At 35.0% G+C, this 563,226-nt stretch overlaps 34 protein-coding genes and 3 long non-coding RNA genes across 52 annotated transcripts; 19 read left to right on the top strand and 18 right to left on the bottom strand.

Annotated features, from left to right (window-relative positions):
- Positions 1-11,752: 11,752 nt before the first annotated feature.
- On the top strand, positions 11,753-21,423 carry LOC145727674 (uncharacterized). Its single transcript, XM_081977453.1, has 4 exons — positions 11,753-11,953; positions 14,956-15,169; positions 19,804-20,048; positions 20,725-21,423. Exons 2-4 carry the CDS (start codon positions 14,989-14,991, stop codon positions 21,124-21,126), a joined length of 828 nt encoding a protein of 275 aa, XP_081833579.1. The 5' UTR covers positions 11,753-11,953; positions 14,956-14,988; the 3' UTR covers positions 21,127-21,423.
- A 6,104-nt stretch (positions 21,424-27,527) lies between these two features.
- LOC145728328 (uncharacterized) lies at positions 27,528-31,079 on the top strand. Its single transcript, XM_081978460.1, has 3 exons — positions 27,528-28,136; positions 30,416-30,632; positions 30,688-31,079. Exons 1-3 carry the CDS (start codon positions 27,773-27,775, stop codon positions 30,923-30,925), a joined length of 819 nt encoding a protein of 272 aa, XP_081834586.1. The 5' UTR covers positions 27,528-27,772; the 3' UTR covers positions 30,926-31,079.
- A 45,219-nt stretch (positions 31,080-76,298) lies between these two features.
- Positions 76,299-103,408, bottom strand: Dr (muscle segmentation homeobox protein Drop). Of its 2 annotated transcripts, none has more exons than XM_081978091.1 (3): positions 102,706-103,408; positions 81,966-82,150; positions 76,299-79,833 (listed from the first exon to the last, which is right to left on the bottom strand). In XM_081978091.1, the coding sequence occupies exons 1-3, from the start codon at positions 103,247-103,249 to the stop codon at positions 79,567-79,569; spliced, it is 996 nt and encodes a 331-aa protein (XP_081834217.1). In that variant the 5' UTR covers positions 103,250-103,408; the 3' UTR covers positions 76,299-79,566. The 2 variants fall into 2 exon arrangements, with proteins under 2 accessions (XP_081834217.1, XP_081834216.1); XM_081978090.1 differs by having other exon boundaries at positions 81,966-82,153; positions 102,706-103,407.
- Positions 103,409-134,278: 30,870 nt separating this feature from the next.
- Positions 134,279-139,866, top strand: LOC145728244 (uncharacterized). Its single transcript, XM_081978323.1, has 3 exons — positions 134,279-134,808; positions 137,578-137,777; positions 139,283-139,866. The coding sequence occupies exons 1-3, from the start codon at positions 134,406-134,408 to the stop codon at positions 139,502-139,504; spliced, it is 825 nt and encodes a 274-aa protein (XP_081834449.1). The 5' UTR covers positions 134,279-134,405; the 3' UTR covers positions 139,505-139,866.
- Positions 139,867-159,898: 20,032 nt separating this feature from the next.
- Positions 159,899-164,960, top strand: Trc8 (TRC8 ring finger protein). The gene is made up of 2 exons (XM_081978907.1): positions 159,899-160,310; positions 162,688-164,960. Exons 1-2 carry the CDS (start codon positions 160,049-160,051, stop codon positions 164,367-164,369), a joined length of 1,944 nt encoding a protein of 647 aa, XP_081835033.1. The 5' UTR covers positions 159,899-160,048; the 3' UTR covers positions 164,370-164,960.
- LOC145728575 (uncharacterized) lies at positions 159,957-161,861 on the bottom strand. The gene is made up of 2 exons (XR_014178126.1): positions 161,434-161,861; positions 159,957-160,434 (listed from the first exon to the last, which is right to left on the bottom strand). It is a non-coding gene; the product is annotated as an uncharacterized LOC145728575 (long non-coding RNA).
- FipoQ (F-box/LRR-repeat protein FipoQ) lies at positions 164,799-170,310 on the bottom strand. Of its 2 annotated transcripts, none has more exons than XM_081978909.1 (8): positions 170,034-170,310; positions 168,227-168,450; positions 167,759-168,170; positions 167,603-167,708; positions 167,306-167,514; positions 167,097-167,257; positions 166,835-167,038; positions 164,799-165,105 (listed from the first exon to the last, which is right to left on the bottom strand). In XM_081978909.1, exons 1-8 carry the CDS (start codon positions 170,118-170,120, stop codon positions 164,970-164,972), a joined length of 1,539 nt encoding a protein of 512 aa, XP_081835035.1. In that variant the 5' UTR covers positions 170,121-170,310; the 3' UTR covers positions 164,799-164,969. The 2 variants fall into 2 exon arrangements, with proteins under 2 accessions (XP_081835035.1, XP_081835034.1); XM_081978908.1 differs by lacking the exon at positions 170,034-170,310 and adding an exon at positions 168,746-168,990.
- A 751-nt stretch (positions 170,311-171,061) lies between these two features.
- Positions 171,062-177,294, bottom strand: Zip99C (Zinc transporter Zip99C). Its single transcript, XM_081978911.1, has 5 exons — positions 176,800-177,294; positions 174,366-174,470; positions 172,349-172,440; positions 172,015-172,291; positions 171,062-171,847 (listed from the first exon to the last, which is right to left on the bottom strand). The coding sequence occupies exons 1-5, from the start codon at positions 177,029-177,031 to the stop codon at positions 171,672-171,674; spliced, it is 882 nt and encodes a 293-aa protein (XP_081835037.1). The 5' UTR covers positions 177,032-177,294; the 3' UTR covers positions 171,062-171,671.
- A 223-nt stretch (positions 177,295-177,517) lies between these two features.
- On the top strand, positions 177,518-187,007 carry LOC145728574 (uncharacterized). 3 transcript variants are annotated; one of them, XR_014178124.1, is made up of 3 exons: positions 177,518-177,903; positions 178,824-181,204; positions 186,623-187,007. It is a non-coding gene; the product is annotated as an uncharacterized LOC145728574 (long non-coding RNA). The 3 variants fall into 3 exon arrangements; XR_014178123.1 differs by lacking the exon at positions 186,623-187,007 and having other exon boundaries at positions 177,518-177,684; positions 177,753-177,903; positions 178,824-181,634; XR_014178125.1 differs by lacking the exon at positions 186,623-187,007 and having other exon boundaries at positions 178,824-179,158; positions 179,227-181,634.
- LOC145728572 (sterol O-acyltransferase 1) lies at positions 178,750-180,767 on the bottom strand. The gene is made up of 6 exons (XM_081978910.1): positions 180,625-180,767; positions 180,404-180,571; positions 180,008-180,156; positions 179,803-179,942; positions 179,593-179,753; positions 178,750-179,541 (listed from the first exon to the last, which is right to left on the bottom strand). The coding sequence occupies exons 1-6, from the start codon at positions 180,690-180,692 to the stop codon at positions 178,830-178,832; spliced, it is 1,398 nt and encodes a 465-aa protein (XP_081835036.1). The 5' UTR covers positions 180,693-180,767; the 3' UTR covers positions 178,750-178,829.
- A 15,824-nt stretch (positions 187,008-202,831) lies between the features above and the next one.
- dpy (fibrillin-like protein dumpy) lies at positions 202,832-363,551 on the top strand. Its single transcript, XM_081978698.1, is given in 115 exon segments — positions 202,832-202,941; positions 234,602-234,663; positions 256,407-256,605; positions 263,580-263,684; positions 267,018-267,134; positions 274,018-274,149; positions 275,018-275,230; positions 275,287-275,442; positions 275,950-276,192; positions 278,596-278,849; positions 278,911-279,277; positions 279,352-280,246; positions 280,302-281,152; positions 281,923-282,216; positions 282,275-285,271; positions 285,328-285,481; positions 285,718-287,327; positions 287,555-288,401; positions 288,463-288,638; positions 288,700-289,623; positions 290,151-290,288; positions 291,038-291,826; positions 292,445-292,588; positions 292,689-292,760; positions 292,816-292,890; positions 293,585-304,096; positions 304,389-304,604; positions 305,132-305,314; positions 305,363-305,530; positions 305,588-305,914; positions 305,971-307,458; positions 307,857-309,149; positions 309,210-309,506; positions 309,559-309,876; positions 310,352-310,669; positions 310,720-311,040; positions 311,251-311,565; positions 312,105-312,431; positions 312,490-312,804; positions 312,857-313,501; positions 313,699-314,010; positions 314,064-314,384; positions 314,439-314,765; positions 314,823-315,140; positions 315,425-315,748; positions 315,805-316,128; positions 316,240-316,551; positions 316,608-316,937; positions 317,068-319,293; positions 319,903-320,859; positions 320,933-321,262; positions 321,442-321,741; positions 324,935-325,264; positions 325,313-325,627; positions 325,679-326,320; positions 326,383-326,688; positions 326,923-327,564; positions 327,619-327,939; positions 327,991-328,632; positions 328,715-329,020; positions 329,075-329,728; positions 329,780-330,100; positions 330,161-330,802; positions 330,912-331,220; positions 331,281-331,598; positions 331,717-332,037; positions 332,100-333,062; positions 333,421-333,726; positions 333,783-334,427; positions 334,482-335,192; positions 335,248-335,553; positions 335,606-335,911; positions 336,039-336,686; positions 336,743-337,060; positions 337,192-338,139; positions 338,308-338,625; positions 338,678-338,998; positions 339,054-339,377; positions 339,436-340,077; positions 340,130-340,435; positions 340,493-340,816; positions 340,991-341,311; positions 341,366-341,686; positions 341,869-342,510; positions 342,911-343,216; positions 343,272-343,586; positions 343,644-343,970; positions 344,072-345,028; positions 345,242-345,547; positions 345,608-346,258; positions 346,337-346,651; positions 346,707-347,651; positions 347,726-348,043; positions 348,103-348,432; positions 348,491-348,805; positions 348,865-349,812; positions 349,896-350,216; positions 350,276-350,605; positions 351,117-351,428; positions 351,486-351,821; positions 351,877-352,176; positions 352,339-352,650; positions 352,709-353,041; positions 354,040-354,366; positions 354,419-355,060; positions 355,118-355,879; positions 356,313-356,711; positions 356,774-357,748; positions 357,890-358,078; positions 358,143-360,248; positions 360,455-360,898; positions 361,104-361,345; positions 361,399-361,908; positions 362,080-362,257; positions 362,312-363,551. Coding segments are annotated over 115 exon segments (65,277 nt in total). The 5' UTR covers positions 202,832-202,931; the 3' UTR covers positions 362,551-363,551.
- A 767-nt stretch (positions 363,552-364,318) lies between these two features.
- Positions 364,319-366,597, top strand: LOC145728773 (UDP-glycosyltransferase UGT5-like). Its single transcript, XM_081979258.1, has 4 exons — positions 364,319-364,587; positions 364,648-365,466; positions 365,520-365,739; positions 365,817-366,597. Exons 1-4 carry the CDS (start codon positions 364,359-364,361, stop codon positions 366,106-366,108), a joined length of 1,560 nt encoding a protein of 519 aa, XP_081835384.1. The 5' UTR covers positions 364,319-364,358; the 3' UTR covers positions 366,109-366,597.
- Positions 366,469-370,454, bottom strand: LOC145728775 (retinol dehydrogenase 11-like). Its single transcript, XM_081979260.1, has 4 exons — positions 370,169-370,454; positions 367,372-367,695; positions 366,853-367,181; positions 366,469-366,800 (listed from the first exon to the last, which is right to left on the bottom strand). The coding sequence occupies exons 1-4, from the start codon at positions 370,353-370,355 to the stop codon at positions 366,600-366,602; spliced, it is 1,041 nt and encodes a 346-aa protein (XP_081835386.1). The 5' UTR covers positions 370,356-370,454; the 3' UTR covers positions 366,469-366,599.
- Positions 370,455-371,370: 916 nt separating this feature from the next.
- On the top strand, positions 371,371-375,564 carry boss (G protein coupled receptor bride of sevenless). The gene is made up of 4 exons (XM_081979257.1): positions 371,371-372,457; positions 373,735-373,898; positions 373,951-375,269; positions 375,324-375,564. Exons 1-4 carry the CDS (start codon positions 371,898-371,900, stop codon positions 375,510-375,512), a joined length of 2,232 nt encoding a protein of 743 aa, XP_081835383.1. The 5' UTR covers positions 371,371-371,897; the 3' UTR covers positions 375,513-375,564.
- A 233-nt stretch (positions 375,565-375,797) lies between these two features.
- On the top strand, positions 375,798-378,037 carry LOC145728774 (synaptic vesicular amine transporter-like). The gene is made up of 7 exons (XM_081979259.1): positions 375,798-375,992; positions 376,052-376,318; positions 376,370-376,633; positions 376,681-376,956; positions 377,009-377,143; positions 377,191-377,426; positions 377,474-378,037. The coding sequence occupies exons 1-7, from the start codon at positions 375,896-375,898 to the stop codon at positions 377,555-377,557; spliced, it is 1,359 nt and encodes a 452-aa protein (XP_081835385.1). The 5' UTR covers positions 375,798-375,895; the 3' UTR covers positions 377,558-378,037.
- A 416-nt stretch (positions 378,038-378,453) lies between these two features.
- LOC145728777 (doublesex- and mab-3-related transcription factor dmd-4-like) lies at positions 378,454-382,893 on the bottom strand. 2 transcript variants are annotated; one of them, XM_081979262.1, is made up of 5 exons: positions 382,475-382,893; positions 382,331-382,427; positions 379,494-379,710; positions 378,946-379,229; positions 378,454-378,897 (listed from the first exon to the last, which is right to left on the bottom strand). In XM_081979262.1, the coding sequence occupies exons 3-5, from the start codon at positions 379,656-379,658 to the stop codon at positions 378,555-378,557; spliced, it is 792 nt and encodes a 263-aa protein (XP_081835388.1). In that variant the 5' UTR covers positions 379,659-379,710; positions 382,331-382,427; positions 382,475-382,893; the 3' UTR covers positions 378,454-378,554. The 2 variants fall into 2 exon arrangements, with proteins under 2 accessions (XP_081835388.1, XP_081835387.1); XM_081979261.1 differs by having other exon boundaries at positions 382,331-382,409.
- A 624-nt stretch (positions 382,894-383,517) lies between these two features.
- On the bottom strand, positions 383,518-387,017 carry LOC145728778 (sodium channel protein Nach-like). 2 transcript variants are annotated; one of them, XM_081979263.1, is made up of 7 exons: positions 386,359-387,017; positions 385,978-386,308; positions 385,825-385,921; positions 385,495-385,771; positions 385,390-385,443; positions 385,146-385,337; positions 383,518-383,822 (listed from the first exon to the last, which is right to left on the bottom strand). In XM_081979263.1, the coding sequence occupies exons 1-7, from the start codon at positions 386,600-386,602 to the stop codon at positions 383,680-383,682; spliced, it is 1,338 nt and encodes a 445-aa protein (XP_081835389.1). In that variant the 5' UTR covers positions 386,603-387,017; the 3' UTR covers positions 383,518-383,679. The 2 variants fall into 2 exon arrangements, 1 of the variants encoding a protein (XP_081835389.1); XR_014178162.1 differs by lacking the exons at positions 385,146-385,337; positions 385,390-385,443; positions 385,495-385,771; ... (1 more) ...; positions 385,978-386,308; positions 386,359-387,017 and adding exons at positions 383,943-384,576; positions 384,631-384,762 and having other exon boundaries at positions 383,664-383,822.
- A 959-nt stretch (positions 387,018-387,976) lies between these two features.
- On the top strand, positions 387,977-393,192 carry LKRSDH (lysine ketoglutarate reductase/saccharopine dehydrogenase). The gene is made up of 14 exons (XM_081979256.1): positions 387,977-388,134; positions 388,188-388,557; positions 389,218-389,475; positions 389,530-389,673; positions 389,726-389,917; positions 390,856-391,172; positions 391,227-391,297; positions 391,380-391,492; positions 391,550-391,785; positions 391,854-392,104; positions 392,160-392,383; positions 392,436-392,699; positions 392,752-392,928; positions 392,982-393,192. Exons 1-14 carry the CDS (start codon positions 388,090-388,092, stop codon positions 393,116-393,118), a joined length of 2,799 nt encoding a protein of 932 aa, XP_081835382.1. The 5' UTR covers positions 387,977-388,089; the 3' UTR covers positions 393,119-393,192.
- A 1,856-nt stretch (positions 393,193-395,048) lies between these two features.
- Positions 395,049-399,945, top strand: stx (ubiquitin-like domain-containing protein stuxnet). Its single transcript, XM_081977078.1, has 7 exons — positions 395,049-395,480; positions 395,545-395,632; positions 395,711-395,874; positions 395,933-396,066; positions 398,738-398,901; positions 398,956-399,133; positions 399,191-399,945. The coding sequence occupies exons 1-7, from the start codon at positions 395,275-395,277 to the stop codon at positions 399,295-399,297; spliced, it is 1,041 nt and encodes a 346-aa protein (XP_081833204.1). The 5' UTR covers positions 395,049-395,274; the 3' UTR covers positions 399,298-399,945.
- Positions 399,946-400,013: 68 nt separating this feature from the next.
- IntS1 (integrator complex subunit 1) lies at positions 400,014-412,816 on the bottom strand. The gene is made up of 13 exons (XM_081977059.1): positions 412,493-412,816; positions 410,989-411,245; positions 410,655-410,930; positions 410,405-410,597; positions 409,802-410,352; positions 409,320-409,709; positions 408,794-409,269; positions 408,421-408,746; positions 405,384-406,717; positions 403,075-403,809; positions 402,438-402,986; positions 402,136-402,320; positions 400,014-400,638 (listed from the first exon to the last, which is right to left on the bottom strand). The coding sequence occupies exons 1-13, from the start codon at positions 412,656-412,658 to the stop codon at positions 400,080-400,082; spliced, it is 5,997 nt and encodes a 1,998-aa protein (XP_081833185.1). The 5' UTR covers positions 412,659-412,816; the 3' UTR covers positions 400,014-400,079.
- Positions 412,817-412,957: 141 nt separating this feature from the next.
- On the top strand, positions 412,958-414,041 carry LOC145727501 (macro domain-containing protein PG1779-like). 5 transcript variants are annotated; one of them, XM_081977090.1, is made up of 4 exons: positions 412,958-413,058; positions 413,114-413,372; positions 413,424-413,592; positions 413,645-414,041. In XM_081977090.1, exons 2-4 carry the CDS (start codon positions 413,148-413,150, stop codon positions 413,947-413,949), a joined length of 699 nt encoding a protein of 232 aa, XP_081833216.1. In that variant the 5' UTR covers positions 412,958-413,058; positions 413,114-413,147; the 3' UTR covers positions 413,950-414,041. The 5 variants fall into 5 exon arrangements, with proteins under 5 accessions (XP_081833216.1, XP_081833217.1, XP_081833218.1 ...); XM_081977091.1 differs by having other exon boundaries at positions 412,966-413,058; positions 413,111-413,372; XM_081977092.1 differs by having other exon boundaries at positions 412,974-413,054.
- A 52-nt stretch (positions 414,042-414,093) lies between these two features.
- On the bottom strand, positions 414,094-414,984 carry LOC145727503 (uncharacterized). Its single transcript, XM_081977094.1, has one exon. The coding sequence runs from the start codon at positions 414,708-414,710 to the stop codon at positions 414,207-414,209; it is 504 nt and encodes a 167-aa protein (XP_081833220.1). The 5' UTR covers positions 414,711-414,984; the 3' UTR covers positions 414,094-414,206.
- A 145-nt stretch (positions 414,985-415,129) lies between these two features.
- On the top strand, positions 415,130-418,456 carry wfs1 (wolframin ER transmembrane glycoprotein wfs1). Its single transcript, XM_081977068.1, has 4 exons — positions 415,130-415,440; positions 415,692-415,796; positions 415,858-416,074; positions 416,129-418,456. The coding sequence occupies exons 1-4, from the start codon at positions 415,383-415,385 to the stop codon at positions 418,299-418,301; spliced, it is 2,553 nt and encodes an 850-aa protein (XP_081833194.1). The 5' UTR covers positions 415,130-415,382; the 3' UTR covers positions 418,302-418,456.
- Positions 418,457-418,582: 126 nt separating this feature from the next.
- Positions 418,583-421,520, bottom strand: LOC145727500 (uncharacterized). 2 transcript variants are annotated; one of them, XM_081977085.1, is made up of 6 exons: positions 421,031-421,520; positions 420,708-420,833; positions 420,208-420,249; positions 420,078-420,145; positions 419,756-419,996; positions 418,583-419,618 (listed from the first exon to the last, which is right to left on the bottom strand). In XM_081977085.1, exons 1-6 carry the CDS (start codon positions 421,344-421,346, stop codon positions 419,524-419,526), a joined length of 888 nt encoding a protein of 295 aa, XP_081833211.1. In that variant the 5' UTR covers positions 421,347-421,520; the 3' UTR covers positions 418,583-419,523. The 2 variants fall into 2 exon arrangements, with proteins under 2 accessions (XP_081833211.1, XP_081833213.1); XM_081977087.1 differs by having other exon boundaries at positions 418,583-419,996; positions 421,031-421,518.
- Positions 421,521-421,670: 150 nt separating this feature from the next.
- LOC145727497 (lymphokine-activated killer T-cell-originated protein kinase) lies at positions 421,671-423,075 on the top strand. 2 transcript variants are annotated; one of them, XM_081977082.1, is made up of 4 exons: positions 421,671-422,009; positions 422,069-422,356; positions 422,417-422,626; positions 422,722-423,075. In XM_081977082.1, exons 1-4 carry the CDS (start codon positions 421,904-421,906, stop codon positions 423,018-423,020), a joined length of 903 nt encoding a protein of 300 aa, XP_081833208.1. In that variant the 5' UTR covers positions 421,671-421,903; the 3' UTR covers positions 423,021-423,075. The 2 variants fall into 2 exon arrangements, with proteins under 2 accessions (XP_081833208.1, XP_081833207.1); XM_081977081.1 differs by having other exon boundaries at positions 421,682-422,009; positions 422,069-422,626.
- Positions 423,029-424,612, bottom strand: Sil1 (Sil1 nucleotide exchange factor). Its single transcript, XM_081977077.1, has 2 exons — positions 424,286-424,612; positions 423,029-424,209 (listed from the first exon to the last, which is right to left on the bottom strand). Exons 1-2 carry the CDS (start codon positions 424,422-424,424, stop codon positions 423,089-423,091), a joined length of 1,260 nt encoding a protein of 419 aa, XP_081833203.1. The 5' UTR covers positions 424,425-424,612; the 3' UTR covers positions 423,029-423,088.
- A 230-nt stretch (positions 424,613-424,842) lies between these two features.
- Positions 424,843-435,498, top strand: Ack (activated Cdc42 kinase). Of its 2 annotated transcripts, none has more exons than XM_081977062.1 (15): positions 424,843-425,177; positions 425,427-425,588; positions 425,909-426,127; positions 427,400-427,544; positions 427,597-427,819; positions 427,872-428,082; positions 428,138-428,320; positions 428,373-428,502; positions 428,561-428,796; positions 430,311-430,571; positions 430,628-431,329; positions 432,645-433,025; positions 433,085-433,524; positions 434,028-434,200; positions 434,760-435,498. In XM_081977062.1, exons 2-15 carry the CDS (start codon positions 425,429-425,431, stop codon positions 434,851-434,853), a joined length of 3,558 nt encoding a protein of 1,185 aa, XP_081833188.1. In that variant the 5' UTR covers positions 424,843-425,177; positions 425,427-425,428; the 3' UTR covers positions 434,854-435,498. The 2 variants fall into 2 exon arrangements, with proteins under 2 accessions (XP_081833188.1, XP_081833187.1); XM_081977061.1 differs by having other exon boundaries at positions 430,619-431,329.
- Positions 435,347-436,898, bottom strand: LOC145727498 (methylenetetrahydrofolate reductase (NADPH)). The gene is made up of 3 exons (XM_081977083.1): positions 436,165-436,898; positions 435,930-436,108; positions 435,347-435,877 (listed from the first exon to the last, which is right to left on the bottom strand). The coding sequence occupies exons 1-3, from the start codon at positions 436,544-436,546 to the stop codon at positions 435,491-435,493; spliced, it is 948 nt and encodes a 315-aa protein (XP_081833209.1). The 5' UTR covers positions 436,547-436,898; the 3' UTR covers positions 435,347-435,490.
- Positions 436,899-439,627: 2,729 nt separating this feature from the next.
- Arl5 (ADP-ribosylation factor-like 5) lies at positions 439,628-442,399 on the bottom strand. The gene is made up of 4 exons (XM_081977093.1): positions 442,023-442,399; positions 441,709-441,917; positions 440,036-440,271; positions 439,628-439,981 (listed from the first exon to the last, which is right to left on the bottom strand). The coding sequence occupies exons 1-4, from the start codon at positions 442,066-442,068 to the stop codon at positions 439,933-439,935; spliced, it is 540 nt and encodes a 179-aa protein (XP_081833219.1). The 5' UTR covers positions 442,069-442,399; the 3' UTR covers positions 439,628-439,932.
- Positions 442,400-442,617: 218 nt separating this feature from the next.
- LOC145727484 (uncharacterized) lies at positions 442,618-449,424 on the top strand. The gene is made up of 10 exons (XM_081977064.1): positions 442,618-442,937; positions 444,377-444,630; positions 444,682-444,938; positions 444,992-445,233; positions 445,293-445,578; positions 445,944-446,351; positions 446,408-446,712; positions 447,739-447,924; positions 448,291-448,556; positions 448,606-449,424. Exons 1-10 carry the CDS (start codon positions 442,754-442,756, stop codon positions 449,329-449,331), a joined length of 3,114 nt encoding a protein of 1,037 aa, XP_081833190.1. The 5' UTR covers positions 442,618-442,753; the 3' UTR covers positions 449,332-449,424.
- A 97-nt stretch (positions 449,425-449,521) lies between these two features.
- Positions 449,522-451,761, bottom strand: LOC145727493 (uncharacterized). Its single transcript, XM_081977076.1, has 5 exons — positions 451,460-451,761; positions 450,427-450,884; positions 450,077-450,364; positions 449,818-450,021; positions 449,522-449,749 (listed from the first exon to the last, which is right to left on the bottom strand). The coding sequence occupies exons 1-5, from the start codon at positions 451,619-451,621 to the stop codon at positions 449,563-449,565; spliced, it is 1,299 nt and encodes a 432-aa protein (XP_081833202.1). The 5' UTR covers positions 451,622-451,761; the 3' UTR covers positions 449,522-449,562.
- Positions 451,762-457,811: 6,050 nt separating this feature from the next.
- Positions 457,812-483,948, top strand: LOC145727496 (inactive hydroxysteroid dehydrogenase-like protein 1). Of its 3 annotated transcripts, none has more exons than XM_081977079.1 (7): positions 458,189-458,461; positions 477,723-477,899; positions 480,700-480,822; positions 480,878-480,991; positions 481,249-481,469; positions 483,111-483,338; positions 483,535-483,948. In XM_081977079.1, the coding sequence occupies exons 1-7, from the start codon at positions 458,437-458,439 to the stop codon at positions 483,652-483,654; spliced, it is 1,008 nt and encodes a 335-aa protein (XP_081833205.1). In that variant the 5' UTR covers positions 458,189-458,436; the 3' UTR covers positions 483,655-483,948. The 3 variants fall into 3 exon arrangements, 2 of the variants coding, with proteins under 2 accessions (XP_081833205.1, XP_081833206.1); XM_081977080.1 differs by lacking the exon at positions 458,189-458,461 and adding an exon at positions 472,876-473,167; XR_014177891.1 differs by lacking the exons at positions 477,723-477,899; positions 480,700-480,822; positions 480,878-480,991; ... (1 more) ...; positions 483,111-483,338; positions 483,535-483,948 and adding an exon at positions 465,748-467,159 and having other exon boundaries at positions 457,812-458,461.
- A 1,926-nt stretch (positions 483,949-485,874) lies between these two features.
- Positions 485,875-510,019, top strand: kkv (hyaluronan synthase-like protein kkv). Its single transcript, XM_081977060.1, has 16 exons — positions 485,875-486,141; positions 495,841-495,937; positions 502,646-502,890; positions 502,948-503,241; positions 503,292-503,692; positions 503,750-504,255; positions 504,310-504,605; positions 504,816-505,452; positions 505,508-505,940; positions 505,996-506,301; positions 506,366-506,613; positions 506,672-506,978; positions 507,057-507,233; positions 509,166-509,330; positions 509,391-509,637; positions 509,694-510,019. The coding sequence occupies exons 2-16, from the start codon at positions 495,843-495,845 to the stop codon at positions 510,017-510,019; spliced, it is 4,683 nt and encodes a 1,560-aa protein (XP_081833186.1). The 5' UTR covers positions 485,875-486,141; positions 495,841-495,842.
- An 88-nt stretch (positions 510,020-510,107) lies between these two features.
- Positions 510,108-518,001, bottom strand: LOC145727487 (histone H4 transcription factor-like). The gene is made up of 8 exons (XM_081977069.1): positions 517,861-518,001; positions 514,908-515,360; positions 514,162-514,488; positions 513,950-514,102; positions 513,610-513,808; positions 512,183-512,315; positions 512,002-512,120; positions 510,108-511,946 (listed from the first exon to the last, which is right to left on the bottom strand). Exons 2-8 carry the CDS (start codon positions 515,236-515,238, stop codon positions 511,511-511,513), a joined length of 1,698 nt encoding a protein of 565 aa, XP_081833195.1. The 5' UTR covers positions 515,239-515,360; positions 517,861-518,001; the 3' UTR covers positions 510,108-511,510.
- A 935-nt stretch (positions 518,002-518,936) lies between these two features.
- LOC145727768 (pickpocket protein 28-like) lies at positions 518,937-522,132 on the bottom strand. The gene is made up of 7 exons (XM_081977591.1): positions 522,026-522,132; positions 521,773-521,968; positions 521,393-521,727; positions 521,036-521,333; positions 520,789-520,987; positions 520,412-520,731; positions 518,937-520,344 (listed from the first exon to the last, which is right to left on the bottom strand). Exons 1-6 carry the CDS (start codon positions 522,130-522,132, stop codon positions 520,553-520,555), a joined length of 1,314 nt encoding a protein of 437 aa, XP_081833717.1. The 3' UTR covers positions 518,937-520,344; positions 520,412-520,552.
- Positions 522,133-522,515: 383 nt separating this feature from the next.
- Positions 522,516-523,893, top strand: LOC145727673 (uncharacterized). Its single transcript, XM_081977452.1, has 3 exons — positions 522,516-522,654; positions 522,769-522,906; positions 522,957-523,893. The coding sequence occupies exons 1-3, from the start codon at positions 522,597-522,599 to the stop codon at positions 523,163-523,165; spliced, it is 405 nt and encodes a 134-aa protein (XP_081833578.1). The 5' UTR covers positions 522,516-522,596; the 3' UTR covers positions 523,166-523,893.
- Positions 523,894-536,782: 12,889 nt separating this feature from the next.
- On the bottom strand, positions 536,783-537,506 carry LOC145728723 (uncharacterized). The gene is made up of 3 exons (XR_014178146.1): positions 537,339-537,506; positions 537,099-537,280; positions 536,783-537,044 (listed from the first exon to the last, which is right to left on the bottom strand). It is a non-coding gene; the product is annotated as an uncharacterized LOC145728723 (long non-coding RNA).
- Positions 537,507-563,226: the final 25,720 nt, after the last annotated feature.

Below are 563,226 nucleotides of genomic sequence, written 5' to 3'. Positions count from 1 at the left end.
AAAATAAAAGATGTCATAAAAGTATTTAATGGACGTGTAGTTAACTAAACTAAATTTTGAATTAAAAAAACATAGAAATATTTCAAAAACTGTGATAATTTAATTTAATAATTTTTTGATTTCATATAAAAGACACATTTTATCAAGTTTATGGAACTCTTTGTGTTCACGTTTATTTTATTTTGTACACTCACAAAACATCTAACCTAGCTTAAAAATGCCAATATTTGCATAATAAATTATTACCTTTGCTAGATAAACAATAACGCAAGAATGGCTGTGTTGAAGGTGTTAAGACTATAATATGCAAATACAGCGAAATCAAATACCTACTATAAAAGCTCTAACCGTCAGTTGTATTATAATAAAAGACATAAAAATAATTAATTATTACTTGTATGTTAAATTTGGGATGGACATTTTTGAGAGGTTATTATGTCTCGTAGACTAGAAAAATGTAGTGAAATTTTTGTTAAACAACAAAGAGTTTGATTTCTAACGGTGAAGCCAATATAGACACTTTTATGACAGTACAAGAAGTTAACTAAACATCTTTTATCAGAGTTATATTGTGAGAATGTGGGAGAAAACCCCTACACCAGGAAATAATTAGATTTGAACAAAAAACTAAGGGTGGAAAACTAATTGTCAGTATGTTTGAGAGAAGAATGTTAACCCAAAATTTACAGTGAAAAAACCGGTAACATTAGTTTCAGTCCTACAATCATTTGCCAAAATTTGCTTGATATCTACCATAAAGTACCTGTTTAAGCATTTACTTGAAATTTTTCCAAAAACTGAATATTGCGGCTTTTAGAAAGTCATTATTGTATAATTTTTTAACGAGTTTAAAAAAGTTTCTACTACAACCGCACATTGATGTCTCTTAAATATTAATAAGCAGATACGCTTCTAACCGTGATTCATTGGCTTTTTTCGATTTTTTTTGTAGTTTTAGTATTAAAAATTCATTAATAATTAATACAAAGTATAATAAGTTTTGTATTCAGTTTTTTCATCAAGTCTAGTTCAACGCTTAAATATGTCGGTTCAAAATTAGGATTTTCTTCAACAGCTGCAATTATGATTTTTTCACAAAATGTGTGAACTGATATGTGTTTTTAATAGACAGATTCAGCGCCCTCTATAGGGCAAGACCTAATCCTTGCTGCATATAGACACGTTCAGTGCCATCTATATCGAGGCTGTTAAAACTATAGACAGAGGTAGGAATATTCTTGGGTTTATCGTTATATTTTGGAAGGCAAACGCCAGAGGGTGCTGGCATATATATTTCCTCGCTACGGTGGTGACTGAATTTTGTTGAATTCTTTAGTTAACCAATTTTGTTAATATTTTTACCAAATTTAAGAGCCGCTTTACACTTCCATGGGTTTACTAATTTGATCAAAAATTATAAAAAAAAATTAGTATAAATCTATTTTGCCAAAAAGTATTCCAGATGACTGACTGATTTTTAATAATAATTACAAAAATTATGCACTTAATCCAACTATTTATTATATTCTTTTTATAATAAAATAATTACCTATTATTATTTTGTTTGTTCGTTTGTTGAGAAACTTGCATGTTTGTGCGTTGAAAGAAGTATGGAACATAATGAAAAAGTGTATTTGTAGCATTAATAAAATTGTTATCACAAAGAAAATAAGGAAGCCAAGCTGAGTGAGAAGGCAAACATTAAAAATTGGTTATCTTTTAACAGTGAAAAATCCTGAAGTATATCGTATAATAAAGATCCTGAAAAAATTAATTGATTTATGATAAAGTGTTACATACAATTTGGCTTTTCCAAGGTTTTTTTCTAGGAGTTGTAGTATTTTTGCAAGCGTTTTTTTATATTTTTTACTACATATTTCTTGAGTAATTAAGTAGGGCGTGTTCTTCTTCAATATTTGTAATACATAAGCATAGATCGATAAAAAAAATGGAATCGATGCTTGGACTGACATTGAGGGACAAAACGAGGATCTGCGAGGAAGAAACGGAGTGGATGGTATTATTAAGCACACTTCTAGGGCAAAATGGCGATAAGCGAGACACACAAGATCGAAACACGGAAGATGGACAAAGAGAATTCTAGAATGGAGCCCAAAAAAACTGCGGAAGACCACCGACACGCTGGATGATATAAAAAGATATATCATCCAACTGGATCGCTGCAGCTTAAGATCGGAAGATATGGAAACGCTTGGAGGAGGCCTATGTTCAACAATGGACTAATATAACTCAATTATGAGTATAGAGATCTGTTGTTGGTAACATACGATTCGTATAAATTTGGCAACTTCCTTTATTCTTCTATAAAATAGCTAACAGCTTCTGTACTCCACAAGTACATTTTCGAGAATAGACTAAACAAGAATAAAATAATCAACAGAATCCAAAAATCCAGAAATTTGAAAATGATGATAACAAAATGCGCCTAATTCGACTTTTTATATTTAGTGTATTAATATACAGAACAGTTTTCAAAACCGTGGAAAGTCTTATCGTATATCAAACTAACTTCTTATTGCGTCCAGGGTTAAATATGTTTGTTCCAGTTTAAGTTGTAGTTTAGTAAGTAAAACAATTGCATTTTGTGCATTTACATTAACGTTGAAACGTCAACTAACTGTCACTTTTACACTATATTTCACTAAAAATCACTCAATGCCCGAACTTGGAATTTGAACTTTGACAATCCAAATAAACTATTGTGCAACTGTCAACTTTCTTATTTCTAATTTTCACTCTTAGAAGACGAACTGTCACGACTTAAGCATGTAATGCCAGAAATGTGCATGCCAGAAAGTTTGCAAATTAGAACAATTTAGACTTTCACAAATAATTGTGTGTCAATGTATTGTGTTTTTTTTTTCCTTTTCCAGGGTAATGGACAAATGGAAGATAAAATGGCATGATAACTTAGAGGAGAATTGAGAGAGATCTATCTCGTATAGAAGTAGAGGATTCTACTTGCTTAGTATGTGTGTAATCTAATTTAGCTTAAGTTGTTGGTGATTTTGGAAAGCTCATTACAAGTGATTGACGTTGTTTTAGTCAAAAGCACTGATTTGCAATTAGTCTTTATCATTATCGTTGATTTCGTAAGGATAATCCACTTGTAGTAAAGCAAAAACCAAGATACGAAAGGAACACATTTAAAGAATACTTTCGAGTACTTTCACTTCTTCATTATGGTTTACCTATCTCAACCAAACCGAAATACCGTCTGGAACAACAAAATTAAAGTCGCAATCCGGATTTTTAACCGACTTTACGTAACTTCCTATCGGTGCTAAAAGCCTTGTCCATTAAAACACATTCTGATGACTCCCCGTTGAGAGTTTATTATTTCATCCTTTTATTAGAAGAGTGCACAGTAGCAAAGACACATGAGTGACGGCTTGTTTTTACTGCAACCTAAACAAACCTGGAATTTTATTATTGCCTACATGGTTAATGGCAGTGACGTAGGGGTTTTGTTTCTTCCTTAATAGGTGATTTGTCCTCAGTTAACTGTCAGTGAGTTACACCAAATTTTTTGCGGTTTCTAAATACATAGCAACAAGTTATTGTATGGTTTTGAGTCTAAACAAACAGTGGTTTATATTTGTTTAGAAAGAGTTACGCCACTGACAAATAAAAAAACATATTAATAAGACATTTAAATGGATCTGGGATGTGGCCGACGACTGTTTACCTCGACGCTTTATCTTTTTGAACTCGACTTCTTTGAAGTAAATCGTTGATTGTCCCGGTGCGAAATAACGCCCCGTATAATCTGGAAAATCAATTACCGTCTATTTATATTGCTCTTTTGCTGATCATCAGATTCGGATTACACATCGTTGTCCTGTTTGGATAGGATAAAAGGCTATTAGGGGAGCGATTCCTGCTCAGCGGTAAACTGTAAACAAAGTCAATCTCGATGATGCTTCGATAATTTAAAAGCATCAAGTGCGTTGTTTGCGGACCCATTATTGTCAGTTTGGTGCTCAAATGAATTTAAGACATTTCCAGTTAGTTCCTGCGATTTTCTCGAGTAAAAGTCGCCACTAAGGAGGATGTTGTCCTAGTCAAGCTCTTCGTTTTCGTATATGTTTATATTTTCGTTTGCCTACAGTAAGAACCTTAATAGTGGACTTCGTATAAATATTTATAAATTAATATTAAGTTCTCCAGTCAAGTGTGGAACACATGGTAACACTCATATGTTAAGATAAACAGTACGCGGAATTAGTGGAACTACGCACGTGAAAGACTGAAGAAGGGTAGTAAACTTTACCCCATGCTTTACTAGGTTTAACTGCTGCTTTAATCCATGAAATAGTGGTAACTATTTGATATTCATTTATATCAAAAAATTTGTTTTAATTCAAGCAGTGTTGCAGGGTTTGACTTGGTTTCAGCTTTCAGGTCTACTGAGAATTATTAAAACTAAAACCAGAAGTTATAGAAAGTAATTTGGCAGCTAAATTGTGAAGTTCCATTTGCTGTGTTTCCCAGGACCTGTAAAAGTTGTTCTCAGCATATTTACAAAAGATATATTATTTTTTCTTTGACACCCTTTATTTCGAAGAAAGGGTATTTTTAAATATTTTTCTAGAAACTTTTACTAATATTTTTGGATGATACAGACAATCTACTTAAAATTTTATTTATTTGCAAATGACATCTCCCAGCTTGTTAGTCGTTGAAAACCACCACTACAAAAACCAAAAGATGGCGCAATATGTCAGGCAGCCATCTTGGGTGTTCATTTTGACAGAAAACCAGTTACGTGACAGCTCGACTAAGAAATACACAAACAACTATATTACTTGCAATTGATTCTCTAAATTTGTCAAATCTTCTAAAACTTGCGGTTAGTTCAACCTTTTTAAGATGGCGCTATTGTGTTGACCACGTGGTTACGTTAGTCACGTGACGGGCTTTTTACCGTCCTTATCAATTTTATTAATTTTTATAAATCTGCCTAAATCTGTTAAAACCATGCAACTACAATAATTTGGTATCAATATGACAAACACGGGTCACGTGACGCTCTGGCATTAATCGGCCATATTGGATTATTTATTGTTAACATTTTCGTGTCTTGTCCTAGTAATTATGATGGTTTCCATGGAGAATTTCCTTGGAAAAGAGGTAGAACGAGCTCAAGAAGAGTTTTAACTAAGTCCGCCATTTCGAATTTGAAAATTGTCACGTGACAGACATTTTATGGAAAATTATCTTAGAAAATCAAGGCCATCTTGAACTGTCAAAATTGGTCACGTGACTTACAAAAAAAATTGTGAATATTTGCTATTTAGTGACGTTGTGCAATGAATTGTTTTTTAAATCAAATTTTCACTGTTTGTAAAAACTCTCCTGTAAAACAGTTTGGGACAATTCAGGTATATCATCAAATATTAGCCAAGCAAGGAAAAATTCAAGTTAAGAAGAATCCACAGTAGATTTGCATATGCTAACATAAACTGCTCGTCAAAAAGAATGGGACAGCAAAATTTTTGGTCAATTTTGAACGGCTGTTTCTTCAAATTGATTCACTCGATTTTAATAATTTTTTTGAGAATTAAGAGGTATTTTCTTTCTCTTTCTGATGACCTAAATAATCTTTGCCTGTTTGTTGATTAAGGGCCGTTTACAAATTTTATTGCAAAATTTCAAAAATGGTGTTATTTTTACTTTTCTTGTTTTTAATTTAACCATTTCTTTAAATCATTTGTGGGAAAAGAAAGGGATCAGCAAGGTTACACTTAAAACTACCCAATTTAAGTAAAAAGCTTAATCTGCGTTATACAGGGTGACCCAAATAAAGCTTTGAAAATAAAATCATATTTTTATCATAAATCTTGACATGTTCAGTGATTTTAACAGAAAATAATGCTGTTGTATAAAGAAGAACACTATTTGTTTAATGATCCAATTCATATATCTAGACTTTTTCACCAGTTTGTAACTTTGCTAATCCCTATCTTTTTTCACAAAAGATTTAAAGAAATGGTTAAATTAAAAACAAGAAAAGGTAGGTTAGGTTAGGGTTAGGGTTAGGTTGAAATTTTGTAACAAAATTTGTAAACGACCCTTAATCACCAAACTGGCAAAAACGTCTAGAGATATTGACTTGCTGTCCTATTCTTTTGGACGAGCAGTTTCTTTCAACCTGTAAACATTAATTAAATCGTCAATCGTACTTTTGACGTCACTCTAAACTTATCTTTGACAGACAGTAAATGCAGAAACCGTTCCGGACAAAATCCTTATTAATTTCAACAGTTTTTTCGGATGTTTTTATTAGCGTCTACTTTAAAATCAACGCCAAAACAAATTTAATAAGTGGCTGCAAGTCGGCAAAAAAGTTCGAAACGATTTACTTCGAGTCTTCAAAAGACGGAATAAAAGAGAAGTGCTAAACGCATCGATTCGGCAATTTCGTCCAAGTTTCCTTAGCTTCGCTGAATTGCCCCAATGGCGTTTGATTGGCTGACAAAAAGTTTGCTAAAGTTGACAACTGGTTCTTTTATACTCGCTCTTTTCCAACTTCCAGATTGGGTATTATCGGTACAATCCCAGATAAAATTTTTGCTTGTCACTATCAAGTGGCATAGTTTTGATTTTGAAACTGTAGAGTGATTTGGATATGCTGAGTTGTGCTGTACCAGATGTGTTGTAGTTTACTTTTGGATTAAGCAAAAAAACTGGTTGAATGACAATTTAAGAAAATTTTTGAGGTTGAATGTACTATTCCATCTTAAGTTGTGGCAAAGCCCTTGATTGAGACGGCTTCAGATAAAATCGGTCTCGTTCTCGAGGCTCATTACTAAGCTGTGGTTAGAGCAAATTGATCGCGATTCAAGGAAACTGACAGGATTGGTCGGATTTTTACCCATCTCTCTCTTTTTCGCCGACATCTCCGGCTGCTATTATGTAATTTACGAACTGCGCTAACTGAATATAAAGAATAAATAAATGTCGGATTTATGGGGCAATCGCGTTCGATTTGCTAAGATAATAAAACAATTGGTCGTATAATTAGCCGACCGGATTTACGACTTAACGTGAAGGACATTAAAACTCGTGCAGCACACCCAAGTCTCGGAAAAAAAATACAAAACAACTTTTATTTCCCGATCGTTCGTAAACAAAACGCAAGTAAACCATAACTAACGGCCAAAATTAGCTGTTTCATCAAAACCAGATACTCATCGTTAAAATTGTCAGTCACTTTTCCTACCAGACGCACCCGAAAACTTACCAACACATTTACTATGCACCGATAAACTTTTGTATTCTCCCCGGTAGTTGGAAAAGCTTCAAAATGATGGCGTAAGATCTGAGCACGAGTTAATAAAACCCCACTCTGAACCGAGTCCAATTACTCCACGCCTAATCCAATTCACAACCAAAACATTTAACCTAAACTCTAGTTAATAGTTGGTTTTATTGATCAATTAAATCACCCGGTTTTCTCTTACAAAAATAATCAATCCGACTGGCTTTAACTACATCTTAAATGGTTATAGGCGTAAACAAAGAATGACGCACTTCCGCACCTACCCCCATTTAGTGTCCCTCTTTTTTTTTATTAGGTACATATGCCAAAAGTAAATTTTTAGTCATAATATTGGTTTTTTTAGTTACTAAATAAGAAAATGTAATTTTTTATTTATTTACACTATTGCAACATTTACGTTTCGTTGTTGTTATTTATTGGAGTTTATTTTTTACCCTTCTGAACTTGAAAGGCGTCTCTGACAATTTAAATAGTGACAGATGAAATAGATACAGATAGTGCATTATCCATTCTTCAAAACTGAAAAACTTTCCAAGTAACAGTTTCCAACCAACTTTATTACTAGAGTTCGGCATTCTAGGAATTTTGCTTTTTGTAAATAATAAAAGCAATCAACATTTGACATCTACTGTGATTTACGCAAAAACACGTCATTTGACAATTTTTTTTAATGCTTTTTTCGTTTCTTCTTTTTATGGTTAATTTAGTTTTTTATGCTTATTTGCTGCTATTTTTTGTACGGTTTTATTTTGTATAGGTTAAATTGCAATAGCTATATTGAGATATTAAAGGTTTCTGAAAGATAAAAACCACAAATTTAAACTTACCAAATAATTTCCAAATGCCCCTGAAGTAGTCGTAGTGTAAAAATTTAAAAACATTCCAAAACACCATACAAGCTCCAAAATGCCTTGCAAAAGCTTACAAAACAAGCTTCTAAACGCTTTTCAACTTATCTATGCAGAAGAAGAGACAAAAGAGCAGTTTAACAGCTTCCAAAAGTTTTCGTCTACAAGTTTACGCAGTCCAGAAACTTCAATGCTCTTTAAACTGTTCAAACACTTTCCAAATGCTCCTAAAGTAGTCTAAAAGGCATTTAAAACACTACAGAAACTCCAAAATACTTCTCAAGCAGTCGAAAAAGCTTTCCAAAACAGTCTAGAAGCTTCCAAAAGCTTTTGAACACTCTAAAGGTTTCCAAATGATCTTCAACTAGTCTAGAAGCTCTCAAAAAATTTCAAGGCAGTCTGAAAGCTTCCGTATGCTTCTAAAGCAGTTTGAAAGCTTTCATAAGTTTCTAGAAGTCTCCATAAGTTTTTAAATGCTTTAAAAGCAGTCTAAAATCTTCAATGCTTTTTAAACACTCCAGAAATCTTCCAAATGCTCCTAGAGTAGTTTAAAAGACTTCAAAATACTACAGAAACTCCAAAATGCTTCTAAAGCAGTCGAAAGCCTTCCAAAAGCTTTTAGAACAGTCTAGGAGCTCTCAAAACATTTCAAGACAGTCCCAAAGTTTCCGTATGCTTTTAGAGCAGTTTAGAACTTCCAAAACTATCTAGAACCGTCTACAAGTTTTCAAATGCCTTAAAAGCAGTCCAGAACCTTCAATGCTCCTATAAAGTAGTCTAAAAACTTTCAAAACACTACAGAATCTCCAAAATCTCAGTCTAAAAGATTCCAAATGCCCCTCAACTAATCTAGAAGCTTCAAAAAGATATCAAAACAGTCTAAAAGCCTCCAAAATCCTAGAACGGTCTAAAAATGTCCAAATACATCTAAAGCATTCCAAAACCTTCAATATGCTCTTTAAACTGTCCAAAATCCTTCCAAACGCTCCTTAAGTAGTTCAAAAAAATAGAAATTTTTTTAAACGTTTTAAAATCTTCCGTATGCTTCTAAAGCAGTTTAAAAGCTTCAAAAAATGTGTAGAAATTGAACTAAAAAAAAATAAAAAGTTTTTGTGCTTTTTTAAAGCTTTTTATTCTTTTTTGAAGGAAATAATTTTAAATTTAATTAGAAAGTCACTTTTTGAAATAATAAAACTGAAGATTGTTAATTTATCTCCTTAAACGACACTCAAAGTTCTGAAACTTTGCAGAAACGCTTTTCCACCAATGCAGAGTTTGAATACCCTTAAATTGACGACTTGAATTCACATGTAAATCCTTCTTTTTAGGAGCCGGAAACGAATTTAAAGACGTTGAAGGACCGTTCCTTCAGCTTGGAAAATAAAAAGAGAACCAAAACTTAAGTAAATAACTTTACTGCGAGTTGCCGCAACGTTGTAAACTCTTTGCCAGTTAGCCACAATAAAGCCAGAGTCTAGAACATAACCGGAGTCGTAATAGACCCGGTGCACTTATTCTTTTCCTTTGTATATTTGTGTAGCGTTCATCTGTTTTCATCAAAGGCATTCAGCTAAAATTTCAGTCGTTCAGACACACGTGTGTGTCACAATTAAATTACAAGTAAATGCGAGTTGGAACTGATGAGGAAATCGACTAATGGTCGTTCAGAGACACTGTCGAATGCTTTTGAAAGATCAAATTTTTGCTTTGTTTCTTCTTCGAAGTAAAATAACTTCCTGTAATTGGGGTCAATATCTGTTTAGATATTTTATATCACACCAAGAAATTTAATCATAATTTAAGGAGAAAATAATGCCTTAAGGAACAATTGGATGGAAAACACAATTTTCAATTGGAATTTATTCTAAGTCATCATCCCCTTGTCTGTTACTTGTAATTTTAATGCTACTGAGTTTATCAATTTTGACGTAATTCATAGCTTTATATGAACTGGTATCTATGACATTTAAAAAAGTGTTCCTTGGGGGTTTTTGCACTGTACGTACTTTAAGCTAAGCTTAAGTGTAGTTCAAACTGTGTCTTTTTTCACTCGTCACGTTCAAAACCAAACTTAGTGCAAAAAGGAGTAATGTTTTTGCCAGTTTCCCCAACATTGGCTAAATTTAGGACAGCTTAGATAAGTTTAGTTTAGACTGTGTTTAGACTAAGTTGTACTTAGAATCGACTTGAAAGTGTCGGGAAACAGGCATATGAAGGATTATTTTTGTTTCACCGCACAGTAATCGTTCTTCAAACCTTCCTTATAGCTGTTTCCACGACCTTTGCGCTTTATCCGACAGCTGACAAACAGATGATAAAGACATACTGTCAGACTCTAATACTCTAATGTTTTCTGTACTCCAACCTATACCAACTACACTGTATTTACAATCATCTTTGTATGAGTAAGTACAACCAAAAAAAAAAGCATTATTATTTTAAACTCACAGCCACGTCAACTGATCTGACCGGAAATATACGGCCGCCATATGCAATAACCACATTTGTTTCCTGTTTTGGTCCCTTGTACTCTTCCTTGCTATGTTTACATAATTTTTTCTCCAAATTCGTTAGAACGTTCTTCAAATTTCAATAAGAACGCCACTGAACCAGCTTTCTGGAAACAAAAAGACTTCGTACCCCCTTTTCAGAACGGAATTAATATTCTTTCTTAAGGCAAAATTTGCCGAAACTGTAAATAATCCCTAATTTTCATTAGTCGATTATCGGAGTCATTGAATCAACTAAATACGTTTCCTGATTTAGAACACTGTACGAGTCCACTTAAATGGCAACGTCGTTTTTTTTTTGTTAGGGAGTTATCGCAGACCGAACCAGTTTATATTTTTTTATAAAACAACTCAATAAGAAGTTTATTTTGAACTACTATTTAAGAACGTGCTTTAAGTAAATTGTAGTAATTTATCAATCTCAACTATTTTCTATTTAAAAAAAACCAAAAGTTGTAGCTGCTAAAATAATAATGTAATTTTTCTACAGGGTGTTATGCTGTAAATCTCTAATTATCAACTGTCGTTGGACTAATCCACCCTCATCGTTCAGAAAGCAATCGAATTGATTGAAGCGAAAAAGCAGACATTAAGTGTTGTGGTTAGAATGTAAATGACGACAATCGGCGTTCGTTCAAAGGGGAAATTTTTCCAATTACTTATTTTTAATCCGGAGATGTAACATTAAAAAGACCTTGGCGTTGGAACTCTTCAAAAAAAATTAAAGCCACTTGGAGATGACTACTTGAAACAGCAAAAGGTACACGCACGTCAGAATGAGAGCGATTATCTTAGAGCTAATGATTTATGATGGTGTTATTTTCTATATACTGAGTATCTTGTGCATTTAATATACCGAGGAAGCCAAAACCACCACTCGGGATTACCGCGGGTCCACTTAAACGTGTTTAAAATAGCTATTTTATAAACAAGTCTGTCTAAGTACTTGTACTTGAATAAAGTGGCCCACTTCTTTTATGCATATGGTTATTATAAATATCGTGTAGTGCGTACAGTGTACACAAACAATCTGGGTTTACGTTTTACACGTATTAGCTCGACGAATGATGGCAGGTTAGGCTGTAAATATTATAATAAAACATACCAAAACACGCGGTCATCATTAAATTGTTTATTGTTTTTGATATAAACTGTTCATCTAGATTATTTCGGGGTAATGTAGTACCTGGATATAGCCGTTACAGTTTTCAAGTTTTCGTAAACTGCCTGATTTACCAGTCAAATTTTACGGGAGAGTTAAATTTTCTTGTGTCAGCGTTGGAAACCAGGTATTGATAATCTTAGCTTTAGATATACTTGTTACCCTAACCTAAATAAACTGTTATTTTTGGTAATACTCATTATAACAGCTCATAATTAAACCATTGTAAGTCTAATATGAGCTGGGAACCATCAGAAAAAGATGAAAACAACACATATTGGAAAAACTGAGATAGCAGAACAAAAAGACAATGTAATTGAATCAATTGAATTAAACCACATACATATTAGTATTAAATTATTATTATAAGTCCCCAACTCAGGAATATGTTCTTTTTGTTCTGTTTCAACGTAAAGGAAGGTAGTTTAAGCCAATATCTCGGGACGTTTTTAGATGTTTCCCAATTAACGTCCCGTATCTCAAAAATATCGATTGATTCTTTTTTTCTCGATTAAGCCATAGAAGCAGCTTTTTATCTCTCATTCTATATCTAGTGTGATATAAATCCAATATTATCCTACATAATTTGAAAACAAGTCCCACGACCGATCAGATCATACAAACAGTCAAAATGAGAAAAACTTTAAGCTACCGCCACATTACTAATAAATATTTTTTAATTGTTTTTAACATGATAACTGGTTGTTTAAGTCAACATCTCGGGACGTTTCTAGGTGTTTTTTAAATAACCTCTTGTGTCCGAAGAAATATCAGTTTTAAATGGCAGCTATAAACTTGAAAATGATGATTGTAAAACTTACAACAAATGTATCTGCTTTTGTACTTAGAAGTGTCGTAGTTGTAGTTGTCTACCACTTAGGAGTAACTCTATTTACTATTTATAACCAAATAAAGTATGCACTAAAAATAACAATCTATTTGGCTGGTGGTGACTATCATTGCAATGTCAGAATATCAAAATTGTAACATAAAACCTCTAATCTTGATAGTAAAGGGTTTTAGTATTTGTAGGTGGGTCCTGGACAATAAGTATAATATCCCCCTTTTCTTTTATAGTCATAAATATGTTATTAAGTACGATTAAAAAATAAGAACTTATGTTTCTGACTACAAATTCTTATTGAATTTTAAATACACTAACTTCATTAAATAAAAAAAAAACTATAGGAAGTAGCCGCCCACTAATACAAGTTTCCAACCAATTAAACGAGCTTAATAGATAATTTACTTCTGTAACGTTAATCGCCATTCAACAAGGCCCTTCGGAGCTCTTTTGTATGGATGTGAACGAGCCTTAAAGAACCGGTATTGTTGCCGAACTTTGATTACGGTGACAAAACCAACCGAGTGCAAACCTGCATCTACTTCTTTACAATTGAAAACTATATTCGGCTAAGGGGAATGACATTTTACCACGTGACGCAACTCCTCTTTAATTCACATAATATATAGAGTGTAATCCAAATAGTAGCAACATTATTCAGCTTCTTACAAAAAGGTCAAAATCATTAAAATCGAACGGGTTTTTTTGACTTTCTTGTTCAATGTTTAAAGAAAGAATGCAAAATCAAAATTTCTTTCATTTTTAGGTCGGAACATTAAGACCTGAAGAAAGTTTTAATAGTGAAAAACATTTACTGTTCCATGATGTTTAAATAAAATAGCAACTTTATTATAACTGCCTGTTATTTGAAACTGGAGACAAACAAGTATTGAATATGTTTGGCAGACTTATCTACTCACTACTAAGTAGTAAAAATTATCATTAAAAACCTACCTAGACTCGAATTATTGTAGAACTTATGGTATTCCAGTGTGTCCCAAGATGAGGTTCCAAGCCTGAGTGTCCTCTAATTTAAAAAAAACAGTAATTTATTAAATTATAATATTTTTATTTACTTTTTCAAATTGTGTGCATTTAAAAGAGTTAAGAAGCAAACTTAATAATCATCAAAAGACCAAGTAAATTCTTTTGATTTTTATCAGAATAGAAAAAGAAATGTTACTCTTTCCCGTTTTTACATTAAATATCTAAATAAAATACTATAAAATGGATACAATAAGAGTTTCCTGTAAAAGACGTTTTGGATTGTTGCCTTTATTTTCATCATTATCATCGTTGTCATTTCTTCCATTTTGATGATTTAAGAGTACAAAATGCTAAGAAAATAGAAAACTTTCTCCAAATGGGAATTCCTATGAAAATAATGTCTAATTGTGTTCTGACAGTATTGTTTAAATTATAGCAAAGTTAAATAATTTATACTGAATCACCAAAATCTCACCTCTGAACTGTTTGACACATGTTTTGATTGTTTTTATTGGAACACTCTATATATCTTTAGACTAGTTGATCTAAAATAGTTAATATAATGCTTTTTCAAACAACAATTTTGAAACCATTAAAAAATTCGAGTACACTTAGTTTGTAACACTATTAAAAATGCACCAATATTATTAAATACTTTGTATTAGTGTTTAGCAAGGATATTCAAGACATTTGTTCCTTTTTATAACAATTGCCATGGTTATAGGTCAATACACAATATATCTTGGTCATACAAAAAATATATTGTGTTCAATTAAAAAATCATATAAATATATGTATCAAAATGTATATTTAATGTCGAATGCAGTTTTCTGGAATTGTTGAATGAATCAATGTTATTTCTACACTTTATTCTCATCGACGTTTATTTGATCGACCTGACTATTTTCAAAGAAAACCATACAAAATTGTTTCAAATAAATAGAAAATTCAGGTCCGGCACAGTCATAACTTTCAATTATCCCAACCTAGAGGAAACAAATCGCTAAAAATAAATTGAATGAAGCGATTACCAAAAAAACAATTAAACATCAATTTTCGCTGACGATAGAGACAGCGGATCTTAAACGGTTTAGGCTCCACCCCAAACAAACCAAAATCGAGGGCGTCCCTAGGCTGGAGTTGTCCTGGGTGGGACAAAGACAGGACGATCGTCTCAAGTCGAAAAAGCACGCGAGTGGTGTCGGGACTAATTTCATTGAGTCCCGACAGCCAGTCTGAATCCAGACGTTCGTTCGGGAGATTTATGAAATTACATTGAGAGTTTCGGATTTTCGTAGGGGGCCTCTTCGGTGACAGTGACGTGCAAGACGATGGAGGACGAGAGCAGTTGTCACTTTGTCAAGAACGACAAGATCGGCACTACGGCGTCGGTGACGTCGTTCTTCATCAACGACATCCTGAGTCGGAAGAAAGGTGAAGAGAAGGTTGAAGACGAAGCTGGGATGCAGGAGTCTGCTTTAGATATGTCAAAAGCACACAGAGATGATTTAGGTGAGTTTTTACTTATATCCTATACAGTTAGGATTAAATCATATTAAAAGGGCAAACGATTTCATTTAAAGTCGAATGTTAACACTGTTAGCAAACAGCGTATCAATTTTCAGTATTTCGATTAAAAACCAAATGACGCTTTCCTTTAATTATAAACACCCACTGAAACATAACATAAAATGTTGTGGTTTTATATATGGAAAGTTTGGCAATTGTATTTTCTAGAAATACACACAAGGCAAGTGTTTGGCAACGGTTAAATTTTAACAAAAATAACAACCAAATCAAAGCAAAAATCATGGAGGTTACACGTGAATTTCAAAATTATTAATTTGAGACTTAAAACCTAAAATGTCTGACTTAAACTTTTTAAGCTCAATTTTTCAATTTCTGTAGTAGGTAAGTTCTCTTGTTCCGAACTAAAGTTCTGTAGTCAGCGCCATTCTAATTTTTGAAAGCAGGACTCTCAAGAAAAGTTTTAAACGAATGTGACTGAAGAAGGTGAAAATGGCAGGGTCTGTCACATTCTTTGTGCTTTTCACTTGGTAGCTCTTCCCTCGTTTCAAGAATACGGCACCAGGGCTCTAATTCTTGAAAACAAAGCATAATAATTCTCAAAAGAAATGTTAATAGATTACATACCTTTACTTTGATACATCTATTCCCTCGTTTTAAGAATACGTACCCAAGAGTTGCCACAAAACGAGTATCAATTTACAAATTTAAACTGGTCAAAAAATTTCCAAATGCTCCTGAACAAATGCAAAAACATTCTAAAACACTATAGAAGCTCTAAAAAAGCGTCTTGTCGTGTCTTGCAAAAGCTTACAAAGCAGCCTAGAAGAAGTCTAAAAGCTTCCAAATGCTTTTTAGTTTATCTAGAAGCTCTCAAAAGATTTCGAGACAGTATAAAAGCTTCCGTATGCTTCTAGAGCAGTTTAACAGCTTCCAAAAGGTTCTAAAACCATCTACAAGGTTTCAAATGCCCTAAAGGCAGCCCAGAACCTTCAAGGCCCTTTAATCTGTCCAAATGCTCCTAAAGTAGTCTAAAAAGGTTTTAAAATATTACAGAAATTCCAATATGCTTCTCAAGCAGTCTAAAGCCTTTCAAAACAGTCCAGAAGCTTCCAAAAGCTTTTAGAACACTCTAAAGGCTTCCAAATAGCTTCCAATATGCTTCTTGAGTAATTTAAAAGCTTCAAATTAAAATGTCTTAATAGCAGTCCAGAACTTTCAATGCTCCTAAAGTAGTCTAAAAAGATTTCAAAACACTACAAAAACTCCAAAATGCTTCTTCTAAAGCAGTCTTCCAAAAAAGTCTAAAAGCTTCCAAAAGCATTTAGAACAGTGTAAAAGATTCCAAATGCTTTTCAACTAGTCTAGAAGCTCCCAGAAGATATCAAAACAGTCTAGAAGTTTCCAAAAAAATCTGGAACCGTGTAAGAGTTTCCAAATGCCTCTAAAGCATCCTACAACCTTCAATATGCTCTTTAAAGAGTCCAAAAACCTTCCAAATGCTCCTCAAGTAGTTTAAAAAAATTTTCAAAGTTTTCAAAACAGTCTAAAATCTTCCGTATGCTTCTAAAGCAGTTTGAAGGCTTCAAAAAATGTCTAGAAGTTGAACAAAAAAAGTAAAAAATTTTGCATCTCTGAAAGAGTATTGTGCTTTTTAAAGCTTTTTTACAGATTTTTATGCTTTTATGAGGAAAATGATTTTGCTTTTTAAGCCATTTTTTAATAATTTTAGTGCTTTGTATTCCGGACTCTACTATTATAGGTTTCAATTTCTCCTTTCCTGCCTATCCAAAAAATACACTTTGAACAACTTGTCAACCTAGAAATGTTAAAACTACAATTTTCAGAGTGATGCATTAATTTGATTTCCATATTGAAATCATTTCAAGGAAAATTGAGCTCTCTTTCCTTTCATTGAAAATATCTGTCAACAGTCAACTTTATGTCAGTTTCATTCACAGCATAAGGGTAATTGTGAAAGTTTTTGATTTAAGCCGTATTTTCGTGTAAATTTCAGTTTTATTGTTGTTTTTATGTATGTCATTGAAACCAAATCTTCTAATATGTTAGCATTGACCTATTAGAAGTCTAGATTATAGATATCCTTATAGAGAAACTAAACTAACTTTTATACCTTTCTTAAAGGGTGTTGTTGTTATGTAATCTTTTCTTAATTTTTGAAATAAACAAAACTGCATTTACCAAATGTGTTAAAAAACTAAATGATTACAACAAAAATCAGTTTTTTAATAACTGTCTATATTTTGGCTACATTACTGTGACTCAATGTTTACTGCATTATGTTATGAATGAAGTGATCACCGAACAAACTTTTAAAAGTCCAATTCAGCTACAAATTAACAAACAGACTTATTTGGAGTTCTGACGTTCTTCAAAAAAATACGCAAAGAATATTTTTAAAATCGCAATTCATTACTACCTGACCTAACCAAGGTAAAATTACTACAGCAGGACGGTTTTTAAAAAAAGAACAAAAAGACAAAACAAGGGAAGGACGCAATGTGAAAACCTACCAATACCCGGTTGGTAACAAGGCTTTCAAATTTCCTTCTATCAAATTAATGAAAAAAGGGCTCGAGTTAGTTCCGTTTAAAAGCCGAGGAATAATTATAAACAGTCATTGTGTAGTGAAAGGACAGACCGAAAATAAACCGGGTACACAAAACCCCCGCAAACAACCTCTTTCTAAAAATTATCCACGGCGTTTTTCTCTTGAAAAGTGTCAATAGATTTTCGCTGATGACGTGACAAAGGACATTATAAATCGGTGGATGATACAAGGTGCCACCTCAGGCCGGCTTTTAACTTAAAAGCTTTTCGCACTTTTCGTTATATAGAGGTGTTACTTAATTTCAGTAATTGCCTCGGCATAATCATTTTATGTATACACACACAAAAGATCACAGGGAAATAGTGGCTTTCATTTAAAACACATTACGATCAGCGCCGACGAAAAATCCCCGGGCCCGTTTACGTTGAATGCGAAAAATGTCTGCTTTGGTAATGGCTTTTTGAGATTCTTATTTACGTTGCACTGAGTGAACTCTAATTAATCTACTTGGGAAACCATTAGACATTTTTACCTGGACTCAAAAGCCTACTTTATGTTTTAGGTACATCAACACTTTAACATCAGGTAATTTCCATTCAAATGTCTGAAACAACACAGTAGTACTTTAAGGTCAAAAGTTATAAAAACAGTGATTAAACTTTGTTTTTAACCCCCTTGTTTTGTTTGATGATTGTCTAAAGAAGTTTTCTCCTTTTCGTCTTTTGAAACTACCTTCTCTGCCTTCTCCAACATCCCTAATTGAGTGTTGTAATTGACTTTTAGCAGCCTATTTTCTTTTCTCTTAAAGCTTCTGTTTTGAGTGTGATTAACACCTTCTTGCTGTATTTTATTTGCTTTCAGTCTTTCTCATCACTTAACTCCGCAAATATATTAAAATAGGAACTTTTTCTATTTTTTCTCTCTAGTAATTTATCAATGTTTTACTGCTCCTAGAAAAAAATTATAGCAATGATGTTGTGATATGGGACAACAAAAGTTTTGATAAGTGGTACTTTTGTATCTTTTACTGGAGTTTATCGGTTGTAAAAGCAGTGACTTAGGTATACCGAATGTTAATAGTAGTATAGTGTTCATAAAAAAGTTGGACACTTTTTGTACACTGTAAACCTGCCTATGATGTTACAAATTTGAAAATATTGGGGTTCAAGCCGGTACAAGCGTACTTTTTCTAAAAAAATTTAGAGTAGGCAATAATTTGGTCTCTTTGTACAATATTAAGCTGTGGCATTTGGCATCGTAGAGCAAAATCTGCATTAGAAGGATTAGGATTACTGACTTTTGCTGCTATTGTTAATTTGACAGCTTTTCAAGTATATTTCCTTGTTTTGTACCTCCATGGGATTGAATTTCACAGTTTCCAGGTTTAGGACAGAACTGTAACTGACGGCCAAAACTGTCAAAATTCCACTCATAAAGCTATAAAATACCTTTGGTACTGTTTATACTGGATTTTAAGAGTGTGTTATGGTTTTACAGATTTATGAAGATTTTGACGGTTGTCATATTGAAAAATAGACTAGAATTAAGTTAAAAACATATAACCAAATGTTACAAATGCCAAAAATGTACTGATGATGGCATAAAATGCATTCAACCAAAGTCACACAGATTTTGTTGCTTTCAAGTATGTTTCGTTGTTTTGTACCTCCATGGAAATGAACAAAAGACAGAGCTATACCTGTGTTATAACTAACAGCCAAATGTCATCTGTCTCAATAGGAAGAATTATTTTAAATTTGACAAATGAATAAGCAAACGTTCACAAGTGTTTTCCTCAAAAAATGTATGTTTCTATTAACTGTTACGTCACTCCATTTTACTTTGATATTTGCTATATATTGGTGGTGTCTGCGGGTGGACTGAACCAGTGAGTAATAGCGGTGAATAATGACTACAAAAATACGAAACGAGTAACAGTATATTATTCTCATAGTAACAAGGCTTGCCTTTACAGTTTCAGATCATTTTCTAAACTTTTTTTTTCCTATAACTTATGTTTTTTTTTATAATTATTTTTATTTTTTAGATTCGTCTAGTCCGGGTCTGCCCACTTTGCCTCCGGACTATTCGACGTCCGCGCGCCTTTCAGAAGACTCCGGACGCGAATCCGCCGGATCCGTGGCTGGCCAATCAAATCGCAAGAAAAGATCACGAGCTGCGTTTACACACGCACAAGTATTCGAATTGGAACGCCGATTTAGCCAGCAGAGATATCTCAGCGGACCCGAAAGAGCCGATTTGGCGGCAGCTTTAAAACTGACAGAAACTCAAGTAAGAATTTTATTACTCATTTATTAACGTGAGGAAGTGTTCTTTACCTCGTGAGCATACAGAAAGTAGTACTTCCGCACATAATTTCTATGACACCCAGTAAACAAGTATTTTCCGCACGTGATACCCACTTTTATGGTAAAGCAGTTCGCATGATGATTTAGGTCTATACAATCTGAAGAAAACCAATTTCTTGTTGAAAGTTGACCTCTAGATCATTAATATCTATTTTATAAATAAAATATTATGAAAGAGTGTCATCAAAACCTTTATTTGTCAATAAAATGCAATGCCAATAATTAGGTTAAAAGAATAACTAAATAATAAGAAAAAAGTAATGAAAAATTTCTAAATAATTTAAAATTGTTTATTTTGGTGACCTATAGACTACAAATGACATTAATATTTTATGGTTCTGTATAAAAATAGCAATATTTTTAACAAAATGCCACAATATCCATGCATATCCACTGTATCAAATTTTAGCTTTGCTAAATTAAAGATTTTTGGCAGTCAAATTCATAATTTAAAATTTGGCTCATAATAGCTATTTTCACCACCAAAAGCTTATACTACACAAAATGGGTATTGCTTTAGTATATCGTCGCTTAATAACACTGCTTCTCCAATAATTTATTTTAAGTAAAGTAATACTAATGAAAACTCTTTTTTCCAGGTTAAAATTTGGTACCAAAACCGACGTTACAAAACCAAACGAAAACAACTACAAATGCAAGAATCCAACATGTTAAACTCGAACGCACGTAAAGTGGCCGTTAAAGTGCTGGTTAAAGATGACGTTCCCATTTTCCTGCAACAAAAAGCGCCCATTTACCAAAGAACGTACTGCACGGACCCCACGAAAACGCCCGACTTTTTCGTCTACGATCAGTTGATGGGCAAAAATCTGGTCCAGAAATATCCGAAAACTTTACAGGAATCAATGCTCAATCTCTGCCAGCAATACTCGAGTTCCATGCAATTATTTCCGTATTTTAACTATTACCATCCGTCCCTTATTGGTAGTTTAGGGCAGCAGGAAGAAGACGTTGGATCTGAGAGTAGAGAACAAAATTAAGTATTATTTTTCAGCAATAATATTGTTTAATTTTTACTGTATAAGTACAGATTAATAGTATTAAATGTAGGTATGTACTTGAAATTGCAATAATTGAGAAAGCTGCAGCACTATTTTAGATTGAAACAGAAATCTGTTAAATGGACACGTCGTTATTTAAGTTTTACTACTTAAAAAAATGTAAAATTTTGTAGATTTGTAATATACTGTAAATAATCTTTAGATATTATAATTTATTTATTGAGTGATATTTTTATTTGTGCAATAGTGAATAAATTGTTCTAAGAAATTGCTACAGTATATGTTTTAATTTTAATTTTAAGTGTTTAAACCATTCAAGAAACTATTGTTCCAAAATTTTCTTTATTATATGGGATGTTACACATTAAGATCAAAAGTAAAATAAAGCACAAATTACTGAAAAAGTTTTTTTTTCAAATATCTGTAAAATCGGAAACTCAATGAACAAGATGTTCCAGATATTAATATTTAAAAAAATATATATTTTGAGTCACACATCTAATTTTGCTAACAAAACAATTTAATTTTGTATAAAAATCCCTGTGTTATTAATATGAAACAATAATAAATAATTTATTCCTGATCTGAACAATATTATTACCTCCATCGTTGATTAAATAGAATTTTAAATATGTGAAAACGGTTTAAAGTGTAATTTGATAGACAAGTTCTTTTTTGTCAAAACGTAGGAAGGAGTGTTATCTTGTCATGATTTGACAGTGGTCTAAGCTCCTAATTTGACGTTTTTGCGCCAATTGCATTGATAAAGTATTTGAACTTTCTTGCAAAATTGTCATCAGGAGAGCAAAGCAATTTGTATCATATAACAACGATTTGCGACTTTCAAAGAACAATAATTTAATAAAATTGTGACTTAAAAAAATATCATTTTCTTAATAAAAAAATATAATTCAAAAATGTCATTTTTAACAGAACAGTTAGGTTGGTTAGACTTTCAATCACACAATTTGCATTAAAAATTTTACAAAGAGAGAATTTTAAATTATAGTCATTCATTTCATTTTGTATATTTTTTGACATATTTTTATGGAACGGTCCATCTATCGGGCAATGCTCAAAGCAGTCTACACAGAAAGAGAAAGAATGTAAAGCGTTCTGTCTTTCTTGAACTGCTCATTCTCGTTTAGAGCCGAACAGATGGCGCACCACCACGTTAAAAATATATTCAAAACCTTCACTCTATATTAATTACAGTGTTGCCAGGTCTAAAAAAATTATTCAGAGATTCAGAGAAAACTTTTAAATTTTTTTGAAATCTGTGTAAATATTTGTCCATAAAAAGTGGTCAAAAAAAATTGGATCGTTGTGACGTGTATCTGTTTATTGTAATTATATTTCAATCTGTCAGAAACTTCGAAAATGTCAAATACTACTTTCTAAAGCTATAAAACTACAAAACTTGTTTAAAAGCAATACAATCAGTGTAAATCATATTATTATGCATTTTATAGTTTTATTGGTCCATGAGTAGAAAATGGACACTCGTGACGTGTATCTGTGTATTTTGAGCATATTCTAATCTGTAACTTGGAAACTGTCAAAAATGTCTCCAGAAAGGAGAAATAACCATGATGTGCTAGTACAATCAGTGAAAAATCATATAAAATGTTTTATAGAGATTCATGAGCAGCATTTTTGACAGAAGTCACGTGAAGCTGTTTTTTTGTAGCTAGTTATATGTATATGTCAACAGGCTGCAAACTGTCAAATACGATTTTGGCATTGAAGTTATAAATGTATTAACATGCTCAAAAGCAATTAAATCGGTGAATTTTATAGGTACATGAATGGAATTGTACCGAACAAAATTCTGTTCGTTTTAAGATCAGCAAATGTTGAGTAGACGTTATATTAGCATTTTTAAAAGTACCAGAAAGTGGAATTAAGTAAAGTAAAACTTACTTACTTACTTAATTCTGGGAAATTTAAGTAAAGTCCGGCAAACTTTTTAAAACGTTTTTAAGGTTATATATAATTAAATAAGGGTTGGCAACACTAATTAGTTAATTAAAAAGTGATATAAAGTGTATGTTGTTTATCATATTTGACGGTTTTCAGGCTTCTTTTAATTTTTTCTTATCGGTTTCTATTTAACTTTTCTTCATCTTTGTTCTCATCATACTAAATCATTTTTTTTTAGTTTTTGGAAAATGTGCTGTCTTTTGGTATTTATGTTATATTTGGTAGTTATCTAAGGAAATTTTCATACAGTTTGTGTTGTATTTTTAACACAAATTTAACGTTCTATATTTCGAAAAGTGCGGATTTGCATTTATTAGTTTATTTGCTAAAGCTTTAAGCTTTGGTACCATATAGTCTAAATACCCTGTAGAATCCGTCGGTTTTTTGTTCGTTTTTTATGTTTTGACTCTTTCTTCCGTTCTTGTTTTTGTGTCAGTTTGACTAAAAATTTGTTAGACACTTAGGAGCAGGAAAGAAAATACTGGTTAGTACGTCAGAATGTAAAAGATGATAAAAAATAGACCACTTTCAGCTAATTTTTTCTAATAGATTCAACCAGTCAAACTACGTCTTAAAACTAACCTAATCTACAATCTACTGAACAATCTGATCATTTGAAAACATTTCTTGTTTGAAAACAAAAAACTAATACACATACAAGCTTTTTGGGTGGCTCGAACTAAAGCTTTTTAAAATCAGTCCCACAACCTGTTACCCATAAAACTGTCCCAGTTACACGGGAAACGATTTACGCAAAATTTTCGTTTGTCGATAATACGCTCGGCGGACACTTTCTCCTTTTTATCTTAATGGAATTATGCATATATGACAAATGAACGGCGCCAGCAATAAATTTCACACGGCCGCCACATATAAAAGCGTCCGGGATTTTTTGACACATGCCCCGGGTTGTTTACACGACCCTGTACAATGCCGGGGACGGGTCCCGATCCTGTTCGGGTGGCGCCAGGATACGTCATGGTTCCTTCAACCAGTGACGGTTCCATCATTTTTAGTTTAGTATTAGTCACTAAATAGTGGTTCTAGTGGTGCGCCACTGATGAGTTAATCATTTTGTTTTTTTTTTCAAGATAGAGATATTACTAGGTGATATATTTAGAATTGCGATTAATGTGCTTGATTGTCTTCGAAAAACCTGTTCAAATTTGGACATGATTTTTTTTCTTTTATTTTTAAGTACCCCTCCATTGTACGCCTCTGGATCGGCGTGTGAGGGCGCCGTTCAGGTTCCAGAGCAAATTTAACATAAACCAGATGACCAGTTGCCGCCGCATTTCTAATCGACCAAGAAATGGAAGTATTGTGCGTGTAATCGAGACTAATATCGGATCACCTTACACTTGAATTACTCATAGGCAGATTCAATTCTATTCAACTTTTAAAAAATCTCCACTAAAGTTCATCCAACACACATCCACATCCAAAATTTTGCAATAATTACTTCCAGTTTAACTCTGGATTAAAAAATACATCCCATATACTTTTTCCCACGTCCAAAAGAATGCAATAACGATTCATTCGAAAATGCATCCTCAGGCACTTAAGTGCTCCAGAATGTATGTTTATATTAGAGGTAATATCAGTCAGAAATTAATTAAAACGTCATGTTCTTTAATAGGAGAGTAAAAAACGACATTTCTTATAAAGAAAAAAGATAGAGGACTCTAATAAACTGTTAAACTGTTTCAGGATGGATAGGTAATTTGTTTTTATTGAAGCTGAAGTTGCAGTATAGATATTATTTACAGCAAAGAACGTCTGACATAAAATTTTGTATAAATCTTCGTTTTCACGTCATAATTTAACGTAATCAGAATCACCTGATTAAAAGATTTGCAAACATTCATAATTATTATAATATTTAATTAAATATCAAGGGATCTAAGTGGATAAACATCCCTTTAATAATGTGTTTCTAATTTCAATCATTTGTTTAGCTATAAACTAGCCAACATAACAAATTTTGCCTCTAAACTGACCTTTCGTGATCAAACTAACACAGTTCTATTCGATTTATGCAAAGAGTTGTTATTTTTCTAAACTATAGTTGGTCGTATTAGTAATAAAACCTCATCCGAAACTTAATAACTTCCTCAAATTTAAAAGCAGTAATAATTGTTATTATTATTGATACTTGTAATATTTTCTTCAACTTCTTTTTCAGTTGTAAAGTGTAATATTTTAGATTTTTATGGGTAGAATTAGCAGGATTTTCACAGTTGTTTTATGCAATCACTGTGGACTGTCAGTAAATCAACATTGGCCAGTGATATAACCATAAAGCTATATAACATTTGATTATTTATCCTGCATTGTTCGGCTCTAAAATGTTTTTACGTTTTTATGGATCGGAATTTGACAGTTGTGATGCAGCTTTCAGTCTATAACAGCATCTAAATAACACAAGACCAATGTCGTAAACGTTAATGCTTGTACTACATATAAAGCTATATTGAACTAGGAAAAATAAATAATTTAAAACACACAGTACATTAATTGACTTTGATACCCTCGTAGGATTTTGACAGGTGTAGAGATTAAGCTCTCTCGTTACACTAACAACTGTCAAAATTTGACTCAAATACCAATAAAAGTATAAATTACGTTTGAAACTTAACCAAGTTAATAAACATTATAATAATATAGGTAAAGCATACACATAACATCCAATATAATAATTTCTGAAGTCTGTTTGACAGTTTGGCACCTAGCTTAATCTGACATTTTGCTGACAACTATCAAAATATTTACCATATCTATAAAAGTATATAACAAACTTAAACATTTTAAAGTGCTTTTTAAGTTGAAACCAAATTTTCGGATAGATAAGCTTTTCTTTTGATATATGACGTTTCCAAAAACGTAAAAAATGTATATGAAAGATGACAATGGAATTATAGTGCAAAATCGTCAAATTGCTGATCACTGTCAAAATATTTATCATAAAGCTAGAATGCCCAATTTCCCGACATTTCCAAGTCGATTGCAAGTACAACTTAAGCTAAGTTGAGGTTTGAACGTGAGTGTGTCTAAGCTGTCCTTAAACTTATCATTTTTGCCAATGTTGGGAAAACGGATATAAACGAAACTAAAAAACGTAAACTTATTAAAGTGTTTAAGGTTTTTTAGGTTAAAACTAAAAAAAATTTTAAAGCATATTACAGAGTTTCACAAGTTTAGACTAAATGTTTTGATATATTGTAACTTTAATTTCATGTCGTTAGGCTTGGTGGTGATGTTTGACATAATATGACGTTTCCAATAATAAACTTCAAGTTCTAGATGAAAGGTCAACTGACTAATTTGGAACTTTAAATTGCGAGAAATTTAGAAACTTGTCTTTAATCAAATGATTGTCAACAAACAATGAATTATTTGTCTAATATATGGACACTAATTCATGTTTGAAATATAATTTTTAATGTGTTTCTTTTACATTTATTAAGCATATTCAGGTATAGTTAACTGTTGTAACATGAGACATTTAGTAAAGGTTAAAATGCTATATTTTTTCAAAAATTTAAGACAGGAAAACAAGAAACAAATGATTTTTTTAAATAGGTTTATACGAGTAGATTATTACCTTAAAAAGGTTTTACCTTTGAAACTAAATTTGATGTCGATTAAAAACTGTTAAAATGAAACTTTTGTTAATTTTCCAGCAAATTACATGCAGATATAATTATAATGCTAAATGTGCAATTTTCCATGTCAGGGCTTTCAATTTGTTGTCACAACACTTAATTTTTAAGGTGAAACTAAAAAAACAGCGCAGTTAAAGATCTTAATTTAAACGTCGGAATTTTATAAAACCTAGCAAACTATAATATTAATGATATGTGGTTTACGATCCTCGGTTTATTAAATTTATTTGTTTTTTATTAATTTATTTCTGCATCCTCAGGACACACTCTTGATTCTGATTTGGGTGTTAGTGATATACTGTTAAAGTTTGATTCAGAGTAAAACAGATCCAAAAAAACCACCATAACTATAATATTAATATAAGAAATTTAGCTTTTCTTTTGGATAGTTTTCTGTGGATCCATTTGGAGGAAATTGTCATCAATTTGAGACACCCTGTATAACCGATAAGCGGTTAAAAAAAGAGTTCGTTCGTTAGTTCATTCATCGTTAGTTTCAAGAAATAAACATTCAAACATATCAAGTCACAACCCCTACAAATTTTCCCAAAAATAAAATTCTTCGACACTCAATTTATAGGACATTATAAGCACCCTCTTATAAAAATCCCATTACCCTCTAGAAACCGCAAATTTATCACCCCATTAAACCCCCTAAAAGGCAAACAATTACGGATCCACCACACTTATACTGACTATTCAGATTTTAATCAATCAACCGGCAAACAAATATTAGCTTATTCTCGAATTCCATTGGTAGGAGGCGTGTTCGCGCTGACGTCATAAACGCATCAGCGGATACTGAGCTCAAAGCTCGACCAATCGGCCACTTAAGCTCTCTGCGCTTAAGGCTCATTTCCCGTGTAAACAGAGCTTAAGGGGATTGGTTTCGTTCGCGTGGAATGCTCTTGGTTTGGTTTTTAACATGCATAATTAGCTAAAGCTCTGACTCGAGTGGACGCAAATTAACCAGCAATATGTTTCAAGGGTACGAGGATAGTTATCCGAGCTGCGACACGACAAGTGTAGTGACGTCGTTTTCAGTTAAAGACATCTTAAGCACGAGCCTGCCTAATGACGTGAACGAGTTTTACGTGAAAAAAGAAAGTTTCGACAGTGGACAACATCATCAGTGCTGGGACTCGCCTTATTACGGACCTAGTGACCCAAACGCTAGCTGTTACTACAACGGGGAGGATTTGTTCAGCAGGACCACTTGGGGGGATTGTGGGGGGTACAACGACGTGAGCTGCTCCAACAATACCACCTCGGTTTATGGGGACATGTACCATGAGAATCAGCAGAGTAAAGTGGATTTAGAAGATAGAGATGACAATCCAAGTACGTATTACAGTCTTTGTTCTTATGTTTTTTAATGCATTTTACTTTATTAATTGTAGATTAAACTGCTCCTTATTGATACTAAATAATATTTTTTTATTGATTTCTGTCACTCTGCATTACTGCAAAAAAACATGATGCATTTTAATTTTTTGAAGTTATATTGAATATTTCTATAGACAGGACAAACTTGCTATTTTGTTGAAGACTATACTTAACATCTCTGAAATTAATAGTTTTTGAAAAATATATTAAAGTACAGAATGTCTGGTAAGCACATAATCAAAAGGGTACTGCATATTTTTGGAAATAGAACGTTTTAATGGTTTTTAATGAAATTATTTTAATGATGATGATTAAGTTGCATTAAAATTCATCTAAACATCCTTGTATATTCATACCTTAGTCGTTGCAGTGATCTACAAAAAGTTTCACATGTTTTTCATGTTATTCTTTATGAATGGTTGGCAATAGAATAATAATTAACTACCTTAGGTCAACAACAGAACATCACAAAATCATTCATTTCTTACTGAAATCTAGTACCTAATATTATATTTTTATTAAGCGAAAAGTTACTCATTTTGAGAAACCCTGTATAATATAGAACAAGTATTTTACATCGGTAGGTCAGGAATTATAGCTAAGGGAACCAATTTTCAAACAATATTCCCGTCTAGTTTTCCATAAGTTGGAGTGAATCTGTATAGAATTTTGTCGTGGAGTAATATACTGGGTGTATTACAGTTTTAGGTGCCAAACTTTAAAACAATCTTGTAAAGGATGAAATTTCCTCCAACTTTAATGATTTACACTTTTTTGTAGCTCCTCAAAAAACGGAACCATCCTCAGTCGAAATGGAGTTAGTTTTTAAAAAAACAGTTTGGTGCATCCTGTCACTTCTTGCCTTGTTAATTACTTAAGGAAACTCCTGAGAACAAAAACACTTTAAGTACAAACGTCAAAAAATAATTATACGTGTAATATAACCTAATATCTCATAATAGAGTTTTCGTTTGCCATTGCCAAATTTGTCATCCATTTGAAAACAAAATTTTAATTTTTTTTTTCATAAAGAAGGATAGAGATGAGCTACTAATCAGTGTAATCTCTTTTAAAAATTGCTTTCTTCTACTTAAAAACGCCATTAAAGTTACTTAAAACTGTATATTAAGATTACAGATTTCCAATCATTTTCATTATTTTATTATAATAAGTTATCTTATTTATTTTGCTTCAGTTGTTCAGTCATTAGTAAACAAAAGTTTAGAGACACAGAAATTTTTTAGGTTATAGGTTTGTAATTCTTTATTTACCATTTTGTTCAACTAAGAAAAATTTAAACTGTACATACATTATAATGTTGATAAATAATACAACTTTTTTTCAAAAACATTAGTCACACATTACTAAAATAGTACAGGATGACTAAATTTTGACTACCTTTTTAACTCCCATGATTTCGATTTTAACAAAGATTTGCAAACTATAAATCTTGTGAATATTTGTCTTCACTTTGTTTTTAGGTAGTTTATTAATATACCGGGCATCCCAAATTTGAGTAACAAACCATATTTAGAATTCCACGTCATATTCTAAACCTTTTTCTTAAATCTTGAATAAAATATATTTTCCACTTAAATCTTAAATAAAATATTGGTCATACTCCATTTAAAACATCATAAGTTTGGTATGTTACTCGAATTTGAGGCACTGTAAATACTAAAAGACTATTTAGAAATAAAATACTATCTACAAAGCTCGTATTTTGTTAAAACTAAACTAGATTGATCAAAACCAGTCAATCAAAGCTGCTAGAGCGGAATATCGATAAAATCCTTCTACAACAGGTAGGCATAGAATTTGACATAGAATCCCAAAAAAAATTGGTCATTCTATTAAAAAATCATAGAATTAAAGTAAAGTTTTCATTTTGTATCATAGCTTTTGTTTACCTCTTAAATTTAGGACTCCATGCATAAATATCTGCAAGATTCGTATTTTGGATTTTTTATAAAGCCAAAAATAAAGAAATTAATAGGGTGACTACTCGTATATTATTGTTAATACCCAAAAATCCATTTGTGTCTTTTACAAGAAAATTCTTTAATGAAAGAGCAGAAGGAAATTATTCTTGATACCATACTTGTTGATTAAAATAATTGAACTAAATGCCACACAGTTGGAAAACTGATACTTTTTTTACGTTTGCATTGTAAATAAAAATGACAACAAAAGGCCCAGACAAATAAATCAATCAATTTTTTGTCCTATTCCAGAACACCAACAAGTGACCAGTTCGAAAACGGAATTACGGAAGTCAGGTCGCCAGCGACCGAAAAGAAAACCACGTGTGCTTTTTTCCCAGGCTCAAGTGAAGGAATTAGAACAGAGATTCAGAGTACAAAAGTACCTTACGGCACCAGAAAGAGAACAAATGGCCCGGGGCTTAAAACTGACGCCGACACAAGTCAAGATATGGTTCCAAAATAGACGGTAATTGTTTCATCTGTTTTTTGTTTATGGTTCTATGTAGTTATATGTAACACAGGTACAAAAACAAAAGGCAGACCACATTGGAAAAGTCTGAGGTGGAGGTGAAAAGTGTGCGGAACCAGAATGAGACTCCAGTGACAGGAACCACACTGCCTTATTATGCCCCCACATATTCACAAGGGAATTACAATATGTTTCAGGGTACTCCTACTACATACAATAGTCACCCTTCGTTTAGTAATGGGGATTACATAGGACTGAGTCACTATAGTGCTTTTACTCCCGTTTCATAGTAACTTTAGAGAAATGTTGTAAACCAAAAATGTATATATTTTGTTGTTGTGCTGTCGGTTGCGATTTTTTGTAAGACTGAAATGTCCTTTACCGTTAACTTACCATAAAATAAGACTTGCAGTATTTGTAAATAAACTTAATTTTTAATATACCACATTTATATTGTCTTATCGTAGTAGATATTTTATTGCCTTTAAACCTTGCATGTTGCAACTAAACACAACCCATAAAACCGCAAACAAACCAGACCTAATCGACCATTTCTAAATTTGCCTAGTGAAACATTAATAGCGGGATTCTCTTCGGGTCTGGTTTACATCCTATCTTATTTTTGGGAAGAAATTCAAGTAGTTAGCACCAGATCACCTTTTAGCTTAAAAGCTTTCCAGTTCGGTCTTGATAAGGAGACTAACGATGAACAAGGTGCCGCTTGTTGTAATTCTTTTTGTTGTGCAACCGAATAAAGTCGGAGAAGAAAAAGTCCATAATTTATTATACTTTTGATTATTTTTTTTTAAATCACGTTTGTTCCTATTGATTTTTTTTTATGTGCAGTGTGTTTTAGCCTGATCAATAACAGTCAAAACTTTCCAGAAAAAATAACTTGATTTCAAACAAGTCAGTGTCAAATTCTGAATTTCCACCACCGAATAATCCGAAAATATTCAAAACCAAAATGTTCACCCGTAATATCTTGAAAACGATATGTCATAACGTTTAGTTTTAGTCTTTAGTATGACTCTTTATTTTATATCTACCTTAATTAATCAATTTTTGAAGCTTTTTTATTGTTTTTTCTAATACTTTGTTCGGTAGAGCTGATAGAACATTATTAAATGAAACATGAAGAATTAAGAAGACACAAAAGTACCTACTCGTAAGTATACAGGATTACAGGATGTTCAACCCTTTAACTACCAGATGTAAAATGCAAGCCTTTGGATTATACCAAATTTTAAATAAAATTAAATAGATACTAAATAATTATGATAAACGGGTAATATGTTGTCAATATCAGAAACAACTTTGTATAACACAACCTGCCTTCATACTTTGACAAATTGCTAAATTGTTTTTGAAAAAATTCCAATTTCAAAATTCAAAAAGTTATTTTATCATTAATTATTATTGATGATGGGTTAATGATGCAATATATTTAAATTTGACACCTACTTACTCTAACAGTTATTGTGACTTTCATTATCAGTTTAAATACTTTGTATACAGGGTGAAGCCAATCTTGAAAATTATCCACATTTCACCTACACCTTTTGGTTTTCTTCCAAATCAAAACTATTATTAACAAAAATCTTGTATAGAGTGACTTTAAGTACATCTATGACTTAATTAGAATAGTAAACCACGTCAGATATTCTTACATTAGGTTAGGAGGATTGACTATTTTACTAGTGACTACAATTTATTTGGTTTTGACGTGAATGATATAGGGAAACATAAAGTACATCTATGACTGTCTTATAGACTGTACTGTTTAATTTCCAGTTTTTAAAATTTTTAGTTTACAGGCAAGTTTAGCTTTTGAGATGATTTTGGTGTTAAATGAATTAAACGCTTTTTTAGATCTTTAACAGGTCTGTAAAGTCACGTGACGTTGGTTGAAAATTCCTAAAAACCAAATCCTGACCTGATATTTTTCACCCCCAGTCTACTACAATCGTAGAAAATGGCTAAATTTGACAGCAAATACGGAAGTTTAGAAGTGTAGAGAGTTAAAGTAAGCTTATTAGAAAGTAATTCAACGTTGTGAAACTTTCACTTTTCTTAGAAAAGAAGGATTTTGTCCCGGAATAAAATGTTGTCCATTGCGTCTACTTTTAACCTTAAACCACTGTAAAGAGTAGAGAAACGTGAATAGTTAAACTTTGAAAGAACTTTCTGCCTTGAAAGACTAAATTTGGCATTTTTTTTAACTTAAAACCGAAAAAACCTTGAAAACTTAAAATTGGATGAGGTAAAGTAATTTAGTAATTGGCTGAAGACAAACGCAACCACTAATCGCCTTAAATGTTATAATAACATTTTATGTCAGTAATCATCATGTCAAACTTAAGAAGAAACATAAGAAAGCAACTTTTACATTTACCGCAAAGTTGTCGACATCTGGTGAACGAATTGTTGAAATAATAGTTCTCATAAAAATATATTCAAATCAATTGCAAAGCAAATAAATTGATTTGACTTTTCTGCCTGATTACAGATTTCTGTAACCAGAATAGTTTGGATTCTAGCCACAGATGTCACAACGTGCTAATGAACTCTCTTTTTAGAAAGTAAATTATATTTTATATATTTTATAAATCTATTTTTTTTATTATAGTTTTATTAGAGTTCTTTTACCGTATCTTAAAATTGAAATATTTACCACAAAAAAAATCGATTTCTGTATGTGAGTGCCATCTATGAGTGGGCGCTGATATTTAAATGGGATGGCTCTTTTTCTGGGATGTAGTAGTTTCCGACTTTCAGCCAAGTGATAATCGATAGTACCAGTTCCATCATTACAAGTTGGCTGATCAGCTAACAGATGGCGCCCAGAGAATGTACTCATACTGACCTTTTAAGTGTTTTACTGGTAATATTGTTATTATTAGTGCGAAAAAGAAAAGTAACGCACTTTTATGTTGTCTTAAAAGAGCTAAATTGTAAATTTGTAAAACTACTGAATAAGTTGTACAATTTATATTATGTACACTATATTGAACAGCGGGAGATTGTGTTACTCAAAATTGTTTGCATTGGTTCCTTCTAGATCTAGAAGATGCAAAATAGCTTGAGAGAAATGATATGAGGAGATTTAGGTTCTTTCAGACCTTTGGAACTATTTGCTTATTGTTTATGTTTACTAGAACAATTTACAGAAAATTATATTATGATTTTTTTTACTGTCGTTAAATTGTACTAGTAAAAAAAACTGTATCACGTAATCCTTAATAGGTAGTTATACCAGATTACTGAACAAAAATAAATGTTGAATTCTGTCGCGAACAAAAACGCAAATTCCCATTTAATCAACCATTGGTACGTCCCAATGCGGTCCATTAAACTTTTTTTCTCTACGGCTTTATTTCCTTACTTACCACCGAAGTACCACACGCACAATACGACAAACAAAGAAACTCACCGATCCAAAGAAATCGATCCGTCAATGAGGTAGGTACTCGTTCCCAAACTGAAAAAACGAACGGCAGTACCAATTAAAAGCTTAATTAGACGGTTTTTTCAATTTTAATCAGGCATCAGTCAATTAAGTGGCCACCCGCTTGACAGAACCCATAATTTGTCTGTCTTCATTGGATGGTACTTAGTACTACGCATTTGTTAATTGAAACTGACTTATTTTATACACCGGCTAAGGGTAATTATAATTTTGTTTCAATACTTAAACGGGTCCCATTAAGGTTGTTTAAACAACACCGAAAGTTGTAGGCTTAAATAAAATCCTCTTATAAACGGGCGCGGTGTATAATTGAAGAGCAAACAGGGCGGTTAACTTTAAATGAAAAAACGATTAATGGATCTTTCCCTTATGGCGAGGGCCCACTTACCAACCCCTAGTATAATGTTTCAGACGCCACCGACTCAATAATCTGTGTTGAGGGGTTGTTTACCGGCTTATTGTTGAATGGGTTATTCGCAAAAACGACTCTTAGTCTTCTGGTACAGACCAACTTGAATATTATCAGATTATGGACCTTGAATAAAGAAAAGAGATTTGAAACAGTGAAATAGATATAAATAATTGTTTTATTTATTTTACTAATTATTATTTTTTAATCGGTAAAGAAGGTTTCAGTTGATTTTAATAAGCTTTCTCTATCTTACTCTTGGTTATACGATTTTGCTCAATCCGTTTCTATTATATTTGACTAACCTATACAAGCTGATTCTACTCAGCTCCCGTCGTTTGTAACTCAGTTAATATCTAATTTAACTTAGAACTCAAATTTTCTACACATAATCTTTGAATTAAAATGCATTTAGTGAAAATATTTTTGATTATACAGGGGGTGTCCTAAAAAAATGTCATGATGACAATTTTTTTTTAATTGGCCACTATTTTTCTGCACATTTAGGTGTTTCCTATGTTTTTCTTCATAACCGTAAAACTGTATTAAAATCGGTTGACAAATACCAAATACAAATACCAAATATTGACAAATATATATTAGATTTAAACTAGAAGCAAGGATTAACAAACATACTGAGTAAACTTGGTCAATCTAAATTATACAATGTTTTCAAAATTCACTATCAACTGTTTAAAACTAAATATTCTTACTGAATTTCATAACAGTTTTAGAGATATTTTCCAAAAATACGTTTTACTGTTTCAAAAGAAGTTTGAATCAAAAAACGTTAAAACGGTAACTAACTAAAAGTTAAGTATTAACTGAGCTACAAACGACAGGAGCTGAGAAGAATAATCCTGTATATGTATCTGCGGAACTAATATTTTTTAAACCATTTATTTAGCAACATAATGCGCAAATATGATTCCATTTTGCTAATGGTCTGAATTTCTAACACATTGTATAAACAGTTTTCTAAATACATACATACTACATGGGTAAAAAGCGAAATACAAATACAAATTTTTGGTAAATTTCAACGCACATTTCAATGTTGAGTTTGATGAGAATTAGTTTTAATATAGTTTTACATTTTAATCCATTGTTTTAGAACTTTTCTTATTCTTGTGTTATAATGTTATATGTAATGCACTTGAGTGATATCCCAGGACATGTCTGGCCGTTTTTCAATGTTTGGCCTTCATAATAAAGAAATTACGAGGAGTGTTCTAAGTAAGTGGTTATCAAAAGTTCATTAGTTGTAAAATCAGAGGTTAATATAGCGTTTTTATTTGATCTCACACAAATGTGGCCAATTCTAATAAAGTTATACCAATAGTATACCAAAAGGGTGTACATACATACATTCCTACATTAGGAGTATTTTAAAGACTATTTTGATTATTAAATTTGGATAAGGCATTTTCGTGATATAGAGTGTTGCAAACTTTCCTGTATCGATCTATTTAGTTAGCAGATTATTACAAAAAAGTTGAGAGGCCGCCCAGTTCACTTGAAGCACTCTGTATACATTGCAAATAATCTTAAAATATGCAGAAAAAAAATTAAATTAGACCGTTGTGTTTGAGAACTTCTGACTCAGGTGCTTGGTTTACCTGAAAAATGTAATTTTTCAGCTTTCACGTTAATATAGTTTATTTTCGAGCAGTTACAGCTTTTAACCTCACACGATATTCACTGACAAAAATTAAATGGCACTTTCATAAGAATTTCAAATTTAACAATGAGTAAGCTGACATCGTAGCTGGATATCACTGACAAAAATCGAAACAAACGAAGCACGGTAATTTGTAATTTAGCATCGTAGTGACCAAGACTAATAACGAAAAGAAAAGACAATCAATCATTGACGACGGCAAGCGCCAGTCCTAATGAATGTCGGCGTAACAAAGGAATGAAAAAAGGACGATTCATAAATTTCATTTGTTTTAAATAAATCACAACCATTTAGACAAACAATACCGTCTTTGGTTGATTAATTATTGGTAGATTTGTTTTCGGTTCGTTGTTGTTCAGTTTTGGCGAAGATACGGAATGTCGCTTGTCCTGCGGTAAAATTAACGATTGTAGCAAAAAAGCGTGAGACTTGACCAAGCCAAGAGAGAAAATTTGTTAAGTTGATATTCTGCTGAAGATATTCTTGATTTATTATCTCTTCCTGAAGGTGGGAGTTAAAATCGACGCCACTGAAAAATTGTTAAAAACGACTTAAATCAATCAGTAGCGGGGTGAAAGGGGAGTCCTGATTAAGAAAACAGTCGCGGAAACTTAAGCAAGAACGGGCAATTAAGATGTTATCGTAGCGGCCTCACGATGCGGAGAGCTGTCAACAATTAACGTAATTTATTATGAGGTAACAATGGTAATGTTGTGATATTGTGATTGGGTGGTCCCCAAAAGGTCTCGCGCTCACCTCCAAAGTCATCCTCATTAGTTGCTTATTGAAAAGTGCATCAGTCGGAGAAATCGAACGAATTTACCTTCATTTCCACCACGAACATCATCGAAGAAACCGATGGGACAATTGGAATGTCAAATATTCGACTTTCTGTCAGCGTCATTTATTACGGTCGAGATGATCGAAGATGAAAGCCGCTCGCTGCGTCACCGATCTTGAGAACCTCTGGTGAAATATGGTTCAATGCTGATTTAAACTGATTAATATAAGATTGTTTTGCCATAGTTTTAATGGTTTCTGCATACTGTCAGCTATATAAATAAACTCCTATCAGAACTAATGTAACTTGAAAAAAGACACACATTACTCACTATTGGAAATCCTGAAAGAGAAAATAGACACTTAGAACTCACACAAGAAGAAAACAAGTGAAAGAACAATGTAGACGAAAGCTAGACAAGTGCAGAAAGAAGAGGGGCGAAAGGCATTTCCGAAAATACACTCAAGAAGAGTAATAAAGAAAATATAGAAAGTAGTGATGGGCGTAAATTTACCATTACACCACATATTTTACCATTCACTTACCGGTAAGGTAAAGTAAAATTTAGTGTGACAAGAACATTTATCAATTTTTCCAGGACTAATTGAAATTTGCATAAAAGTATATCATTTTGCTGTCATGGCTGTCATTAAAGTAATTTTCGGTCAATATTATAAACCGTAAAAAAAAATTCCTAAAAAATAAAACTTAAATAAAAGGCTGTTTTGATTTGTTATTTATTGTTTTAGAGATAACTATAATAAATCAGAAACACGTCTTTGTTTCGAAAACTGTAAGAAAAACTTTGACTGTTTTGACATTAGGGATAGATATCACGTGGTTTTTGAACTTAGCTAAACTATAATTTAGCTAGGCAGTAACGTGACCACTGTCAAAATAACTGTCATAAATCTCGGAAACGTGTTTTGCATCTAATACTGCAAGAAAACTTTTCTGATTTTTGCAATCTTTGAGCACAGTTTGACAGTTTAATAGGGTCAGTTTAATTTAAGTCAGGGACAAAATTGAAAAGAAGTAGTCCATCTTCACACAGTGGAGTTGTAGTGTAAGTATAAGCAAAAAGTCAATCTCCACAAAATCTTTCTGAAATTGGATTTTGTGGAGATTGACTGTGTTTTTTTTTTGTTTGTTTTTTGTTTCTTTGTGCTTCTACTTACAAGGACAAAATTGCTTGTCAAACACACTTGGAGTGAGAAAATGACAGTTTTAAGCACATCTTTGGAATCTTCATAAAATTTCCTATCCAATAACCTAAAACAAACTCAACAAAATTTTATACAGTTAGGAAGAAAAGCGGTATCAAAGTTTGAACTGCCAGAAACACAGTTTGAAAGGACAGTCAGGTATAAAATCGTCTGTAAAACCCACTTGGAGTAAGAAAATGACAGTTTTAAGCACATTTTTGGAATCCTTATTAAATTTCCTATCAAATGACCTGAAAAAACACTACAAAAATTGATACAGTCTCAGGAATAAAGCGGTATTAAAGTTTGAACTGCCAGAAACACAGTTTGAAAGGACAGTCAGGTATAAAATCGCCTGTAAAACCCACTTGGAGTTAAAAAATGACAGTTTTAAACACATTTTGGGAATCCTTATTAAATTTCCTATCCAATAACCTGAAAAAACACTACTAAAATTATACTACACTATGATAATAAAAATCCAGGTTCGTATTAGAAAAATTGAAGTTGATGATGGTATCTAAAAAATGAAACATCGCAATGAACTAAAATTATTTTGTGGGATAGCGTAAAAAAGACCCTTTAAAAAGGTGCCTAGGCTTCAGAAATAAACAATAATTCATTCATTTTTGTATTTTTTTGATATATTCGGACAAAATAGGATTTTTTATAATGTTTAAACAAATTATTTAACAATAAAGCTCTATCAAATGTATTTGTAACACTCTGTATAATTGCATTTTTAGTTTACCTTTTTCGTAAAAAAAATAATATTTGCTTTTAAGATTTTTAGGAGAAATGCGAAAACCACCTTTTGGTACAAGAAGCAGTTTAAAGGTTTTGACAGTTATTTATTTATACCCTGTATATTATCAAAATGGAGTCTGAATCGACTATACGTGAATGGAACGTATTTAAATTGCAAAATTGGCCGGACAAAATAAAACCAATTTTTTTGATATTTTCATATACCTATAGTTTTGAAATTTATACGAGACTGGGGATATTCGAAACGAGCCCATTTATATTCGAGGCGTATTCTCGGTTTTGGCCGATATTAAAATAACAGAGGAAAACAATAAAATTCGAAACATTTAAAGTGTCCTATTGTTGTAAAAAAAACACACATGGCCGGCGCGGAGTGAGATTCGTCGGCCAATAAATACTCCAAATCGACTGTGGCATTCCCCCTGTTCGACAATAAAATATTAAAACATTCACTCTAAAATATTCCGGTGGTATACCCGGGATGGAGAGAGAGGAAAATACTTTGTCATGCCAAGGGACAATGGTTGTTATGTTAACTATGTTGGTGGATTTATTGGCGTTGTCTAACGAAAGCACGCCACTGTATTTCAGTTGATTTGAAAAAAGTCGTAGGGACGTACCCGCCCACCGCCATTTTCCATCTCGGAAAACTTCCACTCGTGATTTATACAATCGAAATGGAGAAAATTCAAATAAGCAGTTTTTAAACGACTACCCAGGCACGGCGTAATTCCCCTCCGGGTTCCGCATAAAGCGCTAAATAAGTTCCAGATGTAAATCTTAACCCCGTTTTATTTGCATAGAAAATGTGACGTATAAGCGATTGCCAATCTCCTCGTAGATCGTATCCGTAGTCCGGAAATCTATTGGCCGATTCTGATTACAAAATGTGTCTTATTTAAATTTTAATACGGTTCCGTTCGTTTCGGAGGAAACTCGCTCCCTTGAATACGTCAATCGGGATTGATGGGGATTGCCCGAGTGCGAGAAATAATGTCCGGGACCGAAGTCATTTATTAGGCGCCAATGGGAGGAAAAATCTGATAAATTTCCAATGAAAATACGGCCTCGATTAAGTCGAAGGAAAGTTTTCCAAAATTACTTTCCGATAGATAGCTCTTTAGCATGCTAAATCTTTGAAATGATTTATGTAATTACTGTTTTCGAAATGATCAAGCAGTAGCAAAACAGACACATTTATGAGAAAAATCACAGTAAAATAGGATGACATAAAAAATATAACATTTACGTCATCCAATTTTATTTTGATACTTGCTATATGCTTATAGCTCTTATAATTTTGTCTACATGACATTACTTTGATAATAAATCCAATTAGTGGGAAAAGGCATTAATTGCATAGATTATGACTTCATCAGTAAGATATTATATTATTATTGTCCTAAATCCAAAGCAACTGTTTCTAAACATTTAGTCGGTGGTTCTTTGGATGGACTATATCAATTAGTCTTAATGTCAACGACCACCATGTTCAGTAACAAGTTGAGCTCCAACACTAGTTTTGGTGGATTTCCAAGCAATAAATATTCTGAAATTCTGGAACTGTAGAAATCGTTTATGGTTGGAAAAACTTTAAAAATTGCCTCTGTTTCTGCAAGAGAATTGATAACTAGTTACTCCACCAACAGATGCTAATTTGAGCGGTTTAAGTTTTCAGTCCAAATTGTAAATTCAAGCAAAGCAGTAATGACCTTTTATTAAACGCTTTCTTTTGCAATGCCAGAAGAATCGATTGCTTCTTCAGCAATTAGCAGTAAATACGTCATCTACAGACTTTCTTAAGTTTAGATGATTTGATTACGTTCTCCAACCAGAAGTGTCGATTTTATATTAATTGCTCATTGCTAAGTTTTTTAGTTAAAATTTCTGATTGAATAGCTCCTGACGAGGTACATCTTTGTAATTTCTGGTAAAACAGTAAGAACCTGTTGGTGAGGAGTTTTCCCCGCAATTCAGACGAATTGACCAACTATTCATTGCTTATGTCAGTGGCTTTTCTTTGATAAATCCTTCATATATCAGTGGAGGTATTATTGATTGACGATTATACATACTACTAAGACTTGGAATTAGGAATGTCAGGTTTCTGTGGCAATTTCAGAAGAAACCACTACCTCCTCAAAGGGATCTTGGATAAGTTCTTCAGTTAACACTTTAGGCAAAGTAACGTGTTCCATTTGAGGTTTTTTGAACACCAGGTTTGTTGTCAATCACCATCGAATTGACAGTGTTTTGGGTTTCAATTTGTCATCTTTTAGATTAAGAAGTAATGGGTGCCCCAATAAGATTGTTCTACGGTCGTATCTCAGAGACCGTTCGTGATATGACTTTGGAGTAAAAAAATATTGAGCAAATCGGCCATGAAGAATCGATGGAAATTATTTTCAAGTTCTAAAAATGATCACCAGAGGGCGTGACTGCCATCTTAAATTAAAAAAATGCATTTTCTATAAACTTGCAAAACAAAGTAAAAAGTTTTTTTTTACTTATTATTATTATTTCAAAAACAAAGAAGGTGAGGGGTGTTTGTTTTTTTTAATTGTTTTTGCAATAACCTGCTGTAACTTTTTATCGGTTTGACCGATTTTAACAAATTTGGTATCATTGAAAAGAGCATTTTTTGGGTAATAAAAATCAACCAAAATATAGTTAATTTAGTTGAATCCTTTGCCACCAGGGGGCTAGTTTTGACGTCATAACACAAATTCCGGAAAAAATCAAGTATGACTTTTCTTTTTTAAAAAAATAGTCAAATAACAAAGTCATACGACGAACAGTTTCTGAGATATGGCCGAGGAACAGTCTTGAAAAGTCCATTTTAACTTGAACTTTTCAAAAAACATCGTTACATGATTTTAAATAACCAAAAAATGGTTTTTATTATATTTAAATATATTTTCACTAAAAATTAGATAATGCTAAAATAGTACGTCCATAAAATAAAAACATGATTTACAGGACTAACTTAATTGAAATATGGCCGAGTAAGTTTTCGCCGCCCGTACTAAAATGTCTTTCCATTTTCCATTCCGAGAATATCTGTAATTGCAAATCTCCCCGAAAAGCCGGGGACGGAATATAATTCAGCAATTCAAATTTAAACATTTCAAACGTGAAACGTAATTTAGTCCAATAATTCTTGTTCGTCGTAAAAATGTCGGCGAACATTTTAATGTGCCTGAATTATGGGGAAAGAAATTAAATCTTCGGGGCGCGGCGACAATTTCATATTCTAACTTGCGGCGGTTCTTTATTGCTGTATTCCTTCTTGTTATTACGTCTTTAATATCAAATCTGATTCATTTTAATGCCAACTCCCGCTGACGTGGGGATTTTACTTTTAGCGCCTCGACCTGCTAATAAACAACTCACTCAATCATCACCGGTTATTATAGTTTTCTCTCTGTTACAAGCTAAAGAAAAATAAAAATTTATGATTTGCTTCAAGTGCTTCAAAGTTAAACGCTCGTGCTTAAACTGAAATTTTCTCGTTGAAAGTATCATAACCATCAAAATATAATAATTCCTTTTTCCCCTCGCACGTTTCCATGGAAACACTGGGATTTTGGACGGGGGAGTTGGTTATTATACGCTCCCCCATCCTGGTAGACTCCTTTTTATACCTGTAATATTGATTGGACATCTTTTATTAAAAGGCCTTTTCAGAATGTTTTATGTCTATGACTTTGGAAGATATCATTACAGCTAACAAGGGAAAAGTCATCATTTTGTTAGGCCGTCATAAAATTTAAAATTTTAAGCTGAACAAAGTGAACATTATTTGTATATAACTTAATGGACTCATCCCACATAACGTAAAACTACGTTTCAATGCATATAAATCGGGAATCTTAGTTTGAAATGTAGGAATTTGTAGTTTATTTACAAAAAAAAGGTTTTTTGGTAATTTACAAAACTTACTTACTTTACAGAAAAAGTAATTTGCATGTATTTAGTCTAGTGTTATTGTTAGTAACTTAAAAAACTGTAAACACTGAGATGCTTATAGAAATAAAGACCATGTTTAATCATTTTTAATTTGTCAAGATTAATTTGAATCGGTAAAAGTTTACAAACTGGCAACAGAAAGGCTTCTCGCACCTAATTGGTTGAAAACCGTCTACGTCATACCTAGCGGGCGTTTTAAATGTTACTATGAAATTTGAATAATTTTGTTTAATTTTTGTTATGTTAGACTTAGTATTTTGAAAAATAGTATAATAATAAAAAATTTTGACTTTTTTTAACTAAAAAAAAAAAAAAAAAAAGTCAAAATTTATGTCAATTTTTATTGACAAAACCCTTCTCAGAGTTCCATATTGAACATTATCAGGTTTAATATTTATTAAGTTGTTGTTTTCTGTGTTCTGCCGTTGTGTTTTTTCTTTTTTAGATTCTCTGAAGACGGTGGTAGATTTTCCACCGAAACGTCAGCGTTTTTAGGTAACAAGACCGAGCCTAAGTCAGTGGTCTTGTGTTGGGACGACTAGGTTAATGTTATTTTCAACTTAGTTGAAAATAGTGCGAAATTCCATTTTCCCAACAAACCTTTTTTTTTTGTGTGAGACAGAAGACCCAATAAACCAAGAAAAAAATGAGTAATTCGTCTCAACAAACATATAGAACATATCTCCAGTAAAATACGTATTTCATATTTTTTTGCGTTCTAATCAAACATGAAATTAAAAAAATATCTGCGATAAGCCCATTGCACAAAGAAGACACTTCCATGTCTTGATAAAAGAAACAAATAAAATTTCAATATAAAAATTAGAGACTTTTCTTTCTAAGTTAGGGAAATACAAGCAATGCCATTATGTGAATTAGAAAAACATCATATTAAAATTTACAGCATGGTTCAAGATGATATACGAGTAAGTTTTTCAGTTTAGTTTAAAAGAAGAAGTGTGGTAAATAGTGTAAAAGGTCATCATTAATGTTTCTTATCAAAGTTAAAATTTATAGAAAAGAAGAAAATAGGTTTACGTTTCTAAAATATGATAACAAATAATTTTAGCTTCTCCAGTTTAAAAGTTATTAAATAAATCTAATTAATAAAATATTATCATTTAAACCAGTTTTTGATAGAACATCGATTGAAATTAATTGACTGAACTAAATGATGACAAAATAAATAAGGTAATAGACGTTGGGTATTAAAATCATTTAATTTTCATTCCCCCGAGTCGAAAACGTCTGCCACGATACGTCATGTGTTCACATTTTTTTTGTAATGGTCAGTGGTCGCCGGAAAGCGAGTGAGCCGAGCAATTTATCAAGAAAATATAAATATACGTCTCATTAGAGCATCGTGTGGAGCTGGGGCGACCCAAGACCGCCCGCTGGGCGGCGGTAAGTGATATCCAGCAGGCAGACATCTCTGTTAATGTCCGACAAACCTATATACGGTGGCCCCATGCCATTAAGGTATTTACTTGACACATTTTTTGCGAAATTTTGTATGTATATGGCGATTTTACGTGAGAGTGAAATAAAGAACCATTTTCTTACAAGTTTACTAATGTTTAAACAAATCAAAACGATCAAAGTTAGATATAGAACTAATATATCCAGGGAAAATGACAGTATCCAAAACTGACATATAATTAGTAAGTTTTTATTTAAAAATTAACAAAGTATAATCCTTATAATCACGCTTTAGGATGACGTATAGTAGTTTATTAAATTTAGATATAAATTTTTTACAATCAGAGTTGATGGACATAATTTTAGTGATGGTTGTTAGTGACAAAAATGTACTATTTACTAAAACATTGTAGACCACCAGAAAAAAGGACACTTTGAAAGTTTATGGAAAAAAATTATTTAACATTGTTTTGTAAAAAAAGTTTGTAAAATAAAACTTTATTTCTGTTCCCGAGTAATTGTCCCTCTCAGAGCGAAAAACCATATTTTTCACTCTTAATACATAAAAAAGTGCTAGCGCAAATATGTCATAGATACATTTTAATAAAAGTTGAAGAGAATTGACAAGAAAATAATGCATTGCATAACAAACATTTATGTTTAGTCTTTAATTTGAATATTTTGTTCAATAAATTGGCAACACCACCGTTTTATGCAAAACTGAAGACTGATTCAGATGCAGAATTTTGCAAGGAATCGAAATATGCAAGAATATACCCGGTGTATTATAAAAAAAGCCAAAAACATTTTCATTTTCGAAAAGTCAATAATAGCGTCACTATGAAACTTTGTCACACCATTGTAGAACCAGTATAGACTTAATAATAATAATAATAATAATAATAATAATAATAATAACCTTTAGAACCATGATTTAGCTAGCAATTTTCTACAATAAGTGTTTTAGAGATATATTAGAGTACTTTGGCGTTTTTTTCAACACAATTATGAATTTTATTCCACTAGTGATTAATGTAATTTGTAACTCAATAAAAATAATGATATTATAGTATATACAAATGATAATAATTCTTAAGATTTTGTCATTTAGGAAACTGTCCTTAAAGTATAGTTCAGAGAGTTGCTATACGTAAAAGTGAGATGAGATTATATTTTTGAAGTAAAAAACCAAGAAAATCCTTAAATCAAATTTAACAATCTTAACTTCATAAAAATTTCATCCTACTAAATTATGAAAAAACCAGGTAAGCCATTAAGAAATTGAACCGACAACATAAAAGCCACCGTTTTCTACTAATTTTTAGTAGGTACTCCAATTAGTTACCATCTTTCAAACATCATTGAGTCAAAAAAAAAAACTGTTGAACTTATTCATAAAAGAGTACAAACAGATCTTTTATTTTATTGCCGAGCAATCCAAACCAAAGGTAAAGTTATAAATCAAGTGACATCCGAGGCTTAAAAAAACAGAGTTGGGGCCGTAAACAACATTAGGAATGGAGTAGTAACAATACATATAAATGTACGGGAAAAGTTACAGTTTCCCGTCCGAAGGCACAAGAGTAAAATAGGCCCATAAAACGTCCTAGTTACCGACAGTGGCAGCTCTTATTCCATCCAAATAGGTAAAAAACGGTCGTGATAAATATCTGGTAGAGCCGTGTCCATTTAGCTTATTATGCCGATATCTTCATTCAATGTAAAGTGGTTCGGCTTGCACGGAGCACTAACAAGACGGTGCGAGGTGGCAGTGTCACTCACTCCATAACGAACGAACCAGTACCGCCCAACAGGGCAGACCTAAGCCCGTTCGTTTTTCAGACAATGTGCTATTAAGCGCTCACATGGTACTACTCGGAAATTTTCGCCGGACCCGCGAATAAATTTCAAATCAGACTCATTAGCCCAACAAATGACTTGTTTGTTTGCCTCACGTTCGGTTTTAGTACCGGTTTCATCGTGAATTAGCTTGGAACGATGTGCGGTTTTATTTAACGATGAGACTGCGAAAACCTCCTAGAAAGATTGTTTAGTCTTTAAGCCGTGAAAATGTTTTAGGTACAGCAATTTTCAAGTTGGTAAACTACTTAAAAAAAACGTCACACCATTGAAGTTTTGACGCTTATTAAGGGTCCTGACGGCGCCGCAGCGCTTTTTTTAAGCCAAATGATCGACTCTAATGGATATTTACACTTATGCCTTGAGTGCTTTTAATAGATGGTTCCTCTAAATCCGGGATTGTGATTAATAATAATTGGGGAGTTGAGACCACTTAGCCAAACCTCTTTAAGCAGAAAAGGTGTTTACCATTCAGAGAGGAAGTCAATTTCCCGTCCTGTTATGTCTATGATCCTATCTATGATTAAAGTATCGAATATTTCATACGCTTAATTAAACTTATTAACAACATTTTAAGTGGCCGAAAATCGATTAGCACACCTAAGCACAAAGTATAGTAAGTAAGGAAGATCATATTTGTACAAGGAATTAACAGATTTTCGGCCTAGGTAAACACCAGAACGACCCATTGGTAAATACAGTTGTTTCAACACACATGCTTTTCGTGGTAGGTAAAAGAATTAAGGGGAATTAATAAGTAAATACTTTTCAACCTACCCTACATTCACCCTAGTTGTCTAGTTTTTAAAATTGTTTATTGTCATTATTGTCAACATGTTTATAGGTAATAACGAAGAAAATCCCAATCAATTTCGTATCTAACAAGATTCAATATTTTTTGTAATAGTAAAGTATCAACGAAATATAGTTTTATTTCATGTGTTAGAATAGGGATGTTAAAACGGTAATGATAAATTCACATGTGCACAGCTCTGTTTGTAGTATGTGATTGGTCAAGAAAAAGCAGCGTTGAAAGCTACTTTTTTGACCTATCACAAACTCCACACTATGCCGAGATTGGCGAAAGTTTGGCATATGCATTATGCTAGTAGGTAATTGTGATTGGTCAAAAAAAGCAGCTTTCAGCATGCTGCTTATTCTTGACCAATTACAAACTACAAACCGTGTTGTGATTTACTCAAATGCTGCATATGTGGCCTTACCATCAAAGAAACGTATATTATTGAATTGTTCTTTATGAAAACTAGTAAAAGCTGGGTGTTGTGTTTGAATTAAGAAAGTTGGTATACTTGTGGCTGACCCTGTATACAGTCTGTCTAGGATAAGGAGGGTCATTATGGGGATCTTCAAAACGGTTAGAAATACAGATTTGGTTAAATGGGAGAAAAACTGCGTAATCATGGCCTTAATAAAGTGACATTCAGAAAACATCGACTTTTCTTTCGGTTTTTGAGATATTTTGAAAAAAATTTAATTTTTTGGTTTTAAGTTTTATTTGTTAATATAGGACCTAGACCAAAACTCATGACACTTCTCCACAGCAACTTTTAAAGCTCTTTTAAGTGGCATTATCAGTTTTTCATTCCGCCATATCGCCATAGTGGCCCTCCTTATTCTGGACACACTGTATACTTACACAACAATACACAAACTTTGAGAAAATGGTATGGTATTCGAGGTATTTGCAATATTCCAGACTTCTTAGACACCCTGTATAAAAGACTTTCTCGTAAACCATCAAGTTTTTAGATACCAGCAAATATTATTCTTACCATTTCAAATTTGCTTTCTTAGTTCACGTTTCTATAGATTTTCTTCATTCACTAGCTCTTTGAAGAAATATCTTCAGTGAGTTTAGTTCCTTCTGCACTTAGACGTTTTTCTAGAGTTTCAAAACTTTTTTAGCATAATCTTCTCTTCTCTATAAATTTTTTCTTTCAGATCTGTAGTAAAAGCTAAAACGTCTATACTGATCGAGATGTGATTTTTCTTAACTGCACCTATATTAGTCTAGTGTTCCTCTCTCAAAACATAATCTCACTTGTAGCTTGTAGCACCTTTATTTTAAAAACTTTTGATCTCCAAAAGATCACAATAAATAAGGGACAATAAGTGAACCAAACAAATAAAATTGAAAATGTAAAATGATGATATCAAGCTTGCGGTTGAATTTCGTCTCGTAAACCTGAACAACAAAAGTTTCCCCTCAAACCTAGTCGTTTTCTTAGTAAATCAGGCAGACAGAATTGACGTTATGCACCATACAAGCATCAGTTTTAAATGAAAAGGCGGACCCGGCCCGATACGGGCGTCAAAAGGGGGCGATAACGCCAATAATTGAACGTTAGCTACCCAGTTTGCTTAGGGGGCCACGATCATGTTTAGATCGCACATTTAGATCAATTTTGTTTGTTGTATCTTAACAATTGATGCATTATAATCCGCGCTTTATACTCTTGACTGACACAGAGATAAGAATTATCCCCCTTTGTTAGGCCGATAATGGGAAATTATTTTTCAGCTCCTTGTTTGCCTAACTGACTGCTTTTGTGGGGGGGAATATATAACTGGCTTTGCCTTTGTATTTTTCAACAATCAATCCTGTTAACGCTAATCCTTTTGTAATTAGGGGCTGCCCGTTTGTTTAGTTTAAAAATGCCCGTGGATTTGTTGTAATGATTTTGGATTTTTTTTAAGTTGATTGTAGGTATTACGTTAATGAATCGGGAGGAAAGTATAAGCTTCTAATGATCTGTATTTACTGAGAACTTATGCGGAATGGGCAGAAGTCCCACAGTTTTGTTTCTTTGAATCCAGTTATTTTACGTTGTTGTCCTGAATCCATAGCAAAAAATGGAGAACCAGTCGTTTGAGCACCAATTTAGTGAATCAAATCTGTTGCACTGCTTGAAACCTTTCAAGCACGTTTCTCATCAAGTTATTGAAGTCCTTTTACCTGAGTAATGGGAAAACACCAAATTATGACTGAAAAGAATAGCCGCCAATACAATGAACATATCAAGTGACTGATCAAGTCATGCAACTAAAATTGGTAAATTAGCAGGCCAAGTTAAAACATTGATTTTTTTCCTGTTCTCACGGTTTTCAAGATCTATAAAGGCAAAATTAGAAGCATGTATGCTATTGATGAGTTCAATGGTATTAAGAATAAAGATGGAACTTTCGACAATGTTGTGTGAAAAATCAGCTATTTTGAACACAGAGAGTCTTGTTTAATTTATTAGAGAAAATATGGTTGCTACTAGTTGCTAACTTTCCTGAATTGACAGGTATCAATCGATCAAGAGTATAAAAGGCTTTGTGGAAGTGATTTTAATCCACGATTCTTTATGTAAAATGAAGTTTCGTGTAGTCGAACGTAACGTAAAATTCTGTATTTAGGAGGATTTGATAAACTCACAGATATCATGGTTTTCTAAAATACTCAAATGCTCTATGACGGTTTGGAAGCATCTCGATTAAAGCGTTTAATTCCAGCTTTTTTCAATAAATCTTATAACAATAACAGTGACATACAGTGACTATTTTGTTATTGTATTATCCTTCGTTTGAATTTAGTCAAGACATCATTTATTGGTGAATCTGTTTCATTAAGTGTGTTAGCTGTAAACTTAACCTAAATGGTATGTAAGTTGAAATAATTATACAGGGCGAGTAAGTATATTAATTAGAATTTAAAAACTTGTTTCTGATTTTCTTGATCACCCTCTAAAGTAAAACAATTTGCAAAACAAATTTTTAAATGACTTTAAAGAATACGGTGTAGTGAATTTGAAAATATTCTGTCTGATAACATCAAAATTGTAAATCAGGTATTAGAGTGAACATTATGGGCGCCTCCTGTATAAGGCGTCGATCAATCACGTTATTTAAACAAAAATCGTTGATCTTTTGTTCCTAATCCGCACGTGTAGCTCACGTGCCAGCTTTTAGATAAAAGCTACCGATTAAATCGGGGGTGCATTTCGAAAATCATACGCAGTGAATCAGAGCTTATTATTAACTGAAATAGTTGACTTATATACGTCAGTCAATTTAGTAATTTTTTTCTGTCTGTAGTGAGGGTATTAAAAGATAAGCGGTTGGTGTTTGAACGTCATCCGTAATTTCCGAAGTGTATAGTCGTAGCATCCACATATTCCCAGTTCGGCTGTCAATTTAGGGTTTTTTATTGGACGATATGACCGGGAACCTGTCATGTTTAACACGTGTCTGACGGTTTTTTTTGTGCGACACTTTTTGTTGAGCTCCCGTTTTTGACGCGTCCCTAAATAGGATGTGCCTGGGCATTCGATTTCTATGCACGAATAATGTATTTACATTTTTCAGCTTTTATTCGGACCGTTTCCATTTAATTGAATTATGACGGTACGTATTCCAGTTTATGCGCCGGTTGCCGATAACGGGCCAGTATCTATACGGCGGAATGTAGCCGGTCTTTATGCGAAATGGGTGCCGTTAATTGAAAAATTATTCGCGTTGAAAAATTCGTTTGGCTCGGCAAACACAAAAACAGACGATTTTTTGATTTTGCCCGATTAATGTCCCATTGAAACTTAATCATCGGTTGCGCCCAGTAATAATGTTGAATCGTTGCCCAAACGCGAAAAAGCCACGGCTTGGCTGAAATTCTAATCTAAATTTGTTTTTGGAACAATGATGCTGCAACAATAGCTCCTGCCGCTCCGCGTCGATGATTGATGGCATAAAGTTTTAACTCGAAAGCAATTTAATTTTAGTCGCTAGTTAGCGGGAGTGACGATTAGTCAATGGATTTGTTAATTTCCTACGTCCTTTGAAGATCGTGCGGGTAATTTGTGACCGGCTTAATTACGGGAAACCGCAACAAAGTGAATGAATACAGAAAACGGTAATTCCAACTACCGAACAAACAAGTCATTAACGCAGATCAACGAAAACCGTTTCCTTTTGTTTCCTTTAATATTTTCCCGAGGGTTTTCCTTGGCAACGACGCATGCCCGTCTGGCAATATCATTGTTCCCCGCTGGTCCCATAACGACCGCAAAACTAATATACCAATTACGGCCCTAGTGGGATAACCGACCCTTGCAGTTAGCCGACGGCCGATAAAACTGCCTTTCTCGGCTCGATTTCGCCCGACAATGTTATTGTCGGCACCCCATATTAAATTGCTCAGAGATTACTCGTTCGGGAGCTTTTAAGAGAAATACAAAAAAGAAACTTTTGTTATTATGGTCAGAATTCATTTATTTCGCGTTGATTCTAATAACGCTAATTAATTAATCATAATTGTAAAAAAGTATTTAAACACGAGAGAGAAATTAATTAAACACGATTTTAAATTGGGTGAAGTATTTGTGGAGTGAGTGTAAATTATTGCTGGCGAATATCTAACTAACTTTTCAAATATGACACCAAAACAGTGGATATCCTGCATTGTTCGCCATTATTGCCATGTTCGTTATACGACTATGTTCCGAAAGTAATAACATCCAAATACCTTTAGAGTAATTAATAATGGTAAATATTTTACGTATAATATATTCAGAAATCACGGAGAGTCGTGTAATCAAAAAAAAGAACAGAATAGAACAATAGATAGTACAACGATGTCGATAAATCTATAAATTCAGGGCAAAATGATTGTTATAAAAGAAACTACATAAAAGGCAGTTTAGAAGAAGCAATAATGTAACGATACACAAATGTTCTTTGGACCTACAAACTCGTTTATGGTAGAAATTTCAAAACTGATAGCTATGCTCAGATATATTTTTGAACTTGTTATTTTGCAATTTGAATGTGCTTTTCTGAATGACTTACTACTGACAAAATAGACAGACATGTTTGCACCAAATTTCCTATCCACTCATCAATCCACTGACGTGTTTTCCCTTATTATGGCTCATCAGAGTGACTATAGGGCAGAACAACTATCTTATTGTAATCCGCTTGATATACTGGAACGAAGGGTTTTTTCGTTGGTTATCTGCAGCCATTCGAATGTTGCAACTAATTAGTTTCTTCCATATTATTTCTTCAGTCTGGAATTAAGGTTTCTGTCATTTGCCAGATCAATTACTTCCTTATTTGTACGTGAACGTAGAAGTTCTGGTTTGTAAAGGTTGTCCAAAGACATCTCCAATTAATTTTTTTGTTTTGCAGAACAGTTATCAATTAGGTAGGTTTAGGTGGTACCACAAACCGGTAACTTCCTTAATATTTCATTTTCAACAGATGCAATTTGGATTTTTTTACTTCCAGTACAAGTCTTGTTTTTTTAAAGTTAAGTAAGTTCAAAATGGCGAAGAGTTGTTTTGATATGCCCCAAAGTGCTCGTTTATTTCGTATTAAATTTCTAACAAATTTAAAAATAAAAATTACTTATAAAATTTTGCATATGAAAATTGTATTCATACTATCAAAAACTTTTAAGTCTATTTGGAATTTAGAAGTTATGACATTTTTTATTGACTCCTAAATCTAAATCAACTAAAATCAAGATTTTTTCTAAAAACTTTTCAGTGTATTAATTAAATTATGAATCAGCGTACACTGAACATTTTCACGTTTCTTGTAAATTTTACTCAAAATGCCTTTTTGATAGTAAGGCGACACGATGGGCAAACCAAATAATCACGTTTGACATGTACTGTAATAGTTATTTGCTTTTAAAAGTAATACTTTACCGCATCCGGTGCGGAAAAGTACTTCTTTCCACACAGACACACAAATGAAGGCGAGAAAGTGCACTTTATCACACCCGAGTAGGAAAAAAGGTTCATAAAATTCTTTCGATGAACTGAAACTTAGTTTTGATATAGAATTCTTTGACCATTTATGAAGCAAATCATAACTCGTCATATGTCACTGAAATCAAAATAAAAAGCATTAGTTTCTTGTCTAAAGTTCCAATAAGAAAATAGAAAGTTGACGGATGAGAAAAACTGACAAAAAAAATTGTTTCCGGTTGTGGGATATCTTTTCAAATAAGATTACAAATAAATAACCATTCAAAGTTTCGTATTTTTTCGGCTATTTTTGGAAGGACACGGAAAATTAAAATTTTTAAAACGGCGTTTGGATGAATTTGCCCCAATTTAAACTTTTTCTTATCTCTTATAGTTTAGGAGATTCCAATGGTGAGGGTCAAATTCGAAAAAAATTACGTATGTAAAATAACAAAAAAAGATCTTGATATTTACAAATATACTAAAAACAATTTAAGGCATGAGTAACTTAAATAGAACAAGAATAAATTATTCCTTTGATTTAAAACAAACGTACTTAACCTGAGAAACAAGTAGTAAATTACTCTGAAAGTAATTATATTACCTTAAAGTAGTAAAAACTGTAAAATCAATTAACAATTGCTACTATTTTTGTTTAGTAGGTAATTAAAAAAATCAATTACAAATAAAGAGTAATTCAAATTGAGTAGCTTAATAATATGAAAGTGAGTGAGTTACCATTTTCAATTAAAGTAATCCAACTACCGACAGCTTTGAGAATAATCTTTAAAAATTCGCTGATTTGGTATTTTGCAAGTTAGTAAGCACTGATACAAGCAGTTTATAAAGTATGAAACAGGGACAGCCAAGCAGGAACAACAGATTAATATAACCGAGAGGGTTTACGGCCCCGGGGAAAAGGAGGAAACTACGACAAAGCCCCACCATAATTGGTTCGTTTTAATTTACGCGACGCTAGGGAAAGCAATTAACCTGCCCTTTATAGTTTTAATTACTCCATTTTGGTGGGTGGCTATCTCAACCGCCCGGTTTACACTCGACACAAATTACTTTATGAGGGGATAAACTTTCAAAAAATCTACCTCCTATAATAAAAGCAGTAACTTTTTCTATCTTATAAGTAATGCAAAAACAACCTTTTTTATGTTATTCGAGAAGTGTTAATTAACGTAATCGGTGTCATTTTTCCATGCGTTACGATTAGATATGATGTACCAGTCACATAACACTATACAAACATAAATGTCCAGTAATAAATTAACATCGAATAATTCGAATAATCGAGTCGGCCTTCATAGACATTAACACTCCTAAATTACCACCATCAAACGGACGCCATTACCATAACGTCGCTAATTATCGCGTATTTATCATAACTAACTAGCCATCATATAATAATCCAATAATCGAGCTGCTACAATATATCAGCTATTTATGCTAAGTTATGTGGTAAAAATATCAATTAGAGTAGGCGCACTAATTAACTGGACACTTCGTTTTCTCGTCGCCTTATTGGTCGATAAATGCTGAACAAATATGGAGTCATCAGAAATTACGAAAACCTTGTTCGCTTGTTAAGTGTCCTAATATTTACCTATAGTCTTGTTACTTTTGTGAAGCTCCTAGTGTTTGTTTAACTAATCGCTGTGTTGTCAGATTGTTCTGATTTCGAGAGATCACTTCTATAAGCAATGTGTCAATGTAGTGTCACGAAAAATTGTTCTGGCAACAAAGCCAAACAAAAAAGTGGTATTCTAACAATTCGATGTTAATAAGAAATAGAGTATGTGCAAACGCGTGGTTTTATTTGTTTTTAGCACGAGAACACTACACTAACTTATTTGCATACGTTGCTTGCTTTGTTAGGATAACATATCAAGTCCGATTAACAACATTAATGTTCCCTACCGTGTCGGAGAGTTATTATTCTAGCACATTGCCACGACTCGCATCGTTTATTTACTTCTGATTATGTATCCTAGTTTGAGCCTTATTCAGTTTTAAATTGAAAATCAACACTTTGTCGTACTGTTTTTTTTGCGTATATTTCCATTTTATCATATGATTTGTTCCGTCATTTTTTTAGTAACAATCAGAACTGAACCAAGGTTATAAAACAAAAGCATCATCAGCATGGGGGCGACCGAACGACGATACTAAATTGCAGACACAATTAATTAATTTTGAAAGGAACAACACCAATAAAAATATATCAATTATATCGATTACAAGATACGGATCGATTATCGGGAATTAGATACAAGCGAGCCCGTCGAGAATCTCCTTGTACATGCAAATGATTTATTGATAGCTCGTCAACGGTGGTATAAATAATATATGGGCAGTACACAGTGTGTAGGGTCGAGCTAAATCAATTTCAAAGTTGCCGTAAGTCTGAATTGACAATTGACAACAAAACATTGCATTTCGACTTGTCACTCTTAACATAACTTTAGTCTCTATATGGACTTTAGTTTGGAGTTAAAATTTCAGTTATTCGTACTTTGGTAACCCTGAGTACCTTAATTGTAAAGCTTAAAAAGTGTCAAAACTTACAAGTCAAACTTTTAGCAGTTTAAAAAATTGTCGAAACCTAAAACATACAAACTGAAGAAATATTCACGTGACTCTAATAAGCCATTACAAGTCCAAGTTTACACGGTGTCCAAAAACTTAAATTGGATAGTAACAATTCAACATAAATAATGTTTATAAATCTGAATTACAAATTTGACAAGAACCTCAGAATGACACTAGTCAACTGTGCCAATAGTTTGAGTCCTTTTGCAATACTACAGTTTGTAGCTGATAGTAACTTAACTTACAGTATTTTGTTCAATTAAATCACTATTTAGTTAATTTCATTTGGTGGTTATTTAGCTTTCATTTTATATAATAATTTTCAATAAGAAAGGTCTGAACCAATTTGATTAAACCTACTTGTGTCGAATCATGGCTTTTGTGTTACTAGCACTATGCCGCTGCCTGGAGTTTACTCTTATTACATTAAAATACCTATAGTTTTTGGCTTTTATGTTGAAAAATTGTAACCACTTAGTGATGAAACAACATTTTGAGGTTAGGAATTTTAAAAAGTTGAAAAACACCAAAAACTACAAACAGAAGAAATAAAAACTTAATTTAGGGTTGTTTAAGTTTATTAATTAGTGTTGTTATTGCGAGACCTTCGTAGAATTTAAGATTTTTCTTCACCAAACTGGAAAACTTGCAACATTTGGTGGTAAACAAAGGCCGAAAGTTCCAATCAAACTTTGGCTTGGGAACAACAACCACATTCAATTTAAATTATCTGGAAAGAACATCACAGATAGGTGCATTCAAACGAGTTATTAACAGCCCAATACCAACGTTTCAAGAATTATTCAAGAATATACATAAAATTTGCAAGAAAGGAAAGGCAATGTGTGTATCCTGGGGACTATTAAATCCTAAAGCAGTGTTTTAACTTATAACAGAATTGTTGGTGTTTTAAGAACTTGCTTCTTGGTTTTGTGATATAGATTGCTTATTTATTTCGTTTTGTAAATTTACTCAGCATTAAGTAGGTAATTCAGTTAAAGAAATTATCTAATTTTATGATTGTTTATGAAGAAAACTAGACTTCTTAGATAAAAAAGAAACTTGAGTGTACTTTTTAAAGATTTTATTTGTATATTTCATAATGTGTAAATAATACAATTAAAATAGTAATTTAACCTACTATCTGATGTAAAAGTATTTAACAGTAGCACCATCTGTTTCTAGCCTTATAGTCAGAGAAGATACGGCAAAATTTATAAGGGCTAATTCTGCAAAATAATGGCATTTGATCAAATTTATGTATTAAGTAACTTGTATCTTTCTAATATTACCTGAAACTTATTAGAAATTTGTGTTTTCAACGTTCTGCATATGGATTTTGACAACACCATTACAACCATAGCCTTAAACACCTTTTGTTTAGAGTCTTTTAGAGCAATTGATAATGGGACTTTTTAAATTTGGACTCTTTCAAAGCATGATAAGCAAACTCCAGATTAGGCAAATAAAGGTACCTGAAACATAAGCTATTTAGTATTAGCAGCTCATTAATACCTCTACCAGAGTCCTTTTTATAGTATTAGGTAAATCACCTTGTCAGCTTCTGCTAAATACACCTTTACTCTATATCCATGTTTCTTCGAGAACCACTGGCTTGAATAAACTTGGTTTTTGTAGTGTTCTTGTAAAAATTCTTGCGAGAAAGTAAATATATGGGCTGTTTCATTGTGACAGTGTTTTCTATTAGAAAAGGCATCCTTTTCTGTTCCACAAACTCTAGTTCCTTCAGAATGTTTCACTGGGCCCCTTGAGAGTTGTAAGTGTATTAAGAAGGTGGAATTTTCAAAAACCGCCACGGGAAAATAAATGGACCATTCCTTGTATCATACTTGTATAATCTGCATTTCTTGTACGTTTGAACTCCATTTTTTTACGTTTTTAACGATTTTCAATCAAATTAGTAACGGTGAATACAATGTTTGATATTCTTGGTTGATGATGACTTTACTACGATGATGAAACATAAATATAATCATTGAACTGTGACCCACGTGCGATCGGTCGCCCACGGCGGTAAACGTCAAAGCTAATTGAGTCTATTAAAATTGCCGTCCTGTGATCAGGCAAATCATAACCGATTGTCAATGATGTATGGGAAGTTTCTAATCCCTTTAGCGTTTAATCAATCACAATTTAGGCAGTTGAGTGGAAAATTTCCTGATTACGGACGATCAGTTTCAATTATGCGTCGGTTTGCGGTCATAGAGCGTCCGGTATTTTCTGCAGACATCGTCCAATGTAACTTTATTTATAATACTTATATCCTGGGGAGTTGTTAAGACCAAGAAGCTGAAAATACAGCCGCCTTTCGCCGGCTGAGGATTTATGTTGCCAGGTATGGACGACAACATAAAAATCTTATAGAATATTTAAATCGTTGCCTTATCTCCCCCGGTATCGGAAATCTGTGTAGTTTTGGTAGCCGCTCGACAAAAGATGATAATTTACTTATAAAGCCGCTACCTCGTACTATTTCCTTTTGGGACGTTTGTAGATGTCATTGCTGAAACAAATGGTCCGCCAACGGACCCGAGATCCTTTATCTGGTCCTCGAAATAGAACCTTTTCAATAAACTTATATAAAAACTCCTGTTTAGTGTCGAGGCGTAAAATTAATTTGCTTCTTTTTCGTCGTTTGATTTGACTTGGAGCATCGGGAAAAAATCAGATCGGAGATAAAATATCGTTTGGAACGAGATCGATGGAACAATATGCAGTAGATCATCGGTGGTTTGGAAGAATTGTTGCGTTGGCCAAGTTCGTGTCTCGGATCCATTCTTCTGTCTGTACCGGCCTGAAAGGAGTTATGTCTCCGCCGTGTCGTAGACGAGGCAGAGTCGCGCATTTTATTTATTTCCGCCGCCATATTGTCCGTTCCTCTCTTTAATACATCTCAATTCAGTGCCCGAGCTATGTGTGGGTCTGCGCCCGACGAGATGCACGACCTGATGAAGGATTATGATGCCAAAACCTAACGGCGATACTTGTTACCTACATCGAGGCGATATCTTTTAATCGGGCCTCGTAAACAATAGTTATGCGATGTAAATGCGACCGATGATAAATTCTACTGCCCGATTCAATAGGAAATTTTAAACTGCTTCGTTCTGGTTAGGTCGTTTGTTGAATCGCCTCTTACGGAATCGATTGTGTGGTGTATAAGGTACTCGCTTAATAGGAACTCACTCTTTTGAATATAAAGCGCGAAGCTAGAATTAAATACCATGGAATCGAGCATCACTGGTTTCCTCTACCTTTTCTGAAACATTGTAAAATGTGAATAACATGTATTCAATCATGCAAAGGAAACAGAATAACTTATTTTAGCACAATTCTAAAATTGATCCTACCATGAGATTGATTCGATACTTGGTAAGCTTGAGGTCATTTGGTCAATACTCCTCCCTCCTCAGTCCTTTGCCTTCGAGAGAGCTTGTATCAATTCTCTTGATTGTCTCTTTCCAGACAGTTCTATTCGGTGCAAGATGTGCTGCATCCGGCAGACTATGGCCCACCATGTGTTTGACTTGGTCCACCCATAGCTTTAGTAATCGCCCACGTGGCCGCCTCCCTTCAACCTTTCCTTGAACTATTAGTCGTTTTATCGAGTCTGTTTGTCTGGATATGTGTCCAAAATACTTCAAAATTGATTGATTCACTTTTGTGACTAATCGGGTGTTAATGTGTAGTTCTGGGCACATTAGTTCTGTTTCTGTTTATTCTGTCTAGAGTATTCGCAGGATTTGTCGGTAAACTAACATTTTGAAAGGGTTTATTCGATTCGATTTCCATGTTTTTGTTAATTTAGTTGTTGCGTTTCTTGCTGTGACAAGCCTTCATTTGATTTCCATTTTGCAACCTTCCAAATTTGTGATATTCCAGACAAGGTAATTAAACATGTTAACCACCTCGAAACCAGCTATTTCCCGAATATGAGGTTGGATGTTATCGATCTACAATCATCATTTTTGTCTTTTGTCTATTGAGTACGAGTCCGTAACTTTGGCTAGCATTGCTCAACCTGTCCATTATGTCTACCATTTCTTCCTTTTTAGCTCCGATGATCAAGGTATCGTCAGCATATCTTAAATTATTTATTTTTCAGTCAGTCAACATAAGCTAATATAGAAAATTATTACGAATTTGATCGGAAGAATAATATGGAAAAAACTATCAAGAAGTGTCAGATGAAGAGCGGCATAATTTAGTAACTTTGACGCTCATCTATCTAATCCAGAATGATATCACAAGTAGAGGCTTTGCAGTACTCATTATGTTTTTTGCTCATTATGTCTTTTTGTACCAAATGTGTTACATAATTTTAAGTTCAAGTATAAATAATTCAATCTTCCGATGTTTGAAAAACACCAAATTCAGCTAAATTTTAGTCCAAGATTCCAATGGTAAATGTCGAATTTGAATTAGGTTATATGACGCAGTTCATCATATTTATCTAATGAGATGTTAGAATATGTTTGTCAACCGGTGTCAGAATAGCTATTTATGTAACCAGTTACGAAAAGATCGATTTTGTGTAACGAATGAATGTTTGTAGGGCGAGCGCAGCGAGGTTCTACAATTTGAATGAGTTACACAATAAGACATTTTCGAAACGTGTTGCATACATAATTTTTTCTAATTTTGACCAAAAAGCGGTAAAAACCATCTTTTAAAGTGATTTAACACAAATATTCACTTTCATAGCACCTTGTATAAACAGTGACAACAACATGTTATGATGGATGTCGCCCATATGTTTCTACGGAAATGCATAAAAACAGGGAGTGATGAAATGAACTTTTCATAACTAGTTACATAAAGTAAAACGTTTTGTCACTCTAATCAGTTTTGAAAAGTGTCACTTTATATGCCAAAATTAGAAAAAATAGTTTTTTATTTAAATCATTACTACTAACTATACTTTTTAAAATTATTTGCTATAATTGAGTTACAATCACCAATTTTAGAGAACTCTTTTAACTGATTATGTTAACCAAATTTTAAGTTGAAACAAACTATGCTTGGGATTGTACCGATTGTTTCAAAGTCGATATGAGGGCTAAATAAAGGTAAAGAAAGAGTGACCCAATTTTATATATTATAGACATTTTATAATATCAAAATATCAGTCTGTTATAAATCTAAAAATTATACAAAAAAAAAAACATAAAAAATTTAATATACTTAAGTTATTTTTCATTTAAACTGTCATAATATGGAAAGCAATAATTCTCCGTTGGGTTTTTCGAAAAAGAGCGTCGCCTAAATCTGTCGGCCCTCATAACACGTATTTCGCCCTTACGAGTTTGTCGAGAGGCAGAAATGAAATTGCATGAATATTGAATTGCCCGAATTTAAATATAAAGCGGAATTCGTAATAAAATGGCGTGGCTGCGACTCGGAATGGAGATGTTTGGAGGGCGTTCTCGCCCGGTTATGGAAACTTTGCCATCGTCAAATAAACTTTACGGCCCTCTGAATTAACTTTCGGGATTTTCCACTTTTATTTTTTGATTAAGGCCGCTCGAGAATGTGCACGCCTTTTTGAGAGGGTTTTCGTTCGATTTACATAAGTTTACGTCGCACGAGATTGCTCCATTTTCAATCTAGAAAAAAAGGGAATGAGCGCAGATTCTGAGCGACAACGTTGATTTATTGACTCAAACAACTGACCAAAGGTTTAAAAACCAGGAAATGTTTAGATTGACGCCTAATTAGATTTCAATGGTTAGACATCTAGCCAATTAAGGTATTGAAACATAAATACGAAACGACAAAAGGGAAATTAATTGCGACAGTGACTTAATTTACTGTTGATCGATCGTGTAAATCATTTCGGTACTCGCGTACCTTATAAGGCCTATAAAGCTGTACGAGAGATTTGTAACCTCTTTTTCAACAAGCTATTATGCATACATTAAGGATATAAAATTTTCGAAACAAGCGAGTACAAAGAATCTGAGATGCGAGGCATTTATCTTGAGCTCGCGTTGCCCGGTCCGGCCCACCGCGAGCTTATAAAATAATGAGCACAATTTATAAAACCGATGAATGAATGAGTTGTATCGCAGTTTAATTTTTCATCAGATCGTTTATTACCGCCGGCCGTAAATGCCGATTAACTTGTTCACGTCATCAGATATTTTAAAAAACCATAACTCATTCCCCAAGAAAATATTTTCGATACGAAACTCTGCTGATAAACTCCAACCTTGTTATATGGCGTATTTTACTACATTCTAAATACCAAAATAATTGGATCAATACGACAAAGTAATCATATTTTACAAATATGACTTTCTGAACATTAACGAGCTCAAAACGTTAAACTTAACTGAAGAGAAAGGAATGAATGAATAATCATTCAGGTCAAACTTGTTAAAGGTATTCAAGCATAATATACTTGCAAGAGGGAATAGTATTAAACTTTGGAGAAAGAATCTCTCCATCATTATGCTACAAGGAGTTTCTTCCTCATTTTCACCGCGTATTTGCTTAAAATAACTAAAGAAACAGTTTTCTTAGAGGAAACCACTCAGTAACTGTGTGATTCGCTTGCTTTTAATGCTATACAATCTGTTTGATATAAAATAGTTTTATCATGGCCACGTTGCCGCTTAAATAACTGTAGATTATTATAAATTAATTTTTTACTGTTTCTCAGATTTTGTCACATTTAATGTATCTTTTAATGCAAACAGTGTATTCAAAATACTGTTCTTATTCGGTTATCTTAAATCGTTCTCTTGAAAATATTCCAGTACAATTATTTCAACAATATTTACCATATATATTTTATCATATTTTTTCCTTTTCTTTTGAAAATTCTGGATAATTAGCTAGCACAACACTTTCATCACATTCTTCTTTTCTTAAAAATTGTAGGCAATTCGCCAGCTCAATTATGTCAACACATCCTCACATTCTCCTTTTGAAAATTTTAGGCAATTAGCCAGCACTTCTTCTACTCTTCTCTTGGAAATTTTGGACAATTACCCAGCTCAACCGTTTCAACACTATCTTCTACTCTATTTTTGAAATGTTTGGCCAATTCGCCAGTATAATCATTTCAACAAATTCTATAGCCTCCTTTTTTGAAAATATTAGGCAATTTTATGCCAGGGCAATAATTTTATTACATTATTTTCCTTTTCTCTTGAAAATTTTAGACAATTAGCTTGCTCAACCATTTTAACACATTCTTTTACTCTTCTTGTGAGAAATCTGCGCACTTAGCCAGTTCCATCATTTCAACACATTACTTCGCTTTTCTCTTGAAAACTTTAGGCAATTAGCCAGCACATTCATTTGGACATTCTTATACTGTCTTTTAGAGAATTTTAGGTAATATTCCAACTCAATCGTTTCCACACATTTTGCGTTCCTTCTTTTCAAAATGTTAGGCAGTTAGCCAGCACAATCATTCTATTGCATTATACTATTCTACTCTTGAAAATTCTGGATAATTAGGCAACACAACCTTCTATTCTTCAAAATTTTATGTTACGTTAGGCTAGGCTATCGCTAATACGGCTTTAATTTCAAAAAATCACTTTTTTAGACTTGTTAGTATATTCTGGAACATTTACTACTAATCCTACTTCGTTTACTGATCAAATACATTGATGGAAGTAATCTCAGATTGAATGATTTTTGACTTACAATAATTCAAGATCGACTAAGTTAGAGTTGGTGGATGGTTTGATTGGATTGGAAGATTGTACCACTGTGATGACCCTGTTTCAACAATGCTTGAATCCTACTTTAGATTCTTGACACCTTGACAGTTTGCTTCACAAAATAAAATAAAATAAAGTAAATTGCCTAAGGATGGATATATGGAATATCCTGTAGTAAAAATAAAAAGAAACACAGAGTAAGTATAATAAATTATATAATTGATCACAATGAAGTAGATCACTATGTTTGACGCCAAACTAATTACTTGATAAATATATTAATAGTATTACTTCAGTCATCAGTTCGATAATGAACATGATTTAATTCATTGTGGTCAGTTTTACTTGGAAGCGAGACAAATTGAAAAGAACGATATATCACAACCTGTTTAATTAAGTCGTTGCATTCTTGAAGAAGAAAGAATGCAACGATATATTAATAAATCGGCGGGCTGTCGCCGTCATAGTACGGGCATAATAAACTAAATGAGACATAGCGAAGACGCTTGCATGTTTGGCTATTTGTCAGTGACAGTCCGTATATTTATCGAAGACGATACAAAGTTAAAGATCTTCGTGCTTCAGCTCTGAACGTGAAGAATCCGCGGTGCTGTCCGTCCATTGTTCTGCTTGAAGATTTTTGCTCGCTAAAGCAGTTTATAAAGCAAAAAAATGTTAATTCGTCCCCTCTGTTTCTCAAACGCACTGTGTGAAAATTAAACATTGCAATTCTTAGACAAACATTTTAATGGTGGGCACGCGCTAAAATAAATCAAGCCAGTTTAATATCTTTTTACACATTCAATATGCCAGCGTTAAAAAGCCAGGGCTAATCCGTGTAAACCGCACTTAATCCCGTCGAAGTTCCCATGCTTTCGGGGTGCATATTATATTACAGATTTATTTATTGTATTGCCCTTAGGGGGGTGTAACTCAATATCCGAGGAAAATATGCTACGTGGATGTGTATACGGTTTTATTGCCTCTCGCCACTGTTTTAATGCCTTATTCCTCGTATGTTTGTTTTCCTATTTTTGATCGCACGCCGTATTATTGCAGATTTTCTTTTGTTCGAAGGCCTTTTCCCACAGTAATATTTATGATTTTTGGTTAAGCTCTTAAAAATATTACTTTATTCTTATTATACTTTTCGTTTAGTTCAAGACGTATAATCAAAAAATGACCTTTTTTCAAAAATATCTCAAAACCAAAAAATAGACTAGAATTATAATTATAATAATAAAATAGAATTTTCTAAATTTCATAACATATGATAACACATCTTTTTTTCCATTTAAAAAAATTTGTATATTTAACCGTTTTCAGGATTCACATATTCTAGACACACTTTTTGTTTTTAAATAAGTAACCAAAATAGGTTTAAGGAAAGATGTAAGTAAAAATTAAAATAGTAGTATACCATACAAGGTGTTTTCTACATAATGCTCAAGTTAGACATTTTCAAAACATCATTGTTTAATCAACCCTTTTTTAAATGTATTCCCTGTATCTGAGCAAATGTATTCTCCTGTCATCAATATCTTGTTATGTTAAATGTTAAAACCTGTTAATCTTTTTACCCTCTAAATAGTGTTCTACAAAATGATAAGTAATTATAATAAAATATTGCCAGAGGGTACACTCAGTACTTTTTTTAGGACGTTCTTTCTACGAGTTTTGTTAAATTTAAGGTTAGGTTAGATAACTTGATAGGTAAGTATCAAGCTTGAAAACCCAAATTGTAAAACTTTTTGAAATAAAAGTTTATTTGATATGAAAATACTTGTTCTTAACTAAAATTACCGTCTCTATTCATGATATTTAGTAAAGAAACTCACAAAATCAAAAATCACACTGCGTTTAGTCTGGGTTTTTCATAACGATACAAAACAAGCGTATACACACGATTTCTAATAAATTTCTAGTTAGAATTGGAACAGTTCGCGACTAAATTTAGCAATATTGCACATGACTGAGCAAGATCGTTGGTAAAACAATAAAAGTTTCATTATTGATCGGTAATAAATCCACCTCCCGCACACCGGGTCGTTCATCCGCGATTTATGCCCTCTCGGCCTCCGTTTTATAGCCTTCATAAAGATATTAACTGATTTTCCAATAAATGCAAATTAGCAATAACGCATAAAGGGTCTTCGCATAATTTTATAGATTATATTTGCATAAACCATATAATGTACGGGATGTAATCTTTTGTTATTTAACACGAGGCGTAATGATCAATCATTCAGGGGTCACGTGCGCTCAGTTACGCCCAATGTGACTTTAGCCCCTCTAAATTATTGTTCATATTGGTTTTGTTATATGGTAATTTCAGTTCGTTTAGCTTCCGCGACCTGCCCTATTTCCAGATTTAAACCCCAGTGACTGTAACAAGGTGAGTTAATTTTGGGCAGGTTAACAGGAAAAGATGACTTTTTGAATGACTGGCGCATTAGTGAATGACTTCAAAAAAGAACCGAACTGAGGAAATTCTCACCGATGAATGAGACAACCGAAATAGCCGGTCATTAAGAGGCAAACCGTGCTAATTGAGGCTAAAAGCCACTATTTTCGCATCCTCCTAAGATTTTTTACAACTCCTGGTTATAAAATTGTTGTTGACTAGTTATGAAAATATTAAAAGGTGCAAGATCTAGAATCAATTGGAGATCGACTGTTATTGATTCTATCTCCTTTTTCCACTGGGTGTAGTAGTATAGGATTTTGTGTTTAAATTTGATTTCTGGAATCGCTTTTCCTACCCATGTTTTAGCAACCAGTTGTGTCTTCTACATTGTATAAGGAAATTATTATGGTTTGTGGAATTGCACGTTTTTTCTCTGTATTTTTCTATTAAAATTTACTAGAAATTAGATTTTATTATCTATTATTTTTATCAGGGATGTATTTTTAACCTGTGCTTCTGTATAAGAACAAAAATTTTACTAATATTTTATTTAAGGGTTATATATTAAAGGAAATCGTGTATGTCATCAAATGTGCTTAGTTAAAGTAACACTGATACGAAATTTTGAATTTTAATTTTCAGTACAAATTCAACTCCCAAAATTCTAAAATATCAGGTATTTATCCGCGATGATCACAAAATATAAAGTAATCTTTGTGATGAAAAAAACACTCTTGACCAACCAACGCTTTTGGACATCTGCAAGGTGGATTAAGAATGGATTTCTTTACGAGAAATGGAGAGAATACACGTGAAAATCTGAGAATCTGATTATTGAATAACCTCTTTTTTCCAAAGAGCTCTAAAGCGGTTTCAGAAATCAATTTTAAAATAAAAATATCTTATCCCATATCCATTAAAAACTAAAAACCAGTGTGTAAGGATGTAGAATCAATAACAGACGATCATCTCCAATTGATTCTGAAAACTAGTGCTAAGAAACAATTTTTTACAACTTTTTTCGAATAAACCCGTTTAAAATATTGGACCAAATCGAGGTCTGTAAGGGATTTTTATTGGGGATGAAACGGATAAGAGAATAATAACGCTGGTTAGTCGTTCAATATGGCGTGTCTATTGCTGATTCTTTGCTACATCACCTCCAAAAAAAACGTTGCCAAATCTCCGCAAACATTTTAGTGTTATACCACCAAAAATCTGTTAGTAAAAATACCTGATTAAAACTATAATTCAAATGGGAATCAACTAACTAAATTGGCGTAGCTATATTTGAATTTAGGATGATCTAGGGGGACTTGGAATATACAACTATGGTGCGGAACGTCTATAACGCTGTTTGGTATCCCGGAGCGTAGACTTCCGGAAAAATTCTAGCCGCCCGGATATTGGAAATGCGATATTTATTAGATTTTTAGCGGCACGAATTTCCTCTGCCAAATATCGGGTGCCAGTTTGATATGGGGATTTTCTCGATTAGGGCAAGGGTTATTAATTTCACACAGTCGAGAGATTGGACGGTTCGGTTTCGGGTTACAAATTGAACTTAACGTAGTGTCCAGCTTCCTGAACGGGTTTCAGGATATTGAATATTTGATCATGAAGACGTTTGCTTGGTTTCATTAATATTGATTTTTCAGCGTTTATATCCGTAATTGTTTACTTACTGGAATCGCCTAATTTTGTTAAATCCACATATGCAGCTAAATAAATTATGACAGTATTAATTCTGTCTAAAATGTCATTTCAGAAGCAGTAATAGTAAGTCCACATGTGAGGAATTTTCGTAAATCTCAGCACTGTTTGTATTTTGTGATTATGCTGCTATTTACGCAAATGTCTCACATGTGGACACTGCTTCTGAAATGACACTTTAGACAGAATTAATACTTTCACAATTTATTAAGATATTGCTACTACACCGAAGTGAAAATGTAAACGTGAGAACATTTAACGACACGGAAAAAAACAACATCATCAAGGGTTGTCATGATGATTTGAAAAATTATGTTGGACCAACCCTCTTGCATAATCGGAACGAGACGCGCACGTGTACAAGGAAGAAGGTCGAGTGCGAGATGGCGGAAGTGAAAGCTCTAATCTCAAGTTTCCGGTCGATTAGCGCCGTACACTATCCGCCATATTGGAGTTTGATTTAAGAACACTCATTTGGCGCCAACAAAGACGTTCAACTGTTCTATTATCTTTTTTGACACCAGCTTTATCACGGGAGTTTGCTGTTTGCTGCACAGCCAAGCGAAAACCCAACTCCAGATTTCAATTCCGAATTTTACGCAATATTATATTAGACGAAAATTACGGTACCGAAACTATAAATCATAAAACTGCCCGGAAACAATGAGATGGCGGAATGCAGCATAAGCTGACTTTTATTTACAAGAACAAACGAGCCGAAATTGGACGCCATTAATTTACCCCCGGGGTGGAATACAGAAACAATGGGTTAATCTTTTCCTGTCGCCATCTAGCAATTACAGAGACAATTACGGAAAAAGACGGAGATTAAGCCGTCGTCGGTTGGTCGATTGCGCCACTGCGTCGTTTTGTTCCTTTTTAGGCAATTAATTATGCTGATGAAGCAATTAAAGGGCTTATTCTGCTAAACGATGTCTTTTTCTGTTTCAGGTTATTTGTTTCTTACTATCTGTCCTTGAATCAGCAGTAGTCAAAACATTATTAGAAACATAGAATATAGTGCGTTATGGGTCACACGTGACACACTTTTTCTGTATCATAGATTTGATACTTGAGCATTTGACTACAACCCTCTTGGTAACAGTCTGGTCTACAGAAGTGAAAAGAGCTACATGTTAGTTTTACTTTTCTCTCATATTTTAAATAGATTTTGTTATTACTTATTTCTATATTCTTAGATTTTCTATACCATAAAAGGAAGCTAAATGATAAATGTTAGTAAAACAAAAAAAAACCTCTGGAAACGTCAAAGAACAAAAATCACTTGTTTTTTACACTTATTTGGAGATTCTTCTGATGTTGATTGTTTTAGAAGGTTTTCAACCGCATTTAGAGCAAGGAATCTATCAAGTATATAGTTGTACTGTTATTAATTCGTCACCTGGTTTTGCTAAAAAATATAAAAAAATTACAAATTTAAAACAAAAACAGCAATTTAGAAACATTACACAAATAAGGCAACGAATGTAATTACACCGGTATGGAAGATTCTGGTTAATCCTGGAATGTTAATGAAACCAGTTGGTTTGTAGATCCATCAAATTTTCTCATGCAGCTACTGTAAAAATTGTTTTCATTCCAGTGATAAAAGTTGTTGTTTTCTTTTACAACAAGAAATTTGAAATCTTCACAAAACAGCAGAATCCTTTCCACTCCACCCTTTTTTCAAAAAGTTTGAAAAACAAAACAAAACCTTTATTTAAAAAAAAAAACAAAAAATACTTGAAATTTGGAGTATTTTAAAAGTTTTGAAACAACCAACATAGATTGCAAAAAAGTAAGATAAGAACCTGCAATCCGTTTTTACTCTTCAACTTTTTGTCTGCTTTTGGTCTTAAAAATAATGAAAATTTCAATGTTAACTAATCAATATATTGAAAACGACAATATTTAGAAAAAAACTGATTAAGAACAAAAAATAACTAGACTAAAAGCAGAATGTAAAAATAGCATCAGTTACTATAGGGTGGTCGATCATAATAATATCATCATATATCTCGAAATTTTTTAGATGTACCTATTATTATTTTATTTCTGTGACATTGAATTTTGGAACTATGTATTTGATTTGGATATTCCGGAAATTATAGGATAGGAAGTTCATTTGGTTAACATTAACATACAAAATAAAGAAGTTACATGTTAATCTCTGTATATGCTTGTCAAGGTTAGTAGTTGGGATACGTATGTAGCTAAATTCAGATAGACTCAGTCAAAAACTTTATTGATATTATCGAGCATTGCCGGAAACTATCTGGCATTGCCAAAAACTTACAATTGCCAGAAGCTATCTAACAATTGCCAGGAACCACCTGGCATTGCCAGAATGCATGCCAAAAGCGTAGTGATATTTTAAGTATTTTAGTGTCAGTCTACTGATATGTTCCTAGTTCTATAGGAAAAATCTAGCGTTTTTCCATTTACATTTTTAAGAATTAAATTCAGTCTGAATCTGCCAAATATCCAAGAATAAAAGAAAAAACATTCTTCCTTTCAACTTATTGTAAAAATGACTGATGATTTTGTTTTCGGTAACTCTGGTGGTTAAAAATATTCTAATCCATCGGTCTTAACTCTTGCAAATTGAAGTATTAGACTACAGAAAGGTATAAAAACAGGTAAATTGCCCCTAATTGCAAGCTGCCACGCATACATAGCGAGAAAACGAGTACCTAATAGCTCATCATATGAGTAACTAAAGCGTAAAACGAAAAGTTAATTTGGCGTGGTCGCACATCAAAAACGTAGAACGCGTTCATTAGTGGAGGAAATCGAGCCGTCGACACGGCACACCTAGAGCACAAAGCAAACTCCCCTCTTGTACAACATTAGCAAATAATACGAAATAAATGTAGCAAAACGGCTATACGAATCTCGTAATCGCGTATAACTCGGCCTCGTTATCTCCCGAGCAATTTACCATTTTCCGTAGCATTCAGATTATGCCCCTACGGGCCCATAATGACGGCTCCGCAGAACCATTGTCAGAGGGGGCGGCCATTTTAATTCCTAGCAAAAACAACATGGCGCCCTCGCGAGGCAATTAAAACAGATGATAGGCGATAATGGCGTTAATTAATTCTGCTTTCTCTGTCGGCAGCTAATGTGCAAATTAAACTGTTACACAGACCGGGGATCGTTCACAATTACCATTCTCCTCCTCCACCTCATCCTTCTCCCGTTCACGTTTTCCCGACACTGTGTGTAATGGAGCCTCCGAACCGGCTCGTTATTACTACCTAATTGACTTTAATTTTCGCCAGCCAAACGAATTTCTATTGGGACGCTTTTCTTTCATTATCTTTTAACGTTTTTGTGAGGGTCATAAAAACCAGTCTAATTAAACAGTAGTTCAAATTTATCAATATAGTTGTTTGTGTTGCTCATTTTTAGTTTCAGATTGCGTTATCTGTCTCTATTTCTTGGAAAATTATTTTCTCCCTCTAACATACTTATATCTGATCCAACTCAGTCAACATGCATATTTAATGAGATGTTAGAATTTACAAAATTTGCTTAGTTGAAAAAGGCTGTTTAGCAATACTTAGACATATAGTCGAAAATACTTGCTATGCAGATGACACTAATCTTCCTGTAGGGAATAGAAAATTGAGTCAGGTAACTCACAGTGGAACGGAACTCGGTGATAGCGTCATTCAGTGGTTCACAGGAAATAAACTTTTGCTTAGTAATGATAAAATGAATGTCGTGCTATTCAGAACTAAAGAATCAAAAACAGAAGTCTTGTATAGTTCAAAATTCTTGGGGCTTATTATGGATGAGTTTCTAGACTGGGATGAAGAGCTGATATGTAGACTTGCTTCAGCATGTTACTAAATAAATTTTGAGGATTTTGTTCAGTTGCAACAGTTGGAACGATGGACAAAGTATTTGTTGCACAAAAGCGCGTTATACAGAGAATAATTTAAGTCAAATAGTCTATTAACAGTTTTTGAAGTGTATTTATATCAGATTGTGCAGCATTTTTCTTTTAAAAAAAAATAGGTTTAGTCTAGGAACACCAGAACAGCAGAAGTAAATTATCCTCAACACGGATTAATATGCTTACAATGCGTTAATCACGCCAGAGATGTACCACCTAGAGTACCATATCACATCAAATGAATAATATCTCTTAAGTGTCTCAAAAAAAGAAAGAAAACCCTTAAGAAGCACAGCTTCAAAAATTTTACCGCTTATATGGTATTACGATCATGTTTGCAGATGACACGACATTGGTAATTTCTGCCAAGAACTCTTCGCTTTAAACAGAAAATGAGTCACTAACAATCTCATACCCAATGACTCTCTACTTTAAAATATAAGAACTTCATTGATTTTATGAAGGTTTTCGATCGAGTTAAGTTACTGGAAACAATTCTGGAGAGAGTTTCTAAGGACTACTTTGCAACATGCCAATTTTTGTCAATTTTGAATAATATCCAATAAGCGTAGAAAATAGAGCGGAAAAATGAAGACTATCCCCCTATATCGACGCCTCTAAACAATTTTGACAAATGTCATTCACATCACATAACGAGTATTCATTTCATAAGTACGTTCCAAATTTGATCAAAATTTAAACTCAAATTTGGAGGTCTATGTCTTCCTTAGGAAACGTTTTTCAGGAAAATGGCATAATGCATGTCAACTAACGTTTCTGTGGTGGAGGTCACCAAAATCCCTATTTTAAGTAAATCACCCAATATTATGTTTGTTTCTCTGATCTCAGATTAAATTCCCAAATAGAGCTTTTCCAAAATTCTGCTTTATATGGTTTTTCCCGGCGCAGTTTATCGTAGTTCAACCTGTATTATCTTAAAATCCAAGCAAATCTGGTGTACTAGAGGGCTTTACAAGTTGTAAGTTGTTTTTTTCTCTTTTATGTTAAATGATGTTGTCTCTCACATGAAAGTAGTTGTTCTATAGAGATTTACTTAATAAAAGTCTCTGTAATAGCAGAAACATGTTCTACCATACCATGGTGATCTTAATGTCCTCGAAGTCGAGAAATTTGAATGGATACCTTTGACAACCTAAAATTCTTACAATAAGGTTTTTTCACATACCGGGTGTCTGAAAATAGTTTTTAGACACATACACACAATCGGGTAGAAAAGAAATTTATACGGGTCTGTGCGGCAAAACACGGGAGCCGTTTACACCGTAGGCTTATCGTCCCGCATCTGAATTAGTCAAAAAATCTAAGGCGTTAATTAAACGTTATCAACGCAGCCGATCGGAGCAGCAACATGAAACGTTCATTGTGCCGGCGGCATATTTATAACGCGTTATTTTTACAAGCGTTTCAACGTTTGCCAATTAGGCAATTTATACTTAAAAATACGTAGACCTATAGGTAATAAAACTGCCCAGTTGAATCGCGGCAATTTACAGCCGGCCAATTAGCCGGCTAATTTGTAGCGACCGTCTGTTGTTTGACCAGCATTTTTTCCAAAAGTTTATTACTAAAGTTGAATATATTAAGATTTTATGAATAGTTTTTAGAGTTTTTACTGGTTTTACACGGTTGCTTGTTACATTTGTCTGATAAACCGGACATTCCTCAATATTTAAGTGTCTAATTATTTTTCTAGAAAAATTTTAACAAAATCAGCACACTTTTAGTATTGGAATTTAAATTACAAGTTACAAAGGTTGTGTTTGGCTTTTCCCACATTTAAGGGAATTCAAAGCAGTAGAATAAGTTTAAACCTTTTAAGACAAAACCTTTGAGCTTTCCAGAATAGTAATGTTTCTAAGAATGAGAGTAGTGTTCCTTCGTTCCTTCCTGAATCCCCTATCTAGCTTCTGCTCCCTTTATGGGGCAATTTGCCAGGGGTTTTCTTTTTGCCTAGGATTTGTCTGATTCTAGGCCATCCCCAGGCAGCCCTCTTGGTGCTTCGGTATACAAATCAATTGGTTGTATTGTGCGATTTGCTTCCTCCTTGATATGGGCGGTGCGTACGGTGCTGAATGTTAGAAAGACAACACAACTACTGGCTGAGAGTAAAATAGGTCCAGGAACCTTATCTACAACCAATATAGGAAAGGCATTTAAGATCAATTGTCTACAATCATACTATCCTAATCTCTAGATCTCTATAACAATCAAATCAGTTTAAGTACAAATATATGTGTTTTTTTAAATTAAAACTATTAGCTCATTTTTATTTTTCGCCATTATTATCATTCTTATTCTACATCAAATTGATATTTCGTAAAAAATTATGTATTTATTTAGTCGGTTGATTAACATGTTTGTTGGGCTCTCAATCAAACTAGGTAAACACACACCCCCATTCTGCAGGTCTCTATAAAGGTCAAAGACTCCATCATAGTTGATAGAGCATTGGAAAAATATGTGATTCAAGTCCTTAATTGCTCCGCATTCACAAAATAGGGAATCTGCCACCCCAATTCTAAATTGATGTTCCTTAGTCAGGCAATGTCCTGTTCGTATTCTTATAATGGTTGTGATAATTTTTCTGTTTTTATATTTTATTTTTTGAACCAAGGCACTCGGTTTAAAGCATCCTTCTTTCACACATAATGTATCTCTTTTATTTTAAAGCCACTTTGCATCTCATTTCTTTTACTATCCATCAATTCTTGCCCTGTGTAAAGAAATATGTCTTATGTCCAGGTCTAGTTGCAAAGGAACATTGGTGTTTCTCCCTAATTGATCCACTTTTTCATTCCCGTTTATTTTGGAATACCTTGGTATCCAAGCCAAAGAAATCTCAAATCCTGCATCTCTTGCTTCAATTAAAAGTCTTTTTGTTTTTAAAGTGACGATAATTTTTAGGGTTTATGGTATTGTCATCCACTTTTTGTATGGCACTCTTGGAGTCGGTGAGAATTAAGGTCTTTTTGATATTCTTATATGAGATGGATATTCTTATATTCTTATATAAGGAGTGTTCATTCAGAAAAGCTACAGAAACCTTTTTAACCTTGTGACCTAAAATTTAAAATTATGTGAAAAGTGCAGTAATAACGGGTGTGAGGGCTAATGTGGTACTTTTGGAAAAATATTACATTTTTAAAAAGTGCTTTCTGTTCATTGGCAAAAAATGGCACTAGAACTCCCAACCTAGCCAAACAACAGACACTAACCTAACCTATGAGAATAATACTGTATTTTATCATGCAATTTGTACACAGAAAATCAGTAATAAGAAGAGAGAAGAGAGAAGAAAGAAAAGTTCAACCCTGTATCAGTAATCAAATCAAATCGGTCAGTGAGTTAAGCAGCTGACTTAAGGGTCGGCCTGTCGCGCTAAGAATGGTCCCATGATTGGCCCCCTGCAGAGCGCCAGGGGGACCCGACAACGTTAGGTGACAGTCCCCGATTAAGCGCGGGTCTTTTTTGAGTCCCCGATTCCTAGAAAGGTAAGGATCCGTTCGGATTTTATGAGTTTTCGGCATTTATTTAATTATAGGTTGTCTTATAATTAATTTGGGTTTTTTTGGCCTTTCGATTGTTATGAAACATGTTATGATCAGGTTAGTTCAGAATACAGAAATATGCGCTTTGAAATATGGCAAAAGCAATGAAGAATGTTATTGCAATTAAGAAACTGATACCAATTCTACTGACAGAGCACTATACCGAGAATCTATTCTGACGTTGTTGAGGTCATTTAAAAAAGACCGTGTTTCTATAGAGTCAGATGCCTTTTGGACATCAACAAATGCAAGGTATATGGTGTACACAATGTTTGTAGATGTTCAGTTGTGCTGTATTTGCTTCGAAACGCGGCTTGATTCACTGGTTCATAGAAATCTAGTTTTCTTGGTAAGTATTTTATTTAAAAGTTTATAAAAATATGACAGTAAGCTGATGATACGACCGGAGTTTTATAGATTTGTATTATTCCCCTTTTTGAACAAAAGCACAACTTCTCCATTATACCAAGGATTCCGTATTCTACCATCCTGTACAACATTTGTTGAACAGAATCTGTTAGGTTTTCTTACGTCCTCCAAATTTCAGCATTTATACTGTAACATTGTCTCGGGCATTTGCCGTTCTTTATTATGTGCAGAGCTGTCCTTATTTCCTCAAGGGATATTTGTGGAAGGTCTTCTGAACCCACATTTGTTTCTGTAGACAGTCAGCTTCCGCAGCAGGTATCCGACAACTCCATGTTTGTATGATTTTCTATAGTGTCTCGTATCAATCTGGCTCTGTGTGATCTAATACCTCTACGGATGGCTTTCTTTACAGATTTGTTAAGTAATTTGTGTTATTCCGTTCCTGTTTCTAAATCTCGTCTTTGTTTTATCATTTGAATGGTGGTTGTGTTAAGTTTAGAACTTTGAGCAGATCTTTTTAGCTGCTGTTTTTATGTTATCAATTTTTCATTGAGTTGTTTTACATTCATATTATTTTCAAAAGCATCCGATGGTAAATATCTTGCTAGGTCTTTTTGGAATTCCTCTTGTCTCACTTAAGTTTGTTAATACGTGAGTCAGCCTGAATTCTACTGAATTGTCTCTATATTTTTAGAGATAAACTGTATAATCGATAATTTCCACTTTCGGTTATTTGGTCAGTTAAGTATAAGTATAATTTTTAAATGTAAGTCAAAATGTCAAATGTGTGTGCTTGTACCTTATATAGGACTTTCACCACTGCTTCTCCAAAACTATATATTTACAATGTTTACTTATACGCCATAATTACACATTTTTGTATAATTTAACGTTTGCCTTGTACAAACTTTTATCATAAATGCCACCGTTCAATCATCAAAGGTGACCTTATAAAACCGTATAATTACACAATGCCTATATCCGATGGGTTGAAACAATTTACACGTTGCTTCACCATTCATCATTATCCGTTATTTGATTGGGCGTAATAACGGTTGAAAAATGTTGAAATAAAACTACAAAATTCTGAGTAATTGTTGTTATATTTGAGTTTTCTCTAATAATACCTATTTAGCTAAATTAAATTTCCTTATACGTTACGTCAATTATCAACCATGTTTCTCTTGTTTTTTTTACACAATAAGTTACTCAATTTAACACTACTTAATTACACACACGCCACTTCTCTAACAATTGTGTTATATTTCATTAAAAATACAAACGTACCAAGTTTATTATACACAATATTTTACAGACAATGTACAAGTTTATTTAGAGACATTGAAATAAAAACAAATGCAGGTTGAACAAAAGGGGGACATAAACATCCTTCTAAAAATATATATTTTTTTAAAATAGGTCTTCTAGGTTAAGGTTCCGCGTTTGACACCATCAATAATGCCCCGACCTACCGATAACCTTAGTATAATTTCTCCGCCTGATAAGAATGGAGTAATTAATTAATTTAGAAACGAAACAACACATTCCAAATTTACTGGGTATTGGTAAATCCATTTCTTATGTCATATCTATTTAAATTTAGTGAGGCCATTAAAGTAAATTACTTCGCGATAACAAACAGTAATAATTATTAGTTATTTATTATTTTTAATTTATCTGTTACACGTTCGTTAATGTTTTTAATGGGTTCTGTAAATTATATTGTTATTTACACTTAAATTAAAATTCACAAAATAATGTGACGTTTGCAATTTAATTCAGTTGTTTCCCCACTGATTAGGTTAAGAGGCGGTTTTTCGAAAATAAATTACAGATAAAGTCGGTAATTACTTGTATAGCTCTATTGCAGATAGTTGTTAGTTAAATGTTACAATTGTAATGTTAAAGGTTAAGTTTGCTCTCTTTAACTTTGCCGAAACTTGGATGAACTATTTTTTTTATAAAATGGTAACAAAACAGAAGCGAGATATCAATTTGCTTCATTAAATCGTGAATTTATTAGTTAAATAATTACTAAGAATTGATTGTGATAAATTTTATTGGTTGGAGATTTGATGTTTGAAGGAATTTCACAAAAATAAAGAAATTAAGAGTTCGTAAGAATTAGTTAACAAAGTCATTTAACCTCAGTATCAATTCTGTAAATAAAAAAGTCAATAAAGAGCTTTCTCTAGAAAGGGAAAATTAATTGAAAAGTACAAGTTTATGATTGAAATTTTGTTTAAAAAATATTGAAGAGGGCTTGAGAAATTACTGCAAAAATAGTTTTAAGAGAAATAGATTTCTAATGCATTTACTGAAAAACATAGTAACAATTGTGGAACATTTTGTAAAATTGTTATTTTCTTATAACAGCCAGCGTACGTGACAAAACCTGATAATCATACAATTGCTCAGATAAGAATTTTAATTATTTCTGCTAATTTCTATTCATATAAAAAGTTCGCAGACTTGAAAAAACTCATATTTTTGTTTTTATTAATAAATAATGACAAAACAGATGATTGTCAGATAATTATTATAATGAATTTACTGGACAGGTTCTTGTTGGATAGCATACGTGACATTATTCACGTATTTTATGGTTTGAAAAAAACAACGTCAACATATGAATATGTAGAAAATAACTATATTGTTAAATTCACTATTATTAAAAATTACTTTTTTAATTTTAATTTATCATTTATTTTCAATTGTCGTTCTTTCCAATTATTAAAAACGCTCGTAGAAAAAATTATGTTTCTATCACGTGCGTAAAGTGCCTTACCCGTACTCGATCAGCGGGCGAGAAAGTATCACTTTTCGCACTTGTTGGGAAATTTAAGTGTTTTAGCTTTTTCAAGCCTCTAAAAACGGAATGTGCAATTGCCATTTACAAATTCACTTTACTAGACTACAAAAATTTTGTCATTTTGTAAAAAAATGTATATGTTTATAGGCAATTAGTAAATATCAGAGTAAAATACCTTCACCGTTTTCCTAGTAAACTTCAAAAAGTCACTGTGCAATTATGTGTTTTTGGTTATGAATCATCTATACATTATGTATTAATATATTACATCTATACATAATTAGATGATTCATATATTATGTTCTTTGTCATTCTTAAACCATTAAACAATTTCTAGCAACATTGTAAAACCTCATTTGTGCTGAAACTACAAAACTGATAAAGTTGTTAATTTTAAGCAAACGATAATGACGCTTTATTGCCGCATTTAAATATGTAAACACGCAGTCTGACATATACTTAGATAACTCGTTTTTCTTCATGTACAAACCGTGAAAAACACGGTAAACAAAAGTGTGGTACAAGGTTTTGGCATGCGTTCGGTACTACTTGTTTTTTTTTTTAAATGTGTTGAACAAACAAAAGCACGCCCGGTACTATAGTTAGAGCTTTCATTTGCTACTCCATTAAAACCGCTTTATAGCATCCTTTGTGCTCATTAATATCACAAGCCAGGTGCTTTACGTTTTTTTATGTACGCAAAACGTCGACTGTTATAAATTAAAACGTTCTTAATTGGATCATAAAGTAAAAGCTGGATTGTTTTCGTTCAAAGTGTTCAAAAATCTATCGGGTGTTGGTGACACATTGCGTCGGTCTAATTAATTTGAAAAAAATATACGAAGATAAATTGGTGACCCCAATATCATTTACCACATACAATGTGATCTTTACACCCATAATAATTAATCGTTGACACCAACGAGACGAGAAATATAAATTTAATTGCTGTGTTTTGCACGCATAATAATTTGATATAGTCGCACTGTTATTGTGGCGGTTTTGGTGCCGATAATTGTAATAATAATCAACACGTCATCTGCATATAACTTTCTTATTTAAAATGATGTAGTTCGTCCCTAATTTAATTAACGTATCCAACTTAGTAAACAGGTTCGATAAGGTCCGATTATCGCTTTTTGAATGAATATGACCCCCGTTCGTTATTGATTAGTATTTAACGTGCATTTATTTTCTTTCTTAGTTTGATTTAGTTAATTATATCACGAAAATTTATTAACGCAGGAAACAATAAAGAAAGGTAGCAATTCTAAGGAAAAGTTTGAGAGAAATGTGTCAAATGATATTTTAAGAACTAAAAGGTCTTCTACATTAATGTTGCAATATCAATTAACTGTCACTTTGAACACATTTTACTCTCACTCAATCAATCAAGTTAATACTATACATAAAATATACACACCTTTATACACTGCCCTTTATAAAAAAATCAAACACTTATAAAATTTACAAAACATATCAAAATTTTTTTTTATTTTGGGTGATACCAAAACTAACTCATTCCTTTTTAAAGAAAACATTAGGACATGTGTGGACTGGGCGACCGAGTTAAATGGGGAGGTGGTTGCGGAGGTTGTTGGGACAGCAAACCCAGGGGCGGCATGGGACCGCGTCCCCCCAACAACGACGCCAATGGGTGAGCCGCCCCTGGGCTAAAGTAGCCCTGCAAGGGATGAGGGTAGAGAGGGTGCGGATGGCGGGACAGTGAAGCCATCTTGAGTTTTTCCAACTCGGCTTCTTGAAGACGTTTCGCTTTAGCTCGACGATTTTGGAACCAGATTTTCACCTGAAATGGAAAAAGATGCTTATTGATATTTTCAAAAATAAAATAAAATAATAAGAATTTAGAAACTCACAGAACAAGCTTAGTTATTATGAAAATGTTGGTACCAATGCTATAATTTACAACAAAAGAAGTGTTGTGGAGCAAAATGTACGCCAAGAAAATGAATTAGGCGTTAATTTGTGTTTTGTGCAGAAACTGTATAAATTCCTCATGAAAAAACCCTCTTCAATTATTCTCTATACGCTTTAGTTTTAGTTTAATGCCAATAATACACCTTACTACTATTAATAGCTTTACTACAGGAAATGTTAAGGTTTCGTAAGTTTTCCCTTAACCTTTACGCCACTGGACAGTAAGTTCTGAAACGCCAATGAACTTTACACTAAAAGCGTCTTCTTGGTTCATTGCTCTAAAGTCAAACGTTTTCCACAAAACGAGGTTTTTATGTTAATAATCTCCGTTCATATAGTAATGCTAAATTGACTACTTTTCTGTCTATTTTTGCTAATTTTTCTCGAAAATCATTTACTTTACTTACTCACTTTCATTCACGAGTTTTTCCAGGGACTTAAAAGTTAAGGGGAAAACCCCTTTTGGGGAGGAGATTTTAAAGAATTTTCTTCCGAGGCAAAGTGAATCAGTTTATACAGAGTGATCCGCCGGAAGCTATACCGCGGTCGATATTTCGAAAACTGCGATAGAAACTTTTTGATAATGTCGGAGTTAAGTAATTCCGTTAAAACCTCCACATCTAAAATCAGTTTTGAACTACCACCATAGATATCCAAAGTTGCTACCAACTTCACTGTTTTAAATGGAACACCCTGTATTTATTTAATCAAATTAGAAGCCTTCCAAATCATTTTTCAACGTTTGAAAAGCCAAAATCAGGGCCTGTAGGTCAATTTCAAGCAAAAAATGCTGACATTCCCGTCAACTAATTTGAAAACTGACTGGGAATTCTAATTAGAAGCTCTTCTGGTAATTTTTTAATGTTTGAAAAGCCAAAATCAAGGTCTGTAGGTCGATTTCAAGCAGTAAATGCTGAAATTCCAGTCAACTAACTTGAAATTCAAATTAAAAGCCTTTCAAGTCCTTTTTTAAGGTTTGTAAAGCATAAATCAGAGTCTGTAAGACAATTTAATGCAGAATATGCTGTAATTCTGTTGAATTGTCATGAAAACTGGTGAAATTCAAATACAAGAATTCCAGGTCCTTTTCAAACGTTTCAGCGGTCAAAATCAGGGTCTGTAAGTCAATTTAAGGTAAATTCTAGTGAAATACTCCTGACTTCAAATTCATATTGTAAGATTTCCAAGACGAAGCTTTGTAGGTCAATTCGATAGAGCTTTCTTTTTGAGATACAGGCTGTAAAAATTTTGAGTTCTTAAAAAGAAAAACCTTTCTCAGTATATGCAACACACCTCCTACAATTTTGGAGAAGACTTAATCAAATTTGGTCAAAATGCAAAGGGCAAAAAAGTTCCCAAATTAAATGTGGAAATTGATTATTCACAAATAAGCAGTCAATAGAGCGTCAAAAAATTTCTAAAAAGTACCACCCTGAAGAATATTTGATTTGATTTTAGACTATATGTTGTTGATACGTGCAACTTAACTAAAATTTAATTAAGTTATCATCTCCAATAGTAGAGGAGGTGTTGGAAATACAAAGGAAAGTTTAAAACTTTGACACTGAAATCCTGACTCACTCTGTATATACAATGTTCGTAGACAAACTCAATCCTGTAGTTCAAATGATTTTCAGAATATTGGTAAAAAAATTACAAAATAAGTTCAATATGACACCTTTTAAGTGTTATAAATCTTTTTGCTTTTAGTTTCAAGCTAAAAGCGTTTATTTTTGAGCAATTTTTTTCAAATGGTAAAGATTTTCATTAGTAGTACTTATACTGTGTGTACCACAGAAAGTTTAAAATGGCGTCCAAAATTCAGTTCTAAAGTTTGAGCCTTGATTTTTGGCTCTAAACAAATTATTCGACATTCTAACGAGATTGATGACAAACATTAGTTACACAAAATCATACTTTTTACAACTGGTTACACAAAATCTATTATTTTTTAACATGAAACTGGAAAAACACTAAAATACAAACTTTTGTAGTATTTACCTGTGTTTCGGTCAGTCGTAACGAGCTCGAAAATTCGGCCCTTTCAGCTATACTAAGGTACTGTTTGTCCCTAAATTTTTTTTCAAGGGCTAATAGCTGTTGTGTAGTAAACGGAGTTCTGGGCTTCCTATTCGGTTTGTGTTTTCGAAGGTTGCATTTAATTTTCGGTGGTTCCCCATTACCGTCTACTGAAACAAAACAGAAAATTACAGTTATCAATCAACTAGCCAGTGTTCATTAAACAGCAATTACGCGTGTCATACATCACAATTATTCAAAAATAATTGGCAAATTAACAGAAACTATTAAGAAGTCTATTAATATTCGTTGTCACATTTAATAACAATTAAACATATTTTTCCAGTTTGTTGAATAATTTTGTTTAAAAATTAAATTCGACACTTAAGTAATTAAGTAACACTTATCGGGAGTGTTTAAAAACAATTACATACTATAGGGAAAAGTGAACTACTTTAAACTTATACAACATGCACATTTATAATGTGCAAGTCGTGTAGGAATGAATTTTAAATGCATTTTTCTCTGTTAATTGGTTTCAATTTCCAAGCCCAACTACCCAACTAATATGGGTTGATTTTAATTGCATTAATTAATATAAAACTATACGGGAAACAATTATGATGGTTTATTACGTTTTATCACGTAATTGTTCTTTTTGTTTTGTGTGCTCTGACCTCCCGGGTGGACGGATGGAAGGTAGTAGTTAACAGTTTGAATTCGTAATAGCAATTAATGGTGTTGCGCAGTTTTAATTGATTATTATAGAAACTCGATCTTGGTGGCAACTTTCTCAGTTTTAATAAACTTGCAGGTCTGATATAAACGTCACTTGAATCGGACACCCCACTGGGTGTTATACGTAAACAGACCAAACACGCCATTTAACCGGCCCAATAAAGATTACAATGAGCGAATTTCGAGAAACCTTTACGACGGTTTAATTGTCGATAAACTAGCTGGTCCAGCTGCTCGTTTTTGGCATGTCGTCGATAATGCATCCCCGCCAAATCGGTATAATTGGTGTCTCCGAGACCGTGGAATGTCCAAAACCGGGAGCTCGTTCGATTTAATTGAACTAATCTCCCGGATCATTCGGCATACATTAATTAACACATTCGGATTTGAATAAAAGGGACGTTAAACGATTGAAAACTGATGGGTCTTGTTTTCGAAGGCCATTTTTTACAGGACCGTACAAAGTTTGTTTTCATTTGAATGTTCAAAATTTAACCACCCAAAAATTCAATAATTGTAGAATTGTTTTATATTTTAAGTGCAAACGTTGTGTTTTCAATCTTTTTCAAGTTTTCGATACTGTAAGGACAATTTACTGTACAAAATAATGATGAAAATTTCTATTAAAACGTGGAATTTAAAGCCTGACTTAATTGAAATTTTCGACAAGAGCTTTAGACGTGTAAATTGATAAAAAATGACTTTAAGTTTTAATTAAGTGAAGAAACTGTCAAGATTTTGTTTTCATGCCTTAAAAGTTTTGAAAGAAAGTTGGCAAAGAAATTCAGTTTTAGTATTGAAAAACAACTGTCCATGAAACTAAAATTATTTAAGTAAGTAGTTTTGCGTTACACTGTTGTATGGGTTACCATCGTACAAAGTCTATCGAATATAAATTGTACAGAATATGAGATCTGTTCCAACAATATTAATATCACCCAAAAAAAGGAATTTGATTAAAGTTTATGTTTTAATATTTAAGTTTATTATCTTGTTTCCCTTATCAACAACCACAGAAACTACCTGTTATAAGTTTAATTTTTAACAACTTTACTGTACCATTTTTGCTTTGAAATATTCTCAGTTCTTATGGCAAAACCCATTAAGATAATGGATCATTTCAAGCAAATTTGTAATCAAAGCTTTTTGGTAAATAAATCTTCTGTAGTGCACTAAAAACACAAAGTGAACCATTTTCGTTTTTAAGTGTTGGTAAAATAGTGACGGGTAAATTACCGTAAAAGTAAATATTTTACTTTTCCTGGAAAATTTTACCGGTAAATTACTAGTAAATCACTGGTAAATTGTAAATACTGTATTTCTGCCAGTTCAAATTTTGACACCGCTTTTCTCCCTGACTGAGTGTGTAGTGTTTTTCAGGTTATTGGATGGGAAATTTAATGAGCGTTCCAAAAAGGAGCTTAAAACCGTCATTTTCTCACTAAAAGTGGGTTTGACAAGCAATTTTGTACCTGACTGCCAATCTGCCAAATTATGCTTAAAAGTTGCAAAAATCAAGGTTTAAAAAATTTTTCTTGCGGTATTCAATACAAAACGTGTTTCTGAGATTTATGGCAGTTATTTCGACAGTGGTCACGTGATTCCCTAGCCAAATTATCATCCAAAAACCACGTGATATCGGTGATATCAAAACTTGCAAGAATTACAGTATAACACAGTTCTCTAACAGTTTTCGACAAGACGTGTTTCCGAGATTTATGACAGTTACATTGGCTATTGTCAATAAACAATAATATCTAGATTTGCGTCATTTTTCTCATCTCAAAAACATATTATTTGTCATAATTTAAACATGAGATAATAAAGAAAAGTGACAAGAAATTGAAAATGCAATTTTTTTAGAAAAGTCTACTTGTTTATAAAAAATTTATAAGACTTGAACTCACTTGGTACAAAAATCACTTTGTTAAAAAAGTTTATTTATTTTATTATTGATAAACTAAAATTTCTAAAACAATAAATAACAAATCAAAACAGTCTTTTATTAGTCTTTATTTTTTAGGATTTTATTTTGTAAATATTGACCGAAAATGACTTCCATGACAGGAAAATTATATCATTCAAGCAAATTTCAATTAAACTCATAAATTTACTGGTCAAATTGCAATTTATTAGCAAAATTTTTTCAAAAAATTAATATTTTTGACACCAAACTGCAATGTAAAACAGGTTGTTTTTTAAAATTTGTTAGGTCTTATTTATCACATTTTCTGTTTTGTGATTATTTTTTTTTAAATGGGAAAAATGTTTGTTACTCTTAATGCACTGCCTTTATGGTTCCAAACCGTCTGAAGTTGCTGAGTTAATTTTAGGAATGTTATGGATTTGGGCAATTGAACGGATATAGCAATGTACTACACATAACTTTAGTTGTTATTAGAAGTAGATATTAACATAAGACATATTATCAGTATTTACTCCATACACCTAATTTATTTCGGTATTACCATTGAACTATGTGTAAAATAGTTTTCTTTTGGAGTTTACCACATTTGAGGCTATTGAGCCAATAATCACCCTATTCCAAATAATTTGCCCCATCTTGGTTTACCCCTTATAAATGTGCAATCTATGAACCAAAAAAACTCAATAGATCACCTTTCTGAAATCATCTGTTTACAGGATATTTCTAATAATTGGTAAATCAATTAAGACTTGAAATGTTAACAAATCACCTTTAAAGTCCTGTCCTGTATAAAAAGTGGTTTTCACCGTTGAATATTGCTGATAAGCAGGCTCCCGAAGATATTTGTCTCGCTCGATTAAGGCTCGTTTACAGAGATACCACGGAATCGGTCCGTTAATTCCTTACTAATTTTCTTATTTGTTTATGGAGTTTTTATGGGACTACTTAGTTACTCAGAGAGCCAGTTAGGCTCGAGAAATTACAAAAAGTCTTGAAACATTGCGTGTCTAGAGGCGATTTATTTTTATTATACACCCAACTAGCTATTACCCAAGAACGCGTTGTTGAATATTTTAATAAACATTTTTGGTGTTGACGTTGGTTGCGTTATCTGGACCTGCAGACAGGGTTTTTGAGCCAGACTGTAAAAGGTTGTCCTTTTCAGTATGTGACGTTGATTTGTCACTTCCAAATTAATTCAACCATCGACTTTCTAAAGGTCCATTAAGACGTCCACGCAAGCACAGACCCTGGTATTCAGTTTATTTAATTTTTTGGAAAAATTTGTTACGATCGAAACGCCAGATTATGTTCAGAGTTAATGGCCATTCAGAAAACTCGTGTATAAATAAGCTACTGTTTTCTAGCTAATTAGAGTTTAATTGCTTGCTTAATTAAAACTTGCGCTAATTAATTGTTAACTCGAATTCTATCCGAGTGGATCTGATGGTAATTAGAAGTCCGAACTCGAACAGTTTTCAGTCCGAGTTGCCGGGCGCTGGACGATTTTTTTAATTGCTTTATTTTTGGAGGGATAAACTTTTTATCTGATTCGAGAACAAATTTAAATTCTCGGTATGGTGACTGAACGTCGTTAACAGTCAGACCGGAGACCCGGTACGTTGCTACATAAACTATCGAGTTTCTGTAATCTTCATTCATAATTACCACAAGTTCAAACGTTTATGAGCTTCATTCGACTCATTGCCAGCTAATTGCCCCTATACAGCAATATCCGCAACGCAAAACGGCTTATAAGAACCTCATTATGTTGGATGTCTCTAATTATAGTATCGTTTTATTTACTCACGGCCGTGGAATTAATTTTTGTTTTCAAATATATGCAAATTTTCCAAAAATAAAATATGTAAATGGTATGCATGAGTTGTTTTACAAAGTACCACATTACGTGCATTCAATTAGAGCAATAAAAAAATTGTTTATTTTAATTTTCGTTGCAATTGTCATTAGATTTGTTGAACACTTTCTAATTCTGATGTCACACAAATAAGAATATAACTTTACTATTATGCCATACTTGAGCTAGGTAAGTCAGAAAATGAGTTTCGGTCACGTAATCAATGAGATCATTCCTCTGTTGAAACTTTCAGTTCTGAGAATTAGGAACTTCTTACCAAACGTACAATTATTGTTTGCTACAACTATTTATTTCATTGGTTATCAATAAGTCACTCAACCTAACCTAACCTACTAGTATATTAAAAAATCAGCCTAGTTTGCTATACAGAGTGTTTTAGAGTTGTTGTGACAAAAGCCTAGGAAAGATTCTTCTGGAAAAATCAAGCAAAAAGTTCAAGAGAACATGTGTCCGCAAGAGATACAGGATGTTCAAATTTCAAAATCTAATTTCAACGTAACCACCAGAAGGTTCTACTTAGCCTCAAAACGGTTGTTTTGTTCAAATAATATTGTTTTGTTCAATAATTTGATATTTTAAAAATAATCGCATTGCTTTTAGGGGCGCATAAAAATGATTGACATTTGACATTTAAATTGATTATTATTTAATTAAAAAAATTATGATATTTGAACCATGAACAGTTTTAACTTTCAATTAGCAAGGTCACATGACTAATTGGAAAAAAAGTAATACAAGTAATACAAGCTAACATTTGTCATCAGTTGCGATTCTGAAGTCCCGTGATCATTTTGGTACAGGGTTCTTCACTGGCGACTGATCAACTGTAGATAATTAAAGAAACTGAAATAGCCATTTGATGTAGTGCATCCATAAATTACTACCAAAATATTCCTAACCTTAAAATAAAAGGGATACAGTCTATAACAATGTTTTTGTTGATCACCTGGTGGTATATTTAAATATCTTTCGAATGTGGCTCAAAATTTTGCAAATATTAAGCCCTATCAGGTCATCAGAGGTTTCAAGACTTATACCAGAAAAATAGGAAAATCCGATGACGAATGACAAATGTAGGTACTGTAAAGATATACCCCTGAACATACACTGTTCCAGTGCAACAGATGGATGGAACATCGGATTCAAACCGAAATCGCCATAAATAAAAAAAATAGATGTGGAGAATATTATCGAACTGATGATCGAAACCAAAAACACATGGGATGAGATCCGTAAGATGATAAAGGATATCAAGACCCAGAAAGAGGCAGAAGAAAGGGCAGATCAAAGGAGTTTGACACCCGATGATTTGTAAAGATTCCACCAGCAGCCAACCCGACAGTATGTGGACATTCAACACCGCACACTTACTAGCCAGTGTTCACATCTCTGAATAGCAGATTCCCCCCTCTATAAAAAAAAAAGATTTATCACTTAAGAAAAGCACATTTCTTCTATTTTGGATTCATATTTCTGTTTTCTGGAATTCAAAGTTGTGATGACAGAATTTTTGGTTTAATTTTAGTATATACAACAATTTGTATATCAAAAACAATCTACCAGGACCAAGTGTGTAACCATGTGTTTCCCATTCAAACGACCAAATTGGTCTCAAAGTTTGGCACAAATGCACTAGTTTAGCATTTACTACCCAAAAACGTTACAAAATACGATGTGTAGTAAAAGGTACCCTTACATGGTCACACAATTTTATTGTGTAAATTATGTTATATTTAACACTTATGACTTCAATATTAAAGCTGTAGAGAGCATCTGAATCTTCTTTATCATCATTTGATGATTTTCATCATCATCTAAATGCAATTAACATTTAATGAAACTGAAACTTTTAGATATGTTTTCATAATGTGGTTTTCATTAAAGATTTAGAATCATTCTGCTTAATCTGACTTCACCTTGTTGCGGTTACAAGAGATGATGGGTGATGTTGTTCTGTATTCCAGACATGTGTAACCGTCTACGGTGTAAACCATTTACAAACACATCGGAGGCAATTTTCATTTATTTCCATCGCCGCCTTTCACTTAAAAACTGTCAAGGAAATATTGTGGCGTTTTTTTTCGGTTTATTTGGGCGCGACAGATGTTTCGAGATGTCTTGAATAATAGCCCATTAGTTTATCGCTGCTTAGAGACGTTTAACTCCCCGCGCGTTTTTGCTGATTTATTTATATGTTGTTTCATTTTTTGACTGTTTTGGTTTATATTTAGATGGCAAACGACGTAATAAAGACCGACAAGAGGCACGGGGAACGTTAATTATGCGGGACTATTAAAGACGAATAAATATTCCGCGGGGTTTTCAATTTTAGCTTGTTTAGCGACTCGTTATGCCGTCGCGTTACGTATCGATCCTCGCGATCTGTGCTCCCTAGGTATGCTATATAATATAAATTCGGCCAATTACGGCTTATCGAAAGGAAATCCATCAAAACCAGAAACAATGGAGGAACGACATGCAAAGCCTGACGGATCTAAATTCGATCCCGAAGATTTGACTCGAGTAAGCTCTTGACAGGATTCGCTTTTGTTTCGGTGATTCACGACAAGACAAGTAGATTTATGTTTTCGAAATAGTATCGTCGGACGAATACGTTTAGAATAATTCCATGACAAGTTATCAGCCTTTTACGAATTCGGTTGATTGCCTTTTTGCGTGTGCTTCCACATTTGAAAAAAATAAATTATGCGCTTTAGAGTTGTCTTCTTATTTGTCAGCAGCATGATTGATCACTGTTGTTTAAGAAAAATAAAAACTGCACATTGAAATCAAGGAAACAATATTTGTTTTAATCAAATAAACAAATCTTTAAGTTTATTTATAGTTTCAAAACCAAAACAATATCATTCTTCACTACCTACAAACGTGTCTCTACATTCACATTCAAGTGAATAAATTTATTATCCCCAATTAGTCCGAGAAAGAAAAAAAAACCGGATATTTAATGCCTTTTAATTTAAATTGTAAATGTTATTTTAACAAGCTCTTTACTAGGCGTGTAATTAATAATCGTTGATATTTTATGTAATCAGCTCGCTTCCCGAATTAAAATTAACATTTCTTTTAAATTTTATTCATTTTTGTTTCACTGAACGGTGATTAATTTAATTTGAAGAGAACAACATTTTAATGTGTATTATTATAATAAGAAAGCAATTTACAGTTGTAAGAATATTGATAATGTCCAAAAATTAACTTTTGTCATTCATATTATTTCTTAAAATTGTATGTATTGTCAACGTTTTTTTTTTTAAATTTAATTTACAAAACTTTTGTTAAAAACTTTCTCCTTCAAAGCTTTTTATTTTCATTTTTACAAGCTCCTTTTTCATAATGATTTTTTGACATTTTTTACTTTTCGAAACACGAGCAAATATCTGAAAAATTATACAACAAATTTACCCTGTCTTTTTTTTTTTCAGAAATACAGTTAAAAAACTGTTAAAATAGTTGAAATTGAAAACAAAGTAAAAACTGTCAAATTGTCAGCCAGTGTGTGTCAACTTCAAAATTCCATCAATCTTTTTGAGGTAATAAAGAATGAGTCACGTGACTCAAAAAATTGTTAAAATTGTGGCAGTCTACAGGGTGTCCCAATAAGCCGTGCACGCGGCTGTTTCTCAAAAATAGCATAGCTACGAAAACATTTTTTTATTAGTAAATGTGGCCAAGGGAAAATGCTGGAAATAATTTTCAGCTTTCTAAATCCACCGCTATGGAGCGTTTCGATACCACTAAAATGAAAAATGTCCAAAAACTCTGAAAAATTAAATGGAAAGGTATAGTAAAAATCTCACAAAAGTAATCCTCTATTCTCTACGAAGAATTTTCTTATTTAACTTTTTTTTCTATATCTTCAAATAAAGTGATAGGCGTAGTCCAAAGTTTGCTTTGAAAAAAATGAAATATCTCGAAAACGGCTAATCGTAGAAACTTTATTCTTGCGGCATTTTAAAGAGAATTTTCTGTCCTGTATAGTGTCCCAAAACAATGTTCCATTTAGTTTTCGGTCTTTTAAATAGAGGGCGTTTTAACAAAAATTGCGCTTTCATCTTAGATATCTCAAAAAAATCAAATGCAATGGTATAGCTTCCTATTACTTATTCCATAAGCAATCAGATTATCTATCGTTGTGTGAAAAAACATTTTTTTTCCAGAGTTTTTGGACATTTTTTATTTTAGTGGTATTGAAATGCCCCCTAGCGGTGGATTTAGAAAGCTGAAAATTATTTTCAGTATTTTCTCTTGGCCATATTTACTAATAAAAAAATGTCTTATTGCCATACTACATATAGTTTCGGAGGAAAAGCCGCGTGCACGGCTTATTGGGACACCCTGTACGTCATTCGCTAGGCACTGACCAAATGCCCTTTTTGGGCTTTCCTGTAGGAAATTTAGTGTAAAAAAGACAGTATTCACAAAATAATACAATAAGCTGGAACCGCTCTTCACTTTTGTGTCACTTGTCAAACTTGACAGATATACACCCGTCTTATTATTTTTTTTTAAATAACTATTACCTTTGATAAAGCTGGTTAGCAATAATATACCTAATACAAAGTATGATAATTACGTACAAACCAGCTTTCTGCAGGGATTTAGTAGTACCTAGTAAGACTAAATTTGGTAAATATGGTTCAAGGAGAATTAACTTTTCATTGTAAAGTCAGTTTTTTTATACTTTTTGACAGATGACAGCGAAGAAAACCTAGTTACATTACAACACCAAAACATTTTTGTGTTTATAACCAATTTCCAATAAGAATCGTATATTTACAAAGGTTCGAAAAAATCCAAAAACAGTGTGTGTATCATAGCCTCAAAAATTGTAACTTTTTTATTTTCGTCTGATTTTTTACTTTAGCTTTTTTCCCATTTTTGATAGTACAAAAAGTTGGTACAATTTTTTTGCAAATTTAATTGTTGTTAAAGTTCCTTACGGAGTTTGTGCATTTAGTTTCAAAACATTTTTGAGTTTATCTGACTGTCAGTCAACTGGTGTAAATTTTAGTTATTTACTCTGTTGTGGTTGATCTTATTTAATTCATTTCATTTAATTGCCATTATAAAATAAAGTGAAAGGCTCGAAAAAATTAGTTTGGTTAAATAACACAGACATGATTGTCGGTGATTGACATTTAAAACACACGAACGAGTGCAAACTGGGGTGATGCTTCTAGATTTATAGACATTATTGCAAAAGCGTGTGATTTGCATAACGAGATCTCGACTGCAACTTAAAGAGCATTCTTCGAAGTCAAAGAATTTGCATACTTCGTCTTGAACCCTCGTACGTTGGACAGTCTATTAATTTAATAGACGTCCACTAAAGGTAATTACAGTACGATTCAGAGATGCTGTTTTTATCTTAAAAACGGATGTTTTGTAGGATGGAAGTCAACTTAACAAATAGGATATTTTATTATATACATATTCCAAGTTGGTAACTTGTAAGCGAGACGGTGAGCGGGGAACGTTGCCATAAAATAGATGGAACGTTCAGATAATTTAACGTTATTAGCCGTTAGCTGGACGTCCAATAAATTCGCAACGTTTTATAAAGGTTATACGTTCGCGGAGATAAAGGTGATTAAGTGTTATTTATTTATTTACTTATTGAAAAACTCCCGAGAATTTGAAACGGGCTGTCGACAGTAAAAGCCACTATTATTATTTTAATTTGTTGGTGCCCCGGTACCCGCCAGTTTTGCATTGGTTCTCTCGTTATGCGCCCGGTAATTGGCTATTATTATTGGCTTTGACCATTTACCGACCGACATATCTCTTTGCCAAATTTACCTTAAAAAGGATGCTGCATTAAGGAAAAAAAATAATCAACTTTCAGAATGCAAATAACATCAATTAAAGTAATTGCAATTTAAAAAATGTGAGAGGTAAAGTAAACAGTACAATAATTTGTATGGAACAAAGTTCAAGAACGTAACCTAACCTAAAACACTTGTATATAACTCCAAAAAATGTAAATTTAAAACTCTAGAAGAAAATTGAAATAATGGTTATTACCTATTCAAAAATGAAACTTTTTCTGCTAAAGATTTACGAAATACCTGTCTTAAAAAGAAGAAATTAAAGAAATTACTTAAATTTTATTAAAACTTGTAGAAAAGAGCATTAACGCAAAAATCCTGACAATTCCAAAGCATTTGAGCAAAAATTTATTGTGTGCATAAATATAAAGCGTGATAATGACCTAGAAAATTAAAAAACTGCGGAAGAAATATCCAACTTAAATACATTTTATAAATACGGATTTAACAACTTTGGGGTGAATGCAAGAATGCAAAAACCGTGTTTAACAAAAATTGACTTGCAAGTTAAAATTGAATGAATAGCCTAGCAAAAGCAAAAACAAACCTCCGACTTGATTGGTTGTAGATCTGATAATCGAAACAGTAGCAAAACTACACAATGTAAAATTAAAATCACTTTCCTGTTTTTTTCCTGAAGTCAATTAGAGTTTATGGAAAATATAGAAAAATGGACTGAAAAGATAATGGAAAAAAGTAGTGATGGGCGTAAATTTACCGTAACCGGGACCGTGGTTATTTACCGGTAAGGTAAAGTAAAATTCAGTATGACAGAAAAATGTACCACCGAAAACTGTGTTAATAATAATAATTGTAATTTTTGCAAATTCTAGGCAAATTTTGACATTAGGGTCAGATATCACGTGGTTTTTAAAAGATAGTTTAGCTAGGCACTAAAGTGAAATAATTGTCATTAATCTCAGAAACGCGTTTTGTATCGAATACTGCCAGAAAACTTTTCTAAACAATGCCCCGATTTTTGCAACTTTTGAGCACAGTGAGGGACCAAATCGACTGTAAAACTCACTTGAAGTAAAAAAATGACTGTTTTAAGCACAGTTTTGGAATCCTCATTAAATTTCCTATCCAATAACCTGAAAAAACATTACAAAATTTTGTACAGTTAGGGAGAAAAGCAGTATCAAAGTTTAAACTGCCAAAAACACAGCCTGGAAGGACAGTCAAAGACAAAATTCTTCTGTAAAGCCCACTTGGAGTGTCAAAATGACTGTTTTAAGCACAATTTTAAATCTTCATTAAATTTCCTATCCAATAACCTGAAAAAACACTACAAAATTTGATACAGTCAGGGAGGAAAGCAGTGTCAAAGTTTGAACTGCTAGAAACACAATTTGAGAGGACAGTCAAAAACAAAATCGATTGTAAAAGTCACTTGGAGTGATAAAATGTCTATTTTTAGCACATTTTTTAAATCCTCATTAAATGTTCTATTCAATAACCTGAAAAACATCATCCTCCATCATCCTTCATCAGAAACACGATGTCAATCTTGATTATCTCTTACTGAATTTCGAATGGAGTAAAAAGTGTTGTATTTGTGTTTCAATCTTGAAGTGATCAGCCTCAGGACAAAGTTGCATTTTAGAATAATCGTATGAGTTTCGATCTTGCATTAAACTGAAATTAATTATTAAATTATCCCTGCTTTACCTTTTAAGTAAGATAAAAACAAAAGTGATTTGTATTTTTGTCCCAAGTTTGGAAATATTCAATTCATTAACAAAGTTAATCGTGATTTTTTGAAATAAAGCTTTACACTCCTCAAAAGAAAATGTAAACATTCCTACGTTTCCTGCAACTAGGGTTAAATAAAAAAATCACCCTGTCTAAACAGAATGAGATAGAGAACAGAAATTTTAGACTTAGTTTATAGCAAAAGCTATTACTAATACGGGGTGTCACAAAATTCAAATTACAAACTAAAAAACCAAGAAATGAAAATATAAATGGAAAAAATAAAAGTCAAAAGTACACATTAATTTTAGTTTTTCGTAACAAAATTTTTAAATCCAAATATCTCAAAAACTGTTCAGCAATCAATTCTTGCCAGGTATACTTTTTTAGGTAAAATACGTTAAAGAATAATAATTATTAGTTTAGAATTAAATACAGAGTGTCTCAAAAAAGTTAGGACATTTTAAATAGGTGCACCACAGGTAGCAGTTTTTAAAACAAGATCTTCCCTAGAGGAATATTGAAATTGATCTAATAAAAAAAATATTTTAGAAAACTATAAGTTAGGTTAGATTGTTATATTTAAAAGCTTCAAGAACATTGTGGTATTATTTTTGGGATACCCTGTATAAAACCAACTTTGTATAACAGCAGCCAGAGTAGTTTCCTTTTATATCTTTTAACACTTTTTTGCTGTACTAAATTATATCTTGCTTACTTGAGGCAAACTATACAAGGTGTCCCAAATTCACCAGAAAGCACGGGAATCTTGGAAGATGTATAACAGGTACATGAAGCCAGAGGCGAATTTTTGTATAGGCAACACACACTGCTGTTTAAAAATCCGAATAGTTTCGGAGATATTCAACAAAAATCAAAATTTTGTTTCTTTTTTAAGAATTAAAGAAGTTTTTTAAATACGGTGCTAATGTAGCATTTAGACTAGAAAACTGGTTCAGAGTAGATTAAAGTACTATAGGACCGTACTTGTAAAAATTAAACCTTATGGTGGTTGGACACTGTATAGTTTTCCATGAGTCCAGTTAAGTTTAAGACATGAAAATGTCGACAATATAGTTTTTACAGCTATCTAACCCAAAAAGTGTTCAATTTATCTCACATTAATACACAGGATGATTTATTTTCCTTACGCTGCCACATGCACCGAGTTGCATCTACGGAATGTACCTATTTCCATTACATTAATGGTAATTCGGAATTTTAATTTCCATTAATATACAGTTTAGAGGCGACAACCTGTATAAATAAAGCGGAGCAATTTCTTGATTGGCGGATGATTGTTCAGCGTGAAACGATTTTCCGCGAACGAGCGTTTAGATGCGCGTTCCGAACAAGTCGAGAAATTAATTCCGACAGGATTATAAAAGAAAATCACCTTAAGAACGAGTGGCATAAAATTACTATTATCTAATGGATCGGCATGGCAAAAATGGAGTCGGATTGTTGCAATTTCCATTGCTGCGTCGTACAGTTAGCTATCAATCGATAGTCTCGTTCGTTCTGGGAACGTCAATTTAAGGCGGGTTTCTCGAAAACGATTAAGCTTAATTGATTAAAAGTAACCCGACTGCGCCGCCATCTACAGAGGGACCAAAAAAAAGCGAAACGACCTTCCGCCATTGCACAATCGGTCGGATAAATTGCAGCAAATAGTTTGCATCGCATAATAGAGCAATGGTAGTTTATTGGTCAAACTGGTGGCCGGCTTTAGTTGGTGACTATTAATTAAATCGACGGTTTTTGTATTTGTTTTACAGGAACCAAGAACACGACGATTAACCCTTGTTGGATATGGTTAATGAACTCCTAAAAAAACTGAAATTAGCTAGAAATCTAGCTTGCTAGAACGTATATGGAGTGGATCTTGAACACGATTAATGACTGACTATTTGGATTTCTTCATGTCGCGGTTGGACTTTAAATGACCTGATGATCGTCAGAAAAGGACCACCCATTGAGTGAGAGTGAGCACGTTGACTTTGTCGCGCATGCGGTCTTTGATCAATGGAAATAAAGTCATAACAGCTAACGGGCATTCCTCTGTTAAAGCGCCCCATAAAGCATCGACGATGCTTATTTAATGTTCCAGTCCCTCGGGCTAAACGCCAGCAATATTTCATTTCCTCAAATCTATTTATAAAGTTATTTTCCCTCCGATCCTACGGCGGCATTCCCGACATTTTTTAAGTGATGTCCCAGGCAGCCTAATAGCCCATTAATAAAGCCGCGAAATGATTAAGAGCGCTTTACCATATTTTGACGTGAACTTTGACAGTTACAAGCTATAAATAAAGGCCGAATCGCCGGAAACCGAGTGTATTTATATATTATGTTAAGAGAGACCCAAAACAAAAGACGAAAAACCCAATGGTGGTTGCTCGCATGGCAGACTGCGATTTCTAAATATACAAACAGGTGAACAACGCTTAGGCGATTTGTCTCTGTTTCTAATCTACAATAATAAATACATCAAAGTGTAAGTTAATAACTTTTATATAAAACCCTTCACATGATCATCCTGTAATCTTGAGTTATTTTGTTGCAAAAACAATTTAAGTGCAAAAAACTGAACGGTTGAACCACTTCATCATGTAATTATTACCCTTTTTTAACTTAGTCTACCCTGTATGTCCCATCATGTGAAAAGACCAGTATTCGATTCTGCAGGATGAAACTTGTAACACATTAAACACCTTGTATAACATGAAAACTTTTATTTCTTAGTGAAAAAGAAATAATACACAGTCTTCTTCATAAATATGATTCATAGGATTATCAAATCCGGCATATTTTTAATATACAGGGTGTCCCTGAAAGGTGCGGAAAAAATGTTACAGAAATTCTGGAGGCTAAAATATGACGATATAACCCAACTTAGTACTTACCTCAGTCCAAAAGTCTATAATTTCGGAGATACAGAGTGTCAAAACTTTAATTTGGTTTTGGTTTTATTTTTGGTTTTTATTTTTTGGTTCCGTCATATTTTTTTTTAAATTGATTTATTGTTACAAAATTCGACTAAGTGGTGTTTTGTTGTGTAAAAAATTCAAATCTGCTCTCGTTTCCGTTGTAAAATGTAGAGGACGCCACCTACGACACCTTGTACACATTTAAAACCAAATACATTTTTTGAGTAACCCTGTATTTCATTTTTTATTAAAGATTTTTATTTTCCAACGTCTTTCACCTAAAAAGACATAATAATTACAGGGCTTTTAGAAGTTACAAGAAAATGATAAAAAGTAATGATGGGTAATGGTAATATTTTACTTTACCAGGAAAATTACTGATAAATTAGAAATACTGTGTTTTTGGCAGTAACACCGCTTTTTTCCCTGACTGTACCAAATTTATCAGGATCTTGGATATGAAATTTATCAGCATCCCAAAAATGTGCTTAAAACAGTCATTTTCTCACTCCAACTGGGTTTTACAGGCAATTTTATCCCTGACTAGTGACTGTCCTTTTTAACTGTGTTTCTGGCAGTTCAATTTTTGATACTGCATTTCTCTCTGATTGTACCAAATTATTGGTGTTTTTTTTTAGGTTATTGGATAGGAAATTTAATGAAGACTCCAAAAATGTGCTTAAAACTGTAATTTTCTTACTCCAAGTGAGTTTTACAGGCAGTTTTGTCCCTGGCTGTCCTTTCAAACTGTTTCTGGTAGTTCGAATTTTGTAGTGTTTTTTCAGGTTATTGGATAGGAAATTTAATGAAGATTCCAAAAATGTGCTTAAAACATTTATTTTCTCACTCCAACTGGGTTTTACAGGCAATTTTATCCTTGACTAGTGACTGTCCTTACAAACTGTGTTTCCGGCAATTTAAATTTTGATACTGCATTTCTTCCTGATTGTATCAAATTGTGTAGTTTTTTTAGGTTGTTAGATAGGAAATTTAATGAGGACTCCAAAAATGTGCTCTAAACTGCAATTTTCTTACTCCAAGTCAGTTTTACAGGCAATTTTGTCCCTGACTGTCCATTCAAACTGTTTCTGGTAGTTCAAATTTTAATACCGCATTTCTCCCTGACTGTAGCAAATTTTGTAGTGTTTTTCCAGGTTATTGGTTAGGAAATTCAAGGTGGATTCCAAAAATGTGCTCAAAACTATAATTTTCTTACTCCAACTGGGTTTTACAGGCGATTTTGTCCCTGACTATCAAACTGTTAAACTGTGCTGAAAAGTTGCAAAAATCAGGGTTTAAAAAAGTTTTCTTGCAGTATTCGATACAAAACGTGTTTCTGAGATTTATGACAGTTATTTTGACAGTGGTCTCGTTACTGCCTAGCTAAATTATCCTCCAAAAACCACGTGATATCTGTCCGTAGTGTCAATACTGTCAAAATTTGCCTAGAATTTGCATGAATTACAGTTTAACACCGTTTTCTTACAATTTTCGAAACAAGACACAGTTTTTTCACAAATGTCAGTAAATTAATGGTAAATTACAAATTGTTTCAATAATTGTATCTTCGGAATTGCATAATTTTTTTCATCTCAAAAACATTATTAGTCATAATTTAAACATGAGATAATATAGAAAAGTGACATAAAGCTGAAAATGCTGTTTTTTTTAGAGAAGGTTACTTTTAAAATAAAAAAAAGTTATTTACCATTTGGTACAAGTTTGTTACCCATTTGGTACAAGAATCACTTTGTCAGAAAAGTTTTACTTCATTTATTTTATTATTGATAAACAAAATCTCTAAAACCATAAATAACGAACTGAATTTTCCTGTCACAATCAATTTTTCCATTTTTCCAAAAAGGGTGGTAGAGCCCGTAGAGCACGGATTTTTCGGAATCAAAAATCTTAATACCTTGTAAAGCTACTAGCTACACAACAAAAGGTTTTCCAGTTTATCAAAATCAGTTTGAATGTTTACTGTTTGCTTAAGCCGTTATCAAATCGATCAAATCACAGGGACCTACAAAGGACTTTAATTGGATTTTATTTGGGTGGCGCTACCACGCTATTATCTCGTTAATAACTTTATTAAGTCTCCTTTGACGAAGCCGACAGATCCTCGCGTCTCGAAAAAAAAACTGAAAGCCGATTACTTAGATTTAATTTTCGTCAGTCATCGCGATCCGGTCAACGACAAAGGCCGCCATTTTCCCTCCCTTTTAATGACCCTTTGAACGGATTATTAATATTCTTATTAACGTCGGCCAATTTCGACTGTGCTCAAACTGACGACGAAACTTCTTTCAACAAATAACAGAACTAATTTATTCACCAGGTATAAAACCGAAACGAAAGAGAGAGAGAGGGCAGGATATTAGGTGTTTGAATATGGGAGTAGTTAATTATAAAGAGTCCTTTTGATAAAACGAAAACTCTATAGTAGGAGTTTCGTGACGAAAACGATTAAGAAACCCGCTTTCTGTATGTATCTGGCAACGAAACAAATTATGGCCCTCTATGTTGATACTCAAAAAAATCCCATCAATTCTATTAAGACCATCAAACTGAGTTAATTTGCCGCTCATTTCCATAAAACAATCTGCCCGAAAGAATACATTTTAACTGCCCCATCGGCATCGTAAAAGGTTATAGTCTTCGCACCTAAAAGTACCAAACAAACCGGTACCCTAAGCGAAAAAAAAAATGAAAGTATCAACAGAGCAATTTTACGGTTTTCAAATTTAATAGCTTAATTTGAGGTTGTAATTTGCCAATATTATTAATTTTATGGTTTGCAAAATGATTTGTCGCTTGTCTTTGATGTCCACCACACCGAATAAGCTCAAATCTGATTGATGACGTCTTGTTCATTTTTTGAATTCTACAAAGTTAATGTGCTAATCATTATTATAGTTTAGATTATCAGAAAAACTTCTGTTAGGCTTAAAACTCATCATCCGTTGACATGAAAAAAACTAACATATACGCAACGAACTTGATCAATGGAAAATCGAAAAAACCTTGACATTACCGCCTTCGTAGTACTGAAATCCATCACAGCTCTTATATAGATGATTAATTTAACGTCTTTGGATTGAAACATTGAGTGATTGATTGTGTGATTTATCCCAGGAATTTTAATTTGTTTAAGCTGACCTTTCTGCTTCCGAGCAAGCACGAATACCTTAAACAACCTCAGGTCAAATGCCGATAAAGTTTGCAGGAACAGTTAGACTAAATCGTTGGATAAATTGCTCATAGAGCTGTATCTCAACATTTCTCTATAGGAAATGAATAACATTATTACGGTTTTGTAATTTTGGTTTGCTTCAAAAGTGAGCAATTGTGGGAAGTTACAATAACTAGTCCGACAGCCAATTTTTGCAAAGTTGACAAAAAAAGGGTTTTGCATCATTATTATACTAAGGGAGTTTTTCAGCACCACCAGTTGAGAAGAAGGTATGCCCTAGACGTTTAAAAAAGAACTATTTAACAACACTGTAACCTATGATACAAGTATTACTTACTCATATATGAGTTGTACGTGGTTTTACTTGGCTTGAAAAGCAAAACCATAGACACATGATGGGACACGCTGATGTTGTGTATTACTCTGTGATTTATAATTATCTAACAGAGTCTTTCAAAGAAAAATCTTTCACCAAAAAGGTTTCGTTTAGTTTTTGCTTTTGGTATTTTAGCAAAAGTTACCTTACAGATCCATTTGCTAGGGGCCACTAATGACTTATTAGCTTAGTTAAATTGTACCAAAAATTAAAAATTTAAACACAAGTTGAAATTTTGAGACACTGTTTCCAAATGTACGTTTATTATCAATTAAACCGACTTTGGCGCCCTCTAGTAAAAACCGTAAAAGGTACTTCAAAAGAGGATATTTTTGCAAAGCACATATTCTGGACTATCTATTAACGATAACATCTTGCCTCTATATAACTGCCATAACTCTGTATACATTTTCCAATAATCAAGTTATTAAGGGTAAAATCAAAGGGTATTTATTTCTTATCTTTAAAAATGAAAAAAGATCAAATTTTAATAGTCAATTTGTACAGTTATTTGAACTTAAAAGAACCAAAATATCTATATTTTTTTAATTTGAAATGAGCTAACTAAACGGCTTCTAGCAGCCAAACGTACAAACTACGATACCATGTAAGCAAATTTTTGGAAACCACAGAGCGTAGATGGTTGACTATCTTTTGTATTCAGTACTTCTTTGAAGTAGGTCTTTACTTAAAAAACCAAGATCAGAAAAATGTTAAAAATTACAATTTTCGTTTTAAAATTTGGCATAATCTACAAAGTCCAAGCCTCGGGCCAAGCATAAGCAGTAAATCTGTAAATTTTGTCTCAAAAAAGACTCTCTGAAAACAGTTTATCAAAAATGGTAGAATGGTGTGGCGTTGCCAAAATCCTACTTTTCCAAGAAGTTACGAAATTTTGTATAATTCAACATCATTTCAAACGATTTTGAAAAAAAAAATTATGTCTTTCTAGGAAAACAATAATGTTGACTGTTGTCCATTCTTGAAAAAAGAGTGTGATGATTTTACTGTGAGAAGGGACTAAATAAATGATTATTATTATTAAACACAATTTTCACTATAATTGCACTACTGATTTAAAGGTAAAATTTTGCTGCGATGTTGACATAAAATGTTAGGTTTTTCTGTGTTTAAAATAGCAATTTAATAAAAAAAAGTTAGTTTTCAATGCCCAAATATATATCAATGTACAGGTTTCTGCTTCTTATAAAAGAAATACCGAAAACATGTACAGAAAGTACTGAAATAAATATTTGTAAAAAATCATAATATTTACTGTCTCCCCTCTTTAGAAAGACAGCCAACGTAATTTCGCTCTTATAAGGTATGTTTCTCGTTTTTTAAGTTCATTTCGAGTAGATTGTAATTCTTCTAGCTCTTGATGATGGGCATTTATATGCTCGAAACATATTGACCGGTCCTCTTTAATTAGAAGTTAACTAACGTATGGAGAAGACTTTGTGTTCTAGTTCCCATTCAATTGAATACACTTGTGAGAAGATGAACAAGTGCTTCATTTTTAAAAAATATTCACATAAAAATAGTGATAATGTAGGAGACATGTCTACAGAGTGTGTTCGAACGAAACATCACGAAAAATATGACATAAAGTGTCTTGAAAACTGAAAATAGGTAAACCTTTCTACAACATCCTCTAATTGAGTCTCCATATAGTCTTGAAAGGATTAATTAATTAGCAATGTATTTCTGTCACTGTTCTTATCATGTCCGTTTTAACTGTCTGTTTTAAATTCTAATTTAATTTTAATTATACTAGAATAATTATGGTTCTATTTGATTGTTTTCATTAAAAAAAAACGTTGTCTTTAAGACTTTGCCTGTTTTGAGCCTTGAAAAAGACGTATACGGCATTTTTTCGATACTGGTGCAGTTTTCTTTCGTCCCAAACCCGCTACCAGTCACCAACAGTACATACAAACAGGAACAATAAGGTCTTACTTAAAATTATTACTAAAGAAAGTTGTTGAAATTTTCAGAAACCATCATATTCAATCACTTAAAAGATTTTCTCCTTTACCTTGTTTGAAACAAAAAGAATAATTTGCGACACAGTTTTTATAAAACTTACCTTGTCAACTAATATCAAAACTTATTAAAAAATTAACAAAACTTACCACCATTTAATCCTCCAAGTCCAAAAGGTGAAGATCCTTGAAAAACCGGTGAAGGACCTCCAAAAGGATTCATCATACCTTGAGGAGGCCAATTCTGATGTGCGGCTTGATACACAGCGGCCAAAGCAGAAAAAGGAGTTGGTCTAATAGGTCCATGACTCAGAATACTTTCTCTAGGTCGTTCTGAGTCCGTGCCAGACTCTTCTTTGGGGGAGGATTTTCCGTTCTGATGCAAGTCTTCTACATCGACAATGGAGTCCTCCCCGTCCTCCTGATTTGAGTCGTATTCCTCGTCCGAAGAAGGATTTCTCGGACTGGACGGGGCTAAGTTGGAGGAACTTTGTGATACCGGCGATGAAGATTTCGCCGGCCTGGTGTCCGCCAACAGGGACGCGACACTGAAACTTATATGTCCGTTTTTGCTAGTCTGATTCGGCACATTGTCACTACTGTTAATGTTTTGCATAGTTTCCCCTTTTTTAGTGTCCAAACTGTCCAAATTTTGGATAGTCATTATTTCACTATCGGACCGTGGTCTGGGCATAAGTGTACATACAACCGCGATCGCGCTAGCACAATCACATTATTATTTTTCTAAGTTAAACATATACAGGGTTGTTTATAATAATTAAAGTACATCCGGCGGGTAGAAAAGCAACGTTGCCAACGTACTCGGACAGAACTGACCAAATAACTGAAAGCTCAAGTCTCGAGGGGAATTCTACGATGGGCGGAGCAAAAGAGGAACAGCCGGCACTGGGACCACGCCCACCGTTTAAGCACATTATTACACAAATCGTCCAATAAGCTTCAGTTGTCCCTAACTACCAGACAATCGCCCAGACAAGTCGAGGACTCGTTACGTCGTTTCGACACGGTCCGCTGTAGTTACCTCAATTTAATTTCAGCATTTTTGTTGCTATTGTGATTTCAGCTTTAAGAGTTTACACTCATTTAATGTCAAAATAAAAATGAGCTTTAAATTGTTATAAGTTAATTATGAACGTTGAAGGATGCTTTTAGGACTGTTCACGTAACGGCCGCTTACGTAATGGGTTATTTATTTGGCGGGTCGTAATTGAATTTTATCCTTTTATAGGTGACGAGCTTATTGGCGCTTTTTCTTGTTGCTTTATGCAAATGTTCGAATGTTAATTGATTGCGACAGATTAATGAACAGTGTGCTGTTTATTTATCGTATATCTAAAACAGTGTGAGAGGTGAATGCGTAGGGGTTTGTCTGCCTCTTAATTAAACAGTCAAAGATGTGTGGTCATTGATTACGACATTATTAAGTCCGTTTTTTTACTATATCAGATGTCTAACTTAACACATGAATAAGCATGAGAGACAAAAATTGGAAACCAAACAGCAAAAAAGAGTTAAAGTCAAATGACAATGCATAATTTGTAAGACTACGACAAACATGATTTACACAATTAAAACAGTTAAGTTAAGTTAATCCTCAAAACCATTTGTTTATACGAACTTTTTTGCTTAAAATTGGTCTCATTTTGCCACTCATTTCTTAAACTTAGTACATGTAATTAATAAACACAGTGATCACTGAACACTGAAAAAACAAAAAATTGTGAGCTCTATTATTGTTGTAATTATTTCGTATGAAGAAACACTGTAACAGAGTTCAAGTTAATCATGCACAGAATATAATTTGTAATATCGTTACATACAAATAAATTAGTTTTAGGAAATTTTTTTCATTTAGAAAAGGTTTAGAAGAAGAAAGGTTTTGTATATTGAATCAGGAAATCTGATAGTCATAAAAATTCATAATATCAATTTTTGATGACACCTTTTGACTCTTTTTTATTGTGTCTGATAGAGTGAAATAGTAAGGATATATGGTCTAAAGTGTTTTTCCCAACTTTCCAAAATTTTCTTCCTGACATTTGCAGACATAATTATCTATTAAAATGTCCCACAAAACATCAGAAAGAAATGTTATTTCAGATCACGGCTTCAAAGTATGGAAAAGAGCTTTTAGAGCTTATCCTAAATTACTAACATGAGTACTCTTTATTACTATGTAAATAGTGCAACTTTTTGCTGTTCATTAACATGACAATGACAAATAACCTATAGAGAGTTTTTGCAAACCAACAGCAAATTAAATGCTAAACAAGTAAACAAAATAAATAGAAAGTTCTAATAGCAAAAATTAATTACGTATATAAAATCCATAAATTCGACAAATCATTTGACAACACAGCAATCAAATCTTTCCTCTTCAAAATTAAAAATGTTTTGTTTTTTATTCTGTCTTGGTCTCTCACATTATCGATCTTACTTTGTGTATTCCACACCAGGACAAACTTCCCATTTACAAATTAGAAGAAAATTAATTGCTAGAAAAAAAATACTCCAAGGCAGATTTAAAAATGTAAGTCATTTTCAATCATGTCTACAGATCATTCTTGAAATATTTTGACCTTTATTATTTTCATGTATGTAGGTACAACAAATTTTGATATTATTTTGGTATTTTAAAGATTTCATTTTTATCTAGAAGAATAAATTATTTCAATATTGTTTTATAGGTTGATTTGAAGTTGTTTCTATAGGTTGAAAACAGTTTCAGTTTCCAAATTATACTAACTCTAACGTATTGTCTGTTTTCACTACTAGACAAGGTATACCTATTTATGATTTTGATGACAGAATCTAATGTTTTGAGGCTTGAGCAAATCAATCAGCTGAACCAAAAAGTTTTGGTAAAGTCAAGCTAGAAAAAGATGAGGATATACAAAAAAAGAGCAAAAAGTTGAAGATGATTGTAGGTGAGTTACAATCAAAGAAAAAAAAAAGTTATGTATTAAATGCTGTTGAGTTCAAGTTTTTTCTCAATTCATAAGTGCCGTGTTGATCCAGACTTGGCACAGAGCTAACGAAGGGATATTACACACTAATCCGACATTCCGGAACATAAAGCCGCACTCGAATTTGGTAAAAGAATGCCTAATAGTGTCCGCCATATCGGTTTCGGACTTATCGGAACTTTAACAACGTTAGGGATCAAGCTTTAACTCGAGGTGTTTAAATTTTATTATTACGACCAATTAACGGGTTTCTCGAAACCTTCGGCATCGTTTCTGGTCGTAGAAAGAAAAACCGACCTTTTGCCAAATTGGTCCGCGCCCGATCGCGCTGGACAATATGGTGCCATATATAACAATTTGCGTCCAATATGGCTTTTATGATACAATTTATCTCGTTATGGGTTGAAGAACGCGTCCAGGTGTATGGGGCTTAAGAGGGCCGCTAATGAATGACCGCATTGTCCGGTCGCGTGAAATGATCCCTAATTGTTCAACAATCGATGCCTGTTCGGATGGCGAAGGTACTTTCACAACTGAATGGTCCCCTGATTGCTCACTATTCAATTTCGAGAGGTTCCTCGGTTTTTCGAGCCTCAATGCCCACACGTATACTTTAAGCGACTTTACACCACCATAACTAGCAATTATTTTATCGACGAAAAGAAAACATATCACATATCATCTAAAGCCATTATGTCTAAATCATCCTTATTAATCTTAATTCATTCTATAACATCATATTACCACAAGCACTCTTGTGCTCATCAAGATCACTCAAAAAAACCATTTGACAGCCGTAATTTCTTCGACCACACCTAACAAGGACACTGATTTATCTTATAGTTAATGCGTGATTATTCAGAAGGCTGTCGAGTTCCTAAATCTCTTGTACGTGTTTCAATAAGAAATCAACACGCCCATTTTTAGCTGCACGACTCACTGACAAACCTATTGTTTTCCACTATAATTACTGACATAATTACGGTCCCGGCCAACAATCGCAACAACTTTAATCGGGCTATAACTAATATCTCGTGAACATTGCTTTTATGTAACGGTGCAAGTGTAAATACGAGCTGGAATGCTCGTTTGCCACCAACGCCAATCGGGTTACAGTCATTGGTCATGTTTGAATTGTTTATAGTTTATTAGATACGCTAAAATGAAAACACTATACAATTTTGATAATGTAAGAACGAAAATGAAACTGGAAAAACTGTAAAAGTCAAATAAGATGAGTGAAAAACAGTGATGAGAAGAAAAGTACAAGACAATATTCCTGCAAGAAAAGCAAGACAAAAATTTTTGTGTTGTGTACAATATAAACAAAAACTCTTAATCCATATTTAGCATATTTTTTAGTATTTAACTGCATATATGGCATATAAATTTCCAAATATGATAAATTTATTCGTAGGATAATTGGTATAGAAATTACATTACATAAGTGAAACTACCGGCCGTAAATATAATAGCATCTTTAGCCTAATATTTAATTTTTTATTTAAAGTTTTTTTATTTTTTCCTTAGCATATATTTGAAGCAAATTCTTTTTTAATACTGAATATAATATAAATAGCTAAAATAAAATCAGGATTGTTGTTATATTCTTAGCAATAGCTTTACTACTACTTCAGTATGTTTTAAATATTCTTTGGCATTAGCAAAAGAGAGAAAATAAAAAGTGAAAAAATGCTAAAACTTAAGAACTATTAAGAAGTCTTAGGTAAAAATCATACTACAAACTTTTATTAAGTGGAAAGTGTCGATTAAGTTTAATTTACTGATTTTAATGTATACAGGGTGTCCCTGAATATCACATCATCATATGGTGTCACAAATTGTAAAGAGAAATAGTACAATTAAAAATTCAGTTTTTAAAGGTACAAGGTGTCAAATTGGAAAAAATAATATCGTTTTTTGTAAATATCTCCGGAACCGTTTGTCGCACTGAGAGCAACTTTTGCAAGCATACTAAGAATTTTCATAAAGCAGTGGCGAAGATTTTGGATTGACAATGTTTCTTCTACGCCATTGGAAAACTGGGTGCATTATAAAAATTTCATTAATATTCTTAATATTTGGCAACATTGGTTCTGATCAATTAGCGAGTGCAACAGAGGCAATACACAAACAAGACCAAAGTTTTATTGACATTCTAATAAGAAGAAACTATTCAATATACTTTGACACGTGCCTTTTTCTTTTCAAAAGTGTAATTTTAAAAATAAAATTTAATTAATCCGCGCTGTGGATACAATTTACAACTTTTGCATTATTTTGCTTCCATCCATGATTCTGTTAATGTAAAAGTAAACAGCAGAAAGTTTAAAAATAAATAACATAATATTTAATAAATAACGCGTTTTTTTCTGGATGTAGAATAAATCAACCAAAATTATATAAAAATTGTATTAGGTTAGGATAACGTCTAATATCTTTTTTCTTAAAACAGTATGCACTTTAAATGAAATTTTCAAAAAAAGTCGGTAATAATTTAACATATTCTGTTAAATTAATCTGTTAAAAATTTTGGTGTTTTTGAAAATCACTGGCAACAAAGGAACCACCTGAAGATTGCAATATATTTAGGAAGTAAACGAACCCAATCGAGTAAAAATAGCGTCCATAACTTGTCAAACAGTTAACCCAATTAACTTAATAATGGTATCGAATTAACTAGATTGGAGAAAGGAGATAAGAACCGAAGACCCATCTGCAAACCCATCTTCCCTTTCGGCGACCTTCTCAGTCCTGAAATTTATGGGTCTTTGGACACATTTTTTCCCTAAACAGAAGCCAAAACCTTAACTGCTTAATAGGTAGCTGCCTAATTAACAATTTGGAAAGCGGGTTCGTAATAGCGTTTGGTTTAATTGCCTACAAATATTTTAACGAACCCTTTAACCTGATCTCTGTTTTTTTTTAAGTTTTTGGTTTTGCAAAGTATAGTGGGTTATTAAAATTGCGTGGCACTTTCTCGTCACCGTTAGCTCGCTAAATAAAAATACCCTTTGAACGGCCATTTTCTGTCTAGATAGGCAGAGACAAACGACGAAAATAAGCCATCGAAAGAAATGTTTAATTTTATTTCAGCGTACGGTATCGGCCGTCCGCATCTCGGATCCCTAATTAAAACATCCAAATTGCGAGAGTCCTTTTAATTACCCAGCCAATTACTGTAGTTTTTGAGCTGCTTAACTTGTCCATTTAATAATTACGTAGTCAGCTGATCGGTATCTGGGCATATAGATGAGCCAATTTAAACCCATGGTGGTGATAATATAATATCTCTACCCAGGGCCCCCTGGTTTTACTAGGAATCAAACATGTTACGCGCCGTTAAAACAACCATTTTTGAGCTTTCGGCCCGACAAAACATTTCAAGGTGGCTAAAAACTCGACGTCCATAATTTTTGAGACAAAAGGACCCATAACAAGAACAATAACTCACAATTAAGTGATCATTATATCTAATTGCAACGGTCGTATCAATTCAAAAACTCAGTCAAGTCCCATCCTCTTTTTACAGACGGGACGGACGGGTCCGTTGTCGTCCCTATTTTCGAAGCCGTAACAAGCAATTTGCAAACCTCATTAAGTGACATTTTTCCATTGGCGTACTGCCAAAATCGAGATTTTATTTAAGTCACTATAGAAGGAAACAGTTACGAACATTCAAAAGAATAAAAATAAGACTTTTTGAACCACTAATTAATGTATGATATTGCTACAATTACTTTGTCAAATGTCTGTTAAATGTCAGATTACAACAGTTTAAATTTAAGAACAAAAACTTAATTAATTTTGAACGACTTTTTCTGATTTCTTCCACTTGAGTTTGATAATATTTTCTTTAGTTTTAAATTTAAAAAGCACAAGAACAACGAGAAGTAAATTTAAAAAAAGCAAGTATAACACTTAACCAAAATTTATAGTTTAGTGAGTTAATTGATTATAAATATTCGGTGAATAAATTCTTTAATTCCTTCAAAAACTGCTAGATTCGAGAAAATTTCTACCTCGATTTCCTGTTGTCCTCGATGTCATAGTTTGTTACAAACAATTTTAAAAGGAAAATTTAACTTACATTTTTACTAATATTAAGTGAATCAGCTAATAGTACAATGTAAAAAAATACTAACAGCTATAGTAGCAAATAAAGATATCTCAGTTTTGAGTTCACTATTACTGTAGGATAAGTTTCTTTTTGAGCTAATAATGTAGAACGTGGCAATATAGGACTGTACACAGTTTCGGTTATAATTTAATTATAAAACTGTCAAGTTTATTCATTTCAGTTTAATTCAAGTAAAAATGTTATTAAATTAGTAAATAATTCAAATCATACGAAATTTCTAGATTCTTCCCATAAAACTAGTTACGATTCAGTGGATTTGGATCACACAATATTATGGTGGCTCTAGAGTAACATTACTTAAACAATCATTCATCAAGTTGTTTGTTCTGTGCTTTGCATTTCAATTTTTAGAGTAATAATTATTACTCTTGTTTTATTTTAAGTCTAATCTTTCCTTGGATCTGTCAAATAAATCAAAAGTGTGGTTGCCATCCATTTAAAGCAGTACTTAAATTACCGTTAGTAAGTACTAATCCAACGAACTCCAACCTAACCTAAAACCTAACCTTGTACCTATCTAAAATTTCCTCAGTTATACTATACAGAGTGTCCATAGGTGGATAGTTTGATTACATAGTACCATTTACAGAAAACAGGTCATAGGATAGTTCTCAAAATTTGCTTGTATAAAAATAAATTAGTTCTAAAATTTTTTCAGGTCTACAGTGTTGCCGCTTGTCTAAAATAAAAAAACATTGCTGTTTTAAATGGATAAAGAGTCTCTGTACTTATGGTTTTTTTGTAATAAGGTAATAATGTTTTGAATGTGATGTTTGCTTCTTTATCTACTCGAGTAAGTTCGGAGCTGTGAAAGTATAAAGTAGAAAAAATAATATCTCTCCAAAATGTTATTATGTCTTAGATACTAACAAATAATTTAGAAATTTTATACGAAGTGTTTTAAATACTTTCTCCCTAATTTATTACTTTCGCCTTAAGAACAAATAGTCTAAGCCCTGCTTATTGTCTTTTACCTTTAGTAATTTAAGTTCTTAAATAATTCTAAATAGTATTGTATTGGTATACTGTTTATTTTTTAAGATACTCTCTCTTACTACTTGAATGCAAGTTATCGAAACTGTAGAACAACTACCCTTAAATCAGTTTTAAAGTACTGTAAACTTAACACAAAGTGTAAATTGAATACAAAAGCCTTACAGTCACTAAATAAATAATATCAAAAGTCATATTAATCTTGTGACGAATTTGGAGAAAACGACAATTTTTTAGTAACCCTTTTACCAAAAAAGTAAAAAAGTTTGGAAAGGCTGCCTTTTGATGTCTTGAAATTCCCTAATAAAAAAGTGTTTGGAAGGACCAAAAAACCTTCTTTTGGAGTTTACTAAGGTAATAATTGAGAATATCCTTCAGGGATTATTTAAGATTGTTGTTTATTCCATTAAATTTTTAATACCGATGAAAATGGGGTCATTTCGAAAGGCAATTCAATCGTTTTGCCAGTTTATAAACACAACACTTTCATCTTTGGTAATAGCTATTGGAACAGCTGACTTTCGACTATGTATTTAACAGTTTGTCTGATTGGTATTTTTAAGTTTGAATGTAGAAAAAAAAATAGGAGACGCTAATGGCCAAAGCTGAGATGTTCTTGTTCGGGCTGATTTGGCGGTGGCATCGTATTGCGGCCGCTTTCCGGTCCCGAAGAAAAAATTCCGCCAATAAATCGGAATTCTCAGAATTCGAAAATCGAAGCCATAACAAATAATGAGGCGAATCCCGGGTGAATAATGGATCCACTCGCGACCAGTTGTCAGGACGATGGATTTCGTATGAAAGCTGAATAGTTTGTCTGTTAACAATGCTAAACGATACGCGCAAGTCGATGACAACGACGATTATGATCTGGGTCGAAAAACAGCCAATTACGTGTACTACGTACCTACACCATCATCAATTTTGACAAAGACACGTTTTCATCAGTATCCATTAGGGTTCTGGTAGAATTCCTAACACAATCATTCAGTACATCCGTAAAGCCGTTAACTTGATACGTGTTAGACACAAGACAAGACAAATGTCGACATTTTTTGCTCAATTTATAATTGCAGCCACATGTGGGTGCTTCTTGCCATCTTGGGTAAAATTGCGGGTATTCAATTTCACGATTAGCATAATTGGATTTTAATTATTTGCAGACTTTGCACCCGGTTTCCGGTCAGTTAACTTTCTATCATAATGAGGAAAACATACAGTTAGACGAAAATGATGCTTGATAAAGCGGTTCCATGTAGGTAATACTGAAGGTAAATCAAAACCGCCGACCATAACTCGGGGAAAAAGTTCAAAGTTAAACGCGATAATAATATAAGAAACAGTTCCGCCGCAGTTACTTTGATCTTGATGGAATTTATTGAACACTCTGTGTTACTTTCCGACTACCTCATCGGACGCATAGCATCGTCAAAGATTGCTTACTGTCGTCATTACAGGGATATGCGACATGATATGCCTAAACAAAGCATGTGGAAGCAGGTGTAGTGGGATAATTGAAAAGTGTACCGACTGCAACTCATGTATCAGGAAGTATACATTTTAGTTATTTACGTGAAGAGGGCAGAAAGAAGAAGTTTACGCCCGAGGCTAAAGTTAGCTAAGGGCGCAATATTCCTTTCGGCTCGTAGGATGCTTCATTTTTTTCCTCTTGGCGTCATTATTTGCTTTTTTTGTCTGTTACATGCATTCCGACTTTTGTTCCACTCTTCTTTCAGTAGCCCTTTTGCATCCACTCCTGGACATAGGCCTCCCCTTGCTGCTTCCATTCGGATCGGTTCATCTGGTGCCATTTCCTTCCCGCTATCCCTTTTATATCTTTGACCCATCGTTTTCATGGATTCCATTGCGGTTGTGCCTCCCAGTTTTATCATTTCACTAGTGATTTTATCTTCAACAGGAGCTCGATGATTTTTTAATTGGTTTAGGGCTTTCTCAATTTCGGTGGAGTTTATGTCAGGGATTTCTTCTGAGCCGACGTTCATGATCTTACATTGAATATTAGCGTTCCCTAGTTTCGGTGCAAATCATGCTGTTGTTGTGATCCCTTATGTCTCTCCTTATATTCCTTTTAACTTTTATGTTAAGTTCTCTATAGTTAGGGTCACTTCTATGTGTGTTTCTTCTTATATTCATGATGTCTCTTGTTTCTTTTTTAGTCTTACTGCAGAAGAAGAAGAAGAACAGATCTGTTTTGATGCTGTCTGCATGCTGTTTCTTATTTTTTGTTCCAATTCATCCAGGTTCATTTCGGTCCTCATGAAGCCTAATGATTAATAATTATTACATTTTCGTATTCGCCTGTTCCCTGATGATTTATAGTAAATTTGTGATTTTCAATTATACACCGCCTTCAAATTTTTTGAAAAATTTGGCACCAGGTGCTTTTAGTACTACCAGCACCCCCCTAAGACTCAAGTAAATTCTAATCTAATAATTTGCTGTTAAGAACATGACATTCAAAACTAAGAATATGTTAAATTTTTGACTATTTAAGAATATTTTATTTTATATAAGTTGCCAAAATTCCAGGATTTTGTTATTTGTGTTTTTTCCAAAAGACCACCTTATATACGTTGATCAATACTCCACTAGTAAACCACACATCAGCACACGCTCAGCAACAAAAACTCTAACCAACAATTAATATGCAAACTGGAAAAACATGAACAATGGATGCCCGAAGGGTGGCTGACCGTTATCTCACTCGTACATGTCGTCGAGCCCTTTAAAGGGCGGTTTTGCTCATTGTGTACCTAAATTAGAAAATATCTGGTAATGCAGTTTGGTGTTGTCAAAAAACTGATAAGCTTTTGTGAGTCAATTTTTTTTGCGCCACTTTGGATCAAATAAAACCCTTCTGAAGCCGAAAAGGAAAAATCAAATAATATAAATCTTATACGAAATTTATAGAGTCGTTTCGGCATTGACCGCACCCTTTTTGACAATGCGAGGGAGGGTGTTAATGTTCTGACTGAATAAAGTCGCTCATGTATGAGTGACTAGGCTGACATACGGACAATGTTGAAGGTAAAGTTTGATTCACGCTAAATCAGCACAATAGGTCTTCCAAGTCTATTATTCGTTGGTAAGTCAATTGGATGAGGAAAAAAAACGGTCAGGTTATAATAGCGGCCTTAATCACAAATCCGCTGTATCTTAACCGGTCGTAGAAATTATAATAGCCCGATAAAAAGTGAGAAACATAACGTCTACACCATTTATCCTGTTAATTTTGCAAATATCCCGGTAACAAGCGAGTTTTTCTTTCGTTTCCTCCATTAAACTTAATTTAAATCCGTCTAAATTACTCTTAATGCGCAATAACGATAGGAGATAAGAGCGGCCGTTTTATCTTTATGATTCAAAATTCAGAACGGTTTTAAAGCACGCACTTTGCAAAATGTCCTGCAATAGGGACATAAAAGGCGGCCATTATAGCCGCATAAATATCTAATATTACTGTTATTTTGTTCTGGTAGTCAATTGTTGCTTAATTCAACTTTAGTATTGATCTCAAATTTTAATATCTGTTCTTCTTTCAGTTTAAGTAAAAAATGTCTCAATTTATCTTTGCAAAATTACTTAAATGAGTTAAGTGTGTCCATAAGTAATTATTATGTTTCAAGTTTTAAAATTCAACAAAGTTTCTACGCTGAACACTTACAGCTTAAGATCAATGTTCTATTGTGGTTTTTAACCTTTTTACTACCACGTTCAGTTACACGGTTTTTCGATGACCAGTTTTAGTTTTGTCACACCTGTTTGTTGTCAAATCGACTATTTTTGTTAAAACAAACAATAATCACAATCAAAGCCAACAATATTCATACATTTCTACGATGTTGTCAAACTCTTAATTCTTCTAGTTTAATAAGTACAACATTATATTGCAATATATTGCTAAATCGACTATTTTCGATAAAACAAACAATAATCGTATTTTTACAATGTAGCCAAACTGAAAAATTATTTTAATTTACTTCGAAATTATTCCAATGTTATAAATATCAAACTCACCATATTCGTTACAGCTAACAATATTCACACATTTCTACAGTGTTACCAAACTGACAATTATTCTAGTTTAGTACAACATATTATTTCAATGTTGCCAAATCGACCATTTTTTAGATAAACAAACAATAATCCCATTTTTACAAAATAGCCAAACTGAAAAATTCTTATAATTTAGTACGAAATTATTGCGGCGTTGCCAAATCAACCACTTTTCTACAACTCAATTTTCTTAGTTTAGTACAAAATTATCGCAATATACTCACAGAAAGCCGTAAAAACTAAAAACTTCTGATTTTATTTTTTAAAAAGTGGAAAATTTGCAGTTTTAAAAAACTTGCAAATGCTTTAAAATGTTCGAAAACGACCCCTTTGTATAACACAATAATTTAATTAATTTCTTGACAGTTTTTTAAAATCAAAAAAGTTGGTGATACAAAAAAGTGGGAAAAACCCACCTATAGCAACAGTTTGGGAGAAAAAATTAAAAATTATCGAAACAATTCAGTTACAAAATTGTCGGTGGCAGACAGTTCTAATCGAATCCTTTTAACCTCCTAAATCATCTGGCATAAACATGCTTTATAGAAATTTGTCGGAAATTAGTCAAAAGTAATTTTTCAGCGTCAAATAGTAAAATTTCCATCATTGCAATAATTAAAAATAATGCAAAACTGGAAAACTTCTTCTTGGTTTGATTCATCTAAATTCACCCGAAATTCCTTTTATTCAAAAATCCATTAAACTAGTTTTATTACTGTGATCAATAGCAAAATTAAGGATCTTCAGCTGCTTCTTCAGCTTCAGCATAATACATTATTTTAATGCATCTTCTTTCCAAACAATCCACTATTTGGCAGAGAAGAACCACAAAACTTAATAGCGCTACAATAAGAATTTAAGGAGCGCGTATGGTCAAAAGCCAGGTGCCATCCGTACAATAGACACAATAAAATTTAAATTTTCGAAAATTTGTTTCAGTTTAAGCCCCGCAAAAAAGTCAGTCATTCACAATGCAATGAATGTTACACTAAACCAAGGTGAAGCCCTTATTCTTGCCTTTGCCACCCGTGACTCGAGAGTTTCCATTCATCGGGAACAATAACGACAAAAAGTCTGGAGTACCGTATCTAAGCAGAATGGGGGATGACACCTCGGGATTGTAAGGAATCCACTCGAATTTCGAGAATCTGTGGTAGGTACCAGTAATTTGAGTATTGTCGTTCATTCAAAACGGTTGATCGATGCGTTTATACCTTCTTTTATTCACTGTTGTACTGGTTTACTCTATTAAACAGTCATTTAAAGGTGTTTGTTGACGATTCCAGTTTGTTGTCCCATTGTGAGGAACCCTGTGAGAGCAAAACAAAATTTTCTTATTACCACTAAACGGTCGATAATAACTTAATCCACTTGAAAACGCTTCGTGTGCAATTTAAAAATTAGTGGCAAAACGCTTATAGAACAAATTACTTGACCATTTACCGCCGATCTATCCGGATTTTCCAATATCTGGCGGCTTCCTAAATTGCCTCAAAGTACTACTCAAATTGATTGAGTGTCGGGGTTAATGGATCAATGCTTATACAAATTACAAAACGGTTTACTCAGTTTAATCGCGCTAAAAGCCAAATTGCTCACGTCCGCTGGTTTTTTTCTTTTTACTGCTTTGTTAACCTGAAAATCGTTCAATTTGATTTAAATCAGTTTTTATGTATATTTTTCTTTTGGAGAATTTTTGTAGAATTTAGTTTATTTATTGATGCCAACTGATTGCCAAGCAGCGATTTATAATTGACATGGTTTTAACAGATCATTTTTTTCAGCTCAACACTTTTCAGTATTTTATAAGTTACCAAGTGGATGGTTTTTGACTGTGACATTACAAATAGAAAAAATCACAGTCTGAACGGCAAAAAGTATAAGTAGGAGAGTTTGGAAAATTTGGCAGGATACTGATGTGGGCATGCCCAATCTAACTAAAATTTTTATTTAGTTATATTAATTAGTTAGTTAGTTAGTACTGTCACTTTTTTGGAAAAACATCAAATATTTCGAAAACGGCTAGAGATAGGCATAGGGCATTGTACACAAAAGTTGGTCAGAATTTTGTGAGAGGAATCCAAATATGTAATAATATATAGGGTGTTCTATTTAAAATAAGAAAGTTGTGATCGACTTCCGGTATAAACGGAAGTGCAACCATCTTGAAATTATTTTAGTTAGATTGGGCATGCCCACATCAGTGTCCTGCCAAATTTTCAAAACTCTCCTATTTATACTTTTTCCAATATCAATCGATGTCTTTCGTCGTGGGACACCCTGTATACACTGTTTTGACAAGATTTGAGGCATCAAAAGTAAAATGAGATGACGTAACAACTGCTGGTTTTTAAATTCTATTTTGGAAACATAATATAGAACAATTAGCGTTCGTCCGCTTAAGGTGTAATTCCCAAAAGTCCGGATGCTCTCATCAAATTTAATGTTCCCGAACGAATAGGAATGCGCGTAGGTCCCATGGTTGGCTCATTAGAAGGTATGCGGTGCTAAACTGACATGTGTTTTGCCGGTATTAATCAATGTTTTGATATGTAATTAAAACGCGTTATAATTAGGGGGTGTTTAGTCGTTTAACGATCGCTGGACATTCCCGGGAAACGTGACGGATGTTTGGACGTCATCTGTCATTTGATGGCGCTCGCTCTTCCTGATTAGTCTCCAGGAACGCCATGTGTCGACGTATATGATTTTGCCGAAGCGTAATCAAGAAGGGAGAAGTGCAAACCGTTCACACAAAATTGACTCCTTTAATAACTATTAATAGGCCGTAATTGCGTCTGGTTAATGACGCGTGCACTGATAAATCCTATCGGGCATATTTAGACTTGTCACGGTTAACAAAGTGGCAGAGAGTGAGTTTGATACTCTCCCCTTAACTTGCGTCACGCTCGGTAACTCTCTAACTAGACGGGATACCCTGGGTAAGTTCCCACACCCCTTCGTTAAACTGTGATAACTATAACTGATTAGATTTTTTCCTTGCCAACTGCAATCTTAGTAAACCACGTGACTGATCAACCGTTCTAAAATTAAAGCTGCAACATCCTTGAGTATTGGGGAACCATACGGTCTTTTGCTCTGAAATTTATCGTCTATTATGAACTGCGAAATAATTACGCTTTTGTCGAAGAAGAGGAGAGAACCAACTAGCGAACCGCATCACCACCTTTGAGACCAGGTTCTAAAACCGTAAAAGACCATATTAAAATATAATGCCCGCGCATAAATAAGTGGTACGACGGCATTGTGCCGGACATATTTATAGTTCATTAGAGCCTTTGGTACCCGTGTGGTCGGACACATCTCTAATTGTATTCGAATAAGGCTCTAATAACTGCTGTGAAATGTCAAGTACAGGACCGTAATTACAGTTTTTAAGGTGTTGTCTTTTAATCTAGTTGCAACTCTAAAATACTGAAAGTAAACTGACAAATTCTTTAAATTCTGTGATTCAAATTATGAGCATTATAACTCTCCAGACCATGTGATGACTCAAGATCACAGAAAAAGGTTGTTTTCTCTAAGTTCTAATATAGAAAACTCACGCTGGAAGCAGTTTCTGTACATATTGGAGATATTTAATATCTAGGAATAGGGTTCACTTTTCACTCAAATTCTATATTATTGAAAGATATATCAAAAACTTCTGACCATTACCAGATAACTACTTGACTTTTTTTTCCTTAGGTACTGAAGTAAACTTGGCTATGAATAAGTTTAGCCCAATTAGTATGGAAACCTTTAAATTAGCACTTTTTAGGGATTTCCATACATTCGAGTGGTTACTGGCTGCCATATTTGTTCTATTTGAACCCCTGAGTAAGGTAACTTCAACCTCGAAAACATAATTCTACTATCAAATTGATTTTCAGTAGAAACATTTTAATAGTAACTTTGAAAATATTGCATTTTTACTAGTTTTAATGATTGTGATAGCTGATGGCCTAAAATTTTCAAGAAAAGAGTAAAAGAATGTGATGAAATCATTGTGCTGCATTTACTCAAAACATTTGAGAAACTGAAAAGTATTGATTTATTGTGAGACCTATATTGCTTATTATCAGTATCCTTCATTAAGTAAAGTTCCATTAACGCAGTATTTCTGCAGTTTTCCAATTTTCCATATTTTATTGTCGTATTTCAAGAAATTTGATTGTAAGTCGGAAATATACAATTGTCTTGGAGTCACAGAGTGAAAAATGTCTTCAGTGGCTTCCAGAGTGTGTTACTGATTTGAAATAAAATAAAACTGGAAAATCGTAAAGCCACCAAGTAAAATGTCGCTTTAAGACTTATGTAGACTCCGAAACTATAATTTCTTCAATTCAAGCAAAAAAACTGGTGCGTTACAAATTTCAGGAAATAAAAATCAAAAATCTTAATAAAGTCTGTGAGTTAAATACTTAATTATTCCTACTGATTTCATTTTTTTTACTCGGTGACTTTGAAAAGATTTGAGAAATTGTTTTAGGCGGTTTTTGACATATTTCGCCCACTCACTTGAGATGAAACTGTGGCTTTTCGACTTCTTAAGTTGATTGTCAAAATTCACCATTTTTTTCCAAAACATTCCTGTAATCAAACACTACCACGACAAAAGTTATAGATTCAACTATATCATTAAACTAAAACCGCTTTTGTGATAACTTAGACAACTTTATTTGATTTATACTGGAACCAAATGGCTGAAGTCAGAGTTGGTAACGATCTAACAGAAGCAAGACCAATTTGTAGAAGGGTCAGAAGGATGTATTCTCTCCCCACTTCTCTTCCGTAGAAGAATGCAACTTGGGCGTTAAGGTAAATGGTGCATGGGTCAACAATATTCGTTATACGGACGACACAGTTCTAATTGCAGATAACATGGAGGATTTGCGGGATATGCTTGAGACTGTCGGGGAATGCAGTAAGAACATGGGCCTCAATATCAACACCAAGAAGACGTAAATTCATGATAATTACTCGAAAGCCACATGAATTTCAAAACTAAAGCCTAACATATGAGAATCAACCAATAAAGCGAGTAGATAAATTTAAATATCTAGGAATGTGGCTGTGTGAAAACTGGGAATCAGACACAGAAATCAGATGCCGGATTGAAAATGTCCGCAATGCGTTCATGAAATTCAAAAAAGTGCTCACCAATACTGATTTTGATTTTGGCTTGAGAATTAGATTTGTCAAATGCTATGTCTGGACAGTGTTGCTTTATGGCATGAAGGGATGGACACTGAAGGTGAGCACTATGAACAAGCTGGAAGCATTCGAGATGTGGGTTATAGGCGTGTACTGAGGAAGACTGCAAGAAAAACCAACGATAAGGTCTTGAGAATAATCAATAAAGACCGCGAACTTTTAGACACCATTAAACATCGAAAAACAGCATACTTGGGGCACGTAATACGCAACGAGGGGTACCAATTCTTGCAATTGACTATTGAGGGGAAGATTGAGAGAAAGAGAGGAATCGACAGGAAAAATATGTCATGGCTCCGCAACGTTAGGCAGTGGACAGGACTGAGGACAATGCAAGAACTAATGCAGACCATACGTAATAAAGACGAGTGGACAAATGTGATCGCAAACATTAATCCACACGCAGCAGAAGAAGAAGATGAAGTAGAAGAAACAAAAAATTCACGAAATGAGTTCAAATTGAATATTAGATACTAGATCCTTGAAAGTAATGCATCTGTCAGTTATTGGCAGTTTTAAAAGCTTGAATGCTTTAAAAAAGTCAAATTTGTCCGTAGACGTCTGAAAAGATAGAGGGTCACTCTCGCATTCTCGCATTTTGAGATCGTATGGCTGCCAGTGCTAGAGAAGTTCCATGGTAGATGGAATAGAAAATATTCTTAGTACAACCCTGAAAACCATTCTTGACGAATAATTTATTTATAATGACGCAATAAATACAGGATTAAAAAGATTTGTGTGGTGTGATGAATAGTTTTGTGGCTGTCGCGAGTAATTTAATTGATTAGGCCTTTCTCATGCAGATCCTGGGCGGTCATAATTTTCGTCGAGAGGCTCGAGGAAATGTGGATTTATATGCAGAAAATTAGCTGGATTAAAGCTGCCCCGCGGGTTATTTACAACCGTTTGCTGGTTTTTCAGCCGGCGGCATCGATTTCAAAGAAGTAAAAGTTTAAACTATTAAAGCGAAGATGGAAAAAAGCGGTCACCAAATATTCACCCAATTAGGCGCACGAAAAGCGAGCTTTTTTACGAAATAACGAATTTAAATTTTATCTTAACGATTTCCGACTGTATCTGAAACAATTTGTATTAATTATAGCCGAAAGTGTACCGAAATATTTTAATTGGGTCTCCAAAAACAAGGAGCTGCCCGTTTAAGGTGGTCCGAGTATTTTAATTTAATGCGTCTGGCATTTTTATATCAATTTATGTTTATTAAATTCCAAACAACATAGCCTAAGTTTTATAAGGATTTAATGGGGCTCATATTTTATGTCGACAAGCGTTCAGATAAAGATTCGTGATATTTCGGTGGCTACTGGATTCTTAATTTTCTTCGAAAAAATTTGAAGAAATATTCGTGAGTGTTTGTACGTAATTTGTCAGCCCAGGTTGAGATATTTTAATAAAGTCGGTTTGCAAAAACATGAAAGTAAAGATAAGGTCTACCAGTTTATTAATCGCTTACACCAGTACTGAAAAATTGTTTTCTTCAACCAGTTCATGGTACTTTAGACATTGCACGGAGCCTCATTATTAGTCCCCAATAATTGTAATACAATACGACCAGTCTCGACTTCTTGTGCGGTCACAATCGCAACATTCAATAGTACAATTACTCCAATTATTTATTACACTAATGAACTATGATTAATGTCCGACTATTATAGGCGACCACAACGACGACTCTTCGCTATTGTTTGTTTCTATGTGCACTTTGTCAGCGTACGACCGTTTAAATACTTTCTTAAGACGATCCTTATTGAGCATAACTAATGGCAAATAATTCGTCGGTACTTTTTTGAAAAAGGGGGCTCGCAGCGGGGTCCCGGTTTCGTATTGCAGGGCGGAGTACCCGGGCGCCAGCACCCGAGACTTTTTCACGGTCCAGCTCCAGAAACGGTCACCAGATAATCATCTGACGATTCGGGAGATACGCCCTACGAAACGCTAATTTTCCTCATTAACTTTGATAGATAATGATGGATTAGTTTTTTTTTCAGGGGGTTGGTTTTGTTTCTGACGTGACGGAAATTGCCTCTTTATTTGATCATAGATGTCATCTAAATATTACTAGACAGACTGTCCCTGAATTGTTTGTCTCAAATCTCGTGAAAATCGATAAGTCCGTTTATAAATTATTTCGAAAAATCTATATTAATTTGAGAACAAAATTAAGCAACTTTGGATATAGGTAAAGCTGCCTAGATCGCCCTATTTTTGGCCAAGGAATTTGTGGTTAAGCGTTGTACAGTCATTTCAGGGACACCCTGTACATTATTACCACACCATTATTATTTGTTGTTATCATTTAAACTTACTTAGAAACTAGTTTGCAGTTCCATTAAAATCTATCAAAACTTTCTGGAGATATTAAAAAGACACATTTTTTTCAAGTAATTTCATCATGAATAACAGTAGAATCAGACACTTTTTCTTAATGACATTTATGCCAAATAGTATTTTTTTAATTAAAAGCATGTTCTAAGTTGTCAAGGTTTTAGTAAATTTTCATTTCTAGGAAGTAGCAATAATGGGAAGAAATGAATTGTCTGAACTGAAATCGAATTGGAACCGTTGAGTTTCTTTTATGTCTGTTTTTGTTCATAAAAACTCTTTTTGGATAAAATGCATTGACCGAATTTGCCAATTGCTGTCAAAATGCCAATTTTTCTAGTATCGTCAAATGAAGTGAAAAATCGACAAAATAATAAAAGTTTAAGACCCTGATTCTCAAAAATTGAAGCGCAGAAAAGAAAATGTGCATATTTTTTTTGTTTTCATGAGGAATCAAAAGTTTTCCATTCCGACACTTATTTAAAAACACCCTGTATAAACAAGTAACAATAATTAATTTCTCAAACTCTATTTTCTTACCTTTCAATGATGATTTTCAGTTTTAATTACTTGTTGATGGTTTATATGTATTTATTTTAATTTAATCCACTTAAAATGACTTGCACCATACTTACGTAACAGACAGCTTAACTAAAATGTCAAATGGCGGCGTTCTACACTCAAATATTATACAACAAATGGAATTGAAACTAATTTGATATTAACGACCCTCCAGAGTGCCGCTAAATGATTTCAGCACCTTGGAAGGGCCGCCATTCTCGATTTGGTTATATTTGGGCAGAAAGCATGACGATATCGGGCGGACAATGAAAATCGCAGCCATCTGCCGGCCCTTATTGAGAATAAAATATCTCTCTCCCCTTATTATAGATCGTAAACGTTCGCTAAATATACTTGAGTTCCAGTATATTATTTCATAAAGCGAAACATTAATTTATTACACTTTTATTCGTACGTCAAGGCACAACTGGCTTGCCAACCATTGTTACCCAACGATGATTAACTTCCCGGCCCTTTTCAGAATCTTGTTTGTAATTCTTAATTGTACAGTTTGTTCAATTTGAATTTTTTTCTATGGTTGTCTCATAATGTAACTAGATATTAATTATGTATGATGCAGGTAGGTGAAAGGGATTCGTCAACCCTTTTCGAATAATTTTTATAAGTAGTCTATTAAACACCACAAATGTCGACTATTATTATTTCCCTTTACGGTCGACAGCAATATAAGTCAACTACATCACTTCTATGAAACCGATCTGAAACAATTAATGAAATTAACAGGCCATCTGTTACGTGGACGACATTCTGATCACTAGAAGAATTTTTTAATTTAGTTTGCTGCCCGTAATACAGCTGTAAAATATGTTAACAATGTAGCTGCTAAAAGTCATAAAAGATAAGGGCTCTTAGATTTATGGCTAAGATTTCAAATTCCGGGTGATATTTAGTTGTTTTTGATGGCCATCTTTAAAATTTATCTCGAACTGCCATCAGCTCTAACATTTTTTTGATTTTCTAACTTATTTTATTTTCTTATTTTAAATCACTTCGTTAATTTAGATTACCTTCGGAATGTAAAAGTAGGTGGAGACTTTTTGACATTGGCAATATCAACGTATTCACTAATATACGAAGCATGACTGCTCATTTATCTTTATCAAGTTCAATAAGCCGACTAAATTGAACTGTTAATAAAATAAAACGGTCCTATACCTACTAATTACTCTTAGAATTAATAGGGAACTCCTTGGTATAGATTTTTTTATAAATCCCAGTGACGTACTCCTAATTTTCGTGGTTTAAGTAGCTGCACGCTACTGATCTGTTAGAGATGTTTAGCAATTAATCGTCCGCAAGGGAACGGCGCTAATGACCCCGGGTTACGATTAATTAATGACTATATTAATAATTTATCGATGACGGCCAACCACGAAACCCTCGTTTTGACTGCAGGAAGTAGGAGGGGATGCCAGTCCAAAATGAGAAACTCAATTTTTTAATTAATTATGGTAAAACACTTTAGTGTTATTCAGTAAATTTTTAAGCTTTATAAAGTTCACCTTAAATGCCGGTCAATAAATCAACTTAATTACTTAATCCAATTTGACCAAAGCCCTCGTTTCAAAACAAATTATTTCTTTTCCGTGACCGTGTTAACGAGGCAAATATTACGTGATTCAATTTGGTTATTATCCGAAAAGGGTTGTTATTAGAGGCCGGCGGCCCTATAACCAGCCACACCCAATAATTTTATCACCCGTTATTATAGAGAGAACATCGGGCTTGATTAGATTAGCCGGTGTTTTTTGCCTGTAAATACATGTTAATTTTTTTATATCACGTTATGTAAGGTATTATATTAGGCATTTAGACAACTCATCTAGTAATCAAAAAGAAGTAGAACTCCATTATCCAACTCCACTCAGTGGAGTTCTAAAAATAAAACTGGTTTGATGCAACACATTTTCTAATCAATTGAAGTTTGAACACCCTGTAACTCGGTTATTTTTGGGAGTTCATGGAGGTTAAACCACTCAAATTAAGGCTCTTAAGCTCCTCTTTCCAGTAGTGTTGAACAAAAATGCCTATCTAAAAAACTGCGTACAGTGACCAAAAACAGCCATACTTTTCATGCCCACTCTGTGTCCAGGCAGAAAAAACGGTTCAGCAAACTTACGGTGTTGAGTTAAGGAGTTGGTAAGAAACATTTTAGGTCTTTTGTAAATTACTTGTAACTTTCACCGAAATTTGAACACTCTGTAACTTAGTTATTTCTAGGAAGGCAGGGTAGTTCAATCACTTAAAAGAACCGTTTTGAGTTCCTCTTTCCAGTCGTGTAGAGTAAAAAATTCTATTTTAAAAATTGCGTACAGAGTGACAAAAATAGTAAACCACCATAATTTTCTTGCACACCCTATATACTGGAAACAAAAACGGTTCTGCAAACTTACGGTGTTAGGTTAAGGAGACGTTTTTGGTCTTTTGAAATTTTTTAATTACTTTCATCGTTTTTGAGGAAATCAAAAAAAAAACTGGTTTAGGGCAAACAATTTACAAATCAGTAAAATTGGGATCTGAAATTTGAACACGATTTATTTAAGAACGGTCAGGGACAAAATTGCCTATAAAACCCATTTGAAGTAACCAAATCATCTTTTTGAGCACATTTTTGGAATCTTCATAAAATTTCCTATCTGATGACATAAAAAAACCACTACAAAATCAGCTAAAGTCAGGGAGAAAAGTGGTGCAGGTCAAATTTTCCTGGTAAAGTAAAATATTTACTTTATCGGTAATTTAACCATCACTATTTGTAGGTAATCACTACTATCACTACTAAAACACGTTAAAATTAAACACTAAAACTCAAATAATGATGGGAATGTAAAATATGTCTATTTGCTGAAACTGAAGGAGGTCTGTTTAATGGTCCATTTACACAACCAAACCCTAGTTTATAGTTAATCCATAAAGCTGTGTCAAGGCTTAATTGTGTGTAGGTTAGGTTAGGTTAGGTTCGATTATGATTAGGTCAATATATTCGATTATGAGATTTACCACTAAACCAACAGTGCTAATATAAGGCAAATTAAACCATATTAACATTTATTGTATTAAAAGTTAATAAATAAACCGGTTTATAACGTAAATTAAAAGTGTTTAAAAGGCGTTTTACACAGTTTACTTAAACATCACTAAAAGCTAAAGATGTGGTTAACTAGCAGATAGAAAAAACTATGCAAATAAATAAAATTTGAAAGTTCATATTAGTATTTAGTCATTATATGAGAGATTAATTATCCTGTCAGGATGTGAACACTCTAATTGAATAATATAATAAATAGTTGAGAATTCCTTATTAAAGAAAATAGAAAGTATTAATGGGTTAAATGTTATGACAAATTCATCTATTTAGGAATGGAACCCTCCAGCAAACCTTCAGGTTCCGTGGACCACTCTACTCCAAATGTTCACATTTTGGAAGGCTCAAAAAGTGATATTCTAGTTTACACATCCTTTAAAACAGGCACATTTCAGGTGTTTAGCAAATTTCGGCATTTTCTCTTTGTACCCATTAGACAAACAGACTTAACAGTCGGTTCCTTCAGATGTGCCTTAAAATTAACGATCTTGGAAGACCTAGTTGTCAGCACCTTGCCTATGCGACACTTAAACAGTACTCCACTTATCTTCTTAAGGGCCTCTATAATGGCAAAAATCAGATAAACCCCCCGAAAGAAATCTGACAGGGTATAAATATTTGTGAAGACGGTGCGCTAGGACTGTATACCTTCTCAGGTAGTCTTCGGCAATAAAACTGTTGTTTTTTTAACAGCGCAGGCTTGTAAATAACACTGGTCAAAGGGGCCTAATTAAATGTTGTTTTAACAGAACCGGTCATTAGTAGAAGGACCGCAAAGCGCCGCTCCCGGTCGGCTGAACGCCTTGTGTAATTCGACTCTTCGAGTGGACCCTTAAGGGAAATCTGAGAACAAAAGGTACTTTTGCACTTTAGACATTCACCGCCTTATTTCATTTTAACCTCAATTTTCTAGTTTTAAACTTTATTAGATTTGTGGCTCCATATGTTGGAAGCTAACAAGTTACGATTAATATCTCGGAAACGCACATCAACACGTGTTTCTAATAATCTCGAATTTTCTAAACACTATCGAGTACTAATTGCCAGAAGCGGACGCCCCCAACTGTCTACTAATTGGCCTATCGGTCATAAAATATTAATGATACCCAGACCATGCAATATTTTTCACGCCATTTTAGTAGGACATCCATCATTTCTGAGGAAAACGGTCAGAGATCATGTGAAATTCCAATTCTTGAAAACGAGAGAAGCTGTAATTGAATTAAATTTTAAGTCGAAAGCATTACAACGACGTGTTATTTGTAGAAAACGAAACAAAATTACGATGTCACAAGCTTTGTCAAATCAAGATGATCGCATGTTTGATGGTTGTAGCGTTGGCAGCAATGAACATTATTGCCAAACTTATACTCTTGGAGCCGTTTTACACATCTGTAAAAGCATTTTAGAAATGTTGCCAGATTTCACTAAAACTACCCAGATTATTTTGAATTTTTGCTTTAATTCTACTTTCTTATACTTTGCAGAACTACTTAAAATGCTATTATTACGTCTACTCAATAACATGGATTTGCTAATCTCAAAACAAACAGAATTTAAAAAAAAATTTTAGAATTTTACCAAGTCCCAATCGACAAAATTCAACTCATGAACTTATAAAATTTGCTTAAAATGATGATAGAACTGTATTGTATTTGAGAATGTTTTTTTACTTTTATAGCTTCAAAGAGTGGTGCTTTTACGGCAGCAGTTTAACATATGGAACCAGCTCCAAAGAAAACAAGTTGACACATTTGTCAAAAAGCCTGATCGTAAAGTTCTAAAAAACGTTTAATATAAATTTGAACTGATTGTACTAGTTTTAAAAAGTTGATGACTCAAGATGAAGATAAAGATGAAATTTTATACCTTCATAGAGTTGTATTTGACAGTTACCACAATTGTGACAGATCGAAATATATCCACAATAGACTCGTTACAACTGCCAAAAAAACAACTCATTTTAAACTATGAAATGCATATACTATGATTTACACTGATTGTATTGCTTTTAAACAAGTTTTGTAATTTTAAAGCTTCATGGAGTGGTATGTGACAGTTTTCAAGATTATGACAGATTGAAAATTCCCGTTAACTTGAATATATTTTTTGAACACTATTAATGTGATGTAAATTAAGCCAAGTATATCTTTTGATTATTAATTTTACTACTATAAGTTTACTAATTCTAAATTTGATTATTTGCATCTTCCATTAGTTTTAGTTATCTTATTCGTTTACGATCATGTGTGTTGTGAAAGAGGCATTAGTTTAAAATTTTTAATGCTTTTTAGACGAATTTCTAGCGTGAATATTAACTAAAGTGTTTACAGTTGTTATCTCATTTTAACTTATTCTGACAAAAGAAGATTTTATTACTACAGATTAAAACTCGTCTAAAAATACGTTCTTTGTTTCCTTCTGATGTTATTTTTTCTGTTTTTAAGATTTATGATGCGTTCTTTGTGTCGTCATTCTAATTTGGTTTGGTTTTCAGTTTAGGCAAAGTTAACAAGTTTAGGCACAGAATTATTAAGTATATAGAATAATCATGGAGAGCTGATTCGATGATTTGGGTGTTCTCAGTAACGATTAATAATCCAAGCTTATCATCCATAATTCATTATAATAAATAAGCCTATTTACGTCGATTTCAATCAAGCATTGTTTTATCAACAATTAAGAGCAGCCGGACCACACACTTACATGTCTACAGGCAATAATTCCATGTAAATAAGTAATTAAAAATATTTCTAAATTAGTGTCGCATAGGTCAACTCAATTTCCGATAAGTCTTTGATTTACGCCTGTCAGAGTGTTTATATGACGTGATAACATTCTAATTAATTGTGTCATTTTCAGTGATAAACTAAAATGTGTTTTATTTCCATCTGAGCGGCGACTTAACTAAAGGATTTAAAAGTTATTATTGACTTCGGTGCCACCTCACTGAAGGACCATTAGGGGTATATTAATAGCTCCGCTGATAAATCTAATTGATTCCGGTTAGGATTTAATAGGGTTTTTTTTCGAATATTTAAGGTCGATAAGTTCGATCGTAAAATTGGAATAACAACTTTAGGGTTGAGTATGACGTTTCACTTTTTGACGTCATCCTCAGTCTGGATTAATAAACTTTGATGGATCATCATTTCAAAGCAACTGTCAAACATTACGCAGGCAAACGCGCATTGATGTAATCATTCTGTCTTTGTCTGGAGCACTCGTTTATGTCACACAATATGTTATTTTATGATGAGCCGAAACAAGTGGAGGCATTAAATTGATTTTATTGCCCCCTCTTTATCCAGTGTTGATGCAACCAATCGGAGGGGAGAGCTCGCTCGAAACATAGGCGGGGAACGGGTCTTTCTACTGCCAATCAAACGTAGTAGTAACTAGCATGCGAGGGGATTAAGGTAATAAAATTGTTCCCCTTTTCAATTGCTTTTTGTTCCCCCTACCCCGCCACACCGCACTGGCCAGGTTATTATTCTTGTACAGCTAATTAATTCCATGCTGCAACGTGCTGCTAAGGATAAGTCAATTTCCGTTTTATGGCCCATTGTTTTCTCTTCTACGTTCGGTCTGTTTGTGTTGTTCACTGTAGATTTCTCTGTTGGTGTGGGATTTAAATTGCTAATTAAAAAAATTAATTATCTCGTTCGTATATGTCGCTGTTCGTAATTATTGTTGTTGCTTTCTTGCCGCCGCTGTTGTGAATATTAATCCGCGTTTCGTTCCGTCTAATTGCCGGATTGAAAAAAAATTCAATTAACGCCTTCTTTAGTTTTGCTTAATAACTCATTTAGATAAATGATCAGTTGAGAATTAATGTGATTAGAAGGTTTAGGCCAAGTTTTTAATATAACTATACAGAGGGTTAACTTATTATGCCACAAAATCATGTCATTTAAAAGAGTGAAACAAATTATAGAAGCTTGTTGTGGGTTTAGTCTTAACACATTAGAGTCCTAACCAATCTCTAACTAGCCAATCATAACCATCAGTATCTTATACTATACTAAAGAGGCAAAATTACAATATATTAAACAAAACTAGTTCAAAGCCTGAATATGGGTATAGATTTCATAGCTTGCTCAATTATGTGAAGCAAAAATATCATTAATTTTGCTCTTATCTTGTCATTGCCAATAACCGTTTAATGCAAATTAGCTCAGAAGCTAAATGAATGTAATTTATTAAGAAAATTGTTATTATCTTTAAATAGATCTAACTGACAAACACGTTAAGTATCTAGGTGAACCAGTGGTTCTGAAACAACTCAGCGTTGCAACAGCCATCGAGTTTGATTACTGCTGTCAAGATATTTACATAAACAGTGCGATAAAATACTGAAAAACCTTTTACTATTTTTTATTATTTCATTGGGACACAATGTATTTAATTGAAAATCACTACAAAGCATCTTAATATAAAGGAACCTTTTGTACTAAAGTTTGTTTTTTGTCTAAAACTAATCCGTCATCTGTACGTGCTATTCCAAGACAACACAAGTCCCTTGAGTCACTCAAACTTGCCATTTCAAAAAATCCCTAAAGCCAATTAACCAAACAAAAGCCCACCAACATCGTTCAAACCGCATCATAATTCCGTTTGTCTTGTCAAAAAGGTTTTTCACAAAACATGCAAATTGTCGATTTTGGTGTCTTTCAAGGTATACTAATCCTTTCCAACTAGCCTAGAACACACACCTAGCCAGTAAACCCGAAGAAAGTTTCAACACCTGAAGAGATTTACATTTGAGAGGCACGTGCGAAACGCCTACAATGTTTATTCTCTAAACAAATCCCTCCAGTGGCGCTACTTAGAAACGTTGCTCTAGTAGTTGGTGAGTAAAAACATCATGGACGCCCCTGTATAAGTCAACTGGTTACCTGCTGATGGTCGATAAAGTAAACTAAGCAGAAGACTAGAAAATCAGGGTGTTTTTTCTACTATATAAGTTTCGTTCCGAGAAGTTGTAAGTAAGGTAATTGACTGTTTTGTACATGGAAATTGGTTTTACCAACCTGAAGCTCTAATCCTTTTTTATTTTGACTGTGCTGTCAAGATAGGATGGTTTACAGATTTAGGGCCCATATAATAATAACAGAAGGATTATCGAGGAACTTGTCATGTTTAATGGGATTAGTCATGGGCTTGAATTGAAGACAAATCTGTTTAACAAAACAGATGATTGGATTTTGTTGTTGAAAGTGTGAAAAAAGTCAATTTAGTTGTTTCTTTGTAGGTAAAGGTCTAAACTAGTGTTGTAGTTTAATTCTAGTCAGTCAGTCATAAACATTTTGGTTGGGAGTGAAACACACTGCACTGTGGATATCTTTGAGGTTATTACCATTACTAACAATGTGCTAAAAATCTTGAGGATTTCAAGCCAAAGATAATTCTCATTTTATTGAGGTTTTAAAGTTATGCCAAAATTACCAAGCAATTAGTCAATAAAATTACTAGCTATACTATACTAGTGCGATTAGAAAAAAACAAAACGTACAAAAGTCAGAACATTTATCTTATTCCCAAATACAACTTTTATCCTCTTGAACACTAGAGGGTACCAACTTGCAGATAATATTTTTATAAAACCATAAAAAATAAGGCTATAGTACTTTGCTATTCGTCTTTCTGTTTTCATACTTTCTTATAAAATACCAAAAAACTGTAAAAGATAGCAAGCTGCAACTGTAAGGGACTGTAATTTCTATTTTCGGTACCTTAGTTGGGGTAGATTATCACTCATCTGCTTCTGCCAGGAGGCTGCAGTTAAAATGCTTACTTTTTAAAATAAAACAGGAAAAAATCAAATTTTACTAACTTTACAGATTTTACAGAATTTTTTTTGCTAAAGTAGAGACAATAATGGAAATTTAATAACTGTTTTTTAATATAAATATCAATATTTTAACTAACGTTTTGTTATGTGTATTTTTAAAGTTTAGAGATGCTTGAAACACATTTTTTGATTTTGTAACTTTATTTGGACTATATTCAGCATTCATTTTGTGTAGAGTGACCATATCGGTTGTAACTCCCAGATTTCGAAAATTCTGACTGAAATGGCGTTTCATTGCATTTCTTCTTTTCTTTCAGTTTCAAAAAAGGATTTTTCATAGTGTAAGTCAGTTTTCATAGTAAAAGTTGTTAATGGAAAAAATGTTATACATCTCTGGATTTTTAGATTAATTTACTGGTAACACAGCAAATTTCAGTGCCGTAACCCCCAGATTTTGAAACTATCAACTGAAATGGTCTTTCATTGCGTTTTAACTGACAATCCTAATTCTTTTTGATGGTATTTACGCCATCTCGAAGGCGGCCATAAGAATTTACAAAGTTATCATCTATATCTCGGAAACCAATGACGATAGATGTTTTCTAATTATGTCATCGTGTTCTACGTAAAAAAGTGCCTTAATAATGTCTTAGTTTCAAAACTCTCTATGGCTTTGTTAAAGAGTGTTTAAAATGCAGCCTCTGACGTTTTTCCATTTTTCCGGAAAACGGAGAAAGATAATTTAATTTGGATACCGGAAATAAGTTTCATATAAAATTCTCTAAAACTTTTCCCATTTAACCGACTCTGTAGCTCTTACCGTTTTTGAGATTCCAATACATGTAGAAGCAATTTGGGACACACTGTATACAGCAAATTTCAGAGCCGTACTCCCAAATTTCGACAATACTGACGGAAATTGTGGTTTATTGCAATTTAACCTCACAACACAACAACACACATTCTTTCATTCTTTCTTGGTAATGGTTACCGTTTCAGTACAGTAAAGTTTGTTTATGGCAAAAATACAGTATGTCTCTGGATTTTAAGGCCAATTTACTGGTTACAAAGCAAATTTTATTGTCGTAACCCCCAGATTTCAAAACTACTGACTGAAATAGCGTTGAAGAGTTATACGGTCAAAAAGAGCAATTTTTTTCAAAGTTGCAGACGTTTAAGAACTCAAAAACTATAAAGGAAATCGAAAAACTTGACGCTGTAGCAAATTAACAACACAGTAAACAACAACAAATTAACAACAGCAAGGTAACAACTTTGGAGACTCTTGATATATTAATCTTTTGCATTTGTTGTCTGAACTATTTGTCTATTTAGTTACAGAGGCTTGTATATGCATGTATATGATAATTTGATCAAAAACAAAAATTCTAATAAAATTTTAGTTAGTTAAAATTCATTAGTCTGTATGGTCTTAAATAAAAATTTACTTACACGAAAGTTGCAGTTTGTATATGGCAGTATTTAGTTAAATTTGGTATTTCCCTCATTCTACCATTTATGGGGATCTTCACTTCTTTTTATGAATGAAGTACCTATGCTGTTAATTCCTCCTTGTTGTTTTGATCTTGAACTTAATTATGTTTCAGTTGAGGCTAATGCACTAGCAATTTTGTCAAAACATTCCCAAATATTACACACTTTTTTCTTCTAATGAATGATTGGTCGAATTACCGAATAGGAATAATAACACCGAATTTACCGGATACCGAAGCTTCGACGCATTCTTAGGATTCACTTGTAAATCCACCCAAAACCGTTCATTAAAATGAGAAACTACCAGTCTCTCATAAAATAAATGTGACTTAAATGGTTCAGGTACCTATAATTTCTTTAAATATGAACATTCTTTAATACTGGGTTATCAAATTTTTGTACTAGTTTTTCCTTCTCGTGGTGTTTTATCGTGAGTAATGATTGAGTAAAACAAAAATAGCTTCTAACGGTTTTATATAGTTAGTACCTAATATAGTTAGTACCTAATAGCTATCAATCATTTAATTAATTAGTTAATTCACCTGATGATTTTTTTTTTAGATTAAGGAATATGAACTTAACCCTTGTGGAACTAATTAAATGAACATAAGCCAGTACTAGAATTAATTCCGTTCTGACAAAAGAAAAAAAACGATGCGCAGTCCTCCATTATTTAACCGAATTACAAATGTAAATATAAACCGGATGATAATTTCAAAGCAAATGTACACTTTTAATCAAGCAAACAAGATAATTATCGCCTGGGCAGGCGAGTTAATTTATGCCATAACGCGTAAAATGAACACAACTCGAAACTTAATCAATTTGAATTAATACTAGACATACTACGACAAATAATATAATATGGTAAAATCACGCCAGCGTCACTCAAATCAGCAAATTTAGCGAGGGTCATCAATATCGTAGGCCCGATTTGGAAATTAAATTAGGAGGCGGAGCCCCAAGTTGGGGAGACCACGCCCTTCCACAATGTAGTAGTCCCACTCTTACTCGAGGCTCACACTTCAGTGCACGTCGTCAGCTTCACGAAGCAGCACATACACAACGAGAGAAAAAAGTTGTCAGTTCCTTATACACAGTGTGCCAAAACAAACTGCAGAATCAGTGAAAGTGCGTGTTATGATTTCCACAATGGAAGACACGAAAACGGGAATCAAGGCGAAAATTTCCTTTAGTGTAGAGTCGCTACTGTCGTCCCCCAGTAAACCACCGCCGCCTTCTTCACCGGTTCAAGATAGGCTTCTGGATGAAAGTTCGAATTACTCGGAAAGTGAAGAGAATCGACTGGACACGTCCAGTGAGAAAATCGACGATGACGAAGACGAGGACGAGAATATCACGGTGGACGATGAGGATACCGACGGAGAAGGCAGGGAAAGTTTGAGTCCAAACTCGCAACATACTGTGATTATACCACAGCCCGTGCATCCTTCTATGCCCAGAATCATTCCATCTGGACATACACAATGGCCGTTTACGTGGGTTGGACCAAATGGACCTTTTAGGTCAAATTCTCCACAAGGTAAGCTAGTCAGAATGTGGGAATTGTCTGGAAAAAAGATTTAACAGTAATGATCTTGTTCTCATCTTCTAACACTAACCCAATTGCTTAAAGAATAGTATATTATATTCCTTTCTTTCACCTAAATTACGCTTTAAGGCATTAGGTATTTCTTAAAATCTAAGTCAAAGATACATATCTTAAATTTTGCCTTACTAAAATTTTGAGAAAATAGTGCTATTAAACCACAAAAAATTATAAAGCTAATGTAAGGACCAATGGGTTTTATATCCGGAAACTATTATAATACATTATTCTATCTTAATAATATGATGTTAAGTCAATTAGTCTCTTCGGAATTGCCTATACTGTTAAAAATACTTATCTGATTTGACCATACATCAAGCCATACATACTTTCAGTACAACATGGTTTTTATAGACAAAATTCAGTAGTATGGTCATTGCAGCTAGTTCTAGCAGGATTCAAATCAATTTTGTTTCGTGTTTTGACTGTATTTTTGACACACTCAATGGTTAATGCAAATTTTATTATTTAATAGCAATCAACATCTCTTCTCATAAAAGGTGTTTTAAAAAATTGTCACTTTATGTTTCACGAAAATGTCATATAATTTTAAAAATCATACTTACCTATATTTTACATTTGCTTTGCTGGAAATGTTAGATATAAAACTAAATTTGACAACCTTTGTATTTGCCAAATTATGAAATTTGAAAGAGACACTAATACCATTTAGAACTGTGAACAAATCTGCTAAATTTAAGTTTTTCCAATATAAACTCTTCTTCTCACTTATTGTGATTCAGTTGCTAAGTTTAAGAAATTCTTCAATTGAGCTCAATTCATTTGGGCGTTCAAGCTTTTATATCTTTTCGAACTTTACTTAATGATAACGTTTTTCTTGTTTCACTGATTTACAGTAGAAAATTAGTATATTTTGTATTTTGGCATTTTTATAATTCTGTTATACTTAATTGTTTTCAAGAATCTTTCCTCTGTGTGATTGAAACAGTATTATTGCTCTATCTGCTCTATTGCTCTATTTACTAATTAATATTTCGTAGTTTATTCTTTTAAATTGATTGAAATTATACCACCTATCACATTTTTCACTTTCTGTCATATTATGGACCTGTAATTTATTAACATTAACACTTCCAATTTAGTATTCTGTTAAAACTTACCATTTAAGAAGCAAAGAAAAAAGTTGTTTCACATGAAATTGCAAAAGTTATTTAAATTGAGTATTTTAATCTCCTGATGATTCACTATTGGTTTTGATTTTGTTTTCAGAAAATGTACTATTTATTCATTTAGGATTATTTTAGATAAAATGATAAAATTATATATTAAAATGATAATTAAAATACTATAATCCAGGATTTAAAATGCAAAATTTACCAATACAAATGAATAATTCTGCTGCAATTCTTTCTTAAGACTAACTAAACTAAATTAGGAATTGTTTTATTTTCTTGTATAGTTTAGTTTTTTTAAGAAAATGTATTATGATTATATTACATTTTGATGGTATATTTTTTTTTATTCAATGTTCGTTTTTTTATGTGTGACAACATGGTTCAAATATAGTGTCCTGGACGATAAGGAGGGCCATTATGGGGATCTTGAAAACTTAGAGATACAGATTATTGCAATAGATTGGTTGCTTAATTATGGCCTTAATGCAATGACATTGAAAAAACGTATTTTTTTTTGGTTTTTGGAATATTTTAAAAAAAGTGTATTTTTAGACTTTACGTTTTATTTTTTTGTGACGTTAGTATTGGACCTAGACCAATACTAATGATCAGATTTTGAAAGTTTATTTTATCCCAAATTCAATGATGTATTACACTTTACGGTTTAAATGAGTTTTACTATGTTTTTTGACCTTAATAAAGTAATGTCCAGATCTGAACATTATTTCCTATTTTACTTTTTTATTTAAAAATTGCTGATGTCAAGAAATAGTTTAGGTTATTTAGATGGTTATTATTAATTTAAACTTGAAATTATTAATTAAAATTGATTTTGCAATGAAAAAAAAAATAAAACTTAAAGTTCCATAACTGATACCTACAGTTTTAAAAAACTAGAATTGATGGTCGTCCCTTGTTTTGGAACACCCTGCATCCTACTTAATTACCATCACGAGAACTTAAATTACTAACACACCTAGATAACATTTTTATATTATATAAAATACGGACCCAGAAACTTGAGAATGTCCATTTTTTCTACCGATTTCAAAAACCTAAATTTATCGAACCATAAAAGGTAAATGTTTGCATAAATACCAAGTTAAAATTTAGTACGTTTCATTTTCTAATCATATTGCTATCTGACTAATTAGCTCAAATACTAATTGCTGAAACAATAAGCGCTGCTACCTTTCATCAGACAATCCCAGCAAGAATGCTGATCGGCCAATTACTTTTAATTAATATAGCGTACACACCACAAAGTAAAGATAAAAATGGTCAATTTGCCGCACCAGATTAGATAAAAAAATGCTTCTTCCTAGAAAATCCGGTCCGTCTTCACACGGAGTTTTAAAAGAAATTCCATCATTATTAGCTGAATTTTTTGATATTAAATGATGGAGATTTAATCGCGGTTTTATCAATAAATGTTTAATAAAGACGCGGGTGCCTTTTACTTTATTATGAAGTTAATCAACTAATCAGTCAGAGACCCAATTAGTGTTAATTATTTCAGTACTTAAGTGAGTTGTTGCCAACTTTCTTAAATTTTACCTTTTTCCAGCAAACCTTCCAAATTTGGGCAACGGTGGACCACCAATAGTACGTTGCGCCCTAAGAAAACACAAACCAAACAGAAAACCCAGGACACCTTTTACCACCCAACAACTTCTAGCCTTGGAAAAGAAATTTAGGGATAAACAGTACCTTAGCATAGCGGAAAGGGCCGAGTTTTCCAGTTCGCTCAGACTCACCGAAACTCAGGTAATTAACACAATTTTTCTCACCCAAAAATATGCATTTTTTTTTGGCGGTCAGTGTGAATCCACTTTTAAGGTGTAACAGGTAGAAAAATTCGGTACGCCTGTTAAGTTTCAATAATGGTCATTTCAAAGACGATTAACTCTGTTTGCTCCGCTTTGTTGCTTAAGGTGCCCTAAGAGTTAAGGGCATTCTTGAGAATTTATGAGGCTGAAGTAAGATTCAGAGGTGTTTTTTTTTTCTCACGAGTTTTGTTGCAGCTTTAATTTCCATCGATCATGTTAGACATTTCTTATGTATAATCCACGTTTGTTATTTAATAATTTTATTCAAGTAGAAGACTGAATTTTATGGTGACACAATTTGAAAAAACTTTATTTTACGGTCAGTAAAACAGAAATACTGAATTTTAGAAAGGGAACCCAACCTGGGACACAAATCGACAGACTGGGTACTTCTCATTATTTAGTTTTTCTTCTCTTAGCTTTAGTTTATTTAGATTACTAGGACCTAAAGTCATTAACTTTGAGTCCATTTTGGCCTTGTTGGTAAACTTTAATTTGTAAAACTTCCTATACTCACACAGTAATTTAAGCTTAAAATATCATGACGTTTTTTTTTTCAGCAGTTCTTTTGAATTTGGTTTTGACCCTAACCTAAATTTTTCTGATTACGTTTCTGTTATCAAATCTATGAAATTATTAAAAGTGTCCCGGTAAAGGCTTACCCCCTTTTCCTGGACAATCGTTAAATTGGGTTTTAGGATGGATTAGTGTAGTTTAGACTGTGATGTTTAGCACATAGTCTGTCACATTTATATCTCAACTTAGCTAGTGTGTATTAGCTTAAGTCTCAGGAAAATCAGCATTAGCAAGCTAATTTATAATAAATTTTGATATTTAAGGTTGTCTTTAAATCTGAATTTTGAATTAAATCCGAATTAATTTTGGTTACTTCCCTAAGCTGTAAGTTCATCATCAATTTTTAGCATATTGACAATATTTTATTCAGTTAACACCAAAAAAGTCATGACTGTCATTTCCCTGATTTTAAGAATAAAAAAAATAGATTTTCTTCAAATTGTGGAACAAATTTTGAATCAATAAAAATAAGTTTTCTGTCCTTACCACATAGGTATTTGATTTTTGTCAAAATTAACAGTAAATTTGAACCATAATGATATTTGTTATTTTTGCTGTAAAGCATTTTGGGATCTAGAGGAAAAGAAATATTTAAACCTTCTAACGATAACTTTTGCAATATTCTGCAGATGTGTCAAAAACATGAAAATCCTCTTTAAAAATGCGTAGTTTCTTAATTTGTATGGTAACAAATAAGACGTCATTGTGGTTTGCTTTAAACTAATCCCAATTCTTATGACAAAACCCGAAGCTTTTTGGAACCTGAAGGAAATGACATATTGCACCTGAAAGTGCGAAAAACAAAAAAATAAACTTAACTTTTTTCAGTTTTAAATATCAGACATCTAATAGAACTCTTTGTTACAGGTCAAAATTTGGTTCCAAAATCGTAGAGCCAAAGCGAAACGTCTCCAAGAAGCGGAACTGGAGAAACTGAGGCTGTCCGCCCGACCTTTACTGCCGCCCACATTTGGGTTGTTTCCGGGTGGCGCACCCCTGATCTCACCCTTTCTGACCGCCATGGCGCACCGACCTCCCCATTTCGCCTTCTCGGGGCCTTCGGGCCATATGTTGAACATGCCCCAGTGAAAATCGGGCGGCTGTTTTTTGTGATGTTTGTACAGTTTCTAAAGTGTAAAAGTGTATCGATTTTGAGGTTAAGTTATGTATATATAGTAATATTGTACAGAGATTATTTGTGTCGAGAGAATTTGTTGTTCACAATTATCAGCAGCGAAAAGTTTTGGTCACAAAATAGTGTGCAATATCTTGATTGTCGATTTGATATTAGTGTAATATTTTTTGAAAGACTGATTACTGCTGTTTGTTTTTTTCTTTATTTATTTTATGTGTAAATATAAAAGTTTAAGTTGTTCCTGTATAAATACTGTTGTAAATTTCCTGTAACATAACGCCCATGGAATAAATAGTTGTTTTTATTGAAATACGAATTTGGTAGTGTCATTTATCGCACGTAAAATGTGTTGACAGGAGAAAACTGTGATGTTTCGAAAAAAACTCGATTTCTACTAAACCAAGCGGTTCGATGGCCAAAGACAAACATTACCTCGGTCTGATTTCCAATTAGTGTGAAAATTGCGACTGGAAATAAGCAGATTTAAATTCAAAATGGATTCGCAGATGCCGTACCAGACGCTATTAGACCCATTACGAGCGTTCGGATCTGGATCGGGGCAAAAACTCATAATTAAAGTGACAACCCGGCCTTAGTGGGAAATCATAAAACACATTTTGAGAAAGGCAATTTGTATCATTAATTAAAAAATTTACATTTAAATTATTAATAGACCGCATTCCTTTAGGGCGATAAATTACAGCTACCTGTTCTCGATTTAATTTTTTTTTTGGTGAAACGAGTACCACCATGTAGAAATTACATTTTGCAGCTGCTAGAAATTAGTACCATTAGCCTTTTTCTCACAAGAAAGCTGAAATCCTACATATTGCCTGACAAAAATTTAAATGAAATGAAAGTGGGCTGACATATCGAATTATTGCTAATTTGTTAGAAAATTGTCGTAATTAAAATCTACGCTGATCGGCAATTAATTGTTGGCCATTATGGAGAGCGGTCTGCAAAAACTGGAGCTACTGGGCTAGGAGCAAGAACCCGACCAACTGAGACACGAACAACCGAACCAGAGATAACAACCAATTAAAAGCCATGTTGTATATTGAATAATAATTAAGTGCGGCCGTTTAGCGATCGGTAGCCAAGCCCTAATAGTCCGCACCCAAGTGCTAGAGACGGATTACGATTAACACCAAGAGAGGATTCAATTTTCTGTCTGTCATAAGAACTTTTTACACTTCTAGATTAATCAGTGCTTAAAAGTTCGAACTTGAAACATTTTTGTTTAATTGGAAACTCAACCGTTCTAATTTTAGAGCAGAATGGAACGCTCTGGTAAGCAGAGTTCTAGAATATAGTTGCCATTGGGGTTAGAGACCACAAGGAAGCTTCAGAAATAGAGAAAAATAAAAGAAAGGAAACTTTAACATTAATAATCCTAAGTAGCCTGCATATAACTAAATTATGACTTACAAATTGTTTTCTTAGATAAAAAGGACCTACAAAAGCCCCAGAAGACTTAAACTTTAAACTGTCCTTTTTGACAAAAAAAACTAAAAAAGACTCTAGATGCCCTAAGATTATTAAATTTGTAGGCAAAAGAACTTTAAAATCCTGGAAAAGTCGAGTGAGGTTCGAAGCTATATTTTTGGAACATAAAGAAGGTAAGAAGGTTTCAAGTTACCGAAAGATGCCTTTCAAGCTGTTTTTTATGAACAAAATGTCAGTAGACTACAAATAACCAAAATACGTCCTACAGGCTGTATTCTAAGGCAAAAAAACTTTATTTTTTTGAATATAAAAGTCTAAGAAAGCCCATTTTATTGTCTACCCAGCCACATACAAAGGTCCATTCCTTGTCAGTCAAATAAAACAGTTTTAAACAAAACAGTGGCCCGAAAACTTTGGTCAAGTTTGAAGTCCTCTAGCGTCCAAACTATTTAACCAATCAATCAATGTTGACGTACAGTTGAAAAGCCTATTTCATTGGCTATCCATCGATATGTAAAAGTCCTTACCTTGTTTGTCAAATAAAGCAGTGTTTCAGATTTAAACTAAGACCAGTTTGTACTTGGGTGTTTTAGAATTAATTGGTTTAAATTATAAAACCGTCAATTTATTTTGGAAAATTTTTAGGTAGTTTTGTAAATCAGAAGAATGTTTAAATTCAAAATTCTGTAATATTATTCAACAATTGATTAGAACATGTTAAACCAATCTTTATTATTTGGTTCAATTCAATCAAACGTTACCTGATCATTTTTAAGATCAATTTTTTGTAGCTACACTTGAGTTATACATACACGATTTTTACAAATTTTTCCCTGGATTTAGCCAATAACCCAGCTTACTGATTTGGAAGTACAAAATCAGTATTTTTGTCAAAAATAAAAATGTATTCCTACCAAACCTGTTGAAGAATGGTATTCACATTTTTAGTATCAGAGGGTTCCACTTTCCAAAAAAGGTTTTAAAATTACTACAAATTTTCAGAAAACTTGCTGTTGAGTCCGAAATTAGGAAATAAAAACGACGAACCTCTAGAAAAATACATTCCATATAATGAATTAACAATTTTCATTAATTTTCAGGTTTTAGTATTTTTCGTCTTTTAGAAGTCATTTTAGAAAATTTTTTTAGAACTTAGAAATTCTGAGCACAGCAGCTGTTAAAAAACAGTCACGTGATCTTTAAAATGTAATTTAATCGCTGAAAATTATGCAATTTTGAACTTGCAACACTGTAAGCCAGTTGACACCAGTAAAAACCGGTCACGTGACTTTTAAAATGTAGTTTGAACGTTGAATTTGGACAGTTGTGGAAGCCACATCATGTGACGTTGATAATGAAATTTTCAGCTTGCAACACTGTAAAGCCCCTGTTAAAACAGTCACGTGACCATAGAAAATAGTTTCAACTGTGAAAATATGCTCAATCAAATTTAGACAATTTAGACAGTTGAAATTTTAAGAGACATGTCACGTGACTGATAATTAATGAGCTCTCTCTGTTGCTCAAACAAGTTTTTTTGTATTTCAATAACAAACTAACTTAAGTTAAATTTAAAAATTCTATTAAATTTGAACCTCATCACTGAGCTAACATGAGCGCTCTAACTAAAAGATTCAGAGCAATTCTCGAGTCCGACGTGATCCATTAGCAGAAAAAGCGACTAAAAGCCGAAAGAATTGGGTGTGTCTCGAATAACGACCAAGGCTTTAAATAAATTAAAGAAGTCACCTGCAATTTGTGAAATTATTTCTAAGAACCGCTTGCAGGCGCTCCTCGTCTTCATCGTTGAGCTGGACAAGGACGGAGCTCAAAAACTAGGAGTCGCCATTGTTTCAATCGAACGCTCGTTTCGAATAGCAATAAACTAGTGTTTCCGAGAATTTAATTAATTAGTTTTATCGCGCTTCGAAATTATTTAGAATTGCCTTTTGGGTGTTAAAAGCGTTATCGAGCTGCTTCTGGACTTGTCCCGAAGTGCCGGTTTAATAGAAATTTATTGCGCGTGTTCGACATGGGTGTAGATAGGAGTATTATTTAAATTCCACGATTTGATTTTTTCCAGTCGTTCAACACTCCTTTTAGGTGTAACGTCCAGTTTTTCACGCCGATTCAGGCGATAAACAGCAATTTATCAAATTACCGACGATTTGTCGAAATAAAAGCCAATCAGTAATAAAACCACTGCTACCTTAACCGGTACCATCGCCATCCGAGGCTACTGGATTCCACCTAATAAAAGCCAGGAATTTTAAAGGTGATTATTTTCATGGCCCGCTGAGTATGAGAACAGATGCCAAGGGACAAAAGACAATCAGCCTATTAAAGGTGGACACCACCGTACCAACAATTTATTGTCCCAATTAGCCAAATCGTAAAGATACGTGTTTTGGAAGGCCAATGATCCGTTTTCCGTCGACCACGGTTGCTTGTTATCTGTCCAAGTGGCAGAAGTTTTTAAAAACGATATCAAAACCAACCAATTCAGAATTCAGAAAGTTTAAATTGTAATAAAAACGTTTATAGTTAAGAACGAAGTGAAAACGTAAAAAACCATTTTTGATAATCAGGAAACTACTACAAGTACCAGATGATTTTAATCACATTAAACACTAAACCAGTAAACTAGATACATTTTCACCAAGTCAGCATGAAATCAACTTAGGAGAGTCTCCAGAAAAATCAATTATCTTTTAACCCTCAGAGTTACTTGGAATTACAATTAAATTTAATTAATGTTTTAAATTTTGCGCTGCTAATTTTCATTCGATTTGTGATTTCGGATCTAAACGTGTCTTGATCCAGAAGTCACGTGATCTTGGTGTAATTTTTTGTATTATGGTGTCATGTGATTTTTAAATCATAACACGTTTGGATCCGACATCATGGGTCAAAAAACGACGAGTTTATTTTTCTATAAAATCAATTTCTATTGCCACGATTTGGTTAGTAACAATAATCATCTTCAAAAAATTACCATTACAACAGAACACAAGTTAAATACGTTTTAAAATCATGAAATTAAGCCTTTTGTCCAGTTTGTACCTCCCAGTCCTACCTATTACTCACATAGCATCAAACATCCTTTATGAATCGAATTTTTAAGTTCATTGTGATCGCAGTCCATTAACAATATTATAAAGCAATATTTTGCGAATGAACCCATTAAAATACCATTTTACTAGATTTCACAAGAACGGTTGAATAGCGCAGCGTGTATACCGGACCCTTTTACGCCATTCACTCGAAAATCGCCTAATAACTGCAGCAAATTCCCGAATCGCCTATAAACTATCCCGGTGACAGTTTGCGGCCAAAATAGTTTCCATTCAAGACGGTACAAGTGCGAGCCCGACAGCCAAAAAGTCACTACAACAACAAAACCGAATTTATGCGACCTCATAATGGCACTCGAAATTATAAAGTCGCCATTCTGGGACCGAATAAAGACATCATCATAAACTAAAAATATGAAGCTCTGGGTTTCATTCATCCAAAGACGAGTCTATTGAACGTAATCGTTGAAAAGCGCAGCGAGAAACGCCAAAAAATTGGTAATAAATGGTTTTTAGTAAAGGTATTGTACGCGGGCGGGTCATCTTTTACCCTGGGCCCTAAAGGTCCTATGGGAATCCGCCAGATCATTAATCTTCATTTGTTATCGGCCACTTCAACTGTTTAGCTTATTGTAGATCTTATTAAAATATGATCTGTCCTATTAAGGAGTCTTTTCTTAATGATTCGACCAGCTTTGTAGTCGATTTCGTTCGATTCTGTCTTGTAAAACGTTTCGTTTTTTGTATGATATGAAATTATGTAGATGTCTTGTTTTGATCAAGTTATCCAACTTTATCATGCTTGACAGTAGATTTATTAATGGTATAATACAGTACAAAGAATGAGTGATATGAAAAGCATTTTTACGCACAAATGAAACAGTTAAGGTATAATATGAATATTTGTAAAGTAATAAATACTGTTACGGTTTGGGCCTACTATGCTCGATACTCGATGAAACCGATGCGCCGTAATATCTGGCCGGGCGCGTATTAAAGTAGGCCACAGTTAGGAAGCGCCGCACCTGGAAGATTCGAAGCAAATCGCGAAGCGTTTCGCGGTCATTCTAGAACGTGGTTTGTGAATATAAAAGAAGAGGCGTCGACGAGAGAGTAGAGTAGTGTAGAGTAGTAGTGAATTTGAGAACGCGGTTAAGTTTAAATAGTGGAATAATTGTGGAATTGTAGTAGTGTTTTTAGTAGCTGTGTTAATTATTGTACGGAGTGTTTTGAAGTGTAATAAATTTATTAATTGTTGAATTAAATTGACTTTGTGTGAACCCACGGGAAAATCGTAACAATTGGTGTCAGAAGTGGGATCAGACTTTAGTGCGACGTGAATTGGAACTAAACTTCGGGTTAGAGACTTGTGTTCAGGACCGGACTAGAGATTTTCGGAACAGTGGTGTGTTAAATTTATTTTATGCCAATAACCAGACGTTGAAGTGCAAACATGGAGGCCCAATTTGAAGCTATGCTTAAACAAGCCAAAGAAGATCTAGAAAAGATTCGAAAACAAAACAAGGAAGAACAAGAAAGGATTCGACAACAAGAAGAAAGGCTTCGACAACGAGACAAAGAAGAACAAGAAAGGATTCGAAAACAAAACAAGGAAGAACAAGAAAAGATTCGACAACGAGACAAAGAAGAACAAGAAAGGATTCGAAAACAAAACAAGGAAGAACGAGAAAGGATTCGACAACAAGACAAAGAAGAACAAGAAAAGATTCGAAAACGAAACAAGGAAGAACAAGAAAGGATTCGACAACAAGACAAAGAAGAACAAGAAAAGATTCGAAAACGAAACAAGGAAGAACAAGGAAGGATTCGACAACAAGAAGAAAGAATTCGACAACAAGACAAAGAAGAAGACAGAGAGCGGCATGAAAAGCGTAACGTAGAAATATTGAACGTTCTAGCGGGGACCAAGACAGAAATCAAAGAGTATGTAACCCATAGTCTCAATAAAATTCACAACGATGTTCGGAAGGACATTAATGATGTTCGGGAGGACATAAATAAAATTCAGAATGATGTAGAGATAAAGCTACGCGACTTAGAGCGGAAAATTGACAGCAGAGGAGCCAGCTCTACAGTGATCACCCGAAACGGGCTCAACAAGATCAAGCCTCCCACATACGACGGTCAAACTTCATGGGCAATGTACCAACTCCAATTTGAGGCCGCTGCAAATGCAAATGGATGGAGTAACGAGGAAATGGCTGTAGCACTGATAGTGGCATTACGAGGACCTGCATTGGAGCTGTTACAGACTCTGCCTATCGCCCAACGAAGCAACTATGAAGCATTAGTAGCTGCATTAGAACGACGTTATGGGGATCAACATAAGAAAGGACTGTATCGAACGCAATTAATGGCAAGACAGCAGAAAACTGGTGAAAATCTAGAAGAGTTTGAAACCGAAATTCGTCGCCTTGTGCATCTGGCTTACCCAGCCGTCCCGGATGAAATCCAAGAAGAACTTGTGGCACAGTCGTTTGTAGATGGGATTCGAGATCTGGAGGTAAAGAAATGGCTGAAGATGTTCAAAGGGAGCAACAACAGCGAATTACTGGTTCGAGCGCTGGAAATTGAAGCTGCGTGCAATGATTTAAAGCCAGAGCCTATTCAAGAGGAAAGAGAACCTCCAGCCGATCATGTTGCTACATCAATAAATAAAATTGAATCAATGGTCGGCCAATTAGTGCAACAAATGGCAGCATTAGGAAATGGTCAGTCCAGACAATTAGAACGATCACGCCCGATCACGAGAGTGGAGTGTTATCGATGCGGACGTACGGGACACATTAGAAGGAATTGCAGACAGCGGTCTTGTTCTCCAAACCCACAGTGCCGACGAAATCAGGACATTAGAACAAATCACCGGAACTCCTCTGTTAAAAGAAACATTACATGTTATATTTGTGGACGTAAAGGACATTACCAATGGAATTGCAGACAGCAGTCTCGTTTACCGACACCGCAGAACTGGCGTAACCAGGAGCAGGAAATGAAGAATCCGGAAAGACATTTACCGCGATATGTAGAGGATCGTCAAGCTTTTGATAGAGACTTAAGGTACCGGAAAGGACAAATTCATAATGGTTGGAGGATTGGTCAAATCGCGAAGGTGACAGATAAAGAGGCTACAAGAAGAATGGAGAGCAGCGTTTCTAAGGAAGACATAATAAAAGGGCAGCGCTCAGACTCTGATTTGAAAGTAATCAGAAGATGGTTGGAGAAGGATCTGAAACCGGATTGGCAACAGATTTCCAGATATGGACCAACAGTAAGGGGTTACTGGTTGCAGTGGAATTCGCTTCGACTGCGAGATGACTTAATTACTCGCAAATGGGAAAGTCCAGACGGAAAACGCTTTGTTTACCAAACAATAGTGCCCAATTCCTGCAAAGAGAATGTGCTGCGAGAACTACATGACAGTCGCGGAGGAAGACACTTTGGAGTAAACCAGACTTTGGCTAGAATAAGAGATCGATTTTACTGGATTAACTTCAGAAAGGACGTTGAGGAATGGTGTAAACGGTGTGACCAGTGTTCGTTACAGAACGGATCCATCACAATTCGGGAACTTGAGAGAGAGAAGATGAAACCAAACAACGACCGTATGAAGATGACACTGGACCACAGACCAACTGGTGGCAATTATAAGAAAGGTGATGCTGTGTGGATGTTTCAACCCAGGAGGAGCAAAGGATTAAGTCAAAGATGGCAACGACACTGGGAGGGATCTTACCATGTGGTAAAAAGGTTAAATGACGTCGCGTACAGAGTCCAACGCAGCCCCAAAGGCAAGATGAAAATTGTCCATCTGGACAGACTCAAGAAATACCAGGGATTAGATGAAGCGGATCGGGACGATCAGCTTTAAGAGGGGGGCAGTGTTACGGTTTGGGCCTACTATGCTCGATACTCGATGAAACCGATGCGCCGTAATATCTGGCCGGGCGCGTATTAAAGTAGGCCACAGTTAGGAAGCGCCGCACCTGGAAGATTCGAAGCAAATCGCGAAGCGTTTCGCGGTCATTCTAGAACGTGGTTTGTGAATATAAAAGAAGAGGCGTCGACGAGAGAGTAGAGTAGTGTAGAGTAGTAGTGAATTTGAGAACGCGGTTAAGTTTAAATAGTGGAATAATTGTGGAATTGTAGTAGTGTTTTTAGTAGCTGTGTTAATTATTGTACGGAGTGTTTTGAAGTGTAATAAATTTATTAATTGTTGAATTAAATTGACTTTGTGTGAACCCACGGGAAAATCGTAACAATACATTTGTTAGCTTACGAGAGCAATCAAATTCAGAAACCTAAAAGCATATTGGAAATGCCAGAACCCTCTAAATACTATTGAAAATCTCTCAGAAATTGCCACAGGCCTCTACAAGTGTCTTAAACCTTTCAAGAATTTTTCAGAATAGTCCAAGGTATTTAGAGCCATTTGAGCAATACCAGAGGCCTCTAAGTAGCACTGAACACATTCAGAAGTTGCCGAAGGTCTCTACAAGTGTCCCAAGGAATTTTTCACATTGCCAGAGGACTTTACAATCATATTGGAAATGTCATAACATGGTCAGAGACCTCTAGAGTGATTTTGGAAATGTTATAGGCCTCCAAATACTATTGAAACACTTCCAGAAATTGCCGGACGTTTTTACAAGTGTCCTTACCTTTTCAGGAAATGTTGCCAGGGGTCTTTACAATTATATGAGAAACCTGTAAATACAATTAAAAACCATTTATAAATTGCCGGAAGTTTCTATACAAGTGTCCTAAAGGTTTTAAGAAAGATTTTACATTGCCAAAGGCCCTTATAATAATTTTGGCAATACCAATGAAAGACCTTTAAACACTGCTGAAAACCATCCAAAAACTGCCAGAGACCTCTACAAGTGTCCTAAACCTTCCGAGAATTTTTTAACGTCATCAGAGGATTTTAGAGGCAGTTTGGAAATGTCAGAGAGGCCTCTAAATAGTACTGAAATACTTACAGAACTTTCTGGACGCCTCTACAAGTGTTCTTAACCTTTCAGGGATAATTTTATATTGCCAGAGGCCTTTAAAATCATTTTGGAAATCCCAGAGAGGCCTCTAAATAGTACTGAAATACTTCCAGAAATTGCTGGATACTTTTACAAGTATCCTTAACCTTTCAGGAGTAATGGTTATTGCCATAGGCCTTTACAATCATTTTGGCAATGCCAAAGACCTTTAAACAGTACTATAAACCAACCAAAACCAGTCAGAGGCTTCTACAAGTGTCCTAAACATTCAAAGAATGTTTTTAACATGATCAGAGGCTTGTAGAGTCATTTCAGAAATTCAAAAACTAAGTTTGACAAACTGATTTTTGCCAACTCGACGATCGTCAAATCATGAAAATAATATTGTTTTTGATTGTAACACGATTGGTGACGTTAAACTAATCTGGTTTGATTTTTAGTATAATATGCAATTATTGAACTTTATCGGTGGAAACTTTTGGTTTGAAGGAGATAAAAGGCGTGTATCTTAACTGTTATGACAGGTGCTTCAATTTTTCGATACTAAAATCTTAAAAATGACCTGATTCTGACATTTCTATGGCTCATTTTTACTTTTGGCAGCTTATTTCTCTTTGTTTTTATCATAGATTATTGTGACTAAATTGACTAATCACCATTTCCACTATGTCAGTTGCTTTATAGTCCTTAAGCATTGTTTTATTGTCAGTTCAACAAATTAGTTTCAGTCAGTAATAAAAACATTACTAATAAGTAATTAGGAATTCTGGTTTGGTTGTAAGATGTCCACTCAGCTTTCTAGGAACATAAAAGGCAGCGTTTAAAATTAGCACCTGGAATTTTAATTGCTTTGTAGGAAATGTGGAATGAACTGTTTACGGTTTTCCCTGAAATAGTAATATTTGTTTTACTGCTAAATGAGCATATGGTCTAATAACGAGTTCGAACCCGACCTAATAAGCATGGGACATTGCAGGCACGTTTAATTTTAGCCTGCGGGAATGCGGTTTTGCTAATTGCATATTTACGACGATAATATTTTTATGGGGAATAATAATAATCCTATTGAGTGGGATTGCGTTTCACACCTGAAGACTGGTTTCAGCAGCAAAAAAAAACGAATTTAAGTAGCCAACTTGAGTCATTGAAATTGCAAGAAGAAACTATTAAAGTTAATTTCAGGCAACGCCACATATATCCTGAGGTTGCATATTGAGAGTTGAATAATTTAAAATGAAATTAATTTGCGTCGAAAATTTATACCTCCAAGTCCAATTTACGCCTTTCGGAGCCGGGGCTTGGGTATCAAAAGATCGCCGCCTCGCAGGTCGACAAATATGAATGATAATAGATAGTAATTGAGTGGATAGTAATTAAATTCGTGATAAAGCATCGGACCGGTATCTCGTTCTCTAAATTAACTTCCAGCCTGGGATGAGCGGTGCACAGTAGCGACGTAGCCAATAAATCCCTACAAAGACAGTTGTTATCTCCGGGAGTAGAAGGCCAATTGGTTAGAAACGACTATTAGCGAGTCCCCAGGCCATCTCTCCGGTTTCTTCGACACCAGATAAAATTGTTTAATAAACGGCCGAGACTGTTTCTCAGAACGTCGTTGACACCTTTTTATTGGATAGATCGCGATATTCCGATATCATGTCGCTGTACGAAATCTTCCATAGCTATTACCGCACCAAAACAAAAAATGATGATTGTTATCGATTTAAACTCCTCAGAGGCCTCAAAATCACCTTACCACTGCAATGCTGACTGAATTGCTGAACTGATGCTTTATTCTTCATAAGATCACACATCGTCCATTTTGAGTGAATCAAGAAAATTCAGATAGAAGAAAGATAGAGAAAATATAAAATTACATTTTAAAAGTATCTAAACATTTGGTTTAATCTGGAAAAAGCTGACAAAAAAATATTGTGAAAATTCAGATAATCGATTAACTAAATAAATAAACCTGATGAATTTGACAGTATTCTGTATTCTACAAAATAAATTTTTTTCAAGAAACCAGAACAATGCCAATATGCATCTTTGACGTTTCCAAGACTAGTGGTAAGGCCACATGTGCAGTATTTACGTAAATCACAGAACAATGGCTAGTTTGTAATTGATCACAAACTTTGACTGCAAAAGTACTGCACATGTAGACTTGCCATAAAAAAAACAATAAAATTTCCTCGGTTACGTGATGATTTTCTTTTAGTTTTTAGCTCGCATTTGGAGTTCAGGTCACGTGGCGTGTGTGTATTTTTGGTTGAAATTTTGAGCTTTTAATTAGCAATTGATACTTGTCCTCTCTTCACACTGGACCTACTGACTGAACCTGGACTGGTAAAAAAATCATCATCAACTGAACATAAATCAGCAAACGCATTGTTTTGGAGGTACAGAGTGTCAAATTATTATTAATTTTCTTTACAGGGTATCCCACGACAAGAGATATTGATCGATGTAAGCAGTAAAACTCCACGTCGTAAAGTTTAATTATCAACTTGCTTATTTTTTAAATAAAATGAAACACCTTGTATATTATTACACTTTTGAATACTTCTGGAAACTCTGAATATATTTTCATAACCATTCAGTTTCATGTGTATCATAACCTATATCTGCTCGGGTTTGTACTACTTGTACAAACTTTGACCAAGAGGTAAATCTTTGAGCAATTTTAAGCAAAAATGTTCGTATACACGATGTCAAAAAAACTAACTAAATAAAAATAACATCAGTTAACCCTAACCTAACCTAACATAACTATAGGCTCTAAGGAGTTGTGTTTCAAATTTGAGCTCAATCTTCAAAAGCTGTAGGAATTATATGTATAGAAAAAACTGAACTATTCGTCCGAGATATTTGCAAAACAAATGGAAAAAAAACCCTTTTGACTTAGTTTTACATTAATTAATAGCAGCATTTTTCGATTCAAATTTACTGTAAAACTAAGATAAATTTAGTATGCTACTTCTAAATTTTTCGAAAAGAACTTGAAAACGATGTCAGATATAAAAAATGCAAGAGATAAAAAGTTAGTATAATAGACAAGTGTCACTGACGCAATACAAAAAAGTTCGTTACGAAAAATTTGGGCAGTACGTTTTTGTATAAATAACTAATTCGATATAATAGGGCAGTTCAATAAACTTGAAAATTTTGAAATTCTTTTGTCAAAAAAACAGCTTTAAAGAAGACAACCAAAAAATTGTTTTACAGTTTGTCACATTTAAATGATCAGCAGATGTTAAAATGTTTTTGGTCAATGCCAATAACAATTTGAAAATGTTTTTGTCGAGTCTGGCGTGACTGTTCAAGACTGTCATAGAGCCGAAAAATCTCACTGCTTGTGACTTGAAGATCTGCAAAAGGGAAGAAAACTTCATCCAAAAGTTTCTGATTCTGAAAATTTGCATAATACTTATGACTGAGACATCACATTTTTATGTGTGCTTAACTAAAGATAGAAAAATAATGAAGAATGTAGAAGATAAAAGTAAACGAAAACAAGATTAATAAAAGAACGTCAAAAGTCAAATTTTAACTCAAAAATATAGGTATATCTAATCTAATCTGTATTTATGTTTTAGCTATCTATTTAAAAAGTATTTATTTAAATTTTAGTAGAAAAGCTGGAAGATAAAAAGGAAAAAGAGTACAGTAAATAAAAGTAAGAAAAGAGGCAGATTGGAAATACACCGAAAATAATGTAAAATGTAAGTATTTCAGGCCTGGCAAAATATGGAATGTTTTTAGAAACAATATAAGAGAAAAAAATAGAAACAAATAAGTGAAAGCAAAAACAGGACAAAATTAGGATGTGGTTAATATTCATTCAATATTGTATTGGAAATGCACCTTCTGCTTTACTTTGAATTATTTATTAAAACATCTAGGGTGTACAGCCAGCAGTCCTGTACAAATTTGAGTCATATTTATTAAAACAGAACTAATTCTATATAGAAAACAAAAAGTTAAGCAGGTTTTAAGTTATTTAAATAACTAGTCATTTACTGTCCACCAAAACGCCAGAAACATATAAATCATATAAAAGACGTTCGAAGAAAAACAGATCAAGTGTAGTGTTCTAGGCATAAATTCAATTTACAGGTATCAGAAGAAACATATTACATACCGCCTTAATGCGACCATAATTTGCACCGAGAGCGAATCAAACAGAAGCAATACAGAGAAACCGCGAAACCGAATACCAGGTGTACGGCAAAACCGAACTCCCTATATAGTTGATTTATTTCCTAATTAGTTTGGACAGGTATATACGAGTGGGACGTGTATATCAGACTCGGTTTAGAGATGTTTTCGAGATTCATCGCGGAAAGAGAAAATGCCTCCTCGACAAGCTATTGTATAATTGCCTCCTAAGTGGAAGATTGATTAGCCGCCATATTGAATATCAATGGCTCGGATCTGGAAGGATTCTGGATGAATCGTTCTAGGTAGTTTTAAGATTCTTGTTCAACCGTTCAAGGATAATTATTGTAATATGTGAGTCGCATTCTGAAATTGCGTGGCAACTATTCAAAGTAAAACTCGCACAATTTAGCAGATTCCATACTGGGACTCGTCGGCGGAGTAATGATGGGAACAATCCACATCGGAAATTAGCGTGTTTTATAATTAGCGATTAAGCACAGAGTGGCTTTCAATTCCACTGACAAGTATTTACGTAGTAACCGCTTTTAAACTCGCAGACCAATTACTGGCGATTTATTAATGGTAAGACGAACCATCAGTAGAATTAAATGGGAAATAATATGGGACTAATTGGTGCTATCACTGTCCTTAATAAAACCACCGTAGTATATGATTGTGCTAGTCTATAGAAACTAAAAGAACATTAAAAAGTCCAATTTCGAACTGATAAAGGAGGCAAATTTCTGTTGAAGCCTTCCCTGGTTTGAAATAACTTTGAGCGACACGACACATTGCGATTGACGAACCGTCGATCGTGGATGCGATGTCGCGGACAAATCTATTGTTTCGACTCTTTAACCAAACCCATAAATAACGGGATCCTTACTTAAATTGACGTTTATGTGAGGCAACGGATCCTGCCCTGTTACGGCATTAAATCACTTTGACGTCGCTTGCATTCGTAATGTCCAAGTCCATTCGGATCTGTATCATTTCAGATCGATGCTTAATTGGGTTGAAACTTTGCGGCTTTTTTACTGTTTTGCGTTCATCCTGTGTTCACGTTTCCACAATAGATTCAGGAAGATACGACGCTTCCAAGCTTTCTGGATAAAAGAGGCGAAAGTGTGCGCGCGCGACTCTCCCATCCCGATTCCGCCTGAAACGAACTACAAATGCCCGACTCTCGATGGTAGGAAATTACAGGACTACTATCTTCCATTTTACGCCCCAAAATTTCTTATTCCAATTTCCTGTTCGCGTCTGTCAGTTGTTATGAGTCATTTTCTGATAAGGACTCGTAGCGCGACTATTATGCAATAGAACTATTACACAAAGCGCTTATCTCCCGTTATATGTCACGATGTGGGGAATTGGCGTTACCAACGCTGTTTTCTCGCTTCGGCTCACTCCCTGCTCTATTCTCAGGTACCATTGTTTACGGGGATATTGTGAACGGTCCTTTATTTTAGCTTTGAAAGTCCCCGATGGAGACGGAACCGGACGCTCGTTCCATTGATTTGATTTTCTTTATTAATTTGTGAACCAATAATTTTATTATGATACCAGAAAAATTGTTATGATAAAGCAACTGTGTAGAACTTGTGATGTTGGAACTCACTGAAGACTAATATTGTTTTTGATATTCTGGAATACAATTAGTGTATAGTCTTCTGCTAAGTTTAGGAGTGTTAATTACCTAAGTTTAATGAAGTTCTCATATAATACTTGCTCTTTATGTTGTTTTCAATTTGTGCAAAATATAATTATGTTAAATGTGTGTGTTTGATGATTAAATTCGAACTTTCTAGTTGGAGGTGTATAGGAGGACATTATATGTATTATACGTACAGAGGGAAGTGTTTAAAAAAAAAACGTATCGCCATACTTAAAAAATTCAGCTGAGTTTTGTTTTAAAGTGTCTTACATGCACTCTTCTATGTTTTTTTCTCTCAAGACATGAAAATAATAACAAAGAGAGAATAAATTGTAAACTAACCAGTTAATTATTTTATTATTGTGGCATTTTAATTTTAGTTTTCCAATTTTGTTAATTAACAATTTTTAGTGTCTTTATCATTTTCGAAATCTGATTTGGTGATGATATTAACCAAAATCTTGCAAAAATGTCAATCCCTAAGCTTAAAATGATTTTTTTTTGTATTACGTTAGCAATATTAATTTTTATAATGTCAATCTTAGTAAAAGTAGTTAGTTTATTAAGATTTTGTTTTTTTTTAAGTTGATAGCACTCAAAATTAAAAAAAAGTCTTTTAAGCTGGATTTATAGATTGACACAAGCACAAGCATAGAAACTTAAGACATACACAAGTCAATTTATTGATGATGCATAAGCACAGCCCAAGAGTGCATAACATGCATCAACTTTTAAGTTGTATATGTATTATGTATGTACTTGTGTCGAACCAATCAAAATTAGTTAGTTATTTATATAATAAAGAAGAAACCTTTTATTTTGACAATATTCAAATGTCATTCAATTGGTAGTTTATCTAATTTACTTCACAGACCGGAAGACCCTTTGTTTATTTTGATGTTTAATTTGTGATGGTCTTCCAATTTAATATTGAGCTCTTTTCGATCTTCCTTCTCTAATTTTGCTGTTATTGTTAGATTGAGAGTACCAAAAAAACGCACGCACAAGTCTATAATTTCTATACAAGAATTCTGCCAAGGAAATAAGAATCTATAATTTAACATTGATTATGTTGGGTTATGCCTATCTATAATAACATCTTAAGGCGTAAACTTTTATGTTACCAACTAGTTCAAAAACTATCCGGGTATTAATAATTTGACGTTATTATGTCAAATTCATTTTATATAATTAAAGAACATTAGCCAGTAATTGAGCAATTAAGCAAATTTTTTACTTAAAAAATCTACAGCTTTTTTGGTAATTGTTTTAATTGTAATTGAATATTACCAGGAACCAGAGGCGTCCTTTACTTGTAAACAACATTTAAAGAAAAAGTCTTTTCTAGTCTAGTAATTGACCATATTTAAAAAAAGTATACTTACTATTTTTTTCTTATATTTTTTGTTGTTCGTTTTCTTTTATTTGCAAGAGTTTCACTTATTTTTTTTTTCTTTTAACAATGCTTTTTCCTGTTTTGCCTTTTCTCTTTCTATTTTAAGCCTTGATATTGAAGCCAGAACAAAGAAAGTCCAGTGAATGGCCATCACTTTTTATGTGGTTAAATACTGGAAACAGAAATCAAACATTACTCTATTATTTTATAAATTGCTTGTGAACGATGAGAAAACAACGTGCTCTTCTAAAACACTATTAACTGACCAGAGTGGACAATTACTATAGGATCTTAGGTATTCCAGTAACTGACCACTGTGTTTTTATACAAAAAATTAACTTTCAGCTTGCTGCTTTTTCTCTGGGACGCAAATGCTACACATTATTTAGACATTAAAGCCCCAATATGATTTTGACAACTTCGGGAATAAAACAAGTATTACTATACTTGCATTGTATAGAATTTTATTTATTTCCCTCATTTACCCAGTAATTAATATGATATCTGACAAATAGCCTGCTCTTATACAAAACCAATTAGCAGGGTATAAAAAACAGCGTTTTTTTCTTTTTTTTTTTGCACATTAAGTAAGTTTCAAGACTCATTAATTACCCATTAACAGAAGACGAAATAGAGCAGCCTGAGGGACATGTGTCTTTCAAGGAACATTTATAAAGCAACGTGTATGCAAATTCCTCACATTCCAGGCGTCTAAACCAACTGAAATTTAATAGTCGATGGTTCGATCTTCTCGTTTACTCTGTGACAGGCACCAATAATTCATGTGGCTTTATGGGTAAAGTGGTTAAATGAAACAATTTTCGTTTTGGCCTGTCTATTAAGCCAACATGTAGATCATATTCTGCATTAAGAGTTAAAAACGACACGAAAGAGTCATTTTTCCTGTCCAAAGTTGGGCTTGGAAATTAATGAAAGTCTTCAGTAGCCAAAAATATATTGCGGCTTGTATGAAGGCAGAGAATCGTTAAAGTGCACTGATTAATACGTTATTTTGACAGTCAGTGGTGTTAAACTATTAGCGGCAGATACGTTAATGATGGTGAGGCGTTGGCATATTAGAACAGCTTTGAACGAATTTAAATATAGACTGGCGTGCAAGCGATGTTAAAGTTCATGACTAATATGTATCATTTTTCACCAATAAAAATTATTTTTAAACATTGTAAAGGACACTACATGCAAATTAACTGCCACATTCATGGCATGTGCATATTAAAGCCCGATTGTCCTATAGAAAATTATAATTGTTTTGTCAGCAAACCTTGTGATTGCATTATGACCAAACATTTAAAATTCAAATAATCACCTTTAGCGACCCTGGAAGTTTTTGAAGACAATCAAAAAAAAAATGAGAAATTCATTAGAGAAGTAAAATAGCTAGAAAAGAGGAAATGAAACGCAAATTTGGCATTTGAATACAAAGGATCGTTGGAAATGTTTTTAATTAGTAAATAATTTGAAAACAATTGTTCTTGTTTAGTTGGTTTTTGATGAACGTTTAAGTAAACACAAATAATTCGTTAATGCATGTGCTAAATTTTGGTTCAATGTGACTTTAACAAACTGGAATGTCCTACTATATTTGTCGTGTTGGTTAAAGTAGTCAACACTGAATATTTATTTACAGAGGGTGGCCCATTGAAAGACTTTACTTTTATGTAATAAATTAAGGAAATGTTGAATTGACTTTCCTACTTAGGGGGTTGAAGGATTTATTTACTTTGCTTTTTGCGTCAAAATGTGTCCTGACAATCAAACTTGTCATGTTTTTGAATTTTTTTTGTGAGGGGGGTGTATGGGTAATACAACATCAACAAAACAGGCCAGTTTGATTAGAAAATTAATGTTTGCTAATTAATACTTGAAATATCAAATTAGAAGAAGCTTAGATTATAAATTGTGCCTTTCTGAAAAATTGAGAAACGTTTTTTCTTCCAAACCTGCTGGGGATTATAGGAATAATAATAATAATAAATATTTTCTTTATTCGAGTTTAGAGTAATGTTTTACATTTGTACCAGGTGGACTAATAAGCTGTGCAGGTGACTGTTTCTCTGTAAGTTAAAAAAAGGAAATTTAGTAAAGGTACTCAAAAGAAATTGTTGGAAATTATTTTCGACTTTGTAAATCCACCTCTAGCGCAGTAGTCATTGCAAAATACAAGTTTTTGCTATTTTTTCATCTTTTTACAAAGAAGTATTCTAAACATCCTAGATACAATTCGATGTAAATTCTGAACAACTTTGTTGATTTTTTTGATCTAGTTCTTGAAATAATAGGATAAGAGAAGGTTAAATCTTGGCCAAGAAAAATTCCATATCTCCAGAAGAGAGTCTATATGCACTCTAAGATGATCTATCCAGTATTTTTCAAAATACACATCTACAGCAAATTTTTGCTTAGAATCCAGTCGTATAACTTCGTTTGTTCTATTGGACATCATTTTTGAGAAACAAACCACAATTAAAAAAAAATAGTGTTTTTAAGACTGGCGATTTTTTGATTGATTGTCGATGATCGATTGATCTTGATTTATCTAAACACCAAAAGCTTTTTAAAAAACGAGTATTTTTGCTATATCACATTCAGAAAAATCAAAATTTTAGTACTTGATTTAGCTTGTTGTGTGATTATTACAACCAGTTCTCGCATGAAAACGTTCTCCCCCTACAATCTGCCGCATTCTATCCCTTTTAACCCAAGACGAGTGGATAGCGCTGCTGTATATTTGAAACGAGGGGGAGAGCTTTATCTGTTTCTATATTATTACGTTATAACAAGTGGCCCGAGAGCGGAAATTACACAAACTATTTTCAAATAGTCCCAGTCAGTGTTTCAGAAAGGCGTGTTAGTGATAACGACGCCATTTCCTTTCGTTTTACAAAACGTTTAGGTCCGCATAAACAGGGCTCGCGGCGGAGCCCTATCAAAAATTATGACGTTTCGGGGTAATGGTTTTATTTACCCCCCTCGTTTTATCAGCGGTTATCTTGGAACATTTGATTCAATTATGCATGCACGGACGGGGAAAATGGGCTAAGGGGAGAAATTTCCGGTTAGATTTATAGTTATTGGATGATATGAGTTTGAGGATTGTCTTTACCTATGTCAGTTTATTTGAATTTCTCATAATTATTATACTAAATCAGATCAGTGTACTTTTTTTATAAAAACACAGACATAAATAAATTTCAACTGAATATCTCTATAGGGCAAGTCAAAGTAATTTTTACTTAACTCATTAATACCTCTATTGTTATCCTATTTGAGTGGCGCCACCTTCGAGCAGTTCTCAGCATTAACGACTAAAATTGTAGATTTATTAGCAGGGCCCTTCTATTCTTAGTTTGCAAAATAATCTATGGAACTAAAAATTGTTAGCATTTATAAAGTTACCTTCCTTCTCTCTATTTTTATCTAAATTTGGTTATTTTCAGTACAGTGTTTTGTGTAAAAACTAAATGGTTGCCAGTTACGGTTTAAAATCATTTCCATAAGATGGCGCTATCGCACATTTTCGTTTCGTTTACCGGCCACTTGACATTGATAATTTGACATTAACAAATGTCAACTTGCCAGAAAAGTGACACATTCCAGATGGAAATCTATTTTTTTACAAAAACTCTCCAAATGTCGTTTGTTTAACACTTTATTTTCCAAATTACTCCAAAACTAAAAATTAACGAACTGAATTATTGGCTGCAACTAAAACTATTTGCAATGAAATGTCGTTGCGGGGAAGAGTCATATGGTTGGTGGAGGTGTTAATGCGAGTGCCGCCGTTGTTTGTGATCGATGAAATACTGAAAATTGGCTTAGGATTGGGATACTATGAAGACCTGTCCGACAAGGATTTGCACTTATTCGGCGACCAGGCCGAAAAGTCTGAGGGCATTCTCGCTAACGCGACCTCCTACCTGATGTTCGACACCAGAGTCTCCAAGTATCTACTTGTATCAATGATGCAGGTGCTGATCGGAGCACTAGGTTAGTATCAGTCACCTTCTTGTTCGTTTATCAACTTGGGTTTATCTTAAGTTGAGTTTTTTCATTCTGCCAGTCATTATAAACTGTCTGATGAAAAAAGTTTGCTTTCTTTATGAATTGTGCCCTAAAATATTGTATAGACAAGATATAAAATAATGGTCCACAAATATATTGTTATAGTAATAAGAGGTAAACAAGTAAGAGTGGTATTACAGTAACTTTAGCAAAATTGTCAGCAAACTAACTCAAAACCACAATAACTTGCTCTTACTAAACCAACTGCCTGGCTAACTACCCAGTTTAGTAAAGTTCAGTACTTGTAAACAGTTCTATTTTGTTAAACACACAATTCTTGTAACTAGGCATCATTCTTGAAACTCCTACAACAACTTACAACTGTCTGAATAACATATGTTATATACAGTAAGTTGATTAGGTCATTGTTCAAAAAGCAGTATAGGTCCTACTTGGCAGTATATGACCCTAAAATGCCTAACAATATTGTCTGTATCATTTCTGTTAACTATAACCTGTGAGTACACTACAATAATTAACCCTTAAACTACTCTTAGTGTATTTTAAAGTGTGTATGTTGTTGAGAAAAGGTATTTTTGTCAACACACTCTTATTAATGACTTTATACAGCCCCAAATACTTACAGAGACAATATTTATATTATTTTAAAAATATGCACAAGATCTGTCATATGATATACCTGTACATTGTAAAAAAAGTATGAAAACCATAAAGTTTTTATACAAAGAGTTAATAGCCCTATTTAATCTGTCCTACAATGTTATTGCAATTTAAGATGTTAACTTGCATTATAAAACCTAATTTAATTTTTGTATAATTAGGCAATTATGATATTTAAAATAATTGATATAAGGGTGTTTTTTCTACCAGTATTACCAGTGTACCTCATTAAACAAATAATTATGACTAAAAATGCTTTTTGCAAATTAATGCACTGTGTGGAATTTCCCAAAATTGTTTTTTTTTTAAGTGAGGGGAAGTTTTAAAAACAATATGTAATATCAGGTAGAAACCACACTCATAAAAATTTCAGTACTTTTATTGTGAAACTTTTTATCACAATCCACTTATTTTATTGGATACTTACCTCAAAGCTTTTTATTTTGTCAAATTGCCAAAAATTGGGCAGACTTGTTATTCATCTGACACTCATAATGAATTGACCTTTACCACTTAAATGGTACAAGCAGTAGAAAATAGTTTAGGTATTATGTTTATGTAATTCTTTTCATTTTACACAATTATTCCATTAGGGTCTTAATATAGTGTTAAAAAAATTTCTTTTCATCTTGCACTATTTTTCAATTTTAGTTTGAAAAACTTTCAAAGTTTTTCAAAATGATTCAAACTTCACAAAATTTTGTTGTTTCAATACCTCCAACATAAAACTGATATTAAAGCATGTTTTTATATTTTGAGATAGGTCACATTTTAATGTGGATTGTACAAGTTAGGTTAGGTTTGTCTTTTTGTGATACCTGTAAGTATAGTAAAAACTATATTAGACTGACTTGTTTTGACTGACTAGGTGTATTAGACTGTTTTTGAAAAAGATGGAATTTTTATGGGGTAGGCCTTAATCTCCTGTTGAAGTAAACATTTAGTTTTTATTTTGTCTCCTTGAAAATTAGTCCGGGTATTCCCGATCTTATAGAGTAAAAAATGTACGTTTGTGTTTGTTGTCTGACGTAAAAAAAACCCCAATCATGTGCCAAAATTAAAATATCAACCAAACCCAATATGACCCGAAAAAAAATCTTCAAAAATTCTCCCAACTATCAAATGCACTGGGTTGAAATTCAAGAAATTTGCAGCACCTTTTTCTTGTCCCTGAATATCAGTGAAGAGTTAAGATTAATTCCTGGCTCTAATTCTACAAAAAACTTCTTTGAAAATCTTTTTTATTAATTAAATTCGGCTTAGGCATTTTGGAGATACAATTCATTAAAAATTGCCAAAAATTATGTGGTCGATCTTTTCCTGAGCAGTTTATTATAGTTTTCTTCTCGGTTTTCTTCAACATCCAGAAAAGAAATTATTACAGCTTACTGTGTAAGCTAATTCAACAAAAATATTTTTGTTTTACATTTATAACTTAGTATCATCTTTTTAAGTGACTGAACTTTTGTGTTTACTCTAAATCAGTAAACAGTAAGAGATTAAAAAACTTGTTTATATTCCATCATTTATCAAAATTACACCAGACAAATATTCCCTCAAATTTAATTTTACGATGGTGCAACAAGTTTTAATAATCAGTTGTAATGATGACTGTTAATTTTAGGTAGATTTAAGTACCACTAATACAGTATTTTTTCTATTTACAACAATTAATTTTTAGGATGTGTATCAGCCATGTGTATGTTCGTATTAAACGTGAAGCACCTTATGATAGTCTACTTGTACCTCATGCAAGCTGGATTAGTGACGGCCTCCTACTTTGCCAACATCAGGACGGTGAAGGCAATTTTGACCAATGTGGACCACTTAAACCAAACGATATCGCCGTTCCAGCTCATTTCCAACTTTAACTTGAGACAACTACTTGAAGATCGAGGTTGGTTGTACCAAGTACTCGAAAACTACGTCTTACAAACGATTCTCGCTTTTATATTTATTAACATACATTTAGGTCCGCGACATTCTACCATACAGAAGCTGTTGCCCGTCTCATTCCTATTACCTTCGTTTTTCTCGGTTTTGCCAGTATCAGAAACCGTTTTGCGGTATAGTCCTTTGCTTTCAGCGTTGCTACCGATTTGTCTTACCAAATTCGTGATTTGGTCTTCTTTTATGTCGATTTCCAATTGGCTTTATGCAGGTTATTTACAAGCGAAAACGGTTATATCAAATTTTGGTGTATCCGCTTTGGTTGAAAACGAATGGTTGCGTTTAGGGGTTCCTGAGGTGCTTCGCACTTTTTGGATTTTAAGAACCCTAGAACATGCGGGCATTTTCTTTTTCTCTGGTCAATGGGACATTGATGATGGTTATTCGCCCTACTTTAGACTGTTGAAGTATTTGCTAGTTAGTGGTTGTGACACTCTAACCGCGGTTTTGGGTTTAACTAGTGTAGTTTCTCACATTTGTAATTACGTTGGGAAATTTTTCCAGTGGGTTTTGCTGACTGAAGACGAAAATGACAAGAATTTCGGTACTGTTTCCGCTATAGTGTTCTACATTTTGGCTTTGCAGACTGGCTTGACGGGTCTAGAACCGGATGTTAGGTTTGTGAGGCTGTGTCGCAATTTTTGCCTTTTATTCACCGCGCTTTTACATTTTACTCATAACATCGTCAATCCTCTTTTAATGAGTTTGAGTGCATCTCATAACCCGTCGGTTCGTAGACATGCTCACGCTCTTACAGTGTGCATTGTACTTGTTTTGCTATCAGTAACTTTAATGTACGTCTTGTGGTCTACTCAAGAGACCTCCACATGGCTGCTAGCTGTAACTGCGTTCAGTATCGAAGTTATTGTAAAAGTTTTCGTCTCTTTAGCAATTTACTCTCTGTTTCTGTACGATGCCAAAAGAGAAACCTTCTGGGAGAAACTGGACGACTACATCTACTACATCCGTTCTTTTGGAAATATGGTAGAATTTTGTTTTGGCATTTTCCTTTTTTTCAACGGTGCCTGGATTTTACTCTTCGAAAGTGGGAGCGCCATTCGCGCTGTCATGATGTGTATTCACGCTTACTTTAACATTTGGTGCGACGCAAAGGCTGGATGGTCAGTGTTCATGAAACGAAGAACTGCCGTCAACAAAATTGAAAGTTTACCGGAAGCCGATCGCGAACAATTGGAAAACTTGGATGACGTTTGTGCCATTTGTTATCAGGACATGCACAGCGCCAAGATCACCAAGTGTAAACACTTCTTTCATGGCGTTTGCCTGAGGAAGTGGCTTTACGTGCAGGATCGATGTCCTCTCTGTCACGAGATTTTACATCTCAATGATGAGAAAAAGGATGACGTGTCCTTAGTGGCTCCCGTTGTCGGTGAGATGCATGTGGACAGGTGATAAGACTTATTGTGATTTAGGGTTAGATTTTAAAAGCAAATGGAATCTGGGAGTGTTTGGTTAATAACATTATTGCCGCTCATAATTGACTTTGAAAATTACAGACATTTTCTTTTGTGTCCTCTCCTCAACTTCATCAACTGATCAGGGCAAAAGCTTCTTGTGGATTATACTTTCTAGCTGAATTGTCAAAGTCAATATATGACTTTCTGTAACAAAGGTTTATTGTTTATATATAGTGATAGTCGTCGTAGCTGAGCAGTACTAAGCAATGCTTTAGCATCTTTGCAATAATGAAACACACAACTCTCTACTATTACTCAGGTCACTCACATATTTTCAGATACATTCTTAGTACTGCTATATGCTTTTTAAGCTGCTACATTTAATTGTAAATAGGGAAATTTGTACAGAAAAATACAACGTAACTTAATTATATAATGTATATTTATTCCACTTAACAAAGTGAGGTTTCTTGTTTTTTTCAATCTATTTTTCTTTAGACGACCGACTTTAGAACAATAATGACAGCTTGAGTAAAATGTTTACAGTTTATTAGTCAGATAACTAAATAAATCATTATTATAAGAATGTGTTGGTTCAATTAAACACCAAATCGCGGTAATTGGACAGTAGGTAGTAGTTGGACACACGACAGTTGGTCAAAGTCCGTACAACAGTCATCCTGTCCGCTCTCTCAAAATTGGCCTTTACAATTTCGTAGTAACGACCATCACTGTTAAAGTAAAATACTCGCATCAGCTTATTAATTATTCGCCAAACATTGTTTTGGATTGTTGAATTTCATAAATATGCAAAACGTACACACATGCTTTCTTAGTTGATTTTGTGTTCAAAATTTGTTGAGGCGAGCGTAAATTATTCGTCCTGATTGGATTTTCTCTTTGCTTATTGGGTTTTCTGTCTGACACAAAAAAGGTTTGTTGGGAAAATGGAATTTCTGCACTATTTTCAACTAAGTTCAAAATAACATTAACCTAGTCGTCCCAACACAAGACCAAATAGGTTTTGAGACGAAATAATATAATTTGGCACAGATTGACCACGAACGAGCCAAATTCAGCGTCCAATGTGGTCCCAACAGACGTAGAATGGCTCAAAAGTAACTAATATGCATACTAGAACATCAGCGGATTCGATCTATGCCGGTTTTGAGACAAAATAATACAATTTGGCACAGATTGATCACGAACGAGTGAAATCCAGCGACCAATGTAGTCCCTACAGACGTAGAATAGCTCAAAAGTAACAAATAGCTCTACCTAAGCGTCTTTTTACCTAAAAACTGACGTTTCGGTGGAAAATCTACCACCGTCTTCAGAGAATCTAAAAAGGAACACAACGGCAGAACACAGAAAACAACAACTTAATAAATATTAAACCTGAATGTTCAATTTGGAACTCCGAGTAAACTCCTCAGGTTTAATATTTATTAAGTTGTTGTTTTCTGTGTTCTGCCGTTGTGTTCCTTTTTAGATTCTCTGAAGACGGTGGTAGATTTTCCACCGAAACGTTTTTAGGTATCAAGACCGAGCCTAAGTCAGTGGTCTTGTGCTGGAACGACTAGGTTAATGTTATTTTCAACTTAGTTGAAAATAGTGCGAAATTCCATTTTCCCAACAAACCTTTTTTGTGTGAGACAGAAAACCCAATAAGCAAAGAAAAAATGAGTAACTCGTCTCAACAAACATATAGAACATATGTCCTAATTGGAGTTTATAGCTCTGAGATTTTTTAAAATCTAAAGATGAATGTATTGGTAAAACAACTCAATTTGTCATAACTGTGATTTCCGAACAATAATATACGGGATCCCTTTGTATCTAAAATGACTCTCTGTACAGGGTTGGTCCGTATATTTAGACAGATTTTATGCCGAATAAATAGGAAATAACCGTTAATACAAAAGTTAGATAGAAGACTTAATAAAATAATAAAAATAAAAAATTGCGCTATTTTGAATTGTCACATTTAAATTGTGTTTATAAGATTAAATAGATACATTCAGTGATTCATTAAAAAAAAATCTATTTTTTTTCTTCTTAAATAAGAAATAAGAACAAATCATGGGGCATCACCATTAAGTGACATTTCAGGGGTTCGCCCTGTAGAATTGTAGTATTTATTCGGTACATTTCCAAGAACAAAACAAATATGAGTTTATAAATTCAATTCGAGAAAGTATTAAATTGTATCATATTGAGCATTTAGCAGTTATCTTCTTTGATCACAGTAGAGTAGCAAAATTTTACCTTGATACACTTAAGTAAGAAAGTTAAAAACACAATAAGCTACTATACTTACCTATCTTTGGTTTGACTAAAGCGGCTAACATTTTTTTTAATAGAACAAAACAAAAAATATGTCAATTCTCTTACATATTTTTCATCATATCGAATTTAAAAAAGATTACAAAGATTGACATCGTCAAATCATTCACCTACCTTAAACAAAGACATTTCAGCTTCAAACACTTTACTCTCAAAGTGTCAATAGCCTTCTGGCTTTTATCTGAGAACCTCAAATTGTCCGGATCCCATCGAAGTTCTAGTCGTTCCAATACCAAACAGTTTTTAGCTATGCTATCCATAAGTTGGTCCGCTAGAATATTCACCCCTAAACGTTCTTGGGTTCCCATAACTAAAATCCTTTGCAAAGAAATATTAGCTTCAAACGTCAACAAATCAAAATACTAATAAAACCTACTTAGCATTTGCCAATATGGGCAGAATAGATTGCCAAAGGGAGTCAGTAATGTGGGTCATTCCAGATAAACCTAATCCCCATAATTGATGTCCGTGTTTGCACAAAAACTTGTAAATTGCGTCTTCTGAAAGATTGTCTGAACTATCCAAATCCAGAGCTACCTAAAATGCTTCTGTAATCAATTAGAAACTTGTAAAAGTTCGCCTTACAAGATTCCTAGCGTTTCCTTGATCCATCCAGGTCTTCAACACTGAATCATTAAATCCATTTATTTGACCGGCACTTAAAAATCGAAGTCCTGGCATTCGGGTAAGCATATCTTGCAAACATTCCGTAGATAAATCGGTGGCAGTTATGTCAAACTCTTGTAGGGAGCATTTTTCCCACTCCACTTGCATTAGGTGCTCACTTTTCAAGTCTGCAATAACACAACACTAATGTTTTGCAACAGTTTTACAATCTTTGTTAAATAACGTTGTTAGTTACTCACTTGGATCTCTACTTACTAGTTCCGTTCATTAATAAACATTTCAATCTCCTGCTCCTTTGAAACAGCGTCTTCAGGGTGCTCCCCGTAACTTTATTGCAGTAATTTACAGCTAAACATTCCAACTACAAACATGACAATTAATTCACTTAAATTTGGTTAAATTATAACTCACTTGTATGCAATTTGAACTAAACGCATCAATATGCGTGTCATCCACGAAGTTAATTCCATACAAATTAATAACCCTTAAATTAGGTGTGGCACTTTTAAGCCTATGTACATTAATGACTTCATAGATTTCCTCCTCCTCTTCCTCCACTTTCTCGTAGGTACCAATCAGATGCAGAATTTCCAGGCCGTTGATAAAATTGTAGATTTTTCGCATAAAACCTTCCATGAAGATTACCTCAGAGAGACAAATGCAAAGATACTTCAACTTGGTTGGAAATGCTTGGAGTTCACTGAAGTCATGCAGTTGCATTGCGGTGGAGAAGTCCAGCAACATGTGAGTGAGGTTCGGGCATTTATTGGCTAGTTCATGAAGAACAGTGTGGGTGATTAGTTCAATTGGTAGTTCAATGTATCTGTAATATTAGGGAGTTGAAATTGTTTGTTATAGTAGTAGTAATGGAATTGTCACCTTAGGGATGGACCAAATCGGATGCTGATTAAACTGAGAAGAAACTCCAGCGAGCTGACGTGCAGTCCGGATATTTCTGGACGTAAAGAGACGTTTTTCCATAACCTCGTGTCGTAAGCAATTAGTCTCCATCTTTTGCAAATTTTGGCCAGTTGGCAAATTTCTTTGTGGCTCAAGTAGCTGAAGATGTGCAGCAATACTTTGTCTGGTAATTTTTCGATTGTCTAATATAGCAAACAAACATTTCATTCAAAAAATATTAATGTCTGAGCAAGAAACGCTTTAGTTGGTAGTTTTTAAGAAACTCGCACTAGCTTCAGTTTTTCACATGGTATATTTTACTAATAAATTTTGGACATAACAGATTTCTGTAAACAAATTGATACACTTTTTACAAAAAAACCTCGTTGAATTATATTGCTTAAACAATTTTTTAGGCAGCGGATGGTTTCAAAAGTAGCCAATTTCAGAGCACACTGTTAAACTGACAAATTAGTCTATGAAAGACAGATTACATACCGTTCCAGCGAATGGACTTCGAGCCCCCGTACCTTCAGTTAAATACACCTGAGAGGCTTCCAAAGCCAATTGGCCCCAAACGTCCGGACACACGTCCATTTTTTGTTCGTTTCCTACTTCAGTTTTTTTAAAGAAAAACGCCGGAAAAAGCCTTTGAAATTATCTTTACGTAACCCACATATCTGACTAAAAAGATGGAGAATAGCGTCGAGCAAAATAGCAGACACACGTTTCCTAAAAATAGCTTGATAAATATTTGGTTGGTTGAACGGAAATTTGACGTTGGAGTATTTTAAGACAATGTCTAGGCTCGCGGGAATCTCTCTGTGATCAGTTTGTTGTAATTATTGGTTAAATTGTAGTTGTTTTTCATGATTCATAATACTTGTTGGTGGTCGTTTTTGTACTGATTTTGAGCAAAGAAGTTATAGTTTGCTTATAAACTCTGATTTATTTAGGAACAGGGTTTTTTTCCGATGAAATTGTTCTATAAAGATCAACACATTTTCTGAGTATTTTGAATGATTTGGATATACTAGATCAAAGTCATCATCACAGTCACATACTTATGGTCACATTTTGCATGGGGAAGGTATAGTAGTAGTAGAAGGTATAGTAAAAACATCCCAAGAAGGTGTCATCAATAATTGTCTAAATGTCTTATTTAGAAATGGAATTTCTTCCTAACATTGGACCACGGCTTATGCCCGGATAACTTTTGTATTTCAGTTTTAACCGGCCGTGAAAGCCTTCATAGTCTGATATTACACAAATATATCCTTTTTCCAATTGTTTCTGATCCTGTTTCCAGTTCTGAAGCTAGCTACTAAAAATTCCTTGATTATGTGCTTTACAGAAAAAATTTTATGTTTTGTTTTGTTGATACAAGAATAGTCTAGTAAATGTCTTACAGAATTGCAAGGACCACTGTTCAGCAAGTACCTATGTCTGCTTTCACCAGAGTGTCAAAGTGCTTAAATGCCTAAATATTACTCTTGAATGAGGATTTTACTGGAATTCAAGAAAAACAGATATATGGTGCTTTAAACCTACAAATAATTTAGGGCTTTAGGCCAACGTGGTGATCGTTAATTTACTATAAGTATGAAACTTTGATGTTTTGAATATGGTTTTTAATCGAAAAGCATGGTCCTTTCAATATACTTCTTAGTTGCTTGGACAATGTCAGATCAAAAGTTTGTTATGCTTTATTAAACTATAGTTTTCATGTTTACACAGTTAAATTCTGTTACTTAACACAGTTAGTTAAGGTAGTTTTACAACTTACAATTTGTTTGGTACGTCGAAAGCTCATCGTCATATCATCCCTGACGATGGCGGCGGTGGCGAGATCTAGTTGACCCCAAGAATTCATCGTGTAGAAAAAATTGCGTTAACCCGACTACACTAGGACCAAGAGCGATTACAAGTATTTTTGCGTTTAAATTACACACGAGGGAATATATCGCCGCCGGCGGCAAATCCACTTTAAAATGGTCCGAAATAGAGACGCGCAATCCAGACATGTATGAATCTCGTCTAAAGTATGTATTTGGCAACGGTTGTCTTAGTTGTAATGAGTCTAATTATTAAAAGGTAGTTTCTGCCGCGCGGAACTAATTCTGTCCGGAAAACGGCTTCCAAAATATTCATATTGCCGCTTTATTAATTTAGTCTATATTTACGTATCACAAGCAATTTTGTTGTTCATATTGCCACTTCTGTTTGCGCTGGAAAGTGTAAGCCAAGTGCACTAAACCTTTCAGGAATTGTTTCAAACTTGTCAGAAGCCTCTAGAACTACTTTGAAAGTGTCAGAGCTCTCTTGTAATAATTGCCAGAGGCCTGTACGAGGGTTCTACGACACCTTTCAAGAATTATTTTAAACTGCCAGAAGCCTCTAGAACTACTTTGAAAGTGTCAGAGCTCTCTTGTAATAATTGCTAGAGGATAATTGTGCGGAAATTTTAAAAAATTAGGTTGTAATAAATACACTAATGAGTTATTTTTAAATAATAATCAAATAGATCAGCACTTTAAGAGCAGAGCATCTTTTGCTATCCCGAAATAGCTACAAGTGGACAAAACACCATTGAAACTTTATAGCAATAGGAATTTTTGAGCTGTTAATAAAAATTACCAAACTTTAAATAAAAAAGTAAAACGTACTCACTAACTCACTATTGGTGCACTTTATATATAACTTTCTTTGTAATAGTGTATAATTTCTTCATTGTGATACCCGACGCATGATCTACAAATTGTTCTAATATGTAATGAAATTAAAGGGAAAATCATCAATAAACCTTACTCAACATTTATAGGAAAAATATTATATTTCTGGATATGTTTAAAGAGCACCTATATTGCCCTATCCTTTTATGAATATTCCACTTTATCACATTCTAATATAGGTAATTATACATATTTTGACTCAACAATCACGTCGACTCAATCCATAAAACATAGTATAGAAAATCTAATATTTTACCTTTGAAAAAACAAATTCAGTAACAGGAATATAAAAATATATTAGGTACGTTTCTCGACTTTAGTATTTCAGAGAAAATCACTGTAACAATTAGGTGCTTAATAGAATATGTACACGGTGATTTGTGAACTAAACTGCAAAATTTACCAACTTAAACAATAAACAACAATGCAGATTTTAACTCAAAAAACAATCATACTTCTAGATTGAAACATTGCAATTATGCACATAGATGTTTATTAGATTGTTATCACCTACGTAGTATTTTTCTTTAGTAGTTGTAGTGGTATTCTCGTTGTTAGTCATTAAATCGTACATTTAACGTTATTAAAAAATACTGTACATAGCAGACAGCCGTCGTACCGAACCTAATATTACTATGGCGTTTTACTTCCCTGCTGATTTACTTGGCCTTCAAAAAATGTGTTCAATTATATTAATGAACAAAACCGTCAAGCATGGATACTAGCAAAATTCCAGCCAGAAGCCACGCCAATTGTTTAAAAGACTCCCGAGGGTCTTGTTCTTCTAAAAGGTCCGGCAGAATTGTTACCAGAGCGATGTGTAGGAAAGATCCTGCAGTAAATGGCAGAATCCACGACGTTCTTGCTTCTATAATACACATAAATATGTCACGTCTTACGTTTTTATAGCTCAATAAAAATAACTATCTTTAAGAATGTCAGTGCAGTAAATAGAACAATGTTGAACTTTAAGTAACTGCCATTCAATGTGACCTTTCGCAATAAAAATGTTTGAAACTTCTGGTAGTAACTTACCGATCGAATTTGCTGAGCCACTGCACATTAGAGCAAACAGAGCACCCAAAAGACCACCACCAGCAGTGATAAGCTGCAAAGCGGCTGCTTTATAACGGCTGAATCCGGCATTCAAAATAATGCCAAAATCGCTAAACTCGTGCGGAATTTCGTGGCACAAAATGGCCAAAGTGGTGGTGATTCCCAAACGAGTCGAAACTAGAAAAGCCCCACCTACAGATAGCCCATGGGTGAAGTTGTCGATGGAGTTTGCTAGCAAATTTAGGTAACCTGCCACCTACAGAAAAAAGTAGTTAAGAAAATATTCAGTTTAAAGAGCATTTTCAGCTCACACCTCTTTTTCTCCAATTTTGGTGCTCAGTAGCTTTTCTAATGCTATGAATGTGATGAGTCCCAAAAGAACGTATGCGCCGCTACTAGGTTCATCTAAAATATAGTTAATTAATTCAAAAAGCAGAGAGGAAGTAAAGAAAGAAGTTTCAAAAGCTTAAAACTCATAAATAACTAACTAGAAAAACATGTTGTTGATGTTTTGATTTAACCATCGCGCTTACCAGATTTAAATCTTTTATGATTATGGTATACCACAGACATTTACTGACTTATTTTTTCCTAATACTCTAAATAAAATTTATATACTATAATAAAAATTATAATACTTATTCAGGGATTCACAAGAGATTCTCACAGAAATATAGAAAACTATCAATAAATAATCCTTTCCTTACAAGCTATGAGTAAAGACTGTCTTAATCCGATTTCCTAATCAAAAATGTCTCTCAAGACTCAAGGACTCATCCTTTTAAATCTTCTAAATTGACAACTTTTGGCAACTGACTTACGACTTATTTTTTTCGGAGTCATATTTATCTTATCCACTTGTTTTAAAACTTATGTGGTAAAACTATTTAATTTTTGCCTGCTTGATCTCACTCAAGGAGAAGGTTTTAGTATACAAGGGCAATGCAAATACCTAAGATTAGTTGATTTCAACCTATTAAAAGTTATTTAATTAAAACAGGAGCATAATCAATATAACAGAGGATGAATGTAATTATTAATTTAAAATTTAATTTACAGGGAACAAACAATTCTCAGGTCAAGGAGATGCTTTCATAAAACCCTATTCTAGTTATCTTGGAAAGTTGCCACAATTTAGCATTAATTTCATTCACAAATGTCATAAATAAGCTCAAATAGAAAAAGTTTTTAGACATCACTGAAGTTTATATTTGTCGGTTCTGACTAGTTCTGAGAAGTTTGGTATCAATTGTTTAGAACTCATAATCAATTAACTCAAACAAGATTAGCAAATTAAGGGAGTCACCAAGGGAGTCACACCATATGATAGAAGCACAAAGAAATAGTCGTTCAATAAGCCCCAATTCTATGTAAGAGTCCCTATCACTCAAATTTTCAACTACTAATCCAAATTTAAGGAATCTCTATTAAAAATGCAACACAAAAGCGATTCCCCATCTTAAAATTGAGGAACGCGCTTTATGAAATTTGTTTCATTAAATCCCCATAAAATTTGTTTCAATTTTTTCTCTCTTGTAACTAACTTGCAATTAATAGTAGGTACATTATTTTAGAGGCCGCACCACGATAACCACATAATATTATCTTTGCAATTAGATGTTTTCTTTGTAATTATATCGAAATTAACGCAAACCCAGACAAGTTAAGTCAGTCGGTAAACATTTGTTATTTACTTCCTAAATACAGAAAAGCAGATTTTTATCTAAAGGAATGTAACAGTAAGAGAACATCAAGAAGTAAGAGATTTTTCAGTAGGTACATTTGATTACAAAAGTTTGTTTTTTCACGAACATACTAGTTGTGGCTAGACGTGTGTTTTTTATTTATTCTTTAACTTTCGAAACATTTGCTTTTCTATTACATTGTACGTCATTTCATTTTACTTTGACTTTTGCCATATTTTAATTTAGGTGAATTGGTGGAGCATAACAAAGGAAAACAGTTTGCCAATATTTTCCAAACAAAATCTGAGTCAATGAAAAACACACTACGTTGGATTTTCGTCCTTATTCTTTGTGGTCACACCAACTTGGCTAGCCATTTATAAGTTTGAACTTGAACTCAATTCTCTGTATGTTCTTGTTCATTTGCAGTCTTTATTTATATTATTAACTAAATTAAATCTTAACTATCCTGATTCCTATTCAGCATATTAAGTATTTGCTAAAGATAAACGAGTCCAATTTTTTTTAGGGAGTATTATCAGTGCTGAATGAAAACACGTATTGATAATCTTGACAAAAATGCGATTAATCATTATTTTTCTTCTGCGGTGCTTTTCTGATTTTAATAAACTGTATCCAACTTACTGGGAGATGCAGAGTTGTTGGCATAAATTTCAGGGAGAGAGTGTAAAAAGACATCTCCTAAAAGTGCTCCTACAGCAAATCCCAGCACAGACTTCAGAACAGGACCTGAAAAGAAAATTACTAATTAAACATGTAGTTCATTCAAGTGTTGATATTTTGACACAAATAGATTTACCAAATTATCCATCTAATAATTTAACAGCCATACCATTTGTCTGATTAGCATAACATAATAAACAAAAGCCAGTGGCATTGACTTTTGCACACGTTATATTTTGTGTCTTTACACTCGGCACCAGAATCGGTCGTTCATAAAAACCGATTTATTCATCATAGAGTAGTTAGTTCAATATTACCAGTTTTAAAATTAGGATTATTGTGTAGGAGATGCTGGAGCAAAGTTGGAATATTGTACTTATCTATAGACTATTCAAAGCTAGACAAAAAGCATCTGTTTGCTCGAATATCCCCTTGAAGTATTTTGCACTCCGCATGTCTGACTTGCCAATGAACATGGCATCACTAGTTAAATGTCAACATTTTTTCCACATTGCACTATAAACAATTAGCATTATCAAATGGTTAGTTAGGACGTAGTTGATTTAAACTTTAAAATGCAACTGAGTTCTAAAAGTTTTTAAGAGTTCTTTTTAAATCAAGAACAAAGGAGTCTACAATTACTGCACTTTTAAGTGGCCTTTTGACAGTATATGATAATAATTAATCTCTCAGATATGTTTGTATTTATTTATTAAAATGCGGATCGATAAGGGAGGCATAACTGTTACCAGATCGATAACAACAGATATCAAGCAATATACCACAAGAAGTGTTTTAGTTTAATGGTATTGTCAAATATTGAACACCGTCACGCTCCAATACCCTATAATCAACTACAAAATCGATTACTTAAATAGGTTTCAGCAATTCAATTTAATGCAATAAATCACGTAATCCTGAAGCTACAAGAATGAAATTCAATTTCTTGATAGTGAAAGGAAAGCACTGGCTGGAAAATTGCTTCACCCCTGGACCAAGCAAGATAAGTGTCAGAGAAACGTGTTATATTTTTGAAAGGTTGCAATAAATGAAGCACATATAAGCCGCCCAATTTGATTATGTAGACGGTTTGCAAAGTTAAACAGGAAACATATACAAAAGCAGTAATAATTGCCTGTTATTACTAGTTGAAGCCAATTGTAGGCAACTTTTTATAACAGTGATTTGGACCTGTGGTTTAATTAGATTTTAAAGTTTATTTTACTGTGATTACCAATTACCATGTTTATGATAAAAAATAGACATGATGCCCAAAGAGATTTACTCTGTTAATTTTAAATTGTTTAATTTTAAAATGTTATTTTTAGAGGGTTCATAAAATAATTATATCAATAATTTAATGAAAGGACTTTCAGACATAAATTAAAAATTGGCTAACAATTTTGGTTTACATTTAGTTGGAGTTGCACCTACAAATTCAAACAAACATACTAGTCCTAGATATATTTTTGAGTATTTTTTATAGGTTGGTTGAGACAAGTTACTCATTTATTTACACATTTGTTGTGGTTTCTATTTCTCTGTGAAAACCAAATGCAAAGTATGTGTTACAACAAGCCTGCACATATCATCTTGCCTATTTTGCATTACTTTTTTCAAAGAGAAGTCCACTCCTTCCTCTGGGCATTCACTTGGTTAAGCTAAACTAAATAGGCTATATAACATAAGATGAACCAAGAGAAAAGATAAATTACTCTTGAATTTACTACTCTTTCAAATATTTACAGAACAGTTGATAGTTTGTAATAATTAATAAATTACAACTGCAAAAGACAAAAGGAAGCATTGAAGTAAGTTGAAGGGTCAAATCAAAAAAGACTAATATCTTTAGTTTCATGGAGAAAACCCAAAATTTAAAGCCTTTAGGGTGGAAAATTAATATAAAATCTGTGAAAAAATCAATTACAAATTAGAATAATGATGATGAGCAAATACTTGACACTAATTAGGTACTGAAGTAAAGTTAAGCAAATGTATAAGACATAATTCTACAATCACAATGCACTAATAGATTTGTTGTTAGCTATCCCAGATTAGAACCCAGGGCAATTTAATGTGACCTTAACAGCACAAACCAAAAAACCAAACTGAGACAACATTAGCAAGATACTCTTGAGGTTTTAAATATCATAATCACTGAGATCCACAGTAATCATTCAAGTAATTCCAATCATTTCAAGTTAATTATTATAAAAGCACTGCCAGTAATTGTCAACTCAGTACACTTCAAGTAGGTTACTTAAAATTGCTTCTGACAACTTTATCAGACTTTGTCCCAGAGAGAAAATTATCTTCAGTTGAAACTTTTTTGAACAAACAAAATTACATCACAATAGAAGTTTGATAAATCTGTACTAATGAGTGGGTAACTAACCTTCTTTACTTTTTGGGTCTCCAAAGATAAAGAACATGGGAATTATGCCAGTGAGCCCCACGCAAATTGACCCAATGACGGAAAAAAGCCACGGCATGTAGGGTAGCCCGTCCAGGAACCAGTCAGGAATGTTGGGCATTTTTGCGAGCGGCAAATCCTCCTCTGATGAACTAGTAAGGATGCTGCTATTGTTTACAATGTCAAAGACACACAAAACTGAGCTAGTTAGCATGGCCGTTACTTTTTTTTATAGTACCGGTAACGTAGATTTGAATTTTTCACTAGAAAAGGGGATCCTCGATAACAGGTATGATAACGAGATGATAAATAATTAAAAGAAACGCTTTGATAATTCACGCCGACTAATCTACTCTGAGATTGAGCCGGTCGCTTGATCAACTAACTAATTTCCAGCGGAACACTTATTGTTATACTCGCATTGTTTTGATAATGGTTTTAATCACATTTCGGTTGAATTTGCACTCCATTCGCTTCACACGATCACCACTATTTACTACGTTTTGGCTTGGCTCATATGGTTTTGACGTAACTGACAGACGTCCTCGGCGCCCCACCAATGGCGTTTTGACCACGCTTTCTTTTGTTTTTCTTCCCGTTAGACTCCACGTTGCCACACTTCACGTTTTTACACAACAAGTCAGCTTGCCTAGTTTAATCCATCACAAGAAAGTTTACTTAAATACGGTTAGCACGTCTGTTCCCACCTGCGTCCGTGTTATTTGAATATGAAGTTCTGGTTCTGGTTCTTTGCGATTTGAACAGTTGGCTGGACAGGCTGGACTATGCTTTGGTAGCCCTGGTAAGAGTGGTAAGGTTGATCGAGTTGAAACACACTGGCAACGTAGCCGCATGGCGGCAAATAAAGTGCGTCTTTAGCTAATGAGGTGACAATCAAGATTATTATTAAACTCCATGTTTTTTCGTATTTATAGATTTTCATATTCCTTTGTGTTTAATCGAACAAAGTGGTATAGATACGCCATCACCCTCTTGTTATCCAGATTATCCAGTAATGTAAGGATTGTTTAAAAACTAGATGGAGAGTTTTAGTTTGGTTTGGAATTATTAAGTGGGCATAATAAGGTAACTATATTAAAATTATACCTCAATAAGTCATACCTACCGTAAATAACATGAAAAAAGTGGTCATAAATGCGGTTATTGGTTTGTTTATATTATGTAGTATGTTTACTGAATGTTAGGCTGTGTGGCGCCATCTACATGTGTTAATTATGTATTTGGCGGTTGCCTGTAATGTAGCATCTAGAAAATTTGATGTTATAGTGTGCATTCCGTAAGATGGCGCTGTGGCAAATTATATTTTATTCTATATGACAAGTGTTTACTTTTTGTAGTATGCAACTGTACATACCTCATCTGTAATTTAGCTTTGGAATTCTTTTTGTAAAGCACTCTCCGCCCTCGTATTGTTACCCTAGCCTGGGTGCCCTTGAGAAAAATGCTTGGGTTTCATTAAGGCGGCCCCTGTGTAGGTTTGTATTGCCATTTTAAGTAATCACATGACGCAACTATTGTCAAGAATCCAAACGTCACGTGACTAAAATGCTTCAGTTAACAAAGCAAGAATTTTATATTTGAACAAATTTCAATACAACTCAAATACAAAAAGTTTCCAAATACCTTATAATGCGTTCACTCATTTCCACAGTCGCATTTTAAATTTAAGTTGAGTTTGGTTTTGAATGTGACAGAACGAATGAAAAAAGTTACATTCTGAATTACGCACTTATCTTAAAGTACAAATGTGAAATGTGCCCTAAAACCCCTAAACCATTTGGATGTACTACAGTGACTTTATACAGAGAAAGCATTTAAGCCAAATCTTTTGTTTCTGTATTTAAAGCCACTGTAGTTTAGGCTAACGGTGCTATCGACCATAATTGTTTAACTTTTAAAGTAAAATAACCGTCACATTTTATTTGTGTATTTTAAATATAAAAATATAAATTTGTACAGAAAAATTACCATAAATTACATTTCAGCATCACTTAATACACTATACAGTTACAAGTAAACAGCCTAGGAACAATAAAATCCATTAAAGAATCGGAACCGTCCACGACGGGCAGGTTAGTCCTAACGAACCATTCGGTGGCGTACAAACTAGATAAAATTGAGCACCCAATAGCTAAGAAATACCAGAACAAAACATTCAAAACATCCAGTTTGGGCGCAGGAATAAAACTTAAAATACCAGCTTCGCAAAAAGTCACAAACAATACGGGGAAAAAGAACCCAAACATGGTGGTTAGTACCCATTCGTGGACGATCGCGGATACCACAAACACTGTCAGTTTCGCCATTCTTTTGTTGCCAGGTACCACGTGTTCGTAGATGTCCTTGTATACGTAAGTGAACAACCAATCGCCTACTACCATGTTCCAGGTTCTGAAGTATTCGTTGTAACTGGTGGATGTCCACCAGTCCTGGTAGAATTGACGATCGCCGAATCTGAGTAATTCCCCGAAAAGGTTCTGGGTGGTGTCCAGCACCACATAGAAGGCCAGCAGAAGTAGCATTAGTCCAACTGTAAAATTGTCTAAAGCTTGAAGGATTAGCTCTTGGATAGTATATGGTCGTAGACCAATGTCTTTGTGGTTGGGGATGATGAAACGTTCTAGAAGAAAGGCGTAGTAGAACACCACACCGACTATTTCCACTAGTTTCTCCATGACGAATTTCCACCTAATGGTTTTTCTCCTACAAATTCAGTAAAATTTTTTGAACTCAGAATAGGTGAAAATTGCATACTTAGGATATTCATCGCAATAAACTAGAGTGGGGGCAAAGAGGAAATAGACGAAGTGTTGTAAAGTTGGTAGGACAAGTTGCCGGTCTGAGTGAGGTTTGTATTTCAGAACTTTCCCAGCATTACTTCTTACGTAGGCATGAATTTTCATCAAAAGTCTTGTCTGAAAAAAGGGTGATATACATTTTGAAAAACCCAATAGAAATTATTACCTGTTCTAAGCAAATAATCGACGCAGATCCAATGGGTAATTCCAAAACATACACCAGAATAGCGATTATACGGAATTGGAGGATGTAATAAACTCCTAATGCTAACAACCATACCACATCCCAAACTCTGATTGTTTTACCTGGAAAAACACAAAAAATTTTGTTTGCAACGTAATGTTTGCGCTTATTTTTATCATCTAATTACCTTTAGGTGGAAATTGAGTTCTACGAGTCCCCCAAAAGTTAAAACATTGGTGTACAATGAGGGCGCACAAGTTTAAACCGATCCAAATTAAGGCTACCCAATGGATTTTTCCTAATCCTGTTGATATTACTTTGAAACCCACTCTGAATCTAGAAAATGTTAAAATTATTATAGTATTCAAGTCTTAAAAGGTAAAAATACTGTATATACAGAGAATCTTTAAAATTTCCCAGAAATTTACATAAAACTTTTATAGTCAGATACTAAAGTGTTTATCTCACTATATGTGAAATAGTTTCTAAAAACTTTTGCGTATCACACACCCTTAGTTTTTAAAAAAATATCTACAGGTATGTAAAATTATTAAAATAATTAGGATCTGAAAATCATACTTACTCTCCATGTTCAAAGTAATCATGTAATACTGTATTTAAAAATAGAGCGATCAAAGAAGCAGCAAAAATATTTTTGATCACTTTAATGTGAGGATTTTCACACAAAGTGGTCAACAGAGAGTCGCGCACTACAAAAGTCCTGATTGGCAGTTGCTTGATCTTTTTTGTCCTAAAATTCCTTATTTTATTTTCTCTTTTGGCTATTGAATGGCTATTACTTACTTGTTCTTTTCCTGTCCGTTTTGTTGCATTTTCTTAGTTGGTGAATTGTTAGTAAAAATTTCTCCCATTTCCTTTTATTTGAACGACCACCATTTAAAGTTTAAGTAACAACACTAAACTAGTACAGAACAATAAATAAGTTTAGAAACGACCTATACCACAATCCAGTATGTACTGTCCTCGAATCGGATGTTCAATATACACATCATTCACTTACATTGTGTCTGAAATGACAACAAGACAACAATACTTCCTTATCTCGAAAAGGCAGGACCGGAGTGACCTATTGTTTTGACCCAATCAAAACTTGGATTAACGCACTGATCAAAGTTAAATTAAATAAAACTTTAAATTTGGGTTTGTTATTCACCTTTGTCCTTTGTGTCAGCACATTTGTGTTACTAATGCCTACTGAATTACTTTTTTAAAGAATGCTACACTGAACGTAAATTCGAATTCCCGTGTACTTTTTACAAATCGCAACATATTGTGAATCCGGTTTAGTGCATGATGACTAAAAATTTCTAGGAACTGAACGCGATAACGTGCTTAGTTGTGACAATTAAAGTTCAGTTAAAAGGTAAATGTAGAAAAAAATGTAATTCATTTAATGAGTTGAATGATTGTTCTGTGTCAAGGTTACCAAATGTTTGTATACCAATTATTTATTTTAATTCCATATTATTTATATAATTGTACTATTTACACTGTTTAGATAATTGTTTCAAACAGTGTCAGTGTTTAAATAAAAAAATCTAAATCTATTTTGTCATTACAGAGACAAACCCAAAAGTTTTTAAAATTTTGAGCGATTGAACTTATGCAACTTAAGTTCAAATATTTGCTTTTACCAAAAATGCGTTTATAATATTTTAAAATCTTATGTTATTTTAATAATTAATATATTGGTGTTAACCGAAAATTTAAATAACATTTTTATCTGGAAATCAAAAAGGTTTTGTAAGGAAATTATGCATAATGAAATAAATATATTACAATATATTTTTTTAAATTGTTTTTGTATAGAATCATTTTGTGGTCTAGAAAACTTCCATAAATTCACAAAATTTTATTTTGAAATATGTATAAGAATGGATTTTTTTAAATTAAAAATATGATGTTTTTTTAAACTACTTGAGGAGTATTTGGAAACTCTTAGACGGTTCTATAATTTTTTGGAAAATTTAGACTATTTTCATAAGGTTTCTAGACGAGTTTAAAAAGCATTGAACGTTTTTAGACTGCTTTTAAAGCATTTGAGACCTTCTAGACTAGTTGAAGATCATTTGGAAGTCTTTAGAGCGTTCTAAAAATATTTGGAAGGCTTTCGACTGCTTGAGAAACCTTTTGGAGTTTCTGCAGTGTTTTTTTCTGTAAATCTAATCGTTTTCGAGATATTTTCCAAAAACTACTTTGATGCACTTTTTACCGAAAATTAGTTCAAAAATTGAACACCCTGTACCTTGGTTATTTTTGGGAGTTCAGAGAGGTTTAACCACTCAAAAGAAACGTCTTGAACTTCTCTTTTCAGTGGTGTAGAGCAAAAAATTCTATCTAAAAAATTGTGTACAGGGTGAGCAAAAATAATGACCCACTAACAACTTCGTGCAAATACTCTTAATCTAGTGGTTTTCGTTAATTTGTACATAACACCCTGTACATAATTCCATACATTTTTCTAAATTTATAAGAGAACAGTAAGAAAAATACAAACTAGGAAAATTTGTTAGGAACGCTGAAATACTGTCACTTGTCAAAATATCCTATTTTGTTTTATGTTGTTGCCTATATCCAGCTTTACTTGTCTTTTACGTATATGTTTCACAAAACAAAACGGTTTACTATAGAAATATTTTTTTTTTACTATAAAACAAGTGCGAACCCAGTCATGCTTATTGAAGTAAACAAAACAAATATTTTAAAACTATTATAAGGTTAGTGACATTTTCCTGATAACTATAATCGCAATAATTCAAACTTTGCAAAGTCGCACACCATAAAAAGATAAAAATTTAATTTATTGTTTTTGATTATTATAAAGAGTGTCCCAAGTTTTAATCCAGAAAAAAAAATGTTGGAAATGTATTTCAAATGAGTTGAAATTTGAATGAACACAAATTTGACGTGTATCAAAGTAGTCATGATAAGGCAATTTTATTTTTGTCACAAATAGTATGATTATGATACCCTGCAGCAACGTGCGTATTTTTTTTGTGTTTTCTCATTTGGTGCATTTTCCTAAAACTTGGGACACTCTAAAACTTCAAAACTGATATTAGAAAAAACCAAGGCACCCAAAAACTAAATTTTAAACAGCTAAACAGAGCATTCTTTCTCTCAGTCTATAACACCAGCTAGCACTGGCGTTTTTTTAACAGGCAAACATGTGTGGAAGAATCTCTACTCGTATATTGCGGACTGTGTCCATCCTTTGTCCAGTAGTGACTCTGGTCGGCCAGTAAGAAACGTTTACGCCGACATAATCAAGAGGAATTTAATTAAAATGTCAAGAATGTCCTGGCGGAATCGGTGGCGGACTTCCTGGAGATTTTCTAGGGACAGGATCGCAGAGAATGCACGAAGGTTGTTGCATTCCTTCAATAAGTTGAAAAGTGTGTGTGGTGTGCGTTTTGTCTGTGGCGAATTTCTGGTCTCCTGGTATTTGGGGTATTGCCACATTTGACAGAAATTCTTCGAATGTTTTATAGCGAATTCCTGGGAAATTACAATGAGTTCCCAGTTTGTTTCGTTGTTTGGTAGCCGCTTGGTGTTCTAGTTGCTCTTATGAATTTGTGCTTTGTCTTTATCTTTCTAAAAGAAAATGTAATACATAAAGGGCTTTGTTTCTTTAACTTCAATGAATCTTAGTTTCTCAATAATTGGTAACCAAAAAAAAAGGCCAAATATTTTAAAGTATGCCTGGAGGCGCAACAGTCTGCCTTGAAAACGATTCAGTGTGTAGTGTGGGTCCATGCTCCAGGATATCTCTCGACTTTTTCTGTTTGCCTGGTGTCAAAGCCCTCTTAGTTATGAATTATTAGAAAATAAAATCTCCAGGACGTCATAATTTTATGACGAGGCCGCTAGTCTCGCGACCACATTTGTGCATGCGTTTCCAATCAGTCCAATCACCATAAATCCCAATTAACGTCGGTAAGATAGCGAATCAGTTCACATAAATAAAAATTTATTTATTTTTAGTTTATTCAATTGTTGTTGGTGATCCGATTGAAATTCTGAAAAATTAGGTCTTTATATTGATTAGTAAGTATTGGATTGTAACCGTAAAAATAATTTGAAACATTGAAACACTCCTATTTGTTAAAAAAAAGGTGTTAAATTTCAGTATATTTAAAGAGTCTGAAGCAGAATTCCCCAAAAATTTCAAACTGTAAGCACAAAACAACATGCTTTTTCATTTTACAATTAAAATTCATATGTCTTGGCACCACTGTTTTTTTTTACTTATTTTTTCTCATTGCATATGGTGTATCAAGACAAATCCTCACGGACCAGGAAGCTAGAATATGCAGAGAGTCAAACAATAGTTTTGAGTCCAAATTCCTTATTGTTTATAAAACTTTGGACACTCTGGCAACACTGCAATAACAGGGCCTTCTTTTCATGAAGCGTGGAAACTAGCGTCGTATGCGGATTCCGCTGGAACTAGCACGGGTACGTTTGTTTCGTTAGCTTTCGTTCTGCATATTCAGTATTTTTGATGTCTGAGTAGTGAAGAAATACAACTTAGCTTGGCATAAGCACAATCAACTGACGTTTATCTCATCTGCCTGAAATAAATATTGTATAAAACCGGTTATAAATTTAAAGTGGCAATGTTTCAGTTGAATGGCAGCACTGTAAACGCACCCAATACGCAAGGCTACGTAAACCGAAGGCGCATTTCCTCCGACTAACTTCTGTGCTCCTAATTAATAGACCGCCATTTTCGCGCCCAGGCAACCATCCCACGGTCACGTGGCGACCAACGTTGCCAGACTTTGTTATTAGTCCTGTCATCAGTGAATTCAATAAGCGCAAGTATAGCAAATATCAGTTTTTTACTCGCTGCACTATTACATTGCTGTTTCATATAACTACAGCCACTGCTACACTTGTTGATTACTGATTGTCTCTTAAACAGGTGCAAATCTTTCTAAATTGAACGAAGAGAAAAAGCAATACAGTTTTGCACTGAGTACAGTTTGGCAACGTGGCATAGTGTCATCGTGCAGTTGGTGTGGGTAATTGTGTACTGCAACAGCTGGGAACAGGCAACTGGCAATACACGCTTATGTATTGATGGTAGACTGACTTACTCTTTGAAATTGTAATTTTCTGATTTTTAAACGTGTTTGTTTGTTTGTTTTTCTAGTCTTACTAGAATACTAGTTAATTCCTTAAGTTTATAGAACAGATAAGTAGGCATTTGGTAAACGGATATGGAATCACAGTCTCACCCTAGTTGTGAGATATGAAATAGACCAATTACAGCTTATCTTGCCCGTAAATTAATCGTTGGCATCAAAACATTGCACTTTTGCGTTTTTGCTTTGTCTGTGTAATTTCAAATTTTTCGATTTATGTTGATACAGACTCTAACCTCTAAACTGGATAAATGAAGCGGCTTAATAAGACTCTTACAGACTCCCATAAATAGCAAATTAACGAAAAAAAACACTGGATGGGCAAAGCCCCAAACTACTTTCAAACGTCGGCTGTCAAAATGACAAAGCTGTCAATTTATTAATGGCGTTTTTGATTGGTATGTTTAATGCAAAACTAGTGCATTTGTCTCCTTCTCTGTCAAATATCGTTGAAAGAGTAGGAAATACACTAGATTTGCAGTAAACATGTCAATCTTAAACATCGTTAGATCAGTTTCAGGCATATTTCTTTGCATTTGTAGTTATACCACTGACGCTAAATTTAATGAGAAAGTCATGTAAAAATACCTACACTGCACTAATAAATAATGAAAATATTGTTATTAAAGATTCATTTGAAGTTAGCATTCACAGAAAAGTGCCTTAAAACTCATCTAATTTGTTAATTTCTATTTAAACTTTAAAACGTTTTGTTAAAATTGTAAATACACGAGAAACAGGAAGGGAGGAGATTCATCATATACTGAATACCACAGTTACAGTTAACTTAAATTGACATTGACAGTTTAAATTTCAAATGAGTAACTAATGGAGTAGGTAACCATGACGTCATTAACCTAACTAACCAATTTTAGTCAGCTCAATAAAATAGCCATTTTGGTTTCCACAAGCTGACATTGTCAGCGCCTATTATGCGTCAAAACAATGATAATGTAAACATGGAAATATTCCAAAAATTTAGTGTTAAATAAAATGAGTTATTTCAAGTTCATCTGAAATAGTGCATAAAAAATAGTGGACAGGAAAGTTTGGACAAGTTTGAAGCTCTTTAGTGGACAAAGTATTAGATCAACCAACATATTGGGGTATAGTTGGAAGGCCCATTTCATTGGCTATCCATCGACATATAAAAGTCCATGCCATGTCAATGAAATAAGGAAGCTCCCTAGCGGTGGTCGTTCTCAAACTTTCGTCCTCGGGCAATACGGACATCTTTTCCATCCTTGTTGTAGAATATGGAGTTAAGAAAGGACAGTAATTGTATTCTACATTTGTTGTTATTTTTGGAAAATAAAAGTTTTTGCAAATCGTTGTTCAACTGGCGATTAGCAACACAATTTTTGGGTTTTAAAAGCTTCCTGTGTCTTCAGATCACTTTTTCTATATGTGTGTAATTGCCATCATTAAGCTTCGACAAGCGTTAAATATTAATTACGCACTTTGGTAATAAAAATATATGATTTCGTCAAGTACGTATAATAAATAATATTGTTTGAAGAGAGCCTTGACAATTTAAGCAACATTAATAAGTAGGATTATGCTATTAATAAATAATTAATAGCGAACAAAACTGCTATTTTTTCTAAAGAAAGAACTTTACAAAATTTTAGGTTGCTGATATCATCAGGAACAAGTACGAGGTCGGACCGTTCGAGTGTAAACACAAAGTTTATCAATGCCACCTTGGTTTAAACAAACATTTGCATATTACACCGATGGATCATTCATCGAAGAAGCCATTCGAGGAGCCTTTCTAGTGTTAATTAACTATTTAATCGTTAAAATCAATTAATACACTTGCCTTTATGCAAATATAGAAAGCATAAGCCGCGTTCTTGACACAGCGATTGTTGATGTATTGAGTCTACAAAGCCAAACGGTGATGATTGGAACAACCTTCCCAGTTTGAATCCAAAAAATCTTCTATTAATAATTACCCTTTAAGATGCTACATAGAAAAATGTTGAAAAATGATAATAATCAGTAAATGTGTCAAAAATGTTAATAATCAATATTGATAAAAGTCTGGTTGTCAGGGTTAAAAAGCATATAAAATACAAGGTTTTAGTAGTTTAACTGAAACGTCTATATTTAATAATTTGTCAATGACTGTCTGAAAACGATTAATTTTCTGTATTATCATTAGTAAGTAAAACTCAATATTTGCATATTAGACAGTATTAGAAGTGGTGATTTTAGAGTCTGGTAATACCAAAAAGTATGTTATTGACCTGTATGATTGAAAAAACCCAAAACTTTAGGATGTAAAAACAGACGAACGAAAGCCGGCTGTTTGGACATCCTATAGTTTGCCAGGACCACCAGAGATGGACGAGCTGACGAAGAAAGAGGAAAGGCCAGAAGAGCCCCTCCGTCAGCGGGGGATCCTTCTCCCAGGACAGGCCGATGCAACTCTGGGAACTTCCCGAAAGGGAAAATTCCTGGACTTGTAGCGACTTCCTCTTCCAGACCTATCCTTTTGGTCTACAGCGATGGGAGGGTAAAAAGCAATAGTCTTGCTTGACCCATCTATCTGAGGCCGCATTCCTAGCCAAAGAATATTGGCGCGTTGTCTAGAAATTGGAGTATTTCTAGACAATATGTCCAACAACCCAGGTTTCAGTCACACACTTAACTAAACTACAGTGTGGTCCAATTTGCATTTAAAATTTAATTAAAAACGATCCAAAAACATTTTGTTCTGTACTAAATCCCTTTTATTGCTAATTGACAATCGCCGATGCGTTTTACGGTTAAATTAATCAAACGATTCGAAACATGTTAAATGTGGTGATTAGCGAGGCGGGTTCGAGACGTTATTCCTTGTATACGAAGGCGAGGAGCAATCGAAATTCCGATTAAAACCATCCCCGATCGAGGCCTGTTCGTTCTGAAATTACTCGACTGACTATTATAAATAGCTAATTGAATTCAACTAGTAATCTGATTCCTTTTTATATTTGCTTTCGTACCTGTTTATTGCTGCTGCACAAGCTACACGAACCTGGCAAGATGAGGGCCCTCGATAAGGCGTCTTGAGAACGTGAGTCGACAGGAAAAAAAAGTTTTAACCTCAAGAAAATCCACGGCTTGTTACATTTTTCAAAAATTTAACGATTCAACCTTCGAGAGTTTATTACTACACAAAAAACTCTAAAGATATTTAATGCACATACTCGTTTGGAATTCATAAATGGTATAATGTCAAGTTGTAGTAAAATATGATTCATCGTGGTTTAAAAATGATGGTGTTAACTCAGATACAGTATTTTCTACTTATTACGCATTGATGGATTTCACGGATTTGTGAAATGTGACAAATATAACAGAAATAACTAACGAGTTTCTCCTACTCTTTGATTCAATCATGAGTAACTTCATTAAACTCTTATTGTTTCTACTAATAATATGTAGTACAGTAATTTAGCCCAAACGAATTACCCAACGACTCCCAGTTCCCATATAAACTGCATTTAATTCTCGTGAGCTCGATTTACAATAATAATCGAAAAAAGCGAAGACCCATCTCGTATTCCTCCGTAATACCATAAAAAAAATCCGTGAAATCAACTATGCAAGATGCTCCATACATAATGCATTTCTATTGTACGTCATTCTTTATAAAAAGGTATTGTTTAATTTATGTCTTTTAGTTTCTTAATACTTTAAAAGATTTAACAATTTGAAGCAAATTCAAAGGTGAAAAACCCCAGATAGAATGAAACATGTTCCATAACTTGGCACCTTTTATAGAAGTACATAATTATTTCACTTTTGTCGGGAGCACTATGTAGAAAAGCGCGTATTAAATCCGACCAGAAAAAAACGCACAAAATTAATCGATGAATCTTAGGAACAAGTTTTTTGCCACACATATTAGGCAATTAACTCTTTCATGTCATAAATTGCAAAGCGATTGCCCATCAATCATACAGCTTTTTTTTATAACTTGTGATTAACAAGATTTTTTTCTTCTCATCGGGAAGAAACTATTTAATTCACATCAGTTCTACTAAAGGATCAATGACAAAACCCGGTTATTTAGCGAACTAATTGATGACAAAGAATCTATTCAGTTTGTTGTTCATTCATTAGATGAGGGCCAAGTGCAACAATCGCTTTGTAAGAGCATTTTTCATTGTTTATTTCCTGTTTTTTTTTTATTTTTTTTAGTTGTACTTTCAGTAGAATTTTTCTTCAATGTACCTTTTTGATTAGGAAACAGATGCCTATATTGTAATGGCAGATGTGGTTTTACCAGTTTTGCCCAACAGTTACAATGTAAATAAGAAATTACAGGTACTGTTGGCTGTTATGTAATTTTTTTCTTTAAAAACTGAATTTTCAATAAAACGTTAGTTTATTACTATTGAAAGTAGGTGTAAAGCCCGTCGCTCCTATCAGAACTAACAACAGAAATACACGCTATTTCGATATTTATTACCCGGTTTCAGTAATTGGGAGATTGGACGATTGTTATTCTTGCAGAATACAATTTATATTAGTCAAAAACGCAAACAACAAGTCACGTTAAACATGTTGCCAACCGGATAAATATAATCGCAGCATTAAAGTAAAAGTCTACTAAAATCAGTGTTGATACTCAGTTCTGGAAAACGCAGTGCGTTTTGATTGTGCCTGTAAAAATTTCAAGAGAAGAGTTGAAGAATGGGTAGAAATGATTGAGATGGCTAATTGCCCAAACATTTTCAAGCAAAAAAAGAATGTTGCTACAGTTTCTTCATTAATAACTATCTGAAGAAACTTCTGGCATAATTAATTAGTATTTATTTTGGTTTCACACTTTTTTTTACAAATTACTGTTTGAGGTTAGGGCTCTAGTCAATTTGATTTTGAATTACAGTACAGTTGTCTTTTTTATAACTGGATCTTGGTCCTGGTGAGCTTTTTTGTCATCTTAAGTTTCGGATTCGGTTAGCTTAAAACTCGGGGAAGCCATTTTGACTCTTTCTTGACTTGTGCAGACTTTTGGATGTGGTTATTCGCTTAAATCACCCTCCGTTAAAATCAATGTTTGAGGATTTTTGAGTATTTAAACATAGTCGCTATTGACGGATTTGTAGTGCTTTAATGTGCAAATTTTATTGAAATGTGCTCCTTCAGGTTGTGACCTGAGAGATTGGTAACCGGAGGAGAGCCCTTTTCGACCATCTAAAGATAGTTATTCCTTCTTTTGAGCGAAGGCCAAGAATCTTATCCTTTTCTTTGCTTTCTAAAGGGTCTTAGGAGAGGGCTGGAACACCTGTAACTTTGTACTCTAGTGAAAAGGACTGATTTGCTTGTAATCTAGCTATTCTAGTCTCTGTAGTATTGCGAGGTGCTGATTCTGCAGGTTCACAGCTTATCCATTTGGTGTTTTAATGCCCATGCCAAAGGTTTCCAAAAAACCTTAATTATTGTCATAATTAGCTCACTTTAATTTCATAGCTGCATTGTTACTAACTATAAGCATCAGTGGGGGTACTATCTAAGTTGATAGAGATTTCAACAAAACAGACTTATAGTAAGATATGCTAATGAAAGTGAGACAAAGAAAAAACCTTTTTTTTCTATCCCTTTACAGGTTTCTTTGATAGTGTCATCCGGTATTGTCAAAATGCATTTTTTAGTTCAATTTTCCAACATTCCATTACCAGTAATCAAATTGCTGGCAGTGATTGTAAAAACTAATTTTCCTTTTAAGTTTCGGTTAATTATAACTAAAACAAAGTAACAGCCAACAACATTTTTTTGCCTTAATTATCCTTTTTCTCTTTCGGAGAAAAAATCGAAACTATTCTGCTTAAGGGGAATTACATCTCGAAGGTCAAACGGAGCTAAATCAAGGCTGTCGACTGGCCAACGCATATGCAGGTTTGGCCCTACTGCCATAAAAACGGTCCGTCTGGTCCAACTGGGCTACGTTTTTGTGGCCTAAATTTCGCAGGACCACCGCAAATATTTGGACAGGAACTTGAATGGACCGTTACGTTACATCGGCAGAGTACGTGATACAATTTTTATTCACGTACCCGGGCAATTTTCTTGCAGTTCCGACCAGCACTCCCTAAAGTGGTTCGTACCGTTTTTTATCATTATCACGGCTCTTATTGGTACTGATGAAAGTAACGAAACACCCATCAGTGTGAGACTATCAGCGTTAGAGACGTTTTGGAGTTAACGAGTCTTAACTGTACGGAATTCGTCCGGCTCGTTATGCCCACTAATAAGGACGACTAAAAACGTGACTAATGCAAATCGATTCGTTTACATAACGTACGTAACCTAGTGCAAAAGGTCTATTAAGTTTTTAGTTGTAACAAAGAAAGGCCGCCATTGGCAAACATCCTTTTGGTCGGCGACCACGAACTCAAACGGGTTCATCGAGCCTTGCTGAAGGTCCATCAAGGACGTCGTGCGAGCCCACTCGGTCGATTTTATGTGGACGACGTCATCGTCTTGCAACTAAATTAGAAATCACGTCCGAGCTTAAAATGGGATTATCACTTTTCTTCATCTATCGCAAAATGTGCACGCTCATTTTAAAGCAAACATGTGTTACGAGGAAAAAATTGATGAAAACCGTGTTGGATAGGTGTCGCGGTATCCTAATACAGCTTGGATCTGATTGTTGAAATTTTTGTTTTAAATGAGAGAAACATGTATAAAGAATAGTTTCATAAAAAGACAAGAGATGTTCTGATCATCATTTGGGTTTTTCTTCTTCATGTGTCTATTCGTATGTGGCTGCAGTTTTGAAGTCATGATATTCTCCTTCTTCCTGGTGGTTTTCTGCCATAAAACTTTCTCTTGCTGAACGGACTTTAAAAGGTGATATTTGCTTTTGTTTCTCATAATATGTCCAAGGTACTCAAGCTTTCTTCTCTTGATGGTGTTCATTACTTCCAAGTCCTTCTTCATTATCTTCATCACTGTTGGTCACTGTCCACTCACAATATTCCGATATATTCTCAGCATCCTCCTGTAAAGCCACACCACACGAGTTTCCTTTGTGTTCCCTCAATTAATGTCCATAAGGATATGATATATCTTAAAAAAAAAAGAATCAAGAAAATATAACAACGGAGAAGTCTGATTTTACTGTCGATGTTGAGGTTGTGACTAACAGTTTAGCTATTCTACACCTAATCTCCTGCGAATGGTTCCAATTATCATCGATCATGGTTTGCAGATAGATGAACTCTATCTATTGGTGTGTTGTTGATCGTTAATATTCCACCAGTTTCTCTACTGATTCTCATGAATTTGCTTTTGGTAATGTTGATTTCTAAATTATATTTACTGCACTTCATTCATTCTCCATTCAGCAGAATTTCCATCATCTTTAAAGATTTCCTCCGAGTAGAAATTAAATATGAGTAGCAAATGAATACAGCCCTTTCTGACTCTTCGATGAATGTTTGTGTTTTGTTCTTCCACACATATTAATTTTAATAGTATGTAGCTGATTGATTTCAGTATAGGTTTTGGATGATTCTTAGATCATTCATCCTCATATTAATCAAGACGTCTATCATCTTTTTGTGTTTTATCCAATCGAACGCCTTCGTATACTCTATAAAACAGGTAAAAATATCACAGTTCATATTCCTACAGCGCTAGAACAATACTTGCAGACAGAAAGTGCATCTTTTGTACCCATGCTCTTCATAAATCCAAATTGTGTATGTGACACTCTTTTCTCGCAGATCCTATAGATTCTTCGATGAATGATTTAGATAAACAGCAGAAATTAGGCTTATGAATCACATGCTAAAGCTGTTCCTGATCATCATTTCAATGTATTCCAATATGATGAAACTTTACAACAGCGGAATATTTTTTGATGACTAATCTTCATAGTATCTTCAAAAGAGACGAAAAGTCGGGACAAATATTCTCAAACGTTATCTTGTGGGAGAGAGCTAGAAGAGATTGGAAAGTATTTTTATTTTTTTGTTGATTTAAAATATTTTCAAAATTAAATTAAAACAAAAATTGAAAATATTGTTTTAAATATCCCAAAAACGAAAATGCCACCAATATGACCTTGCATTGTACAACTTTTTCCTAATTTAACCAATCTCGTATCTATGACAGTTTTGGAGATCCCCATGCAATGCATCCTTATATTTGATTTGAGATATTAAGATAACACTGCAACTACGTTGAATCGTCCTAAATGGATCTTGCGTTTACATAATAATTTAATTTCAAGAAACATTTTATCGGCCAAAAAAAAGACTAAACTGGAGAATCTGGTAGAGTGTTGGTGGGTGGCGTGTATTTTGGAGACGTTCAATTTATTTACCACCCAGTGGGCTGTCAAAAAAAAATAAAAGATGAAAGAAATGTGCCTGCCAAATTGGTACTTGGAACACAAAGAGTTCGGGCCCACGAAAGCCGACAGAGCATACGAAAGATTAAGCAACCAACAAACGTGCCCTCGGAGAACACAATTATTAATGAACGGATGTGATTAATTATTGATGTTATGAAAAAATATCGCATTGGACTGCAGGACAATGACAGTGTACAATTCAAAGTACAAAACTGACAACTATTATTAGCGGTGATTGAAGACGAAACTCTGTTGGTAAAATAAAAACAATTAAGTAACGATATTTGATATGTGCGTGATGATACACTGACATGCGAGATTAGTATCTACATACGAACCACAAAAAAAATATAATACATTAAAACATCTCCTGCTGTTCTCATTAATCTCCTCAATTTTTTTTCCAATCAATACATTCGTTGTAGTTGTACTCATTGTTTACTATACAAGTGCAAAAGTGGTTATGTGATGACTTGAACTTATTTTCCAAAAAAAATATGACTTTTAAGGCGAGTTATCAAAGGAAACAAAACAGCACCTCAATGTCCATCATCAACCTGCGGCAAACAATCATGGGAATCTGGGATTTCTAGTATATGACTAAGATGCCATATAAAGGAGGCTGATTCGAAGTGGTGTAATATATGATAATAATAGCAAAATAAAGAAAGTAAAACCTTTAAAACATAACCGGCGACTGCCTTCGACCATTCCCACGCGATCCGGCCAAGGAGTCGGATTTGCAAATTGGACAGCACTTTTTTGGACATACGGTGGGTGTTTTTTTTATTAGCACAGTCACATATATTTAAGTGTCGAAGGTGTGGTGTTTGATAATGCGAATCGGTGTGAACGTTTTCAGTTTTATATACATTTGCAACAAATACTTGCACAAAATATTAATACGTCAATATTAACACAAAAGAAATGATTTATTTTGGGAGATGTTTTTTGAAATAATACTATTCCTGCTTGTAAAATTTATGATGATTTGCAATTTACTAAAGTACTCAAGCAATGCAATGGTCCAGCAAAGCTTTAATTCAGATCACTGACTGACTTTTATTACAAAAGTGTTCATGAAAAAGCACATTCTTCACTGGGTTAGTTTAGAACTGACAGAATTCTGGCTTATTTTTTATACAGAAGAAACCACGGTTCATCATTGTTTAAATTCATGTCATTTAAACTATAGAGTAGAGTTAGAACATATATCTTGCTGTGCTTTTTACTAAATTACTCATTTTCTACTTTCCAAAGTTCTGGATGAATTCAATTTTTCAACGGTAAAGCTTCCAAATGTTTGAAAATTATTAGTTCTCGAGTTATTGCTTCTGTAGTTGAGTCTTCAAGAGTTTTAGGTCTAGTTGAAAACTTATTGAATAACAAGAAGAAGTTTGAGGAAATCTACTCAGCAAGAGGAAAATGTATCAAAACGATTCACACGAATGGCCCAAAAAACAGTTAAAGTGCCAGGAGATTTAACGAGAAAAGTATATTTAAAAGATAAACAGACAGAAATATTAACTATTTTTAAGGTGATTTATTTGGTATTTTTCGACACCCTGTATACCTATATTAAAACATGTTGTGGTTAGCATCAACTGAAAGAGCAGTTCAAGACGAACATTTTGAGATTATTATGGTCGCTGAAATCCCAAAAATTGCGTAGATACTTGATTTTCTAAAATTTGATACAATTTCAATGCATCAAATTTTTCATTCATTCATTTTGAATTAAAGGAACTGTCTAAATGTATTATTCAGCCTGCCGAATAAACAAAACTTTGTTGTTTAATGCAGTTTTTCAAACTTTATAAACAAAGACATCGAAACATACTATAATTCGTAATTTTTACAAGAAAAAAGAAAAATAAGAGTCATTGAACATTCATCATTCTTTCACAACGAATTTCGAGGATATTGTGCTAATCACCTTTTTATTGATTTAATAATATTTAAAACTCAATTTCGATAATTTTCTAAGAAAGCAGTTTTTAGACATTAATCGTTATTCCTCTATTTCTTTTTATATATAGGAATATGTGTTTTCAGAGCAAAACAAGAGTCATAAAGATATCCTGCCTGAAAAAGACAAATTCTGATGATGTTCCAAGAATATCACTGAAATCATTGGAACAAATACACGTATCATCAAATTTTAATTTGATCTTCAACTCTTTTAAATACGACTTCTATAATAATGTTTTGCCGGTTATAAAAGAGACACCTTGTATATGCTATCAAAGTAAAACATCATAATTATGGCATTTATAATATTCTACAACACATTATCGAAAAAACTTGTCCTGAATAATGTGAGGAAGACCACAAAATTAATTGCATGCAAGATCAGCAGGTAATATTAGAGTATTTTCCGTTAAACAACTACCTGCCTTACGGTAGTTAATTCGCTTTTGATTACTATCATTCTAACGTAATATTACAAGCTCAGAGACACCGAATAATCACATTATGCACGGTAGACACGTAAAAAAATGAAGTCAGTTACTCCGATGTCATTGTCGTCTGTTTAAAGCGGCAAGGAATCATTTAAGCGTTTGTTTTTTAAAGGAACTTTAGGTGCTAGCTTGAGTATTAAATCACATGAATTTTAATTAAGTCAAAGTTACCGTTTGATTTTTAGTGCCATCATAGTAACTGGTAAATGGGGTTTTCTAGATTACCTTGGGTCCAGATGGGGTACCGGTTGCATAGGTAATTTCTTCCTTTATGGTTTTCTATATCCTACTTTAAGATTCAAATCTAACTGCACTTTACCGCATTACTGTGCACTCGATATTTTTTTAACTTATGGTACCCACCTTGCTCTTTAGCTTTTGGGCGAAGTGCCATCAGGCGTGATTATTTGAATAATTATAACCTTAGTGAACAAAAGGACTTACGTCATCCACACTAAAGCATTTAATAGACTCACACCTACTAATGTAATTTGGGTATGTAATCCGTTTTTTATTTTTATTTTGTATTGTGCTATAAAAAATCAGGCGTCCGCCCACCCTGATCGAATAATGATGATGACCGAGAAATAGATATAAATTCGTAATTAGTGATCCAAGAACGATGTAACGAGATTTATTTCCCTTAATAGATACAGTACGCCCACCAATTTGTTAGTATATGTAAATTTTTTTTATTTGGTTATTGAACAGATACGATCTGCTTGCATATAGAGTCCACGACCTGGGAAAATAAAATTTCCTCAACATGTCAAAACAAATATAGCCGAAAAGAAAAAATCATGACGTTCTGGACATTGCGGCAAATAATAATGTAAACAAAAAGGCTTGACGGGTCTGAGAAGAAAGACGAAACCTCTTCATGTGTGACTATTCGACACGCACCTGTAAACCAAACTTAATTATAACCCATTCGGTATACCAGTAAAGACAAATAACTGAACCTTCAGACCATTCGAGACTGGCTATTTCCGGGTTGACGTTTCACTTGAACTATTGCTTATATCTTAACTATGTAATTCATATCGGTAAGATCTGTGAGAAATTTGATCCTTAAGGCTTAATTAACAATGTGAGTTGGTTGTAATGCGGGATTTAAAATTTATCCTAAAGTTTAAAAGAGTTCAGTTACAATTTTTGTAAATATTTGCTTGATTAGGTTAGTACTGTCTATATCCAAACTGACCTACATCAACTCTGAGATTTTAACAACAAACAATTTATTTATCTTGATTCTCATTCTATTCTTCAGAATGTCAAAGGTTTCTGGTCTATCTTGATACACCTTTACTTTGAAATACCCATAAAAAGGAAGCAAATGGCGTAAGGTCCGGAAACCTCAGTGGCCATTCAATTGTATCTCATAACCTATATAAACTAGCTTAGTTTGTCCAAGTATCTTGGTGGAGTTGGTTTACAAAGTCTCAGAAGTTGAAACAATACTTTTTGTTTGACTGAAAATTTACATCTAATTTAAGTAATGTGTGTGCTTTATAGCAGTTTTGGAACAATTTATCTAATTGCTCTGTGTGCCTAAACAATAATTAAAATAGTCAAAATAAGTACGGAAACAGTATACCGAAATGAGTTACTCTTTTCCTATTTGCGTAAATTAAGTTATTTGTGGCTTAGTTCAACCAATACAAGTTGACATTTCTCTGATTTTAAGTTGGACATCATCAATTAGAATTTGCATCTGTGAACTTGTTATTATTAACTAATTTAAATTAGTTCTTTCTATTTGCAGCTTTTAAGTAGAGCCCAGCTTGTGTGCAATTTTGTGTTTTTTAAAGATTATATTTTTATCTACAGAATTGAGAGATTTTTTCTGTTAGACTAGTTGGGAGATTTTAATTTTTCTGGATGAACTTTTCCGTAAAGCAGAAGTGTTGGTCTTTGACTACTTGTAGGTGACCCAAAAATGTGAATTTCAGTCATCCAAATCCAGGCCTTTTTCTGCATGTGCTTGGGTGAAAATGGAGTCTATATAATATTTTTTTTAAATAAAGCTACATTACAATTGATCATCATTATTTAGTTGTGATGTTTGAGATAGAAACACGTTTTGTTTCAAAAACTGTGTTAAACTGTAATTCTGATCACGTGATTTTCGAAGGATAATTTAACTAGGTAGTCACGTGACCACTGCCATAAATCTTAGAAACACGTTTTGTATCGAATACTGCAAGAAAACTTTTCTAAACTCTGAGTTTTGCAACTTTTGAGCACAGTTTGACAATTGGGAGCAAAATTGTTGGTCAATGTCACTTGGAGTGGGAAAATGACAGTTTTAAACACATTTTTAGAATCTTCATTAAATTTATTATTTAATAACCTGAAAAAAATATAAAATTTGGTACAGTCAGGGAGAATGCGGTGTCAAAGTTTGAACTGCCAGAACCATAGTTTGAAAAGACCGTCAGAGACAAAATTGCCTGTAAAACCCACTTAAAGTGAGAAAATGACAGTTTTGAGCACATTTTTGAAATCCTCATTAAATTTCCCATTTAATAACCTAAAAAAACATTACAAAATTTGGTAGAGTCAGAGAGGAAAGCGGTGTCAATGTTTGAACTGCCAGAAACATAGTTTGAAAGGAACGTCAGAGACAAAATTGCCTGTAAAACGCACTTATAATGGGAAAATGAGAGTTTTAAGTACATTTTTGAAATCCTCATTAAATTTCCCATCCAATAACCTGAAAAAACATTACAAAATTTGGTAGAGTCAGAGTGACAGGCGGTGTCAAAGTTAGAACTGCAAGGAACATAGTTTGAAAGTCCTTTCCGTGACAAAATTGCCTGTAAAACCCACTTAAAGTGAGAAAATGACAGTTTTAAGTACATTTTTGAAATCCTCATTAAATTTCCCATCTAATAACCTGAAAAAACATTACAAAATTTGGTAGAGTTAGAGAAAAGAGCGTTGTCAAAGTTTGAATTGCCAGAAACATATTTGTAATTTTCAAGTAATTTGCTGGTAATTTACCGGTCAATTTTACCTGGTAAAGTAACATACCTATATTTCTTTTACCAGTAATTTACCCTTCACTAGCTTTTTCTTGTTGTCTTTGCTAGTTCCGTTTCTTTTCTAGGTTCTTAATCTTGTCGTTGAAAAATATGTGAAAAATGTTTATTATGCCAAATACTTCATTTTTCTGACATACAATCACCACCATAATTTAAAAAAAATCGCATTATTATTAACTGAGATATCAGGATGTACTCATGAAAAGCGGGACAAACTGTATATTAAAAGTCCTAATAAACCACACTGTTCTTCTGATTTTTTTATAGTGGGAATCATTGGTCATCAAGTGGCTTCATTTAAATTTATCATCTGTCATCTTTTGCATATGTTAACACTTGTACTTTCTGCTATGTTTAGCACCGAACGCCACTTAGTCAAAGACTATAACGGTTGCCCACTCGCAACCAATAAAAACGGATTTTTTTTCGTTTAACTAATTAAATCAACGCTTATTCATGCTTCTTGGGCGGAATATGCCTAACGAACGACCTTTACTTAATGAACAGGTTCTGATGAAAAAATTTGACAGACCCCACATTTACGGAAACTAAGTAGAACATTGCAACATATTTTATTTTTAGTGCATTATTGACCAAAAAAAATTGCATCATCTGATGATCCGCACAGTTACACGTACATCCTAATAACTATAATTAATACAAAAAGCGAGTTTTTAAACAATTAACCGATTAATAAATTAAACTACTATTTACGGTACTAAGCTGCATTGAACAATACCTGCAATTTGCAGGATTACGTTTTTAATTAAAATTTTCTATTATGTCACGAACGCGTTTAGGTAATGATAGTTATTAGTCAGCTACCAATTTGGTTCTCTTTGGAATGTTCCCGGAGGAGCAAATATGTCACAAAAACGTTTTACAATGCAAAAATGGACGTGTGGGCCGAAAGTTGCAGTACTAATAACACAGGCGGCAACAAAATCCGTTTTCAGTTGATTATACCATTCTAGTTTCGTCCTATAATTTATACCGGACAGTTTTATATCTTAGTAGGTACCAAAGGTAATATTAACGTACATCTGTGATGGCTCATGGCACAACTACGGTCTATAATATGACGTTTCCGCGTGCGGAGATGTTATATAGCGGTGCTTAATACACACACACATACATACGTGAAAAAAAACTAGAGGAATGCATAAAATATGCACGGGGATTATTAATAATGATTGTTTAGGTATCGACGTATTAACCCAACCATTATTTTTACACTGCTAATTCATCCTAAAATGATTTACAGTTGTGGTTATTGCGGAGTACTGTGGGATGACTAGATTTTCCTTTTTCAACGGGACCTGATGCAATAACGACTTTATTAAGAAATTTGCTAATGATTTTTATGAAGTCATTTTATTATAGGACACGATCTGAGAATGAATGATTAATCTGTTTGGGAGAAAACTGACCATGACGATTATTTGTATTATTAACCTTAAGATTGCCATATTTTGTAAATTACTCTCTCCAATTTCCTGCACTCATTAGGCTACTTCAAATAACCATCAAGTGTAACCAAATTTTAACTAGCACCTTGATAGCATTTTATTAAGACGTTACTCAAGTAATACAACAGAAGTGGAAGCCCCCAGGGTGATCCGGCAAGCTCACCGTTGTTTCACTTTTTTTTTTGTATAAATAACCATTACTAAATATAGACTAACCAATCTTCATTTCTGCTGTTTGACGGGATACACTTTAGCGAAAACAAAAATAAGATCATCGTTTTATTTTAGGTGATACTGATGAGCTGGGCGGTAATTACCAGACCGCCATATACGTGTCTAACGTGTAAATTGGTCGATAATCCTTTGTTCGACTGGATTTAATCAAAGTCGACAATGGGAAGTCGCCGAATTTATAATTCACAGTGAGAGCCTTGATAGTTTCCTTCGGAACAAGTAATATTTAAAGCGAGCAACAAATGTGACGACCCTGAAGATTCGCTTCAATTCTTGTGGCATTTAACCAAAATAGAAAATGATCTTCCATGATGTGGTTGGAAGGGAATCTTCTTTGCCTTATTCTCCAAGTCTACGAGCACGCCTCGAATTAGAACCGTTGTTTAGTCGGAATTGCTCGCTAATCGATGAAATTGCCTATTGCATACCAAATTACGGATGCCCGCACCATACAGATTGCACAATATGCAACTTATGCACGGCGCTAATGTGAAGTTATGTTATGATAACTCCTCAAGCTTCGGGCAACAATGGCGTATCCTAATCATAGACCAGTAACTAGTTTTCTTCCTGATTGCGTGACGGAAAATAGAGCGTTCATCATCACTTAATAAAGTACACTGAGACACTGGTGTAATGAGAAACATCACAGTGAACTTTGCAGATCTAATAATTATCTTGTGGGAAAACACAAACAACGCCGCCACTGCTCTAATTTCTATTAGTTTGGAATACTATTAATTTTCAATTTTCGCAGCCATGCATGCAATATGTATTTAGAATTCTTCGCATTGTTGCCAAGGCACACACGAAATTCATTACTATGATTGGCAGCAGCTTCCTGATGTAGTTCTGTTAGTTCAATGGAAGGATGGAGTGCAGTAGTTTCATGAAATTTGCGGTGAATTTTCGTGGAATAGGCAGAGCAAACATGTCTAAAAATGCATTTATTATGATAGTTCCTTGATTAGTGGGAAGTCGTGTTTGGTGGTACAAATCACTCAAATTTAACCCTGCATCATATGAATATTACAAATTTACAATTTTACTACAGGTTTTTTACTAGTTTATTTTTTAACAGCAATTGAATAGAGATAATACAATTTTAGACCAAAAATGGTTATCAGAACAGGTATTTAAAAACAAATCTTTCCTGGTGCCAAATCTATTAACGCTATTTAGCACGAGGTGAAAGAGCAGTTTAAGGTGGACATTTGGAGTTTTTTAAAGTCGCTGAAACTTCAAAAATGGCGGAAATAGGAAGTTTTAATACTTATTGACAATACTAGTGTGGTATGAGCATTTTTACAGTCACGAGTAAGAAAAATTGCCACGACGAGGTTGTAGATCGGGTTGTGGTGAGCTCACAAGTCCATTAATTTGCCATACCAAACTACAAATTTCAACTTTAACTTTGAGTTACGTAATGAAAAATTTTATTCACTTTTTTGGACATATCGTTATTCTCTCTGGATCTGTAAATGTGAAAGGACAATAATAATTTTAAAGGGGGAATCTAATCTAAAAGATTTTCAATTTATGAACTGTTGCTGGTCGGTTTTCTCCTCAGAACACCCAGATAAGGTTTTATAGTATGACAGGATCTATCTAATTTTGGAAGGTTGGATCAAATACACTAAACAGATTTTCTGTAATTAACTCTCAAAAAACCACTAAAAAACCCATAAAGTTAGGAGTGAGCAAATAGCCTTAATAGCCTCAAGTATCAGTTACAAATCATATCAAGAAATGGAGTTAAACGTTAAATGGTTAATTTATATTTCTAAATAAAAGCTCCAAACATGCAGGCCACTGGGTTATGTTTTCCTTGTTCCTTCTCAGGCTACAATTGCCCATCTGCCAAGGATTATGTCACTGAATATATTTTTAAGAACATGGTATTATAATCTATAATGATTTCACTGGACATATATGAAATTCATGGTATTTTGAACTAAAAAAAGTTGGATGGCAGTACCGCACCGCATAAAAAATCAGCGTTTTCCCATAGATGGCAGAAAAGTACGAAATAGCTTCATTAAAAATGTAATTCCCTTCGGCCGCTAGGAATTCTTTCTAGGACCGGTGCACGTTGTTACGGTCCAAGGCCCGGAATCCCATCGGGGCGGCCGCGGTTGCAGAAAATACAGAAAACAGCGGCGTCGACGACGATCTCCAAGTGACTGACTCCGCTACTCCGAATCGACCAATCACAGACCGCGGTTCTCATGGCCGATTCGCTGCTAAGACGCTCGCTCGCTACTCTTAAGTCAAGTTAGTCTAACTTAAGACTTCATCGTGAGTAGCTAGTGCCCTAAACGTGAACGTGGAGTGATAGGGCTCACACAGCCCTGGCTAGATTTGCCATGGCGACCGGTAAGTCTACAGCCTACAGCTAACCCACCCTATGATCTTACCTTTTTCCTCAACCCTTATTTTGCTAGTAGTGACCATCTAACAAATCACTCGCGAGTATTAAAAATTTGAGTGACAAAAATGGATTAACTCGTGAGTGTTTGAGTGATCGTAAAGGACCCCGCCATCTGACAAGAGAAATCTGGCGACCCAAATTATTGCACAGTGCGTTCGCAACCTGAAACATATTGTGACTTTCAAGACTGGTTCTCGCTCGGTGCCTGCTATCTAAAGAGATTGTGGACTTTTTCGCGATTTGTCTGCAGGCAAAACTATCCCTCAAATCCTCGTACTGTTTCCCCATGCAATTCCAAAGTTACTAACACAACCGCTTTTTGTAATCTAAGAGAGTTCAATGAGCAACTAGACAAGCAACACCTATGTTATTAAATCTAAAGTTGGCGACTAAAGTCTGAAATGTAATTTTAAGGCAAAACCAAGTTTATTACGTGAAATTGAATCGATTAGGCAGCCTTCACGGCACTTGTTTACACGCAAATATAACTATTATCTAAGACTGGGAGACATCAGTATGCGATGACACACTTGATTGCAAAACTATTTTAACATAACGATTATTTTTTTCTTGCTTGACAATAATTTTTGATTGTTAGTGCGTAAAATATTGACATCACCACATTTGAAGGTTGGTGTTTTTTTACGACAAAATTATGCGAATTTAACGTTACTGAAATTTAAAAGTAAAAACTTGATAAAACGCAAAACAAGAGAAATCGTTTACAAATCGCACAGAAATGTTGATTTGACAGCACTTCTTCGGAATTACACCCGAATGATTGCAAGATTTCGCGTTACTTAAGTGTTTACCAACCAAATTGGCTTTCAGGGACGTGCAAAATATTCAACGTTTCTATACAGTTAATGTGGTTAGATGAAAAAATCCTCGCGTTTAGTGGACTCATGATAGTTCTCACATACGTAATTATAACGTTAATCCTGATTATGAATAAATTAGTATCAAGTGGTGATACTGGTCTCTAAAACGGCTGTATTAGCGATAAATTCATCATCAAGAGTGTATCGTATCTTTTGACTTGATTATATTCCAATTATCAAAAAAAGTTCAAAGTTGAAACCTTTTTTGTAAGCATTATTTGAAGTGCTCGTAGAGTTCTAAGAGAGTTCGACGAGTAGTTAGAGAAGCAACACTTTTATTGATGATCAAATAATCTGAAGTTGAAATCGAGTTTTAAGGCAAAGCCAAATAATTTCTCATAGAAAAGGTTTACGACAGTCAAGGGTGTGCTAGAAAAACATCAGAATATAGAAATAAGCCAGAAAAAACAACATAGCGATAGAATGACGTTGATTGAGTTTTATCTGTAAATTATGGGCAATTCCTTAGAAATCTAGAGAAAAATTGCTTTTTTTCCGTTAGTAAATTTTGTGAATCATTTTCTTTGTTACTTTATGCTTTTTTGTTTGTTCTTCATGCAAAGGAGTTACGATCAGTTGAAGCTTATACTGTCGTTTATAAGCAGTTTTTTAGAGACATCTTTTTTGAATGACAATTTAGACCAAAATTGCGAGGAAATTAAATTCCATAGAACTTTTTCCTTTATTTTTACGTGTTTTTAATTGAAAAATATTTGATACCTCTCTGCTGACATATTTTTCAGTTCTTACTTAAACTTTTCTAATGTTTGACCTGTCTTGGTAAATTCAAGAATACCTAAACAGGAACAAGAAGCTGTGAATGTGGTTTTAGATTTTGAAAAGAGAAAGAATTAATCAAGAATCTACACTAAGTAACATCAAACTGTGTTAAGCTACTCTGAGAACTTGGTAGTATTTAAAAACTAATAATTTTTTTAGAATTTTTTTATGTATTCTATAAAACTGAGTTTGCATAGAAACTGCGTAGATGTGGAGGCTTTGAGTTAGTCGACAAAGCTTTAAATAACTTTCACAGCTGCATTGGTGAATCTGCTAATGGTTTAAATATTGGCCACAAATTGAAAAGTATTGGGTTTAAAAAAGAAAATAACTAAAGACAGCAACTAGTATCATATACTGCGCTATTTTATCAAATTTTGAGGTACTTTGGTAAAGAGTACCTAAACTGGGTAAGGAAGCTTTAAATATAATTGAAAATAGAAAGACATGACTAAAAATACCACCAATTAACATCAAACTTTTCCAGGGTAAGTTTCTCAGTTTTATTGAATATGTAAAATTATGAGGGTGACAAATTAAGTTTGTAGATGTGAAAGCTTTAAATTGGTCGTTAAAACTTTAAGTAAGGTTTCAGAAATTAGGTTCAAAAGAAAAAAAGAACTAATTTGGTTAAAAAAACATCAAAATGCTTAAAGAAATATTCTTAATACCAACAATGAAGTAGTTTTAATATTAATATTAACAAAAATCCATTTTGTTTACTTCAACCCTAAATGTGCTTTCCCAAGTGCAAAAAAGGTCCATTTTATACTTCTCGAGACTATTAGCACCATTGGAAAATATATTTCCACAATTTTTGCAAATTATAAACCTGAAAAAACATTTTTTGTGTGTGTGTACACTTTTTTTCTTTATGCAAATTCCACACTTTTTGTCTCTTCAAGATTCATAAAAGTCCAAAACTTAATCTAAATGCAAATAGACCACTGACTCTAATTTCAACCCTCATAAAACGCTTTCTGTCTGTAAGAAAAGTGAAATTAAACGCCCGTCAAACTGACTTACTAACGCTACAATTACGTTAACTGCGTTTAATTTCTTTGTTATGTAAATCTGCATACGTAAATAATTCAGACAATGCTAATTTACAATCTTGTCCCTATTATCCTCTAGCACAAAACCGTCCATAAAACTATGTTCGTTATACTGGTTGCGCTAAAAGCAATTTTAATAATAATGAAAAAGTTGAAAGTCAAGTCGTTAAATTAGAAAAAAAAACAAAACAGCAAGGACGCTGTTTGGACCTCTAAAAATTAGTTTAGGGTCAGTGCTATAAGTTTAACTTTAATCTATAGTTTAAATTTGAAAATTAGCATTGTACTATATCTTAATAAATGAAATGCATGGAACTCTATTATACGAGCGGTAACCTCTTGAGGTAGTACTATGGTAATTCCGCCACCCACTATCAATATTCCCTTAAAATATTCCACGCTCTCCTTGCTGACCATACACGGTAAGCATTAAAAAGATATTACTCACGACGCTTATGTAATATTCGACTAACCTCCAGCATCTGATAGAATCGGTCTGTGTTGTCAAGTCCTTTATGGTTCCACTAGGAAAAAGATCTTATATTGTGGTAGAACATGCAGATCTCGTTGCTAATTTAGATTTTACGACCAACTTATTTTTTGCAATGTTTAAAATATCTATAAATTAAATGACACAAAACAGTAATTATGCAACGAGCATTTGCATACAGAACAACACGGTACAACAACTGCATCAGCTGGTCATTCAAGGATCTGCTCGGTTCAATTCAGATGTGGCAACAATATTAATATTCAGTCTCCTTTTAAAGTTTGAAAAATGATTTCACAACAATAGTAGCCTATATACCGACCATTCACGTCATGAATTTGTCTGGGAATCATGTTAAAAGAGCTGGTCTACATCAACCACTTTCAAATAATTATTTATTACGTTCAACGATCCGAACCAACGACTAACAAGCTTTTCTTGTAACGAAAATTTATCGGTTATATGGACGTATAGACTTGGGATACTCGAAAAAAATTCGGCAATTAAATGGACATCGCCCATATGCCGTTTAACAGCGCGATGCCAACAACCGCTATGTTTTGAATACTAGACTTGAGCGTTAACAAGAATTTCAAAGCAATTGGTCATGGTACCAGTTCTCCTAGTGTAAAGTTTAGATACAGTTTTTGCAAAGCAATTTTTGCTTTTGACTGACTCAGATTGGTGGCGTAAAGAGATGATTTTGCTCGTTTATGGTGGTCAAAGAGGTTTCTTGCTACACAGTACACAAGCAGATGTCCAGAAAAAAAAAAAAGATTTGCACACTGTTAAACAAGCAAAAGCATATTTAGAGAGGACATCGTAATTTAGTGTTTGTGGATTCGACAGTGATCTCAATTCCTCTTTATAAACTATTCTCGATGCAACATTATAAATACAATGCTCACCATGTATTTATAATGTAGATCTAGTTAATCAAAACCGAGAAAAACTCAAAGCTCGATCGAAGAGAAACAAGATTGAAATTGAACATATTTTCCAAATTCTTGTTTGTTCTTTTCTGAAAATATTAAAAAGATGAAAATGTGTATGAGGATTTATCATTTTAATTATCATTGGTTAAAAATAGACAACAAAGGCAAAGGTTTAGATTGTATTTTAAAATATTCTCAAAATTACGTCAAATAGAGTTTTTACAAAATTATGATTGCCATTTTCCAAAAAGAAATATTGATTAATTAAGGTAATTGCATCAGTTTTTGGATTTTATTAGTTGTAATTTTTAAGTATTTAAGTTTCAGTAACATTAAAATATTTTCATAGTTTTTATAAAATGCTATTATGCCAAATAAATCTCTTACTTACTTTCTTACTTTTTAATATTTACTTACACTCAGATTAGGCTGTTATTGAAACTAATTAATAAATACAGAAAGTAAGGTAAACTTACGAAACCTAACCACCAACCTAAAACTTTGATATTTGAATTGCTTCTTCAACAACTAAAAAAATATTTCATTCAATATTTCTGATTTCACGTTCTCTACAAAATATACTTGAATGGTTTTGGGTGATACTACAGTGGAATACGAATTTTTCATGCATTAACTTAATTGAAACCTTATTTGGAAATTACATAATTTATAAGTGTCGAGTCAAGATCAAAATTATAAGAATCTAATGAATCATAAATGATATAGTTTCCATTTTTAGTATATTTTTAACGTATTTTATTAAGCAGTTTTACTTTTCTGAATAGTTAAGTAGCAAATCAATTTCTTGTGTTTTTTTAGTTCTGTTTCAATAAAAAAAAAATCTTTTAAATATGTTACAATTTATATAAACATTGTATACAGCTTTCTAGTAGTCTCACCTAACAATAAATAGTCTCCAAACCAGTCCTAAATGTATAGGTATAGCAAGATTTCTCACAGAAACTGTTTTCATGTAACCCAATATCAAGATATTAAATAAGGATTAGAAGAATTATTTATTGACATAGCTAAACCGCTTCGAACCATAAAAAGTACAGCTTTTCCAATAAATATCATCGGGTATTGGACATAATTAAGTGTTTCGACACTTCAGATCATCATCAGGACATTAATTATAGTAGACTAATCTGACACTAAAGATAGTGAAATAAGTAGAAAAAAATCCATTGGCTCTCCATTGACGTATAAAACTCTAGCAAAAATAGTGCAATTAAGTGGGTTTTTGAATATTAAACAAAAGGATACACGAAAAAAATTGGCCAAAGTTGACGCCCTCTAGTGGCTTAACGGTACCACTAACCAACCGACTTTTCTACGTCAATATAAAGCTCATTTCATTGGCTGTCCATAGACATATAAAAGTATATACTAAGTGTTACAAATACGCGTGTTATTTACGGTTTACAGACAGGATGCCCCTGAAACACTTTCTGACTGGCTAGGGCTAATTTGACGCTGGAAAATTAAGAAAACACGTTTACATAAGCTACTAAGTCTACTACGATGTAATGCATAGAAATTTCTTGAAAAAACGATTTTATAAATTACAATTTTCGTAAGGGTCAAATTTGCCTGAAACACCACCACTATTCCAATGGGTTTTGCGTTATGTTGGTCACTTAGTGCAAGCGAAAATCGACTTTAATGATTTTATTTCTATAGTTTTGCTACTGCTTTAAATTTGACACTCACTGTGCTAGGTTTGTGCCTAATATCAGGGCCGTACCTGACCGATTTAAAAAAAATCCCGACCGATTAAAAAAGTTAGAGTGGTTACAGTCAAGAAAAACGTTTAGTTAGCTTTGGAGCCCTCTGGCGGCAAAACAAAGCATCCTATCAACACAAACGGTCAAATTTTTGGAAAGCCCATTATATTTTCTATCCATTGACATATAAAAGTCTATACAAAGTGTTGCAAATAAAGGAGTTGTTTGAGTGAATTTGACAGATACTACTTTAACCTTCAATAACTCGATTATTTTGACAGTTACAGGGTGGTTCAATGTATCAATTTAAAGAATACATTTTTGAATTAAGTGACCTAATACTAGAACTTACCTTCATTTTGAACAGAGAATCAGACAAAGTTATAAGAATAAGGAGTGTTTAATTTGGAAAACGTCTTTTTTAGAACTGACGTCTTTGACCATCCTGTATAATATATTTTATCGTTTTTCTTCACCCACTCTTAGAACAAACCTTGTAACACACAAAAATGCGTAAATTAAATTGTTAATTATTGTTTTGGATACTGAAAATATTAAATTTAACATAACATACAATTTTAGCTTACAAGAACTGTAAATATCTCAGAAACGGATACAGAAAAGTGTATGACATTAATAAATTTGATATAGAATCCAAAAATGCAATAATATACAAGGTGTCCCATTTAAACTAAGCAGCAGTTGATATCTACTTCCGGTTAAATCGTTGCACGCATATTTTCTTATTTTTACTTTTTTTTAATTCAAAAAGTTTTTTTAGATTCTCCAGTCGTGGTAATTCAAAAAATTAGTGGGTACTGTTAGGTTAGGTTAGTTATTGGGAGTTATTAGGAATTACTGGGCATTACAAGGAATCAGTGGACATTATTGGCATATTAGAAATTGTTTTTTTCTGTTACACACATTTTTGCCAGTCCTAATATTGTTCAACCATTTTAACAGCTATTGCTAAAACTTTCTAAAAAGAATTAACTTTTTTTGTAATTTTACGTGTACTTTTCCCAGATTCTTCAGTACTACTGAGTAAAGCCATCAATAATCTAGGAAAGCAAAAATGCACTAATTTGTAAATATGGAATAGTTTCCATATAAGGTGTACATCCACCCTGTAGAGCACACGTCTGATCTAAAGAAGATCTAAGAAAGAATTTTAACGTCGGACGTGAGTATCCACACTTAATTGATGCATTAATTCCTGTTATACTGGCCGTAATAAATTAATACGACGTCCGATGCTTGAACTCGAAAAATCCACATCTTTGAGGCTAATTCGAAAAAGAATCTGGTGTTAGTGCCGTTGGAGATCTTATTAAAAATCGTTATTTAATCACGATACGTGTCCCACATTAGTAATTGAAATGTTAATTAAAGCGATATGCCACTTAGGATGTACGACTTTTAGGGTTTTTTAGTTGGTTTGAAAATACAGGGAGGTGCAACCATCTGTGACGAAACGCGACATACTTTAAAATGTTTGTTACGTAGTTGAACACAAACGCATGTGGGTTTTGTTTAGGTAAACCTTGAAAACTGTATAAATAATTAATGTAACCCTGTGCATAATTGCCGAACAAAAAACAATACATCGCACTTCTTTAAAGACTCGTTTTAAAACACCCAGTTCTTTTGGAATTCAGTAACTGATAGTTGAATCAAGAATGTATAAAGCCTTTCTACAAAGGAAAAGGAAACTGTTTGCTCTCGTTTTTACGCACACACACACTTTCACTGTAAATTAATTAAGTCTCTTCACCCCAGTCTGGTTTTAAAACAAAGCAACCTGGCCACATCTAAATCTTTGGGATTTTTGCGGATGATCGGGTGTTTATTCGCCTGAGTTACGGAACAAAAAATTCGTGAATAATTTAAAGTGCATTAGACTCCCGTTTCTTTTTACAAACTGCGAAATGTATTTGTTACAGTTATGAGCAATCAACGGACAGTTTGTAAGCATCAGCGTGCCTTTAATGCGAATCTAATGTCTCAATTATAATCGTATTTATTGCCGCTTTTTTACATATCGGTTAACTGGAAGACTTGGAATTCCTCGTTTTGGATTTTGTACAGTTTTTTCCGTCACTAAAAGGTAATGAAGTTTTAATGTTCAATCATGCCATCCTTGATGAAAAAACCTGAAGGCGTCTTGACACATCTTGAGCAATACAATTCGTGTCCCATTACAAAAATGAAGAAGGTAAACTTGGAGCAGTTTACCAACGTCCGACTGTAATTCCATTCCGACTACGACAACACTTTACACAATCACTTTCTCTCTTGTTTAGCGGGGGCGCCCGGTTTTTGACCAACATATGGTCGGTAAATTCGCTGAAATTCGATGCACTTTCGGCATTTCCAAAAAGCAAAAAGTCGCAACTTTTTTCCGTATCAAAACTGACATGATATGCCCATGAGAGATTCGGTTTCTAGCCGGCCAATGGAAATTTACGCAATGGCGAGTGCACACAATTTTTTTATTGAAATAAGGTCAGTTGTAGGTGTGACTTTTGTAATAGCAAACCGATTAGCGGTTTCGGCAGTGCTAATAATGTTTATTTATAATATTCTAATAAACCTTTAGTCGATTATTGAATAATTGAATGAGCATGCGTCTGAGTGGCTATTCGATCATAGTTTAAAAATATCCTCGATCTTTGATATTTAAGTATGTCTTTTAAATTAAGTTTCTTGGAAAAACACATTAAAAAATGCAATTTAGGATTTAACAAGCCTTCAAACTCATATTTATTGACATCAATTTCAAATATTTGCAATGTTTCATGTTTAAATATCTTATTGAATTATCATTTAGTAACATTACAAATTTTAGGTACTATTTATTAAGTAAAATACTTTTATGTATAGAAACCATTTTCAAAAAATTGCAAGTATATGAGATGACGGACTTTATCAAAATGCAAAAATGGAAAAGGGAAGGTTAGCTCAGCTACTAATTTGCTCTGATTTCTGCTTTTCATATAGTTTTACTGCTTTTTCAGATACATTTTATTTTATTTAAAAAGTAAAATAAAGAAACCTGAGAAAGATTCACATAAATCAGAATTTAAGCAGATCGGTATGCAGAGCATTCACTTTGGATATAAAAATTGATGATGCGGTACTGGAAACAATGAAACATAAATTACAAAATGATTTACCAGGCTTTTTGGAATATTTATGTTTTGGGTGGCTGTCTTTTTACAAAGGAAAGACAGTAGAACCAATGTGAAAACTGTTTAATTATTGCAAGCAATCTATTAAACCATTAATTGCATGAACATAATATAGCCCACCATATTGCAATAATTTAAAAAAAAATTACATGGGTCCTCCTCGTATCTATTCTAAAGTAGGTTTTCTCATTACCTGTAAGTTCTTTAAGTATATTAACACAATCTTCTAGCTCCTGAAGATGGGTACTTATATGCCCGAAACATGTGATGAGCATAACATTAGAGGTTCCTCTCTCCATTGGAGACCTTCATTTGTACAATCCAAAATACTCTTTAGTTTAATAGGTCAAAAACATATATTTTGGTTTGTAAAAACAAGACTTCTAGTGCTTTTCCCATCTTAAAATGCTGTCCTGTGGTCTTTAAAAAGTTGAAAGTTACACAAAAATTACTATTTAGCTCTCAAAATGATTCTTAGCAAGTTTTGAGAATTTTTGACTTGGGTGCAATAGGTCTGATCTTTTTTCGAACAATATTTTTTTCAGCATTCCTACTTTGTAGGAATCACTCTACTGGCCAAATTGTCAATTATTTACGATGCCAGCTACCATCAATTAGATTAAGAAGAGCTTAAGAATCTCTTGCTTGGCATATCATTTTTCTTTTTAATAGTAATCGAACACATGACATTTTAACAGATAAACATACTCTTTTAGCACTTCTTGTTCCTAGTGTTATTGAGACTAACGCACTATTCAAACAAAAATCTCATATCGGCCTTGAAATTATTAGTAAAATTGTGTCAAGACGACAATATCTGCGATTTATACACCGAAGTACCCATTATTTGTTCGGCTAATTAGTGTTAGCCAATGACTGATTCACTAAGTCTCTGGAAATATCATCAGGGCTAAAGTTCCGTTAAACAATTATTGTTGCCGTCGTATTAATAAATGCCACCTGTTAACGTTGATAATAATGGACTGTATTTATTTCTTTGATTTACACTTTATTTCAACTGAAATATACGGAGCAAAGGGGAGGCTCGTGTCCACCTTATAAGACTTGTAGATGCTCTGTCGGTCCGCGGTGTTGCCACTTCTCTCGCACCTCAACATTCCGCCCGCCTTGGAAGTACTCCGGTACTTTCGAAACTATTTAACTAACAACTAATATATAAATTTACGCTTTAAGTCCAATGCTACAAGAAACTTGAACAACTTGCTTATAACTAACTTAATCTAATATTATGTACTACTGTTTCCTTAAAACTTACATTATTGTCATTTAAATAAACCTAACAGTAGCGAAAAAACAAGCCAACAGGCCTTTTACATATCCTTAATATCTTAATTATGATCGGTCTTCTGAGTCCAATCATCATTTGGCAAAACACAAAGCTTGTTTACACCTCTCGTTACGTTGTTATTTCTTACGCGCACTTTCACAACACGTACCACACCGTCCGCTCCAGGCATTAGTTCGGTTACTCGTCCTAGCGGCCAGTTGCAGGGTGGTGCATGATCCTCTTTCAAAATCACTAGCGATCCAATTTGGAGCAAATCTGAAAACTTCTGTTTCCACTTGACTCTGGTCTGTAGTTCACATAAATATTCTTTATGCCACCTAGACCAATAGTGTTGACCCATTACTTGGAGATTCTGCCAGTGTTTTAAACGGTTTTCTGGCACTTGAGTTAAATCTCTTTCTGGAAGAGCTGTTAAGGATTTGCCAATCAGGAAATGCGCAGGAGTTAAAGCTGAACAATCTTCAGGGTCAGACGTCATCGGACATAATGGACGCGAATTTAATATACCCTCGATTTGTGTCAAAATGGTCGCAAGTTCCTCGAACGTTAAAGTCTTATTACCAATTACACGTTTAATATGCGATTTTGAACTTTTAATACCGGCTTCCCAAATGCCTCCGAAGCTAGGCGATTTTGCTGGGATGAAATGCCATTGAATTAGTTCGTTTGAGAGTTGATTGGCAATAATTTCAGACTTTTGTTTTAAAAATTCATAAACAGCTTTAATTTCATTATTCGCGCCTACATAGTTGGTCCCGTTATCGGAATAAATATTTACTGGTCTACCTCGGCGACTAATAAATCGTCTAAATGCAGCCATGAAAGCCTCAGTGGTTAGTTCAGTGACGAGCTCTATATGAACTGCCTTGACGGACATACAGACAAATAAGCACATATAAGCCTTTGTAATCTTTGCTCCCCGAGTTTTTCTATCCTTGATATAGAAAGGACCTCCGTAATCAGTACCAACATTTGCAAACGGTGGTGAACTGTTTACTCGACAGGCAGGTAAATCCCCCATCAAATACTCTAACGGTTTTGGGTTCGCCTTAAAGCACACCACGCAATTGCGAACAATATTTTTGCAAACACCTCGTCCCGATATCGGCCAAAAACGCTCTCTGATTGAGCAAAGAAGCGTCTGGACACCGCAATGTAATAGTCGTTCATGTTCTTGCGTTATTATTAATTTAGTTAACCGATGTTTACTAGGGAGAATTATCGGGTGTTTTTTGTCAAACGATTGACTCGCGTTCCTTAATCTTCCTCCTACCCGAATTAAGCCATCATCAATGAATGGATATAAGGTTAACAATTTACTTTTTTTATTAATGGGTTTATTTCGAGAAAGAAGGTCGTATTCGAGTGAAAAACATTGTTTTTGAACGGCAATAATTAAACATTTTAAAGCTTTGTCAATTTCTAAAGGTAAAAGTGCTCCTAATTGTCTCTGATTTTCTTTAATATTTTTAGTAAACCTTAAAACGTACGCAAGGATTCTTACAATTTTCGGTAGAGACGAAAATCTATTTGTTAACTCTGTTATAACATCGTTTTCTTTTGTTAATAACGTGCAAGTCAGGGAATTGCACTGTTCTGGTATAATTTCTGGCAAAACTTCCGTTGGTAAATTCCATTCAGAAAAATTGAGCTTGAGCCATTTGGGTCCAAACCACCACAACTTACTCTGACTTAAATCTGTTGCTAAAGCACCTCTTGACAATAAGTCAGCGGGATTGTCGCCTGAATTCACATGTCCCCAGTCATTGGCGTTGGACAACGTTTGTATCTCACTTACCCTGTTTGCTACGAAAGTTTTCCATCTGGTTGGGGTACCTCTGATCCACGCTAGTACAATTGTTGAATCCGTCCAAAGGTACTGCTTACTGGGCTTTATTTCCAACGACTCGGCTACCTTTTTTACTAAATTACTCAACAGAACAGCTCCGCATAACTCTAGCCGTGGTATATTTATTTGTTTCAACGGAGCTACCCTAGACTTTCCACATAATAAATTTGCAACCCACTCCATCGAGGGCAACTGGCAACGAAGATACACGCAAGCTCCATAAGCTTTGTTTGACGCGTCGCAAAATCCATGTATCTCAAAAGCAACATACCCATTTATCATGGCATGTCTTGGGATCCTAATGCTACCAATATTGTCCAGATCTCGATGAAACTCACTCCAGGACTCCAGTACTTGCTGTGGTATTTGCTCATCCCAACCTACCTTGTGTTTCCATAAATCTTGAATGACTATCTTTGCCCTGATTATCAGAGGACCTAAAAGCCCTAAAGGATCAAATATCTGACAAATTATTGATAATATTGCTCTTTTACTAAGACACTCAACATTTAACATATTAGGAACATTGATTTTATAACAGATTAAATCATTGTTGGAATCCCAGTATATTCCAAGAGTTTTATTTTGTTCTCCTTGGCCAATGTGTATCATGCTGACATCTAAACTTTCATCCAGCTCAAACCTTTTCAAGATGTCATCATCATTACATAACCATTTCCGTAGCGAAAACCCGGCTGATCTGAGAACTGAAGTTACGCTTTTTTGGAGTTCTAATATTTCTTCTTGACTGTTCGATCCTGTAAGCAGATCATCCATATAAAAATCCCTTTTTATTATTTTACTAGTATATGGATGCTCGCTTTCTACTTCTTCAGCCAAGTAAAATAAACATTTTACTGCTAGATAAGGCGATGAAGCATTGCCGTAAGTCACGGTATTCAGAGCATAAATCTTAAGTTCATCGGTTTCTGAAAAACGCCAAAATATCCTTTGATATTTTCGCTCATCTGTATCCACCAGTATTTGCCGATACATTTTTGAAATGTCGGCTGTCATGACATATAAATGAGTTCGAAATCTAGTCAATATAGAAAAAATATCTTGTTGTAAGGTCGGCCCTACATACTGGACATCATTGAGGGATAATCCTGTGTCAGTTTTGCAAGAAGAATCGAAGACTACCCTGCACTTAGTAATTAGACTAGTCGTTTTCAAGACCGCATGATGTGGTAGGAAAAAACCTTCACTACTTTCTTCATCACATTCTGACATATGTTTAAGTTCGCAATATTCTCTCATAAAATCGTTATACTCTACTCTAAGTTCTGAGTTTTTAATTAATTTTCGTTCAAGCAGCTCAAATCTTCGCTTGGCAATTTCTTGGGAACTCCCTAACATTTTTAGATTGGGCTTAAACGGTATTTTAACAACAAACCTTCCTGACTCATCTCTTTTGACAGTCTTTGTAAAATAATCTTCACAAATTTTCTCACTCTCAGGTAATATTTTAGTCTTACTTAATTCTTCCAATTCCCAAAACTTAACAATAATATTATCTGTTAGTGCGTCTGAATTTATCACCAAATTGCAATAATTAACTTGTGAAATTTGTGAACTGCCAGACATTCCTACTTCTCCTGCAATCACCCAACCAAATAATGTATTTTTTAATACAGGCAAATGTTTTCCTAATGTCTCGTAGCCAGGAATTAAAATTCTCCAAACAATATCAGAACCCAACAGTAAATCTATGTCACTTACCTCGTTAAATGTAGGATCTGCCAATTTCATCCAAGTTGGAATTTTAATTATCTGTTTATTAAAACTGACAGTTGGTAATTTGCATATTATATTAGGTAAAACAAGACATTTTATTTTTTGCTGAAAATCACCATTACACGATTGAATAGTTAAACTTGCTAATTTATTTACATTTGTAACTGTTTGACCAATGCCTTTTACTATATGCTCAATTGGAGTCGATATTAATCCTAAACTGTCGCATAACCTTTCAGATAAAAAATTTGATTGTGAACCCCCGTCCAGTAAAGCGCGTGCCTTTATTATTTTACCATTATCTCCCATTAGTAAAACCATCGCAGTCGATAACAAAACTTGGGACGGTCCGCCCAATCGCGCAACGTCGCATTGCGATTCGATTATATTTCGATCGGCCCCGGTCCCAACGCGTGCAATGGCGGCGGTCGAATTCTCGGGTGATTCTATAACGTTTTCTTGAGCGCCAGCGGTTGGCACATTTGGTTGATTGTTAGGAATTTCTCGGTCAAAATGTAAAACTGTGCTGTGTGCCTTATGACATTTGAAACATTTTCTCATTTTGCATTTCCAAAATGGATGTGTGTCTCTAAGGCAAATAGAGCACAATTTTAATCTCTTTACTTCGGAAATGCGCCCAGCTACCGACAAACCCAAAAATTTACTGCAATTAAATACACTATGTTCTTCATGACAGAAGTAACATTTCATTTTTTCAATAGCCGAAAACCCGTAGCCTCGAGTTTTCTTGCTAACTTGACTTTCACCTGAGGGTTTATTAAGTTTGCAGCTTTCCAACTTTTCCAGAATATCGCATTTTTGTTTTAAAAATGTATTTATATCATTCATCGTTGGTAAGTCGCCTGTAATTTTAAAACTTTCCCAATCGCGTCTAGTAACTGCATCAAATTTATTACACATAATGTATATAATTAAACGATCCCAAGATTCAGTTTCTTCTCCTAATGCTTTAAGAGCCCGCAAATGTTTTGTGTATGTGTCAAATAAATTTCTTAACTCAACGTGTGACTCTTTAACAATCTTAGGATGTTCAAAAATATCTCGAATGTGACTGTGAATAATCATATTTTTGTTTTCAAAACGATCTGACAAACTTTGCCAGGCAACAGCATAATTATCAGAGGATACTTGCAACGACTTAATACTTTGAGCAGCCTCCTTCACTAAAGAAGCTCTAAGGTAATAAAACTTCTGTATATTTGTGAGTGTTTCATTATCATGAACCAGTGCTGTAAAAATGTCCTTAAACTCTAACCAATGATTGTAATCACCATCAAAGGTTGGTATTGATATTGGAGGTAATTTTACCATAGAGCGAACCTGATCGTTAGACGTTGAACCAACCACTGATTCAGCATGAACCGCACTCAACCGATCCACTGCAATTAAACTCTCAAAGCGAACCTTTAAAATAGCCTTAACCTCGCCAATCAACTCAAAATATATATTTTCAAACAAAGTTCTTTCATTTTCGCCTGCGTCGGAATCATCTAGCAACTCTATATCTGACTGTAGTGTTTCAAACTCTTCGAAAAGAGGTTCTGTTTTTTCCAACCTAACTTGTAACTGATTGTATACACTATCAGGAACATTAATTTTTCCTATAACATTTTCCTGTAAATAAGTTCTCAAACGAGTTAGCTTGGATTTTACAGCACCCCTTTTGGCTTTCAATTCCGTAATGTTAGCCATTTATGACACAGTCGAAGGTATATTTTACAAAATAATAAATAAACTCTACTTGCCGTCTGACCCGTGGCGCAAATTTCTTGAAATTGCGTTTTCCTTCAAGTGGCGTCAAGTGCACGACTGCACCGCGTTAATAACTTCGTCGATGTGGCCTTTAGTTTCACTAATATGGGCACTGTTTTTGGTTTATTCTTCTCCAAACTTCACCAAAATCCGGTCGATGGACCAATGTTAACGTTGATAATAATGGACTGTATTTATTTCTTTGATTTACACTTTATTTCAACTGAAATATACGGAGCAAAGGGGAGGCTCGTGTCCACCTTATAAGACTTGTAGATGCTCTGTCGGTCCGCGGTGTTGCCACTTCTCTCGCACCTCAACACCACCAATTTGGAAAGGTACGTGGGTATGTGATCAGTTTTAACATTTAAACAAGGTCGATTGAAAATGTTACTTCCATTCAAGCCAGCATTGGTAAAAGTGAAAAGCTTTTTTGCGCTTGTTTGCTTTCTTGGTTGTGTTATATTATTAGTATATCCTTAAACCTACGTTTTGCCTTAAACAAAAAAATAGACCAACAGGTGACTTATACATTTACATATCGACTGAAGTAATTTAGTGCAACTGTCTCCTCGGATCGTCTGTAATGAACAGGATACGATCAAAGAAACGCTAAAATCAAAAGCAAATATTAGCTGGAGAGTTTCACTTTTCGCCCATGAGAACGTTTAAGTCCGTTGTTCCTCTATCGGTTTGTTTGCTTAACAATAAATCAAATTCAAAGGCAAACACGTTAAAGATGCATACCTAGTGGGTTTTAAATAAATATCTCAAGTATCTTTGACCTTTTGGGCAAATACAGCATTTTTAAGTTAACGGTTTATTATTTTCTCTCAGCAAAACTCTCTGGGATTTTAATGGTGGATTAAGTCAGAAACCCTGATGACAAAGTGTAAAAATCCACTGCTACCTAAAATGGTATAACAAAATGACGACTTAGTCAAGAAAGCTCAGTCGCTTTACTAAACCATAAGAAAAAAACCTTCAACATTCAATGGTAATTCCGCTTCTGTTCGTAATTATACAGCCACTGAAATGCCTGAAAACAAGTCGAACTGCCCACCCTAGCAATACATCATCGACACAACTCCAGATCTAGCACTTATCGATTGTTTTTCGTTCCTAACAAGCTATTCTACCGGTAATTAGATGTCAGTACCAACGGACATCTAAATTCATTGACTCATTCAAAAGTCTTTTCACCATCCGGACGGTTTTCTCGTTTATCGCCAACAGCCATTGTGAAGCGATTACTTAAACTCGTTTTTTCGAGAAGGTCGTCTTTGTGCATTGACTACGACTTAGGGCTAATGAAATGAAGTTATCTACTGGTCGATAATCTTCTCGTTCCCTGAATAAATTCATTCTAACCAATATAAATAATTCTTTGCGAGAAGTTAAATGAACCCAGTGCTGAAAAGAGGGCTCAGACTTTTTTTTATTAACCTTCGTAATACTGACTGGGGTAATTCTGTACCCCAATTAAATTTTTTTTTCTAAATACTGTAATATTATCTTTTTGTCATACAGGAAATTAAAGTTTCTTTAGGTATGCTAAAGAGAGGTATTTTGCTATATAAAGCCAGGTAGGAATATTTGAAAAAAAAATCTACTATTTTTTTACAGCGGTTTTTGTAGCCTGGGGTGCAAAAATACCCCAGTCAGTGCGTTGAGCCAGTCTATACTTGTCAGCGGCAAACTGCTTTCGGCGAGATTTTTCCTGTTTATTCTTGTCAAACCGCACAACAAAACTGACGGAACAGGAGATACAAATGTATCACGACGGAAACCTCGATCTAGGGGAAGATTTACCTCTATTTGAGGAGTCACTCAGCGACGAAGAGGACTATGTGGACAAAATTGACTAGAAGCCCGACGAGATTGAAGGACAAGTTGCTGATCAAACCGACAATGAGGATTCTAGTGAAGACTCTAGTTCGATGCCTACTTTTGTTAGTAAAGATGGCACTGTTTGGTATAAACAGCCAATAAAACGTACAAAATCTTTAATCCTATGGTGATTTTTGGACATATTATTGATACCGCAGCGCTAAACTCTTTCATTTTATGGAAAATAAAATATCCCGATTGGAAAGATTCTTATTTGGATGCCAGGCGTACATTTCTGCTATGTCTGGGAAAGGAACTTGTAAAGAATCACACAATTAGAAGATATAAAAATAAGGATAGATTACAACAACCAATCCGTGATCACATGCTGACTGTGGTTCCTGAATGTGACCGCCAAATAAATCCAATCGCGCAGAGATGGTCTGGTCGGTGTTACATTTGCACAAGAAAAAATGACAGAAAGACCCGAAATAAATGCGAGGTGTGTGCAAAGTTTGTATGTGTGGAACATAGTAAGAAAAAAGTCATTTGTACACAGTGTGAAAAGTAATCCACAGGTTATATTTTAAACTCATGACTTTTGAATTTAAACTGACGTTTTTTTGCAGTAGTTTAAAATACATACGTTTTTCTTGTTAATAAAAATGTATCTTAATAAATTAGTTGTGTAAAAAAACATGTCTGCACTTTTTTTTCCGAAGATAGAAACAAAAATAACATGGGGTACAAAATTACCCCAGTTAGTAGTTGAAGGGGGTCTCAGTCACTCAGTGTTACGAAGGTTAATGGTTCTGCTAGGATAGTTTTATTCCAACAGGCGTTGATCGTTAATAACACAATGTGCTTAGATTAGGTTCATCTGTCATCACCCTGTATATATCGAATAAAAGAGTGCTTTTCGATTAGGTGTCCCCAGAGTGGGTGTTAAAAGTATATTAATCTAGAATGTCGCCGGACTGGTTGCTGGGTGGCCTTGCAAAACCTATTGAGTCATCAATAATTTAGTAAGTTGGTAAAATAATCACAACTTTTGATGTTTTACAATAAAATATGTATTTTTGTTTGGTTTTAATGGTGTTTTTTTTGTATGGTTGTAATGGAAATTTCAGAAAAAAAAGGTTTTTGTGTAACTTGAAGTTGGAAAGCAGTGATGTTGGTGAATAGGTCTCTTAGTCTAGAAAGCAGTAAACAGCTAGGTAAATAAGGTTTTATCGCAAAACAGAGATGTTTAACGAAAGCACATATTTTAGGAAAACATTTCAAAGTTTGAAAGTAATTAAAAAAGTATGCACATAAAAAGTTCAGTACCACCAAACAATTCACAAGAACAATCTTAAAGAATTTACAATAATCAATAGAAAGCTAAGCCAAATTGAGATTGAGGGTAGGGTACATGGGCCTGGTAAGAAATCTGGTGTTGATGAAGAAAAATACATTTAACTCTTCTTAGCTCTTCCATATATTCTACACAACAACTCATCATACAGTGAGTCATTCATATTAATCTTTAAGATGTGACATTTCTTGTTTATCTCCTTGTACTGTTTCAATATTTCTACACTACATCTTTGTGAGATCTAAAGAGAAATATTATTTATATGGTTTATTGCATTTCGGTATTCGCCTGTACCTTGATGATTTATAGTATATTTGTGTTTTTACACTTTCAAAAATTAACCGCTGGATGCTTTTAATACTACCAGCAGAGTCAAATGTTACTTTATCATTAACATCACAAAAATGTCGTTCGAGTGGCCGCCAAGTTTTTCAGACTTAACGTCACTCGACATTTATATGATCACCTGAAACATGAAAAATCAAAAATCAATATGGTGATCATGTAGTAAACGTGTGGTGGATGTATCCACTTTTTTCATCTTCACATACATTTTACAAACTAAATATATTAGCGATGCGCACAGTGGCTGTCGTTTTTTGCCTCTTTCCCCATATACGTAAAACTGTCCGAGAATCCTTTTTCAGTTGCATATATACATACTTGTTTGAATATCTCGAAGGAATACTTATAAACATGGCGCCAGGCTTATGCGCTCAACTACCAGTTAATGGTTTGAACCGGTCGAACTAATCCATTTTGTAACAAAGCATTGATTTGCAATGCACCCGGTTTTCCAGTGGAAAAAAATCGCCGAGGGCTTTTAAAAGCATCGTCGGCGATATAATGCAAGAGTCAAGGCCATCCATAAAAATATGTATATGGGTAGGTAATTACCCATTCTAATAAAATGACGATGGAAGAATAAGTGCGCTAATTCAGCTCATCTCCGGCAATTAAAGCCCCTGATAACCTGTCTGCGAAGGAAATATAAAAGGATTTAATTGGGAAATTTTATGTCTGTTGGAAGATAATTGTTTTTTGTAAAAATAGGTTTTGATTTAAAAAGTACTTTGTCAGAGAACACTCGGTAAATTACAGGGCGTGCAACACCACTGATTTGTGATGGGTACGATAATTTAATAACAGCCAAATTGCTTTAAAACAAAAAGGTAACCGAAACCTACCACACAGGCTATAAATTAAGCCACTTTTGATCGGCACCCAAATTTAAAGATACCCTCAAATTATCTCATACTTTACCACCCAGATTCTTTTCCTTTTGGTATTCTCATTTCACAATTACATATATCAAAAGCCAAAGTATGAATTCTGACTTTTCAAAAATACTTAAAAATAAACTGCAATCTTTGGGTTTTTTTGGGTCATTTTTAAAACCTTACCATTTCTAAATGAAATGACAGATTTTGATGCGGTTTGCACTATCATTGAGCTTAATTTATTGGCTTTAAGTTGATGGAAAAAACTCTGACTTAAATGCACCGCCACTGTACTATAACAGGACGGAGTGGAAACAAAGCGCATTAAAAAAAAGTGAAATTTTCAAGTAGTCAATTTTTTTTGGGTTTTGTTTTAACATAAGAGTAAGTATTTGTTAGGTCAATATCTCGGGACGTTTTTGGCCGTTTCCCAATTACCATCCCGTGACTCAAGAAATATCGATTTATCCAAAAAAGTGCTCAATCTCGAATTAAGGCTGAATAGTGTTATATCTATTTTTCGGAAAAATAGATATTTCTTCGGACACATGACATTAATTAAGAAACCTCCCGAGGTAATACCGTAGACCACAAGTTACTATGTAAGAAAAAAGTTAAAAATATTTATTAGTAAAGTGACTGTAATTTAATAATTTCCTTTTTCTAATTTTGGCATATAAAGTGACACTTTTCAAAACTGATTAGAGTGACAAAACGTTTTACTTTATGTAACTAGTTACATAAAGTATCACTTTATGTCACTAGTTATGAAAAGTTCATTTCATCACTCCCTGTTTTTATGCATTTCCGTAGAAACATATGGGCGACATCCATCATAACATGTCTGTTATGTACGGGTGTGTAGATTTTAAGAATTTCACGTAGAATAACATCTAAAACAACTTTATTGCTTAAATAAAATAACAAGAAAAAGTAAGTTAGACCACACTGGCCGTGCAAGATCAATAGTAACCCCAAAAACAAGTTAGGTTAGGTAAAACGCAATGTCTCTTTTTGCGAGCAGCGCGTTCCGAAATGAAAAACGACACACACAGGAGCGTTCCGTATTTAGCGCTATAAAAAACAGATTCGTTCGCAACATATGCCGCCGGCCTTGAAAACCTACGGGTTTCAAGAGGTCAAATATTAAAATAGAAAATGTATGCCGCGCACTCAGTCCTGATTGGGCATAGGTAAAACACAAACTTTTACCACTGGTCGTTTGATGTCACTTCCTGAAGTTCGAATAGTAACAGACCGAACTATGTTGTCGCTCCCTGGGTGAATTTCAGTAATTCTGCCTAGTTTCCACTTGAGAGGTGGCAAGCCGTCCTCTTTCACTATCACCAGTGCACCAGGATGTAACAGTTGTGGATGATTTTCCTTCCACTTCACTCTTTGTTGAAGATGAGAAATATATTCCTTGGTCCATCTGGCCCAAAAGTGCTGCAGTAATTGTTGCAGTCGCTGAAATCTACTTAGGTAGTTCTCCTTGACCAAAAGCAGGTTGGGTTCTGGTATTGTGGTGAGAGGTTCTCCAATCAACATGTGGCCAGGGGTCAAAGGAGTGGGATCGTTAGGGTCAGATGAGAGTGGATAAAGTGGTCTGGAGTTAAGACAAGCCTCGACTTGGCAAAGCACAGTATAAAAATCTTCAAAAGTAAGTGCGGCATTACCGATTACACGTTTAAGGTGAAATTTCACTGATTTGACGCCTGACTCCCAGAGCCCGCCAAAGTGAGGAGCGCGTGGTACTATGAAATTCCATTTTATGCCGTCGTTAGAGAGGTTTTCAGAGATAGTCTTGTCATTTCTTGAAATAAAGCGTTTAATTTCATTATCTGCGCCTACAAAAGTGGTTCCGTTGTCAGAAAATATCTCTGAACACTTGCCACGTCTGGACATAAAACGCCGCAAAGCCGCTAAGAAACATTCAGTGGTGAGTTCGCTGACAATTTCAATGTGAACTGCCTTGGTAGTAAAACACACAAAAAGCGCAATATAAGCCTTTGTGGTTTGATATTTTCGGGTTTTCCTATCTCGCAATAAAAAAGGTCCAGCGTAATCCACACCGGCTATTAAAAAAGGTCGACATGGCATGACTCGAGAAGAAGGAAGGTCACCCATTTTGTGCTGTTGTAGGATAGGGTTTGCTCGAAAACATTTGGCACAATTATGAACCACCCTTCGAACTAACATTCGTCCAGAAAGAGGCCAAAATCTTTCTCTGATGGAAGCTAAAAGCGCCTGAGGACCAGCATGCATCAAGCGTGAATGTTCCTGTTGTACAATTAATTGAGTAAGGTGATGTTTGGGTGGTAGGATGATTGGAAACTTTTTCTGAAAATCGTATGTAGAGTGTCGTAAGCGTCCTCCTACCCTTATCAGATCATTTTCCTTATCAAAAAAAGGACTAAGAGAAAGTAATCTGCTTCGTTTGCTGACAGTCAAATTGTTGCTTAAAGATGAATATTCTTCAGAAAAACACTCAATTTGTACAATTTTGATAAGGTGAAAAAAAGCACATGACAATTCCTGAGTTGTTAAAGGACCGTATTGCCGAAATTCCTTGGACTTAGAAGAATTGTTTTTAAATCGAAAAATGTAACCAAGTACTCTTTTTAATTTAGACAATGACGAATATTTGGAAATGTCGAAATGTACTACTTGCTCAATGTGAAATACTTGATGTTTGATGATTAATTCGGGAATGTCAGTTAGATTAAGCTGTTTGATCTTGATGTCATGAGGAGCCCAAAAGGTTTCAAGTTTAGTGAGCCAATCAGGTCCATGAAACCATAGCTTGGAGTTCATTATTTCTGTCGGAGTCAAACCACGGGATAAGAGATCAGCAGGATTTTCGTCTGTCTTAACGTAGTGCCAATTGTTAGGTTGGGTAAAAGATTGAATCTGTGACACACGGTTGGCGACAAAAGTCTTTAGAAGGTGGGGAGAAGTATTTATCCAAGACAAGGTAATAGTGGAATCACTCCACAATGAAATGGTGTCAAAGTCTATTCCACAAATTGAAAGTATTTTGCTGACAAGTTCAGCCAGTAAAAGAGCACCACATAGCTCTAGTCTTGGAATTGAAACCACTTTCAATGGTGCAACACGAGTCTTTGAACAAAGTAGATTTGACGATATTAAACCAGATGAATCAATACAACGAATGTAGATACAGGCGCCATAAGCTGCCTGTGAGGCATCACAAAATCCGTGAAGCTGTATGTTAGATGGATTTTTGGACAATACATGCCTAGAAAATTTAATATCATTTAATTTTGTTAATTGAAATTTGTAAGTGGACCAGACTGTGTGCAGATTTGCAGGTACAGACTCATCCCAAGAGAGTTTTAACTTCCATAGCTCCTGCATGATAATTTTTGAAGTAATCGTGACAGGTGAAAGTAATCCTAACGGATCGAAAATCTGGGAAGTGTATGAAAGAATTTGCCGTTTAGTAATTCGAGTTGGTGATAAAGGCATATTTACTGAATATTGCAGAGTATCAGTGTGGCGGTTCCACAAAAGACCCAATGTTTTACTTTGTACATCAGCTGCAAATTCAAAATGACTGGTGTCGTTATCAGACACAGTAGGACAATTCGAAGACCACTTTCGCAAAGTAAAACCGTACCTTTGCAAAAGCTCAGTAATAGAAGACTTAATTTCGTTTAATTGCTCAATAGTATTGCAACCAGTCAATAAGTCGTCTACATAAAAATCGTCAAGTATTATGGAAGCTAATTTAGGGCAATCATTTACATGAAGATAAGCTACTTCATGTAAAGCCCGAGTGGCCAAAAAGGAGGCACAAGCTGTACCATAAGTAACAGTGTTAAGGTTATAAACAGATATTTTATCTTTCGGACTAAAACGCCAAAGAATTCTTTGTAATTGTCTCTGATTTTCCTTAATATAGACTTGCCGATACATTTTTGCAATGTCAGCACTTAATACATAGTTATGTTTCCTGAAACGAATTAAAATGGAAAATAAGTCGTGTTGAATGTTCGATCCAACCATCATGATATCATTGACTGAATATCCTGTGGAAGACTTGACTGAGCCATCAAACACTACTCTAAGTTTGGTGGTTGTCGAAGAGTCTTTAAGTACACAGTGATGTGGTAAGTAGAAAGTAGGTTCATTGTCAAGATCAGTATCAACCAGAGACATGTGACCCAGGTCTATGTATTCTTGCAAAAAGTCATGGTATTGTTTCTGTAGATCAGAGTTATTCGATAGTTTCTTCTCAGTGTTCAGAAGTCGTTTAATAGCAGTCTGTTTAGATTCACCCAAAACAGATGGAGAGTGCTTTAGAGGTAATGAAACAGTAAAATGTCCATTTTCACCAAGAAAGGTATTTTGTTTAAAATGTTCCTCGCAAAAATTCTCCTCTTGCGATAGAAACTTAGTTTTAGGACAGTCCTCTAGTTCCCAGAACTTTGAAAGTTGACGTTCTAAGGCGGTTTCAGTAGAGAAATGACACTGAGAAAAGTTACAATGTGAATTGATAGGAATGGGGCCAGAAATAATCCATCCTAGTTTAGTTTTCTGCAAGATAGGATAAGATGTACCAAGTTTAATTTGACCGATGCATAAAAGGTCCCAAAATATATCTGCACCTATTAGAAGATCTACTGAAGCAGGTTGATCAAAATCTGGATCTGCTAGATGTATATTTCTAGGTATTAGTAACGAAGATCTACTGACAGGTAAGGAAGGAATTTGTCCAGTTATTTTTGGAACAATTAAGCAAACCAACTTATGTTGAAAGTTATTTACAAAAGACTTGAAGGTTATATTTACAAGTGAATTAACGTTGTTTGTCATTCCAGTTACACCAGAAATAATGAGAGTTGTACTGTGTCTGTCTAGATGTAACCTGTTAGCAAACTGCTCTGTGATAAAGTTAGATTGACTACCACTATCTAGTAAGACCCGACAAGGATGATATGACCCATGCTTGTCCAAAACTTGGACTAATGCAGTGGAAAGTAAAGCTTGACAGCTTGTCTGATTTTCCAAACCAGTATTTATATGGCCTACTAGATTTGTAGGCTGTTCAAGAGGTGCACTCTGTTTACTTGTCTGTTGATGTATGTTATTGTCAGTTGAATGATCTGAAGTTTCAAAATGTAATAAAGTGTGATGAATTTTACCACAACGTCTACAACCAGAAGATCTGCAACTTTTTGTGTTATGAGTGTTAGATAAGCAGTTAATGCACAAGCGAAGACGCTTTGCTGTGTTTAATCTATCAAAAGAACTTAATTTTAGAAAATCAGTGCAAGTATAAATACTGTGAGCCTTTTGACAATGAAGGCATTTAATGTCATTAGTAGAAACTAGAAATGTTTTAGGTTTATTAGCATGTTGAAAAGGCTTACTTGGTTGTCTTGTAGGTGGTGTGTCACTTGAAGTCATAGTTTCCAAAATTCTGCAACGTTCTTTCAAAAAGTCAAGTAAGTCATCCATAGTGTGTAGTGTGTTTGAACAGTTGCGTGACTCCCAGGCGCGCCTAGTAGTGTTGTCAAATTTATTAGATATTAAATAAACAACTAAGTCGGCCCAGTGCTCTGTTGGACATCCAAGTATATTTAAAGACCTAAGATGACGTTGACAGCCATCTAAAAGTTGCCGTAAACTGTCTTTAGACTCCTTTGTAATTGTAGGTAATGAAAAAAGTTCCTTTATGTGGTTGTGAACAAGCAAAGGCTTGTTTTCAAATCGTTCAGTAAGTAATTGCCAAGCAACATTGTAATTGTCAGCTGAAGTTTGTAAAGATTTAATCATTTCAGCAGCAGAACCCTCAAGAGACAAACGCAAATAATGAAACTTTTGGATGTCAGGAAGCTTGGTGTTTTCATGTATAATAGAAACAAAACTATCTCTAAAAAATAACCACTGATCAAATGACCCATTAAAGGTTGGTAAATTAAGTGGTGGTAATTGAACTTGAACTGAACTTGAGTTAAGAGAGTCAGCATTTTCAGCTGGTTTAACACCTTGTGTGCTGTTAGTTTCACAACCTTGAATGACAGTTTTATTGTCAAGAAATTGCTTAACATCAGATGTTATTTTAAAGTATTGATCTTCAAATAACTGTCTCTCATGGCTGTGGATAGTTTCATAATTTTCCTCAAGGTTCAGGTCAGCAATTTCGATCAGTGATTGAGCTTCCTCAAAAGTTTTAAATAACTCTTCAGCTTTTTCTAACCTAGAGTGTAAATCCAATAAGTTTATGTTTTCCTGGGTTTTAATGTTATTAAAATAGTTGGCAAATCTAGTCAAACCACTTTTTGCAGCAGTTCTTTTAGCTTTGTTGGGGTCAGACATCGTTCAGTATGTTTTATGTTTGCAAAATTAAGTAAATCAACAATGTACAGAAAATACAGTAAAATAATGTGTGCAAAGAGTAACAATGTAATTGATTGAAGGTAGTTGATCAGTCAGTACTGATATAGCTAGTGCAAAATGTTAGACAAAATTTGTATCGAGCAGTAAAAGCAACAAAATGTGGTAAGGTCTGTGTAGATAGTGCTTTACTCATCAAATGTGGCAATATGAGTAACAGAAGCAAAGAAATAACATCAAGGCTTGTTTCCTTGTGGATAAAATAAAGGAAAACTGGAAAGGACTGACCTGTTGTTTGTAGTATTTTGTCTCCAGATGTAGTGTTTCTCCACAAAGATGTTACAAGGCCTCAGTAGAGTGCAGCTTCAATCACAGAAGCACCCGTAGCTGCTCGTAAAACCAAAAAACCCTTGGTTAGATTGTAATTGTGTTGTGTTGTTCCCTCCAAAACCAATGCACATGTCTTGATGGATAATTGTATTTAGTAGCGTAGTTTTAGCTGGAAAAATCCGTGTCGAAGGACCATGTTATGTACGGGTGTGTAGATTTTAAGAATTTCACGTAGAATAACATCTAAAACAACTTTATTGCTTAAATAAAATAACAAGAAAAAGTAAGTTAGACCACACTGGCCGTGCAAGATCAATAGTAACCCCAAAAACAAGTTAGGTTAGGTAAAACGCAATGTCTCTTTTTGCGAGCAGCGCGTTCCGAAATGAAAAACGACACACACAGGAGCGTTCCGTATTTAGCGCTATAAAAAACAGATTCGTTCGCAACAATGTCGTTGTCACAGTTTATACAAAGTGCTATGAAAGTGAATATTTGTGTTAAATCACTTTAAAAGATGGTTTTTACCGCTTTTTAGTCAAAATTAGAAAAAATTATGTATGCAACACGTTTCGAAAATGTCTTATTGTGTAACTCATTCAAATTGTAGGACCTCGCTGCGCTCGCCCTACAAACATTCATTCGTTACACAAAATTGATCTTTTCCTAACTGGTTACATAAATAGCTATTTTTTCGTAATGTCGTCTTTTTCGGATAACTTTGTGAAACTGGAAAACGCCCTAAAACGTCCCGAGATATTGACCTAAACAACACTTCCTGATATCTTTATGTTAAAACAAAACCAAAAAAAATTATTGGTCATTTGGGGACTACTTGAAAATTTCACTTTTTTGCACGCACTTTTCTCACACCCTGTATAATGCAGTTACAGTGCTTTAAAGCAAACGTTTTTTACATCAGCAAAAAGCCAATATACCAAGCCCAATGACAGTCCGAACAGCATTAAAATCTGTTAATTCGTTTCGAAATGGCGAGGTTTTATAAATGACCCAAAAAAATCACTGTCCCGGTTGACGTGGCGAGCAGTTTAGTTCAAATAAGATGAACATGCTCTACAACAATTAAGTTTACCCTACGTCACCGGCATAGAGGCTAAGTAAGCAGTCATAGCAAGCTAAATATGACTGTTTACTTAACTTCTATGCAGCTGACATCGCTAAACTATCGCTTTAAAGTACAGGAAAATATCAAGACTAGAAATTCTGTATAAATGTCAGTTTTTAACATTTGACTGCGCTTTAGAGGGTACAATACACCATGCCTACAATCTCTACAATCTAATACTCCAATTCTCAATATTGTATACTAATAATGAATAATGGGAATCCACTTCTCAAGCTTTATAGAAATGTCTTAAAATAATTTACCATTTAAAAGCGTTTAAATGATTCAGAACAAAAAGAAGAATAAGCGGGTTTTTCTCGAAATTCGTGAGCTAAGGAAAACGAATATTTAGATTAGCATCTTTGTTCGCCTGGCCTACATTAACGCACTGCTGCTTTATTCTCAGATGTTTTAGCGTTTTCGGATGCCAGTCTATTATATAACGTATAACGGCGAATTGTAACTGTTTTTTCTGACGCGAACTAACAATAGTACAGAGTTATTTAGTTCTTCGAGGTTCATAACTTTTGTGTATGCTCTTGAGCGTTTTAGTTAAGTTTCTAATGAGCGTCTACGCTCTTAATCACGAGAGCGAGGTCATTACTGGTTTTGAACCTGAACTAACAAAAACAAAACTTTCTTCACAAAGCCGGACCGAGTCTTAATAGGACCGGTAATTTAAAAATGAAGCCGAACACGCGCTCAACGACTTAAAAATGATGTTAACACAATATAGAGCCCTTATCTACCATGGGCAGGTAGACGTGTCACTTTTTCTTTGCCCGAATTAAGGTGTCATGTACACAAAACGCCTTGACGTGCTACACAATATTATCTATTCAGATCGTTAACCCTGCAACAGGTTGGGCGTAGGACGGTTTAAAGGGCTTTGTGGTTTTTGGGTACATTGAATCATTCTTTCTTTGTTGAATGACCGTTAAGTGTTTGTTGGGTGGTTGATTAAATATAAACATCAATTAAGCTAGGCAGTAAAGGGAAATGGTGCGAGGTGACAAAAAGACGACGGTATTTCTGATCGTAAAATTTGGAATTTTCGTCCAGTGTCAGTCATTAAAACGTACACCGTTTATATATGGTGTAATCTCACTGTAAAATCCAGCTTCGGAGAACCAAAAAATTGTTTAAAACTGCACAAAAATCTAGTTAATGTTCGACCAGTTTATAACTTCATAAATAATTCTGCCAGTCACTAACCGAAGTGTTGTCTTACACATAAAAATGTTCTATCCTAAGGCAATAAGAACTTGGTTGTTACAGTCACGTTAGATACTCAACACTTGTGGTTTTTAAAGTTCAAATCATGATCTGTAAACATCAATTTACTGGAAGTATGTAAATAATTTAAATGATGAGAAACATAAGGAAGACATTTTTAACACATCCTAGCCTAAAAGTTCGTATCATGTCAACTGCTATGACTTTGCTAGCACAATGATTATTTACTATTGTAAAACTCTCAACAATGGTCAGTTACCACCAAATCAGTGAAACCGTACCTATTAGGTACATGGAAAAGCGCGTATAACCAGAAATAACTAAGGTTGGTTTCATGATTCATTCTTGATTTTGCTCGGTTCTTGAAGTATTCTGAAATGGTATTAAAAGGAAAGTAATGGATACGAAATTACAGAATTAGATTGTAGTTAATTTATCTGGCTTTTTTCTCGTTGAAATGGTTCATTACCTTAAATGTATTTGACCTATCATATGATGGAATTAAAGCCTAAGGGTATAATATTTTGATTTTGATAGTACCTGAGCCTGATCAACTTATAATATGAATTTGTCGAAATTAGACAAAGGACTAAAAAATATTAAAAGGTTTTGTATTACTGAAAAAGTAACCATAAAAAAACAGTGAATATGTACTAGAATAGAACAAAAAATTAAAATTATTTTTGTCTTAAATACGCGCTAAAAATAGGAACACATCAACTTCATTTAGAAACAAGTGCTTCTTTCAGAAATTCATAAAAATTCAGAACTTTGAACAAGATATGCCATTAAGTGATAAGGGTGAAATATTAACCTACAAAACCCATATGGAAAATTGCTAAAGAAACTTGAGGAACATAGGTTTGTCTGATAGGTGGAGACAGACTTTCGATGGTTCCTGGGTACTTCTTTCCATCGATTGCGGTTGTCTTCTTTGGTGGCATAAAGCCAGCAATGGATAAGTCCATAGTAAATGATGAATAATTTTCCGGTAATCTCCCACTCTAAGGAAATTGATGATCAAGGAATTATTTGGGATACAGTTCATACAGTTGGGTTTAAAACAAGTACAGGTGCAAATTGCCAAGCAAAATTAGAAAAAGGGAATAACAGTGTCCTAAATCTAGGAAATATAGCGTTTCCAGACAGCCATAACAATAATATCACTCTAAGAAACTGCTTGGAAATTTAAAGTCTTAATTCGGATTATCACAGATAGTCAAAAAATACTAAATTTCCTGCTACGAAAACACAAAAATATCGTTGGACAAACGGAATTTGTAGATAAGAAATTGAAGATGTTCTTGCTAAGAAGGAGCCTATTTGTCGTATCATACACCAGAAAGCCTCCATTATTGGAGGATCTCCAATAATGGATCTACTAAGAAAACAACAAACGACTCTCTGGTGTAGGATATGATCATGGAAAGCAGAGCCAGAGAAGAGAACTAGAGAACTTTTTTTTCTAGAAAAAGAAATAAGAGAACTTTTGCGTTTAGAGTAGAGCACAATTGCAAAGTGCAATAGACTTCTTTATACAACACAACTTAAAATACATCTACAGTAAGTGGTCCGAAAATCAATTCTGGAATGGGATAGAGGATATACTTTTACAAAATGTAATAATTTACAGGATAAGCAAAGTAAAAAAGTCAAATTCTAGTGTCTTGAGCCTAGGAGTCCCCAAAATTAATTGCAAAGTGCCAAATTTTCAATACGACTTTTGTATAATGGATCTTGGCTGTTCATCATACTTCACTTTGTATGTAATACATTACTTGAACTTCTCAACATTCCCAGTGTATGGCCTCATTTTTTCAGTCTGATTTGTTACAGTCATCGTCCAGCAGACTACATGCAGTTTAACCTGATTTTTTAAAAGTCACGGCGATTCAAATATATTACCCGAGGACGACGCGTCTACGAGAGAAAAGAGAAAGTTACATTATCCTAATATGGATCATTAAAAATTTCTCTTGCAAAAAAAAACAACGCAGGAGTTCCGCAATTGCGCGCTATTGACTGTTGATTTTTGATAAAGACATTTCAAACAACAGGTTTTACTTAAGATTAACCGGTCAATGCGGCTGACCAATTGTTGCTATATCGTACTCTAATTAACAACCGATAAATTACTAATACCGAATATTACCTAATGGACGGTGAAAGGTTGCCACTAGACAATAATAATAGTCTAGCAACAACCATGTGGTCTTACAGTAGACAAGGCCAAATTATAGTCTTGGTGCGTTACAATAATCTGATTTTATTAACCATATATCTACTTTTACTTAAATTGGACAACGTCCCCTAAACAACCATCATCAAAGTGTTGCTTGTCTAGTTTGTTTTGAAAAAAACTTAGCAATTAGTCTTAATTCAAGATATGGTGTGTGACTTTGAGTATCTTTTTCAGCGAAAATGAAGATAATTCTTCCGCTAGTCGTTTGGACATGGCTGCACTTCATAACAGCAACGGTAAGTGTAAATTATGTTACTATTTTGTCGCGAGCCACTGGCGCTTGTCAGCACTTCCGGGTCAAAAGCCCAAATTTACCGTAAAGATTGGGTCTTTTAACAAATTGCCATCAAGGATTCCTAAGATCATTAAATAAATGATCGTTTACGGTGCTTTTTGATACTGAATAATTTAAATTTTTTTCTAGAAAGGTCAATAAACATGTAGATTAGAGGATTCAGTGACTAGTATGCCCAGAATAGTTAAAAACAGTTGTCTGTTATTATTGTAACTAAATAGTATAACGTTTTTTGCCTTGAAGGTTCTTGTTTAATTATTGCACTGTTTTTTAACTGTATTTGGAAGGAAGCAAATTTCAAACTAAATTACTACTAATTGGCTTATTAACTATCCTTAAACGAAACAAACAATCAATGTGTAATTATTGCGAAGAGTAAAAAAAATGAAGCTTTCTCCACAGATTCTAAATTTCAGGTTCACTTTTCCTTTCCTTCGGTTATCATTCCGATAATTCACTTAATTGCTAATGTAAAAGTCGTGTTCCACTTAACCGAACTGCAATCGTTCAGTGAAAAAAGAACACTTTTGGTTTCTTCGATGATATAATTCGAAGCATGCACCATGTCCAGTAGGTCACTAACCCAAATCGGTGTGGATCAAAGTCGATTTTCTCAATAATATATACGTCTCGTTTTTTTCTGATCTTGACTACCGTTACACTTGGTTCTCCCTCTCTCTTTAAACAATAGAAATACACTAGTAATTAATGCGGAAACTTCCAATTAACATAGGGCAATTAAAACGAACGACGACGGTGTAAGAAGGTGAGAAGTACACCATTAGAAATATCGATGCACACGGGAGCAATAAGGGAACCGATTCATCTAGGCACGGTTTCTCTATTCTTGGAAGGAATTAATGACAAAAAATGGCGGCAACTACCTCTACAGAACCGGAACAGATAAAGCCTGTTGGTAATGTTCGTTTAATTTATTACCAACATTCTTGTGGTAAATCACAATGTGTGAGTAAACTACGGTACACAATCTAACAGGACACACCCTGTATATATGACACTTCAGGGAGGATCAAGGTAAAGTTATACAAAAACCCGGTAAATTATTACAGAAAATAACCCGGTCAGTGAGGGTATAATTGTACGATTTAGCGTCCTGTAAGAATATATCGGTGCTGGGGCGCATTAAATCTGAGCCGTTTATAATTAAAGTAATTGCGCATAGGGCAATTACGGAGAATTAATTTCGATTTTATTGCCCTGTTTGCGTCATAAAGGCCGGGCATTAACGTCTAAATACAGCATAGAGTTATGTAGGGTGTCTTTTTGTCTAAAAGTTATTTCCTTCGAGGACGATGTATAGCCAACATTTAAAGTTTTTTGGTTAGCGATTTCAAGGACTACAACATCAACTTTTTTTTTCGTATTTAGCTATCATTGATTTTGTGTGCGTGTCTAAAGGTTGGTATGAGAGCTTTAAACGGTTGTTTTGTGTGGAATAACTCGACTGAAAAAACTAATAAAAGAGTATTACAGTGAACGAGCAATGAAAGTGAAATACGAGATTTTAATTGTGTTTTACTTAGTTTATTATAATAACTGCACTAAGAATATTTACATGTTTTTAGGTCATTAACAAACTAATTGTAAATATACGGACAAATTTTGTTAATATACTTACCAGATGGTTACTAAGGAAAGGCAATAATTGAAATTTAAAGTTTGACCATGAAAACCATTACAGACTCACAAATGAGAGATTTGATTTTATTTGTTGATTTTCGGTCATCGGATTTCTTTTTCTTGAGTAAAATTGGGAAATAACGGGGTGAACTTTAAAAACCTTCTAAAAAAACGTTAAGTTGTCCATATTATCAATATACTTAAATCTTTCATATATTTGTCTGGGAAAACAATTTTTCAATGAAATCAAATACATCTAAACTGTTGTTTTATAGTTATATTTAGGACAAAACACTAGAAAGAACAGTAAAATAAAAACTAGTTTAAAAAACAATACCTTGTTTTAAGGAGACAAAAATGTCATCTTAAATAAAGGTATTCGTAAGTAATGAATGATTGGAAATATTGGGTTCTTAATGCTAAAGATGCCTTAAAATCTTGTGATGCAAACGGGCATTACTGCTCTTCAATCACTCAAAAATGATCCTGAACTGTCCTGGAATCTGTATACAGTTTTTATTCTGTGTTTCCTGTTCCAGGTCTGTAACTGCCCAATTTTAAACCGAGTTCTATTTGATATTTAGAATACTCAAATTCTCTCATTTTTTTGTATTAAACACTATCCGAAGATGTTGATACTGGGTTCCTAAGATTGGAGTTTAAATGGAATCTAAGTTTTACAGTAATGTTCATGTCACTATAAAATTACTTACCCACTCCAGTTTTAGTTTGAGATGTGAATGAAAAAAGTCACAGTCTGAACTACGCTTAACTTAAATTTGGCTTAAGTACGATGGTGCAATAACCATTGAGACACTATAATAAGGGTCAATCTTGAGTATGTAAATTAGGGCCGTTTTTACGGGTTTTCTTTAAGGAAAACTAAACCTTACACAAAAAATGTGTTACTTAACCTATTTTGGTAACTTAAACACTGTCAGTCACGTATTAGACTTTTTTTTAACAATCACTTGTTTTAGTTTATAATAGAAATGTTTTCCAGTATAATAAAATTATTCATCACTTTTCAAAATATGGTTCTGTGATGTGTGAAGTTACCATGTCAGAACCTATTTGTAAGTCCGAAAAGCATTTTTTAGATTAATTACTTCCAAAGTTAAATCAGTAGAAACATCTCTTTTTGAACTTACTTTTCCTTTTTTAGATGCATTTGCTTAAAACATATTACAACTACTTTGTTCTGTACTACGTATTACGGAAGCTGCAAACAACCACTCCTTGTTCTTATTTGTAGCAAACTTATGCTTCACATATTCTAGATACATAAACATTTATTTGCCTTATTACACCGGTCATTCACACAGCAACTGGTTAACACGTTCACTAAATATGATAAAACAAACACAAACTCGTCTTTCCTGATAATAAAAAACGAAATTTAGTATTATGTGGTTGATTCACCACATTGAGATGCTAGGACATAATGTGCTAGTTTTCCTTAAGTTGTGCAAATCTATAGCATGAAGAATTGTGTCACCTGGCTGATCTGGGTTAGTAAATACCTTTCATTAAATGCTTGATCCGTATTTGTAAACTGGCTGTATGAATGTCGCATGCTAACCTGTATTTGGGTGATTCAATAACTCTTGTAAGCCGCCTTGTACAGTGGGTGTAGCATATTGAATACGGCATTGTTTGTCAAAAGAAAACGAATTTCGAGTGGTGTACTTACGAAGTGAAATGGACGATGTTTTCGTGACCATGTTGGATCATCGGCGATTTCGCTTTCGTCGGGGATTCGCTTGTGTTGGCTTTAAATAAATCGGATAGGTGACGTTATCTAAAGTAGGCTAAAGAAAAACGAGGTTCACTTATGCAAAAGGAAAGAGGATAAATTTATGGACCTCGCTAGATGGCATAATTGTACATTGGACGCGTCCCTTGTAGCGGAGGAGCTTGACGTTTCAATGGAATTAATGCATCCTCATCGAAAAAAATTCAATATATCCAGTCTAAGTAATGGTTTCCCTTCAGTGGCCTTTTCTGGCTGGCTAAATGCGGTATTTCGCACGTCCGTTTTGTTAAATTATCCTCCATCGTCTGGTTTATTGCACTGTTATGATATGATAATGTCTATTTATCTGCGGCCTAACCAGAATTCCATCATCTTTCTTATATAACCGTGGCATTTAAATCAACCAGCCCATTCTGATCGGTAATCGCTATGGGGCGATAGAACGTAAGCGAAGATGCTATATTGATATTATTGAGCGTCGTATTTGTTTCCTTGGTGTTTACAGACGATACGAGCGTTTCTTTTGACACTCGATCGCTACAGGGGTTTGGAAATAATAGCCATTTGGCTACGTCGATGCTTTATACCTCTTGTCAAACAACGTTTAGTGTTTGCTGTAGGAAACGGCCATCCTCGTTATTTTAAATGGCGACTACCTTATACGGGCACCAATACGGAAATCCCCGCAAATTGTATAAGATCGTGGTTATTTATGAAGAAAAAATTGTGTATAAACGGCCGTTAGATCGATAATATTCAAGTTCTCAGACTGCCAATGGCACAACACAACTGCTTTTAAAGGTCAGTGGGTTTTGAATAATCATCAGTCTTATGCAAAATAGTTATATTCATTTAGATTGGCTTTCACTACATGACACTATACGAAATTGGTCAACACAGAAATACGAGTAACAGAAAAGTGGGAAATTCCTGAGGTGTTTCAAGTAACTCATCATCACACGTTTAAGTATAATATAAGTAGTCATTCTGGAGAGATAATCGTATTTAAATTGGTGCAGACTAACGCTAAAGTGTTTAGTGCCCGTCAACTTGGTACTCTCTGATGGTAGATGATTTTCAAGACATCTTGAATGACCATTTTAATTAGGACATAAAAAGGTATCCACTTTAGAGAAAAAAACTGTAATTTTTCTTGTATAATAGTGACTAAAAACGGAAGTTATCAGGTACCTACACCATAGTAAGAATTATAGTCAATTAAAGAAATTTTCAACTTCTTTGTTGAAGATATGTATGATTTTTGTTGTCTTTGATTGTTTTTTCTATCACAAGGAATTTTAGGTAAGTTAGGTAGTTAAGATACTATAGCTAGTAGTCAGTATGTCTAAGAAATTGTTTCTGGTAATCCCTTTATTTGGTAATAGTCATTGAACTGTTAGTTAAAAATAATTGGGTATTCCTTGCGTTTAATACAAGATTTGTTCACATTTTAATGAGAATGGCTAATCTCCTCATGTGAGTATTAACTCACAGGACAGTTATGAGGATATAATTATGAAATTATATGAAAGTATAGAATTATGGCGATATGTATTTAACTATATGCTCAGTAAATAATGTGAAAAGTAGTTTTTACTGACTAATTGGCAGCTCCTTAAGGTTTAGTTGATTATCCGCCATTTTTACACCTTTTTATCTTGAGAAGTGCTCTAAAGTATTAAACAAACTAAAGTATGTAATATTAATAGGTACTTACGTTTTTCTGTTTAATTAGGTATTCATTAAGTCATGGTTTATACCGGGTTAGTCATTGAAACCGTCTATTACAAATTTGTCAGGACCCAATATTTATAGAAATTTGGAATCAAGGTAAATTCATCATTGTCAACTTACTTATTTCGATTGGGATACCCTGTATATTTATGCATTTTTGGATTCTGCTTGTGATTTTAGAAACATTTTGTGTATAATATCCTATAACCGTTTTTGAAATATTTGATTTTAAAATAAAAAGTTATAAATCAATCATTTAATTTAAATTTTTCGTCATGAATCATCATCTTTAAGCATTTTCAGGTATAATGAGAATTTACCTGTATTTCTGAGAGACTTATAATCTAATTTAACTTTTGGACCTTTTTAGAACTGATTTTTGAGACCAATTTTTTACTACCTTGCATCATCATTTTCAACGTTTTTCTGAACAAACTTTGTTTAACACGACAAAATACAAAAATCAAGAAAAACTGTTATCTGATATGTGTAAACTGAAATTGTTTTAGGGACTAAAAATGCCAAAGTTGTCCCGTTTGAAATAGGCAAGTTGTCATCTGCTTCCGGTTAAAATGGAAGTGACAGAAAGATAAAAATATTTTTAAATAGCACGTATTGAAATTATCCAAAATTTCAATTTTCTATACATATTTGATTCTAATAAACTTTGGGTAACTTTATATACAGGTATACAGGAATGAATGTTTTGTGCACTTTAGCGTTAACTGCATAGAAACATTTAAACAATCTTATTTGTTGACCCAATTCAACTGTGGTAGGGTATTAGAACCGTAATGGTGATTACTCAGTTTAGGAAAATTTTAATTCGATAATTAAAATAAAAGTGGGGTAAACAGTACAAAATGAAAGACTTTCACTCATTCAAAACTCTTTTTTTCAGAAATTAATTATCAGTTTGCTAGATCAGCAAGTACCACAAAATATCCAGATATCATAAAACTGGATAGTTTGGGAGTAGCTGCTCTGACATAATGATAACAAGGTCTGATGATCGTTTATCGATAAATAAGTCAATACCTTTGCAGAGTATACTCTAAATACTGTCTTTTCAGCTGTTAATTAGAAATAAGCAATTTTTTTGAGTGTTACTTATTGAGGTCATCACCAAATTAGTTGACACACAACCAATTCAAATCTTCATTCATTATTCGTTACAATACGCCTACGTTCTCTTTTACTCATCGATTCAAAGTAAGGACATTACCGAATCTTTATAGGTGGGTCTCACACAAGAAAACATCAATATTCCTGCAGTCGTACCATTTTTTGCCTTGTAATATACCTACCAACGTTTGGTTATACTACCTGGATGTGTGGGAAATGACGTCCTTCACCATGTGTGACCTTACATGGAGCGAGCCAACAAACTGGTCGAAGAGATCGTTATGATTTTATATAATGCTTTTGAATTAGATAATAAGGGAATTATGCAATTTTTGAAGTCACATTTGATCAGCACTAAAAATTGGAATATTCATATAAATAAAGTTTATGGCCTCATGAATTTATATGGAAAGATAATAAATTTCTGGGCGAATGAACTAAACCAGAAAGGAGCTGCTGCACATAATTCGATTCGCTTGATATTAAACTGGAATAGCCTTGCAAGGCTCTTCCTGGTTGAATAAATATTTAGAAAATGAAAACTTATAAATTATTATCAAACGCCACCAACATTTATAATACTCGAGATGCCTCTATCTCCGTTAATTATTGAAAATATTTATGGCTTCCTTTCGTTCTTCGCAGAAATCTTTTGCCCAGAGTACCACTTAATATGGGGAAAAGTTCTTTCGAGGAAGTACCATTCGATAAATCAGATACGGCAAAGTTCTATGAACTTACGACGATGAACAATTACTTATGCTAATTCTGTGAGGTCCTCGGCTTTTATTTGTAACTTATTATTATCGACTTAACCTGAGGACCTGTGCCAGTGCGCTTAATAACAATATAATAGTAAGTCAAACCTGACCTTCGTTACTGACGAAAGAAAGCTGTAGTACCTATAATGCAAGTTTTACACAAAATTACTGCTATTACACCGCTATTAGGCGCAACTCTGCCTTCAGAAAATAAATTGTCATTACCCGTCGAGTAATAAAGTTCATTGTCATCACTTACCTGAAAGCTTGATAATTTTTTCTAAAATGTTCTCATGACAGCCGAATTTTCCTGCTCGCTCACCCGATCTAACGCTACTTAACGGCGCTTTAAAGCGCCACAATACGTTACATTAGTTTTCATTTATTTCAATGCATCATCAAATGATATTTTCAATTTGGAAGATTGTTATTTATCGAATCCTATGAGCATTGCGTAACTGAAAAATTATTATCTTCACCGCTTGGTACCAAACCGCACTTTGTGGGTTGCGGAAGACCCGAAATGGCGTTGCTTTAATAGCCATGATTTCGGTGCATCTTTTGAGAATCATTTATTTTGATTAAGCTTCGTTCGTTCTGTTCAAGCCTAATGAGTACAAAATTATTACAGTAGTTAGGTTTTTTCGTTACGCCCGAAGAAAGAAGTCATTTGGACTTTTAGAACAGTTAATCAGAGGTGATGTTTTAATTTTAATGACCCTTACCGCAACAAGGCTGTAGGTGTTGTAGTATTACACTAAAATGAAACATAACCTACAAAGATATGAGGCAATAATTTAGCTATATGACACTAACAAAGCTTATCATCGGTTGCATCGCAATGACGAGGGTTTAGAACCCTCCATATACAGAGGTGGCAGAGCAGAAGATCCGATCCAATCTGCATTATCTAAAGTCGTATCTAGCAGGTTTCTTAAACGAGGAAAACCATCCGTAACAGTAATGGCTATCAAGAATGTCACCGAGCAGAAAGTTTGTTGACCGAGTGCTCCGTGATTACGCGCCATATCATCTTCTGATTTAAATTTCGTCGATTCGGTACTAAAGCAAACACTTCGATTTCGCTGTAAATGTTACAAATCGCATTTGAATATGAATGAAAGTAACGTTAAAATTCAGCTGGAACCGTTCACATTCTAAATACGGACAATGCAATATCGACTCATCGGCATATTAATCGGGTGGACGTGTAGTGCGACGATGGTACTGCTTAAGGTTCCAATTGTCCGTATGGGTAAGCAGCTTAGTCACAATTAACCGTACCGCCTTGAGTCTATTTTTCTAACAGGATTTCGGCTATAAATAAATTCGTTTAGTAGTGGCGATCAGCGTCGTTGCGATCATCGACCAATGTGAGGACTTAACTAATTGTGGGAGCAAGATGTGACCACGAGATGGTACCATCAATTTATCTTTGGTATTGCATTATTATTATATCACAGAATACCATGTAGATGTAGAATGATGTTAATGGATAGAGATAGATTCAAATTTCAAGCTTTATTCGGAATTTTGGTCAATTAGTTTTCTATCATGGAAAAGTTGCTATAAAGCTAACAAAAAGAGAGGTTGAAAACCGATGTGACAAAGATGAAGTAAGTGAAATGTGTCAGTTTCTAGAGAGTGTATTTATGACCCCATTTGATATTTACGTGATCATTTTTCTAATTCCTTTAGCCAAACTGACCTGATGAATGATGATGTGTGATGAATATTTAGACCATTTTTCTTCAGTTGTATCCTTTGCTGAAACCGCTGCATTTACTAAAGAATCATTGGCAAACTTGGTCAGATTGTCATGTCGAGACTTTGAAAGTCACAGAGCTTTTTAAGATGCCGTACCATATTTTTTTTGTCAAATCACTAAGGAATTGAAATCAAACTTGTTCAGCTAAAAATATAAAAAACCATGGCTATTAATTATAGGTTCCTTAAAAACATTTTTCGAAATCTAAATCAGTTACCTGAAGGTGTAATATATCATAAAAAGACATCAAGTGCATCTCTTTCCATTGTGGCTGCTATTAATGACAAATCTTAGTCAAAATTCAGAAAACAAATACTCAAAGACATTTTGACTTATTCCAGAATATTACAAATCACAGTTTTTAGTCTTTTGGGTTTAGTATGACATTGATGAGGTTGCGCAGTTACAGACTAGGAGATTAAATATTGATTTTAATAAATATTCCGAAATTTCCAGTTTTGTTTTGCCAATGTGTTTTTTAGGTTAAACAATGACAGAAATATGTTCAGGTAGCTCGGATTAAATTACAGAATTAAACATGGAAACCAAACATTACCGAGTCATTTGGACGTAAATTGAGATTTACTCAAGTTATAGTGGTCTTATCCACTGCAGGAAACAGTTAAATTTGGTATCTTGAATTTGAAAGAAATTGACTAATAACCCCAACAAACTTAGGTTAGTTTAGGGCCTGAACATTTTTTGACAAGATTTTTGAGAGAATTGCAGTTTCTTCTAAATTCGAAAGACCCTATTAGACTGCTTGCTGCAGTAACTGCACCTAAGAAGACTAGTGTATGTTAATACAGTAAGGAAAAGCCTGAGTAAAACTTAATTTACTAACTTAACTAGCTCTGTAATGTTTGGTTTCTATGGCCGAAACAATGACTTAATCCCCTAAAGCGTTTGATTATTTTTACTTGTCTCTCAGGGCAATGGGCCGAAAGAAAGGCTACAGCTTTGACTGAATCAAGTCAAACTTCGATCTCGGGCGTAATCTTTGTATTTTAGCTTTTGATATGTAAACAGCAAATAATACAAAACTTTTGAACGAAGATAAACACAAGAAGAACTAATTGGAGCAAACCATTACAGAGATTACCATCAATACTGATCGAGTTTTTAAAGCACCACCAATTTCCTAAACTATTTTTCCCGAAGGTCTCCAGTATTTCTTTGTCTCTGTTCTCTACTGGATAATTATAACTAATATCCCGGCTACTTTAACAAAATAACCTTTTATCGGTCTCTTTTCCTTCTTAATAACAACTAATGACCCATTTATGGCATTATACAGTCATTACGGCTAATATCAATTTCTTATAATAAACTCAGGGCGGCCGATCGGCTGGTAGCTCTTTTTTCCAATAGATGATTGGTTACGTTGTTGGTAAGTAGTCGTACATAGAAAATTGAGTTTTCATAGAGCAGACATCACTTTCTGAGTGAGAGGCTTTTTTAGGTGTAATTATTTGTTAGTGTGCAACAAGGTTGCGTTCTTCGGTCTTTAACTTTGAAACTCGCAAGCTCGAAAGTGCTTATTATATGCGTTTAATTACCGCTTGCCAACACCCTGTTTTAGTTAGTATTCCGCTTGGTATTCAGTACACCCAACATTATGCTAATGGTACTATGGTTTCCTTCCATTCAATTCTTTGGTTTTTGTTGTTCTTTGCATCCTCAAAATTTACTACACCATTTCTAACTGTAATTCATAAAGTGTCAAGTGTAATTCAGTTTAGTTTTTAACCTAAATTGTGTTATTTTTTTCATAACATTCATTGTATTCTAAAGTATTTTAATTTATTAAAGCGTTGGAGTTTCAGATAATGTATTTTATGGAGTTGCCTTTGAATGTTTCAGGATTTCATTTGATGTTTTCTGAATTATTTTTTCCCGAATTACGTTTGACCTTTTCTGAATTACATGAAATGGTGTAGAGCGCCATAAATCAACTGAAAACTAGGTTTTTAATATCGATAAATGACTATTAAAACATTAAGCTTTTATTAAAACCGATAATGATGATTGGTTTTACTTTTCAACGGGTTCCGTTAAGCAAATCGCTTCATTGAAGTAATCATTTCGTGTCTTAGACCAATTATTCATATTTAACGCTTGCATAACGTTCGCTATTAGAACTCAATTAAATATTGTGCGAAGAGCGGTCAGGGAAAAAAGAAACGGTGTTATTTGAACGACACAATTTTTTGTCAAGTTGAAAGGTTGGCAATACAGGCAACTAGAAAAGCTATTGATTTAATGGTTTATGAACAAGGCAGGCGTCATTGACATTGCAACACAATGGCCCGCTAAACAGGAAGTTAGAGTACGTGAGTCTCCGGCCTCAACAACGAAGCAACCATTCTTTATAGTTAGATGGCAGGTGCAAAACTGTAATTTTTCAACTTTTTACACCTACACAAAAATTGTAAGAAACAAGTGACGCTTGTGGGAAAAATGTTTGTGAGGCTGATTTTTTTTTAACTTCAAAAAACAACCACCTTGTTTTCTCGATACTAATGGGACCTTGCCGTTCCCCGTATCTTTCTCATATCCTTTATTAAATTGCACATAAATCTGCACGTTTATCTAATATCCGATCGACAACGCGGTATTGATATAATACATTAAATAGTAGCCAATGTGGTCTTTAATTGCTACTGATGGGATGTCTTTTTGTGCAAAACGACCGCATCTAGCCGGTGAGGAACTTGGGAAAAAATGTCGGTAATTAACTTGCACGGTCATTCATTTATTTTTCCAAATTACAGATCGTTTTATTGTGCGTAAATCAAGTGTGACCGACATCGAGGAATTTCAAGACAGTGTGAGAGAGTTTAACGTTCATCCCCATAGCTTTTCTGCTTGACCAGATTCTGCTGATTGAAAACGAAACCAATTAAAAATCACTGAGAACTTACTAATTTTTTTAGGCACCGTGTAGCTTGATACGATCAGAGTTGTAGACTACGCTTATCTAAAACTGTGTGTAAAGTTCCATTACCGCACTGATTTGCGGTAATTGAACTTTACACTCTATTAGAGAGTGCTTTTGCTTAAGGCAAATATGTATATAGGCATACATTTGCATATTATAATCGATGGTACAGATAATGTTACAATATTTTTAATTGCCAATCGTGGTAGAGTTTGATAAGTTTCAAGTTTATATTTACTTATGTTGTATAATAGTCATTTTAAATCGAAATTTCTAATCATGAAACTAAGTTATAAAGATTATTTTTTCTGAATGTTCCAAGAGAACTTAGGCCTAAAAATTCAACTTATTTAAATACATATCATATTCTCTTAGTGTTTTAAGTATACAAGGTTAATTTGATAGTTCTAATATTTTTAGTTGTTTACAACTTTGAACCTAATATTACTTATTTAAAATTTTCTAAAAACATTGTCATTTATTGTTACTTAAAAAACCCCAAAGTTATAAAATGACGTGCTACGAGGGAGCTTCTACTTTTTTTCAAATTCGAAAAGAAAGACAGTCAAGAAGTAGTCATTTATTGCTACAATGATGTGTATGATAGAGCATTGCTTTGAAAGTAAGTAGTCTATGCTGAATTAAACAGAATTTAAGGAGACCTAATTTGTCCAAATTTCATAAAAGTGTAGATTTTGAAAATCAAAATAACTAATGCCAATAATTATTGCCATTTAAAAATTGTGATTTTATTGTTTTTTTTTTAAGCCAAAGGTTTGTGTCAAATCAAAGAGACTAAACGTCATCAGTATTCGAGTTAATGCTCCATTCAGTGTGAAAAGCAAATTTGACGTCACGATACCCTAGTTTAACAAAACAATACTGACTGTCAAATTACGTTATTGTGACTTTCGGTCTTTTACTGACGGAAAATACCAACTTTAACCTAGAAAAGTCTACAAATAAGCAACGCACGCAAGCAACACTGTAATGTTAACTTGAAGCTTGTCAACAACTGTAACGTGACCAGAAAATTGTCATCTTTAACTTTGTTAAGTCTGTAACTTATAATTAAACAGCTGAGAAAGCTAAAATTGTAAAAGCACGTTTTCTAATCGTGACAATTCAAATGTGCAGTTGGCAACACTGTAAGGTTAAATAGACATTTGTCAAAAACAGTCGTGTGACCCAGAAAATTTAATTTTTTCTTTTAAAAAGTTTGTAAATAAAATTTTTTTTACAGAAAGCTAAAATTGTAAAAGTACGTCACGTGATTGTGACATTTTAAATTCGTAGCTGGCAACACTGCAATGTTAAGTTGAAGCTTGTCAACCACATTCACGTGACTCGGAAAACTTTGAAATGTCCGTAAATTACATTTAAAAAGTTGGAAAAGCTGGTAATGTAAAAGCACAGCTCGTGATCGTGACAATTTAAATTTGCAACTGGCAACACTGTAAAGTTATCTTGACATCTGTCAACAACAGTCATGTGACCTAGAAAATGACGTTATTACCTTGAAATCATCCATATATAAGGCAATTGTGTTTGTATAAAACTATACAATCACATTTTCTAAATGCCAATAATTCAAAAATGGCTAAACCAAATGTCAACTTATTATATATTTTTGGTATCAGAAGAAAAAGATCTATCAACTCATCGAAAAATATACTGGGTGTTCCATTAAAAATTGATCAACTTTCTATTTTTTTCATTTTTGTCATGATCTCTTATTTTATTCATTAACATTTTCTGGTAATTTAAAAGAAGCCCTATAACTGTTGTATTAACAGTTTTGTTCTATCTGCAAAAATAAAGTCTGTAAGAACTGAAAAATAAGTCAGTAAAGTTTTTAACGCTAAAGCTAAAGACGTAAATAATCTGTAATTTTGAATGATCAATAAGTGAACATACTTAAGCATTTGCAGATTTAAAGCTCTAATCTAATTGTGTGTGTCTTGACTTGATTTAAATTGAGTAAAATTTTGACTATACTCTATCTTTATTGGTCCATCCACTTATATCACGTCATATTAAACAAACTCTACCCTAACTAACAACACATACTATACTACCTTCTCAACCACTGAAAAAATGATCAAAATTACAAAAAACTGCTGCCAAGATTCAGGATATTGACTTTACATTATTTTTTAATTAGCTCGTGGTTTAATTTTAAAAAAAAGATGGCAAGGACCCCTGCGGACTATTGATTTTGTGTTAAAAATTGATCAGTCACCATATTAGATAAATCGCACAAGTTCAGGTCTGGTGATCTTAAAGATCACTAAACGAACAGCTCAAGATTTTTTATGATCGCCCATTAAATAATCTAAGGCAGAGTTTCTATTAGCTTTCAATGAACTATTTAATATTCTATGAAGTTTTTCAACAGTTCAAATAGTACAGTTCACACGGTATCATGACATAACCACCCATAATACAATAAGTAAATCAAGTTGATTGAGTACCAAAGTGAACAATAAAACCAGTTTCTTTCTACTAACTAACTAAACGGTGATTACTTTTTGCTTTTTTAAAAAATCACACAAGAATTTCTCTATTTAACATTTCTTCGTAAATTACACTTATCTTAGGTTAGATTGATGATAAATGGTGGTTGTCAAACTCTTAGCTACAAATTAGCCTATTCACCTAATCCCCTTTGAAATTGCACACTACAAACCACCCATACGATAAAAACGGATTGCCCTAAATATCGACCGATGATCATAAATCTTAATGAGATGAGAGCATCATTATGTTAACTGTGAAACAGCTATAAATTAGATCGGAAAGCTCGAAGGCTGTGTGATAAAGCAATAAGCCGAGCGTATAGTCGTCAATGTAATCAGAAATTCTTAGAGCTCAAATGAACCGTCATTAAGCAATTATTTGGGAAACGGCTATGTTTTGAGGTGGTTTTAATCAAACTGACACGAAAATAGAGCAAAATATTTAAAACGTACAGCAACGGAGAAGAAAATAATGTTTCCTGTCGGCGGCAATGAGGAAGCTTTTAGAAAGTAACAATTTGTATGGTAACCCGACCACAGTTATTTCAATTAATTGATTGTTCCTGTTGTTGATAATTCGTATCTTTTTACTACTTGTATCTACAAGGAATGTTAATTGAACAATACGAACTACTATTGTTGGAGTAGGAAACACAAGTCAGCTGTATCTTCTTTTTTTAAATTTCATTGAAGATAACCGGGAATCGAAGTGATTAAAGTCTGCAAAGCGCACTGGCCTAAGCCGTAAATCGTTACAAGAATTTATCTAACATAACGTTTTTTTTTTGTTTTGAATGAACTGGTCTTTCTTTGCTTACTTCGTCTTGCAATCCTAAAACTCAAATGTCAAATTACATACAAATTAACGTAACAACCATTTTCAATGAATTATTACTAATGAAACGGAATAAAGTTGTGGTGCAGTATCCCAGTAAATACACTCAGGTTGATAAAATGTTTTTATAACTTTAATTTTCTACGTGGATTTAACGTTACTGAATAATGTAACGACTATATATTTGATGGAGATTGGTTGTTTTTGTGTGATTCTCAATATAAATTCAACTGTAACTCTGATTGTTTTTTCCTATCATTTTCAACTTAAAGTGGATTTAATGATATCAATAATTACAATTGAGACTTTAATCAATACGTCAATATTTTATCAATTGCTTAGTAAACCAGTCGTTTTCTGGAATTCTATTAATATTGGTGGACCCATGTCCTCTTCTAAATTGCTTTTGATTGGTTGTACACATTCCACTGGAAAGTATCATTGGTCTTTGCCAAAGTATTCCAATCAAATTTTCTATTCATCGATTGGTAATAACATCAATCGTTTATTCCTACTCGATCATTTAGTATACTTATTATAGCTCAAAATGTGACTTAACCTAACCTATCCTATCCGAACGATGTAAAGCAGAGTTTGGTCAGCAGTGAAATACTTGTGAAACAAATTTTCCATCATCAACAAAATTCTTGCTAATACTTGACTCTTGAGTTTTGAGGAATTGTTTCTTAAACGTTTCTAGCTTACTACATTGCTACACATCTGAATTTAACGAAAAATCAACTAGACTATCTCAATCAACATAACTACGTTGAAGAAACGTTGTACTGAAGCGCAACCTAACGTTGATTTTAGGAGGTTTGACAACGTTAAAGTAAAAATGTTGCTTAAATCAATTTGCAACACCAACGTTGATTAGCAAATGTAATTTAACGTTTGCAAGAAAAATCCACGTTTGTTTCTCGTCGATTGATTGATACGTTGTTGCCGAATTGTAATAAAATATTTTCTTATAACATTTCCCCTTAAACGTAACATACAAAGCAACGTGTTGTAAAAACAGTAAATGAGTATCGTTGATTCAACTTTGATTAAGAAACGTTGCAGTCACGTTGAAATTCGTCCTGTAAGTTTTGAATTTTAGTTATTCAGACACAAGTTATAAAATAGATTATTATGTAACGTTGTTTTGATAAATCACAAACAAAAATCAACGAGAAACGTTAAAACAACACTCTGAACGCTGTTTCAACGTTCTCTTCGTTGTGTTTCAATCCACCCAAAAATCAACGAGATTAAAGATAAATGTTTTGCTGAAAATGTTCAACTTTCAACCAAAATTCAATGTGTAACCAAAAATCAATCGGAGAAGCTAATATTCAACGTTGATTAAACGTTCATCTGGGTAACTGGGATAATATTGGCTACAACTGAAGTAGAGTATAACGGTTTTTCACCAATTTTGATTGACGGGTAAAATGTTACTTAAGTTTATCATGTTATGGACTCTAAACAAGCATTAGATTAGAAGTGGGAAGAAAACAGGAAGTGATCTAAATCATCATTACTTAGAACATGAAGGTTATAAAGATCATTTTTAAAGACATTTGCAAAACATGTAACAAATATGTTGTAAAAGTTTCTTTTACAATCAACTCCCAAACTCTCAAGAGTTGCAAGAACACAACAAATGAATGAATCGTGATTACGCAACGACAAAATTTACGCATGAAAAACAAATCAAAGTGCAACGTTGTTGTATACAGTGAGCAAAATTAAACGTCGACCTTGCCTCTAACGGTATTATGCATTCGCCAGCCTTCAGAAACGGAAGAGGTTCCAGCTCGTTAACCCAGTTTCCGGTTCTGAACGTTGATTCGCTCTCAAATATTTTAGGATCATGTTTCATCAACAGTAGCAAATTCAGTTAAGTTAGTCACTAATAACTTTTATTTAGAGGTGTCTAGAGTGATGATTTTTCATCCATTCTGACCAGGTTGTTAAAATGAACGAGAACAAAAAATAATTAATAAGGAAACGGTTATGCGAACAAAGTAAAAACTAAACAATAGTGGTTGTTTTAACGGTGAGCCTCTAGTCAAATATTATCTTCAGTGCAAATCTTTTCTAAACAATTTTGTTTATTAATTAACGGTTTTCTCTACAAACAACTATTATGCCCGCGATGAGTGTTTCCACCCTTTTAATGTTAACTGCACACAATTTTGTTCGCGACCGTATAATCATTGGGACGAGTGACGTGCATACCTACCTGAAATTGGACATGCAAATATCTAATATTAATAGAACAATTCCAATCTTCGACTCTGGTTAATTGTCGGTCTACAACCTCTCATTTTGAGTGCCCACTGTTCAATAATCTATAACTAAACTTGTTAGGGACCAATTTGCAGCCTTGGCTTACCAGTTTGTTCGTCTACCGACTAAATCATATGCTGTCCAGGCTAATTTTGTTAACCCAAGGTTAAACAATGCAAAAAAACGTTTAATCTAGATTGGTGCAACACTTTTTATAAAATGTTAATCTAATAAAATCTGTTGCAACTGGTACTTTTTCATAATAAGACGAGCTTTGAAATTTTTAACAGCCTACACTAATTATTCTGGTTTTGTAATATGTATGCTAATGTGGCTATTCTATTACCTGGTTGTATGGCGGTTAAACAGACAGCTCGTCATAGAAGCACTAATTAATATAATAAGTTTTATTATAAACAACCTGTTGGTAAACCAAACTGAATTGTCTTGACATTTTAAATCACTTAAACATGAGAGATGCTAAAAAGTGACAATGCTTATAGGCGGATGTAGTGTTCTGCTTCTGATTACTCTTGCTGAATTTTGACTTGCAAACTTCCTCTGACTCATAATGTCCAACGGGCAAGTATTAATAAATCCTAACGGGTAATACCATAATAGGACAACCAACGAGTATTAATAATTACAACTTAGCCTCATCAGAGTGAAACCCGTTTGTTGAGTTCTTCCACATTACAATTACAAATCCTCCAAGCCTACTGATCCACTGTCTCGACCTGATGAGAAACAACAAACTAAGCTAATTGCTACACACGACTATTAATATTCGCTTTATTGCCGATGCTATACTAATTAACCAGATTTACAATTGTACCTGCAGTTCCCACGTCTCGGGTACCAAACTGAAAATGGTTCGAATCGAGTTCTCTAGGTCCCGACTACGCCATACAAGGCGGGTTATAACTTAAAACGTGAACCAGCCAGGGTCTAATAACTTTGAAGCCCAGAAGGAGGTCCATTAAATTTATATACAAAGGATGAGTAGCGAGTAATATTCTACCACGGTAGAGAACCGCCTGATGATAGTCATCAAAATGTAAACACTCATAATATTTCATAAAGGGCGCAACTAATCGGTGGTTATTTTTCACTTTAGTCTTCCTACCTACAGCAAAGTCAATCTGAAATTCTAATTCTACTAAAAATATTTCATATATGGAAGGAAGTAAGCTTACTTGTATTTTCAGTTATTTAATAATATGGCAAAAATACATTTTGAGCAACTGATTTTCGATTTTTTCTGTATACAACAAGTAAAAATAATGTAGACAACAAATTTTGTAGTAAAGTATCAAACATTTTACTAACCACTTGAAGAAGTTAGACAAAGATTATTCCAATGAAATCATCGTTATTCCTTAGCTTTATGTTTTCTCAAAGGGGATGCAAAAACTCAATTCATTAGAAGGTTGGTTTACCAAATAAAAAACCTCTGCAAATTTCGCAAATTTAACATTCCTTCCGTTTGTATAAAGGATACTAAAAACTTTCAAAAACAAACGTTTCCCATTTAATTCACCTTTTTACCATTTTCCAGTAGTAAAAGGTATTTTGTTATTCTACACTTCTTGATTGTCTAAAAATAGTCATTTCTTGGAGTACGTATTTTTCTTCGATAAGCCTCTTTATTGCAAGCATACACAAAATCAAGCCTACATTTTGTTTTTAAATGAAAATCCTCAAAATAATTTTCAAATCAAAATCAGAATAAAGAGTGCAGAAGACGATTTTACAGGGTTTGACCGAATTCAAAGTTGCCTAGAGTTTTTATCCAATAAACGTTTTTTTTTTACGGGATTTTTGAATCAAAACCGTTAATATCCAATATTAAAAATGCAACAGTTAATCCACCCCATAATTTAAACCCTCTCGCAAGTTCTTTTCAGACATTTCAGCCGTTTTAGGGTCAACTTTCGGCACCAATAGTACACCAGGATCAGCAGTATGTACTAGGTGGGGTTGCCAAGTTGCCAGACTTAGGTTTACGTTTTTTTTCGGTAATTATGAATCGTGGTGGACACAGAATGGAAGACAACAGACTTGTAATAATCGCAAAAACAAACAATCCTGTCGGAAAACGAATCCAAGGCAGACTTCCAAAATGGCATGCGAAGAGGCAGAATAGGACAAAACAGGCATTAGCCTACCTATATGGACACCCCATGTTAGAAAGAAAGAACAAGAAGAGTGAATCGTGGTTTGGGTTTATTGATATTTCCAATTAATATTTCTGAAACGTTGTACAAAATTTTACGCGAAGAAAACAATTCTACATTAATATGATGCTATACGACTGTTTTTGGTTAAAGGAAAAAGGATTTTTAAATAGAAACCTGGATTACGATACGAGGATATCAGGGACAATATTAATGGAGCGATTTATCCGTGTGCTAGTTTGTTTCCACTTGGGATTTTGTGGTTGTATAAAATGATCGAAGTGGGCATCAAAATAATTATAGTCTGGTTGCTTCACCGCTACTTTATTAATCACACCTACTAAACTAATGTTTATACATATGACTAGCGCAATTTGCAATAATAATAATTATTGTTGGAAAAATAGTCGACCTTTCAAGGCTCTTACGTAATTTGCAAGGAAAAAAACCCGGTGAAAAATGGTTTTTGGCACTTAAAGCGATAATTTTTTAAACGCCACCATCACGTTTATCCAATTTGTACGATTTGGTACCCTTTTACGGTCAGCGAAACGGATTAAGGCGCCTGCGAAAGTGGGCCGGACGGCTCAAAACCAGATTACATATCGCTGAAATAGGTTTTTTGACCAAACGGGTCCGGGAACCGTTTTATGGGTGTTTTGATGGCAATTTGTTGTGGCAAATCCGTTTCGATTTTTTTTCGGATTTCCTTTTTTACGATCCGAAAATTGCAGTGCAGTTTTTACGATATTCAATCAGAATCCATTAAAGCAAACTGGATCTTCATCTCAGTTATGTTTCGGGTTTGCTTTATTGGTGATTAAATAGCATGAGTAATAAAACGTACAAACTGTTTTTTTAATAGACATTTAATTGGGTTTTAATGGGCAGATTTACTGTTTTATTACAATAATTGAAAACCTTTTCGTTGATTGAAAACAGTTTGATTAATTTGTTTGTTGCGGCAGCATCACAAATTTCCGTTTTTATTACATAATTACATTCAATTACCAACTTTAGGTCATGTTACTGTTTGTGCTTTATGCATTTAGTAAAATGTTGGTTTACAACCTGAAATTTTTGATTAATTTATTTTTTATATTATACGCAATCAACTTTGATACTTTTCTCTCTGACTGTACCAAATTTTGTAATGTTTTTTCAGCTTATTGGATAGGAAGTTTAATGAGGATTTCAAAAATGTGCTTAAATCAGTCATTATCTCAGTCCAAGTGGGTTTTGCAGGCGATTTTATCCCTGGCTGTCCTTTCAAACTGTGTTTCTGGCAGTTCAAAGTTTGATACTGCTTTTCTCACTGACTGTACCAAATTTTGGAATGTTTTTTCAGCTTATTGGATAGGAAGTTTAATGAGGATTTCAAAAATATGCTTAAAACAATCATTTTTTCTCTCTAAGTAGGTTTGACAAGCAATTTTGTCGCTATCAAATCGACTATCAAACTGTCAGGATCAAAAATCAGGATTTAGAAGTTTTCTTGCTGTATTCGCTACAAAACGTGTTTCCGAGATTTATGACAGTTATTTTGACAGTGGTCACAATACTGCCTAGCTAAATTATTCTCCAACCACCAAGTGACATCTCTTTCTAATGTCAAAACTGTCAAAATTTGCCTAGAATTTTAACAGTTTGAATTCTGATACTAAAAATAAACGTAATGTAAGATACACGTCAGTTATTACTAATGTTTTCAACATACTTGTCGTGATTTTTAAATGTCATTTTAATTTCTAAACTGTGTCTAGATAATTCCTGAACATTCCGAAACAACAAGAACAATACCTCATCTATAATGAAAATCATTTATTGAAACATCCTGTATAATTAGATAATCAAAATGTGTGTTTGTTCAGAAGCAACGTAACTGCTTGCATTAGTTTTGTCATTGAAAAGCTGATGCAAATTTGCATCGCTATTTACAATTTGCTAAATACTAAAAAAAACTTGCTTATTTAATTATGTCAATACAAGCAACTAAAACAAACACTTAATACATGGTGCATGATGCTTAATAATTGTGTACATGGCCGATTACGAGGCTGACAAGACATATGAGGCCAACGCATCTTAATTACTGTTTCGTAACTGTGCTATGTGATTTTTCTTTTAAAACTTTTCGTTTTGTTTTGCAGACTGGCCAGTCCTTCGGAGGGATTGGCTTTGGTATCAAACGCGAAGTATTTTTTTTAAACCTTGAGGACGGATACTTTGGCTGTCAAGTGAACGAATCGACGGACGTTCTACAGCTATTCGAACTGTCAAAACTCTGTGATGGAACGCCGAACTGCTACCTAGGTTCCGACGAACTAGCCAAAGAACTGAAATGTACAGGTAAGTGCAAAAAATCAACTCCGCCTAGCTTGTAAGACGAATGTATTATAGTTCGAAATGACTTGCATCTCACTAATCACGAATATCATCTCACTCGAAGAATGGGGAACACTATTATTTAGTCGATATTCTCGTATAGGCGTGCTTTAATAGATTCCGATAGGTGTCAGTTAAGTGGATCGGCCGTATCGATTCTGGCGCGAATTTTTAATCAATCAAAACGTCAAAGCGTCTTAAAGGTGATTGCCGCTTTTTGCCGGTTCACCTAAACGGATTTCCCACATACCCTAAGGTACACCTTAACGAAAGTCTCAGTAGATACGGAAAATAAGAAATTTCATCGTCAGTTCATTACGTATCCGAACCGTGACGCTTCCAGTGGCATTTGACAGCAAGTTAAATTATTATTATTGCTTACTTATTATAACTGTCCTTTGTTTATATATTGATGTTGATTGATGGGATTTCAAGGCATAATTATCATCGGGAAATTTATGTCTTCCAAGTATTAATTACATTGAAAGGGGAGTTGGAGTAAATATTTCAAAATACATACTTTTGTCAGTTTTAAATGAACAGGAAAAAGACAACGCTTCAAGTAGAAGAATGTTGAACTTGGAAGACCAAAAAAAGTTAAGTTCTTTTGTTATTCTTTGTCTTCTTCAAGTTTTCCGAATATTGGCGTTTTTGAGAATCATATTCTTAACTTTTTTAGTCCTGATATCCTCCGCCTTTCGGATCTTCTCTTGCCATAGACTTTTCCCAGAAAAACTTTAGGGCTATTACTTTTCGTAGTATCCAAATTTTCTTCTTTCTGTAGTGTTTATCACTCCGCTTTCTTTGTTTATTCTTCCCAGTACAGACTTATTAGACACCCTGTTCACTCATCAGAGAGAAAACGTAACATTGAAGGATTATTACTTTGATGTTTACGTCCAAATTGTGGCTTTAAAAGATTTGAAGGTTTTTTTTTTGCTTTTTTTATTCTGTATATAATATCGTCATTGCTCATTAATTGTTGTTCCCAAACAAGTGGGTTTCAGAAACTCTTTCTACTGGACTCTCTCTGATAAGGTAACAGTTTTGGATGTCTTGCTTACTTATTTCATCAACTGGGATTCACTTGTGTTCATTTTTAGACCATATTCTTCACTAGCACCGTTTATCCCGTCCACCAACTCTTGCAAGCCAATAAGACTGTCGTGTTTACTACCATTACTACAGTGTCGTCCGCGTATCGAATGTCATTGTTATTGATTTACGTTCTCCGTTTAGCCGGATTCCGTGATCAGTGTTTTCCAAAGCCTCGGTATTTCCAGTTGAAGATCAATGGAATGAGAATACATCTCTGGCAATGACATTACTCTACTCCTCTGTATAGAGCTTTATGGTGCCAATATAAGTTATGATTCTAATATACTTGTCATCAAATCCAGTTTTCATTCATTTCATTTTGTTTTTATTTCTTCAAAAGCTTCCAAACAGCAGTCCTATACTATTCAAGGAGATTTAATAAGTCTGTTCGCAGAAAGAATCATTCAACTATTGGCCGTTAGCCAGAAAATGTCAATGTCACGTGAGCATTCAACCAATAAAAGCCTACATTTTCTGATTATTAGTTGGAAACCAGTTTAAATGTGCCTCTATGAACAGACCTAATGTATTCATCTATATTATTTTCCACACATCTTCTTTGACAACTTTTGTGAACTAATCCAAAGGCTTCATCATGCATAGTAATAGGTTAAACAAGGTTAAAAATAATAACTTTTCCACAGTGGTCACTGTTTTCTTTACAACTTCCATAATAATATTGTGATTAAAATCTGTAAAACTATTCCAGTCTACACTAAATTTTTGACATCATTTTTTCATATCCGTTCTGGTTTCCACAGAAAATCCAGTTTGTATTTCTCATAACTATGCCATAAACATTGAACCGGTGACAAGTCATGCTCAAGTGGTTTTTTCGTGTGATATTCTAATAAAAAATAACGGGATACAAGATGGCGGCTTAATGGTACTTAATTACCGATGGCATGTGCTAAAATACATACGCGAACCATAAAATGTTGAGCGTCGTAAATAAGATATCGGACCCGTTTCTCGGCGAGTACCATGTGGCAGGCAAAAGTGCAAAGCTACAATTAAATAATTACCTGGCAGGACGATTTTTTTTTGCCTCAATGCGGTAATTAAAGTATGAATCATTCGGCCATATTAAAATCAGCTAATTATCCGTGGTTGCCTTTTGATGAGAAAATATTTTATAACTGCCGCCGGGCAGGTTCTCCTTATCGAGTCAGGATGTGAAGAAAATCACTCATTGAGTTTATTTTCTTTGAAATAGTATTCTTTTTAAAATGTCAGTCAGTGAACCCTGCTTCTGGACCGTCAAGAACCATTAATCTGTGGGTAAAACTATCTTCTAACCACATACAATCTGCATAGTATCATGTATGTGACTAGGAATTCGATACTAACGACCACCTCCCATGATTTTTTTGCATTACAAGCTCTTGTATCTTTCTCCATTTTTTTTAACTCATTACTCTTGTTGTTCCGCATTTTTTGCCAATTACACCGTTGGGAGCATTCTCTATGAGCTCGAAAGGGAAACAATTAATTGCTTTATTTAATTAACAGATGCGTTTCTAGATCACGGATCAATTAAGACGGTTATACGCAAGAAAAAACAATCCCAGATCGTACTGAGATGAGAGTAAAAGTTCTTGACATATCAAACACTTCCACAATAAGTTTAATTACCGGCAATAATTTAGAGTGAGTACCATAAGCTGGTTCTGCAGCCATTTATTTCCTTTTTGAAGGCGGCACCCAGTTTCAACGAATCGTACGGTTTTTATTATTATTTGTCCTTTATTGCCACTTAATTCGAAGTGGTGGTACCCTTGAACCCATCGTCTTAAAGTTACCCGAACAATACACTAATTACGTACCCAGATTGGCAATGGGTTACTAGAATTTAGCGGCGCCTATTTTCGCCCACCGTATTAACACTATTGACATTATAAATCTGAGAATTGTTCACAAGAAATCGCCTACGCCGGAGACATTATTGTGCCCAACATGGAAGTAGTACGGCCGTTTTGCACAAGTAAATGCCGATCGGAGACCGCGATTAAATCAGATAAATGGGAATTATGGACGAATTTGACGCCGGATCGTTTTATTCTTGTACGTTGCGTTTAGTGTGTAGGTACGCGTACCTTAAGGCTACGCTTTATTTAAGCAGGCTCGTAAACCTTAATGCAGGGCTACTTGAATTGTGATTTTCCGGTCGATAATCTACTAATATGAAAAAGATTATTGACAAAATGTCTGTTCTTCTGCAAAAATTTTTGAAATTCTGTAGGTCTTCTGCTTTGTTTGAAGTTAGTTAAGGGAAAGGCATACTTTTCAGGATCCCTTCTCGAATGTTGTACAGTTGATGTTGCATTTCAGCGTCTATTAGTTCCTTGATTTTCATCTGCTTCTTACTCCTCATTAGTACTTCTACTAGCAATTCAAATGGTGTGGTGTTTCTGTCACAATCATTACTACACTGAACGTCATCCACATGTTTATACCATTTAGCTGAACCAGCTCTGTGTTCTTGTCTTTTTGTTAATATGAAACCACTACACTTGAGTGTATTTTAAGGTTAAAACCACTTGCAAAGTAGCTTTAACTAGTGGTGTCAGGTTGTTGAAATTGCAATCCTTAGCAGGTTTTTAAAATATTGAAATGAATATTGAAGTGTCTATGTATAGTTAGATCACTTTCTTCAAGTTAGTAAACACGTCTGCGAAAGGTTTTTATTTTATTTAATATTATCTTAGTAGTAGTAGTATCCAAAATGATTTGGAATTAACATAGTGGTCAATACAGGAAATGTAGGTAGACGTAAGTGAAATTTGAAAAGATCTCTTATAGACTTTATTGGAAATTATGGATACCTCGAAAACATTAAGAAATACAGAGTGGGTTAGGCAAAATTGCGAAATTTGACATTTCGACGTTTCGGGTTTTGGTTTTTCCTATGGACGCCATGTTAGTTTTTTACATTTTCGAAAAGAGATTTTTTTCCTGATTACGATGATGTATCATATGATATTATGCAATTTCTTGAAATGCACAAAATTTATGTTTTTTAATTCGAAGACCATTTCAACTTTTTTCTCTTCTAGAATATGACAAGTTTGACGTTTCTGTTTTTGATAACCATCATCCACTTCAACCACATCATTCAAGGAATCTATAAGAAAATTGAGAGTTGATGGTGGTAACCAAAAACCGAAACGTGGGATTTCAAACATGATATTGCTACGTTGTAGAGGAGGACTCTGTATTTTTATTATGATATCTGTTATTTTATTATATTTTGTTGTATGATATACAGTAAATTTCATTAAATTCCCACCTATATAATGAGTGACCATTTAAAATTAAAAACACATCTTCAAGATGGCTTCTGTATTTCAAGCTTAAAGCTACCATTTGCCAGTGAAATTGTTAAGAAGCCGGTAAATGTCTTTATATTGAACTATCCCAAAATGATGATATTTTTTTGCATTCTTTAGATAGGAAAAACAATATTCTCAAAAATCTCGCAAAAGACTCTCCTTAACTTTGACTTTACTTACTATATACTCATGTATGGATACGCTAGCTCATCTTTATTTAAAATGTTCAAAGATTTTACCTAAAACTTTTATTATATTTGGTACATGTAATGAAACGATTCGTAACCAAATTATGAACCCAACATGACCTTAATCAGCATACAAAGATCTGAACGACCATAAAGACGCCCATAAAGCACCTTACTAAGTGACGTGTTCTGGGCATTTTAATCTCCTCTTCCATGGCTCTAGGGTGGCATATAGAAGCACTCTAATGGGCATCACCAGCCAGCTTGTACAATTTAGTTTGTGACCGTAGACCCGGACTTACATTATTTTGGTTTCAACGTGACAACGAAACGCAACGACCATGGTTACTCGACTCGGGCTCTCACAGTACCCGGTTTATCCGATTTTAATATTCCGTGTGTATACCCTTAAGAACAATGGCTTAAGTAGCGAAGGGAGACGTGCTTTCGTAACAAAAAGAAGATTCGCTGGCGGTCGATGCGTGCTAGACGGTTCGAAAATATTCTAAAATTGCTTTCAAAGCGTGGAATGCAATGGTCCGCTTCTTCGATGTGGAAAAAAAAATCAGCCTTAACGTCGGCTTGTGTGGTGAATACTGTGGAGGTTTCAGATGTTAGAGTTGACAGGAACAAAAAAACTTACTACGATGCACTAAAGGCGAAATGCTTCCAGTTAATGGGAGGTTGATGAAAGTTTATGTTGACTGCTTACAAGTGCCTACAAAAATTCTTCTTTTTCAAGTACTATTTTAAACAAGTCGGCCTTGAATTGATCTTAAAGGAATCCATAAAACTATTAACCCATATTTATGGTCTAATATTACAAAATCCTCATAAACAATCATTAAAAACTTTAGCAAAAAATAACAACAGCACGTTCTCGAGAGGGGATCGCATTAAGATAAAACTGTCGATTTTTCTTCATTCCACCTAGTAGCCAGACAAGCCAAGGTATCGATCGTAGATCTATATTACCATTAATTACATATGGCCAAGCAGATTCCTCGTAAAATAAACTAGTTCCAAACACGATCTTATCGGACTCGGGGCTGTTAAGGCGATGCTTAACAAACTAAGCGACCAGTAGCAGCCGCATTATCCAGACGTGTGTATGTGTGCTTAATTCGGCAAAAAATGGATAGAGCTTTGTTTCAAACAGGACAACCGTAATTCACCTTTTAACAAGACCAAGATCTGAAAAATGACCACCAAGTTCCTTTGCATTTCCGCATTCGTGGGCGTATAGAGAAAAACTACGGAGCGATAACGTCTAATTTAATCCGAACAAGCGTGGATTTACTGCTCGATTTGCAGATATGCGGAGTTCGAATTAGCCGAGTTAAATTTATTACATAACGGTCTTCGTCATCTCACTTTTTTTGTGACCCCGATTGGCTACTATTAGATTTATCTAGTCTTTGGAAAACTCGTAAACGCCAAGCAAATTTGTTTGCTGTAAATCTCACAAATCACATTTTAGAGATCTAGTGGAAGTTTGTTAAATAAATGAAAAACAGCTTTGTCACGAAACAATCTTCTAACCGCATCTTTTCTATTTGATCATAGCTTGTTCGGGGGTCGTATAATAGAAATTATGTACACAAAGTCCAAATCATACAAACTCACTTTATATAAGATGATTCAGCATATCCTTCATTCATTACAATCAATTTTGGAATAGGCCTGACAAGGGTTTAAAGGGTGCTTAAAGACGGAAGTCGGTTGTTTGAGGTGTAACTCAAAACATCCTTTGGTTAATTGCCTTTTTTTTGTAAAACTGCTTATTTAACCGTCAATGATCACAGACCTTTTATAACACTACAGTCAAACCTCTTTATAACGTATAGATTTGAGTTTTACTCATTACCATTTTATCAAGCCTCTCGGATTATTCTGGTTTATGCAAATGTTGTTAAACAATTCAAGTAAACAGTGGTTTATATCAAAATGAAAAATTGCGGTCATCGAAAAGTATATTCCTTCGCGTTTAACATGCGAGAAAAATTCCCCGGGGATACAAAAGTTGTCCCTCGACTTTATGCGCATTGTAGCCGTATACCGACGGGAACGTGATTTATATTTGAATATATTTTAATGGCACTTAACAAGGTCTAGGTCTCTCAGCAAGCAGCTACAGTACTCACGAGTACCTTCTAATCGTGAGCGAAGACTTTTACCTTTTATTTTATCGCATTTTACAATTGCACGGTTCCCCGTTTGTCCAGGTCATCCTCCTTGATTGATGACCGTCTACACCATTTGTTAAAAATTATTATCATTTAACCGTTATAGTTAAAGACGTTATTATATTTCTTTGCAGATGATTGTCGAAAAGACGACGGCACGGAATGTCGGAACGGAGCGTGTCTCGACGGTCAGTGTTACTGTAATGACGGTTACGGAGGATGTAGCTGTGAAGTTCCTGGTAAGTACCCCCTAATTAGCTTCTATTAGGTACTACTTATTAGCCTACGAGCGAGAGAATGCGTGAGATTGTTGTTATTTATCATTGCTAGCGCCCGAGCTGCTAACAAGTATAAGATACCATAATTACTTAGAACGGTACTCGCTAAAAGAAGATCACATTTCGAATTCCTAGACTAGTTTTTTGCACCAAACCAGCCAAGAGGTTTTTGCTTTGATATATTGTCGCTAATAATAATTTAACGATAGTCGTAAAATGCTTTAAGCAAGAGAGAGAGAGAAAGAGAAATCATCCAGTTCTGAAAGGGTTCGTGGGCGGAAGGTCTTTAATCCTTTGCAGACGTTATAAAAGATAAGTTATGACGACAGGTTGATATTCTTTAAAAGACCGCGCATATTTCTGTGGTTAAAATCACACTGCAAACCATAGAGTTCTGATTGTATATCTGACAGACGATTTTTTTACACACCATACAGTGGCGTACTTATGTCACAACGATATTTCAATTTCATAGAAATGGAAGGAGTAATAATCAGATAACTATTTTGTGACTTAATGAGGACAGTGGTTCATTTCATTATCAAACAAAAAGGTGGCATAAATGTTTGAAAAGTAGTTGTTAAAATCTTACAAAGTTCAGATGGTAAAAAAATTTCCAATTCAGTAACAAGGTTTATTTTTGGATAAAAATAAAAGAAATAGTCAAAACGACTTAGATCCATTAATCTTGGTGGTATGTGGTAGGTTTCTTGCCAATTATCTATTCCACAAGAAAGTATTGATCGAGAAACTGTCAACTCATACGACACCAATGAAGAGGTCTCCCATCGTACTGAAATATGACTTTTTTTACTATAAATATTATCACTTCTATTATCTATGGACTCAAAAAATGTCATTTGTCTAAATTAGAACAACACCGGAGTCGTTAGTGGTAGGTTTTGAGACAATTGGGGAGAGGTTGGACACAAACGAGCCCAATTAATCAGCGCGGACACATGGTCATAAATCGACTCTATTTGCCTAAGTTAAAACTACACCGGACTCCTTATTGGCAGGTTTTGAGACGATTGGCATCAAATTGAGAGAGCTAGGACACAAAGGAGACCAATTCAGTATTCAATGCAGTCACTTCTTCTTCTTCTAGATGATCTGTTGATTCTGGGCATGCTTCTGTATTATTTTCTGAGATGTGGTTATACCATTCTCCTCTCCTCTGTGTTCCCCATCTTACCAGATCCTGTACGTCGGATTGTGATGTAATGTCAGTGTTTGTTACGTGATCTCTTCTTGTTTTCCCGGCAATTGTTCTTAGTACTAACATTTCGACGACTCGTAGCATCATATTGGTCTTATTGGTATCCTCTCTCGCTTCTATAGCATATGTCATTATTGGCTTGACGCATGTCTTATGTATTTTGCTCTTACTCTCATTTCGCTTTTAGGCTGAATTGTTAATTTGGTTTCTCAGGTCCATTACCGTGTCCTTATTTGCTGGACATATCTCTGCCCAGGTATCTAAATTGCATGACCGGCTCTATGGGTTTATTATCTATTAGCAGCAGCTTGCAGTTCCCTAGCGATGGTCATAGTTTTCGTTTTACCTGTGGATATGTCCATATTGAGTTGCTGACTGATCTGGTAGAACTTAAATAACTGTCTCTGTAGGTCATTCTCTCTTTCTGCAAATATTGCAGCGTCGTCGGCGTAGCATACCATGCTGATAGCCCCATTGTTCATTCTGTATCCCGAGTTTAGGAATGTTGGGGAGAGATTGGACACAAACGAGCCCAATTTAGCATTCATTGCAATCACACTCACGTACATATTCATGGAATCACTCCATTTCAGCATCAATTTTTTAATATCTATTAAATATTAGCTTTAAAGTCTTCCAATTAATGAGATCAGTTTTCCTGGCCTTCTTCACAGAATAGATTTTGGAACACTATACATGTTTCAATTCTGATTTCACACAAATCGTAACGTTTCTGCTAGACTTTAATCAGTAGACTTTACTAAACTATTATTTCTTCTGTAGTTATTTTGTTCATTTGGTGTTAAGTACGCCTCTGTTATGTAATCTATCCTCATTCTTATTGCATCCAACCATCACCGTTGATTAAGACTCGGCCATCTTTTTGCATGTCACCGGCACAATACCGACTAGAAAAAAATAATCTTCAGATCTACGATCAAGAGTACCCGATAATGATACCTATTTGTCAGACTTCAAATACCGTAAAAAAGCCTTTCGAGGCGAGATAATAACGAGCAATAAGGTCCCATCTTTTCGCTTCCACAATATGTTAGTGCCTTTACGATTCCCGGGATGATTACGCTGCCAGCCAATTTAAAATAGATAGCGTATGTATACATGTGTACGCCACCATCATCTCCCAGTATGAGAAAGCCAAAATGAACGTTACGAAAGCCTAATCCCATAACAACTAGTACTTTATCGTTGGCCTTACCAAGGCCATGTACCCTTGTCTATGCGGTTTTACAGCTCGGTACGGCTCTAAAATAGCAATCTGCATACCGATCCGACCGCAACACTGTTTCTTTATGATTGGATACGATGTAGCTGGTTTTCTTTGACATTTTTATACGACTGGCTGTGGTAATGATATGTTTCTGTTGGACTAAAGTCCGAACAGCGGGTGTGCAAACTAAAACGTCCTGCTTTGAGATGGATCTAGGCCTCCTGGTGGTCATTCTTGTCGTTTTTCAGCATATTATTAAAAGCCCAACAATTTCGAGTTGGATCTAAAGATGCGATGATAGTTTATACTATTCTGGTTGCTACAGACGCTCACATAAAGGTATTACAAAATGAAAGTTGGCAAATCGGATGAAACACTCCTGTATCCTTCCTCTACCAATAATTACTACAAAGATTAAGTTGATCTGTGTCAAATACGTACATTAACATTGAACAAATTGTCTGGTGTCAAAATATCCTAGTAAACTTTCGAAAAACAATTAGAACCGACATGATTGCTAATAAAACTCGTTAAGTGGATGATCGCATTTTATGTTTGAATACGAATCGAAATCCACTTTATTGAGCTTTTTTAGCTCGGTAATTGTATGGGTTTTTAGCAGAGTGATTACATAAATTAGTAAACTATATTACGGAAGAGCAGGATGTGAAGAAATTGCGTTTTCTTCAGTTATACGAAATGACCGCTCAACATTGAGATTATTACTTGTGAAGCCTAATTAGACCAGCAACGTTGGATGATTTGATTCTGACTGAATATTCTCTGCTCTTTTTTGGTGATTGATAGCGACTCTATATTGACTGAACTTCTGTTTTTAATTTTTCAGACGAAAACGAGTGCAAGTACCGTCCCTGTGACGTATTTGCACACTGTACTAACACACTAGGAAGCTTTTCTTGTACCTGTTTTCCTGGATATCACGGAGATGGTTTTCATTGTGAAGGTAAGTGGAATTGTCACGTAAACTACAACGACAGGAAGATGTAAGTCAATCCAAAGTTGGCAGGGCAATAACGTTGTTTTAACGTTATTTTTCTGAGTGGTAACATAATAAAAGTGACCATAAAATCAGTTATCTTTCTGAAGAAAGTACCGTCTTATCTCGCGTTTAGGTCGTAAACATCACCGCACCATCAAAAAAGTTATCGTTATCGACATCAGGTCGTACGCATATAGTGACCGAATGTGGGACGCATCTTCAAAAAATTTCGACCTACGGACATTAAGATTCACGATAAGTACCGGACGAAGGTACTCGTAAGTCAACGGAATAATAATACAATGTACAAATTTTTCGAGCCTCTGGCCCGATATGAATCATTGTACGTAAAGGAAATCGAAGAATGAACCGTTCATGCATTGAATTTTGTGTGCGTTTAGGCTGAGGTGTCTAATGGTAGACCAGATAAGAATTACAGCTAATTGGATTCGTGAATTTGTAGCAGAGACCGACATTTTACATAACGTGAGCCCGCGAGGAATAAGTCGTGACTTGAAGTTCACGATTTCAGTTTGTAAAGTTTCTTCGGCTTTAGGCTATTTTTCTTCACACTTGCAGATGAAGAAAAACAAAAGATTCGAATTCGCACCAAAGCACGTTGGAGAAGATTAATGGTTTGGCATGGTCCATTAATGGAACATGAATCTCATTTATCATTCGAGTAATTAAAATGTGAAAAGTGTGATAATTCGCGAATTTCCTGTTCATTAGAATCAAAAGTGTATCTGTTGATCTCTGGTAGTAAATCGCGCATTAACGCAACTCTCCGGACTATTAATTAAACGATCCTAGGTGTGCGCACATGTCTGCTTGGATTTTCGTTTTTTCCTCTTCGCAGCATGCTCATTGCCATTAACTATCTTTTTGCTCTTTCATCGTGCGCTTCTTACTTTTATCAAGTCCACTTAAATTTGCATTTGTTTAGGTGACCAAGTATATGAGGCCACCGCACAATGACAGGTTTTCTTTGGTTCGTAACTTATCTTAATTGACTTCGTTTTTCTATAAAAAATTTATAAAGGGTAGTAATTAAATACGGATAAGCCGTGTCAAGAGTTGTTTAATTATGGGGTGGTACTCGAAAGCTTATTAATGTTCATTAGCAACACTGGATTCCTGTTAGTGGTTAATGATTCAACGATCAGATTAAACAGTCATTTGCACCTCCCTTAAATGCCAATCGACGGATAAGCGGGTAGATTGCTTGGTTATAGTTTGAAAGGAATCAATGATTTTTCATTAGCATTTACGTTTTGTGACATTTGATAATAATAATAATAATAAAGCCATTTATTCCGACAGATGTATACATCCACTTACAGGAAAAAAACTTACTAAGCTAAACTAAACTAATCTAAACTAAACTAAACGGAAAAAACGAATACAATAAGGCAACAGAATGTCACCTACAATAAGAAGTTTACAAAAATGTGCATTTCACTAAAATTAATGTCACAAAGATTACTCATACTGTTAAAATTCTTACACATTACAGTATAGGACGTTAGATGAGGGAGTATCAACATGAAATGTTACTTGATGTCTGGAGTTTAAACGTGACACGTGAAAATGTACAGATGAAAGCAATAAGGGACAGTCGATCAGGTCGTGCATGAGTTTGTACAGACATTTCACAGAATGAACAGTTGTTCGTTTGCAAAGGGAATGGATCGAAAATCTTGTTAGGACTTCATTATAATCAATTCCGCGGTCGGGATAGACTTCGTCTTCGTTGAAAATTAAATATTTCAGAAATCTCTTTTGCACAGATTCAATTGAATATTCGTGGCACTTATAGATAGGATGCCAGATGATACTGTTATATTCTAGTTTGGATCTTACAAGAGCAAAGTGGAGTAACTTAATTGTGGAACTGCAGGAAAATTTTCTACAATTTCTGATAATAAAACCAAGGGTCTTCATGGAGGACCCTAAATAATAATAAAGCTGAAAATGTATTCAATAACCAAATTTTTTGAGAACTTTTTACAACTTATTACCTTTTAACCTGATGGAAATGTCAATGCAAACCAAAATAGTTCTCACTAAACATTTTGTGCAGTTTGCTCGACCTCGTCAATTCTAATTACCTGAACGTGTGACTGGAAATATCCGTTATTAAAGTGTCAAGAATATGAATTTCTTTTGCGAGAATCGTTTATTTATTCGAAAGAATTCCGCGATAACTTGTCAGTCTGCGTAAATATCTACTTTTTGTGGTGTTTTTTCCTAGAATTATTGAAATACATTACCATCAGTCATTATTATATCTATTTGATTTAGTGATTTTTGAAATATATGTAACTCGTTAACTATAAGTGAGCATTATGAAAGAGGTTACGACTTCTAAACAGTGTGGCTGCTATTCCTGTTATGTATTTTCTGAATGAATATGAATGATACGTTTCCAATCCGTCATTGATAATAATACCTTCATTGAGCATACAATACTGATTAGCATTAATTCGTTGGTAGTAAGCAACTCCCTTTGCACTGACATCATCATCGCCGTAGCGAATCGTTGACCTATAGCAGGATATTCCGATGCAGATATACCACTGAATATCAATTAGACTGCAGGAATCTCTACTTTCCGACGTGACTGCGAGTATTAAATTAATTTTCCGGGCAATACACGTCGTTTAGCAAAATTGCTGACAGACGTTCTCGCTAACAGTAAAATTGCATAGGAAGAAAATAATTAATTCTCACTCGCGGTTCTACAAGTCGCAGGGAAAAGGAAAATTAGTGACTGGAATGTATCTATGGTTCGTGAAGATGCTAATAGGCTTGATAACATGCGTGGCAATTGCCTGGTTATTAAGTGGTGTAGAGTCCTTTTCCAAAACGACCACAAACGTTTAATTGATGAGTCTTGGGAATGTTTCCTATCGTTTGGAACTGGAAGTCAAGATACAATTTTATTGCCGTAACTACGTGAAAAAAAATAAGGAAAACTCATTTGGCTAATGGACTAGTGCGTTCCAAGAACTGTTGATTGTAGCGAGTCTAAATTCCGTAAACATAATCACGTAACCGTTACGGCAAGTGGCAGAAAAAGATCGCCTCGTTATGTCACAGAATTATGCTCATTTTCTCAATGAAACGGTGTATGGTTATGTTGGATATACAGTTGGAGAAAACAAATCCACAACTGTTTATTCAATAGAGTCGGCTCATTGCACGCGTTTCACGCCAAGTTAAAAACGTTTGAGCCGAATTGATATTGTTATTAGTTTACGATCCGAACACTGACCAGATGTCGATGCTAAAGATTGAAGAAAAACCCTCTCGAGTACCGCAAAACAATAACAGAATTACCGTAAACCGTGATCGAATGTTATGAATATGTTTGGTCGGTACCGCTATTACTATTATAACATAAGGAGGTTAATTTCTGCTGCCGATCTACGAGTACCTCCTGCAGGACATTGTCTCCGGGTGTTTTGATTTACGCGATTTCGACCAAATTGGCCTTGCACGATCTGGAATATAAATCTCTTTAGAAATGATCCGTTTAGGAAAATGATATGTTGCGAGATTACTGTTAGAGTTGGAAAACATGATTTCAGTTAAGTGTGGGAATCAGAATCCGAGCCAAAACAACAACGCAATAGTTGAAACGCTGTTTGATCTATTAACTTCAGTTAAAGTTAATTCTTTGGTATGAGAAGTTAGTCGTGAGAAAATGGCAACTAGCTATCATTTGCATGTAGAAAAGTGTAGTAGGAATGCATGTTTAGACCAATTACTCTGTCTTCTCTATTTGAGGAGTTAATATAGCGTAATATGGTAGTAGACTAATTTGCTGTTCAAATGTACCTGGAAAAGTATAGCAAAAACATTGTGTGAAAACATAGATACAATAATTAATCTTCATTAAAACTAAAGCAAATATGAGTGTAAAAAATCGAAAAGAGGCATAGAAAGATATCAAAATTACAAATAACAACAAAAAAAAACGGATAGAGAAACATTTTAGCCTATAATGTTCTTAAAAAATAGAAAAGGTTGCCAGATAACTTTCGACACAATTTTAGAAGTTGTTTTTAAAACAATGTGGACAAAGTATTAAATCTTATGATCAACTCTAAAAAGCTCATCGATTATTTTCTTTGATTACTGTAAATGTAATATAGTATTATACAAGGTGTTCCTTATTAGGAAAGTAAAGGATGTCAAAGTTGAAAAAATAATATCGACTTTTGTAAATATCTGCGGAACCGTTTGTCGGACTGAGAGTAACTTAAGCATTAATAGTTTCCTAGAAAAGGCAGTTTTTAGTGTAATTCAGTTGATTTTGAATAACACAAGTGCAAGGGTTCTAGGTTGACAATCTTTTTTTTGTCTCTAACTTGCAGCATAAGAAAAGTTAGTTTTAATAATCTTAAAAAAAATTCAATATTTCAACAATTAACTAGCTACTAACAGTTGCTAAAGAACTAACAATTTCAAAATTTTCAACATTGATTAATTCACTTTTTAAACTTTAAAAAAACCTTTGAGAAAAACTATAAAATCAGTAGTTTTTGATCATATATCATTTTCTTCAAAAACTATGAAAATAGTACGAAAGGAAGGAAATGACAAACAGTCTTCTCCACAATACTTTATTATGACCTTAGATGGTAAGGTCTGCTCAACAAGTTTCGGTCACATAAATGACCATCTTCAGGAGCTACAAGAATAACCTACTTTACATGGTGTACCAGAGGTTTAATGTTTAATGTTAAAAAACGAGATGTTAAAAAACGAGAAAACATACCTTAAATCGGTCGATCAATGTGTGAAAAAAAGACAGTAGTCACATTGATCTCCAGTGTGACTCCACTGAAAGAATATGGACTACTACTTCTTTCTATAAAAATAGTAATTTTTGATGTAGATTACTTCAAGACTCGAGAAAATGTCTCTAAAGCATCCAGTGACGTAGAAGTTAAAATACAAAAAAAAAAACATTGTCAACCCAAAATTTCCGCCACTGCCCAGTTAGAAAAATTACGTCACAAAATGACATATGACATAATAATCTTAAACGTTAACTTAACGGCCGAATGTCACATCATTATTGACGTAAATTGGTTCGTAATGAACGGTGATGTGTTACCAATAATGACCACAAACGGCAAATGTTTTAAATGTAACGTCCTGTAACGTTTCACAGGGCTCAATAACGTTATAAGACGTATTAGGACGTTCCTTCTTAATGTGATTTTTACTGAAAAATGTTATAGTCATAGAACGTTACCACTAGATGTTGCGGCGACGAATCTAACGATTGAGACTTAAATATCATTGTCTAGTCGTATTTTACCGTTATGTCAAATGTATGTATTGTCTAACCTAACTTAATGATTTTTTATCATTTATTTACTGTTATTAACTAACTTTGGTGCTTCTGTCTGTCTGCAGTTTTACGAAAAAATTAACCAATTTTCCCACAATACATCAGAAAACAAAGTATAATTTTCAGAAAACGTATTCAATGCAGTTGCTGCTTGTGGCATAAAATAGACAAACACTTTCTTTCTTTTACTATTCGTTACATAATAGTTCTAAGGTAACTAATAAATCAAAGTATTTGATAAACTTTCCGTGTTTCTAACCCACCTTGAGTTGATATGAATCGTTACTACTAGCCTAAAAATCTAGTGATCATTTCACACCACAACACCCATTATCCGACACGCAATAAAGCGGATAGAGACTATTTTACCGTATTTTCTTGGCGGCAAAATGGAAATTGTTATTACAGCAATGTGAATTATGGTTCTCGGAATATTGTTGCTAGTACCATAGACGTAATGGCTTGTACTCATGGCAAAAGCAAAGTCGTCGGGCGATAATAGCAAAAGATCGTGAGGGAGGCGCAAAATTTACTGTTGGCAAACCAGACGATTCCGTAATGATGATGCAACTCTGCATTGCCATGAAGAGAATTTTTATCTTTCGCGAAACTCGAGCCTTCTCTAATAGTTATCGGGCAAAGCCGCGCCGCCAATAATCATAATTAACGATAGAGCTTTCCCCCCCAATCAATTACCGGCTCTAACGTAAAACAGGACAGATTTGCAATTAGCTTAATAAGGCTACTTAATGGCACGCCCAACGTATTAATATATCAAACTGAGAGGCGAGTGGCTTCAGAACAACTTCCTTTCAGCTGGAACTTGGAGGTAGGGGCGTTAGCTCCTAAGAATTTTGAAGAAAGGAAAACGTAGTTATCCGAGCCTGCAATGTTCTAGTTAAAAGGCTGTGGCGAAATGTAATAGCGCCTTGCGTCGGTCAACTCATAAAGCTTCTTCTTCTTCTAGAAGATCAACGGCCTTACAAGATCAATGAACTACTTCGCGAACTTGTATTATCGTAGTACGGTTGACGTAACTTTTCACTATTAGCCTACTAGTTTATATCGGCGATTCAGTACGCCGTCCTTCTTCTATTATTCCAATTCGTTCTACGACACTTTTTCTCAATCCAAAATTTTCTGTCGGTCACTAAAAGGAATTTCTACTATCAGGTCATATTATGATGACGAAGTAAATCTAATCAAGAAGTTAACATGCTCGGTTCAATTTTGATGTTATATTTAGATTAACTAGTTAGTAAATCAGATTTACCGATATTAAGCACTTGTTTACATTAAACGAACATTTTAAGGAAATTGCCTATCAAGTAATAGTCATGTAACTGAACTGTTGCTTGTAATCAATTTAAATCTGTCTTATAGCTTTAATATAAGTTAGTCAAATGTGATGACTTACTTTATTTATTTCCATAAAAATAACAGTTACAAATGTATATGCATGATGCTTATTGTTTTTAGATATTAATGAATGTGATGATCCGAACATCGCCGGTAGATGTGTGGAAAATGCCGAATGTTGCAACTTACCAGCTCACTTTTTGTGCAAATGCAACCCAGGATTCCATGGTGACGGCGAGGTTCAGTGTCTAGGTAAGTCATTCAGTTCAACACTTTGTATATCCTTTAAACAGTAATGAGTTGAAAGTTTAATTTTACTTTATTACTTCAACAAGTTATTCAATACTCATGGATACGATCGAGTGATTGGCAGCTAGTTTGATCTTTTTATGAATGACTTCAGGTCTATGCACGCTAGTATTATTATCTTTGGGTACTCCTATTCCACCAAGAGATCAAATGTCGTGGTCGTAGTTGGCACTCTCTACAAAAGTTATTTGTGCGGTAGATGTAATTAAAAACTTCATTGCCGGTTTCCTTTGGTTGGACACGGATTTATTTAACTATTACTTTCAGCGGGATCGAAGACGATAAAATTATTGTTGGTGCGTTGAACCTGATGAGAAGACAAGACAACGAGCCAATTTTTTACCACATCGTGTGTATGCATGTGTATGTGTGATTCAATACGCGAATTAAAGTTGCGCTTTTAAACTACGATTATTCATCCAGCACAAGAAAAATTACCTTTTCTTAACGAGCGTCTCCTCAATATAGTCGTCCTACGCCGTTAGAGATACCGATGGTTTATAGGAATACGAATGTACCTGTCAGAGTGGTCTTTCTACAAGAGAACGGCAATTACTCGCCATTTTTTTCTCAATCTCTAAAAGCGAAACAAGCGGGAGTATTCACCCAACTGAAACACGTTCTCCTGAATGGTTTACATGATAACCGCGAATAGTAGGCGAACGATTCGTTTTGGTTTGCAAAATGTCTGTCAGTGCACTTGCATTTTTACAGCAATAACAATATTGACATTAGTATAGTTACTTTATACTCAAATCAATGATGTAACAGTTTTAACCCAGTTGACCTATATTACAATTTTTTAACATAGATGTGGATGAATGTCAACAACCCAACATCTGTGGCCAGAATGCCCTCTGTCAAAACACCCCCGGAAACTATACTTGCTTGTGTCCTGAAGGATTCCACGGCAACCCCTTTGATGGTTGTGTAGACGTAGACGAGTGCAACCAACTGGGAGCATGCGGACCTGGAGCTACCTGTACCAATTTGGTTGGAGGAAGACAGTGTCATTGCCCTCCAGGTGATTTTTTTCTCCAGTTATTTATTAGTGGCAGTGCAATATTTGTGTTGATTTAGGTTACGAAGGAGACCCATACACAACCGGTTGTCTAGATTTGAACGAATGCTCACGAAATCCATGCGGACGAAACGCCCTTTGTTCCAACTTGGAGGGCAGTTTCAAATGCACTTGCCCTCCCGGATTTATTGGCGACCCACTCACAGGCTGTTCAGGTATTATTTCCAAATCTAACCTCACCACTTTAATGTATATAAATAGTGTACATAATATGCTGAGAAGCGAGTTAGTTTTTGTACAAAGTGATCGTTCATGTATAGTGAAAATTACCCCTGTGTGAAGGGTGGTTTTCTTTTTGTAAAACACAATTACACGGATTTAAAACCAGACACTAAACTAAAAAAAACTAACTGGAAATTAACCCTAACAAAAAGGAAAGCAACCTTCCCGATAGGGTAACTAACTCATCTTCATATGCATAATATCACAATCACACACCTTTCTTGGACGGTAGCTGATTGTAGTATTTTTGTAAAGTATTGCAAGAAATATTTCCGGAAACAGTACTACTTTGTTACAAAGTAGTTTCTATGTTTTCTTTGCTTGTGAACAAGCTTAAACTTTAAAAACCACTTTTTGCAATATTTTATAATTATACTGCAAATGCAAATATTGCTCAAAAACAACTAACTCTAACCAATTGGTGTGACGTATATGGATAGACGTGGACGAATGCGCATCGAATCCCTGCGCATCGACGGCGTCCTGCCTGAACAATAACGGAAGTTACGCGTGCGTGTGTCCCGACGGATACACGGGATCGGCGTCCGAAGAATGCGTAGATATCAACGAGTGCGGACAACCGGGCGCTTGCGGGATTAACGCAAAATGCATTAACCTACCCGGGTCGTTCAAATGCTTATGTCCGCCCGGATTTACCGGACAGGGACAGCATTACTGTGAAAGTTAGTGCGCATGTTTATTTCTGTAGTGCGAGTTAAGAAGGAAGACTAACCAAACCGAATAAAAAAGTGTGTTTAAAGTATCTTCAGTGATTTGGCTTCTAGCAAAGTATTAAGGAATTTAAGGGACAACCATATTTTGGATACACTTTATGCAATTGTCGGATGAACACTTGGTCTTCCTTCGTAACAAGACCGTAGAATGTTTGGATTTTAATCTGAGTAATGATTAGCATGATTATTGACGAGGCTTTAGAGTGATGCAAACTTGTAGTGATTGTCAGTTGAACTTAAATACAATTGGGTAGTTTCCTAAGCTTAAATAACCAAACCAAAAAAACACTAAAGTTAGTGTCTGTACAGGGTGCTGCATTTTCGATGGTTTTACGGGGTACAGAGAAAACGGTAATAGATAGAAAAAAAGTAGCACACGTGTTCTGATCTCTTTTTCTGAGCTGAGATGACTGGCGAAAAGTGGGCGGCGCAAACGTCTTTTGTTTCAAAGATTTTTGAACCTCTTCAGTATTTCATTTGCTATTAAAGTTATCAAAAAAGGAAAAACGGTTTCCGGTAGAAGTTTTGACGTAGAATCCAATGGCGTTGTCAGTTTTTTTTCTATTACGTTTAGTTTCTGACATGTGACAGTAAGTTATATTTTTTTAAATGGAACACCCTATATATTTTTAGTTCATTTAATTCTGTTGATTTTTACTTTTTCAACGGTGTATTAAAACATATAAGTTTGTAAACGTTAATCTTGGTAATTAGAAAAAAATCGTTTCCTTAACAAAAAAGTGCTAAATAATATGTATAAAAATATCCACAGTCGAAACCAAATTTGGCTATGTTCATATTAACATGTTACATGTCGTTTATAAACAGTTTTTTCAACTTCTACCTTAAAAATAGTAGAAAATAGAAATGTCCACTTTTCTTATTAAAGCGACGGTAGAACTGTTTGTAACTTAGATTTTTTAATAAGATTTATTATATTTTCTGATGTGTTAGTTTATATGATTTCCGATTTTGTTTGGCATTTTAGATATTGGCCTTTTTTTAGCTTAGCAAAGGTCTTTTTTTAAAATAACAGGATTAACCTCTACAAACTTATATGTTGTAATACACCGTTGAAAAGGTAAAAATCAACAAAATCAAATGACGTAAAAATATATAGGATGTTCCATTTAAAAAAATGTAACTTACTGGCATATGTCAGAAACTAAACGGAATCGAAAAAAACTGACTGCGCCATTGGATTCTACATAAAAACTTCTACCGGAAACCGTTCTTCCTTTTTTGATAACTTTAAGAGCAACTGAAATACAGAAGAGGTTTAAAAATTACCAATTTTCGAAAACCCCCCGTATCTCTGAAACAAAAGAAGTTTGCGCCGTCCACTTTTTGCCAGTTATCTCAGCTCAGAAAAAGAGATCAGAACACGTATGCTACTTTTTTTCTATCTATTACCGTTTTCTCTGTACCCCGTAAAACCATTGAAAATGCAGCACCCTGTACACTCTATAATAATTAAACCTGCAAGATTTTTCTTTAATTACAAATAAAAACTTGTTGAAACTATTCTCCAAAATACTACAACTAATTCAGTCAATAATCTTGCAAACATTGCAGTATTTGTATCAATGAATGGAATGCTTAGCTCCGATTAGCTTACAGTCGTAACGTTGATATACTAATAAATTAAAACTCGAGTACTCAGATTTGATACTTTGATATAAATCGGAACTTGTTTCGATACTTAACCTAACTGTACAAAATCGTTTTTCGTCGAGCACGTCGAATTTAACTAATCAAACTTAATCGGTTACATCCGTAAACGATTAATTTTATGTAAATGTAGCTTCTAACTGTTGTTTATAGCTTCCACTTACTAATTTTTCCACCTCGAACATTTTTATTCAAATTTTATTTTCGGGAGTTCGCACACAAGATCAGTCTCAACATACAGAGCCCCCCATTCATCTGTACATTAAATATTCATTACCGTTGTACGGTACCACCACAAGTACCATCATACACACTTTCATACACTCGTTTGTTTATTTGATTTGCTGATGTGCTCTAATGAAGACTGTTCAAAGTGTTGCAGATGGGCCCAGAACGTACCTTTCCACATAACCACTTTAGAGCGTTGTTAGTACCTATAAAAAGCCTTTACTGTACTGTATACTTGTGTAATATTTGTATTGCATCCTTTTGTATTTTATTAACCTTATATATTTTGCCTTGCAGAGATTGTAATTTATATCTGTTTCAGCCTGGTTGTTGTTAGTTTGTTGTCTTTACCTATTCTGTACTTTGCAGTCTGTCTTCTTTTGGTATGCCTCTAGTGATTTTGTAGCTAATCTTCGAAAACACGTTTGGATCAACTATTTTATAAACTCTTAGATGTGAATGAATGTGAACCAAATCCATGCGGACCCAATGCCGTTTGTAAAGATACAATAGGCAGCTACATTTGCTCGTGTAAGGAAGACTACACTGGAGATCCATTGCACGGATGTATTGATATAGATGAGTGTGCCGTTATGGAGAAACCATGTGGTATTCACGCTATTTGCGAAAATGCAGTTCCTGGATACAATTGCATCTGTCCTCAAGGCTATAGAGGTAGTCCAAAACCGGAAATTGCCTGTGAGCAAGTAAGTCAAAATAGACAAAAACTGTTTTTGTACGACAAACTTATTACCAATCAATTCTTAGGTTGATGTAAACGTACTCTGCGAATCCAACTTTGACTGCACTAACAACGCCGAATGCATAGAAAATCAATGTTTCTGCCAGAAAGGTTTCCTCCCTAAAGGGTCGATTTGCGTGGATATTGACGAATGCCAAAACAAAACCAATCCATGCGGACCGTACTCAAAATGCTTCAATTCACTGGGCAGTTATCATTGTGAATGTGAGAGTGGTTACGTGGGGGCACCCCCTATGGTAGAGTGCAAAGCACCCTGCGAAGATGTTAAATGTGGCAACCACGCATATTGTAAACCGGATGGCAACGAGGCTTATTGTATATGTGAGGATGGGTGGACTTTCAATCCTAGTGATATTTCCGCTGGATGTATTGGTGAGTTTGTCAATCAAATTGTAACAAATTAAAGCAAAGAATTTATTTTTATAAAAATGTTTATTAAATTGCAGATATCGATGAATGTGACAAAGTCAACGGACCAAGTGGAAGATGCGTCGAAAACGCCCTTTGCACCAACCTGCCTGGTACTTTTGCTTGCCAGTGTCAACCAGGCTTTACAGGCAATCCTAACAAGCAATGTACAGACATAGACGAGTGCTCCATGCCCAATACTTGTGGACTTGGAGCTATTTGCGATAATCTACCTGGAGGTTACACTTGCAGATGTCCTGAAGGAACTATTCCAGATCCAGACGCTAAAACCAAATGCAATGAAATCGTAACTTGTCGATTGGATGCTGATTGTCCTGGAAACGCTTTGTGTGATGGTAGGAGACGTTGTTTGTGTCCAGAACCAAATATCGGCAACGATTGTAGACATCCTTGTGAAACTGTTAATTGTGCACCAAACGAAGAATGTATGCTAGTTAACCATGAAGCGGCCTGTATGTGCAGTTCTGGTTATGTAAATACAACGCAAGGGTGTACAGATATCGATGAATGCGGCAAAAACCCTTGTCCTTCGGGCGCCATTTGCAAAAACGAACCTGGAACTTTTACTTGCCAATGTCCAGGTGGAACATCAGGAGACGCTTACAGGACTGGATGTAGCCGAATTGCAACTCCGGGTTGCTCCAACGAGAATCCGTGTCCATCTGGAGAACAATGTGTTTTGGACGAAGACAGTTCTCAAGGAGTTTGTATTTGTGTCACTGGTTTCATCAGAGATGCTACGTCTGGAAAATGTAAGGATATTGACGAGTGCAGCGAGTTGAAAGACAAACCAGTTTGTGGTGTTAATGCTATGTGCAAAAACCTGCCGGGAAGCTATGACTGTCAATGCCCACCAGGATTTAATGGAAATCCTTTCCAGGAATGTTTAGAATGTAACAGTCCAGCATGCAGGTATGTTACACTTATCTTATAGAATTCACAGTCACGAATTGAAATTTCTTTACAGGTGTCAACCTCCTTACGAACTTAAAGATGGCAATTGTGCCCTGGCTAGTTGCGGACCAGACAATTCTTGTCCTCAAGGTGCTGAATGTGTTACCATAACAGGAGGAGTCAGTTACTGCGCCTGTCCTAAAGGCTTCAAGTCTCTTTTGGACGGAACTTGTGAAGACATCAACGAATGCATGGAACAACAGCAAACTTGCGGTTACGGTGCTCTTTGCGTGAACCAACCCGGATACTACGAGTGTAACTGTCCGGAAGGCTACGGCGGAGACCCCTACAACGGACTGTGCTCACCAGCTCAGAAAAAGTGCCTCAGCGACAAAGAGTGTCCAGAAAATGAGCGTTGCGTCCAACCAGGCGAATGCGTTTGCCCACCACCGTACTTCACCGACATCTCAGACGATAACAAGTGCAAAAGTCCTTGCGAACGCTTCCCTTGTGGTATCAACGCTAATTGTACACCAAGTGACCCACCTTTGTGCGCCTGCAAGCCTGGATACGAAGGTGATCCTCTTCAAGGGTGTTTGGACGTGGACGAGTGTAAAGAAGAACCCTGTGCCTACGGAGCTCATTGTCTCAACCTCGAAGATGGTTACAAATGTATTTGCCCTAAAGGAATGACCGGTGATCCTTATAGAGGCGGGTGCATTTTGGATACACCAGGAACAGTAAAATCCGAGTGTCAAACTGATAAAGACTGTGTGAAAATTTTGACTTGTCAAGACGGGACGTGCGTTAGTCCTTGTGCTGGTGTATCGTGTGGTGCAAATTCAGTATGCAGACCTGAAAACCATAAAGCAATTTGTCAATGCTCTCCTGGATATATTCAATCCAAAGGAAAGTGCGTTTCTGGTAAGTCGATACCGTTTTATGCTAATTATCTTTAAAAATCAGTAGATAACTACTAGTAGTGATCATTGAGCTTGATTCATTGGATTTTGGCTGATAGAAAAAGAAAATTTCTCAAGAGATATGGATTTTTGCTACACCTGAGTAAGTCAGGTGTAGCTTCCATATTATCTGTTACATAATTGTAAGTCGACTCCTTTAACCTATAGAACCATACAGGGTGTCTAAAAACAGTTAAAGTGAGAGAAAAACTTGTGCAAACAATTTTACTTTTTACTCATTCTGGACACCCTGTAATATATGTATGTAGAAGATACAAATGTATTTGAATGACAGATAGAAACCTGCTGTCTGTTGAATGGCTTAATTCAAGATTAAATATAGATAGATCAATCAATATCAGAGATAAATCAATATTTCTTGAGACACGGGATGTTAATTGAAAAACGTCCTGAGATATGGACTTAAACAACACTTCTTTATGTTAAAACAAAATAAAAAAACAATATTTCTCAACTGAAGATTACTTAAAAATTCAACTACTTAAAGTAAAAGTAGTTAACTTAAAAGTAAACGTTTTTAAAGTTAGCAAAAATTCAATAAGTCAAACCGAATCACAGTCCAAACCGCATTAAAATCATCTGTTGATTGTTTTGATATGGCGAGGTCATAAAGATAACTAAGAAAATCACTGTCCCACAAAAACAAGCTACAATAATTTGAATAAAATTTAATTGCAAATATGGACATCTAAACTTTATTACCTTTTTTAGTCTGTGAAGACTTCACTTGTGCTCTTGGAGCTCAGTGTATTCCCACCTCAGACGGTCCGACCTGTAGATGTGTAGAAGGCTTAACAGGAAACCCATTTCCCGGAGGTTTGTGCACCAGAGACTTTTGCTCCTCAAACAATCCATGCGAAGACTCTAAAGTATGCATCAGTGGTCGTTGCAAACAACGTTGCCAAGGCATAATATGTGGAATTGGGGCCCATTGCGAAAAAGACAACGGCAAATGTATTTGCGACCATAATTTAGTTGGAAACCCTGATGTTGTTTGTATGCCTCGTAAGTTTAATTTTGTTTTAATTGATAACTGATTGTTAGAATATTTTTATGGTTTCAGCTAAAAGTGGACCAATATGCGAACCAAACTGTGGTAGACATGCACATTGCGAATATGGCCTCCTAACTTCCAATCAGTGCGTTTGTAATGCCGGAACAATAGGAAATCCTTATGAAAGTTGCTCTAAAGAAACTGTGCAAGAAAGAAAGCGGTGCTCGCCTGCAGCTTGTGGTGCCAACGGTGAATGTCAAGAAACTTTCAATGGTATTGAGTGCGTGTGCAAACACGGTTTCACCGGTAATGCCTACATAGAATGTAAAGACTTGGATGAATGCAAAACCAGCGTATGTGGTGACAATGCTGTCTGTATTAATACAATAGGAAGTTATGACTGTAGATGTAAAGAAGGCTTTGCCGGTAACCCGTTTATAATTTGCACCCAAGTACAAGGAGGAGTGTGTAAAGAGGCCAGCAAATGCCAATGTAATGAAAAAGTTTTGTGTCCTACCGGATATTCATGCAAAAGAGGACAATGCAGAAACTTATGTGACTCAGTTAGATGTGGCTCTAAAGCAGTATGTGATAACGGAAAATGCATTTGTCCTCCTGGCTATGTTGGTAACCCTAAAATTGGATGCAAAGCTCAAGGACAGTGCGAAAGTGATAATGACTGCAGCAACTCAGAGATTTGCTTCCAGCTTGGAAAAGGAGTAAGAAAATGTGTTGATGCTTGCAGTAAAGCTCAGTGTGGACCAAACGCTTTATGTGTAGCATCCAAACATCGCACTTCATGTATCTGCAATCCTGGCTACAAAGGCAATCCTGGTGACTTGAAAAATGGATGCCAGATTGAAGAACGGATTCTACCTAAAGAGTGTTTAGAGGACACAGACTGTAAGTTTGGAACTATTTGCGCTGTTGATAAGAAGGGCAACCAGCGTTGCATTAATCCATGTGAAACGGTTGCTTGCGGAACTTATGAGACTTGCAAACTTGATGTAGCCGGTCATCCTACTTGTGCCTGCAAAGATGAATACTTGTGGAATCCTGTTACATCGGCTTGCGAAAAACCTTCAGTACCAGAATGTAAACATGACACTGACTGTAAAGCCGCAGAAAACTGCCAGCCCGACGCTTTGGGGATTCTTAAATGTGTCTCAGTTTGTGCTCAATTTACATGCCCAAACAACTCAGCTTGTGTAGCTGCAGCTCACCGAGGACAATGCGAATGTTTCGACGGTTATTCTGGAAATCCAAATGATCGAAATGGGTGCCAATTAGTGCAACTCGATCAGTGCACATCAGACTCGGGATGTGCGGAACAAGAAACATGTAGAAAACCACCAGGAGGAAATCGCAAAAAATGTTTGCCAGCTTGTGACTTAGTTCAATGTGGAACCAACGCTTTGTGTGTAGTAAACAACCATGTTCCTAAATGTCAATGCCCACCTGGGTCCTATATTGGAGACCCTCTAGTCAGCTGCGAAGCAGTACCTTGCGTATACAATATAGACTGTCCAGAAAATCAGCTTTGTAATAGAATGACCCACAGTTGTTTCGATGTTTGTGACGAAGATTCATGTGGTACTAATGCAGTTTGTATTGGACAAGATCACAAGGCAGTTTGCCAATGCCCACCAGGTTACAATCCCAATCCGGTGGCTGAAGTTGAGTGTGTGCAAGTAGACGCTTGTAAATCCAATCCTTGTCACAGCACAGCTTTGTGTAAAACCACATCAGGGAAGGGGTATAAGTGCGAGTGTCCTAAAGGAACTATTGGCGATCCTTTTATATCTGGATGTAGACAGAGAGAGGACACTTGCACTAAAGGCAATCAAGACTGTCCTCCAAATCTGGTATGCACCCAAGGAAAATGCATTGATCCTTGTCTGACCAAAACTTGCGAACTTAATTCGGTTTGTACCGTTGTAAACCGTACTGCTGTTTGTCAGTGTCCTACCGGCTATAAATCCACAGAAACTGGATGTCTCAGACAAATTTCCCTCTGCACATCTGATAAAGAATGTCACAACGGTGTTTGCATTGACAGAGTATGCAAAGCAGTGTGTAGAAACAACGAAGACTGCCTCCAAGGTGAAAACTGTCTAGATAACAAATGTGTCACTCCCTGCACTGATCATAGTCAATGCGATGATACTCAAGCTTGCAAATCCGGACATTGTATGGTGGGTTGCAGAAGCGACAAAAACTGTCCTCATAACCAAGCGTGCTTAAATAACCGTTGTGAAGATCCCTGTGCCAATAAAGAAACCTGTGGTCCTAATGCTCAATGTTTCTGTAAAAACCACAAAGCAACCTGCGAGTGCCCTAAAGGTTTTGTCGGAAATCCTACACCAGCACAGGGCTGCATTCGAGTACCTATTCTATGCGATCAACGTCAAAAGTGTTCAACAAACCATCAATGTTTCAACGAACAATGCACTTTCAAATGTAAAGGCAATAGCGATTGTGCTGTGGGAGAACGTTGCACCAATAAAGGCTGCTTGAAAGTCTGTTTTGGTGACAGCAACTGCCTTACCGGAGAGATTTGCAAGGATGAAGTCTGCCAACCTGGTTGTTCAAGAGATAGTGACTGTACAGCCTCTCAAACTTGTATTAAAGGTGCTTGTAAGTGCGGTCCTGGATTTATGACATCACCTCAAGGCTGCACTGATATCGACGAATGTGCTAGCAACCCTTGCCATCGTAGCGCCGTGTGCAGAAACGATGTTGGGTCTTACAAATGTTTCTGCCCGGAAGGTCTCATCGGAGATCCTTACACCAGCATAGGGTGCAGTGGACCTGGACAGTGCAGAAGCGACAAGAATTGCCCAGAAACTTTAGTATGCAAACGGGGAAAATGTCAGGATCCATGTAACAAATGCGGCAAAAACGCTTTGTGTGCTGTTACAAATCACCAACTAGCATGCGCTTGTCCTCCAGGACATTTGGGAAATCCGTTCGATAAAAATTTGGGTTGCTTCAAAGTGGAGTGTATAGAAAATGATGACTGTCCTACTGAACGTTTCTGCAACGCTCACTCTAATAAGTGTTTAGGTAAGGGTAGCACTTATTTTAAAGTTAAAAACTGATGGAAGTGTTGTTGATTGCAGATCCTTGCGGTTTTATTGACTGTGGAAAGGGCACTTGTCTATCAGAAAATCACGATGCAGTTTGTTTGTGTGCTGAGGGTTACAAACTAGTCGAGGATAAGTGCGTTAATGTCAACGAATGCGAGGAAAATCAACCTTGTCATCCCACTGCAGAGTAAGTTGGCTTTAATAAATATTTAGATAGAGAAGAAGGAAGAACTCAAAAATGTTTTGAGTGATTCAGTGTAACTAAGAAAGAAGTCCAAGCTTCCAGTAGTTGTGTTCATTAGGAATAGATTCAGCAATAGTTAGCACTGGTTGGTTTTTTACAAACATTGAATCACCAAAGACAATTTGTTTATACCTGTATAGTAGGTAATAAGTTAATAAGCATAACATTTTAAATTTCAGATGCATTGATAGTGATGGAGGCTTTTCTTGTATATGTAACGAGGGTTTAGTCGGTGACCCAATAACGACAGGATGTCGTAAACCAGGCGATTGTTTGACCGATTTTGACTGTCCCGCGTCTGCGTATTGCGACAACGAAATTTGTCGAAACCCATGCGAACAACCAAAAATATGCGGTGCCAATGCTAAATGTATCCCCGTCGCTCACAAAGCCACTTGCAAATGTCCTGAGAAAACTCGAGAAGACTCGAACGGCGCTTGCGTCCCTATCGAGTGTTCCGACAGCAACGATTGTGCAATGAACAAAATTTGCGTCGATGCCAAGTGTGAAAACCCTTGTGCTTTCCCGAGTGTTTGTGGACAAAACGCCGAATGTACACCTGCCAATCATCAAGCGGTTTGTTCCTGCAAATCTGGTAGTACTGGCGACCCTCATTTGGGTTGTATTGCTGTGCAGTACTGTGCTAGCACTAAACAGTGCCCTCAAGGTCTTAATTGCTACAATGGGATATGTACATCGTCGTGTGCAGGCCAGAGAGATTGTATTTCAGACCAGTTGTGCATTGAAGGGTATTGCCAGCCTACCTGCAAGTCCAATTCTTCGTGTCCAGATTTTCAGTTTTGTCAGGACAGTATTTGCAGACAAGAAGTACGCTGTAGAGCTCACAACGACTGTGACCATACTGAAAAATGTCTGTCAAACTCATTAGGTCAACCTGATTGTGTGGACGCTTGTGAAGGTGTAATTTGTGGTAGAAATGCTGAATGCGTATCTTCCAAGCACTCTGCTCAGTGCAAATGTAAACAGGGCTTCAAGGGCAACCCTAACAACGAAAAAACAGGCTGCCAGAAGATTGAATGCGAAACAAACGAGCAGTGTTCCAGTGATAAACTGTGTGATCAAAACATGTGCAAAATAGCCTGTTTAGTACACAATCCTTGCGGAAAGAACGCTTTATGTTCAGCGGAAGAACACCATCAAGTATGTTACTGCCAACCCGGCTACACTGGAGACCCATCTAAAGGATGTAACGTCATTGACTTTTGCGCTGATGAGCCCTGCGGTCCCAAGGCCCTTTGCACCAACTCTAGAGGTTCATTCAAGTGCCAGTGCCCTCTTAACATGGTAGGAGACCCTTACAATGATGGTTGCAAAAAGGCCGTAGAATGCACCGAAGATTCAGAATGCCCTTCAGCAGCTCGATGCGATAACAAACTAAACAAATGCAAAAGCGTGTGCGAAGCATCTTCATGTGGATCAAACGCCGACTGTATCGCTGTAGACCATTCACCACATTGCAGCTGTAGAAATGGTTATGAAGGTAATCCTGACGATAAAGTCAAAGGCTGTAAACCTAAAGTGGTCAACTGTAAAAGTACCCAAGACTGTCCGGCTAACACTTACTGCCACGGAAATCTTTGCAGTCCACCCTGTAAAAATTCTGGTGAATGCCAGACTGACGAGCAATGTCTGGAGGGACAATGTTTGAATCCTTGCTTGCTACCGAAAGCCTGCGGGATAAATGCGATCTGCGAGGCTTCCAATCATGTTAAAACTTGCAAGTGTCCCGACCGGTTTACTGGAGACCATGATGTGGAATGTATTCGATGTAAGTTATGTATTTTATGACAGTTTTTAAGTAATTTAGTTATTAAAAAAACATAAAGCTAAAAGCTAAAAGAAAGTCCTTGTTGAAGACAAGAGCTATACTTTAGAGATAGTAGCAAAAATTAAGTTTCCTCAGTGATATAATTTGTTACAATTTTACTAGCGTCGTAGACTAGATTATAGACATTACTTTAACTGAAAAAACACTAATTTTACAATATATTTCAGTACCAATGGCGTGTTCGTTATCAACTGACTGTCCAACCAACTCAACCTGCAAAGACAACATTTGCACACCTCAGTGTAAATCCGACCTGGACTGCGCCTTTAATGAAAAATGCCTGAAAGGCGGTTGTATGCTAACTTGCCGTGTGGACAACGACTGCTTCTTAGGTCACATCTGTTTACGGAACAAATGCATTTTCGGTTGTCATGTGGACGAGGATTGTGGCAGTAGCGAATCTTGCAAGGACAACAAGTGCACAAATCCTTGTAGCTCTGACACTTGCGGCCCTAACGCGCAATGTTCGGTAGTGAACCATCGAGCAGTGTGTTCATGCGCAGAAGGTTTAGTGCCCAATCCTTCCGCTAATGTGGGCTGTGTTAGAACACCAGCAGCTCCTTGTCTACAAAACGCTGATTGTCCTGGTAGTAACTTTGTTTGCAAAGAAGATTTCTGCAGAAGTATTTGCGCATCAGATTCGGGTTGTTTGAACAATGAAAGATGCGAGAACGGAGTCTGTAAACCAATCTGTCGGAAAGATGACGACTGCAGAAGTGGGGAAATATGTGAATCACTCAAATGTACCTTAGGATGTAGAGGAAACTCAGGATGTCCGCAAGACAAGTCCTGCATCAACAGCAAATGTGTTGACGCTTGCAGTTCTTCTACATCTTGTGGCATTAATGCCAAGTGTAGAACGGTTGAACACAGAAAGGTATGCGAGTGTCCAGCTTTATTGGAAGGAAATCCTTTCGAAGGTTGCAAAAGAGTTTTGAAATTATGCAATTCCGAAGAAAATTGCGATTCGGAAGAAACTTGCACTGAAGGAGTTTGTCAACCAAGTTGTAAAACGTAAGTCAAAATATAGTTTGGAAAGTGTTTTAGAGTGAAAACTATATTTGTTCTTTTCTAGAGATCAAAACTGTCTGGCAAACGAGCGTTGTATACGAGGATCTTGTCAAACAGTTTGCAATTCTGACAGTTTCTGCAACTCCAATCAAATTTGTGAAAATCGTTTGTGCATCGTGGGCTGCAGAAATGACTCAGTGTGCCCACTAAACCAAGCTTGTATAAACAGTAAATGTCAAGGTAAGTGGTTCAGTTTATACTTTTCTCCTGCACAAAATGTATCTTGTAATGTCCAACACAGATCCCTGTAATGGTTTTGCCACTTGTGGAGTTTGCGCTGAGTGTAAAGTCACCAACCATCTAGCCCAGTGCAGTTGCCCTAGCAATTTTCTGGGTGATCCTCTAGTGTCATGCGTTCAAGCTGCTACTAAATGCAATGATCACTGCGAATGCGATGGGGCAGGTTATTGCACGAAAAAATGTAAAACAAACACTGAATGTTCTTGTGGGGAGACTTGCCTTAAAGGACAATGCAGAAATGTGTGCTCTCCCCAACTTGGATGCGCCCACGGTCAAATCTGCTCTAATGGAGCCTGCATTCCGGGTTGTAAATCCGATATTGACTGCGCCAATTCAGAAACGTGCAGTAAAGGAAAATGTGTCAATTTATGTAAACAACCCTTTGCTTGTGGGAAAAACGCTCTATGTCGAGTGTCAGAACACAGAAAGTTGTGTTTATGCCCGGATGGTTACCAAGGAGATCCTAACGCTTTGTGTTCTCCTTATCAATGTAAAGACGACAAACAGTGTGAACCAAACAAAAAGTGCGACAAAGATGGTATTTGCGTTAATCCTTGTTTAGAAAAAGGAGCTTGTGGAGCGAATGCTCAGTGCAAAATTATCGATAGGCAAGCCTACTGCTCGTGTCCTCCCGGTTATATTGGAAATGCTTTGGTGGAGTGCAAGCAAGAAGGAGTACAGGCATGCGCAAAAAGTCCCTGCGGACCCAATGCTAAGTGCAAGGCAGTGGGGGAGGACAGTTACGAGTGCAGTTGCTCCCCCGGATGTGTTGGAGATGCTTATCGCGGTTGCGATTGCGATGCTAAAACGGTCAGCGTATGCAAAAACACTCTATGTGGAGTTGGGGCTGTATGTAAAGTTATTGGAGGAAAGCCCCAATGCGTTTGCCCGTCTAATAAACCTGCTGGAGATCCTACCATTGAATGTAAGTACACATTTCCTATAGTTCATTAGAATGTGTTTTTTATGTATTGAATTTGAAGATGCATGCTTTACATGTTTTGAAACATTTGGTCTTACTGAAAGCATAAAATTGGTGTTTCAAACGTTTGTAATCTTCTACATGTAATTGAATTATTTAAAGAGTCGTATCATCTTTGGTTTGTTCTGAAGATTACCTGACGCCAGAGTATTCAATTAGGTTTTCAATAGCTTTAACTAGAAAATCTGTGACAACCACCAATGTGGACAGGAATTAACATTAGTAGTATTTACTTTGAATATATAGAAATCGGAATTGCATACTAAGCAAATTAAGTTAATGGCCGAATTAGTTTCTTTTTAATAACAGGAGATTCGAAGTTGAAGTTACTGTCGAATATTGATGTCACTACCAAGTTTCTTGCATACTTCTGATATTACTACGTTGTTGATATGTATGCTGAGAAATGTGATCTTTTAAACAAAATTAATACAACTTTAGTGATTCTTATAATTTTTGTTTAATTTTAGGTTCATTAGATAGAAGCGCCTTGGACTGTAGAACAGAAGGTTGTGGTAAGAATGCTGAATGCATAAGAGAACAGGCATTCTTTGTGTGCCGTTGTAAACCTGGATATTCCGGCGAACCAGATCAAGAATGCCGGAAGGGTAAGCCCTTATTTGACATCACTGTCACTGTATTAAATTATTTGTGCGCTCCCTATCTAGTTCATTATTGTGTATACAGTACAAAAAGGCTTTTTATCTTTATTTTTTATACAATATCTGAATCAAACTGGCGGAAACTGTATAAGTTGCAGAGAATGTTTGATTCTCTACAATCTATAAATCTGCATTTGTTTATAAAGTTTTATGTACTTACAACTGCTAATATTGTGGTAATTTGGTATTAATTTCGTGTAAATACCTCTTGTAAAATAGTAAAAATCCCATATGTGGAATGTACACTTCAGGGTTCCAATCTGTCCGTCACACACATTCCTACATAAAATTCGTATGTTGTCCCTATCACCCATTTTATCATTCCACACACTAAATTATTTTAATTTTAATCACTGAGTGCTCTGGATTTAAGAATTTCGTGACAGGCGCGTGCCCATAACGCGCTGCGGGTATGATGGTTGATACGTCAGATTGGGAACTATGAAAGGAGCATTCTCACACATCCTCTGTATCCGTACGATAATTTTCCGAATTGTAAAATAGCTCTTAGTGTATAATTATCCGGCTAAAAACCGCTTATGTAAATATTCGCAGCTTGAGATGGCCTCTTTCATTTCTCTCATCCTCTGACTGTCTTGGTCACACCCGCATGCGTTTGTATACTTATTGTAAATGCAAAGCTCCTTTCACGGTTTCTATATAGCTTTCTTTTCTTTTGTCCTTCCACCCCGTAGCTGCTGAATGTAACAATGACCTAGACTGCTCCGACCAGAAAGCCTGCATCAACTTCCAGTGCGTAAATCCGTGCTCTTTGAAGGGCGCCTGCGGTGAAAATGCTCAATGTAAAACCGTTCAACATCGACCGAGATGTTCCTGTCCCGAATGCTATTTGGGTAGCGCCCAGACCGGATGTTATCCGGATCCAAAATGCTCGCAAACCCAACCAAGACCCGCAGGTCAGGCAGTCTGTTTTACCGATTCAGATTGCGATAACAAACTGGCTTGCGAACTAAATACTGGAAAATGTGTCAATCCTTGCGAACGTCAGGGGGTGAAATGCAAAGATGATAAAAAGTGCCAAGTCCACTATCACAAACCAACCTGCGTGTGCAAGAAAGGTTTCATGGTCAATGAAAGGGGAGAGATATCTTGTGCCCCAGAAAAAGCTGAATGCTCCAACGACACTCAATGTCCAGACAATAGAGCTTGCATTGACCGATTATGCCAAAACCCTTGCACCGCCAGACCGGAATCACCACCTTGTGCTCCTGATAAAGGTTGTGACGTCGTCAAACATAAACCCACCTGCATCTGCTTGAAGAATTGCAGCCCCTCGCTTTCGATTTGCTTGCGAGATAGTGGCTGTAGCGCAGATCAGGCTTGCAGGGCGTTCAGATGTGAAAACCCCTGTGACACCGCCAATTGTCCGGAAAACACTCCATGCAGAGTTGAAGACCATAAACCAGTTTGCGAGCATTGTCCACCAGGATATAAACAAGACCCTAAATACGGATGCTTCAAAGGTAAAGATAACCCCCGGGTGCGAGAAAGATCTACCTATATTTTGCAATCAGTAATCAACCTATCTATTCTATGCTACGTCTGTGCCTTTCATCCCAAAAAAACATGGATTGAAAACATGCATCCATCAATAAAAAAATATATAAATCAAGGGCATTGTCATGTTATATACTTTCATCGCTGGCTTCTAGGTTCTTTCTTTTTCTGGTCTATCAGGATATATGTTTCCATTAACTTATTACTACCGTTTCCTGCGCTCTTTTAAATTCGTGTAGACATGTAGGCGTATCATTCATCAACATCATTTCGCCTATATGTCTACTCTATCAAGTAATATGTTAGATTGATGCTGCTTTCGCGGTTTTTAACTTTGAAGAGCCTGTTTACCCCTCCCTGGACGATGCCGGTAAATACTCTTGCCTCTTTGCGTAGGAGAATGTTTACATTTAGTGTAGTGCTCTTGTAAATATGTATATAGACACTATTAGGTGGTGGTGGGGTGCTTTAGTTTGGCTTGTTTTATTTGTTTCGCGCTATACCAGTTTTATTGTCAGTGTCGGTTCATCCAGCGTCAACTAGAATGATCATAATGATTTAATTATTGTCACGGTTCTATTTAGACGTCCAGTGTCGATCCCATTCGGATTGCGCACCTCAACAGGCTTGCATTAACCGAAAATGTCAGAATCCGTGTTTGGTTTCCAATCCATGCACTAATTCTCAGGATTGTCAAGTGCAAGTACATCAACCAGTTTGTGTTAAAGGTAAGGTCCTCCGGATTTGTCCCACAAAGTGTCCCAAATGTTTTTTTTCTTTATATCAATAGCTTGACTATAAACTAGTTAAACACTGTCATTTTTTCAGTTTGTCAATGTCAAGGAGATCACGATTGCGCCCATCTTGGTCAACGTTGTGATGGTTGTAAATGCTACTTAGGTACTTACTCCCAAAAAATAACAATTTTTCCTGTATATTTATGAGTAATTTGCAGAAGCGAGAAACCCCCAATGCGCTCATTGTCCTCCTGGAGTGCCATGCGATCCTGTGACCAACGCTTGCCAGAAAGGTAAGTCACTTTTTACTTTACATCACCACACTTTAAGTGCGTTGGTTTCTATATTTGCAATGTTATCATCAGTTGAAAAGAGAAATAAACGCACTGGTCCATTATTAAGGATTTAAACGTGTTGCTGTTAAAAATATGAAAACCATACATCCTTTCCACTCTCCTCCTCCTTAAGTCACAATCGCAAGATTAAAACCACAAGAACTGGATCAAAATCATCCACAATGTCATCGGTACTGAGACATAGGATTGCTGCCTCGAGAATCAGCCACAAAGGACCGGACTGATAAAAATTAAGACAAATCTCTCTTTTTGCAGATCATCATATAACTGTACATTCTTCCTAATAACCTTCTCATTGTTTTTATAAGAACGTTTTGTAAATTCTGAAAATAGCAACACTACGTCGACGTCACTGTACCATTTTTCCTACTGCTAGAGCAATATCTGTCAATCAGGACTGATATTATTTTTCACTTTACTTTCTTGAACAGTGAACTTTGTACTGGTTTCACCCCAACAAACTGTATTTCTTTGTTTTAGTCTAGTATCGTAGTGTAAATAGTTTAATGGATGGTGCTGCGGAGCTTACTGCTTTGATCATTGCATGCCGGTCACGACACCCACATGTTCACACGACCAGTTGTAATATAACTTTAACTCACACGTTATTTGTTTATTTTTAAAATAACAGATGTCGGTACGACACCAGAAACACTAACCGAAACACAATCGGTGACCTCTTCTCAAATAACAAACGCTACTTCCGCTACCACTCTAACACCTAAACAGGAACTTAGCACGGAAATAAGCACACTGAGTACCATCGACGAGGCATCGATCGACTCTATCGGTACTACAGAAGACATTTTACACGTCTATCCGGAAACTACCACCACTGAAAAATACGTAACTGTTACTCCTGAATATAAAGGCCTAACTAGCACACTGAGAATCACTTCAGAACAAGAAGAAACTTTTATTCCAACTGACTTACCTAAGTTTACCCAAGAACCTGTAGGAGAAGACCTTGTTACAGCGGTCACAGGCAAAGGATTGTCAAAAACAACGCGCTTTTTGGATTACGACAAGCACATAACCCAACCTTCATCAATGGGAGTAACCCAAGCTACCACTAGAATTGATATGGAAGCTCAACCTTCTGACACAACTTTCGAAGCTGGACATGGTACTATACGTACAACCTTTATAGCCACTACTACAGCACCACCTAATGAAACAACCTCAAAAACTACTTTGGGTTCCACTGTAGCTTCTGAAAAAACCACATTTATTGGTCTAGAAACTACTACAGCTGGTATAAAAAGTACTACAGTCCAACCACAAAGAACTCCAGAAACCTCACTTTTACCAGAAATTAGTACAATAGCAACTATTTTGGAAACTAGTGATTCTATTTCAGAAAATATTCCCACTGTTTCACCAATAACTACTACAACTTCTTCAGACACTGTATCTCCAGAATCTGCTTCTCCTACAACACAAACTACTTTAAGTCCTCCAGCTTTTCCTGAAATCACTACAGCGTCTTTGTTTAAGTCGGAAAGTTTCTCTGAAACTGGTGAAGTTCGCACTGCTACGTCTTCTCTGGAGACTGAAATTCCTACAGCTTCATCAATGGAAACGGAAAGCTCAAGTCAAACCACTACAGTTTCGTCAGTAACTTCAAGTTCTGTAGGTACTACTGGGGCTTTATCAGAAATTACCACAACATTGGCAGAGACTACAAGTCCATCAGAAATTTCTCTATTATCAACAACAGTTTCTGCAGAAACTGTTGCAGATACTAGTACGTTGCGATCATTACCAAGTTCTCAAGCAACTGAAGAATCAGCAACAGTTTTGTCGATTTCTACCGAAGGTTATTCTGAAATTACCACTGCTCAACTAGTAGATACAACTGAAACGACTACAGTTCCTCCAGTAACTACACAAACTCTTGTAGAAACCACTTTGTCTTTCTCAGAAGTTGCCACAAGTACATCTGAACCTTCCTCAATAGTTACTACCGTTTCTGTAGAAACTGTTACAGATACCACTGTATCTCCTCCAAAATCTATAGAAACCACCTTACCTACTACTTTAAATCCTCTTGAAACCAGTGCAACTTCAGAATCAGAAACAGCTTCACCGATTACTACAGAAAATTATTCTGAGTTTAATGTAGTTCCTACAGAGATCAATGTGTCTTCAGAGGTTGTTTCTGTTGGATCACAAGTAACTAAAGGGTATTCTGATACTACTATAGCTCAATCAGTGGATGAAACAAGTTCAATCAGAACAACTGCAGTTCCTCAAATAACTACAAAAACCCTTGCAGAGACCACTAAAGCTCCCACAGAAGCTGCCACAATATTATCTACAAGTTCATCTGAACTTTCCTCGTCAGTAACAACGTCTTATCCAAAATCTATTGAGACAACTTTATCAAGTACTTTAACTCCTAAAACACGTGCAACTCCAGAATCAGAAACAGCTTCACCGATTACCACAGAAAGTTATTCTGAGTTTAGTGTAGTTCCTACAGAAATCAATGTGTCTTCAGAGGTTGTTTCTGTTGGATCGCAAGTGACTAAAGGGTATTCTGATACTACTATAGCTCAATCAGTGGATGAAACAAGTTCAACCAGAACCACTGCAGTTCCTCAAATAACTACAAAAACTTTTGCAGAGACCACTGAAGCTCCCACAGAAGCTGCCACAATATTATCTACAAGTTCATTTGAACTTTCCTCGTCAGGAACAACGTCTTATCCACAATCTGTTGAGACAACTTTACCCCCTTTAACTCCTGAAACCCGTGCAAGTTCAGAATCAGAGACAGCTTCCCCGATTACCACAGAAAGTTATTCTGAAATTAGTGCAGTTCCTACAGAGATCAGTGTGCCTTCAGAAGTTGTTTCTGTTGAATCGCAAGTCACTATAGGATACTCTAAAACTCCTGTTGAAACAACAAGCTCAACTGAAACCACTACAGTTCCTTCAATAACCCCGACAACTTTTGCAGAGACCACTGAGTTTTTCTCAGAAGCTGCCCCTACAACATTTAAAAGTTTATCCGAAATTCCTTTTGAAGACATTACTTCGGATACTACTCCGTCTCCCACAAAATCTGTGGCAACCACTGTAAGTTCTGCAGAATCACAGACAGCTTCGTTACTGACAACAAACAGTTATTCTGAATTTAGTTCAGTTCCCACTGAACCCACTCTGTCTTCTGAGACGGTTTCTGATGGAACACAAGTTTCTGTAGGTTACTCTGAAAGTACTACACCTCCATCAACAAGCTCATCTGTAACTGTTCCTTCAATTACAACTCCTTTCGAGACTACTGTGTTTACGTCAGAATCTGCCAAAACAGCATCAACAAGTTCACCTGAAATTATTTCATTGGTTTCTACAGTTGAACCTGCTACGAGCACCACTGCATCTGTTTCAGAATCCACATTACTAAGTACCAATCTTCCTGAAACTAGCACAACTCAAGAATCAGCAACAGTTTGGCCGTTAACCACTGAAGTAGCTTCGGAACCTAGTGCATCTTTGTCAAATACTACAGATCAGTTTAAATCTGTAGCTCCTTTGGAGACAACTACATCATTAGTGCAAGATTTGGTAACGACACAAGAACAGACCACCTTACTTCCTCCTGAAACTCCTGCAACACTCAAATCAGAAATAACTATAGTTCCGTCTTCGACTACAGAAACATCTTCTGAAGTTGTTGCAGTTTCGTCTGAGGTACCAGATCAACTTATACCTATAACTCCAGAAACTACTACAGCTTCATCAGAAAGCTCTACTAGATATTTTGATACTTCCCAAGCTTCTTTGGAAACCAACATAACGACTCCTTTAGAGTCTGCTTCATCTACACTACAGCCTCCCTCAAGCCTTTCAGAAACGACTGCAGCTCCTTTACAAACTACTGTAGCTTCTACATTATACCCTGAAAGTTCTTCTGAAGCATCAGAGACCACTCAGACTTCTTCTGAAACTAGTTCTGTTGAGTCTCAGCCCACTGCGCCATACTCTGAAATAACTACGGCCGCTTCTTCAAAAAGTGAGACAACTGAGTCTTCATTCGAAATTTCAACCTCTACACCACAAGCTACTGTAAGTATTCCCGAAACCCCTGAGTCCTCCTCAGTTGCTTCAGAAACCTCGACTTCACTTGGGGTTTCTGTTAGGGTTCAAGGCACGACAGCTTCTTCAGAAATCAGTAGAGTCTCAGTGGGATCTGAGGGTTCTATTGAAACCCTTGCAACTCCTTCAATAACTCTTTCATCAGAAACTACTGAGGCTTTATCAGAAAGTCTTACAATTCGTCACACTACTTCAGCTATTAGTGAGTCCACAGAATTTTTCGATAACACTCCATCTTCTATTGCGTCTCGAGACACTACGTTATTTTCTGAAATGACTACAGGTTCAACAGTAAAATTTCCTAGTTTTGAAACCACTATAGCACAAAAACCTTTTTATGAGACTGAATCTTCTCCAGAAGCTGCTACTACACTGCAAAGTACTTTGGGTCATTCCGAAACCACTGAGTTTGTTCCCTCAGAGAGTACAATTCAGGTTAAAACTACTTATTCAGACGCTATTACTGTCGAAACTGCAACCTACTCTGAAACAAGTACAGCTTCATCAAGAGTAACTGAAAGTCCTCTCCAAACTACTGTAGTCCTTCCTGAAACCACTCTGGTATCTGAAGTTACAACAGGTTACTCAAAAACTACAAATCCTACAGAAACTACCGTATCATCATCAGAAGCTGTATCTAAAGAGTCTACAACATCTGAAACTACTACAGCATTCTCTGAGGTAACTGGAACTACCAAAACTCCTTCACAAACATTCGCTTTAGGAACTACTGTGGGAGTGGAATCTGGTACTCTACAAACAATTACAACACCTTCTGAACTTTTATCTGTGGTAACTGAAGTAGTTTCTGAAACTACTACAGTCTCTTCAGAAGCCACTACGGCTTCATCGGCAATCACTTCAACTTCGTTTGAAACTTCTTCAGAAACATCAGCACCACCTGTTTCTACCACATCTACTCCTGCATCAATGTTCTCTGAAACCTCCTCAGAGATCACAACTCCTTTGATCCCAGCAGATTCGGAAAGCAGAAGTACTGACATTGATTCCGTGCTAACCACTATATACGGTTTAACTAGTACTGAGAGTTCTACAATTGGTTTGCCAACTGAAGGCACTAGCGAGAAGAAAACTACACCAGCTGGTGAAGTTGTCACTAGCGTGTTTGGAACTATGAGTACTCTTGGTAGCACTGAATCGTTTGGTTATGAGAATTCATTTGGTACTGAAAGTATAAGTGTTGTTACTGACACAACTATAAAAACAACCGAACAAGAGTTTGATACTACACGGAGCAGTAGCAGTTTGGGAACTACCGAAGTGACTATGGAAATAGTTAGAACTAAGGCTAGTACTGAAGTCGAAAGCACGACCAAGTCTCCTAAGGAATTGGGTGGTACGACTTTACTTTCTGAGACAATTCAGCCTGGATTACAATTTTCTACACCAATTGTAACAACTAGTACCGAAGAAAGAACTACTGCCACTGATAAAATAGTCTCTTTTAGTACGACAGAGCAAATTGGCGGTAGCACTAGATTTGATTATATGCAGACAGAAACTAGAGAGCCTGGATTGGGTACTTCAACTCACACTAGTGAATTTTTGGAAATAACTTCTCCTATAACTGAGCAAGCTACAACTACAGAAGAAACTTTAAAGAGTACTGGTACGACAAAGGTACCATCAACGATACTAGAAAAAGATGAAGGTACTACTGCTACTACAGAGAGGCAAAATATTAGTTCTTATACTACTGAATTATTGGAGCCGTCGACGCCAAATGGTACTGCCTCATCCATTACTACTCAATTTAGTGAGCCAACGAGCACTTTAGAAGGAAAGACTAGTACAGTCTCAACTATCACCATATCAAGCATTGAGCCGTTAGAATCTTCTTCAAAAAGTGGAGATTTCTTGACTAGAGTACCAAGTACTATAACTGAAACTTACTTTACTACACAATCAATATCTGTACAACAGAGTACTACTCCTACAACTGTTGAAACTATTGTGCCATTGGGAGAAACATCAGAACAGCCTACTACTTTAGCAGCAACCACAACAGCTGAATTATCTTCATCAATCACTACTAGTATTTTGACTGAAACCACTTTAGCACCCAAAGAGGCGAGTAAAGAAGTTGGTACTACAACAGTACTAACATCTAAGGATGCTACTTCACCAACTATGGTCCCGATTAGTACCAGTCAGATAACCGTGACCACTGTGCCTACAGACCTTACTACATCAAAAATATCTATCAGTTCAGAGGAAAGTACTACATATGAAAATACCGTATCCACTGACTACAGTACTGCAACCCAAAATATTACACCATTAGGAACGCAATCAGAAGGTACTTCTGCAAAACCAACTACAACTATCAGTACTATTGAAGTAACTGAAAAGGAATTAACTTCAGAAGGCACTACTGAGGTTCAAATAACAGAATCTTCTGAGGGTTTCAGAGAGAAAAATATCGTTACAACATCATCTTCAGGCGATACCATAATACCTTTGACTGGTACGACCTCCAAAGAGACGGAAATAGAACTAGTGAGTAGTACTACAGAAAAAGCACATTCAGTCAGTACACTTTTATACGAAACTGAAACAAAATTGTTTAGTGATACTCCAACACTAGTTTCAGAATCGTCTACCAGCATTCCAATTATGAAAACCGATTTTTCAAGCACCACTGAAAGTATATCTTCTACCGAAATTCCTGGAACAACTCTTCTTGACTTAGTTTCTGGTACTACCGTAAGACTTCCAACAGAAAAAGCTGAAACGCAGACTATTCAACCAATTGAAGGAATTCCCCGTATCCCGGAAAATAATACCATATTTTCGGAAGAAACTACGGTAGGACCCAAAACTACAGAGAAACAACAAACTTCAGTTCCTGCTAGAGAATCAACCACACAATTATACAGTACTGAGTATTTCACCAGTGGGACTGACGCTGCCAAACCAATGCCACCTGTTGAACATAAAGTGTCTGGTGGAACAACCAGTACCCAGTCAATAGAGAAAAGTAGTCTCGTTACTACTGAAGGTTTAAAAGAATTGGAAACTGAAACATTAGTATCCAGTACTACCCCACGTGGAGTACAGACAACATCAGTGACTGAGCAATCAATTTATACGAGTGTAACTGAACCTGTTACCCTTGAAACTACTCTATCCCAAAGTACTTCATCCAGGGCCACGACAAAAACCACTTTTGAAACAACTAATATTTCTACATTAGAATATGAAGTCACTAGTACACCTACAGAAACGCCGGCAGATAGTACTGAACATTTAGAAACTAGTACTGTAGCGTCCGCTACTTTAACGGAAAAACCAACTGCATTGCCCGGTAGTACGCCAGAAACAATCCCAGATTCTGAAACAAGGAATACGACAGAAATACAATTTACGTTGAGTACTTTGGCGAGTGGTCGTGAGTACAGCAGTACTACGGAACAAGTTAGTGAGTCAACTGAATCCTCTGAGAAAACTGTTATTAGTACCGCTACAACTCAAATATCTGAATTAACTGAAACTCCCAGTACTGTTAAGGTAGAAACTGTAACTCAAATTGTACCTCAAGTTGAAGGTATCAGTACAACGCTTTCAGAAATACCACGCACTGGTACTTTAGGAGGTGATCGTGAGTACACCACTTCTACGGAAGAAGAAGTTGGCAGTTCAACTGAATCGTCAATGAGAAGTACTGTAGGTGAGACTACAACGGAAATATCTGAATCAACTAAACTTCCTAGTGGGAAAGAAAGTACCACTGAAATAGTATCAGAAATTGAAGGTATCAGTACAACGCTTTCAGAAATAGAACGTACTGGTACAACACAACGTACCACAGAATATACAGTAAGTACTTTAGGGGGTGAGTATACCAGTTCTACGGAACAAGAAGTTGGCAATTCAACTGAATCGTCAATGAGAAGTACTCTAGGTGAGACTACAACGGAAATATCTAAATCAACCAAACCTCCTAGTGGGAAAGAAAGTACCACTGAAATAGTATCAGAAATTGAAGGTATCAGTACAACGCTTTCAGAAATAGAACGTACTGGTACAACACAACGTACTACAGAATATACAGTAAGTACTTTAGGGGGTGAGTATACCAGTTCTACGGAACAAGAAGTTGGCAATTCAACTGAATCGTCAATGAGAAGTACTCTAGGTGAGACTACAACGGAAATATCTAAATCAACCAAACCTCCTAGTGGGAAAGAAAGTACCACTGAAATAGTATCAGAAATTGAAGGTATCAGTACAACGCTTTCAGAAATAGAACGTACTGGTACAACACAACGTACCACAGAATATACAGTAAGTACTTTAGGGGGTGAGTATACCAGTTCTACGGAACAAGAAGTTGGCAATTCAACTGAATCGTCAATGAGAAGTACTCTAGGTGAGACTACAACGGAAATATCTAAATCAACCAAACCTCCTAGTGGGAAAGAAAGTACCACTGAAATAGTATCAGAAATTGAAGGTATCAGTACAACGCTTTCAGAAATAGAACGTACTGGTACAACACAACGTACTACAGAATATACAGTAAGTACTTTAGGGGGTGAGGATACCAGTTCTACGGAACAAGAAGTTGGCAATTCAACTGAACCGTCAATGAGAAGTACTTTAGGTGAGACAACAACGGAAATATCTGAATCAACCAAACCTCCTAGTGGGAAAGAAAGTACCACTGAAATAGTATCAGAAATTGAAGGTATCAGTACAACGCTTTCAGAAATAGAACGTACTGGTACAACACAAAGTACCACAGAATATACAGTAAGTACTTTAGGGGGTGAGGATACCAGTGCTACGGAACAAGAAGTTGGCAATTCAACTGAACCGTCAATGAGAAGTACTTTAGGTGAGACTACAACGGAAATATCTGAATCAACCAAACCTCCTAGTGGGAAAGAAAGTACCACTGAAATAGTACCAGAAATTGAAGGTATCAGTACAACGCTTTCAGAAATAGAACGTACTGGTACAACACAACGTACCACAGAATATACAGTAAGTACTTTAGGGGATGAGTATACCAGTTCTACGGAACAAGAAGTTGGCAGTTCAACTGAATCGTCAATGAGAAGTACTCTAGGTGAGACTACAACGGAAATATCTGAATCAACTAAACCTCCTAGTGGGAAAGAAAGTACCACTGAAATAGTACCAGAAATTGAAGGTATCAGTACAACGCTTTCAGAAATAGAACGTACTGGTACAACACAACGTACCACAGAATATACAGTAAGTACTTTAGGGGATGAGTATACCAGTTCTACGGAACAAGAAGTTGGCAGTTCAACTGAATCGTCAATGAGCACTGATATTACTACCGGTACAGATCTCGGTGGTACTTCAACGCAAATATCTGAATCAACTGAACTATCCGGTGGGGTTACAACTGAAGTTATCAGTACCACGACACTTTCTGAAATCGCAAGTACTGGTACAATGCCAAGCACGTTGAGTACTTTAGCGGGTGTTTCCGATTATACCAGTACTACGGAGCAAGAAGTTGGTAGCTCATCTGAATCGTCCATGAGTACTGTTATTACCACTTTTGGTAGTAGCTCAACGCAAGTACATTTATCAACAAAACTTCCTGGTAGTCTTGAGAAAGAAAGTATAACCGAAACAGTTACCAGCAAAACAGAAAGTACCATAGAATTTACGTTGAGTACTTTAGGTGGTGTCCGTGAATATACCAGAACTACAGAGCAAGCACTTGGTACTTCAACGCAAATATCCGAATCAACTGAAGCTGTACCTCAAGTTAGTACTAACCAGGAAGAGCTAAGTACTTTTACGGAATTACCAGTAAATGTACAAGAACCTAGTGAAATAACTGCTGAAAGCACAACTTACAGTCCGACAACAGAATATTCTGCATTTACTTCTGTCCCAGTTTCTTCCATATCCGACCAAGTTTCGACTAGTACTACCCAGTTTAGTACAGATTACACCTTTGAGTATGCCAATACTCAAGTAATTTTGACAACAGAGACAGCTAAAGAAGTTACAGGAGGTACTATATTTACAGAAAAACCAAGCACGGAATCCACTGTTTTAACTGTAGAACCTGATATGGTCACAGAGGAAGGCATAACTTCTGGAGAGCTCAGAACCAGTAAAACAACTTCAACAATGAGTAGTTCCACTGAAGTTTCCAGTAGTACTGGTACACCTAAAACGGCAAGACCTACAAGCACTTTGCAATCTGTTGAAAGTACTACACAAAGTTTGGCTTCTACTTCCGAGTCTTCAGAACTGTTAACTACAGTGACGGAACAAACTGAATCTTATACTAGTACCCAAAGTGATACCAGCAGGTTTACAACAGTACGTCCAGTACCAAGTGACGAATCATTTTCCAGGCACAAGCCTGGAATTGAAGACTTTGCAACTTCTTATAGTAGTACAACAACAGAACTTGGTACGACTGGAAGTTATGAAAGTAGTACTACTGCACCTACACAATACACTGTTACTTTTACTACCCCAGAGCAGAGTACTTTCAGTACTCTTCTGACAACAACAGAAATTGAAGAAATCGTGACATTTGGAAAAACTACTATTCAAGTGGGATTAGATGAAGTGGTAGAGCTTACAACTCCCCAATTTACTGGTACTACTGAAGGTGTTAAGCATACGGTTACTATGACAACAACTCAGTTGGATGAACTTACTTCTACAGGTGGTACCGTAGTGACCACAGTACCAGAAGTACATACAACATTCGTTACTGAACCAAGTGGTGGTGGTAGCACAACAGAGTCTTTGATCGAAGTTTCAACTATTTCGCCCATTGAGAGCGTCATTTCTTTAACAAATTACACAAAAATGGTAAATCAGACAGTGGCGTGCCTCGTCGATGAAGACTGCGAAGATACCGACGTGTGTATCTTTAAAAAGTGTGTAAACGTGTGCACGATCGGAGGTCTTTGCGGACCTAACGCCAAGTGTACTGCTGAGAATCATGCAGCTGATTGCACTTGCCCCCACCTTCATTACGGAGATCCGCACAGGATGTGCTATCCAGGTATTGTACATTTACTAATCAGCTACAGAAAGGGTCTATTTTTTGACCTTTTGGAGTTTTGTACAGTTAATAGTGCACATTTAACTAAAGAAAGTTGACCCTATTTTTTTGTGTAATGAGTTTTTTATGTGAATAGGGTCAGCTTTTTTAAGCATGGTTTTGGTGTAAATATACTTAGGTGTACAACTATTGGTGAAACAAAAGAGTCTCGACCTCCTTCCCCCAAAACTTTGTAGGTTACTTTGCCCTTAATATTATCTAACCACTAATTTAGTTAACATATTCCTAATAGTGCCACCTAGCGAAAGGGCGCCTAAACCCTGCAAATCCGATACGGACTGCATCGAGTCCGAGGCTTGTTACATGTCCCTTTGTCAGGACCCTTGCGAATTTACCAGCGCCTGTGCAGAAGGCGCGCGATGTCAAGCCAAAATGCACAGGCCCATCTGTACTTGCCCTATGGGATATGAAGGAAATCCCGCCATTAAGTGTACTAAATCTTCTACAAGTAAGATTAACCTCCTCATTTCAATTGGTCGAGAAGAATTCCTTAACCTTCATCACAGTTATGTAAGTGAATAAGGAATTCGTCCCGACCATCTTAGTGTAAATATGGTATTTAAAATAATATGTTCATCATCAGTTACTAAATAAAAACTTAAACAAAATAATCAACCGTATAACCAATAAATTAACGTGTAAAACGTTGTAATATAACAACTAAATAACTATAAACTGCTGGACAATTGAATTAAAGTTACTTTAAAAATTTGTCTGTTCCAATTTCAATTTGACAGCAGTGTATAAAGTAACACACACAAGGTGGGGCAAATATGTGTACAAATTATGAGTGCCCCACTTCAAAGTAAAAAATCCTGGAAATATAGTACAAAGTGTGTTCCAGAACTAGTAATTATCTATAGATGGTTTATTTCTTTTCTAAATTTAAATTTTCTGTAAAAAATATCTGCCTGAAATAATGTAAATACTTATTTTTCTTTTCTTTTCTTTTTCCTCGCACTTCTTCTCCGTTAGTGGGTTGCACCACAAACGAAGACTGTCCTATTAGCGAAGCATGCATAGATAGAGCATGTCAAAGACCTTGCGATGTTCATAATCCCTGCGCCCAACATGCCGTTTGTATCAACACAAATCACGGCTGCGACTGCAGCTGCCAAGAAGGCTATCAAGGAGACGGTTTCGTAGGCTGCGCTCCAGGTAATATCTACCCCACTGAAATGTTCGCTTCTAACACATAGCCAACAGTTTTGGATCACGGTCCACCAGTCTGTCAATACAACGAAGACTGTCCACCTTTTAAACTGTGCGACAGATTAAACAGACGATGCATCAGTCCTTGTTTCGAAGATTCTTGTGGTGACAACGCGGAATGCGTGCCCAAAAATCATGAAGCTACTTGCGTTTGTTTACCAGGTTTGATTGAACTTCTTACAAGTTTACCCATATTGTAACTTTCCGGTTTGTAAACAGGTTACGAAGGAAATGCCTACATAGAATGCGTCGGTGTTCTGGGATGTAGACGCGACGACGAGTGTGCCACTACAGAAGCCTGTATCAACCAACAATGTGTCTCTCCTTGCAATTGTGGTATCAACGCCATTTGTGACGTTATCCACCACAAACCACAATGCAAGTGTCCTCCTGGTTACCAAGGGGATGCTAGAGTATCATGCCAATCTCCAGTCAATCCTTGCGATCCTAATCCATGCGGAATTAACGCACTGTGCGAACTGGATAATGGAAATCCTATCTGTTTTTGTCCTAAAGGACTCACAGGAAATCCTTTTAAAAACTGCAGTAAGTAGAACATTTCTTTTGCATTGACAAGTTTGACTACATGTTGTTCTGGACAGTTCCAGAAGGTGACGAATGCTCTCCCAATCCTTGCGGACCCAACTCAGGTTGTAGAGTGGTGGGAGGCAACGCTGTTTGCTTCTGCCTACCAGAATATGAAGGAACCCCACCGCACGTGCCCTGCAGTTTACCAGAAAACCCTTGCGATCCCTCACCTTGCGGACCCAACACTCAATGCACTATTCTCAACAACGGATTTGCTAAATGCACTTGCCTTCCTGGTTTCTTGGAAAGTCCCAACACTATTCGTGGCTGCGTCGAACCTAAAAACCCTTGCGAACCCAACCCTTGTGGTGTGGGCGCTTTGTGTGATCCCCACGGAGAACCAGTTTGTTATTGTCCCTACGGTACTGCCGGAAATCCCTTTAGAAGCTGTGGAGTCGTGGAAAAACCATTGTGTAGCCCCGGCCCTTGTGGAGTTAACGCTGATTGCTACAACACCAACAACGAAGAACAATGCTACTGTCGATCTGGTTTTATTGGAGATCCTTATACCGGATGCAGGATTCAACCACCAAGTCCTTGTGTACCAAATCCTTGTGGACCTGGTGCTCAGTGCATTGTCACTCCAGATGGAAACTCTTTATGCAGATGTCCGGAAGGAATGGGAGGAGATCCCACTGGACCACTTGGATGTTTTGGATATGAATGTGTCGTGGATGAGAACTGTGGAGACCAACAAGCCTGCATTTCATATAGGTGTAGAGACCCTTGCCCTGGTTCTTGCGGTATTAATGCCGAATGTCGAGTAGAAAAGCATCATCCAGTGTGCAGTTGCAAAGCTGGATTAACTGGAAACCCCATCACACGATGTTTCCCCATTCCAGAAGTTTTGCCTCCACACGATCCTTGCATGCCAAATCCTTGCGGTTTGAACACAATTTGCCAAGTAATCCACGACCGAGCAGTTTGTTCGTGTCTGCCAGACTTCCACGGTGATCCTCAGATTGGTTGCCAACCAGAATGTTTAATCAACTCGGATTGTCCTATAAACAAAGCTTGCCTAAACCGTCATTGCGTTGATCCTTGCACCTTAGGACATCTTTGTGGTGTAAACGCAGTTTGTCAAGTCAGAGACCATACAGCGGCTTGCGTGTGTTTGGAAGGGTTCATGGGAGATCCGTTCTTGCAATGTATCCAGACACCTTCAGTTGTCATTCCAGTCTATCCCAACATCACCACTCATCCTTGTACTCCATCACCTTGCGGCAATATGGAATGCAGCATTTATGGAACGCAGATTGCTATTTGCGATCCTTGTTTGGGACCGGAAGCTACTTACAATCCTCAATGCCGACCTGAATGTTTGACCAACGCGGATTGTCCTTTCCATCTGTCTTGTTTGAGGTTCAACTGTTTGGATCCTTGTCCAGGTTCTTGTGGAGTCAACGCTATCTGTTCCGTGGTGGCGCATACGCCAATTTGTAGTTGTCCGGAAGGTTTGGTAGGAGATCCGTTCCAGCAATGTGTTGTTCCAGTCAGTGTAGGTAAGTTAACATTGAATGTTTATTTATTCTTTTAAGTTAAACACGAGAGGAGTTATGTTACTTCTTTGAAAATCGCAGATGTTCCAGATTATTATTTACTCGCTTTAAGTAAGCTTTCTTAAGAAGGTAAAATATCATTCATGGAGACATCAATTGAAGAAAGTTTTCTAAGTAGTAGCAGATGATTTACTATGTCCAAAACCTTTTCAACATTTGTGAAAATGACATCCAGCTGCTTCTTAATTTTTATGTAGTCAGAACAAACACTACTAAATACACACAGATTAGATATTGTAGACCAGAATGAAACAATGACGATTCATTCATGTTGTGTCACTTTGATAAATAATATGTTTAAAAGGTTGGTCTTACTGATACTTATTTTGTTTAATTTCCAGAAGTTGTACCTCAAGACACATGCCACTACCAGCGTTGTGGTGTAAACGCTGACTGTTTAGAGAGTGACCACGGAATTGTTTGCGTGTGCAGAAAAGGCTTCTTCGGAGATCCTTACTTAGCCTGTCACCCTGAATGTGTCATCAACCCAGATTGTGCCCTTGATAAAGCTTGCATTAACTCCAAGTGTGCCAACCCTTGCACTGATGTATGTGGAGTAGGTGCTCACTGTGACGTAGTCAACCACATGCCTATCTGCTACTGTCCGCCACAACATGCCGGAGATCCATTCGTAGCCTGCTACAAAGTGGTTATACCTTCTCAACCACAACTACCTCCAGCTAATCCTTGCGACCCATCACCTTGCGGACCTTTCAGCAGATGTCTAGTATCTCATCAGGGCTACGCCACTTGTTCCTGTTTACCTAATTATCAAGGCATTGCTCCAGCTTGCAAACCTGAGTGTATATCAACGTCTGAATGTCAACAAACTAAAGCTTGTATCAATCAAAGATGTCAAGATCCATGTCCTGGAACTTGTGGAGCTGGAGCTTTATGTACGGTTATCAACCACAATCCAATTTGTAGTTGTCCTCCTGGACAAGAAGGAAATCCTTTCTTGGGTTGTTACCCAACTCCAGTTGAGCCGAAAATTCCAAGTACTACAGAAGAACCCCAGAACCCGTGCGTACCATCACCATGTGGACCCAACTCTATCTGTCAAGTTAAAGAAGGTCGACCGGTTTGTTCTTGCGTTGCCAACTATATCGGAAGCCCTCCGTATTGTCGACCTGAGTGCGTTATCAGTCAAGAGTGTCGTCAGCATGAAGCATGCGTTAACGAGAAATGTATCGATCCTTGTCCTGGAACTTGTGGTCCTAACGCTGAGTGCCACGTGGTCAATCACACGCCATTCTGCAGCTGTTTGGGCGGCTATGAAGGAGATGCTTTTGTGGGATGCACCAAAGTGATTGTTGTACCTAAAGATCCTTGCAACCCAAGTCCTTGTGGAGAGAACGCACTTTGCTCAGTTAGCGGTGGGGCAGCTAAGTGTGCCTGTATACCGCCATACATAGGAAATCCTTACTCTGGTGGATGCCGTCCAGAATGTACCATGAATTCAGAATGTCCAAGTCATCTATCCTGTTTGTCTTTGCACTGTAGAGATCCCTGCGAAGGTTTATGTGGTGTTAACGCGGAATGTAGCGTTTTTAACCATGTTCCTGTTTGTACTTGTGCTAAAGGACTAGTAGGAGACCCACAAACTGCTTGCAGACAACCAATTGTAGTTGCAGGTAAGTTGTTAAAAATTCACTTCTCAAACAGTTATAAAATGATATATTTTTACAATAAAGAACCCAAACCGTGTGAGCCATCACCTTGCGGCCCTAACAGCGTCTGTCGCCCACGTAATGACCAAGCGATTTGTTCCTGCCAAGTGGGATACTTTGGACAACCGCCTAGTTGCCGCCCAGAATGTTTAGTCAGTTCAGAATGTGCCGCAGATAAAGCTTGTATCAATCAGAAGTGTGTCGATCCTTGCCCTGGCACTTGCGGTTTCAACGCCAGGTGTCAAGTAGCCAACCATAATCCGATTTGCAGTTGTCCACCCAATTTTGTCGGTGATCCATTTATTGTGTGCCGAGAAGAAGGTAGATTTTTGTTATTATTACTCATAGCCACTACAATTTAGAGTATTTACAGTCAAACCAGTCGATAAACCCAAAACACCGTGTATACCATCTCCTTGCGGCGCAAACGCTGAATGCCAACCAGTCAACAATAGAGCCATCTGTTCCTGCATACCAGGAATGTTTGGGACACCACCCAATTGCCGCCCGGAATGTTCCATCGACCAAGACTGCCCACTGACTTTATCTTGCACCAATCAGAAATGTCGCGATCCTTGCGTCGGTTCTTGCGGATTCAACGCCGAATGTAGCGTGGTTAATCACAGACCGATTTGCAGTTGCCAGCCTGGATACGAAGGGGATCCATTTAGTGGTTGCAGTCAAATTCCTGGTAAGTTGCATGCAGGGTTTTGTGGGTTTGATGGTTTTATTTTCTTCTTCTTTCTCAAGTATTAAATATCGTGTTGGTTCGTGATTTTTGTTTGTATGAGTGGAAACTACGGATGCTTTTTACACTTTCGTACACAAGTACAGTTACATTAGTCAACAAATTGTTATTTACTATACTCGTATCTTTCATAATTTTGAGATTGAAGACCATATCTTCAAAGGGTGGGGAACCCTAAAATGAACAAAACGTTAAAATCATATATGATCAATGATATACAGAGTATCTGACGGAAACTGGACAGAACCACTGCTATAGAATCCATCTCCTGGGTTCATTCTGTACCAGCCTCTTCTACTACTCTCTTTCTACGTACTTCTCTCGTAATTAATTTGGTTACTCCGTATATTTTTCTCATACAATCAAAAATCATCGATCTACATCTGAACCTGTCAAAACTTTTCTGATTACTTTCTAGTCGTCGAAGAACCAATACATCCTTGTAACCCGTCACCGTGCGGTTCTAACGCCCTTTGTAAAGAACGCAACGGTGCCGGTTCTTGTATTTGCGTGGAAGGTTATTTCGGCGACCCTTATGCCGGTTGTAGACCTGAATGTGTCACTAGTAATGAATGCGCCCATGACAAAGCATGTTTGAACATGAAATGTCGCGACCCTTGCCCTGGTACATGTGGGGTCAACGCTGAATGTTCCGTGATCAATCACAATCCTCAATGTTTCTGCATTACCGGTTATGCCGGAGATCCTTTGAGTATTTGTCGTAAAATTGAACCTAGTAAGAAAAACGCAATTATGTTAATGCGGGGAGTTACAGTGAAACTTTAGTTGTAGTAGTTGAAGAACCCAAACGAAACCCTTGCATCCCATCACCTTGCGGGCAATACAGCGTTTGTCAAATAATACAAGAACGACCTGTATGTTCATGCGCCCCAGGATATTTTGGGGTCCCACCCACATGTAGACCAGAATGTGTAGTTAATTCAGAATGTACCCAAGATAAGACTTGTAATAATCAGAAATGCGTGGACCCTTGCCCTGGCACATGTGGTTTGAACGCTCTTTGTAGGGTACTCAATCACAGCCCTATATGCAGCTGCCCTCCTTCCTTTGTGGGGGACCCTTTCATACGATGTGTTCCTGAAGAAAGTAAGACCCTTAAATATATTACGTTGGGTACACTAACCCATGTAAGCGTCCGCTTCCTAACTCAAACCCCTGTTTAATGAACTAATCCAGGCCACTAAACACCCTAACTCAACGAAAACAATATCAAAAGAAACTAATTGAAATAATCAACTTTAAAACTCTAACAAAAGCATAACCAGTAACAACACCAATAGCAATGATATTTTTTAGAACGACCCGTTGAAGTTGAAAAGCCAAATCCGTGCATTCCAAGCCCCTGTGGAACTTTTTCAGAATGTAACGTAATCGGGGACAGAGCAGTATGCTCTTGTCTGTCCAGTTATTTTGGACAACCACCAAATTGCCGACCGGAATGCGTCATAAACTCCGAATGCATATCGGATAAAGCGTGCGTGAACCAAAGATGCAGGGACCCGTGTCCGGGTTCCTGTGGCGTAAACGCTCAATGCAGAGTTGTAAATCACGTGCCAGTTTGTTACTGTTTTGAAGGATTCACTGGTGATCCGTTCTCTGGATGTCAAGAACGTAAGCCACAATACTAACAATGCAATTTTTTGATTTGGGTCTGACTTTATTTTGGTTATCTCTGAACTGTATTTTTTACCTAATTTTCGTCTGAACTGGCAGGTTTAAAAAAACTTTTAATTTGATGAATTTTTGGGAGCAAACTACAACAACTGGCTTTGGGTAACAGAACAGTGTGGTTTGCTACCAACAACTTGAATCGCATGTACAGGGTGCCTCTCAAATGTCTAGACAACGCTCTAGCACAAGTAAATGGTACCAAAGTAGGTCGATTTAGCTACAAAGTCAAAGATAAATTGATTGATTCTAGTGTTCAAAGCAATTTTTTTCAAAAAATATCTGTTAAATGTAAAAATTTACCCATGTCTCTAGCTTTCCAGACACCAAGCCTTCTTCACGATATTCTGAACAAAATTTAACCTTTCTGTTAAATGTTCCTTTAAAATAACTAAAAGCCATGCAAATTCAGATTTTATGATGTCAGACCCACCTCAATGTAATGACTCTAATCTTGTAACAAACGTAACTATGCGTTTTAGTACGACCTATTGAAGCCCCGGCACAACCTTGCAATCCTTCGCCTTGCGGGACTAATGCCGATTGTAAAGAATTAAACGGTGCAGGATCTTGTACTTGTATTGCCGGCTATTTTGGGGATCCCTACACGGGATGTAGGCCTGAATGCGTTCAAAACTCCGACTGTCCTAGAGACAAGTCGTGCGTGAACAACAAATGCAAGAATCCTTGTTCTGGAACTTGCGGCATCAACGCTGAATGTACCGTTTACAACCACTTGCCCAATTGCGTTTGTTTGCCTGGTTATACCGGAAATCCCACACTATCTTGCCATCAAATACCAATTCAACGTAAGATTTTTTTAAATTGCGTTTTGGATATTGTGGAGTTAGGGTTGTTTTTAAGTAGTGCCTCCAGAAGAACCTAAAAACCCTTGCGTGCCTTCACCATGCGGACCTTTCAGTCAATGTAGAGAAGTTAACGGACATGCTGTGTGTTCGTGTTTGCAGAACTACATCGGGGCACCTCCCATGTGCAAACCTGAATGTATAGTCAGTTCAGAATGTGCTCAAGACAGAGCTTGCTTTAACCAGAAATGTAAAGACCCTTGTCCCGGTACTTGCGGACTTAACGCTTTATGTACTGTGATCAATCACAACCCTATATGCAGTTGTCCTGCTGGGTTAATAGGAGATCCTTTTATTAAGTGTATCCAAGAAGAAAGTAAGCTTGTTCCTATTTGTTTTTGAAGGTATCTAAGGGTGACCAATTTTAGAGCGACCGGCTGTGGTTGAACCCAGCAACCCTTGTATACCCACTCCTTGCGGCCTGAATTCTCAATGTAGGGTAGTAGGCCAACAAGCAGTCTGCTCTTGTCTGCCTAATTACATAGGACGCGCACCAAATTGCCGTCCTGAATGCACGATAAACCAAGAATGTCCCGGAAACTTAGCTTGCGTTAACGAACGTTGCACAGACCCTTGTCCTGGATCGTGCGGGTTCAATGCTCAATGCGTTGTTACCAATCATTCCCCGCATTGCCAATGTCAAGCTGGTTTTACGGGTGATCCATTTAACGGTTGTAATCCAATTCCAGTGGCCCCTATCGAAGAAGAACGACACCCTTGCAATCCTTCACCTTGCGGAGCTAATGCCGAATGTAGAGAACGTAACGGAGCTGGTTCTTGTCTATGCATTCCCGAATACTTTGGCGATCCTTACACTGGCTGCAGACCGGAATGTGTTACGAATTCAGACTGTCCAAGAGACAAAGCTTGTCTAAACAACAAATGCAAGGATCCTTGTCCTGGAATTTGTGGTATTAATGCCGAATGTCGGGTATCTAATCATGTACCGTCATGTTTCTGCTTGGATGGGTATACTGGAAATCCTTCAGTTTCTTGCCATTTACCACCACCAAGTATGTATTTTGTTTTGAGAACATATAATGACAGAGACCCGTCTTATCATCATCTAAAATGTTCAGAATTATTAAATATTGGTTTCCTACAAGTAAAATTCTGCATTTTACTGAGCTACTTACCAAAAGTCTCTGCATTATCTGATCTAAATCTTCACAACTACCTGACATACCAAACTAACATAACAAAATCTTAGTACCGGAACCCAAAATCGAACCATGTCAACCATCACCTTGCGGTCCTTACAGCGTTTGCCGGATAGCAAACGACCATGCTGTTTGTTCTTGTCAGCCCAACTACATCGGGGCTCCTCCAATGTGTAGACCAGAATGCATGATAAGCGCCGAATGTTCCTTAGATAAAACGTGCATCAACTTGAAATGCCAAGATCCTTGCCCAGGAACTTGCGGCTTAAACGCTCGCTGTCAAGTAGTCAATCACAATCCGATTTGTAGTTGTTCACCCGGTTTTACCGGTGATCCTTTCATTCGATGTGTACAAGAAGAACGTAAGTTGGTGTTAACGGTTCTTGTGCAGATTTGTTACGGTCTTTGTGAATAGGTAAACCGGAACCACTACCACCAGCCAATCCTTGCGTACCATCACCCTGCGGTCCTAATTCTTTATGTAGAGTAATTGGAAACACTCCAGCTTGTTCTTGCGTTCAAAACTTCATTGGAAGACCACCTAATTGCAGACCCGAATGCACTATTAACGCTGAATGTTCTGCTAACTTAGCTTGTCAAAATGAACGATGTGTGGATCCTTGTCCAGGATCTTGCGGTGCCAATACGGACTGTAGTGTCTTATCTCATCGTCCAGTTTGTTCTTGTAGAGTTGGTTTCACTGGTGATCCATTTTCTGGATGTAGTGCAATTCCAAGTACGATTTGTTACCTAAATTGCGTACACGAGTTTATAACTTAAATCATTTTAGTTATTCAACCAATTGAAGACGAAAGAAACCCTTGCAATCCATCACCTTGCGGTGCTAATGCCGAATGTCGGGAACGTAACGGAGCAGGTTCTTGTGTCTGCTTACCAGAGTATTTTGGAGACCCTTACACTGGATGCAGGCCTGAATGTGTAACAAATTCAGATTGTCCTAGAAACAAGGCTTGCGTCAACAACAAATGCAAAGATCCTTGTCCTGGAACTTGTGGCATCAATGCCGAATGTACCGTGCCTAATCACGCCCCAACTTGTGCTTGCCTACCTGGATACATTGGAAATCCGTTTACTTCTTGCCATCTCCCGCAACCTAGTAAGACCTCTCAATTTGTCACTTTCATAAACTTTATTAATAACCTTACAATTTAAGTTGTTGCTGAAGAACCCAAGAAAGACCCTTGCGTTCCTTCACCTTGCGGCCCTTACAGTGTGTGCAAAAACGTAAATAATCACGCAGTATGCTCTTGCCAACCCGAATATGTTGGTGCTCCTCCATCGTGCCGACCTGAATGCATGGTCAGTTCGGAATGTGCCCAAAATAAAGCGTGCCTAAACCTGAAATGTAAAGATCCTTGTCCCGGAACATGTGGCATAAACGCCCGATGCCAAGTAGTAAATCACAACCCGATTTGTAGTTGTCCAGAAAGTTATGCAGGAGATCCGTTTGTACGATGTGTATTGCAACCAAGTAAGCCCTAGTATTTTTTCACTAACCCCTCTAAATACTCTATGTTCAAATTTAAATGGCGAACACTAGCTTATTAATGTACTGTAGCAACAAGAAGCTTTCTTGGTTCAATTACTAAAACTACTGCTTCTGAGTCACCACTTGTTTTCATTTTTATATTTTAGTGTCGTTTCTTAATGTTTGAAAAAAAAACAACATGCAACCGCCATTTAAGACTGAACCCTGAGTTCAACTGTAGTGTTGTAGTTACTCACCCACTTTGACTGTTACATTTTGTTTTCTAGAAAAACCTGTTGAACTACCTAGTGGTAACCCTTGCGTACCGTCACCCTGCGGATTAAATTCCCAGTGCAGGGTGGTGGGTACTCAAGCAGCATGTTCTTGCCTTGCAAACTATATTGGAAGACCTCCCAATTGTAGACCTGAATGTACTATAAATGCTGAATGTCCTGGTAATCTTGCATGCCAAAACGAACAATGTAAAGATCCTTGTCCAGGTTCTTGCGGGTCTTTTACCACTTGTTTCGTACTTAAACACGCACCGGTTTGTCAGTGTTTGACTGGTTATACTGGAGACCCGTTTACTGGATGTTCTATCATACCACCTTGTAAGATATTTAATTATTTTTAGTGGTTGTCAAAAACACAAACATGTGTATTTTAGTACAAATTACCGAACGACCTCCAACTCCTTGTAACCCATCGCCATGTGGTGCTAATGCGGTTTGTAAAGAGCGAAATGGCGCTGGATCTTGCGTATGTTTGCCTGAATATTTTGGAGATCCTTATACTGGCTGTAGGCCTGAATGTGTTGCCAACTCTGACTGCGATCGCAGCAGAGCTTGTGTAAATAACAAATGCGTTGACCCTTGTCCCGGAACTTGCGGATTGAACGCTGAATGTACAGTAGTTAACCACGCCCCATCCTGTTCTTGTATTCCTGGTTATACTGGAAATCCAACTAGAGCATGCAACGTCATCGAAGCCAGTAAGACAATATTATTAGCCAATTAGTACCACTAATGTAGACTTAACCCTGTCTGTAGTGTTTCGTAGTCTTAAACTAGCACCTTTAATGTAGATTTTCTTTTCCTTAAAGTTGTAGAAGAACCTCAAAACCCTTGCCAACCTTCACCTTGTGGACCCTACAGTGCGTGCAGAGAAGTCAACGGCCACGCAGTTTGTTCTTGTAATGTGGGTTACATTGGTGCCCCACCGATGTGTAGACCAGAATGTGTAGTCAGCTCAGAATGTTCTCAAGATAAATCTTGCGTTTCACAAAAATGCGTTGATCCTTGTCCCGGAACTTGCGGAGTAAACGCACAATGCAGAGTGGTTAATCATAATCCAATCTGTAGTTGCTTGACTGGATACACTGGAGATCCTTTCATACGTTGTGCGAAGATTGAACGTATGTCAACTAACCCATTGAAAAGTATACAAAATGCAATGGAAATTTTATTTTAGTACCCCCACCACCAAAAACACCAGAAAACCCTTGCATTCCGACACCCTGCGGACCAAATTCTCAATGTAGGGTAGTCGGCGATCAAGCCGCTTGTTCTTGCCTGCAAAATTTTGTAGGCCGGCCGCCCAATTGTCGCCCAGAATGTAACCATGACTCTGAATGTCCCAATCATTTGGCTTGTAAAAACGAGAAATGTAAAGACCCTTGCCCTGGTGTGTGCGGTCTGAACGCCCAATGCACCGTAGTGAATCATAGGGCGATTTGCTCTTGTTTCCCTGGATACACCGGCGACCCTTCAACTTCTTGTAGTTTACCTCCTCCACCACCTTGTAAGCACTTATTTCTTTTTCTTTCTTTTGTTTTTAGCTTTCTATTCTTCAGACTTTAGTAATGTTACACTCTACTCTAAAATGGTTGTAAAAATATCAACATATACTAACACATTTGTTACCTTTATAGTGACTGAAAGACCACGTACCCCATGCTCACCATCCCCTTGCGGACCCAATGCAGAATGTAGAGAAAAGAATGGCGCTGGAGCATGCTACTGTGCTCCAGGTTTCGAAGGCAATCCATACGACAATGACCGGGGATGTCGTAGAGAATGTGAAGCTAACAGTGACTGTAGTCCCAGTTTGGCTTGCGTCAACTTTAAGTGCGTGGACCCTTGTCCAGGAACTTGTGGTGCTTTGGCCGAATGCCACGTCAACAACCACATCCCGACTTGTTTGTGTCCTACTGGATATGTTGGAGATCCGTTCTTCCAATGTAGACTGGCCCCAACCGAGCCACCACCAGTGATTAATCCTTGCCAACCATCACCCTGCGGACCTAATAGCCAATGTAGAGAAGTCAATCAACAAGCTGTATGCTCATGTCTCCCTCAATACATTGGGTCACCGCCGAACTGCCGACCAGAATGTGTAGTAAACTCAGAATGTCAACTGGACAAAGCTTGTAGCAACCAGAGATGTGGAGACCCATGTCCGAACACTTGTGGTTTAGGAGCTCAATGCACTACCAGAAACCATAATCCTATCTGTGCTTGTCCTCCCGGTTACACTGGAGATCCATTTACTAGATGCTCGCCTCAACCTCCACCACCATCAGAACCAGTAACAGAAAGACCACCGTCATGTCAACCTAGTCCTTGTGGACCAAACTCAGTCTGCAAAATAATTGGAAATTCACCAACATGCTCTTGTTTGCCCAATTACATTGGGGCACCACCAAACTGCAGACCGGAATGCGTGCTTAGCTCTGAATGTCGCAGTTCTTTGGCTTGCATCAACCAGAAATGTCAAGATCCTTGTCTGGGTTCATGCGGCTCTAACACAATATGTACAGTTTTGAACCACATTCCTATTTGCACGTGCCAAGAAGGTTTTACCGGAGATGCTTTCTCCAACTGTTTGCCAATTCCACCTTCCACTACCAAGAGGCCTGAACTTGACCCTTGTGATCCATCACCATGTGGTCCTAACGCACAGTGTAACAACGGAATATGCACTTGTTTGCCCGAATACCAAGGCAATCCCTATGAAGCTTGTAGACCGGAATGCGTTCTCAGTGATGAATGTACAAGAGATAAAGCCTGCCAAAGAAATAAATGCGTGGATCCCTGTCCTGGAACTTGCGGTCAAAACGCTCGTTGCGATGTTATTAACCACATTCCCTCTTGTTCTTGTCCAGATGGTTACACGGGAGATCCGTTTGTAAACTGCAGAGTTTCAGAACCATTACCACCTAAAACAATTCCTTGCAACCCTTCACCATGTGGCCCTAACAGTCAATGTCGTGAAGTCAACGATCAAGCAGTTTGCTCTTGTTTGCCCGGTTATCAAGGAAGTCCTCCAGGTTGCCGACCTGAATGTGTCGTTAGCGCAGAATGTTCTCAAGACCGAGCTTGTATCAATCAAAAATGCGTCGATCCATGTCCTGGATCATGCGGTAACCGTGCCAGATGTGAAGTACGTAATCACAGTCCAATCTGTAGCTGTTCTGAAGGCGAAACCGGTGATCCGTTCCAAGGCTGCAGATTAATTCCAGCAGAACCAGTAACAAGAAAGCCAATAATTGAACCGTGCAACCCATCACCTTGTGGTCCCAACTCTGTTTGCAGACCAGTAGGAGAGTCATACACCTGCAACTGCCTACCAGAATATATAGGAAGTCCACCAAATTGCAGACCTGAATGCGTAATCAACACAGATTGCCGCAGCACTCAAGCTTGCTATAACAACAAATGTATCGACCCTTGTCCAGGAAGTTGCGGCGAAAATGCAGAATGTCACGTAATTTCACACGCAGTTTCCTGCACCTGTATATCCGGTTATATAGGCGATCCTTTCGTTCAATGCGTGGTTAAAACCGAAGAAATCAAACCCTGCGAACCTTCACCTTGCGGTGCCAACGCCGAGTGCAAAGAACGAAACGGAGCTGGCGCTTGTATTTGTTTGCCAGACTATCAAGGAAATCCTTACGAAGGTTGCAGACCGGAATGCGTATTAAGCTCGGATTGTCCGCCCAATAAGGCTTGTATAAGAAATAAATGCGCCGACCCTTGTCCAGGAACGTGTGGACAGAATGCAGAGTGTACAGTGATCAGTCATGTGCCTTCTTGTTCCTGTATTCCTGATTTTACGGGAGATGCGTTCAAATTCTGTCAACCTGTACCGCCTGAACGTAAGTATTTGTATTTATATATTTATGCTCTTAAAAGTTTCAATTCAATTTACTAAATATCAAACTCATTTTATACTTTCTTCACTAATTAGAACTCAATTTTTTACATTAAGTTACTTGTTAGTTTTATCAAGAGATGAGTAACAAGTTTTTTGACATCTACTGGTTTTTCCCTAAATAAATAAATTTTTCCCTAAAGTGAAGCGTTTTTATGATACAGAGGTTTAAATTGTTACAATCCACATAATTACAATAATATTTATTATCATTTAGAATAGGCAGATAGGTACTGAAATTTTCTCAAAGTTTATCTTGGAGATATGTTAGAAAATGTTCCTTTAGCCAGGAGACAAAATAATTTGAAGAGCAGAACAACACTCCTGACCACCAGGATCTCCTGACTTGACATGTTTGGATTACACATTTTTGTATAATAATGATATGATATCAGAATGATGGTGGTCATTTTGAGCAATTTTTGTAGTGATTTTAAATTCAAATTGTAATTATTTGATTCACAACAATTTAACCCTTTGCGCCATAAAAACACTTTTTTACTCTATTTGGACTGTATACTAGGGACAATCTGTAAAACGCATTTTTGTGTAGCTGTAACTGAAGAACCACTACAACATCCCTGCGTGCCATCACCTTGCGGACCCAATAGCCAATGTCGCGAAATCAACAGCCAAGCGGTCTGCTCTTGCCTACCAGAATACCAAGGGTCACCGCCGTCATGCAAACCAGAATGCGTGGTCAGTTCGGAATGCCCTTCAAATCGTGCGTGCCATAAATTCAAATGTGCCAATCCTTGTGTGGGAACTTGCGGAATCGGAGCCAAATGCGAAGTAATCAATCACAATCCGATCTGTAGCTGCCCCGCCTCTCTAACCGGTGATCCGTTCACCCGTTGCTACGAACTGCCACCCCCACCAAAGCCCGTAACGCCACCCAGAGTTGTTAATCCTTGCGTGCCATCGCCCTGCGGCCCAAATTCGGAATGTCGGGATATTGGCGGTTCACCCTCGTGCTCCTGTCAAGCTACCTATATTGGAATAGCACCAAATTGTAGACCTGAGTGTGTTGTTAACACAGACTGTCCTTCTCACTTGGCTTGTATTACTGAAAAATGCAGAGACCCTTGTCCCGGATCGTGCGGATTTAACGCCGAATGCCGAGTACAGAACCACATTCCCATCTGCACATGCCGACAAGGCTATACCGGAAACGCTTTTACCGAATGCGTGGTACAACCCCCTCCAAAAGTAGACGAAGATCCTTGCAACCCTTCACCTTGCGGACAAAACGCTGTTTGTGATAATGGTGTATGTAGTTGCTTGCCCTTGTACCAAGGCGACCCTTATGTGGGATGTAGACCTGAATGTACCATGAACACTGATTGTTCCCCGACTAGAGCTTGCATTAACTTGAAATGCGTGGACCCTTGCCCCGGCACTTGCGGCGAGTCTGCGCTTTGCGACGTTGTCAATCACTTACCCATATGCCGTTGTCCCCCTGAATATGAAGGAGATCCGTTTATTAGCTGTAGGCTTAAACCTAAAATTCGTAAGTTTCTTTTTGACTGTTTGTTGTAGTTTGTTTTAGAAAACTACTTGTTAACACGTTGCTTTTTGTATAGCTCCTCCAGTTACCAACCCATGTCAGCCATCACCATGCGGACCAAACAGCGTCTGTAAAGTGAACAACGGTATAGCAGTGTGCTCATGCCAACCAGGAATGATTAGCAGTCCACCTCAGTGTCGTCCTGAATGTATTTTGAGCTCGGAATGTTCTTTAACCGAAGCCTGTCTCAATAACAGATGCGTCGACCCTTGCCCTGGAACTTGTGGAGTAAACGCTCTTTGCCGTGTCGTTAATCACAACCCGATCTGCAGTTGTACTTCAGGACACACCGGAGATCCGTTCACCAGATGCTATCCAATACCACCACCACCAGCGGAACCTAAGGGTAAGTTGACTTTTTTAAAACCCATGCAAAAATAAACCAGAGCAAAATAAGGTTTGGCAAATTCTACTTACTATAACACTTAACGTGAGTAGCTTAGTAGTCAAACCTCACATTGCTTTGTTTACGTTTTCTGCTTGATATTTGACACATTATTGAGTCTAAAGCACAATCTATTTCAGAACATCTTCCGTGTCAACCAAGTCCGTGCGGGCCAAACGCGGTGTGTCGAGTGCGTGGCGAGTCTCCGGCCTGTTCGTGCATCGAAGGTTACGTGGGTGTTCCGCCGTCTTGCAGGCCAGAGTGCACGATCAATCCGGAATGTCCGAGTGCGCGCGCGTGTATCAATCAAAAGTGTCGCGACCCGTGCCCGGGCAGTTGCGGCGCAAACGCGTTGTGTTCAGTAGTGAATCACAATCCGGTTTGTTCCTGTTCACCAGGTCACACCGGTGACCCGTTCCGGGGTTGCTTCCCCATACCTGGTAAGTCTGACTTTTGGGTTCTTATTGGTGGCGGCGGTGTTGGCTCGGCGTCGAGTAGGGCCGGTATTGGATAAGGTGATGGGACCGATATGGATTGAAGACGCAGAATTTTTTCAGGTATTATTGGTGAGTGGTCAGAATAAACTCCACAATATAAAATAAGTAGGAAAGGCTATAAGTAGGAAAGTTAGGTTAATTTGAGCACAAGAATCTTTAGTCAAAATTATCAGATATCAAATAAATAAAGAACTGATACAAAATCCAAATGCAAAACAAAACATCCAATTTATAAAATTCATCTGTAGGAACTATAAATAATTATTGAAGTTAACCGCTGTCTAAGATGCATTTTTGTTGAGTAACATTTTTCAGTTTTTGAAAAACCGCTTATACAGGGTGTCCCACGACGAAAGACATCGATTGATATTGGAAAAAGTATAAATAGGAGAATTTTGAAAATTTGGCAGGATACTGATGTGGGCACGCCCAATCTAACTAAAATATTTTCAAGATGGTTGCACTTCCGTTTATACCGGAAGTCGATCACAACTCTCTTATTTTAAATAGAACACCCTATATATTATTACATATTTGGATTCCTGACCAAAATTCTGACCAACTTTTGTGTACAATGCCCTATGCCTATCTCTAGCCGTTTTCGAAATATTTGATGTTTTTCCAAAAAAGTGACAGTTGCAACGCTCAACATATTTTTGTACTCTGTCAAAACCGTAATTCATTTTGCAATGAAACTTTGGGTTATTGTAAATAAAGGATCGTTTTATTAAACTGAGGGTGCGTAATGACTCATTTGTATACAGGGTCGTCAAAAAAAAATTATAAACTTGCCACTAAAAAAAATGAAAAATTTCAAGTTTTTTAAATAGAAACCCACATTTTTTATGAAGGAATCATTTTGAGCATTAAAAATTACTATACGTTTCAATTTACTTGCCTATACCTAAATCCAACCCATTTCTTTTTATTTGAGAATAAACATTTATTATTATGCTGCACGGTTGGGATTCTGTGGTTGGTGTTCTAGTTGGTCATGCTTTTGACACACGGTGATATTGTAGACCTGCAGGGCATGTTAATAACACTAGTTTTGAGTGTTTTAACAACTGCAAATACGCCGTCGCGGTTACGTTATTCAAACCAAGATTACTTAAATCTGTTTATTATTTACGGAGAATGTGATAAAGTTGTGAGTAGAACATGTGAGGTATTTGCCGCTCGTTATCCAGAAAAACCAAAGCCATCACCAAAAGCTGTCAAGCAAATAATTGAAAATTTTAAGAATACGGGATCTGTGAAGGGAAAAGCTATTCTATACCAAAACCAATTCTTAATAATACAAATGTAGAAATTGCAATTTTGGGCTATTTTGTTGCAAATCCAACTTCGTCAATAAGACAAGTTTCCGTAGAATCAGGCATATCCAAAAGCTCAATTCAAAGGATCCTGAAGAAACATAAATTTCACCCTTTTTCATTTAAATTAGTGCAACACTTAAAAGAGGTTGAATTTCCGAAGAGAGTGGTTTTTAGTGAGTTTCTGCTGACTAGTCACTATGGAGAAAAATTGTTTTTGAATAATATTACTTAGAGCGACGAGGCCAAATTCACTAAAAATGGAATGTTCAATAGACATAATTCACACTACTGGTGTGACATAAATCCACACGTAATTAGAGAGAGACATTTTCAAGAAATGTGGAGTTTTAATAATAAAAAATTTTTATTCTCAAATAAAACGAAATGGGTTGGATTTAGGTATACGCAAGTAAATTGAAACTTATAGTAATTTTAATGCTCAAAATGATTCCGTCATAAAAAATGTGGGTTTCTATTTAAAAAACTTGAAATTTTTCATTTTTTTTAGTGGCAGGTTTATGATTTTTTTTTGACGACCCTGTATACAAATAAGCCATTACGCACCCTCAGTTTAATAAAACGATCCTTTATTTACAATAACCCAAAGTTTCATTGCAAAATGAATTAAAGTTTTGACAGAGTACAAAAATATGTTGAGCGTTGCAACTGTCACTTTTTTGGAAAAAAAAAACACAAATATTTCGAAAACGGCTAGAGATAGGTATAGGGCATTGTACACAAAAGTTGGTCAGAATTTTGTGAGGAATCCAAATATGTAATAATATATAGGGTGTTCTATTTAAAATAAGAAAGTTGTGATCGACTTCCGGTATAAACGGAAGTGCAACCATCTTGAAAATATTTTAGTTAGATTGGGCATGCCGACATCAGTATCCTGCCAAATTTTCAAAACCTCCTATTTATACTTTTTCCAATATCAATCGATGTCTTTCGTCGTGGGACACCCTGTATATCATGTTTTCTAGGTTATTATACTGTGTATAAAGTTCAGTAATTAAATCAATTAATCAGATTCATTTAATTAGAAAGATAGGAGGATTCTGCCAAGAAGCGTCAATTATTATCCCTACTTGATCGCCGTATTATACCAATGATTAATTACGTATTATTATTGAACATTTAAATTACTTGAAGCTCACTCAATATGCACTAATTAACTAGAAAATGAATCTTAGTTCAATAAAATTTAAAAAACAAAATTGTTTATTATTGCGTACATTATAAATGTTCAATAATTCTGGTGAAGGTGATTGCATGCATTTTGCTGTAAATACTAATGCTAATGCGATATGGGGATAAAAAGGTAAGGATAATCCCCCAACGATAACCACGAGCTTCAGCGTCGCCGGCGAATCAACGCACCTTGCTATATTACCCTTGTTTCCCCTGCTGCATCAACGCTATACGCCCCCCCATTCACGCCTCTGAAACCTTGAAAACATACTAAACCCCAAAGCTTATGAATGAAAATTATTTTTATTAAAACTGGAGTCGGTTCACGAGCGTTTACACTGAAACACTGTTGTGTTGGATACTATATTAAACCCCCCTACCCCCACATGCTATGCCAACATGCGAAAAGCTTATATAAAAACGACGCGAGTGCTAATAACGAATTAATTCCCTCCACGCACCATTTATAATCATACATGCTTTCCCCCGGCAACAATAATATGCGGTGATAACACTGAATAAGAAAAGCAAAGGCATAATAATAATACGCAAAGGCTTACAGCGGCTTACTGACGAAAGTTGACTTTTTAAGTGTGTGTTTACGCGTACTTTTCTAAATACAGCGCGACGACCTGAACCCGAAATATTAAACCCTTGCCAACCATCCCCTTGTGGTAACAATGCAGTTTGTAAAGAACGAAATGGAGCTGGCGCTTGTCAATGCCTGCCAGAATATATCGGAAATCCTTACGAGGGTTGCAGACCTGAATGCATTCATAATTCAGATTGCCAGTCTAACAGGGCTTGCATCAGAAATAAATGCGTGGATCCTTGTCCCGGTACTTGTGGTACCAACGCTCAATGTCAAGTGATCAACCATGCACCTTCGTGTACTTGTATTCCAGGATACACTGGAGATCCCTTTAGGCATTGTTTATTGCCTAGACCTGAACGTAAGATATTTTATATTGTTTGTGGGCTTTGAGTAAAGTGATTTTTAGCCGCAGTGATTCAAAATGAAGACCCTTGTCAGCCATCTCCTTGCGGTCCTAACAGCCAATGCAGAGTAGTAAATCTACAACCTGTATGCTCTTGCTTACCTACCTATATTGGTACTCCACCGGGTTGTAGACCTGAATGTGTAGTATCTTCAGAGTGTCCAATGAACAGAGCATGCATTAACAACAAATGTTCTGATCCTTGTCCCGGAACTTGCGGTTTTCAAGCTCAATGCCAAGTTATCAATCATAGTCCAATTTGTAGTTGTCGCATTGGTTTCACTGGAGATCCTTTCTCTAGATGTTACCCAATACCACGTAAGATATTTGTGAGGATTTTAACGATTCCAACTAATTAGTTTATTGTAGCTCCACCTCAAATTTCACCACCTGTAATAGAAGTCAATCCTTGTGTACCATCTCCTTGTGGACCATTTTCTCAATGTCAGAACAACGGAAGAACACCTTCATGTTCCTGCTTGCCTCAGTACATCGGCAGTCCACCAAATTGTCGTCCAGAATGCGTTATTAACCAAGATTGCGCCAGTTCACTGGCGTGTATGCGCGAAAAATGTGCTGACCCCTGTCCAGGATCGTGCGGAGCTAACGCTTTGTGCACCGTGCAAAATCACAACTCGATCTGTACTTGTCCTCCTGGTTTCAATGGAGATCCGTTTATAAGTTGCCAACCTAAACCACCTGAAACTGTTACGGTTGCAAATGAAGACCCCTGCAACCCTTCTCCATGTGGAGCAAACGCCCAATGCAACAACGGAATTTGTACCTGTTTGGCTGAGTATCACGGAGATCCTTACAGAGGATGCAGACCAGAATGCACTCTAAGCAGTGATTGTCCTAGAAATAGGGCTTGTATAAGACTAAAGTGTCAAGATCCTTGTCCAGGGACTTGCGGAACTGGGGCTCTGTGTCAGGTTGTGAATCACATTCCAATTTGTAGTTGTCCTAATGGATACAACGGTAACGCTTTTGTTGCCTGTCGATTATCAGAACGTAAGTTTTTCGTCCAAATCCTAGAACCGGAAGTAATTATGAAATTTTCTATTATATCGTAGCACCCCCGAAATCTAATCCTTGCAACCCATCACCATGCGGCGCCAACAGCCAATGCAGGGAAATTAACGGTCAAGCGGTATGTTCGTGTGTACCTGGTTTTATAGGAAGCCCACCAACCTGCAGACCAGAATGCGTAACTAGCTCAGAATGTCCTTTACTTCAAGCATGCGTAAATCAAAAATGCGTCGACCCATGTCCTGGAACATGCGGGCTTAATGCTAAATGTCAAGTTGTCAATCATAATCCAATTTGTAGTTGTCCCACAAATTATATTGGAGATCCATTTACAAGATGTATACCCAAACGTAAGTTGAAGTTAAATGTCCAGTATGAAAATTTTAAGTTTATAGTAACCTAATACTACACTTCTTTATGAAATGTTTAGAGAGTATACATAGTTCTGGTAAGGTTGCAATAAAGCAATCTTGCAATTTCTTCAAAATATTTAGTTCAACAGTTATGCACTATTGTTTTTCCAAATTTCTATACCCTAACACTCCATTTTGCACTATACAAAATTATTAACTCAATCCTTTTAGCTCCTGAAGAACCAGTGGTAATACCAACCCACCCATGCCAACCCTCACCGTGCGGCCCTAACTCTCAATGCAAGGATTCGAACGGAAGTCCATCTTGCTCCTGTTTGCCTGACTTCTTAGGAATACCACCAAATTGCCGACCAGAATGTGTCAGCAACAACGAATGCCCAACCAATTTAGCTTGTATAAACCGGAAATGCAAAGACCCATGTCCAGGAGTTTGTGGTCAAAACGCTGAATGTAGAGTTGTTAGCCATACCCCGAATTGCGTGTGCTTAAACGGTTTTGAAGGTGACCCCTTCAGCCAGTGTGTATTGCCTATACGACCTCAAGAGGTTCTGAATCCTTGTCAACCATCTCCATGTGGTTCGAACGCGATTTGTAAAGAACGAAACGGAGCTGGTTCTTGTCTGTGTTTACCAGAGTATTTTGGTAACCCTTACGAGGGTTGCAGGCCTGAGTGTACTGTAAACTCAGACTGTGCTCAAAATAGGGCTTGTCTGAGAAACAAATGTGTGGATCCTTGTCCTGGGACATGCGGACAAAATGCTCTTTGTCAAACAATCAATCATTCGCCATCCTGTTCTTGTATTCAAGGCTACACTGGAGATCCATTCAGATTCTGCCAACTGGTTCAAGAACGTAAGTGTAACCCAATCTCTGCAGATTGGTTTTGTAACTGTCAATGCTGTTTAGCTGTGATTCGTGACCCAGAACCTACAAACCCTTGTCAACCCAGCCCTTGTGGACCAAACTCCCAGTGCAGAGAAGTAAATGGACAGGCTGTATGCTCGTGTCTTCCTACTTTTGTAGGTAGCCCACCCGGTTGTCGTCCAGAATGTGTTGTTAGTTCAGAATGTCCTCAAAACCGAGCCTGCATTAATCAAAAGTGTACTGACCCTTGTATTGGAACTTGTGGTCTTAACGCTATCTGTCAAGTTATCAATCATAGTCCAATTTGCAGTTGTAAGGCTAGGAACACCGGAGATCCTTTCACTCGTTGCTACCCAATTCCACGTAAGTTTTTAAATATAAGTTTTCCAGTCAAAATTAACACAAGCATTATAGCTCCTCCACCACAACCGATTATTCCAATCGTCACAGACCCTTGCATTCCATCCCCATGCGGTTTGAATTCTCAATGTAGGAACATCAACGGAAATCCATCTTGTTCTTGTCTGCCTAACTTTATCGGATCTCCACCCAGTTGCAGACCTGAATGTTTAATAAACTCAGAGTGTTCAAGTAATCTGGCATGCATTCAAGAGAAATGTAAAGATCCTTGCCCAGGCTCGTGTGGCACGAATGCTCAATGTAGCGTGATCAACCACACACCCATATGTAGCTGCTTAGATGGCTACATTGGTGATCCGTTCAGTTATTGCACCCCTAAACCACCCCCACCAACAGAACCAGTTGAGAACGACCCTTGTAACCCTTCACCATGCGGGGTTAACGCCCAATGCAATAATGGAGTGTGCACTTGTCTGCCTGAATATCAAGGAGATCCGTATCGGGGTTGTAGACCGGAATGTGTCTTAAACAACGATTGTTCTAGAGATAAGGCTTGTTTAAGAATGAAATGCGTAGATCCTTGTCCAGGAACTTGTGGTACTAACGCCTTGTGCAACGTTATCAATCACATTCCTATGTGTTCTTGTCAGACGGGTTACACAGGCAATGCTTTTGTTTTATGCAGTCCAGTTTCAGGTAAATTTTTTGTTTTTTTCTTTTTACTTCAACTAACATTATAAAAAAATTTGAATATTGAGTTTGACTAACTAATTTTTAGTCGAGATTCCAAAGAATCCATGCAACCCGTCCCCTTGCGGACCAAACAGTCAATGTCGCGAAATTAACGGTCAAGCAGTATGCTCGTGCGTACCTGGCTACATAGGCAATCCTCCCACTTGCCGTCCCGAATGCATCACAAGCTCAGAATGTCCTTTAAATCAGGCATGCGCCAATCAAAAATGCATCGACCCTTGTCCAGGAACTTGCGGCTTAAGCGCTCAATGCCAAGTAATTAATCATAATCCAATTTGCAGTTGTCCTACCAGATTCACCGGTGATCCGTTTACTAGATGTCAACCAATTCGTAAGTTTCCCAGCAAACTCCTTATATTTGGATTTAATTTACATTATGCTATAGTCGAAGAGCCTCAACAGCCGGTCGTGGCTTCAAACCCATGTCAACCAAGTCCTTGCGGTCCTAACGCAGAATGCAGAGTAATCAGAGAATCTCCATCGTGCTCTTGTTTACCCGAATTTCTGGGAACCCCACCAAATTGCAGACCAGAGTGTGTAAGCAACAGCGAATGTGCATCCAATTTAGCTTGCATAAATCGAAAGTGCAAAGATCCTTGCCCTGGTACTTGCGGTTTGAACGCAGAATGTCGAGTAGTTAGTCACACGCCAAATTGCGTTTGTCTTCCTGGTTTCTTCGGAGATCCATTCTTGCAATGCAATCCCCAACAGGCTGCAATTCCAGAAGTTTTAAATCCCTGCAACCCTAGCCCTTGTGGTATTAACGCGGAGTGTAAGACTCGCAATGGAGCTGGGTCATGCATTTGCCTACCTGAGTATTTGGGAAATCCTTATGAAGGATGTAGACCTGAGTGTTCCGTAAACACTGATTGTCCTTCAAATAAAGCTTGTCTAAGGAATAGATGTCAAGATCCTTGTCCTGGAACTTGCGGACCGAACGCTATTTGTCAAGTAATCAATCATTTACCTACATGCAGTTGCAATCCTGGATTCACTGGAGATCCGTTCAGATTTTGCAATGTTATTCCACCTCAACCCGGTATGTTTACTCAGAAATATAAAAGGATAATTTGTAATGTCTGTATTGTAGTGGTCACTCAAGATGTACCAGTTAACCCTTGCCAGCCTTCTCCTTGTGGCCCTAACAGTCAATGTAGGGAAGTCAATGAGCAAGCTGTATGCTCCTGCTTACCTAACTATTTTGGAACACCTCCAAGTTGCAGACCCGAATGTACTGTAAGCACTGAATGCGCTAGAAATAGAGCGTGCATAAACCAAAAATGTGCTGATCCCTGCCCTGGTACTTGTGGCCTTAACACTATCTGCAATGTAGTCAATCACAGTCCTATTTGTTCCTGTAAATTACAATTTACTGGTGACCCATTCTCTAGATGCTACCCAATTCCAGCACGTAAGAATGTTTTTTCTAATGTTCAGGTTTACTTTATTAACCTTAAATTTATAAATTCAGCTCCTCCGGAAGTCACCACAGCAATAGTAGTATACAACCCTTGTGTGCCATCACCGTGTGGACCAAACAGTGAATGCAGAGAAATCAACGGAGTTCCATCGTGCAGTTGCCTACCAACCTACATTGGCAGCCCTCCAAACTGCAGACCCGAATGTAGTGTCAACTCAGACTGCATTAGTAACTTAGCCTGCATCAATGAAAAATGTAGAGATCCTTGCCCCGGCTCTTGTGGCGCCTCTGCTTTATGCACCGTGACCAACCATATTCCAATTTGCACCTGCCCAGAAGGACTTACAGGAGATCCGTTTAGTTACTGTACATCAAAACCACCACCACTTCCTGAACCAGTCGAAACTGACCCTTGTAACCCATCACCATGTGGACCAAACGCTCAATGTAATAACGGAATCTGCACTTGTTTGCCTGAATACCAAGGTGATCCGTATAGAGAGTGTAGACCAGAATGTGTTTTGCCTAATGACTGTCCCAGAGATAAGACTTGCATTAGGAATAAGTGCCGCGATCCTTGTCCTGGTACTTGTGGACAGAATGCTCAATGTGTTGTGGTGAATCACATCCCTATTTGTACATGTTTGCCTGGGTTCTCGGGCAATGCTTTCCTTGTTTGTTCACCAATACCAGGTAATGCTACAGTTTCTTCTATTACAGTGAATTGTGAATTGAACTGGAATAATTTTTTTAAGTGAAAAGTTTTATACTATCAAGATTAAACTATTTGTTCTTGATTTAGCGGACGTTCCTAAAAACCCTTGTTCACCATCACCTTGCGGACCAAACAGCCAGTGTAGAGAAATTAACGGACAAGCTGTATGTTCTTGTGTACCCAATTATATTGGCACACCACCAAATTGTCGTCCTGAGTGCGTTACAAGCCAAGAATGTTTACTAAACCAAGCTTGTGTCAATCAGAAATGCATCGACCCTTGTCCAGGAACTTGCGGAATAGGCGCTCTTTGCCAAGTGGTTAATCATAGTCCAGTTTGCTCATGTCCAAACCGATTCACTGGTAATCCATTCGTACGATGCTTAGCTGTACAAGGTATAAAATAAGTTTTGGAGTTTATTCGATTTACTACAAGACCTATAATTCCTATAGAAGAAGCTGTAATTGAACAACCTGCAAACCCATGCAATCCTTCTCCGTGCGGACCAAATTCTCAATGTAAGCCTGTAGGAACTTCACCATCCTGTTCATGTCTCGCCGAATTTGTGGGGGTTCCACCCAATTGCCGCCCGGAATGCGTATCCAATTCAGACTGTGCCTACAACTTGGCTTGTATAAACCAAAAATGTAAAGATCCATGTCCAGGAACTTGCGGTCTAAATGCCGATTGTCGCGTAATCAGTCACGCTCCTAACTGCATTTGCCTTCCCGGATTCATTGGTGACCCGTTCAGATTATGTTCACCTGAACCTCGTAAGTTTTTCACATCACTTACCTCACTAACAGCTTTTGAAGCTCGTTTTATTTAATCTGCTAAACACCAAAACTAAAAACTAATCAAAGGTAAAAGTTTAACTGTCACTTTTAACAGCAATTGTCCAAGAAGTCTTAAGACCTTGCTCCCCATCACCTTGTGGCTCCAATGCCCAATGTAAGGAGCAGAATGGTGCTGGCGCCTGTGTGTGTTTGCCGGAATATATTGGAAATCCTTACGAAGGCTGTAGACCTGAATGTGTTCTTAACACAGACTGTCCTTACAATAAAGCTTGTATCAGGAACAAGTGTCAAGATCCATGTCCCGGAACTTGTGGACAAAACGCCGATTGTCAAGTTGTTAATCATCTCCCTGTTTGCACTTGCTGGGCTGGGTATACTGGAGACCCATTCAGCTTTTGCAGTGTCCCACCTGAACGTAAGGGTTTTGAGTTTATTTACATAATTAATTAAGTTATTTTTTCCTAATTACAATTTTAGCTTTAGTCAATGACCTTCCGCCTCAAAATCCGTGTCAACCTTCACCTTGTGGACCCAACAGTCAATGCCGGGAGATAAATGGACAGGCTGTTTGTTCTTGTTTGCCTGCCTATATTGGTACCCCACCAGGCTGTCGACCAGAATGTACAGTTAGCTCAGAATGTCCCTTAACAAAATCATGCATCAATCAAAAATGCAAAGACCCTTGCCCCGGAACTTGTGGACTTAACGCCAAATGTCAAGTCATCAATCACAGTCCAATTTGCAGTTGTAATCCAGGATTCACAGGCGATCCATTTACCAGATGCTTTGCTATTCCACCACCGCCAATTCAACTACCACAACCTGTTATTCCACAGGATCCTTGCATGCCATCTCCGTGTGGACCAAATAGCCAATGTAGAGATATAAACGGATCACCCTCATGCTCGTGCTTGCCTACTTACATTGGAAGTCCACCAAATTGTCGTCCAGAATGTACAATAAACTCAGAGTGTCCAAGCAATCTGGCATGCATTCAACAAAAATGTAGAGATCCTTGTCCAGGAGCTTGCGGCAGCGGAGCCGTATGTTCAGTAATCAATCACACTCCAATTTGCACCTGTCCTGACGGTTACACTGGAGATCCATTCAGTTACTGTCAACTGAAACCACAAGAAATCGAACCCATAGTTCAAGACCCTTGCAATCCTTCACCTTGCGGTGCTAACGCAAGATGCGACAATGGAATTTGCACTTGTTTGCCAGAGTATCAAGGAGATCCTTATAGAGGTTGTAGACCGGAATGTATTTTAAACAGTGACTGTCCACGAAACTTAGCTTGCATGAATCAAAAGTGTAAAGACCCATGTCCTGGTACTTGCGGACAGAACGCAGAATGTAACGTGATCAATCACATTCCTATGTGCAGTTGTTTGCCTGGATTCAGCGGAAACGCTTTTGTGATGTGCAATCGCATTGAAAGTAGGTTAATTTTTTGTGGTCTTGTCGCTGGAGTATCACGAATTGCAACCAAAGGGTATTTAATTGATTTAGAAAAGATTGCTTGGTAAATTAAACTAATATCAAACATGATATCATAAAACACATTATAATTAATTCAATACCAATAATTTAATTAAGTGGTTGCGTTAACAAAAATCGGAGTAATATTAAGACTTAGAAGAAGAGATCATTAATATTATGTAGATGTAAAGCTTGTGCCTAATATTTCGGCACAATCACTCTTTCTAAAAGCCATTATTTGACTTCTTGATACTCCACATACAAGACACTAAACTCCAAAAAAGACAAAAAAATCTGAAACAAACATTTTTTATAGAACCACCACCCCAAAACCCTTGCAATCCTAGTCCTTGTGGACCAAACAGTCAATGCAGAGAAATCAACGGTCAAGCAGTATGCTCTTGCGTTCCCGGTTACATTGGAAGTCCTCCAACTTGCCGACCCGAATGCGTTTCAAGTCCAGAATGTCCTTTAAATCAAGCTTGTTTAAATCAAAAGTGCATCGACCCCTGTCCTGGAACGTGTGGAATTGGAGCAATTTGCCAAGTTGTAAATCACAACCCAATCTGTAGTTGTCCTGCTCCGCTTTCCGGTGATCCATTTGTTCGCTGCATACCAGTTCGTAAGTAGATTTGTTTGTAGTACCATTTAGGTTTTTCAACGTTCATGTGGTTACAGAAGAACAGCCCATCGTGGTACAAAATCCTTGTCAACCATCCCCGTGCGGGCCAAATTCTCAATGTAAACCAATTGGAGATAGTCCGTCGTGTTCTTGCTTGCCTGAGTTTATTGGTCAACCTCCTAATTGCCGACCGGAATGTGTTAGCAACAGCGAGTGTTCATTCAACCTGGCCTGTGTAAACCAAAAATGTAAAGATCCTTGTCCCGGAGTTTGTGGTCAAAATGCTGAATGTAGAGTAGTCAGCCACACACCAAATTGTGTCTGCCTACCTGGTTATACTGGAAATCCCTTCAGCGCCTGCCAACTACCACCTCCGGTACCCCAAGAAGTTCTAAACCCTTGCAACCCCAGCCCTTGTGGCGCTAATGCTCAATGTAAAGAAAGAAATGGAGCTGGTGCTTGCGTTTGTCTGCCTGAATACATTGGAAATCCTTACGAAGGATGTAGACCAGAATGCACAGTTAACTCCGACTGTCAAGCTAATAAGGCTTGTGTTAATAATAAATGCATGGATCCTTGTCCTGGTACTTGTGCTCAAAACGCTTACTGTCAAGTAGTGAATCACCTACCGTCTTGTACTTGTCAACCTGGTTACACTGGAGATCCTTTCAGATACTGTAGTTTAATTCCAATACAGCAACGTAAGTCATTAAAATGGGTTTTTTGATTACTGATTGATAAAGTATATTCTTTAGCTACAGAAGAAGAACCAACTAATCCGTGCCAACCATCTCCTTGTGGTCCGAACAGTCAATGTCGTGAAGTAAACGGTCAAGCCGTGTGCTCTTGTTTACCCAATTATGTAGGCAGTCCCCCAGGTTGTCGTCCCGAATGCGTGGTCAGCCTCGAATGTACTCTTCAACAAGCTTGCGTGAATCAAAAGTGCGTCGATCCTTGTCCAGGAACTTGCGGTTTTAACGCCAATTGTCAAGTGATCAACCACAGTCCGATTTGTAGTTGTAGACCTGGACACACTGGAAATCCTTTCACTCGTTGTGATCCAATTCCTCGTACGATGACATTTATTTTGTTGCAAATCTGATTTAGGTCTAATGTTTGTGGTTTTCTAGCACCACCACCACAACCTCCAACTCCTCCAGCATACGTGAATCTTTGCGTTCCATCACCTTGTGGACCTAACAGTGAATGTAGAGACGTTGGAGGATATCCATCTTGTAGTTGCAGACCGACATACATAGGAAGTCCACCTAAGTGCAAGCCTGAGTGCGTCATCAATCCTGAATGTTCTAGTAATCTTGCATGTATCAGGGAGAAATGTCAAGATCCTTGCCCAGGATCTTGCGGATTGAATGCCCAATGTTCTGTTATTAATCACGTCCCGATTTGTTCTTGTTTTGACGGTTACACCGGTGATCCTTTCACTAGTTGTAACCCTGTTCAACCAGGTATTTGTCTAGAGAATCTAAATAATTCCTTTACGTATAACTATTTGTGCAACAGTTGTAATCCCACAAGAAACGGACCCTTGCAACCCATCACCTTGCGGTGCAAACGCCCAATGCAACAACGGAATATGCACTTGCCTCCCAGAATACCAGGGTGATCCTTATCGAGGATGTAGGCCTGAGTGTATCCTCAACAATGATTGTCCTAGAGATAAAGCCTGTATAAGACAAAAATGCGTTGATCCATGTCCAGGTACATGCGGTCAGAATGCTCAATGTACCATCTACGACCATATACCCATGTGCTCTTGCCTCCCAGGCTTCACAGGCAATGCTTTCATATTGTGCACAGAAATACGAGGTTTGCAACTATATTTACTTTGCTTAAACTTTAGTAAAATTTGACGTTTTAGTACCTCCACCGGTTAATCCTTGTTCACCCTCTCCCTGCGGACCCAACAGCCAATGCAGAGAAATTAATGCACAAGCGGTATGCTCTTGTGTACCAGGCTTTATAGGCAGTCCACCAACCTGTAGACCAGAATGCGTGTCAAGCAACGAATGTTCTTTGAGTCAAGCTTGTGTTAACCAGAAATGCATTGACCCTTGCCCTGGCACTTGTGGCATTGCGGCTAAATGCCAAGTGATTAATCACAACCCTATTTGCAGTTGTACATCAGGTCAAACTGGTGATCCGTTTGTTAGATGCTACCCCATTCGTAAGTGAACTTTTATTAATTTAGTTTTCTATTTATCCTACACTGCAAATTCAACATTTTATAAACTTCGAAATTCATATAAGCTGTGTGTATTTTATTTATGCTAAACCAAAAATCAATTTTATAGCACTAGAAGAACCACCAACTCCAGTAAATCCTTGCAATCCTTCACCCTGCGGACCCAACGCTCAATGCAAAGAAATCAACGGTTCTCCATCTTGCTCGTGCTTACCAGAATTTGTGGGTGCTCCGCCTAATTGTAGACCAGAATGCGTCAGCAACAGTGAATGCGCCAATCATTTGGCTTGCGTCAACCAAAAATGCCGAGATCCTTGTCCCGGAACTTGTGGACAAAACGCCCAATGCCGAGTCATCAGTCATACCCCCAACTGCATCTGTCTACCTGGATACACCGGAAATCCCTTCACATTATGTTCGGTTATACCTTTACCGCAGCCAGTTGAGAATATAAATCCATGTTCACCCTCTCCTTGCGGAGCTAACGCTCAGTGTCGGGTTCAGAACAATGCTGGAGCTTGCTTGTGTCTACCTGATTATATTGGAAATCCTTATGAAGGTTGCAGACCGGAATGTACATTGAACTCAGACTGTCCATCAAACAAAGCTTGCATAAATAACAAATGCAAAGATCCATGCCCAGGAACGTGCGCTCAAAACGCCTACTGTCAAGTTGTAAACCATTTGCCAACATGTACATGCAATCCTGGATACACAGGAGACCCTTTCAGATACTGCAACGTCATAGTCCAAGAACGTAAGAGTGATATTGATACTACTAACTACCAAATTACTAACTAACAAAACTTGTAGTTCCTCAAGAGGTGGTACCTCAAAACCCGTGTCAACCCTCCCCTTGCGGACCAAACAGTCAATGCAGAGAAATTAACGGACAGGCGGTGTGTTCGTGTTTGCCTCTATTCATAGGCAGCCCACCTGGTTGTAGACCAGAGTGCACAGTCAGCTCAGAATGTGATCAAGCTAAAGCGTGCGTCAATCAGAAATGCGTGGATCCTTGTCCTGGAACTTGCGGACTGAACGCCAACTGTCAAGTTGTCAATCACAGTCCTATTTGCAGTTGTCGAATTAGTTACACTGGTGATCCGTTCAGTCGGTGCTATCCAATACCACGTGAGTTTTAATAGATGGTTGTTTATTATAAATTATAATGGGAAGAACTAGATAAACATTTTTGTTAATGATATTCCCAGATTCTTCTAAAACTTTACAAAATATCTTCAACTACTCTTTTGCCATTTCAGCACCACCTCCAGTTCCGGTTATAGAACCAGTGAGAGACCCATGCATACCATCACCTTGTGGAAACAACGCCCAATGCAGAAACATAGGTGGTTCACCTTCATGTTCTTGTTTACCTTCTTACGTTGGAAGTCCTCCAAACTGTCGACCAGAATGCACCATAAACTCTGAATGTCCAAGCAACTTGGCGTGTATCACACAAAAATGTCGAGACCCTTGTCCTGGATCTTGCGGCATCAGCGCCCAATGTTCCGTTATAAACCACACTCCAATATGCACTTGCGTTGAAGGATACGTGGGAGATCCGTTCACTTATTGCACACCAAAACCACCTCCACAACCAGAACCAGTTGAAACTGATCCTTGTAACCCATCACCATGTGGACCCAATGCACAATGCAATGACGGAATTTGCACATGTTTGCCTGAGTACCAAGGAGACCCTTACAGAGGATGTAGGCCTGAATGTGTCTTAAATAACGATTGTGCAAGGAACTTGGCGTGTATTAGAAGCAAATGTCAAGATCCGTGTCCAGGAACTTGCGGTCAGAACGCCGAATGTTCCGTAGTAAATCACATTCCAATTTGTTCCTGTCTATCTGGATACACTGGCAATGCGTTTGTTTTGTGTACACCGGTGCCTAAACCTGTAATCACCAACCCTTGTGTACCTTCACCTTGCGGCCCAAATAGTCAATGCAGAGAAATCAACGGACAAGCGGTATGCTCCTGCGTACCAGGTTTTATCGGAAGTCCACCCACTTGCCGCCCAGAATGTGTTACCAGCTCGGAGTGTCCATTAAATAGAGCATGCGTGAACCAAAAATGTATCGACCCTTGTCCTGGAACTTGTGGATTAAACGCCCAATGCCAAGTAGTCAACCACAACCCTATTTGCACTTGTCCGACGAACTATATCGGCGATCCATTTGTTAGATGTTTCCCTAAACGTAAATATGATTGTCTTATTTAGTAATTAAAGTGCAGTTTTTGATATTTTCAACAACTTCTACTTCTACTATTACTAGTTCCGTAATCAACAATAATCAGTCCTACATAAACTGCAGTTTACTCTCAAACGTTTTATGAGCAAAAAAATTATAAAATTCACATTTTAGCACAAGAAGAACCGGTTGTAATCAACCCTTGTCAACCTTCACCCTGCGGACCAAACGCACAATGTAGAGACATAAATGGCAGTCCCTCGTGTTCTTGTTTGCCTGAATTTATTGGACAACCACCAAACTGCCGACCAGAATGCGTTAGTAACAGCGAATGTTCTTACAATTTGGCTTGTATCGGTCAAAAATGCAAGGATCCTTGTCCTGGAGTGTGTGGACAAAACGCTGAATGCCGAGTAGTTAGTCACACTCCGAACTGCGTCTGTTTAGCCAATTACGTTGGCAATCCGTTCATAGCTTGCTCACCTCCACAACGTAAGATATCGACTAGAAAAACTATGCAAAATATTTTATTGCTCTTTTGTAGCTGTCCCAGTGGCTAGTATAATAGCACCATGTTCTCCATCTCCTTGCGGTCCGAACGCAATTTGTAAAGCACTGAACAACGCAGGTTCTTGTACGTGCATTCCTGGTTATATCGGTGATCCTTACCAAGGATGTAGACCTGAATGTACTGTGAACTCAGACTGTCCTTCCAATAAAGCTTGTGTTAACCAAAAATGTAGAGATCCGTGTCCTGGAGCATGCGGACAAAACGCGGAATGTCACGTGCAAAATCACTTACCTCAGTGCACATGTTATCCTGGATATACTGGTGATCCATTCAGATTTTGTAGTGTCATTCAAGGTGAGTTTTTGACCCTTTATTTGGTCAAGTCCTCTAAATGTTAGTTATTTTGTAGCTGTTGAAATACCACGTCCAGAACCTCAAAATCCTTGTCAACCATCCCCTTGCGGACCTAACAGTCAGTGCAGGGAGAGTAACGGACAAGCAGTTTGTTCTTGTCTTCCTGAATATGTGGGTTCTCCTCCAAACTGTCGTCCAGAGTGTACAGTCAGCTCAGAATGTGCTCAAAACAAAGCTTGTATTAACCAAAAGTGTCAAGACCCTTGTCCAGGAACTTGTGGCATTAACGCTAAATGTTCTGTTATCAATCACAGTCCAATATGCATTTGTTCATCTGGGTACACTGGTGATCCATTTAGTAGATGCTACTCAATTCCTCGTAAGTTTTTTCAGCTATCTACACGATTAGTACTTTTAGTAAACACACATTATTACAGCACCTCAACCTGTCCAAGAAGAGATTCCTTACAGAAATCCTTGTGTACCTTCTCCATGCGGACCAAACAGCGAATGTAGAGACGTTAACCAATCTCCAGTTTGCACTTGTTTGCCCAGGTATATTGGAGCACCACCAAATTGCAGACCCGAATGTACAATAAACTCAGAATGTTCAACAAACTTGGCATGTATCAGAGAAAAATGTAGAGATCCTTGTCCTGGATCTTGTGGCACAAACGCGCAATGTTCCGTAATCAATCACACTCCGATATGCAGCTGTATAACTGGTTACATAGGAGATCCATTCAGTTATTGTACTCCTAAACCACCACCACCACCAGAACCTGTTGAAACTGACCCTTGTAATCCTTCACCATGTGGAGCTAATGCCCAATGTAACAACGGAGTGTGCACTTGTCTGTCTGAATATCAAGGAGATCCGTATCGGGGTTGTAGACCAGAATGTGTTTTGGGCAGTGACTGCCCAAGGAATAAAGCTTGTGTGCGAATGAAGTGTGTTGATCCATGTCCAGGAACTTGTGGGCAGAACACCCAATGCGCGGTTATTAATCATGCTCCTGTTTGTACTTGCATTCCGGGTTATACTGGAAATGCGTTTACTTTCTGTTCCAAGATTCCAGGTATAAATTCGTAAAAATGGGTTATTATATAGCATAACTTTGTATATTATAGAAATCCTTCCGCAAAATCCATGCAATCCATCACCTTGTGGACCAAACAGTCAATGCCGAGAAATTAACAATCAAGCTGTATGTTCATGTGTGCCGGGATATATTGGCAGCCCGCCATCTTGCCGACCCGAATGTGTATTAAGTTCAGATTGTGCCCTAAATCGGGCTTGCCTCAATCAAAAATGCCTTGACCCTTGTCCAGGCACGTGCGGAATTGGTGCCCAATGTCTCGTAGTCAATCACAACCCTATTTGTAGTTGTCCTTTCAGACAAACTGGAAATCCGTTTGTGCAATGCATTCCTATACGTAAGAGTGCTTTTTTTTCAGCAATGACAACAACTAGGTTTAAATACGTCTTTACAGAGGATGAACCTGTAGTAGTACCATCTACAGATCCTTGTCAACCGTCCCCTTGCGGACCTTACTCAGAATGCCGAGTCATTAATGGTCAGGCGTCGTGCTCGTGTTTAGTCAATTATGCAGGGTCTCCACCCAATTGCAGACCAGAATGTGTTAGCAATAATGAATGCAGCTTCAATCTGGCTTGCATTAATCAAAAATGCCGGGATCCTTGTCCTGGCGTTTGCGGTTTAAACGCTGAATGTCGCGTAGTGAGCCACGTACCAGAATGTTACTGTATATTCGGCTTTATCGGCAATCCTTTCGTTTCGTGCGCCGTGCAAATATGTAAGCATTTAAATTGTTGTATTATGCCTTTGCTTTTAAACTTATGATACAAAAAACTACAGCCAAACAGACTAATAAACCTGCGCAAAGCTTATGAAACTAATAGCGGTTGAAGAAGAAATAAATCATCTAACCAAATCACAAACTATAACAATCATTAATTTGATATTTTAGCGTCACCCCCTGAAACCATCAACCCCTGCGTGCCATCTCCCTGCGGAGCCAATGCGGTGTGTAAAGAACAAAACCGTGCAGGTTCTTGTACTTGCCTCCCCGACTACATAGGCAACCCTTACGAAGGTTGTAGGCCTGAGTGTGTTCTTAACTCTGACTGTCCCTCCAACAAAGCCTGCGTGAACAATAAATGCAAAGACCCCTGTCCAGGGGCTTGCGGTCAAAACACTGACTGTACCGCGGTCAATCATTTGCCTGCTTGCGTTTGCTTGCCGGGCTACACCGGTGATCCATTCAGTTTTTGCAGATTGATCCCACAACGTAAGATTTTACACAACTCCTCCTTGAAATTGTATAAATCAATAAAATTAATAGCGGTAGCAGAAGAACGACCTCCGCAAAACCCATGCCAACCATCACCTTGCGGCCCTAATAGTCAATGTAGGGAAGTAAACGGACAGGCAGTGTGCTCTTGTCTTCCCGAATATATAGGAAGTCCTCCAAGTTGCAGACCTGAGTGCGTGGTGAGCTCAGAATGCCCGTTGAAACAGGCATGCATTAATCAAAAATGTGCCGACCCTTGTCCTGGAACTTGTGGTCTAAATGCTGATTGTTCAGTCATCAACCACAGCCCTATTTGTAGTTGTTCATCTGGTTTTACGGGAGATCCTTTCACTAGATGTTTCCCAATTCCACGTAAGTTAGTTGGGGTATTATATTATTAAGTCAGACCTGATATTTGTTGCAGTTGGTCTAGCAATTTCTGCTTTATATTTTACAGAACGTTGATACAAACACATAACTTATTTTTTTAAACTTCTACATAAACTTTTTTACTGTTAGGTTTTTCAATTGCTAATTATTAACCCATATTTTAGCACCTCCACCTATAGCACCAGTAGAAATCGAAAGAGATCCATGCGTACCATCCCCTTGCGGTGCAAACGCACAATGCACTAACGTAGGTGGTTCTCCGGTGTGCAGATGTTTACCCAGTTACTTTGGAAGTCCTCCCAATTGTCGTCCTGAGTGTACCATCAATCAGGAATGTTCCAGCAATTTGGCTTGTATCAGACAAAAATGTACCGATCCCTGTCCTGGCTCTTGCGGTTTTGGTGCCCAATGTTCTGTCATTAACCACACCCCAATCTGCACCTGTCCCGAAGGATTTACAGGAGACCCGTTTGTTAACTGCGTTCCCAAACCGCCACCACCAACTCAGCCTGTCGAAACTGATCCTTGCAACCCCTCTCCATGCGGTGCAAATGCTCAATGCAACAACGGAATTTGTACTTGTTTGCCCGAGTATCAGGGAGATCCCTATAGAGGATGCAGGCCTGAATGTGTTTTGAACAATGATTGTCCTTGGAATAAGGCTTGTATTAGAAGTAAATGCACTGATCCTTGTCCTGGTACTTGCGGTACTAACGCAGAATGTCAAGTAGTGAATCACATTCCTATTTGTACTTGCCTGGAAGGATACTCTGGAAATGCTTTTGTTTTGTGTAATAGAATACCCGGTAAGTAATTAATGGAACATTTTCAGTAATTGATTTAATCTTTTAATTGATAAACAGTTTCTATGCAGCATTATCTATGAAATTCAGATTGCAGAGTAAACTAAACATCTACTTGTCTGGTTTTTGTCAAATAGTTGTCCAGAACTGGAACAGCATTACAAATTTAGTTCCATTTTAATTTTCCTAATGTAAAAGTTTGTTCATTCTTAAACGCTCTTGGTTCTCCCTTTAAAACAAAAACAGATAACAGTCCAAAGCAATTAGATTGGGCTCTGTAAATGCCAAGAATTCTGACTCTGAAATTGAATAAAATGAAACAATTTAGACGTTGACAACTGTTACAAACTTTCTAAACTATATCTATATAACAGTTGATACATTTTTGTTTCGCCATTTTTAGCTCCAGTACCCCAAAACCCATGCAATCCATCCCCTTGCGGACCTAACAGCCAATGTAGAGAAATTAACGGTCAAGCTGTGTGCTCATGTGTACCAGGCTTTATAGGAAGCCCTCCAACTTGCAGACCCGAATGTGTAACCAGCTCAGAATGTCCTTTAAGTCAAGCTTGTGTAAACCAAAAATGCATTGATCCTTGTCCGGGAACTTGCGGCATTAATGCCAATTGTCAAGTGGTTAACCACAATCCAATTTGTAGTTGTGCTCCTCGGTTTACTGGTGATCCGTTCGTCAGATGTGTCCCTATACGTAAGTTTAAAAAAAAAATTAACCACGGGCAAACGGTTAATTTGGTACATTTCAGAAGAAGAACCAGTAGAAGTAAAGAATCCTTGCAACCCATCACCATGCGGACCAAACTCCCAATGTAGAGAAATTAACGGACAACCGTCCTGTTCTTGTCTACCCGAATTTGTGGGGGCTCCACCCAATTGCAAGCCTGAATGTATCAGTAATAGCGAATGTCCTAACAACTTGGCTTGTATTAGCCAAAAATGCAAAGACCCCTGTCCTGGAATATGCGGTCAAAATGCAGAATGTAGAGTTATCAGTCACACTCCCAATTGTGTTTGCTTGCCCGGTTACGTGGGTAATCCATTCGCAATTTGCTCTCAGCAAGGTAGCATTTGTATTCGTATAACAACGCTTCAAATTCTAACTTAATATTCTCCTACAGTAGTACAACCAGTTGAACGTCCAACACCCTGTTTGCCATCCCCATGCGGGGCTAATGCACAGTGCAAAGAACAGAATGGAGCTGGGGCTTGTATTTGCTTACCAGAATATCTAGGAAACCCTTACGAGGGTTGCAGACCGGAATGTAGCGTCAATTCGGATTGTCCTTCCAATAAAGCATGCATAAGAAACAAATGCGTCGATCCTTGTCCAGGAATTTGCGGACAAAACGCTCAATGTCAAGTTGTCAACCACCTACCATCGTGCAGTTGCTTGCCTTTGTACACTGGAGATCCTTATAGATATTGTAATCTGATTCCACCTGAACGTAAGTTGTTTCTAAAAGTTTTGATAATTAAAATTATTGCTCCTCAAATAATAAATTTGAGTTTGAATTCAATAAGAGAGAACTGTATCATGAATTTTCAGCTGTTGAAGAAGAACCACCGCGCAATCCTTGTCAACCATCTCCCTGCGGACCTAATAGTCAATGTCGTGAAGTTAACGGTCAAGCAGTTTGTTCCTGTCTACCTGAATATGTAGGCAGTCCACCAGGTTGTAGACCAGAATGTGTGGTTAGCACTGAATGTGCCTCGAATAAGGCTTGCATCAATCAAAAATGCGCGGACCCTTGTCCTGGAACTTGTGGTCTTAATGCTAACTGTCAAGTGATCAATCACAGCCCAATTTGCAGCTGCATTCCTCGATACACTGGTGATCCGTTTACTAGATGTTACCCCATTCCACCACCACCACCTGAACTGCAGCCAGTACCACAAAACCCTTGTGTACCATCACCTTGTGGACCAAACAGCGAATGTAGAGAAATTGGAGGCAATCCTTCGTGTTCTTGTTTACCTAAATACATTGGAAGTCCTCCAAATTGCCGGCCGGAATGTACTGTCAACCCAGAATGTCCTAGCAACCTGGCATGCATCACACAAAAATGCAGAGATCCATGTCCTGGTTCTTGCGGAACCAACGCTCGATGCAGCGTTATAAACCACACACCAATATGCAGCTGTATAGAAGGATACACAGGAGATCCGTTTAGTTACTGCAATCCTAAACCACCACCACCACCCGAACCAGTTGAAACTGACCCCTGCAACCCATCACCATGTGGAGCTAACGCCCAATGCAATAACGGAATTTGCACTTGTTTACCGGAATACCAGGGAGATCCTTATAGAGGATGTAGACCTGAATGCGTATTGAACAATGATTGTCCTAAGAATCTAGCATGTATAAGAAACAAATGTCAAGATCCTTGCCCTGGAACTTGTGGTCAGAACGCAGAATGTTCTGTGGTAAATCACATTCCGATTTGCTCATGCTTAAATGGATTTGCTGGAAATGCTTTTGTTCTGTGCGCTCCAATACCAGGTAAATGTTACACACAAATTAGTCACATAAAATTACAGTTAGTTTGGTTATGATTTTTCTACCAGAGTCTTAATGCCAACTTTCAAGATGTCTGAAAGATACCATATTATTTTATTTTACTTGAAATTTCGTTTTTTGCCTTGTCAAATAGTTTTTCATATAATATCAGACCTAGCAATTCTAACACATTTATTAACTTACTTATTTATCTAGTGGAAACTCCTAAAAACCCTTGTCAACCATCCCCCTGTGGACCAAATAGCCAATGTCGAGAAATCAACGGACAAGCGGTATGTTCTTGCGTCCCTGGTTTTATAGGCAGTCCTCCCACATGCCGTCCCGAATGCGTAACCAGCTCAGAATGTGCTCTTAACCGAGCTTGTGTCAATCAAAAATGCATTGACCCTTGCCCTGGAACGTGCGGACTTAACGCACTATGTCAAGTGGTTAACCACAATCCAATTTGCAGTTGTCCTCCTGGTCAAACTGGAGATCCGTTTACTAGATGTTTACCAATAAGTACGTTCCAGCTTTGTAGTGGTCTAGAAACGGTAACTAACTACAAAAATTATATTTTAGGAGAAGAACCACGTCCAGAACCAAGCAATCCTTGCCAACCAAACCCTTGCGGTCCTAACGCTTTATGTAAACCTATTGGAGATAGTCCATCTTGCTCTTGTTTGGCAGAATTTGTTGGACAACCTCCAAACTGTAGACCTGAATGCGTGAGCAACCCTGAATGTCCTTCACACTTGGCTTGTATCAACCAAAAATGCAAAGACCCGTGTCCAGGAACTTGTGGACTCAACGCAGACTGTAGAGTAGTCAGTCACACTCCTAATTGCGTTTGTTTACCTGGATACAAAGGAAATCCGTTCGTGCAATGCATTCAAAGGATTGAAGAACCAATTCAAGAAAGACCTACACCTTGTATCCCTTCACCTTGTGGTGCAAACGCAATCTGTAGAGAACAAAATGGAGCCGGAGCTTGTCAATGTATTCAAGACTATATTGGAAATCCTTACGAAGGCTGCAGGCCCGAGTGTACTTTGAACTCGGACTGTCCTTCCAACAGAGCTTGCATTAACAACAAATGCAAAGATCCTTGCCCGGGAGCTTGTGGCGCTAATGCTCAATGTCAAGTTATCAATCATCTGCCATCCTGTACTTGTATAAATGGATACACCGGAGATCCGTTCCGGTACTGTAATATTGTGGTTGCTGAAGAACGTAAGTGTTTTTGAATTTTACATAAAACTTTATAAAAATTTTTTCAAAACATTTGCAAATTCAAAATTAAAATTGCAGCTGTAGTAGAACCGCCTAAAAATCCTTGTCAGCCATCACCATGTGGACCCAACAGTCAATGTAGAGAATTAAACGGACAAGCTGTTTGTTCTTGTTTGCCTGAATTTGTGGGTTCCCCACCAGGCTGTAGACCTGAATGTGTTGTCAGCTCTGAATGTGCTCAAAACAAAGCTTGTATCAACCAGAAATGTACCGACCCTTGTCCCGGAACATGCGGCTTGAACGCCAATTGTCAAGTCATTAACCACAGTCCAATTTGTAGTTGTTTGAGTGGATTTACTGGAGATCCCTTCACCCGATGCTATACTATTCCTGGTAACTATTTGTCACTCAAATTGGCACTAAATGCCCAATAATAAATGAATTTTAGCTCCACCACCAGAACCTCAACCTCCAATCATTAAGAACCCTTGCGTACCATCACCATGCGGACCAAACGCCCAATGTCGAGACATTGGAGGTTTACCTTCTTGCACTTGCTTGCCTAATTATCTTGGAGCACCACCCAACTGCCGACCAGAGTGTACGATCAATTCCGAATGTCCAACAAACCAAGCTTGCATTCAACAGAAATGTCGCGACCCTTGTCCAGGCTTGTGTGGAACCGGTGCCCAATGCACCACATTCAATCATATTCCTATTTGCACCTGCCTGGAAGGTTATACAGGAGATCCCTTCAATTACTGTCAAATCAAAGTCCCAGAACCTGTGCCCGTCGAAACCGACCCTTGCAATCCTTCACCATGTGGCGCTAATGCCCAATGTAACAACGGAATATGCACTTGCTTAGCAGAATACCAAGGAGATCCTTATGTTGGATGTCGACCTGAATGCGTGCTCAACAATGATTGTCCTAGAGATAAAGCTTGTATAAGACAGAAGTGCGTAGATCCATGTCCGGGAACCTGCGGACAAAACGCAGAATGCTCAGTAATGAACCACATTCCAACTTGCACTTGTCTGCGCGGTTACCAAGGAAATGCCTTCATTGGTTGCCAACTGATACCACCAGAAATTCCTAAGAATCCTTGTAACCCTTCACCTTGCGGACCTAACAGTCAATGCAGAGAAATTAACGGACAGGCTGTGTGCTCGTGTGTACCAGGATTTATTGGTAGTCCACCAAGTTGTAGACCTGAATGCGTGTCATCTAACGAGTGTACTTTGGACAAAGCTTGTGTCAACCAAAAATGTATCGATCCTTGTCCTGGTACTTGTGGAATTAGCGCCATCTGTCAAGTGGTCAACCATAATCCGATTTGTAGTTGTCCGACTAGGTTTACGGGTGATCCATTTACTAGGTGTTCTCCTATTGGTGAGTGAGATTTATTTTTTATTAATACTTTTAAAAACTTGATATACCGTACTCGTAACTCAAACTTATTTTAGTTGAAGAAAACGTCATAGTCGTGAATCCATGCAATCCTTCACCTTGTGGTCCCAACGCTCAATGTCGTGACGTTAACGGCAGCCCATCATGCACTTGCTTGTCCGAATTTATAGGGCAGCCTCCCAATTGCAGACCAGAATGCGTTAGTAACCCTGAATGCCCTTCAAACTTGGCCTGTATCAATCAAAAATGCAAAGATCCTTGTCCGGGAACTTGTGGACAAAACGCCGAATGTCGTGTGGTCAGTCACAGTCCTAACTGCGTCTGTTTGCCTGGATATGTTGGCAATCCTTTCGTTCGTTGTAATGTTATTGAAGGTATATTTTTTTGTTTTAAGTATCTAGTGATACTTTAGTAACCATATTTTTGTATATAGCTCCGAAACCATTCGAGCAAATCAACCCTTGCTATCCATCTCCTTGTGGGGCTAACGCCATTTGTAGAGAACAAAACAATGCAGGCTCTTGTACTTGTATCGAAGATTACCTAGGAAATCCTTACGAGGGTTGCAGGCCTGAGTGTACTTTGAATTCGGACTGTCCTTCTAATAAAGCATGTGTAAGGAACAAATGTGTGGACCCATGTCCTGGAACTTGTGGACAAAACGCTGAGTGTCAAGTTATCAATCACTTACCTTCCTGCACTTGCTTTGTCGGTTACACCGGAGATCCATTTAGATACTGTCAAGCAATTCCACCTCAAAAACGTAAGTTTTTGGTGTTGCTCTATTTTTATCTTTAGGTTAATCATTGATGATTGTATAGCACAAGAAGAACCACCTAGAAATCCTTGCCAACCATCTCCTTGCGGTCCAAATAGTCAGTGTCGTGAAGTTAATGGGCAAGCTGTATGTTCTTGTTTACCCACTTACATTGGGTCACCTCCAGGCTGTAGGCCCGAGTGTACAGTAAGCTCTGAATGCCCACAAAATCGAGCTTGCGTTAATCAAAAATGCGTGGATCCATGTCCTGGAACTTGCGGCATTAATGCTCAATGTTCTGTTATCAACCACAGCCCGATTTGCAGTTGTACCACTGGATTTACTGGTGATCCATTTACTAGATGTTTCGCAATTCCTCGTAAGATCATTTGTCTTATCTCAATAAATAAATCAAAGGCTATTTTAAATTTATTTTAGCACCACCACCAGAAGCTGTGGAACCAATCGTAACCAATCCGTGCGTTCCATCCCCTTGCGGCCCTAACTCAATCTGTCAAGACATTAATGGAGCGCCGTCATGCTCTTGCATTTCAGGTTACTATGGAAGTCCTCCAAATTGCAGACCTGAATGTACTATCAACTCGGAATGCGTCAGCCGACTGGCTTGTATAAGACAGAAATGTACCGATCCTTGTCCAGGATCTTGCGGATTTGGAGCTCAATGTTCCGTTATTAACCACGTTCCGATTTGCACTTGCCCTGAAGGCTACACAGGAGATCCGTTTACCAGTTGTCAACCTAAACCACCACCACCACCAGTACCGGTCGAAACTGATCCTTGCAATCCATCACCATGTGGAGCTAACGCTCAATGCAATAACGGAATATGCACCTGTTTACCTGAATACCAAGGAGATCCGTATCAAGGATGTAGACCGGAATGTGTCCTCAACACTGACTGTCCTCGTAACTTAGCCTGCATCAGACAAAAATGTAAAGACCCATGTCCAGGAACTTGCGGACAGAATGCAGAATGCTCAGTGGTCAATCACATACCAACTTGCACTTGCCTGCAAGGCTATACTGGTGAACCGTTCGTTCTATGCACAAAAATACCTCCGGAATTGCCTAAAAACCCTTGCAATCCTTCGCCTTGCGGCCCTAACAGTCAATGCAGGGAGATTAATGGACAAGCCGTATGTTCCTGCGTGCCAGGATTTATTGGTAGTCCACCTTCCTGCAGACCAGAGTGCGTATCAAGTGTTGAATGTCCATTAAATCAAGCCTGTCTGAATCAGAAATGTATTGATCCTTGTCCTGGAACTTGTGGATTAAATGCTTTATGCCAGGTGATCAATCATAACCCAGTGTGTAGCTGTCCACCTAGACAGACAGGCGATCCGTTTACACGATGCTTACCAATTAGTGAGTATTCAGTTATATCTCCGAAAACCAAAATAATGTTTCCAACGCAAACTAAATAATACAATTTGACCATTATTTCCTAGGAGAAGAACCAGTTCAAATACCAACCAATCCTTGTCAGCCATCGCCTTGCGGACCAAACTCAGAATGTCGCAACATTAACGGCAATCCTTCTTGTACTTGTTTGACCACATTTATTGGTCAACCTCCCAACTGTAGACCCGAATGTATCAGTAACAGCGAATGTCCCTCAAACTTGGCTTGTATCAATCAAAAATGCAAAGATCCTTGTCCGGGAGTGTGTGGACAAAACGCTGAATGTCGTGTTGTTAGTCACGCACCTAATTGTGTCTGCCTACCTGGCTATTTCGGTAATCCATTCCAACGTTGCAACATTGCCGAGGGTGAGTTTCACCCACAATTTTATTGAAATTCAACTATACTGTTATTTGTTAACCAACAGCTCCTCGTCCAGAACCAGTTAACCCTTGCGTGCCATCCCCGTGCGGATCAAACGCGATTTGCAAAGAACAAAATGGAGCTGGATCGTGTACATGCGTCCCTGAATTTATAGGAAACCCTTACGAAGGTTGCAGGCCTGAGTGTACTTTGAACTCTGACTGTCCTTCAAATAGGGCCTGCATCAATAGCAAATGCGCGGATCCTTGTCCCGGCACTTGCGCAGCTAATGCGCAGTGTCAAGTTATTAATCATTTGCCTTCTTGCAGCTGCCTGTTTGGATTTACCGGAGATCCTTTCAGAGTGTGTTATCCAATACCTCTAAAGGAAGAACGTAAGAATACTCTCAATATTTTTTTAATTAGCTGCTATACCCTGTTTAAAAGCTAGGAGTAGTTAAATTAAAGAAAAAAAGTTAAATTTCCAGATTTTATGGCGCCACAGTTAAAACTTAAATAAATCGATATTCCTTAATTTCATGGATGTTATTGGGTTATAAGTGTAACAACAGCAACAAAAGACGTAAACAAACATAACCACACTTTACTTGGTGCCTCACTTATTTTAGGCACAATATACAAAAGTATTTGCCTTTGTGCTGCACTCTGGTTAAATTAATAAATTTACAGACGGTTTCAAAAAGTGTTTAAAACAACTGACTCCAACAGAAGGCTATGCTGTTCACTTACTCTTTCGGCTGTAAACTGTAGTTTGCCAGCCTAATTTGCAATCACTCTTTCTAGTTTTTAAATAAGGTATAATTAAGTATACCCTTTAAGAAAGCTGTTTGCACTTTACAAGAAGTGACTTCAAAAATCTGACTATATTTTTTTCGATATCAACAGCCATCGTTACGCCGACCAATCCTTGCCAACCGTCACCCTGTGGACCCAATAGCCAATGCCGCGAAATTAACGGACAAGCAGTTTGTTCTTGTCTATCCACATACATAGGATCACCACCAGGCTGTAGACCCGAATGTACAGTCAGTTCAGAATGCGCTCAAAACAAAGCTTGCATTAACCAAAAATGCGAAGATCCTTGTCCTGGAACATGCGGTCTTAATGCCCACTGTTCGGTCATCAATCACAGTCCAGTTTGCGCTTGTTCGCCTGGACAAACCGGTGATCCATTCACTAGATGTTTCCCGATTCCTCGTAAGAGTTTACCCACTGTAACTAAGACATATTCAATAAATTCGCATATTTATTCAGCCCCACCACCTGAACAACCTTCAATAGTAATCAAGAATCCGTGCGTACCATCACCTTGCGGACCTAACAGCGAGTGCCGTGACATAGGAGGCAGTCCCTCATGTTCTTGCTTGCGTCAGTACATTGGGGCTCCTCCTAATTGCCGACCAGAATGCGTAGTCAACTCAGAATGTTCCAGCAATTTAGCTTGTATCAACGAAAAGTGCAGGGATCCTTGTCCTGGCTCTTGCGGTATTCAAGCCATATGCGAAGTTAGAAATCACAGCCCTGTGTGCGTGTGTCCACCAGGCTATATTGGGGACGCTTTTGTAGCTTGCACTCTTCGACCTCTTCCTCGTAAGTTATCATTGTTAATACTGTTTGAAACTTAATTCATAAGACCTGTTTGTAGCACCTAAAGTACGAGATCCTTGCGTACCAAATCCTTGCGGAGCTAACGCTCGTTGCGATAACGGAACTTGCGCCTGCTACCCAGAATATCAAGGAGATCCTTACAGGGAATGTAGACCTGAGTGTGTCATAAATAGTGACTGTCCTCGAAACAGGGCTTGCGTTAACCAAAAATGCCGAGATCCATGTCCAGGTGTATGCGGACAGAACGCAGAATGTTCGGTGTTCAATCATGTACCAACATGCAGTTGTATAGCGGGATATACAGGAAACGCTTTTGTTATTTGTAACAGAATACCCTGTAAGTGCTGCTTGGGTTATGATTTTATTTGGATGTGAAATCCCAGTATTGATGTTTGCTTGAACCAATATTACTAAACATCCTACCGGAAAACAAGTTTGATCTCTACTGGGATTTTCCCAATTTTTTATCCCAGGTTGAATTTTTTTTTTGTTCAAATAGCACCCCCACCACCATCAAACCCATGTAACCCATCACCCTGCGGATCAAACAGCCAATGTAGAGACATCAACGGGCAAGCGGTTTGCTCTTGCGTGCCTGGTTTTATAGGGGCGCCACCCTCTTGCAGACCTGAATGTGTATCCAGCCTGGAATGCCCTCTAAACAGAGCTTGCGTTAATCAAAAATGCATTGACCCTTGCCCTGGAACTTGCGGACTAAACGCTCAATGTCAAGTGGTAAATCACAACCCGATTTGCACCTGTCCGGATCGATTCTCCGGCGATCCGTTTGTTATGTGTCGCGTCATAGTTGGTAGGTTTATAATTGCCACGTCCCATAAAGCCACTATAAAATTGGTTACTTAAAATAGTGGAAGATCGTACACCATCTCCACCACCCCCGCAGAACCCTTGTTTACCCTCACCCTGCGGCCCTAACGCTCAATGTGAACCGACTCCAGCAGGAACAGCTAAATGTTCTTGTTTACAAAACTATTTTGGTGCTCCGCCTAACTGTAGGCCCGAATGCGTCACCAATAGCGACTGTGCACCCCTTTTAGCTTGCATTAATCAACAATGTAAAGATCCTTGTCCTGGATCTTGCGGTTTGAACGCCCGGTGTATTGTGGCCAATCACGTGCCCAATTGTTTGTGTATTGACGATTATGTTGGGGATCCTTTCACTTTATGTTCACCCAGACCACGTAAGCATGATTTTTTTGTTGCTTGATGTAAATAACTTGCTTGTTTATAAATGTTTTCCTGTATTTTGTTTATGTGGTGGATTTGAAGTTAGATAGATGCATGTTTAGTTGGAATTTTGGTAGTGTCATTAGGTTCAAATATTATTTTGTTTGACTTATCATTGATTTAAGAAAAATACAAGTCAAACTAGATGTTCGTGTATGGAAATTTCAAAATTGTTTATAAGAAATCAATGGTAAGAAGAGAGAACGATTGAAAATGCAATGCTCTAGACGAAGATATCAAAAAGCTTTATAAGTGACACGTCTGCCAACGCATATGTGACGTAAGTTCATTTTTGATCACAGATTCTTTGATAAAGGGGTCATGTGATCACCTGCGAATGACGTCACATTTGCTTTTGTAGTATGACACATGTCACGTATGAAGCATTTTCTCATCTTCGTCTGAAGCATTTGTTTGCAGCTGTTCACTCTTTTTACCTTTAATTTCTAACGATAATTTTGACTAGTTTTTCTTTATACAAAATACACATGAAACGCAGAATTAATACATAAAAAAATATTGTACATTTTACAGAAGTTGTTAATTTTTACTAAGAAAATACTATATATGCAGGGTGTTGCTAAGAGAAATGTTGATAGAATGTGACAGAACTGGTTTTCAATGGCATTTTTCTGTTACAGTCTGTATACCTTTCTCTTTTCAGAACACTAATTGACCTCTAGAGTTGTTTTAAATTTTTTTTTGTCAAAATGACTTTTAGAACAATTTTATTGGTCGTGTCACGATACCCTGTATATTTTAATAAAACGATTCATCTCTTACTAGACAGAGAAATATTCTATATGTTCTATTTAGTCTGATCTTTCATTTTAACAAGTAAATCATAAAAATGTATCGAGCCAAAGCTATTTGCATATATCCAAATTCCAACTTATAAGCCTCCAAATTGTGAAAAAACCAATTCTAATTTTTTGTAAAAATGTTTAAACAGCTCCACCAACAACGCCACCCAAGAGAGATCCATGTTACCCATCACCTTGCGGTTCAAACGCCAGATGTCGCGTCGAAAACGACTACGCAGTCTGCGAATGTTTGCCAGAATACCATGGCAATCCTTATGAAAGCTGCAGACCCGAATGCCTGTCTAATCCGGACTGTCCCAGCAATACCGCGTGTATACGCAACAAGTGCCAGGACCCATGTCCTGGAACTTGCGGCGTCAACTCCATCTGCACTGTCACCAATCATGTACCAGTTTGCACTTGCCAACTTGGTTACACCGGAGACGCTTTCAGATATTGTAGCGTGGTTGTTGAAGGTATTTATCAGTTTCTTTAAAAAAATTTGGTGAGTAATAGTTTTTGTCTCAGAACCACCAAAAGATCCATGCAACCCATCACCTTGCGGTTTGAATACCGTTTGTCGCACTACAGGCAAATCTTCCATATGCGAATGTCTGCCTGGATTCTTTGGAAATCCCAGTTTGGGTGGCTGTAGGCCTGAATGTACCATCAGTTCGGACTGTCCTAGAGATAAGGCTTGCGTGAATACTAAATGCGTAGACCCATGTCCGGGAGTATGCGGTTTCAAAGCAGTTTGCAATGTTATCAATCATAGTCCAGTGTGCAGTTGTCCTCAACCATTAGTCGGAGATCCGTTTAGTCTTTGTACCGAACCAGTAAGTGCATCTACTTTCATATACCTATATTTGTAGCTTAAACATCAAAACTTTCAGATTGTCGAAACTGACCCTTGCAACCCGTCACCGTGCAGATCAAACGGTCAATGTAGAGTTGTAAACGACGTAGCCACTTGCATTTACCCTGAATGTGTCGTTAATCCTGACTGTCCTCGGGACAAAGCGTGCTACTTCCAAAAATGTCAAGATCCTTGTCGGGAAGCTTGCGGTCTTAACGCCATCTGTCAAGTGGTCAATCACCTCCCGGTGTGCACATGTCCTCCAGGATTTGCTGGCACACCTGAGGTTCAGTGTCGTTACATACCACCTGAACGTAAGTTTAAATTATGATGTAAATGATGAATTTAACTTATAACATGATCTTTTGCAGAACCTAAACCACGCGTGGAATGCACCCAAGACTCAGACTGTGCCAACGACAAAGCTTGTGTAAACAACCGCTGTCAAAACCCATGCGCAAGCGCCTCTTGTGGTCAAAATGCTGAATGTCGTGCCCAACTTCACCGTGCCATTTGTATTTGTCGTGATGGTTTCACCGGTAACGCTCAGCACGCCTGCGTGGAAATCGGTTGCCGCTCCGATTCCGATTGTGCACCAATACACGCCTGCGTTAACAGAGAATGCGTAGATCCGTGCTCGTACACATCTTGCGGATTAAACGCCCTCTGTCGGGCTGACGGTAACCACAAAGCGCGTTGTTATTGTCCTGAAAGTTTCCGCGGCAATCCACTGATCCGTTGCGAACGACCCGAATGCACCAGAGACGAAGAATGTTCCTTTAATTTGGCCTGTCGCAACGAACGTTGTCAAGATCCTTGCAATTGCGGCTTGAACGCCATCTGTAACGTTATCAATCACCAAGCACGCTGTTCTTGTGCTCCGGGCTATCAAGGAGATCCTCTACAGTCGTGTCGTATTGAAGAACGAAGACCTCAACCTCAGTGTAGGATGGACGCTGACTGTCCCAGTAAATTGGCTTGTTTCAGTAGTGTTTGCAAAAATCCATGTGTAGAGACCAAACCTTGTGGCAAGAATGCGGAATGCTTGGTTGTAGACAGTTTGCCATTGAGAACGATGTCTTGTATGTGTCTGCCTGGATATATCGGAGACGCCGATGTGGATTGCAGATTAGGTAAGTTGTCTGGCTTCAACAAGTTTGCTTATAAAAATCAGTCGCTTTGTGCAGTATATCCAAGATAAACGCAAATTATTTATAATGAAAAAATATTCTTAAGTATTACCTCGGTATGTTGATATTGATTGCGTTTACCTCGGATATTCAGTGTGAGTCTAACTTGCACTGTATTAACTAAAACTAGTTAACCCATAATCACAGATGCTTTTTTTAATATTAATGTATTTTTTTCAGTTTCAGGTTATATCCGCTTACCTTTACAAACATTTTCATCTAACCTAATTACCATTACCATTATACATAACAAACAGCAACACGCATAAACCATCAAGCAAGTTCCGGCGACCAACAGTCGTCGTAACTCGCTTGATTCATCCTCAAACCTTTTAATTAACCGATTATTAACACAAATGTACTTTTTTTACGACAGCACCTCAAGAAGAACCGGGTTGTAAATCCAACCAAGACTGCGCCCAAAGTGAAGCTTGTATTAACAGACAATGCGTCAATCCTTGTGTGATCGGAAATCCATGCGCCCCCACCGCAGAATGTGAAGCAATCAACCACAAAGCATTGTGTAAATGTCCTACGCCACTGATTGGTGATCCTTTCACCAAATGCTACGAACAACCTAGACAACCACAACCAGAGTGCGTGCACGACGGTGATTGCTCCAATGACAAATCTTGCGTCAATAAACGTTGTCAAGATCCTTGCGCTCTATCCAACCCTTGCGGTACCAACGCCGAATGTCATACTAGAGTACACAGACCCATTTGCACATGTCCATTCGGATGGGTGGGAAATCCTCAAGTAGTTTGTTACAAACGTAAGTTGTTTTTAATCTTGTTTTTTATATTATTGTTTACTAATTAATAATGAATCAAACAGCGGAATGCAAAGTGGACAACGACTGCCCCTACAACAAAGCTTGTATCAGCGAGAATTGTGTCAACCCATGCTCGACTATTTCTTGCGGTCGTGGAGCCGAATGCACAGCTCAAAATCACCGAACTCAATGTCAGTGTCCTCCAGGCACTCAAGGTGACCCACTCTTGGCCTGTATTACCGGACAATGTCAATACAACGAAGACTGTGCCGATCACGAGGCTTGCGACCGACTTAACCGAATCTGTCGACCGGTTTGTGACGAAGAAACTTGCGCAGCAACGGCTCGATGCGTTGGCCAAAACCATCAACCAAAATGCAGTTGTCCAATCGGAACTATCGGAGATCCCTTCATCGAATGTAAACTTCCGGTAGTCAAACCCGTCTGCACTATTGACGCTGACTGTCCATCTCAATTGGGATGCATTAACGAACTTTGCTTGAATCCATGCCATCAAGGCAACATGTGCTCAATCGAACAGGAGTGCCGAGTTTTGGATACTACACCTATGCGCACAGTCATCTGTGCCTGTCCACCAGATCAAATCTTGGACAGCTCAGGACATTGCAGAACTATAGTTAGAGTCGAACCTCAATGCAGATTGGACAGCGACTGTGGAAACCCTGAAAGGTGTTATGAAGGCAACTGCGTCGACGCTTGCAGACTGGACACTTGTGGAGTCAATGCCATTTGTAGATCAGCCAATCACTTGTCGCAGTGCAGTTGTCCGTTAGGATATATTGGAAATCCCAGATTAGAATGTACTTTACAAGTAACTGAAGTAATTCCACGACCTGAATGTAGAGCAGACAGTGAATGCACCTTGGACAAAGCGTGCAGAAATGGACAATGCGTCAATCCTTGCAGAGCTGACAAACCTTGCGGATCTAACGCTTTTTGTTCTGTCAGTCAACATCAACCAGTCTGTAGATGTCCAGAAGGATATATTGGACGTCCAGAAGTCGAGTGTTTAGCACGTAAGTGTTGTTTGGATAAATACTTCTTTAGTTACCCTTTCTTAACATTGATGAATTCTCATTTCATTAAACAACTACTTAAGTTTATCAAACCTATTTAAGCTTGAAAGATGAACTAATAAAGTAAAATAATGATTTCAGCTCGTACTCCCGGAGGAATAGACTGTACCACCAATTCAGACTGTCCATTAAGCGAATTCTGCTTGAACAAACTATGCATCAATCCTTGTAACTGCGGCCCCAACTCCGATTGCCGCGTTGACAATCACTATGCCACTTGCTTCTGCAAAGCTGGATATTCAGGAGATCCACAAACTGGCTGCTTTAAATGTAAGTCAAATCAGTCTTTATATTTTTAAATACATGGTAAATTAATGGCAATGATTTTTTTCAGTGGGATGCCAATCGGACAACGAATGCGCTGACAATCTGCAATGCTATAACCAACAATGCATCAATCCATGTATTTTGTCCGATCCTTGCGCTAGAGAAGCCGAATGCTTTGGAAGTAACCACAAAGCTAACTGCAAATGTCCGTCAGGATACAGCGGCGATCCATTTGTTCGCTGTGAAAGATTGGAATGTTTCTCGCACCAAGACTGTCCTAACGACAAAGCTTGTCTAGAAAACCGTTGCGTAAACCCCTGCTCACCAATAGCCAATCCACCGTGCGCACATAACGCTGAATGCTATCCTCAAAATCACGCAGCCAGTTGCGTTTGCCCTGAAAATCTACCCGAAGGCAACCCGTTAGCATACTGTTTGGGTAGAACACCAACAGAACAGCCTCTATGCGTGTACGATTCCGATTGTCCTAGTAAATTGGCGTGCATCAAAGAACAATGCGTCAACCCTTGTGAAGTTATTGCACCTTGTCATCGTACAGCCACTTGTAGTGTAATAGACACCACTCCTATGCGAACAATGGCTTGCACTTGTAGGGAAGGCTGGGTTCCTAACGATAACGGTGAATGTCAAGCCATATTGATACCCATTCCACCTGGTTGTAGTAAGGACGACGACTGTCCTAATAACGAAGCTTGCATTAATCGAATTTGCCGAAACCCTTGCGATTGCGGAGTGAACGCAATTTGTGAGATACGTAACCACAAACCGATTTGTTCTTGTAAAGAAGGTTTCGAGGGTAACCCTAATATTTTCTGTCGTACCATCGGCTGTAGAATTGATTCAGAATGTGACTCTGGTACCGCTTGTATTAACGGGCAATGCGTCAATCCTTGTTTGGTTAAAAACCCTTGCGCCACTAATGCCGAATGTTTCGTCAACCAAAACCAACCTGAATGTAGATGCCACAGCGGTTACAGAGGAAATCCTTACGAAAGATGCGTGCTAGTTGGTTGCGTATCTAATAGTGAATGCCCAGATGATCGTCAATGTATTAACGCACAATGTATCAATCCCTGCTTGTACGACAACCCGTGCTCACCTAGGGCTGAATGTTTGGTACAAAACCACATGGCCTTATGCAAATGCCAACCAGGGTTCATGGGTAATCCTTATGTAGACTGTAAGCCTGAAGAACAACCAGAATGTCGTGAAGACGGTGATTGCCCAACGCTATTAGCTTGTCTGAACAACAAATGTCAAAACCCTTGTGCAGTGATCGAACCTTGTCAAAATCCAGCCAAATGTCAAGTGGTTAATTCTCTACCCGTCAGGACAATGAACTGTGTCTGCCCACCAGGGTATATCAGTAGCGGAAGCGGAACCTGCAAACCTGTCACAGCTATAGTAAAAGCAGCCTGTACTTCAGACAGTGAATGTCCATCAGAACGGGCATGTTTCAACGGAATCTGCCGTAATCCTTGCAATTGCGGACCTAACGCCGACTGCTTTATTAAAAACCACAAACCCATATGCGCTTGCAAACCCGAGTTTGAAGGCAATCCCGAACTCGAATGTAGACCGGTTGGATGTCGCAACAACGACGACTGTTCCCCTCAACACTCTTGCATCAACAGACAATGCGTCCCCGTATGTCTGGAAGACAACAAGCCATGCGGAGATAACGCCACTTGCTACGGAAACCATCACCGAGCTATTTGCGAATGTCTACCAGGCCGAATCGGTAATCCAAGGGTCGCTTGCGTCCTAGTCGGTTGCCGATCGGACTCTGAGTGTCCTGCTACTACAGCTTGCATCAACAATGAATGCAAAAATCCTTGCGTTGAGGCTAATCCTTGCGATGCCCCGGCCGAATGTAAAACGTTCAGACACATCACCGAATGCGTTTGTCCTCCGGGTACTGTCAGTGATGGTAAAACAGGATGTTCCAAACCTGAGACCGGTTGCACTTACGATCGTGACTGTCAATCCGGGTTCGCTTGCATTGGAACCGAATGCGTTAATCCTTGCCTGAGTACCGAACCCTGCGGAACCAATACCGTGTGTAAGGTTGTAGACACTGAACCCGTTAGGACTATGTTATGTGAATGTTTACCTGGATATCATGGTAACGCTGCCGTGAAATGTGATAAAGGTAAATTGACATGCTTACACCCAAATACCTATATTCTTATTTCTGTCTTTTTTTTCAATTTAAAGTTTCAAAGTGATTGAAATGCCCTTCTTCTCAACTTTTTTCAGGTTGTAAATTAGCACTGCTAACTTTAACTAAACTAATTCTCTGCACCTGCTAACCAGTTATTGAACATTATCTAACTTAACTTGTGGTATAATTTACAGTACCAGCCATCAAATGCAGAACCGACAAAGGTTACGTGGTAACACCATCAGGCGAATGCGTGTGTCCTCCGGACACGGCTCTGAACGAAAACGACGACTGCGTACCTTGCCCAATAGAAAAAGGCCTGACGATAGACGAAAGAGGTCGCTGCGTCTGCGCTTTAGAACGTGGACTAATCATCGACGAGCGTGGAAACTGCGTGTGTCCAGTTGAGTACGGTTACCGGTTGGACGTTAGAGGTAACTGCGTACCGGTTAAAGGACCCGAATGTGAAACGGACGATGACTGTCCCGACCACAAATATTGTAACCCTAACACTAAAACTTGCGACAATCCGTGCGCCACCAAAAAATGTGGACTGTACGCTCTTTGCAATGCTACCAATCATCAAGCTATTTGTCAATGTATTGCTGGATACACTGGAAATCCCGAGAAATTATGCAGTAAGTATTTTCAGTTATTTACCAAAAGGTTTTACTCAGTAAAAAGAAATAACAAAATATGTAATTCATGTAATTTTTTTAACAGTTTCTGGGAATGTCGTATTGCTTCTGATATTGCCAGAAACTCTTAAAAATATTATATGGTCCCTCACAGTCACCGTATATCAGATAATCGTGTTTATATTTATATTATCTGTTACCTTAGATTCGACATCAGTCTATCGTACTGACTTCCCCAAACCTGAAATGCTAGTGAGCTGTCTTTCTGACGGCGTCCAAGTGGAAATTTTGATCAACGAAAGAGAAGGCTTTAATGGAGTACTTTACGTTAAAGGACACAGCAAAGATGAGCAATGTCGACGAGTGCTCACCCTGCCAGCAAACTCCCAAACCAGAACTGAACTCTTCAAAGTCCAATTCGGCAATTGCGGACTTATCCACGTTAACGTACGTCTCCAATTTCTGTCAAACTCACTAACTAAACTACTTAAATATTACAGGGCAAAGCCAGCTTCGTTCTGGTGATTCAAAAACATCCGAAACTAGTGACTTACAAAGCTCAAGCCTACCACATCCAATGCGTCTACCAAACTGGAGAACAAAACGTGACTCTAGGGTTCAACGTGTCCATGTTGACTACGGCAGGAACCATAGCAAACACCGGTCCGCCACCCACTTGCATCATGAAGATCGTTACCCCAACTGGCCAGGAAATTAACTCCGCGGAAATTGGAGACAGTTTGATCTTGCAAGTGGACGTGCAACCTGGTTCGATCTACGGTGGTTTTGCTCGAAGCTGCGTGGCTAAAACTATGGAAGATGCAGTGGAGAATGAATATTTGGTGACGGACGAGAACGGCTGCGCCACTGATCCGTCGATCTTTGGAGAGTGGTCGTATAATCCGGACACACAAAGTTTGTTGTCCACTTTCCACGCTTTCAAGTTCCCAAGCAGTGATAATATCCGATTCCAATGTAACATCCGTGTATGCTTTGGAAGATGTCAACCGGTAAGTTTATTGAAATAACAGAAAGTTGGAAGAGGTGAGGGAGTACAGAAAGTGTTTGATACTATTTGTTGGGGTAAATATTAGTTTGTCAATATGACAACATTTCACAAAGCAATAGAATTTATCTGTTTGGCAACATAGCCAAAATTTTGAAAATTACTGTTTAAACAGGTTAACTGCCGTGGAAGTGATGCTTTTGGTAGACGAAAGAGAGCAGTGGCTGAAGAAAACGACGTGGCCGACCCAGACAATCTATTATCTGGACAACTAAGAGAGGAAATCACCATCCAATCAAACGCCATTTTAACGTTAGAAAGAAGAGAAGAACGATACACTGATACCTCTTTATGTAAGTCGTTATTTAGACTTCACGTGTGTTAATTTAACGATGATTTTTCTGCAGCACCGGACGCACAACGTTCAGAAGACATATGCGTGTCAATGATAGGCTTTATTATAGCCTTAATCATCACTGCCTTACTGGCCTTGGTGGCCGTGGCCGTTGCGGTGTCGTGTTGGCTAATGGCCTACCGACGACGACCAAAGTCGACTGGGCCATTACCTCATCCACCGGAATTCCCGAACCCGCTGTTTACCACCCCCGAGCCAATGGCCGAACCAAGTCCGGACTACCTCACGTAGTTTTTACATTACTACACATTAATTAATACTCTACTTTGTATTTACCAAGATCGCGACTAACTTCAAGCAACGAATACTCGACGAAAATGATTTATTTATATATTATTTTTGTACATTATTTTTTTTTTAGCGACAGTTGCACGCCCCTACTTCGTATCCGTCCTCTTCGAATTAGCTACTCACTGCTGTTATACTGCCAGAAAAGTAGGGACATAACTCGGAGCTGTCGTCATATAGCGATTAGAATATTTTAGATGAAATTGATATTGATGAGTATTTCGGAAGTCTCGTTGGCTGTCGCATATGACATGTGGAAAGCCGCCGAGGGTTCCTCCTATCTTTTCCAGAGGCTGTTCTTCCTATTTTTTTTTTTGTTTAAGCAAACATTTTACACGATCAAGGGTTTCTTTATTAATGGTGGTGGTTCTCTTCAGCTTTAACACAAATTATTTACGTTTAACTCGAAAGTAACGCCCCCTTGAGTCAGTTACGACAGTGCTCCTATTGTATATACTTAGTATGTTTACGAAACTGCTGTCGATTTACATGTGTAATACAGCCTCTGGAAGACTTAGTAATTTATATAAGACTATACATATTTTACGAAACCCCTCTGTATAAAGTGAATGAATGCGTTAAGAGTGTGATGATGGAGTTTGACTCCTTAAACTTTTTGGTGCTGACTGATATATTCTTAAAAAAAAACACTCAGTCATTTAGTCAATTCTCGCTAATTAAGTGTAATTATTATTAAATTAACGGTTTAAGATTATGTTCTATCGTAACCAAAAATACCTTCTTAATAATTTACCTGTATTATTTTGACGGTGGAGCGAATTTAATTTTCGGATCAGTTATGTGAAAAGATTAAGTCATGGTTACTTCTACTAATTAATAAATTATTATTTATAAAATGTAAAACCTTATTTTCAAAATAACGACGATTCCTTAACTGTCATATTTGTGATAATCGCTTCTTTAATAAATAAAATGTTTAATAATGTTCTTTTATTTAATGTCCTGAATGATTCTGGTTTAATAAGTATTCAGTGTACAATTAAAAGGTGCTCTCAGCTTTTTTAAACGGATAATCTGAAAACTTGAAAATACTTGAAAAAGAAAGCTATGATCACTAAAAACCTTTTTTCTCCATTTCTTGAAATGACCAACTGGTGGAGGTAAGTTAAAAGTTGCTTAAAGGAAACTGTAATATCTTTGAAACCTTTTTTGGTAGAGCATTGAATTTGGCACCAATGGAAAAAGCTGAGTTTGTTCTATCAAATGAATGATTGTTTAAAAATGTCCGATAGTATATAATGAAACACATTTCTTGAAACTTTCTAACAATTCGTTGGACCCTTCTTTATAACATATTCTTTTTCTGAACTCAACGATCCGTTTAGTCAAAAAAGCCACTCTTACTTGGACACCTTGTACATAGAAAGGTCGGTAATACAGTGCAGAAAATGGTATTTTGCATAAAATATTTAGAAATTCATTAATTATACTTTGTTTTTTAACTATCATTGCACATTATCAACGTAAAAATGGACGGCGTTGTAAAAATTTTTTTTTATATTTTGTCACTTTGAGATATGCATTTCAAGCACACTTGAATTTTTCACTTCTCGTAATGTAATAATCGCCGATCAATTGGTTCAATGACTTTGTATAAATATTGGACCAGATTACGAGAAAAATCAGTAATATCTGATAACATAGGTCGTAATGTGTGTTATCTGGAACTTGAGCTCACCAAACAAACTGCCTATTTATACAAATGATACAAAAATTTCGTTTTAGTCACAATGCATTTTACCTGGTTTATAGCTGTTCTAAGTTTACAATTTTTTGCGGTGGATAGTTTGAAATTACTGTTAGTGTTTCCAGTTGCAGCAAAAAGTCATTACTTCCTAGGTAACGAGTTAGGTAAAGGCTTAGCAAAGCTCGGCCACGATGTTACAATATTGGCTGCATTTAATGAAACTAATCCCCCGGCAAATTACAAAACCATTTTAGTAACTGCTTTTAAAGAATGTAAGTACCACTAAAAGTATCACACAATATTAGAAAACTGATGTTGTACTCTTAATTTAGCTAATGTAAGCAACAGTACAGTCGACATGTTTGCCATAGAACAGGTTTCACCGTTCATCCAACTATTCGTACTCGGTCTAAAGGTATTCACTGAAATGAACCGAAAAGTCATTGAAGATCCAGCTGTCCAGGAACTAATTCATTCTAAGCAGCACTTTGACGCTGTTATCGTTGAACAGTTTTGGATAGATGCCTTAAAAGGATTTGCTCATCAATTTGACGCACAATTAATATTGTTTAGCACCATCGGTCCTAACAGATGGGTAAACAACCTTGTAGCCAACCCTTCCAACCCCAGCTACATTCCTGATTTGTTCTTGAGTTTCAACTCGGAAAATATGACTTTCTACGAAAGACTTTATAATTTAGTGTTTGGTTTCGTTAGCGACCTGTTTTTATTCCTGTACTTTTATCCAGGACAGAAAGTTTTGATGAAAAAACACTTCTCAGATGAAGTTGACTTTGAACAGTTGCAGTATAATGTTCCATTAGTGTTGACAAATTCACACGAGAGTATTTACGAAGCGGTGCCCCACGTACCAAATATGATCGATATTGGAGGGTTCCACGTAAGCCCTCCCAAAAAATTGGAACCACAACTGCAGGACTTTTTAGACAACGCTAAAGAAGGAGTTATTTACTTTAGTTTAGGGTCTGCTATAGTACCTTCCACGGTACCTAAAGACAAAAAGAACATACTTTTAAAAGTACTCGGATCGAGAAAAGAACGAGTGTTATGGAAATGGGACGAGGAAAAGCTGGAGAATCGTCCAGAAAACGTGATGATTTCTAAATGGTTCCCACAGCAAAGCATCTTAGGTATGCTGCATTTTTTATACTTGATGTGACAAACCTTAAATTTTTTATTCTAGCTCATCCTAATTGCAAGCTTTTTATTTCTCATGGTGGACTTTTGAGTACTACAGAAACCATCAATTTTGGGGTACCAGTACTGGCGCTTCCAGTTTTTGGAGACCAAAAAATGAACGCTGTCAGGATAACTTCAAAAGGTTTTGGACTAACAATTTCGTTTGCTGAGTTGACAGAAGAACGGCTAAGTAATGATTTAGATGAGCTATTAGGAAATCCGATGTAAGTGTTACTACCTCTAATAGCAAATTATTGGACCAAAACTGGTCAGAAAATTGCTACTGTCATTATTTTGGTAGATACACTGAAAATGCGAAAAAAGCATCTGAACTGCTCCACGATCGACCGATGGAACCAATTAAACTGGCAGATTACTGGATTAAGTACGTGGTAAGGCACAAAGGGGCCCCGCATTTAAGGGTAGCAGGGACAAACTTACCTCTCTACAAGTACTACATGTTAGATGTGTTTGGGGCTATCTTTGCAGTGGTTTGGCTCTCTATTTTCGTTACAGTTAAATTTGTGAGACTATGTTGCAGTCGGAAGAACAGTTCTAAGTTAAGAAAAACAAAAAAGAAGAAATATGAGTAAAATAGGTATTATATGATTTAGTTTTGAAAGCAACATATTTTATTTTGATACATTTTTTTTAAGTTGTATGTATTGACTGTATTAATTAAAAATATATTGTTTTGTAAATGTAAGTAATCAAAACTAACCAAACGGTAACCGTTAACATATGAAAGTACGTTATATCATGTTAGATCATGAGAGGTGTGATTGGTCAAAAAAGCATCTTTCATCAGCTTGCTGCTATTTCTTGACCATTCACAAACTACGAACAGAGCTGTGATTTGCCCAAATACTGCACATGTGGACTCACCAAAATTCGCTCTTTGACCGCATTCGTTCACAATGACGTAATTTGACAGTAAATAACATCAAGACATCTCCACAAAACTTGTATTATTTATTTTACTTCAAAAGGATAAATGGATTATATATTTATCAAAGCAAAACAACTATTTATAATAATCAACAAAATGTAACAAAATTTAATAAAGCCTGTTATTTACATAATTTTACTCTATTTTTAGTTTCTCTTCCGGTTTTAATCCAACAAGTTTTTCACTTTTCTCCCAAATAGAGTCAGCAAACTTCTTATTCCACGTACCAGGTGGAGAAGGAAACAACCTGCAGTCCCAAAAGTGTTTTCCGGTAACATCTTTCAACTTATTACACAATGCCAAATGTATTATTGTTTGGGCACCCTCTTCCACGCTCTACAATTAAAAAATTAAACAAATACAACAAATTTTTAAGTAAAATTCTTACTTTTCCGTAAGCAAAAAGCAGCACATTCTTGAACAGCTGCGCAAACGATTTCATGCCCAGAAAACTACCGCTTTTCAAGTAAATGTCAGTGTTGACCAAACCGGGATGTAGAGAATTTGCGGTGACGCCACTGTTTTTTAGTTTTTCCGCGAAACCATTGGCGGCGATCACGTTGCAAAGTTTTGAGTTGCCGTAAATCAGTGTCGTGCGATAGAGGGTCATCGGGTGGTTTTGGGGGTAGTTTATGTTGTCTACCGTTAAATTTGTAATGAAAGCTGAGGCTGAACTGACGAAGATTATTCTGCTTGGCGCTGATTTTTTCATTAAGTCTGTGTTTAAAGAAAAATTGGTTAGAATGTATGATGTACTCTATACAGGGTGTCAAAATGTACCTCTATTTATTGTTGTATATTTTTTTTATGGAAAAAACTAAGGGGAAAATTTAATAATTTCAGCTGCTTGAGGGAGAATTTAGGGGAGGTTTTTAATTGACATCCTGTGTATAGCCACAAAAATTACCAACTAATAAATGGGTCAGCAAAAAAGGACCCAGGTGGTTAATCTGCATGGTGGGGTGTAACCCATCGTCCGTGTATTTATTTCCCACAGTCCCCACGCCAGCGTTGTTAATGAGAATGTCCAATCTTTCCTCACTGGCGTTGATTTCCTTGGCAAACTTTCTGACAGAAGACAACGAAGCTAAATCGAGATACTTTGTAACAATATTCGTGTTATGGGTTTTCTCAATTATTTTTCGTTTGGCTTTACTTCCGTCCAGTTTGTCCGCCAAAATTACCCGAGCTCCTCTGGAGGCTAGTACCAAAGCAGTTTGGAATCCCAAACCTAAGAACAGTGTTGCCAAGTCAATATTTAATAGCGGTAGAATAATTAGTCAAAAAACGATAGAGAAAATTTTCTTTTTACATTATTATACAGGATGTTTTTTTAATGAATCCCAAAAATTTCGATTTTGATTCCACATCGAATAATGCCAGTTGGCCATATTTCAAAAAAACTGATTATCAAATGTTTTCTACATTTTGACATTAATAACAGATATCATGTGGTTTTAGAGGATAATTTAGCTAGACAGTCACGTGACTACTGTCATAAATCTCAAAACACGTTTATATCGAATACTGCAAGAAAATCTTTTCACCCTGATTTTTGCAGCTTTTGAGCACAGTTTGACAGTTAAGCTAAGCAGTCACGTGACCCACTTGGAGCCAGAAAATAACTGTTTTAAGCACATTTTTAGAATCCTTATTAAATAACCTAAAAAACACTACAAAATTTAATAGTCAGAGAGAAAAGCAGTGTCAAAATTAGAACTGCCAGAAACACAGTTTGAAGGAACAGTCAGGGACAAAATCGCCAGTAAAATCCACTTAGATTAAGAAATTTACTGTTTTAGGCACATTTTTGAAATCCTTATTAAATTTCTTATTCAACAACCTGAAAAAACAATACAAAAATTTAGCACAGTCATGAAGAAAAGCGGTGTCATAGTTTGAACTGCCAGAAACACAGTTTGAAAGAACAGTCAGGGACAAAATCGTCTGTAAAACCCACTTGGAGTAAGAAATTTACTGTTTTAAGCACATTTTTGAAATCCTTATTAAATTTCTTATTCAACAACAACCTGAAAAAACAATACAAAATTTAGCACAGTAAGAAAGAAAAGCGGTGTCATAGTTTGAACTGCCAGAAACACAGTGTAAAAGAACAATCAGCAACCAAATCGTATGTAAAAACCACTTGGAGTAAGAAATTGACTGTTTTAAGCACATTTTTGAAATCCTTATTAAATTTCTTATTCAACAACCTGAAAAAATAATACAAAATTTAGCACAGTAAGAAAGAAAAGCGGTGTCATAGTTTGAACTGCCAGAAACACAGTTTGAAAAAACAGTCAGGGACCAAATCGTCTGTAAAACCCACTTGCAGTCAGAAATTGACTGGTTTAAGCACATTTTTGAAATCCTTATTAAATTTCGTATTCAACAACCTGAAAAAACAATACAAAATTTAACACAGTCAGAAAGAAAAGCGGTGTCATAGATTGAACTGCCAGAAACACAGTTTGAAAGAACAGTCAGGGACAAAATCGCCTGTAAAATCCACTTGGAGTAAGAAATTGACTGTTTTAAGCACATTTTTGAAATCCTTATTAAATTTCTTATTCAACAACCTGAAAAAATAATACAAAATTTAGCACAGTAAGAAAGAAAAGCGGTGTCATAGTTTGAACTGCCAGAAACACAGTTTGAAAAAACAGTCAGGGACCAAATCGTCTGTAAAACCCACTTGCAGTCATAAATTTACTGGTTTAAGCACATTTTTGAAATCCTTATTAAATTTCTTATTCAACAACCTGAAAAAACAATACAAAATTTAGCACAGTCAGAAAGAAAAGCGGTGTCATAGTTTGAACTGCCAGAAACACAGTTTAAAAGAACAGTCAGGGACAAAATCGCCTGTAAAACCCACTTGGAGTAAGAAATTGACTGTTTTAAGCACATTTTTGAAATCCTTGTTAAATTTCTTATTCAACAACCTTAAAAAATAATACAAAATTTAGCACAGTAAGAAAGAAAAGCGGTGTCATAGTTTGAACTGCCAGAAACACAGTCTGAAAGAACAGTCAGGGTCAAAATCGCCTGTAAAACCCACTTGGAGTAAGAAATTGACTAATCTAAGCACATTTTTGGAATCTTTATTAAATTTCTTATTCAACAACCTGAAAAAATAATACAAAATTTAGCATAGTAAGAAAGAAAAGCGGTGTCATAGTTTTAACTGCCAGAAACACAGTTTGACAGAACAGTCAGGGACAAAATCGCCTGTAAAACCCACTTTTAATGAGAAAATTACTACTAATTGCACATTTTTGAAATCCTTATTAAATTTCCTATCCAATAACCTAAAAAAAAACCGTCCAAATATAGTAGAGTCAGGTAGAAAAGCGGTGTCAAAATTAGAACTGACAGAAACATAGTTTGAAAGGCAGTCAAGGACAAAATCGCCTGTAAAACCCACTTGGAGTGAGAAAATTACTATTTTAAGCACATTTTTGGAATCCTCATGAAATTTCCTGTCCAATAATCTGAAAAACACTACAAAATGTAATACAGTCAGGGAGAAAAACGGTGTCAAATTTTGAACTGACAGAAACACAGTTTGAAAGACAGTCAAAGGCAAAATCGCCTGTAAAACCCACTTGGAGTGAAAATGAGAGTTTCAAGCACATTTTTGGAATCCTCATTAAATTTCCTATCCAGTAACCTGAAAAAATCTGTTTTGCACTGAAACTTACCGCAAGATCCCCCAGTTACAATAACAGTTTTACCAACCAAACACACCATACTCCTGCATCTACCAACACTAAATTTTTGAAACAACTTTAAAATAACCAGTACAATAACGGGCAAAGCAGCTGCTATAACAGCAAAAGCGGCATATTTGAAATACACGTAATAGTACGAGTAGCCATAAGCTGCCATTTTTTTTTGAGTACCACAAATAGTACCAAAACACTCTTCACTGGTTGAACGTGGAAGTAATAATGCCCAAAGAATTAAGATATATGACGGCTTTCACCGCGAAGAAAGTTTAGAGGAGAAATGGTACCTGTTCTACCGCAAATATTAATAACAACGCACAAGTTTATACACCTTCACGTTTTGTCCATCAACTTTCCCTAGTAACGGCATTTATATGATTCCGGAAAAGTATAACTTTGTTAATGAGTGGTCGTTTGTTTTATGCTTTTTGTGGGAGACATTAGAGAATCGTCAAGCGAAAATAATAACTATAACATGTAAAATTGGATTTCCGTGTAATTTTCAAGTGAATGACTTCAAAGTTAGTTAAAAAATTAATATAAAGTAGGTTTTAGAGCGCAGTTTGATGTCAAAGAAATTGATGAATTTTCTCATAAGCAGCTGCAAAAACAAATTTTTATATCAAATTTACCTTCAGAGTTCTTTTCTTATCCAACTTGTCTGTTCAAACTTGCTGTTTTGTTTGTTGCCAAGATTTAAAAAACGAAAAAACTGAAGTTCACTTTTTTGGTTCAAGTGTCTTAAGAAAAAAATTGAAAACTTTCTGCCTTAAAGATAATTCCAATTGGATAAAAACCAACATACATTTTGTTGATTTTAAAGCCATTTGCTAAACTTTCTCTACTCAACTAGTCTAGTACCATAAAAACCACTTAATGATTGTACCAAAGTCAACAAATTTGATTTGAAAATTATCCTGAAACCACTTCTATACTTAACTTTTTACCATAAATCTGAAAATATAATCTTTAATATTGATGTAAATAACAGTATTGTTGACTTAGTGGGTCATTTTGCTTTGGAGGATGATTCCTTCAACCGAGCGGAACGTGCTAAGCAACCTTCACGCATTTATCCTTTGATTTATTAATTCCATAGTTTTAATGCAGTTGCAAATCAGTGTCATTAATTAATTTATTAAATGAGTTAGTGACAAGTTTTGCAGAGTTTAGCAGCAAAATATACAATAATCTTGATTATGGAGTTATGCAAGACGTTGTGATTCCCAATCGATGAGCTTTTTAAGGATAAAGGTATTGGGTGCAAACTGTTTGTATCGATTGTTTCCTAGCAATTTCTGACTCATATTAGGGCAAACTTTTTAACGTGGACGAAGCCAAACTCTTCCAAACCCCGTGGTTTTATTTACTATTTTCCTGCAACATCTCCACAGACTCAATCATGAAAAAATCCAAGAAAACCAATCGTCACATTTTCATGATAGACTGACTATCTAAGTGTCAATAGTGGTAAACAAAAATAAGCAGAATGACTAGTCAGTTTTGGATGTGACCTTAAGGGAAGCCCATCAGCTAATAGCTACCCTAAACCCATAAATACAAACACTAAGCAGTCCTTCATAAAAAAATGTGCGATGTGTTTGAATATGGTTGTTCAGCGATGCCTGACGAGGAAATAAACTGAAATGTCGCCCGCTGATTGTTTAATCTAGCACTGCGACACTTCCAAATTTCACATAAAATGCATCTAAACACCATATTATCATTAATAGTGCTCATTAGTGTTTGTGACAAACGCGTCAGTGCCCAAAATGTTTTACTAAAAGGTGACGTGAACATTGCTGTGATTTTAAACCACTCACTTTGCTACCAAGAAAGTCATCATCGAAAAACTTTGGTGAATTCTGCGTTATGGGTGGTAGAACGTGTCAACTTTTTGAATCTTCTCCAACCTCTGAAGCTGGGACTGACAGTCTACGACTCTTGCTCAGAAACCGACTACTTCAAAGCAGCTTTCGATGTCTACTTAACCAATTTGAATAGCTCCAATCATACTCTGGGGATTGTGACTGAAACTTCTTTAGATGAACGCGAGCACAGATTTAGTGACTTGCTGAGATTGAAAACGAGGAAAATTCGGCCAAACTCTAGTTATGTAGTGAAGGCTGCTGTATACTTTCTACAAACCTTAGGATGGAGGAGTAATGTTACTTTGATTACTACAGAAGAACGTTTTGTGGATTTGTTTTACTTGCACGCGAAGAAAAGTAAAGTTTGTTTGAAAACTTGTCATGTGGTTGAGTAAGTACGTTTTGCTGTTTTTGTACACAAATGAGGAAAAAGTCAATAAGCTATCATCATCAACAAAAGATAACTTTATTTAAAAACAACGTGATATTTGATTGACAAATTTTTACATGTTAATGGCAGTAGCAATTTGATTCAATTTTGTTTGTGTCCATACAGGTAATTTCTGCACTCTTTTGGTTATTTTCAGTTTGGTGATTGTTGAAAATGTAATACAAGTTTTATTACAAATATATAACGGTTTCAAACCAAATAGTGTAAAAAAGCTTGAAGAAACTGAATTTTGGTTTGATTTTTTTGGTGCTGGAATTTAAGGCTATATTCCAGCCCGACTAAGAAATCTACTAAAAAAACTTAATTCAAACTAAATATTATAGAAAATCCTTTGCTGCTTATGTAACTTGTGTATAAATATGGCACTGTCAGTTAGTCTTTTTTTCAAATTTCTGTGCAATTAGCCATCGCAATCATATCAACACAGTCTTCAGCTCTTCTTTTATCAGTTCGTCTTCTTTTCTGGACCATCAGCAAGCTTAATCATTTCAACACATTTTCTCGCTCTTATTTTAGCAGTTCATCTTCTTTAGAAATTTCTGAGCAATTAGCCATTTCAATCATTACAATACACTCTTCCGCTCTTTTATATCAGTTGGTTTTTTATGAATTGTCAGGGCAATTAGCCAGCTCAATCCTTTCATCAGTTCCTCTTTTTTCCAATTTCTGGCCAACATTTTTCGGCACTTCTTTTATCATCAGTTGAATTTACTAGAAAATTAGCCAGCTTAATCATTGTAACACATTTTTTCGCTCTTCTCTTATCAGTTTGCCTTTTTTGAATTTTTCGGGCCATCTCAATCGTTTCAACACATTCATGTGTTTGATTTCATGGTCTTGATCAAAAATTTGAGCGTGTTCCCACTAAAATTGCTTGGATAGTCCGTCTATTTCTGCCTATATTACATCTCTGAAAGCTTTATTACTTTAACCATTTCATTATTAAAAATAAGCATGTACCACAAATCATGTTTGTATAGTAACAAGATTAACAAAACACGTTTTTCTGCTTGTTGGCTTTATCAGGCATGTAACAAGCATGTCAAAAACCAACTGACATATTTTTGAACCTGAATCCTGATGATGCCAACATCTGAAACACGTTTCACCGGGTTATAATACTTGTTCCTTTCCTCTTATTTTTTTGGTCAAAATTTCACAAAAATGTTAATTGCATTATAATACCGAAATGAAATAATATAATTCACACTTTTCAGTGATCCAAGGTTAATAACATTGAACGCAACAGGTGAAGATCCGCTCGTATTTTTCGGAACATCAAGCGATATTACCCGGTTTATGGCCAATGACACGCATTTAGACGAAAGAATGAACGCAAACAACATCCTACTCATTCCCATTGATGGTGAATTGCCCTTAGGTAATATTGATTTAATTTTCACACACTATATTACTATACTAGCTTTTGTTAGGTATTCCTGAAGATGCCTACGTGATTCTCCCACCTCATTGGAGAGGAAGTCAGTTTAAACTTAATGCCAACATTTTTCCCACGCCAATACTGTTTGAAATTGCTGATCCGATACTGAAATTTGCTGTAGAAACTCAGCATTTTCTGAAAAATTCTTGCAATGATACTATTTACAAACTTAACTGTTTACGACAAAGCACACCATTAGACATTCATGAAACCTTCTTTCCGTTTCTATCCTCTAGAGACATTATGGGGCTGCTGAAAGTGGAAGTGTTGGAAGAACACTTTGTATATGACATCTTCAAAGTAGACTCTATCAAAGCCAACACCTCCACGTTGTTTGAAGCAAACATTTTTATGAAACCATTCAAGAAGGTTGCTTCTTATCACATGTTTTATGATAATTTAAGTGTAGTGGACCAATCTGTGGAGATGAACAGTAGCAGTAATATTGAAAATTGTCCTGAACTAATAATTTTTAGGAGTGACTCTAAGCTAGTTTACTGGAAAGGTATCATAGCTTTCAGGGAGGACTCTTGGATTTACGCTTTTCTTTCATTGTCACTACTGGGAGTGACTTTTTGTATGGTTATTTTAGTGTTTTTACTTACTGCAATTTATCAGAAAAGAATTTTGGAAGGAAATCCCTTAATGACAATATTTCTTTTGTTTGCAGTTATGCTAGTTTTTTGTGCTGTACTACCTTTCAGCATTGAGTCCAGACAAAAATCTCTTTGTACAGTCAAACTGTTGTCGATTACTCTCAGCTACGCGGCTGTATTCTCATTGCTTCTCTCGAGAGCTATAGTGCTGAGTTCAGCAGCCAAAGAAATCGGTTTTATTTCTCACATAGCTGGACAAGTCCAGTCATTTTTGTGCCTGTTTATTTTTGGAGTGCAAGCAGCATTGAGCCTGCACTCTATAAATTATTGCACTCACATGTTCACGGAAGGTTACGACTTTGTCTTCTTAATGTCTTACAATATAGTTTTGCTGCTCATACTGCTCTGTTTAGCTCCTTTAATGTACAAAAGCCAGAGAAACTATAGAGAAGGAAAATATTTCACTATTGCCATAGCCCTAATCGTTCTAACTTGGTGTGTGTGGTTGCCAGGTTTTGCAATTCTTTGCAGTGAATGGAAAGAAATGATGGTGTGCTTAGGGTTGGTCACTACAGGTGGTATTTGTTTGGGAACCATTTTCATTCCTAGAACGTACTTGATGACTATAGCAGCTGAACGTGATAAGATAACCAGTGCTTTGCCTTCTTTAAATACCACAACAAGCGGCTTGGATATTTATAGAGCTCATCCTCAGGTTAATTAATTAAAATCTTCTATTGGAATTGTTTTACAAAATTTATGTTTGCAGCCTATTTATGACTGCATCAATATAGCAGCGATTAATGCAGCTACAGTGGCCAGGGCCGGAGTAACTCCGAGTGCTCCAGACAGCAATGGACTGCAGCAACCGGATTTGTATTCATGTCCAGCTTTGCCGGAAGATTTGAATTTTGACTTGTGTTGTGATACTAGTCATGACAAAGTCACCCGGTTTTAATAACTAAATATGTGCCTTTTGAATAATGTTATTACATATCGCCTGTGTGTGTGTATCCTTTGTGTGCCTTTACCAAATAAGTATTAAGTTGTAATGTATTGTATGATTAAACACTATCAGTTTGCGTTAACCTTATTGATTTAAGGGTTTAATGCTAAACTTCCCTTAAGGATTGTAAATTGCTAGCAAGTGTGTCGCCGAGCGATAACAAGCCCTTAATAGAATCTCCAATGAAGCTGCAAAATACTTTCAGAACCTGATTACCCTGCCCGCACTTCAAATGAGTTTTCCTGTAATGCCATATGCTACCCTATCCAAGGGTTCAGTCTCGTTTCGTTAGCTGACTAGAAAACACCTTTCTGAACTTTAAAAATTAGTTAAAAATGATATTCATTGACACAATCAGACAGAGCAAATTAATAATTTTTGTAGTGGTTTACATGATGTTTTTACTGGATAATGTTTTGCTGACTGTTGTAGGTAAGTGAGTGACCCCAACTCAATAACTTATGATAAAATCACTGGATATTTTTATATAGTTCCCATAATACCGGACTATCTTTTCTCAAACATCCTAAACTATTCAAACGAGACAATTTCGAGCCGATACGGCCCTGCTTCTTTAAGCCCTTTGCAAAGAAAATATGAAACTTTAGAAGAAGATAATGGTCCTTTAGGAGCATTGCTGGCATCCAAAGCTTTTGTACAACTAGCTTTTACCCCATTAGTAGGGTATTTAACACAAATTCTAGACTGCACTATACCCATGTTACTTGGATCTTGTAACATGCTGGTAGCTGCTATACGTATGTAACTCTTTCAGTTTGGTTTTTACGTTTAATTTGAAATGGTTAAAGTTTTTGCTTATGGTAACTCATATGGGGTGTTAATACTGGCCAGAGCGTTACATGGTAGTTCTTCGGCAGCTATCGCAGTAAGCGGAATGTGTCTTCTAGCCAAAAATGTTCCAAAAGATTCTAGAAACCAATTTATGCCTTTAGCGTTTGGAGGGATAGCATTAGGGGTGTTGATTGGCTATCCCTTAGGTGGTGCTGCTTATCAGATGTTTGGAAAAACAGCTCCTTTTATGTTCATTGCTTGTTTTATTCTGTTTTGTATTGGTAAGTGGTTCAGCTATAATATCATTATCAGACTGGAACTTTTAAAGGGCTTCAAGTAACATTTTTGCAAGCTAACCAGTCCAAAGAGGATGAACCACAAATAGACTTAAGCACTTATGAGCAGTGGCTGGTTCTGCTAAAAGACAAAGTGACTATGATCTCAGGATTAGCAATATGTATTTGCACTTCTGCAATGGCAATTCTAGAACCGTGCATTCCAATGTGGTTGTTGGTGCATATGCAACCACGACCCACTAAATGGCAACTGGGGGCTGTATTTATACCTGACAGTGTGGGGTACTTTATAGGATCACACTTTGCTGGTACCAAAACCTTTAAAACTCATTTGACAATTTACAAGAATATATTTGGTAGGTTTACTGCCTGTGCAACCATGGAGAATCGCCATTAGTGCTATGGTGGTTGCAGGTTTAAGTTGCTGCTACCTACCAACTGCTACAAGTATCTCCGAATTGACTATACCACATTTTGGTTTAGGTTTAGGAGTAGGTAAGTTGGAAACCAACTTGAGTACGGCAAATGTAAATTAAATTTAGGGGCTGTGGATGCTTCTCTGGTACCACTATTAGCCAATTTCGTGGATAGTAAAGGTAGTACCCAGTATGGTCCGGTATATGCTTTCCAGCAAGCTGCAGTTGCTGTAGCTTATTCTTTTGGACCGTTACTAGGAGGACAAGCTGTTGAAGTTTTTGGATTTCCATGGTTAATGCGTTTGGTTGGATTTTTGAATTTAATGTTTTGTCCATTTTTACTCGAATTGGAAGGACAATTTGTAAGTAGTACAACTTTTAAGTTTAGTGTTATTTGATTATTTTTTAGGAGCAAAGAAAATCCATATTTACTAAAAGGCAATCTTATTCTACTTTGGAGTCTATGAACAGTTTTCCTGAAGATGACAAATAATTAATCAGTCCTTTCTCTTAACTATTGTTATCGTACAGTATAGTTTAGAACACAAACCACGTTTCATTGTTTCAACAATAAAGTTCATCAAAACGAAAAGTAAATGATAAGTAAATACCGAAACGGAATCAGTGTTAACTTACAACATAAACAAAGATATCAGATTTCCCAGGGGGTAACCTACCGCACTACAATCGAATTAGGATGGCCGTTGCTGCGAGATGTTTGCTATTCGCCTTTTATTATATGAGATTTTAGCCACTTGAGGGAGAAATGGACCAAACTTGTGCAAACAGAGTATAAAGAAATGAGGAAAAGTGAAAAATTGCCGCCGGAGGATTAGTATTTTTTTATTATAAGTTCAAACAAATGCTGTTTGAATCAGAGACACAGAATCGTCTTTTTTGAAGTTACCCGACGTTGTCATGTATCAGCTATTTTACGTATTTTGTGTTTTTCTCCAAAAATTTAAAACATTGGCTTTTAGCTACAATTCAGGAAAAAAAACAAAAATGTATGCAAACCGACCAGTTTTAATTTTCTCTCTTAGAAAATGGAATAAAAAAATCCTGGGAAGGTCCCATTGCTTGTTTAGGATTTACTTGATTTATCAACCTTTTTCTAAAGCTGTTTTTCTGACTAACTGAATATGACAAAAAAAAGCTTAATTGCTAAGCTATAATGCTAAGTCTACATGTGCAGAATTTGCGTTAAACCCAGTATAGTTGGTAGTTTGTAATTGGTCAAAAAACCAGCTTTCAGCTTGCTGCTTTTTCTTGACCAATCACAAACTACGAACAGTGATGTAATTTACGCAAATACTGCACATATGGACTTACCATTATTCTATTCTTTCTAATGCATATATCACCCCTGAGAGTTAGAATAGCGCCTCACAGTTTTTAGAGTTTTATTTATAATATTATACACGGATTACAAATTCTTTGGTACAATTTCACTGTTATCACGTCAACAACACATTAATCATCTAACATTCCTAAGGCCTATTATCAACAGAACTGTACAAATTATGTTTGCACTGCTCACAGTCGCAAAATCCAGGAACGTACACGGGATTTCGAATTACCGGCTTGGGAAACAACGGAAAAAACGGATAAAAACTGAATACTTCGCTAGAAATCATCGGAACAGTAGCGGCGTGCATCCCCATGTACGATGAGGGGGTTTTGGGGGATGTTTTTGAGGGCGCTGCCACTGGTTTGAACGCTGATGTGGACTCTTCTTTGGTACTGCCAGAGTCTGACTCGTTATCACAAGACGGTGGTTTATGTTTGGTCAAGTTGAAGTGTTCTATTGCTTTTAAAAGATCGTGGTTACACCTAAAAAAAATTACTTGAGCAAATCATTTTAAGGAGAACAGTACCAACCTTTTAAGCACCAGTTCCAACACGGCACGTTTTTTATTCGGGAATAGTTTTCCTAACATCTCTATGGAAGCTGGACTAACCGTGACGTCTTCTTTAGGTCCCGGAGGTAGAGTGGTTTTTTCCAAACTAGGTGGGGGATCATCAGAAGAGTCAGTTTCCGGTGATGTCACTTGCATACCGTAAATTCGACCTGGTGGCAAATATTCGTAGGTAGTGCCACTTTCCGCAGACACCAAGTGCAGAGCGATAGCATCCTCAGCGGCTTGCTGCCTCTTCAATGCCACCTACCAAATCATGTTGCATTAGCAAGCAGTAAATAAACGTAGCAGGAAACTTGATAATCGAAAATATGTCATCATGAATCTAAAAAGGGTTTCGGATTTACCAAATGATTACTGATGTACCCTTGTTTGGAAACAGATACTGTGCATACACTTCTAATGGAATATCGATCAGCCACTCGAAGCTGGACGACAGAGGCTATCAAGTTTCCGATTTTAGAGATGCTGTGTTTTATAATCTTGCTAAACAGTAATAATAGTTCTTACCTGAGCCGCCATAATTCGCTGACGTTCTTTGATTAATCCGCATTTGGCGCAATTGCAACTCTTGTAAATACACTGCTTTTTGTGGCCTCTTAACGTCGATATCATTCCGTGGTTTCGGCATCTTGCACATTTTGGTACTCGGGCTGATCGGCTATTAGTCAGCATCACTTAAGGGAGATAACGTGTTTCTTTACAAAATTAGAGTCGTTTGACCAATCTAAAATTAGTAATCCAATATTAATTAATTTAAATAAGCAAGATTTACTTATAAGAAAGAAAATAGGTGAGTTTAGTATATCCACTAATTTACTTTTTAACCAGATATTAGACAGGGTGTTTCAGAACACGTATTACAAACTTATAGGACATGTGGGAATAGACAAATATTCTGTAGGCATATGCTGTTTAGGTTTAGCTTTTGAGATAAGGGGTGTTTGTTTTATTTTAAAACATCATTTTATTCTTATTTTTTCCATTTTCTACACACCCTATAAGCTTGTAAAACGTATTCTGAAACACTCTGTATATGGGAAACTGGTTTTCATTTTTTTACGCTTTTAAGCTTCATTTAGGTGAAAAATGTTTAGTTATCAACCTGTAATTACTCAATACTGAACTTTAAGTCAGTTGGGCGCAAAACGTCTTTGAAATAAGTGAACTCGTTTTCTGACTATAGAAACTCAGGTACACACAAGACAGACTTAAAGTAAGTTTTCAAGTCAAAGTGAAATAAAGAAAGAAATTTATTTTCTCTTCCTTTAGGTACATATAGTCCCACTTTTTAATTCCATTTTTTCTTCTTCGTTAACACCAACCATTTGTTATGTATAACTTGTTTTATACAGGCTGTTGCAGGTTTTATGATTATGATTCAGGCATGGTTACAAAAGCACATTTTAAGATGGGTTACTTTAAGTATTAACAAATTGACAAAAAATAAAAATACGTTTCGAAAAAAAACAAGAATAAGCATTATCATAGATAGAGCGTTTAGCTATTATAATATATCCAAGTGCTCTTTGATGTTTGACCATAGGACCGATGTTTATAATATATTGTAATATTAAAAAATATGTGAGAAAACGAATAGAAGTGAAGATTGAAGAGATCGAAAATTAAAAAAAAAAACATTTTTTACTTTATACTGTACTAATCTGTAGGTATATCAGGAACGAAGCGTTTGAGGAAATATATTTATATGAGTAAGCCACCGTAAATGTACTTTTCTAGAAACGCTTGAAGGATTGATAATAAAACCTGAAACACCCTGTATACTCATCAATCATCATCAAGAATGGAAAAAATACGAGATTACAAGGAAGGATAGACCATACTGACGGGCTTTAGCTATGTCATTCTACATCATTTATTGATGAGATTATTTAACTCTTTTAGGAACGGTTTTTGATAGTATTTATACTTATTTTTGATAAAAAAAACCGTAGGATTTGATTTTGGTAGTCATTTCCATTCTCGTTCCAATAATCGGTTTTTCAATAAGATAATATAAGATTTCTACTTGTCAAATATCAAAAAATAGATTGAAAAGTGACATCTACCGGAATAGCACCTCTTATTGGGAAACCCGGTACATTGTTCTAGAAAAATCATTATTTAGATCACATTTTCAATGTTTTTTTTTTTAAATGAATGCATAATTCCAAAACATTTAGTACAAAACAGGTGTGATTATTTTAAAATATTACGTAGATGATGGTAATTTTCTTTAGGTCTGCCCTGTTTCCACAAATTTAAATTAAACATTTATTTTGGCTTGCCATGTTTTTCAAATAACTAAACCTAAAGCTGGACACATTTATAGCCAAATAACAAAAAGATAATCCTGTGTAATTCATGTTGTAATTGCCTAATCAAATAACAACTGCAATACAATACAAACACATAAATATTTTGATAATTTTTAATCGTTTTTGGCTATTTATCTTGGTGCATATAGTAAAAGACCAGGAAAATGATTAAACGTGTAAATTAATTGTTGTTTGTTAACAACATTTTGCCTAATCATAACATAGATTTTTAATTTAAAATACTATTTTAAGGATAGTTTGAATGTTATTATACTTTGAATCTTAATGAGAAAGCGAAAGACCATTTGACTGCAAAGTATTGCTGTGCTAAATTTTAAAAAATAGAGAAAAAATAGTTATGTACCTTGTCACAACGAACTTGCTAGAACAAGACAAACTTACAGAAAGAAGGTAAGTGAAAGAGAGTCAAAAAAAATTTTCTATTCCCTTACATAGTTCCATTGCAGGTCATTTTGTCGGAATAATCTTTCAAAGACATTTAAAGAGAAAAATAACATTCTTTGTACAGACATGTTTTAACGTAAGATACTACAAATGAATTATGACAAAGTAAATCTATGTATGGTTTCAAAAAAACTTAATAGTAATAGAGATTTGAACAACACAGACTAATACTAAATTTGATCTAAACTTTTCTGTTACACAGTAGTAATATTTCCAAAATGCCTAATCAGTAGCAGATAGAAATGAACGTTCTGTATACTGTTTTGTGTTTTTCCTGCTGCTTTATTTGTACATTTTTGCTTCCATCTAGTCTTGTCCGGAAAGTTTACAGTTTCTGTTTTTTAAATGATATTTTTGATAACAATTTTGAATTATTTATTAACAGTTTAAGAAAAGAAAACCTATTACACTGAAAACTTGTAGTAGATTATTTAGCATAATCAAATCTTTACAATTAAATATGTTTCTTAATAAATGTGTGAGAAATGAGCAATTCAAAAAGCGTAAATTAAATTTTTGTTAACTTAAAAGGTTTCATCTTAACTCATATAAAAGTAGACTTACTTGAATATCACAAACACTGTCACTTTGGTTAACTTTTCGGTCGTCGAAGTCCCCGATGAAGCCACTCCTTATCCGAAACCTGTATCACACTAATCAACTGAAACAAAAATCGCTTAAAGAGTATAAGAATAGAACGATACTAACGTGTTTTCGGCGATGACAAGATACAGGGGCGCCGGCATCCGACCAGTGGCAAATCGCCATCCCGTAAATCTTCCCTCAGGATCAGCGACGACCAATCAGATTTTAAAGTCCCGCCCATTCCTCTGGATCAACTGTACAGGAATGCCAACTGGGAAGAGTTTGTTAAATTTTTTTTTAATTTTGACGCGAACAATATGGTTAGGGACTTTGCAAATATTCAAGTTCAACGGACTGATTTGAGTGTAGGTTTTTTCACTTATTATTTACACTCATCACTGACCTGGATACAAGACTTTTAGAAAAAATATTACTATGCACCTAAATATACTACTAATGTTTATAGAATTTCAGCACGGCATCCGTGTATAATATTGTGAACAAAACTGAAGTAAAAGCTTAAACTTGCGAGTATAAATAAACAAAAGCAAAATATTTAGATTATTTGAGGTAAATAGCGCTAATGGAATCTACTTGCTTACGTCTCGCCTTGCCAAGTAGCAGTAAACTTTAGCCACCAGTTTGCGTAAACATGCAGAAAGTGAATTGTTCATTATGTGGGTTTTAATTTATATAACAGCAACGCTTTAATTTTATAAGTACAATTAGAGAGACACTGATGTTAAGTTTTATAAGTTATTTTTAACCTATTTAGGGTGTTTTTAATAAAATAATTAAAACACTCAAAAATTTTTAAATTTAAATTTAGAGTGGTTACAAAAACAATCTGACAAATTAAAAAAAAAACTTAATTTGCTTAATAAAAGAAGAAGAAACAAAAAACTGATCATCCATCAGCATCTGGGTGGTCTTAAAGACACATGTGTTACGCAACAAGTTAATGGACTTTTGTTTGTTTAATGAATCTGACAGTAATACGTCACATATCGCTCACGAGGCTTGTTTGCCGAAGGTGTAAATCCGCCGTTTAATTTAAAATAAAGAAAAAAAAAACGACAAATGCTTTTTCCGCACCCATTTTAAGTTTATTTTGTTACCAAAGTCAGTTTGAAACTAAGAATTCTATGAACATATGTGCAAATCTGCAGAACGTATGATGTGCATTTAAGTTTGGATACTAAGGATCTCATAATTGTCTATTAATGTAAGTTATTGCAATAAAACGTTTTCTTGCCACTTTATTGTAAAAACAAAAATTGTTATAGATACAATCAAACTTTTATCATTTTTTATAAATTAGCATACACCTAAGAAAGATCAGTTTCCTGCATATTTTTTTTCGATTTAGCTATCAAAAACCAATACAATCTCAATGTAAAATAATATATAAACTCTATGATAGACGGAACGCTGGATCCCAAAAACAGCCCGATTACACCACCAATATAAACTGAAACAGACAAGAAAATTGGTATAATTACAATCTGACCATTTCTCAAAACTGGAATTTAGAGTTTAGCATTTATACTTGAGTACAAGCAAAAAACTTGGAAAAAAAAGGAAAAAAAACCTTGCTCAAAAAATCCTCTTCCAAAGGCCTTGCTCAAATGGATGATGCAGACATATGCTAGTGTATTAAATTCGATTGATTTTTCTTTTAGTTGTTTGATAATGAATCAGTTTCGTCTGAAGCCTTGTTGTTCTTCCCTGTTTGTTACTGGTGTTTCAAGTCTTTCCTTCAAAAATTTTGTGTGTGAGGATTTTTAAATGTTTTCCTAGTTCAGGTCCGGCATATTTCAGAAGTTCATTTGGAATGAGGTCTGTCCCGGGAGCTTTTCTGTTTTTCAATTTTGAAATTTTTGCCATTAGCTCTTCTTTGTTCAGTTATTTGATGGGTTGTCTCGTAGTTCGATGCTTATGGCTTCTGTTCTTGAGTATCTTCCAGACTTTATTCTGTGCTTCGCTTATTCTATGGTCGTGATTCTGTTTCTCACTTCTGTATATTCGGAGTGTTCTTCTGTCGTTGGTGAGCTCCTGAGCTTATGATGTAATCTAATGGTTTTTAGTTATATGCGTCAAATCAGGGACTAAAGTTCAATTTCTTGCGAAGGAGGCGCCTGGACAGCACATAACACAATGTACGTGTACATAACACAAAATGTACACTTTATACACTCGTTGTTTACTCGTTGGGTAGCTTTTAGCTACGAAATAAAGACTTTGTGGAGATTGACTTTGTGTTTTTTGCTTGTACTTACATTACAACTATACTGTGTGAAGATGGACTACTTCTTTTAAGTTATACTTGATTCTAAATTTAATTTCGGCCCAGAAAATATAGTTGGTTGGACCAGATAATTTAGAAACTCAATTTCAAATTTAAATTTGTTGACATCCTGATTTTCTATGTCCATTTCGATGTCAGGCGTGGTCACAACAAATCAAATATGGCACCAACTGGCAACTCCGCAAAAAGTTGAGTAAATACTTTAAATTTTATTTTTGACGTTTGACATTCAACAAGTCATAAACATAAACATCTTTTTGTTTCTTTATTTTTGTCTCCACTGGATTTATTTTTTTAAATTATTTTTTTTCTGTTATTTCAAGTTTTCATGTGCAGCATTTGCAAATCTCTACACAGTGGGTAATTAGCTTGTGATTGGTCAAAAAAAGCAGCTTTCAGCTTGCTGCTTTTTCTTGATCAATCACAAATCATGAACAGAGAAAAAAATTAAAAACATAATTTTTCGATTAAAACAAGATGCATTACCCAGTAAATCAGTAAAACCGAATATAACGTTACGCTTGAATCTCATTTTTGGAAAATCTCTGATTCCATACTGTAAACTGGATCCGAGGAACCAATTTCTGGAATCGGTTTCATCCACTATGTAGTTCACTTCCGCACAGTTTGCCTCACAAGAGCACCACTTTTCTGTTTTTTCTAGAGATATTAGTTGGTCTAAAAAGGAAAAGTTGTCACAGCAATTAATGTTTAGATCTTTCAGGCAAACCTTTGTGTTGAAATAAGCAATGCATTCCCTTGACATTACAAGTGCGTTCCGAAGCTGAAAATCAATTTTTTTCTCACTTTGTTTGATGTAGTAATTGAATTTTACCAAGTTTTTTGTAAAAATGGGGTACACATCCGCATAAATGTATCGCCAACCGTATCCGGCACTCCATTCTACATATCCCGTAAGAGTAAACTGGAAAGTGCTTTAAGTTGCTTTCGTAGAAAAACCGGCATTTTCGTTGTCTGATTGTCAGTTTTCTAGTATCTTCGCTGCTAATAATGCTCAAAGCCTTAACATACACTTGCAACAAGTAATCTTTAGGAACAAAAATAGGTTTGCGACGAATATCAGGTACTTCAAAGGATCCATGGATGTACACCTGATAAAGTCATACTCTAAAGAAGTGGTTATATTAAAGGAGAACTAAGTTACATTAAAACTGGTTGACATATTGGCTATATCAGCAAACCCTTCTCCATCCAAAGGGTGCAAATCAAGGGAAATTCCTCTTAACTGGGACTTGTTGGTACTATGAGAAAAAACTTACAAGTTTACCACATAAGCAACTTAAGTTGCACAACTCACTAAAGTGAAAGAGGTAAGGCCAAGTACGAGTTAAAACTGTAACACACTCCTAACTCAGTCACCACCTGGTGAATCCACTGTTTCGTATTGAGCCACTGACCTGAAACTGTAACTTCAGCTATAAAATTTTCATGCAACTTCAGTAAAGTAGAAATATAATTGTTGGGTGGTAAGTAATCGTCGTTTTCCACCAAATTAAAAGTCCAGTAATTTGCTTTAAAAAGAGATTTTAAAAACCTCGTAAACTTGGTTCGATTTGGTGGGTTTAAACTGTCCAAAACTGATTGTAATTTGACTTCACTTAGATCATCAACCGGGCATATGGTGACCGCTTTAACAAACAATCATGTTTCTTGAGTACTAAACAGGTAAATAGGTTACCTGGTAAGGGGGTAGTCCAAGAAAACTTATCACGTTCTATAGAAATTACCACAGGGTTGTTGATGTATCTTATTACTGTGGCCATACTTAAAGACCAACCGTAGTATAAAGATGTTAAAAACAAAGCAATCCATAAGCATTTTTCTAGTAAAGTTCGACTGTTAACTATGTGGTTTAAACCGTGGATTGTACTTGTACAACAGTACTGTCTTATGTATTTTACTGTAGATTTAAATGTAACCATGCTGAGTATTCTTGATATACAAACAGTGATTTTGTGTTTGAAACGTCGTAATATATGGGTTAATTCACTAGCAAGTTTAATATTTAATGAGTTCTATGAAATAAGTAGTCATTACGTTGTAATATTCGATTGTTATCCCTTATCATAAATCCAGAGATTACTGAAAGAATAATGAACCATATGTAAACTCTAAAGACACAAATTTGCCAGTATTTTTTACGCGGAGGTATTCGATATGGATACGTCCTATAAAGATGACACAAAACAAACAAAAGTCCATTAAAGCATTAAAGGAACCAAATGTTCCCTTACTAGTGGCTATATGCATATGGCTCATTTGTATATCTATCAAACTAGGCCACCCAGAAGGGTCGCAGGAAATCAAAACGTAAAAAACATAAGAATGATTTGTATCGATTTTGTTTGAAAATGTTTCTGCAACAATAGTGGAAAAAAGTTGGACAAGCAAAAAGAAAATAGTGAAAAGGCAATAATATAAATCAAGAAAAATCGCAAGTACTAATTAAACAATGCAAAACGATGTGTAATCGTGATAAGAAAATAAATTATTTAACAAATAAGAACATCTAGAAACGGCAGACGCAATTATTTTGTAAAATAAAAGAAATGATAATGGTAATGTAAATAATTTTAGTTGAATTTTAAAGTAAACCTAACGTTGTAAGTAAGAGAATGTGCCAATCAGCTTTATCACTTTCTATCATGCTAAGTTTACATGTGCAGCTATTGCGTAAATCACTGCCACTGGTCGTAATTTGTGATTGGTCAAAAAAAGCAGCTTTCAGCTTGTTGCTTTTTTTGACCAATCCAGATGGGCCTAGTTCACATGTGCAGTCACTGTTTTCAGCTTGCTGCTTTTTTGACCAATCAAAAACTACCCACTGTGCTGCGATTTACGCAAATCAACATCAACACTTTTTCTGAAATTCTGGTTTACTGCTTTCGAGTCAAAATAATAGTCAATAAAATAAATACAAGTAAAACTTAAAACGGTTTTTCTGTTATCAATCCTTAATGATGTGTTTGAGACAAAAATAATTTATGAGTTTAACATAAACTCATTGAAAAAAATGTGCATGGTAATATAACGAAAAACGTGTAATAGGTTAGTTAATTCTACAGTTTGATACAACAACGTAGACCGATAATAATTTAGGTTTTTGTCAAGAAAACTTCCAACGATACATATAAATTACAAATGAATTACGATGACGACAATCAACGCAAGTTGTAATTAAATGTGATATTGTTAATTTTCGGAAAAGTTTCAATTGTTACCAGACAGTAAACAACTGTTTCTCGTACTGTGATAAACACACAATGACGATAATTTATTATTAAGAAATTGTTTACAGTTGACCAATACAAAAGATAAACCAATATTTAAATCAGTTTACTTGAAGATGCTCGCCGGGTTTATCATCAATATTCGGTTTGAAACAAAACTCTTAGAAATCAGCTGAAAAATGATGAAAGTCTCACCTTTAAAAGCCGTGCAATGCAGACATTTTGTATGATTTATAAAAATTGCATTAGTGTCAATGAAACTAACTTAAACTTGTAGGCATCCAAAAAAATCATTGCAATTCGACGAGAGGATCAAAGCGTATGGGAGAGACGTGCTCCATTTTCTCCCAGTCACGTGCGCAAATTAGTGAGGAATGGAGTTAAAGTCATAGTTCAACCCTCCAATAGGAGGGCTTACCCCATGCAAAACTATCTCAACGCAGGAGCAATGGTTCAGGAAGATATTTCCGAAGCAAATGTCATATTTGGGGTGAAACAAGTACCGATAGAGCAACTGATACCAGACAAGACTTACTGTCTTTTTTCACATACTATTAAGGCTCAGGAAACCAATATGGCACTTTTGGACGCCATTTTAGAAAAACGGATAAGGTTGATTGATTATGAGAAACTAATGGATGAAAAAGGTAAGGCGAAATAATCCACAAAGTCAAACAAAGAACAGATGATTCATTAAATAAATTATATAGGAAAAAAGAAACTAATTGAATTGTCGTCATTAGTCAGTCATTTAAATGTTGTTTTTAAACTAGAAAAGTCATTCAATCTTTGTAAGTAGCTGGAAAATGCGTGTAATATGTTGATGCCAAAAATTTTGAGGTTTTGATTGACACTTAGTTTATACTAACTAAAAATATTATGACACCTACAAATTATTGTAATTAAAGTAAGATGAAAATTAATATGGATATTTGAAACTTTTTGGTTTATATCTAAAAACAATATTTTAGTCTGATTTTTTTTTGTTAGAGCGGATCTTTAATTCTATTAAGTTCTATTATTTGCAGATCTGAAAAAAATCCAAAATAATGTAATACTCTTCTGAACTTAAGTTTGATTAGATACTGTCATATTGATTTAAGGACATCTTATAAATGTACAATTATTTTACAAATTAAGATCCGAAACTTAAGTATTTTGTAGCTATTCCCACTTATGAGCATTTTTTTTATGTTTGTAGAAAAAAGATTTTTAAGGAAATTTGTCTTCAGCCAGCTCTAAAAATACTTAAATAACTTAAAAAACTAAAAGTTTATAATGTAACAATAACAAAGGAATTTTTCCAGGACAGCGAGTTGTAGCATTCGGAAAAATGGCGGGTATAGCTGGGGTAGTAAACATCCTGCACGGTTTAGGGCTGAGACTTCTAGCTTTAGGACATCACACTCCATTTATGCACATCGGCCCCGCTCACAACTACCGTAACACTAGCATGGCAAGACAAGCAGTCCGAGACGCCGGTTACGAGATTGCTTTAGGGCTGATGCCCAAATCGGTGGGGCCCCTGACTTTCGTGTTTACCGGATCGGGAAACGTTTCTCAAGGTTTTACCCAAACGATCTAAACTAATTTAAACTGTATTAAAGTGTTTTAAACAGGTTCTCAAGAAGTGTTTCAAGAGTTACCCCACGAATACGTCACCCCCGAGATGTTGAGAAAAGCCGCGGAGCACGGGAGTCTTAACAAAGTGTACGGTTGCGAAGTGCGACGTAGACACTACTTGGAACGGGCAGAAGGGGGAGGTTGTGGTTTTGATAATGTTAAAAAGTGTTAAAGAGCTTAAATTGAATTTAGGATTTGATAGAGTCGAATACGAGGAACACCCCGAGCGTTACGTGTCGACTTTCAGCAAGAAAATCGCCCCCTACGCTTCCGTTTTAATTAACGGGATTTACTGGGCGGTCAACAGCCCCAAGCTTCTGACAATTCCGGATGCGAAACATCTCTTGAGACCACCCCACACGCCTTGGTTACCCACATCTATAGGTAAGTGATCTAATTTTGTTACTTAATCCATTTAAGCTGAAAAGTGAGTAAAACTTTTCTCGATTGTACTAATAAAATATTCAAATTACACTTTCTCATTGTAATGATATTTAAACTACAGAAAACTGACAAACCAACAACATTTCAACATCAAAAAACCAATCGTAATATCACACCATCCTAGAGGATAAGAAATACTACAAAATGAGCCAAAACTGGCCTCTCTAGCTCTTCATGTTATCGAGATTGAATTTCAAAAAGTAGTAAAGAAAGACCCATTCTTTAAATTTTTTTGAAAAATTAAAAATTTTAAAGTGCTTTTTTGTACTTATTTTACCTAATTTAAGGTCTTTTTTTTGCAAAAATTTTTTTTTTTCAATTTTTGAATGATTGTAACTTTTTTATTTGAACTCTTATAGATTTCACTAAAACGCCATTAGAAAGAGGATAAAAAATACAACAAAATGAGCTAAAACTGGCCTCTCGAGCTCTTCATGTTACCGAGATATTAAATTTCAAAAAGTAGTAAAAAAGACTCCTCATACCCTCCCATTCTTTTCTCTTTCTTGTTTATCTAGAATATCATTTGAAACAGCAAACACATCAAGCAAATACTAATAATTCAACTGAAATAAGTCAATCAACTAATTGAAGTTTATAATAGCAATAATGTAACACTTGCCTAAGTAACAACAACTAACAAGCAAGAAATTTCGTGCGTAAAATGCTTCTTACAGCACTAGTTACAAAATATACTATTAACCAGAAGATTTGAAATGTGTCACACTAAAGGTTTATTTACTTCAGTACAATGTCCATAAGCCTAATTTATGAATTTATGATAAACATAATTAAAATACCACCACTTTATTGACTGAACTTAATACTGTCACAAATCAATATTTTCACGAGTTAAACTTTAAGCAGAAAACTTTTAGGTGCTCCAGCTCTCCCTCATCGAATGTTGGCAATCTGCGATATATCAGCAGATCCGGGTGGATCGATCGAGTTTATGAACGAATGCACCACCATCGACACGCCATTTTGTTTGTATGACGCGGACAGAAACAAGGACACCAAAAGCTTTAACGGTACTGGTGTTCTTGTGTGCAGCATCGACAACATGCCCACCCAAATCCCTAGAGAGAGCACCGATTTTTTTGGGGATTTACTGTTGCCCTTTACCCAGAACATTATTCAGTCTGATGCTCAAGCACCGTTGGAGAAACATGATTTTAATCCTGTTGTTTATGGAGTATGTTTCACCCAGATTGGATTTTTTATAATAAGAAACTGATGTAACTTTCAGGCGATTATTGCAAGCAACGGAAAACTCACACCCAATTTTGAATACATCCAAGAACTAAGGAATGAAAATATGTAAGTGTTCACCAAATTCCAAATCTGCGCAAGTATTAATAAACTTAATCAAATTGTAAACATTATGCAATATTTCACTCAGGTTTCGTCACAAACTGGCACCAGACAACAACATGGACAAAAATGTACTAATCATGGGCGCGGGACGAGTGGCACCACCATTAGTGGAATACCTCTGCAGAGACAAAACCGTAGGTTCGTCAAAATTGATACAGATAAAACTGTGATTATTAATAACTATATTATAATAAGGAATTACAGTGGCGTGCGAAAACAAAGATCTAGCAGATAACTTAGCAAAAGCCTATCAGGGAGTGGAAAGTGTCTACCTTAACGTAGCCGATGCTCAGGATACGTCATTGCATCAACTGATAGAGAAGGCGGATGTGGTTGTTTCTATATTACCAGCTAATTTGCATCCACGAATTGCTAAATGTTGTATAGAAATGAAAAGACATATGGTTACTGCAAGTTATATGAGCAGTGAGGTAAGAAAAATATTTTCCTTCTTTCTTACTCCCGTTTTTTTTAGAACAACACTACCAATAATTGACAGATCAAATCTCTTCATCGTGAAGCCCAAAATGCTGGAGTAACTGTACTAAACGAAGTTGGATTGGATCCAGGCATTGATCATCTTCTAGCCTTGGAGTGCATCCAAGAAATCCAAGCTTCTGGTGGACGAATCACCTCCTTTGAATCATTTTGTGGTGGTTTGCCAGCTCCAGAATTTAGCGACAATCCTTTACGGTACAAGTTTTCATGGTCACCTAGAGGAGCTTTGCTGAATACCTTGTCGTCTGCCAGGTAGTATGAACACTCACTTGACTGTAACCAGCTTAAAAGATTTTGTTAAACACAGATATTTGAGTAAAGGACAAATTGTTGAACTGAGTGAGGGAGGTGAATTGATGAGGGCCACCAAAGCGTTAGATTTCCTTCCTGGGTTTAACTTGGAAGGGTTTCCTAACCGGGACAGTACGGTTTATGGAAAACTTTACGGAATTGAAGATGCCAACACGATTTTAAGAGGGACTATTAGATACACTGGCTTCTCACAGTCGGTGCGGATGTTGCAGTTCTTGGGTAATTTTGTTATCAACCATACTCGAATCAACCATAAATGGTGTTGTTGCAGGTTTACTGGATCCAGAACCTCATCCTTCGCTGCATCCTCAAGGACCTGAAATCACCTGGAGACAACTGGTCTGCACTTTACTGGGTCTGGAAGATTCCAATATTTTCTATGACAATCTTACTAATAACATTTCGGAAAGGACTGGAAGCGACTATGCTGTAGACGTTTTGGAGGAGTTGGGACTTTTGGGCGAAACTGTAGTCACCAAGTGCGGTTCACCCTTAGATACTTTAACGCAATATTTGTCGTTAAAATTGGCTTTAGGTCTCGTAACCTCATTAAAAACCTATACATATCTGAGTTCATGGAATTGCAGGTAAAAATGAACGTGACTTGGTAATATTGCGGCATGACATTGGTATTTACTGGCCTGATAACCGAAAAGAAGTGCGCGGGGTTAATTTTGTGGTTTACGGAGACAATCAGGGACATTCTGCTATGGCCAAAACTGTAGGATACCCCACTGCTATTGCAACTAAAATGATACTGGATGGTACCAATTTTAATGTAGTGTCTGATCGTGTAATTTGAGAGGATTTATTGTAGGTGAAATACAGGAACGAGGCGCCATTTTACCATTTGCACCCGAAATTTACCGGCCAATTCTTCAAAGATTACGAGCTGAAGGTTTGGTCAGTAGTGAAACTTCCAAGTTTTTTAATTCTGTAATTCAGTTAAGTTAATTTACTAAGATTAAGATGTTTTTACCTAAATCTACATTGTTTGTTATTAAAAAATATAGCGCTCAATTCATTCAGTGGAGAGTTTTTATTTTTACTCTTTGTTTAAATGCAATACCTTATATTAATTTATTTACAGAATGAAAGCAGTAAAATTGCTTTCATTTGGCATACCTAGAACTTATGGTTTTTACAGATTGATTGATTTGATTTCCATCAACCACCCTGTATAATACAAACTTTTTTGTTAAAATAATTTGCTATCCTTTTCCCCAAACCCAAATTTCATGTTAATCGAGTGTAAAAGAACGCATTCTGCAGATCTCTATTTATTTCTTTGTAAATAAGAAAACTTAACTTATTAAAATCTCGCAAACGGTAAGAGATGGGTATAAAAAATGTTAAGCAAACATTATTATAACCTTATGGAATCTTCCAACAAAATACGCAGAAGGTTCTATTTAGAGTAGTAAAGTTATCATATTTATCTGTTAGTAGTGCAGATTTTGTTGTTTATATTAATTTTGTATGTTTATATTTCCTATGCTGAGGTTGAGATATTTTTTTTTCAGACATTTTAATCACTTTTTGTCAATAATTAGTTGTATTTTCTAATCTCTTTGAAAATTGTTAAAACTTTTGTATAAAAGCAGTTTTCAACTTTTCAATCACAACTAACTACGGTTGTTAGTTTGGAAATTTCAAATTTCTGAATCATTCCAAGAAATTTCAAAAATGTTATGGTTTATAAAAGTTTCATGGAAATTTCCTTGAATGTTTCAATTGTTTCAGTTAAAAAAAATTATTATTGCCATTGTATTTGAATTTTAATTAATTTGATTCTCAATCTCCAATTATCTTGTCACAGAAAAAAGAATTAAATTTTACATAATGTTCATTTCTAATTGCAATATTTCTCAATCAATCAATCAATCTGGCAACAATGCACATAACTTGTTTAAAATTGAGACTGGAAAGGTCACGTTTGTATCATATCTACGTGCGTCAAATAACTGCGTGTGAGAAAGAGACCGCGCAAGCCCGCAACTAATCACTTAGCAAAATGAATGCATTTAACAACGTCAAACTCACTGATAACGTGCAAATGATAGACGATCTCGATGGAGATCCACTTTTATTGAAACATTCACTTTTTCCGAGTTTTTGTTTGGTTTCAAAGATCAAATAATAAACGTATTCAGGCGTATTGTGAAAGTTGTATCACATGCTTTTTACATGTTATTTATTTAAAGTGATCACGTGACAAACGCCAACTCAATTTGTTTTCACTGTTTTCAGGCAATAAAAATCCTAGTTTGATTTGATTTGGGTATCAATATTTAACGATAAACGCTCATTTTTGCGATTCAACCGACGCTTTTCTTTTAATATGAACTAAAATTTAAGGATATTATGGTAATGACCAGTGTGCAGTCAGGGTATAGCTTAATTGAAACGCTAATTGACACACATTACACATACATCTACATTAAAAATGCATTTTCTCAACGAAAATAGATACCTTTTAACAAAGTAGCATTAAAATGAAAAGAGAGGTAAGTGATCTCAGGGTAAAGCTAGGTAGCTGCTTCAAGGTTTAATCTTTTATTCGGGCTCTCCTCTGAGCTGTCAAAACTACCCTATTCGTAATAAAATTAAAGTAATAAAATAAACTAAACGACGCACCTGTTGGTACAAAGACAAATACAAATCTACCTGTGGAACCCAAACCCAAAATCGTAAATTTACCTGCAGACAGTGCCACTACAAAAATGAAAGTAATCACGTGAATACCACATAATAACCCATAGATGCAGTCACGTGATAATTCACAACGCACATGTTGGCAACAGCATCTCAGTACAGCAAACGCAGGCAACCCGATATACAATTCAGTCATTCGTCCACGTTCGGTGAACGCGTACTGTGCTCGTCGGTTTTCGTCACAATTACAATATCGAAAAGTTGACAGACTGCTTGTAGGTGAACCTTCAACCAAAAGTAAAAACTCCAAACCAAAAAGTACAAAATAGTGCAGTTATGTGGTCTTGACGGGTGCGGAACATGGTAATTTCGATTTAGAGAGTGTACGTGAGGCGGTGACGTGAGCGCGAGGTCCGAGAAAGCTACCCTGAGATTATCAATTAGCATATAAGACAATGGAAAACTTGCCAGAGACTACTAGTAACCCCATTTCGCAGGGGTGTGGCCCAGATACCCGTATAAATGTCCAAGTGAGCCCCACCACCGGTGGCGACTTCTTTATTAGCATAGAATCCAATAGCACAGTAGAAAACCTTAAAAAACTCATATCAAAAAGACTGAAAGTTCCCAGGGACAGGATATGTCTACTGTTCAGAGATAAGTGGGTTTTCATATCAAAGTACAGTTACTTTTCATTTTGGTGATGTTGTTTCATTTGTTTCCAGGCAACTTCAGGAGGGAAGTCTCATTCAATATGGTATTACTGACGGATCTAAAATTACCCTTCTACCAAATGTGGAGACTGGCCTTATTGTAAGTTTTTTCAAATAACTGTAATTTACTATCATTGCTACTGTCACTCAGTGTTCAACCAATTAATTATAATTATAGACACAACGCCCAGAAATAGGCATAATGCAAGCATTGGAGTCTCTCAATGAGACTCAAGTAAATGAGTTCCTATGTGGCAAAGCCCCATTGAATTTAAGCATGCGTTTGGGTGACCACATGATGCTCATACAGTTGCAGCTCAGTACTGTGGCATCAGCTAGCAAGTAATACACTTGTCAAGGTGTGGGAAACTAAGTACTAAATAAATTTTGGCTTTTTCAGGCCTCCAAACTGTGCCCCATTAGTTCACTCTCCTGGACCCCCCAATTTGATGCAAGCAAGTAAAAACCTTCAACACACTTTAAGGAAACTCTCAGCAGACATATTTTCTGGTAGAGAAAGAACAAGAAGTAGAGGTAAGTTGCTTTTACTAGGTTTCAGTACTATTTAGGTTTTCAGTTCTGTATTTACTATTTTTTACTGTTTTACTGTGTGTGATAATGCAATTTTTGATTATGTCTTTATCTAAAACATAAATTAAAACTGTTGTTCTTTCTATTACAATTATTCAGTAGAGTTTTAAATAATTTCTAAATTAAGAAAACTTTACTTTTCTTGGTTTAGTTTTAAGGACAAGTAACTGTGTTCACTCAGCAGTTGTAATTTCACAAATTCCTATGTATACAGCACACCATGTGACTATTTTTTATAAATTTTGAAATCAATGACATAACAAGGTACAATTTATAAAAATGGCATCAAACTCTAAAATTGATGATCTAATGCTAATGATAAGTTCACATGTGCTGCATTAGTAAAAATCACAGCACTGTTTGTGATTTGTGATTGGTCAAAACAAAGCAGCAAGCTAAACTTTGCAGTTCTTGGGATCTCCTTACTGAAGAACACATTGTTCAGGCTATAATAGAATTTTACACATTTTTTGCTTTATGTGGCAATTTATTAAGCATTTTGAAAATATGATTAAAAATTGATTTTTGTGCAAATCATATTACAACTTTTAGTGGTTTAAATTGAATTATCATCTTTCAAATATGCAGTTTCAATTAGCTGTGGTGCGCCAATATTATTAGCATTGAAAATGTCCTCAGATAAACAATTCAAGTGAGACTATCATTTGTCCAAGGCAGTCCAATATTAAACCCTGACCACTGTGGCACTGTATTATAAAGAAATGCTTTTGGACAGTTACAAAATAAATTGCTTGTCATTTTTCAACTTTTTTAATAACTATTTGTCATTATTAGTAGAAATATTACACCAATATTTTCAGAGATAGTGTCGTATGTAGCGTTAATGGTTCTGCGGGTTCCACGGAACCCGTGCCAATATCCCTAGTTTTTTTGTCTTCTGAATCTTGAAGTATCTTGAAGTGTACCTGGAAGTCTCTTAAGGTTCTCGTTGGCCGCATTGGTTTTCAAGCTCCATGGAGCGAGCAGAGCGTTTTTGACATCACGATGAGGTAATTTGACAGTGAGCCAAATTAAGGTTTCGCCAAATTACGTCATTTTGACGTCAACAATGCTCGGCTCTCTCCATGGAGCGTGAAAACGAATGCGGCCAAAGTCTTCCAAAGGTTCAAAAAGCATGCTAGCAGTCACATGACCATATTTAAGTTCTAAAATGTAGTTTCAAAGGTCACATAATTATTTTTACTATTGAAAGAACTTTCTTAAAGTCACACTATTGTTTTCAATTATAAAATTTACCTACAAAGGTCACGTGACTATTCAAAAGCGTCGATTGGAATCTTGACGGCCACTTAACTCTACTTAACGTTAAAATAGTATTCTTGCAGTCACGTGACCATAATCAGAGTCAAAATGTTCTAAACGTTACATGATCAGTTTTATGATTGAAAGGTAGTTCTAAAGGTCATGTGACTGTTTTCAATGCCAAAAATAGCATTTGTAAAGTCACGTTACCATTTTTACGATTAAAAGGAGGATCTAAAAAATGTCAGGTGATTGTTTTCAATTATTAACTTACCAAAATAACATGACTTTTTTCAAGGGTTGAATGGAATCTTAAAGGTCACATGTGTCTTCTTTTAAGTTTCAAATAGCTATCTTGCAGTCACGTGACCATATTTAAACTCAAAATGTTGTTTGTGAAGTTCATGTGAGTATTATTGTCATCAGTCGAATGAAATCTTGTAGGTCACACATTACTGTTTAATGTTTGTTTCCCCAACATTGGCTAAGTTGAGTTTAAGGACAGCTTAGAGATTAGAAATTTAGTTTAGACTGTGTTATTTTGCACCAGATTTATCACATTCAAACCTACTTAGCTTAAGTTGTACCACAGTAAGGTTAACATATTGCACTGAAGGTCACGCGTCAACTATCAAAATCACCTACAAAGGTCACGTGACTATTTCTAGTTTAATTCAATTTTTTAAATATGCAAATTGTTACTTGGGTGTGGCTCTAAAAAATAATTGACACACGTGACATTTTTTTCATGTTTTTTGAGGGCTCTTAACCAGCTTGGAACTGTTAAGGTGTCTTTCCAAGCTTGTCAAGGTTCGACAAACGTTCACAAGCACAAGCAGGTAAAGAGGGTGTTTGGCTTGGCTTGCGTGAACTTGTGGATACTTGTCACCGATCCGGTCTAGTGTGGAGCGATATTTGTGGATGCTTGAGGTTTGCAGGCTTGGCAAGCATGGAAAGGCACCTTCAAGTTCACTTGTTACAAAACCTCCGATTTTACTATGTATTTGTATTTGGCAATGCTTTTCTGCACAAACTAAATACCCATTTATTATTGCCTTTTGTCAATAATGAATTATGTTCATTAGTAAACTTGTAATAGTTCAACGATTTGAGAGTTATTGAATTAATTTTGAACAGTTCCTACTAGTAATTGGTAATTTAACTACTTTTTCAAATTATTTGCGATTGATAATTGAGTTACAATCACCAGTTTTAAAGTACTTTGGAATTATAACTCAATTACTTTTTTCGAGTAATTGCGACAGCTTTGAGTGTAATAAATGACAATTATTTTATTTTCTATTTTTTTAAGCAACAATTTTGTTTAATTTTGTTGTTTTTTTCTAAATAGTGGGTGATTGTCGCGAGAACGTGTATTCAGGGACCTTCAGTGGCGCCCTTAGTCCCACGCTGCAAGATTCCCGCGGACGTCCACGCAGAGATGTCGCCACTATTGTCCATATTCTTAATGATCTCTTAAGTTCAGTTCCAGAACTGAGACGGGTCCAAAATAAGGTTAAGTGACTAGAAATAGCCACTAACAGTTAAAAAAAATGTACTTTTTTCCAGGAATCTAACGAAGTCTCTAATCAAAGCTCGCAAGAATTTCAAAACGGAGAATTTACAGAGACTTGTATGGCATCTGAGCCGAGCTGTTCTTCTACTCCATGCTGCTCTTCTGCACCTTGTTGCCCCACTTTGCCCTTGCCCAAACCTGACCAGAATTCAGTGACAAGAAACAAATTGGGTAAGAAAAATTGCGTTCATTGTAGTTTAAGTGTGTTAAATGGAAAACTTAATTTAGATCAGCTAAGATTGGTGATGGGTGAACGACGCGAAAGACGACGACAACGGAAAGCCAAACCGTACACGCTGCCCCAGCAGACTGATTCGGACACTGTAACCGCATAAATTAGTGTTTAATCATTTAAGTTACGTGTAGCCCTAAATAGTGAGTGTTTGAATTGGACTACAGGACTCTGGGAACTTTCTCTTTACTCAATATTGTTGTTTAAGCTTTAATTTATCCTTTCACTCTGGCAAGTTTTTCCCTGTTATGTAATATTTGTGAAACCACCTCTGAACATTTTCTTCGACAGAATATCACAATTAGTGCAATATACAAAAAAAATCTGTGGTGAAGACTTGACAAAAAGATTGTGTGGATCAGAGGTGTAATTTTTGTTTAGCAACTTGACACAGTGGTAAGCTAAATATAAACAGTATTTAGCGCAGCCTTGTGTTGTTATCCTAAATACTTACACTAAAACAGTTTTTCTTGGATTTTCTGTATCGTTTTCTCGTTGTAAGAGTGATAAGTGGCAAAATGCATTTAGGTTTTTAAGGTAATTAGATTCTAAAATACGCGAAGTTTGGGTAATAACGCATTTAAGTTCTCGATTTTAAATTACAGAGTACTAATTACTATAAAAGTTTTTTTTTGTACTATAATCACATACGTCTGTATTTTATTTATAGGTTTTAAGCCGTGATAAGTTTAGTTTATTGTTTTCTGCTCATAGTTACTTGTTTATTTTCAATAAAGTATTTTTAAAGTTTTTTCAGCCTTTCATATCCCATGAGCTGGTCATTATGGTAGATACCTGGTTCAATACATACAAATAAAATATTGCTTATCATAAACTTATAATTACAAATTATGTACAAATATTACAAAAAGTGTGGTTTAGTTTTTAACATCCATATTGTAAATACAAAGAATCAATAGTTTTGGTAATGCTAGTAGTAGAAACCAAAACCGACTTCATTCCAAGTTGAAACACTTTGGTCAAAATAATTTTAGCGTATTCCTGCATGACCGACACCAAATCCGACAGCCGGTCCAACAAACTGGTTATCACGTCCCCATTTTCCGAATCCAAGCAAGACAAAACAGCGGGCAAAGCTTCAGAAGCTGCTTTCGGATTGTACTTTAACCATCTGATCACCATAATAATAGATAGTGACCGTACAGCGCCGCTCGGAGACTCCAAAAGTCCGTACAAGCTCTGCGAGACGCTTTCCAGCAATTGGGGACGCTTGGAGCAGAGCTGATCAATTTCTTGCAGAGCCATGAAACAGTCTGACGTTTGCAGAGTCTGTCTTAATTGCGACCAGCGTTCTGGATATGTTTCTGGCACTGGGGGATTGACCGCGCCAACTAGAATATCGGAAGGGGTTTCTTGATCCGAAACTGGAAGTGAGACGCTTGAGAGAAGCGGTCGTACACTTGGATGAACAAACTGGATATCACTAAAAAACAATAAATAAAAAGTTATAACATTTAAAGTTTTAATCAATTGAATAATAATATTCGAAAATATAATATATTTATTTATTATTTTTTTATTTATTTACGGGACATGCCCATGACCTAAGCTAAATACAATTACAACGAACTAAACTATAAAAAAGAAACAACAAAAACAAAGGAGGACCAAAATCTCTTAAAGAAAAGTGATCTTAGTGAAAGCAATGTACCCTACAACACTGTGAGTACGAACTACATAAATTTAGTCTAATATTTGAACATTCATCTGTAGATTCCTGATCTGTCTCCTAAACTGTACCAAAGTTCCGCAAGAATAATCCAGCTCAGGTGTTCCGTTTGCCAGAGATAAAACTCTAGTCAGAAAAGAATTTGCGCGAGTGAACGGGTGAAATCTATGTAGTAGTAGCGACAATTGGGGGGGAAGTCAGCTGGTCCACCAAGTGAGCTTCCAGGCAATGTATCTTAAGATTTTTCTCTGGACCCGCTCAATATCTCTCACATGGCAATAGTGAGTCGGACTCCAGACGCCCGAACAATACTCTAAATGAGGTCTAACCAGGGAGAAGTAAAGGAGCTTGACAGAATCCAGTGATCGAAAATCCCAAGTACATCGTTTAATGAATCCGAGCATTTTCAATGATTTGCTCGTTATAGATTAAAATTTGAGCCTCAGACACAAATTTAGTCTCTATCAATAACCTTTATTAAAAAATCCAGTTTGGTCCACTCAGTACAGGGTAAAAAATGGTTGAACGTTTAGTAATTTAGGTATGTGGCCACACTGCAATAACAAGCAAATTTTTTAGTTTTGTATGAACACTTTTTCCTATAAAATTTTTAAAGTCAGCAACAAAACAAATACACAAACACATCAAAATCACTCTTAACAAGTTGTTTTTAGTTTGCTATAAAGTCCATTTTCGTTTTTTGACTCTCGTGTGACAAGCTAATTACGACCTTATCAACTTACAAGTAATTATTTTAAAATGATCGCTTGCACGTAAAACGCTATGTTAATTACATGTTCTTCATAATTACTTTATACTTTAGGACCAGCTTTGTAAAGTCAATTTAACAACCTTCACTTCATAACGCTATTTTTTTATATACCCTGTAGTCTAAAATGTCCTATTCATATTTAACACTTAATGTCGCAAAAATGTGCTTTTTGTCAATTTAACCCGTTTTTGCAAGTGTAAGTTAGTTATACATTTTTCTTCATTACAATAATAATTATTAGTGCAATGTACTAGCACTAAACAATATTGTTTGGCATTCTAATTTTGTTTATCCAAGAATAAAAACAAAGTTCAAATGAAATAAATTACCTCAAACAGAGGTCGAAACGCTGGCTAATTCCAACCAAAAAAATATAATTTTTCAAATCACTGAAGAGATTTACTGGTAAATGTAATTGATTAGATAAATCTTCAGTCAAATTTCAGTAATTTAAACACAATATAGTGACTAAAACTTACTTTAGTACAGCACCATGTTCCTGCAAGAACTGGGTTCCTCTTTGGACATCGTGAACCATCCAGTTTTGGACAAAAGTCACAATTCGCTTTACCATAAATACTAGTTCCGTCCTTAAACCATGGAAGCCCAAAAATAGGAAAAACGACGCCAGTATATCGCTCAATGTGGATGAAGACTGTTCACCCTAAAATATAAATGCTTGATATTAAATCAGTAAATAAATGCAATGTAATGCAAGATTATTTTGTGATAAATTATTGCTAAACTTTAACACATAAACATAAAAATAAGGTCAATTTACCTGATGAAATACATAAGGCTGTAACAGCTCAATCAGCCCTAAAACTTGATTGAAAAGCATAAAATGTCCGCGACTTTTCAGGACGCCCCAATCAAAATGGGCTCTGCCCTTCAAACTACCCGACACCATGGGCAGATGTCTCAAAACTAGAACCGGATGAGTAGCGGCCAATTTCCGAACGCACAACTCCAATTCATGGCTCTTCCTAAACCAATCCTTTGACCTGGTGGTAACCGGCAGGGCGCTGAGCAGACAATGCGCAATTTTATCTACTGCACTCGCGCAGTTCATCTTTGAAATCTCGGAAGCCGTTTCGGGTCTCAGTTCAATCTCATCCTGCCCTGAAGATGGCAGGGACATGTAAGTCATGAGCATCAGCTCTCTGCTGTATAAATCGGTATCAGAGTCGCGGAACAACTGTTTGATTACGCTGCGAGCGTGCTTGCCTACGCATCTAAGGAACAGCGGCAAACGGGACTGCATTTTGATTTTCCAGTTGTCAGGATAGAGTTTTGATTCTTCCATGATGTACTTTACTAGATATTTTACCTAATTCATAAAAATCTGGATAATTAAACCTCTAATTATCATTTATCTCAAAGTTTAGTGCAAAACTGACTAATGGATTGAAACTCACCTGGTTTTCGTTCAATTTGAGAACATCCTCTGACCTGGCGTGTTTAGGTACAGCTTTATCGCGCCCTTGCCATAATCGCGGACTTTTAATCAACGCCGTTAAATAATCCAACACCGAAACCGGACACACATTTCCTGAATTTTGGGACAGCAAATACCCAACCAAATTGTACAGGCTCTGCCAGCTGGCTCGTTGTAAAAGCAAAGATATGAGCAAGGGTCGGAACGGCAAATTTTTTTCCGAAAACAAAAGATCCACTTGAAGCTTGTCTTGATCGGAATTGGCAATCTCCAACTCCATGGCCGATAGCCAGTCGACCAATAGACCAGTTTTCTCGGCTGCCGTTTCGTCTTCGAGCAGGATTTTACCCAGTTTTTCACCCAAATTATCAGGAAAACTGAGCACTTGCTCAGACTTAATGCTGGTGACTAAACCGTCAGTTTCAACGATGTTTTTCAAGTCGTCCGTCACTGAAGTACCGGGTTCCTGTTTCACAGTTTTGGACTCCAAGTATTGCCTCAGAATGTCGGCAGAACAGTTTTCTTTAGGTAACAACGTCAGAAAATGTGATGCCAGCATATCTTTTTCAGAACTGCGGGAAGTTTTAGCGAATAAAAGACGTAGGAGTATCGAAAACGACTTGCATTGAGTCATCAAAGCTACCACTATGTTAGGTGGTGTTGATTTCATCAAGTCGAACAATAGAGACTTGTTGATTTCTTTGTGACTTAATCCCTGAAAATAATTACACAAAATAAAAAGATGATTAAAGTGAAATAAAATGTGCGCCACCTCAACCCAGACAGTGATTTTTTTGTATCATTTTTAGAAACGAACTTCAAAACAAATCAGAGGATTTTAATCTGCTTTGGGCAATCGTTTTGTCTTTCTACAAAAAGAAGACAGAAATAATTTTTTTTTGTAGAGAAGACTGCCTGTCTTTTTCAATTTGGTATTCATACACCTCCACTTCAAGACACTGGTCTACTTTACATTTCAAGTAGTCCCCAATTAACCAATAATTTTTTAGTTATGTTTTAAGATAAGAGAATGCTGTTTATGTCAATATTTCGAGACGTCTTGGCGCGTTTTCCAATTAACGTCTCAAGAAATATCGTTTTATCAGAAAAAGACGACATTGCAGTGCTCAGTCTTGAATTAAGTTATGGCAGCAGCTTTTTCTGGGTCGGGTGTAGGTCCAATATTATCTGTTATATAATTTGAAAGCAACCCCATAACCGATAAGACCATACAGGGTGTCTAGAAACAGTCAAAGTGGGGAAAAATTGGTGTAAAAAAAAAAAAGTGACAGTCTCTTTATCAATGAATAATTCTTATTTCTTTCTAACGTGGTAACTTATTGTTTGGGTCAATATCTCGGAACGTTTTTGGGCGTTTCTTAATTAACGTCATCTGTCCGAATAAATATCTATTTATCCGGAAAATAGATATAAAAGGGTTCAATCTTGAATTATATCTTTCATTCTAACGCCTTTGTATGTTCAGCCTTATCTGTTCCACAATTTGAGTACTTTTCAGAACCAGCCACATGTTTGATAAGACAGGATATTTACAGGGTGACCAGAGACACTGAGTGAAACTTGAAATGGTTCTCTTTCTGCACAAATTTTTTCTCCCACTGTCTCTAGATACGCTGTACAGTTTAATCGAGCAAGGGAGTTGATTTAAAATTAGATCAAATACTGCCTTAATTCGAAATTGACCACTACTAACTGCTATGTAAAAAACTGGTAATAAAACTGGTCCAAACAACACTTTCCTATGTTAAAACAAACAGTATTAATTAATTGGGGACTACTTTAAAATTTAACTATTTTGCACGCGCTTCTTTCCCACCCTGTATAGTACAGTTATAGTGCATTCAAGTTAAAGTTTTCCCTGTCAGTCAAAAGCCAACAAATCAAGTTCAATGAGAGTCCAAACCCCATCAAAATCTGTTGTTTCGTTTCAAAATTAGCTAAAAATACACTAATCTCGCTTGAGGTGATAAACAATTTAACCGTTAAATCGCTAAAATAGGTAAATAAACAAAAATAAAATAAATAAAAAACTAAAGAAATGGATTAAAAACAATAGAATGTAGTGAAACTGGAGAGTAGAGATTATTGCTGATTTTAGGTGCTACAGAGCTCCAATCTTAGTTTGAAATGCCAATAGTTCGCAATGTTTATTTGTCCTTCAAATTATATTGCTTTCTCACACTATCTTGCTTTCACTTGCATTTGCAAGAGAAACAAATATTGCCAAACTAATATCAATTATCAAAATTATTATCACAGAAGACTCACCTTAATCAGTTTTAAAATGATACTATTCTTATCTCCAACATAGTAGGGATTAAACAAAGAATTCAAGTTTTCCTTGAACACTTTATCCGACCAATCCTGCCTCTCCACAAGTCCCACTATTGGCAAATTTCTTTTATCCCCTACATCAATCCCCACTTCCACGTCCTGAGCGGGTGGCAATTGCATTTCAATCGCCTTCACAAAAATATCCCCTCCGACTGCTCCTCTCCTATTTTGCACCTCGACCAACTGAATCATGTACGTTTTGTCCAGCACCGAGTCCACTACCAACTTCTGGTCCAAAATCGTTGCCTTATCCAATGTGTTTAACAATTTGCTGATCGAAGACGTCGGTATGCCGAAAGATTGAATAAACAGCACCAGCTTGGGGGGCTCTAGTTTTTCTATAGCGGCGTCCACCAATCTGGGAACGTTAGATCGGATCATGCGCAGCTTCATCCAGTCTGGCAAATATGACGTTGTTTCTGACGTGTCCGGTGAATAGGCCCTGGGATGGTCCATGTTTAAAGGGAACCAAACGTTCAGTAAAGCGTTAAAAGTCTCGAACATAGGCAAAGGTCCGTAAGTTAGTAGAACGATAGATGCGTGTATCACTAAAGGTTGCATGGCGCACTGTTCTCCCGTCCCCCAGGATACAATCAAATATTCGTTGTTGTACTGCTGATGGACGCTGTAAGATTCCTCCACGTTCTCCTTAGCTTTTAGTGTGTACAAATAAAATAACTGCAGTAAGTTCTTCAAAGTTATGTTATCCTCTCCAGGTAAAACATAAGACGCAACACTGTGCCGCTCAATAATTACAGAACTCAGGTCGGTGATCAGGTCGTTAAAGTCCGCAAAAGATTCGTAACAGTCTTGAGTGGATAGGAAATTAATATAGCTGGATACAACCGCTGGATTGGTTTCGATTTGCAAGGCTTGACGCAGGAACTGCACTAGAACCGGCTTAATAAATGCGAACTGGCTGAACTGTTTAATGTGGTGAGACAGCCAATGTGAATAATTCTCATTGCCAATTTCGACATCTTCGCTAGGCGATAAGATCAATCCTAAACCTTTGGTAGCTTGAGCTCGACTGGCCCCGTGATCAGACGTCAATCTTCGGAATAAATACTCCAAAACCTCACACGCTGATTGTGGGTCAGGACCATTCACCACAGTTCTTAAATGGGCTAACAATTGGCCGTGTTTCGTGAGTTTTTCAGCTGGAGCTGTGGAAAGTAAGTATTCGCAAAGACACTGAACTGGTAGATGAGACAGGACTCCTTCAGAACTGTGCACTAATTCAGCCAACCATGGCATATGAGCGGTACCTAAAAATGTTTTAAAATGGGAGGCCGTTTTAGTAAACTATGATACACTGTGACCCAAATTCAAGTCTATGCATTTTGTTTCTGTGAATGAAGAAAATCAATATATAAGTTTTGAAACACCACAAAAATAAAGTAGAATTTCTGTCAATGCTTGGATCGTTTAATGTAAATAAAAAAATTGTTGAGGACTGAGGTTTTTGGAAATTTCGTATCTCATCACACTGATAGACGTTAAAAACCGCCCATATTCTCTAGAATATTTTGAGATATAAATAAACTCAACGTTCTGAACAGTCTACAAGAACAATGTAAAATAAAGGATCAGTGTCTTTGCAAAACTATGTCACTGTTGTAGTTTAACCAACACTTCCCTGCAAACTAACACATAAATGAATCAGCTGGTTTCAAAACCCGACAAATCCACTTTTGGAAAAAAATGAGATTGTTTTGCTAATGAATTCTCATTCACTACTCTACAATATCATACAAAATAACGGAACAAAACCCCTTAAATCCAACTAACATTTGCATTTAAAATATAAAGTTGGTTTCAAAAGTGGACAAATTCGGACGGCGCAAAAATCAAATATCAAAGAATCCATTTGGATTAATAGGATCGCTCTTTAAAAACCATGTCTGATATATACATACATACCTGTAATACGAATGCAAAAACTTAATACTTAAAAAATAAAAAAAAGTAATACTGATACTATTGCTTTAAAATTAAAAAAAAAAAGAATCCTTTCATTCATTTCAGAAGACAGAATTAAAGACGAAACCGGAATTAAAAATAATTAATGTGAATATTCTAATAATATTCCAGATATTATATTGTAAATTAAATTCCAGAGTTACATTGTTTTTTCAAAACTTTTAATTATTGTTCTAATATTCTTAAATATATGATTTCATTTAAATGTATTCAGAAATGTAGAGATTCCTTATTCAATACAAATTAAACCCCAATAAATCCATAGATCTAACTTCCAAAACCCTGCAAATCAATAAGTCAATATTAAAAGGCGACAAGTCCAATTTATTTAATTAAATTTTTACTATATTACAGCACTTTCAGAGGAATCAAGTTGTTTTTTTTTTCAAATTAAATTATGCTGTAGACATGTAAAAAAAAAATTTACGACAATTAATCAATTAGAACACCTTTAAGGAGTTTTTGTTAATTTTCCAACATTTGACCAAAGTGGATTTGTCGAGATTTGAAAAAAGAGGATTCAAATAATTATTCAATCAATCAAATGGAATGCAAGCACAAGCATTTCCATGCTCTCTAGGTCTGGCATTAACTAATTCAAAGATACAACAAAGGAAAAGGTCCTATAAAGTGTTAGGTGACGCAGGTGACAACTTTTTTCGATTTATATCATTCCAAAGATGATTTCTATAGAAACCGTGAAATCAATCGCGCAAATTGATCAATTTCATCATTTCTATAGAAATTACCTTATGAATAAACTTATTCAGACGTGAAAGTACCGGCCCTAAAAATCAGTGGGTGTTTTATTTCAACACTACAACTCTAAAGTTCGTAAATTTGTAAGTTATCATCACTATAATACTAATCTTCCTTAAATAAAAATAATAATCAATTATGTTTAAAAAAATATAAATTTCTGTTACTTCCATATCATGATAGTAGAAACTTGAATTCGGAACACTTGTAGAGTGAAACTTAAACTTACCTCCTTGTCTAGTCATAATTTCAAGCAAGAAATCAGGATGTCTAGATTTGCACAACAAATGTCCCAACCTATGTGAATTGTTTAATGTTTGCAACAAATCAAGAATGTGCGGCGGTGGTCTTCTAGCGTCCCCAAACGGATTTAGCTCCATTAATTGGGGTAAAAGCAAACTGGTCTGTTCGTTAATTTCAGCTTTTGTACTGGCAGCCGCCAAATGCGACTCAAACTCCAAAATAGTCTGTTTTTCCAATGCCAACGTTTGTAATTCTTTTGATTGGTAGTCGTCTTCAATTGCCATCATGGTTGGTGGAGGAAATGAAAAATAACTTCAACCACAATCAAACAACACTCCAGTGATTTAGGTGAAACTTACTTGGTTATACACATTTCCATAAACATTCTTAAAGTGGGATATTTATCCCAAGCTAAGCTGCCAACGGCTAAAGGATTATGAGCAGCCAAAATGAGCAGCATCAACCAAACTTTCCAATACAAATTGGAAATTGCTAGTTTAGGAGCAACATAGCCGTGAGGTAAAGTGATATTCTCCGGGTAGTTATAACTGCATAAGTTGAAGAAAAAGTCAAGAATTTCAACTTTATCCACTAGCAACGTAGGGCCGCAATCTTGCGGTAAATTAGCGGCTCTTTTAATTAACTGATCCACAATCTCAGTAATCTCCGTAGGAGTAATAGGATGCTCCTTAGAAATTCCAATCAGAAGCACTCTTAATAAAGTAGCCTGAAGAAGAGGAACTTCACTAGCCAGTCTCAAAAACAAATTACGTTCGTTCTCTCCAGGCCATGAATCAACTTTATAGTAGTGTTCAGCTTGCTCTAAGAACAGCACCTAAATATAAACCTTCTTAGAGCAACACCTTACAAAAAAAACTAACTCACCTTGAGTAAAGCATGGTGAAAATCAGGCACGCTAGGTCTAAAGACGCGCAAAGCAGAGTCTTGAAGCCAAGTGACGCATTCTCTTTGAATGTTGGATACTTGCATTTTAAAGGCTTTCAACACAGTCAAGTCACGCTTGCTCTGAGTAGCGGCGTCCCTAACTTGAGGACTGACGCACAAAAGCATACACATGGACGCCAGATCGACCAAAGAAAGAAAAATTCGTTCGCGGAATTCGTGATCTCGGATAACAGAAATCAATTCTTTGCGCTCGCGTAGCAATGCGTGAACAACGCTAAGCAGGTTAAAATCGTGTCTTAGAACCCTGTTGATCTCTTTTAAAAGAGCTCTTAATGAACGTAGGTAGTCGTCTTTGTTGAGTAGCAATTCCTGTAATAACAATTTAAACATTGTCTGTATGTAGAATTAAATAATATACTGTATAAGGTTTCTAGAATAATAACCCAACCAACTTAACTTACCAAACAAATATCAGCTAAAGCATCAGCAGCATGATCAGGTTTAACCTGAAACAAAGCTCCAACAACAATCAAATTGTTGGGATTCCTTGCATTGCTTAACTCATTATAAATTGTGTATTTCAGCAAAGGATACAAATTTTCCTGAAAAGAAACTACCATTTCTCTGAGACAATTATTGAAATAGTTAACCATAGGTTTGTTTTTCAGTCTCAGTTTGCTAAGTTGCGCTATAACTTCCAAATCTCTTTGTGAATTAGCAGAACAGTTGTAACATAAATAAGCCAACAATTCTTGAGCAGGCTTCATCAGTTTGTGATTGTGTAGCCAGGCTTCTATCCGCGACACGCCAATTATTCTTATTTCGTTTAAACCGCAAGCTGTGCTTAACAGTTTTACGAAGTTCTTGCTTATTGATTCTGGCTGTTGCCTTCTGGCTAGCAGGTCTTTAATTGCCTCAAGCACTATTTGTTCAACTTTTTCTTGTGCGTGACTGTACCTTGGTACAGTTCGAATTTGCCAGTTATCTACGGTCAGTTTTTGGTCGTTTGCAGCTGAAAAATTACAGTAAGTTTCCACTTCTTGTACTAATAAACTAACACTAACTCTCGTCTTCGTCTAAGTTGTTTATGGTTAAAGGGCTTGAAGTATCTCGAGCTGCGGACGTCCATGTTTCAGATTTTAACAAAGACGAAGGAGGTACTTTGGTATGAAACGCTGTTATTACATTATCAACAAAAGGTTTAGCGTAAGGGCTATCAATTATAATCCTGTCTCCAATTGCATCTTCAACATACAACTGTAAAAAACCACAAAGTGTGATGATTGGGTAGGAGATCAGATTGAATGAACAAACCTTAACAAAAGCTTCAGGCCAATTATCTTTATCAGCAAAAGCATGGCAAATTAAATTGAGAAACATTTGATGCACATGAGTATTACTCTTATGAATGGTTTTTAAGCCAGTACCAATGTCCCGTCGTAAAATGTTAACCATAGCATTCACCACATGCTCAGTAGTAAACAAATCTGGTTTGAGACATGCTACACTTAAAAGTGAAGACCAAGTCACTTTACAAGGCTTTGATTTTATGGTCTTTAAATTTTTAAACACCCCCAAAATGTAAGCTATCTAAATAAAACAATAAAAATCACTATCTTAAACTAAATCAGATTGAAGACAATCTTACTGCTCTATCAGTATTCTCAGACTGTATGTACTGAATCAATTTGTCAAATACATCTCCAATGTCGCAATCTACAGCCAGACCCTCCCAGGGTTCTACCCCGGTGGGGCCGGCAGTCATTCGATCTATAGGCAACAAACTAGATCCTGCAGTTCCAATAATTCCAGGTCTTGAAACGCCGGCCAAGCCAACTTTTAATTTTTTAGATGGAGGTACAACCAAGCTTGAAGAACTGCCCTCTCTTTTCAGTTTGTCTGAAGCTGTAAAAAATGTGTGTTTTATGTTATATCAATTTTACTGTTTTGTGGCAAAGAGAAGATAAAATAAAGTCAATGAAATAATATTTTAGGAGAGGAAAAATGACTGTTGGTCAAACAGAAATTGTCATTAAAGTTTACCTCAGTAAGTTATTATCATATTCTTGTAAATTCACAATGAAATAGAAAAAAAAGGTAAAGGAATCCTAAGAAATAATCATTTTTAATCAATTTCTATAATCTTCAAACAGTAAAAAAAGCAGACAAAGGTAGCACACCATGATGCTTTAAACATAAAGAAGGTAATATGATTTAATTAGGCAGTCTTAAGACAAAAAAAAGGCTTCCCCAGGAAGACAAAATACTACAAATCTGATTAATAGTATGAGCATTTTTAGGCTTCACACACATCTTAGGCTTACATTGTCTACTTTTGTAGGTAATGAATTTTTTTTAAATATTTCTCCAGATGAGGAGGGTTTTTTCAAAACTTAACAAAAACCAAAATAATATGTTATACATGAAATTATATATTTTTCAATTTTTCTGGGGCTTTTTATTAATTTTTCATTCACAAAGCCTCGAGCAAAACTCAACATCATCCAGGTTTTACCAAGGGTTTTACAGAAGGCAACAAAATCAAAATTAATTCTACAAACTATTTTGTGGAGTTTTGAACAAACACTCTGATATACTCTCATTTAACTTTGCTTTTCCTTGTAGAATAAATAGGCTCACTGTTCTAGAATGTATAGGTAGTTCAATGCAGGTTTACTTAAACAGAATTGAATTATCATTGATTTTGAATTATCATCTCAGCTTAGGATACCTAATATTAAGCATAAATAAAGGTTGAATTAAAGTGGTTTTGTAATAATTATAATAAGATTATCTTATACAACAGACATTACAATAAGTGTCTATAGACTATCTAGATAATACAATTTCTTCTATGTTACATACATACTTACCTAAATAATAACATAAGACATTAAAGAGAGAGATATATTTCATTTTCTATTAACATAGGAACTGCGTTGCTAACAAAAATTCTGTATGTGTGTAACTAGTAAATACTGTGGAAACTTAATGGTTATTAGTTAATTTCATTGCAAATTTTACAAAGACACTCAGCAACAGTACAACCCAAATTTCTCAGTTTTATGATTTTAAACACCACCATCCCTCATTAATACTGTATTTGTACAGTGTGAGAGTGACTGAACCATATAAATAAACAATAAGCTTACCAGAACTAGACGATCCCACTGAGCTCTTGGGTAGAGGTATGACTCGCTTAGGGTCATCGCGAGACGTACCAGGTTTGGCCCCCAAAGCTATGAAAGAGTCTGGCAACTGTTGAGAAATCTTAGCTTTGGGGCCTCTGGTGCTTTGCGTGGGTTTTCCTCTGTCCATTTCAACTTGTTATTGTCGGCCTACCTATTCCTACAAGTCTGTATAATCCTTTCAACGTGTACTTTCACAGATGTTATTTAATAAAACTTTATTTTTTAACTATTTTCATTTAATAATGAAAACAAAACAAGAAACATCAAAAACAAAAACAGACTAAACGTCAATGTCAAATTAAACGAATAGCAACAGGTAGGGATTTCGATCACTGGCTTTCTTTTTTTAATATATAATGCTAGAAAAGGAACAACAGCATTAAGCAAGCAGTATGAAGAGGACTTTCGGACCTAACCTACAAAATTAAATTTAGATATAAATAAAATTAAAAAATTATAATATGGCAGCGTCGCATTTGCAGGCATGTTTATGTTTGGGATTTTCCGGTCAGCTGTTCGAATAGCAAGTAAAGGCGTCTTTCCGGTCAAAATTTTTAATCAGTGGCTAATAATTTCCAGCAGATTTATCATAACCGCAGACGTGCAAACGCGCAAAATGAGTTGGGAATCTGAAAAACAAAAATATTTGTCCATGTACGAGTCCAGGCAGGATCCCAGTTGGACCAAATGGCAAGACATCAAAACATGGAAACAATTTGCCCAAGGAAATGATTTGCCCAAACCCGCCTCACCCTTATCTGGATACAACCTTGACCAGACCAAAAACGAACTACTCGCGGACAAAATATCTGTTTTTACTGGAGATATTACTAAACTTAAGGTAATTTATGGATGGATTTCTAGGACTTGTTTTAGGCCAATCCCTTTCCAGATTGATGCAATTGTGAATGCTGCCAACAAATACTTAAAACGCGGAGGAGGTGTTGATGGGGCAATTCATGCAGCTGCAGGACCAGACCTACAGAAGGAATGTGCCACATTAAATGGTTGTGAAGTTGGTTATGCCAAGATTACTGGAGCATACAAATTACCTGCAAAATGTAAGCTATTTATTACATTATTAATGTGTTTTAAAGACCGCGTTGATTGCAGATGTAATAGCTACAGTTGGACCACAAGGTGAAAATACACAAGCATTGAAAAATTGTTATTTTAACAGCCTCACAGTAGCTGTGGCAAATAATATCAAAACTATAGCATTTCCATGTATTTCGACTGGCATTTATGGGTACCCTAATGAGCCAGCAGCACATGTAGCTGCCTCAACAGTTAGAAGATTTTTAGAACAACATAGTGATAAAATTGATAGGGTTGTTTTCTGTACTTTTCTGGAAGTTGATCAGTTATTATACAAACAAATCCTGCAAGCTTATTTTCCTGTGAAACTCATTGATTAAATTTGAATTTAATGTCTTATTTATAAGGTAAAGAATAATATTTAATGTCCACATTTATTGAGTTAATTTAATAAAAACAATAATTTTATGAAGTTAGCATTATTTAATTTTTACACTTATCTTTGGAATATATCTAAAGAATAATTCAATAAATAATTGGTTTATTTAAGTTTTACAATGCCTGTGTAGTAACAATGTGTGTGTTAACAATTTTTCAAGAAATAACAACATTTGGACAAAATAAAGCTGGTAGTGTGCTAAAAACTATCTTTTGAGCTCTTCTTAACATGTTTCCTTCTCCTTACAACACCAGCCTGCTTCAACAATTGAATATTCTCATCTTCATTAGCACCTCCTAGTCCCCAAATATCCAGTTTTTTGGGGAAATAATACATGCCAATCAAGGTAACAATGTTCAATACACAGGGAAAAATTACTGTGGGGTTTAAAGAAGATGCATGAAAATAAACAGTTTCACTACAATAGAGCAAAACTGTGATACCAAGAGACCATCTACCCAATTCAACCACTGGTTTATAGTGAATATAAAGAGTGCTGTAAATTAAAACTATAGCCTTGAGCAGCGAGAACATGCCTAATATTCGTGAGGTTGTATATTCTTCATCATTGTAGTCTATCAAGTCCTTGGTGAGGAATGAGCGCTTTTCTATGAAACTTTTGGCTGTAATTCCCAAGTCCATAAACGCTACAAAGCCTATCCAGCCTCTAAATGCGTAAAGAATCTTGCTTTCTACATCCATTTCGCCTCAGTAACTAGTTGAACGGTGTACTTTCCAAAAAACTTGCCTTATTCTACTCAGGTGAATCTCTTTTTCAGACCTTGCAAAACTAATAATCTTTTTCTATGGATGATATAAATAGCACTGATATGCATTATAGAGGAGCTGCTGTAAGTCCACCTCGAGTTTGAGCCTACGATAAAAACGAGCTAAATATATCAATTATTTGAGGAAAAATAAAAAAATCGAATATTAAAAAGGAGGTTTATAACCTCACATGTCAAAAAATATTAAAAACTTTGTTGTTTGGTTCTAAAATAATATTCTCTTTTTATCTCCTGATAATACCCCGTTAGTCAGACAAAGATAAACATGACCTACAATACATGAACGTGACGTGACAATCAGCTGAAAATGCTGAAATTGACAGAGATTGAGAAAATAATAACAATTTATCCAAATTCCAAAGGCACTGAAAATTGTAAAGTATTATTTAAAAAACGTCTACTTACCCTAGACGAACATTTAATATTATCAAGGTGCATCAGTTGCGCTAACTGAATTTTACCTAAAATGTTTAGAGTGAAAAACATAAGCAAAAGCATCTAGGGTGTGCACTTTCCTGGGTGGAAACCCTGCCAACATCCAGGATTTTATTCCTTGAATTAAATGAATAAATATTAGTTACTTGTTATGGCTGGTGTTATTCCAAAGAAGCCTTCGTCAGGCAGAAAACAGTGGAGTATTCAAGGTAAATAAGAAAATCTGCATTTGTTATTAAAGTGTCTTCAAAACTCTGATTTTTTGCAACACTACACATAATTCACTTGCAAGGAGAATACTTGATTGAAATTGTAGAATTATTATAATGTGCTACTTAGCTTCCGGATAGATGAGTTGTTAAGACATAGTTATAATAAATAATTCATTACTTTTATCACAGTTTTATTAAGAACCATACTTCATATCTAAAGTTTGATTTGGTGTATTAAATCATTACAGGAGCTCAGAAAGCATCATTGAAACGTCTTAGAAGCCAGTTGGCATCTGAAGGCTGTCCAGAATCTCAGGTAGTACTTGCCAAACAACTACTCGAAGAAAAATGTGGTAAGTTGTTTCCAAAAACTATTTTTACTTTATTATTATAGTTTGATCTTTGTTCAAACAGATTACAAGTCAGAGCAAAAGGAAAACGCAAAATCTGGGGTGTACTGGCTTTTAAAAGCATCAGAGCAAGGCAATTTAGAAGCAACTGATTTGCTAAGAACTTGCCTTAAAACTGGACAAGGTATCAGTGAACATAATTATATTGATGTTAAGTCATGCATTTCCATGCCACAAGATGAAAAAATTGTTAGGAGAGCTGCAAAAGAGGTTTTTGCCAGGTTGGTTAGTCACTTTACTTGTAATAGAAAGGGTGTTTGAGTTAGTAATTTCAGTCTTTCAAATGGAAGTGAATATATTACTTCCAATCAGTTGCAACGGAAAATCCTTGCTATTGATAGAGGGGAATTTTGTCTCTCCAAGTTAACAGAAAATGGAGATTTACAACAGTCTGGAGACTACACAAATGGTGATCTCACTAATAATTTAGAAAATTCCAGTGAATCAGAGGAGGAGGATGATATTGACTGGTCTGAAGTGTCAGACAGTAGTAATGAGAAACTTACAGAAGAATCACTTATATCTGCTGCAGTGTCATTTTCACATGGCTGTTTACCTGTAGTTAATAATGTTTTATGTCTGACAGAACCAAATTTAAAGTCTTTAGACCACATTCCATTCATCTACTGGTCAATTTTACATCCGATTCTCACTTTGAAGGTGTTGTACTTCAAATTAATTAAGTATTTGGGTTGTCAGTCATTACCGTTACCTTTAGTTAGACCTGATGTGCAGCTTTTAATGTTAATCCTTATTTATAATGTTGTTAGTTTCAAAGATTTGGCCTACTTTATACCAACGGTAGTATTTTACGTTTCGTTTATTGTTATGGTTGTGACCACTTTTCAGCTGCTCCAAACTCAGAGAGAACTGCACGATTTTTGTCTGTGGCGAGGTTTATTTATATGTTACTCTAAAGGGGATTTGAATGAACATAGTTTTGAAACTGAGTTTATACTTAATCACACTAAACAATACGCGTGGTTTTTCTTTGGTCTTGTTGTTCATTATTTTATGTATTCAGTCACTCCTGTTAAGTTGGAATCTGAGTTTACAGTGATTTCTTGTTGCTTGATGTTTATGACGCTGTTTGGGTTTATGCCAAAGCGTCGTTCCAAAACTGTGATCGATTCGTTGGTTCTTCTAAGTTTTGCCGTCAATGTTCTTGCCAGATACCCTTATGATACTGATCCTATAGTGTCAAAAGGTTGGAGATATCTTGAATTAAACTTTCCTTCTTTTCCCAGTTACGTTGTAGGTAACGGAATTGAATTTTGTATTAGTTTCCGACTGGTGTTGTACACTTTGATTCCAGTTGTAATGGTTTATATTGCGATGAAAGAAAAATGGAGGGGGACTTACAAAACCCTTCTTCCGCATTTGGTTACCCTCAGTTGGCTGCAATATTTTGCTTTATGTTCTCATAATGCCACCACTTACGGTTTACTCCGAGCCACTCTAGCCTTGGTGGGTTCAGTGCTGTTTTTACCTCTAGTTGGTCTCACTTCAGTGATAATTCCCGTTGTTGCCGTTACTCAATGGATTGTCACCTCGAATATCATCTATACGGTCGCTTTATTTTTGTTTTTGCTCTCTATCTGCTTAGCAGTGTGTTTCATGTGCGCCCGTACAAAATACGCACAGTACACTGCCGCAGTTCAGGTAATTTTAATGCTGGTTGCTTTCCTAGCTTTAATCAAAACCCATGGACGTTCTAGTAACTTATCAGCTTCGCGTGACTTTGCTCTCGAAGTGGAGCCGAAAGCTTTAGAATGGGAGTCGTTCCAGAAACTTTGCCATCAAAAAGTGTGGGAGGATCGTGAAAACGGTGCTCAAGCTCAGGTCAGATGCTCTGAATTGGAAAACACTCACGTATTTTGGGAAGGAACAGTTTCATCTGCAAATTTAGCTTCCATTTCTAACAAAATCAAGTTTTACTTAGATCAACTACCTAGCTGGGCTAGAGAGTACTTATATTGTGCCCTAGGGGATAAACAAGAGCAGTGCAACCAAGACGATCCTAGTGAAATAAGTGATTGTCTCATTCTTCGCCAATCTACAAACGGCTGCACTTTGAAACGTTTCAATACTTATTCCTTTGAAGTTGGTTTGAAAATGCCTTCCTTATTGTGGCGGTTAAATCCGGAGGTGGTTCTGTTACTCTCGGATGAGTTTAAAAATTTCACTTGGGGCTTGAAAAAAGAGGATTTAATATGGTTTAAAGGGACCTTAATAAATAGTAAAGAACACGGCACCAAAGGCTTGTTAGGATCTTTTTCCGCGTACGTAAAGGTTGAAGAGATTGGTTGTATTTCGTGCCAAAATCGCGATTTATCGCCCGTTAAATTAAAAAATAGCGCTTTCAATGTCCGATGGTTGAAAATGATTTCTGGAGGGTTTAAGTTTTTGTTGAATGTTATGTTCAACCCTGTACTGACATTTAACTGAGTTTATTTATTAATAGGAATGTGGCAATACCGAGCTAGTCTAGAAAACAGTATGTGTCTGTTTTTTTTAATGTTGTGCGTTTTGATTATAAGAGTTTTCTATTTTGTATTATTATTATGAAGTAATTGTATAATAAACATTCACCTCAAAGTAAATATATACTTGAATTTTACTCACCGAAAAAAATGGTAGAAAATGTATTATTTTAACACCCTTCTTACATGAAGTAAAGAAAAAGATTAGGTACTTAAAACAACTAAATTAGAAAAACCATCAACAAGAGCATTTGAGAGAAAATATAATTCATAATTTCATTACATTTTTCTGTTACAATATGTGAAAATTAGTGATAAAAATTCAGCCAAAAACAATTACTATTATTATTGACTATAATCAGATTAAATTAAAAATGACGGTAAATCAATGGCAGTTATAAGTAAGTCTTGAAGAATAAAATCAATTTGCTAAAATACTATACTCTATTTCTTACAATCTTTTACTACTGGACTGGATTCAATATATAACCCACTACCTATTTTTTAAGTCCTAAAGTATTAACATTTTTTAAAAATTATATAACATGTGGAAGCACTAAAAGTATACATTAATCTTGAGTTAAAATAGGAACCCACAATACAGTAATAAATAATTAATTGCAACTGGAAAATATGAAGTTTAACCTACTGATATAGTATAACAAAACCGTTGACTTGGCTATACAGGATGTCCTTTATACTTACCAGAAACACAAAGTGAAAATGAAAAAAAAACTATCAGTCTTATTCTATAAACAGCAAAAGGCCAGTTTTGCATTAAAACATGTCAGATTTAATACACAAACTGTTGGTCCACTGAAAAGACACACAGATTTTTTGCTGCAACTTAAGACTCTTGTTGATTTGTTGTAAAGAAAATAGAACTTTCAACTTACAAAGGACATCCTGTATAATGTATAAATCAGTTTTTACAAATGAAATACACTCAACCAGACTCCTCCAAGAAATAGGTAGAAGTTTATTGCTCACTTTTTATTTAATGATAATAGGTTAGATTTTTTTAATTTTGTACAACAGTTACACTATACAAGCTCGTTATTAGACTAAAATTACTATAATAAAGTCTATCTTATGAAACAACAGATAATAAATAAAGCAATAAATATAACAACATAACATATTATGGCACACTCATTGAGTTTAAAATTTCCTACAAACATAATTTCTTATATATTGTGATAATTACCTAAAGGTCTCATAGGACTGATTGTTTGAGGACAGCACTTATAATTTACAGCATTTTCCAAATAAGTGACACTACCTGAATAAAATAAAATAATAGGTGTAACATTGAAATAATGCTGATTTTTAAGCTTGACCTAAATTAAGCTACCTCTTTGATTGCAGTTTCTTCCTCTTCATCTTCACTTTTTTTCTTAAATAAAAGAGGACACATACCTAAAATGCACCCCAAAGTTACGCCTAAAACTCGGCCGCCATTGGCAGCATTTCTGGAACAAGTCATATCCATTTGGATGGGCGACAATTTGGGCGGGCTGAACCCGATTCTATTGGCTAAACGTTCAACGTAAAATGCCGTTCCTATGCCCAAAATATCAGAAAGGGTGTTGCCCAATGCTGCTGCTGCCATTGTAGTTAGGCAAAAGTAGGAACCAAGATATAAGTCTATGTAATCCCCCTAAAATATTAGACAATTTTTGAAAAAGATTCAATCTGTACACCAGGTATTTCTAAATTTGAGACTCATTACTATACTCACAAAGATCAACATAAAAAAGTTGTCCAGGAATCCAAACCCAATGAAGGGTATAGAATTAGCAATACCAACTAAAATATGAATGTAATACAATTAACACTTTAAGATTGAAATATAAAACAGCAGTACTTACTGTCAACTAAATTTTTGGTTGTTGGTCTTGGTACTGATTCAGCTGAAATTAAAGTGTATCTTAAATACAATAAATTACCATATAAGTTTAAAGGTAATGAGAATTGAATCAAGTTTGCCAATTTGTAATACAACTACTGCATAGCATGCCAAACTACTAAAATTTTGGTGTTTTTCAATTAATAACAACATGCTGAAACAGTCTAAATGTTTTTAAGGTTAAAACTTACCTACTATACCAAAGAGACCATAAGAGAGACCTACTTAAGACACAATAACACTGCATAGTTCAAGCAAGAATAAAGATTGAGAGAAAAGTAAAATTATAAAAAAAATTTAACAAATACTGTAACCTCAACACTGTAACCTTGGTGAAAATTTTACAATTATTAAACTAATCTTTATTAGGTACAGATTAATCACAAGTGTTTATGTAAGTGATTATACAAAAAATTGCCTTCTTTTCAAATACTTATATGTAAAAAAAATAAGAATGCCTACCCAGTTTCTTGTTCAACCAGTCTTCTGGAAATGGACAATAAGTACCAGTTGGATCAACATCACCCAATCTGGGTAATTTGGCAGGCCTGCCAAATTTACTTCTCCACCTTGAGGCTGCTAGTTGACCTTTAAATTAGTTGCTGATATGTAATAAAATAAAACAAAACTATAAATAAATGAGGTGTAGGAAAGAAGACTCAAAAGTAAATAAAACTGTGTTAAATAAAGCAAAACATGAGAGGTGTATGTACACTCTATTTGAAACACATACATGAACACCACATCTATGATGCAATTTGACCATTAAAACTTAGCTCACTTACCTTCAAATTCATCCTTAACTAACTTTGACCTATACTCATGCAGTGCAGAGGTTAATATAGTCCTCTCTTCATCATTCAATCTGAGTACAAGTTCTTGAGCCTGAAGCTTGGAGAGCCCCTGAGTTGTGGTGGTGGTCTCTGCATGACCTGCAGTCCCTGACAAAACTGTGCCATAATGGAGGTTTCGTTTACTTATAACTAAGTAATTTTGCTTGCAGTTCGCGGCTAATTTAATCCATGTTGAGCTGTAATAACTTTTAAAAGTCCTTTTGCACAAATTATGTATGAAATGTGTGCTGATATTGTTTAAGGACATTGTTGTAGGTGCAATGAACACAGAAATGGTTATGCACAATTAACGTGTACTAATAACTTGCACGCCACCCCAGTAAACTTAAAATTTAGTTTTTAATTTGTTCTTAAAGCAACGATAAACAACACAAAATAATTAATAACAATTAATGAATGACAACGTCCCAAATGACAATTGACAAACGATTGACGGCGTGACGTATATCCACGTTCACAATTCTAGTGATCTAAATCCCTCTATTCAAGTGATAAATATTTATATCTACGGCCAGAGAACAAGCTAAAAAGTTTCCAAAAAAAGGACAATTAGCTTCAAAAACAAGTAGTGCATCCTAGTACTTGGCATTCAAAGGCCCAACACCAACAGTCCAAAAGATTTATCATACTCTTTTCTAGCGTAATTCGGAACATACCACCATAAACAGTTGCGTAGACGTAGATAACCAAAAATACATGCAAAAAATTCGTTAAATGTTATCAGAGTTTCAAAAATTTCAACATTAGTCCATCAAGTATTGTATCAACCAAGTAATTTGCTTTATAGCTAATAACCAAGTAATAATGAGCGAACTGCCATTTTGCACTCCAAAAAAACCCGACCAACAAAAACTCAACAAAATCGTAATACCTGCTTCACCCTTTATGAAGAAAATTGGTTATGGAACTGGTAAGTAGAAGCTAAAAAAACTGTAGACTAGTCACTTAACTAAGTTGTTTTGATTATAGGCATAGCAGTATACGAACTGCAACGTTCTCCAGCTTTCAATAAACTTCGATCACCTTGGGCAATAAAAAAATTGATCAGGCGCAAAAAGGACAATGCTGTATTTCTGAGTAGATTAAAAACTGAAGCTGAAGTCCTACGTAAACTAGTGCACCCCAATATAGTTGGTTTTCGGGCGTATCTGGAGAAAAGTGATGGAAATGATTTGTTGGCAATGGAAGAATGCAATAGTTCTGTTGGGGACTTAATTGAAGAAAGAAGTGATAATGAACAAGGACCGTTTAAGCCGAGTATTATAGCCAAAGTATGCTTAGATGTAGCTCAAGCACTTTCTTATTTGCATAATGTAGCTCTTCTGGTTCATTGTGATGTAAAGTCTTACAATGTACTAGTTAAAGGAGATTTTGAAATCTGTAAGCTGTGTGATTTTGGAGTTTGTCTTCCTGTTACCAAAGAAGGTACTTTGGATAAGGAGAAGGCTCCTAATGGGGAATATGAAGGCACTAGAGCATGGAGTCCTCCAGAAGTTTTGGGGTACACTCAGGATATAACAACTAAAAGTGAGTAAATTACTTTTTATTGATACTAGTTTGAAATCTCAGAACTTATAAGTTGCATTACTAGAAAAGGGGAAATATAAAAAATCATATTTTAGTTGATATATACAGTTTTGGACTGGTTATATGGGAAATGATTGCTCTCTGTCCACCAGTAACTGATGAAACAGCTGAAAATATAAGCAAATGTATTGATATTGATCCTGAGAAACTGGATGATATACTTTCAGCTATGAGCACATGTCAAAGACCTTCAATACCGGAAAATATCACTTTAGGGGATGAGTACAAATATATTCTAGAATTATTTTATTGTTGTACCTCTCAAGATAAAGCAGAAAGGCCAACTGCTGCAGACCTTTCTGCTATATTGCAGGACATTTATGTTAGAAATTAAAATACAAATAAAACTAAAGGAAATTTATTTACAGCAATAAATAATTATGTACAAATTCAGTCTCATCATCATAATTCTTCCTTGGATGTTGCAGTTCCTTCCTGAAGTAGTGTAGAAGTTAAATTACTCAAGTACTGAAAATAACTATCACTTTCTTCCTGATTAATTTTAGCAAGCAAATCATACTGCTCCTTCAATTTTCCAATCAATTCTTTCTGATAAACCAATTTACATTTCCCAATCAAAGACTTCATGGCCAACAAACATTTTTCAATAGAGTCAAAATCATTAATATCAATAACCACCAAATCATGCAACAGTTTATTCAAATTACCACACCAATTTAACTCATACAAAGCACTTTCAATGTCCATAACTTTATGGTGTTCAAAATGATCATTGTCCTCTTGTCTCTCCACTATAAGATCATTCAACAAGGTGACAATTTTTAGTTTTAGCTTTACAGAACTATTTTTAAACAGTTCTGCAAACATTTTCAAACCACCAATTTCAATAAACTTATTCTGAGCATAAGGAAATGTTCTAAGAGTGCAACTTAGTGCAGTCAAAGCACTTTTTTTTAGACCATCATTCTCCTCCAAGCTGAGTGTTCTTAGAAGTAGTGTTACTCCTCCAGTCTCTAAAATGTGTATTTTGACTTTTGGATTGTTTTGAGCCAAAACAGAGAACAACTTTAGGCTCTCCAGTTTAGTTGCCGGATTTGTAGAGTTGAGTTCTTTGTAGATAATTTTTCTAAAGCCATCCATTTTGTAAAATTCATTACCATTATCAATTTGATGGCCTAAATATTTTAAGTTATGCAAAATGTCTAGAATTACAGCATAGTCTTTTGGAAGCTTCTTGCTTTCTTCTTCATATCTGTTGAACAACTCCTGCATAATTTCCACATCACTTTTAGGGAAAAGATTGATATCATCCAATTCTTTGTGCAGTTCATCTAAAGTTCGAAATTTTTTAGGCATATCAGTTTCGGGATTTTTCTTGTCAACATTTTTCAGTAGTTTTTCTATATCATCAGATTGATGTTGGTTTCCAACTTCTTCACTTTCTACTAACATGAAATTTTTACTGGATTGAGTTTCTTCTTCTTCATTGCTTAGGGTTTTAGCTTCTTTCTTTCCAGTGGACAAATTTATTCTGTAATGGAGTCCTGATGGCACTTTTTGACCTAGGACCAGAGTAGGTAGTTAATTTTTTTTTTTGGTGCATTTACTGGTGTATAAGCACAACTTATTAGTACTCACCCTCTTTGATTTCTTTCCAGTCTTTCCCAGGTACAAATTGTTCTTCACTCTCTTTTTTACTGCTCTCACTTGTCATGGTAATTTTAATGTTAATTAAAGTTAGGAGAATAATTACCATTGCTATGCTGTTTTTAGTCATTTTTGGAAAATATGTTTCTTTAGAAGAATTTACAGATTTGAACCTAATTCTTGTAATGTATAGATTTTAAGGTTACATTTATTGTTATTCATTACCTGATTAAAAGTGATAAAAACACCTGTTACTAGTCCCAACTTGATTGGCTGGAATAAGAGGACAAGAATCAAGAGTTGCCTTTTTTTGCTAACAGTACATATCGTTTCCAACAGTGATGAGCTCAATGGTTTTTCATGGCATGAGCGCCATCTGATCTTTCTTCACAGCCACGTGATTATTGTTAAGATAGATCTTCCAATGTCATGTGATCAAAAAGTGAATGGTGATGCTCTAATAATTTTTCGGATGCGAGTGTTTGACATGTGTCATATGTGGAGGACGGTGGATGGTGGTTTGATGTTGATGGTTTTGTACTCTATTGCGTGTTGTGTATGTGTATGGTGTTGTGTCGTACTAAAAGCCAAATTCAAGGGCAGGCAGATTTGTGTTCTGTTGAAAAAAGTGTTTTGTGTGTTAAAAACTTGCTTCTTATTATTTTCGGTTTATAACGTGTTCGGTGTTTTCACTACAGTGTTATAGTACGGCCAACTACACTCAACAAAAGCTAAAATAGGAACCCTGATAAATGTTACAATGAATTTCCTGTTTCCTCTCCAAAGCGTCGTAGATATCGGGTTCCTGCACCCAAAGACTTGCGGTAGTTGACAAATAATCCTGTTACTATTAAACTAGGCCTTAGTTTTTTGTAAACTACAGGTAAGCAAAAATCTCATCATTGTTTATAAAAAATAATTTCTCTACTTTACTTTCACTTGTACCTTATATGATGTAACTGAATTTGTCTTCACCTATATGGTGCTAAGAACCTGTAATAATTGAATAATTATGAGGTACAATGTGTCGTCAATGTTTAGTCTGTTGGGTGATATAATAATGCTATAAGTAGGTGTCTCAGTGTTTCACCTAATTTAGATTTAGATACTAAGCGGTAAAAACTTGTTCTAGCTATGGCTGAAGATGGAATTGACTGGTTAAAAGATGTTTTGGTTGATGTTCAACTGACTCAATTTCTGGTTCCTTTAAGGGATGATTTGCAAGTCACCAGGTTGGAACACTTTGATTTTGTTAAAGCTGAAGATTTGGAAAATATAGGACTTAGTAAACCAGGTCAGTTTTAATTACATTTGTCACATGATACAGGAAATAAGTTGTTGGCTATAATTGAGACAGATTCAGTAGGAAATATGGTTGACCACCTGTTTCAAATTTATTTTAGTTTGCTATTTTCTTTGTATCCCCTCAGCACACACCAGGTGGTACCTATACAATCTTTCCTTTTATAAGGGTCCTCTGTGGCAGATGTTTCATATTTAATGCACACTTATTTCCTTTTATACCTGGAGTCTCTTAACCTTATATGGGTTTTGGTCAATATTATAGCACTTAATTAATAGAATTTTGATTTTAATGAGATAATAACTAATCAGGTGCAAGGAGGTTACTAGAAGCAGTAAAAAAGAAAAGGGCACAACAAAAAAAGAGGAACCTTATAAACAAATTAATTCCAATTGCAAACAAAACTAACACTACAAAAAGGACTGAGGATGAATTTACCATAAGTGATTTTACCTCTTGTTTAATACAGGAAAGTAACATTACTTTGAGTGTTAAATTGGGGGATGGCAGTTTTGGGGTTGTTAAAAGAGGTAAGTGATCATTTTGTAACTCTGATTATTTTATTTATTTGGATGCTATAATGTATTCAACATTCAAAATGATGGCTGTAAAAATGCAATTAGCATTTGAATAATTAATGGTAAATCATGCAAAGGATTTAACAAGGTTATCTGTTAAGAGATTTAATAGGTGTGATGTGTAAGATGGTTTCCTCAATTTTCTTTAAACTGAAAAGCAATTAATGAATGTTATTGAAAATTTAATACAGATTTTCTTGATGATTGATGTTTTAACATTCTTTATTTTTTGTTTCAATTTCTTGAATAGTTTAAATTTCAGGAAAAGTTTTATTCATCACCTGTGACTGTGCTGCAGGTTAAATGTAGAATCAGTGGCATTAATATTATTTAGTTTATTTTGCTTTCCTAATTCTCAAATTAAACACATTAATTTCAGTCTAGTGATATCATTTACCAGATTTTTCACTGACCTCCTGACTGTTTGGATAATCCACTGGAATAAATAGCTTTCTTAGAAATTAGCATTGGGGTTTTTTGTATTGTTTACATACAGTTAGTTTAATGTAAATAAAATTATTTTTCTTCAAAGTCAAGGACCAGCATATACAATTATTATCATGTAGTACTTAAACCTCACATTAAATTACCAATTAGCTGTTTTTGTAATATTGTTAGTGGTAAGTTTTAATAATGGATTTTGATTCTATATTTGTTTTTATTGTTTGGTAGTATATTTATCACACTCTGCATAATGGCACATACATTAATTTTGACAAGGTTATAGGTTATAGTCATAGGTTATAGTCCATTATAATCATTATATTAAATTAACTGGGACTAGTGCAGTTATTAAAATTTATTTTCTTATTATTTAATCTCTGTGTTTTTTCTGGTTGCATTTGCAGTATTGATTCATTGACCGCCATTTGCACCGTCGTACTTTAAGCCTAACTTAAATTAAGTTTGGTTCAGACTGTGACAATACAGATAAAAAAAGTTACAGTCTGGACTACACTTAACTTAAGCTAGGCTTAAAGTACTATGGTGCAAATGGGGGTGAGTCATAAACTATCATTATCAAATACAAACATTATTGCTTGATATCAAAATAAATGATTATTTCAATTATGTTTATATCAGAGATTAATTTGATTACAGTTTTACAGTAATAATTAATAATAATAAAACTGGCAAGTTATTTCTATGATCTGCTACTAATTTAGCATTTTTATGACTTTGGAGTCAATTTTATAAATTACTAGCTCCAATTTCACATTATAGGAGAATGGGCTAGTCCCTCAGGGAAATCAATTCCGGTTGCCGTAAAAATCTTAAAAGCGGACGCCCTCAACCAACCCGGGGTTTTCGAGGATTTCATTAAAGAAGTCCAGGCTATGCACTGTCTCAGTCATCAAAATCTCATAAGGTTAACTCAACGCAAATCAGCTAAGATTGCGCGTAAACCTGAATTTTTACAGACTGTACGGAGTCGTTCTGTCTCAACCTATGATGATGGTTACTGAACTAGCTCCTTTAGGATCACTTCTAGATTTTTTAAGAAAACAGTGCCAACACACTCCAGTGCCAATGTTATGTGAATACGCCACTCAAGTGGCTAACGGTATGGCGTATTTGGAGAGTAAGAGATTTTTGCACAGAGATCTGGCTTGCAGAAACGTGCTATTAGCTTCAGTTGATAAGGTTTTTCACTTGCTAAAAATCAAAAAAATGCGTTTTAAATGGCGGGTTTTAGTTGAAAATCGGTGATTTCGGTTTGATGAGGGCGCTGCCGCAAGAAGATGACTGTTATGTTATGACAGAACATAAAAAAGTGCCATTTCCATGGTGCGCACCCGAATCTTTGAGGTCACGTCAGTTTTCCCATGCTTCTGACACTTGGATGTTTGGAGTTACTGTTTGGGAAATGTTTACTTTTGGTGAAGACCCTTGGATGGGTTTAATTGGTAACATTTTCTGAAAATTAACAGAGTTTATGTCTACTTAGTTGTTTAATTCAAGGCTCTGAGATATTAAGGAAAATTGAGCGTGAAGGAGAACGGTTAGCTCACCCGGAGGCCTGTCCGCCGGCAATTTACGCAATTTTGTTGCAATGTTGGGCGAAAAATCCACAAGAACGACCCACTTTCGCTGCCTTAAAAGAGTTCTTTAGAAGAAACACCACCCCTGTTATGAAAGCTTTAGGTGGGCTTTATTTTTACTTTAAAACTTATTTTATAGTAAGTGACGATTGTAGGTAGTCAAGATGAGCCAGACAAATTGAAAATTCAAGAAGGTGACGAAATTGCCATTATAGATGGAAGTGCTGAGCTGTATTGGTGGAAAGGACAGAACCAACGTAGTTTTGAAATCGGATCTTTCCCAAGGTTAGCATCATCAGTTTTCTTCAAATTAGTTAAGTTTACAGTTTGGGGATTTTTTAAGGTGTTTAGTTGATCCACTTAGACCAAAACAACCAGATGACATCAGCAAACCGTTGGATAACTCTTTTATTCATACGGGCCACGGGTCGGCGTTTGGGAAAAGTTGGGGCAGCGCCTCGCATATCGACGAAATGTACCTGAGGAATCCCATGGATCCGCCTGATTTGATGGGGGTACAACGCAGGACTAGGCCGTCACCACAATTGTGCGACCGAAGGAAAAGTGTCAATAAAAGCTGTAAGTTATTTTATTACATATTAGGTATTGTCAGCACTAAGTCTAGACATAGACATTTACAGAGGAATAAGGCTTCTTCTGTTGTTATCTTCTCGTTATTTGTCTAATCGCGGGGTTTGGGAGTTAATTTTGTTCTTGACTATTACTTTTTCATGTAAAAATTATACAAGCAGCACATTGCACAGAATTTTTTTTATCTAAATTATTATTTGTGTCTTTGATTTTGCTAATAACTCTTTAAACGCCTTTTTTGGTTCTGTCACTCTTTTGCTGTTATAAAAACAATACATTTTTGTCGTTGTTAATCATAACTGCATTCAAAATTGTCGTATTTTTACAACAATTAACTCTAAAGATGACTTTACTGTGCTTTAAGGCTGTTGGTGAAAATATCAATTACAACCTTTAGATTCTATAAATGAGTTAAGACCTCATAAGCTGTTACACACTAAAAATTACAAGCAAACAGGTTTATGACAATAATTGTAAAAACACTATAAAGCATTTTTATAACAATATTCTGTTAAATAATGTTAGCTTTTTAATTAATATAAAAGAACTTGGGAATATTATTTAACAGTTTCTTACAGCTATTATAAAGCCTTGAGGTTGTTTAGGTCATGGTTAGGATGCATTTTATAACGGTATTACCTTCTTTTTATCATCTCACTCTTCCCATTCCATCTTTTCCTTGTAAGTGCGGTGTACGTGTAAACACAAAATCTTGAAACATTATGAAAAAGGCAAGTGAAAAAACTATCCGACTACAAAAACTTTACAACCAAAACAAGACAGTGATGACAGCAATCATCACTAAGAAAATCAGTTCTGCAAGAATTGTGCAACCAAATGGAACTGAAATTACCCTTTTAAAAAGCAGTTTTCTGAGAAGTTTTGGATTTTAAGAATGGTCAGTCCACTTTCGAATTTTGAAAGCATACTATTAGTTGTTTTTGAGCTATGTTATAATTCCAGTGTATTCAAACCTTTTTTATATCCAAATAAATCATATCAAAATTTGAAGGCAGGTCAGTTTTTAAAGATCCATCTTAAACTATTTCTATATGATTTTTGACGGAAGAAAGTATTGAAATATTCATTTTTACATCCATTATGGTCCATTCAATAAATACACTACTACACTATTTTGGTGACAACCTAGAGCATGGAGAACATAACAACACAATACAATAAATGTCGGCTGTTTTTTTGAACTTATTATTTTCTACAGTGTGTTTAGGTATTTAGAGCAACTAATTTTGAAACCTACTATTTGGTTAATAATTTTGATTGTATTTACATTTGGTTGTAATTACCTTAATCAAGGCTATAAAACCTGTTTATAGCCTTTCACAAAAAGCTGTAACGGTATTAAGAGTGGACCCTTCTCTTGTTTTAAGACGATTTTAAAATTGTTTTATGGGTTTTTTGTAAATTTGTAACTTAAAAAAGCTTTAGCTTAAATGCTACGGGATATATAATTCTTTTAGGAATTTAGCAATTTTTTATTGCAGTTAATGAAACAATACGTCACATGTCAGGCGATAAACAGTTTAACTATCGAAAACTAAAAAATCAAGAAGTTGGCCAGACAAAGCCACAAAGGCCACCTCAACCTAATACGGCTTCTAGCAGAGAGTCAATTTTGATTGACGTTTCACCACCTGATGTTGATACAGTTTTGAGGAAAAAGGACAATTCCTGTCAAAATTCTGCGCGTGCCGTTAGTTTATTGGACGAGCCTATTGATGTACCACAAGAAGAGATTCTTCAAGGTAAATCGCAGCTTAAAATCTTTTTATTAAATTTGACGGTCTTAAAGATGTTGCAGGTGGTTACACTCAAGAAGGGGCTCCGCCACCCTACCAAAACCCGCCTTCTTATTACAACATCACCAGTTTTGCTGAAGAACCTACAAACGACCCGTTCGACACTTCTAAAGTGTTTCCAGAATTAAACAGACCAATTTACGCCACAACGCAGCGCATCACAAACCCAAGTCAGGACTTACAACAGGAAATAATGCAAAAAATCAAAAATTACAGTTCAATCAAAAAACAGGACACTGGAACTGGTTCATATTCGAGTAGTAACGTAGCGCAAACGAACTACGTGCTCGGTGACATCTCGAACCGAGGATTGAACTACGGCGTAAAGCCTGAAATTGCCAAGTCTAAAAGTGTGACATCTCCGAAGAAAAACGTGGCTACGGCCGTAAACGCCGAAGCGGTAGCGGTCGTTGCTAATAATCTCGCTATGATGAAGTTTGATGAGCCGCAAGCGCTAAAGAAAAGTCCGGAGAAAGCGTTTTTAGAAAACTTGGAGAAGTATTTGCTCACTAAGGATTACGATGTAAATAATACGACTAATGGTGTTGGAGATTTAAACAATTCTTCCATTGGTAGCGTCAATTCTTTAGTAGGGAGTAATGGTAGCGGTCTGGATGTTTCATGCGGTTTGTCCAGACTGGATGTTAGCGATGAATTTGCAAGTGGAAATGCGGGGGTTTGTGAACCAGCTAAGACAGAAAACGGTAAGTTTTAATAGCAGAAAGTACAAAGATTATTTTTTTTAAAACCTCTGATCAGCTGACAAAAAAAACTTTTGATATATAACCGTTTTGAATGTGCCATACTCTCTAAATTCTACTGAGAACCTTCTAAAAAGTGCCAGAGCCGTCTATAAGTGAAAAAAACTATCTAAACCTCCCCATAACTGTTTAAATTTGCCAGAGGGCTCTAGAACCATTTTGAAAGTGCCAGAGACCTCTAAATGCTACTGAGAACTTGCTAAAAAGCAACAGAGCTCACGTGTCTTAAACCTTCCCATGACTGTTTGAAATTTCCAGAGGCCTATAGGACCATTTTGAAAGTTCCATAAACATCTAAATACTACTGAGAACTTGTTAAAAAATAACAGAGGTCTTTACAAGTGTTTTAAACCTTCCTAGAATTTGTTTAAATTGCCAGAGGCCTCTAGAACAATTTTGAAAGGGTTAGAGACCTTTAAAGTTTAAACGCTACAGAGAACCGGCTATAAAGTGCCACAGGCGTTTTTCAAATGTGAAAAATGAAAGCATAAGAGTCAGCCAATCAATTCATGTATATTTTGAACAAAAAATTGACAGGGTGCCCCCTTGTCATCAGAATGCACTGAAAATCTTGTTAGGACTTTAATATAATCAATCCCACCATTGGGATATACTTCTTTGAAAATTAAATATTTCAGAAATTACTTTTGAACAAATTCAATCGAACATTTATGACAGTTATAGATAGGATTTTAGATGTTACTGTTATATTCTAGTTTGAAAGTAACAAGAGCAAAGTAGAGTAACTTAATTGTAGAAAAATGTTCTACAATTTCCAATAAATCTAAATAAAACCGAGGATGGAGCGGGTAACTGTCTGATTAATGTGAGGTACAAATGTAAATTCTGTGTCAAATATGACTCCTTAGGTCGGAAAAGTTGAGTTATCTCAATTGAGTATTGAAAGGCAATAGGACTCTTAATAAGATATTGTAATAGCTTGAGGCACAGCACTTGCTCACATTGAGTTGAAGTTAGTTACATAGAAACTATTTATGGATTTGAAATGTTTTCCTGCAAAGAGGAAGAATATTCTATGGTGTTAATGATATTAATTTTAAGATCGTCTGCTTATGCAAGTTTGCTACTAATGAGCTTAGTTAGGAGATCGTTGGCAAGCAGGAGTTTTCAATAACTGCTATTTAAAATTCACTTTACTTCCATTCATGAAATTACGGTTTTTCTTAACCACTACTAGTGATAGTAGTCACTAGACACCTCAGATTCAGATTTTCACTTTTTTGGTTTTGAATTTCAGGGAGCTACACAAATCTTACTAGTCTCTACGCTAAAACTAGCGATTTATACTCGAAAACTAAAGACAACTACTCAAACAGCACAGATCAAACTGTAAAAGCTGACACTAAATCAGTTTTGAACAAAATATGGTTCGATTCGAACAGCGTTAACGGTAATACGAAGCAAAATAACCACAATACTGGTTCTCACGTGGATTTGGAAAAAACTGCTTATAAACCGGAGAAAGATGTTAATTGTAGCGAAGCTAAACCCAGGAAAAATGAAATATACGTAGTCAATTCGGAGTTTGGACAGTTTAAAAGTAATAGGCGTTACGAGCCTGCTTATCAGTCAACCACGAGCGATTTTGGGGATGTTTCTAACGCCAACAATTACCAAGGTAAGTGGATTTTTACGATTGATGATTTCATACCAATTCAGCCACCTCTATCTCAACAGTTCCTCATTTATACGACGCGCCTCCCAATCCAATCTATGAACCCACACGGTTTGAGCAACTGTACAACAACATAGAGCCGCTTTACAACAATCAATTTGACACAACTTCATCATCAAATCATTTGAACTACGAGAAAACTTACGTGAACACCTTCTCGTACAACACGAATCAATTATCGAAGGTCAAGTCGGACGAACACAAATCCAATCTGTATTCGACTCCAACGCCTGACAGTTATCCGCAATACGGAACCGTCAATAACCAGAGACTGTACAGTGAAATATCCGAAAGTGTATACCACGAAATACCGGATCATTTGTATAGTCAAGTGCCTGATGAAACATTAAGACCACACAGGCCTGCTCCAACTAAACCTGATAATTTCATGAGTCAACCATTGAGTATGCAACAGATTCAAAGGAAAATACAACAGGGACAGGTAAGGAAGTTTTGGTTTTTACTCCCATAGTAGCACTTTATTAGGGTTTTCTTAATTTTGACGTGACCCTAATTAAAAACTTGATTGCACCATATTTATTTCAATACCACCAAGTAAGGACACCAAACTTGCTGAAAACATTGCATTTTATTTATTTTTTTGTTAATCTATTTATATTTTGGATTTTTCGTAACATTACTAGTTTTTCCGAACATTAATGACAATGACTTGATTCTTGTTTGCTTTCTACATATTTTTTTTAAATTACTTTGTAACTGTCTGAAAACATGACTGCAGAAACACAAAGGCTCATAACACTTGATTAAAATATGATGAAAAAAAGGCCGAGTCCAATTGTTTATTCGGTATAGAAGGCTCCTATCGAGACTCCCGAATAAACAAGATGAGAATATCCCGAAGCGTACTTCTGATTTTTCTAGTTTTTATTCATAACTTTTTTCAAAAAAACCGCACGTCAGTAAATCAATGTTTTTGTCCGGTAGCTGAGTGCTGACGCTGAGCGCTTAATGACGCCCGAATATAGAAACAACAAAATCAGCCAAGTTCGAGAATGCGTTCCAGACGCCTCATCCGATGAGTGTTTGAGGGGTTTGCAAGAGTGCGGATGGGACGTCGCTTTGGCCATCAAACACATCAAAATTGAAATTCTTATGAGGTAAGCAAAAGAAGTGTTAAGATGTTACTTTTGAGACGTTTGATTACACTAGCACTGAGCATTTTATTTATCTGTCAAACTTGTTTTAACAATTTCATTGTCACTCTGAACTAATAACAGGAAAATAAGTGGTAATTTCTACTAGGGCACTTATTAATCGCCAGAATCAAAAAATCGAATTAAATTAAGATGGCGTCATAAATTTTATACAAACTGAAACTTTTTTGCCTGCAAATCAAATTAGTTTGACGTTTTGTTGGGTTGATAGCGATGTACGCTGTTGCCAGGTTTCAAAGCCATCTGGGAAATAAACTTTTTATGAAAGTTTATTTTTCTGTATACTCTGACAGCAAAGCAGTGCAGCATTTTTGCGGTTATGACTTCATCTTAATTTTTCCTTGATTTTCGGTATACAAAGGACGTTTTTCAGGCGTACATATTTTCATATTACGAACGGTAAGTAACTACATTCATGAAATTCTCTTCATAAATACGTGCAAAGAAAATAAATCTGTGTTTTTTGTCTACTTTTAAGAACATGATTACTAAAACCTTTCAGACTGGGTTTGGCCGACAGAGACGGTTGCGAATCAGCCTTACAACGGACTAATTGGAACGTGGAACTTGCCGCATCGGCTATTTTAGACACTTAATTTTGAAGCTAGTTCAAAACAAACCAATTCAGGAATTAAGATATTACTAGCCTTTTTTGCCAAACTTCTGGCTGTTTAGAATCTGTATTAGTAGTTTTCAGATGTAAAGTTTGCTATTTGGCAACAGTTATTAATCGTTCTTTCAGTTAATTTATGTAGCTTCCAAAGTTAGCAACTAAGTACTTATTTGTTAGTTTATTCAAGAACGTCTCAAAAAAAAATAAATTCACAATGAGGGACAAAGGTATGATTAAGTGCCAAAGATTTTAGTTTCGTTGATTACTTGTTCCTTTCAGGCGTTTCTTGTTTTAAATCTGTGATATTGTTTTGTCTGAATATAATCCTTTACTCTACATATTTAGCATTAATAATCGTGAACAATTTGCTTCTTAGTTTAGTTTAAATAAAATACAGTGTTATTAATCATAGCTACTCACATTAATAGATCTGATAATAACAAAGTCAGTATTATCTTATTAGTGACACAAAAACGTTTGCTTTAAAATTTATTTTGTTTACTTTATGTCTATATACGCCTTTTTTGCTACTTATTTTATGTGTAACCAACATTCTGAATTACTTTTTGTTTGTATATTTCAGATTTGTAAAGGACACTATGTAATAAATATATTATTTTTTATAAAATCTGACTAAAGCTGTCAAAAACTCCCAATAACACATTCTGAACATCACTCATATCATTCATTGAAAATATATGGACGCCACAAAAAATATCTTTTCTATCGTAAATTTTCTTTGCCATTTCTATAGCTAATTTTGTACCATACTGATGAACTTTCACTTGATTATCTTTGTTCGTTTCCACATATTCTGACACTTCCTGAGGAACTTTAAACATACAAAATTCAGTAGCGTTTTTAAGAGCCTGGTGCGATTTTATCACAAAAATGCCAGGCAAAACGGGCGCTTTGATATCATATTTCCTGCATTTTTTCGCAAATAACTCCAACGACTCGTATTCGAAATTGGCTTGGGTTATTATGAAATCTGCACCTTTAGATACCTGCAAATAGACCAAATAAAACATGTTACAAGGTGAAAAAAGATTATAAAACCTTAAGTTTTAAATATGACATTTCTGCCTCTTCATTTTTTGAATGGGGATGGAGGTTTGGATATGCAGCCACTCCTACAGAAAAACTATCGCCAAATTGTTGTTTTATAAACTCTACCAAATTGGAGGCATATGGAAAGTCACACTTTGAGTCGTCTTTCTCCATTACATGGACCCAATCTATTCAATAAATTAGTTTTACTTAACAGTGAAACAAAGTCTCACAATATTATTACCTCCCTGCAATGCTAGAATATTCTTAATTCCAGCATTTTTTAAATAATTCAAAATTTCCAACATCGCCCTCTTATCAACGTTTCTTCCAGTCAAATGCAGCAGAACGGTGTAATCCTTTTCGACCAACGTTTTTGCCAAAACAATGGCAGGAATTTCTGCGGTCGGAACTTTTAAATGCGTATTACCTAACCAAGTAACTGCTACGAATCTAGGTTGAATCTGCTGCAAAATTTCTGTGCTAAAACCACTATTTGGGGATATTTCAACCGAGATTCTTTCACTGCCGCCTTGTAAGATGTTTTTAATATACTCGCTTTTACCATGTTGGTTTTTTCTGATATCTGTCAGTGTTTGTTGATTATTTACTAGTAATTCTCTCATGTTGCGTGTAGTGAAATTTTGATAGAATGCGGTAGGACTGGAAGTGTTCGTGATACTAACAGCGAGCGCAGGTATCGGCAGCCGAGAAAATTGAAAAGTAGGTAACCTTGGAGATAGTTACTGTAGTTTGAACGTATAGAAACTGAAATACAAAGAATCCTTTAAATTGATCTAATTCAAGAAACTGTTCTACATCAATCAATAATATACAAATAATTTGAGAGAGACAAACAAGTAAAAAATGGTCTTAAATTAAATGTAATCACAGACATTTCTGATTTATGATCTACCATGGCGAATGAAATATTAATTTTTTTGTTTGGTGATACTTTCTTTGAGCGAGCACTAAATTGACTCCTATTGTGGACTATTGTATGATTTAGCTTGGTTGTTTAAGACTAATTTAAAACATTTATCATCTGAACTCAGATATTTCAACTAAAATGGGCTTTCATGTAATGAACCCTTAGAAAATAAATTTATAAACTGTCGTTTAGTATAGAATAAACATAATTCGGACTTTTACCCTTATAAAAAACCTAATTGCACACATTCTGCCATGTTATCACATAGGAATTACAGAAACAATAGTTAATAAAATTTTATGACATGGAAGTTAAAAATCTAACTTTCTGTAACTGCTAACTTACCTAATTTAAAAAAAGCATCTACTTTTTGAATATCGTAGTAAAAATAAAAATCCTTCTTGTTATTTTAAAAAAACAATATGGTTTACTTTTTTTAACAATTTATCAGAAACCGAGCTAGGAGGGAACTTAAGGAAATTATCATATTTCTAAATCTTTGCCTGGGTAATGACCTAGTACTATACAAATAAACTGTATATTAACAAGTTAATTAACCTATGCACTGTTTACGAATTAAAATAATAATAATAAAACGTTGCAGTTTTTGTTTAACAAAATGCTACCATTGGAAAGTCATTGAATTGTACGTCTTTGACACAATGTAGATATAGTTTAAATTTATTTTAGTGGTATCTGCAGGCAACAAACCACTTAAAAATAAACACTTCTATAAAGTTATAAATTGTTGGTCGATGTTAAAAACATTTCATATTATTTTTTATTAAAGTAGAAGAAATGCTTCCAGCTTATGCACAAAGATGCCTATCTACACTGGAATTTTTATCCGAACTTCGTTGTGCTTGTATAACCACGGTTGCGTGTAGGAATTTCAAGACTTTTCAATCCAAGAACATTTTTTGGAATACGGCCGTTATTTGTAATATGCGCAAAATAATGTGTTGTTTCTCCCTTCACTCAGTTACTCAGTTACCTTGGTGTCAGATAGTTTACGAATACCAGTTACGAAACGTGTTACTTTTGTATCAGGTTTCCCTGATATTCAAGAGCCTGATAGAAGAATCTCAATCTCTCAATAACGACTTTTTCAGTCTGTACCTGGTAAATATCATCATAACGAAATGATGAACGTTTCAAAAATTGTGTCAAATTGAGAGAATGCAGTGGAATAACATCCCAAGACTGGGATATAGTTTTCACCTTTTATTCCATATTAAATGTTGGGCAGAAAAGAAAGAAAGACTCGGCAAAATACATTTATAGATTTCGTCAGTAAAAGAACTGTTTTTATGTTTGCTGAAAAATTGGACAAATGTTCGACTACTTCCTTTTATATGATTTTTACCATTGCAGTAGATTATGTGTATGATAGAATAACAGTAGTTCATACACCTCTAATATGTATAAACCTATTTTTATATAAAATGTTTCCTGAATAATGAAAGATATGAAACACATTATAGCATAATGTTACTAAATCAAGCAGTAAGCGCAAATAAGTGACTGAACTAATTCGAATTTAGCAAACACAACACTGTACAATGACATTGATTTGTGTTTGTTTAAAAATTGCAGCAACGACCTTGTTTAAGAAATACAATTGTTTTGTATATTAAGTCTATTGTAACATATTAGTTCATTACTAATAAGCCAAGGACTTAGAAACTTGTGATGAGTTTATTGAACTATGCAGGGTAATTCGTGGTGATGGTGAATAATTTAAAGTGACACCTAGAAAGTCACAAAACTCTCTCTTTCGAAAGTATTTCCGATATTGCGGGATCAACCGAAAAACCAATTTTGTAATGGAACATTTTCTGTACCTACCTACCTACCACCATCTTTTTTGTATTCCCCAAATGCTGCTTAGTAATTCCTCTTAAATAAATTCCTATATCGGTCCCTCCGATATTTAATAAATATCGTGGATTTTCCAGTAAAACAGTAGTTTCAATGTTTGCTAATGTAACTGTCTCTCCTTTGTTAGGCATTGCTATGGACATGAACATCTTTCTGCCGGTAGGAAAAACCATCCTTTGTTATATTTACATTTTTGGGAACAAATCTTTTAAATTTAATCTGGATTTATCAACAATCCATGTATTCGTTGCCTGCACTTTGCACCTATTTGAAATATTTCATTATTAAAATTGCATGTAGGGAAACAAAAACAACATTTTATATACAACTGGAATTTTTATTAAACAAGTTAAACAACTCTGTACTTATATTTACAATAATACACTCAAGTACAACAAGAAATTGCAAATATTTTTTATATATTGTTTTTTTACAAACATATACAAAGAAAACATACTGTCATTTAAAAATAATATGCAATGTTTTGTCTGTGAGTGCAATTAACTAACTAAACCAACTAGAAAAAATACTAATTTCAAAATTAATTTTTGTTAATGATGGAAGAAATTAATTTGATTAAAATAGGCTTAAAAAGTAGAAACAATTATCCAATATAAAGTAAGTAAAGACATAATTTAGTTCATTTCAGTAATGCTAAAAAAGCATGTAAACCATTCTAATCTAAAGACGACAAGCTTGAAAGCTCAGAACTGATTTTCAAATTATTGTTTTTGTCGAATACAGACATTTTTGCATTAGATGACTTTCTCTTTATACATTTCCAGTGACTGAGTTCATTTACCACTCCTACATAAAAACGGTTACAAAAATATATAACGAAACCAACAAGGTTTGAACTAAATGGGATGATTACAAGTAATTAATACAACCTATACCACATGTTTTGTAAAATATATTTTTATCACATATTTCTGAGATGAATTTTACAAAATTTACATTTATTTTTTGGCATCGTAAAAGTTTAGGTGCAGCTCACAATCGTTCGGAACTCCAAAATGACACCCACTGCGCTATCTTTCATTCGATGATTGAATTATTAACTTATAACGTATCACAATAATAAAAAATGTTCTTGATGTGGAAGATAATGTCTTACTTTTCTCAATCCGAGAACGTTGTTTGTCAAGTCAGAATGATTCTAAAATTATTTAAAGACTACCATATTAAGTAACTGGATTGTCATTTCTTCTTGAGACGGTTTGCTATCCATTCAAGACCTTGATACAATCTGTAAGGCCGAGTTTATTTTATTTTTTTGACGTTTTAAGCTGTGTATACGAACCCTTCTCCTGTAAGAGCACAACAGGATTGTATATGCCACTGCTGTTGTTTTATCGATGTAAGGTTCAGTTCTTTGGAGATTTCGGAGGCGCTCATTGACCCTTTGACATCCTGTTTGTTTGCATACACTAAAACACCAGCCTTTGACAGCTCTTCATGAGCCAACATTTTGTATAACTCTTCTCGTATCACAGAGAGTCTTTCGCGATCTGTTGAGTCCACTACTACTATCACAAACTAGAAAATCAATCAGGGTCAAAATGAGGAACTGACATGCCTCTGTAAATGTTAATTTTAAGTGGAGAATGAGATTTTTCCAAAACACTTTACCTTATTAAATTATAAATAATAATATTAATTTTGCTATGTTTACTAAGAGCTACATTAGTGATACTGGGAGTATCAACGCCACCAAATTTCGTTAAGTTTTTAAAAATTGGTGTTAATTGCAATGATTTCTTAAATTATTAGTACTAAAAATTCAATTTTTGACTATGGGAAATTAATTTTTTATATTTCACCCTTGAAATCCAATGAATTAACAACTTTGTACCATAAATTAAACAAAATTAGAATTACGTTAAAGCCGAAAAAAATAACAAGTTTGCCATAGTGAAGAAAAAGATGTCATCATCAAAATAAACCCTTAATCAGGATGAGAGGGCACTGAAAACTCTACTGAAAATCTTCTAAAATCTTCTATAGTTATCTACAAGTGTCCTAAACTTATTTGTAACCATTGTGGACTATTTTTCGGAATAAATTTTTATCAATAATTCCCTTTCACTGTGAGTATCACATTTTCAATATAACCAATCATCATAAGTTCAAATATCCATGACAAGCAGACATCTAATTGAGATAATTTGTTACAAAAAAAACCTTGATTAAAACCACACACTTATTTGCTTCCAATGTAAGTAAATATCAATATGTTATCACATCTTGTGGTTTTAATCCCATAATAACCAATTAAGAAATAAGATCTACTTCACACATTCAAAATTTTTATCTTGAAACCAATAATAATATTATTATTTTAAGGTGAAATGAAGGTAATACACATGTGAATATACTAACTTATGCTGGGGATTTTGTACAAAAATCCTGAAAGGTCAGTGTGTCAACTGATAACAATGAAAAACAGAGAATACTGTGTTTAAACTAAAAATGCATGGTTAATCATGAAGGTCCTTTCACAAAAGTTTTAATTGTTATATTACAGTTTTCACTTCAAGGAAAAATTTGGTTTTGCCAAATATTATAACTTCATGATATACCTAGTTGAACAACAACTTGCATAGGTGTGTAACAAAAACTGAATTCAATCAGTAATCCAGCTCTTCATAACTAGTTCTGTTAACAGATTTGCTGTGTAAAATTCACAGCCTGGGAAGATTAGATAATGTTACAAATTACTACCTAAATGGTTTACCCAAACTGTTGAAGAGTGTTATTAAAAGCATATGTTGAGTGACTACAAATGTCAATAAACAACTCAAGCATATCTAAATTTAAGCAATTATCTCAGTAACATCAAATAAGGAAACAAATTTGTGGGAATTATTATTGTAATAATTCTTCTTAGCAATGTCTAAGTAACTTAAGTAATAAATCAATTTGTAAAGTGTTAATGCTTACAGTAGAGTGATTAATAAAATTAATTAAACTTACCTCTGTATTGGTGTAATAAGTGCTCCAGGCTGCACGTAATGACTGTTGACCACCTAAATCCCACATAATAAAGTGTATATTCCTCCAAACAACTTCCTCCACATTTGAGCCAATTGTAGGGCTTGTATGTACAACTTCATTCATTAAAAATTGGTACAATATTGTGGTTTTGCCAGCATTGTCAAGTCCAACAATCACAATTTTGTGTTCTGAAAAATGGTGGGAAAATGTTCTAGTTTTGTCTTGCAACACCTAATTCTTGCATAACATGAGTTGAATATTGGCATTAATGCCCAAATTGGTGACAAACTTACCTTCATTTCCAAAGAAGTTCCACAGCTTTGCAAACAATAAACCCATTTTACTCCTGGTTAGGTATATTAAAATTCCAAGTTAAAAATGTAGTAAACACCTGTTAAATAAAATATCACACTAGAACTACACAATTGAGTTGCTCCACCATAATTCTTGCTAATGTTATCACAGTGATTTCACTTATTGGACTAAGGTGAATGTTATTTAGATCAAATGAAAATACGTTTTAACAAATAATAAACTATGTAGTTCCGCGATGTATAACATTCCTCAATCAACCTTCTCAACAAATTGAAAACAATGCAAACAGGATACTTTTTTAGTAGTGAAAGCCAAAGCTACTACTGCTTGTCAAAATCATATGGAACAAAAGGTCGACGGACGTCACTAAATGGATGACGCACAAAAAATTGTTTGTGGCACATTGTCTGTCAAATGTCAACTTGCTGCATTCTTCAAAAATTTGTGAGTAAGACAGACATAGTGGGTCGATCATGTTTTTCTCTCTTAAACAATAGCAATGAATGTCAAAAATGACATTTGATGTCTTTTATTCGACCACTTTAGTTTAGAATTTGACATTTGACAATTTTGACATGCCACAGCGTGGTTAATGTTTATGAATATCAGAGGAATTTTTTTAATAAAAATTCAAAACATTCCAGGTACTTGGTAAATATGTTCTGTGTGAGCGATTTTAGTAAATCAACAGAAGGCAGGGAAAGTGTGAATGAAAATGCCTAATAAAAGCAAACGGAAAATAACAGTAAGTCTCAATACCCAAAAGCGAAAGACACAAACAAAAGCCCGGCCTAGTGTCTTTGATCGATTGGGGATCAAGGCAGCAGTAAGTGCAACCCTGAAGGATTTTTGCCATCACTGGGCCCAAACCGGGACTTGTCCATACGGTAAAGGTGAGTAATTGAGTCTTATTAATGTTAGGAAATTCCAATATTAAGTGTAGTTGTGTGAGCATGTATTGAAACTAAAAAATGGTCTACTGGTCTTGATCAAGTTATTTGATCCCCTTTAGTACATTTCTATCTTAACAGTAATAAAACTTCACAGTACAATAGTATAGTTATATAAGTAAAGGTAGCAACTCACAACTCTGAAGTTATGTGGACTGGGTTATCCCTCCACTTACTGCTTAAGTATTTTATGTATCATATACAATTAAGCAGTTTTGAAACTTGTTATACAAGCCAATTATAATAATAAAACTAACTACAACCATCATCTCAAATACTTCTGGTGTATGTCTCTTCTTTCTTTGTATGTACTGAAAAAAGCCTGAAGTTTCTAAAGATTACAAGAAATAAGTAGTATTGCAACTATGCCAATGATGACTATGACCAACCTCATTTTTGTTTGAACAATTTTTATCTTAAAAGCAAATTTAACTGGTTTACTAAAACATTTACTAGAATTGGAGGCAATCAGCATTGTGTTGATTGAGTATTATTATTGAGTCTTTCTAAGGTAATATCATAATTCTCATGCCTATTTGTTCACAACCTGCAGCACATTGAAACAAAATATTAATGCTGCCCCTTCTGCATATTTCTTTCACAATTTTCTCTTCATGTGTAATAGTAAGTCTTTGCTTTACTATTCTTTCATTGTAATTGGTTCTTTGCAATTAGTCAAAATAAAATTAAAAGTTATTTTTTTGCTTACATTGTACACAATTTTTTGGTAAATTATGTATGTGCATTATAATTATTTATAATAAACAAGCTTCTTCTTATCAGCCTGTTCTCATCCACTCCTGAATATAGGCCATTATTTTCCATTTCATCCTGTTCATAGCAGTCCTCATGAAGTTTTTTTTGTTTTCAGTAATAAACAATATATTATACTTCTATATAGTACTGTTTGACAGAATATTTAATTGATTTTAGATGTAAGTTGTGTTTTCTTTTATACAAAAAGAGTGATGAGAGATCTTTGATTCCAGCAGGATTATAATTATACTAATAACCTAATTAATGTTATGAAATGAAGTGTCTAATATAAGTAATACACTACTAATCAGACATTCTCTAATAGTTAAGAAATTACTTAAAATAAAATAGAAACATAAGAGCAGTACAGAGTGTATAGTATGATCAAATTGAATGAACATTGATGGGGTTCAGCAGTGGTTTGTATTTGGAGAGTTAAATTTTTTAATATTCACACTTCTGGCTGTTACTTGCCTTTTTGTAAGTGTGTTTGGAAAACCTAGTTAATAACTGGTTTTTACTATAATAATCCTATGTCACCCAGTTTAATTTAGAAGCTACACTTTGACAGCATCTTAAATATGAAAAAATAACTAACTACTAACCTAGCATTTTTCTTTGCAAAGGTTGCAAATATTCCAGTACGCATACACTTATAAGTCCGTCCAAACAACGGGCGGCAAAAATTCAATCCGAAACAAAGAAACATCATGTCAAAGAAGGCCACAAGCGTAACCGTCCTGGCGAATCGGAATTTGTGGAACAGGCATGGGACCCTGAAGAGCTAGAAGATGCTGATCCTGATGTCTTAGAGAGAAAGAGACAGGAATTGCAGCGCGAGCTAGAATTACAAATGAAGATGGAACACAAGGCCAGAAAAGTGAGTGATGAAGTGAGAAGTATTTACTGTTTATTGTTAACTTAATTACAGAAAGAAAAGAAACATAAGAAGGACAGTAGTCCGTCCAGCTACTCAAGCACAACTTCAACAGATTCAAGTAGTAGCAGTGATGACTCGACTTCTAGCAGTTCTTCGTCTCCTGAAACTAAACATAAAAAGGCCAAAAAAGCTAAAAATAAACGGGCTAGCTCTTCTAGTTCAGAAAGTCGGGAGCGTAAGCACAAAAAGAACAAGTCTGCAGCCAAGTCTCAAACCCAGGACAAGTTGAAGAAGCCTAAACCTCTAAGGTATGATTTGAAATATTTAACTAAATTTGAGTTCAATAATTTTGGATTTCTAGCAATGTTAAAACTGCAACAACATCCCCCTCACCTGCACGTGCCAGGAAAAAGAGCGAGACACCACCTCTAAAACCAAAACCCACATTATCTAAAAAAGATACTGAAAGCAAATCACCAAGGTCGCAAAGCAGGTGCAGCGATGAACGTAAGGAAAAACATCGCACTCCAAGCCCGAAATCAGTCAGAGAAAAGGAGCGTGAAAAAGAGAAAGAAAAGGAACGTGAGCGGGAAAAAGAAAGAGGTTTAGTTGTGATGTTCTAGAAGAAATTTATTTCAATGTTAAATAAACTGTTTTTTCAGAACGAGAAAAAGAAAAGGAACGCGAACGGGAGAAGGAGCGTGAAAAGGAGCGCGAGAAGGAAAGGGAACGAGCGAAACAGCGAGAAAAGGAAAGGGAACGTGAGAAGAAGAAGGGTTCTAGGTCTCCAAAGAGAGATAGCAGACTTTTGAAAGACGTAAAAAAACGCGATTCTCCCGATTCAGTTCATTCTAGAGAGAGAAAAGTTTCACCGTCGATGAGTCGATCAAGTAAGACATCCAGGAGAACCCCGGAACGACGTGATAACAAACGGGATGAAAGGGCACGGTAAGTTGAAAGTTGAAATGTTAGTTAGGAAACAGGACCACTAGTTTTTATAGGATTGTTGGTAGCTAATGCCAAATCTACTGAATATAGAGGGAAAAATCTCTAGTAATATTTTTTTCTTTCCTGTCCTCTTTTGTGAGTGTAAGGGTCAAAAATTTGTTTTTTAATTTTTAATAATATAGACAGATTGAATGATTTATATGAGCTACTAAATCGATTCAATACCAATGCGTATAATTTTAGAACTGTCCGTTCTTGCTCGTGAATGGGAATCATACAAATGGTAATTTTACTCTTTATAAATCTGGTTGAAATGACAAACTGTCGATAAAGGCAATCTATTGTATAAGCGCCACTTTTTACAGTTCAAGAGGCAAAGATAGACCCACTGACAAGGGACGAAAAGATAAACGTGATTCAAGAGATCGCGAGAGAGACCGCGAACGAGAGCGTCGTTTGCGAGAAGAACGAGAAGCAGCTCGCGAAAAAGAAAGGGAGGAAGCGTTGGCTAGATGTCAAGAGAGACAGCGCGAAAGAGAACGACTAAAAGAGCTGGAAAAGAAGGAAAATGAAAGAAGGGGACGTGATCGAGGTAGAAGAGATGAACGTGTCGTGGACGATCGTTTGTCAAACACAAGTCGACGTCATTCACCAGCTGACCGACGCGGACACTCGGTTGATGCAAGAAAATCTGTAAGGAATACCCCTGATCGGCATTTGGATCGAGGCGATGTCCATCAGAGGGAATATGGGAGAATTAGGGATGATCGAAGGTTTGTGTTGTTTCGGGAAGCAGAATTCAATATTTCTTTTGATTTTTCTGTGTCAGAATGGAAGAGAAACCCTTCGGAAGTCCTTACGATCGAAGCCAGGAACGTCGATACTTAGAACCTAGCGATCATTTTGATCCTCCGCGAGATGATCGAATTCCATTAGAAGGACGCGATTACGCCGATGATCGACGTAGGGAAATGTGGGATGAGCGAGTGGATTTAGATCGGGAGTATGTTGCATCTAGAACCAATAGAGGGGGGTATCGTGGTAAAGGTAGAGGAGAGTGGGGAGAAGGTGAATTTGCACCAGAACATGAGTGGGATAGAGGACGTCGACCATTGGACTGGGAGGCAAGAGAAGGTAAGTTTTTCTTTGAAAATTATTTGAGTTCTAAAATATACTAGGGTTATATGTAGTTCAGTTCGGATTAAAAAGCACTAAAATCGTGAACAAAAGCACAAAACTCTTTCACAGATGCAAAATGTTTTACTTTTTTTGACTTTGAGAAATTTTTTGAAGCTTTAAAACTGCTTCAGAGGCATTCGGGTATACGGAAGATTTTAGACTGTTTTTAAAACTTTAAAAATGTTTTTGAACTACTTGAGGAGCATTCGGAACATTTTTGGACAGTTTAAAGAGCATATTGAAGGTTCTGGACTGCTATTAAGGGATTTGAAACCTTGTAGATGCTTTTAGAAGCTGTTTTAAACTGCTCTACAAGCATACAGAAGCTTTTAGACTATTTTAAAAGCTTTTGGAAGCTTCTAGGCTGTTTTGTAAGCATTTGCAAGGCATTTTGAAGCTTCTATAGTGTTTTGGAATGTTTTTCAATTTTTTTAGACTACTTAAGGAGCATTTCGAAATTATTTGTCAGTTTAAATTTGTAAATTGATACTTACCCATTTTGCAACAGATAATTGGTATGTTTTTGTCTCTCAGAACCCTTCAATATCTCAATATAGCTATTGCAATTGTAAATTAACTTATACAAAAAATAGCACCAAATAAGCACAAAAAACTAAATTAACCACACAAAGAAGAAAAAATCAAAAGCTTTAAAAAAATCAGTCAAATGACGTGTTTTTGCGGAAATCATTCACATTAGATGTCCAAGTTTGGTTGCTTTTATTATTTACAAAAAGCAAAATTTCTAGAAATCCGGACTCTGGTTATATGTTATAATTCACTTCTTACTACAAACATGATCATGCACAAACGTCCGGACATAAAGAAGATTTGAGTTATGTTTCCTGTTTTTTGTTTATTAAAAAATTTAATTGTAGTAAATTTTCTTACTGAACCCTTTTAAGGCAATATTACTTTACTGACTTCAAATTTTAACCATAACTTTGATGGTGGGTTAGTTGTGATGTGTAAATTATTAAGGGTGGGAAAACGTCGACCGTGGACACCTTCAAGAAGAAGAATGGCGGCACTACGATAGAGGCGTAGATAGCTGGCCTCCTGATAATAGAAGGCGATGGCCAAATAATCGGGATTGGAGAGATAACAGAGACAATACTTCAAGACCCAGAAGTGCTGCTTCACATACTTTGGAAACTGGCAGTATGGGTAAGTTTGTTAGGTAATCCTAAATTTGATTAACTTACTTTTGGTAAGGATTTGTAGCTTATATTTTATAAAAAAAAAATTTTACTAGACTAGAGAAAAAAGTTCCTATTTTAGTTTTTAGTAGCAGTTATTTACCTGAATTTATTATAAACTTAATTTAAACCTGACCATGTCAACTCTAACCATTAGGTAAAATACTGCATAATTTATGGTATATAGTGATGTAATACTTGCAATAATTGCAGTTGTTTATAAATAAAAGAATCTCAATGGAGATGAACTAACAATTGTAAAAAATCTAGTTTTACTCTAAATTAAAAATACACCTCTTTGAGCAGTGGGTTTTGGAACAACATACTTTTTCAGATGATTCTAAAAGCGAATCACACAGAAAAGAAACGGCATCATCTTCCGGACAGTCCGTTTTAGGAGACAGTGCTATTGATCATAAACAGGTGCAGCTTCAAGTAGTCGATGCGACTCCTTCCGAATGTGGATCGACTGGTAAACGCCCAGCTGAAGAACCACCTGACGGTGTAAGTGACGTAAAGAAAACGAAACCTGATCCAATTTTGGAGGATGACCTTAGCGAAATCAGTGATGATGCGGATGACATTCTGAACAGAGATGAGGTACTGCAATCTATTTACCTGTAATTTTTTTTTTAAATTGTAGTTTCAGGATGTTATACTTGAGGAACCAGTTGAAGAACCCACAGCGTCTATTACGGTGGTTGAATCGGAACCGTCTGTGTCTGAAAAAGCGGCTTCACAAAAATCCCAATCTCCAGTGCGATCTCCTACGAAAAGCACTCAAAAAGACGACTCAATCGACGGTGACAATGTGGATTTGGACTTTGAGGAAATCTCTGAAGATGAGTTGGACGAAGAGTCTCGAATCAAAGGAATCGGCGACGCACTGGGAGTGGACTGGGCTAGTTTGGTGCAAGAATCCCGTTCCAAAGACAAACCAACCAGTTCCGCAAAACTACGTTGGGAACCTCACAACATCCTAGTGAATCTCGGCGTCTCTGTGAATCTAGCGGGTGAAGATTTAGTCAAAGACATTCTGAAACAACACGCAGATGCTGAACAAAACAAAGAAGACACGCCAGAACAGCCTGAAAGTGCTAATAACTCGAAAGAAGAAGAATCCAAAACTGAGCATTTAGAAGTGTCCCATCCGGTGGCGGCCATACAGGTGGCTAATATGGAATCACAGCAAATCAGAAAGGAGTTGTTTAGTTCAGTTGGGCTGCACACGAGAGCGTTATCAGCGAGACGGGATCTGTTGATTAGACGTCATCTGTGCAATTTGCCAGTGAATGATTCGTACGTGGAAGCACCAAAACGGCACGATCCTGAGCTGTTTAAGATTGCCACGCAACTGTTTGAAAGGTGTTTATGATAATTTGTTACAAGTTTATAATTGCTTTTTTGTAAAATTTGTCTTTACCTTTAGAGACCAAACTTTTCAAATAAATAGTAGATAAAAAACTCAGATTTTGTATTAGGAGTGCAGAAACGCAAGAAGGTAAATGTTAGTTACGCAAAAGGGGTATTATGAAGGTTTATAGGATGGCAATCAAATTCAAAGGTGATATTTTATTAACTTCCTTCACGTTTATTATGCGTAAAATTAAGTAATTCCATGTACTCTCATGTGAATCTTTAAATGCTGTGATCTTCTAAATGATTTTCCACAACTCAAACATAAAAAAGGTTTATCATCAGTGTGAATACGCCGATGCTGTCTTAAAGTTTTTGGACAAGCAAAACTTTTCTTACAGTAATCACAGGTCAATGGTTTGCTCCCAGTATGACGCCTACAACAAAATATAGCGGTTAAAGCATATAAAAATACAACTTTCAGGTCATATAACATATACAATACCTTAAATGAATGTTTAGGTAATAAGGAAGATTAAATCGTCTTGGACAATAACTGCACTTATGTGGCTTAATATCAGCATGCGCTTGTATGTGTCTTGATAAGATGCTAGAATGCGCAAATGCTTTATCACAAATATGACAAACAAACGGCCTTTCTCCAGTATGAACTCTCATATGAGCGTTTAATCGTCCATTTGACACAAATCTGAAAACGACATACTTTCTAGGAAAATAATTGATAAAAGTTATAATAATTTTACCTAAGTTTACAGATCTGACACTCAAAAGGTCTCACATCCAAATGTCTTTTTGTGTGCATATTTAAAGTGGATCTGTGTCGAAAACATGTGCCACACAGATTGCAAAGATAAGGCTTCTCGTCAGAAGACACTCGTTTTTTTTCTAAGCTTTTATTTTTTTCTGAAGTGTGTTTAATCCTCGTGTGGGTAGCCAAACTACCCGATTGAGTGAATGTGCATTTACAAATCGTACACTCGTAAGGTTTTTCGCCAGTGTGAGTGATTAAATGACGTTTTACGTCGGTAGCTCTGAATATTCAAATATGACAGTAATTCCTGAGTAGTTAGACAAGTATGACTGAACATCTTACCTTGTAAACTTTTTGAAACAAATATGACACTGCAATTCAGTAGAATCCTGATGAACTTTAACATGCCGATTCAAAGAATACTTAGAAGAGAAAACTTTTGAACATTTATCGCAAGTAAATGGGGTTACATCAGGATTGTTTGTTGATGGTTTGTCTAAATGCGGCGGTTTACACAAACTTTCCGGTTTTTGCTGATTGCTGTAGTTCAAATGTTCTGAACTACAGCTTACTCCTATATTGTCGTCACTTAAAGCTTCAGCAATTATAGATTTAACATTTCCGGTAAAGTCTGCTGATACATCTTTGTCATTTGAGAGTTTATGGTTTTGAGAGTCATCATATAATTTTTGCATTTTGATTTGAGTCTCAAGGGATAGTTCCCTGTACATGTAACATATCACAAGTTTTTCTAAGCAGTTGTTGCAAATACTTTGTGGCAACAAGTCTCCAGGTGTCACCTTAAGAAAAAAATAATTTTTTAATGCTTAATTTGGTTGATGAACTAAAATTGTTGTGGCTTTACATATAAATGATAAGATTTTATTAACATACATTGAAGATTTTCTTCATTGAAGATTTAAAATGTAATTTTTCAAATAAAGCAATAGCCTTTGCTTAAAACACACTCTTAATTTAATTAATTCTGTTTAACTGTTTAAATAAAAAATATAAGAAATTAAATTTAGTAAGTAATTAAAAATCTTGGTGTCTCTCTGTTTTTATAACTTTTTTAAAAAAATATCAGTTTGTAATAGTCGAGACATCGTATAGAGTGGTAATAAGAACAAAAATATATGAAACTAGGCTTTATTGATTGCAAATTAGCTGCTGGAACTGTGATCAACTGGCTATCCATATAACTACTTCAAAGCTCCACATTAAAATGTACAAAATTTGCAACTTTTTATATCAGGCAATGCAACTACTCTGGTTTAACATTTAAATTGTTCTAACAACAAACAAATTCCAAAGTTGCAATCCATGTTTATTACATTCATTGTAATAGGTTTTACTGAAGGTACTCTACACCTACCTGGATTGAAGTACATTTATACAATATAGTACTAAGGGATTCGTCTTTTTCTGACCAACTGAGAACCCCAAATAAAGAAGTTAATGGGGTTTCTGAAGAAGACATACAAGTCCGGCAAAGACTAGCCAATTTGGGAGCCTGCTGAATTCCGTTTGTATTCATTTTTATATTGCTCTTCGCTACTTCATAAATGTGTTTTTACTGTGTGTTCTATAGATAGAACAAGTCGTAAGTTATGTTAATGAAAAGTATTAAAAACATCCAATCTAAATTTAAAAATAAAAACATAAACAAACTACCATAACCTTAAAAAATATGTTTTGACAATCGACGACTGACAGTTGACATTTTCTTTTAGGCTATTTCGCAAATTACTACTTTAGTCAGCAGGGCTGGTAAATAGTAGTAAATACTAAATAAATATCATTCTTTTATGGGTATTTAGTATTTTTTATGTAATAAAGATACTACTACTGGGCATTTCTTGTATTAACAGTTACAAATCATTACTTTTTTCATTTTCATTAACTTTGTAAAACAGTTAAGAAAATATAATATATTTCATGTTTGTTAAATATCTTCATAGATCTCATTGCATAAGATTTGCAATTCCTTTCAAGCAAACAAACTCTTGTTAGAAACCCTTGTAATTACTAATTTCCTGCAAGGATACGTTTTTCGTTAAGTTAATTCTCTAGGAAGGGCGGATTCAGCGAGGAGAAGCGCAATAGCGAAAGAAATCATGACAAGACTAACCAAAGTATGGAAAACCAATCACATATCCCTTAAGTAACACCAAAGTGAGATTGGTCATGAGTTTGGTGTTTTCAGTCTTGATATATGAGGCAGAATGCTGGACTAAATCAAAATTAACAAGAGATTGAGCATTGTGGTAGCGGAGAAGATAGCTAAAATTCTTTTAAAATTTTTTTAAAACATTTAAAATGGCAGAGGATAGACAGGATTGGAAAGCCATCACAGGAAATATTACATGAATTCACGATGCTCCGACCGAGCAAACTACTAAGAAGAAGACCATTAAGCTAATTTGTGTCAAGTGAGCAGCAATTTCAACTTTTTGCTTTCTTAGGCATATGCTCCAGAAAAATAAATTGAAATCCTTATCAACTACATTTGACGAATCTTCATCGGTTCAGATGGCCATTTCAATTTGCAGCACCTAGTAGTACCTTGCGAAAATTGAGGTTACCAATAATTTGATATCCTCGCTCCATAGAGCAAGCAGAGCAAATGTGATGTCTTCGTCTTCTTCTTCTTTCTCTGCTTATCAATTAATGGATCTTTGCGTCCACATTTTCAATAGCTTGTCGGTTTCAGGCGTGTGGATCATCGTAATGTGGCGATACGATGACGTAATTTGACAAAACCATAATTCGATTAACTGTCAAATTACATCATTGTGATGTCACATTTGCTCTGCTCGCTTCATGGAGCGAAAAAAACGAATGTGACCATAGACAAGCCGCTTTAAGCTATCCATGCTACTCCCAGCATGTAACGCTCCATAGCTCTTTGGGTAACTCTTTAAGACAAACTGGGATTTCTGTTTTAAAGACATATCTCAGTTTTCCAAAGGCAGCCCACGACAGATTTATACGTTGTCCAATTTCGCACGTCTGGTTGTCTCGTACTATTTGTATTTCGTGACCAAGGTATTTATAGGATATTACTTGTTCAATTTCATCCCCTTCAAATATAATGTTTTGGCTTGCTACCAAATTTATCATCAACCCGGCGTGAAGCTTCATCTTGTCTGTTAAGCATTTCCTTGGCATGGTCAATTCTATCATCAGCAAAACGCAAATGATTTAGGTTTCCTCCTTTTACCTTTATGTTCATATTCTCCCAGTAAATATTCTTAAAAGCATACTTCTTCAGTGTGATAAATAGTTTAGGGGAAATTGTATCATACCCTAAGAAAAGGGGGTACGTGGTGATTTCTGGAATGGCTGTTTGTAAATATTATTACCAAATAAGGCTTAAAATTGGTTACCTTTTGTGGCCTCGTCTGGTATATGTTAGTTTAAACTCTAAAGATTTGCTTAATAGATGAAAATTAAAAGCAAAAGTTGTCTTGGTAACTTATATGGATTTGGCAGACTCAATACCAATAACAGAAAGACGAATGTTACGACCTTTTTAACCCATTTTGTTTGAAACTCAGCTATTTAGGAGTTCATTTTGTATAATGTATGCCGTTTAAGCCTTACAGATAAAACCGATTTATGCAGCAGCTCGGTCAAGAGATCTGCTATATTGCCTAAATGCGCTTAGTCCACCAATAAAACTCCTCGTTTAATTTCGAGTCTCGTAAAAACAATGTGCTAAAGATAAATGTTTATTCAACCCGATTTAGATTTCTGTTTTCAAAATTGTACTAAATTCGTCGTGAAATACGAGCGGGTCTCGCATAAAAAGAAACGATAAAAATTGCTGACCCTGCAGAGGAGGCGAAAATGTTAATCGCAATTAGGCTAATTACATGAAAACGTTGTTCCGAATTAGAATTTTTATTTTCCGGTAAGTGCATTGTCGCGCTAATTGCGACTACGTGGCGTAACAAAGAGTAATGTCAAAGGGTAATGTCGTGGATTAAGTAAAAGCCGCCCCACAGTTATCTGGAAGAGCGTTATTGTTACACGAGCAAACACAGATTCAGAAATTAACATAGAGCCGCCGTGTCTGGCAAGTGCGGTTTTGGTTGCCTGTGCCAATTCTATCCTACATATAATGTTCCTTCTTTGGTCTTACACCTGTTTACAAACAATAAATCAGTTTTCATTATGACACTATTTCCCCTTAATCTCGCAATCCTTTAGAGATTTAAATATAGAGAAGACGTATTTATTTTCTTATTCTTATTTCACGATACGATGCACTCTGGAAATAGTTACCGCGCCACTAGAAAGGAATGCGGCGGAGCATAATCCCCATTGCAGATAAAGTCTATAAATCGACTTAATTTCCAATATTTCAAAAGTGTCTCGTTTTATTCCTTGTTCTTGGAGTTCTTATTCCTTAACAAAAGGGCGTCTGAATAAAAATAAGGTCCCGGCTGAAAACCGACAATTTAGAAGCTTCATCACGAATGTTGTTTAACGTCAATTAAAATCGTCCTAATATCCAGAAAACTTACCATAATCATTCCACGAAAGCATTTCATGAATAGAAATGTTCAGTTTAATTCTAGAGCGAACGATAACATGCCACATTATTTCAAAGGCCACAATTCTGCAGCGTCTTTTCCAACAAATTAAACTCAAAGGCATGGTCATAAAATGATGTTATAAGAGAACTATTCTAGCGTTTTCTTATGACGCGGAGCGTAGCTTAAGCGCAACTAAACTAGACTGAATCTAATAAAGCATATAGGAAAATTTACTAGATATACTTATATTTTTTTCTCCACGTCCTAGACCAGCATCTTTCACTTCAGTACCAAAATATGATATTGTAAATTGTATATAGTCGAGGATGACCCAGATTAATGCTCGATTGCACCGTTAGCCTAAACGTTGATTAAACACTTAGATTTGCTTAGTGACATGCAAATGTCATAGAGCTAAGGAGAGGATATGAGACAAATATGCTATTTCTTTAACCATTTGCTTCAAAGGCATTGCTTTATTTTATGTCTTAAATTAGTTTAGCATCTGACATACATATGGAACACATTTTGCATTAAGATCTATGTAACTACAGAATGCTTGTGTGTATACAATTACAGAATGGAAAAATGCATGACATAGTGAAGCTTATGAAGATGATGAAGAAAATAATAGAAATAAAGAAAGCAAACCAAAATAGCATTCTCGAAATAATTAAAAGAAGTGAAAATCACAAAAAGAAATGAAAATGTATCACCAGAAACTCGATGATGATAAAAACCAAGAAAAACTTTTTCATGGAACAAAAATATCATCACGTTGCCGAAGATGTGTGAAACATCATGATAACAATACTTAAAAGAAAGCTAACTGGAAGAACTCCAATGTGAGGAAGTCCGGAAAAAGTTAAAGTTCTAAAGGAACCCACTGAAATGACGACAAAACCATGGTTGGTTTTACCTTCTAGTTGGGAAGAGAAAATCAAACTTGAAGAGAGAAATGGTTTATACTACAAAAGCCATCATCTCGTGTAAAACTAAAGAAAGCAAGAAATCTCTTGGATCGTCTTACAACTTAGGATGGATTAAGGTGTGGTTATCTTTATTTTAAATCCTAATATCTCAAAATTAATCATATGATTGAAAAACAATCGAAAAATATTTATTATACTAGCTTTATACTGACGAATTGACGACAATCTGAGCACAGTGGGCCAGTTTGTGATTGATCAAAAAAAGAAGATTTCAGCTTGCTGCTTTTCTTTGACCAATCCAAAACTACAAACAGAACTTTTGTTGCATTTTTTACTGAACTAGATTAATTTTGTGGTAAATATTACTAGTGAGAAAATGTTATACTTTTTATGTGAGACACAATGAACAGAACAAACACACGGACATTGTCGTGCACACTTCAAGCGTTTTACTACGACACTACGACAAACTGCGAAACTTGCCCCAAGACCCGGACTAACCCTAAAGTTTGTAAATCTATCCGCAATGTACCGGGAGCACCGCGTGTTCCCCACCAAATATGCTATGCATGCCCCGTTGTTTATGTTCCACGGGAATCAGGATATGTGGGCCCGCCTGAACGGCTCTAGTTAATGAGCGGCCGTTATCCCGCTCTAAGGACGACGTTAATAGTCTCGTTTATAGGCGACTTTACCCGAATTTATTTTATGACGTAATAAAGTTGAGGAAACACTGGGAACGCGTGACGTAATTCCGGTAAATGGACTTTAACGCCACCTTTAATGAATCTACATGGATGGTCACAAGATGGTCAAATATGGTGTCATAAATGTGTCAATAACAGATTATGCATAGATAAGTTTATTGGTTACTTATAAGAAATGATGATTTCCAACCAAATGGCTTACACATATCTTTTCATCCAAGAGAGAGTATGATCAGCTTGATAAGTCACATTCTGAAAGTTTTTCTGAAAGTCATTCACTACAGAATTTCCACGTTCGAGACTCAACTAAAGTGTTGTTTCACAACTGTTACGATCAGAGAAAAGATGTGGTGATGCGTTTCATAGATTAGAGATTGAGATATAGAGAGATAACTCGTTCAAATGCTGAGGCGACTCGATATAGACCAAAAAGACTTACCCTGTATTGAAAACGTACTAGTGTAAGATAGGGATGTCCCCACTTCTGTTTAACATTTACTCTGAAAATATCTTCGAAGAAGCTCACGAAGATCAACAATTAGGCATAAAAGTAAATGGATCAACAATATAAGGTATGCAGATGACACAGTCCTGATAGGAGGCAATATGAATGATCTCCAAAGGCTCCTCGTCATAGTTGGGAATCACCACCGACTTCATGAGATTCAAAAACGTCTTTACGAACTTTTGTATGGTTTGAAAGAAAAAAACATTGGACAGGAATAGGTATGTAGGTAGAGGAGTAGGAATGTTTTTTTCCGACATAAAGATGCTAAAGCATTTTGCTGCAAATTCTTCTTGAACATATACCATTTGATTTTACGTTCCGTCTGACACCTAGTGAAGAAACTTAACTCTTTAATATGATAAATTAGTGCCTATAATAAGTTTATTGTACCTTTTTGGCCCTGCAGGTGGTCTCTGAGTTTCAAAAGTTTTAGTAATCTTTAAAGCTCCTCAAGAAGCTCGGTGTATCTATTTTGTTCTCCAACTTGAGAGTTTCAATTTTCCAGTCTTCGGCTTGAAATTCGTTACACAGAAATGCTACAGGTTGTACAGGGCGATTTATGGTTATGGTATATTCGAAGAATCTGGAAAACCAACGGCTCAATATTGTTTGGTACATCGTACTGATACGATTCTTACTACATCCCTATACCTGTGCACTGTCTATAAGCAATAATAATATATTTCGCTGGGTTAATGCAGAAGTATGCTATGTCACATTTGAAAATTTTTACAGAAGAAAAAAGAATGAATGAAAATGAATTGATGACTGAATACTTTGCGAAAGTTTAATGCATTGAATCATTTCAGTTGGTTGGACAAAAGCTAGAAGCTAGTTCCATCGATTTAAGACCTGCAAAGTTGAAAAACTGACAGACAGAAAGTGGCAGAAATCTAGAAGGTGATCACTGTGTACTAGACATTTATTAATGACGTTATTCAAAATGACAAACTATACTAAATCAAAATCCGACTATACTATGCAGAGTATTTTGAAAATTAGGACGATGTCATGGAGAAGATGGGTGATTACTTAATGCACATTTTTGTTTTTGAAACACTATATTGCTGAAGTTAAAACTCTACTCACTTTTCGAACAGTTATAAACATACAGGGAGACTTTTATAAAATAGGTATCTTCGTTAAAAGTCTGGAAATCAAGAGAACTACTCTAATAGTTCAGGAATAGACGTTAAAGTTTCTCTTTTCAGTTTTACTTGTATTATTTTTGAAATATTATTGATAAATTTGTATTAAAGAGTTTAAAAACACTTTTCTAATCTTGTGTTAGATAGCTTATACGTGAAATTCGTAAAGTCATTGTTTTTTCGTCGAAACAAAGCCGACTAAAGAACATTATTTTGGTAAGCAAAAAGAAGTAGGGGGGGACCCGCGACGTCGACGTCGGGTCGGCATGACGCTACAGCCGCAGTTCGGCACGGGCGTCGCGACGCTTCGGGACGCCCTAGAGCGGCCTTAGCCGCAAAGCGGCCCCCCAACTTACGGCATGTTGTTGACGTTCTGACTCGTAATTATAGCCTTAGTTTTTAAACTGTACTAACCGCGACGTTCTAATTTAGGATCAGCAACTTTTAGAGGAAATGGCTTTGAGATATACTGCTGGAGTGAAGGTTGAGATTCAGTAAAAACTTTAGTCAAGAATGCGAAGAAAAATTGTTTCAATAGGTAAGTTACTTATCATAAATAAGCAAAAAATTTATTTTAATAGACAAAAAAAAACAAATTTTACCAAAAGAAAAATTGTGTTCAATTTTGTATTTTTGTTTCACCTTTTTGTAATTTTGAAATGTATCACCCCTACATCACATAATGCACGTGTTTTGTGTAATACTGAAATGATTGGAGTATTTTGCCTTATAAAACAACAAATCGACAGGTGATTAGTGAATAAGATCTCTTCCATATTGTCACACCTAATATTTTAAGATTATTAAGTTACTAATTCTTTTTAAGTGTTTAGTGACTTTTCTCAAGGTACATTAATTTTTTTCATACATTTAATCAGTCATATAATGGAGGATTATTAGTTCTAATTAATGATGTAAATATGTCCGAAGCTCTGGATGGTTAGGATTTTGCAAATAAAATAGTTTTGTCGTAGTTCAGTCGAACTGTATTTCTTACTACTTTGCCATCATTTCTTTAACCTAATAACTGAAAATGATATGATAATTTAATGTATCGTTTCTCTAAAGTTTCTGAAGTAAACACACAAATATTCTTTAATTTTCTATAATTTTCATTTGGACAAGGACAGTGAGATAAGCTCAGACACTTTTGCATGTTCATATTCGATTTAATAATTCAGGATAATAAACCTTTAGAACAAACTTGGCACCATTGCCCATCTTTTAATGTGCTTTTTATTGAAGCTGAAATCACAGCAAATAATGTTTCTTTTAATTAAATATTCTTCAGTAAAAACAATTTATTTAGTATGTTAGGCATTTGACATATTGAAACTTTTGAGGTATATATTAACTTACAGCATATTGGCTGTTGTTACGAAATACAGGGTGGTACAACAAAGTCAGAACAATTTAGGTACGTCCTTATCAAACTACTATTTTTGCTAAATCTTGGTGAGAAAGTTTAAATTCAAGATAGTTATTTATCTGTCTCATTTATACCTAAATAAGTTTCCAATTAAAACTAAATTCAAAGTACTGTTTGATAACTTGCATTTAACTTAATTAGCTGATATTTTACATAATGAATTTTTTCGTTAGTAATTTGTTATTGTAAGTCTTGTAGAAAGTTGTCTTAAGTAGCATATATCTCAGATCTCAAAATGTCTCTGAAGAAAGGATATCTAAGTCAATAGTAGACGTCAAACACTAGTGTCAACAGTACCCATTCTACTAAAATATTTTCTTAAAACCTCTGGAAGGCATAACGAATACTAAATTGTTTGTATTGGGCCATTAAGACATTTAGACCAAATCAGATAACTTAAAGAAAGTATACTGCACTCTTAATCAAAGAATAAAGCAACGCTGGAATAACAATACCTCACACTCCCAAAATTCCTGTCTTTCTAAAGGCTTTAAGCCACTTTCTAGTATAAATTCTTATTCAACTTTACCCCAAATAAAATCGCTTTTTATCAGTCCAGAAGCATCTCAGATACAAGACTTCTCTAGTTGTTGTTACTTTATGAATAAATAATAATATAAACTGCTCCTGTCATCAAATTATTAATTTTATTCTTCCATTTCCCAAGAAGCTCTATATAAAATATAAACATTCAATGTCATCAATGCCTTTTCTGGAAAAATGTTCATCATTCAATTAGCAGGACCATAATAGTAATAGTCACAAAAGAAAGTTCAATTAGCATTTGCAACGATACTAAAAGCGTTGCGATCGAAATCACATTAAATTTACACGTATCCGAAGCAGAAAATTGTTAAAAGGTCCCCATGATTTAGAGCGGACAACTGCCAACATATGGTGCAGTAATAAATTTCAAAGGATAAATAAGAGCTAAAATAGTACGGTAGTATTAAATGTGACTAACTTTGTGTAACTAACGCAACAATAAATCAAGTTCATTATTAAGGATGCATTAAAGCGTGTCCTTTTCGTTGTGTGCGCTTCGCAATTCGTTGCCTCTAAATATATGCATCTTCGCTCCGCGGGATAATTTCGTATGAGACAATTTTATAAGTGCAATAATATTCAATTTCTGAGCCATAAACTTTTATAAAAATAGGCCAATTTATCTTCGAGAGCACGATTTGATAGCCTAGTTTCGTGGAACTGCTTTTATATTCATTCAAAAACTTTCAAAACAAACTCTTTGACCCATATAATCTTTATTTTATAACTCTCTCCGGACGGTGATTTTTATGTACGCGAGAGGTATTTTTGTGATAAATTGCTTTCTAGGGGCTGTAGGACTATACATTACCAGCCAATTTCATATCAAAGTTTTAATAGAGCTAACGAACTTGTTGGTTTTATATCCCCTCGTTATTTTTGTACAAAAAAACATGAAATCAATTTATCTCAAAAAATCTCGATTAGTTTGAAAAATAGAAGCTTAATTTTGTTTATTTACTATAAACGTGACTAATGTTCACTGATAAACATAAATTCCTTAAAATTTAAGGGTTCAACAATCTCTAAGAGTTAACAAAATTATTACTTTACTATACCTACAATACAAGACATTTATGTTTAATAAAAAAAATGATTTCTTTGATATTTTCTTGTGCAAATAATTCTGCCTAATTCGTTCACACATTAACCTGTATAAAATGCAAACGCGGTAGACCAAATTCAGCATCAGCAATCATGAATAATTTTTCTAAAAGATACAGTTTACTATACACCAAGTTTCTCAAGATATAGTAACGATTCAAAATACGTGGGTTTTCAGTGCTCTACATTTGCGCATATTTTAGGATATTACGTGTCCCAGAAAGTAAAACTGTCTTTTACATTAGATTGTCTGCAGACCAGTGGCAATTAATAAAGCTGGACTGCATTGCCTTTTGTAGGAATATAAGGTTTTCTTAATATGGTGCAGCATGTTACCTAAGAAAGTTAAATTACTTACTAGAAAAAGGAATGAAATTTGTGATTGGTAGGATCAGAAGGTAGTGAGCTAACACAAGCTGCTAAAGCATAACCAAAGTAGTAAAAACAGTAGTATCTGACTGATGAATAACCTATAATGCAAGCTCTACGTAAAAAATAACAAAAATACCTAAATAAAACAGCAGCAAAACTCATTTTGCTTCAAGATACTGCACCAGGCGATACTGGTTTGGTTCCGAATGGCGCTAGAGAAAAATGGAAAAAACGGATGAAAAAGGGTGGACAAAGGACAAATGAAGGCTAAAGAAGAAGAAGAAGATAATGGTTAGATTTGTTATTACTTTGTTTCTGCGAAAAGCATTCTCTTCAGAATTGTTTTATGCCTTATTTCATGTCTCTTGGGCTTCAGTAACATCTTGGATAATGAAAAATATTAGAGAAAACTGCAAATTAGCTACAACACATGTAACCACCTTAAATGTTAAAATGGATATTTTTATCGATGAAATGACATTTCAAAATAATTTAATAATTAAAAAGATAAATATTTTTAGGAACAGTGGTTATGGTGTTGCTTAAATTTGGTAATCAGATTTAATTTGAAATAGAGTTCTGTGAACAGCTGTTATTAATGTCCAGTAAACTATATTTTTGGTATTTTCATTATTTTATATAAAAGTGATATGATATAGAGATTTGCTTTTATTTACTAAGACTTTTTGTGAAGCTAAACAATACATTTTCTTGTTACTCTTTTCTCTCAGTCACCCACATTGTTCCATATGCACATGGAATAAATAAATATAAAAAAATAAATTATATATTTATTTATTCAAAGCTGTCAGAAACCTTTGAAAGGTCACGTGATAGTACCAGAAGCCTCTGAAAGCGCCAGACGTCCATAAAAAGTGATTTTTAGTGCCACAAGCTTCTAACACTGCCAGATTCTTCTGGAAAGTCACGTGATAGTGCCAGAAGCCTCCGAGAGAATCAAAGACCACGAAAATGTCATTAGAAAGTACTAGAAGCTTTTGAAACGTCACCTAACAGTGCCACAGGCCTTTGAAATCGCCAGAGGCCCCTAAAAAGTAATTTCTAAGTGTCAAAGGCTTTTAAAACTGTCAGAAACCTCTAAAAGGTCACATGATAGTGCCGGAAGTTTCTGAAAGCGCTAGAGGCCTATAAAAGTTCATTTTTAAGTGCCACAAGCTTCCAAGACTGCCAGAAGTCTCGGGAAAGTCACGTGATAGTGCCCGCAGCCTCTGAGTGTATCAGAGACCACCAAAATGCCATTAAAAAGTACCAGAAGCATCTGAAAAGTCGGGTGGAAGTACCAAAAACCACTGAAGGCGCCAGAGGCCCCTAAAAAGTCATTTTTAAGTGCCAAAGGCTTTCAAAACTGTCAGAAACCTCTGAAACGGCACGTGAGAGTGCCAAAAGCCTCTGAAAGCGTTAAATATCCATAAAGAGTCCTTTTTAAGTGCCACAAGTTTCTAAGACTGCCAGAAGCTTCTGAAAAGTCACGTGATAGTGCCAGCAGCCTCTGAGTGTATCAGAGACGACCAAAATGCCATTAAAAAGTACCAGAAGCATCTGAAAAGTCACGTGACAGTGCCAGAAGCCTTTAAAAGCGCCCGAGGCCCCTAAAAAGTGATTTCTAAGTGCCAAATGCTTTTAAAACTGTCAAAAACCTCTGGAAGGTGACGTGACAGTGCCAGAAGCCTCTGAAAGCGTCAAAGGCCGGTAAAGAGCCCTTTTTTAGAAGCTTCTGATAGTAACAGAGACACTCCAAAATGTAAAAGTACCAGAAGCTTCTGAAAAGTCACGTGGCAGTGCCAGAAGCCTTTGAAAGCGCAAGGGGGTCCTAAAAACTAATTTCTGCCAAAGGCTTTTAAAACTGTCAGTGAGTAAATAATAGAGAAAGTAGTTCCAAAAAATCCAAGATTAGCTAGATTGGTTGATCTATACGATTTTTTTTCCTAGTGACGGTTTTAAATAGATAACCTTCCGTCTGAGATTTAGTGACGTCATTGTAAATAAACGAAAATAACATCCTCATGGTTCCATTATTACTTCGACGGTGTAAGAAAAACGTAGCTGGATGTTTCCTAAATATCACTCAGTGCCAAAACTCATAAATTATATAAGAACCGATCAGTGTAAATAAGAGTTTCATACTACGAACGTTGTTTTATATACGGAATCTTAACACTTCAAAGTGGTTTTTGGCCCGCTCAACCCGCAATAATAAACGTATGTGGCACAAAGCTGAGGCCAAGGTCGTAATCGCTCTTGCCAGAAACGATGACGTGTATTTCTTACGTTCTGTTAGATTTTGATTGATATGCTTTTGAGAAAGCCTTTTCAAGAGCTGAAAACGTAGCAGTTTTGCGTTAAGGAAAACGATAATATGAAGTGACAATATCTAAAAATACAGCTCTCGGACAAATCCCAGGCTTCCTTGCTAAAGCTAAAGTATTAATAGAATGTTATATACATAGCGCAGTCAGTCGCTAAGTGCTATCATCGCAGAAAAATTATTTTAATGAAGATGGTATGATGGGCGTTAAAACTATTTTTTTTAGGGGTCTAGGCCAATAAAATTAGCCTATTCTCTGGCAGGGATCGGAAATCCAGGAAACTAGTTCATTATCGTCTGTTTGGCTATTTTTTTGGCACTTTCTCTCTAGGCCAAGGAAACACCAAGACTGCCAACCACTGTGCGTGTCCATTGACGGGCCTCCAGCTGGCAATAGACTTAATGATACCGGCCAACTAGAGTAGGGTGCGTTTGTTCATTCACTTCTCTGTTTACAATCCAGAAGCCAACCCCAAACTATGCCAGAAACAGTATCCATTTCATCTCTACCTTAAATTGCATAGCAATTTCACAAATATTCATACAAAGAACAAAGGGCAATAATAAATTGAGGGATAAAAGTACCAGTCAACACTTTATTCCCAAACGTCCGTTCTAAATCAATGTTTACACTTGCCCGATATTGCAAAACCAGGAAATACAACGGCGATATTTTCTGCTGTCTTGGCAGTGGTCAAGATTAGCCATCCGCTCGTAAATATTTTTAAAGCACGTCTTTAGTTTTTGCTTTGCAGCAGAAACCAGAAAAATCCAACGGATTTATCTTTTTCCTTTTGTTTGAGTATAACAATACCCACCTAGCAACGCCATTTAAAAAAAAAAATAAGGTACTCTAAAATAGATCAAGTGAAGTTTTTCATCATATCCCTAGTACCTGCCTCGTCCTTAAAATAGCACCAGCCCAAATTAGACATCTAAATATAACTGGGAACATAAAATTTTGTCGCAATAATAAGATAATAACGTTTGATGGTGTTTTAACCGAAATGCTGCGTAATTGTGGAAATCTCGCTTTCGTTTTTAAGATGAAAGACATAAATCACTATTATTATAACTTATTTAAATTTATTTCCAATCAACTCGGTTTTATATAGGTAAATGTCGTAAATTACGATAGTAATTCAGAGAAGAGTCAGACAAGACTGCCACATGAATAACACAAGGTTTGCAGACGATACAGCAATTATGGTAGAGAGTATAAAACCTCCTGCAAATCTTTTTAGATAGCATTAGGTAATAGGGAAAGCAAAAAATACGACTTGAATGAATGTAATGAAACTATACAATTGATACAAAAATCCTTGGAAGCAACCATAAATTCCCAATTGGACCAAGATGAGGAAAGATCAAAATGGAAATAGCCTGGAAGAAATTTGTAAAATACTGGTCAATACAATATACAAATAAGAAATCGAGTTTGGCCATTAGATGAGGTTTTCTAGGATGTTATGTATAGTCTCATCTGTTCCAAAACGCACTCCAGAAAAAGGCTGGAAGCATTTGACATGAGCATTTGGTTTATTTAGAATTTCTCGGGCTGATAGAGTCACAAATATAGAAGTTCTAAAAATAATTGGACAACAGAAAACTGATGACAATCGTTAAAGTAAGAAGAACACCATATTATTGAGCCACATACTTTGTAATGAAAACTCTCACAAGTAATACTGACACACTCTCATAAGAAAAAGTTAGGAATATCAGATAGTGGACTAACCTCAGTGTTGTTTCACGTTGCAAGGGATAGAGAAGCGTTTGAGGAAGTGATCGCCAACATTTATTAAGAAGAAGTTTTGCTAAAACTATCAACGACTAATACTTAAACACTTTTTCTTTGGATATCTAGATACCTGACCTTAAATCTATTAGGTTATTAAGACGTTAGATGCTGACAATTTTCTAGACTATAAGAATCACATTGTTCAATTAAATACTTAATTTAGTTTTGATCAAAAAAATTATTGAAAATAAACTTTACCGTTAGAAGCTTGAACGACAAACTTGTTACAATTATATTCTTTTTCAGATTTTGATTCGTCTCTTCATCTTACTGCAATACTGAGGACAAGCGTTTCTAACGACCTGGAGAAACATTTGTCCTCCCCAACTACGCGTATTCTAGACACGCCACTGCGCTAAGACGAAGATGCCATTTACTTTTTAAACATTCAACAAGTGTCGGATTGGATGTTCAAAAAATGTTTTTATTGTACAAGTTTTTCTTCGTAAACTCTTTCAGCTAAATTATAAGACCGCTATTGATGTTTTTAATACCTGTACATAGTTCTCTATGTATAAACATAATAAGAAGTAATAGATCTGTATATATTTGTAATAGGTGAGTTATAGTGTTAAGTTTGTATTAAGAACATCTAATAGCTGTAATTTTTATTGAACCTTAACTACATAAAAATAACGCTTTGAATTTGTACCATACACTAACAAAACATAGCTGCTACATTTGTTGATGAATTATTATGGAAACGAAAACCCTCTGATTAAAAGAATTTTGTATGTTAGGTGCGTTGAAATAACTGCTACTACGGCTATTTCGCATGTAACTATTTTATATACTCATTATACACTATTTATTAGGAAATTATATTTTAATTACTATTAAGCAAAACAACGTCTTTATGCTTATTTACTGTTACGAAAACTTAATTATATGCACTTTCAGGGATCTATATGCAGGTTAGATCTCTAAAAGTTCATATTATTTTAATGTTTTCTTAACAGATTTAAGTACATTGACGCTGTAGCTAATATACAAGTAGCTATGGTTTACTGATACGTAATATTAGTCCGTCTCAATTCCCAGGGATCATAAATAACTAAAAGGCATTAAGAGCTGAATTTATTACGATCCTGGAAAATAACTGGAAGCAATATTTTAGTCCAAAATTTATATCGTTAATAACGGTTTTGTATTCAGCTTTCCAGTATTTTTCTCTGAAAGTGGTAAAGTTTGAACCGCATAACTTTGTAAGTTCAGTAATTAGGAAAGCAAAACCACAACTCGTTATTTTTTAAATAATTTAAAAAAAATTCTAATGACGTATATGTGTTTTGGATAAAGTTGCCTCCTGACTTCTAGGTGGACTATGATTCTGTAACCAGAATCTTTCAGAGTAAACGATTGGAAAGCCTGATCTAAAGTTTGGCTAGTGAAAACATTTACGAAAAGAATGTAGTTTAGATACTAGTACTTTTGCCCTCTATACAAGGGTTGTTCGTATAGTAAAACTATATATATTTAGAACTAGTGGCCTTTCAACGAAAACGGTATTCAGCATGCCTCTATATATTACAGAAGTTACTAGTGTTTACTACTTTTTCGCTAAATATATTTCTCATATTTGCGAAACTTTTTACTATACTTATATTGTATTTAACTTATTGCTATATGAATTTAAAATAAAAACTTTTAGGATGGAATCTCTTTTGAGTGTTTTATTTATTGTACCTATACACTTTCAATATAATGTCACTTTATAATAAGTAGAGTAACATGCAGTTACTCAATTTTTCTCTAAAACTCATCATAAGTAGCAGTAAATGGATTTAGATCAGGAGATCTAAAAGGTGAAACATATCAAAAGTCCCCATCGAAGATGTACTGTATTTTTTTCATAAACAAACCTACTTTACTAAAACTGTGACCATTACCAACAGAAACGGAAGAAGGTCAGTTAAAATGCAATGAAAGACAATTTAGAATAGTCAGTCAGTCAGTACAGTCAGTATTTTTGAAATCTGGGAATTACGGTCTTCGGAGTAAATTAACCTTAAAATCCAAGAAGTCAAAAATCATCAAAAAGGAGAGATTGTCAGTTACAACGCAATGAAACACAATTCAGTATTTTTGATTTCTGGTGGTTACGGACCTGAAATTTGCTGTGTTCCCAGTAAACTGACCATAAAATCCAAGGACGTATAGAACTTTTTCCCTAAACAGCTCTTACTTAAGTCAAACTGTGATAAAGTCTGTTGAAAATGAAGGAATGATGTCAGAAATGCAATAAAACGCCATTTTAGTCAGTATTTTCGAAATCTGGTGGTTACGGTCCTGAAATTTGCTGTGTACCCAGTAAACTGACCATAAAATCCAAGGACGTATAGAGCTTTTTTCATAAACAGCTCCTACTTAACTCAAACTGTGATACATCTTTTTGAAAATGAAGGAAAGTCAGAAATGCAACGAAACACAATTTCAGTCAGTATTTTCGAAATCTACAAATATATGTTTAAATTGTTTATCCAATTCATGTCCAATAAATTGACATTGAAGGGTAAAATAGAGGTATTATATAACAATATTAATTCGGCAAAATAACAGTGAACAATCTTAAATAGGTATTTTCCTTAGAGTTATAGGTAGTAACTCTTTAGTAGATCAATCGAACCTAAAAATTACCATACTGAAACTGTTTGCTTAGTTAATTTCGAAATCAGTGATTTAGATACCGATTCAAACAAATAGTTGCACATATTTGCAGAAACTAGTAGGATTGGCACTGAAATACTTTCAACCACTTCCTACATTCTTACAACATATTTTAACAGTGCACACACATTAATGGTAGAATCAAACCAACTTAAAAAACATCAAAAGAATTGCGATGATTTCATTATCAAACCAATCTGTCAAGTAAAGCCTTCCTTTCTGAAGAAGTGTTATAACCTTGGATGTTTGTATTAGTTTACCATTATTTATTTCATGGTTATATCTGATGAGCACTTACTGTATTTGGTTTATGCAATACGTAGTATTTTGGGTTATTAAAACATTCAGCAAAATTGAACATTGATGACATGTTGTTGTGTAGTTCTGAGAGAAAGCTCCATTTTGGTCTATACTACGTCATTATTCGACGATTTATCACCTATTTTATTTTAGCCCCAAACTACATAACACTGTATTTAAGTACTGTTGTTTGTATATCAAAAATTATCAATCTGTTTATATTTTATGTAATTTTAATACTTATGCACACGCTGCATCTGCAAAGTTTTATGACTTCTGCACTAAACTACAATTTTTTTAATAGATAAACAAATTGGTTTAATGTGCACATTAAATTTACAATAAAGATAATGCTTAATATATTATTTTTAGAAATTAATATTGTCAGCATAACATGCATAATTCTCCTACCACTTTAATTTTTTTAAAGTTGTAATTCTGACGACCATGATTTTGACACTATTTTAAAAATCCGGTAACCACATTCATATAGAAAATATCATAATACTTTATTTGCATAATATTACGTGAGAATTAATGTAATTTCGTTCTGAGGATTATGCAGTTAGTAGGTCATTCACGTGGGGTATTCTTTAAATAACGTACTAAAAAGATGGTCGTTTGTTAATAAAAGCCACAATAATGTTATATAACAATGAATTATGTGATGGTTTTAGTTCGGTCATTAGTATCAAATTAGAATAAAGTGACTGTTTTTATTTTACGCTCTACAGATTTGAATACACTTATCAAAGTAAAGCATTTTGTTACGTACTATCACAGACAATTTCGTAAAGCTATTTAAGATTAATGTTTTACATGGTTCAAAGTATTCAACAGGATACTTCAAACAATTTTCCATAAACTAAAACTTTTAAAGAGATTGGAATATTTGACATGTTTCTATAATTTTTGAAATAACACATTACATACCCAAATCATATACAGAGTGATGCAAACGATAATAACAAAGTAAAAAAAAATGTCAAAAAATTTCATGGATTTGATTGCAAAAAACTTATACCTGGAATAATGCCTAAATGAGGTAATAATTCAAAAGAGCATGTTGATTTTATAATAACAATTATCCAAATTTTCCTAACAGGCAAGGATCATTAAATTTACTTTTTTTTTGGGTCCTTGGAGAATCTTATTCCACCAAAAAGTATTCTCTAACATAAAATAAGCTGAAGCTGACTTGACTGACCATCGACTGTAGATTTGCGGAGATCTGCAAGAGCAGTGCAACTTACTACTCTTACTAAACTGCAGCTATTGGTCTACAGAGTTCAACAAAGCACTGTGATTTACTTTACTTACTCTTTACTGAAAATTAACTTGTATGTAAAATGCAGAATATTCATAGTATCTGTTCTACAATCATTCAAAGCTACCAGTACTATTTACAAAAACAAAATGGTTTTACATTAAAGATGAACATCCAATACAGCAAATTAGTAAAGTAGAGCTGGGCTTAATTTCGTAGGAGACTATTATGTGTTTTCTTAAGGCATTTCCTAGACATCCAGTATTTAGAACCGTTTTAATAAATGAGAACTTAATTAGCCCCCAGTTTGTGAGGAAAAAAAAAAGATTAATTCGCCAACCGGTTGGGTGCTTCCGAGAAATTAAACGAACCTTACATAGGACTTTATTTTACGGAATGGGGTATTTGTGCCCTAATATACCCCCGACGACATATAATTTTGAGGGTAATTATCTGCAAGATAATGTCGAGTGCACTCGAACAGAGGGGCACATGTGAAAAATCGATGTCTCGGAAAACCCGCCTTTTCTTGATAATCCTCGGTGCCATAAATATCAGCGTAATGCGCTCGCATGGCCGCTGGCTGTGAATCGAGATAGCGAAGCGGCCCCCTTTTAGCCCCCCATGTCAGAGGGCTCAGATATACAGACCGCCCTCCGACCGGAAAGTCATTACATTGTTGTTTGGGTTTTGTCGTATGTTTTACGATTTATGTATGCGCTTGTGTTTTTAAGGGAAACGTTCATATTGCAGATAACCAAAACCAAGTTTTTTTTTTTGAGTGGAATCAAGCATGTTTGCTGCGGCCCCAATTTTTTGTTTTGATGTTACGTGAGTGAAGATGTTATGAAATATCCTGTAATAGAATCAATGGCATCAGGTGTTGTAAGCAGGATTGGCGTAAAAAACAGCACCTCTTTGTAGTTTGTGATTGGTCAAGAAAAAGCAGCAAGCTGAAAGCTGCTTTATTTGACCAATCACATACTACCCAACCTAAACTCACATAATTTATTAATACAATTTTAGAGGAACCAAATTTGCTTAACAAAAGTACATGGCAATACCAAGTTTTGATTTTAATCAGAATTAACTGTTAATTCTGAGATAACTTATGCACACAAAAGAAAAAGAAAAAAACTAGGAACCTGTAGGACCACTCTAATGGCCTTTTGAACTTGATAACTTAAAAGGCATCAATCACTACTTTTAAAAAATAAATGAAAGCCTTCGTAGGACTTTACAACTCTCGAAAAATATTGCTCCATTGAGCTATTTTCTCACAGTTTTGATTATGGTGCAAGTCTTATATCATCCAAAAGATGTACAAAACTGATAGAAAATCTCCATCTGATATACTACAGCAATGAGACTCTAAAAGATATGATAATTTATGACAGCTAATTGATTGTCTAAATCAGTAATCATTATAATAAGTTGTTTATTATAAAAAAATGCGAAATTTGAAAAATCTAAGTTTGAAACTCATCATATCATAGTCTGACTTGATTTATTATAAATCAGTAATTTTTGTGGTCGGTGTAAAGTAAATCATATGAAGATTCTCGTTGTTTTGTATTGATTCTGTTCGTAAAATCAGAATTTACTTGGTTTATGTAAAAACTGTATTAGTCAATTTTTAAGTGCGGTGTGCTCTTTGCAGATGATACTAGCATTGTAGCTAGCGCACTTTCTGCCAGTTGTCATTAGAAAGCACAGCTGAATGAGTGCGTTTGTAGATGTTTATTGGTTTATAATTTGTTTTTCAATAAAACATTTCTTATTTTATTTACCATATTGTTCTTTGGAACACACAGTAGCAAAAAAAGTTAACTTCAGTTTAAGAGCGGTCAAGGTAATATTGAGTTTGGTATGAAGAAAATCATGAAGAAAACATTTTGTCAACTCAAATATTTACTTTGCCTTCTATGTACTTCTACAATGTTTCGAACAAAGTTGAATGGATCATAATCCACGCTGAATTTATATAATGCTGTACAATTACTAAGTTAGGTTTCTTCAACCACGGTCCTGGTAATTAAACTTCCTTTGCCAATATGATTCTGCTAAGAAGTTTTATCACATAAAATATCATAGTTTTGATCAACTTTCAGAAAACAGACTACATTTTTACTTCATACTTATCAAGCTTTTATACCAAAGTTTAGTGAATTTCTAATTATTTGGAAATAGATTTTTCGTAAAATATCTTTAACAACAAGAGTTCTTGTTCATCCTGTCATTTTTGATGAACATTATTTAAACATCCTCTACCTACATAGATTTAGCTCAACAAATTTCAATCATTCTGTTAGCAGCTTTTACCTCAATGGTTTTTTTACTACAACTTGCTTTCCCATTACAAAGTCAAAACAATCTGACTAACTCAGGATTTACTAGCATTTAATATCAAAACCAAATTAACTATTCATTACAAAACGTTATTATGTTTATTGAGTAACAGTGTTGGATTTTACGACTGGGAAACAGGTTCACTGCAGTAAAACCAGGTGATGAACATAAAATCATCATTAAGATCAAAAACGTAAAGTGGACTTTCTCTGATTATCGTTCAGGTATCATATTAAGTTTAGCAAGTGTTCAATATCAGTATTTTTTTAGGATTTGTACTAATCAATCAATTAAAAATATAGGATAAAGCTTTCTAGTAAGTTGCTCAGATTAGGTTTTCCTGGGTTAAATAGCCAGTATATTATTTTGAATAGGTTTCTATAGAGTAAAGGCTTAAGAAAAAATCCTAGGATTTTATATATTTCCGAATTTAGGAGTAAAGTAGTAGATCTCATCTGATATACTATTTGCAACAAAATAGATCATCCACAATTTGTTTGTTATACTAACTCTATCTAAGCAATAACTGAAACTTAAATAATCAGACTATGACCTACTTTAAATTTAATGTATTCAGCTTATTGTTGTAAGGTTAATCAGGTTAAACTACGCAAACGTGATTTCGTGTAATGCAAATTTCATGTTTAGCTGCAACATTATTTCTAGTCTGATAAATTAGGATTTTACACCAACCTACTGCCTTCTAAAATCTTATCAAAAAATCCAACAGAAACGAATAATAAATCAACTTGGTATAATTCGATTTAGTTGGAGTATCACCGTTCAATCCGCAATACAATGAAGCACTAAACGCGAGTCGAAAGCCAACAACAGCAAACGCAAAACCTAAAGAATAATAACTTTTGATTTAGTGGGGGCTTATCTTTCGATTGTTCGGGGGTCATAATGCCGGGGCTACCACTCGATTAATGATAAAAAATATTAAAAGTGCAGGCTTAGTGGTACTTAGTAGCACGGAGTAATCTACACTGCAGGTGCGATAAGAAGTGCCGGAGTTTTTAGTTACATCGAATGCCATGTGAAAGATTTCTTAATTCAGGATTAAATAACCATAACTGATAGGTGAGTAACAAATTATTTCTTTTTAAAAGTTTGTTTGATTATTGCTTCGGAATTAAATTTAGACTTTTAGACGAAACTATTTCAAATAGTTGCCTGTCTAATGAGAAAAGTATATTTTTTAACATTGCAACCCTTTACTACCAAAGTAAATTTGTATAAAAATCAAAAAATAAAATCAAGTATGTTAAAACTGATTGTAATATGTTTATTTCTAAATAAAATAAATAATTTTTTGCTGTGGTTGAAAAGCTAAAAGATTGTTTAATACCTTAGATTTGTAATTCATCTTTTTTGAGTCCTTAGCCTATCTGAACTAGAATGATATTAAATAAAGTGTAATAAATTTAATTTTACTTACAAATTAATTAACTCTCTAGGATAGCTTTCCATCAAATTGTAATTAACATGCTAGAAAATAGAAATACTGTCTGGATTTGAACATTTATTATATGCAAAAAATTATAGTTTCAGCATTGTTCAAAACCTCAATAAAATGAGTACTACAGAAAATTTGTTTCGCCGTTAGATTTATATGCGTAAATTTCCGGCTTAATATTAGCTTTATTGTCCGAAAAGCAATTGACCTACAAACCAAAGAAAGGAAACACATTATTTATATTTTTTCCTTTAAAATCCTTTTTAGAATCTACAAAGTAGGTTTTAGAGTGATGCCATTCTATTAAAGACATTCAAGAAATTTAAAAACTGTGAGAATACGAGTAAGTATACGAGATTGTGTATTAATATTAATACTTTATTAAAGTTGTCAATTTTTTATTGTAGTAGATAAAAATAGTCGTAGAAACTCCCTGTAAAATTCAATGAGTATGTAACTAATTTACTTCTTTGCAAAACTGGACAAAAAAATATTTTTTCTATGAGCGTGTGCAAATGATAACATTCCGGCACTAGTGTGGGAAAATTAAATTATATTAACTTATGTATCATACTCGAAATTAAAATTCCATATAATAATTGTACATTTATTATTAATATTAGCAACAAGTAGATTAGAGGTAAATCATCACATCAATAAGCCATTTATGGTATCAAGTTTGTAGGTTGTAATCAAGTTTTATTTTTGTACTTAATGTTTTTAATTTGCTGTTATTTAGTTACATACATATGAATATGTATAAAAGATCAAAATTGTTAAATTCACTATTATTAAAAATTTCAATTTCAATTTATTTTCAATCATTGTTTGTTCCAATTATTGAAAACGTTCCTAGAAAAAATGACGTTTCTATCACGTGCGGAAAGTGCCTTTCCCGCACTCGGCTTTGGCTGTCTGTTTCTGACTTAATTTAACCTATTTTTAAACATGACAACCGTCAAAATTTTCTCCATAAAGCTGTAAAACTACAAAACAGTCTTAAACAAGTCAGTACACGTATTTTATAGCTTTATGAGTAGAATTTTGACTGTTATGTCATTTGGCTCTCAGTTACAGGTTACAGCTCTGTCTTTTGTTCTGTTCTAAACCTGAAACAGTCAAACTCAATTCCATGAAGGCACAAAACAACGAAACATACTTGAAAAGTAACAAAATCGATTTGAGATTGGCTGTAATTTTATTTAATTAGAAGTTCAAGTTCCTGGTCATTCAATTTTTTGAAAACGTATACTTACTCGTATAAGAAATACAGTTAAAACCATAAGTATACACAAATAAACCAAATTGATTTTTAACTGTAAAAATTAATTAAATCAATGATTTATAAGTTACATATCAATTAAACGAGTATTAGTGTAATAATTATAATTAGCCAGCACTGATTGTGCATAATAATTATTCATTTCATTCAATTCACCCATTCAACTCACATTTTTAGTAATTCTCCTGCGATACTTTCCGATAATTATCATCAGAAACAGACGACAATAATAAAAATATTTTCTATTGAATAGTTGTTTAATAAAATTTATCTGTAACAATTAAAAGTTCAAACTTTCAATGGATTGCGTACTAAGTAGATGTACCTACTACGTATTTATAGACTACAGATTGGAAAACTGAGCAGATTCAAAATCAGTAACATCTTTCGAAACTTTTAGCAATTAAAATTATGGAAGTTTTTTCACCGCCTATTTCTTAATTCAGCACTAAAACAAGAATACCTATTGCATGAAGTGCCATTGCAACAAAACACCGTTTAGAAATCCGAGAAGTGGCTGCCATCTTAAATTGTATGCGATTTATGACGACAGGAACACCGAAATGGATGTGTTAAGAAAGCCCACAGATGATGATTATGATGATCATTTGGCCTTCACACACTTCTTCAGGAGACAATCAGGCTGAGACTCTGAAGACTGGTAGTTTTACGCACCGTAAACAACGGAGGTAAAATCACATGGGTATGCGATCAAGGTTGAACGATTTGAAAACGAGAGTGTGTGGTAATCAATGGATTCGACGAGATTCTACTATTAGATATATGGTTCTTCTTATTGATTATTCATTATAATAATTTTACTACCAAGTGAGTTAATAAGCTACCTACCAGTTTACTATTGCAACAAAATAACATTAAAAGTAGCGAAAATGTTTATAAATTCTAAAAGATGGTTTCTCTAGATCCCAGACTATAATTATTTTTAACGGTTTGGTAATGTTCGCAACAGCAATAGGTTGAACTTTGATTTGTTGCGAGAAATTGGTCCTTTAGTCTCTCCATTGCAAAACATGGGTATAAGCTACCTTGTTCCCAATTAGAACCACTTGAGTCTACTTTTATTATATCTGAGAACACAAACGTTTATTAGCTAGTATATTGTGCATAATATTTTATCACAGTATAAGATTAAAGTGGACTTTTCTTTGGTAATCTGCAAAATTTGTGTATAAAATTATTTTATAGTACAAAAGGTCATTTACATTTGGTTTACCTAAGGCTTGTCAGTAATGTCAGTTGGATTTATCTTCAATGATGACCCGGAGAGGAGAAACTTAAATAGCGAAAGCTTGATGCCATTATTGTTGCGTAACTAGGATAAAAGACATGACTTTTCAATCAGCATGCATGTACATTATTGGTAATATCTTGGAGGTAGTAATTGATCTTAGTTTCTTTTAAACAATTACAGTCGACATGTAAATACTTAAGAATGCACTTTAGAATTACCACCATAAGTCTAGTGTCGTCAATGATTACTATTTATTCCATCAACTTTAGTAACGTCAAAATTTTTCCTATAGAGAAAACCAACAAACATTTTTTTAGTTCACTCTTAAATGGAATTGATTGAAAGTATCAAAATGCAAACTTTCTGCAAAGAAAACTGCAGAAACTGATATCCCAAATATGGTAGTACATAAAAATCACCATAAGTCATCGATTATTTACTTTTACGGAGAGTGGTTGCGTTTCCAAACCAAACCTATATTAACTAGCTAAATTGAACAAAAAGTCATGTTTTTGAGGTTTATTGGGTTAATCACATGCGGTGACTTTCATTTACTTTGCTAAATACAATGGTTTCCCAAGTTAATTTGCCTATAAATAATTGATTAAATTGCGCTAAAATATTTAATAATTTGTGATTGAAATAATAAAAAATATTATATTAAGTAAATGTAGTCTCTATGACCAAAAATGTACGTTTCAACGCTTTTCTTTTAGAACCATAGTAAAATCGGCATTTTTGTATAAATTTTTTTCATAATTTTATCGGTATCAATTAAAATATTTCAGCATTGAGATCAAATTAAATAAAATTAAATCCTTTGAAAAACAACAACTATTTTATAAATTGTCATTTTTGTCAATTATTCCTTCAATCAATCGTTATAACGTTTTTCTACGAATCACCGCAAAGAAGCTATTTACATTTGCAAAGTAGCATTTTTCCGCACACTATGGGGGAAAAAATGCGAAGTAGCATTTTTCCGCATAAAGCTTATAGTCTACTGCTTTCACGTGCGGAAAAACATAACTTTGCGCACTGACTAGGAAAACTATTATTTTAGATATAACCGGATGTTTTTTAAAGTCACGTGACTCTTTTTACGGAGAAAACGGTGACGTGACTATTTTCACTAATCCAATTTAATTTAAAAGGTTTAGTGACTCCTTTTTAACGTCAAAACGGGATCTTAAAGGTCATGTGACTGTTTTAAATTGCAAAATCGTATTTAAGAGGTCTTAGTTTGAAACACTGTTTCACGTGACTATTTTTAAGATACAAATATCATCCTTAACGTCACCTGACAGATTTTACGTTTAGACTGATATTTTTAACGTGACTCTTTTTCAGATTTACGGACTTTTTTCAAGATTCAAAATGGAATTCATAATGTATTAAGTATAAAATTTAGCACCCGGCAGTGAATGAGTTAAATCAGGCACTGGTATTATTTCAAATTAAATTTTCCTTAACTGAATTGCTTCGTTTTAAACAATTTCTAATTTAAGTGCAGTCTATCATTTATGATAATTAGAAATAGTTATTCTGTGATACCCTGTAGAGGGTTGTCTTCTTACTAACAACCCTTATTTCAATTTATTATTATTTACTTTTTTTATGTTATGCCTGCTCAATTTTTTTACAGAAAAAATGGATTCCACAATCCTTGGAGCAATTTTACAATTAATTGGAATTTTAACAATAGTTTTCTTCTTACTGGACGTAATCTGGGGATTGCTTCAAGTATCCAGAGCTATACTAGCACCACTTTTCTTGCCAAGCGAAGAAACCTCTCTGGTGAAAAAGTATGGGCCTTGGGCATGTAAGTAAAATTGCATTATAACAACTAAACCGATCCTAATCTTAGGTCAAGTTTAATAGACATTGTCGTATACTAAAAAAGCTTTGTTATGAAACGGTCATTTTGTTAATGACCTCTGATAAAACTCAGCACATTCGGTTGGTAGATAATCTTAAGCAAATTAACCTAGTTATTTTCTGTTTGCGTTGGTCTTGACACTTGGAAAACCAAAAAATCTAATCTAGCCAACAACTAATAACTTTCGCTAATGCCGTGTTTTACCCACTTGATTTACGAAACGTATAAATTGAATTTTAATTGACGGTTATACTAAATAATTTAAGCAGATAACGCAGTTGTGATTATTAATGCATTCACTCAAAGTAGCGTATGCCAATGTTAAACCACTAGGCAACAATAATACATCATCAGGGTCTTTGACCAGGTTCTGCTAACTAGTCTTATGTAATACTTTTTAGTGCAGTTCTGGCCTCATTTCACGGTTCGTTCACTATGGCTGTTATTGCCGATAGGTTACGGTGAATGGCAATAGTTGAGACATTTCTGCTAAACAAGTTCACTAATCATTATCTCGTGTGGCTCATAGGTTAAACTTAGTATTCAAAAAGTGGAAATTATTTATCAAACTTGAGCAACACAAAAAGGTTAAGCATAATAAATTGCAAGTTTAAAAGGTAAAACTAGATTTCTTAAATAAATATTTATTGATTTCTTGTCAGATCGATGTTATAGGCACATTACTGGTATTAACATTTTTCAAGTTAGGAAAGTGCAAGTTGATTTTATGAAATGTCACATTTAATAATCAACCTAAATCATACTAATGCGGAAAGTTAACAATTTTCTGTTTGCAGCATTTGGTTCTTAAACGGTTTTAATGTAAATAATATTTATAAAATAATTAAGTAGTATAAGTATTTATTGAAAAATATCATTTAAACAAAAATAATTAACTGGACTACGTCACCCCTTAAGCAGATCTTTTAAAGATAAACCAATGTAATGCCATCATGTGACAAAGCTGGATCCTCACTTCAATAGAAGAAACTTGTAAATTTAAAGATAAAACTCCCATAACTTTTTGTTGTTTATTTCCTCGCTGTTTATTAGTATTTACATGTTAATCATCTTAGAATTTTTGAGACGACTGTATAGTATCATGCCTATACAGTGTGTTCTATGTATTAAAAATGATTAAGTAAGAACTGCCATCTTAAAAAATCCTCAAACATAATATCCACTTTTACAAGGAAGACTAACAACGCATTTATATTTTCATTTGTTTTCAAAATTTATTAAAAACACTACTTCAAAAAGCATAAGTACATGTAATAACACTCATCAATTTCAGAACAAAGCAGAACTTACTATAAAAACCAGTCTATTTAAAGTTCGTAACTGTTAGCTATCAACAAAGGTTAATTGCGGTTAAAGAGAGAATAGATTAGAAATACTTTGTGCCCTATTTACTTTATTAAAATGTTCAAACAATACAATAACTAAGCGAGTTTTAAACTGGTCTTCTTTTTATTTTCACGAATTTACAAGAAGCCAAAACAATTAAAAGATAAAACACATATATAAAAGAATCATGTATAAGAAATAACACTTTTTTGATCTCACTTGACAGGTTACGAATTATCCAGGATGGTTCGTTTTAAATGGAACACTGTATAATGGTTGTGTTTCTGTACAGAAATTTTAAATCCACAATTCGATTCGAAACGATTTTGCGGTACGACCAGACTAAAAGTAACGCAACGAAATTGCCCAAAACGATATTTTATTACGTATTCAATAAGCTTTGTTACCAGTTTTAAAGTAAATTATACGGAATAAGATTTTTTCGATGATTTCTAAAGAAATGTAGATGATCTAAAGGGATAAATTACAGGAAGAAAGCTGTACTGAGTTAGGAAATTAGCTTAAAATGATTAATTTTACTCTTTAAATGTTGTTTTAAACACGTTTACTCTCGTGATACAGCAAAGTTGTAATCTTGTGATCAATATTATTTTGTTTTGACTAGAGTAGTTACACTTACTTATTATATAAGCTGGACACCTATTGATAACGGAAAATGCAAGTTCTTTCGTCTTTTTGGTTTTCTCAGTATTTAATATTTTCTTCATCTTTTAATTATTTTTGATCTGTTCACCCAAATAACACTTTCAATGATTATTACTATATTCAGGTTGTATCAAAATCTGTCAGAATCAAAAATTGTTGACTTTGATCAAACTCATTTTGACAACTGAATTTTGCTGATTCTAAAACTCCTACAATTGTCGGAACTTCAATACAGGGTGTTTGGAAATCCTATAATTTTTGCTCCACTCATTTTCATTATGTTTGATACTAAAGATTTTATCATGCATGTCGTCAAAAGATCATTTCACCAGTACTAAGCTGATGGTCAAGTGCATAGGAAATACAGGACGATAACCTTTGTAGATTGTTATTCATATGCAAATGGACAATGATAATATTCTCTCAATACAGGCGGTAACAAAGCTACATACGACATTCTTTTACGGGAAGTATTGATTCTGAAACCAAAGATCAACGTGATCGCAAAGCATGCATTCGAATATCACTTTCGCAATCACCGCTGAATACAATTTTTAACAGTCGATGACCTTAGTTTACACTGATTTCAGGCATTATTGCAACACATAAACTATGGTAACTAAATAATGAACCAGAGTGTAAAGTGGCCTTGAGAGTACTTTGTTATAAAAGGATTAAGATGTACAATTTAAGGCGATTTAAATTTATTAAAATGTAAATCATCTTTTAGTGATCACAGGATCTACCGATGGGATTGGAAAAGCGTACGCCTTCGAATTGGCTAGTAGAGGCTTGAATGTAATTCTAGTGAGTAGGAATTGGGACAAACTGTTGAAAACGCAGCAGGAAATTGGTAAGTATACCGGATACTATACTAGATCTACATTAAAACCAGTTTGTTCTTATAGAAACTGCTTATCCAACAATAAAAACCAAAATCATACAGGCTGACTTTTCGCTAGGCAAAAAAGCAGTTGATATAGTAAAAGAGGAAGTTGGCAAAATACCTATAGGACTATTAGGTGAGTAATCGGTTTAAAAACCAATGTAGTATTTCACAAGTTTACAAACGTTGTGAACTAATTAATACCTACTTATTAGCACCAAACACAAGATTTTTTAAGTGGTTTGCACAACTTAAAAGAGAAAACCTTAGAATCGGTTTCATTTACACGGTTTTTGCCAGCAGCACAAATCTCGCCAAACAAAAAATCGATTTCATGCATGATTATTTACATTAGATGATGGTTAAACAGTCATACAAACAAATTATTTGCAGTGAATAATGTGGGAAAACAGTACGAATACCCTATGTACCTTGGCGAGGTTCCAGAAGAAGAATTGTGGGACATCATCAAAGTAAATGTGGGTGCAGTCACTTTGATGTGTCGTGCTTTCATAGAAGATATGAAACAACGTCAGCGAGGAGCTATAGTGAATATTTCTTCAGGTTCAGAGTTGCAGCCCCTGCCCTTGATGACCGTTTATGCAGCTTCAAAGGTACTATTTGCAAAATTCTTTTGGCACTAAAATGAAAGTAAATGGTATGCTATAAAATGTAAAGATTAATTCAGGAAGGTCGCATACAGTTGCCATTGACATAACTAATGACCAAGACCGTCGTCATCGTTGCGTAAATGCAATAACCAAACCGGCCCTCAAGTTGCATTTATTTGTTTGCATATTACACGCCCTGTGTTTATTTACATAATATTTTGTGTAATGCATATATGCAGTTGTTGTCTTTATTCGTTTTATCAACTTTCGGAACTGGGTGTATCATTAAGTTTAATTTGAGACCTTTGTTTTTGGGAAATACGTTGTTTTTCGAGGTTTTTTGTTTATTGTCCTGTTTCATTTTAATTAAGTTTATGTTTTAAAAAAAGTTTACATACTATCTGAACACGTGATATGATATTTTAATTTGTCCAGAGAATTAAGTAGATGCATATAAGTGTTTTGAAAAGTCTTGTTATAAATTATAATGACCTGCTATACACTTCTTTAGTGCTTTATTTACGTAGAGATTGCAAAGTGCAGAAGATAAACAACTCTACTGTGTTTTCACAGTACTTACATAAAAATTATCCATCACAAGCCCATCTTTGGACAAGATCTGTGTCTTTACATGATCATCAGCGAGTAGCCATCTCTATTTGAAGCAGTTTTTTCTCATTGACCTTATTGGGACCAATATTCCTTTTATAATATATTTCTCAATAATGTTCTTCAAATATTCTAAATGCCTTATGGTTGGTGTGTTTGCCTTCCTTTCCATGCCTTCGTCTATATTAATCTGTGTATGGCGCTTCTAGATCCATTAGATATTCTTTCCTCTATTATTTTAAAAAATTGTATAGTACGTTTTCACTTATAAGTTTGTATTGGCTGTGTGCTGGTTTTATTAAATGTCCTATCTTTTGGAAACAAATTTAAATAAATAAAAAAGTACCAAATATTTAAATCATCATCATCATTCAGCCATATTTGTCCATTGTTGAACATGGGCCTCATCCAAAGGCTTTCATGTCTTCCGATCTTGAGCTGCAGCAATCCTATTGGATGATATTCTTTTTATATCATCTGTATAGTGTGTCAGTGGTCTTCCTCTGCTTCTTTTGTCAGCTCTAGGTCTCCATTCCAGAATCGTCTTTGTTCATCTTGAAAAAATCAATTTAAGTATAAGTCACTTTGTACAGTCTTTAATAAAACAATTAGAAGTAGTAACACCGGCACTTTTATGTTGAAATCAATAAATAACCTGGAAAATTGACTTTTGGTTAATAAATTAAAACCTTGATTTATTATGCAAGCTACAAAGCAGTTTTATAACGAGTAGTTAATCTCAACTAGAACAGGCTTTTACTAAGTTTAACAAGTTAATTGTCTCACTTTAAACTTGATTAATATTTTACGTATTACTTGATCACTTACTAAACTTCCATTATTATTAATGGTCTAATTACCAATAATTTATAAATAAAAATCCACTTTCCAAGATTTTGAAATTACGAGTTAGTAAACTGTAGGTAGCTTTAATGTATACACTTGCTAATTAACTCACTAACAGATAAGATGACTTGCTGAATGTAAATAATATATTTTGTTTTAAAACTAATTTACTGCTATTTATTGTTGCAGACCTACATTAAAAATTTCACCCAAGCATTACGGTATGAATATGCTAGTTCTGGAATTACCATTCAGCATTTAGCTCCAATGTTTGTGGCCACCAAAATGAACCATTTCAGTGAGAAAATTTACCGTAAAAGTCTTTTTGTACCTGATCCTAGAAGCTACAGTAAATATGCTGTGTCTATGCTAGGAAAATTGGACGATTCGAGTGGATATTGGACACATGGAATACAGGTAATATGGGAGTTCTGGAACTCTCTGGACAAGAAGGTGAAATTGATATCTCTAAGTATTAATCATTTTTAAACATACACAAACATTAAACTTTTATATCAATTGGATAATAAACCTCTCAAAGAGGTAAACATTTGGCTTTAAATTTCTAATTTTGTTAATAACATAAGCAACACTAATCTTACGTTATTTTCAGACTTTTTTCACTGCCTTGCCACCAGAATGGATTAGAATGCATATAGGAGGATACATGAATAAGATGTTCAGAAACGATTACATTAAAGCGAAATCTAGTAACGAAATTAGTAAATTGTAAATGGTTTTTGTATTACAACAATAGAGCTACTGAAAAAATTGTGATAAAACATTTAATAATTTACTATTTGACTGTACTCTAACAACCCCAACTCGGTAATTTGCAATAATATTATATTTGTGATGTTAACAATTATAGGAACACATACTTTATATAAGTGTATATTTAGTGATTTAGTGTACATATTCTCTAAAACAGATGTAAGTCCGACATGTTCTATAAATATAACATGTTTTCTATGTATGCTCTGTGTTTTAAATATACGTTTGATATAAAAATCTTATTCAAACTTGATATTCTTGTTTTTTTTTTCTCAAAAACTGTTAATACAAAATTTTGTATGACGAGTTTTCATCAAAACCACTCTGGCGGTATATCAATCTAATTGTAGTCTTTTTACAAACTTTTTTCCCTTTTTTTGAGCATACATTTCACTGGGATAGTCTAATTTACGTATTTCAGGTATTATTTCATAAGCTAGACATTTTTAAACTAGCATCTCCTGGCCAATCATTCGTATTATAGTATTTACTCCCCAACAGGCAAAAGTAGGTCCCACATCTGTAAAACTGCACCGGAAATATCCAATGTAAAATCCAGTTTTCCTGTCATCTTTAATTTAGGAAGATCATCGTCATGAATTTTTTTGTTGGAGTTTATAGTCTCCATTTTTTTTTTACAAGGAATTTATAAAAGTTCTAACTTTAGTTCTCTAAGTCTATTCTGAGTACTAAAGTCTGCGTCTTGTCCACTTTGAGTTCGTCTGCTTTTAAAATTTTTGGATAATTAGCCAACTCAATCATTTCAATACATTTTCCGCTCTTCTTTAATCAGTTAGTCTTCTGGGCAGTTAACCATCTAATAGCGTTTTTGATCGGTATGTTTAGTGCAAAACCAGTGTATTGCCATACTGTTTCAATGACATCTAATGAAGCAGTATAGAGATACATTAGTATTGCACTAAACTTGCCAATCGAACATGTTATTCTACTCTTCTTTTATAAGTTATCCATCTCTTGATTTCTTGATTTCTTGTTTCTAGACAATTAGCCAGCTCAATCATATCAACACAATATTCCAATCTTCTTTTATCAGATCGTCTTTTGAAATTTCTCGACTGTTGAGCCAGTTCAATCATTTCAATACATTTAAAAAAATACACACAAAATACACTTTAACAAAATTTGAGAACTATATTAGGCAGAGTTACTCCAGATTTCGGAACAAACAACAAAACTGAATTGTTTACTAGATAAGAAGTGTGTAGGAAGGAATACTTACTTCTAAATGGTTCAATTTAATGACCATTTTATAAATTTTACTCTTCAATTTCTCAGCATAAAACATAATATGTTTGGAAAAATACGAACTAAAATTCAGGTTTACAGAGCATCTAAAGCCATCTACAAAACATTCAACGAACCCATGTTTCAGTTTATGCTAAACCTCCTTGAATGTGCGCAAAACTCTTACAATATTAGTTCTTTAAACGTTTTCTAGATGGCCTTTGTCTTTGGTAATCTACACTGTTTCTGTTCGCATATTTTGCTTCAATACAACCACTGAGCCACTGAGGAAGGAATTCTGGTTCTTACATCTCAAAGATAGTTCCGCATCCAAAATACATAAACTATTACGATCATCAATAAGGCTAATTGATCTAGAATATTAGTTCTTTAAATCTTCTGTAGATTTACCACTTTACCTCTTTTCAGTCTGTAGATTACAAGAATAATCTACAAAATCACTGTTTACTCATTTTCAGACAGCTTTTTCTTTCTAAAATCAGTAACCATTCACGATGAACTTTATTTTAATGTATCTCTAGTTGCCTATACTTGACTCAAGAAAGAACGAAGAAATTTCTACTGCTTCGGGTACCTACCGAACACAACAGATACCGTTGCTTGGGTTCTTTCTGCAACTGTGACGTCACTAAAACCGCCTTTCGGACCAATCTGTGCAGGAAGTTTAGATGAGTGGATTCTACCTCTTGAGTTTAACTTCAAGACAAATTTCTAACTGAAGATTGATATTAAGAAACTTAAAAACTTTACTGACGTTAGTTGGTGTGTAAGTATTTGAATTTGATGATGGTATTTATGGGTTACAGGATGAAGTTTAATATGCTGGTCTAAAACGGTTCTTGCAGGAATATCCGCAATCTTCGAGGTCTTCGACTAAAAGCGCCAAGACATTCACCCACTAAATGCGCATGCGATCCGCGTTTGGTGAACGGATTTATTCTTCGTTTTCTTCAGCTGACAGTTCTTGGTTGATAACGTAAGATTGCTAATCGAGGATGGGGCAATCATAACGCGCGGTCCCTAACGAGTACCATTCGGCGTACGAAAAAGCGCGTTTTCGAAAAACGAATCATGAAATTGAAAAATCGAGCTACAAAAGTGACATAGTTTACCGAAAATCACTACTTTTCAACGAATGCTTAGTGTTTGTTTATGGGAAAGTAGGAAGTAGTTTAGTTGAGTAAGTATTGAGCTTTCTTCATTTGTATGCATAAAGGTGTGTGAAACTCTTTTGGGGCCAGGAAAATAATGAATATGTTCGTTAGGAAGCAATATTTTGTTTTAACTTCTGTCTAGACTGTATATAACCACTTGGTTCAGCATTAGCATTCCAAATTTCCACAAGTACCTATTTGCACGTAACAAATAATAAACCGCAAAACACAGTTAATTCATAAAATAAAAAAAATATAAACAATAACATGAGACGTATTATTTAACTTGGTCATCATCATTCATTGACGAATCTCCATAAATATCATCCATACGGTCAGTCCTGTTATTATGCAAATTGATAGACTACCAGGGCTAATTAAAAGTTTCCTGAACCACATTCGGTTTATTTCGAAATAGGTGACTCGATTTGAGTTGTACAAGGGCGTTGAATCACTTTTGCTTGTAATTTGAAAGTAGTTAGAGTCATGTTGCGTTCATATTAAATAGCAATATAGAATGAAAAGTATATGCTGACACCGTCATGTCGTAACGGTTATTACGAAAAGTAGATCCGGATTAGTTGTATGACTAGTTAGGAAAGGATATGGTGCGTGGTTTTACGTGTTTGAGTTAAATAAACCAATTACCAGTAAATGCAATTAAGAAATTTATAAGTTTTGTTGTAGTAATATATTCTTATCGTAAAATGTTGTGACTATTATATATCTATACTCTCTCTAACTCTCTAACTAAAAGCGTTTTTTTAGCATTAGATCAATCAACATGATTTGCTAAAATCATCAAAAGACTTCAATTTAAAGTAATTACTTACTAAAGATTATTATTTGGAATCTGACTTCGATCTCAGACACAATGACGAGTTTGCAATTTGGGCATTCTTAGTCAACAATGAGTTAAAAACATTTAAAAACATTCTCCTAACTCTTGGAAAAAGAAATATCAAATTAAGATACTAAGGTGAGACAAAAATTGGATTTGGAAACTTACAAAGAGTTGCTTAAAGTGCATACATTTCGATAATACGATTTTTGAAAACTCACAATTACAAGAAAATAAAGCCTATTGCAAATATCATAACTCTTCAATAATTGAAATATTGGCTTCGTTATCCACGTACAACCTTCGATTTACTTTATGATGTTGCAATTTGGGCTTTACTCATACATCGCTTAGTCATCGTTTTAAAATGAATCTGAAAAACCACTTTTAAATCCGCTGTTAGCCAAACTTCTCCATGATCTTTTACAAAGAAGGTCATTCGAGCACATTAAGATGATTTTGCAAAATAATTGTTCAAAAAGAATGATTTCTTAAAGAAATTATTGCTTGTTGGCAATAAAATTTAAGTTTCCTGCTTAACTGCTCGTTGATGTCGCTGTGATTTCAATTACGTATTCTTCATCGCTGACAGCAAATAATTTAGTAAGTTGCATTTTTGAATTGTATGGTTTCTTTTAAGATGAACTTTGCTCAACACTACCCAAGTAATTGGAATAAAAAATTTAGTTTGCAGTTTTACTGAAAAAAAATCAGTAAAACCTCATGCAGAAGGTTAATTAACATTTTCCCTTTCCAGAAATCTATGGAATGATATTTATTCTGTGGTTTAGTTGTTTCTAGTTTTACAGTACTTTTGTTACCTGCCTGTAATTCTTTTCAGATATTAAAGTTATTAATCAATTTGATAAATTGCAATGTAATGGTGAGTTGATCTAAGAGTATGACACAATGTATTGAAACCAAAGCATAATCTTCATTTTTGCAACTTGGCAATTTGGGCTTTACCCATGCTTTTCTTAGTCATCCCTTCTAGATTCCTTAAAACCTGCTTTAAAACCGCTGCCAACCAAATTTCCTCGTATTATTTCACAAGGTAAGTATTTGAATATATTCGGATGACTTTGGGTGCTACTATATTGACAAAATCAGCTTGACCTGAATGTACTCATACTTTGAAACTATACTAAAATAACAATGATTGTTAAATTGTTGTGTTAGCTGGAAAAAAGAGTGGTTTGCTATTTTTTCAGTAAAAAAACTTGTTACAATAAAAATTTGAAAAGACTGGAAATATTCTATCTACTCCTTATTAAAAAATAAATCCAAAAGGCTTCTTTGAATTTAAAATTGTGATAATAAATTAATAAAACTTCTATTTCTATTCGGAACCACTTGGAAGTGAAACAATTCGAATTGTTTTCTTAATTTACAATATGAACGTAAAATTTCAAGTAGCTTAGTGGAACCCTCCTGGAGCAAAACTAAAAATTCCTAAAATTGCACTTTTTGCATAAATGACATTTTTTCAGTTTTTGAATGATTGTAACTTAATTTGAGCCAAAACTGGCCCCTTCTAACTCTTCATGTTACCGAGATATTGAATTTCAAAAAGTAGTTAAAAAAGACCTCTAATACCCCCAGCTTAGAGCTTTCCTTATAAGTGAAAGTGATAGTTTCCATATAAAGAAAAAAGTAATGCGAATAATTTATGTAGGAAAACAAGGTTCGTGAGTTGGTTCTTGAGAAAGTAAAGCAGAGAAGAATGTTGACGTTCCCTGTATACCAGGCGGTTCCTAAATGGTAAACTATTCAGTTTAGCAGAAATAGAGGGTAAAATCCACTGTTTAACACACTAACCAGATTAATTATTATTATTGAAGTATTCATTAATATGATAAATATTTTGCAATCCTCGTGTTTGCAACTATAATAAAAACCACTTAGGCAAATGTAATAATGTTAGAATGGAATAACTATCAACTAACGGTATCTTTGTGTCTCTGCAATTATAAAAAATGCACAACATAGATTCTTTTAGTTGATGCGAGGTCAAATGTAATAAAGATCATTGGATTATTTGTATGCATACAACAAACGTAATTTAAAAAGATTTAAAGTAATTTAACAACACTTAGTAAGTGGTCAGTTAAATCATCTAAAATCAAAGCAGATTTTGCTGTAAGACGCCAAATTATTGAAAGTTTAAATAGTCGTGATTACTAAAATCGTATCAAACACAAGAAACATAAAACACTAAAAACAAAAACAAACAACAAAGAATAAAAGTAACATGTTAATTAGTAGGTTAGCAGTCTAGTTGGCTGTTGGTGTCATCGTAATTTCAACGCTCAAGATGTTGGTTAGCACAATAGTAGAAAGTTGAATATTATTATTATTGTGAAACATTTTGCAAATTTCTCATCTTATTTGGAAGGAATGCGTCTTGTGTCCCATATTTACAACACAAAATAATAATTAGGAATATTCCCTTGAGAATTAATAGTATTGTAATTGGTCTAAAATCTTTCTCTTCTTCTACAACTTTAAATTTAACGTTTTATACAATCAAGAAAAGAAGTTTAATGAACTGAATCAATACGGTCTCTCTAACATTTTGTGGTTTTTTATGTGGTTAGGATCATATATAAAAACAAACACTTTTTTCTATTTTTATAACCAAATTGCACAATCTGGTTATGGTTAACTATTGTACTTTATCACTACAAATATAAATCTTTTTTGTATAGTTGTATAAGAGGTAAAGCTAGGTTTGCAGTAATTTTTGATTAATCGCTATGGCATATTTACACTAGAGTAGTGCTTGGTTTTACTGCTTATCGAAATATACATGATTGACCAAAAAAATTCTACTAATGTGTCGGTGTTAATGATTGACAGTTGGTTAAAAAACGTTCTTCAATGAAACATTTGTTCCTTTCTTGTATATCTGAATATTTATACAAGACTTTTAGTGGATTCATATGACTAGTCATTGTAAATTAGAGTAAAATTCACATTCTCACGAAATGGCCTATCCTTGATGTCTTAATTAAAAAAATACAAAGTTTACCACAATCTTTACCCACATCACTTTCACATAAAAACTAGATTAAGGTTAAATTTGGGTGTTACATTTTTTAGTACTATAGTTGAAGGTTTTATATCAATTGATCTGCCACAGTGATACCTAAACAATTTTCATTTAAAATCCAATACGCAGTATACGACAGCTGGTAACTGGTGGTATAACGCCGATATTAACCTACTTTCACTTGCAATGTTTTTCAGCCTGTATACCTATATACCTAATACAAGCTCGACCGTTTGGCGATTTTGTAAGAAAATATCACTTTCTGTTTAATGTTTATTGTACGGTACTGAACAATTTTTATGGAATTACATGTTATGATTCTCAGAGCAGAAATTGGTCGCCCCATGTGAATCAGAGCGGCAAAATTACCAACAATTAGCGTTTATTGTATACGCCAATTTTTTCCCGCCAACACTAAAGTTATATGGGAATATCTTTCAGTATACTATAATGACTTTTTAATAAACATAATTTGCAACAAGGATGTCTTAATCTTTGGCCGACTCCTTTCACAGTCAGTGGAAAGCCAAGACCAAGATCGACGTTACAAAAATTTTCCAACTAAAAGAATGGAAGGAAATTGCGTTACAATCTTCTTATTTCACCTTCACATTCACCTTATCGGATCGAATAATGGCAGCCGTTTGAAGTTTGTGGCAAATCGTTACCGGATCGAATCGGTTTCGATTCAAAAGATTTGAAAAACAAAGTCATCTTCGTGGAACAATGACCCGAGCAAAAGATGTTGAAGCTAATTGGAACCTGTCGAAAAACAATGGAATTAATTGCGTTTTAGATATAAAACACTTGGACAGAAGCGGTTTCGAATGCAAAAGTGATTTGGTGTTGAACATCAAGTGTGTTTTTTTGTTGTTTTGACTGCTGTAACGTAATCCATTGTTTAATAGTAATTATGCACGTGACATTACATTCCAAAGACAATAAAAGTAGCTAAAGATAGCGAGTTTGTATTAGTGATTATGGGTTCAAATAACCTGAAGTACAGTGCAACTATCCAATTGTAAATGGAAATGGGTTGGCAAAATTACTATATGCCAATCTGTAATGAAAATGATCTAGCAAAAACCTTAATAATCTGGTTACTTTTTATGAACTTTAAGTTAAATCTGGCATTAAACCTAGTTGTGTAAGTCAGGTTATTGAACTATAGTTTCCTACATACTTTTTTATCTACATTTTTAAAAACAATCTGTTTTTCAGTCAGCTTGTACTATCTTCAAAAATTGCAGTGTACGTGATGTTTCCTTTCTAGGAATCGGGATTCCCAAATTTGTTGACAAAATTCTTTTGTGTCTGGATCTTTTCTTAGTATCAGATTTTTTTCGACTTTCATTCAAATCACGGTTTGCAGTGATTTTGCATTTTTACAATAACGAGAAAATACTTGAAATTGGTTTCAATGTCACATTTTTTTTTGGTGCTAGGATATAGGATATTCTATAGTAATATTTTCTTACGATGAAACCCTTATTGAAAAAAGAGTTTTTTAGTTCTAATGCTAAGAAAACCCTCTAAAAGTAACATATTAAGCAACATGAAGAAGAAAAATCTAGCTAAAGACCCTTTAAGAATGTCTCTAAACTGAAAATAAATCTAGAATTGTAAAAACTTTGTGAAAATGCTGCTGTTATCAATATAAACACATTGGATTGCTAAAAATGATAAAGCTTTGATTAACTTGAAACACGTAATCTAGCTAAGGATACTTAATGAGTAGGAGAGTGATTTTAAACTGATCTGAAATTCTGAAAATCTCCTCATTCGACACAGTTATTTTGTTTTTTTGCAAAATTTTCCACATCAACTAATTGATCTTGTGCCAGTTTAAATCAAGTAATAAAGATCATAATCATAGCCATTAGGAGTAAAATATGAAAGACCTCGTCATGCATCTTCGCTGCAAATCGTGTTGACCATCTTCACGCATAAATATTCAAAAGGGATGTGTTGTAATGCGAAATAAATGGTTTATTTTTTAATACACAGGTAAAACTCGACTGAAACGATGATGTATGCTCGTGTTGAACGTTTAAATGGTGTTATCAACAGTGAAAATCATCTGAAAAACCCGAGACAAACTAAATTATAAGTAATCTGGTCATTACTATTATAAAGTGTTATTTTAAGATTTAATGAAGACGTATAATATGGTTGGAATTTGTGAAACATTGTTGTGCATCTCTATTTAGTCATTTATGTTAATAATAATAATGGTGTCAGTCAATGATTAATTAATTTAGGACCAAAATTATTATGTTTATGTTGAAACAACTGTACTCAGGAAACCATGCGGTTAATGTGCGATTTTTCAACCTGAACAATAGTTTACCATTAATTAGAATGGTTATTAAATGTATAGTAGTAGTTAATACGAGGTTTTCTGAAATAATATCCGGTTTTATTAATAAAAACATCATGATGGTGAGTTGTCTTATAATAAATATACATATAAATTGAAAAAGGCAAGCCAATGGAAGCAAACACTTTTTACTGTTATAAACTCTTGGAAATGGAACAATTGCAGATGATTGAATGTGTTCTTAAATTATTTTAGATAAAAGAGAAACAGAAGAAGAAAACACAGAAAGTTAACAAAAATTTTATATTCTGTCTGTTAAAATTGGAATAAGTTCAATAGGGTCATCAATTACCACTGTATTTGTACTAGTAATGGGCGTAAAATTGAAAAGGTAAAATTCAGTATGACAGGAAAAATCACCAATTTTACCAGTAAATTTATGGGTTTAATTGAAATTTGCTTGAAAAATATCATTTTCCTGTCATGGCTGTCAATGATTTCATTAAAGTCATTTTTGGTCAAAATAAAATTAGTCAAAATAGAATTAGATAAGACTGAATAAAAGGCTGCTTTGACTTGTTTTTTATTGGTTTAGATATTTTGATTTATAAATAATAATAAAATATATGAAGTAAAACTTTTCTGACAAAGTGGTTCTTGTACCAAAAGATTTCCAATCTTTATGAACAAGTAGCCTTTTCTAAAAAAATTGCATTTTGAGTTTTTGGTCACTTTTCTTTATTATGCTCGTGTTATGACAAATAATAAATTTTTGAGATGAGAAAAATGACGAGAATCTGATCATACATATCATTATTTAAACAATTTTACTAGTAATGAACTGACATTTGTCAAAATAACTGTCATAAATCACAGAAGCGCGTTTTGTTTCGAAAACTGTGTTAAACTGTAACTCTAGGCAAATTTTGACATTATTCATCACAGATATCACGTGGTTTTTGGAGGATATTTTAGATAGGCAGTCACGTGACCACTGTTAAAATTACTGTCATAAATCTCAGAAACACGTTTTGTTTCGAATACTGCAAAAAACTTTTCCAAAGCCTGATTTTTTGTAACTTTTTAAAACAGTTTGACATTCAGGAAAAAAAATGCTTGTCAAACCCACTTGGAATGAGAAAATGACTGTTTTAAGCACATTTTTGGAATCCTCATTAAATTTCCTATCCAACAACTTAAAAAACACTACAAAATTGGATATACAGTCAGGGATAAAAGCGGTGTCAAACTGCTAGAAACACAGTTTAAAAAGACAGTCATCAGGGTCAAAATCGCCTGTAAAACCCACTTCAGGAAGAAAAGCGGTGTCAAAATTACCAACAACACATTTTATTACAAAACTACCAGAAACACAGCATTTGTAATTTACTGGTATTTTACCGGTCAAATTTTTTTACTACAAAAACTTAATTTTGGCTCTATAAAGTACACTTCAAGTAAGAAAAAATATATTTTTTGTATTAATATCTAAAACAGCTTTAATGTCTACTAATACAATGACGAAACAAATTGAAAACTAACCAAAGTTTTGAACCTGTTGACCATATGGTTCAATACACAGATTGTATTTCCATTTTTAGAGAAAGCGTCTAATTACGTACAAGAAGCATTATTTCAGCGACAAGATCTTATTACAAATGGGGGTCTTGTAGAATAAAGATTTCAGATAACCCCAAAGAAAGAAAATAAAGGGGTTTAAATCGCGGCGAACCCGTAAAACAAGATGCCATTTCTCCTTTTTACTGGTCGCCAAATTGCATGATCTACAGCACGTCCAAACAAACTAACCAGAACGGAATGTTTACGTTTGTAACATACTGCTCTTATATATTTCCAAATATATTTCTTTGACATCCACAATTTCTCGGTATGTATTCAATATTATTCACACTACATACATTTGCTCACAATGAACTACTGGAAAGCTATATTTAAGACTTTTTGGCTTATATAAGTAGGTTTATACTACATAATGAGTAGTATACTGTCAAAACAATGCAAAAATACAAAAATGAGAATTTCGATACCCCAAAAATTAAACAATGTGATGAAAAAACTTTTACTTTTTGGTTAATTAGATATTCATTAGATCATACTGCAGATTGGACCAAGTAAAAAACAAAAGCTATGACGTAATAAAACACGGAAAAAAGTAGGTCGTACCCTACTAACTTGTTATATAAATGCTTGATCAATTGAGGAACAATATTAGTGAAAATACAGGAAGTATAACAACTTCCCGCAACATTTGGTATGAATTTTGCGCCCACAAAGAACGAACCAAAAACGTGACTAATTCAGCGATCTTTCAAGGAAACATTGCTGCCCCACCTTAACGAGATAACTTCAATATTAACATTAACGGCAAGACAATACGAATTGGCAGAACGAAATAGACCAACGTTACCTATTTGATCTTGACAAGAAAGGAGAATGACACACCTAAAGTTTGGCAAATACGCGGAGGTGTAAACAGTAACAACAACGTTATTTCTAGGCAGTTTTCTTAAAGGTGTTCACATTTTAGAGAGAGAACGAATCATACCTGGCGCAATGTCCGTCCTTGAAAAGAATAATAATTAGGTACAGTTTAAAAGCACATAAACATCTTGATGTACATCTCCTCGGGTATTGCGACATTTACACACATTTGAAATTACCGCAAGATGAATGATGAAAGATAAACAATATATCAAAAAGGTTTCAATGGATACTCGATTTCTCTTTTACCATTCGCGCAATAACAGATCTAGAACCATAAATTTCCACTAGAGAACTGAATGAGACCTAATGGGAAATTAAATCGCATTGACGCATTTCACCCAAGAATAGCTCGAACTGCTCATCCAGCGAAAGCGAGTCGAGAAGTTGACGATACCGTTACCTGATGCAGGAACGGTTAATTATTTGAGCCGCTGAAAGCGAGAGTAACTGTGAAAATGAAATTGCCTCCTTTCTAACCTGAGATGAACTCTCCTGTTTTAATTTCAGGACGTTAAACCCTGGCCGGTAGCGTTTGAATGGTCACCGTCCAACGGTACCATCATCATTCACTCGGATTACGTAATGATTGATGCGAGCAGACGGCAAAAAGCGCAGTTCTGTACTTTACTTGACGATTTGATGGTACTGAGATTAAATTAATGCCAAGGGTCAAATTCTGATTTGTTGCTCATGTTCTTATGTAAATTCTTCTTCAGACATGCATGGTTTTCGAGTATTGTGTGCAAAGGTCAATATAGTTGTGCTATTCCCATTAACATCTCGCGATACAAGAATGTGTTACAAAGCTACAAAGTAAAATACCACAATGCATGATATTGTTTCTAATAAGAAGGTTAATTAAAAAAAATATATAATATAGCCATAATAAAATAATTTCATACATTAGGATATCTAGAGCAACCCAGTATCTCGAATGACCAAACATTGAGATCAACAAATTATCATTTCATGATCTTTATAATAAATTATTCTATTTTTTTTTTCAGAAATGACTGCCAATATACGTAATGATAATAGTTACAGCGATGATAACTTCTCGGACGATGAAAGCTCACCACTCACGGAAAATATTTATGGTGGAAGGTAAGTTTCTCAAATGATTATTTGCAATAATGTCTAATGTGATTCAAAAACGGAATTTATGGAATACCTAAATAAAAGTTGAGTTTATTCCTTTATAAACATAACAATAATTATTATTAACCACATTACCAGACAAACAGCTTTGGTAAAATTATAAAATTATATGACAGGACATAGCTAAAGCAGTTGCAGCATTTAATTAATTATTGTGCATCTATCCATGGTAACTTAATTGAAATCTGCATTCTTAGGTTTCATTTCACGGTACGAAGTCTCAAAAAATAGAAAGAACCAATAATAATGCATTGTTTTGGAGAATTAGTACATTTTCTTTTCCCAGTTGATGTCTACTACACGCTTTTGTCATTGTAATTCTAGTTTTTTATAATCTGGATTTGCGGTATATTGAAAGAATATCAAAACCACTGTTTTACTAGCTTTAGTTGTCCTTAATGGAAATATTATAAAAGCTCTAATGATGTGCGTTTAATTTATCTCTAAAGTAAATCGCTATTAGCAGAATAATGGTTTCCTCAAATTCATCAAGATATTCAGATTTTGTAGTAAGTTATAACTTTAAAAACAACGATAAAACTGAGACTTGTGTATAACACTGACACTATTATTCTACTTACATTCTTTAGTTTTATGAAAAATATTAAAAACGCTCTAGATTCAGAAAGATAAACAGTGACATACTTTCATATCCACTAAGTTATAGCCGAACCGTTGTTGTGAATAAACTTGTTTGTAGGTTAAAACACTTGTAAATCACACTCTGCAAAATTATGTATCGTTAGCCGTTTTGGCGGTTTAAGCCTTAACTGTGATTATTTCAATACCATACAGCCCAATGACCATCTAAGCCTGCTTCATACTTTACTCATAAAATAATCACAAAATTATGTAACAACTTTAACAAAAAACACACTAAGTGTTAACAGTCACAACATTTCGGTTGGTTCAAATTAAAATTTATGGTTTTCACAAATTGCTTTGCTATTATATTCGTCTCAGAGGTTACCAAAGTTAAGAGATGTTAATCACCATGAATAGACCTATGCAAATTTGCGGATGATCAAAGCCAAATTTAAATAATGGGTTATCGACATAAGGTCATCGAATTGAAATAAAACGACTATGCTGACACCATTACAAAACATGTCTATGAAGCGAACAGAAGCTGAAATCTGAGAGACTACGTGTTTTTGTAATAATGATGAATTATTCGAAAAACTATGGTTGATACAAACTGAGGTATGCAGCAGAACCTTCAAGAATCATGAAACGTAACAGTAAAATATACATAATCCAAAAGCTTAAATCTTGGAACATTGTATACTAGCAGTTCATAATTTCATCTGAAAAATAAAACAGTTTTTATTCCAAATCCTTTTTCATTTGCATAACTGTTCACTGTACAATATCAAGCGGTTAAAAGCAAAGAGTTTTAAAACAGTAAAAAACAAGCAAACCTGATTGAATAAATTCAATATGCAGCGGAATGTATTTTGGTCTATTGGCAAATCTTAGGTGAAATCCAAAAACGTTAAAAATTAAACTTTTTGCAATTGCAGCTATTGCTTTTTAAACGTTTCACAATATAGATTTAGGTTTACTTCAGTGGTTTTGCTTTGAATAAATATAAGAATTGTACGTATTAGGTACATTTCGGAATGTGAGACAAAATGAACAAATTCTAGTAGTAAGTTACAATAAGACTAAAGAGGAATTAAGTTAATCTTTTGATGACTGTCTGGTTCACAATTCTGTAAGTTATACAAGCAAAATAATACTTCCAGTCAAAACATATGTAATCAATCACTTGAGCTAGACAAATCCAAATTGAGGTCATCCAAAAAAGAAATATAAATCCACTTTTTCAGAATCTGATATCATTTCATTTGTGTGGGTATTTTCCCCCCCAAGATAACATTGTTACCCAGTGTCATGTCTACGGAGGTTGCCTAATTAAGTTTTAATGTTATTTTGTTCCTAAGTTCCGCCAACCAAGGCTAGTAAGGTACTTTACGAAGTATTCCGTAAAAGTTGTTTTTCGGTAATTTAATTTAGATTTGTGGAAGTTTTCTGTAATTAATGACGTTAACGTATGTTCACAGACAAATTTCAGTGTGAAATAATAGTATAATAATTATAGTTTCGTTGGTTTCACCCACATAAACAGTCAAGGATACCTTAAACTTTGGTAATACAGGGCGTATTTTCCTGGTTCGCTTCATATATCAGAGACAATGATTAACATTCATTGTCAATATGACCGTGATATTTTAAGATCGCTGTTGACTTTCTTTTATTTTGCAATTTGAGTCATAGACATGACGAAGATTGATCTTCCTAAAATTCCTTGTAAATGTGGATATAGTTAATTGTCTTGCTGGTCAGATTATGATCGGCGGCACACCTAGTGCAACAAGCAGTTTGCTGGTCATACCAATGTATGTACTCGGTATATACTTATTGGTCGTGTCAGGCGGTGGCTGCGACAATAAATCGAAAGCATTTTTTGCCAAAGTTGCAGGCCTTGAATAACAAAATGACCAATGGACATAGGATCCTGCAAGAAGTAAAGGCATTACACGTCGAATAACAAGCTTGGGTGGATATTTTATAATCGTATACTCAAAGGAATTGAGATTCGCATATTTTTAAGTTAAAAATGTGGGCGGTACCCAGCAGGACAATGACTGAACATACTCCATGAATTTACGAGATGTACTTGCTTTGTGCAAGGAGCAAAACAAACCCACCGAAGTGATATCATGTTCGTGTGGTACCTAGTCGATAATGACCCTTAGGGACGCATATTTGAAAGTGTAGGCGGTAACGAGCAGTACAATGACAATTGATTCTCGGACAGCGACCTTTAAAAAGCTATTGCCATTTCAGGGAGGTTACAACTTCTCTGCTTGATACCAAGACCACAATGAATTAATGCGGGTAAAAATACTTAAGAGGAACGTCCGATAAAACACATTGCATTTATTACATTCTGCGTGTAATCGGCCATTAAATTCTACATCCTGGTGCGATGCAATGACCCTCCTTGGACCCACACACGTAAGGCCGTTCCTTAGCCTTTATTAACCGGTTGGGGTATTTTTAGGCCTTATATTCCAACTTCCATAAATTTTAATCAACGCACTTATATCGCAAAAATGTTCTTACAAAGCGCTAAACTCATGCAATTCGGCAATGCTTCAGCGAATCGCTGAAATGCCAAGGAGAGCGGGGTTTCAGCCACCGTCGTACCAAGCCGACGGCTGGAATAAGTACTGAACAAATTACATTGGCGGCGAACGGCCAGTTTTTTTGCAATTACAAATATGCCATTTTAAAGGTGAATCGGTGGATAAACCAAGATCCAACAGCCTTGAGCTTAAGAAGCAAAAAAATGATATATTAAAATACGTTCTCCTTAAATTTCTATAAGCTCAAACCTAAAAAAACAGTCACGGTTATTTATGATTCAATTTTAGTTCGGCAGGAAGTTGATGGTTGCCATTTTAAGCACCCAATTAATTTGAAATATTGAAATAATTAGTCTCTTCTTGTCAGAAATCCATTAAAATATTATTGGTACTTTTTTCCTCTAAGAATGTATTAGGTGTGGTGTGTGTGGAAATACAGTTAGTTTAAAAATCATATTTTGCATAAAACGTAGTTAATCATTCAATAATTTAAAAAAAAACGTTCCATAAAGAATATATTAGTATATCATGAATCTAGATAAATGAGAAAACTTGTTGTAATTAAATAAGTATAATATTATTTAGCTATACAGGGTGTTATGTCCTGTTGCTGCACTGTAGATCACTATTTCAGTGTCTCAATAAAAACTCTTAATTAAGATCAACCAAAATCTTCGATTTCTTTATTATGCACATTTCCAAATATTTTTCTCAAAAAAGAAAGTTTTGAGTCAATTGAATAACCTTTTTTAACATCCTGGCTGGTATAATGGTGATCTTATTAAAACTAAATAAAGAGGAAAAGCTCCACCTTGTTGGGAATATAGCTATTAAATTTAAGAACCAATTCCCGTTTAAGTGGATTTTGATCTGAACATAACTCAGAAGTTCTAGAGACTTCTCTGACATACCTTAGCATTTTGCGCTTGTTAGAAGCTAAATACAAGATTAAAGAAAACAATTAAATGACAAATTAGCTGCACGAAACACACTTAATTGTTTCCTTCACTCTGGTACACATTTGAAAGTTTCCTGTATAAATACAAAGTCGATAATAGTATTTTCCAATATATACCATCAACCCAATCCTTCTCCATGTGTGTATGGGTTTGCATATTGGTAGACCCATTATAATAAAATTTACACCCAAGAATTTTCGACTAATCAATTTCTATTCAGTTGCACAGAATCTATAGCTTTTATTTATCAAGTAGCATGATCGTTTTGGTACAATTGCTTAACAAGTCGATAACCTAGAAATAATTGAAACTGCCGGTAATAGATTTGTAAGCGGATAATTTCAAATTTTACGTGGTCGAACTTGTTTCATTTTATATGCCGACCTTCCAAGAATTTGAAGGAGCATGTTTGAATATATTAAAAATAATATCTAATAAACTAAAAACCTCAGAGAAAAGCTTTTTTAAATGTGCAAACACTCTTTTGTCTATTTACAGGGTGTGAAATTTAAACGTTTTTTGTTGAGAAGAACTCCCAAACTCACTATAATAATATTTTCTTCCTTGTTTCTTCAAAAAGTCTGGTGTAACGTTAGATATTACAGCCAACTAAAATTACTGAGAAAGATTAACAATAAGAAAATATCAATTTATACAGTCACTCAGTCGCTTGAGATGCAGAAACGTAACAAAATACAGGATGTCTTTGAAGTTATAAGAAAAAATTCACAGTTTCAGGATTAAAGCAGGGCTATTGGTTAGGTTAACAAAGAAAAAGTTTTGATTCTGAAAATAAAAACATATTTTTTTGCTTCTTTCGACGTTTAAAGAACCCTTCTTTAACAGTTAATACAATTTTAGCAGCAAACAGCCAATTTAACTTGAAAAAATGTTTGAAAGATTTTCAGTGCAATTTTGACACTTATTCAATTTTGAAAATTAACAATTTTGCTTTCTAATGCTTAAAATTTGAATTTGGTTGACTACAAGATGGATTTTGTTACTTCTAAGCTTATGACAGTACAGCAACACTGAAAACTGAGTTCCTCACTTCCAAAATTTGACTTTTGAGGATTAAAAGATGGGTTATTATAACTATTTTCAGTTTTTTGGCAGATTACAAGATTACATTAACGAACAGCCAAGTTAAGAAATTATGACTAATCAGTGCCATTGTCACACTTTAAGGATTTAAAATGGAATATGGTTAGAGATTAGCAAAGAAAACATGAATTTTGCTACTTTCAACCTTTGTTGTTCAGTTTAAGTTCTAAAAACTGTGAATTTTGACACTTTCTTCATTAACTTCAATATTAACAATTTTGATTTCCCATCCTGAAACTTTGAATTTTATATGACTACAAGATGGAATTTTGTTACTCCTAAGCTTATGACAGTACAACAAACAATTAATGTAAGGTCAAAAAGTATGATTTTCAGTCCAAGTAAACTCACAACTGGCTGCTTCCTCTCTTTTTTGATTGTATTCAAAATTTTACTTTTGATGGCTAACTGATGGGTTATTCATTTCAGTCATTTGGCAGCTCACATGACAGCAAACATCCAATTCACGTAAAAAACTATGACTTTTACTGCAATTGTCATACTTTGAGGATGAAAATGGATTATTTGACATAAAAACACTCTTTTTAAGCATTAGACAGCTCAAAAATTAAGGATTTTCAGTTAAAATTTTGACATTTAAAATTTAACCCAAATTTTTTTTAATTGTAGCCTCAAATATTGTTTTTTTTTTAATGTCACTTTTGATTTACTTTTGCAAATTGCCTTTAAATCCAGAGTGGTTTATATAACATGCAATAGAAAGTAAAATACCTCTCAGGATATTTTAGGCAAATGTTTGTCTATAATTATAATAGAAAAGCTTTTTTTAGATCTGTTAATCTCTCAGCACTGAATAAAATATTAATTTTAATCATGTTATGGCTTTGACACGTGCATTAGCCACAAGAATTCTATAATTTACATTCAATTAATGTTGAGCTGTCAGAAGTTTTTATGTATTCTGTGTAATAAATTTCCTGTTAGTCCCCCAAACTGTAGGAATAGCTAAAGCAGTATGATACTTTGTGCTACCTAAACTTGTCCCATTTATACTTCTCATAATAAAAAAAACTGCAAATGGGATATACCGGGCCTGCAGTTACATAATGGCATCCTCAAAAACACGTTTCGTACCTTTTGATTTATGTATGTGCTTATGTTTTGTACAGTTACATTACTCACACCCATCTTAAAGGATTTTATATGGGTTTCTTGACTTTATTGACTATAGGCCACAAGATTTATAGCGGTTATAATAACGCACTAAATAAATTATTTGAAGAGTTAAAACCTACGCCAATGCAAAATGACAAGGACACAATTAAGACCCGGTACAGAGTTAAGAAAGTACACCGCTCACTTTTGTTACAACTATTATTTAAAACTGGATGGTGACCTTGCTTTGGTTTTACTTTTAATCCAATTAATCAAAGCGTTGGCGACAATTTATGCTAATAAAGTTTTTTTGGTTTCAGCGTTAGGACCGTTCAAGAAACCAAAGGATGGGACGTGTTCCGAGATCCTCCGATCAAGGAGGAATCCGGATCTATGGCAAACCAGAAATGTTTAGAAATTACTGTAAAAATTTTAAAAGTCGTAGCTTATTTAGTCACGTTCGTGATAGTCTTAGTTTCTGGGGTCATATCAAAGGGCACCATATTGTTTATGACTTCGCAACTGAAGGCTGATAAAATAGTGCATTATTGTAATAAAGATTTAGGTACGTTGCAATTTATGATTACATAACATCGTTATGCTTTATAATATCATTTTCTAGGTAGGGACAAACAATTTATAGTGAAATTACCAACTCAAGAACGTGTGGCATGGATGTGGTGTTTGTTTTTTGCTTTCTGCGTGCCACAACTCGGAGCCCTTTTTCGATCTACGAGAATGTGTTATTTCAAATCATCGAAACGACCGCCTTTTTCTCATTTTTTGATGATTTTTCTACCAGAGACTGCTCACACCATTGGTTTAGCCCTTCTAGCATTCTATGTTTTACCTGATATAGATGTGGTTAAGGGAGCAATGTTGACTAACTGTTTATGTTTCATCCCAGGAGTGTTAGGTAGCGGTTTATGCAATGCTAAAGGAACAACATTAATCAGAACATTGTAGGATTGTTGTCAAGGAATAATAAAGAATCTAGTAGATTCATAAAAGTGATCATGGATCTCGTAGCAATATCGGCGCAAGCTACTGGATTTATTGTATGGCCGATCATTGAAAACCGAGCCGACTTGTGGATCATCCCAGTTACCATACTGCTTATATCGTTTGGATGGTGGGAAAATTACATTTCCAAACATTCACCAATACCATTCATAAAGAAACTGGGCAAAATACGAGAATCGTTTGATAAAACCAGATATTTCAATTACATGTTCATATCAATTTGGAAAATTATTTGCTTCTTTCTAACCATCTTATTCGTGTTACTAATTAAGGAAGGTGAAGTAGCGTTTTTCTTTACGGAATTCTCGGAAAGCTTCAACGTGCACCCCATAACAGTAGCAGAAGTAAGTACACCATATTCCACACCATTTAAATAACTCCCTAATTATATTAATTAACAGATTAAACCTGTACTTGGAGGTACAGTGTTGCCAGACATATCAGAAATAATCCCTACTGGAGATGACACAGTGATAAACTCTAATGATTGGAGTCCAATCTACGTTCTGCTGATCAACATCTTAGCGTCCTACTTCGCTTATATTTTTGGAAAGTTTGCCTGCAAAATTATGATCCAAGGATTCTCTTACGCTTTTCCCGTCAATCTAACCGTTCCAATCTGCGTGTCACTTTTGATTACCGCTTGTGGTTTAAGAAATGGAGACCCTTGCTTTTTTCATGAAACTATTCCGGATTATTTGTTCTACGAAATTCCTGCTGAAAATTTCCTAAACGACTTTATTTCACATCAACACGCTTGGATTTGGTTGTTGTGGCTTTTGTCTCAAACTTGGGTCACGTTACATATTTGGACACCAAAATGTGAACGTTTAGCCCGTACTGAAAAACTGTTCGTTATTCCTATGTACGAAGGGTTGTTGATTGATCAAAGTATGGGGATGAACAGGTATGTTAATGTCAATTGTCTCACAGAACGTTGGTATTAATGGTAAATTTGCAGGAAAAGAGACGATGAAGGAGATGTTAAAACAGAAGACTTAGATGAAATACAGAAAGAAAAAGCTGACGAATACTACGAAACCATTTCTAACCACACAGAGGGTTCTTCTCATAAAACCATAAAAAGTTCTGATAACATTACGAGGATATATTCTTGCGCCACTATGTGGCACGAAAACAAAGAGGAGATGATAGAGTTTTTGAAATCTATTTTGAGATTAGATGAAGATCAATCTGCTCGAAGAGTGGCTCAAAAGTATTTGAGAGTAGTCGATCCTGATTATTATGAATTTGAAAGTAAGTTTATGCACACTAATGAGTAAATTTGTTTAAATATAAATCAGATAGGAACATACGGATACATGTTCTCTTTAAGAACAAAACAAAAATGTCAAGATTGCAATTTACATATAATCAAAATGTATTGAGACATCCTAAAAGTTTACCCCTAAAAAAAAACATGTATTTTGATCTTTATAGTAAATAAATAGTTATGTACAATTTCAGCACATATTTTCTTCGATGACGCCTTTGAAATTGCGGACCACAACGATGACGACACTCAAGTAAACAGATTCGTCAAATTGTTAATTGCTACTATCGATGAAGCCGCTTCTGACGTACATCAAACACACATTAAAATAAGACCGCCTAAAAAAATTCCCACACCGTACGGAGGACGATTGATTTGGCAACTGCCCGGAAAAACCAAAATGATTGCCCATTTGAAAGACAAAATGAAAATCAGACATAGGAAGCGTTGGTCACAAGTGATGTACATGTACTATCTGCTCGGACACCGGTTAATGGAACTGCCAATATCTGTAGACAGAAAAGAAGCAATTGCTGAGAACACGTATTTACTTACTTTGGACGGAGATATTGATTTCCAGCCTTCTGCTGTACTGTTATTGATCGATTTGATGAAAAAGAACCGAAATCTAGGGGCTGCTTGTGGACGTATTCATCCTGTAGGTTCAGGACCAATGGTGTGGTACCAATTGTTCGAATACGCTATTGGACATTGGCTGCAAAAGGCTACAGAGCACGTGATTGGTTGCGTGTTGTGTAGTCCTGGATGTTTCTCTCTATTCAGAGGAAAAGCTCTTATGGATGATAATGTTATGAAGAAATACACCACCTGGTGAGTTACAGGAAATAAATCTATTGAGCGATTAACTAAAAGTTAAACATTCTAGTTCCTCCGAAGCTAGACATTACGTGCAATACGATCAAGGAGAGGATCGTTGGTTGTGTACGCTTCTCCTCCAAAGAGGTTATAGAGTAGAGTATTCTGCTGCTTCAGATGCTTACACTCACGCTCCGGAAGGTTTCAACGAATTTTACAACCAACGTCGAAGATGGGTTCCATCTACCATTGCAAATATTATGGACTTGCTCATGGACTCTAAACGTACCATTGATGTGAACGACAATATTTCTATGCCGTACATTGGTTACCAAATATTGCTGATGGGCGGTACCATCCTGGGACCTGGAACTATATTTCTTATGTTGGTGGGAGCTTTTGTAGCGGCTTTCCAAATTGATAACTGGACCAGTTTCTATTATAATTTGTACCCAATTTTGTTCTTTATGCTGGTTTGTTTCACATGTAAATCTAACATTCAGGTACGTAAAAATAATCCTCAAGTCTCTAGGAAATGTATGTTGACAATTATTTCAGTTAATATGTGCTCAAATCCTCTCCACTGGTTATGCATTGATTATGATGGCTGTGATTGTTGGTACGGCTCTCCAATTACGTGAAGACGGCATCGGTTCTCCATCTGCCATTTTCTTAATTGCCATGACCGGGTCATTCTTCATAGCAGCTTGTCTCCATCCTCAAGAGTTTTGGTGTATTGTACCCGGTGTAATTTATCTACTCTCTATTCCTTCTATGTACTTATTGTTGATATTGTACTCTATTATCAACTTGAACAACGTCTCTTGGGGTACTCGAGAAGTAGCAGTCAAGAAAACTAAAAAGGTGACGACTTTTAACAATTTCCAAAATAATCAAGTGAAGTAAAGAGTTGTAAATATTACTATAGGAACTCGAGGAAGAGAAGAAGCAAGCCGAAGAAGCCAAAAAGCACGTAAAACAAAAATCTTTGCTTGGATTTCTTCAGAGCGGCGGCGGAGCTAACGACGATGATGAAGGGAGTTTGGAAATCTCATTTGCCGGACTATTTAAGTGCATGTTGTGCACTCACCAAAAAGCTGGAGATGAAAAAGCTCAACTAATGCACATTGGCGAGTCTTTGGATACTCTGCAAAAAAGACTGGATCACATTGAAAAGTACAAAAACCATTATCTTTGTGTTGATATTAAGTACTAATATAAAAATTTCAAATAGGGTGGTTGATCCAAGTGGTCACGCTTCTAGAAAACGTAGTATGAGCGCATCGTCTAGACATGCGGATCATCATCACTTAAGTGCTGTAAATGAGGACGCTGCTGAAGATGCTTCTTCCGAATCTGATTCTGAAAGCACTTCCACTGTGCCGCAGAACAAGCGAGACGACTTAGTTAATCCTTACTGGATTGAAGATCCTGATGTGGGTAAAGGAGAGGTAGAGTACCTGAACAGTAACGAGTTGCAATTTTGGAAGGACCTTCTGGAAAAATATCTGTATCCACTAGATGAAAATAAAGAAGAGAAGGTAAACTATAGTTAATATATTTGTTAACCATTAAATAAGTTTTTGTTTAAACAAGTTTTCGCTACTTATTGATTATAGGCCCGTATAGCTTCAGATTTGAAAGAACTACGAGACCAATCCGTGTTCGCTTTCTTTATGCTGAATGCCCTTTTCGTGCTTATTGTGTTCTTGTTGACTCTAAAAAAGGACAACCTGCATATTAAGTGGCCATTCGGTGTGAAAACGAACATTACTTATGACGAGAGCTCACAAGAGGTAACTAAAGTGGGATCGCTCTGTTGCTTGACGTTATATCCTCTTCAGTAAAACTACTAAACCTAACAAACAACACACACACACTTAAACTGTGCGTCAAGGTACTGAGCGTCCCACCCCCAAAAATGTCACTAACAATTTTGTTTTTGCTTTTACAGGATCGGATTGCAAAAGATTTAATCGAGCTTCGCAATAAATCGGTATTCGCATTCTTCATGTTCAATGCTCTATTCGTGTTAGTCGTGTTCTTGTTGCAACTGAACAAGGACCAAATCCACGTTAAGTGGCCTCTGGGAGTGCGTACTAATATTACGTACATTGAGGAAACCTCGGAGGTATTTAAAGGTCTTCTTGTCTTGAAACTGGTCTTCCCTTCTGGTCTTTGGTGGACGTACTAATGAGTCTCTTGGCATGGGACTTACTCTTTATTGCGATTTGGTTTTAGAGCAATTTCTATAAAAAAAACTTAATAAAAGTATAAATTGTTGTTGCTATTGCCAATCGTAATCACCCTTCTAAACTTTGTTATTAATCCACTACAGATGGTTTTATTGTCAGCCTGTTTCAAGGTTTGTTGGTGATTTTAATTAACACTTCCGTCGTTAATCTGAGCACTGTGTATATTTATCACTGTCCTTTTGATCGGTCTAACCATATGGTGAGTGCACCTCATAACACACCATATATAGTTGTAGTGTGATTTATTGTTGGATGTTATACGCGATGCACTGGACTAATAACTAAATGCATGTTGCATCTACAACTTCCATAATAAATGACACTCGGAAAAAATCCAGTCTATTCAAATATAATATGCAAGTGAATCAAGTTAATTTAATATTTTTTTACTTTGCTACAAGTGATTCAGTTGCATTTAACTAGAATAGCCACAATAAATCATTTTTCAACAAACTACAAATCCACATCACAATCAAAACTATCAACACTTTCCCCATAATCATGTCATACAACATCTCACACTAAATTTGTGTTCCATCTTGATTTTGGCAGTTCCCGTCTACGTTGTTCCAATATAACTCAACAGCACCAGTTCTTTACCTATACACACTGTTTTGTGAATAACGCATCTTAACAAAACACTTATACAGATCAGACACTTGAAAATATTGACATAATGTGTATTTTTTATTGTTGTATAATATGCAGTTTGTACATTATAGTAATTAATCGTAATGGTTGCTATTACTTGTATAAAGTTATTAATAAGAAAAAGTAAAGATGACATGTGATGATTGTTTTTAGTATAGTTAATAATACATATAGTAAGTGAAACCATCAAACTAAGACATATCAATATTATCAACATTTATTTTCTTCATTTTAATTTCTATATTGGCATTTAACATAGGTACATTATCATTTTGTTTATCTGTACTATCATGATTTAATTGCTGTTTTGTTTTACTTTTTTGTATGTATACTGTTTTTATTTTTTTTACTATATGACAGCTAATTTCAAAACTTCATCCACATCATACTTGAATGAAGTACCTTGAATACCATTAATCCAATTAGGTACTTGATATAGCAATCATGCTGATAACCGTACTTTTCTTTGGAAGTGTACTAGAATTCGGAGAAGACTTAAAAACCTAATCCAACTGCAATATTACACAAATATTGCCTTTTTATGAAATATTTCAATAGTAAAAATCTATCTAAACGTCCTAGAATTAGTTTATAGTCAGTTAAAAGTTTCTGTTGAAATATTCGACAAATGTTTTCTATTACTGATGTTATTAGTTAATATTAAACCAAACTTACTACATTTAAACATGGTCATCTTTACCTTTCATTGATAAACTACTTTGAAAGAATGTTAAAAAAATACAATATGATATACACTGCATGTTGTACAGTATTACTAAGCTAAATTTAACTATCTTCTTAAAATTACTATTTTGAATTTAGGTACACATCACCAAAGAATACCTACAGTTGGAACCCATCGGTTTGGTATTCGTGTTCTTTTTCGCCTTGATTTTGGTCATCCAGTTTGTTGCTATGTTGTTCCATCGATTCGGAACTCTAGCCCACATCTTAGCTTCAACCGAGCTGAACTTGTGCACGAAAAAGGTAATGTAAATTTCAATCCTGATTTTCTAATACTAAATAACATTATCTGTGGTGTAACAGAAGGAGGAAATGTCTCCAAACGCTTTACTGGATAAACAAGCTGTTGAAATTGTAAAGCAACTGCAAAAGCTACAGGGTATTGACGATGGTGATTACGATAATGACTCTGGATCTGGTCCAGACCGAATAGGACGGCGGAAGACTATACATAACATACAAAGGGCTGCGCAAAAGAAACGGCAAATTGGTACTCTGGATGTGGCTTTTAAGAAAAGATTCGCCAAACTTAATGCCAACCCTGATGGAGGTACATTTTTCCCACCAATTTTAACAGATTTAAGCATAAACTTTATACAATTGCAGGTACTCCAGTGTTGAGTAGACGAATGACGATGAGACGAGAAACAATGAAAGCTCTGGAAGTGCGAGTAAATTCCGTAATGGCTGAACGTAGGAAATCCCACATGCAAACATTGGGTGCCAAAAACGACTTTAACAATGCACCCTCAAACAACAACATAACCAGAAATCACAGAAGCAGCGTGGCTAGCAGCATTCCTGCCAAAGAAATATTCGAAAACGGACATGTAAATAAAGCGTACGAAGATGAAGGCACTTACGGAAGTAGGAATTCGTTGCCGTTACAACAACGAGCCGCCCAATGGAACGGAAGTACCGCCCGGAAGTAGATTTAAATAAATCATGACTATTAAAACACCACTGCCTTTTAAATACTCTCTTTCTACAAAATACTTTTAGATTTTTTTTTTCGATGCCTTGTGCCTATTTTTTATATTTTTATACCTCTTTACTTTGTACTATAAGACTTAGATTACCATTTGAAATAAGCTCAAATTTCATTTTAAAATGAGGAACATTCTAGTGCATTAGTTATTTAAGATGTATTTATGTATTTTATGGTTAAGACAGCTTGAATTTGTGATAAGCATCAAAAATAAACAAAAAGTTAAATTTAATATTGTATTTTTAAGCATTGTCTGATGAATTGGACTTCCTCTTGAAAAGGACATTAAAAAAACTGGTACCTGGTGGAAAGTGTAAACATAAATCCTACAAAGACGCTTTTTGTACCATTTACAAAAAGAAAGAAGCTGTAGAACTTAAGTCTGTCGGTCTAAATAGTGTATAAATTTCCACCCCAAAAACTTATGACAAAAGCTGGACTGTATTAGACGGTCATGAAACTTATGATGACATAATGCATACATGTCTGACATGGTGACAATCGCAGATCAAAACTATTCTAAACCTCGATTCCATGCGAATTCAGATCAAAAATGCTTCTCTGAGCATTATGACAGTGAACTAGGGAGCAAAACTTAAGCAGCCGATCGTAGTGAACACTTTTGCGTTAATCAAAAAGGGTCTGATACTGCGCTTGCCTCAAAGAACCGGAATTTCTGGATTTAGCCAGAGAAACACCAAAGTCACAAGCCCCAGAAAATGATGGAAATAGTGGACGGGGACAAATGTCAACTAAACGGTACCGAAGCAAAGGTCTGTGCCATTCTGCAAAAATTAACGATTCTGAAAGAAGTCACCTTAACTCCACAAGATAGTTTAAACACCCCTTTCAGAAAAATTCTGAACTTTTATGGAAGTCTGTGACTTTTGGAAATACAATAAGTAGATTTGTAGTCAGACAATCAGGGATAGAAACAGAGAAGATAAAATCTCAAAATGGTGACTTATTTTTCCTTCTGGGTGATGATATAAAATCTCTAAACAGTTTAAAACCTTAAAGGATAAAACCCTTTGATCCAAATTACTGTCTTCCGGTGGTTTATTGTTAGAAAGACATTTTATCCTTAAGGAAGATATTTGCTTAGGAATGTTTAGTGAGCGCAAAGTGTTTGAATGTCTATTAGGGAACTTCAATATCTCTCTATATACTTCTGGTAAATACTTACGTAAATTAATTACATAACACAGCATACCTTGATTGACGTTTTTAATAAAAAATAGCTAGAATAACCTTTATTTTTTTTAGTCTTTAATTTTGTTCAGATGTTACTTATTTGACAAATTTTACATTGCTAAACTTAAAATGACAGATTATCTTAAGATTGTGTTGGATATGTAATAAAATAAAATGAACTAAATTAAAGACAGTAAAACCAATATATATTTAAATCCTTACTTTTTTGTACCATCCTATTTTATTGATCTTTTACGACCGTATCAACCACAGGCATATCACGGCTACTTCTAATTTCCTTCTGCCCTAACAGACCATCATTGTTGCTTAAGCAAAGTTCTTTAGAGTCCAATTCGGTGGTTTTAAGGATATTGCCCATCTCATCTATATCTTCTATGGTAATAATGATAGGCCGACCGTCCTCGTCTTCAAAAAGTTTTCCGCTTTCCGGACAATATAATTTAACTGGTTCGAACTCAATTCCTTCATTTTGTCCTTCCAAAATAGTTAAATTATATTCGCCTGCAGAATCTTTATCATAATTAACTTGGTAAGTTACGGCGCTTGGATTTTTTGTCGTTGGCATTGATTCACTCCTAATCACTTCTTCGGTAACCTCCAAACTTTCGTACCGAACAGTTTGAAGACGATGTATACCATCAACATCTTTCCGGTACCTGCATGACCAAATTTGCATTATACAGTCTCAATATATTCATTTAAAGTTCAAACCTGAATCTGCAGTGACCTGAAGGCCAATGAAATTTGTGGAATCTCATCAGGTGATAAGTAAGGTAGTCTCCACGTTTGTATTTTAATTTACATACTTCACATTCATAAGCTAAAGACTCCTGAAAAAAGGTTTTAAAAATTGTTTTTTTTTTTTTTTGGCTGAGATATTATCACATATTACCAAGCCGTGTACTTTAATCATATGGTTTTTAAGACCCACTTTACTTTTGCAACCAAATTCACACTGGTCACACTTAAATGGTTTTTCTTTATGCGTTAAAAGATGACCGGCCAGATTTCCGTTAGTAACAAATCTAAAAAAATTAACAAAATCAATATTACCAAGATTATTGATAAACTAGTCAATTATTATTATAATTAAAAGCTCAAATTTAAAACTTTTCTGAAAATATTTGAGAAACATCTGGAAAAGGTTCTGTGGAAATGGGAACTCTAAAACAGACAAACCCCATAACGTTATGTTGATTGGACTCCACAATTTAAATAGACTCTTCTGACATAGTAAGCGGCACATTGTTTTTTTTTAACTTAAGAAACCAGGAATGCTGGTTAACAGTCAAAAATCCAATGCCAAGTCTAAAGTGAGAGGATTAAAAAAAAAGTTTTTCAGGGTTGGAGTGACTGCTAATCAGAGGAAAAGATATGGAGTCTTCCCATAAGCTCTATCCATCATATCATCTCTCTCATCTCCATTCGAGTTCAGAAAATGCGGAAATGGTATTGTTTATAATCTTTCTATGATAAGCCAAACACGTTGAAACTAGTGGTACTAGTTAGCCATACTTTTCATCTATTTTACTTTTTTAGATAGATTGAATTTTTTAAGTAACATTGGTTGGATTGAGAAAATGTAGGAATTTTCACATTTTAGCTGGTGTTTGGCTTTTAAATGATCCACGGAACTCCGCTCTTGGTAAACCGATAATTTCGAATCGTCAGATCCTGAATTTTTCAGAGTTTTGCTTCATTTTGTTAAGATGATTTTAAATCTATTTATATACCAAAAGTTGCGGCAGTTGTTCTTTGCACACAGTAAAGAAGGGCATGACAATCTGAATTAAATGAGCTAATAATATAACGGGTGTCTCATTTGAAAGTGTATTTTTAGAGCTTTGAACGTACTGACAACTAGTTTGGAGCAATTTCCTGTTGAAACTTACAACAAAAGTCAACTTTTTTAAATAATACACTTTTTTGCCTTTGAATGCACAGACAACCTTAGAATTCTTATTATTACTTTATCACGTAAAAAACACAAAGTAAAATAAATTCTAGTGTAACTTCCTAAAAAATGTGTAAACGATCATTCTTTTAAAGATTTTATAGTTTTTCAAGAGGAAAGTAGAGTTCAACATATTTAATTTATCCTTAGAAAGCTACATTTGTGTTACTAGTTGACAACAACAACAAGATAGAGTAGACCCAAAAAATCCATCAAGTTTCAAGGAGGTATTCAGGGGCATTTTTTGGTAATTTTTGGTTGTGTAGGCCACTGTTTTGATGATGAGAGCCAACTTTAAAATACACTATATAATCTAACACTCACTAGAATTACTAGAATTACATGAAAAATACCAAAATACTTACGTTTTACTGCATAAGTGGCAACTGAACATCTTTATATCCATATGCCTGAATCGATAATGTCGCGCCAACATAGATGGTTTCGGTGATGTCATATCACAGATACTGCACTTGTACTGGTTTATGTGACTTCTCATGTGATCACTTAAAAGACGCTTTCCAGAAAAAAGTTTTAAACACTGAGAACATTGATAGCTGCGCACTGAAACATGTCTGAATCTAAACAAGACAATAAAAATTGACCCGTAAAATAGAATTTAATGTAAATTTTATTGACAGCTAATAAGTTTTGAACAACTTCAATATTTAATAACAATTAAAACAACATAAAATCAATACTTACAATCTACGCTAAGTTGTCGTCTTCTATGCTCACAAAACGCCCCTTTGGATGCAAATAAACTCACGCAGGTAGGACAGGCTACTATTCTTTCTTTAGTATGCACTCTTAAATGAATAGCCAATTTATATCTGGTAGGTAGCCTTGCACCACAACCTGCAGTTTTCAGGAAACTCTGAGTTATATAACTCTTACAGCAATGCTGCTTTACTTACCACTCCATTTGCAGGATATAATCTCTGAAAAACCAACACATTTTCCAGTAGGCACTTCTTTTAAATGACTGTCCACATGCTCCAATTGTTGCCAAATTGTATTGAATTCTAGGTTGCAATTGCCCCATTCACAAATGTATTTATGTGGAGTAATTATAGTGTAGTTTTTTGGTAATAAGCAGTCAGGTAAACTGTTTCTCTTCAGTACATTTTCTCCTACATTTATCAGTTTTGCTAAGTATGCGTGATATGATACGTGTCTAGTTAACGTTTCGAAATCTGGAATATTTCGAGGGCATGGACAGCCTGACCAATGACAAGACAAGTCTAAAAAAATTGGGTTTACTTAACCAAGTTTTAATTAATTTATCCAAATAAAACATTAGTACAATAGAACAAGTATTTAATTTCTTAAAGCAGTAAGAGAATCAAAATTTGTTGATTTACAGTTATTTTTATTACCCATAACTTTATTTTTTTTAGGTGTGTTTGGTTTGGTTTTTAGTTACATTAGGTTATATTAAATTTAGACACTCTTCAAATCATAAATCTTTCAACTTTGTTTTTAAATCATCGCTGCTGTTTGCTATGGATCAGAAAGATAGAAAATTACCATTATTAAAAGTTTCTTTCATTAACAATACAAAAAAGTAAATTCTTTCTTCTCCCATGCTAACAACTTCACTTCTCTGTTAATTACTGAGACTTTAAGTTAAATATTCTGAATCAAATCTATTAACACATACCTTCTTCCTCTTCTTCTTCAGCGTGACCGATTAAATGTTCATTTAATGACTGAAAAGTACCAAAGAGCCACATACAATCATCCCATTCGCATTTCAGTACCAGCACTTCCTCCTTGATGCTCACTTTTTGAACTTTAGCCTTCTGTTGCGGTATCAGTTTCGTTTTAACTTCATCATCAATAACCAATTCCGATTCTGAAGGTGACCAATCGTCTTCGGATGAATATCTACTAGCACGATACTTTCGTTTTCTTTTCGGTTCTTTGGTAATCACGTTCTCAAACACTGCTAAGGTTTTCGTTCTGGCACCCGCTTCCAGTGCTTCGTCCATGTTTATTTTTCTGCATATATTTGCAGTTTTAGTATGTCAGTTTCTATACCGTGTAGAGGAATTATGGAGAACGAGTTTGTTGTCAATTTGTCTGGGTGTGATTCCTCTATCCAAGGAAAGTCCTACAACAATATGATATGCAATCTTACAATAATTACTTTATGGATTGTTTATTCCAAACTTTAACTTTACAACAAGTAATCAAAAGGTCAAATTTAACTGCAGTGGAAAACAATCTAATATTTATAAATTGTTCTGTGGAAAAATAAATGGTAGACAACGATTTACTAATGAAAGCATTGCCTACTAAACCAAAACCTATAAAAAAATGAATATACTAGACATTATGTATAAATTTCAATTTTATATTGGTAAAACCTACCGATAATGAAAGCTTTTAAAATGTTATAAACAGTTTTTGAGATGCTTCAACCACAATATTCCATCAACTTTAGGGGAAATATATTTACCAGGGGAGTTGGTTTTGGTCTGACATTAACGCAACTTGCCTCTATAAACCCCTTCTGGGATAGCTTGAGTTTATGAGGAACGCACTATACCTTCGAAATCTGTGCAAGAGAGTATACTAAACTTCTGTATTTTAGTTCGTTGTATACAACAGTGTTAGTTCAGTTAATAGTGTTTTTTCAGAAAAATTCGGTCTTGACGAAAGAAAGCAGAAGTTTTGAGCTGCATTTTGACGTTTGAACGTACCTCCTAATTATCACAGGAACCAAGTTAATAGCTGTCAAATTGTGACTTTAAAGGAACTTGTTCACTTGCACTGCTCTATTTCGAATCAAATATCAAAGAAAATTGAGTCTAGTTGAAGGCAAGTCAAAATTACGGGATACATTTTAACGTTGTGGTCATAGTAACCAAAAATTGGCTCATGTCAAATAAGAACACCTATCATCTTCAAAAAAACAGGACAAGGACGACAGTTTGAAAGAAACAGAGAGAGACAGATAAAGAGAAAGACTTTTAAAGAAGATTACCGTAAGAAAACGTAATACAGATAAAGAAGGAAAAAATTGAAGAGAGTGGAAAAACATGAAATAATTTAAAAATCGGTGGATCGACTACACAGAGCAATTGGAATCCGATTACACATATTTCGTTTTTTCTGACTTTTTAAGTTTATGAGGAACGCACTATAAATTCAAAATCTGTGGAAGTGAGTACCTATACCAAAGTTTTCTCATCTAAGTTTGGCGAACACCATAGTATTTTATCAAGGCCGGTTTTTTCAGTAGCAGGTTTTTCTTCATAAAAGCTCTATCTTAACAAAAGAAAGCAGATGTTTTGGCCACATTTTAGCGTTGGAACGAACCTCCTAACTGTCACGAGAACCAATTAAAAAGCTATCTAGTTGTGACACATTTAAAAAGCTTTCCTCGGTTATTTGTAATTTTTTTATACAAAATTGTGTTTAGCTAAAAGAATGCCAAAGTTACGGGTTCTATTTTTGAACAAATCTTCTATCTGTCATATTAAAGTACCCAAGTTAGCACATATCAAATTAGGACACCTGTCATGTTTAAAAAAACAGAGGAAAAGTGGCAGTTTGTAGGAAACAAAAAGAGAGACAAAAAAATATTAAAATCTAGGGATAACAAATTATAATTTAAGATAAGACTTTTGTGAGGATTTTCTTGTTTTGAGTGGGGAGACTGAATTGAAGGATCTGGCAACCTTGCAAATTGATGATCTATCAAAGATTCTACTCACATTTACTGTGACTGGTCCTGTATGTATCAATAATTGTTTTTACACATAGGCAAGCAAGGCACAACATGTTTTTCAAAACATAGGCAAGTTATCATCACAAGCATAGTATAAGTGGAAGATCACTTTTATTCTATAAGAGTAAAAAAACAAGTTTCTGGGGCATTGGAACACAATCAACTAGTAAGTTGAAGTTGAAATAAACTTAGTATTAATAAATACCTTTTTCTTTAGTTATGTATATACTGTAGTTTAATTATAACTTTTACTCTCTTTTTTTGACATATAAAAGTCTTCTCTAGTACTAATAAATCCACCATTCTTTAAGAGTATACCTACTTTAAGTTCTAGATAATTAATGAGCAATCACACAAAATTAGGGATTTTAGGGTAGTTTTAAGCTAGAAACAAAATGATGTTTTGTTTGATTACTTTTTAGTGTACTCAAAATAATTTTGTTGTTGTTTGACTGAACTATCTCCATTATTTGTGGAGTTACAGAAAAATTTATATAAGGAAAATGGTAGAAAATTTCATCCTCTACAATGTGTTTAGGTGTTTTTGTCATTAGGGGCCTCCTTAAAGAGTTACAAAGCAAAAAGTACCAGGGTGCACCAGCTCTATTATATGTATATGAGTGTAAATAAGGAAAGTTGCAGAAAATGTATTATTGTATAATACAATATGAGTCTCAACTAGTTTGTACTTACATTAATTAAGCTAAGCTTTGAAATATTTCCTAGCATGTTTTTTCTCCTTTTCATCTTATGTAAGAGCCATTTCATTTTTTTTAGAGAGATAAAAGTTGTTACACTAATATGGTTATTGACTACCAGCAACACCAATTTGTTTTTTTCAAGCAACACTTTCAACACAAAACAGTCAAAAACTTACCTCATAAGATGGATCATCATTAAATTCAATAGTAGAATAGTTGGAAGTCTCTAAGCGTATACTGAAGGTACTGTCTGGAGATGTTACATTAACTAAATAGTCTTTAGTTGCATGTAACTTTAACATAAAGGTTCTTAGAGATGCTTCAAGTTCTGTTAAAAATTGGTCACTAAAATTAAGCTAGTAACTAAACAGAAACAGCCTTTTGTGATATGTTTATTGTTTACCTTTCACAATTATCTCGATTTAGCAGCAAATCAAACACAAACCTCTCTCCTACTGTCTCATTTTGCTCAAAACACAAAAACACCTTTTTCAGCTGGCCTTTCTGAGCATGGAAGGCCACAGCTCTCAAGCATTGTGTGATATACTGACAAACTTCAGGGTGTATCACTTGATACACTAGCACACCATACTTTTTCTTCAGGCTGTAAACAGTGTCAGGGTATAGTTTTTTAACGTACAAAACGTTGTGTATGGCCACTTCTAGAAACTCTACTAAAAGATCAACTACAAGTTGTTTAAAGTAACAGTACTGTAAGAGGATAATTTCACAGTTTAGTACTTACCAGATTTAACCTGGCAGTTCATAAAATTAACTGTGTAGAGCACTATTAAAATTAAAATGTTACTTTTATGTATATACACTTTATTTTCAATAATAACACCAAAAATAATAATTTTATAATACACAGATAACAATAACACAAAGTGACGTTTTCAGTGTCTGTCTTTTTGCCGCTCTTTTCAAAGTGTCATCTGTCAAGAGTCAAATTGTAAAACGGCCGTGGCTATTCATCCGGTTACGACTCTTTACGTTTACGTTCATTATTTTTATTATTGTTTTCGAAGTTTCGCGCCTTTCCTTTTAATGATTTTGAATCCAATGATTGTTTTAGTGTTCTATTATTATTATAGTTCAGTAAAGAGCTAATCTATTATTAAATGAGTTAATGTACAAGATCCAAACTGATTGACTAAAAACCGCAAAAGTATTAATGTTAAATTTGGAAACAAAATTTGTGGTTTACTTCCACCCCAATGCCCATTTGCCATTACAACAAAAATACAATAAAAATAATAAATATTGACGCACTTTTAAAATATATTAGCTTTGAAGTCATAATTCTACTTTCAACGGACTAATATTCTAATTTTATATTAAAAACGACTGCATAAACTAGATAAGGCTCTATCAATTGCTAAAGAGGCTTTGAGTTAGTGCCTACATAGCAAAATTGTATGCCTGGCAGTTACTTTTAGACAGGGGTATATTCTCAAATATATGCCAGATATGTGCACAGTATATGAAAGTATATTCCCAATTCGTGCCTGGCATATTACTTTGTCCCTTTAGTTCATGTGCCAGGCATCTTTCTCGGGAATCTAAAAATAACATTGATTGTAGGCGGAAATTTCAAAATTGATTTTTTTTTTAATTTCAGTAATTTTTGTAGTTTTTGTTTGGTTTACGCGTTGTAATCTTCTTGTGCTTGAATTAGCCCAACGGCTGAATGAAAATGTAAGGTTTTAAAATAAGACATATTCATATTGTGCTTTTCTTATATCTATTTATAGTTTTTACTATATTTTCATTATTCTCATTTAATCATTCAGTTTGAAATAGTGTGATAACAATTTTACGAAACTATTTTCCATTTATAACAAACTATACTATAGAGACCAGTTTTCAGGTTAAAAGTTAAGAAAGGTTAAAAACAATGCATGTTCCATTGATCTATCCATCCGAGTATTCTTCCAATTTAATATTGGCGCAATCTAGCAAAGAAAATTACAACTGTCTTATAGTATAGTGATAATAAACATAGAAATAATGACAACACCAAGGTGTCCCTTGGTGTTAAGGAGAACTGCTGAGATTTGAACGTGACAGATTATATGCAAAATATCACTTCTAAACGTGTCAATTGCACTTAAACCTAACAATGAATGTTGAAGAACTGAACTAAGTCCACAAAAGTAAGTTTATAGCTGAGTAAAGATGATTCTTGAAACGTTCTAAAAACAGCATTCCTTGTGAGTTGTTACTAGTAAATTACAGCTTTACAGTAAAAATTATAAATAGTTTTGGTGCTTATAACGACGACAATGTAAAAACCCTAAATTTTGAGTTATGGGGGAGCATGCAACTATACCAAATGACAGAATAATTTTTGTTTTAAAAATTTGGGTTTACTAGGTTCATATCTCAATTATTTGCCGGAACTTCATCTTATTGAAATGTTGAATTTTCTAGATTGACTTGGTACTGTATGAATTGAAAAAAGTTGCATAGGTCGTTAATTCAAATATTATTGAAGGTGTGCACAATTACAACTAAAGTTAAACCAAAAGCAGGAAAGGACATTTAACTCCAAATGTTCTCACACATTGCCCTAAGCTTTTTTACAAACACTACAATGACTTCCACGACATTAATTATGGTAATTCCTGAAATTAGAGAAGCTATCCCACCTAAAGTACCTGAAAAAAACATCAAACCCATTAAGTTCAATTCTAGTATTTGTTTTGCTTATGTGGGTATACTCACTTAATGCTTCATACCAAGTAATCTTCACCAATTTTTGGTAATGTCGGGTATATGGTATGTTTGAGTAAATATGTACTTTAGAACTATTGCTACAAATTCAATTCATTAAGTCACATTTTTTTAGAAATATGACAGCACTTACTATAATTTAGGATCTTCAGAACGATAATCGTGATAATACGTGTATATTTCATAAGTAACATCTTCACAATTAGCTAAACATTGACGACAAAACAAACTGTCCTCCAGGTCAATCCCTACGGAATCTCTGTTTTGGAAATAACTCATGTACTTACTTGGATAGTATCTTAACCACTTTCCTAAAATTGTAGTTACTGTACCACCTTATAATTAGTATACCAATTATACCACCACACCTTGATATTTGGCCAAGCAAGTTGTATCTAATAAATTGCACACTCTCGCTGATTCATATTCTTTGGACTGAACAGGCAAAAGAAACGATATGCATTCGCAAAGAGCTATCATACTTTTTATTCTGCAGTCTACAAAGCAGTTGCTGGCAGTACTCGACCCTATCGAATTTTCTGATTCGTCTTTATACACACAATCCCTCTAAGTAAACCGAAGTAGTGTTAATTAGGTTAATTTAGTATTTATTACCACTTTGGGATTTAACCATCTAACTGCTTTTTCCGCTGTGATAGTATTGGCTGTAATATCTACAAATGCTTCCAGTCTTTCGGCCACCACAATTTGTCTTAATGAACCGCTGGTAAAATCTGCATAATCATCAGGAGAAAAGATTTTGATTACAACTCCTTTAGTAGCCATTGAAGAATAAAAGTAATCGTTAAAGTTATTGTTGATTGTTACTGACAGCCCTTTATTTATACCGTACCCTGGGAACTTTGAATAGGTTTTTGAAAAATTGTTGGTGTTTCTGAGCTCTTCTTTGAAACTGCAACATACAGAATCGAGTTTTACAAGCAATAGTGTATAGCAAGGTTTGCAACTTACAACTGAGCTTCAGGAGTAGGTCGATGAGAATTGAATAAGCAGCAAAAACCTGAATCGGTAAGCCTTGTTTTAAACAAGGTAGCACAATCGTAATCTTGGGAATCCCATGCGCAATTCTGAATTAGTTCTTTACAAGGTGTAATTAAAGAAGCCATTAGTAAACCAATTGTTTTTCTATCAACTCCAGTATCATACTTCTTTAACATAATGTGCAATTTGGAGATATTGTTTGCACCATATAAGTTAGGATCGTAAAGATTGCCAAACAATTTTGATAAATGTAGTACTTCTTCAAATGGCATGCCCGTCACGTTTGATCTATAAGAATACAAATTTTAACTTGAAAAACTGTTAAAGTAAAACACTTGCAATGATCTTGCTAATTCAGTAACCCGTTTTTTACTAATTTTATTTATATTGCATATGGCAACTCCTGGGAATGCTACATTCGTAAGTTCAAGACTGAAATCTTCAGTCATTATGTATAATGGGTCTTTATTCAAGTCATTCCAGTTTTCTATTATAGTGTCTGATGTAATGGCTATTCCTCCAGCAATAATAACAGCCCAAAATAATCTAAAAAAAAACTATCAAATGTATGTGGTTTCTTAAAAAGTGGTAAAAGTTACTAACCGTCCCCATTTCACATCACTTACAAGATACCCAAACGCGGGCGCATTGGTTTCTTGACAAAATTTCTGAAAAATACCTTGTTTTTTATTCGATTTGGAGTCTGTCATAGTAAAAAAAATAGTATTAGAAAATGGTAGTTACTTTGATAAGAACAAATTTAAACTGAACAATTGGGACCTTGCATGTTTGTTATAACCCAGAGTTAAAAGTTTTTGATTTTATCCTAGTATAACATAGAAATAAATAAATAATGAACTAGTGAAACATGTGAAGTTTACTATTATTTTGCTAACCTTGAAGTATTTATGAACATAATTTTATAATTTTTTAATAAGCTGGAATTAAAAAATGATTGATTATTTTTTCTCATCTATTTTTATTACATAATATGAACATTTACTTTAAATTTAACTGTTTTCATTATTTAAAACTTTCTTTGTTTATGCGCGGTTTTTTCCAAAGGTTGAATTGTATCTTATTAACAACGATGATAAGATAAGGTTACTTGCTCATATACCTAGTTATAATATTTACATTCATGAACATGGTACATTGATGAAATGGTGTAAAAATGAACAATTATAGTCTGTATTGTTTTGCTGTTGTATTACTAGTTTATAAGTTGCCAAGTAAGTCATATTTTGCATCAATCTCATATATGGACATCTAATTTACGTTCAGTATGTTCTATTTACCAAAAACTTGTTATAGTAAATACTGGAAGTACAATTTCATATTTCTAGGTACTAATGGCAACGATATTAGATGCTACTCATGTAACTCGTATAGGAATAGAACCTGCTCGGATCCCATGGATCCTCGCACATTAACAGTAGTTTGTTCCACTGGTTATGTTTGTACAAAAGTTTCATACTTTACAGGTAAATTGTCCTCAATTTTAACAGTAAAAAACTCTCATGTAATTTTTCAGGAGGTATTAAAGTTACATCCAGATCGTGTGATCCTGGTAGTAACACATGCAACCAAATCGAAAACACACTCAAAGGGTACTACGTTGATTTGAGTAGTTTCCGGTGCAATACTTGTACCAAAAATTTGTGCAATTTGGCTTCACAAAGAAGCGCTTCTGTGTTATTTCCTATTTCCTTATTAATGTTATTAGTGTGGACTTTTCTGTAAAACCAGTCCACTTTCTGTCTTATTGTTAATGAACCTTCCACATACTCAACCGCTGCAAACCTTGTGAACATTGTATAACGTAATATTTGTATTGTGACGTCTGGTTCTATTTCTGAATTGTTTGTAAAAGTCAGTTTTATCTTTTTGTAAACCTTGTAAATGCACAATAGAAAGTATTTAGATTTTGTCAGGTACTCGGTTCATTTAAGTTACAACAAAGAGTGGTATTAGTGAAATTACTCTGCCATTTTGCAATATAGAAATGGTCTTCGTAAAGTGATACAGTAAAAGCGTTTCGCTAGATCGAACGTAAACTTTACCTCCGACCGATCAAATCAATTGAGTTTCCGATTTATCGGTCGCAATAGAATTTAGGTGCTATTGCACCGGCTCTAACTTCTCTGATAATGTTCTACGTGGTTTAGCTGAAACGCTGTTACCGCTAATAGATGGACATTTTCGTTACTTGAAAACTACACGTATTTTACCATTCTCCATATGGATATTTCCCTGAGTGAAACGAAACAGATATATTTGAAATACTGATTTCTTAAAAATGCTGAATTGATTAGAATTATACTTTGTCAGTAACTTCTTGATTGAAGCTGGTATTTTAGTTGTAGTTTCAATAACCTTAATCATTTATATTTAAGTAGTCTATGTTTAAAGTCGATGCTTCGACGATCGTAGCTTTGTATTTTTTTTTTCAAATATAGATTTCTATAATAGATTGATATGTGTTATCTTACTTTTTTCTGGCTTAGTTAGCAGTTTATTAACAAAAATTCTAAAACCATTCAAATAAAACAGGTGTGGTTCACCATGCCATCGAGAAAAACGTATCATGAACAGAATATCCTAAAAAATTTGACTGTGATTATGGTTAAAGTGCATTGAGTGCTTTAAAATAACCATAAACCCACTACATGAATTGATTATAACCACAAATTAGCAGTTAATAATGTGGTTATCTTAAATACCAAAGCCTTCTTCTAAAGTATTGAATAGAAATCAATAAAAAATTCAAATTGATTATAAGAATTTTGTAGCACTGTCCCAAAAGTGTGGATGTCTGATGTCTCCAATTTTTTCACTTAAGCCATATTATGATAATCTTGGTAGTAATTATTTCTGGCTTAACAGAGCCCTGTAAAAGGTAACTTTTCAATTTTCGGACATGCTGTATATGTACAGGCAATAATATTTATTGAAAAGAGAAGTATGCAAATACATTACAAACTCAACCAAGTCAACTAAATTCTACTTTCCAGGTGGTATTTACAATAACTTGCCGTATATTGCTTGGATTGCAACAGACTAAATAATCGTTTATCTGTTTCGATTTGTATAAAATAATTGGTTTACTACCTTCCTTGATTCATTTAGTACACAAACAGTCAATAGATTTTGAACGATTAAATAAAAACTTTGATGAACAAGTTATTTCAATTGAACGCCAGTTTGTAGGTGGAGAAAATCGCTTATTTTCACCACCCTTTTCTCCAATGCCAGCATATACGACCTGTCAAATACACGATTATAATTTCGAACTAACGTATATTAGATTCGAAGGAAACGTGACGCCGTACAAGTGAATTTCCTGCTTGTAATAACTTGTCCAAGAAAGCCGGATTTTTCAATTATTATTATTTTCCTTCAAGTATTGTGTCTGGAAAATTTTTATATCACTGTTGGTTTTTTTAGGTAATAGTCTCTAGAAAAAATCTACTACAATATAACAATAGACGTCTGAGAAAGTAAGGTTTCTTTCTCCAAAAGAGGGTAACGTAAAATGCTTAGGGGAGACGAATTTATGGTAAATATAACACAATCACGGGCAGCGCTGACTGTCGCAATGGTCCCATAAAGTGCAGTTTTAGTACGTCTTATTCGGGTTATGATCTGGAACGATTTGGTTTATATCGACAATTCCACTAGGAACGATGTTATCAACTTGATTTAATTTCTGGAAATTTATTGTGGTTTTGTGTAGGTTAAAATACATCAAACTCAAATTATTTTAAAACTAAAACTTTAAAATTTGTTATGGAAGAGATGTATCCATAAAAAAGTGGTTTCAAATCGGATATTTCTCCGCAACTAGAACTAACAAACTTAAGCTCAGTTTACACAACGAACAATAGGATCTATGGTAACCATAACAGGGACGAAATCGGACAAATTGGACCAATCATTTGCATTTCGTCTGCTCCAATGCAAAACAGATACCTACTTTGTCAGGCAGGTTTACCAGATCTGTTGTTCCTTCAGATTATTATGTTAAAGCAAACCATCAACAGTATAATTTACAAATTATTCTCTAGATATTAATGAAGTGTGAATGATAATCATAACAGCTTTAGAAGATCAAATAATCCGCTGCACGTTTATTTAATCATGTTGAGAAACTCAATTAACATACTCCAAACGCAAATTTGGATGTTTGGTTGCAAGTTTGGTTTTTACGACAAGGCCCACTTTGCCCATCTTTCATCTTCTTTCTCCAACACCTCTTCTACGTCTTTTCTAGGTCTTCTCTGAAATCCTGGCTTCTTATTCTGTCCCTGAGGGTAAGTGAACTGACTTTTAAGGTCAAAATTTGGTCTTTTTCATATTTAGGGTATGTCCTCTCTCCTTGCTGCTCATCACTACTTGCTTAACCAAGCTCTGTAAATCTTTTATTGGTTCGGCAATAAGCATGGTGTCATCTGCATACCGGATATTAATGGGTTTTTCATTAACCTTTAATCCCGTTGTTGTTGCCTCTAGTGCTCTTTAAATGACTTCTTCTGAATAAAAATTAAATAATAGCAGCGATAATACACATCCTTGCCTTACATCATAAAATTTTATTTTTATTCTTTCTTTGATATTGGCGATTTGAGATTATATTCTAATGTCTATTTTTTACTTTTAATAAGGTAGTTATAGTAAACTTTATCAAATGCTTTGTTGTAGTCAAGAAAACAGATATACCTCGGTTGTTTGATGTCCATGAATCTTTCAGTAAAGGCAAACAAGGCTTTTCTTGTTCTCATGGCATTCCTAAAGCCAAACTGAAATTCGCTAATATCTTGTTCTAATTTTCTAAAACATCTCTGTGGTTGAAGGTCGATCTAAGTCACATCCACTAGGATTCCTGTGTTATTTGTTGTGTTATGTAGTTTCCCTTAGTTGATCAAGAGATCTTCTTTGATTAAAGTGAAGTAGTAGTCCATGTTCTCACAGTGGAGGTGTATTCAAATTAATGAAAAGGAAAACACAAAGCCTTCTCCACAACAAGATTATTCAACCTCTAATTAAAGAGGGACGCTCGACATGTTTCGAGTTTCTTTCTTTTTCTTATCCCTTTATGTTGTTATATGCGTTGTTGTCTATGTTTTTGTACGATCTTATTTCCTCCATTAGTTTTAAAGTTTTGTCAGTCATCCATGGTTTTTTTTGGTAAACAGTAGTAGTAGTAGTTCACTGTTTGCAGTAAGTCTTTTGTTAAAGTTAATATCGTAATTTGGATGATATTCCATATTATGTTTGGATATTCATTCGGTTCAACTTTGATCTTACTTAGTGCGGTGTTATTATTCTTGATTAAATGATATCTCAGTGGGTTTTTAAGTTAATAGCCAATGAGAATGTTTATTGACCCAACAATGGCTCAATTGGAGGTTGTTGAATACTTGACTTGTCAAGTAGAAAGAAGAAATGGTAAAGATGAAAATGAGAGAAGTATAAAGAGAAGATCAATTGAGGTATAGCAAAAAAGAAGAGTAAAGATTAAGGGTTTAACTTTTCTACAAACTTGCTGTATGCTTTTCTTTTTTTCTTAGAAGGCTCTCTCTCTCTCTTCCTGAGTTATTGGACCTCCTCCATAAGAAAACTTTTTTTCTATCCTCCTCTTCTTTAGCATGTATTTTAGATAAAATACAATAGATCAGTTAAGCTTCTCATGACTTTATGTCGTTTTGTATAACTGTCAAGTAAACAAAACCAAAATATTTGTATTGTCTTAACGAGCTTCTTCAGCTTGTGGCAGTCGCTGTTTTTCTTTAGCAAAGAAAACAGACTTAGCCGCAATGTTAAATTCAAAAGGATTATCAAATTAAACCGGTCTAGTAGGAAAACAGAGTGCTCCGTCATCGCAGAGACTCGTTCAACGTGGAGAACTTGTAATCCAAGTGGTAAGCCCGCCTAATCCCTCTCAGGGAGCAAAACCTCGATTCGGGCCGAGGGTGTAAATAACAAACAAGCCGTTAAGTGACAATGTTCGCGAGTCTTAATAACGTAAAATAACATAAAATAGATATTCCTTTTATCGAAGAAGCGTTCTAAATTTCTGCGCTCTATTTTAACGCAAAAACTGATTAAAATTGAACTTTCCCGGGGATATTTAATCTAAACAAAGGGGTTGCTTCTCCCCGCTCGGTTTTATGGATATGCGTCGGGCTGTAAATAACAAACAAGTAGTTAAAGTGACAACGTTCAGCGTCCCGCTTTTGGGGTAATTGAAATATATTGTTTAGGAGTTGATTGTATAGCCAGCCTCCCTTCAATCATACCCTGATTTATCTCATTGCACTTAAGTGATTCATCTTCAGTTCCAAGACTGTTTGAGCGCAAAACATGTTAGTTTATACGTAGTAGTAGATCAGTGTTTTTTTAGGTGTCCTAATAATATTTACTTTATTCACACCATTAACTAAAAGGAAACACCTACTATAAAACACTTTAGCGGTTGAACCGTTGAAATTGTTCGAACTCGATGCCAAAACAGCAAAGTTGTTACATGTTAATTAAATGACAACAGACGGAAAATCTAGAGTTTCAAATTCTAGGGGCCCAAATGACACATTACGTGGTCTCTTTATCCGGTTTAGCGCTTCTAGTTTGTTGACTAGATCGAGAGCAGGCGGTTGTTATACTATGACGTTATTCGAAGCTGATTTTAATAAGAGGAAAACACGATCGTTATTTAATTTGACCGCTTGTTTACGAACTCCAAAGCGAAGATAATGGATTTTGTCAGGCTTGAAATTATTATGTCGTTCATTTTTTTATAACATTGTAAAGAGACAAGTAACATAACAGGTTATCAGATTATATGCTAAATTATTATAGTAGAAAAGGGATAATAAACAATATGACACTTTGTTAATCTTGTACAACTAGAACATTTTATCTGTCACTAGTTGATTCTACTGGCGTACTTATTTCTGATCGTAATATGGTAAGAATAGCATAATCTACTATAAAAGTCAATTTTAGGTAAAAAGTATCTCTGAAAAGTACCAGACAAATTAACTTTTTATATGCAAAGACTATTATTTAGAAATTCAAAGTTGAGGCAGAGAAGTTGTTATTATCCTGTTGCATATACTTATGTTGTGCCTAAATTGTTCTTTTTGTGATGCATGTGCCAACAATTTAAAAAATTAAGTAATTGGTACCCTATCAGTAAACATTTTAATAATAATAATAATTAAAATTGGTTCTTAGCTATGACAAAAACACCCTATAGAGGAACCTGCAAGATTTTTTAGTGCCATGTGACATTTTTATATGGACATTTAAATCCAGTTTAAATTTATGTAGTTTGTGTAGTTTTTTTACAGCAAAACTATCAAGATAACGAGGGTTAGGAGTTTTAAAATAAATACGTATACTTTTGTTGGAAATGTAGTATGAATTGATGTATATTGTTTTTTTGCTATGTATATGAAAGGTAACAATGTTTGGGTACCAATAAGCTATAAGGTGTGGTAACTAAAAATGTGTTGCAAAATTATGATAACAATTTCAAATAAAAATCATTCAATTTAAAGCAACATTTATCCCTAACCGAACACTTTTTTGCTCAATTTTTTCAGTGGCAACAGGAGCAAAAGCACCTTGATTAATGCGCCCCAACACACAACAAAAATCCGTAAAACCCCGAAGTAACGCTTCAACTCGACGAAAATGATTAGATCATCGTTCATGTCAGCGCTAAACGATCCGATGGCAGCTCTTCCACAATGGCGGATTTATGACGGCTCATTAACATAACGCGACCCGAAAAGAACAATGAATTCGGCGCAAAACTGCCGGGGCCAGAAAAAGCCCGATATTTCATCGATGCACCATCGGCTTGACAAATGCGGGTGCCAATACCACTCGTTTTAGGCCGACCCGGCCTAAAATCACTTCCGATTTTTCTCGGTTGCGGTATTTTATCGGGCGTCATTTAAAAAAAAAGATAAAAACACCTACAATGACACTTTATTAAAATGTACGAGCGACAATCATTTGTGCAAGTTTGGATTGCGGATACGTGTTGTTTGATTAACTATTTGAAACCTTTTTTGCTGTATAGCAAATAACATTTTTATTATTTGGTCATTTATCTTTTTCAACGTATCCCAGTATTACAGTTTTTTTTGTAATTATCTCGACGCAACCTAACCTAATCTATAGCCCAATTTTTGTGTGAAGGTGACCAAATATCTCAAAAACGCAAAAGCATAAAATAAAAATATTTAATCTGTGAATCATTTTCAAAATTTTAGATATTTTCTGTGTAACTTTTTTGAAATATATATTTTGCCATTGTCGAAATCATAAAGATTACACATTGTTGAAATAACCACTTTATTGTAATGTATTTGCCGAAGAGTTTTTTGTGTGGATAAATATTCATGTTGCAATTCTGTTGGTGGTGGTTTAAACCACCTACTTGAATATCCTTGTTTTCTATAAAACTTTGTCAGGTTTTTCCCTATTATTTTTCCACTAATTTCACTGGTTAGCCACTTAGTAATAGTCAGGAAAAACCGAGTGGAAACTGAAATTGTGACTCATTCTCTATGTCCAGCTCTCATTTCCTTCTCGAACTGTTGCTTAACTGCTTTAGCAATTATCTAAATTGATCGTATCTCATTGCCTTATTCAATTTTAATGATTCAGAACGTCAATGATAAATAATTAGTTACTACTTGCATGATTTTCTAAAATATCGACATACACAACATAAATGTTTCGATTGATTATAGTCATATAAAAAAAAAGATGTGGTAAATATGTTTTGCACAGCTTTTCCTACAACAACATAATCTACAGACTTCTACAGATCTAAGCGTATTTTAAGATTTCCTTAACAACTAGACTAATAAATTGAAAAGTGACCCTAATTTTTTAATTGTAAGAGGGAAAGAGAAAAAAAAAACATTAATTTTGTTACTACAATATTATTATTGCACAGAAACTTAAAGTTAAAGTTTCGTTAGTTGTTGTGCAACATCTGGTTACATCTGTACTCAACTCTATGAGTTAGAAAGTACAGATGGCGTTCCCAAATCTAGGAACAGCCCCATTAATGCCGCATCATTCAGTAAACACCGATCTGATTGGCTAAAAATGCTGAGGTTTTGTTTTTTGTTTATCAATCCCAATCAGCTGACCGGTTTCGCCGTATTACGGCTCTTCAGAGAGGCTATAGGGCTGGATAACCAAAGAACAAAACCTTCATTCCAGTATAGTCAACTGGATGCCAGAAATGAAAAATGAATGTTAATGGTGGATAATAGTTGGAGGTTTGCAGATTTTTGATTGAAGAAGAAATTCTTGGGATTTAAATCGGTAAACGAGAAAATCAGTCAAGAAAGTCGCTTCAATCAATCCAAAAACATTGTTTTACGAATAATGAATTAGGGCACCGTCTTGTTGATGACTTGCGTTGTAATGAATTATTCTAATGTGATAATTTATATCCGGAAGAATTCTATGCCAGATATTAGCTACAGAAACCTGTAATTTTTAACCAATTGTGTCACATTTTATCAGAACAGAAAATAATTATGTTTCCTGCTCTAAAAATTTAGGCCAGAAAGGGATCAATCGTGCTCATATTTGGAAAATTTAGGTTTCAATCCAGAATAATTAAACCAAATTCTGTTATGTATATGAATTCATGTCGTTAACTAATTCCTGTAAAAATACGAATTTTACTGGAAAAGATCCTTTTGTTAAATCTTGTCAACACTTACGACTCGCTTGGTTTTGCCCTTTTCAGTTCAAATAATTGTTATATTCTATCTAAAATATGCCAGAGAACCTTCATAGACAAGTATTTAGACGGTTTTTCCAAACTGATTGGCACAAAATTGTACAATTGTACGACTATGGGACCTCTTGTAGAGAAATATTTGGTCTTTCAAAGAGTTCATGGTGGGCAGCATTTATTCTACAGGGTGTCCCATAAGTAATGGTAAATAAGCCAAGTGTCAACTGGAACCCGAATATCTGTTTTCCAATATACGCTAGCTAGCCAAAAAGTATACCTAGTTAGTATCCCTATAATCACCGGTTTTCAAGATATGTAAGTCTTGAGCTCGATGCATTTATAAGAAAAGTTTTGGTTCAAATAACTGCCTATTATTGTTCCAAATATTTTTCCAATCTTGTTCCAACACCATTTTGAATTTGAATTTATAATTTGTCTTGGTTATCTATCATTTCTTCATACATAACAGGCTTTAGGGTATACCCATACACAAAAATCTAGACGACTAAAATTCTAACGTCGTGTTGGTCATGGTATTCGGCTTTTCGGAAAAATTTTACGTAATTTTTCAGTTGCAATGAAAAATGAGCTAAGGCTCTATCCTCCAAAAAGATTACAAATTGCAACCATGTATGACACCGAATACTTTAATTGCAAATATCTCGAAAACCATTGACCTTAAGGATACCAACTAAGTACACCTTTTTTGTTAAGAAAATATTGGATAACAGATAGTCGGGTTTTAGTTGTCACCTTGCTTTACCAGAAAAACTTAGAGCGATTCTAAAGATAGTGTTGTAAAGTGAAACTTCAAGTGCATGGGAAGTCCAAACTCGATTTAATCCAAATATTTTCCAGTAACTTCCCAGAGATCCAGAATACGTCATTTTATTAAATTACACATGCAGATCTGTTTTATTTACCAAAAACAACAAATTCCCGAATGAATCAATTAAAAAAAACTTTGACAAATAAAACTCAAACAAGTTAACTGACCAGGCAAGTCTATTAATCACGGCGCTGCCACCGGCAGATGCGTTTGGTGTGTTTAACTATTTATTAAATTTTATGTTCCACCAGACCGATACAGCTCATTAATTGGCACGTGTGTCTGGATATCAATTCCACTTGCATATATTCGCAGGCACGAGACCCGGGAACTGCTTATGACAGGCCGTTGGCATGCGAAACAAAACCGAAGTCAAGCCGTTTATATCGACTCTAAAATCCGGAAGATGCGAATGAATTTTTTATTGTATATAGAGACCCAGGCGAAATGACTATTTAAATGTTCATGAGCCCTTCATGTATTCGAAACTGCAGTCCTGCCCGAAATTAAAGAATGAATAAGTTAGTAGGTGCGAAAGGAACTGGGTCAAGGCACGAAACCCTAATGTTTATACCCCTACATATCTACATTTTTACACCCTCATTCAAAAAAAAAAAAGAACAGTTGTACAAGTAAAATTATCAAAAATTCACAATCATTATGTGACAAAACCAAACTTTAGTGGTATTTTGCACAGGTTTGCAACGTTAACTTTATCTAAAAGTCTAAACATTTTAAACGTATACTCTGGACATTATAACTTTACATAAACTTTTTCCATAACAAAACAAATATACCGCTCATGTTTGTTGTCTCTGAACGTTTTAGGGAAAACAAATAAGCGATTGTAATGAATTGGTCAGAAACAAAACGTATTGTTTGGTTTGGAACGAAACCGTTCTGAATAGAGATCCTTGCGACAAAACATAATTAAATTTTCCAGACTCGACGAGAGACAATAAGCTCGAGCCAAAAGATAGTTTGAATTGCCGCTCGAAGAAACTCCTAATTCATCAAACAGATCAGAAATCATTCGAAAATACTTTTGATTAAATCGTAGCCTGATTGTCCTCGGGCGAAACGTTTTAATGGATTTTGTTCAGGTGTAAATAATGGGGAGTAGTTTTAACTTTGGTTCAGTCGAATCGATTCCTAATATCTAGGATTAATTAAATAGAATTTTGGGAGAGAAAAAGCGGTTTAATTAATTTTTAAGCCCTTATTATAATTCATTGTTTGAGCGAAAAAATTAAAATTTCAAGTTGAAAGAAACTAAACTATTAAAACGTTAATTTAAACAGTAAAGAAAAAGTTAGGTCTTATTAAATATTCAAAAAGACATTTAAAATTAATCGTACCTATTGTTGGAAAATTTGGAAACACAAAAGCGTATTCATTTAACACACGCAAACGGGCTTCCGAGGGCAAGAATAAAGGCGGCAAGCCCTTCAACTATTAATTAAATAATTAAATTGATTAAAAATTTAAGCACTTTCCTTGTAACTAAGGAGACATGAAGGGTATTAATTTTGTACTTGTACACCCCCTCCAAAAAAAAGGGATCACGTTTTTAAATTTTAAATACAATAACATTCATGAAACGTTGGATCCAACTTAATTTTTTGCTTCATTACCGATTCCCGATAGGTTCTTCCTTTCTGTATTTGCCTGACCGTAAAATCCAACCCGCATAAGCTTGTATAACTAGGGGTTTGAACGTTTTTGAAGACGTCATCATAATCTTTAATGATGTAAATTCGATTCAACGGCAGGGGCAAACCGAAAACCGCCTTTGGTTGTTTGTTTTTAGTGTAAAAGCCCTTTTCAAAGCATGTAATCGATCTCCGAAAAAAAAATTAACTTTTATTAGAATTCCTTTCGATGTCTGTATACAGCCCGGATCAAAGTCAAAGACTTTTACAAGAAATTATTTAGAAATTAAATAGCTTAGCTTCACTCATGTTTTAAAGCAGATTAAAACAGGTTAAATAATGCTTCAGGTTCTTTAAATACCATTGAGAACATTCAATTATTGTTAATTTTAATCATCCTGTAACTATAATCAAAATTGTATTGAGAATACTTATAATTTATTAATTAACTTTATTAATTCTTGTTAGTCAAGAAAAAGTGCTTCTAAGAAAACTGAAAACTTTGAAAAATACTAAATTTCAATAATTTAAAATCAATGCTAAAAAATGCTGTGCTTTTGTAATTTCTTAAAAAAAATATTAAGAGTAGAATTTTAAGACTTTCTAAACGTTTTCAGTTCTGCAACTGTTTGATTTTACCACCTGAGATGCCTCACAGTCAAAAATACCATAACTTTCTGTTCCTGAAATCTTTAAAAACACTACATTTGAATTGATATTCAATGTTAAAATGTCAAAATTCGTAAATTATTGTAAAATAGTATTGTGATGAGTAATGTGTAGAGTTGCAACACTTACTAAATGTTTTCAGTCGTTAAAATGATGAATAGAAAACCTGAAATGCCTTATAGGCAAAAATATAACTTTCTGGACCTGAAATCATTAAAAACATTACCATTACATGTCAATTAAAAATTAATGCTATAAAACGCAGTTTTGTAAATTCCAGAAGAAATAATATTAAGAGTGGAATTTCAAAATTTAAGATGTCTTACAGTCAAAAATATAATTTTCTGGACCTGAAACCATTGAAAAGACTATATTTCTATTAAGAATCCATACTGAAAATACTGTTTTGTAAATTTATGAAGAAATAATATTAATAGCAAACGTTCAAGAGTTTGTAACTGTTTTCAGTTCTGCAACTGTCTGATTTCAGAACTTGAGATGCCTTATGGTAAAAAAATAACTTTCTGGTTCTGAAATCTTTGATAACACTAAATTACAATTAAAACTCATTAGTGAAATGTCAAGTATTGTAAATTCTTGTAGAATTGTAGTTTTTTTTCGAGTATACGGATTATAAGAATTTAATATTGAAATATCCAATTCACACTATTCCACTTGCGAAAATCGCTGTTGCTGTCAAGTGCGGATATAAAAAAGGGGATTTTCCAACCAGTTTTACGCATTCACGCATAGTGGATTTACACGAGCACCCTTGAAAGTATGTCCCAAACCAAAGCCCCACAAGCACTCCCTCCGCTCTTAAGGTATGAAATATTAACGTAACACTTAAACCCCCTACCCTCGAATTATAGTTGCAAATTAAATCCCAAATTCCACGCTACAAAGCTTTTATGCAAAAGCCATTGGCGGGACCGAGTCCCTATCTTTGGTTAGCTATTAAGTTGAAAGTTGTATTGCCCCCGCCTCTGGCAAAAAACCAACCCTTCAACCTAATAAAATGGAGCTTGTCGACGTGAAACAATCCGTGGCTCTTGTAAATGATACTTAAACACATGTTCCGGGCCGCGGATCGCTTAATAATAGCCCCACCGGTCCTGCAAAATCATTTTCGAATATCCGTGGTCCCCGAAGGCGTAAGTACTTGAAATCCGTACATTGTTGGGATATCGGGCCCTGGTTTGGCTTGCAATTGTATGGGGCTTGGAGTCGGGTATGACAGGGTGTTTAGTGATAAATAATGACTCAGAAATTGGTGTACTATAAACAATGGGAGAAGGTTTGATAATAAGACAGAAAGTTGAGGATTTAGATGAAGTCCTTGAATTAATATAGTGTTGTAAGCTGGTATCAAGAACAGTAAGTAAGCTTTACTGATCGATGACAAAGTTTGTTTAATTGTCTTAAATCGTGTTTGTGATGCTTATACTATTTTTACTACGACGAATATGAGAAGGTTTTGTTAGCATATTTTGTTGAACGAAATGCCAGGCTACTTGCAACCTGCAAGTCTTAAAAAATGTCAGGCAGTCATTTTGTCCTGACTGCCTGTGCGGAATCAAGGAGATTTAGTTCAAGGGCTATAGTTTTTGATTTGGGGGCCAAATGTAGACCTTTAGTTTTAATTTAATTATAATGTAGTGTTTATTCTTTCTTTTTTTTCTCCAAAATGGATTTATTAACACTGTAATGTTTAAAAAAAATTTTTTTATATAACTTTAACCTGGGTCTTACTGTGCCTCCCCGTCTAGAAAGACCGTCGGCGGTGTTTACCAAAGTTTGAGCATCTGCAGATATTTGAGAGACAGTTTTTTTAAGCAACACTTGAGCAAGCAAATTTGCTCTAAATTTGAATTTTTTTTAAATTTGAACACCCTGTATCTTGAGAACAAAGCACTTGCGGACACATGTTCTCTTTAACTTTTTGCTTAATTTGGCCAGAAGAATCTCCCCTAGGCTTTTGTCACAACAACTCTGAAACACCCTGTCCATATGGACACACTGTATGTATAAAAAAATCCGATACTAGTAATTAAGTTCAAAATTGCAACAATTTTCGGGCAGTTTTAACTTAACAATCAAATGTATAAAATTGAGGAAGTGAAGAGTTCACTACTTTACTTTCTCAGTTTATGAAAAGATTGAGATGATGTGTCATATTCATAACATATTCTTCATACTTCTTTCTTTTGATTAGTATTTTAACTGGTTGAAAATTAGGATGATAGAATTGAGTAGAAAGTTCAGAAACTTAATATCGAAATCCAATTCGGTGTTAGCAAATAAAGAGTTGGAAAACAAACAGAAAATTAACTAAACTTTTTAGAAAACAAAGACTGGCGCCGCTAACGAGACGTCAAATGTGGTAAAGCAATTTAGGCTAGCGGAGCCCCATTAAAAAACCGCACTAAAATCGGAACTAGCCAAAATTTTAATCGCCTGAAACCGGATTAGCAGGAAATGAAATCGTCCAATTAATACCGCGCACTCGATAAGCCGTCTGTATGGGGTCCCGAATGTGTTCGATCAGTCTTTTGTACACACATATATTTGTGTTTCCATTAGGAGAGCGTTAGATAACGTATTTCCAATTAGGATATCAAAAGGTGTCAGTAACTTTGACATGTTTATATCCACTTTCGTTGGGACCAAACCTCGTTATTGTTGTTCCTGCCTCTGCAACAGATTGATTATCAAAACACCGCGGTCACGAAAAGCAGTAAACCACACCATTCTGTATATCGTATTCCGGTTAAATTGCCGCAGACTCCCGCTTTGGCACTGTTCAGGACGTCTTCCCTGATATATTGTTCTTGTGTCCCTGGCATTTGATTTATCCAGATGAGTCACGGAACAAATTTTTGCATACATTCTTATATTCAGAAACAGCCGTTTATCTAAGATGAACCACTCTTAAAATGAATAAAATGTTACTGACACTTGTGTTTGATTAAGCATGTGGCAATTAACCTTTACCCAAAAGTTTCTCGAGATCAAATTAATCTTCTTAAGGAATTGACTTTTGTCACTAACTTAGACGTTTGTAATCAGCCTCTTGTCCAATCTTAATCAATCAGTAGTAGTGATTGAGGATTGAGACGTTTGCCAAGTATTTTACTGAAGGAGAGAGTAGTTTTAATGGCACTTTTAATTAAAGTTGTGAATTTTGTGACATTCCAAAAGCTTTTATTTACTCTTGTGTCATTTTTCGACTACGTGTGGTAGAATTAATAATAAATTGCTAAATTTGACCGGACCAAAGTTTAAATTTTGAAAAGAAAACAAGATACAAATTTTATCCGGTTTGTCAGCTTCCAACATATTCCTTAAGCTAGCGTATACATTGTGATTTATGAAAGGGTTACATTTTTAAGAATTGTTATTCTCTACGAGAATGTAGATTAACTTTTTTTGATTGTTTTTAATCAAATGAGTATAACCCATGATATGTTTTAAAAAAAAGTTTAATAACAGTTTTTAATTATTGCAACTACTGTTCGAAAAATTCCTCATTTTATAGAAAAATACACTTTAACAGAAATTTTGCTTTCATCTTAGAAAATCAGTATTACCTCAACATTTTTGGATGAATACTTTGTTGGATGAGGTAATGTTTGAAGCATAAGTGATCTGATTATTTAACACCCTGTATGAGAATTTGAACTTATTATATCTCTGATCTAAAAAGCACTTTTTATAAAATATGGATTCACTCGAAAAGTGGATGCGATAATTGAAAACGTCAAAAGTTCTTCTAAACAAAAAATGTCAAAAGTCGTGTTAATGTGTTAAAAAACACTCTAAATTGGGTTTCCTAAATTCTCGGAGAAAATGAAATTTTTTAAAAATATAACCTTTATACACGACCTAAAGAGAAGAATTTTCATCTTAAAAATATTTTAACTTAACCAAACCAAAAAATTCGGGCTGTCCGTTTCAACTGGCCAGCAGTTTAATTTACAAGACACTTAATTTTGCCACTTATCAAAGGGTAAAACTGAACTAATTATACAATCTATGAAAAAAATGGAAAGTTATGATAACAACAGAAAAAAAGAAAAAGAAAATAAGTTCTCACTATTGAATTAGTGGGTAAGAGGTTAAAAACTTGAAAAATTAGACTATTTAAGTACATTTTTTCTCTCCGTACCTACATCCGTACTCTCCGAAATATACGTACTGCAAGTAAATAAAAACGTTTCTATTAAGAAGACAAATTGAGGCTCAATAAATATTCTTAATAACTTTTGCATAAGCTTTTTAAGGCATTAATGCACTTCAGAAAGACATAAAAGTCAAAAGAAATATTCCAGAAAAACGAATATCTTGGATAATTAAATTTCAGTTAGCGGTTGTATGGATTCTAGGTTAGATAGAGTTTTGTAAAACGGTTCAGTGTTAAAACTGAAATTAAACTGGAACAATTTTTGTTTTGTACTTAATTAAGAAACCTTCTCATATTGTCAATTTCTGTTTATTATTATAAAAATTATAATAGATTTCCATTAACTTTTCAATATCAATCTTACAATTTCCATGCGCTCCATTACATAGCAAAAACTGAATTTCTTAAATGTTAACTATTGACATTTTTGAAGACTCTTTGCGGATCAACGGACACGGTTTAGCCCTTTCGCGACAATATCGTTCTCATGGATATAAAAGTCACTTTTTTGTGAGCAATTTTATTGTCAATTTATATATCCTTTGAGTTCGGATATAAGATGGATGTCTTAATGACAAAAACTCTGAAATTAAAATTTCTTATTATTTTTTTTACAGAAATGCCACCAAAATTTTTCGAGGACTTCAATAGACAACCTACCACAATTAACGTTTAAAACTTCTGATAAGATAAATTCTTCAGTTATTGTAAAAAAATTAAATAACAAAAATTGTGCAGGTCATCTTTAATAAGGGCGATTCCGACAGTTAAACGAAACAAATAACAGGGGAGTGGTCACTATATAGGTTCATAGCAAAAGTAATTAGATTTCCTATAAAGATAACCAACTGATAACTGGAAGACATAGGAAGAGAAACATTTACGAATTGTTTCGATCGAAACAAAGCAATACTGTCCATAAATGGATGAGATAGACATCTGCACATTCATGTCAAAAGATAATTTATTTGTTTTATTGTGAATAAGAGTTTCTGATTAAGTGTGTATAACAATGATTTTTGGACATTCTGGTCTTATGATGAAAAATCCGACTTATTTGAAACGATTAAAGTTTGAGCTGCTTGTCGATAATTATTCATCTTCTAGACGGACAAATAATAACAGGCTCCGAAAAGATTATTTATTGCCCACGCAAAGAAATGTCGTGGTTGAGTACTCGCTATCCGTTTAAAGCGAAAATCAATGCATAATTAATAGCCTTTACGCTTAATTGGTGCCGATTCTATGATTAAAAACGTCACAGATGGAGATTAAGAGCTGCCACTAAAGAGTAACCGCTGCCTCATCTTATTTTTATCGGTTGAAAGATTAATTTCGAATAAAATGCATCGACAAACATCCAACCTTTGCTAGATTTATTGCAGGAAAACGTTTTGCATTTTACGTAAAATAATTAACTTAATACGGTCATGTATTAATATTTTTTTTTGGAAATAAATGAGCCTTAAAAGAACAAAAAACAGTGTAACCTCAGATCGGCACTTGAGGCAAACCCGAGCCGCTCTGTATCATCCTGAAAGCATTTTTAAGTAACCCAAACACTTTTAGATATATTTTAAGTTCGGGCTTTTAAGGACTGATACAACATACGTCTTAATGACTATCGGGTGGCTGTAAATTAGTCGACCCACCATAATATCTCGCTATATGTAACACTCAGTATAAAAATAAATTTAAATTGCTCTGATGTAGGTACCCGGTTTTAATTTCACACCAATTTAACAAAGAAACAAAAAAGAGAGAAATTTACTTTAGAATCCCACTTAATCCACTGTTTCGATGCCGAAGCAATTACGAACGTGACCATTTCTAAATGAATATGAATAATGAATTTCTAAGCGAAAATAAATTTAATTCCTCTTTATCGCCCAATTTTCTGTACGCTTTAATTAGTCGAGCTTTTCGCGTTTTGTCCGGCATTAATTACGGTTAATTTTCAAGATGAAGTGGGATTCTGTCGCAAACAAACACATTTACGCCAAATCCTTCGGGATTCAGTTACGTCTAGACGTGATGAATGGTAACACGATTTCGAACCTTTGTTAGAGGTTAAATTGTTTATATTCTCAGCCCGACATCGTTATTCAAATGTGTTTTTCCGTATTTTCGGATACTTTGGTTGTTTGTTTTCGTGACCAATTACCTAAGTTTGAACTTTAGTAATTAATTACGTGACAGAAAATACAGTAAAATTACTGCAGTTTTGTGTGTATAATGTATAATGCAGATGACATCGTCTTAGTAGCCAAAGGCAAACATGAAACACTTTATGCAAATTGATATAAGTGGGATTTCAAGTCACTGAAAGATCAATCCAACCAAAACTACTGCAGTACCATTCTCAAGAAAAATGTAAAAAGCTGATGAACTTGAAAACCATCCAGATATCTGAAAAATTGTGAAATTCAAACAGGAAATTTCTATAACACTAGATTACAACCTTTGCTCAATTCAGAATGACTAAGATCAAAGTTGGAAGTGAAATTTTGGTAAATACGAGAGCTTGGACATCTCTATGGGAAAGTATTCCATATCGACATGTCTGAAAGATGAAACTACCAAGAAATATGCTTTTAAGAAGATGTTCTTTACTTAGTTAAGCAACAGTAGAGGGTGGGCTAGTAAATCCATCACTTACCAAAAATATTGTGGAGAAGCATTAACACTAAAATCTACAAAAATAGTATGTATAGTGTAGTCATTTGGGTGTGTGAAGCAACTTTTCTTCAACATATTTGTCTTCTTTTTTTCAGGAAGAACATCTTAATTGATTGTCTTCCTTGATTCATGATCTTCAGATATTCATTTGTATACAGGGTGTACCATCAGTTTGATGTCACATACTTTAAAACTGTTTTCTAAAAAAAAGCTGAACATGGATATAGACGAAATATAGTTTGGATTCCGTAGGGCTTGACAACACGTGAGGCCTTCTTTGCATTTAACGTATCCAGAGATGCTTGGACGTCAACCAGGACATATACGCATGTGACAAGGTTCTTCACAATCAATTAATGAAGGTTCTCAAAACGAAACAGACAATCCTGAAAAGCTTGAGAGAGAATTAGCTGGTATTAGTATCAATGGGACGCCGATTAACAACATCAGAGACGCGGACAATACAGTTATATTAACAGACAATCTAGAGGACCTTCCGGGACTAATAAGCAAAATAGTTGAATGCGGTCAGAAATATGGGCAAAAGTAAACGAAATTAAAAAGATAACAAAAAACCACAATAATACGGAGAATCTAACAATCAACAACAGGATTCTTGAACAGGTAGACAACTACAGAAATTTGGGTACAGTGATCAGCTCTACCAACGACTACTCTAAAGAAATCAAAATACGCATAGAAAAGTCACGAATAAAATTTAATGAGCTGAGAAGAAGAAGCTGGATCTGAAAATCAGAATATCGGTAGGTATAGGTATAGGAAAAGGTATAGGTATAGAAAAATACTAAAAATCTCATGGACAAAACTCGTGACAACAACGAAGTCATGAAGAGAGTGAGCAAGGAGCTGGATATTGTGGAAACCATCAAAATTGGAAAGCTGCAATACCTGGGACATGTTATACGAGGAGAGAGATACCATGCTGCAATTGATTGTACAGGGTAAAATAGCATGGTTGTGCAATCTTCGAGAATGGTACGGATGCACATCAACTGAAAAGTTCATAATCTTGTATTGTGTTTTAGTATGTTATTATTTACTTTAATGTACTATCAAGCTTTAAAATGTGACGCATTTATTGTAAAACACCCTGCATACAATTACTTTTAATTTACTTACGAAAAACTGGTAGAACCATAAATAAATATCATTTAACGTTTCCTCTTCAAGCTACATACAATTTTTGATATAATTTAAAGTGTTTTGCAAATAATAAGCGGAACTGCAGACTTAATAATCGACGTGAAAGGCTCTTCTACTCTAAAGTCGTTCCCTCAATAAGAGAAAAGTCGACTCGTCCTGTCACATGCAGAAAGCGGGATTTCCCAGGGACTTAAAGTATTTGTTCGCCTCTTTCCGGTAAAGAACGAGCGGTCTCGGATGGGCGGATTTGAATCCACTTTAGGGATTAAGGTCCTAAATACACTATGCTCAAACCGCGATTGAAAAGCGTTGATTTTTTTCTATTATTCAAATTCCCCCTTTTCAAGACTTTGGTTGTTCGATACGTAAAACAATGAATAGAATGTTTGAAAGCTTTTGTGTACATAACTCATGGTTGAGCTAATAAAGTCTGGGCTAAAGCTAGAGGATAGAGTTTAAATCTGTCTGTTTACTGCACTAACGGCACATAAAAAAATACAAGTCTGTAAACCATAAAAAGCGTTTTATCTAAAACCGGGCCAAGCAATAAATATAAAATAATGTACATGTACCATTACGAGTGGGATATCTGGCTCAGTAGAAGTGTTAACATAAATTTACTATAGAACAGCTCTTAAATAGATAGCCCTCTTGAAAGCTGTTTTACACTAAAGGCATCCGGTTTAAAAATCGTCGCTTTTCGGTGGTATTTTACAGATATTCTCTCAAAATATGTGTTTTAAAAGCAAATTTATCTCCCAAACGGCTTGTCATTTAATGCACTTTTACCATAAAGATACTTTAATTATTATTAAATTACACTTTTATAACACATTGTGGGATGTTTCATGACCTTTTAAGTAAAAACCAAAAAAAGCCCGTCAAACAAGCAATTTTCCCACCAAAATTCAGATAAAAATAGTTTTCACATTTCAAGCGCTATTTAAAGCATTCTTGGGAGTGCTCCGAACATTCTTTTATACAGTAAAGAAACTTTATGGCTTAGAATTGCTCTCAGTTCAGTTTGGCATGAAAGAAAAACTCCCATCCAAAGTGAAACAAATTAATTTTCGCAATGACTCGCTTGTGTTAGCCGGAAAAGCGCGATATGTTTCTGGTCCTGGTAACGTCTTCCCTTTCGCTTCATCAACCCCATGGAGCGAATGATATTAGAAAAAATCGCTTTCTATCAATCAGCATTTAAATCGGGGCGGACGTCCGACCGGAAGAAAATTTCAGGGGATGCTTGGATTTATACCCTAAAGCTATTATACCAAAGCGTCGTTTCAATCTAGCTTCTTAACGGTCGTTAATTGTTTCTTAAATGGATGTTTGTCTCATAAGGATGTTTTGATGGTTTGAGAGTACATTTATTATTAAAAATTTAGACATTTTTTCCTGATCATTGAGAACAGTCAATCTAAATTTGTCAGTAAAAACTTAGTTCAAATCGTTCAAGTGCTAAAGACAATGTTAACGGTCTTATTCACTGCAGTAATAGCAAACATATCGATTTACAAGATCAACATAATTAATGAAATGTTAAAAATTATAGTTTCATTGATAAAATACCCAGTTTAGCTTTTAGTCAAAAAAGTTCAAACACAAATTTTTATTTCTTTAAATTTGACACGTTTTTATGTTCTCAATCATTTTTTCACTGTAATTCTGGCAACTTTGGCAAATTTAGCACACAACAGTTTTGACAGAGAGAATGACAGAGAGAGATTTTGACATTTTTTTTTGTCGAACCAGCCCATTTTTGGCAGCGTTGCCAAACCGTGCGCACTCACCTCAAACAGACCGTCACTGACCAGGTTTATCAGCAGTTGAAAATTGGTTAAAATGACTGCAAATAGTCCGGTAAGTCAATTTCCTTGAAATTTTACCATTTTCCAATATTTTGATGTTAAAAATTTACTAGAATAACTGGAAATAGCGTTCAATTAAAGTTTATGATATTTGACTTAGATAGTCCAGTAAGGAAATGTTCATAAAATGTTGCTGTTTTTTAACATATGAAATTTGATTAGAATTATTGCAAATAGCCGGTTAAATTAGCTTTTATGTTAAAAATTAGGTCACACGACTGAAAACAGTAAGTCCAGTACATTACGGTAGTAAAACGGTAGATTAAGCCAATTTTCATAAATCTTCAGTAATTATTTTCAACATACATTTTTCATTTTTCTACAAGCATCCAGTGTAGAGTCACTTCACACCCTTTCAAAAAAACCTATATTTTTTGAAAGGCAACCAACATATTCTTAGTAAAATATATATTTTTGAATGAGAAAAAATATAACTTTAAAAAAATAAAATACAGGGTGTTCCATTTAATGTAATTAAGACATGTTGCCATCAGTATCTGTCAATTCAGGAAAAATACTGCCAATTTTTCTAATTTAAACTATGCTGTCGTCAAGTAAAGTATAAACAATCACTCTGTACATTGTGAATATTTGTAAGTTTTTTAAAACCAACTATTCAAAAAAATCGCCCTGTCGAAATGGAGTGAGATAGTAAACTGACATTTACAGAGTTAGTAGAGGAAAGCATGTTTTTTTATAAGCCAAGTTTTGACCATATCGGTTCATCAGAAGCACAGCTCTACCGTAATTCCATGTTGTTTTGCTACACCAAATCTAATAATGGCTTCAAACAAACCGTTTATTCAATGGGATTAACCCATGGTCATCATAAATCTTGTGGAAACCTCTAGCTTTGCCAGATTTTAAAAAATATTGAAATACTGTCAAAGATTTGACTAGAATTCGACATATTTATAGTTTCTAAATAATAATTTTTCTAATGCATAATTTTATCGGAAAATCAATTTAAAAAACACAAAATTATAGTGCATGATTTTTAATTTGTAAAATATCATCTTTTTTTCCGTTTGAATCAAAGTTTTTGCCGCAAAACTTGTTTGAATAAACCTTCTGCAAACACACTTTCGTACCAGCTAGTGTAAATTTGAATAGTTAGATTTGACAGCAACGTATTGAAAGGGGGTATGTAAAATTCTGAATATTTCCACCTTTGCCTGATTTCCCCCAATGACACCTAATCTCTCCGGAAGATCTCAAAGCGTCAACAGTTCTTAGAGTGCGTAATATTGCCGAGGGCTCCACTTGAAAGTTTCGCAGCCCTGTCGAGGTGATGCTTGACCTGGTTTCACACCGGCTACAACTTTTCTTTATAGTCGATCCCTTAAAGCGATTTTTGGGGTATCGCACCTGGCATCTGAGGGCTTATCCGATAACGTATCGAGAAAGCTTGAAAAAGGTGATTTTTTACCTCTCGCAACACTTTTAATTGAACTGTAAAAGAACATTTTTTTATGAAAACCTAATATTTCTTAACAACGCACTTCAACCATGAAGTTTCTGGATCGATCCATTCTGGAAACTAGGATAAACTGACGATTTATCCTCAAGATATAAAAGTCATTCCGAAATGCGCAACACACGCCGGCAAAGATATGATTAGCCTGAAAATCCAAAACAGGGCCATTAATAATGAATTCAGGGGAGCTGTTAAATCATGGCCTGGACTCTTTTTTCCTATCTTTCTAACATAGCAAGTCTCCAGACGACGCAGTGCTGGTTTAAGTTGTTTTCTTTTCGACGTTTACTCGTGTCAGGTTTTCTCTAAGAAAAATTGTTTTTCTAAAAGTAAAAAAGTATTGTAAGTTATATGTTCTATGAGCACTGTTGTGTAAAAGAATGTCAGCGATGTTTGAGCTTACACAGAGAAGAAATTCATCCATTATAGTCCTAGCCTGCGTGACAGGCAAAAAGCCATCCGTCAGTGGTCCTCCTAGCTTTTTACAGAAACTTTGGGACTGGAATGAGAGATAAAATATGGCTGTAGTAAAAATACAACATAATTTTTTCAAGTTTGTTTCTCATAAATCATCAAGCTTCTTCCTAATATATGGCACCATAAAGGGCTCATAACCTGAGGATTTTTATATGGAATGTTTCTAATTAAAAGGCAGGCAATTTGTCATCTTATTGTCTTAACATAGCGTCGGCTTTCTACCAATATGCTTTGTTCTTTTCTGGTTTGATAGAATGTGGTAATCTGTTAATAATTGTAAGGAACAATAAAATAAATCATTAAATTACGAAATCGCGACCCCATTAAAATTAAATTGGTTTCAGTCGTACTATAACTTTGATAGCTACAGGCTTATTTAAGATATCAGATCCGAACAAATCGCTTGTTCTATTGAATAAAATAATCTGCTAGAATAACGATTTTTTCAGTACTTTTCAGTGTTCCAATTCTATTATCGTATCCATGTCATAACTAAGTAAACCTCCAGGACATGCACGATTCTATTAACTATTGAACTTGGCAAACGCTGAAAAATTACCTAACAAGAGCGCAACAATAAAATAATTTGACTTTAAATGTTATCATTAAGTCCATCATTTATGAGCTATTGTTAGACGGATAGTGGATGAATTTAGAACGTGATCCCAGTAGAAAGGTTAAATGTTGCCTTTAGTACTTTTTTGTCTAACAAGTTCAAGTTAGTTTCCAATTATATTCGTTTAAACTAGATCTAGGTTGTATTCAAAATGATCGTTGGAATCCCTATATGTGCCAATGAAAAGTCACACAATATAGTTTATAATTATTGTCTCTGTTTGAGTAGTATATAAGGATATTTTTTCTTCTGTCTAAATCAAGTAGCTATCACTCTTATAGGAACTTTACTCCTAAGAAATCAGACTCAATTTGTTGTTTTTGAGATGGAAATATTACCATTTTGTGAACCAAAAGACTGCTAAACGTTTTATAACCACAAGCTATACAGGGTGTCCAAAAAAAAATGGATAAAATTCTATCATTCTTAAATTAATGTAATATAGATTTTATCGGTCAAGAATATTTTATCATGAGATGTAGCACCAACAAGTATACAGGGTGATTCAGATTTTAATTCGCAAACTTAAACCGCGTATTGTATGCCTAAAAACATCTATATTAACTATATTTCCAAGATGTTTTGTTAAAGAAATACACGATTTTTTATATTCTTTTAGTTCTAAATCTTATTATGCTCTACATCATTGAATAGGCTGACTTTTTCAAAAACTTTATAGGGTTTTTTCTCTCAGAAAGAGAAAAGGAGCCCAAACCAAAAAATTAACACCTTCATTTTCAAAAAATGGCCTATCCAATGTTGTAGTCCAATTGAGCTAAATATCCCAGAATCTATAGAAACTATAAAAAAACCTGAAAAGAAAATAAACAGACTGTACTGCTTTAACGAAGCATTTTTGGAATACAGTTTATAGCAAATTAGAGTTATTTCTAGACCCTGTATATTTGCTCAGTATTTCAGTTAAACTTACATTCATCTGCTCTTTATTAAAGCAATATAGGATATTAAAGTCAAAGAATAGCTATTTAACAAGAAGAGACAGTTTAAAAGAGAAAGCGAATTGGGGAGAAATGTACTCTTCTTACCAAAGTTGAGACAGTCGACTGATATCGGCTTTGATCGTTGAATAACAGAAATTTCATTTGTTGGTCATTCAGGTTGTTGAAGAACGTTGCCATATCTCAGATCACATTAAATATTTGTTTTAAAACATCAGTTTTAAGTTAATAATAGTTAATAAGGATTGATATCCTCCAATGATTAAGAGGCGAACTTAAGATAACAGACAACCGGCAACATGTTTCTTACCAAAGGCAAACCGAGGTCAGCCAAAAACATACCCCAACATTAAAGGAATTATGCCGGCTGTCCAGTTTTGTTAAATAGCTATTTTTTGTTAAAGTGTTGCTTAAATCACTAGACTATGCCATAGAAACAAAAGGATTAAAAACATTTTATTTAACGATTTGAGCTATCCTTGAATCCTAAGACCACCAAAATGAACATGCGTTTCGAAAAAACCAAGTTACAAGAAAAGAAGAACAGAAAAACTTAGGTTTAGGTTAGGTTAAGTTAGGTTTGCTCTGATGTCACAAAACTTTATTAAATATATATTTTATATTCGCATACAAAAATGTTAATTAAGCATTAGTGAACAATATTGTTTTTGTATCCTCTCAAAATAAGTGAGTAAGTTTGAATTACTATAAGCTTTATAAGTATTCAAATAAGCTTTGTTATAATTATAGGGTCTGTGTTTTAAAATACATAGTTTCAATTTGTGTTGAAATTATCAACTATCTTCTTGTCAAAGTAAACTGTACCACTCTAAAATCTCTTGCTTGATCATGAAATTTAAATTCTACTTTTACGTACCCTTGAAGTTGTTATCAATCAATGTCAATATGTGAAAAGAGACAACGCAGCATCGTCAAACCCTTCTCAAATTTCAATGTAAAGTCTCTACATACAATAAGAACTAAAAATATCAGCAATACATGGAAAGTTGTCTAAAAAGTCTGTTTCATTATTTTGGTATTGATCTATAAAATGAACGTATTCAAATAGGAAACCTCAAATACAGGGCAACAGATCCCCAGTAGTCCTTTTCTTCTTAATCAAGCTTTGCATGTTCATTACGCCGTAAATTGTGATCTCAATACCCTGCACCCCCATATAGGGGTATGTACATCCTGGGAGAAAAAGCGAACGTAACCTGATCCGAAATAATTTCCCAATTTAAATTTAAATGGTGCCCTTACCCCGATGCACGTCTTAGATTACGTCAAATTGGTTAAGATCGGAAACGAGCGAGGCAAAGGGGGTAACTCAATATTGTCTGGAGCCCCAGCTCTATTATTTGTTCATAAATAGTTGTGGGTAGAGCGGGTAAGGTATCGCCATTATTTCGAGACTTCGTGGGAACGCATAAACAAACTTACGCCTCCAGTGCGCAACAAGTTTAGAAGAACAACACATGGAATGTATAACACTTTGTCTATCTAAAATTTCTTAACAAATGACAAGGCAAACCAAGACGCAAGTCTAGTTTTTAACCTAATGAATATTCATATGCAAGTTTTTGTTAGGTGAACCTCCCACGTTAAGCCGTTTCCCATAACAGGACGCTCTTAAATACCGTCATTAATACTTTTGTTAAGGTAATGGGTTTAGAATTACATGTTTGAGTTCAAAGGCTACAAAATGTCATATAACTTTTAGTCGGGTGCAGCTTTGTTTCGTAGCCGCCCCTAGTTTTTTTTGTTTTTACTTCAGTAGTATTCTTTATTAGCTTCAGAATATGTAATATTATACAGGGTATTCCAAATGTTTCGATTTCTTTCTCTACAAGGTGAATGCTGCAAAATGGATTTCAAATTCTGTCATCAAATCTGACCATCACGAGTAATGTTACTTGGATTTCTGGTTAATTTAACGATTTTCCATCATAAATGTTTCACACGAAATGTCTACGTGATTTGATTATTATGAAAGATCATCAAAAACTCATCCCTAATCTTCTGATTTGATACTAACAGGTATTGTAGTCAACAATGAAACCTGTTGTTGATCTGAGTTTAAAACTGAAATTTTAAACTCAGATTTCTTGAAACTGATTAGATAAAACTTCGTCAAACCTTAACTGTTGAACGAAACGACTATCAAGAGATGAGAAGATGATCAAGATTCCGGAATTTTTAGAATACCCTGTATATTACAAAGGAAAATATTTCATTACTGGCTGAGGTAATATTTCACTATTGTCACGAGGAAGTCAGGCTTTTTTGTGACAATAGTAAAATATCACCTGCTGCTGAGAGAACAGTAATGAAATTAGCACCTGGAGGACAGTAATTTGTCACTTTAAAATTTTTTAAATCAGTAAAGTCAAAGCTTATCTTAATATGCTGGACAACTTTAATTAACTTCCGCTTATCAGTGTGTTATTATGCAGTGGTTAATTATTCCAAAACTAGTATTATCCTAATATTGACTGCATTAAATCTAAAAAACTTAACAGTTATTAATTGCTGGTTGTTCAAAATAATCGGATGTTTTGGTCAATAACAATATCGATGATCGAAGACAGCTCCTGTGTGTAAACAATATCGTTATCGTAAAATTAATATTTTTTCTGGCTCAGTGGTTTAAAAGAAATTACTTCTTTGAACTATTGACCGTTACTATCAGCGTCAACGATACGGTTTAGATTTATTACAATAATTTCGTGTTAAATGTCATCGCTATGGTGGTCTCTGGTTGCCAATAAGACAATTTTCTTTAATGCAAGGCAGCGTTCTTAAGTGGGTAATTTATTATTCACGTTTTCTATTAGCAGCTTGTCTTAATTAGGCCCCTCTGAGAGATGAAAAGCTCTGATACGAGAAGGATGTGTGATAGCATTAAGCCCCGTTTACGATAACCCGCCATATCCATCATCTCTGATGAAACTGCGTGACATTTGGAGCGAAAATGGTTGAGGTATTATTTGTAGAGCTTGTGAAACGATCAGGTCAATCGGTGTACTAATTAGCATCTACAATAACTGTGAAAAATATGACTAGAGTAATAATTCAAACAAACTCCTGACGAAGGACACTAGTGTGAAGCATAAATAGTAAAGTAAAAGAAAATTGACAACAAAAACAAAAATTGTCTTTGTTCAGTTTGAGTGTTGGAAGGAACATTGTTATGACTACACTAACGTGAATTGAAACACAATCATAATAAGTATCACATGCGTGTGTGAATCTAATGGTAAATAAGTTTTTTAACCCAAAAACATTCTCTGGATATTCAAACCTCATTGAAAATGGTAAATCCATATCAGATGCGTACCGTCGACACATGTCGAGAATGGTTACAATTTTGGGGCTGCTGCTTAAAAGTGTTTTGAATTAGGTAGGAAAAATGCGTGTTTAGATTTAAAGTGGCACTTTGAAGGGACATATCCTTTTCAGTTAAGTTTCTAGTCCACTCGTTAGTTTTAATGGTTCTATATTTATCTGTATGCTACTTTTATGCAACACTAGCCACTCGACATAGATTTTGTCATATGCGATGTAAGTGGTGCATTTATTTTTATGGGATATTAATATATGACTTATTAATTCTTATGTTTACAAAGATATGAATTATTTTTAGGGAATAGTGTTTTTTATAAACTCTGGAGATCCTACATTTGAGAGAAGAATTTCTGGCGAAAAGGAAAAACTTGAATCAAAAGTTTTGAGATTTTTTAGTAACACACATTCACTAGAACGAAAAGAATGATAAATTGGTTTTCAAATAATCATTTTAAGACAGTGACAGACCTTTTTACGTGAAGAAATTATAATAAGAAACTGCCAACTGTGAGTATATAGATAATTAAAGAAAAAAAGTATCCAAAACAGCGTGAATGGATACTACGCTCTAAAAATAGAAATACTATTCCCGAGCTAAGTTAAAATTGCACAAATTACTGAGATTTTCTTGTTTTTTTAATTCAAAATCAACTAATTCATCTTTCCTAGCGGAATTGCGGTTTACATGAACGAGCAAACTGAAAAACTCTGGAAAATATTATGTAGGTAAACTGATTCCTATAAATAACAGTAAGAAAGAATAAGGTTTTCAAATACCTAATGTTTTGTTTAGATCTGTTTACCATAGTAGAAGTTCTATAATATACTATACTTTTATATACATACTGATTAGAGACTTAAGTAACTTAAACCCTCTTAAACTAAAAGTTATAGTTCAGACTACCAGATACTTTGCTTACATATAATGTAGCATTAGCATATTTTTATGTTTGCACCGCTTTTCTTGTATTTTGAGGGCCATTTTAATATTTTACCATTATTATCGTCCTGACTGTGGAGATTTCCTCCAATACAATAGAATCTGCTGAATAGTTAAAATTCTATCTTCAAGTCATTAAAGCTATTTTGCAAACGAATTTAACGTCCCACTTTTAATTTGATCTATTCAATAATGACACTATTAACTATTTGCACTCGATAGAAAATGATCACAGTATTTCACCTCACTGCTTTATAACAAATTAAAACTGCAATTAAAAATAGCTGACAACGTATTTGGTTTATGGTGACTAAGATCGCAGTGTTGGAACAATTGTTATAGAAAGATATTCTTGATAGTAAAGAGACTTTTTGGACGTGGATCGTGGATATCTTGGAACTTCCTGCACAGCTTTCAATAGCAGGTTTTTCCAATACATGACGTTTCTCTTCAATGACTTAACGGTCTCTCTACCAGATTCACTAGATAATCTTACAGTTTTTGGAAAATTCAGCAGATACAAAACTAATACAAATTTTACCTTTGTTTGCTGCCGCACCATTTAATATTAGCCAGAAGATGTTCTCATCAGTTTAAGAACTGCATTGGAAAAGACAAGCTCAGAAAATGGGAAACTACTAACTAATAGTCCATAGAGAGATTGTCAATTCTAACTTCAACCGAAATATTACTCAAAAGTGACGAAACCACATTAAACTCTGGAATTCGCACAAGTAACGAAGTCAATCGATCAGTGCAATTATTGACCCTTATCGACGTCTATGAACATTCAAATCAAAAATATTAGGGACGAAAACGAGGTGTCAAATTATTGACCATTAATGCTGATACTTCTCTTCAATCTAGAACTTCATACATTTAAATGATTTCTAACTGTATGCCTGTGTTATAAATGTTTCCAATCATAACCAGTAATTAAATTTTTGTAGTGATCAATGCCCTATATTTAGCTTCATTTCTTAGATGTCTAAAAATATTTAGTTAATGAGGATATTATGCACTTTTTATGATCGAATCGGTAATTAAGCTATTAAATTTTAATAGGGTTGAATATAACTAACTCGGTTATGATTTATGGAAATTTATGTTCTATATTTTCTACCAGTCTGACAGTTAAACTAGTGAAAATCTGAAAATATCGACGATTTAAATTTCACCGAAGTGTGAAATAAACAAATCGTTACTGTCGACGTCTTCACCTAAATACGAAGTCATTACTTTGGTTTTTGTCCCGTAAACCCTGCAGCACTTCGTTTAATGTACAACAAACATTTTATGATTTAATTTATGGTTCTTAAATGCGTAACGTAATATCTTCGTACACTCCTTTTTCAATGTTCAGAGTTCATCCAAACAAAGCAATACCATATTTGGGTTTGGTTTCGGGGGCTTTGTCTTCTACAGCTATACATAATTCAATGCCTTTGAAAAGTTTCGTTGACCGGTTCAGTTGCTGAAGAGTTGCGAATCGGTATCTAATAATCCAATTTAAAACCGTAACATTTGACCATAAAAACTTATCAAACAAACGGATTCCATTAATCTCTGTTACCGTATGATGTAAAATATTAATCACCTGCCATTGTTAAATTGCCATTTATAAGCTAGTGAGGTAAGGTTCCTATTTATGAAAGTTCAATGTTTCTGGTTAGCAGATTTTATTTATTCACGTACCTATTTACGTAATAGAGTGTTATTTAATAATGTTTTATTCAGGGTGTTTTTTAGAAGGTGCGTATACGTGAATTAATGGTTGATCCTTATGGTGATCATTAGCATAAAACCGAGTAAAGCTAGACGGAACCCCGTGTAATCTGTCAAATTATCATTGTTGTCTTCGATTTTATTAGCCCCATTATATTCAAATAATAAATTTCCAGACAGTCAGTGGCGTGATCTGTCCCCCTTAGCCCACTCAAACAGAAAGGGTTGGGCCGGTTTTAAATAAATATACCAGAACCGCGGATTAGTCCGTACACCGTATTAGGCAGATGTCAATTCCTACGTAAGTTATTTATGTCTCTGTGTGCAGTGTTCGGGTAAAACCCAAAGCCGGTCGGTCAATGTTTTGTGTTCCATTAAGTGAATGGGGTCTGAATTATCTAAACAGGACGATCTATCAAATAGATGTCAATTTGGACCACGTAACGCACGTTTTGATTAAATTTTCCCAATAGCGCCATTGTGGTACCTTGTTCGTGATAAACAGATTAGGCAAAGTCCTTCCAATATTGACACGGAAATAGGAGAAATTCTCAATGCGCGATGACTTAAACACTGGCTAATTCTTGAATGATTGAATGTACTGCTAGGATTCCGTTCAGATTGAAGAAAATGAATGACCCTTTAAGTGGTTTTAAACCTCGACAAGTTTTGCTTTTTGTTACTTGTCGTGACTGATGACCATGTCGGATTTTGTTAGTTCTTTTATTACAATCTAAAGAAAATGACTTATTCACAAATAAATTTCTTCTGACAAAACTGATTTATGTTATGAAGTAATAAAACTCGCTTTTCATATGATGTTGGTACCTAACCCTTTTACGTATTCAGTAACCTAATGTAGTTTAATTTGAACCACAGTAAGAGGACGTTATGTAAATTTGAGTCTATTACCAAAAAATTACCTTACCTACTTACAAAAGAGTACCTGGTCTTCTATTTAGCCTTAGAAAATAACAATAGCAGTCAGGTAATACAGTTGATAGTTGAAAGCACAACATACTACTTACTACCATCCAGAACATTATCACAACGGCACGGAAATAAAAGCAAATAAAAAGAAGCAAGTAAATCGATAAAAGTGTGATTTGATCAAGGTGAAGCACCTTTGGCTTATTTCAATTATTTAAGTAACGATTTCAAATCCACATGGAAGCATCAATGATGTGAAGAAAGCTTCCATTGACGATGTGGACTCAGATTTTAAAATTAAAAATTATTGGAAAAATATGCTGAAGGTACTAAAACAATATATTTTTCTTCAAGCAATTACGGTGGCCAGACATAATGGGAACTAGAAATCAATAATTAGAAGGTGAGTGATGTATTTATTAATGAATTGAATCAATCAAGCAAAAATTGTAATTTGTTTTCAACGCTTGTGTTCTATCTGTCACAAAATACGGACTGGAAACAATTGCCAGCACCCAAGCAAGTACTTTTGGTAGAAATTTGGATTCTTCATTACTCGGAATCTATTCAGAGATTTGGAGAAGAACTGAGGTCAAAGGCACAACAAAAAATTGCAGAACTGAAATGGCAGTGGGCGGGCTACGTAGCAATGCTGAAGGACGGGAGAGGAGAGATGGTCATCAAAGATCGTTAAATTATGGAGATCGAGAGAGACAAAACGCAGTATAAGCAGTCTCCACACCCCACCACGCTGCGCAGATGATAAACAAAATAGCAGGTAAAAATTATCAGAAGGCGAGACCAATGGAAGAAATTCGGAAAGGCCTAACCAACTGACAACAAAAACAGAAACAGAATGAGGGGCAGACAAACAGGAACAATCCTAGTCAGACAAAGAAGAAGAAGTGGAAGAAGTTTATTTTTTGAACAATTCCGGTAATACCATAATGGAGACCAATGTTTTTGACAACTGTAATTATGTAGGTTAGTATCATTTGATGATGAAGTTATATTTATTAGAATTTGTGTGGATCATTGCTGAATATATATAACATATCTTTAATAAATAATTTGTTATGTTTAAACACACTGTAAGAACAGACATTTGACTGGCTGGACACACCCGGAAAACAAATTGTGTGCCAATCTAGATTGACCCCAGAATGTGTTAATTTATTTTAACAATCCAGTCTACCCGTTAATACAAATATTGCAACCTGGATTTAGTGACGAGCTTAATTGCATGAATTAATTGTTCAATGTCCACTTAAATTCCATGAACTAGTACAATGGCGTTAAATTTTAATTGCGGTGGACGAGAGATTTGGTTTCCTGGATCAAAGTGTGTCCGCGTCTGTTTGATTAATGACGCGGTGCAATTTTCCTGGAATTGGACAAAAATTAATCGTCAAAGGAGTTCAATCCAGATAAATCTCCACCCAGTAAAAGCTCCTTAATTAAGCGAGCACGAATTCGGGGGTTAAACGTGTAGTTAATTAAAAAAATAATGAGCTGACATTCCACGAGAGAGTTGTAAAGAAAAATCGGAAAAAGGACCACCAACCCGACAGTGGCGCGCCCGATTTTTATCTTCCGTTGTTAAATCGGGCAGATAGGGCGGAAAAATGTGCGGTTATTTATGTTCGGTTGATTAGATGGGCCGTGAAATAATGAACGTTTAAAGAATCTCTGAACGACCCATTGATTAGCCAGACATATGCTAGGCCATTCGTTTTTGTTTCTTCCCAAGACAGCTGTGTAGTATATATAGAACTACTGATATGTCTCTGCCGTGCCAAAATAATAATTCTTGCATCTCGAGGTGTTTATCGGCACATCTCACTGTCAACAAGAAAGCTTAGTTTGTTGGTCATACGATGAACTTAGAATAGAAATTTCTTCCTTTGCAAGTAGATCGTCTTTTGCTCGAAGTTTTAAATTTCGCTCCGCTCCTCAAGTTACTTTATTATTTACAAAAACAACCTCTGAAAAGCCTCGTAATTCAAAGAACATTTTAAGACCATTGTTAGCTTTGAATAGGATTTAGCTTATCGTATTTCAAGAGAAGTACCTACTTTGATTACATTGCCCTGTATTATTTGCTCTTTTGACTTTACACTTCCGCATAACTGCCAGTAGGTATACTTCTTGTACCAGGTGTTGGATTCATAAATGGTGAAACCAGATTTCTTATACTTGTGCGGATATAATATTCAACAAAAATTGTTCTATTTCACGCACATTCTTATTATATCATGATGTAAACATTCAAGGAAGTATATACAGGGTGCCAATTCGCGTGTTAGGATCATGACAACCGTAAGACATAGAGAGTTCGTTAAATTATGGCAAAACTGCGAAAGTTGGAGTTTAATAGTGTCCAAACCTCAAAAATCGTTGAGCAAAATTATTCAATAAGAGAAATACAGTTTTTTGTTAAGATTTTTGAGAATATCTCTTATTGTAGTTTGCAGACTGCAGAATTTACTAAAAATGATAATTTGAACTTATTCAAAATCTTTTTTTTCTATGAATGTTTAATAATATCCTTATTACTCACTAGTTTCGAATAGATAATAACACCCATTACCTACCTGTGAGTAATGAGTCATTACTTACGGCTGTTACTCAAGGGTTCAGTCCACACGCAGACACCACCAATATATAGTACAAATCAAAGTAACATGGAGTGACGTAACAGAGCAATAAAAACATACAATATTTTTAATGTAACGTTTGTGAATGTTTGCTTCTTTATTTGTCAAATTTCTAATATTTACCTTTCCGTGGCGACAAAGAAGTCCAGAAGTAGTGTTATTCCTAAACCTTGATTTTCCTTTCTACTACATTACTACGTTATTATTTGACAGTTATGACATTTGGCTGTCAGTTACAGCTGTCTATTGTTTTGTTCTAAGCCCGAAAACTGTCAAATTGAATTCCATGAAGGTACAAAACAACGAAACATACTTGAAAAGTAACAAAATTAGTTTGAATCTGGTTGAATGCATGTTATACTTCCATCAGAGCATTTTTGACATTTGTAACATTTGGTTGTGTGTTTTATCAAACGTATTTTGTAGCTTTATGAGTGTAATTTTGACTATTTTTTATTTGCTTCATCCCAAAATAAGTTTTCCGAAAATAATTTAGTTATTTATTGCAAAACGAACATAAACACGAACATTCTACATATCGTTGAACAAGTTTCTCCAGTAAGAGAAATATTTAAAGGATTTAGAAAAATTGCAAGTGTTCGACAGCTACTCAATTTTTCTTGTTACATTTGATAAAATCTTTTTTCGATCATAACTAAAATTTTCTTTTAACGCTGAATTTCCTGAGTATTAAACATCTGTCACAAACATGCACACCCTCCAAAATGGGAACAGGGAAATGCCGATAGATTGGTATCCTCTAAGGATTGCATTCATTTAAATACTTGATGGCTTCATTGAAAGTTGCCCTTAGGTACAGCCGTCAATATGCATACTAGAAGCATATTTAACAGATGTAAAGGAATTAACTCTATAATACCAAGGGTATATGCTTTTATTCATACGACTTTCTTATGATTAGTTCTAGCCCCAAAATATTGCGATTTGTTTTACACATCGTCTGACAAGAGTAGGGCTGGTCGTGGGGTCGTGATTATAGCAAGGAAAGTTTCTTTTATTGACAGACCCGGATATGCGTCATTCCTCTGACAAAAGGCAGACATTCTGAGAGTAAAATCTGCGGAAATTCGTTGGAAAGCCGAGCGTAAATCCTATAAGGAAGTCTCAATAGAACTTCGTTAAGTATGCTATAAGAACTCGATAAGTAATACAATTCTCGATAAAGTCCCGAAAACAGCATCGTTTCGTTTGGTTTTGCCGCATATTAAGCGGTGTTGTTATCAATTTATTCATTATGGCCCTCCATAAAGCCAACCAAACTAAATAAAAACCTTCCGTGGACAAACTAGATCAAAGGTGTTCAAACAACGCTTGTTTACTGTTATTCCGGGGTGAGAGTAGTTTGCTTCGTAAATATTTTAATAGCAAGTTGCTTGGAATGGTGGGTCGCTTCAGGAGCGTCAGAGGTAAATAAGTTAGTTCCAAAGCGTATTTTAGTCTCCTTAACGACTTTAACACTATTGTAATTAGCCACTATTTGATATTATTCCGCAGAGCAGCAGAAGACAAAGACATTCCCTCTCAATGAATAACAACTGTACAAGATCACTGTCAAAGAACTTTAATAGCCAACTGCGGACCCTCCTTCATAATTTTTTGCCGTTTACAGTGGTTCGATTTCCCCAAGGAACTGGTTAAGACGTTGCTAACTGTGACGAAAAGTCGGTCCACTATATGTCGCAAACGTTGACCGCATTCACTCCGGATCCTCTATATCTAACGATGCAAAACATAATTGTCGACGTCCCCCAAGTATCCCCCCTCGTACATTAATCCAGACTTTTCGTACAGTCGGCAATATACAAGCGATGGCGAAAAGTTGCCTGATCCACAGGGAATCGACACAAGAGGCCGTCTGATTGCGGCATTTCAATTCAAATTTCAAACGCTTGATGACTAGATAGGTATCCGATTTGGGAGATTTAAATACCACATAATTAGGCGCACACTCAAGAATGGGAAACCGGGGCTAAATCGACGTGATTTTCTCTTTTGTTCCTGGATTTTCTTTTTTGTTTAATCATCGCCAGTTTGTTGGAACGAGGAACGTTTTGTAGGGGTTTTTTGCACTAATTTCTTTGTAGATGTGATGTATTATCTAGCAAGCACATAATGTATATTTGATAGATACTTTATTTTATGTGGCACTAAATTGAAACAATATTAAAATAAAAAATAAATATACAGATTTAATAGGCGCGGTTTATTAAGAAAATGGATACTGAAAATTAGAGTGTTGTGCAATTTTGAAGTATACAACAATACAACTTAGATGAAAATAAGTTTACATTATTTCATATCATTTTACGTACGTTAATATGGAATTCTGGAATATCTTAAAAAATTTTTGGTGCTTAGGTAATAAGTAACGCTCTATAGATCTAAAATACTTTCATCATTGCCACGTGTATAAGAAAGGAGCAGCACCTTTGTTATTTTAAATAGAACACTCAAGATTTTTATAAATTTATAATAGTAATCTGTTTCTAATTATTTTTTATTAATACGAGTCACAAAAACATTAAAAATTGTTTTTTTTTAAGATGAAACAACCTGTATCTTATTGTTAAAAATCAATGGCTAATAAAATGATATCATGTCTTATATCTAAATATTACGGATTTCAAAATGAACACAAATGAGTGAAAAGTTTGAATTTGTTGGAAAATTATTATATTAAAACAATAATAAAGATTCAAATATCACCTTAAAATCGTTTTTTCAAAAAATGATTAGAAACAGATTGCAATTCTGAATTTATGAGAATGTATAGAGTGTTCCATTTAAACTTTAAACTAACAAGGTTGTGAAAAATATGTGTTTGTAAGAAAGAGGATTATCAAATAACTTAATAAAAAATGAAGTAGTAAAGGTAATTCAATTAAAATAACCGAGTTGGTACTTACATCCAGTGGTTTCAGTACAAAAGATTCTAAAAAATATTAATTAACAATAATAATCAACTTGCGACATTACAAACTAGACCAATCAGGAAGAAACCCAAAATAGAGCATTGAGAATCATTCTAAAGTGCAATATACTTCCGTTAAATGTTATTTTAATAAACTGTCAGTCTTTTGTCCACGATCTTCCTACTACAACTCAACTTACTCAACCAAAAAAACTGAGTTTATAATTGTATGTTAGAGGTTATAAATAATAGACCACCCTTTTAAATTACCCCTGTTAATTTGACACTACAACTTATTCAGCTTTAGAGTCTATCCCAGGTGTATCTGATTAAACAACTATCCATCACTTCATCGTTACCCCGAAAGCTCACTTTGAGAAGGATTCAGATTACGATTTATGCCCGTGATATTGCTCAATTAAATATGCTAGAGCCGTCTCAAGTTTATGTATTTTGGTCCATCGGTGTAGGTAGATCTAATCTATTACCGGCTTTGATTCAATAATGCGGTTATAAATTACCATTAGGAGCGTTTTTTTCGAGTTAATTAAGTAAAAGTTCGGATTTTTAGTGCTAGTTAAGGTAAATTATTATCTAAAATCGGGGTTTACAGTTAACTGCCTCTTGATGTTTTTTTTTTCTTATCTTGTGGTGTTTTCTGTGTTTTCACGCCCAATTACAGAAAATACTTGGATTGCCTAATTTTAATGGGTTGTTTAGGTTATTTACGTATTAACCGGAAATCTTTATACTGTTACTATAATACAGAAGTGTAATAGAAAAAATAAATTTGTGTAAGTTCCACATTTTTTAGTTATTAGTCTGAAATTTTGATTGGTTGCTACAATGTAATATAACTAAAAGTCAGCTTCAGCTAAAAATTCTGATGAAAATGTTATAACTTCTTGTCGATCAGATTCCTGCTGTTTGTAAAACTCTTGTTTGCGTTAAATTATAAACGAGAAAACGCTTGCCTAATGCAATATTCGCCACAAAACCCATCCAGACGCAATCCCAACTGGAACGATGGCGGCACAATGCACTTCCAAGTTTTGACAGGCGGAACTGGTGTCTCGCATGTTATACAATATGAACTCCCGAAACAAACGTGATGGAAACGAGCCGAGATTATTTATATTAAATTAGGATTTGGGTCGGAATAATGGTGATGTTGTCGTTGACAGACACTTTTGTCGGATCATGTTCAACTAGTGTAATTTCAGTTGCCGTAAATAAAATATCAAAATATGTGTTGATAGCGTTAATTTGGTTCGTTACTCAATCTGCTTAATTACACACTTTTTCTTTACTTTTTTTTTTTTTGGATCAGATGATTCTATTAATCTCCTTGTCTAAAAGGAATACTTTTATTTCATGCAATTTCGAACAAAAATGTTTGTCTTGTCAAGAAGTGTTAACCAACCACTTTTAAAATCAAATTACAACTAATTATTAGCACCTCACCTGCAGTGTTAATTAATTATTAAATTCGTATTACATCAGGTAATTAAAACTGGTTAATCAACTATGAACTTGAGCATTTGAAACATTTGGGTAATGCAAAAGTAAAGAAAATTCTTTTTGCTAATTAATTAGCGTGTATCAACAACCTTACATGTAGGGAGTTTCTCAAAATGATTCTTAATCCCATATACAATAAGGAAATTTTGCAAAACTGGATATGAAAATGGTAGTTTATGTTTTATCTAACACTTTCAGATAGAATCTTTAAATGATTTTTAGTAATTACATACTCAGTTATGGTAAGTCCACCACATTTACAGTATTTGCGTATAAAACTACTAAAATTATTTTAATGAACTTCTTCAAATAAAAAAATATAACAATTCCAACGTCGAGCTGGATATATTAACTTTACAGCGGCAGCTACAATGGCAGATGGCTTTTTCTCTTGAAAAAGCAAGACACCTGGCCGATTTAATAAGCGGGAACTTTGTGTTTTTGTTTCATTTTGAATATCCATATCCATAATTTAACTGTAAATGACACACTTTACAGCCAAACGATTTAAATCAACGGCTTATCGTTTATTTAGCTTTTTTAAACTGTACCGTATTTTATTAGGAGCGGTTTGTTTCAATCAGTGCAAGTTAACTAAATTTACAGACAGATTAATATTCTTTTATTTATAATAATACTGCATTAGTACTTTTCTTTTAGTAAAGTAGTACGTACTTAACTTACTACAATCTTTTTACATATTTAAAATGTTTGCAGTCAAAAAGACTTTTTCTTGATTAGAAGTATGTTACGAGTATACTGAAATATTTCTCAAATGTTCTACAGGGACCTCATATCCACATTTCTATCCAGTTTATGTTCTGGGTCATAAAAATCCTTAAAGATAACATATCTTTGACAAAAAGTTAGACATTTAGTCTGGTTAACATTTACTCCTTAAGTTAGATAATAAAAAGAATCGATTGGAATGAGATCTGACGATTTGGCAGGTTTTCACTGTTAGGTTCAATATAGTGAGATTAATGAGTGATCTGGAAATTTCTGGTATTGGTTTATTCCTTAAAAAACACAGATGTATTTTAGATAGTTTGAATAAGGTCAAAAAGTGACTTTTATGTCTTGTCTCACAAACGAGTTACATTTATCTGACTAATGGCGGATTGCACCGATGTGATTAAGGACATCTCCTAAGGTTCACCTAGACTAAGTTATCATTTGACTGTGGCAGATCATGTGCAAAATGTCATAGTCAAATTGAAACCTAGTCTAAGGTGCCCTTAAATATGTCGCTGTATTCGGCCCTAAGAGAAGAGAAATGAATTTAATTCAAAGAGACTCGACATGATAAAATTATGTTGCACATCACTTTTCATGTCCAATTATAATTTAGTCCTTAAATAAGTCGGTGCAAACCACCATAATAGCCCATAAAGCAA

This window comes from Ips typographus, linkage group LG4 (assembly GCF_016097725.1).
Source record: "Ips typographus isolate SLU linkage group LG4, UJ_Ityp_2.0, whole genome shotgun sequence".
Taxonomy (NCBI): Eukaryota; Metazoa; Arthropoda; class Insecta; order Coleoptera; family Curculionidae; genus Ips; species Ips typographus.
The sequence above is the reverse complement of the archived record's forward strand: the minus strand, read 5'-3'. Positions and strand labels throughout refer to the sequence as shown.

Bases quoted from the DNA above. Each gene is read 5' to 3' on its own strand.
- LOC145727674 (XM_081977453.1), top strand. From the start codon at position 14,989: ATGGAGGACGAGAGCAGTTGTCACTTTGTCAAGAACGACAAGATCGGC. The intron at 15,170-19,803 runs GTGAGTTTTTAC...TTTATTTTTTAG, and splicing joins AGCACACAGAGATGATTTAG to ATTCGTCTAGTCCGGGTCTG. The intron at 20,049-20,724 runs GTAAGAATTTTA...TCTTTTTTCCAG, and splicing joins TAAAACTGACAGAAACTCAA to GTTAAAATTTGGTACCAAAA.
- LOC145728328 (XM_081978460.1), top strand. From the start codon at position 27,773: ATGTTTCAAGGGTACGAGGATAGTTATCCGAGCTGCGACACGACAAGT. The intron at 28,137-30,415 runs GTACGTATTACA...GTCCTATTCCAG, and splicing joins AGATAGAGATGACAATCCAA to AACACCAACAAGTGACCAGT. The intron at 30,633-30,687 runs GTAATTGTTTCA...TATGTAACACAG, and splicing joins ATATGGTTCCAAAATAGACG to GTACAAAAACAAAAGGCAGA.
- Dr (XM_081978090.1), bottom strand. From the start codon at position 103,249: ATGCCCAGACCACGGTCCGATAGTGAAATAATGACTATCCAAAATTTG. The intron at 82,154-102,705 runs GTAAGTTTTGTT...GTTTTGTTTCAG, and splicing joins ACTTGGAGGATTAAATGGTG to TAGACGGTAATGGGGAACCA. The intron at 79,834-81,965 runs GTAAATACTACA...TTTCCATTTCAG, and splicing joins TACGACTGACCGAAACACAG to GTGAAAATCTGGTTCCAAAA.
- LOC145728244 (XM_081978323.1), top strand. From the start codon at position 134,406: ATGATTTCCACAATGGAAGACACGAAAACGGGAATCAAGGCGAAAATT. The intron at 134,809-137,577 runs GTAAGCTAGTCA...ACCTTTTTCCAG, and splicing joins TAGGTCAAATTCTCCACAAG to CAAACCTTCCAAATTTGGGC. The intron at 137,778-139,282 runs GTAATTAACACA...TCTTTGTTACAG, and splicing joins TCAGACTCACCGAAACTCAG to GTCAAAATTTGGTTCCAAAA.
- Trc8 (XM_081978907.1), top strand. From the start codon at position 160,049: ATGTCGTTGCGGGGAAGAGTCATATGGTTGGTGGAGGTGTTAATGCGA. The intron at 160,311-162,687 runs GTTAGTATCAGT...ATTAATTTTTAG, and splicing joins GGTGCTGATCGGAGCACTAG to GATGTGTATCAGCCATGTGT.
- FipoQ (XM_081978908.1), bottom strand. From the start codon at position 168,844: ATGGACGTGTGTCCGGACGTTTGGGGCCAATTGGCTTTGGAAGCCTCT. The intron at 168,451-168,745 runs GTATGTAATCTG...TTGCTATATTAG, and splicing joins GAAGTCCATTCGCTGGAACG to ACAATCGAAAAATTACCAGA. The intron at 167,709-167,758 runs GTGAGTTATAAT...TCATGTTTGTAG, and splicing joins TTAGTTCAAATTGCATACAA to TTGGAATGTTTAGCTGTAAA.
- Zip99C (XM_081978911.1), bottom strand. From the start codon at position 177,031: ATGCTAACTAGCTCAGTTTTGTGTGTCTTTGACATTGTAAACAATAGC. The intron at 174,471-176,799 runs GTTAGTTACCCA...TTTTCTTTTCAG, and splicing joins AGACCCAAAAAGTAAAGAAG to GTCCTGTTCTGAAGTCTGTG. The intron at 171,848-172,014 runs GTAAGTTACTAC...TGTGTATTATAG, and splicing joins TGGCTCAGCAAATTCGATCG to AAGCAAGAACGTCGTGGATT.
- LOC145728572 (XM_081978910.1), bottom strand. From the start codon at position 180,692: ATGGGAGAAATTTTTACTAACAATTCACCAACTAAGAAAATGCAACAA. The intron at 180,157-180,403 runs GTAAGTATGATT...AACATTTTCTAG, and splicing joins GATTACTTTGAACATGGAGA to ATTCAGAGTGGGTTTCAAAG. The intron at 179,754-179,802 runs GTAATAATTTCT...CCCTTTTTTCAG, and splicing joins CGATTATTTGCTTAGAACAG to ACAAGACTTTTGATGAAAAT.
- LOC145728773 (XM_081979258.1), top strand. From the start codon at position 364,359: ATGCATTTTACCTGGTTTATAGCTGTTCTAAGTTTACAATTTTTTGCG. The intron at 365,467-365,519 runs GTATGCTGCATT...TTTTTATTCTAG, and splicing joins CCCACAGCAAAGCATCTTAG to CTCATCCTAATTGCAAGCTT. The intron at 365,740-365,816 runs GTAAGTGTTACT...TTATTTTGGTAG, and splicing joins GAGCTATTAGGAAATCCGAT to ATACACTGAAAATGCGAAAA.
- LOC145728775 (XM_081979260.1), bottom strand. From the start codon at position 370,355: ATGGCAGCTTATGGCTACTCGTACTATTACGTGTATTTCAAATATGCC. The intron at 367,696-370,168 runs GTAAGTTTCAGT...CACTGTTCTTAG, and splicing joins TGTAACTGGGGGATCTTGCG to GTTTGGGATTCCAAACTGCT. The intron at 367,182-367,371 runs GTAATTTTTGTG...CTTTAAACACAG, and splicing joins GCTGACCCATTTATTAGTTG to ACTTAATGAAAAAATCAGCG.
- boss (XM_081979257.1), top strand. From the start codon at position 371,898: ATGCATCTAAACACCATATTATCATTAATAGTGCTCATTAGTGTTTGT. The intron at 372,458-373,734 runs GTAAGTACGTTT...CACACTTTTCAG, and splicing joins AAAACTTGTCATGTGGTTGA to TGATCCAAGGTTAATAACAT. The intron at 375,270-375,323 runs GTTAATTAATTA...TTATGTTTGCAG, and splicing joins TTTATAGAGCTCATCCTCAG to CCTATTTATGACTGCATCAA.
- LOC145728774 (XM_081979259.1), top strand. From the start codon at position 375,896: ATGATATTCATTGACACAATCAGACAGAGCAAATTAATAATTTTTGTA. The intron at 376,319-376,369 runs GTATGTAACTCT...AAATGGTTAAAG, and splicing joins CATGCTGGTAGCTGCTATAC to TTTTTGCTTATGGTAACTCA. The intron at 377,427-377,473 runs GTAAGTAGTACA...ATTATTTTTTAG, and splicing joins TCGAATTGGAAGGACAATTT to GAGCAAAGAAAATCCATATT.
- LOC145728777 (XM_081979262.1), bottom strand. From the start codon at position 379,658: ATGCTGACTAATAGCCGATCAGCCCGAGTACCAAAATGTGCAAGATGC. The intron at 379,230-379,493 runs GTAAGAACTATT...ATGATTTGGTAG, and splicing joins AGCGAATTATGGCGGCTCAG to GTGGCATTGAAGAGGCAGCA. The intron at 378,898-378,945 runs GTTGGTACTGTT...AATTTTTTTTAG, and splicing joins TTGGAACTGGTGCTTAAAAG to GTGTAACCACGATCTTTTAA.
- LOC145728778 (XM_081979263.1), bottom strand. From the start codon at position 386,602: ATGGTTACATTTAAATCTACAGTAAAATACATAAGACAGTACTGTTGT. The intron at 385,772-385,824 runs GTAACTTAGTTC...TGACTTTATCAG, and splicing joins ATATGTCAACCAGTTTTAAT to GTGTACATCCATGGATCCTT. The intron at 383,823-385,145 runs GTAATGCATCTT...TGTCTGTTTCAG, and splicing joins CGGTTTTACTGATTTACTGG to TTTATATTGGTGGTGTAATC.
- LKRSDH (XM_081979256.1), top strand. From the start codon at position 388,090: ATGATGAAAGTCTCACCTTTAAAAGCCGTGCAATGCAGACATTTT. The intron at 391,493-391,549 runs GTTCGTCAAAAT...TATTATAATAAG, and splicing joins CTGCAGAGACAAAACCGTAG to GAATTACAGTGGCGTGCGAA. The intron at 392,384-392,435 runs GTAATTTTGTTA...GTGTTGTTGCAG, and splicing joins GCGGATGTTGCAGTTCTTGG to GTTTACTGGATCCAGAACCT.
- stx (XM_081977078.1), top strand. From the start codon at position 395,275: ATGGAAAACTTGCCAGAGACTACTAGTAACCCCATTTCGCAGGGGTGT. The intron at 395,481-395,544 runs GTGGGTTTTCAT...ATTTGTTTCCAG, and splicing joins TGTCTACTGTTCAGAGATAA to GCAACTTCAGGAGGGAAGTC. The intron at 399,134-399,190 runs GTAAGAAAAATT...AACTTAATTTAG, and splicing joins AGTGACAAGAAACAAATTGG to ATCAGCTAAGATTGGTGATG.
- IntS1 (XM_081977059.1), bottom strand. From the start codon at position 412,658: ATGGACAGAGGAAAACCCACGCAAAGCACCAGAGGCCCCAAAGCTAAG. The intron at 409,710-409,801 runs GTAAGTTAAGTT...TTGTTATTACAG, and splicing joins CTTTAGCTGATATTTGTTTG to GAATTGCTACTCAACAAAGA. The intron at 402,321-402,437 runs GTAAATTGACCT...TTTATATTTTAG, and splicing joins AGCCTTATGTATTTCATCAG to GGTGAACAGTCTTCATCCAC.
- LOC145727501 (XM_081977088.1), top strand. From the start codon at position 413,016: ATGTTTATGTTTGGGATTTTCCGGTCAGCTGTTCGAATAGCAAGTAAA. The intron at 413,373-413,423 runs GTAATTTATGGA...ATCCCTTTCCAG, and splicing joins GAGATATTACTAAACTTAAG to ATTGATGCAATTGTGAATGC. The intron at 413,593-413,644 runs GTAAGCTATTTA...CGTTGATTGCAG, and splicing joins ATACAAATTACCTGCAAAAT to ATGTAATAGCTACAGTTGGA.
- LOC145727503 (XM_081977094.1), bottom strand. From the start codon at position 414,710: ATGGATGTAGAAAGCAAGATTCTTTACGCATTTAGAGGCTGGATAGGC.
- wfs1 (XM_081977068.1), top strand. From the start codon at position 415,383: ATGGCTGGTGTTATTCCAAAGAAGCCTTCGTCAGGCAGAAAACAGTGG. The intron at 415,441-415,691 runs GTAAATAAGAAA...AAATCATTACAG, and splicing joins AAAACAGTGGAGTATTCAAG to GAGCTCAGAAAGCATCATTG. The intron at 415,797-415,857 runs GTAAGTTGTTTC...TTGTTCAAACAG, and splicing joins ACTACTCGAAGAAAAATGTG to ATTACAAGTCAGAGCAAAAG.
- LOC145727500 (XM_081977085.1), bottom strand. From the start codon at position 421,346: ATGTCCTTAAACAATATCAGCACACATTTCATACATAATTTGTGCAAA. The intron at 420,250-420,707 runs GTAGGCATTCTT...CTTTAATTTCAG, and splicing joins CTGGTTGAACAAGAAACTGG to CTGAATCAGTACCAAGACCA. The intron at 420,146-420,207 runs GTAAGTACTGCT...TTCATATTTTAG, and splicing joins AACCAAAAATTTAGTTGACA to TTGGTATTGCTAATTCTATA.
- LOC145727497 (XM_081977081.1), top strand. From the start codon at position 421,904: ATGAGCGAACTGCCATTTTGCACTCCAAAAAAACCCGACCAACAAAAA. The intron at 422,010-422,068 runs GTAAGTAGAAGC...TTTTGATTATAG, and splicing joins GAAAATTGGTTATGGAACTG to GCATAGCAGTATACGAACTG. The intron at 422,627-422,721 runs GTGAGTAAATTA...ATCATATTTTAG, and splicing joins TCAGGATATAACAACTAAAA to TTGATATATACAGTTTTGGA.
- Sil1 (XM_081977077.1), bottom strand. From the start codon at position 424,424: ATGACTAAAAACAGCATAGCAATGGTAATTATTCTCCTAACTTTAATT. The intron at 424,210-424,285 runs GTGAGTACTAAT...CTCTGGTCCTAG, and splicing joins CTGGAAAGAAATCAAAGAGG to GTCAAAAAGTGCCATCAGGA.
- Ack (XM_081977061.1), top strand. From the start codon at position 425,429: ATGGCTGAAGATGGAATTGACTGGTTAAAAGATGTTTTGGTTGATGTT. The intron at 428,321-428,372 runs GTGGGCTTTATT...TGACGATTGTAG, and splicing joins CCCTGTTATGAAAGCTTTAG to GTAGTCAAGATGAGCCAGAC. The intron at 428,797-430,310 runs GTAAGTTATTTT...TTTTTATTGCAG, and splicing joins GAAAAGTGTCAATAAAAGCT to TTAATGAAACAATACGTCAC.
- LOC145727498 (XM_081977083.1), bottom strand. From the start codon at position 436,546: ATGAGAGAATTACTAGTAAATAATCAACAAACACTGACAGATATCAGA. The intron at 436,109-436,164 runs GTAATAATATTG...TTTATTGAATAG, and splicing joins TATTCTAGCATTGCAGGGAG to ATTGGGTCCATGTAATGGAG. The intron at 435,878-435,929 runs GTTTTATAATCT...GTCTATTTGCAG, and splicing joins TGTCATATTTAAAACTTAAG to GTATCTAAAGGTGCAGATTT.
- Arl5 (XM_081977093.1), bottom strand. From the start codon at position 442,068: ATGGGTTTATTGTTTGCAAAGCTGTGGAACTTCTTTGGAAATGAAG. The intron at 441,918-442,022 runs GTAAGTTTGTCA...ACCATTTTTCAG, and splicing joins GAACTTCTTTGGAAATGAAG to AACACAAAATTGTGATTGTT. The intron at 439,982-440,035 runs GTTCGTATACAC...TCGGCCTTACAG, and splicing joins TGTGCTCTTACAGGAGAAGG to ATTGTATCAAGGTCTTGAAT.
- LOC145727484 (XM_081977064.1), top strand. From the start codon at position 442,754: ATGAAAATGCCTAATAAAAGCAAACGGAAAATAACAGTAAGTCTCAAT. The intron at 444,631-444,681 runs GTGAGTGATGAA...ACTTAATTACAG, and splicing joins TGGAACACAAGGCCAGAAAA to AAAGAAAAGAAACATAAGAA. The intron at 446,352-446,407 runs GTTTGTGTTGTT...TTTCTGTGTCAG, and splicing joins AGAATTAGGGATGATCGAAG to AATGGAAGAGAAACCCTTCG.
- LOC145727493 (XM_081977076.1), bottom strand. From the start codon at position 451,621: ATGAATACAAACGGAATTCAGCAGGCTCCCAAATTGGCTAGTCTTTGC. The intron at 450,885-451,459 runs GTAGGTGTAGAG...TTTTTTCTTAAG, and splicing joins ATAAATGTACTTCAATCCAG to GTGACACCTGGAGACTTGTT. The intron at 450,365-450,426 runs GTAAGATGTTCA...TTGAATATTCAG, and splicing joins TGTTTCAAAAAGTTTACAAG to AGCTACCGACGTAAAACGTC.
- LOC145727496 (XM_081977079.1), top strand. From the start codon at position 458,437: ATGCGAAGAAAAATTGTTTCAATAG. The intron at 458,462-477,722 runs GTAAGTTACTTA...ATTTTTTTACAG, and splicing joins AAGAAAAATTGTTTCAATAG to AAAAAATGGATTCCACAATC. The intron at 480,823-480,877 runs GTAAGTATACCG...TTGTTCTTATAG, and splicing joins GAAAACGCAGCAGGAAATTG to AAACTGCTTATCCAACAATA.
- kkv (XM_081977060.1), top strand. From the start codon at position 495,843: ATGACTGCCAATATACGTAATGATAATAGTTACAGCGATGATAACTTC. The intron at 503,242-503,291 runs GTAGCGGTTTAT...AGAACATTGTAG, and splicing joins TTTCATCCCAGGAGTGTTAG to GATTGTTGTCAAGGAATAAT. The intron at 503,693-503,749 runs GTAAGTACACCA...ATTAATTAACAG, and splicing joins ACCCCATAACAGTAGCAGAA to ATTAAACCTGTACTTGGAGG.
- LOC145727487 (XM_081977069.1), bottom strand. From the start codon at position 515,238: ATGGACGAAGCACTGGAAGCGGGTGCCAGAACGAAAACCTTAGCAGTG. The intron at 512,316-513,609 runs GTAAGTATTTTG...TAATTTTTTTAG, and splicing joins TGCCACTTATGCAGTAAAAC to ATTTGTTACTAACGGAAATC. The intron at 511,947-512,001 runs GTTTGAACTTTA...TTGGTCATGCAG, and splicing joins TCAGGTCACTGCAGATTCAG to GTACCGGAAAGATGTTGATG.
- LOC145727768 (XM_081977591.1), bottom strand. From the start codon at position 522,132: ATGACAGACTCCAAATCGAATAAAAAACAAGGTATTTTTCAGAAATTT. The intron at 521,728-521,772 runs GCAAGATCATTG...TTTTCAAGTTAA, and splicing joins AAAAACGGGTTACTGAATTA to AATTTGTATTCTTATAGATC. The intron at 521,334-521,392 runs GTAAGTTGCAAA...TGTATGTTGCAG, and splicing joins CCTACTCCTGAAGCTCAGTT to TTTCAAAGAAGAGCTCAGAA.
- LOC145727673 (XM_081977452.1), top strand. From the start codon at position 522,597: ATGAACAATTATAGTCTGTATTGTTTTGCTGTTGTATTACTAGTTTAT. The intron at 522,655-522,768 runs GTAAGTCATATT...TCATATTTCTAG, and splicing joins ACTAGTTTATAAGTTGCCAA to GTACTAATGGCAACGATATT. The intron at 522,907-522,956 runs GTAAATTGTCCT...GTAATTTTTCAG, and splicing joins AAAAGTTTCATACTTTACAG to GAGGTATTAAAGTTACATCC.